Source organism: Lithobates pipiens, unplaced genomic scaffold (assembly GCF_037356315.1).
Source record: "Lithobates pipiens isolate NorthernLeopardFrog02 unplaced genomic scaffold, aLitPip1_a1.2 Scaffold_13, whole genome shotgun sequence".
NCBI lineage: Eukaryota > Metazoa > Chordata > Amphibia > Anura > Ranidae > Lithobates > Lithobates pipiens.
The window spans coordinates 220,046,690-220,623,405 of NW_027507718.1; the positions used below are offsets into that span (position 1 = coordinate 220,046,690).

At 45.0% G+C, this 576,716-nt stretch overlaps 2 protein-coding genes and 1 pseudogene across 7 annotated transcripts; 2 read left to right on the forward strand and 1 right to left on the reverse strand.

Moving 5' to 3' along the window:
- The first annotated feature begins 6,568 nt into the window (after positions 1–6,568).
- On the forward strand, positions 6,569–247,901 carry TEX15 (testis expressed 15, meiosis and synapsis associated). Of its 2 annotated transcripts, none has more exons than XM_077476237.1 (10): positions 6,569–6,688; positions 76,347–76,478; positions 105,927–106,092; positions 112,758–112,995; positions 127,189–127,332; positions 146,152–146,296; positions 185,888–191,277; positions 209,124–209,188; positions 222,911–223,851; positions 243,226–247,901. In XM_077476237.1, exons 2-10 carry the CDS (start codon positions 76,385–76,387, stop codon positions 243,237–243,239), a joined length of 7,197 nt encoding a protein of 2,398 aa, XP_077332363.1. In that variant the 5' UTR covers positions 6,569–6,688; positions 76,347–76,384; the 3' UTR covers positions 243,240–247,901. The 2 variants fall into 2 exon arrangements, with proteins under 2 accessions (XP_077332363.1, XP_077332362.1); XM_077476236.1 differs by lacking the exon at positions 6,569–6,688 and adding an exon at positions 6,902–7,023.
- On the reverse strand, positions 90,515–90,614 carry LOC143980020 (U6 spliceosomal RNA; annotated as a pseudogene).
- Positions 247,902–286,840: 38,939 nt separating the features above from the next.
- On the forward strand, positions 286,841–358,754 carry LOC143974639 (uncharacterized). Of its 5 annotated transcripts, XM_077476239.1 has the most exons (15): positions 286,841–286,977; positions 295,562–295,650; positions 306,398–306,596; positions 311,099–311,226; positions 312,675–312,798; positions 324,505–324,702; positions 326,012–326,232; positions 327,362–327,500; positions 329,309–329,376; positions 332,397–332,473; positions 332,569–332,651; positions 335,021–335,119; positions 356,266–356,388; positions 357,976–358,081; positions 358,556–358,754. In XM_077476239.1, exons 2-14 carry the CDS (start codon positions 295,598–295,600, stop codon positions 358,057–358,059), a joined length of 1,596 nt encoding a protein of 531 aa, XP_077332365.1. In that variant the 5' UTR covers positions 286,841–286,977; positions 295,562–295,597; the 3' UTR covers positions 358,060–358,081; positions 358,556–358,754. The 5 variants fall into 5 exon arrangements, with proteins under 5 accessions (XP_077332365.1, XP_077332364.1, XP_077332367.1 ...); XM_077476238.1 differs by having other exon boundaries at positions 357,976–358,754; XM_077476241.1 differs by lacking the exon at positions 356,266–356,388.
- Positions 358,755–576,716: the final 217,962 nt, after the last annotated feature.

Below are 576,716 nucleotides of genomic sequence, written 5' to 3' on the forward strand. Positions count from 1 at the left end.
TGAGATGGCTATGACATTTTGAGACCATAATCTGGAACGTTTACAGTTACAGTTCACAGTTTATAAAAAACAAAAAAAAGCCAAAAAGATTTGTTGCTTTATTTTTCTCTCTATTGTTCTCTCTCTCTCTCCATTGTTACTGTATTTTAGAACTGTAATGTTTTATTTTTACTGCGTTTTATTGTATTTGCTTTGCAGGTATGGTATGTCTTACTGTTATACTGTAATGTTACTTTGTTTATTGTTAACCATCATTTGCTTAGCAGCTAAACCATTCAGCTGCAGCATGGGTTTATTTATTCTGACAGCAACAGCGTTTGCTCCCATGATACGTAAAGCCATGACTCCAGCGTTGTAGGAGGTGATTTCACCACCACAGTTAAAAAAAAAAGAGCATATATACCAAAGCATGGGGGCAGGGGTGGAGGGGCGATTTGCTCCTAACATTAGGGGTGGATTACCCCCATGCTTTGGCATACTGTATATTTTTTAGGCACAGATTGCGATACAAAATAAGTTGTTTTATTGAGTTAATGTGTTATTGTTACTATTATTTGCTTTTCAGTTACACCATTCAGCCGCAGCACTGATTTATTTATCTTGACAGCAACAGCCTTTGCTCTCACGATATGTAAATCAATGACTCCAGCGGTGTAGGAGGTGATTTCACCACCACAGTTAAAAAAAAAAAAATGGTGCATGTATGCCCATCATTAGAAGTGGGTCGATGAAGAGCGGTATTCTAATGGTGGGCATACCTACCGATCAATCTCTTTTTTTTGTTCAGTCCACAGGCTGCATGAAAAAAAGAAAATTACAATATATGCCCAACAAAGACCAGCAACAGTACATTGCTGGACTTTAAATGGTTATACCAGAATGATGCCTCCAGGTTTAGGTATCATCTTGGTATCATTCTTTTCAGCCAGTGGTCGGCTTTCATGCAAAAGCAATCCTAGTAGCTAATTAGCTTCTAGACTGCTTTCACAAGCAGTGGGAGGGAACGCCCCTCCCCGCCGTCTTCCATGGTTTTCTCTGGCTCTTCTGTCCCACCAGGGAACCCGAGAAGGCAGCCGGTGGTTCCACCAGCTGACCATAGAGCTGATTGGAGACCAGAATGGCTCCAATCATCTCTATGGCCTAAGAAACCGGAAGCTACGAGCATTTGATGACTTTCGCCGGATATAAACCGCACCATTGGGAAATTGGGAAAGCATTTTATCACATCCATCTTGGTGTGGTCAGATGCTTTGAGGGCAGAGGAGAGATCTAGGGTCTAATAGACCTTAATTTTTTTTTTTAAATGAGTACCTGTCAGTACCATATGCTATCATAGGGTATAATTACATTCCCTGAGATAACAATAAAAATGATAAAAATTTAAAATTAAAGGAACAGTTTAAAAATAAAATAAAAAAGCAAAATAAATAAATAAAAAGCACCCCTGTGCTCACGCGCAAATGTGAATGCAAGCGTCGGTCTGGTGTCATATGTAAATAGTAATTTCACCATGCATGTGAGATATCACTGTGACATCAGATCGAGACCTCCTCTGTAAATCTAAAGTGATAACCTGTAAAGGCTTTAAAAATGTATAGTCTGTCTCAGCTGCGCGTTTGTGCACAATTTTAAAGCATGTCGTGTTTGGTATCCATGTACTCAGCATAAGATTATCTTTTCTATTTCATCAAACATTTGGGCAATATATGTATTGTTTTAGTGCATTAAAATTAAACAAAGTGTTTTTTTTCCAAAAAATTGCGTTTGAAAAATCGCTGCGCAAGTACTGTGTGAAAAAAAAAATTGCAACACCCACCATTTTCACCTGTAGGGCCTTTGCTTTAAGAAAATATATATTGTTTGGGGGTTCAAAGTAATTTTCTAGCAAAAAAAATAATAATTTTCATGTAAGTGGTTAGAAGAGTGGGTGATGTGTGATATAAGCTTCTAATTGTTGTCCATAAAATGCAGGACAGTTCAACAGAGCTATCTTGACATTTCATGGGCTCCAAAACTGTGATAGGTATTGAAGATTTTACACTCTTATGCCTGGCCATACACGGTTCGAATTTCGAAAGAATTTTCTTTCGAAAATCGTATCTATGAATTTTCGTATGAATTTCGCACCATTAGTGGGCTGAAGCAACAGCCGATTTTCGTGCGGAAATAAAATTTGAGGAATCGGACATGTTGGAAATTTTTAGAAAAACAAACGATTTTCTAATCAATGATGGGAGAATCGTGCGAGAAACGTAATAAGAAAAGAAAATGTACGGAGATAAAAGAAAATGTACGGAGATAAAAGAAAATTTACGGAGAGAAAAGAAGAAATGTACGGAGATACAAGAAAATTTACGGAGAGAAAAGAAGATTCCCAGCCAAGAAAATTATTTTCTGTAGCAACATGAGATGAAATTGAAGGCTTGGTCGGCCGAATTTCGAAAATCAATGGTGGCATCATCGGATCACAAAAAAAACGAATTTTCTGATTTTGAAAAGAAAATTTGTTCGAAATTCGACCGTGTATGGCCTGCATTAGAAAGCCTGAAGGCGGTGATTGGTTTTCAGGGTCCTGTACACGGGTAGGCTCCCAAAAAGTCCCACGCATGTGGTATCCAGGTACTCAGGAGAAGCAGCAGAATGTATTTTGTGGTGTAATTCCAGATATGCCCATGGCATGTTTGAGCAATATATCATTTAGTGACAACTATGCGGGGGAAAAAAAAGAAAAATAATGTAATTTTCCCGCAACTTTTTTGAAATGCGTTTTTCTGGATATTTTGTTGTTATTCTGTGTCTCATTGTTAAAATAAACCTACCATTAAAATTATAGACTGATCAGTTCTTTGCCAGTGGGCAAACGTACAAAATCAGCAGGGGTTCAAACACTTTTCCCCCTCACTGTATATATACAGTATACTGTCGGCAAGCAGTTAAAACGAAAAACTCGTTCTGGTCCCATATGAGAAAATGTTTCCCTTTGAGAAAAAAAAGAGTTTGTCCCTTTGGAAATTTTTTGTTCCGAAGGTTGGAATCGGCTGTGGAAAGTTGTGTACACACTATCAGAAAATCGTACGATCGTTCCTAGGATGAAAATATTTGCCACATTTTCTTAGACCCCTTTCACACTGGGGCGCTTTGCAGGTGCTATAGCACTAAAAATAGCACCCTGTCTAGATCAATAGCCAAGCTATTACCTTGTTACACATGACCTACAATGTAAACTGTTAATTGTTGTACGATTGATGAGAATGTACCACTGCATTTTGTTTTGTTTTTATTGTTATGTTTGAAACTAAACCACTTAACGACCGCCGCATGCCATTGTACGTCATCACAATGGCATGTACAGGCACAAGCACGTACATGTACGTGCTTGCCTTCCAGCGGGTGGGGGGTCCGATCGGACCCCCTCCCGCTGGATGCGGCGGTCCGTTTCGCTTCAGGAGAGATCCGGGATGAGGGGATGGCCGTTGGTTTCTGGCCATCCCCTCTCGATCGCTCCTGGCGAATGAGAAGCTTCCTCCCACTGTGTATTGTATACACAGGCAGGGAGGAAGTGATGTCATTCTCCTCGGGGCGGTCTTTTTGACCGGACTACGAGGAGAAGACTAAAAGTAAGTGTGCACCAACACTACACTGACATGTAGGCACACATAGGCACACAAACCCCCTCCCCCCGATTGCCCCCCGATCCCCCCCGCCCCCCCTCCCCCTCCCAGTCACAGTGTCACTGATTGCAGTGATCATTTATTTTCTGATCACTGCATTCAGTGTCAGTTGTAAAAGTAAAAAGTGTCAGGGCAGTTAGTGTTAGGTCCAGGGTAGCCCCCTACCACCCCCCAATAAAGGTTTAACCCCCTGATTGCCCCTAGAGTTAACCCTTTCACCCCCTTTTGCCAGTGTCACTAAGCGATCGTTTTTCTGATCGCTGCATTAGTGTCACTGGTGCTGCTAAGTAACTAGTTATTTTTTTAGGTTCACCGCCAGGTTTTTATAGCGCTAGGTACCCCCATATACTACCCAATAATGGTTTTAACCCCCTGATTGCCCCTAGTTAACCCTTTCACCAGCGATCACCGTATAAGTGTCACTGGCGACGCTGGTTAGCCAGTTAGTTCTTTAGGTTCCCCGTCAGGTTTTTATATAGCGCCAGGGACCCCCATATACTACCTAATAAAAATGTTAACCCCCTGATTGCCCCTAGTTAACCCTTTCACCAGCGATCACCGTATAAGTGTTACGGGTGACTCTGGTTAGTTAGTTTGCTTTTTATAGCATCAGGGCACCCACCATTTATTACCCAATAAAGGTTTAACCCCCTGATCACCCGGCGGGTGATATCAATTAGGTTTTAGGGTCAGGGTCTGCGTCGCCCCAGGCAGCGCTAGGTTAGTGCCAGTACCGCTAACACCGACGCGCAAAGCATACACCTTCCGTAGTGGTATAGAATCTGAACAGATCAATATCTGATCTGATCAGATCTATACTAGCGTCCCCAGCAGTTTAGGGTTCCAAAAAAACACATTGTTAGCGGGATCAGCCCAGATACCTGCTAGCACCTGCGTTTTGCCCCTCCGCCCAGCCCACCCAAGTGCAGTATCGATCGATCACTGTCACTTACAAAACACTAAACACATAACTACAGTGATCGCAGAGTCAGGCCTGATCCCTGTGATCGCTAACAGTTTTTTTTGGTAGCGTTTTATATTTAAATCCGGAAGGCAGTGCTTGGTTTTCGGGGTCCCGTACGTGGCTAGGCTCCCAAAAAGTCCCCCACATGTGGTATCCCTGTACTCGGGAGAAGCAGCAGAATTTATTTTGGGGTGTAATTTGACTTATGCCCATAGCATGTGTGAGCAATATATCATTTAGTGACAACTTTGTGCAAAAAAAAAAAAAAAATTGTAATATTCCTGCAACTTGTGGCAAAATATAAAATATTTCATGGACTCAACATGCCTCTCTGTTAATAGCTTGGGGTGTCTACTTTCCAAAATGGGGTCATTTGGGGGGGTTTTGTGCTATTTTGGCATTTTATGGCCTTCGAAACTGTGATAGGTAGTGAGGAGTGAAATCAAAAATTTGCACCCTTAGAAACCCTGAAGGCAGTGATTGGTTTTCGGGGTGCCGTACGCAGTTAGACTCCCAAAAAGTCCCACATATGTGGTATCCCCGTACTCAGGAGAAGCAGCAGAATATATTTTAGGGTGCAATTCCAATTTTTTTTTTGTGTCATTATTCAATCACTTGGGACAAAAAAAAATATTCAATGGGCTCAACATGCCACTCAGCAATTTCCTTGGGGTGTCTACTTTCCAAAATGGGGTCATTTGGGGGGGGGGGGTTGTACTGCCCTGCCATTTTAGCACCTCAAGAAACGAGATCGGCAGTCATAAATTAAAAGCTGTGTAAATTCCAGAAAATGTACCTTAGTTTGTAGACGCTATAACTTTTGCGCAAACCAATAAATATACGCTTATTGACATTTTTTTTACTAAAGACATGTGGCTGAATAAATTTTGCCCTAAATGTATCACTAAAATTGAGTTTATTCGATTTTTCTTATAACAAAAAGTAGAAAATATCTTTTTTCTCAAAATTTTCGGTCTTTTTCCATTTATATCGCAAAAAATAAAAATCGCAGAGGCAATCAAATACCATCAAAAGAAAGCTCTATTTGTGGGAAGAAAAGGACGCAAATTTCGTTTGGGTACAACATTGCATGACCGCGCAATTACCAGTTAAAGCAGTGCAGTGCGTAATTGTAAAAAGACCTCTGGTCCTGAGGCTGACAATTGGTCCGGGGCTAAAGTGGTTAAATAAAAAAAAATAGCACCCTGAAAGAGCCGCTCCTGTCTCTTCAATGTGAAAGCCAGAGGACTTTCACATTGGAGCGGTGCGCTGGCAGAACGCTAAAAAATGTCCTGCTAGCAGCATCTTTGGAGCAGTGTAGGAGCGGTTGTGTATATTGTTCCTGCCCATTGAAATCAATGGGCAGCGCGGCTATAGCATCGGCAAAGGGCTGCTGCAGTAGCGCTTTGCAGGTGGTTTTAACCCTTTCTTGGCTGGTTTTAACCCTTTCTCGGCTGCTAGCGGAGGGTAAAAGCACCCCGCTAGCAGCCGAATAGCTCCTTGAAATTGATGGTAAAGCGCCGATAAAAATAGCGGTGCTTTATCGCCGACGTGCCCACCACCCCAATGTGAAAGGGGCCTTATAATATGTATGAGCCTTTAGGCTTGATGGGAAAGACTGACAGTTACGAGTCACGATGGGACTTGTAGTCCCCCACCGCTGGTGGCGATGAGTAGGTGATGCAACGACGCAATTCTATAGGTGCATGGCCAGCTTTGGAGTATGACAAAGCTTGAGCTGTAGTGAGAAGTGACAGGTGACAACAAACACAGGTGCTTCCCCCAACATCCCACCTCTCAGCACCGTCTATTACTGCCAATTAGCTCCAGGATAACAAGATGTCACTTTATCTGCTACAGCAGTCCCTTGGCGACATGATCGTGCCGGTGGGAACTGACTGATAACTGCACACAGCATCTGAAGGAAAGAGATCTCTGCTGTCCACAGAGCTGACGAGTAACTGACGGAGCACGTGACCACACACCGTCCGGATCAAGGATCATCACTGTCTACCGGCCAAAGAAGATGGTGACGTGCCCATCGCTCTGTGCGGTAAGTGTTGTCACCGACGTTATTAGGAGAAGCTGCCTGTAGATCGTTATGTCATTTAACGGATCTTCAGAATAGGAGATCGGCCAAAGAGGCACATTTATTATAGGGTAGGGACACTACTGTAGATGCTGGCTGCGCTCAGGACGTTCTGGATACGCGGTGTGCTCATTGGACGCCTTACAGGCTGAGCGTCCACTCTGATTGGTCAGTTTGGAGAGAGGAACGTTGGAGGAGCGAGGTAGTCGGTGGGCGTGGTTGGTCTCCTCGGCCAAGTAGGGTGAGTGAGCGTTAGAGTGTCCAGTCTGGCCGGAGGAGGACTTGAAGCGGAGTCGTTGGTAAGCGTTCTACTCTCCTACAATGGTCCTGTCATAGTATATAGGGGATGTCTACCGACCGTAACCAATAGCAACCGCCCCTGCTGCGCAACTAATGCACTTAGGTGTTTTCTCATACCGGTTCGTACTTGTGGTGTAGATTGTACTCTTCCGTTTTTTTTTTTTTTTTTAGTTGCTGAGGACATTGATGTGTACTTTTAGGGCTGCTTCCCATTGACAGGAGTTTAATCCACACTTCTTTTAGATCCTTGTTTCGATTTTAAAGCTTAGATTTTTAGATCATAAATGCGATTTTAACCACTTCAGCCCCAGAAGGATTTACCCCCTTAATGACCTGGCCATTTTTGAAGTGCGGCACTTTAGCTGACAATTGCGCACATATGCGATGTTATAGCCAAACAAAACTGACGTCATTTTTCCCCCACAAATAGAGCTTTCTTTTGGTGGTATTAGATCACCTCTGCGGTTTTTATATTTTGCGCTATAAAGAACAAAAGAGCGCCAATTAAAAAAAAAAACTAAACCATACTTTTTTACTATAATAAATATCCCCCGCACCCCCCCCCCCTCAAAAAATGTAAAAAAAACAAAACAAATTTCTTCATCAGTTTAGGGCAGCCTTTCTCAACCTTTTCAAGACAGAGGAACCCCTCATATAGTTCTCCAGTCTCAGGGAACCCCTGCTAAAAATTTGAAATCTACAACTCATGGTACATTAATGTGATGATCAGTGGGAAGAATGGTCCTTACATTTGTGGTCATTGGGAAGAATTACCTCCTTACAGATAGCTAAAAAGATCAATGGTGTCAGTGGGAACTTATCTGAGAGGCAGAAATGGCCCAATGCTGAAGGAACCTCTAACAACCTCTGGAGGAACCCTGGTTGTGAATCACTGGTTTAGGCCAATATGTATTCTTCTACATCAGTGGTCATCCACCCTGTCCTCAGGGCCCACTAACAGGCCAGGTTTTATGTATTACCTTGGGGAGATGCAGGCTAGAATACTGAAATCACTGAGCAGCAAATGTGTGATGTATTTCTACATATTTTTGGTAAAAATAAATAAATAAATATTGCAATAAGCATATATTGATTGGTTTGTGCAAAAGTTATAGTGTCTACAAAATAGGGGATAGATTTATGGCATTATTATTATTATTATTTTTTTACTAGTAATCACAGTGATCAGTGATTTTTAGCAGGACTGCGACATTGCGGCGGACAGATCTGACACTTTTTTTGAGACCAGTGACATTTATACAGCGATCAGTGCTATACAAATGCACTGATTACTGTATAAATGTCACTGGCAGGAAGGGGTTATCACTAGAGGGCGATCAAGGGGTTAAGTGTTCCCTAGGGAGGTGTTTCTAACTGTGAAGGGAGTGGGCTGACTGGGAGTAGAGCGAGATCGCTGTTCCTAATCACTAGGAACAGACGATCACTCTGAACTCCCCTGTCAGAATGTGGATCTGCTTTGTTTACAATGGCAGATCCCCATTCTGACTCTTTGAGCACGGACATCGTGGCCTGCGCTGCACACGCGCCCACTGTATCAATTACACGAAGCGATGTACCGGTACGGCGATTTGTGCAATAGAGCTGCCCTGGCGGCTGGTCGGCAAGTGATTAAAGATTTGATTTTAGATCTTAGATTTGATTTTAAAGCTTATGGCTGGTACACACGATGAGATTATTGGACGAATGATCGTCCGTTTTTTTTTTGCATGCTAATCTCAGATCGAACCTGATGAGTTTGCTAAAGTCATGAAAATTCTCATACGAAAGAATAAAAAGGAGTGATGTAATGTGTTGTAGTGTATTTGTATTGCATTTTCGAACGACAGCTGTATTGATTAAACGAAAATCATACAATCTGGCATCATACGAAAAAAAAATTGGGCTTGCCCAATCAAATAATATTGGATGAACTGTCCTGATTGGCTCTTGAAAGCTCTGTACTAATGACCCGATTATCATACGATTGCTCTGAAATCAGTTTTTTTCGTTTGATTTTCTGATCATGTGTATGGGGCTTTAGATGTTAGATTCGATTTTATATCTTAGATTAGATTGTACAGCTTAGATTTTAGATTTACTGACCTGCAATTGGTGAGTCACCTCCTCACTACCTGTTTTAACCCTAAAAACTCCTTTTAAGGTTTTGATTTTGTCTGTATGTAGTAAGATTTCCCCCCTGCCTAAATCCCTCAGTGCCTGTTGCCTGCCCCTCAGTTGGACTGCTTTACTCAGATTTCCCTCTTTGGGACACAGATCCTGCCTCCCCCCTGCACTATTTGCCTTATGTACTGCTTGTTCACAAAATCTGAGGCATGGTGTGCATTATATGCAGTTGCAGCAGGGCCCCTCTGTTCATTGGCTACTGGGTATAAGTTTTGCCGCAGTATGTGCCCCCCCCCCCCCAGGTTCTGCAATAGGCCTTTTTCAGACAGGCTATCCAGTCAGATCCACCTGTCAGTTTAGGCAGACCATGTATTCCAGGAGACAGGAGGGTGTAAATGGACTGTCTACCTCTAGGTCGGATCCGGTCAGCTCTTACATTTAGGAGAATCACAACAGAGGAAGTTGGGTTTAAATAGGCAGCGAAGTGCATTTACTCCCGGCCAGCCCCGATTTGGAGTCGCTGGCTCTTTCACTCGGTTTTGATACTCCTAGAGCATGGAGCATGGAGCAGAGCAGGTTATGTCTATGAAACTTAAGTGGACTTGAATGTGTCATCTACTCGCTCTGCTCTGATCAGCAAGGAATGTGTGAGCTGATCGGACCGAAATCTGCCCTGTGTGGGGCCTTAAGTTAAAGCAGAGCTATTCCCATAGATTTAAAGTTTTTCCAAAACAGTTACATTCAAGTCATGCCATATATGATAACTGTCACCATTGCTTGTGCTCCCAAACTGTCAAACCATCAAATGGCCAGTGTCATAACTGATCACATTTACAGCACTATGGCGGAAGATAAAATAGCAGCTTCCTAGGCTATAAGGGCTAGAATACGGCACAAAAACGCCCTTCAGATTGCCTGCACGTTTTTAATTATTTTTTGGTGTATTCCAGTGCATTTTTTTTATGTGTTTCTGCATACAGGCATACCCCACTTTTAAGTACACAATGGGGTTTATTTACTAAAGATAGAAAGTGTAAAATCAGGCTCACTTCTGCATAGAAACCAATGAGCTTCTAACCCCAGCTTGTTCAATCAAGCTTTGGTAATAAAACCTGGAAGCTCATTGGTTTCTATGCAGAAGTGAGTCTGATTTTACACTTTTTAGCGTTAGTAAATAAACCCCATTGTGTACTTAAAAGTGGGGTATAATCATTCTCTGCAGCTATTACCTTTTGTACCACCACCCCCTCCCTTTAGAATGTAAGCTCTACGAGCAGGGCCCTCCTGTACCTTTTGTATTGCACTGTTATTGTGTTGTCCCCTCCCTATACATTGTAAAGCCCTGCGAAAACTGTTGGCGCTATATAAATCGTGTATAATAATGATAACATTTTAATTCCTTATTTTTTCCTGCTTTTTTTCTTTTTTTTCACTGTACTGGAGACGTTGCATTTTTTTTAATGCTTTTAGGGCCAGTTCACAGCAGTCGTAGTTCCATTCAGTTCCGTGTGCTTTTTTTTCTGCACTAAAAATGCATGCACAGTTTCTGGTCAGTTTCCGGTCAGTTTTTGCGCCAGAAACTGACCGGAAACTGACCAGAAACTGTGCATGCATTTTTACTGTATTGGTGCAGAAAAAACGTAACTGCACAGAACTGCATGGAACTGCATCTGGTGTGAACTGGCCCTTAAGTGCATCCCAGTGCAGTTCTGTGCAGGAAAAAGCAGCAGGTTGTACTTTTTCTTTGGAACAGAAATGCACTGTAATGCACTGGGCTGGTGTGAACTGTGCAATTGGAACTCATATAACCTACAGTACTTTCCATGTGTTTTTGATGCAGAAAAAAAAAAAAAAATCACTGTTCTGCTTGTGGTGTGTACTGGCCCTAAGGCACCTATGCATTTTTAAGTGTGTTTTCAGTTTTGCAGAAACACCCTACAGTCCATTCCCAATGGGTCACATTCACATCTGTGCATTTTTCAGTTTTTCAGAAACACACTACAGCCCATTTCCCATGGGTCACATTCACATCTTTGCTTTTTATGGAAAAGGCCAGGGACCAGCAGGTTGTGTTTTTGGTTCCATAGACTTCAATTGAGGAAATACGTGTATTGAAAAACGCAAAATGTACCTGTGAATATGTATCAACTGCAACCTGCATAGATGTACACCAGGCCTAAAGAATTTCAGGGATTTGTTTCACGTTAAGGCTGGGTTCACACTGCGAATCCGCGGCGGGTTCCCGCATCGCATGCCTCCCGCCGGCAGTTCACACTGCCCTATGAGGACTGCTGGGAGTGTCAATGAAACCTTAATGACACCCCCAGATCAGTTCGCATATCGCAGTGCGATCTGCAAACTTGGACAGGAATCGGATCGCATGGTGTGAACACCCATGCGATCCGATTCTGCTGCGGACCAAAAAAAGGGTCCTGTGCGAGTTTGTGGCGGGTGCGATGCGAATTCAGCCATACTATCTGTATGGCTGAACTCGCATCACACAGAGATCGGATGTGATTTGCACTGCAGTGCGGTGCGGATCACATCCGGTTCTCCTAGCCGCAGCAGTGTGAACCCAGCCTTAGAGAGGTGCTGGTCAAGGGGTGGTGATACCTCAGCTCAACCACACCGCCAATTTTTATTGCCAATACCCCCCCGGCCATCCATGAGTCCTTAGGCACAGTCTCACTTCAAGATATCATTTTATATTTGCACAGAATTAGGTTTTAAAGCCAGCCCTCTTTGCCGCCACACATATGGGTTACGTGGGCAGCAAGAGGTTAATAAAAGCAATTGTTTATCTTGAGTTCTATATAGGAAATAAATTAATCTCTTTGTATTTGTGGCCATTACAGAATTTAAATTTTTTATGCATGAGAATGTGTTAACAAGAACATTTCTTGTTGTCTATAGCAACCAGGTATATTCTGAGTTTCATTTTTAACACAGGACCGTGACAGATGAACGCTGCTTGGTTACTATGGGCCACAATATGTTTTTTTGTTAGCATAGTGTTCATACATAAGCCCAGGATAATGTGTTGTCTGTTGATTACATCTTTGTTTTACCCAGATATTAAAATATTACTACTTTCTAATGTTAAGCTGGGTATACACTAGTAGATTTTCGATCAAAAATGTGTACGATTTTATTGGAAAATTCTCAGTTCTTTTATCAGCTTGACGAATGTCGTTTGAAATCTCGTTTCCTTCTAACATTCGATTTGAATGCAATTCAAATGAAAACCACATACACTGTTAGAGAAATGTTCACTCTAAAAAAAAAAAAATTCCATATTGTTCCTTCATATTTTCTCATCTCTATGGTTGAAAGTCAATGTCAATTTCACCCAACTAACAAATTAGAAAAAGAGCAAACTTTCTTAAAACAAACATCTTCATTTGAAAATCTACTAGTGTATGCCCAGCTTGGGAGTCGTGTTTTACCTTTCTAATGTTACAGTAGTGAGAGTCAGCCCCTATTCAGACTAATGAGGTTTGTTGCGTGTCTGCTGTCCTGCAGCAATGTGCAACAATGGATATTGCATTATACTCTATGGTGCCTGTAACAGGGGAGTCTGCTTCTTTTGGTGCTGCACAGTGTGTTTTTGTCTCATAGGCTTTTATGTCAGCATATGAAAAAGCATGTACATGGATTTTGATGCTTTTTTACTTAAAGCAGAATGTCCTTGTTGCTGATCTCCTACCTTCACCAACTATGGCATCCATCTTCTTCTGAGCTCTGTAGTTTCTCGGTAATAGCCTGTTTATTTTACAGAAAAAACGTTAATCCCCAGGGCTTTCCTGTTTGTAAGACTGATGGCTGCTAATCCTCCTGTACTCCCAGCCATCGGTCTCGGCACTTCCCATTTGTAGTCCTAGCTACAGCAAGCAGGGATGTACTTCCGTCCGCGCTTGCTGTTGTGGGCGGAGGGGTATCATAGACCCCCGGTCTATACTGCTCATAGAGGTGGGCTCCTCCTCCTCCCTTCTCCTCTTCCCTCCTCCTCTGATCCCTGCCAGCACCGCCCCCAACACCCCCACTGTCAACCATCCACCCACCTGTAACTTCTGCACGGGATCCTTAGGAGAGCTGCCCCAATGAGACAGAGTGGCGATCTTCAGCTGTGACGGATCTTGTAGGTGAAACTCCAGCCATTGCTAAGTCCCTCCCTCTGGACCAGCATTGGACCAGTGTGCTGTCTATCACAATGCTTGTCCAGGAGGAGGGACTTTACAATGGCTGGAGTTTCACCCACAAGATTGGTCACATCAGGAGATCGCTGCTCTGTGTCATCAGGTTTGCTCTCCTAATAATCCCTGCTGGGCACAGATAGGCTACACAGATACGCTCTGCTAATGGGCACAGATACACTGCGCTAATGGCCACAAATAAGCAGCACAGATGGGCACACATAAGCTGCACAGATGAGGTGGCACTGATGGGCATTGATGAGGCTGCACTGATAAGGCGGCAGTGATGGGTACTGAGGCTGCATTGATATGCTGCACTGATAAACTGCACTGAGGCAACACTAATAAGATGCACTGTGGGACACTGATAAACTGCATTGATGGGCACTAAGGCGGCACTGATGAGGCTGCACTAATGGGCACTGATGAGGCTGCACTAATGGGCACTGATGAGGCTGAACTTATGGGCACTGATAATCTGCACTGATGGGCACTGAAAAGGCAGCACTGATATGCTGCACTGATGGTCACTGATAAACTGCACTGATGAGGCTGTAGTTATGGGCACTGAAAAGCTGCACTGACGGGCACTGAGGCAACACTGATGAGGCTGCACTTATGGGCACTGATAAGCTGCACTGATGAGGTAGCACTGATAAACAGCACTTAGGCAGCACTAATATGCTGTACTGATGGGCACTGATGAGGTTGCACTGATGGGCACTGATAAGCTGCACTGATGAGGTAGCATTGATAAACAGCACTGATGGGCACCGAGGCAGCACTAATATGCTGTACTGATGGACACTGATGAGGCTGTACTGATGGGCACTGAGGCTGCAATGATATGCCATACTGAGTGATGGGCACTGATGAGGCTGCACTGATGGGCACTCATAAGGCTGCACTGATTAGCAGCAGACACCGTCCACTGCCAAATATCTATAGGAGGGGTTTCCACCATCCCTGCAAAGTCTAATTTTTATGTCTTATTTTCAGTCTGATGTGTATTATATGTGACTGTACATATCACAGAGACCGGTATTGTGGTAATATTGAATTTTAATTGAGATTTCTATACATTAGCGGGTTCCACCATTATTGTGGTATTGATTAGTAAGTTAGCGCTACACTTTTTTTTTTTTTATGCCGACATTTCCTTGTGCCACACACTGATGTAAAGCAGCATGTCCTGGTGTTCTGGCAGATAGTGTCCTGCCATTATATAGTGTCCGCCCCGTACTGCGCATGCGCAGTACGGAGCAGACGAAGCTTCGGAAAATCTCCAAAGCTGAACGGCGCCTGCGCCGTGAGTGGGGGTGGTAGCCCCACCATACAAGCAGATATAGGGTTAGGAAAATTAGAGGGCCCCTCGCGGGCGAGCTTCGCTCGCCACGCTTCGGGCTCGGCCTCGCTGCGCTCGGCTCTTTTATATTCCTACTCTGTGTCCACTTGGATGGTGGGGATAGAACTTGGACTCACGGCGCAGGCGCCGTTCATCCTCGGCTATTTTCGGAATCTGTGTTGCTGTGTACTGTGCATGCAGTACATTATATAGGGCAGGAGTTGACAAATTTGCTTGGAATCTAGGAGCCAGCTAAAAAAGTTAGGAGCCAGGTCCGTGACGGCGATCTGGACCTGTCCCTGGCCTGACATGGAGATGAGTGAGGGGAAGATAGCCGCCCCCCCCCACCTGTCTCCAAGTCATTGCCCATAGCTCTTAGAGGGACATTTTTAAATTGCATTTTAGTGTAAATATGAGATGTGAGGTCTCTCTGACCCCAGATCTCATATATAAAAGAGGACCTGTCATGCTTTTTTCTATTACAAGAGATTTTTACATTCCTTGTAATAGGAATAAAAGTGACACACATTTTTTTTTAAAAGAACAGTGAAAAAAATTAAAATAAAAGTTAAAATAAGAAAAAAAATGTTTTAAATGCGCCCTGTCTCGCCAAGCTTGCGTGCAGAAGCGAACGCATATATGAAAGCGGTGTTCAAACCACACATGTGAGGTATCGCTGCGATCGGTAGAGTAAGAGCAATAATTCTAGCCCCAGACCTTCTCTGTAACTCAAAACGTGCAACCTGTAGAATTTTTTAAACGTCGCCTATGGAGATTTTAAAGGGTAAAAGTTTGTCGCCATTCCATGAGCGGGCGCAATTTTGAAGCGTGACATGTTGGGTATCGATTTACTCGGCGTAACATTATCTTTCACAATATAAAAAAAAAAATTAGGCTAACTTTACTGTTGTCTTTTTTTTTATTAAATAAAAATTTTTTCCCCAAAAAAAGTGCGCTTGTAAGTCCGCTGTGCAAATACGGTGTGACAGACAGTATTGCAACGACCACCATTTTACTCTCTAGGGTGTTAGAATAAATAATAAAAAAAAAAAATATATATATATATATATATATATTTTTTTTTTTTTGTTTTTTTTGTTTAGGGGTTCTAAGTAAAGGGATGGAGAAAGACTGGCAGGAAATCAATTAGCATTGTTGGTTGTAATTCCAACGGCCACCACAAGAGGGCGCCAGATTCCAGAAGGAACCATAGGATCACAGAAGGCCTCAAAGCCGGGGGCTCAATTACCGGCCGCCTGCGGCGCGGCCCGACGCGATCGCGCGCGGGGGGGGGGGGGTCCACGGAGACGGGATACCCCCAGCTATGCTGCCCCAGGCGCAAGGTCGCTGATTCTAGTCGCCAATGCGACCTGGCGACCGGGTTTTGTCGAGCACTGATATAGGGGACCTTATATGATGGGACACCGGCTCTTCCTTTCTGTGGTGTGGCTAGGGATGATCACATACACCTTACAAACACTGATTACTGTTAGAAAGAGCTCAAAGTCACAGCATGAGAAGGAATAATTCTAATACTGAATTACAGCAGAGTACGGTCTGTATAATATATAATTATGGGCCTACAGTTCAGTAATTACATAAAACATGTAAGGGTAATATGTTTATCTCCTGTTGTGGCTGGAGGGGGAGAGCACAAACATGCTTTGCCTTTATAAGGCTGTAACCTATTTATCCTGCTGTGTGATACGGAGTAGTGTGGCTGGCTGACTGCAGACTGAGGGGTGTGATTTATGTTGAAGTGGGCTTGTTCACATTTAACATGTACAGGCCTTGTGTACCCACCCACATTCATTGCAATTCCCAAAGGATGATGGGAAGTGTAGTTTGTATTATAGTGTAGAGAGGAGAGGATATGATGTAATCACTGTTCTAAGAGCTCCTTCTTGGCAGAATATATGATGCATTTTTTGAAGTACCGTATTTATCGGCGTATAACACGCACCCCAAGTTTAGGTGGGAATTTTAAGGAAAAAAACTTTTAGGAAGGAAGTTTAACCACTTGACCACTGGGCACTTAAACACCCTTAATAACCAGACCAATTTTCAGCTTTCGGTGCTCTCACATTTTGAATGACAATTACTCAGTCATGCAACACTGGACCTATATGAAATTTTTGTCCTTTTTTTCACACAAATAGAACTTTCTTTTGGTGGTATTTAATCACCGCTCGTTTTTTTATTTTTTGTGCTATAAAAGAAAAAAGACCGAAAATTCTGTAAAAAAAAATTTTTTTCTTCGTTTCTGTTATAACATTTTGCAGATTAGTAATTTTTCTTCATACATTTTGGCCAAAATTTATACTACTACATATCTTTGGTAAAAATAAGTACAAATTGGTGGATATTATTTGGTCTTTGTGAAAGTTATAGAGTCCACAAACTATGGTGCCAATATCTGAAAATTGATCACACCTGAATTACTGACGGCCTATTTCAATTCTTGAGACCCTAACATGCCAGAGAAGTACAAATACCCCCCAAATGACCCCTTTTTGGAAAGAAGACATTCCAAGGTATTTAGTAAGAGGCATGATGAGTTTTTTGAAGTTGTCATTTTTTCCCACAATTCTTTGCAAAATCAAGATTTTTTTTACTTTTAATTTTTTTTCACAAAATTGTCATATTATCAGTTTATTTCTCACACACAGCATATGCATACCAAAAATACACCCCAAAACACATTCTGCTATTACTCCCGAGTACGGCGATACCACATGTGTGAGACTTTTACACAGTGTGGCCACATACAGAGGCCCAACATGCAGGGAGCGCCATCAGGCGTTCTGGAGCACCCAGGACAATTCTGACATTTCTCTCCTACATGTAAAAATCATCATTTATTTGCTAGAAAATTACATAGAATCCCAAAACATTATATATTTTTTTTAGCAAACACCCTGGAGAATACAATGGTGGTTCGTTGCAACTTTTTATCTCGCACGGTATTTGCGGAGCAATTTTTCGAATGCTTTTTTTTGGAAAAAAAACAATTTTGTGGTTAAAAAAAAAACACTGTAAAGTTAGCCCAATTTTTGCATAATGGGAAAGATGAAGTTATGCAGAGTAAATAGATACCTAACATGTCACTCTTCAAAATTGCACACGCTCGTGGAATGGCGCCAAACGTCGCTACTTAAAAATCCCCATAGGCGACGTTTTAATTTTTTTTTACTGGTTACATGTTTTGAGTTACAGAGGAGGTCTAGGGCTAGAATTATTGCTCTCGCTCTAACGTTCGCAGCGATACCTCACATGTGTAGTTTGAACACCGTTTTCATATGAGGGCGGGACTTACGTATGCGTTCGCTTCTGCATGCGAGCACATGGGGACAGGGGCGCTTTAAAAAAAAAAAATGTCTTATTCAGGCTGGGTTCACACCGCTGCGGGGGGAGAACCGGATGTGATTCGCACAGCAAATCACATCCGATCTCCGTAGCACTGCGAGTTCAGCCATACAGATAGTATGGCTGAACTCGCAGCTGTCCCGCAGCAAACTCGCACAGGACCCTTTTTTGGGTCCGCAACGGAATCGGATCGCATGGGGGTTCACACCATGCGATCCGATTCCTGTGCGAGTCGGCAGATCGCACTGCGATATGCCGACGGATCTGGGGGTGTCATTAACATAACATTGACACCCCCAGCCGTCCGCATAGGGCAGTGTGAACTGCCGGCGGGAGGTGAGCGATGCGGGAAAACGCCGCGGATTCGCGGCGTTCCCGCATCGCAATAGTGTGAACCTAGCCTCATTCTACTTTATTGATTTTAGTTTGACTTTTTTTTCCCCAATAATACATTTTTTGATCACTTTTATTCCTATTACAAGGAATGTAAACATCCCTTGTAATAGAAATATGGCATGACAGGTCCTCTTTACAGTGAGATATGGGGTCAATAAGACCCCACATCTCACCTCTAAGCTGGGAAGCCTGAAATAAAAAAAAAAATATAAAAGATTCTGGCTTTGATCGTATTGGCGAGTCGGTAGAAGCACTGGAGGGGAGATGTCTATGGCTGGGTATTGCAGGGTATCACCGAGTATGGCTGGGTATCTCCTAGTATGGCTGGGTATCTCCAGGTATGGCAATTTATGGCAGGGTATTGCAGAGTATTGGCAGGGTATTGCAGAGTATTGGCTGGAATTGTACTGCAGAGTATTGGCGGGTACTGCAGAGTATTGGCGGGTGCTGCAGAGTATTGGCGGGTGCTGCAGAGTATTGGCGGGTGCTGCAGAGTATTGGAGGGTACTGCAGAGTATTGGCGGGTACTGTAGAGTATTGGCGGGTACTGCAGAGTATTGGCGGGTACTGCAGAGTATTGGCGGGTACTGCAGAGTATTGGCGGGTACTGCGGAACATTAGCTGGTATTGCAGAGCATTGGCGGGTATTGCAGAGCATTGGCGGGTATTGCAGAGCATTAGCTTGTATTGCAGAGTATTGGCTGGTATTGCAGAGTATTGGCTGGTATTGCAGAGTATTGGCGGGTATTGCAGAGTATTAAAAAAAAAAGATTCTGGCTTTGATTGTATTGGCGAGTCGGTAGAAGCACTGGAGGGCGGCAGGAGGGGGGGGATGTCTATGGCTGGGTATTGCAGGGTATCACTGAGTATGGCTGGGCATCTCCGGGTATGGCAATTTATGGCAGGGTATTGCAGAGTATTGGAGGGTACTGCAGAGTATTGGCGGGTACTGTAGAGTATTGGCGGGTACTGCAGAGTATTGGCGGGTACTGCAGAGTATTGGTGGATACTGCAGAGTATTGGCGGGTACTGCAGAGTATTGGCGGGTACTGCAGAGTATTGGCGGGTACTGCAGAGTATTGGCGGGTACTGCAGAGTATTGGCGGGTACTGCGGAGCATTAGCTGGTATTGCAGAGCATTGGCGGGTATTGCAGAGCATTGGCGGGTATTGCAGAGCATTAGCTTGTATTGCAGAGTATTGGCTGGTATTGCAGAGTATTGGCTGGTATTGCAGAGTATTGGCGGGTATTGCAGAGTATTAAAAAAAAAAAGATTCTGGCTTTGATTGTATTGGCGAGTCGGTAGAAGCACTGGAGGGCGGCAGGAGGGGGGGGATGTCTATGGCTGGGTATTGCAGGGTATCACTGAGTATGGCTGGGCATCTCCGGGTATGGCAATTTATGGCAGGGTATTGCAGAGTATTGGCAGGGTATTGCAGAGTATTGGCTGGAATTGTACTGCAGAGTATTGGCAGGTACTGCAGAGTATTGGCAGGTACTGCAGAGTATTGGCGGATACTGCAGAGTATTGGAGGGTACTGCAGAGTATTAGCAGGTATTGCAGAGTATTGGCGGGTATGGCAGAGTATTAGCTGGTATGGCAGAGTATTAGCTGGTATGGCAGAGTATTAGCGGGTATTGCAGAGCATTGGCGGGTATTGCAGAGCATTGGCGGGTATTGCAGAGCATTGGCGGGTATTGCAGAGCATTGGCTGGTATTGCAGAGCATTGGCTGGTATTGCAGAGCATTGGCTAGTATTGCAGAGCATTGGCGGGCATTGCAGAGTATTGGCGGGCATTGCAGAGTATTGGCGGGCATTGCAGAGTATTGGCGGGCATTGCAGAGTATTGGCGGGCATTGCAGAGTATTGGCTGGCATTGCAGAGTATTGGCTGGCATTGCAGAGTATTAGCAGGGAATTGAGGGGTTAAATTTCGGTGAGCAGCGATGTGGGCACTGCAAATGCAGCCCACAGCGCTGCTGACACCGATCTCTTCCCCCTCCGCTGTACCGATCGGTACAGAGAGGGGAGAGAGGAACCGGCGTCATAACATGACGCCGGTTTGTTTACAAGCGATCACTCCGTCATTTGACAGAGCGATCACATGGTAAACGGCCGCGATGCTCTCGAGTGCGCACCCCAGGGGGCGCGCGAGAGTGGAATTCTGGGAGGACGTCATATGACGGCCTCCCAGAGTTAAACAACCGCCCTGTAGCCGTCATTCGGCTATGGGCCCGTTGTTAAGTGGTTAAGGAAAAAACTTACATTTAAATGCCCATCAATGCAGCCTTATCAGTGTCCATCTGCTGCCTTGTCCATCAGTGCACCCTTGCCCAGTGTCCATCTGCAGCCTTGCCCAGTGCCTTTGCAGCCTTGCCCAGTCTCTTTTCAGGATTGGCACTGACTGAGCGGAGAGGAGCGAGCGGAGCCAAGATACACAAAGCCGAAGTATACTCGGCTTTACTCGGCTCCTCTTGCAGTCCCACCCACGTCCACTGATTGTGAAAGGAGGGAGCGCCGCTGACATACAGAAAGCCGAGTGTACTTCGGCTAGACTCGGCTCTGCTCACAGTCAGGGGCAGGACTGCGAGAGGAGCCGAGCCGGAGTACACTCGGAGTGGGACTGCGAGAGGAGCCGAGTAAAGCTGAGTATACTTCGGCTTTGTGTATCTCGGCTCCGCTTGCCCCTTTCCCCACAATCAGCGGGAGATCGGCGTATAACACGCACCCACGATTTTCCCCTGATTTTAAGGGGGAAAAAGTGCGTGTTGTACACCGATAAATACGGTACAGAGAGGACTTCCTGAAAACTCAGTCAGACTTTTCTCTTCAGTGGTAAGAAATGTCACAAATTTAGCAACTGTCCAATGTTTTGTACTTGGGGTGTACTAATGGGGTACTAATTTTTTGCAGATCCCGAAGTTCTGCTTTAAAGTGATACTAAACACACTGTTTAATTTACACTAGAAAATGCGTGGGAATGCTGAATAGCATCAAAACTGCCCCATCATATTGCCCCAATCAAAACTGCCTATCATATTCCTCTATTATAAATCAGTACATGTTGTGTCTGTGCTCTCCTGCACTGCTCATCACTGTGTATAAGAAGTGTTGGTAACCATGGAAACAAAACAGACAACAAAAGCCTGGCTGCCCTAAATTTAATGACATTTTCTGAAATGATCACTAAACTTAAACAGCTTTTTCACAAAAACTGTAAAAGATATCAAACTGAAAAGATATAGCCAGATAGCTACTGTATTTATCGGCGTATAACATGCGCCGGCGTATAACACGCACCCCAAGTTTGGGAGGGAATTGTAAAGGAAAAAAACTTTTAGGAGGGAAATTTAAGGAAAAAAACTTACATTTAAATGCCCATCAGTGCAGCCTTATCAGTGTCCATCTGAAGCCTTGTCAGTGTCATTTGCAGCCTTGTTATGCAGCCTGTCCATCATTGCAGCCTTGTCATGCAGCCTGTCCATCATTGCAGCCTCGTCATTGCAGCCTTGTCATGCAGCCTGTCCGTCATGCAGCCTGTGCGTCATTATAGCCTTGTGCATCGTTGTCCCCTCAGTGACAATGTCAGCTTTTATTTTTAAAAATGGCGCCGCTGAGCTGTCCTGTGTATCTCGGCGGCGCCCGGTAGTTCTTGGCGGCTTTTGGCCGCCTTCGGCCATATTCGGCGGCTTTTGGCCGCCTTCGGCCGTACTCGGCTTTCGGCCACCTTCGGCCGTACTCGGTGGCTTTCGGCCACTCTCGGCCCTTCTCTGCGTTTTTTTGAAAGCCGCCGAGAAGGGCCGAAGGCGGCCGAAAGCCGCGAGAAGGGCAGAAGGCGGCTGAAAGCCGTCCAGAGCCCAAAAATCGCTCGGAAATCGCGGAGGATCAGCGTATAATACGCACCCGTGATTTTCCCCTGATTTTAAGGGGAAAAAGTGCATGTTATACGCCGATAAATACGGTAAATATTTTGTGAACATTTTAACCACTTTCAGACCGGACTATTTTGCTGGTAAATGACCAGAGGTCTTTTTACAATTTGGCACTGCGCTGCTTTAACTGGTAATTGCGCGGTCATGCAATGTTGTACCCAAACAAAATTTGCGTCCTTTTCTTCCCACAAATAGAGCTTTCTTTTGATGGTATTTGATTGCCTCTGCGATTTTTATTTTTTGCGATATAAACGTAAAAAGACCGAAAATTTTGAAAAAAAATGATATTTTCTACTTTTTGTTATTAGAAAAATCCAATAAACTAAATTTTAGTCATACATTTAGGCCAAAATGTATTCAGCCACATGTCTTTGGTAAAAAAAAAGTCAATAATTGTATATTTATTGGTTTGCGCAAAAGTTGTCACATCTACAAACTAAGGTACGTTTTCTGGAATTTACGCAGCTTTTAGTTTACGACTGCCTATCTCATTTCTTGAGGTGCTAAAATGGCAGGGCAGTACAAAACCCCCCCAAATGACCCCATTTTGGAAAGTAGACACCCTAAGGAAATTGATAAGTGGCATGTTGAGCCCATTGAATATTTTATTTTTTTGCCTCAAGCGATTGAATAATTTTTTTTTTTTATACAAAGTTGTCACTAAATGATATATTGCTCACACATGCTATGGGCATATGTGAAATGACACCCCAAAATTCTGCTGCTTCTCCTGAGTATGGGGATACCACATATGTGGGACTTTTTGGGAGCCTAGCCGCGTACGGGGCCCCGAAAACCAAGCACCGCCTTCAGGCTTTCTAAGGGCGTAAATTTTTTATTTCACTTCTCACTACCTATTACAGTTTTGAAGGCCATAAAATGCCAAGATGGCACAAAACCCCCACAAATGACCCCATTTTAGAAAGTAGACACCCCAAGCTATTTGCTGAGAGGCATTTTGAGTCCATGGAATATTTTATATTTTGCCACAAGTTGCGGGAAAATTACAAACTTTAATTTTTTTTTTTTTTTTTTCACAAAGTTGTCACTAAATGATATATTGCTCACACATGCTATGGGCATATGTGAAATGACACCCCAAAATAAATTCTGCTGCTTCTCCTGAGTACGGGGATACCACATATGTGGGACTTTTTGGGAGCCTAGCCGTGTACGGGGCCCCGAAAACCAAGAACCGCCTTCAGGTTTTCTAAGGGCGTAAATATTTGACTTCACTCCTCACTACCTATTACAGTTTTGAAGGCCATAAAATGCCAAGATGGCACAAAACCCCCACAAATGACCCCATTTTAGAAAGTAGACACCCCAAGCTATTTGCTGAGAGGCATGTTGAGTCCATGGAATATTTTATATTTTGCCACAAGTTGCGGGAAAATTACAAACTTTTTTTTTTTCACAAAGTTGTCACTAAATGATATATTGCTCACGCATGCCATGGGCATATGTGAAATGACACCCCAAAATAAATTCTGCTGCTTCTCCTGAGTACGGGGATACCACATATGTGGGACTTTTTGGGAGCCTAGCCGCGTACGGGGCCCCGAAAACCAAGCACCGCCTTCAGGCTTTCTAAGGGCGTTACAGTTTTGAAGGCCATAAAATGCCAAGATGGCACAAACCCCCCCAAATGACCCCATTTTGGAAAGTAGACACCCCTAAATTTAGGGGTACACTAGTGAGACTAGGTAATAAATGGCGGGTGCCCTGAAACTATAAAAAAATAACTAACCAACCAGCGTCACCTGTAACCGTTATATGGTGATCACTGGTGAAAGGGTTAACTAGGGGGCAATCAGGGGGCTTTATGCGGTAGTATATGGGGGTCCCTGGCGCTATAAAAAGCTGCGGCGAACCTAAATACCTACCTGCCTAACTAGCGTCACCTGTGACACTAATACAGCGATCAGAAAAACGATCGCTTATTAGGCTGGGTTCACACTGGAGCGATGCGGGAACGCCACGAATGCGCGGCGGGTTCCCGCATCGCATGCCTCCCGGCGGCAGTTCACACTGCTCTATGCGAACTGCTGGGAGTGTCAGTGAAATGTTAATGACACCCCCAGATCAGTTCGCATATCGCAGTGCGATCTGCAAACTTGGATCGCATGGTGTGAACACCCATGCGATCCGATTCTGCTGCGGACCAAAAAAAGGGTCCCGTGCGAGTTTGCGGCGGGTGCGACACGAATTCAGCCATACTATCTGTATAGCTGAACTCGAATCGCACAGAGATCGGATGTGATTTGCACTGCAGTGCGGTGCGAATCACATTCGTTCTCATAAACCGCTGCAATGTGAACCCAGCCTTAGTGACACTGGCGACGGGGGGTGATCACGGGGTTAAACCTTTATTGGGGGGGTTAGGGGGGTACCTTAGAACTAAAGGGGGCTAACCCTAACTGCCCTAACAGTTATTACAGTCACAAATGACACCCGCCGGGTGATCAAGGGGTTAAACCTTTATTAGGTAATAAATGGCGGGTGCCCTGAAACTATAAAAAAATAACTAACCAACCAGCGTCACCTGTAACAGTTATATGGTGATCACTGGTGAAAGGGTTAACTAGGGGGCAATCAGGGGGCTTTATGCGGTAGTATATGGGGGTCCCTGGCGCTATAAAAAGCTGCGGCGAACCTAAATACCTACCTGCCTAACTAGCGTCACCTGTGACACTAATACGGCGATCAGAAAAATGATCGCTTATTAGGCTGGGTTCACACTGGAGCGATGCGGGAACGCCACGAATCCGCGGCGGGTTCCCGCATCGCATGCCTCCCGGCGGCAGTTCACACTGCCCTATGCGAACTGCTGGGAGTGTCAGTGAAATGTTAATGACACCCCCAGATCAGTTCGCATATCGCAGTGCGATCTGCAAACTCGGATCGCATGGTGTGAACACCCATGCGATCCGATTCTGCTGTGGGCCAAAAAAAGGGTCCCGTGCGAATTTGCGGCGGGTGCGGCAGGTGCGGCGAATGGCTGAACTCGAATCGCACAGAGATCGGATGTGATTTGCACTGCAGTGCGGTGCGAATCACATTCGTTCTCATAAACCGCTGCAATGTGAACCCAGCCTTAGTGACACTGGCGACAGGGGGTGATCACGGGGGTTAAACCTTTATTGGGGGGGTTAGGGGGGTACATTAGAACTAAAGGGGGCTAACCCTAACTGCCCTAACAGTTATTACAGTCACAAATGACACCAATGCAAAAAAAAAAAAAAAAAAATGACATTGGTGTCACTGTGACTGGGGGGCAGGGGTAATTGGGGGGGTGATCGGGGGGGTGTGAGTGTGCCTGGCATGTTCTACTGTGTAGTGACGTGTTGGTGCAACTCACCGATCCTCTCTCCTCGGTGTCGGAACGAAAAATACCGACACGGAGGAGAGAATACATCACTTCCTCTCCTGTGTTTACATTACAGGAGAGGAAGTGATGTCACGAACGATTCCTATTCGTCGGGAGCGATCGCGAGGGGGTGGCCATGAACGAATGGCCGCCCCCTCGTCCGGGATCGCTCCCGCGCGAATACCGACCGCCGCAGGGACCTGGCGGGGGCCCGATCGGGCCCCCGACCCGCGGGAAGGCAGGGACGTACATGTACGCCAATATGCCTGCCCGTGCCATGCTGTCGACGTACATCGTCGTGCGGCGGTCGGGAAGTGGTTAATAAATAAAAAAATGAAAGCAGTCCCACTAATAAATAAAAAAATGAATAACAATAGTGGGACTGCTGAAGCATTCCCACTAACTAGAAAATGCATTTTCCGGAGAAAATGCGTGGAAATGCTGAATAACATCAAAATTGCCCCATCATATTGCCCCCATCAAAACTGCCCCATCATATTCCTCTATTATAAACTAGAAAATGCATTTCCTCGAGAAAATGCGTGGGAATGCTGAATAGCATCAAAACTGCCCCATCGGAATTGCCCCATCAAAACTGCCCCACCATATTCCTCTATTATAAATCAGTACATGGTGTGTCTGTGCTCTCCCCCATTGCCCATCACTGTGTGTAAGAAGCTTTGGTAACCATGGAAACGAAAGCCTTTAAAATGAAATTTCCTGAAATGAACACTAAACTTAAACAGCTTTTCACAAAAACTGTAAAAGATATCAACCTGAAAAGATATAGCCAGATAGCTGAATATTTTGTGAACATTTTAAAGTTTGGCGTCTGTAGGTGAAAGTATAAAGGAGCTGAAACTTTTGGTAGCGGAAGAAGATTTTAATGATTTTAAGCATGCTCTCATTGACTTCTCATTGACTTCTCATTGACTTCAATGTTAATTTTTTTTTTTTTAAACTTAATATTTTAAGAAGTATGAATAGTAGAAAAAAAGTTGAAGAAGTCCCATCAGCTGAGAGAGCTGAAGTTGACTGGCTTTAATAGCTGAAAGTATGCAGAAGTTACGCAGAGCCAAAAAACGTATGGAATAATAATAATAAAAAGATTAATAAATAAAAAAAAGAACAACAATAGTGGGACTGCTAAAGCATTCCCACTAATTAAAAAGATGATGATTACTAAATACAAAAACGAATATCAATAGTGGGACTGCTAAAGCATTCCCACTAATTATTCCTTCTATTTCTGTATGTGGATGATGGCACTGTAATTATTTTAACAATAATACAAAAAAGGCTAAGTACTTTTTCCCTAATTGATATACAGCTGTCACATGATCCAGGTCTTTCCCAGCCTGTCTGCAGGGGAAATATAAGCAGGAGGAGCTTCCAGTCTTCTGCTTCTGGTCACATGTTTAAAAAACAAAACAAAAACAGCCTTACGAAGAAAAATAAATAATGTCAATAACGTTAAATTGTCATACAAATATATATTTGAAATCAAACCTTTATTATTTTGTGGAAATCACATCATGTGGGTGAATTTCTGCCAGTCACAGACTGTGTCACACCCTTTCTGCTTGTGTCTTAGAATAAGAGGGAGGTGAAGCCTCCAATAATCTACACGTAATATCCTGCCCCCATTGTGTTTAGCTCAGGACGTGACAAATTTTCTTTAAATCTAGAAGCCAACGAAAAAAGTTGGCCGATTTTTAAAATTTTTTTTGACTAGCAAGGCTTTGTTTTCAGCAACAGAAATGTCAGATCTTGGACTTGCACATGGTGGGGACTGGAGCCAGGTATGTTGCTGGGTGGTACGGCTTACGTACTGGGTGAGTTCGGGGGATGCATGTCCCTTTGGGGTTCTCGGGGTGTGTTGAGATTTGACACTTGGGGTTGTTGAGGCTGGGGTCTTTGGTGGGCATGTGGCGTGCTGTGAAGGCTGGACTCTACTCACCAACCTGCTTGTTTCCAGCCCCACGCGAGGATTTGTGAAGCGGGGGTGGACCCCAATATGCATGGATTGGCTGGTGCTAAGGGAGAGGGGAGTGTGGGGGGACTTTCTGCTCAGCGGATCTGCTAGGGAAAGGGGCGGAGGTGCCAGTGTGTGAGGGAGAAAGGAGCTTTGGCTTTGCTGCAGGTAAGTGGCAGAGCTGGAGTTTTTTTTTGGATGTTGGAACTGAGTCAGCTGCCTGGCACGTGTTGGGCTGTGGGAGTTGCTCACGCCTGGTGCCAGCGGTGGATGGGCTGGCAGGGGCCAGGGTGTGGTTTCTGGTCGCCGTGGCATGCCTGGCACCTGGGATTTATCAAGCTCTGTTTTTTCTGGTTAGTGAGCATGTAGGAGGAAGTGGCCTGTTATTTACCACTATGTATACACCCACATGTGTGACTCTATAGTCACATGGGCTTCTCAGATGTGATAGGGAGGAAATGCTGAGCATAGAAACAATGGAAAACTGAGCATGTGCAGAGTTACCACCACAGCTGCATTGGGAGCATGAATAAAAGGGGGGAGATAGAGAACAGCGGGATCAACCAGTTTTTTTTTTTTCAGAAATTGAATCTCATAGTAACTGGGTGAGTATGAACACAGCATTTATTGATATTTTTTTTTTATGTGGGTTTAGTGACATTTTAAAGTGGAACTTCACTCTCTCAATTAAACATTGGCTGTTATAATCATTATGTTGCTAGCATTAGTAAATAGATAGGAAGGCATATCATATTTACGTGTTTTCAACTATTTATTTTTTACATTTCTTCAGTTACTTCCTGGTTTCCAGGCCTTGGCAAATTATGTCATACATCCCAGGAGGGGAGGAGGGGTATTCTCAGCTAAGCACACCCTCCTGCCTGCATGCTTTGGCTAAAGGCAGATGAATTCCAGGATGTAAATGCTACATTAATCATTTGCCCTTACTCAAGATGGCTACAACCAAAAATGCTAGGGGTTGTTTTTCAAAGTGTTTTCTTAGCAAAATAAAGCATGGAGACATGGATGGGTGGATGGAGGAGTTTGCTTTAAAAAAAATGGAACTTCCACTTTAAGTGATGGTGACCCCCTGACATGGGGGGGAAGCAGATACCCAGTTTTTATGGGCACCCAGCTCCCACTTCCTCCCTAGGCTCTGCTGCGCCAGAAGGAAGTTCAGTTCCCTTTCCTCCCCCCCTGCAATATTCTGGGACACGTCACAGGTCCCAGAAGATTGCCCGATCATTCACAGTGCGCATCTCACGCCTGGCTGTGAAGCCACAGCCGGACACCCGCAGTTAGAATGTCAGCACCTCAGAGAGGAGGGGGGAGAGGAGTGGTCCTTCGTGAGCCCGCATCGCTGGACCGTGGGACAGGTGAGTGTCTGATTCTTAAAAGTCAACATTTTTTGTAGCTGCTGACTTTTAAATGGGTGGAACTCTGCTTTAACCACTTGCCGACTGGCTCACTCCCATATACGTCGGCAAAGGGGCACAGGTGCGCAAACCGACATACCTGTACATCGCTGCATCATCTGCGGCTAGCATGCGCGCCTGATGTTTGCTGGTGGCCCGCTATCGTGGCATGGAGAGATGCTTATGTAAACAAGGCATTTCCCTGTTCTGCCTAGCAACAGGACAGGGATCTACTGCTCCCAGTGATAACTGTCATGTTCTAGTGATCCCATCCCCCTACAGTTAGAACGCACTGAGGGAACACCGTTAACCCCTTGATCACCCCCTAGTGTTTAAACCCTTCCCTACCAGTGACATTTACACAGTAATAAGTGCATTTTTATAGCACTGTATAAATGCCAATGGTCCCAAAATAATGTCAAAAGTGTTCGATCTGTCCACCGCAATGTCGCATAAAAAATGTATATATAATATTGCAGATTGCCGCCATTACTAATAAAAAAATAATAATAATATTAATAAAAATGCCATAAATCTGCTATTTTGTAGATGTGATAACTTTTGTGCAAACCAATCAATATATGCTTATTGCGATTTATTTTTACCAAAAATATGTAGAAGAATTTTTTTTTATATATATTTTTGGGGGATATTTATTATTGCAAAAAGTAAATATTGCTTTTTTTTTTCAAAATTGTCGCTCTTTTTTTTTGTTTAAAGCGCAAAAAATAAGAACTGCTGAGGTGATCAAATGCCAGCAAAAGAAAAGCTCTATTTGTGGGGGAAAAAAAAGTCAATTTTGTTTGGTTACAACGTTGATGACCATGCAATTGTCAGTTAAAGCGACGCAGTGCCATATCGCAAAAATAGGGCTTGGTCGGGAAGGGGGGTAAATCCTTCCAGGGCTGAAGTGGTTAAATAGCGTTTTTGGTTTGCAGTGCTCAGATACAGGGTAGTTCTGCTTTCAAATCCAGTCTCTTCCTCCAAGCAACAATGATGTTACTGCAGTGATTGCTAGCCAACCTTTTAAGTTTCATGCACCGATTTCCTTTGGGTGATGGGACCATGATTTATAAAGCAGACCTTACATATAAAGGCAAGGTCTGCTTTAACATAGAAGTGTTTCACCCCATATACAGCTGTCTAGTTATCCCAAAATAATTTCTACCTGTAATCACCCTGAGGCCTCAATTGCTGACTGAAACAAAGCACTAAGGAGTCAATTCACTAATGCCGTGTACACACGACCGGACTTTGACAGCAAAGGTCAGACGGAATGAATCCGCCGGACAATTTGATCGTGTGTGGGCTTCATCAGACCTTTGCTGTTGAAGAATCAGACAGATTTCAGATTTAGATCATGTTTCAAATCTTTCCAACGGACTTGAGTCCGGTTGAAAAATCAGTTCCTTTGTATGCTAGACCGATGGACGAAAACCAACGCTAGGGCAGCTATTGGCTACTGGCTATGAACTTCCTTATTCTAGTCCGGCCATACGTAATCATGTTCAAATCCAATGGTGTGATAGTGAGTGGCTAAGTCTGTTAGTTTCTGAAAGTCCGTCGGAACTCAGCTGAAAAGTCAGTTGGGATGACTGTCGAACATAGTCTGCTGGAAAGTCCGGTCGTGTGTACATGGCATAATGACGCATACAAACGGTCGGATATTCTGACCATAAAATCCAAAGTTGTCGGAAAATCCAATCGTACGGAACGAGGGGACATACAAAACGTATGACTGGACTACGTAGAGGCCAATAGTCAATAGCTTTCATCTCCAAATTTTTTCTGAGCCTGCGTTGCACTTTGTGCATCAGAATTCTCTACACACGACCATAAATCCTGACAGAAAAAGTCAGATAGAGCCCACACATGATCGGATTTTCCGACAACATAATCCGATTGGACTTTTTCCATCGGAATTTCCGACTGTGTGTATGGGGCATAAGAGTTAAATAACGGCTAATCTTATGCGGTAACAATTGTTCAAGTGTCCAATTCACTTTGTAGTTAAGAATTTGTAGTTAAATATCAAATGTGCTGTTTGTTCAGTTTAGCGGTAATTACTGCATTAGTTAATGCAGTAATTTACCGCATTAAGCTGGTTGATATGGAGTAGCCTGGTAAGCCGGTCGTCGCATCCTTAACCACTTGCCGACCGCCTCACGCCGATGTACGTCATCAGAATGGCACGGGCAGGCATAAGCACATATATGTACGTCCTTTGCCTCCCGCGGGTCGGGGGCCCGATCGGGCCCCCGCCCGGTGCCTGCGGCGGTCGGTTTTCGTTCGGGAGCGATCCCGGACGAGGGGACGGCCATTCATTCATGGCCACCCCCTCGCGATCGCTCCCGACGAATGGAAATCCCCGGTGACATCACTTCCTCTCCTGTAATGTAAACACAGGAGAGGAAGTGATGTATTCTCTCCTCCGTGTCGGTATTTTTCGTTCCGACACGGAGGAGAGCGGATCAGTGAGTTGCACCAACACATCCCACACACAGTAGAACATGCCAGGCACACTCACACCCCCCCTTTACCCCCCGATCACCCCCCCAATTACCCCTGCCCCCCAGTCACAGTGACACCAATGTCATTTATTTTTTTATTTTTTTTTTTTTTGCATTGGTGTCATTTGTGACTGTAATAACTGTTAGGGCAGTTAGGGTTAGCCCCCTTTAGTTCTAATGTACCCCCCTAACCCCCCCAATAAAGGTTTAACCCCGTGATCACCCCCCGTCGCCAGTGTCACTAAGGCTGGGTTCACATTGCAGCGGTTTATGAGAACGAATGTGATTCGCACCGCACTGCAGTGCAAATCACATCCGATCTCTGTGCGATTCGAGTTCAGCCATTCGCCGCACCCGCCACACCCGCCGCACCCGCCGCAAATTCGCACGGGACCCTTTTTTTGGCCCGCAGCAGAATCGGATCGCATGGGTGTTCACACCATGCGATCCGAGTTTGCAGATCGCACTGCGATATGCGAACTGATCTGGGGGTGTCAGTAACATTTCACTGACACTCCCAGCAGTTCGCATAGGGCAGTGTGAACTGCCGCCGGGAGGCATGCGATGCGGGAACCCGCCGCGGATTCGCGGCGTTTCCGCATCGCTCCAGTGTGAACCCAGCCTAATAAGCGATCATTTTTCTGATCGCCGTATTAGTGTCACAGGTGACGCTAGTTAGGCAGGTAGGTATTTAGGTTCGCCGCAGCTTTTTATAGCGCTAGGGACCCCCATATACTACCGCATAAAGCCCCCTGATTGCCCCCTAGTTAACCCTTTCACCAGTGATCACCATATAACTGTTACAGGTGACGCTGGTTGGTTAGTTATTTTTTTATAGTTTCAGGGCACCCGCCATTTATTACCTAATAAAGGTTTAACCCCCTGATCACCCGGCAGGTGTCATTTGTGACTAATAACTGTTAGGGCAGTTAGGGTTAGCCCCCTTTAGTTCTAAGGTACCCCCCTAACCCCCCCAATAAAGGTTTAACCCCGTGATCACCCCCCGTCGCCAGTGTCACTAAGGCTGGGTTCACATTGCAGCGGTTTATGAGAACGGATGTGATTCGCACCGCACTGCAGTGCAAATCACATCCGATCTCTGTGCGATTCGAGTTCAGCTATACAGATAGTATGGCTGAATTCGTGTCGCACCCGCCGCAAACTCGCACGGGACCCTTTTTTTGGTCCGCAGCAGAATCGGATCGCATGGGTGTTCACACCATGCGATCCAAGTTTGCAGATCGCACTGCGATATGCGAACTGATCTGGGGGTGTCATTAACATTTCACTGACACTCCCAGCAGTTCGCATAGGGCAGTGTGAACTGCCGCCGGGAGGCATGCGATGCGGGAACCCGCCGCGCATTCGTGGCGTTCCCGCATCGCTCCAGTGTGAACCCAGCCTAATAAGCGATCGTTTTTCTGATCGCTGTATTAGTGTCACAGGTGACGCTAGTTAGGCAGGTAGGTATTTAGGTTCGCCGCAGCTTTTTATAGCGCCAGGGACCCCCATATACTACCGCATAAAGCCCCCTGATTGCCCCCTAGTTAACCCTTTCACCAGTGATCACCATATAACTGTTACAGGTGACGCTGGTTGGTTAGTTATTTTTTTATAGTTTCAGGGCACCCGCCATTTATTACCTAGTCTCACTAGTGTACCCCTAAATTTAGGGGTGTCTACTTTCTAAAATGGGGTCATTTGGGGGGGGGGGGTTTGTGCCATCTTGGCATTTTATGGCCTTCAAAACTGTAACGCCCTTAGAAAGCCTGAAGGCGGTGCTTGGTTTTTGGGGCCCCGTACGCGGCTAGGCTCCCAAAAAGTCCCACATATGTGGTATCCCCGTACTCAGGAGAAGCAGCAGAATTTATTTTGGGGTGTCATTTCACATATGCCCATGGCATGCGTGAGCAATATATCATTTAGTGACAACTTTGTGAAAAAAAAAAAAAGTTTGTAATTTTCCCGCAACTTGTGGCAAAATATAAAATATTCCATGGACTCAACATGCCTCTCAGCAAATAGCTTGGGGTGTCTACTTTCTAAAATGGGGTCATTTGTGGGGGTTTTGTGCCATCTTGGCATTTTATGGCCTTCAAAACTGTAATAGGTAGTGAGAAGTGAACTCAAAAAATTACGCCCTTAGAAAGCCTGAAGGCGGTGCTTGGTTTTCGGGGCCCCGTACGCGGCTAGGCTCCCAAAAAGTCCCACATATGTGGTATCCCCGTACTCAGGAGAAGCAGCAGAATTTATTTTGGGGTGTCATTTCACATATGCCCATGGCATGCATGAGCAATATATCATTTAGTGACAACTTTGTGAAAAAAAAAAAAAAAAAAAAAAGTTTGTAATTTTCCCGCAACTTGTGGCAAAATATAAAATATTCCATGGACTCAACATGCCTCTCAGCAAATAGCTTGGGGTGTCTACTTTCTAAAATGGGGTCATTTGTGGGGGTTTTGTGCCATCTTGGCATTTTATGGCCTTCAAAACTGTAATAGGTAGTGAGGCGTGAAATCAAAAATTGACGCCCTTAGAAAGCCTGAAGGCGGTGCTTGGTTTTCGGGGCCCTGTACGCGGCTAGGCTCCCAAAAAGTCCCACATATGTGGTATCCCCGTACTCAGGAGAAGCAGCAGAATTTATTTTGGGGTGTCATTTCACATACGCCCATAGCATGTGTGAGCAATATATCATTTAGTGACAACTTTGTGTAAAAAAAAAATAAAAAATTTTTTTTTGTCATTATTCAATCGCTTGAGGCAAAAAAATAAAATATTCAATGGGCTCAACATGCCTCTTATCAATTTCCTTAGGGGGTCTACTTTCCAAAATGGGGTCATTTGGGGGGGTTTTGTACTGCCCTGTCATTTTAGCACCTCAAGAAATGAGATAGGCAGTCGTAAACTAAAAGCTGCGTAAATTCCAGAAAACGTACCTTAGTTTGTAGATGTGACAACTTTTGCGCAAACCAATAAATATACAATTATTGACTTTTTTTTTACCAAAGACATGTGGCTGAATACATTTTGTCCTAAATGTATGACTAAAATTGAGTTTATTGGATTTTTCTAATAACAAAAAGTAGAAAATATCATTTTTTTTCAAAATTTGCGGTCTTTTTACGTTTATATCGCAAAAAATAAAAATCGCAGAGGCAATCAAATACCATCAAAAGAAAGCTCTATTTGTGGGAAGAAAAGAACGCAAATTTTGTTTGGGTACAACATTGCATGACCGCGCAATTACCAGTTAAAGCAGCGCAGTGCCAAAGTGTAAAAAGACCTCTGGTCATTTACCAGCAAAATGGTCCGGTCTGAAAGTGGTTAACTACCGATGACTCATCAGCTGTGAGTGGGCTTCCCCGCTCACAGCTGATTGTAAAATAAAAAGCCGACAGCGTGGAAGCGGGGAAGCCTGTTGACAGCTGATGAGTCATCGGTTGTTAAGGATGCGGCTTCCCGGGCCCGCTGCTTAGCAACCGGCTATTTGTCAAAAAAACAGGTGGGGGGGGTGGAAATCGCTTGTTTTTTTTTTAAATACCACATGTGATATCACCAGCTAAACCCTGATGGTAATTATCACATACTTTTTAACGCTCTGGTCCGTTTGTGAATTGGACTTAAGAGCTTTTTATGTGGTATTTACTGGTACTTTTTTTTTTTTGGTAAATGCCACACAATCCTTTTTTTGTGAATTGGACATTGTTTAGCGGATTTCATAATTTATGCAAATGAGTAACATGATACCCTTATAGCATGGGGTTTACCCTAAGTTGTGAAATGGGTAGTAGTTTCTGTTTTAGGTTGATTTTATTTAAAGGACCACTGTTGTGAAAAAATACATTTTACAGCTTTATTTTACCTTTTTTTTTTCCAGGAATAAATACAAAAAATTTGAAAAAATGCATTACCTGTAATTTTTTCCAATTTAGTCTTTACATATTTTGCTCACCCCCATATATTTACCCCAACATATAAGTCAGCAAAGTCTGCTGATTAAAGTAATACCATATTAGTATGACTTTTATGTAATGTAGTGCAGACATCACTAAATAGTGGATCGTGGTCTGGATCCTGACTGGTTCACTGTCCCACCCGGGCCGTGGCTGTCCCACCATTCAGCAGCTGGTTCTTCCCCCAGCCTCTGCTGCTGTCTTTATCACAGCAGAGGGGAGAGTTGGAGGCAGAACTGTTCTGGACAAAGAGCGGAAGCTGCCAGAGTTAACTTTTACATTTAAAGTGGTTAGACACCGCACTTTCCTGATAAAAGTTCAAACATATATGGGTAAATCAAACATAACAATTGTTATAAACGTCCTACTTTGCGAAATAAAGTGCTCATGCGTAAATAAATAATCGGTGCTCCGATGCTCAGTTTTCACACAGAGGTGCCCCATATGGATGTACACTCACCCCTAAACGTTGACCACCTATCACTAAAGTGGTCACTTGCGCTTTGTGGGGAATATAGACCCCTACATGGTTTATTCCAAGGTCAGCTGTACTTAGCACAGGGGTTGACAAATTTGCTTTGAATTTAGGAGCCAGTTAAAAAAGTTAGGAGCCAGTGTTTTTTTCAGCTCCCGGGGTAAGGCCACTCATTTTCACCCCCTATCCCTAACTCACAATGGAGCACCCAGTCAATAACTCCATTGAAACGCTGTTACATCAGGGGTATGGGCTGATCAGAAAGAGTAAGGCTGGCAACAGATGGAACTGGCTGGCACTGGCAGGTGGCACTGGTTGCCACTGGAAGGCACGTGGAACTGCCAGATGGCACCGACAGGTGACACTGGTTTGGAACTGGCAGGTGACACTGGTTGGGAACTGGCAGGTGACACTGGTTTGGAACTGGCAGGCGGCCCTGGTTGGCGATGGCAGGCGGCCCTGGTTGGCGATGGCAGGCGGCCCTGGTTGGCGATGGCAGGCGGCCCTGGTTGGCGATGGCAGGCGGCCCTGGTTGGCGATGGCAGGTGGCCCTGGTTGGTGATGGCACTAGTTGTCACTGGCAGATGGCACTGATTGGAGGTGGCAGTGGTTGGTGTTGGCAGGTGGCACTGATTGGCGGTGGCAGGTGGCACTGATTGGCAGTGGCATTGGTAGGTGGCACTGGTTGGCGGTGGCAGGTGGCACTGACTGGCGGTGGCACTCGGCACTGGCAGGTGGCACTGGTAGGTGGCACTGATTGGCACTGGGTGGTGGCAGGTGGCACTGGGTGGTGGTTGCAAGTGGTATTGATTGGCGGTGGCACTGGTTGGCACTAGCAGGTGGCACTGATTTGTGGTGGCAGGTGGCACTGATTGGCGGTGGCAGATGGCACTGGTTGCCGCTGGCAGGTGGCACTGATTGGTGGTGGCACTGGCAGGTGCCACTGGTTGGCACTGGCACTGATTGGCGGTGGCAGGTGGCACTGATTGGCGGTGGCACTGGTTGATGGCGGCAGGTGGTATTGATTGGCAGTGGCACTGGTTGGCGCTGGCAGGTGGCACTGGTTGGCGATGGCAGGCGGCCCTGGTTGGCGATGGCAGGTGGCCCTGGTTGGTGATGGCACTAGTTGTCACTGGCAGATGGCACTGATTGGAGGTGGCACTGGTTGGTGTTGGCAGGTGGCACTGATTGGCGGTGGCAGGTGGCACTGATTGGCAGTGGCATTGGTAGGTGGCACTGGTTGGCGGTGGCAGGTGGCACTGACTGGCGGTGGCACTCGGCACTGGCAGGTGGCACTGGTAGGTGGCACTGATTGGCACTGGGTGGTGGCAGGTGGCACTGGGTGGTGGTTGCAAGTGGTATTGATTGGCGGTGGCACTGGTTGGCACTAGCAGGTGGCACTGATTTGTGGTGGCAGGTGGCACTGATTGGCGGTGGCAGATGGCACTGGTTGCCGCTGGCAGGTGGCACTGATTGGTGGTGGCACTGGCAGGTGCCACTGGTTGGCACTGGCACTGATTGGCGGTGGCAGGTGGCACTGATTGGCGGTGGCACTGGTTGATGGCGGCAGGTGGTATTGATTGGCAGTGGCACTGGTTGGCGCTGGCAGGTGGCACTGGTTGGCGCTGGCAGGTGGCACTGGTTGGCACTGGCAGGTGGCTCTGGTTGGTTGCAGGTGGTATTGATTGGAGGTGGCACTGGTTGGCACTGATTGGTGGCAGGTGGCACTGGCAGGTTTCACACGGAGCACTCTGTTACTGAAATGTAACAGAGGAGCTGGCGGGACCCTGCCGGGGTGTGAAACTGACAAGTAACAGAGAGGTGGATATGTCAGATTTCAGCCTGATGTCGGGGTGGGCGGGACGCGGCCGGGGTGGGCGGGACCCGGCCGGGGTGGGCGGGACCCGGCAGCTATCAAACACCAGCCAACGATTGGGCTGCTTAAGAAAAGGGGTGGGCCACATACACATAGCGGCCCGCCCAGATCCCATTGGCTGGCGTTTGATAGCTTGCTGGGTCCCGCCCCCACCCGGCCGGGTCCCGCCCACCCCGGCCGGGTCCCGCCCACCCCGACATCAGGCTGACAGGTCCTCCTCTCTCCATTGAGAGTCAGTTTCACACACAGCGCGGTGCTGCAGAGTGTGAAGGAGGGAGGAGGACGGCAGTCAGTGTTAATGCTGCTGCATGTCTGGGGGCATCGATAGTGAGCGGGCTGGTGGCAGCTTAGGCGCCAGGTTGCGATTTCTGGTCGCATTGGCGACCTGGCGCCTGGGGTTTGTCGAGCCCTGACTTAGCATGATCCTCCATGGATGGAAAGAAAAAAATAAATAAATAAAGATATATAACAGAAAGGGGGGGGGCTGTGAAGGAGGCAGGGGACACTACTGTGGGGGGTGATGTATAGGGGACACAGAGAATGTAGCAACGGTATTGCGATATAATAAGGGGGGGCTGTAAATTGAAGGGCCTGAGTCATCGCACATGTGCGATTTGGACCTCTGCGTGAAGAAAATCTTAGGGAGTGAACCTCTGTGAATTTTATTACAATACCCCAGGTGTAGTGGGATTGTAAATCTTAGAGTAGTTGTAATCCCTTCCATATATCCAATTGAGTGATTGGCCTCAGGTGATACAGAGATTAAACAAATCCCCCTACCTAATCTGCAACCATCTCTTCTCTGCTTTCATTCAAAGTGCAGAATTTATACAGAAGCTGAGATTTCAGAGGCAAGGGACAGAGATGAAATTTCACTCTGCAGAGCTCAGTGAGGAGACCTGAGAGACACCCCCCATGTTACAGCAAGCAGGGACAGAGCTGAGGCTGTCTATCACAGGCTGTTTACTGGAGCCCACTGCTCTGGCACCTTTTTAAATATCAAAAAATTGGAGGAGGGTTATATCTGCTGTTGAAAGGCCAACATCCCTTCATTAAATGTAAATATAGATTTCCTCTGGGACTTTTTAGGCACACATTGTGAAACAATATTTCTGTAAAAAAAATACTTCAAATTTATTTAGAGTACCAAAAAAGAACAATTATACAGGAATTTGTAAAAACATGGAATATTTAGACCATCAGATGCACATAATGAGTGGAAAACCTCCATAATATAAGCATCAATAATGTTAACACAAAATACTAATTGCATTTGTAATTCCTACGCGTTACGGAGTACAATAGACTCCTTCAGGGATAGTCCGATATGCAGTTATAGTGATAATGGTAGTCTAAAAAATATAAAGATATGCATTATACATCCATTAGATACTGAAACATGATGGCGACAGATAAAACAGTATCTAATTGCCACTCACATGTCTAATGATGGTATATGGCCCAAGTGGATAGGGCAGGGGTGACCAAGATGGCCAAGGGATGCAGTGTACATAAAGAAATTCAGAAGAGATCTGGTCAATAGAGGAGCGGACACCGAGCCACCACAATGCAAACCAGGGCAAGAACAGCATTTCTAGGGGCGGAAAGACAATAATTAAGGTAAAGAGAGTGAAAGAATACCTGAAACCCCAGAAGTGCACATACACACAATTTGTACATGTGCGCATGTGTATACACAAACGGCTGCAGTTCATGGCCTATTGGTGTCTAAAGATGCATACAGGGTTCATAAAAGACATACCTTCAGAGTCGCTATGATAACTGCACAGTATGCAGGATGTGTTGATTTAGATGTCCGGCATGATTTGCCATTAATTCCATATACAGGAAGAAACGCCTAAAGGTAAATAGCTGTTCAATATGAAAACAAATTGAAGGCACCTATTGAAGTTCGTCTCCTGAAAATCCTAATGCAGCCCAACATCAAAGCAGCAGGGGGAATGACCTAAAAACATTTATAGAGACAAGGAGAGAGAGAGTCTCTCTCTCGTGCATCAAGATTCAATGTGGACTACTCCCATGATTCATCGCCATGAGGGGAGAGTTTCACCTCCTATTTATGGCCCCAGATTGGCGTAAACCCGTCCCAAATCACAGGTGGAGAAAATCACCAAGGACTAAATCCACCTGTGCTGCTCGAATGGTCCCGAGTGTGCGGCTCCACCCCATGCCCACATCCAAGATTGCGCTCCCACCGACACGCATGCAGAGGCGCCCAGAGGCTACGACACCTGGTGAAGGAGGGAGAAAGAAAAACCGAATCCTCCAGAGGAGAGCCAACGCATGCTCATTTCTCGATAGCTGATGGCAACAGGTGGGGCTGAATGGAAAAGAGGGAGTGGAAAGGATAAGCCACATCATACAGCCCAGATACCGCAGAGAGTTGCCGAGCAATCTAGGGGGTCGAGGGGTGGGTAAAACCCACCCGAAATGGCCTGTGGCCCAGAACAGCCCACATGTGCCGGGATTGCACAGAAGGGGCAGCACAACTGACAAAAAGTGGAGGGGGGGGGGAGAAAGCGCAGACAAGGAAACGAGGGGAGCAAAGACAGAGGGAATATCATAGTAGCAATAAAGGGAAAGGGAGAGAGTGGGTAAAATAAAAGAATTTACACAGGCTTAGAGATACCAAGGTTGAAGTCGCAGATTCCAAAATCTGCAGTTAGGTTATTTTTCTATACCTCTAGATACAAACCCATCTAAGAAGGGTTTGTAATTTTCTCCATCATTGAGGCCTGGGAAGATGGTAGCTTGAAGGGAAAAAAAATCTATTTTAATTCTCTCTGGAGTAGGACCTTGTTCCAGTCCCCTCCTCTGAAGTTGGGATGTATTCTGTCAAGGACTAAAAATAAACTTTTAGGAAAAAAAAGGGCATTATACTGCACAGTTACATGTCTCCCCAAAGGGAGATCTGGATTGTATCCCTTCATACTCCAGATGTGTTTTGACATCCTGGAGCGCAACTGGACCTTGGTCTTTCCTACATAGAATGAGCCACAATTACATAACAAATAAACCACACCATGTGTCCTACAGATGGCAAAATGTTGGGCCCTAAAGATTCTGCCCTTGGGTAACCTACATGTAGGACCTATCTGTATATACTGACAGAAGCTGCAGCCATCGCAGGTATATGTCCCCTTGAGTTTACACAGGTCACCCCGATTTTCTCCCTTAAATTCAATCCGAATGATGTAGTCCCTGACAGAGGTGGTGCTTCTGAAAGTGATGAGAGGTTTGGATGGCACAAATCTACCTATATTAGGATCCATAGATAAGAGATGCCAGTATTTTTGGATTGCATTCCGAATTTGGGCATGCCGGTTCAAATATGTTACTATTATTCTAGTTTTATCCTCTGATTTACTGTCCTTTTTCTGGCCATACAGAAGTTCACATCTTCTCCACTGCCCTCCTATAAGCTTTCTTTAGACATGATTTCAAATATCCCCTATCCAACAGTCTTGTTTTTAATGTTTTGGCTTCTAGTTGAAAGATTTTTTCATCTGAACAATTCTGCCTAGTCTGTAAATATTGACTAAATGGTATAGCGGTTATGAGGGGCAGAGGATGAAAGCTGGAGGCATGCAGGATGGAGTTCCCTGCTGTGGGTTTCTGGAAGAGACGTGTCTGGATGGCACCGCCCACACCCCGGAGGACCGTGACATCCAAAAATGTCACCTTGCGGGAATGGTAAGACATGGCGAACGTAAGGTTGAACTGATTTTTATCGAGTCTTGCCAAAAATGCAGGCAGCAGTTCAATCGGGCCATCCCAAATCATGAATACATTGTCGATGTACTTCTGCCCCATAGTAATGTGGTCAGTGTACATCGTAAGTTGCTCATCTGCCATAAGGGAGCGTTTCCACTCCCCCAGGTACAGGTTAGCATATGATGGGGCACAGCATGTCCCCATCGCCACACCCTGTACCTGGAGGTAGTGGCAACCAGCAAAAGAAAAAAGTTGTGATTTAAAATGAATTCAAAGGAACTGGACGATGAAATTGCTATAGGGCCATTCATCCTCTGTCTGCTGGAACAGAATGTGATGAATAGCAGCTAGGCCCAATGAGTGTGGAATCGAACTATAAAGCGCCTCCACATCAATAGTGACCAGAGTTGCATGTTCTGGTATGTAGAGAACATCCAGAATTTTGAGAAAATGGGTGGTGTCCTTAACGTTGGATGGGAGATTATTCACATAAGGCCTTAGATGTTCATCTATTAAGCAACTGAGTTTTTTAGTGATGGAACCATTAACCAAGATAATAGGACGGCCAGGTGGGTCATTCCTATGAATTTGTATCTTGGGAAGCAAGTAAAAAGTTGGAATTCTAGGATGTTCTGTGCGTATATACTTCCATGTTTTCACCGTTAAGGTGCCATTCCTGAAAGCCACATCCACGAGATCCTAGAACCTGGTGTTAAATTTATCATTCATATTAAGTGAGATGGGACAAGAACAAAAACAATAAGAACGATCCTTCCATAGTTGGAAACTCAGTACGTTATGGCAACATACAAACTTAGCCTTTATGGAGTTAATCAACTAAGGTCTGGCTTATCTTAAGAACCCGTCCTACTACTAAGATGGTGGAACAGGTTGGTGTGGGGAAGGTCCTCTGGCACCCCTAATGGGAGCAAACTGTGCCTGGAGGATTCCCTCATAGATCCCAAAGAGAGCTAGTGACTGTGTGGACGGTGATTAAGTATCAGCTAGCTCAGGGGAGACGGCTACATATCAGAATATCATTCCAGAATCAATCCTGGAAAATGACCAGATAGAGTTGGAAGGTACGAAAGTGGAGAGGAGAGAGCTTCACAGTGAGAAAATAGAGGAGAGAGAGAGAGACAATCTTACTGGGAAGGAGCCGAGAGGCTGTCTCCATCAGCCTCTGGTTGGGCCCGGAATCCAGGGCATAGAGGAACACCCACGTGCAGGGACCAGGGTGCCCAGATGGATTCAAACATCGGGACCGTGTCCATTAATATGCTGGCAAGTTTCTCCTGAGACATGGTCCAGGATATCTTACGTTTGACTGCTATGAGGGTTACCTTGGGTTGTTTCCAAGCTCTGGCTATGGTCATATTGGCCCCTAGCAACATAAAGTGTATTAGTTTGCTGCTAGCCTTGGGGATTCTAGGGAGGTTGGAGTTCAGGAGAGCTAAAGCTTGGGTTCTTGGGAGCTGGCCAGTGGTCACAGTTTGTATCAAGGTAAACATCTTGCTCCAGAACGACCTAATTCTAGGACACTCCCACTAAGTATGGGCCATGGAGCCTATAAGCTGGCAACCGCGGAAACAGAGAGGACTTGCTGTAGGGAAAAAGGAGGCCAATTTGGAGGGGGTGAGGTACCATCTAGTCATGACCTTGACGCTGGATTCAACTAGGGAGATGTTTCTTACCCCCTTGAAAGCTCTGGAAAAGGAGGTCTGCCACCTCTCTAGGTCTCATTTAATTTGGAGGTAATTTTCCCATGATAGCATGTATGAGGTATTGGATGACGGGTGAGCAAGCGACTGGTAAATGATGGAGACTCCACCCCCTCTGATCCATGGCCTGTCCGCACCGCATTTCATAAGGTGTAAATTTGGGAGGGACTGGTTTCCGCCACCAAAGTTTGTGGAGGAAGTGCTGTATCTGTTGGAATCTGCAGTGCTCTGAGGCCGCATTTCCAGATTCTGAACGCAGAATTTCTGAGTAACCGGGCCTGAGGGGGTGAAGAAGTGCCTGATGCAATACAGCCCCTCTTCCAGCCACCATTGAAAGGAGTTGATGTCCTGACCAGGGGGAAAGTCCAGGTTGTGGAAGATATGTGCCAAGGGTCTACATTCTGAGGTTAGGGAAGCTACAGGTCCCATTTTATCCCATATAGACAGGTTTTGTGAAAGGATAGGTGATAATATTGGGGGGCGGTCCTTGGAAGGGGTCCATAGGAGATAGTCTGAAGGTATGGGCAGGGACAGCCTGTCTCTCCATGCTAACCCAGTCAGGTTTTTCAAACTTGGAATAGATAATTGAGCTATTCTTGCTGCTTGGAAGTACCAAAGCAGACAGGGAAATCCCAACCCATCCCGATTCGTAATTTGGAATAGAATTTTTCACGAATTCTGTGGCCCAATCCCCCCCCAGATAAATTGTACCAGTTTCTATTTTTTTTAGTTCAAAAAGCAGCTTTATTTAGCATAGTACAAGGGATATTGACAACATAGTGTAGCGCAACAGGCACTACCAACACTAACAGGTGCATTTCACATACAGGAGCTTGAAATATACAGCATACTGCAAAGGGAAACCCACAACCCACAGCACATTGGAGAGGTTTTAACAAAAAATACATGGTGAAGGAGAGGGAGGTAGACCCCGCAGAGAATCCATAGACATACCTAGGTGAAATCAGCTAGCTCTCAGCACTACAGGTGGAGGAGTCCTCCAACCACCTGTCCCAGATTTTATTGTATTTGTGGGGACAGCCCCTGTGAGTGTACAACATTTTCTTGTGGGGAAGGGTGACATTGATCGCTCTGATCCACTGCTGTGTAGTGGGGGGGCGTTCTCTCAGCCATGTTTTGGCGATTTGTAACCTGGCCTGAAACAGAGTCTCTTGCAGAAAAATATTGAGATACTTTTCGCCTTCTGACAGCGAGAAGAGCCCCAAAATACATTGCTTAGGGCATAGGGACACCGGGGAGCCCATGCGGTCGTGGAGGAACTGGACCACCTGTGCCCAGAACCCTTGGATAGCCGGGCATGCCCAGAGTAAATGGTAGAATGAGGCCTCCGAGGAGGCACAGCGGGGGCAGCGGGGGTCATGGTCAGGTCTGTATTTGGCTATGCGGTGGGGTGTAAGATAAGACCTGTGCAGGATATAAAGGTGGGTGAGGCGGTCCGAGAGCTTAGGTGACATTAGTTTGTGGTTCGCTAGGGCTTCGTCCCAATCCTCATCCGACACCGCTCCCAGATCACCCTCCCACCGAGAACGGACCTGAGAAGCCACAGCCGAAGCTGTGGGAACCAGGAGGTAAGCATATAGCCGTGAGATCAGCTGTGCAGGCTCGGGACCCAGCACTAGGTCAACCAGAGCTGGGGTCCCAATTCTTGGGATTTGGTTGGCAAACTGGGTGTGGAGCGCGTGCCGGAGTTGGAGATAACGGAATAGCATGTAGTTAGGCAGAGCGAATTCGTCCTTGAGGTCCTGGAACAGTCTAACCATTCCATTGGAGACTACCTGCGAGAGGTAGATGACCCCCCTGCTTGCCCACAGCCCGGAATCCGGGATGAGGGCAAGATCTGGCATATCAGAATTATTCCATAGAGGTGTGTGAGAGTGGGGGGATGGTGTTTGTCCTATCCGTGTTGCTAAGTGCCAAATTTTACAGTGGTGAGAAAGCATAAGGTGCCTGTCCCTAGGAGCGGATGGAAGGGGGAGGGTGCTAAACAAAAACTGGAAAGGGTGGGTCAGCGGGGTGGGGACCTGGGAGCATACCAGGGTAGTGTAGCGGGCTCTATCCGTGTGGTGAAAATGGAAAAAGTGGGAGAGTTGCGACGCGACATAGTAGAGGAAAAGATCTGGCAGGGCGGTCCCTCCAGCATCCGAGGGGCATTTTAGAACCCGCCACGGCAATTTATGTCGGGACGACCCCCAAACGAACGTATTGAGGATAGATTCCAGGGCTTTAAACGTGCGAAGGGGAAGACGTACGGGTGCCTGCCAAAAAACATATAGAAGCTTGGGGAGGAGAATCATCTTAACCAAATTTATTCGGCCCATCACCCCAAGGGGGAGGCGGGACCATACCTGTGTTTTAGATTTTAGGGTGTCAAATAGGGGCTCAACATTAAGAGTAGGGTAATCTGAGAGGGACCTGGAGACGTGCACTCCAAGGTACTTAAAGGTACTCGCCCAAGCAAGCGGAAGAGCCGCCTGCTCGGCGGTGGGGGGCCCCAAGTCCAATGGTAGTATTTGGGACTTGGTCCAATTGATCCGGAGCCCAGAGAAGGCTCCGAAGGCCGTGATGGTTCGCAGGGCCGCCTGCAATGAGGGGCCAGCATCCGCTAAATAAAGAAGCATGTCGTCCGCGTAGAGACTGACCACCTCATGCAGGCCACCGCAGCGAAGACCCCTGATATCTGGATGGGTCCTGAGGGCCGTGGCCAGGGGCTCCACCGCCAAAGCATAAAGCAGCGGGGAGATGGGGCATCCCTGACGTGTCCCCCGGGAAAGTGGGAAAGGGGGGGGAGATCCTACCATTAACCTGGATACGCGCCACGGGGGCGTAGTAGAGTAGCTGGAGCCATTTGATGAAGTTGGGGCCTATTCCAAACCTGCGCATACATTCCCAGAGGTAACGCCACTCGACTGTGTCAAATGCCTTAGCGGCGTCCAGGCTGACAACCACCCTGGAGCCGACGTCGGAGTGTTGGGCCTGGAGATTCATGTAAAGCCTCCGAAGGTTAAAAGCCGTGTTCCATTGGGGCATGAACCCGGTCTGATCGGGGTGTACCAGGGAGTGAATTACGGTGTTAAGGCATAGGGCAAGGATTTTGGCCAAGATTTTCACATCTTTTGAAGCAGGGATATGGGCCTATATGATTCGGGGAGCATCGGGTCCTTGCCCGGCTTAGGAATGAGAACTATCCGGGCTTCACCCAAAGATTTGGGGAGGGTGCCAGAGTCAGATATATGTGTGTATAATTTGGTAAGTTGGGGGATCAGGGTCTCACTAAAGTGGGCATAAAACTCCAGGGGAAGACCGTCGGATCCCGGAGCTTTAGAGGTGGGGAGTAGCGACAGGGCCTTCGCTACACAGTCGGAGGTGATGGGTGCCTCAAGTTGGGCCCTTTGCAGAGGTGTGAGGGAGGGGAAGGGGATGGTGCCCAAGAACGCCACAAGCTCGTCCTGGGAGTACTGTGCGGCGGAGGAGTACAGGCCCGAGTAAAAGAACCCGAACTCCTCCGCAACCAGATCAGGGTCAGTGATGACATCTCCACCGGCAGTTTTAAGGGACACCACCACCGGGGGACGCTGATCCAGATGGGCCATGTACGCCAGTAACTTGCCCGCGCGCTCCCCAAATTCAAACAGGCGTTGTTTAGCGTAAAAGATGCCCCGTCTAGCCTTTTCGTGATGGAGTTGATCCGTGACCCTGGCTTGCAATTTCATCAGGGAGGCATTAGCCTCCGACGGGTCAGCCTGAAAGGCCAGTTCAAGGGCATGCACACGCTCCTCCGCCTGCCCAAGCAGGTGTTTAGAGGATGCCTTGTGTCTGGAGATGCGCTTGGAGAGAATCATGCGGGCATGCACCTTGAAGGCCTCCCAGACAGAGCCGTACGTGGCAGAGCCTGCGTTGGTGAGGAAAAAATATTCCCACTCACGCTGGATGGAATCCAGGTCTGGTAGAACAGTGAGCCAGAAGGGATTAAGTTTCCAGCCGCGAGGTCCAGGGGGGCACGGCAGACGCAACCGGACCCAGTAGGGGGAGTGAGCAGAGAGCACCCTGGCCTCGAACCCCGCGTCTAGAAGGTAGGGAAGGAGAGGGGGTGAGATGAGTATCAGGTCTATGCGAGACATGGCGGACCGGGAGGGAGTGAAACAAGAATAGTGTGCCAAGGAGGGGTGTCTATGTCTCCATGTGTCCGTAAGGGCAAATTCCGTCAGAAACCTCCCGAACCTAGTAATACCCAGTGGCTGGAGCATGGAGGACAGAGGGCTCAACCTATCTAGAGGGGGGATTGATGACCATATTAAAATCCCCTGCCCAAACAGCCGGCACCGAGGGGTAGCGGGCCATAAATGTGATGCCCTGCTGCAACACAGGGAAGGCAAATGGTGGGGGGATGTAAAAGGCAAGGAGCAAAAGCTCCAGACCCCCAATAGTGGCATGGAGAAATAAGAAACGACCCTGAGGGTCCGATTGCAGGTCATGTAACTGAAACTGAGCTGTTTTCGCGATCAGGATCGCCACACCCCGAGAATGCGAGGTGTGGGTGGCCTGATAGAGCCAACCCACCCACGGCCTCTTGAGGCACAACTGTTTTTGTCCAACCAAGTGAGTTTCAACTAGGATGGAGACCTCGGCCCGTTGAGACTTGACATGGGAAAGGACAGCAGCCCGCTTAGCTTTATCTCCCAGACCCCTAACGTTCCAGGTCAAAATCTTAAGGGACGCCATAGTCCAAATGAGAGGGGCATGTATGTACGGTTCCCACCATTCCCCCCAGTGTTGGCACACATAGTATAAAATCTCCCCCCACATGTCTAACAAGCGCCCACTCCCCCCCGGCGGCCCGGGCCACCGGTACCCCACTGGGGACCCCTCGAACAGACAGGGTCGGAGCCCAACAGGTGCGACCAGCACCAGGGTGGCATAGAGCTGGGGGGGGGGCCCGGCGACCACGGGCAACCGTAGCAGCGAGCACAGGCACCAATAAAAAGAAGAAAGCACAATTGTCAGTATAGCATGAGTCCACCTGCAGCAAAAAAGAAAAAACAATGAAATGCACATAACAAAAATCAACAAAAACACTGCACTGACACTGGTCCGGCTAGGCAGGTTCAACTCTCCAGCCACCTCTGGAGGCGGAGGGGTAGAGGCCGGCCAGGGAAACTTCGGCTTACAGGCAGCTGTAGGTAGCTGCAAGTCCATCGGTATTGCAGAGTAAGCCTCGGCTGGGGAGCGAACAAACTGTAAAGCATACATCAGTCTCTGGAAAGATCAAACCAGTCTCGAGCAGAACGGGCGAGCGAGGGCCGCCCGAGGCACTACAAAATGTTTGCGGGCATATGGCACAGGAACTGGGCACATAGCGCCAGGGTCAAGGGGCAGGAGAAAGTCAGTGGGAGAACCAGGGGGAGAAAAGAAGATTTCGCCACGTGGAGGCGGTAAAAAAACTCACGTGTCCAGGTATTGCGCTCTGTCCGCGGGGTAACCAGGATACAGCCGCACCGGGTGTCAGGCCTCAATGATCAGGATGGGCAGCCTCACCGCGGCGTTCCAGCCAGGCGAAGACGGCCTGCGGGTCCTCAAAGAAGTGCGCCCTGCCGTCTCTGGTCACCCGGAGGCGAGCTGGGAAGAGCATTGCGTAGGGCAGGTGGAGCACACGCAGCTGGCGCTTTGCCTCGACGAACTTGGCCCTCCTCTTCTGCACCTCCGCAGAGAAATCCGGGTACACCGCGACCGTCACATTGTCGATAGGGATGTTGCCCCGCTCCCGGGTGAGCCTCAGAATAGTGTCACGATCGCGGAAGTTAATGAACTTGGCGATGAGGGTTCTCTGCTTTGCGGCAAGGCGGTGGGCGCGCTCCACCACGAAGGTCGAAGAGAACGCCTCGCGGCCATAGGTGGTGATCAGCAGATTCTCCAGATACGTGGGGGGGTCGGCACCCTCACTGCGCTCAGGTAGACCCACGAACCGGAGGTTGCACCTCCGGAGCCGGTTCTCCATATCATCCTGTTTGGAGAGGATGGAGTTCAGCTGGAACTGCATCTGTTCGGTGGCAACCTGGAGTGGATGCAGGCCATCCTCCACGTGGCCCACCCGGCGCTCGGTCTCCGACACACGCTCCCGGAGCCTGTGGATGTCCTGCCGAATCAGGGAAATGTCCACCTTCACCTCTTCAATCCTGGAGGTGAGGGTCGATTGGCAAAGCGCTATGGCCTCAAGCACACGAGCAGTGTCGTTGGCGGGCTGCTCACCCCCCTCAGGAGACTGAGTGGCGCCATCTTCTCCAGCAGGGTCGCGGTCCTCCCGGCGGTATTTGTCCAGCCTGGAAGCAGCTCCGGAGCGTTTAGGGGGGGACATGAGGAAAGGATGTGTCTCGAGCGGAGCTCCTACACCGCGCGTCCTACTCCATGCAGCTCCAGACCACGCCCCCCGCCAGACCACGCCCCCACCAGTTTCTATTTTTAAGAATTTTCTTGCACATAGTGGTTGTATTGGTCCTTATTCATCATCACGACAACTTTGTCTGTGCGTTACCTGCAACCATAGATGTTGGACACCCAGAAGTGTGTAGATTCTGTGTTGGTTGTGGATTATGTTCCAGCATTGATTTTTTGGCCGACTCTTCTTGTTGTTCTTTGTTGTGTGTCTCTTGGATAGTCCATTACCTCTTTGTCTAGAGAATTGTTGAGAAAAAGATATATTAGAGAAGGAGTGCGATATACTATATCCTGTAGATGAATTATCATTTGTCTTAGATCTAGTATAGTTGGACTGCCATTTATAGGCCCTACCCTCTCTGAACACAGTCACCTTTTTCCCACTTGATGAGGTAAACTTGCCAAGTCACGCAAGCTGATAACAGAGGAATGAGGCACTAGAGAAAAATTACACATAGTGCTCTGGACTAAGACAAGTACACACTATAGAGGGATATGTTTTTACTTTCACTTCAAACTCTTTACAACCGCGCTATAGATGAATGACAGCTACAGTGTGGTTGCACATTGAATGACATCCTCCCGTGATTGTGCATCCACAGGCATCTGTGATCGCTGTGTCCTCCTTGTCCAACCACAGAATATCACAATGTAAACAGGATTAACAGGTTATCAGCAATCCTCACCTCATGCTGACAGCGCATGAGGAGAGCTGATAACCGGAAAATCTACACAGGGGACATCTACACTGATAATCAGTGCAGCTCCAACAGTGCCCACCAGTGCTGCCTCAGTGTCCATTAGTGCAGTCTATTAGTGCCCATCAGTGCAGCCTCATCACACATCAGTGAAGGAGAAAAAATACTTATTTAACATTTTTAAAGCAGAAACAAAGATGTTTCTCAAAATTTTCATTTGTTTAGCAAAAAAAAAAAAACCCAGTGGCGGTTGGATACCACCAAAAAGAAAAAAAAGCCGTTTAAAAAAAATAGATAAAAGTTTAGTTTGGGTACAGTGTAGCATGACCACGCAATTGTCATTCAAAGTGCGACAGCACTGAAAGATGAAAATTGGCTTGGGGGTAAAAGTGCCCAGTAGTAAAGTGGTTAAAGAGATTGTATGTGTTTTACTTTGAGAGCTTTCCATACTGCATAGTGGTCACACATACGGAAAAGGCGGTTTGCGTAAATTGTTCATGTAACATAAGATCTAGTTGGGTTGACAGTGTGTGAACTAGCACACTGGAAACTTTTTCACAGGTTTGGAATAACTAAAAATTTGAATGCCATTGCTTTCACTTATGTGAGCATTTGATATATCTCTATATCTATATCTATAACTATATACATTTTTACTACCGGTGACATAGTGACAAACAGTGTGGTGTTTATTTATGCTATACACACACACACACACACACACACACACACACAGAAAAACAAATGGGAACAAAAATAGCCAAAACAAAAACCTTGTCTCGGCACTAACTATACAATATTTACAGGTCCTAACTACCAGGCCTAGCAAGCCTACAGCTTGCCAGCTTCCACATACACAGCTTAATAGCTTTTTACAACCTTTTGCACCCCTAGATAGAAGTTGTCTGAGGTTCTGGGGAGAGGACAAAGATCCCTGAATGTGTAAATCCTGAACAGGACTTTCTCTTATATTCACCGACCGACACAGCTCCTCTCTTAGTAATAGGGCACAACAACCCAATGGCTAGGAGATACTAGGCATTAGTTGTAATACAACGCTCAGAACTCTTAGTTCCACCCAGGGGGTGGTCCCTTGGGCAACAACCCTCTACCCTGCCATGCAGTCATCAGTTTTATTTTGCCTAGTGAAGGAGAAGGACCTATGAACCCTGCGGGGCCCATCGGCCCGTGCTTTTTTATGCAAAAGCGTGATTTTTTGCGCAAGATGAATGATCCTGTGATGCACTATCAACAGCCGGCTGGTTGACAAGGCTTGATACCCTTATCCTTGTAGTCTCCCCAGTCTGGCCTTCGAGCGCGTGCAGGCCACGATGAAACCTAAGCTCCAGAGGTGGTCGGTGAGCTTTTATACTCCGGGGCATACATATGACCAGGCTACTGATGTCTGTGTCACAGTATGCTGGACCAGCAGCCACCCTGTACTGATCAGTGAGTGGGTCTGTGATGGAATGCCTCCCAGCTCTTCAGGACTGGTAAGTACAGCTCTCCCTGCCTTGGCGGGGCTGAGCAGTTGGGCATTCCCTGGGAGGTCGATTCGGGGGTCCCTCGCTGGGGGGATGCTGCATGTGGCTGCCGAGCAGTGTGTGTGTGTGTCTATGCAGGGGCTCTCCGGGGGGGCTCTCACCTGGGGGGGCTGCTCTGGCTAGCGGTGTTCTGGGTCCTGTTCTTCATGCCCCTGGAAGGTGTCTGTGAGGTTTTGCTGATGTCCTGTACATTGCTGTGTTCACTGCCATCGTTTTCTCCCTGTACCTCATGGAGCTGCCATTTTAGGTGTGGGCAAGGGCGGCATGCTCTCCTGGGCTTCAGCGGCCATTTTCCTAGTGCTCTCCTATCCAGGATACTGGCGCCCATTTTCTTGAAGCCTGAACACGTTTTTAGTGTTCTCTAGCGGCAGCATGTGCTCCTGTGCTCTCACAGCCATTTTCCCTGTGTTTTATGTCCTTGCACTGGACACTGGGTGGCCATTTTATTGAAGCCTGAGCACACTTTAGAGCGGTTTTGGCACTATTTGCAGCTGCTGCCACTGACACAGCATTGTTTCCTCTGCAGCTGGGAGCCCACATGGACTACAGGCACTACTTGCTGGATAGCGCAGAACTCATATACATAGTTACATAGTTAGCCAGGTTGAAAAAAGACACAAGTCCATCCAGTTCAACCTTAAAAACAAATAAATAAAATAAAAAATAATCGTACAATCCAGATACCCAATTTTATGCCCACAATTGATCCAGAGGAAGGCGAAAAAAAACCCCAGCAGAGCATGCTCCAATTTACTACAGCAGGGGAAAAAAATTCCTTCCTGATCCCCCAATAGGCGATCGGATTTTCCCTGGATCAACTTTACCTATGTTAGTACCTAGTTATATTATGTACCATCAGGAAAGTATCCAAGCCTTTCTTAAAGCAATCTACTGAACTGGCCAGAACCACCTCTGGTGGGAGTCTATTCCACATTTTCACTGCTCTAACTGTGAAGAAACCTTTCCGTACTTGAAGCTGAAATCTCTTTTCCTCTAGACGTAAAGAGTGCCCCCGTGTCCTCTGGGTTGACCGTACAGAGAACAACTCAACACCAAGTTCACTATATGGACCCCTAATATATTTGAACATGTTAATCATATCCCCCCTTAATCTCCTTTTCTCAAGAGTGAATAAATTTAGTTCCTCTAATCTCTCCTCATAGCTGAGTTCCTCCATGCCTCTTATCAGTTTGGTTGCCCTTCTCTGCACTTTCTCCAGTTCCCCGATATCCTTTTTGAGAACTGGTGCCCAAAACTGAACGGCATATTCCAGGTGAGGTCTTACTAATGATTTGAACTCCTCAGAGTGGTGAGTCCAGCGGGAAAGAGCTCCTCAGCCAGCGCGAGTAAGGAGGGTGGGACTGTCACTGTCCTAAGTCCCCTTAGGGTGGCAGACAGGCTAGGGTCAGCATGGCTTCAGAAACTGGTGTTTCTTCCCCTGAAATCCAGGCAATTGCAACCGGGTCACCTGCAGACTGTGCAGTGCCTATGGACACCCTGATGGCGGTCCTCAATTCGTTTGTTGCCAAGATGAAGGCAGTGCGTGGAAAGAAAGGTGCAATAAAGCGGCCCCTGCCCCCCCATCCTCGGGTCCTGCTAAAGCTGGTGACCCCTGCTCTGTCTTGTCAGATGACGCTGACCAGGACCGTTCGGACAGTGAGGATGAGTCCCCGTCCGGGTCCGTGAGCGACTGTCAGGGAACTCACTGTGTGAATGTCCGTCCCCATGTAGCAGCAGTTTATTATCTTTCCAAGGGCCATGCGCAGTGTCCCCGTCAGAGGCGAACGAGTTCCGGAACAAACGGACGTACGCTCATGCCAATACGAACACGTGGGGCTTGCTCGACTATTCTTTTGGATCATCCCTGCTTACTACTTCCTGGATTATTACTGACCTCGGCTTGGACTTCCTACTTCGGCTTGCTTCCTGACTTTGTACCTCACTACCAGACCCTTGCTCGTCCTTAAATACGTACCTGCCTTCCGTTCCTGTACCTCATTGCCAGCCAGTTGCCAACCTTGCTTGTTCCTGACGTGCAGCGTTTTCCTCATACCTGCTTGGCTTCCGCTGAATACCTCCGGTGACCAGTCTACACCTCTTCCTCCGTGAGGATCCAGTGTCTTCAAGCCACCATCTTCAAATCTGCAGGCACCTGCATCCTTTCGCTGCCTCAACACTCCCTGTCCCCACTTCCAGGGGCGTTGAGACCGGAACTGTGCAAGAGGCCACCCCCAGCAGTCTGACTCCGCTGTAAGGTACGTGACAGTACGATCCAGCCATAATGGAGTCCGACAGGGGGGCCTCACCTTTTGGAAGCCTTGTGCCAACAGATCTCCGCCCTTACCCAAGCAGTCCAGGGCCTGCAAGATGGTTATCACCAACTTGAGCGGAGAGTGGAGTCATTGACACCAAGCACCACTGCTTCTCAAGGGGCCACAGCATCCCGGTCCTCCGGTCCGGCAACTTCAGCATCTGCACCTGCAGTGGTGGTGCCACCCCCAGAGCCTCGAGTTCCTACTCCAGAGAGGTTTTCCAGAGATCGCAGTAAATTCTGTGCTTTCAGGAATGCCTGCCAGTTAGATTTTCTGCTACAGCCTCGTACCTTCTCCCCGTTCCTGTACCTCGTTGCCAGCCAGTTGCCAACCTTGCTTGTTCCTGGCGTGCAGTGTTTTCCTCATACCTGCTTGGCTTCCACTGAATACCTCCGGTGACCAGTCTACACCTCTTCCTCCGTGAGGATCCAGTGTCTTCAAGCCACCATCTTCAAATCCACAGGCACCTGCACCCTTTCCCTGTCCCCACTTCCAGGGGTATTGAGACCGGAACTGTGCAAGAGGCCACCCCCAGCAGTCTGACTCCGCTGTAAGGTACGTGACAGTGACAAAGCGCTTGTTGGAGCACTTATCACAGCTGTGCGTGATATCCTGAAGATTCAGGAGCCAGCAGATCCCTCTGCTGATGTACCGGTCCCTTTTGGGTCCCGCAAGTCAGCACATTCACCTAAGGTGTTCCCGTATCCTGTATCTGACTTATTTTGACAAGTTCATTTTCAAGGAATGGGGTTACCCGCAACGGACCTTTTCGGTCCCCAAATACATGGCAGTGCGTTACCCTTTTGAGGAGAGCCTTCTCAAAAAATGGTCGGTTCCTCTGGTTGTTGACCCCCCAGTATCCAGGTTAAATAAAGTAACCATGATCCCGGTTGAGGGGACTCCTGCATTCAAGGATCCCACGGACAGGAAGGCCGAGGCAGTGGCTCATTCCTTGTTTACGGTTGTGGGGTCAGCCGTGCGACCAGTACGGGCATCCGCACTTGTTTCGCAGACACTAACTGTGTTTGCACCGTGAATTGGGAGAGCAACAGGCTTCTCATGTCTGCGTGGAACTATCAGACCAACTAGTGCAAGGCCTTTAGTATGTCTGTGCCGTGGCCCTGGATACTCTCCCTCTGTTATCCAGGGTTTCAGTGTCACCTGTGGTGCTGAGGCGCCTGATTTATCTAAAATGCTGGTCTGCTGACCAGGCATCCAAAAAAGCCCTGACGGATCTTCCCTTCCTTGGCGACCAGCTCTTTGGAGCCTCTTTGGATGACATAATTAAAAATGCCACCAGTGGTAAGAGTACCTAACTCCCACAGGCCAGGAAGGCTAAGGAGCCACGCCGTAGGCAAGTGCCCTCTTTTTCCACGCAAACTGCTTTTTTGTCCGCCCGGAGCTTTGACAAAACGTCCCCAGCCCGACAGGACAACCACGAACGGACAAAAATGTCCCTGGAATTGCAAGCCTACCAAGCCTGTGAATAAAAGTGCTACCGCATTGAGGTTTGCTCCCACCCATGTCTTGGGTGGGGGGTAGCCTTCAGGAGTTTGCAGCCCAGTGATCCTCTGGGTTATCCTCTCAAGACAGCTGCTGCCACGGGTGTTTGGAAGTAGAACTTTTATGGACCGTGATTATAATTTTCCTGGGCATTATTTGTATTTTTATTATTATTTTTTATATATTTTATTTCCCTTAATCCCTCTCCCCTCCTCCTTTTATTACGAGAGAAAAATATAGAGAGTTCTTACGGTGATTGATTCTTGCACCATCTTATTACTATTTCTTGGATACCGCTCGGTTATCCGACCAATGGGTCTGCGATATGATTTCCACAGGCTACAAGATAGAGTTTCTCTCTTGGCCGCCAAACAGATTCTTCCCCTCTAGCATACCCGTATCACCGGCTCGCCGGGTGGCCCTCTTGGGGGCAGTAAGGGACCTGCTGAGTCACGGGGAGGTTGTACTGGTTCCAGAATTGGAACGTTTCCAGGGATTCTATTCAAATCTGTTTGTAGTTCCCAAGAAGGAAGGGGTACGTCCAATCTTGTCATCAAAAGTTTCTGCGGTTTGCAGTCGGGGGAAGCCCACTACCAGTTTGTGGCTCTTCCTTTTGGTCTGGCATCAGCCCCCCCGAGTCTTTATGTCAGGTCACCTAGAGCCCAGGTGACAGGTGCACACCGTAGGGTTGGGGATGCACCGCAAGGCTGTGGACCCTACGGCTGACGGCTGCAGACGGGGGACAGATCCCACTGGGGTAAGAGCGTAAGATTCCCCGGGGCGCGGAGTCTAAGAGCCAGCTGGTGTTCACCAGAGCTTCGAGTGGTGAAGATGGTCTTGGCTGCAACTGGCTCCAGGTCGCAACCCCCAGGGTCCCCCAGCTCACACCCACAGTAGGTAACAGGAGGATAGGGATGGTGAGGGACAAAGCCAAGGTCGGGGCCACAAGCAGAACAGAATAGTCGGGTACACGCCAATAGGTCAGGGTCACAGGCAAGCAGGGATGGTCAGAACACGCCAAGGTCGGTAACGGAAATCAGAAGCAGAGCACACGACAGGAAACAGGAAGCTAATACACAAAGGTTGATCAGCAGGATAGGCTAGCAGTGCAAAGGTTAATATAGTGTAGTCTGATGGGGGCTAGGGTGGAGCCATTCCAGAGGAAGGAAATAAAAGCAGTCAGGTGAAGCTCGGCTGGTCTCTAGAAATGAACACATGCAGACAGGTAAGGAGAACAACTCTAATGCATAACCATGACACTTTACCAAGGTATTGGCTCCAGTTTTGGCGTTGCTGCGGCAACGTGGGATCGCAATCGTGGGATACCTAGACGATCTCCTCCTGATGGCATCTTCCGCCTCAGAGTTAGAGGAGGATGTGGCGATCACCATGCAGACCCTGCAAGAATTTGGATGGCTGTTGATCCTAAAGAAGTCGGTGATTGTTCCGACCCAGCGTCTGGAGTACCTAGGCTTGCTGCTGGACTCCATGGAAGCGAGAGTTTTTCTCCCTTCAGACAAACTGCAGACTGTCAGATCCGCGGTAAAACTGCTTATGAACCGCAAGTGGTCGTTGCTTGCATGCGAGTCCTGGGCCTCATGGTAGCCTCCTTCAAGGCAGTACCTTATGCCCAGTTCCACACCAGAGTCCTGCAGAAGGAGATTTTGACAAAATGGGACAAATCTCAGTTGTCCCTGGATCGACAGATCCAGGTGAGCCAGTCATTCAGAGACTCACTGATCTGGTGCCTGAGATCCCCGGTGATTCAGTCCGGTAAATCGTTACTGCCTCTGAAGTGGACAGTGATCATAATGGGAACAAAAGATTTGGAGATAAGGGACTTTTGTGGCACCAAGTATTGTAAATGAAAAAATGATAAATGAATAAAGAAAAATGTTCTAAAAAAATACAAATTTATTTCACATGAGCTTCACAAAATATAAAGATAGTCAAGCTGTTAATGCAATTCCCTAAGGTCTATGATTGACACCTAATACATAAACGCAGGTGACATTCTCTTTAACCACTACAATACAGGGCACTTTCGCCCCCTTCCTTCCCAGCCCAATTTTCAGCTTTCAGCGCTCTAGCGCTTTCAGTGACAATTGCGCGGTCATGCTACACTGTACCCAAATGAAATCGTTATCATTTTGTTCGCACAAATAGAGCTTTATTTTGGTGTTATTTATTCACGACTCCGTTTTTTTTTTTTTGCGATATAAGCGCAAAAATAGCGGAAATTTGGAAAAAAAACAATATTTTCTTTTTTCTATTTGAAAAGAAATCCAATAAAATCAAATTTTGTCATAAATTTAAGCCAAAATGTATTCTGCTACATGTTTTTGGTAAAAAAAATTCCGTTAAGTGTATAATAATTGGTTTGTGTGATCACGGACATATGTACGCAAATGATCATGTACATATGTGTGCAGGTGATCACGTACATATGTGTGCAGATAATCATTGGGACATGTGATTTTAGTGGGACATATGTGGGGGACATGTTTTTATTATTAGGGACATGTGTTTTTATTATTTGGGGACATGTATGTTTTGGGGACATGTGTGTTTTGGGGACATGTGTGGGGACTGTGTTTGTACTGTGTGGTGTGTTGTGTGTTTACACTACACTGATGATCAGTGAGTAAAAAGCTGTAAAAAGCAGCCCATACTCACTGATCATCAGCCGGCTGCAGCGTTCTGCTCTCCTCTCCTCAGCGGTGACTTCCGTGTGAGGAGAGGAGAGCCGATTGCCTAGCAACCGGCTGTTTGTTTACATCACATGACGGCCGTGATTGGACACGGCCGTCATGTGATCAGGAGGGCCAATCACAGAGCCCTCCTGCCGATCTGAGATGTGCCGTGTCCGGATGACACGAGCACATCGGGATCGCGCCGCTGCGCGGGCGCGCGCGTGCACGATCCCGCTACTCCTTAATGGCGTTCCTGAACGTCCTATCAGGAGTAGACGGCTCCCACCCGGCCGTATATATGCATTGGCCGGGTGGGAAGTGGTTAAAGACCAACAGAGGTTCCATCTCAATACGTTCAACATGTTTCTCCTTTGTCTGCTTCTTCAGGAACATGGGAGTAGGAATATTCATATCACACAAGAACAAGTATGTTACTCTTTAAACTATACATAAAAAGAAAAATCAATTCACAAAGAAAGCACATCTAAACTGCAAATCTTTATAATGTAAATAACAAGGCAATAACCATAAAATACAATAATACAGTGTCAAAAATTGCAAGTGTGTGAAGGCGAGAACAAAAAAATAAAATAAATTTGGATTAAACCAAAACCACCCCCCCCCCCCCCCCAAAGGTCCAGATATTAAACATTCCCCTTACCTCCAAGAAAGGGGAAACATTTTTTAGAAACATCTACACCAAATGAGATTGATCCTCTTCAAAGAATAATTTCCATTCATCAACACCGCAGATAATGCCGTTCTGCCCTCATATATGGCCAGGGAGACCCGCAGAGAGGGTGATAATTAGTACAAATGTCTCTGAAAAATATGCACAAAATGGTACCTGGATGAACTACAAACTAATAAGACTTCTTTCCAGATCTTAAAGACATAAGGATACAGGTCGGTGAAGGTCCCACCCAGATCACCATTAAAGGAGCCGCACCTACCCACCTTATAGAACAATTATATAGAGTTGTTATAAATCAGGGAGCCCGGGAGAAAGGCAGAAGATCTTCAAGGGGTTAATGTTCACAGGATCTAATAAAAAAAACAACAAATAGAAAACAATTGTATGGTTCCTTCAACATTGTTATGCTACTATGGCCCCATAGACCATAAAATAGCAAACTGCATTTTAAGGAAACGCAAAAAGTCGCATAAAAACGCATCATGAGCTTCAAAATATAGAAGTCTCTCACCTCTTCACGGTTTTGGGCTATAGATGTTCAAATTGAGTCACCGGTCCGCAATTTAGGACAGGAAACGGAGGGAAAGGAGGAAAGGGAGCAGAGGATTAACACTCCCACTCTCAATCACAGCAGACCCACAACGTCCAAACGAACCAGATCCTATCCACCTTGCAGTGTAAAAAATAGACACAGTTATGCAAAGTACAGCCCCTAGGGGCACACAGACAAGTATGCTCAACGAGTACTCTAGCTAAGAATCCACAAAAATGCTTTTTTACCTGACAACAATACGCAGGACGAACCTCCCGAGCTTCCAAACACTCCCAGCCTGTCACATGGCAGGCCAGGTTTAAATAGCCCTCTCCATGGCGCCAAAACGTGACATGTGACGTCACAGCGTCATGGTGCCAAGCGGACACAACAACAGGACGTCCCGGGTCATCAGACTGCCGCCGGAACTGGAAATGAGCGTCATTTCCGGTGTACCAAGGTGTCAGCAGGAAGGGAGAAAGACTATCTCTGCTGACCCCTCCTGGATATAGTTGGAAAAGACCCAGAGACTTCCCGAGGAAGATGACCCTTAAAGGGACATTCACAGCGGGTCCTGAAAGGGCTCATGTGCCCCCCAAACATGGGAACACATTCCCCCGTAAGACAGGACCCTTGGGTGTCCATACGGGCCCCCAATTGCCAATGAAAAGAGAGGCATCACAGGCCAAGATCTGTAGTAGAAGATAAATGGAAAGAAAGAAAAAAATAATAATTTATCTTTTTTATTTTTGTTATAAATTATTTTATCCAAGCACGCATCTGCAAAAAAGCTGAAAATAGCCCTAATAATATGTAATTTTATATGTAACCTGATATCTGACAACCAGGGGTGGCCCTAACAACAAAGCCAAATCCTAAAGGCAGATAACAAATGACATAAAAACACTTACAACAATCATACATTAAACTAAAGGCAGCAACCGTTCGAGTTTTACCCTCTAAGTGGAGGCACCCCCACCTAGAGCGGTGATCTCTAAAAGAGATTAAAGATGATAATAATTATTAGAATACACCTGAATAGAGCCAAGGCCACCTCTTTACAAGAATGGCTTATAGCTGATCCCCTCATTGAGGCCTGGGAGGCGAGTCGCCTGTAAGTAATAAATCCATCTTGTTTCAAGTTGTAATAATTTTTTATCAAGATCACCCCCCCGACCCTGTGAAGGGAGATGCTCCAGGCTGAAAAAAACAATAGACTTAAGATCGAAATTATGATATAGCCCCACATGGCGGCTTATGGGAGTTTCCATTTTTCGTTTCGATATTAAAGAGACATGGTCCCTTATGCGGCAAAACAGGGGACGCTTTGTTTTACCCACATAGAAAGTAAGTAAACTGATCCAACTGACTGTGGGTGTCCAAATGTTGCCATTTGGGAGCACTAAATTTTTCCCCTCTAGAATGAAACGACAAAAGTCACACTTACCGTACCGGTAGGTGGCAGGTGTGGTGACTTTTGTGGTTCCCTCCATCCTATAATGACTTGTAACCAAACTGTCTCTCAACGATCGTGACCTTTTATATGTCATTTCCGGGTAAGGTTGCACAAATTTTGAAATCCTCTCATCTGCTGTTAGAAGGTGCCCAAATTTTTCATAGATATTACGAATCTTCTTATGTTGCTTGTTAAATTTAGTAATGACCCGTGTTGAAGTGGACACTTTCTTTTGTCTAGGTTGGTACAGCAAAGATTGCCGGTCCAACTGTCTAACCCTATTGTAGGCTTTCTTCAACCCAGTCCTACTGTAGCCTCTCTCCAAAAGCCTGTCTCTTAAAGATTTTGCTTCTCTCTGAAAATCCTCATCACGTGTGCAGTTGCGTTTAATACGCAAGAATTGACCATAAGGGATACTCTTAACCAAATTACCCGGATGTGAGCTATTAGCGTGCAGAAGATTATTGCCCGCTGAGCTCTTCCTATACAGGGTGGAGCACAACGCCCCCTCTCATCCACGAAGAGCTCCACATCAAGGAACGTGATTCTTTTATGGTCATAACTGTAAGTGAACTTTAAATTATGCGAATTAATCTGTAGGCCCTCCAAGAAAGCCGCCAAGTCCTCTCTCGGTCCTGTCCAAATCATTAACACATCATCAATATATCGATTCCATGAAATCACATGGGACAACTGAGTCATTCTTGACTCATCTGAGAAAAGATCCCTTTCCCACCCCCCTAGGTACAGGTTCACATATGAGGGCGCGCATTTCGCTCCCATTGCGACTCCCTGCACCTGGAGGTAGTGGGATCCTTTAAAAACAAATATATTGTGTGTAAGCACAAAGCTAAGCAATTCAAGAACAAATTCATTATAACTCCAAGAGTCTACATCGCGTTCTGTCAAAAATTATCGAATCACCTCCACACCCCTTGTATGCGGTATTGAGTTATACAATGCCTCAATATCTATCGGGGGGATCTTTTCTCAGATGAGTCAAGAATGACTCAGTTGTCCCAGGACCGAGAGAGGACTTGGTGGCTTTCTTGGAGGGCCTACAGATTAATTTGCATAATTTAAAGTTCACTTACAGTTATGACCGTAAAAGAATCACGTTGATTGATGTGGAGCTCTTCATGGATGAGAGGGGGGTGTTGTGCTCCACCCTGTATAGGAAGAGCTCAGCGGACAATAATCTTCTGCACGCTAATAGCTCACAATTTTGGACGAAAACAAAATGGGCTAACTAATGTTTTTTTTTTTTATTTTTTTTTTTAAATCAGTGTATTTTTCCCCCCAAAAAATTGCATTTGAAAGACTGCTGCGCAAATGCCGTGTGACATAAAATATTGCAACAACCGTTATTTTATTCCCTAGGATCTCTGCTAGAAGTTGAGTTCATTCAAGTGTAAACATTGTATCTTTTTGCTCTTTTCTTGGCAGACTGCCCAGAGAGGAGACAAGTCGCTTCTATGAAGACTCAGTCAACTTACACTGACTTCTATTACAGAAGTCATTTGCAAGTCACGCTGTAGTTCTAAATTGTCCTTTTTATCAGTACAATCGGCCGATGCCGATTAATTAAAAAACTGCAAATATCGGCCGATATATAGCCGGCCGATATATCGGTCGACTTCTACTTCCCACCCACTTGCCCTGGAACAATCTTACCGGCTGCCTGGGGAGACCGTGGCTATGGATGGAAAGTCTGTGCGGCTGTAGGGGTGGTGACCAGGCACAGATGGTCACCAAGATTCCTGTGATCTACAATCAACAGCCGGTCTGGGTGACAGGCTGGATAATATAGATCCTGGTAGTCTCCCCAGCCTGGCCATCGAGCGTGAGCAGGCCCTATCTACGTGCCGGGTCAGGCATGAGATGATCCAGTGGCGGCCGGTGAGCTATATGTTCCGGGCACACATATGATTAGACTACTGCTGTCTGTGTCAGTGTGACATGGCCGACAGCCACCCCGTACTGCTTGGGTGATGGGTCTGTCCGTGGAATGCGTCCAGCAGTCCCTGCAGGAGGGGTAAGTATGGTTCCACCTGTCTCGGCAGGATGGAGCAGCTGGGCATTCCCTGGGAGTTCGACCAGGGGGTCTCTCACTCTCCCTTTCTTCTCTCCCTGTCCCTCCCCTCCTTCTCATGTTATGGGCCACTGTGTGACTGGTCACATGGGAGTGCGGTGCACATACCTGGCTGGGGGTCTTCCGGGGGGGCTCTGGGTCCTGGCAGGGGGCTGCACTGGGTGTTGGGGGTCCGCTCGTCCTCTTCCCTGTTTCTGGGCCTTGGTGGGGTGTTTGTGCTGTGTTTGACATGTGGGGAGGCCGCTGCATGCTCCGCAGCCATTTTCCTGGGGCCATTTTTTTTTTTGTAGCCACAGCCATCATTTCTCTTATATTCATCGACCGACACATCTCCTCTCTGTAACTAAATAGGTTGTATAGCCTGCCATTAGGAGAACTAGGCAAAATTGTTACACAATGCACAGAACTTTTAATCCCGCCACAGGGGGGCAGACCCTGTGCTATCAACCCTCCTCACTGCTCCCAGCAGCTTCAGTTTTTATTTTGCCTAGTAAGGAGAATGACCTAGGAACCCTGAGGGCCCTCTTGGTTCATGTTTTTGCTGCAGGTTTAATGTTTTTTGCGCAAGATGAAAGATCCTGGGATCTTCTATCAATTGCCGGCTGGGTGACAGGCTGGTTAATGATATCCTTGTAGTCTCCCCAGTCCGGCCATCGAGCGTGAGCAGGCCACAGCTAAGGCTCGGCAGGCCACGACATGCCTCAGCTCCAGAGGTGGTTGGTGAGCTTCAATGCTCTGGGGTATACATATGACCGGGCTACTGCTGTCTGGATCACAGTATACCGGGCCAACAGCTACCCTGTAACTGCGCAGGAGTAGGTCTGTGATGGAATGTCTCCCAGCTCTTCAGGACTGGTAAGTATGTCTCTCCCTGCCTAGGTGGGGTGAGCAGCTGGGCATTTCATGGGGGTAGATTCGGGGGCCACCTCACCTCCCTATCTTCTCTCCCAAGTCCCTATCTCCCCTCCTTCCCCCCTTTTGAGGGGGATGGCTGCAGGCGGTGTGTGTGTGTTTGGGTTTGCTGGTTTCTCACCTGTGGGGGCTCTGTGCAGCTGGCGTTGGTCCTGGTCCCGGTCTGGGGGGTCCCAAAAGTGTTTGTGGAGGTGCTGTCTGGTGGCCATCTTGGATGTGGGAAAGCCTGTATTCCCCTGGTGAACTTCAGCAGCCATCTTCTTTAGAATCTCCTATTTGGTTACATTGGCGGCCATTTTCTTGAAGCCTGAGCACTCTTCGCCCCAATTCTCGTGTGGCAGTATTACATGTGCTCTCACTTGCTGTTTCCTGTGTCCACTGTGTGTACAAGACGCTGGATGGCTCCTTGCTGAACGCTGAAGCTAGCTCTGCAGAACGTTTCACCGCTGTTATAACCAGCTGCTGCTGACATAGTTGTATCTCAAGGTCCAATCTTTCACCCTGCTTTACCATCGCTGGCTTTAACGGCATGGCTATTGAGAGCCAGGAGCTGAGGAACCGGGGTCTGTCAGACTTGGTGATTCCAACTATACTGAGGGCACGGAAATCTTCTTTGCGGAAGATATACCATCGTACCTGGAAGGCCTACATCTCCATGTGTGAGGAGAAAGGGTGGCATCCGCGCTCATTTTCTGTATCGAGGATCCTGCTGTTTCTTCAGCATGGAGTGGACCAGAAATTGGCATTGAGCGCCATTAAGGGGCAAATTTCAGGCTTGGCTGTCTTTTTTCAGCGACCCCTGGCGTCTCACTCATTAGTGAGTACCTTTGTTCAGGGGGTATGACATGTAGTCCCTCTGGTGCGTCTTCCGTTACCCCCATGGGATTTGAACCTGGTATTGTCGGCGCGTCAGCCGCCGTTTGAGAATATCAGGGAGATTCCCCTGTTGACCCTTTCACAGAAGGTGGTTTTTCTAGTGGCCATCAGTTCTGCCAGGAGGGTTTCGGAATTGGCAGCCTTGTCTTGCAAGTCGCCTTATCTGGTCATCCACAGGGATAAGGTGGTGTTGCGTCTGCAACTGTCCGTTCTACCCAAGGTGGTTTCGGCTTTTCATATCAATGAGGACATTGTATTACCATCGTTGTGTCCTAGGCCGAAGCACCCCAAGGAGGTGGCCCTTCACGCTCTCTTTCGGTGGCTGGTCCTAAGAAGGGCATGGCAGTCTTGTCGGCCACCATTTCCAGGTGGATCAGACAGGTTGTAGTCCAAGCCTACGCCTTAAAGGGGCAGGGGCCCCTCTTTCCAGTCACGGCCCACTCTACAAGAGCAATTGGAACATCTTGGGCCTTCCGACACCAAGCGTCTGTCGCTCAGGTGTGTAAGGCGGTAACCTGGTCGTCTGTCCATACGTTTACCAAGTTCTACAAGTCAGTGCATCGGCTAATGCTTGTTTTGGCCGCAAATGTTTTGCAGGCGGCCGTGTAGTTGCAATTGAGTTTTTTTTCCCTGGTTTTTCGATAAAAATGCAGTACTGTTTTTTGTTAAATGCACTGTTGCATTACTTCCGCAATGTTGCGGTTTTGGGGATCACTCCTGTTGAGGATTCCTGGTTATATGGTGAAGGTTTTTCACACACTGCTGTTTTTTGGTGGGTTTGGTTTCACTAGTTCCCACTTGCCATGGTGGATGAAGTTTTTTATTCTGTTTTTTCCCACCCCCCGTTTGGCACTGCTTGGGGACGTCCCATTTAGTTACAGAGAGGAGCTGTGTCGGTCGGTGAATATAAGAGAAAATAGGATTTTTGTACTCACCGTAAAATCCTTTTCTCTGTAATTCACCGACCGACACAGCACCCACCCCTCTTTTTTTCTACGTTATACTGCTTATTGACGTACTGAAGCTGCTGGGAGCAGTGAGGAGGGTTGATAGCACAGGGTCCGCCCCCCTGGGGCGGGATTAAAAGTTCTGTGCATTGTGTGACAATTTTGCCTAGTTCTCCTAATGGCAGGTTAAACAACCCATTTAGTTACACAGAGGAGCGAATTACAGAGAAAAGGATTTTACGGTGAGTACAAAAATCCTATTTTCTCTTATATTCACCGACCGACACAGCTCCTCTGTAACTAAATGGGTTGTTTAACCTGCCATTAGGAGAACTAGGCAAAGTTAGGGGCTGGCTTACCTCTCTGTCATGGCGGCTTCCACAGCTCGGAACTAATCCCATTGAAGCGGGCTGGGCTGTCCTCCATTAGTGGAGTCTTCTCTGGGATATTACTGCTCAGTGATCACTGGAGGAAGAAGAGCAGTCTGCACTGCTAGGGGGTGTTATCAGAGCAACCATCCTCCCCATAGAGGAGACAGATCATTGCCTAGAATATCTCTGTGTCATCTGTGACGTTTCTATGAGAGCTGCTTTTGAGAACCTGAAAGTGAACTCCTGCCTGTGAAAGAATTACATGCCTGTGTAGATCTCCCTAAAAAGAGATCATAAAATCTGGTAAGCGACAGTGTGTGCAGAGGTGGAGGATTTCTCTCTTGGAACAGGTCACTATTTTCCGGGTGCATTTTTCATGTGATGTCACGAGGAATAGACCTTTAAAGATAAGCACTTTGAGGACTCTTTTTTTCATTCATTATTTTTTCACTTGTCTGATTGGACGTTTTGAGAATTTGCGTATAGAGCTATTTTCCCAATCATAGACCACTTTGGGGATTGTGTCATTTCACTGATTGATCACAATTATTCATATTTGTATATATATGTTTTCGTGTGATTAGTTATTTAAGAAACACTCTTTCAGCGCAGCTAATAGGTTTGGAATGATATGGTGGTGTGGGTATCTCACATCATTTAGCTGCAGCAGTTAAGCGAGTGTTTATCACTTTGAGGACAGCGCAGTAGGATACTTTTACAAGTATTGATATTGCCCTCAGCAGATTTCTTACCCCTGCTGGGGTGAGATAGCCTCCACAGTCTGATCCCCTGTGTCGCTGGGGAAATGTCACTAGGCTCTCAATTGAAACGCAAAGGACGCACACTCTCCGCAATCAGCTGCAACAGCCGGCAGACGGTTCTTTATACTGGCGTTGTCATTTTTACCTAAATGTGAGTAGGAATTTTTTAATATAATAAAAGCCTTGTTAAAAATGGGTCACACTATGGACGTTCCTCTTTTCCATTAAGAGCCTAGTGACATTTTCCCAGCGGATGACAAACGAACCCCCCCAGGGAGTCTACAGACAGCAACACAGAGGCTCACACTGCAGGGGTAAGAAATCTGGTGAGGGCAATATCAATACTTGTCACACGCACCAGGAAGTTTCTGTATTAGTGAACACATACCTCCTGCACAGCCTGCTTCTACATTCTTTGGGACTTTTTTCCTATTAGCGTCTTTCTGCAATATTATCGCATGTCTTTTGGCGATTTATGGACTGATTTTACCTTTCTTTTTACCATCTGGTTTTTATTAGCACTTAAGTTTAAGACTTTTTCATAGTATGGTTGTAAAAATAATATACGTACACTAATACTATATTATATACTGTATATATATATATATATATATTTTTTTTTTTTCTTCTTCTTCCCCAATATAGGGGATTTGGTTTTATTGGGGACACACCCCTCACTTCAATATTCACTTTATATTTTTTTAATATTTACTACTAATATATTCTGTTCACTGTTTATCGTTGAAATATTTTGGGTTTTTACCCTCATAAGCAACACTATAATATTTGGTTACATCACTATATTTAAAGGTATAGCACCCGGTCTACCTTTTTCTTTTTTTTAAAAAAAACGCCTCCTCTCCCCATCGTCTTCTGGGGAAAGCTCACACTCGGGTCCCGTTGTGAAAGGTAGCCCCTGTTCTGACATTTCAGAGGATGCGGACCAGGACCGTTCGGACAGTGAGGATGACTCCGTGTCCGGGTCAGCGCAGGAAAAAGCACTTGTAGGAGCACTTATCACAGCGGTGTGGGATACCTTAAAGATAGAGGAAACAGCGGGGGCATCTGCAGAGGTGTCGGTTCCTTTTGGGTCCCACAAGCCATCCCGCACTGCTAAGGTGTTTCCGTATTTAACTTATTTAGATACGTTTATTTACAAGGAGTGGGGAAGCCTGCAGCGGGCCTTTTCAATTCCGAGACGGATGGCGGTGCATTACTCCTTTGAGGAGAGTTTCCTGGAAAAATGAAAATCTCCTCCAGTTGTTGATCCCCGGTATCCCGGTTAAATAAGGTAACCAGGATTCTGGTGGAAGGGTCCCCCTCTTTCAAGGACCCTGCTGACCGAAGGCCCGAGCGGTTGCCCGGTCCATGTTTACGGTGGTGGGGTCAGCATTGTGGTCAGTGTTAGCCAGGGCCCTGGTTTCACAAACGCTTACTGAATGGGCTAAGTTTTTGCACCGCGAGTTGGAGAAGGAACAGGTTTACCCGGTCTGCGTGGAACTGGCAGACCAGTTGGTGCATGGCCTGAAGTATGTCTGATGTGGCCCTGGATACGGCCCCCTTGCTTCCTAGAGCCTCAGTATCAGCAGTGGTGCTGCGTCGCCTGATTTGGCTTAAATGCTGGTCTGTAGATCAGGCTTCTAAGAAAGCGCTGGTGGATTTGCCTTTCCAAGGTGAGAGGCTATTTGGAGCCTTGCTGGATGACATCATTAAGAATGTTACTGGGGGAAAGAGTGCTTTGCTCCCACAGTCCAAAAAGGGTAAGGAGCCATGCTGTAGGCAGGGGCCCTCCTTTACCGCTCAAAAGCGGATTTTTCGTCCGCCTGGGTCAGCAGGTAAGCGTTCCCAGTCCGACAAGGTGCCTGCTGAGGAAAAAAAGTGTCCCTGGTTTCGCAAGCCGAACAAGCCTGCGAGCAAATCTGTTGCCACATGAAGGTTTGCCCCCGCCCGACTCTTGGGTGGGGAGTCGCTTTCAGGAGTTTGCAGTACGGTGGACCTCCCTCCTTTCCGACCAGTGGGTCTGCAAACTGGTTTCGTCAGGCTACAAGATAGAGTTTCTTTCTTGTCCGCCAAACAGATTTTTTTCCTCCAACCTTCATCTTCTTCCGGCTCATCGGGAAGCTGTGTTTGGGGCAGTACAGGACCTGCTGCTGCATGGGGTGATAGTACCTGTATCGACGCCGGAAAGGTTTCAGGCATTCTACTCCAATCTGTTTATAGTACCAAAGAAGGAAGGGGTCCGTCCAGTCCTGGATCTCAAAGCCCTCAATGGCTTTGTGAAAGTGCAAAGGTTCAGGATGGAATCGATTCGTTCTGTGGTCGCGGCAATCCATCAGGTGGATTTCTTGGCGTCCTTGGACATTAAGGATGCATACTTGCATGTCCCCATATGCGTCAGGCTTTAGAGGTTTCTATGATTTGCGGTCGGGGACGAGCACTAACAATTTCCCCTTTGGCCTAGCTTCGGCGCCAAGGGTCTTCATAAAGGTGTTAGCCCCAATTATGGCATTGCTAAGACAACGGGGGATCGCAATCGTGGGTTATCTGGATGACCTCCTCCTGAGAGCAGCTTCTGCCTTAAAATTAAGGGAGGATGTGACGATCACCATACAGACTCTCCGGGAGTTTGGTTGGGTGTTGAACATCAAGAAGTTGGTGTTGGTGCCGACTCAACGCCTGGAATATCTGGGCTTGATTCTGGACTCCTCAGAGGCGAGAGTCTTCTCTCCCTTCAGACAAGCTGCAGACTCTTCAATCTGCGGTGAAGTTATTGATGTCCTGCAGGTGGACGTGGCTGTGTTTTTGCATGCAAGTTCTGGGTCTCATGGTAGCCACTTTCGAGGCGTTACCGTATGCTCAATTCCACACTCAAGTCTTGCAGAAAAAGATCCTATCCAAATGGGACAAATCTCCAACATCCCTGGATTTTCAAATTCGGGTGAGCCAGCTAGTCAGGGATTCCCTTCTCTGGTGGCTGAGGTCTTGGGCCCTTCGGTCCAGGAAGTTGTTCCTTCCTCTTCATTGGACAGTGATCACAATGGACCGGCTGGGGGGGGAGTTCGGGGCGTACAGTCGGCCCAGGGTTGCAGGACGCAGGAAGAATCCCGCCTGCCGATCAATGTGCTGGAACTTTGGGCTATCAGGCGGTTCCTCTCCACACAGGAGGTTACAGGGGCGTCCGATCAGGATCCAGTCGGACAATGCCACGGTGGTTGCGTATGTCAATTGAACATAGTCAGAACGGTGGCGGATGTTCCTTGGCGGCTGCCGATGCAGGAGGACCTTCTGTCGCAAGGTCCAGTACTTCATCCTGCTTTACCGTCGCTGGTTTTAACGGCATGGCTGTTGAAAGCCAGGTACTAATGGACTGAGGACTGTTGGATTCAGTAATTAATCTCCACTAAGCTGAGGGCAAGGATGTCCTCTTCTACGTACGATGAAAAATCTTCAGAGAAGGCCTACTCCATGTGTGATGAGATGGGCTGGCGTCCACGTACATATCCAGTTTCCAGGATCCTGCTGTTTTTGCAGCGAGGAGTGGATCAGAAACTTGCATTAAGCACCATTAAGGGGCAGATATCAGCTTTGGCTGTCTTTTTTCAACAACCTTTGGCGACATGTGGCCCCTCTGGTTTGACCACCACTGCCTCAGTGGGATTTGAATCTGGTGCTCTTGGTGCTTCAGAATTCAGCCGTTTGAAAACATTAGGAAGATTTCCTTATTGACACTCTCAAAAGTAGTCTTTCTAGTAGCCATTATATCTGCCAGGAGGGTTTCTGAGTTGGCGGCCTTGTTATGTATGTCTCCCTACTTGATCATCCACAAGGATAAGGCGGTGCTGCGTCCGCAGCCTTCGTTTCTTCCATAGGTTGTTTCGGCCTTTCATATAAATGAGGACATTGTGCTTCCATCCTTATGTCCTCGGCCGTCACATCCCAAAGAGGTTGCTTTGCATTCTTCGGATGCGCTTCAGGCTCTGTGGGTGTATCTGTCTGCTACTGCTCCTTTCCGGAGGTCGGACTCGCTGTTTGCATCAGTGGCTGGTCCGAAGAAGGGCCTGGCGGTCTCATCGGCCACCATTTCTCGGTGGATTAGACAGATCGTGCTTCAGGCTTGTACCATAAGGGAGCGGGCACCCCACATTCTACCAGGGCAATTGGTGCCTCCTGGGCTTTCCGACTTCAAGTGTCCATTTTCCAAGTGTGTAAGGTGGCGACCTTTGTCGTCTGTTCACACTTTCACTAAATTTTACAAGGTTGATGTGAGCGCATCTTCGGATGCATGCTTCGGGCCGCAAGGTTTTGCAGGCGGCCGTTTAAGGTTGCAACTCCTCTGTTGAGGAATATTTTGTTATGGGTGTTTTTTTTTCTTGCTGTTCCCACCCCTCGTTTTTTGACACTGCTTGGGGACGTCCCTAAGGTCAAAATTAAAGGTGCTGTGTCTGCAAATGATCGAAAGAGAAAATAAGATTTTTGTGCTCACTGTAAAATCCTTTTCTTTGAAGTTCATTGACAGACACAGCACCCACTCCTCCTATTTATGTTTGTACTGCTTTTTGACGAACTGAGCTACTGGAAGCAGAGTGAGGGGTTATAGCCATTAGGACCGCCCCCTGGGCGGTACTGTGCAGTTTTGCTGTTTTTACACGTTCTCCCTAGTCCTCTCCTGAAGGTGGCGATATAACCCTAAGGTCAAGATTATAGGTGCTGTGTCCGTCAATTAACTTCAGAGAAAGGGATTTTATGGTGAGTACAAAAATCCTATTTTTTGGCTCGTCGGCAGCGTGATAGATGAATGGACATCGTGGGACATTTTTATTTATAAGTGTCTCTGTCTTTTTTACTATTCTTGACACTTTATTTTGTGAAATTGTAGGGGTACATTACCAATTCTCATGGGGAGGGGGGCGTGATCTGGGGGTCCCCTTGTTAAAGGGGGCTTCCAGATTCCGATAAGCCCCCCGCTCGCATACCCCCACAACCACCGAGCAAGGGTTGTGGAGATGAGGCCCTTGCCCCATCAAGATGGGGACAAGGTGCTTTGGGGGGCTACTCCAAAGCACCCTCCCATGTTGAGGGCATGTGGCCTGGTACAGTTCAGGAGGGAGGGAGCTCTCTCGTCCCCCCTCTTTTCCTGCAGCCTGCCAGGTTGCATGCTCGGATAAGGGTCTGGTATGGATTTTGGGGGACCCCTACACTATTTTTTTTACAATTTTGGCACAGGGTTCCCCTTAAAATCCATACCAGGCTTGAAGAGTGGGGGAGATACCTACGCCATCTTTTTTAAATTTGTTGCAAGGTTCCCCTTAATTTCCATACCAAACCGAGAGGGCCTGATATAGATTTTTGGGGGGACCCCCATTCATTTTTTTTTACTTTTTTGTTCGGGGTTCCCCTTTATATTCATACCAGACCCAAAGGACCTGGTAATGGACGGGGGGGGGGGGGGGGGGGGGAGGACCCTTGCCGCTTTTTTCAATGAGTTTTATCTATATTGCCAAGACCTGACAATTCATTACAGCCACAATCTGTTTTAAATAACTTTTTTCCTTTAGAAATGTAATTTTGCTGTGGCACTGTTCTAAACACAGGAACACTCTGCCACTTTACAGGCATACTATAGACACCCCCCAAGCATTATATTTAAACAAATATTTCATTTTTATTGTTTCACTGTAAGCATTATTAAAATCACTGCTCCTTAAAAAACAGCAGTTTTTAAAACTTTTTTTTGCATTGATACATGCCCCTCGAGTAGGGCCCAGGTCCCCAAACACTTTTTATGACAATAACTTGCATATAAACCTTTAAAATTAGCAATTTAGATTTTTAATGTTAGTGTTCCATAGACTTAACAGTGTTCCGCGGCTTTCGAATTTGCCCCGAACACTGCATATTGTTCGATGTTTGCCGAACGTACGAACAACCAAAGTTCAGCCCGAACTTATGCTCAAGGCCGAACCGTTCGCCCATCCCTAGTGGTTATATAGTGCGAACATCTTCTTTAATCCGTTTTGCTTCCACTGGCTTATTGGGTGTGCCTTTTACCAATTTCACTAATATTGTTTTTTTGTTTTACCCATTTCCCATTTTAGGCAAAAGACTATTAAAATAGGCAGTGAGTTGGTGAATACTCGCTGTTCTTTGCTACCGTAGCAGCAAATTGGTACAGTATTCAAATATCATATGTGTATTTGACTCACTTATTACAAAATAAAATTTCATACCTCGCACACAAATATAGCCTTACTGGCAAGGGAAAAAATCTTGTAAGAGATCCTGTACTGCACTCTAGTGGTTAAATTGTATTATAGCATCTGACGCTTTAATTTTTCGCTAGTCTCTGAAATCTGTCAGGTTTTTTTGTGATGATTAATGCACTCCTGAATTTAATGAAGGTGTTTTATAAACATCTTTGAAAACATAAAAGGGGGTCAGCGCTAAAGAAAATAAATGGGTAGCTTGCAATGGGTAAATATACAGTATCCAAACAAACCAACAAAGAAAATACAGCACCTCGAAATATAGAATTATTACAAGCTTAAAGCATGTGCTATCAACACAGCATTTAGAATGTACAAAAGCATCCCCTTTATTCAAAAATGATAATAAAAAAAAAATCAGTGTGAATAAAGTCCAAAGCAAAAGAGTTCAAAAGTCCAAAATAGAGAGTGTCTTCCACCACCTAATATAAATCCTCTCCACCACCCATGAGCAACAGAACTAAAATGGGGGCATACAATCTCGTGAGGATCAAGGAGGGTGACGAATGGAAAACTGCAATTAATACCAGGACAGGACATTACGAATACCTCGTAATGCCGTTGGGTCTTTGCAACGCTCCTGCAGTTTTTCAGGAATTTATAAACAATTTGGTTAGGTTGCAGCAATGTGTGGTTTATCTCCTCCTAATCCTCATATATTCTAAATCTCTAGAGAGCCACCACACAGATGTCTCCCATGTGCTGCAGAAGCTGAGAGATAATAACCTGTATTGTAAATTGGAGAAATGCGAGTTCCATCGCGAACAGTTTAAATTTCTGGGTTATGTCGTTTCTACTGCCGTTTTTTGATGGACCCAGAGAAACTATCTGCAGTTCTACAGTGGCCTCGAACCGTAGGTCTACGTCTGCTACAACTTTTTCTTGGTTTTGCCAATTATCAGAAATGTATTCAGAACTTCTCTTCTTTGGTCAAACCCCTGACTGATATGACAAGAAAGAATTGGTCTCCAGATACCATTATAGCCTTTGAGTCTCTCAAGGATGCCTTTGTTTCAGCTTCCGTGCTGGCACATCCTGATCCTATGTTACCTTTCATCCTTGAGGTTGATGCATCTGAGACTGGAGTAGGCACCCTTTTGTCTCAACGTCCTACCTCTGGGAGCACTATTCATCCTTGTGGCTACTGCAGAGTGCAATTACGAGATTGGGGACAGAGAATTGTTAGCTAGAATTTTAGCTCTGAAAGAATAGAGGCATCTCCTCGAAGGTACCACTGTTCCGGTCCTCATTTTGACTGACCATAAGAATCTCACATTCTTGCAAAACACTTATTTCCCAAAAGGGTGCGATGGGCTATTTTTCTGTCAAGCTTCAATTACATAGTCTCATTCTTACTCGGTACTAAGAAAGTAAGGGGTGATGCATCGTCGCAACAGTTTTCCTCTGCTTTCAAGATGGAGTCAGTTCCTGTTCCTGTGATACCTCCCATTCATATTGTGACCAATGTTCGTACAAGTCTCACTACACCTTTGGGTGACAGGATTCTTGTCACTCTGATCCATTTTCCTCCCCATTCCCTTGTTGACCCTTTCACAGAAAGTGGTTTTTCTAGTGGCCATCACATCGGCCAGGAGGGTTTGGGAATTTACTGCCTTGTCCTGCAAGTTGCCTTATCTGGTCATCCACAGGGATAAGGTGGTGTTGTGTCCACAACCGAAGGTGGTTTCGGCTTTTCATATCAATGAGGACATTGTTTTGCCACCGTTGTGTCCTAAGCCGAAGCACTCCAAGAAGGTGGCCCTTCATGCCCTCGATGTGGTTAGGGCTCCCTTTCGGAAGTCAGACTCACTGTTTGTTTCAGTGGCTGGTCCTAAGAAAGGCATGGCGGTCTTGTCGGCCACCATTTCCAGGTGGATCAGACAGATTGTAGTCCAAGCCTACGCCTTGAAGGGGCAGATGCCCCCCTTTCCAGACACAGCCCACTCTACAAGAGCAATAGGAACGTCTTGGGCCTTCCGACACCAATTTTTGAAAAAAAAAGTCAGAGGAAGCCCAAACACGATCGGAATATCCGATGAAGTGATTCCGTCTGACCTTTTCTGACGGAAAGTCCAGCTGTGTGTACGAGGCATTGTACTTACCTGAGCCCCATCTAGATTCAGCGATGTAGGAGTCTCTCAGCTGCCTGGGACTCCTCATTGGCTGAGACATCAGCACTACGCCATTGGCTCCTGCTGCTGTCAATCAAAGCCAGTCAGCCAATAAGGAGAGAAAGGGGGCCATGTTATACTTACCTGCTCTGTGCAGTGGTTTTGTACAGAGCAACCTGGATCCTCCTCTTCTCAGGTCCCTCTTCTGTGCTCCTGGCCCACCCCGCCTGTCAAGTGCCACCATAGCAAGGTTGCTATGGGGACACCAGAGCCATATCGCAGCTCCCTGTGTCCATGCCGACACAGAGCTGTGGCCCAGCCCCCTCTCTCTCCTGACTGACTGATTTTGATTGAGAGCAAACGGGAGCCAGTGGCGCCGCAGCTATGTCTCAATGTGCCAATCAGGAGGGAGAGTCTCAGACGGCCAAGGAACATCGCTGGACAGAGATGGGGCTCAGGTAAGTATTAGGGAGTGCTGGGGAGGCCGCTGCACACAGAAAGATTTTTTACTTAATGCATAGAATACATAACGATAAAAACTTTCTGACTTTACAACTCCTCCTCTAATGTTTTGAGATGCTGCATCATATACCGTATGTTATTTTTTATTTTGCCCATAGTTCCACTTTAAATCTATATGTAAAATGCTTTATTGTAAACCATCAAAACCTGTGGGAGTGTTTGCTGCAGAATTTATGCATTTTGTTTTGTGTATTTCAGGCATAATTCCAACAAATTCTTAATCTGCAGTGGCCAAAATGGATGAATCGTTAAAGTCTTTAACTGGGATCCTGGATAACAAACTTCTACATAAGTTTACCATCCCTAAGATTAAGAGAGATGCAGAGAAAGGTTTGTTTTCATGTTTGTTAGATTTTCTTTGGGGGGGGGGGGGGGTATAAGGAGACACTGCCCTGAATTTTTTCCTTTGTTTAATGATGTCTGACCTTAGGGACTGCTTACATTAACCACTTGACCTCTGGAAGGTTTTACCCCCTTTCTGACCAGGGCATTTTTTGCTATTCGGCACTGCACTAATTTCACTGGTAATTGCACTGTGCGTGGTCATGCAACGCTGTAACCAAACAAAACGTATATCCCTTATTTCACACAAATAGAGCTTCTTTATGGTAGTATTTGATCGCCACTGGGTTTTTTATGTTTGGCGACATGAATGAAAAAAGACTGAAAGTTTTTTTTTTTTAAACAATATTTTATATTTTTTGTTATAAAACATATCCAATAAACTCAAATTTCATCATACATTTAGGCCAACATGTATTCTGCTATATGTCTTTGGTAAAAAAAAAAAATCCCAATAAGTCTACAAACTATGATACCGATGGCATTGGTTACAGAAGGATTTTTCAACTTCTAAATGTTCCAGTGAGCACTGCTGGGACAAGAATCTGGAAGTGGAAAGAACATAATTTCACCATAACCTGGCCAGGTGCTCCTCACAAGATTACCGACATAGGAGTGAAAAAAAATTATCAGAAGAGTTGTTCAAGAGCCAAGGACCACTTGTGTAGAGCTTCGAAAAGACCTGGAATTAGCAGGTACAATTGTTTAAAAGAAAACAATAAGTAATGCACTCAACCATCATGGCCTGTATGCATGCTCACCACGCAAGACTCCATTGCTGAAGAACAAGCATGTTGAAGCTCGTTTAACCACTTCAGTACAGGACATTTATATACCCTTCCTTCCCAGACCAATTTTTAGCTTTCAGTGCTCTCACACTTTGAATGCCAATTACTCAGTCATGCAACACTGTACCCAAACAACATTTTTATCATTTTTTTCATACAAATAGAGCTTTCTTTTGGTGGTAGTTAATCACCACTGGGTTTTTTATTTTTTGCAACATAAGTGAAAAAAGAGCAAAAATTTAGAAAAAAAAACCCACTTTTTTTTTAAATTTCTATGATAAAATTTTGCAAATAAGTCATTTTTTTTTCATAAATTTGGGCCAAAATTTATACTGCTAGATCTCTTTGGTAAAAATAACCCAAATTCTTGCATATTAATTGGTCTCCGTGAACGTTATGAAGTCTACAAGCTATGGTGCAAATCATTGAAAATTGATCACTGATCACACTGTACTGACAGCCGATCTCATTCCTTGAGGCTCTGAAATGTCAGGAAAGTACAAATACCCCCCAAATGACCCCTTTTTGAAAAGTAGACAGTCAAAGGTATTTAGTAAGAGGCATGGTGAGTTTTTTGAAGTTGGAATTTTGTCCCACAATTCTTGTTAAATTTAAGATTTTTTTGTCATAATAGCAAGTTATTTCTCACATACAGCATATGCATACTTCCAATTACACCCCAAAATACATTCTGCTACTCCTCCCGAGTATGGCGATACCACATGTGTGAGACTTTTACACAGCCTGGCCACACAGAGAGGTCCAACATGTAGGGAGCACCATCAGGGGTTCTACGAGCATAAATGACACCTCTAATTTCCTAACTACCTATTATACTTTTGAGGGCCCTGGAGCACCAGGAAAATGGAATTACCCACAAAGTGACCCCATTTTGGAGAAAAAACACCCCAATGTATATTCTATGAAGCATTATGAGTCTTTTGAATTGTTTTTTTTTTTTTTTTTACACAAGTCTTCAGAAAACGTGGAAAGAAAATAATTTTTTTTTTTTAACACAAAGTTAGTCAATTTATAAGATATTTCTAACACATAGCATGTATATAGCAAAAATTACACCCCAAAACACATTTTACTACTCCTCCTGAGTATGGCTATACCACGTGTGAGATTTTTACACAGCCTCGCCACATACAGAGGTCCAACATTGAAGTAGTACCTTCAGGCGTTCTAGGAGCATAAATTACACATCTCATTTCATTCCTACCTATCACACTTTTGAAGGTCCTTGAGCATGACCCCATTTTGCAAAGCAAACACCCCAACGTATATTCTATGAGGCATGGGCCAGAATGTATTCTGCTACATGTCTTTGGTAAAAAAAAAGTCCCGATAGGTGTATGATAATTGGTTTGCTTGAAAGTCAGAGTCTACAAGCCTGGCCACATATAGAGGGCCAACAAGCAGGGAGCACCGCCAGCATTAAAAGAGAAGTATGTTTTTTATTTTTTTATTTATACTTACCTCGGTGGATGGAACATCAGACCAATACTGCAGCTGCCCCCTTGCCGTCTCTGCACTGAGAACCGAGCCACGAACATCGCCAATGGCTCGGTTCTCACAGATCCCTGAGAGGAAAGCTGCTGACTGCCAGTCAGCGTCTCTCCTCTCTGTTCGTCCACGCTCACTGGAGCGCTGAGCTGTGGAGGGGGCGGGGAGAGGCTGTCTCAGTGGCTCGCTGAGACTGCCTTCAATCACTGCAGCTGGGGGATCCAGACTTGGAAGTTGGGATGACACTCTGCCTTGAATGATGGCAGTGACGTCAGTGGAGAGCAGATTTCAGACCGCTCTCTGCAGAAAACGGGTCACAGGAGTGCAAAATTAATTGCACTCCTGTGACCCATAGGAGAAGCCCAGCCTAAAAAGCTCAGGCTGGACTTCTCCTATATTTACACATTTAGTTGACTAGCTATCATATTTTTGAAGGCCCTGGAGCACCAAAACAATGAAATTACCAACAAAGTGACCCCAATTTGGAAAGAAAACACACAAATGTATATTTTACAAGGCATAATGAGTCTTTTAAACATGTCAATTTTTTCCACAAGTTTTTGGAAAATGTGGAAAGAAAGCGAAAACATTATTTTTTTTTACACAAGTTGTCAATTTATAAGATATTTCTAACACATAGCATGTACAAAGCATAAATTACACCCCAAAATACATTCTGCTACTCCTCCTGAATATGGCAATACCACATGTGTGAGACTTTTACACAGCCTAGCAACATACAGAGGCCCAACATGCAGAGAGCATCGTCAGGTGTTCTAAAGGCATAAATTACTAATTTCATTTCCTGAGTCCCTATAACATTTTTGAAGGCCCTGGAGCACCAGTACAATGGAATTAGATGTGGCAGATAATCACGGACAGATGTGTGCCAGATTTGCGCAGATGATCACAGACAGATGTGGAAAGATGATCACGGACAGATGTGCCAGTTGATCACGGATAGATGTGCGCAGATGATCACGGACAGATGTGCGCAGATGATCACAGACAGATGTGCGCAGATGATCACAGACAGATGTGCGCAGATGATCACAGACAGATGTGCGCAGATGATCACAGACAGATGTGCGCAGATGATCAGACAGATGTGCGCAGATGATCACAGACAGATGTGCGCAGATGATCACAGACAGATGTGCGCAGATGATTACACAGACAGATGTGCGCAGATGATTACACAGACAGATGTGCGCAGATGATCACGAACAGATTTGCACCAGATGTGCGCAGATGATCACAGACAGATGTGCGCCATGTTATCATAGACAGATGTGCGCAGATGATCAGGGGAAGATTTGCGCTGGATGTGCGCAGATGATCACGGACAGATTTGTGCCAGATGTGCGCAGATGATCACAGACAGATTTGCTCCAGATGTGTGCCAGATTTGCGCAGATGATGACAGACAGACATGTGCCAGATGATCACAGACAGATGTGCTCCAGATGCTCAAAGACAGATGTGCGCCAGATGATCATGGACAGATGTTCAGTGTGACATGTTCAGTGGGACAGATGTTTACTGGAACAGGTATTTACTGGGACAGATGTGGGACAGGTGTTGGTGTTTTCACTGTTTGGGGACACTAGCTGGATGATCAGTGTGTAAAAAGCTTTAAAAAACAGCTCATACACACTGATCCTAGCTCGCAGATCCACTCTCTTTTTCCTCACTGACTCTGTGTGAGGAGAAGCAGAGCCGATTGCTTGGCAATGACTCTCTGCTTACATTACATGACAGCTGTTATTGGAAACAGCTGTCATGTGATCTGTCTCTGGGGGACACAGGCACATCGGAATCGCGTCACTGCACAGGCACACAATCTCGCTATTTGTGACATCTCCCCTGGCTAGTTACATCACACGATGGCTGTGATTGGATACAGCCATCATGTGATCAGGAGGGCAAAACACAGAGCCCTCCTGCCAATCCGAGATTTGGCGTGTCCGGGATGCGTGGACACGCCGATGCACAATCTCCCTTTTTCTGAAAGATGTTCAGGAATGTCCACTCAAAAGGAGGAAGCGCCCACCCGGCCGTATATGTACAGTACAGCCGGGTGGGAAGTGGTTAAAGACCAAGCCTTTTCTGACACTTTTAGGTAAAAAATTACTTTGAACCCCCAAACATTATGTATATTTTAAAGCAGAGGCCTTAAAGAATAAAATGACGGGTGTTGCAATTTTTTTGTCACACAATATTTGCGTAGCAGTTTTTCAAACTCAGATTTAAAAAAAAAAAAAAAATCACTTTTTCGAATTTTAATGCACAAAAACACAATATATTGCCCAATTGGTTGTTAAAATATAAAAGATGATCTTGTGCCGAATAATAGATTCTGACATGACATGCTTTAAAATTGCACACACCTGTGGAATGGCGACAAACTACGTACATTTTAGGTGCTGAGGGGCCGAGGACTGTTGGCTTCGGTAATCTTCACTATGCTGAGGGCACGGAAGTCTTCTCGGAAGATTTATCATCGTACGTGGAAGGCTTACATCTCCATGTGTGAGGAAATGGGGTGGCGTCCGCATACATATTCAGTTTTCAGGATCCTGCTGTTTTTGCAACGTGGAGTGGATCAGAAACTTGCATTTAGCACCATTAAGGGGTGGATATCAGCTTTGGCTGTCTTTTTGAGCGGCCTTTTGCGACTCACTCATTGGTGAGTACGTTTGTTGAGGGGGTATGACACGTGGCCCCTCCGGTACGACCACCACTGCCTCCATGGGATTTGAATCTGGCGCTCTCAGTGCTTCAGAAACCGCTGTTTTAAAACATTAGGGTGATTCCCTTATTAACAGTCGCTCAGAAAGTAGTCTTTCTAGTGGCGATTACATCTGCAAGGTGGGTTTCTGAGTTGGCGGCCTTATCATGCAAGTCTCCCTACTTGATCCTCCACAAGAATAAGGCGGTGTTGTGTCCACAGCCTTCGTTTCTTCCAAAGGTTGTTTCGGCCTTTCATCTAAATGAGGGCATTGTGCTTCCGTCCTTATGTCCTTGGCCGTCACATCCCAAGGAGGTTGGTTTACATTATTTGGATGTGGTCCAGGCCCTGTGGGTGTATCTGTTTGCTACAGCTCCTTTTCGGAGGTCGGACTCCCTGTTTGTATCGGTGGCTGGTCCAAAGAAGGGCCTGGTGGTCTCGTCAGCCACCATTTCTCCGTGGATCAGATTATTCCATAAGGGGATGGGTGCCCCCCTTTTCTGTCAAGGCACATTCTACCAGGGCAGTTGGTGCCTCCTGGGCTTTCCGACATCAAGCGTCTGTTTCGAAGGTGTGTAAGGTGGCGACCTGGTTGTCCATCCACACTTTCACAAAATTTTACAAGGTTGATGTGAGCGCATCTTCGGATGCATGCTTCGGCCGCAAGATTTTGCAGGCGGCCGTTTAAGGTTTCAACTCCTCTGTTGAGGAGTTCTTTTTTATTATGGGTGGAGTTTATTTTCTTGCTGTTCCCACCCCTCGTTTTTTGACCCTGCTTGGGGACGTCCCTAAGGGCAAGATTAAAGGTGCTGTGTCTGTCAATGAATGAAAGAGAAAATAGGATTTTTGTACTCACCATAAAATCCTTTTCTCTGAAGTTCATTGACGGACACAGCACCCACCCCTCCTATTTATGTTTGTACTGCTTTTTGACGAACTAAGCTGCTGAAAGCAGAGTGAGGGGTTATAGCCAGTAGGACCGCTCCCTGGGCGGTACTGTGCAGTTTTGCTGTTTTTACATGTTCTGCCTAGTCCTCTCCTAAAGGTGGCGATGTAACCCTAAGGTCAAGATTAAAGGTGCTGCGTCCGTCAATGAACTTCAGAGAAAAGGATTTTACAGTGAGTACAAAAATCCTATTTTTTTTTTATTGAAATATGTGCTCCAGGAGAGAATGGGGTAATTTCTTTATCGAACGTCATGGGACACAGAACCACAGTAATTACAGTATGGGTTATATAGGCACCTTTAGGTGATGGACACTGGCACACTAGACAGGAAGTTGAGCTCCCTATATAATCCCTCACCTTACTGGGAGTACCTCAGTTTTTTCACCAGTGTCTTAGGTGTTGGTCATGATTAAAGATGTGCTGTGCTGAACTCCACTGGAGAAATCTTTGCTGGGGCAAGCCATGCAACCAGATCCGTTCAAAGTGTCTTTTCAGGCCGAATTGAATGGTACCTGGGCCTCAGTGGAAGAAACAAGGTTTTGCCTGTAACGCTTCTCTTTTAAGAGAGCTGGACCTCGGGATCTGGTGTTTGGTTTTTTTCAGCCATATATCCTGGTGGGGTGCTTTACAGGCCCAGGAGTGGGGATCCCCTGATAAAAAGGGGCCCCAGTTCCTGAAGGTTTTTTTAACAGAGCCCACCTTGAGTGGTGAAGATTGGGTCTGTCTGTCTGATTTACCACAAAACCCTACAGCTGGATAAGGTAAGGGAGATTCCTAAGGAATTTTTCTAATTCTTGTGGGGTTTCTCCTTTAAGTAAATGTTGCCATGCCTAAAGTCGCCACCGGGGGCTGTCAAGAGCACATAACTGATTCCATGCTTGTCAGTCTCGCTCTGTGTCACAAGCTGCACGCTTCCTCCAGCCTAAACCCCGGGTAAGATGTGGGAAGGGGGTTTTTTCTCCTTGCAATGTCCCCCTACCTGGACAGCTTCTTTCCAGGAGGCAGAGGGAGCATAGGTTAGTCGGCCGTATGCGGCACCGCTCCCCCCCATTTCGGCGGCTATCCATCCAGCAACTCTCCTGTTCTCCTCCACCCCAGCCCCCCTCCATGTGTGATCCGGCCGGATCGGAGCCCCAGTCGTGCGGGAAAACAGTCTGTTTTGAAAACAATGAGGGGGGGGGGGGCGAGGAGGGAGGTCGGAGGAAGGGAGCAGGCTTAGCGCGCTATATGCGTGGTTCAGCGCCCACAACGCAGGTTGTGTAAAGCTATAAGGTGCACTTTTTCCAGGTGCATCAACTGAAGGAGGTACACAGAGGAGACGGGTCACATGTGAGTGTTGATGACACAGGCATTCACTGGGCATGTTTACTTAAGCATCTGACTGAGCCTTGATAGCAGCAGCAGTTGCTGGACTATTTGTTCAGCAGTGGGTGCATTTTTTGGTAGTACCTCTGCATTTGTGCTTGGCACTATGGGCAGAAGAGGAGTTACAAATACCCCAAAAAACAGGGACCCAAAGGGATCTCCCTCAGGCTCTGAGGACCCCCCTCTGCAATGCCATCTCCCCCTGAAAGACCTAGGGAGGCTGGTCAGAGCTAGCCATCGGGGTTGTCAGGGGTTGCAACTGCTTCCGGCATTTCAGCCCCTGTATATATATTACTGAGGAGGTTTTCTCCTCAGCCATGATTGGATTAGAGGAAAGATTAGCGGCTTTAATTGCATCTTCACAGAGTGGAAGAAAGCGCATTAGGTCCCCTTGTACCACCTAGGACCCTCAAACAGTGGAACAGTGGGAGAGGGAAGATGATTCTCCCTCAGGGGACAGTGGAGAGACTGATGACTCCTCTTCTGAGGAATCAAGCAGGGAAGGGCCTTCTTCAGCTTCACAGGCTGAGAAATTTCTGGTGGAATCTCTTACTGAGATGGTCCGCTCCACATTTAAGTTACCCTTAACTGAGTTGGTTGAAAAGCCCACTTCTTATTTGGGTTCACTAAAGCCTCCTCAAGCTTTGCGTGCCTTTTCTGTCCATTCATTGCTGGAAAAGCTTATATATTCTGAGTGGGATCACCCAGATAAGCAATTGTTCCCTCCTAAAAAGTTTTCAACACTATATCCTATGGAGGAAAAATTTATAAACATGTGGGGTATACCAGCAATTGACGCTGCTATATCCTCTGTAAATAAAAGTTTGACTTGTCCTGTTGACAGTGCTCAAATGTTTAGGGATCCAACCGATAAAAAGTTGGAATTCCTTTTAAACATTTTTTCTTTGGCAGGTTCAGTGGCTCAACCTGCAGTGGCGGCAATTGGAGTGTGCCAGTCCTTGAGAGACCACTTGAAACAGGTGTTCAAGGTTTTCCTTGAACAGCATTCCTAGGATTTAGCCGAGCTGCCTGCCAGGGGCTTTGTGTTTTGCAATTGACACAATCAGAGATTCTGTTTTGCAGACCTCTCGCCTTATGCTTGGGTTGGTGCATATGCGTAGAATCTTATGGTTGAAAAATTGGTAAGCTGAAGCGCCATGCACAAAGCTCTTGGCTTGCTTTCCATCCACCAGCTCTGTGATGTCGCCATGGAGGAGTGGAAGAGGACTCCAGTGGCAACTTGTGAACTTCTGGTGAACTCCATGTCCAACAGGGTTAGGGCAGAGCTGGAAAAAAAATTGTGGCCACCCAAAATAACGAGACTTTGGGCCCAATTTGGACATTTTCACTTAGGGGTGTTCACTTTTGCTGCCAGTGGTTTAGACATTAATGGCCGTGTGTTGAGTTACTTTGAGGGCACAGCAAATGTACACTGCTATACAAGCTGTACACTCACTGCTTTACATTGTAGCAAAGTGTAATTTCTTCAGTGTTGTCATGAAAAGATATAATAAAATTTTTACAAAAAATTGAGGGCTGTACTCACTTTTGTGAGATACTGTGTGTGTGTGTGTGTGTGTGTGTGTGTGTGTGTGTGTGTACACACACACACAAACACACAGTGGGTAAAATAAATATTGAACACATCACCATTTTTTGTGGGAAATATATATTTCTCTTATATTCACCGGCCGACACAGCTCCTCTCTGTAACAAATGGGTTGTTAGCCTTATCACTAGGAGAATACTAGGAATTAGTTGTAGTGCAATACTCAGAACTCTTAGTTCCGCCCAGGGGCGGTCCCTTGGGTAACAACCCTCCCGTCTGCAAACAGACCTCAGTTTTAATTTTGCCTAGTGAAGGAGAATGACCTAGGAACCCTGCGGGCCCATCGGTCCATGCTTTTTTATGCAGAAGTTTGACTTTTTACGCAAGATGAATGATCCTGTGATAAACTATCAACATCCGGCTGGATGACAGGCCGGATACCCTTATCCTTGTAGTCTCCCCAGTCCAGCCATCGAGCGTGTGCAGGTCGCAGCTACGGCTCGGCAGGCCACGATAAAAACCTCAGCTCCAGAGGTGGTCGTGAGCTTTTATGCTCTGGGACCTACATATTACCAGGCTACTGTCTGTGTCACAGTATGCCAAGCCCGGCAGCTACCCTGTACTGATCAGTGAGTAGATCTGCAATGGAATGTCTCCCAGCTCTTTAGGACTGGTGAGTACAGTTCTCCCTGCCCTGGCAGGGCTGAGCAGCTGGACATTCCCTGGGAGGTCGATTTGGGGGTCCCTGACCTCCCTCTCTTCTCTCCCCTGTCCCTATCTTCCCTCCCCTCCCCCTCCCTGGGGGGATGCTGCATGTGGTGCTGAGTGGTGTATGTGTACAGATCCCTGAGGGCTCTCACCTGAGATAGGGGGATGGCTGGCTGGTGGTGTCCTGGATTCTGTGTGTTAAGCTCCCGGAAGGGGCCTGTGAGGGTCTGTTGTGTTTTTCGGTGCAGCGCTGTGTCTCTGGCACATTCTGTCTTCTGATACCTCTTGGAGCTGGCCGGTGGCCATTTTAGGTGTGGGCGAGGGCAGCATGTCCTTCTGGGCTTCAAGCGGCCATTTTCCAAGTGCTCTCCTATTCAGGACACTGGCGGCCATTTTCTGGAAGCCTGAACACGTTTTTCAGTGTTCTCTAACAGCATGTACTCTCACAGCCATTTTCCCTGTGTTTCCTGTCTGTTTACTGGATGCTGGGCGGCCATTTTATTGAAGCCTGAGCACGTTTTTCAGATCGTTCAGCGCTCAGTCTGACAGCCGTCATCGACACAGTTTTTGTTTCCTCTGCACCTGGAAGCACTCGGGGTCTACAGGCACTGCTTGTGAACAGCGCAGAACTCCTCAGGGTGGTGAGCCTGGCAGGTTAGAGCCCCTCAGTCAGCGGCAGCAAGGAGGATGGGACTGTCACTGTCCCCTTTGGGTGGCAGACAGGGTAGGGTCAGCATGGCTTCAGAAACTGTTGTTTCTTCCCCCAAAATCCAGGCAATTGCAACCGGGTCACCTGTGGACTGCGCAGTACCCATGGACACCCTGACAGCGGTCCTCAATTTGTTCGTTGCCAAGATGAAGGCGGTGCGTGGGAAGAAAGGTGCTAAGAAACGGCCCCTGCCCCTGCCCCCCCCCCCCGTCCTCTGAGGAGAGCTCTGACGCAGACTCTGGTCCTGCTGAGGCTGGCGACCCCTGCTCTGTCTTGTCAGACGATGCTGACCAGGACTGTTTGGACAGTGAGGATCGCTTGTTGGAGCACTTATCACATCTGTGATACCCTGAAGATTCAGGAGCCAGCGGATCCCTCTGCTGATGTACTGGTCCCTTTTGGGTCCCGCAAGCCAGCACGTTCACCTAAGGTGTTCCCGTATCTGACTTATTTTGACAAGTTCATTTACAAGGAATGGGGTCACCCGCAACGGACCTTTTCGGTCCCCAAATACATGGCGGTGCATTACCCTTTTGAGGAAAGCCTTCTCAAAAAATGGTCGGCTCCTCCGGTTGTGGACCCCCCAGTATCCAGGTTAAATAAAGTAACCACGATCCCGGTTGAGGGGACTCCTGCATTTAAGGATCCCACGGACAGAAAGGCCGAGGCAGTGGCTTGTTCCTTGTTTACGGTTGTGGAGTCAGCCGTGCGACCAGTACTGGCATCCGCACTTGTGTCGCAGACACTGACTGAGTGGGCAAAACTTTTGCACCACGAATTGAGAGAGCAACAGGCTTCCCCTGTCTGCGTGGAACTAGCAGACCAACTAGTGCAAGGCCTTAAGTACGTCTGTGATGCGGCACTGGATACTCTGTGACGGAACCGATCCCACACTCCGATTGAGTGCTTCCGTCAGTATACCGCTTCCTAAGTCTGAATATAGAGATCAGATATTCCAACCGCTCACAAGCACAAAACAAGACACTTGCTTAGCTGATCAACATGGACTGATTTATTAGAACCAAAATGACAAGTATTTATAATACAGTAGAACCTAACCTAATTAGTATGAGCTAATTATCTAATCATTGACCCAGACTAGTTGTCTGAGATAGGGCTTTTCAGGGTAAGACTTTGTCTCCTAGCTCACTGATTGACTATTCAATACACATTACCATAAACATAAACACTGGGTTAATTAGCACAAACAACAATGTGTGGAATACTCTTACAAGCCAGACTAGACTCATTTACACAACAGACAGGTGGCTGGAGTTGATGACATTAGCATCTAACAGTTTGTGTCCCAACAGTGTGATTCAGTCTATTGCTAATATGGCAAATACATATCCAGAGTCTGTGTGTCTTTGGGGGGGGGGGGGCATGGATCTGAATCCAAGTAACACCACCTCAGGGGTCCCCAGCCATACAACTCACAAAGAGCACCGTTCCCCCAAATGCCAGGGCCCATAATCGCAAGGCAAGATGCTCGCATTCTGTCCCCTCCAAGTGCCTCTGTTCCGGCTAGGTCTGTCACATTTCTCCCCTTTCGGCAGGAGACTAACACAGGAGGAGACCCCAGACGGGTTGACTCCGAAGTTAGTCAGTGATTCCAGTCCCCCAATGCCGGTATCCACACAGTACCCCAAACAAATTGGTCCAAACAGAGTATTCCTCACCCAGCCAACCTCTGCCTCTCTCAGAGAACACATCCGCCGCTGGGGAGAGGCCTGGACTGACCAATCTCCCTCGAGTCTTTTCAGCCGCTGGAGAGAAGACAGGGTGACTGGGTTTACTCCATCAAGTTGTTGGGGATCTGGGCCGACTGCCCAGCATCCCTGGGATATACAAGTGGAGACTGAAATTACATCCATCGATATCAGCTCAAGCTGCAGTTGTGTGTAGGGGCCAGTAGCATTCTGTCCTGTTAGCACTTCAGCTGAGGACCCCACATCATCCACTCCAGCTGACTTTTGGGGAGTCAGGCCGACTGCCCCGGCTCCCTGGAACTCTGCAGCCGCTACCAGTGCTGGGCAGAGGTTGGTAGCACTATGTCCAATTGCCAGCGCTTCAGCTGGGTTGGTGTAATCATTCTGGGGCGCCCTTTCACTGGTATTGTCTCCCAGGTACATGAACCCTTGTTGGGGAGGGAAAATGTCTGCTTCTCCTCCCTTCATCTCTGAAATCCACTGGGAGAGAGGGGCCATCACCTTCTCACCTTGGGCCTCCGAAACTGCCACGGGTGTGGAGCAGGGGTCTGCAGTACTCTGTCCTGCTGCAAGTACTTGAGCAGGTGATGCGTAATCTATGACATCCTCTGATGAACAGTCCATTAAGTCCATAAATTCTGTAATCTATGGCTGAAGAGATGGGCCAACTGCCCCAGCTCCCTGGAACTGCACAGTTGCTGCCGGTGCTGGGCAGAGTTTGATAGCACTCTGCCCTGTTGCCAGCCCTTCTGCTGGGGGCTCCACATCATCCGCTTCGGCTAACTGTTGGGACAAGAGGCTGGATTCCTCCACTCCCAAACTTTGTAGCTGCCATTGGGGAGGTGAGCTGGCTGTTTCCCTTTCCGTTCCCTCATCTGGCTGCTGGGATGACATGTCTGTGGTACTGTCTCCCAGGTGCACAGATCTTTGCTGGGAGGAAAGACTGCTTTCTCCACCCTGACCGACGGTTGAGGAGGGACAACCACCTCCTCTCCCTTCTCCCCCTGTATCTGCTGCTGGGAAGTGATCGCTACCTTCTCACCCTGAGCCTCCGGAACTGCCACAGGTGTGGGGCAGAGGTCTTGGACCCTCTGTCTGGTGACCAGCGCTTCAGCTGGGGAAGTTCCTTGCAACTCCACAGATACTGCTGTTGGTGCTGGGCAGAACACAGTGAAGTTTGGTGCTAATACCAGCTCTTCTGCTGGAGGCTCATCAGGTTCTTCTTCCTCAGCATAAAAGTCTATCAAATTCTCTGTCACTGCAACTGGTGTCTGGGAATAGAGTTTCACCATCTCCTGTCCGTGGAACCCAGCAGATGCTATCGGTGCTGAGCAGAGGTTAGCAGAGCTCTGCCCTGTTGTCAGCACTTCAGGTTTGGGGATGACAATCTCCGGAGTTTCCAATGCCGATTCTATGGCATGCTGCTGAACGTGTTCTAGCAGTTTCCTGTATGCCCTTTCCAGATTCTGTTCCTTCCTTAACAAATGGTCCAGATCAGGTTTAAGCTCTGAGACCCCTGCAAGACCGAGCATAGCCTCTCTATATTCTCGCGGGTCCTCAAGGGTAGGTTCCCCTTCATCGCCAAACACAAAACGATCTGTAAAAATCTCCCACAGCAATCCAGGGCCTCCAAAGTCATATCCCTCTGGAGAGCATTCTGTCCAGCTCTATCTCCTGCTGGACCAGCCTGTCCAACTCAGTCACCCATTGCTCCTGGGGCCGTTCTCCCAGGAATTCCATCCGCAATGCCCGTTGGTCATTGGCCCATTGCTCTTGGGTTGGAAAGCACTTGCCCCGTTTTATACCAGCGAGCTGGAGGGCTCCATTCCAGAGCTCCACCCGAATCTGCAGCCTGAGCTCCAGGTATTCATCCTCAGACACAGTCCTGGTGTATGCTGGATCCACTCTGATGCCAGGTCCATATCTCCGGTGGGGGGGACCAAAGTCTGCTATCCTGATCTTGGATCCAGGTGGAGGTTTGGATGTCCCAGACTGCAGGAAGCAGCCTACTGCTTACCACCAACTAGAAGTCCAATGTGCTATCCATTGCGCCAGAGCCATGCTAATCTTCTCTGTATCGTTCCAATTTTAGTCTAGGTCTGCCACACTCTCCCTCTGCTATTAAGGATCCACGCCGTAGGCAAGGGCCCTCTTTTTCCGCTCACAAATGGCTTTTTCGTCCGCCCGGAGCTTCGACAAAACATCCCCAGCCCGACAGGACACCCACGGATGGTCAAAAACGTCCCTGTAACCGCAAGCCTAACAAGCCTGCGAATAAAAGTGCTACCGCATGAAGGTCTGCCCCTACCCATGTCTCGGGTGGGGGGTTGTCTCGCCTCAGAATTAGAGGAGGATGTGGCGATCACCATGCAGTCACTGCAAGAATTTGGGTGGTTGTTGAACCTAAGAAAGTCGGTGATCCTACCAACCCAGCGTCTGGAGTACCTAGGTTTTCTGCTGGACTCCAGGAAAGTGAGAGTGTTTCTCCCTTCAGACAAGCTGCAGACTCTGAGATCCATGGTAAAAGTGCTGATGAGCTGCAAGGGGTGTTCCGCTTTTGCATGCGAGTACTGGGACTCATGGTAGCCTCCTTCGAGGCAGTACCTTATGCCCAGTTCCACAACAGAGTCCAGCAGCAGGAGAATTTGACAAAATGGGACAAATCTCAGTTGTCCCTGGATTGACAGATTCAGGTGAGCCAGTCAGAGACTCTCTGATCTGGTGGTTGAGGTCCCCGGTGATTCAGTCCGGAAAATCGTTCTTTCCGCTGAAATGGACAGTGATCACAACAGACGCCAGTCTATCCGGCTGGGGTGGAGTGCTTGGGGTTCAGTCGGCCCAGGGCCTCTGGTCGACGGAAGAATCCAAGTTGCTGATCAGTCTGCTGTGCCTCTCCACATGGTCGATGAGGCTGCAAGGGCGTCCGATCAGGATCCAGTCAGACAACGCCACGGCCGTGGCATACGTCAATCACCAAGGGGGAACAAGAAGCTCAGCCGTTGCGCGGGAGGTCGCTCATATACTTCGGTGGGCAGAGCGTCACATACCGGCCCTGTCGGCCATTTACATCCTGGGAGTGGAGAACTGGCAGGCGGACTATTTGAGTCGACAGATGCTGGACCCAGGAGAATGGGCATTACATCCGGAGACATTCAGGTTACTGTGCCTGAAGTGGGGCACACCAGACGTGGATCTTCTGGCCTCCCGTATCAATAGGAAGGTGCCAAGATTCGTGTCCACGACAAGAGATCCGTGGGCCGACATGCCAGATGCGCTGGTGGCTCCGTGGGATCAGTACCAGCTGATCTACACCTTTCCTCCACTGAAACTGTTACCACGTCTGCTTCGCAGAGTGGAAGCCGAGGGGATCCCAGTAATATTGGTTGCCCCAGATTGGCCTCAGCGTCCTTGGTATGCAGAGTTGGTGCCTCTGGTGGCAGATGCTCCCTGGCGATTGCTGTTGCGAGAGGACCTTCTGTCTCAAGGTCCGATCCTCCATCCTGCTTTACCATCGCTGGCTTTAACGGCATGGCTATTGAGAGCCAGGTGTTGAGGAACCGGGGTCTGTCGGACACGTGATTCCAACTATGTTGAGAGCACGGAAATCTTCTTCTCGGAAGATATACCATCGTACCTGGAAGGCCTACATCTCCATGTGTGAGGAGAAAGCATGGCATCCGCGCTCCTTTTCCATATCCAGGATCCTGCTGTTTCTCCAGCAAGGAGTTGACCAGAGATTGGCATTAAGCACCATCAAAGGGCAAATTTCAGCCTTAGCTGTTTTTTTTTTCAACGACCCCTGGCGTCGCTCTCCTTAGTGAGTACCTTTGTTCAGGGGGTATGACATGTAGTCCCTCCGTGTGCGTCCACCGTTACCCCCATGGGATTTGAACCTGGTGTTGTCGGCGCTGCAAAGACCGCCATTTGAAAATATCAGGGAGATTCCCCTGTTGACTCTTTCTAGTGGCCATCACATCGGCCAGGAGGGTTTCGGAACTGGCGGCCTTGTCCTGCAAGTTGCCCTATCTGGTTATCCACAAGGATAAGGTAGTGTTGCGTCTGCAACCGTCTTTTCTGCCAAAAGTGGTCTCGGCTTTTCATATCAATGAGGACATTGTATTACCATCTTTGTGTCCTAAGCCAAAGCACCCTAAGGAGGTGGCCCTTCACTCTCTTGACGTGGTTAGGGCTCTGAAGGTGTATTTGTTTGCCACGGCTTCCTTTCGGAAATCAGACTCACTGTTTGTTTTGGTGGCTGGTCCAAAGAAAGGCATGGATGTCTCGTCGGCCACCATTTCCGGGTGGATCAGACAGATTGTAGTACAAGCCTACGCCTTGAAGGGGAAATTGCCCCCCCTTTCCGGGCACGGCCCACTCCACAAGGGCAATCGGAGCGTCTTGGTCCTTCCGACACCAAGTGTCGGTCGCTCAGGTGTGTAAGGCGGCGACCTGGCCGTCTGTCCATACGTTTACCAAGTTCTACAAGGTAGACGTCAGTGCATCAGCTGATGCCTGTTTTGGAAGCAAAGTTTTGCAGGCGGCCGTGTAGTTGCAATTGAATATGCAATATATATTTTCCTGTTTTTTTCTATAAAAACGCAGTACTGTTATGTTAATGCACTGTTGCATTACTTCCGCAGTTTGTTGCGGTCTTGGGTGATCACTCCTGTTGAGGATACCCTGTTTTTTTGTGGTGGTTTTCCACGCACTGCTGTTTTTTTCTGGGTATAGTTTCACTAATTCCTACTTGCCATGGTGGATGAAGTTTCTATGCTGGTTTTCCTACCCCTCGTTTTGGCACTGCTTGGGGACGTCCCATTTGTTACAGAGAGGAGCTGTGTCGGTCGGTGAATATATATATAATATATATATAATATAAGAGAAAACAGTATTTTTTGTACTCACCGTAAAATTATTTTCTCTGTAATTCACCGACCGACACAGCACCCGCCCCTCCTTTTTATCTTTACGTTATACTGCTTGTTGACATACTGATGGCTGCTTGGCAGGGTGGAGGGTTGTGGCCCAGGGGACTGCCCCCCTTGGCAGAACTAGGAGTTCTGAGTGTTGTGTTACAACTATGCCTGGTATTCTCCTAGTGATAAGGCTAACAACCCATTTGTTACAGACAGGAGCTGTGTCGGTCTAGGAATTACAGAGAAAAGGATTTTACAGTGAGTACAAAAAATCCTATTTCTTGATCATACATCACGGGACACAGGGGCTTATTACATAGTGGGTTATATAGGCACCTCTGGTGATTGGACACTGGTTAACCCCAATTAAGGAGAATTCCTCCCCTACATAACCCCTCCCATATGGGAGGCACCTCAGTTTTTTCGCCAGTGTCTATGGTGGTTGGTCACGTAAAACATGTGCTATGAAGAAAGCTCTGTGCGGGGGCCTAAGGGCTACAACAAACCGGATCCATATCCAGATATTTGACTCCCAAGAACGTATGGTACCCGGGCCTCGTCATCCGAAGAAACGAGGTTTGGCCTGTAAGTCCTCTTCTATTGGAAGACTGGGCTCTGGGAAAACCAGACTTGGTGTACTGTTTACACAGATGGCACGAACGTTTCTGGCAGAGTCTTTTACAAGGTCCAGGTAGGAGGTTCTTCTGAGAAAGAACCCCAGATAAACCTGAAGGTTGGCAAACTCTGCCCGCCGTGATGGGTGAAGGCTGGAATCTGTCTGTTTCAGCAATTCCTGTGGCAAGGACAGGTAAGGGAAGTTAATCCTATATATATATATATATATAATTATATTATGGATTTCTTCATTTTGAGTAGTAGTATGTCTTACCTGGTTTCCACCACTAGAGGGAGTAAGAGCAGCCTGATGCATACTTACATGCCTTTCAGTACACACGCTCAGTGAAGCCTGGTTCTCCAGAGGTCTCACGTCTCCACTGCAGTCCCTGCCACAACAAGGTAATACAGGGGTCCCTTGTAGTCTGAGGGTCCCACGCAGCTCTGATGGAGATTCCTTCCCCCCCCCCTGGATTCAGGCGGTCCTCGTGCACGCGCGCTGAGCGTGTTCCTGGGCTAATAGAGGAGGGGGGAGTGTGGTTGTGAGCCGTGCACGTTGGTGTGCACAGCGCTGTACTGCGCAGGCGCCAGGCGGCAGTTTTAAAAGCCCAGAGCGTCAGGGGGCTGTAAGTGTGAGACATAGGAGCTGTGGGCAGTAAGCATCCCAGGGGATTGGATCCAGGCAAACCTAGACACCTACTCAGCATCAGGTTGTGCAGTATTAAGCATATATATTTATTGTGAGACTTTAAGCACAACAGTGATTGCACTCTATACTAGTACCTCTGCTTTGTAGCTTAGGACTATGTCTCCTCAGAAGAGGGTCTCAGGGGGAGGTAACAAGGGCACTGGTAAATCACCGCCTAGGTCCAGGGGTTCTAAAAATGCCTGTAAGTTACCACCCCCCCCTGCAAGACTGGAGCCAGCCTCACAGGATGAGTCGGTGCCCCTGTCAGGTTTTGCAGCCTCTCCCAATGTCTCAGCCCCAGTATACGTCACTGAGGACTCCCTTAATGATACATTGGAGGGAGAATCATGAATTTCTGCTTCCCTAAAATATAGCAGGAAAAGGGGTAGATCCCCTCCTTCTGCTGAGATTCCTCTTTCAGATGATTCTTCTGACAATGAGGAGAGATCCCTATCTTGGGACAGGGATCTTGAGCAGTCGGAGGAATCAGAGGAAAGAGTCCCCTCCTCCCAGGCGCTCAGAAAACAGGTGCAGTATTATACTGATTTGGTGCGTACCACATTCAGAATGCCTGCTGCTGAAGTCGCTACGTCTTCTGTTTCTTCCCTAGGAGTCAGGAAAGTCCCACAGACTGCTTTTTCCTTTCCAATTCATCCCTTAATGGATAAATTGATGTATGAGGATTGGGGACATCCCGATAAACTGTTTACTCCTCCTAAAAGGTTTTCTATGCATTTTTCCTCTGGAGGAAAGTTTCACCAAGAAATTGGGGGTCCCATCTGTCGATGCGGCTGTTTCTTGTGTAAATAAAAATCTGACCCGTCCGTTGGATAATGCTCAGGTATTTAAAGATCCAACTGATAAGAGGTTGGAAACATTATTAAAAGCCTCCTTTTCCATGACTGGCGCGGTAGTGCAACCTACAGTCGCAGCCGTGGGGTTGTGTCAGTTCCTCAAGGAACAGGTTAAGCAGATGCTTGGCCTCCTTCCCAGTGAGGAAGTGGAGAATTATGCAGAAATACCTCAAATTCTGTGTTTCATGATTGATGCGATTTTGGATTCTGTCCAACAAGCATCTTGTTTGTCTCTCCTGTTGGTACACATGCGAAGGGCCCTATGGCTAAAGAATTAGGCAGCTGAGCTATTATGCAAGAAGCATTTGATTGGGTTCCCATTTGTTTGGAGAAGAATTAGACAAATTCGTCCAAAAATTTCAGAGGGTAAATCTACTCTCCTCCCAGTCAAAAGGAGCAAACGTCCATCATTTAGGCGTTCTCTCTCTCCCGGAGCATCAAGCTCTAAGCAGTGGCGACGGCCTTCTCAACCCTCTACAGAAAGGCTCAGGGCCGGGCCCAGGGGCAGAAAAAGACTTGGGGGCGAAAGCCTGCCAAGCAGAGCCCAAAAGCTTCTTTGTGAAGGGGCGCCCCCACTCGGCCAAGTGGGGGGAAGGCTTCGGCAGTTTGCGGAAGCCTGGCGGGAAGAGATCCAGGACAAGTGAGTGATCTCTTCGGTATCTCTGGACTACAAGCTAGAGTTTCAGGAGATTCCACCTTCTCGCTTTCTAAGGTCAAGGATCCCCAGGGATCCAGTAAAGCAAAAAACGCTATTTCTAGCCTTAGATCACTTACTATCCCAAGGAGTGATAGTAGAAGTGGACCCAAAAGAACAGGGTTCAGGGTTTTACTCGAATCTCTTCACCGTTCCGAAGCCAAATGGAAGTGTCAGACCTATCCTGGATCTGAACCGGTTTTTACGCATCCGGTCTTTCCGAATGCAGTCAATTCGCACTGTGGTCTCCTCCCTGCAAGGGGGAGAGTTTATGGCATCAATAGACATCAAGGCTGCATATCTCCATGTGCCAATTTTTCCCGCACACCAAAAGTATCTAAGGTTTGCGGCAGAGCGGCGCCATTTTAAATTTGTGGCCTTGCCGTTCGGGCTCGCTACGGCCCTTCGATTCTTCACAAAGATTCTGGACCCTCTCTTGGCAAACCTAAGAGCTCAGGGTATAGCTGTCATGGCCTATCTAGACAACTTGCTTCTCATGGAGAAAACAGTAGCGTTCCTGAACCACAGTGTTTCCAGAACACTAGAACACCTGGAACGCCTAGGTTGGATTATAAACCTAGAAAAATCGTCCCTACAGCCTGCTACCAGGTTAGAATACCTGGGTATGTTTATCGACACCGCTCAGGGCAAGGTGTTTCTTCCAAGGCCAAACGCCTTGGCCATCGGGGATCTAGTGCGCCTAATTCTGGGCAGGAGATCTTCCCCCATTCGGTTGTGCATGAGACTGTTCGCCTCCTTCGAGGCCGTTCCATTTGCCCAGTTCCACTCAAGGCCTCTGCAAAGATGCATCCTTGCGGCTTGGAACAGGAAGCCCCAATCCTTGGATCTTCCTATGCGTCTATCCCCAGGGACACGCAAAAGTCTCGTCTGGTGGTTACAAACCGAGAATTTGCTGAAAGGCAAAACCTTTCTTCCTCTTCCATGGAAGGTTATTACGACAGACGCCAGCCTGACAGGCTGGGGAGCAGTGTTAGAGGAGACGTGCTCGCAGGGGAAATGGTCTGTGATCGAGAAGCTATTGCCCATAAATGTCTTGGAGATCCGGGCAGTTTATATGGCTCTCATAAAGTGGTCTTCCAGACTATGGGGTCTCCCTGTTTGGGTTCAGTCCGACAATGCCACAGCAGTGGCCTATATCAATCATCAGGGCGGTACCAGGAGTCTGGTTGCGCAAAAAGAGGTGAATCGCATACTTGTCTGGGCAGAAAAGCATGTTCCATGCCTTTCTGCAGTCTTCATTCCAGGAGTGGAAAATTGGCAGGCGGATTTTCTGAGTCGCCAGCAGTTGTGCCCAGGAGAATGGGCTCTGCACCCCGACGTGTTTTTGGACATATGTCGCAGGTGGGGTACTCCAGACGTAGATCTGTTTGCGTCCAGGTTCAACAGAAAACTGGACAAATTCGTGTCAAGAACAAGAGATACACTTGCTCAGGGGTCAGATGCTCTGACAGTTCCCTGGGATCAGTACAATCTGATTTATGCCTCCCCCCATGCCCGCTTCTGTCGCGGTTCCTGGGAAGAGTCAAGAGGGAGACAAAATCGGTTCTTTTGGTAGCCCCGGCTTGGCCCAGGCGACCGTGGTACACAGAGATCATGAAGTTGGCAGTAGGCAGGCCATGGATCCTCCCTCTCCGGCCAGATCTGCTCTCACAGGGTCCAATTTACCATCCTGCTTTACACAGTCTGAATTTGACGGTTTGGCTGCTGAGACCCACATTCTGAGAGACCGTGGCCTTTCGGGGGCCAGTCCTTTCTACTCTGGTTAATGCCAGAAAGCCAGCCTCCAGGCTTATTTACTACAAAATCTTGAGGGCATATGTTTCCTGGTGTGAACTCAGGGAATGGCATCCTAGAAAGTATGTCATTAGCAGGATCTTGGCCTTTCTCCAGTCAGGCCTAGAAATGAATTTGGCCGTAAGCACTATCAAGGTGCAGATTTCGGCCTTGTCAGGGTTTTTTCAGAAGCCACTTGCATCGCATTCCCTGGTGTGGGCTTTCATCCAGGGGGCTATGCGGATAAGGCCGCCAGTCAAACCACCGGTATGCCCATGGGATCTGAATTTGGTTCTCTCGGCTTTGCAGGGGCAACCTTTTCAACTTTTGCATCTGGCTTCATTAGTTCTTTTGACCAAAAAATTGGTTTTCTTGGTAGCCATTTCCACGGCTAGAAGAGTGTCATAACTAGCAGCTCTCTCCAGCAAAGAGCCGTATCTAATTGTTCATAAGGACCGGGTGGTCATGCGCCCCAACAGGTCCTTTCTACCTAAGGTGGTTTCGGGATTCCATTTGAATCAAGATGTAATCCTACCATCCTTTTTTCCAGACCCACAGTCCGCAGAAGAAGAATCTTTGCACACTTTGGATGTGGTTAGGGCAATCAGTATCTATCTTCAAGCAACGGCTCAGATAAGGAAAACTGACTGCTTATTTATTTTGCTGGAAGGCCCTAGGAAGGGCCAGGCGGCATCAAAATCCACTCTCTCAAGGTGGATTAGACAGATTATTTCTCAGGCCTATGGTGTTAGAGGGGAAATCCCTCCTTTTCAGGTGAAAGCGCACTCTACTAGGGCTGTAAGTGCTTCTTGGGCAGTGCATCACCAGGCCTCCCTGGCTCAGATCTGTAAGGCTGCGACTTGGTCATCAGTCCACAGATTCACCAGATTCTATCAGGTGAATGTCAGAGGGCAAGAGGATATCGCCTTTGGGCGTAGTGTACTGCAGGCTGCAGTTTAGGTCCTCCGGCCCATGGCGGTCTATAATTATGATCTGTGTCTCCCTCCCCTCAATCTTAGCATTGCTTTGGGACATCCCACTATGTAATGAGCTCCTGTGTCCCGTGATGTATGATCAAGAAAATAGGATTTTTATATACAGCTTACCTGTAAAATCCTTTTCTTGAGAGTACATCACGGGACACAAGGCTTCCGCCCCTCTTGGGTTTTACGTGGTTTCCTATTGCTTTGCTACAAAACTGAGGTGCCTCCCATATGGGAGGGGTTATATAGGGGAGGAATTCTCCTTAATTAGGGTTAACCAGTGTCCGATCACCAGAGGTGCCTATATAACTCGTGCACTCGTGTAAGAAAAGGATTTTTACAGGTAAGCTATATATAAAAATCCTATTTTTTCCCACAATTAGAGCTTTCTTATGGTGGTATTTGATCACCTCTGCGTTTTTTATTTTTTGCGCTATAAACAAAATAATATTGACAATTTTGAAAAAAGAGACGCATTCTTTTTTACTTTTTGCTATATTAAATAGCCCCCAAAAATATATAAAAAAACACTTTTTTTCCCTTAGTTTAGGCTGATATGTATTCTACAAATTTTTGGTAAAAAAAAAAAAAAAAAAAAATAAATCGCAATAAGCGTATATTGATTGGTTTGCGCTAAAGTTATAGCATCTACAAAATAGGGGATAGTTTCATGGCATTTTTATTATTATTTTTTTTTTTACTAGTAATGGTAGCGTTCTGCGATTTTTATTGTGACTCTGACATTATGGTGGACACATCGGACAATTTTGAAACATTTTTGGGACCATTGGCGCTCGCATTGGCTCGAGGGGCGAGCTGATGCGACCGTTGTTTTGGCCCAGCCGTGACATTCTGCCACAGCACAACTACGGCAGATGATCGGCGAGTGGTTAAGCATCCAGGTAGATGTGCAGTGATTTTCTGTACTATACAGTGGTCCCACTGATCCAAGTTCCCATTTGAAGTTATATCTATTTTCTATCATCACACAGTACCTGTCTCTTCAGACCGCATCCTGGGGGAATCTCTGCGTGCCTGTTCCGAGTGTTCATATCGGGCTGGGTGTCAGGGAACAACAACGCATGGCCCACTGATGCATGTTCTTAAGCTTCACGATATGATTTATCACTCAAAAATTTGGAAAGTTGTATGTACTGTTTATTGAAGACACCTCTGAAGGAGTCCTGAAAAGCGTTAGTTGCCTGTATCTAATCTTTCCAATTTTCATGTATGGTTGTCATACACCATTTTCACTCGATTTTTTAAATATGGACAGTTTTGTAATAAAATGTGATATTTTTACAATTCTTACTACCTCTTTAACTTTAATCTACCAGTTCCGCTATAGTCCCACCCCTTAAGGGATTTCTCCATTTCCATAGGTAAATTATGAACCTTTAAAATACAGAAGGTAAGAATCAGGTTGATTTTTTTTTTTTTTTTTTTTGATGGACCCTGGAGTATAAGTCGGGGGGTGGGGAGGGGGTGGGGGGGTGAAGTTGGAAGGGGGGAATAAAGTCGAACCACTAGTAATAGTACAGTTATTAATTCATATGGAGTATTGCATAGTGTGGCTGTTGTGAAGTTTGGGGATACTAGCTCCGTGGGATTAAGTGCATAAACCGTTGTCAGGTGAAACCAAAATATATTTATTTATCAATAAATCAAAAATAAAGCTTTTCTCCAGCATGTAAAACCATAAATTAAAGTCCGCTTGTCTTCAGCACAAAATAATACAAAAAGAAAAGCACCTACAGTTCTGTAGAAAGGTCTTCCCCAAAAAAGAGTCCTTGCAGAGATCTTTATGCAGCCTCCAAAACAGCAAACAGCAAACAGCAAACAGCAAATAGCAAATAGCAAATAGCAAATAGCAAATATAATAACACAGCCAGACAGCTCCTCAGACAGGTGTTCATCTCCTCCTCCTCACCACACCTCTCTGACTACTTCCTGTCTTTATAGGCTGTGTGTCCTCCTGGAGGCCGTTAACCCCCTGTGGTCAGGGAGGGAGGCTCTTTCCCACCCAAATGTCACTTTAGAGCCTCCCAAATTCCGGGTCCCAACTACTTCTCTTAAAATACAGAGAGGACCGCAAATCAGTCATCTCCCGCAAACTACACCCGGAATCTGTCACCCATTTGGGTGACCCCCCTGAGGCCTACCATGATTCCCTTAAAGGGACCACATCCCGAAAATGGGCGCCACATAGTACCCGTCCAGGACCCAACCTTGGCGTCCTGTACACTGTATATCACCATAAAAATACACTTATGAACTATGGTTACCTACTATACATGAAAAAAAACACCACCCACAAAAACGGAATAGAACCAATGGATATTCAAAGTACTGAGAGACCGTAAGGGTCCGCTGTAAGAAATAACAAATATATATTTAGACTAAAGGTGAAACATGGTTGTCATAACTGTATATTACAGTAAAGTGTGCACCTCAATTTCCTCAGGACTACAGAGATCACAGGACTGATGATGTATTGATGAGCGTGATTATCTTCTGTCTCTTGTAAGTGTTTTTATACCTTGTGCATTAGATGCGGACATTCTAATACTACACTTAGGTGGCGCTCCCCCCCCTTTTCTTTCTCTAATGCCGCGTACACACGATCAAATTGTCCGGCGTACTTAGTCCGCCGGACCACATTTCAGCGGACAATCCGATCGTGTGTGGGCTTCAGCGGACTTTTTCAGCGTAAAGGACTTGGGTTTCAGCGGACAATATGTTTGTGAGTATGCTAGTCCGGCGGACTAAGAATGACACATGCTCAGAAGCAAGTATGAAAAGGAAGCTATTGGCTACTAGCTGTTGAACTTCCTTTTTCTAGTCCCGTCTTATGTGCTGTACGTCATCGCGCTAGCAATCGCCGGACTTTCCGTGCGTCCGTGTGTGGCCAAGTCTGTTCGGTAGAAAGTCCACCGGACTATCCGCCGGATTGTTTGCCGGACTAAGTACGCCGGACAATTCGATCGTGTGTATGCGGCATTACATGTCTTAGCCCTTGTACACACGGTCGGAGATTCCGACGGAATGTGTCCGTTTGGACCGTTTTGTCGGATATTCAGACTGTGTGTGGTCTGCATCGGACTGTTTCCGTCGGAGTATCCGACGGACCAACTTTTCCAACTTGCCGGTAAAATTTTCCGTCAAAATGCTCCGATTGGACATACTCCGATCATGTGTAGAGAATTCCGATCGGACAAAGTGCCACGCATGCTCAGATCAAATTCCTACACCAAAGCTATTGGCTACTAGCGTGAACGTAGTCCCGTCGTAACGAAATAACGTAATCATGTCGGATTTTCCGACAACTTTGTCCGACCGTGTGTATGCAACAGTTTCGACAGTTTCAGACAAAATCCGACGGATTTGGTTGTCAGAATCTCGGACCGTGTGTACAAGGGCTTACAGAGTTTTGGACATATTCTGAGAATGGCTGCCTCCTTTTGTTTTTAACTATTTATCAACTGGGACTTATGGACTTTGTACATACTCTTTGAGCATCTACCAAGAGATATTTGTTGTTTTTAGACTCATATACCATTTGGTGGGCAAGAACAGTTTTTTATGTTTAACAGTGTTAATGAGGAGGTGGAGACTCATCTCCTTGCACATATGGAAAGGGCTGAAAGCGCTGGGACAGTGATAATAATGGAGGATTTTAACTACCATGATATCAACTGTAGTAATGGCAATGCTGGAACAGTTAAAGGGCAAAAATGTATAAATCTATTACAAGTACATCTGGGTAGCTGTGACCATAACATAGTTTCATTTAACCGCTTCCCGACTGCCCCATAGCATTTTTACTGCTACAGGGCGGCCACACTGTGCAGGATCACGTGCTCCGCTTCTGCTGTGATTTGTCACAGCAGAAGCCGATCAGTGGGTGCCGGCCAATGGATATTTGCTGGCACCCGCTGATCCTCAGGAAGACACAAAGGACGGAGCTTTGTCTATGTAAACTAGGTAGAGCTCTGTTCTGACAAGGGAAAGTGATGGATTTTCTTTCCCAAATCCATCTCTTCCCTTGGTAAAAGAACCTCACACAGAACACAAAAACACTGGTTAGGCATACATTTAACTCTATGATCGCCCTAGATGTCATTAGTACAGTGCATATTTTTAGCACTGATCACTGCATTAGTGTCACTGGTTCCCACAAAGTATCAGTTAGTTTGTGTCCAATTGCCTGCCACAATATCGCAGCCCAGCTATAAGTCACTGATCGCCACAATTACTAAATAAATAAAAATTCCAATATATATCCCATAGTTTGTAGACGCTATAACTTTGGCCCAAGCAAATCAATATACGCTTATTAGGATTTTTTTTACCAAAAATATATAGCAGAATACATATTGGCTTACATTTATGAAGAAATTTGATTTTATTCTATTTTTTTTTAATGGATATGTTTTATAGCAGAAAGTAAAACATTTTTTTTTTCTTCAAAATGGTCTGCCTTTTTTTGTTTATAGTGCAAAAAAAAAAAATGCAGTGGTGATCAAATACCACCAAAAGAAAGCTCTATTTGTGTGAAAAAATTACATACATTTTATTTGAGTACAGCATTGCAATTGTCAGTTAAAGTAGATGTAAACCCTCACATATATTAAGTGAAAAGCCTCAGATGATACACAGAGATTAAAAATCTCCCTACATAATGTTCCAGCAATGGGAGGGAAGTCTGGGCATACACTGTGTGACAGTTGATTGGAGGAAAGGCACACGCCCCTCCTCCACAGGCAGAGGGATGAAGATAATTGCAGAGTTGTTCTCTCTGCTAATCTATTTATAGCACCCACCCGACACAAATTTTCAGCTGCTTTTATCTCCATTGTAGGAGAACTTGTCAGAAGTTATCATGTTGATAACACAAGAACGAAGCAGCAGAAAGACACAGGACTTAGGACTTTGGAGAGAGATAAGTAAAAACTACAGATATCTGTGTCCAGGTCAGATTTCATGAATCGGCTTTACATCCACTTTAAAGTAAGTAACACAGTGCCACAAAAAATGGCCTGTCCTTCCTTAATGTCCAAGGTAGGATCCGGCGGCTATTAAGTCAAACATTTCTTCTTGGATTTGTCAGCATATTTCTCAAGCCTATGACTTGAAGGGAAAGCTTTTACCATCTCAAATAATGGCTCTCTCTTCCACAAGTGTTGGTGCCTGTTGGACTATGGGTTATCAAGCATCAGTGGCTCAGGTTTGCAAGGCTGCAACCTGGTGCTTGGTACACACCTTTAGAATTTTTTACCAGGGGGATGTGAAGTCTGCTGAGGATAATGCCTTTGGCCACTGCGGGTAGTTTCTTTGGGCCTGATGGTGGTTGCTGTTCTCCCTCCCTTCATGTGCATTGCTTTGAAACATCCCAGATAGTCATGATTAACCCCTTTGCACCGCTCCTGCTGGCCCTTTAAGGAGTTTGGCATTCTGGGAGGCTGGGCGGGGCTTGTGACCAGCCGGATTGACTGTCACAGCGGTCACATGATCAAGGGAGATTTGCAGGGCGCATGCTCTCGGCACAGCTCTATTGGTGCTAATGCACGCAAGTATGCGTCCCCTCAGTGACAAGGCCCGGCCACGCAGCAGGCCGCATATTTGCGTGGCCTCAGCGCCTAGGGGTAGATAACCTGTTTTGGGCCTCGTGACGTATGAAAAAGAAAATTGGATTTTTGTACTTACCTGTAAAATCCAGGACACAGAGGTCCCGCCCCTGTTGGGGTTCTTTGTTTGCTACAAAACTGAGGATTCCTGAGGAGGTGGGGCTTTATAGGGGGACTTCCTGTCAGTTTTTTTTGCTAGTGTCCATTCACCTATAGGTGGCAAATAAGCAAGGTTGTCATGATTATTAATCTGCTCTGTGACCCGTGATGTACTCAAAGAAATGGATTTTACAGGTAAGTAAAATAATTCAGTTATGACGTGATGGCTGCATTATCTTTCTTTTTTTTTTTTTCACTTGGTGATCCATCCAGTAAGTCTTTGTTTTTTCTACAGAACTAGCTGTCCTGCAAATGTATCATTTAAGTGTGGAGACAAACCATTTACCAGTGGTGGGGGTGCTTACAATGAACAGCTTTTTTATGCATGTAATGTAAAATCTTTACTCCCCCCCACCCCAAAAAAAACTGTTACTGTTACTGTAACTGTGTAACTGAAATGTGAAATGGATTTTAGAGGTAAGTAAAATAATCCAATTATACTGTAGTTTACCAATTTTTAGATGTGATGACTGCATTAGCTTTCTTTCTTTTATTTTCACCTGGTGATCCATCCAGTAAGTCTGTGGTTTTTCTACAGAACCAGCTGTCCTGAAAATGTATAATTTAAGAGTTGAGACAAGCCATTTACCAGTGGCGCGGGTGCTTACAATTAACAGCTTTTTTATTCATGTAAGATAAAATCTTTATTCCCCCCCCCAAAAAAAAAAAAAAAAAGTTACTGTAACTGCAATGTGAGCTGGAGTTTGGCTTCAATTTGTTAATCTATATAAATCTGCTAGTACATCTAAAACGACCCCTCCCCAGACTGACAATGCTGCTGGTCAATGGTGCCCCTGTGCTCCTTCATTCAGAGTGGGGGCACTCTAATACAAGAGGTACATTACTGGCCAGATCATCAGGTGAAAACCAAGTAAAAAAAACATAAAAGTAAAAAAAGAAAATGAATGCAGCCACCACATCTAATGATAGATAAGCTGCAGTATACTAAATTTTTGGTTTGGGGTTTAATGCAGCTTTAAATTCAAGACAATAGTATTTGTGGCATCAATGGTAGATGTTAACCTGTTTGTCAGAGTTTAAAATCTTGATTTAACCTGTTTTAATTTTCTTTTTCTTACCCAACTCTTAGGGTGCGTCATTCAGTGTAGCCCTGAAAAGAGGGAATATACTGACATCATTGATACTCTGAATAAAGGAAGGCTAAATATGAACTGTGAGCTGAATTCTTCCTGGGAATTTTCGGAAATGAAGCTTGTCATAAATAATGATTTAGAGCGAAAATTTTCTGAAAAGAGGTACCTAGTATACAAAATGTAGCTTGGAAATATTACATTATAAGTTCCCTTTAGGGTCCTTTCACACGGGGCGGATCAGTTCTGATCCGCCCCGTGGATGTCCGTTTGCTCAGCGGGGATCACTCCGCCGATCCCCGCTGAGCAGGGAGATGACAGCTCCGTCTCTGCACACTGTGCAGGGACGGATCTGTCACAGCGCCGCTCTCCCCTATGGGAGATCGGATGACGACGGACCGCAGTGCCCGTCGTCACCCGATCCGATCCGCAGACGGATGGAAAAATAGCTTTTTCCTCCGTTAGGCCTCTTTCACACTAACGTCCCGTTCAGGCCCGCCTGTCAGTTTTTCAGGCGGACCTGAACGGGTGCTCCATAGAGCTCTATGGAGCGTCGGATGTCAGCGGTGACATGTCCGCTGACATCCGACCCGCTCCGATCCGAAAAAGTGTGACGGAGGAAAAAGCTATTTTTCCATCCGTCTGCGGATCGGATCGGGTGACGACGGGCACTGCGGTCCGTCGTCATCCGATCTCCCATAGGGGAGAGCGGCGCTGTGACAGGTCTGTCCCTGCGCAGTGTGCAGAGACGGAGCTGTCATCTCCCTGCTCAGCGGGGATCGGCGGAGTGATCCCCGCTGAGCAAACGGACATCCACGGGGCGGATCAGAACTGATCCGCCCCGTGTGATAGGACCATTACACTTTTTCGGATCGGAGCGGGTCGGATGTCAGCGGACATGTCACCGCTGACATCCGACGCTCCATAGACCTCTATGGAGCACCCGTTCAGGTCCGCCTGAAAAACTGACAGGCGGGCCTGAACGGGACGTTAGTGTGAAAGAGGCCTTAGCCTTCCAGGAACTCTGAAAATGCATCTTATCATTCTCACACTTTTTTTGTTTATAGATTCAGTTGCTTTGAATGTGAATATCACAGCATGGCCATTTTTGATGGATACTAGACCTGGTTACTATCTGCTAACTTCCTATGGCAAGTTGAAGATAGAACTGTGTACTAGCCCGACTAAGGCAGGCCATACACAGTTTGAATCTGCTGAGCCGACTGAGATTCCAACCGTGTATGGGCAGGCTGAATGTACCGAGTTGATCGATCAATCAACTTGGGTTCAACCAGCTTGTTGAGTTTTATCTGCGAGTACTGCTAGTGGCTGCCATAGCCACTAAGAATAATCACTGTCTTCTCCTGGTGGGGACAGCTTCTCCGCTGGGAGAAGACAATGGCCTGGCAGGAGGAATTCCTGCATCAACACTGCCTGTGCTGATGGGGGAATCTAGCGATTTTCACAGGTTGCAGGAAATAAATTTGTGCCATGTACGGACAGCCTTACAAGCTGTTAGGTGTATGTTTGCAGTAAAACATCACAATCAAAAGCTTCCGAGATACAGGGAAACAAGTCCCTGCCTTTGTTTTCTAGTCTATGCATATAAGCCAAAATGTTTTCTTCGTTTTGCATACAATAGGGAATGATTAAGATCCTTTCACCCCCTGGAGAAATTTCTATTGACCTCCTTTCATAGAAACAGAGCAGGTAGTAAAGATCCCCTAAAAAAGAGGGGGATATAACCTCTTAGTTGACATCAGAGCAGGTTTCCCCATTGCAAATTGGACATCACCTCCTGTTTATGTGACAACGCAAACAGTTTGGATTTCCCATAACTTTTTGTACTGAAAATATTCACCAGGATGAATGGATAGGTTAAATCTCTCCAGCAGGAAGAAAAAAATCTGCTGCACTAAGGTGACACTCTGTGTTCTCCCCAGACCCTTTTTAGAGGTTATGAATGCTAGTGGCTCTACTTTTGTATTTTTTTTTGTTTTTACATTCATCAGCCCAGTACAGATGCAGACTACAGTAGCAAGGAGCAGAATTTTTTTTTTCAACGATCTTTGGCACAATCCAGTATACAGTTAGGAGAGAAATGCTGAACAAAATGGTTGGCTTTTTTGCTTTGGGAGTGTGGAAGTTAATTGCCTTGAACTTGTTCGGCATGTAGCATAACTTTGTTTCCTGAGTAATAGTGATGGGGTGGAAATTTTTGTCTGACAGCATAACAGCTTGAAATCCTTAGCAGAAAAGACAATAGAAAAAAAAAGATAATAAAAGATAAGCAATAATTTCATAATCGAGGGATCATATTACCAAAAGTATTGGGACGTCTACCTTAACACGCTCATGAATTTTAAAGGAATCCTAGTCTTAGTCTGTAGGGTTCAATATTGAATTGCCCCACCCTTTGCAGCTATAACAGCTTTAACTCTTCTGGGAAAGCTGTCCACGAGGTTTAGGAGTGTGTCTATCGGAATTTTTGACCATTCTTCCAGAAGTGCATTTGTCAGGTGAGGCACTAACTTGGATGAGAAGGCCTGGCTCGCAGTCTCTGCTCTAATTCATCTCAAAGTGGTCAGGACTCTGTGCAGGCCAGTCAAGTTCCTCCACCCCAAAGTCACTCATCCATTAATTATCCAGATATAGACTGGGCAGAAGGAACTACACATTTGTCTAAGGCTCGCCATTTCCTAAATGTCTTGCATGACAATTTCATGGGTCAGATGATAAATGCACCAACAAGAAACAATGCATTACTAGACCCACTGATTACTAACAATACAGACTTGATCACAGATGTGGAAATACAAGGCAATTTCGGAAACAGCGATCACAGGTCAATTCGTTTCAGTATAAATCACACAAAAAAGAAAAACAAGGGTAATACAAAGACACTGAATTTAAAAAGAGCCAATTTCCATAAGCTACGCTCCTTGCTAGAAGATATTAAATGGGATAAAATCCTAGGAACTAAGAACACGGAGGAAATATGGGTGTGCTTTAGGAACTTATTAAGTAAGGGTATTGGCCAGTGCATACCAATGGGTAGAAAATTTAAAAGAGCTCATAAAAGTCATGGGGGATTAACTCCAACATAAAAATGCATATAAAAGCAAAGGCCTTCAAAAAGAGAAGGCTGAGGGGTCATCATCAGAATTCGAACTGTACAGAGAATGCAATAAGAAATATAAGGGTGCAATCAGGTCGGCTAAGATAGAACACGAAAGGCACACATCAGACACTTTTGATGCTATTTTGAGACCATTCACATTTATACAGTGATCAGTGTGATTAAAAATGCACTGATTACTGTGTAAATGTGACTGGCAGTGAAGGGGTTAACCACTAGTGGGCACTGCAGGGGTTAAGTGTGTCCTAGGAAGTGATTCTAACTGTGGGGGGGGGGGGGGCTACATGTGACATGTCACTGATCACCACTCCCGATCACAGAGAGCTGTGATCAGTGACAGTGTCACCAGACAAAATGGGGAAATGCTTGTTTACATCAGCATTTCCCCATTTTTCCTCTCTGTGAGACGATCGAGGGTATCGAGTACGGCAAATGTAAAGGTACATACCTGTACGCCCATTTGCCTGTCCATGCCATTCTGCCAACATAAATGTCGGAAAGCGGTTAGAGTGGATGTAAACCCGAAAAAAACATTTTTAATTAATATTTGTACCTTGTAGAGTATAGGATTTCATGTCATCTGTGCCCAGTCTTGCTATGAAGGGTTAATCCAGCTCTGAGCAATCCTCTTATCTTTTTTCAGTAAGATAAAAACAGACACACTGAGAAATAGGTCAGTTCTTTCCTCTTGTTGTGACAGACAGGTCCTTATCTCATGTAGAAGCCTGAGAGATGCATTTTGTGTACTTCATATCCCCCCTCCTTTCTTCTCCAGCTCTCCCAGGATTGGCTGCTCCACACCTCTGCATGATTGGGCATGCTGAAGTCATGTGGTGCCTTCATGTGGTCCCTACACATGTCACTTGACTTCTTCCACTTATATTTCCTATTTGTGTGATTTCTACTCAATAACCCCTCCTTACTACACCAGCTCCTCGGCCACTTGTTTACTGCCCTAATCTCCCTCTGCCTTTCTGGTGTGGCTCGGGGTACCGGTAGTATTTCTGAGAATACTACCTTGGAGGTCCTTTTCCTCAATTTAGCTCCCAAGTCCCTAAAATCCTTCTTTAGGACAATACATCTGCCTCTGACTTTGTTATTGGTGCCAACATGCACCGTGACAGCTGTTTCTTCCCCAGCCCCTCCCAGTAATCTGTCCACCAGATCCATGATGTGCCCAACCCGAGCGCCCGGTATACAGCATACGGTTTGGCGCTTCAGGTCTTTGTCACAGATTGCCCTCTCTGTCCTTCTAAGAATTGAGTCCCCTACCACCAGAATCTGTCTTTCCTATCCCTTTGCTTCCCCCCACTCTCACTGGAAGAGTTCTCCTCCTGGAAGGTATTTAGGTATTTCTCCCGCTGTCCTCTCTTGCTCCTCCTGTGCCTCCTGTCCAGGACACCCACGTTTTCTTGGAGAGTCCTGTCCGCACCCAAGCCCAGGCCTAAGGTCACCCCCCCCCCCCCCCAGACTGGGGAGCTCTCTCAAAGGCCCGACAGCCTCAGTACTCCATCTCCAACTCTTCCACCCGACAACTTCTCCCAAACTGGGCTGATCCTGGGTATTTGAGGAGGCCTGCCCTCTGACACTTCCGAGTTGGGGATTGATCAGGGTTCCTCAGAATACCCCAGGCAGCTCCACCCCAGGCAGCAGCATCTCCCCTCTCCTCCTATCTTTCCAGAACCTTTCCAGAAACTTGGGGACAACCAGTGACCTTAAATCGATGCCTCAAAGTTACTAGTAAATGTAATAGCCCTGCAGACTGCATCATGGATTAAGGTTAGTTGAATTCCTTTATAGCAAAAGCATCCTTGCTAAGTACTGGCCAGCGCAACCAGGAAGGGCCTTTTTTTCTAAGAACATGTGAAAGTAGTTCAACTAGGAAAGGAGGGGTTAAGTAAATCCTTTTGAGTGGAAGAACACTTATTTTTTACTAGGACCCCCTGTAGTGTTTATTTATTGATAGCATAATGGGGGTGTACAGTGCCTTGAAAAAGTATTCACACCCCTTGAAATTTTCCACATTTTGTCATGTTACAACCGTTACCACCAAAAACGTAAATGCATTTTATTGGGATTTTATGTGATAGACCAACACAAAGTGACACATAATTGTGAAGTAGAAGGAAGATCATAAATAGTTTTTCAAATTTTTTACAAATAAATATGTGAAAAGTGTGGAATGCATTTGTATTCAGCCCCCTTTACTCTGATACCCCTAACTAAAATTCAGTGGTACCAATTGCCTTCATAAGTCACCTAATTAGTAAATAGAGTCCACCTGTGTGTAATTTAATCTCAGTATAAATACAGCTGTTCTGTGAAGCCCTCAAAGGTTTGTTAGAGAACCTTAGTGAACAAACAGCATCATAAAGGCCAAGGAACACACCAGACAGGTTAGGGATAATGAGACCAAAATTGAACTTTTTGCATTAGAAGCAAAACCCTATGTGTGGCAGAAAATGAACACTGCACACCACCCCTGAACACACCATCCTCACAGTGAAACATGGTGGTGGCAGCATCATGTTGTGAGGATACTTTTATTCAGCAGGGAAGCTGGTCAGAGTTGATGGGAAGATGGATGGAGCCAAATATAGGGCAATCTTAAAAGAAAACCTGTTATGCCGCGTACACACGGTCGGAATTTCGGCCAGCAAAAGACAGATGAGAGCTTTTCATCAGAAAATGGGACTGTGTGTATGCTCCATCGGAATTTTGCTGGCCGAATTTCCGTCAGCAAAAGATTGAGAGCAGGTTCTCAATTTTTCCAACGGAAAATTCGTATGCAATTCCAACGAGCAATAGCACACGCATGCTCAGATTCAACTAAGAGACGGAAGCTATTGGCTACTGGCTATTGAACTTCCTTTTTCTAGTCCCGTCGTACGTGTTGTATGTCACTGCGTTCTTGACGGTCGAAATTTGGTGTGACCGTGTGTATGCAAGACAGCTTGAGCGAAATCCCGTTGGAATTCCATCGGGAAAACCATCAGAGTTTTTTCCGACCAAAATTCCGATCGAGTGTATGTGGCATTAGAGTCTGCAATACACTTGAGACTTGGGCGGAGGTTCACCTTCCAGCAGGACAACGGCCCTAAACATACAGCCAGAGCTACAATGGAATGGTTTAGATCAAAGCATATTCATGTGCAAGAATTGCCCAGTAAATGTCCATACCAAAATCCAATTTAGAATCTGTGCCAAGACCAATCTGACAGAGCTTGAGCTATTTTGCAAAGAAAAATGAGCAAAAATTCCACTCTCTAGAAGTGCAAAGCTGGTAGAGACACCCCCAAAACGTCTTGCAGATGTAATTGCAGGGAAAGGGGGTTCTACAAAGTATTGACTCAGGGGGGCTAAGCACAAATCCACGCCACACTTTTCACACATTTATTTGTAAAAAAAATTGAAAACCATTTTTTATTTTCCTTCCACTTCAGAATTATGTACCACTTTGTGCTGGTCTATCACATAAAATCCCAATAAAATACATTTATGTTTTTTGATTGTAACATGGCAAAATGTGGAGAATTTCAAGAGGTAAGAATACTTTTTCAAGGCACTGTAACTGGGTATTAGGCGATCAAAGCTAATAAGGCCTTAGATATGTGGTCACAGTGCAAAATTTGTAAAAAGTTTTATGTGATTACTGATGACTGTTGACTTTTGAAACTTTTTTTTTTTTTAGAAATGAGATGAAAGAACTTGGTAGGAACATTAGAGAGCTGGAAGAAAAGTATTGCTTCCTGTTTGTACCTTATGAGTCTGCAGCAACCATATCTAACCATGGATTACCAGTTGGTAATTTGGCTACAAAAGTGCTTGGCTGTCCTCACATGGGAACGTACTTGTTTCGTCATGTTGATGTTGCACTGAATTTTACTCACCAAAGGAAATTGACATCAAATGTGGTGGTCGTTTTTAAAGTAAGTACAATGCTGTGCTTAGTTTGTACATTAACTTGTAATGGATTTATGAAATATCTCCCTTAGCTAGAATTTGAGGTTATTCATCACATTTGATTTTCTTCTATAAATCTATTCTGCTAGGCTTGCTAGGACATTCACTCCACCTCATTTTATACTTCAGGCCCAAGTTCACTTCACACTTTAGTAAATCTGATCCTAAGTGTATAATTCAGCTTTTATATGTTCTGGGTTCGAGTTGAGACTTCCTGTCTCATACCCAGAGCACAGTAGAGTCTATCTGATCGGTGCTTAGCCATTCAGAGAAAGCAATGTATTCTAGCAATGAATACAAAGCTTCCTCTGATTGGCTGAGTCAGAGAGGCAGGCTGAGGACGTCAAAACCAGCGGCCTCACGTGTTATTGAGGGACATAGTTTGTTTCCTGGATTGGCCCAAATGAACTATGTAAAGTATATCAAAAGCTGGAGTTCAGCTTTAAAGTTTTAATTTGGTATTAAAAGGCTGCTGTTGGCAGAATTTAGAATCTGATAATGCTTGTAGATGTTGTTAATTCAGTGAAACACTTTTGGCATAATATCGGTCGATTGTTCAAGACCTAACTAAGATTTAGCTGCACGTAACAGCGGTTCAGTGTATATGTACAACTGTGCTCATAAGTTTACATACCCTGGCAGAATTTATGATTTCTTGGCCATTTTTCAGAGAATATGAACAACACAAAAACTTTTCTTTCACTCATGGTTAGGGTTTGGCTGAAGCCATTTATTATCAAACTGTTTACTCTTTTTAAATCATAATCACAACAGAAACTACCCAAATGCCCCTCATCAAAAGTTTACATACCCCAGTTAATATTGTGTATTGCCACCTTTAACATCAATGACAGCTTGAAGTCTTTTATGGTATTTGTGGAGGAGGCTATTTATCTTCTCAGATGGTAAAGTGCCCATTCCTCCTGGTAAAAAACCTGTACATTTTTGGGCTGTCTTGCATGAACTGCACGTTAGTGATCTCCCCAGAGTTGCTTAATGACATTTAGGTCAGGAGACTGAGATGACCACTCCAGAACCTTCACTTTATTCTGCTGTAGCCAATGACAGGTCGACTTGGCCTTGTGTTTTGGATCATTGTCATGTTGGAATATCCAAGTACCGTATATACTCGAGTATAAGCCGAGATTTTCAGCCCCTTTTTTTAGGCTGAAAGTGCCCCCCTCGGCTTATACTCGAGTCACCGCCGTCTGTCTACCCGATCAGCGTGTCGTGCAGACAGACGGCGGTCATTCCACTATTCAAAAGCCGCGCCTCCCTGTCTGTGATAGGCGGAACACTCAATTTCTCAGCAGTCAGTGGTCCGCCTATCACGGACATCCGCTCATCCTCATACTACGGACGAGGATGAGAGGATGTCCGTGATAGGCGGAACACTGACTGCTGGGAAATTGAGTGTTCCGCCTATCACAGACGGAGGCGCGGCTTTTGAACAGTGGAATGGCCGCCGTCTGTCAGAGACGAGGAGAAGAGGTGCGGCGATCCTGGCATGGCCGCCGTATGTTTTTACATGCAGATCGCTGCAGAAGGACACAGGCTGCAGAAGGACAAAGAGGCACAGGACACAGGTAGGCTGGACATACAGTGATGGACACACAGTGATGGACACACAGTGATGGACACACAGTGATGGACACACAGTGATGGACACACAGGGATGGACACACAGGGATGGACACACAGGGATGGACAGGCATGTCTCACCCTCGGCTTATACACGAGTCAATACGTTTTCCCATTTTTTTTGTGGTAAATTAGGGGCCTCGGCTTATATTCGGATCGACCTATACTCGAGTATATACGGTACATCCCATGCAAAGCTTCCCGACTGATGAATGCAAATGTTCCTCCAGTATTTTTTGATAACATACCTCATTCATATTGCCATCAATTTTGATTAAATTTCCTGTGCCTTTGTAGCTCACATATCCCCAAAACATCAGTGATCCACCCCTGTGTTTCACAGTAATAATGGCATACCTTTCATCGTAGGCCTTGTTGACTCCTTTCCAAATGTACTGTTTATGGTTGTGGCCAAAAAGCTAAATTTTGGTCTTACCACTCCAAATAACTTTGTGCTAGGTTTGAGGCTTGTCTCTGTGCTGCTTGGCGTAGTGTAAGCGGGATACTTTGTGACATTTGCGTAGTAATGGCTTTCTTCTGGTGGCTCGACCATGCAGCCCATTTTCTTCAAGTGCCTCCTTATTGTGCATCTTGAAACAGCCACACCATGTGTTTTCAGAGAGTCCTGTATTTCACCTGAAGTTATTTGTGGGTTTTTCTTTGCATCCCAAACAATTTTCCTGGCAGTTGTGAAATGTTATTGGTCTACCTGACCCTGGTTTGGTTTCAACAAAACCCCTAATTTTTCACTTCTTGATTAGGGTTTGAACACTGCTGATTGGCATTCTCAATTCCTTGGATATCTTTTTATATCCCTTTGCTGTTTTATACAGTTCAACTACCCTTTCCTGCAGATCCTTTGACAATTCTTTTGCTTTCCATATGATTTAGAATCCAGAAACATCAGTGCAGCACTGGATGAAAGATGCAAGGATCTGTCAGGAGTCCAGAAACTCTTTGTCCTTTTATACACACACACTAATTACAAGCAAAAAGATCACCGGTGAGGATGGTCACCTTTAATAGCCATTCTAACTCCTTTGTGTCAACTTGTGTGCATGTTATCAGGGCAAAATTACCAGGGCATCTAAACTTTTGATCAGAGTCATTTGGGTAGTTTATGTTGTGATTATAATTTAAAAAGAGTAAACACAGTTGATTGATAATAAATGGCTTCAGCCAAACACTAACCATGAGTGAAAGAAATGTTCTTGTTTTATCATTCATATTCTCTAAAAAATGGCCAAGAAATCATAAATTCTGCCAGAGGATGTAAACTTATGAGCACAACTGTGTGTGTGTGTGTGTGTGTGTGTGTGTGTGTATATATATATATATATATATATATATATATATATATATAGCCTGAGCACATTTCAGAGCGGTTTCAGCGCCATTTGCAACTGCTTCCACCAACACAGCACTGTTTCCTCTGCACCTGGGAGCTAACAGAGACTACAGGCACTACCTGCTGGATAGCGCAGAACCCCTCAGGGTGGTGAGTCCTGTGAGAAAGAGCCCCTCAGCCAACAGCAGTAAGGAGGGTGGGACTGTCAATGTCTTAAATCCTCTTTGTGTGGCAGACAGGGTAGGGTCAGCAGGGCTTCAGAAACTGGTGTTTCTTCCCCTGAAATCCAGGCAATTGCAACCGCGCAGTGCCCCTGGACACCCTGATGGCGGTCCTCAATTTGTTCGTTGCCAAGATGGAGGCGGCACGTGGGCAAAAGGGTGCAAAAAAGCGGCCCCTGCCCCCCCCCCCCCCCCCCCGATGCAGACTCGGGCCCTGCTGAGGCTTGTGACCCCTGCTCTGTCTTGTCAGATGACGCTGACCAGGACTGTTTAGACAGTGAGGATGAGTCCCCGTCCGGGTCAGTGCGCGACAAAGTGATTGTTGGAGCACTTATCACAGCTGTGCATGATACCCTGAAGATTCAGGAGCCAGCAGATCCCTCTGCTGATGTAGCGGTCCCTTTTGGGCCCCGCAAGCCAGCATGTTAACCTAAGGTGATCCCGTATCTGACTTATTTTGAAGTTCATTTACAAGAGATGGGGTCGCCCGCAACGGACCTTTCGGTCCCCAAATCCTTGGAGGTGCATTACACCTTTGAGGAGAGCCTTCTCAAGAAGTGGTCGGCTTCTCCAGTCGTGGACCACCCAGTATCCAGCTTAAATAAAGTAACTACGATCCCGGTAGAGGGGACTCCTGCATTTAAGGATCCCACGGACAGGAAGGCAGAGGCAGTGGCTCGTTCCTTGTTTACGGTGGTGGGGTCCGCCGTGCGACCAGTACTGGCATCCGCACTTGTGTCGCAGACACTAACTGAGTGGGCAAAGCCGTTCCCCCTGGAATTGGGAGAGGAACAGGCTTCCCCTGTCTGCGTGGAATTAGCAGACCAACTAGTGCAGGGCCTTAAGTATGTTTGTGACGTGGCCCAGGATACTCTTCCTCTGTTATCCAGGGCTTCAGTGTCAGCAGCGGTGCTGCGGCGCCTGATTTGATTAAAATGCTGCTCTGCTGACCAGGCATCTAAGAAAGCCCTGACGGATCTTCCCTTCCTTGGCAACCGGCTTTTCGGAGCCTCATTGGATGACATTATTAAAAATGCCACCGGTGGTAAGAGTACCCTACTCCCACAGGCCAGGAAGGCTAAGGAGCTTTGCCGTAGGCAAGGGCCCTCTTTTTCCGCTCACAAGTGGCTTTTTCGTCCGCCTGGAGCTTCTGCTAAATGTCCCCAGCTCCACAGGATGACCACGGAAGGACAGCAATGTCCCTTTAACCGCAAGCCTAACAAGCCTGTGAACAAAAGTGCTACCACATTAAAGTTTGCCCCCACCCATGTCTCGGGTGGGGGGTTGCCTTTGGGAGTTTGCAGCCCGGTGGTCCTCTCGACTATCCGACCAATGGGTCTGCGATCTGATTTCCTCAGGCTACAAGATAGAGTTTCTCTCTTGGCCGCCAAACAGATTCTTCCCCTCCAGCATACCCATATCCCCGGCTCGCCAAGAGGCCCTCTTGGGGGCAGTAAGGGACCTGCTGAGTCACAGGGTGGTTGTACCGGTTCCAGAATCGGAACGTTTCCAGGGATTCTACTCAAATCTGTTTGTAGTTCCCAAGAAGGAAGGGGTACGTCCAATCTTGGACCTAAAAGCCCTCAATAACTTTGTGAAAGTGCAGAGGTTCAGAATGGAATCAGTTCGCTCAGTAGTTGCTGCACCCCATCAAGGGGACTCCCTGGCATTCTTAGACATCCAGAATGCATACCTGCAAATACCCATATGCCTTTGGCATCAAAAGTTACTGCAATTTGCAGTCGGGGAAGCCCACTAACAGTTTGTGGCTCTTCCCTTTGGTCTGGCATCAGCCCCCCGAGTCTTTACCAAGGTTTTGGCTCGAATTTTGGCGTTGCTGCGGCAACATTGGATCACGATCGTGGGTTACCTAGATGATCTTCTCCTGAGGGCATCTTCCACCTCAGAATTAGAGGAGGATGTGACGATCACCATACAGACACTGCAAGAATTTGGGTGGCTGTTGAACCTAAAGAAGTCGGTGATTGTACCTACCCAGCGTCTGGAGTACCTGGGCTTGCTGCTGGACTCTAGGGAAGTGAGAGTATTTCTCCCTTCAGACAAACTGCACACTCTCAGATCCGCGGTAAAACTGCTGATGAACCGCAAGTGGTCATCGCTCCGCTTCTGCATGCGAGTCCTGGAACTCATGGTAGCCCCCCTCCAGGCAGTTCCATATGCCCAGTTCCACACCAGAGTCCTGCAGAAGGAGATTTTGACAAATGTCAGTTGTTCCTGGATCGACAGATCCAGGTGAGCCAGTCAGTCAGAGATTCCTTGAACTGGTGCCTGAGGTCCCTGGTGATTCAGTCCGGGAAGTCGTTCCTACCTCTGAAGTGAACAGTGATCATAACAGATGACAGCCTTTCTGGCTGGGGTGGAGTGATGGGGGTTCAGTTGGCTCAGGGCCTCTGGTCGGCAGAAGAAATCAATCTGCTCGAGCTAAGAGCGATCAGGCTGTGCCTCTCCAGGGGCGTCCGATCAGGATCCAGTCAGACAACGCCACGGCTGTGGCATACGTCATTCACCGAGGAGGAACAAGAAGCTCAGCCGCCGCATGGGAGGTCACTCACATACTTTGGTGGGCAGAGCGACACGTACCAGCCCTGTCGTCCATTTACATCCTGGGAGTGGAGAACTGGCAGGCGGACTATCTGAGTCGCCAGATGCTGGACCCAGGAGAATGGGTGTTGCATCCGGAGGTATTCAGGCTACTGTGCCTGAGGTGGGGCACACCAGACGTGGATCTTTTGGCCTCCCGTCTCAATCGGAAGGTGCCAAGATTCGTGTCCAGGACAAGAGATCTGTGGGCAGACGCGTCAGACGCGCTGGTGGCTCTGTGGGATCAGTACCAGCTGAGTACCGCAGAGAGGAAGTCGAGGGGATCCCAGTGATTCTGGTCACCCCAGATTGGCCTCAGCGTCATTGGTACGCAGACCTAGTGCGCCTGGTGGCAGACGCCCCATGGCGACTGGCGTTACGAGAGGACCTTCTGTCTCAAGGTCCGATTCTCCATCCTGCTTTACCATCGCTGGCTTTAATGGCATGGCTATTAAGAGCCAGGTGTTGAGGAACCGGACTCGGTGATCCCAACTATGTTGAGGGCACGGAAGTCTTCTTCTCGGAAGATATATCATTGTACCTGGAAGGCTTACATCTCCATGTGTGAGGAGAAAGGATGACATCCGCGCTCCTTTTCTATATCCAGGATCCTGCTGCTTCTTCAGCGAGGAGTAGACCAAATATCAGCTCTGGCTGTCTTTTTTCAGCGACCCGTGGCATCTCACTCATTAGTGAGTACCTTTGTTCAGGGGGTGCAACGTGTAGTCCCTCCGGTGCGTCCACCATTACCCCCGTGGGATCTCAACCTGGTGTTATCGGCGCTTGAAAAACCACTATTTGAAAAGTCTTCTAGTGGCCATCACATCGGCCAGGAGGGTTTCGGAACTGGCGGCTTTGTCATGCAAGCCGCCTTATCTGGTTATCCACAAGGATAAGGTGGTGTTGCGTCTGCAACCGTCTTTTCTGCCGAAAGTGGTCTCGGCTTTTCATATCAATGAGGACAATGTATTACCATCTCTGTGTCCTAAGCCGAAACACCCTAAGGAAGTGGCCCTTCATGCTCTGGACGTGGTTCGGGCTCTAAAGGTGTATTTGTCTGCCACTGCTCCCTTTCGGAAGTCAGACTCAATGTTTGTTTCGGTGGCTGGTCCAAAGAAAGGCATGACGGTCTCGTTGGCCACCATTTCCAGGTGAATCAGACAGATTGTAGTGCAAGCCTACGCCTGGAAGGGGCAGGTGCCTCCCTTTCCAGTCACGACCCACTCCACAAGGGCAATCGGAACGTCTTGGCCCTTCCGACACCAAGCGTCTGTCGCTCAGGTGTGTAAAGCGGCGACCTGGTCGTCTGTCCACACATTTACCAAGTTCTACAAGGTAGACGTCAGTGCATCGGCTGATGCCTGTTTTGGCTACAGGCCAAATATGCAATATATTTAATTTTTTCCTGGTTTTTCGATAAAAACGCAGTACCGTTAAGTTAATGTTGCATTACATTCCGCAGTTTTGGTGCGGTTGTGGGTAGTCGCTACTGTTGAGGGTACCCTGGTTTTGTGGTGGATTTCTCCATGCACTGTTTTTTGTGAGTAAATTTTCACTAATTCCCACTTGCCGTGGTGGATGAAGTTTTCTATGCTGTTTTCCCACCCCTCGTTTGGCACTGCTTGGGGACGTCCCAATGGCTAAGAGAGGAGCTGTGTCGGTCGGTGAATATAAGAGAAAATAGGATTTTTTGTACTCGTAAAATCCTTTTCTCTGTAATTCACCGACCGACACAGCACTCGCCCTTCCTTTTTCTCTTTACGTTATACTGCTTTTTGACGTACTGATGACTGCATGGCAGGCTGGAGGGTTGTTGCCCAAGGAACCGCCCCCTGGGCGGAACTGAAAAGTTCTTAGTGTTACATAACAAGTAATGCCTAGTATTCTCCTAGTGGTGGGCATAACAACCCCATGGCTAAGAGAGGAGCTGTGTTGGTCGGTGAATTACAGACAAAAGGATTTTACGGTCAGTACAAAAAATGCTATTTTTCCACTCGCAAGATGTGAGTGGAAAAATTGAGGGCTGCATATATATATATATATATATACATATATACAGTATCTCACAAAAGTGAGTACACCCCTCACATTTTTGTAAATATTTTATTATATCTTTTCATGTGACAACACTGAAGAAATTATACTTTGCCGCAATGTAAAGTAGTGAGTGTACAGCTTGCATAACTGTAAATTTGCTGTCATCTCAAAATAACTCAACACACAGCCATTAATTAAACCGCTGGCAACAAAAGTGAGTACACCCCTAAGTGAAAATGTCCAAATTGTGCCTAAAGTGTCAATATTTTGTGTGGCCACCATTATTTTCCAGCACTGCCTTAACCCTCTTGGGCATGGAGTTTACTATCTTGGAGGTGTGTTTGGGGTCATTATTATGTTGGAATACTGCCCTGCAGCCCAGTCTTCCGAAGGGAGGGGATCATACTCTGCTTCAGTATGTCACAGTTGGCATTCATGGTCCCCCAAATGAACTGTAGCGCCCCAGTGTCGGCAGCACTCATGCAGCCCCAGACCATGATGCTCCCACCACCATGCTTGACTGTAGGAAAGATGCATTCCTCACCTGGTTGCCGCCACACATGCTTGACACCATCTAAACCAAATACGTTTATCCTGGTCTCATCAGACCACAGGACATATTTCCACTCATCCAGGTCCTTAGTCTGCCTGTCTTCAGCAAACTGTGGGCTTTCTTGTGCATCATCTTTAGAAGAGGCTTCCTTCTGGGACGACAGCCATGCAGACCAATTTGGTGCAGTATGCAGCATATGATCTGAGCACTGACATGCTGACCCCTTTATCCTCTGTAGCAATGCTGGCAGCACTCATACGTCTATTTCCCAAAGACAACATCTGGATATGGATATGATGCTGAGAATGTTCACTCAACATCTTTGGTCGACCATGGCAAGGCCTGTTCTGAGTGGAACCTGTCCTGTTATACCACTGTATGATCTTGGCCACCATGCTGCAGCTAAGTTTCAGGGTCTTGGAAATCTTTTTATAGCCTAGACCAGGGGTGTCCAAACTTTTTTCAAAGAGGGCCAGATTTGATGAAGTGAACATGCATGAGGGCCTTCCATTTTGCCTGACATTCTTTGAACCATTGAAAATTCAGTCTAAGGCCGCGTACACACGGGCGGATTGTCTGTCCAACTTAGTCCGCTGAACCGTGTTTCAGCGGACAATCCGCTCGTGTGTGGGCTTCAGCGGACTTTTTCAGCGGACTGTCTGGCGAACAAAGTCTTACGGAATTTCCGTAATTTTGTCCGTTCAAACTTGGTTTTGTCCGTCCAAACTTGGTTTCAGCGGACAGTCCGCTCGTGTGTAGGCAAGTTGGACGGACTAAGTATGGCGCATGCTCAGAAAGGATTTACACGGCCGAAGGTTGCATTGCAGTGTATAGGATGTCGTTTTTCTAGTCCCGTCGTACGTGCTGTACACGTCATCACGCACGCTTTCAGCGGACTGTCTGCTCATCGTGTGTGGTCAAGTCCGTTCATTCAAATTTTGAACGGACTGTCTGTCGGATTGTCTGACGAACTTAGTTGGGCAGACAATCCGCCCGTGTGTACGCGGCCTAAGTGTGTCTGTCCGAGCACTAATACATGGCCCAACAAGAATTCTCTTGCCTTTGTCGCGCTCGTTCCCAACACACAGACGAATGCTCTGCACTTTAGGAGGTACCGTTAATTCTTAATGGTACCCCACACATTGGAAATGTAGGGTGCTTTTGGTGCAGTGCAATTAAAAAAAAAAAAAAAAAGCTTGGGGACTTGTTTCCCTGCATTTTTGTGAGTAGGGAAGTCCATTGAAATTAATGGGCTGCCCTACACAAAGTACGCAGCCACACAGATGTGAACCAAGGGCTTGTTCACATGTCAGGTTAGAGGGGCAGTAAAACCACATGGTTAAGCTGTTTTTACCACCCCCAACTTCTCCCCCTTTAGCTGCAGAGGGAGCAGCTGGGGGTGTACACATGCTGTGGCTGCAGCTGGAGGTATACCCAGGGTGAATGGGCCTGCACTTCAAGTACACACAGTTGCGGTATAGTGATGCTGCATTTACAGGCTTAAAACAGGTGGTGAGGAGGCAACATAATGCCTCTTTACCACCATTCAAATGCCTCTGAAAAGAGATCTGTGCATGGATTGCTTTTCAGAGGAGCAGCAGTACTGGCTAATATCACACACAAGCCCTACAAAAGCAGTTTTGATGGTACAAGAATGGGGGGGGGGGTGGTCCGGATTAAAAGTAACATGCACACAGACACATGCACACACATGCAGACACACATACAGACAAATACACGCCGCACACACATACAGACACGTGTGCACACATACATACACACACATACAGACATACATACAGACACATGTGCATACAGACACATGCATACAGACATACATACAGACACATGTGCACACACACATACATACAGACACACGCATACACATACATGCACACACACAGACATACATACAGACAAGTGCACACACACATACATACAGACACATGTGCACACACACATACAGACACATGCGCACACACACATACAGACACATGTACACACACACACACATAAAGACACATATGCACACACACACACACACACACATACCAACACATGTGCACACACACACACACACATACAGACATACATGCATACACACACACACACACACACACACAAATAAAGCCCTTTTTAAGACTAATTTAGCTTGTAGCATAGTACAGTACCTTTGCAGCTTCCTCATTCAGCTGGGGGCTGCACTGTAGGGGGAAGCAGAGAGCACAGCACACTCCTCTGCACTTTACTTTCACTTTTGAAGCTCACAGAGGTTCTCACAGTGCCAGGGATCGGGCTCATCTGACAGCCCTGATCCCACGGCACACTAAATTGAGAAAGACCAGGCAGTTCAAACCCAGACCGCGGGCCGCAATTGGCCCGTGGGCCGGACTTTGGACATACCTGGCCTAGACCATCTTTATGTAGACCAGGAGTCTCCAAACTTTTCAACACAAGGGCCACATTGTAGATTTTACAAGTATTCGGGGGCCGAAAAAAAAACAGTTATGTATAAATTAATGAATACAATTTTAATAAATTAATATGTTTTACATGGATCGTTTTTGTAATCAGCATGATATGACTGAGAACAAAAGAGAAACAACTTTAGTAAAACAAAGTGAAAACATTCTAAATAAACTTAGGCCTCTAATATGAGTAAAATAAAAATAAAATCAGTCTGCACCTTTCAACACAGATCTGGCAATTTTGTGTAAACAGCCAAACATCATGCGAAGAATTTTGTGCTTCATGTTCACAAAACAAAAAAAAAACTAAATTTAATGTGAAAGATGGAGCTTATTTTATTATTTCAAAATTTCACCAAACTGAGCTTTTAGGCTAGGTTCACACCATAGCGATGCGGGAACGCCGCGAATCCGCAGCGTTTTCCTGCATCGCATGCCTCCCGCCGGCAGTTCACACTGCCCTATGCGGACTGCTGGGAGTGTCAATGAAATCTTAATGACACCCCCAGACCAGTCCGCATATCGCAGTGCGATCTGCAAACTCGGACAGGAATCGGATCGCATGGTGTGAACACCCATGCGATCCGATTCTGCTGCGGACCAAAAAAAGGGTCCTGTGCGAGTTTGCGGCGGGTGCGATGCGAATTCAGCCATACTATCTGTATGGCTGAACTCGCATCGCACAGACAGATCGGATGTGATTTGCACTGCAGTGCGGTGCGAATCACATCCGGATCTCTCACCCGCAGCGGTGTGAACCCAGCCTCAAGCTTGAGGAGCCAATTATTAGAATGGACTTCAAATTATTATTATTATTATTGGAGAGTGAGGACACCAGAAGTGACGTCCGGAGTAGGAGCGCGGTGCTCGTTCGTGTTTTGAAACTGTACATTTTATGTTTTTAAATGTGAGTACCCAAGACTTTTCCTATTGAATAAATTGTAACTGTGAATACATACTTCACCATTGGAGTGTTCCCCTTTCTTCCCTTTATGATAACTACATATACATGGTGATTGAGTGTCCAGAGTAAATCATTTACTGAACCCACACCAGCGGATAGCAAGTGCTTTTTGGAATGCTGTTTACCTTACAGCAGTAAGGTAAGGTAGTTATTGCACCTAGTGTGTCAACACAAGATTCACAGGAGCACCGGTGGAATCAGCCCCCTTTTTTTGGTCACGCAGGATACTGATTTATCCACCACTGAATGGACCCACATTTTGCATGATTATAGATAACCATTATTTGATGCGATATTTTAGAGCACCTTCTGGACGGTTATACTTTAGAGCACATTTTGGATGTGTGTTTGGATTTTGATTATTATCTTCAGCACTATATGCACTTTGATTAAGATACACTGGATGGTATTGCACTATACTAAGTTGCACTATTACGTTTTTACAAGTCCTACCTTTCTGTATATTTTGAGTATTAACTTTTTTATTTTATTTTTATTTTTATTTTAATTTTATACCTATTTTATATTTATTTTAATTTTATTTTTATTTTTATCTCTAATATTTTTTATATTTTTTATTTTTATCTATGCTACACGCTGTTTTATTTTTATTTGTATCTTTTTTGATTATGGATTTTACACATAGCACTTGATCTGTTACTGTTAGCACTGGGTTAGGTGCACAGCTTGATGTACTGCACCAGAGTGGATATATACACTGTCTGAGTTTATTAAGGCACGTAGTCTATTTATATACCATTTACTGACGTTTAGGCACTATAGCTAGTTTATTTTACTATATTGGTATCTCTTTCTGTTTATTTGGAGCGCAACACCAACTATTACTTATCATTCGGACTTCAAATTATCATCTGATAAATTTGCTCGATATTTGGACTTGACATACTTCATTTTTGAAAATGTTTGTTCACACAGGTATGTTGTACCAAAAACTATGAGCAAATTTTTTCAAATTTGGAAACTGCTCAGGCTGCAAAGATTTATCAAATTGGATCAAATTTCCTTCTTTATATTTGTCTTTCAGCATGTAATTTGATTGTAGGTCAATAATTTCCAATTGGAACTGACTTGGGAGTGTTTCAGCATTGCAGTCAAATGGGATTTTGAAATGTTGGATTTGATCTGCTTTCCCATTAAATCAGAAAATCGCCCCAGAAATTGTTTTACCAAGTTCTGAATGATTTCAGTTGCAAATGAAGAAGGAAATTCTTTCATTCCTCCTTGTCTTCCAATGTTAGTCAGTGTTAGTGAGACAGGAACATACTTTTGCAAGAAGACATGGCCTTCCAAACCAGACAAGGCCTCTTCACAAGCTGTTTGCTATGGGGCACTTGTGCATTCTCGCTCCCAAGCCTTGCTCTGTCTGTAAGACACACAGAGTGGGGCTCGGCCACAATCCCATTTCACTTTGCTGTGGGAGCCAATGGCTCCCACTGCTGTGTCTGAGCCAATTAGGAGAGCGAGAGAGAGAGAGCCAAGAGAGCCTCTGCTCGCATGTTCATCACTGGAACAAGGGCAGGCTAAGGTAAGTATAAGGTGGGGCTGGGGGCTGCATACTGAAGTTTTTTTTACCTTAATGCAGTGAATGCATTAAGGTAAAAACCCTCGGGCTTTAGAACCACTTTAAGGCTTGGTTCACATATGTCCTGGCTGCTGGTTGCATTCCAGGGTCCGGTGCGTTTGTGTTCACTGGTTCAGCTGTGATTAAGGGCCAAATCTTTCCTTGAATTCACACCTGAACCGGACACAAAAAACACACAGGACCCTTTTCCAATCCAATCCATATGTCCATTGAGAGCCGGTCACATTCACATGTCATGCGAATTGGATGCAGTCTTAATTAAAACCCATCCAATTTGCATATATGTGAACCCAGCCTAAAGAAGCCAGTAGACTTTACTGTACAACTGGTAAAATAGGATTTTTGACTTTTCATCAAAATTTGTTTAATGAAGTACAGTACAGGAAATAGGACCCTCCAGTACCCTCCCCTCTGTTCTTATATCCCTATTGGTTGCTAAGGAGGACAAGAGGAAGCAAGGCTCTGATTCTTTGTCAAGTTGGCCATCTCCAGAAATACAGTGCGAAACGAGGTATAGTAAGCAAGTAATAGGGAAAATATAAGATGCGGGGATTATTGATAACTAGTCCTTTGTCCTCTACATGTCCTTTTTAAGCATGAGGATGATGATGACTCTTTAAGAATATGAAGTCTAAATAGTATATGTATAGTAACAAATTTGTCTTCTGATTGTTGCTAATGCCTTTTTACCTGGTACACTAAATATTTTCTTATTTAAAATAGGTGCTGTTTGGCAAAGTTAGAAAAGTTGCCAGCATTTCTTCAAAGAAAACGGCACTGGACCCGACACCAAATTTCGACAGTCATGTATCAAAACACCCACCAATGTGGAATGATCCATTTGATGAGCAGGCCAAAAATTCATTGGTATGCTTCTTTTAACCTATTATTTGTTTTCTATTAATTATCTAAATTATCATCACACCCATGTGAATTTTTTTTTTTTTTTTTTTTTTTTTAAATTGTAATTTTTATTGAGAGAATTTTTTACAGAGAATGAATAGATACAGAACTGACAATATTCAAAGAAAATCTGGAGCATACCTTATTGGAGAGACTGATATAACCTCATGGTGACTACAGATATACAGTAGCAATGGAAGGATAAAAAAAAATAAAAAATAACTAAAGGAAAACAAAGCAAAATAAAATGCAGAAAGGAAATAAACAACAGAAAAGTTTTACGTAAAACCTTATGAAAATAAAAAGGCTGAGAGACAACACATATCGTAAAGCAGAGGTTGGGGTCTTGAGCAGGTGCTTCAATAACGTAACTAATATCTGACATAAGAGGGCTACATACCACTATAAATTTCCTCAGGAGGTAAGGTAAGCTTCAAATGGCCTTTGGGCCAGCAGAAACAGACTTGAAGTACCGACACAATACAAAACATCAGGGAGCCAGAAGGTCAGGGAACACTAGGGGACGGGCACCAACCGGGTGGCTAGGGGTACCAAGGGCTCCCGTGGGAGCCCAAAAATCGAGGCATCCCATGGGGCCCAGATCACGCCAAACCGGTCAATCCCATCCTCCACCATAGCCGTCAAATGCTCCATCCTGCGTATGTCCCCGACGGTTTGTATCAGCTGAGTCTGGGTTGGGGGCTGAGTAGACAACCAATTAGAGGGGATAGCTCTTTTAGCAGCAAGCAGCACATAGGAAGCTAATTTATTAGCTGCCTTCCCCAACTCCGGGAAGGGAAGGCCTAGGAGAAGGTGGACAGGATCCAATGGAATGGGGGTGTCAAAAATTTGCTGGAGCATGTGAGATACCATGGACCAGAAAGGAGTAATTAAAGCGCATTGCCAAAAGATATGATAATGCGTACCCTTGGTCCTCCCACACCTCCAGCACATGGGAGAAAGAGAGGCGTCATACCGATGAATAACCTCGGGGGTCCTATACCAGAACAGTAGGACTTTATATGCTGTCTCTCTCTGTGCCACACATCTGGAAATTTTAGAGGTGGAGGACCAAATTCTGGACCATTGTGGGAGAGTGATTTGTTGATTAAGGAGCTGCGTCCACTTGCCCATGTAGGAGTGGGATAGGGCAGTGAGAGAGGACCTCTGCTGGAGTATATGGTAAATACTAGAGATAAGCTTTGCTTGGTAGGGGCCCTGGGAGCAGAGCAGCTCAAAAGGCATCGGTGTGGAGAGGGAGAGAGAGGGGGAAAGAGTTGAAAAGTAGTGAGTTATCTGGAGGTATGAATACCGCATGTGGTTAGGGAGTTGACTGTCGGTTTGGAGGGCCGAAAAGGGCTTAAGTTTACGCGTGACAGGGTGAACGAAGTGGCGGAGTTGGAACAATCCCTCTCTAGCCCAGGGAAACATACGAACATGCGATAGACTGTCAGGAATTAAAGGATTAAACATCACATTAGAGAGGGGGGAACAGGGTGATGACAATGCAAATTTGGAAGAGCAGGAACGCCACAGTCTAAGCGTGAACAACATGGGACCCAGGCATAGATCCAGAAGCCCGGGGTCCCCCATTGTCCCCGGCGACCACGCCAAGGAGCAGGGATGGGTCGGATATAGGGAACCCATCTCAATCTCCGTCCAGCGATTCGGAGGTCTCAGGCAAGACCAAGACACTATCGGGCGCAAATGAGATGCCAGATAGTATTTGTAGACGTCCGGTGCACCCATGCCCCCCTGATCTTTGGGGGCAAAAACCACCGAACCAGCCACTCTATGGGCCCTGCCATTCCAAATAAATTTCAAGAACCAGCGCTTAAGCAACTTAATCTGTGACATCGGGATGGGGACAGGCAAGGTTTCAAAATAGTATAACAGTTTTGGCATGATGGACATTTTCAGGACATTAATTCGGCCTATCCAGGACAGGGGAAGGGAGGTCCATCGAGATAACATACTGTTGATAGACTTAAACAGAGGGATGTAATTGGTCGGGTAAAGGGCGGAGTAGGAAGTCGTTAGCTGAACCCCAAGATATTTGAGGGACGTTGTGCACCATCGGTAGGGGAATGTATTTTGTAGACGCAGGAGTTCCTCCGGGGGAACATGGAGGGGGAGGGCCTCCGTCTTTGCCGTGTTGACCTTATAGCCCGACAGGGAACTAAATTGAGTGAGTAGGGCATGCAGGGAAGGGAGGGAAATGTGGGGACTGGTTAGAGTAAGGAGAACGTCATCCGCAAATAAAGATAATTTATACTCCCTTTGCCGCATGGGCACCCCCTTGATATCAGGGTGAGATCTGATAGCCTCTGCCAGGGGCTCTAGGCAGAGTATAAAGAGGAGCGGGGAGAGAGGGCAACCCTGTCTCGTCCCGTTTGTCATAGGGAATGAGTGGGAGGTGAAGGACACTAATCGGACCTGGGAAGAGGGGTTGGAGTATAGGGATTGTAGCGCGGAGAGAAAGGGTCCCCGCAAGCCAAATCTAGTGAGGGTCGCGAACATGTAGGGCCAGCTTAACCGGTCAAACGCCTTTTGGGCGTCCAGACTGAGAATCAGGGCGGGGCGACGAACTCTGTTCAGCATGTCAATTAGGTCTATAGTTCGCCGGGTGTTGTCACCCGCATGCCTGGTTGGAACGAAGCCCACCTGGTCTCTGTCTATGAGCTTTGTCAGGAATTGGGACAAACGGTTTGCAAGGATTTTTGTAAATAGTTTGTAGTCTGAATTTAAAAGGGCTATAGGTCTGTAGTTGTCTGGTAGGGTCGGGTCCTTGTCCTGCTTAGGAATGACCGTGATGAAGGAGTGAAGAAAATGTTGGTGAGGTGACTTACCAAGAAGCAGCGAGTTATACAGGGTCACTAGATGAGGCGACAGGATGGGGAGGAAATGTTTGTAATAGGAGTATGGGAGGCCATCCGGACCTGGGGCTTTGTGGGAGGGGAGAGCCTTAACAGTGTTATCCACCTCATCCTCTGTAACGGGTGCGTTTAGTATATGCAGATCCGAATCTGACAACTGAGGGAGCTTCAGGCCCGACATGAACTCCTCAAAAGCAGCCAAATCAAAAGTTGGATGTTGTGCGGGGGTTAGGCAATTATAGAGTTTGTTATAGAAGTCGCCAAACACCTGGGTCATTGTCTGGGGGCAGAAAGTGGGGGACCCGTCAGGGAGTTTGATGTGGTCCGGGAAGGCATGATAAGGCCTAGGGTTAAGTCTAGAAACCAACATCCTGTGTGGCTTATTCGAGTACTCATAGAACTTCTGTTTAGCCCACAGGATTGATTTGTCTACGTGAGACATGTCTAGGGATTTAATACGGTTCCGCAGGCCCGTGACCGTGCGCAGCCGATCCACCGTGGGGGAGCGCAACAGAGCCCTTTCTGCTCTGTGAAGTTCTAGGAGCAAAGAAGTTTTCAAGAGAGCTGCATCTTTTTTCCTTCGAGAACCGAGAGCAATACATTGCCCCCGGAAGAAGGCCTTGTGGGCCTCCCAGAGGGTGGATGGGCTGGGCACTGAGCCCTTGTTCAGGAGAAAATATTCAGTCAGGGCCGCCTCGAGTTTAGCATTGGTTTCAGGGTGCTTGAGCAGGGACTCGTTGAGTCTCCAGTGACATTTCTTGGGGAAAGCAGCAGATAGGCATAAATCTAGAGTCAAGGGGGCATGGTCCGACCAGGTTATCGCACCCAGGTCAGAGGACACTGTGTGAGATATCAAAGGGGCCGTAATAAAAAAACACCCATGTGAATTTTGTTTCTTTTGCTAAGAATAATATAGGGCAGGGGGTCTCTAAACTTTCTAAACAAAGGGCCAGTTTACTGCTCTTTAAAAATAAGGGGGAGTGGGCCGTAGCCTGTGGGAGTAGAAAATAGTATCATCGAAAATGTATAGTGCCCCATCATCGATGGTGTCAGTGATAAGAATAATGTCCAATCTTTGGTGTCGGTGGTGAAATAATGCCTTAGTATTGGTGTCAGTGGAGTAATAGTGCTTCATATCAGTAGTCAATAGTGGCTCATATCAATAGTGTCCCAAAGGCCAGATAAAGGCAAGAAAAGGTCCGCATCCAGTCCCTGGACTGCAGTTTGGAGACCACTGATATAGCGGCATAGTTATAAAGCAATATTTGTCACCTACCCTGCCTCAAAATGCACTCAGTAGTAGAGCTGCACAATTCTTGCTAAAATTAGAATCATAATTTTTGTTGCTTGGTATAAAGATCACAATTCTGAAGAACTTTTTTATTTTAAAGATTTACAACCCTTGAACATTAGGTTATCAAACAAGATGGCAACAAAAGAAGACATAATACTCTTTGCTTTAATATAATTTAAGGAAATGTAAAATGAGCACCAAAGTTCTGGCTGCAGTTGCTCCAAAAAAGGATTGGAAGACCTCAAAATCCATGTAATAAGGAATGGTATGATTTAACGAGTAACACAGGGATGTATAAAAAAAATTACACGCATTTATTTGAAGAGTTAAAACCATATATATCCTAATGAAAAAAAACTTGCAGAGCTCGGCAGAATAACGGCTGGGTCTCTAGATTCTAGGCTGTGGGAGCTGCTAGAGGGGGGTTGCCCGTCTGATGGTGAAGGTTCTGTAAACGGCAGCAGGTCAGCCGCAAGGCAGAAACAGCAGGGGTGTCTTGAGGCGAGGTGACAGGTGCACACCGTAGGATCAGAAGTGCACCGCAAGGTTGTGGACCCTACGGCTGACTGCTGCAGACGGGGAACAGATCCCACTGGGGTTAGAGCGTAAGATTCCCTGGGGCGCGGAGTCTGAGAGCCAGCAGGTGTTCACCAGCGCCTCTGGTGGTGAGGATGGACTTGGCTGCAACTGGCTCCAGGTCGCGACCCCCAGGGTCCCCCAGCTCACACCCGCAGTAGGCAACAGGAGGATAGGGATGGTGAGGGACAAAGCCAAGGTCGGGGCCACAAGCAGACAAGAATAGTCGGGGACACGCCAAAAGGTCAGGATCACAGGCAAACAGGGATAGTCAAAACACGCCAAAGTCGGTAACGGAAAACAGTAGAAGAGCACACAGCAGGAAACAGGAAACTAACACACAAAGGAATACACAATGGTTGATCAGCACTGATGGCCTGCAGTGCACAGGTTAATATAGGGCTCCCTGATAGGGCCTGGGGTGGAGCCATGCTTAGAGGAGAGGTTATAAAAACCACCAGGTGGAAGTGGCTGGCCTCTTAGTCTGAAGACATGAGGGGAGGTAGGCAAACACAGGAAGATCACTGCATAACCATGACAGTACCCTCCCTCTTACGAGGCCTCCCCCTCCCCCGCCTGGGTCCAGGCTTAAAGGGAAACTCCAGATGGAACCTCCTTAACAGACAGGGAGCAAAGACCTCAGATGCAGTGATCCAAGACCTCTCCTCAGGACCCAACACTTTCCAAAGTACGAGGTATTGAAGAATGCCTTTACAGAGCCGGGAATCCAAAACTTGACTAACCTCGTATTTTAGATTATCCTCAGAGACCGAAACAGAGGTAGGGAGAGGACGAGAGGACTTGAAGACTAAAGGCTTTTTAGGAATGGGTAAGGGCATGAGAAGATCAGGAGTCTGAGCAGGGACCCCACACCCTTGAGCTGGGCATCCATAACAGGACCACCAGACTGGGCAGAGGTCAGTGGATCCCTGAGATCATGTTGGTTAGAAAGTGACATGTCACAAGAGTCAAGCTGGGTAGCTGCAACACAAACAGAATGCAGAGAACCCTGAGAAAAAGATTGAAAACCCCTCCTGGCCGAAATGAGGTATTCTATCCAAAGGATGTATTGAGCCTCTTAAACGGGTTTGAACGGACATAGTAGCAGTAGGGTGAGGCCAGGTCACCGAAGGTGTTAAACAAGAAGCAGGAAGCTCATTGGGCATGGGCTGGACTGGCATAACTGGTGCAGAGGCTGACTGAATAGTATTGTCAGGTGTAGCGACCATCTCAATCGCATCACAGGGCATAGCAACTGTGGAACTTGCAGACAAGTTAGCCTGGCTGTGCGTCCAAGGGAGATTAGGGACAGGCAAATGTAAATGGTTATGCAAACTGGAGTGAATGATCAACTCAGGTTCATAGGTGGGCCCCTCATCCAGAGTACCACATGACCTAGAGAGTGCATCAGTCCGACTATTGCAGGATGCATCCCAGAGATCGCTATATACAGCGGGAAGAGCAGAAGATACTGAGATGGTGGTAACAGGAAATCTCTCCTTTGGTGTACCCTTGAGTAGGCAGGAAGAGGAACAGGAGGAACCCCAAGCCAGGATCTGACCGGCAGACCAGTCAACGTGTGGAGAATGGAGCCGTAACCAAGGAAGACCTAATATGATAGGAGATGAAGCCTTAGGTAAGACAAGGAAGGATATCCACTCCTGGTGGAGTGTCCCTACTGACATCTTAACAGGAAGAGTCTGGAAGCGGATAGGGCCCCCTGGGAGAACAGTACCATCAATCGCCAAGACCACCAATGGCGTTGTAAGGGGCAAAAGGGTAAGTCTCATGGAGGATGCAGTTTCCCAATCCATGAAATTGGCAGCGGCTCCGGAATCCAGATGTGCTGAGACCGAACGAGAGGAAGCACCGACATGAAGCAACACAGAAAGGAGAAGACGAGAAGGTGAAGGTGATATTTCAGGGTCTAATACGCCACCTTCCAGATGTATTAGCCCTGAGCGTTTTTCCGGACAAAGAGAACAAGTGTCACGGAAATTACCTTTGGCCCCACAATCGAGGCATAGGCCCAGAGTTCTGCACCTAGCGCATTCTTCGGGATATAACTTAGTCCAGCCCAACTGCATATGTTCCTCGGTAGGCAGGGGGTGCTCCTCGGATCGAAGAGAAGGGACTGGGGACTCAGGCTGCCTAAAGAACGGGGAGTGCTGGCGTCTTTTTTCCAGGGCCCTCTCCTGAAAGCGAATATCGATCTGGTTACACATGGTGATGACACTGTCCAGATCAGCAGGAAGGGATCTTCCTGCTAATTCATCCTTCACTCTATCAGAGAGGCCATGTAAAAAGGTTGCAACTAGGGCCTCATTATTCCAGCTCAATTCAGCTGAGAGGATACGGAACTGAAGAGCATACTGTCCCACAGACGCAGACTCTTGACGGAGACGTAAAAGAGCGCTAGCTGCTGAGGAGACACGACCCGGTTCCTCGAAGATATTCCGAAAAAGTTTCAAGAAATCAGACAGGCTAGAAACCACTGGATCATTCAGTTGCCACAGAGGGGCGGCCCAGGCTAACGCCTCGCCGGACAGGAGGGATATGATATATGCGGCTTTTGCCCGATCGGACAGGAAGTTTTGGGGCAGAAGTTCAAAATGAATTGTGAACTGGCTAAGGAACCCCCTGCAAGCCTTGGAGTCCCCAGAGAAACGGACCGGAGCTGGTAGTTGTAATGAATGTGTGGCTGCGTCTGATGCGATAGGTGCAGCGGCAGTTAGCGGTTGAGGTTGTTGAACCGGGGGTCCTAATGAGGCCTGAACCTGTTCAAAACGGGATGCCAAATCCTGAAGGAATCGCATCACCTGGGTCTGATGCGATTCTTGGGTCTCAAGTCTGCGAACTAAGCTCTGCAATGGATCATCTGCAGGAAGCGGCACGTCAGCTGGGTCCATGGCTGATCAAACTGTCAGGTCACCTTGAGGCGAGGTGACAGGTGCACACCGTAGGATCAGGAGTGCACCGCAAGGTTGTGGACCCTACGGCTGACTGCTGCAGACGGGGGACAGATCCCACTGGGGTTAGAGCGTAAGATTCCCTGGGGCGCGGAGTGTTCACCAGCGCCTCTGGTGGTGAGGATGGACTTGGCTGCAACTGGCTCCAGGTCGCGACCCCCAGGGTCCCCCAGCTCACACCCGCAGTAGGCAACAGGAGGATAGGGATGGTGAGGGGCAAAGCCAAGGTCGGGGCCACAAGCAGACAAGAATAGTCGGGGACACACCAAAAGGTCAGGATCACAGGCAAACAGGGATAGTCAAAACATGCCAAAGTCGGTAACGGAAAACAGTAGAAGAGCACACAGCAGGAAACAGGAAACTAACACACAAAGGAATACACAATGGTTGATCAGCACTGATGGCCTGCAGTGCACAGGTTAATATAGGGCTCCCTGATAGGGCCTGGGGTGGAGCCATGCTTAGAGGAGAGGTTATAAAGGTGGAAGTGGCTGGCCTCTTAGTCTGAAGACATGAGGGGAGGTAGGCAAACACAGGAAGATCACTGCATAACCATGACAAGGGGTTGGTGATGCTCAGCTGGAGGGATGGATGCCCAGTTGGCAGGCTGGGATGACACAGCTGAATGAGGATCTGTGAGTGGCGGCGGGGTCAGTGATGCTCAGCTTGAGAGGTGGCTGTCCGGTCAGCAGGCTGAAGTGACATGGCTGATGGAGGTGCTGTAAATGCCGGCAGGTCCGCCACGAGGCAAAGGTGGCATGGGTCCATGGTTATTAGCTGGTGGGATGTGGCAAGAGGATGGATCTCCTATCAGCAGGCTGGGATGGTGGAACTGATGTCCGGGAATGAGCCGGGGCACCGAGGATGTGCTGTATACAAGTTCCAAGAGGAGAATGTGGGGGCGTGGCTGCGTGTTTTGGGACAACAAGGACTGCCTCTTTGTCAAAAAGACAATGGTTTTAACTTTTCAAATAAATGTGAGTGCAATTTCTTATACATCCCTTTTTTATTAATGTCCACCAATGAACCTGGGTCCAAACTGTCCTGCAGCTGTGGGATAGTTACAATATAACATCATATAATGCTGTAATCCCTGAGTACATTAACATATATTTGTCATAGCGTATTCAGCATTATGTTTTGCAGATAGCTTGGTATTCTGCCTATGAGCAGCAGTGCTAAATAGATGCCTGCATTATTAATGTTTCAAATGTGGATTGTATGTTATTCCTCATGCACACTGGGTATTGTAGGTATAGGTGGAAGGTACAGATGCACCATCCTGTCCCTCTACCAGCAGCCTGTCAAGCTCCATGAGATGCTGACAGCTGCTGCGGTTGGACAGGGCTGGACTGTGCACAGAGTGGTACTTTCAATTAGTGCGGTAGGTGCCCAGGAATGAATGCCCAGAGTGCAGACTATCCAGCAGGGGAGCTAGACCTTTCGCCTGTACTTTCAATGCACACTTAAATGCCAGATCCTCATGCTCCCATCCAGCATGCTTGAGGCCTCTTAGCTCTTGTACACACATTCGGAGATTCCGACGGAATGTGTCCGATCGGACCGTTTTGTCGGATATTCCGACTGTGTGTGGTCTACATCGGACTGTTTCCGCCGGAGTATCCGACGGACCAAGTTTTCCAACTTGTTGGTAAAATTTTCCCACAAAATGCTCTGATCGGACATACTCCGATCATGTGTAGAGAATTCCGATCGGACAAAGTTCCACGCATGCTCAGATCAAATTCCTACACCAAAGCTATTGGCTACTAGTGTGAACGTAGTCCCGTCGTAACGAAATAATGTCATCACTTCGGATTTTCCGATGACTTTGTCCGACCGTGTGTATGCAACAGTTTCGGACAAAATCCGACGGACAATATCCGACGGATTTGGTTGTCGGAATCTCCGACCGTGTGTACAAGGGCTTAGGAGCATCAAGACAAAGAGAGGCTGCCACACCGCTCCAGATGATACAATAGCTGTACAGAAAATCTGTTGCTGTCCAGTCCGTGAACTGGAAGACTGTCAGAATATGTGCAAAAGAGGTGCTTAGAATAAAGATCATGAATCTCTCACGATTCTGAAGACCTTTTTTTTTTTTAAAGATTTACAACCCCTGAACATTAGGTTATCAAACAGGATGGCAATAAAATAATACTCTTTGCATCAATCAAATTTAAAGAAATGTAATGAAAAAATTATGTAATGTGTAAAGAAATAAAAAAATAAAAAAAATTACCATTAGGTTATATTAGGGTCAGTAAAATGAGCACTAAAGTTCCGGCTGCAGCTGCCCCCAAAAAAAGGATTGGAAAACCTCAAAATGAATGTAAAAAGAAAGGTATTGGAAGCGCCACCATCTACAGTAAGTGGCATTTTAATTTAACCAGTAAACATAGGAATGTATAAAAAATTGCACTCACATTTATTTTAAGAGTTAAAACCATGTATATCCTAATAATGAAAACAACTTTCAGAGCTTGGCAGAATCACAGCTGGGTCTCTAGATTTAGGCTGGGGTAGCTGCTACAGAGGGGTTGCCCATCTGGTGGTGAAGGTTCTGTAAATGGGGGCAGGTCAGCTGCAAGGCAGAGATAGCAGGGGTTGATGATGTTCAGCTGGAGGGACGGATGTCCAGTTGACAGGCTGGGATAACACCGCTGATGGAGGTGCGGTGGATTGCAGCAGGTCTGCCACGAGGCGGTGGGGCCAGTGATTCTCAGCTGGAGAGGTGGCTGTCTGGTCATTAGGCTGAAGTGACACAGCTGGTGGAGGTTTTGTGAATGGCAGCAGGTCTGCCACAAGGCGGAGGTGGCAGGGGTCCATGGTGATCAGCTGGCGGGATGTGACAAAAGGATGGATCTCCTATCAACAGGCTAGGATAGCGGAGCTGATGTCCAGAGCTGATGTCTGGGAACGAGCCGCGACTCGAGGTGGGCGAAACGAGGATGCGGTGCATACAAGTTCCAAAAGGAGAATGTGGGGGCATAGCTATGCGTTTTGGGGCATCAAGGTCCGCCCCTTTGTAAAAGAAAAATGTTTTTAACTCTTCAAATAAATGTGAGTGCAATTTTTTGTACATCCCTATGTTTACTGGTTAAATTATAACGGCACTTACTGTAGTTGGTGGCGCTTCCCATACTTTCCTTTTTACATACATTTTGAGGTCCTATCTTCCTATCCTTCCAATCCTTTTTTGGGGCAGCTGCAGCCAGAACTTTAGTGCCCATTTTACCGACCCTAAAATAACCCAATGGTAATTTTTTGCATTTGTATTCACAGTGGACTACCTGAGTTTGAGTTTGAATTTTTCACTGGACTCTAATTTGATAATATTATGATTTATGCACTTTTTCATGAATTTATTTTTTTGGAATCAGTAGATCGAGTTCTGTACAACCAGGGTGTCCATACATGGATCCAAATTCGGCCAGTCCCTGCTGAACCAGTTGAATTTTGATCCATGTATGGCCCCCTTAAAGCAGTATTAAACCTAAGAGCAAACATTTATTATATTGTTGTTTAACAATTCTTAAATGTGATGGCTGCATTAGTTTCCTTTTTTTAGGCTTGTTTTCTTCTAGCTTTCATCTGGTGATCCAGCCAGGAAGTCTGTTTTTCACAAGCACAAGCTTGTATCAGAATGTATCAATTTATATGGACGAGACAAACTAGTTAACACTGGCAGGGGTAATTAAAATGATCAGCTTTTATTTATTCATGCCAAAACGTTATCCCAAAAGGAAAGAAAAAACATTTGCTGTAAATGATTATAAAGTGTGAGCTGGGGTTTGGCTTTAATTTGCTAGTGTGTGTAAATCTGCTAATGCATTTAACTGTGTAAACAATGCTCGTCTGATTTTTCTGATAATCAGAGTCTTGCAAGCAACTAATGTTTGTTGGAATAATCTAATATCTCAGCCAGCAACTGGTAACACACTCCCAATATAAATGTGACAAAGTGTTGAATAAATAAATAAACAGTTGTGCTAATTGTTGCAATCCATATTCAAAATCAAAAATATATAAACAGTGCCTATGGGCACTCAGCTGACTGGCTGCTGGTCTCCTGTCCCAGTCTGATAGCTGTGGGGGGAGTTACTAGGAAACCACCTCTGACGTCAGCTGAGGAGCAGAGGCGTAGAGACCGGCGGGCAGTCACATGAGCGCGGAACGGCGCTCTGAAGTAAGCTTCGGTATTATATGCAGTATAATACTGCATATTTTTTAAAATTACATGTACTGGGGTGCTTAATATTATATAATAGACGGAACTATAGAAGCAGAGCAGGAGGGGAGGATCAGGGGGTTGACAAGCAGGCAGGGCCATGGCTGACAAGACACAGAGAGCAGGGCTGATCAGGGGGCTGACAAGACACAGAAGCAGGGCCGTGGCTGACGGAGGCACATACTCTGACCATGGTGTTATCATGGTCAGTGTACAGAGGGGAGGGCAGAAACTTTCAGGATCACCCAGGTATTTCAGGTGATACAGGGGGCCAAATAACTTTAACCGCTTGCCGACCCGCGCACGCATATATACATCGGCAGAATGGCACTGGTAGGCAAAAGGGTGTACAGATATGTCCCCTTTTAGAAGCGGTGTTGCGGGTGCCCACCATGGTCTCCGTGACAGTGGGTCCCATGGACTCAATGTCCACCGGGTGCCCGCGATCGTGTCACAGAGAGGTAGAACTGGGTGATGCTTTTGTAAACAAAGCATTTACCCGTTCTGCCTAGTGACAGGACAGAGATCACTGCTCTCTGTCATTGAGAGCTGTGATCACTGTCGTATCACATGTAGCCCATCCCCCACAGTTAGAATCACTCCCTAGGACACATTTAACCCCTTCACTGCCCCCTAGTGATTAACTCCTTCACTGCCATTGTCATTTAAACAGTAATCAATGCATTTTTATAACACTGATCGCTGTATAAATGACAATGGTCCCAAAATAGTGTCAAAAGTGTCCAATCTGTACGCCATAATGTTGCAGTCCCAATAAAAATCGCAGATCGCTGCCATTACTAATAAATAAAAATAAAAATCCCCTATTTTGTAGACGTTATAAATGCGCAAACCAATCAATATACGCTTATTGTGTATTTTTGGGGGCTATTTATTATAGCAAAAAGTTAAAAATCTTGCATTCTTTTCAAAATTGTCGCTCTTCTTTTGTTTATAGTGCAAAATATAAAAACCGCAAAGGCAATCAAATACCACCAAAAGAAAGCTCTATTTGTGAAAAAAATAAAAATAAATACGTCAATTTTGTTTGGGTACAACGTCACACGACCGTGCAATTGTCAGTTAAACCGACGCAGTGCCGTATCGCAAAAAGTGCTCTGGTCAGGAAGGGGGCAAAATCCTCTGTGGCTGAAGTGGGTAAAGAAACGGATCAATATTTTTATTTTGGGGTTAACAAACACTTTAACCACTTCAGCCCCGGAAGGATTTGCCCACATCCTGACCAGGCCATTTTTTGCAGTACAGCACTGCGTTACTTTAACTGACAATTGCGCAGTCGTGCAAATCTGTACCAAAACAAAATTGACGTCCTTTTTTTTCCTACAAATTTTCTTTTGGTGGTATTTGATCGCCTCTGCGGTTTTTATTTTTTGCGCTATAAACAAAAAAATGAGAAATGAAATGATACTTTGCTACAATGTAATGAGTGTACAGCTTGCATAACAGTGTAAATTTGCTGTCCCCTCAAAATAACTCAGCACATAGCCATTCATAAATGAAAATGTCCAAATTGGGCCCAAAGGATCAATATTGTGTGTGGCCACCATTATTTTCCAGCACTGCCTTAACCCTCTTGGGCATGGAGTTCACCAGAGCTTCACAGGTTGCCACTGGAGTCCTCTTCCACTCCTCCATGATGACATCACAGAGCTGATGGATGTTGGAGACCTTCCGCTCCTCCACCTTCCGTTTTAGGATGCCCCACAGGTGCTCAATAGAGTTTAGGTCTGGAGACATGCTTGGCCAGTCCATCACCTTTACCCTCAGCTTCTTTAGCAAGGCAGTGGTCGTCTTGGAGGTGTGTCTGGGGTTGTTATCATGTTGGAATACTGCCATGCGGCCCAGTCTCTGAAGGGAGGGGATCATACACTGCTTCAGTATGTCACAGTACATGTTGGCATTCATGGTTCCCTCAATGAACTGTAGCTCCCCAGTCTTAGGTTCACCTCAAACTGGCTCATTTATGTATGTGTTTATGAACCTTGATTGTAGTCATGTTGGAACAAGAAGGGGCCATCCCCAAACTGTTCCCACAAAGTTGGGAGCATGAAAATATCCAAACACAACACACATTTCAATTGAAGCCATGAGGGGACAGGGAGGACATCTCTGAATAGTGATACGTCGCTTTGAGGCCTATGAGTGGATCCGAGCGGATTGGAAGATCACGTTACATCCGAATTATTGGGTCGTTTTCCGGGAACCTGTATCGAGCCGTCTATGTGATCTGTGATCGAATCTGCGCATTCTGACCTCCTTTAACAAGGGGTCACTGGGGACCTGGTAAGCCTCCATTCATTACCGATCTATAAAGGTGAAGGGTCCACGTGGTCAAGTATTATTATTGTTTTTGAATAAACAAGATTAGCTATTTTTGCTTCATATTCACATGTGACATTATTTTGTTGCATCAATTTATTTATGATCATTTGGATTCACAGTTCGTTTTCGATTCTATTTGGACACTTGAGTTTCATAAATATTTTTGATTCTATTGGACACTTGAGTTTCAGAAGTATCTTAGATTAATGTTTTTCACAATATTTATATTAATGTTTTTTCACAACATTTATACAGTGGTGTGAAAAAGTGTTTGCCCCCTTCCTCATTTCCTGTTCCTTTGCATGTTTGTCACACTTAAGTGTTTCGGAACATCAAACCAATTTAAACAATAGTCAAGGACAACACAAGTAAACACAAAATGCAATTTGTAAATGAAGGTGTTTATTATTAAAGGTGAAAAAAAATCCAAACCATCATGGCCCTGTGTGAAAAAGTGATTGCCCCTAAACCTAATAACTGGTTGGGCCACCCTTAGCAGCAACAACTGCAACCAAGCGTTTGCGATAACGTGCAATGAGGCTTTTACAGCGTCCTGGAGGAATTTTGGCCCACTCATCTTTGCAGAATTGTCCTAATTCAGTTACATTAGAGGGTTTTCGAGCATGAACAGCCTTTTTAAGGTCATACCACAACATCTCAATAGGATTCAGGTCAGGACTTTGGCTAGGCCACTCCAAAGTCTTCATTTTGTTTTTCTTCAGCCATTCGGTGGTGGACTTGCTGGTGTGTTTAGGATCATTGTCCTGCTGCAGAACCCAAGTTCGTTTCAGCTTGAGTACACGAACAGATGGTCGGACATTCTCCTTCAGGATCTCTTGGTAGACAGCAGAATTCATAGTTCCTTTTATCACGGCAAGTCTTCCAGGTCCTGAAGCAGCAAAACAGCCCCAGACCATCACACTACCACCACCATATTTTACTGTTGGTATAATGTTCTTTTTATGAAATGCAGTGTTCCTTGTACGCCAGATATACTTGGACACACACCTTCCAAAGAGTTCCACTTTTGTCTCATCGGTCCACAGAATGTTGTCCCAAAAGTCTTGGGGATCATCAAGATGTGTTGTGGAGAAATTGAGACGAGCTTTGATGTTCTTTTTGCTCAGCAGTGGTTTTCTCCTTGGAACTCTGCCATGCAGGCCATTTTTGCCCAGTCTTTTCCTGATGGTGGAGGCATGAACGCTGACCTTAACTGAGGCAAGTGAGGGCTGCAGTTCCTTGGACGTTGTTGTGGGGTCTTTTGTGACCTCTTGGATGAGTCGTCGCTGCGCTCTTGGGGTAATTTTGGGCGGCCGGCCACTCCTGGGAAGGTTCACCACTGTTCCATGTCTTCGCCATTTGTGGATAATGGCTCTCACTGTGGTTCGCTGGATTCCCAAAGCTTTGGAAATGGCTTTATAACCCTTTCCAGACTGATAGATCTCAATTACTTTCTTTCTCAATTGTTCCTGAATTTCTTTGGGTCTCGGCATGATGTGTAGCTTTTAAGGATCTTCTGGTGGACCTTACTGTGTCAAGCAGCTCCTATTTAAGTGATGCCTTGATTGTGAACAGGTGTGGCAATAATCAGGCCTGGGTGTGGCTAGAGAAATTGAACTCAGGTGTGGACAACCACAGTTATAGTATGTTTTAACAAGGGGGCAATCACTTTTTCACACAGGGCCATGATGGTTTGGATTTTTTTTCACCTTTAATAATAAACACCTTCATTTACAAATTGCATTTTGTGTTTACTTGTGTTGTCCTTGACTATTGTTTAAATTGGTTTGATGTTCCGAAACACTTAAGTGTGACAAACATGCAAAGGAACAGGAAATGAGGAAGGGGGCAAACACTTTTTCACACCACTGTATTTTGATTTCACAGTTTTGTTTGTTTCATTTTTATTAAGCCACATTCATATCTAGTGGCCAAGCGCTGCACTTTATTTCTTTTATTTTCGTTGTGCCCAGTATCCTGGTTACAGTGTTCAACTGCTGACTTATTTGTTTTTACTAAGCACAGATTTTTTACTTCTTTTATGAATCTATCCACGGCCACAGCGGCCACCCCCTATTCATGCATCCGGCCCCTTTCAGGACGCCGGGCACATGAATTACAGTGGCGGGGGTGTTTTTTTGAAGCACCTGATTAAAGCCGTAGGCTCTAATAGGGTGGACTCAGAGTGTAGAGCATTGTGCTTGGAGTCCACCCAGATGTATTAGAAAAGTAAAAGTAAAAGTAAATGAATATTCACTTTTCTAACACTGAATCACCTCTCCTCCAATCAGGAAGAGCGGGTCTGATACCCATTTCCCAATTGTCTGAAAGGTCAGGCGATCTTATTGGACACCTAGGAGGAGGGGGATGCACAGCCGAAGCTGCCATAAACCACACCACAGGAGGAGGAAGAAAGTTTCCTCGATGGGTTAAGTGCCGGTCTTCTCCGGGGGGGGGGGGTTGCCATCCCCCAGCTCCGTGATGTCATCATGGAGGAGTTGAAGTGGACTCCAGTGGCAACCTATGAAGCTCTTGTGAACTCCGTGCCAAAAAGGGTTAAGTCAGTGCTGGAAAATAATGGTGGCCACACAAAATATTGACACTTTGGAACCAATTTGAATGTTTTCACTTAGGAGTGTACTTACATTTGTTGCCAGCAGTTTAGACATTAATGGCTGTGTGAGTTGTTTTGAGAGGACAGCAAATTTACAGTGTTATACAAGCTGTACACTCACTACTTTACATTGTAGCAAAGTGTCATTTCAGTGTTGTCACATGAAAATATATATTAAACTATTTACAAAAATGTGAGGGGTGTACTCACTTTTGTGAGATGTGAGTGTATATATATATATATATATATATATATATATATATATATATATATATATATATATATATATATATATATTATATGAATATATACATATTTGTGTGTGTGTGTATATATATATATATATATATATATAAAGAGAGAGAGAGAGAGAGAGAGAGAGAGAGAGAGAGAGAGAGAGAGAGAGAGCAAGAGTGATTTTAGAATGGCTGACATTGCCCTATTGTTTATAGTTATATGTATATAAGTACCTGTATTATTTAAATATCATTTACATCAGATTTTATTGCCAACATATCTACAGTATACCAGTGTGTTTCCAAGCATACCCAGATTCTGGGCCACAGGAAAGCACAAGTAAGTGCACTCCTGTGCACTTGTGTCAAAAGAGCTTTGGCTATGCTTTTCTTTTAAAGTGGTTCTATTGGCTCGAGTATTTTTTACCTTAATGCGTTCTATGTAGAAGGTAATAATCCTTCTGTGTGCAGTTTCTTCCCCGCCCCTCTAATACTTACCTGAGCCTCATCGTGATACAGCGATGTGCACGAGAGTCTTGGGATTCCAGGGACTCTCCCTCCTCATTGGCTGTGACAGCAGCAGGAGCCATTGATTACCACTACTGTCAATCACAGCCTGTGAACCAATGAAGAGAGAAAGGGGGCAGAGCCGAGCCGTGGCTCTGTGTCTGAATGAAATTGTATACCCACCCTTAAAACCATTGATGTCTTGCTAACATTCTAAGTCATACACAAAATATAGTGACTACGCCCTTATGGTGAGACTGTAAGGGCAAAAAAGATACTTGGTAAAAGATTCCATGAAATCACAAAGTTTTATTAGAGCATATAAAAGTATAACAAGGAACACAATTACATAAAATAATTGATAACAACAGAGTATTCAATGAGTGAACCCAGATTTGGTGCAATTGTATGTCCTCTTCACTCCGACACATTTCAGACGCAATAATGTCTTTCATCAGGGGTAAGTAGAGTAGAGATGCAGATTATTTGTTCTACAATATAATTAACATTATCAAGAATTTGATGTAATTACAGTGCCACATATGCGTTCTTGAACATTGGAAAGAAGACATACCATCAAACAATGAATGACAGCAAGCATAGCTGTTATTAGGTCTAAAAACAATGTCCACCATTGCCAATAGGTGAAAGCACACCCCTGGCTCCCAAGATTGGACCCCAAGCACCTCACAGTGGGATCACCCAGCAGCCGATCTAAGTGCGCTGCACGCGCTGGATCAAAAGGATCTGAGATGGAAGCAATAATGCATATGTGGGCATCAATAGGCATCAATGAGCATCTACAGTGTGGTATAATTGGACCACATGCCAAATTGGTATAAAGTATAAATGGACATGTAGAGCAGTGGGTCAGGAACAAGCCTACTTGGGTGCCCCCACAGAAAGCTGTTTGCTCTAGGGGTACTCTGCAGAGGGGGGGGGGGGCCAGGAGTGCCGGCGGGCAGCCCAACAATAGAAGGACCAGGGCTGCTCTGTGCAAAACCAGTACACAGAGCAGGTAAGTCTAACATGCTTGTTATTTAAAATAAAAAATAAAACTGTGTTTAATATAACTTTAAGGAAGGTTGCATGAACTTAATTCTGATTTCATGAAATCGGTTTGCATTTCTTCTGCAGATCTACATATATGAGTACGATAGCAGCCTTAAACCCGTGAAAACGCCAAGACAGTGCCTTCCAGTTGCCCTAGTAACTGCAACATTTATTTCTCAAAAAACGGCTTTAGCTCCAGCACGTCTCTCATCCAAGCCCAACCCATCAGGTATGAGGCCATGCTTGATTCTCCATATGTTGTGGGAATCTTTTTTTTTTTTCAGATTTGGCAAATGTTAATTAAAAGGTCAGGCCACCCAAAACAGACATTTCACTTTTAAGTAGGTGACAGATATTTTCACCTTGTTGCTTTTTGGGTATCTATGCTTCCCGCATCGCATGCCTTCCGGCGGCAGTTCACACTGCCCTATGCGAACTGCTGGGAGTGTCAGTGAAAAGTTAATGACACCTTTAAATCAGTTTGCATATCGCAGTGCGATCTGCAAACTCGTACAGGAATCGGATCGCATGGTGTGAACACCCATGCGATCCGATTCTGCTACGGACCAAAAAAGGGTCAGGTGCGAGTTTGGGCCGGATGCGATGCGAATTCAGCCATACTATCTGCATGGCTGAAATCGCATCGCATAGAGATCGCATGTGATCACATCCGATCTCGTACACCGCAGCAGTGTGAACTCAGTCTAAATCTAAATATCACTTTGGATAACCTGACCTTTTAGAGTCTAACTCAGTGATGGGCAACCTTTTTGGCGTGGTGTGTCAAAAATCGGCAAAAAATCGAGCATAACTCGCGTGGTGTGTCACTTCGACAAAAAAACATAATTTTGCGCAATTTATAGTTTAAACTACAAAAATGTATAATTGCAATATATAATTGTATTTAATAAACCAAAAACAAATTATTTAACATACCTGCTTAGTAACTTCTTTGTTCATCAGTCGATTTCGTATGTTGCCCTTGATATTATTGAACTTGTTTGGGGTGCCGTGAACCAGGGCTGTGGAGTCGGCTGCTTCCAGCTCCACGTCCTCATCAACATGCCGCTCCAGCCCGCCCCTGCTATGAATATTCCTAGTGACGCGAGGGCGAAGATTATGAATATTCATAGCGGGGGCGGGCCGGAGCGGCATGTTGATGAGGACGTGGAGCTGGAAGCAGCAGACTCCACGGCCCTGCCGTGAACTGAGATAAGTGAGGGGGAGGGCGAATTCTTTAACTAACCTGCCTATTGGTGACTTTTTTGTTGCTGAATCTCATTGGCTAAATCTTCAATTGAAGGTTGGTATTTTGTACACTTCAGGCCCAAGAAAGAGCTACTAACCTCATCTGTCAATCTGTTTCTTTTGTTGGTTTTGATATAATTTAATGCTGAGAATAAGGTCTCACAAAAGTACGTAGAAGGAAAAATTGTGAGTAAAGCTGTTGCTATATTTGTCAGGGTGCTGAAAGTGTCTGGTAGTTTGTTCCAGGCACTCCAAATTTCCTGTTCGTAGTGGCACTCATCTTTATTCTCCAAGCGGCCCCTTTCCAGATTCTCAAGCTTTGACCTCAAGTCGACAAACACCTGAGCCCAGATGCTGTCTTGAAATTCTGCAAGCTGCATCTCCAAATCATCTATTTGCATCCATTGGAAACCATTTAATTCCAAACTATTGTAGACTACTACATCAGGATACTTAATTATTTTCATGGTCTGTTCTAGGCTTCTAAATTGACTAAATCTATCAGTAAACTGGTCAAGTAACGAGTCTAAAACATGCTGGTACTTCATATGCAAGAGTTCCACTTCATTTTGTACAGCTGCACTGGCCTTCTCAAAATGCTTTTGTACTCGAGGAAAATACTTATACGTTTTAGTTTCTACATCTTGCTTGAAAATTTTTACTTTACTTTCAAAAGCTTTTATGTATCCAAACATAACATCAATACTTTTGCCCAAACTTTGTAACTTTAAGTTCAGTTCATTAACATGAACAGAGAGATCTGTAAAAAACATCAGGGTGTTGACCCACTTATCATCATTGAGCTGAGGAAAGTTTCCCAGATCCTTCTCTTCAAGAAATACCTTAATTTCTTCAAAGCACTCCACAAAGCGCTCAAGAACCTTTCCTCGGCTCAGCCATCTTACATTATTGTACATCAGCAGTCCACTGTAGGTGGAATCAACCTCCTGTAAAAGTGCTGAAAATTCTCGCTTGTGAAGGGGGCGAGCAGCTATTAAATTAAATATTTTTGTTAGAACTGACATTAAGTCATTTAAGTCAGTGAATCCTGCCTTGGCACATAAAGCCTCCTGATGGATAATACAATGAAAAGGCACAATCGCATGTCCAATAGCTTCTGTAAACAATTTCACAAATCCAACGTTTTTCCCCACCATGTTTGGGGCACCATCTGTCACTGACACAACTTTAGATATATCAATGCTTAGGTCGCAGAATGTTTGCATAACAACCTTACATATTTCGCTTCCTGATGTACTTGTTGGCACTGATACTAACTTTATCAACTCTTCTCTCATTGGGTGACCATCAGAATATCGACCAATAATGGCCAAATGAGCATGCGATGTGACATCAGTAGTTTCATCAAGAGAGATGGAAAAATATTTACAATTCCTTATGTCTCTCTTTAATTGCTGTTGTACGTTTGTGTTCAGTCTCATTATTCGGTCTTTTATGATATTTCTACTGAGTGGTAACTCAGATATTCTCTTAATAATTGCATCTTTATTCTGCATATCATGAAATAGAACTGGCGCACATCTTAGGAGAGTTTCTTTAATAAATTCTCCCTCATTAAGCGCTTTTGCATGCTGAGCTATGGAGTGAGCAATGCTCAAACTTGCAGAGTTTAAATTTGTAGAGCCTTTTATAAATTTAAGGATGGAGTTAGATTGGCTCTTATAAAGGTGTAGCTTCCTGGAAATGAATTCCCTCCTTTCATCCTCACGTTTTTCCAAGAGCTGGGAATGATTAGTTTCAAAATGTCTATTTATATTCCACGTTCTGCTTACTACCGTTTCAGTACATAGAACGCAAAATGATCTGCCATTTTTTTCTATAATGCCATACATCTCGCTCCATGTCTCTTGAAAGGGTCGGCCACTGCTACTACCACTCCCTTTACTTAACCTTTGTTTTTTATTTTTGTGGGTGCTCCATCAGTGGGCCAGTGACAGCAGATTTATAGATAGCTTGTTAGGCTAGTTAACCCCTAATTGGTTAACACAAACTCCCCCTCACTTATCTCATTTATTGTGGGCAATCACAAGTCCATGGCACCCCAATATTTGCTGCTAATGGCGCTCACAGTTCCCCTTGGCACTCCGCTGTTCCCTGCTGTGGTGCGGTCGTAACCGGCAGTCCCAGGAGTCTGTGCTGGCCTGACTGGAGAGAGGCGCGCACTGTTCCCGCGCTCCTCTCCTGCGGGTCCTCCCTCGCCGCGCTGATGACGTGTGTGCGCACGGCACGCACGCCTTACCAGCAGCCCCTGCGCTCAGAAAGGGGTGGCGGCGATACAGTGAGGGAGTGTGGGCGGGGGAAATCGCACGTCCCGCCCCCCCCCCCCCCCCCCCCCGTTCCTCCAGCACAGATTCTTTCATCCTCGGCGGCCGTGCAGGAGCCGAGGATGAAGCGCATGAAATCCTGTGCGTGTCACCCCAAATGGCTACACGTGTCAGCACTGACACGCGTGTCATAGGTTCGCCATCACTGGTCTAACTGTTGTTCAGTAAAAAAAAAAAAAAATTCAATTTCTTGTGTGCTCTCAGTAACTGTGTCCACCCTGAAAAATACATTGATGTGTTACCAACATCCCAAGTGATACAAAAATATAGAGACTACCCCCTTATGGTGGGACTTTAAGGGCTTATGCACACAGGACATTTTTACAGCTGCTGTTAGGGGCGTTTGCCGTTTTTTTAACTGCCTCTAAAAGCCCCTCCATGTTAGCCTATGTGTCCATGCACACATAAACTGTCAGAGTCAGAGGCGTTTATGCAGTAAAAAAAAATGACAGCCTGTGCTTCCAGAAGCATTAAAAACTGCTGTAAAAACGCATCTAAGCGTGTTAAACCGCGATTAGCTGCGTTGGCCTTTTTTATGCTAAAAAAAAATGGGAAAACACGCAATACGCGATGCTGTAGCATTGGTGTTTTTAAAATGTCCTTAGGGCAGCAAAGATACTTGGTAATAAATTCCACAAAATCACAAAGTTTTATTAGAGCATATAAAAGTGCTGGTAGGATCTTGACACTGAAAACCTGAAGAGATTAAAAAAGTAAAGAGGTGGCCAAGGTCAGAAATGTCACTTTTAAAGTGGCTGTAAAGCCACTTGTATAAAATGCTCGCACCCCCTCTGTACTAGAACAATAAGTTCCCCCTTGTCTGTGTTATATCAAAAATATATATATATTTATCTGTACACAGCGTCTTCCTGCGGTCAGGTGCCTCCTCTCTTCTCTCCTCTGCCTGGCTCACTATATATTTTCTGATAGCAGACACCCTAAAGAATAAAATAGTGGTAGTTCAATTTTTTTTGTGTCACTTGATGTTACAGCAAAGTAAAAAAACACACTAAAGTGAACTTTAGGGCAAACAAACACAATAAACTACCCACATTTAGGAGAGAGGTTGAGTTTGAGGTGGGAGAGGATGCTGGCGCTGTTTGTTCGCCGCTTCTCTGCTTTTTCCGTCCCTCCGCCTCTCGAGTGGGCTTGTTCTGGCGCTTGTGTGTTGACTGGAGGCGAGGAGGGACGAGGAAAACCCCGGACATCTGTGAGTGTCCGAGAGCTTCCCCGAAGTAGCCGATCAGCCGAGCGACCGAGCAACCAAGTTATTTGGAGGCGGGGAAGGACAAGGAGGGACGAGGAAAACCCTCGGACATTCGTGAGCATTTGAGAACCTCCCTGAGCAGTCTAGTAGCTGAGCGGCCTCCTCACCTCCTCACCCATTCTCAGGCCATACAGTGACTTGTTGTTTCCGCTCGGATCAGTAAGCTGGTGACGTGGACGGTGTGGGGACTCGGAGTGTTCTGCCTTATCCTCATTGCACCTTTGTACAAACTGCTTTTTCTGGGACAATGCAATTGGGAGGATTGTAGTGAATTTGGTGCATTATATATGAACGACAAATGAACCCTTGCACTATGCTGCAGCCACCAGGGGTATAGGTTATTACAACTCTGACTGTTTTTAGCTGATACTTGTATTGCTTTATACCTCCCCTGGTATAATTTTATTGAAGCTGACTTCACTCTACCATATCATATTAAGTCATAAGTCATATAATAATTAAGGGAATATGGACTGATAGCCCTTTGACTTAGTTCTCCGGATATCTGTTTTACTGTCAAATACAGTCATAACTAAAAACAACCTGTGCTTTTACCATGTTGCTGTTGGTACCATCACTATGTTTGAGCTATTCAGTTAAACAGCTGATGAGTTACACCAGTTTTTTTGCCCCACCATGTATTGCGGTGATTAAGCAGCTGGGACTTCTTCGCTGCCCACGTTATATCCATAGAAGCTCTCGTCGAAAGTTTGTTTGTTCACAGACTAATCATACCATCCCGACTCTTTGGTCAGCAACGCGAACTGTCACTCCACGCGCGCGCCATCAGAGTCCTGGTGTCCATTGGTTATGTAGTTTGGATGTTTCTGTGGCAACATCTATTAGTGAGCTGAAGGAGTGGACTTTAGTCTGCTGCGGCCGGTGCGAAGATTTGTTGCATCACCAAGCAGCAAAATTGAACTTTTAAATGCGCAGTCTATTACAAACAAATCGTGTTTTATTCATGATCATATTTTGGATAAATGCTTGGACTATATGTTCATAACAGAGACCTGGCATCAGCCAAATATTTTCTCTTCCTTAACCACTTCAGGACCGCCGTATTGCCAATGAACGTCAGCACAATGGCACAGGCAGGCACAATCACGTACATCTACGTGATTGCCTTCCAGCGGGTGGGGGGTCCGATCGGACCCCCTCCCGCTGGTTACGGCGGTCCGATTCGGTCCAGGAGCGCTCCGTGATGAGGGGATGGCCGTTGGTTTTCGGCCACCCCCTCTGGATCGCTCCTGGCCAATGAGAAGCTTCCTCCCCTGTGTATTGTTTACACAGGAAGGAGGAAGTGATGTCATTCTCCTCGGGGCGGTCTTTTTGACCGGACTACGAGGAGAAGAGTAAAAGTAAGTGTGCACCAACACTACACTGACATGTAGGTACACACAGGCACACAAACCCCCCCCCGATCCCCCCCCCCGATCGCCCCCCGATCCCCCCCCGCCCCCCCTCCCCCCCCAGTCACAGTGTCACTGATTGCATTGATCATTTCTTTACTGATCAATGCATTCAGTGTCAGTTGTGACAGTAAAAACTGTCAGGACAGTTAGTGTTAGGTCCAGGGTAGCCCCCTATCACCCCCCAATAAAGATTTAACCCCCTGATTGCCCCTAGAGTTAACCCTTTCACCCCCTTTTGCCAGTGTCACTAAGCGATCATTTTTCTGATCGCTGCATGTGTCGCTAGGTAGCTAGTTATTTTTTTAGGTTCACCGCCAGGTTTTTAGATCGCTAGGTACCCCGATATACTACCCAATAATGGGTTTAACCCCCTGATTGCCGCTAGTTAACCCTTTCACCCCCTTTTGCCAGTGTCACTAAGCGATCGTTTTTCTGATCGCTGCATTAGTGTCGCTACAGTCGCTAGGTAGCTAGTTATTTTTTTAGGTTCACCGCCAGGTTTTTATAGCGCTAGGTACCCCGATATACTACCCAATAATGGTTTTAACCCCCTGATTTCCGCTAGTTAACCCTTTCACCCCCTTTTGCCAGTGTCACTAAGCGATAATTTTTCTGAACGCTGCATCAGTGTCGCTAGTGTCGCTAGGTAGCTAGTTATTTTTTTAGGTTCACCGCCAGGTTTTTATAGCGCTAGGTACCCCGATATACTACCCAATAATGGTTTTAACCCCCTGATTGCTGCTAGTTAACCCTTTCACCCCCTTTCACCAGCGATCACAGTATAAGTGTCACTGGTGACGCTGGTTAGCCAGTTAGTTATTTAGGTTCCCCATCAGGTTTTTATATAGCGCCAGGGACCCCCATATACTACCTAATAAAAATTTGAACCCCCTGATTGCTCCTAGTTAACCTTTTCACCACTGATCACCGTATAAGTGTTACGGGTGACTCTGGTTAGTTTGTTTTTTATAGCATCAGGGCACCCACCATTTATTACGCAATAAAGGTTTAACCCCCTGATCACACGGCGGGTGATATCAATTAGGTTTTAGGGTCAGGGTCTGCGTCGCCCCAGGCAGCGCTAGGTTAGTGCCAGTACCGCTAACACCCACACGCAAAGCATACACCTCCCGTAGTGGTATAGAATCTGAACAGATCAATATCTGATCTGATCAGATCTATACTAGCGTCCCCAGCAGTTTAGGGTTCCAAAAAAACGCATTGTTAGCGGGATCAGCCCAAATACCTGCTGGCACCTGCGTTTTGCCCCTCCGCCCAGCCCACCCAAGTGCAGTATCGATCGATCACTGTCACTTACAAAACACTAAACACATAACTGCAGCGATCGCAGAGTCAGGCCTGATCCCTGCCATCGCTAACAGGTTTTTTGGTAGCATTTTATATTCAAATCCGGAAGGCAGTGCTTGGTTTTCGGGGTCCCGTACGTGGCTAGGCTCCCAAAAAGTCCCCCACATGTGGTATCCCCGTACTCGGGAGAAGCAGCAGAATTTATTTTGGGGTGTAATTTGACTTCTGCCCATAGCATGTGTGAGCAATATATCATTTAGTGACAACTTTGTGCAAAAAAAAAAAAAGTTTGTAATATTCCCGCAACTTTTGGCAAAATATAAAATATTCCATGGACTCAACATGCCTCTCAGTAAATAGCTTGGGGTGTCTACTTTCCAAAATGGGGTCATTTGGGGGGGTTTTGTGCTATTTTGGCATTTTATGGACTTCGAAACTGTGATAGGTAGTGAGGAGTTAAATCAAAAATTTGCACCCTTAGAAATCCTGAAGGTGGTGATTGGTTTTCGGGGTGCCGTGCGCGACTAGACTCCCAAAAAGTCCCACACATGTGGTATCCCCGTACTCAGGAGAAGCAGCAGAATGTATTTTGGGGTGTCATTTCACATATGCCCATAGCATGTGTGAGCAATATATCATTTAGTGACAACTTGGTGCAAAAAAAAAAAAAGTTTGTAATATTCCCGCAACTTGTGGCAAAATATAAAATATTCCATGGACTCAACATGCCTCTCAGTAAATAGCTTGGGGTGTCTACTTTCCAAAATGGGGTCATTTTGGGGGGTTTTGTGCTATTTTGGCATTTTATGGCCTTCGAAACTGTGATAGGTAGTGAGGAGTTAAATCAAAAATTTGCACCCTTAGAAATCTTGAAGGTGGCGATTGGTTTTCGGGGTGCCGTGCGCGACTAGACTCCCAAAAAGTCCCACACATGTGGTATCCCCATACTCGGGAGAAGTAGCGGAATATATTTTGGGGTGCAATTCCACATATAACCATGGCATGTGTGAGCAATATATCATTTAGTGACAACTTTTTGTAAAAAAAAAATTTTTATTTTTTTTTTGTCATTATTCAATCCCTTAGGACAAAAAAAATAAATATTCAATGGGCTCAACATACCCATCAGCAATTTCCTTGGGGTGTCTACTTTCCAAAATGGGGTCATTTGGGGGGGATTTGTACTGCCCTGCCATTTTAGCACCTCAAGAAATGAGATCGGCAGTCATAAATTAAAAGCTGTGTAAATTCCAGAAAATGTACTCTAGTTTGTAGACGCTATAACTTTTGTGCAAACCAAAAAATATACGCTTATTGACATTTTTTTTACTAAAGGCATGTGGCTGAATAAATTTTGCCCTCAATGTATGACTAAAATTTAGTTTATTCGATTTTTCTTATAACAAAAAGAAGAAAATATCTTTTTTTTTCAAAATTTTCGCTCTTTTTCCATTTATATCGCAAAAAAAAAAAATCGCAGAGGCAATCAAATACCATCAAAAGAAAGCTCTATTTGTGGGAAGAAAAGGACGCAAATTTCGTTTGGGTGCAATATTGCATGACCGCGCAATTACCAGTTAAAGCAGCGCAGTGCGAAATTGCAAAAAGACCTCTGGTCCTTAAGGTATTTATTGGTCCGGAGCTGAAGTGGTTAAACGAGAGCTGTCCTAAAGGGTATAGTTACCTTCAAATAGCCCGTAGCACAGGGCGTGGTGGAGGCCTGTTAGTTATTTATCGCATCTGGAGCTATCTCTGCAATCACTACCTGAATTATTGTCGTTTGAATGCCTTGCTTTTAGATGTAAATCCCCTTCTCCTGTGCTGTTTTTCCTTCTCTATCGACCACCGAAATCAAACCCATCATTTATGGGTTGAGATGTCAAATATTTTAACAACTTTTTGTACATCCTCTGCAAATGTTATTATTTTAGGTGATATGAATATTCATGTTGATACCCCTTCATGCCATCCTGCAGCAGAATTCCTTCAGCTACTGGATTGTTTTAATCTTGTTGATGTCCCCACACATACTAGGTAGCATACTTTGGATTTGGTCATCACAAATTCTGCTCCTCTTACCAACTTGCAGGTATATGACCTAGGTGTGTCAGACCATAAGGTCATTTCTATGGATCTGACATCTTCATCCAGTTTTTACAAGCCTAAGTGGAACATTTGTTTTAGAAATGTAAAAAATATAAATCCAGAACTCTTGGCAACAGACTTTCAGCAAATCTCTACACATTTTTCCTCTGCTAATGATGCAGTGGCTTATTATAATAGCCAACTTAGCAGTCTGTTGGACCTTCATGCCCCACTTAAAACAAGAATGCCGCGTACACACATAGCAGACTATCCGGCGGACTTAGTCTGGCGGACTTTCCGCCGGACTTTCGGAACGAGCTACTTGCCCACACACGACACTTTTTCAGCGGACTAATATGGCGTACTAAGTCCGCCGGACTATCCGCCGTACTTTTGAAATGAACGGACTAGCCCACACACACGGAGGAAAGTCCGCTCATTTTGAGCGCGTCTCCAGGTAGCCGGGGCCAGCGAAGGAGGTGGCCCTGTCACCTGGTATGGACTTAAAGGGGAGCCCCTACGCCGAAAAATCTGCATGGGGGTTCCCCCCAGGGCCATATCAGACCCTTATCTGAGCACGCTACCCAGCCAGCCAGGAAAGGGGGTGGGGCGAGCGAGCCGTACCAGGCCGTGTGCCCTCAACATGGGGGGGATGCCTTGGGGAAGGGGGGCCGCACGGCCCCCCCACCCCGAAGCACCTTGTCCCCATGTTGATGAGGACAAGGGCCTCTTCCCGACAACCCTGGCCGTTGGTTGTCAGGGTCTGCGGGCGGGGGGCTTATCGGAATCCGGGAGCCCCCTTTAATAAGGGGGCCCCTGGATACTGGCCCCCCACCCTATGTGAATGAGTATGGGGTACAATGTACCCCTACCTGTTCACCTGTGAAAAAAAGTAAAAAAAAAAAACTACAACACACAAGGGTTAAAATAGTTTATTGCACAGCTCCGGGGGTCTTCTTCCGTCTTCGGAGGTCTTCTCGCCAGACTCCAGCACTCAGCTGGTTTGAATCATATCTCACAAATAGGACTGAACATATTTCACTGGGCCATTTTAAATCAAAGCCGCATATGGTTACTTGTGGTGTCCCCCAGGGGTCAGTTCTTGGCCCAATCCTGTTCATTCTCTATCTCATTCCTCTGGGCCAAATTATCAGTCGTTATAACATTTCATTTCATTGGTATGCCGATGACACACAGTTATATGTAAATGCAGAAGCTGAAACTCCATCTGCCCAGTCATCCCTTTCTGTACTCACCGCCTGTCTGGAGGAGATAAAGGTGTGGATGGAACAACACTTTTTGCAATTAAATAGTTCCAAAACTGAAGTTACCATGATTGGCACGTCTCATCAGATTAAATCATCATCGATACTCAGTATTGCTTTTTCTGGTTCTAAAATCCCCTTTTCATCAACAGTTACTAATCTTGGTGTAAAAATGGACTCTCAACTCACTTTTGAAGCACATATAAATCATTTATGTAAGACTTCTTTTTATCATCTCCGTAATATTTCTAAACTTCGTCCTATTCTTTCCCTTTCTGATGCTGAAAGGTTGGTTCATGCCTTTGTCTCCTCCAGACTGGATTATTGTATTGCACTTCTCATTGAGATTCCGAGTCTCCAGAGGCTTCAGTATATCCAAAACTCTCCAGCGAGGATCCTGATGAGAGTGCGGAAACATGAGCATATTACCCCGATTCTTCAACACTTCATTGGCTCCCGGTCTCTGCTAGGATTGAGTATAAGGTTTCTCTCCTTACACACCAATGCATATATGGACATGCCCCACCTTATCTTAACCACTTAAGCCCCGGACCAATTTGCAGCCAAAGGATCAAGCCCTTTTTTGCGATTCGGCACAGCGTCGCTTTAACTGACAATTGCCGGTCGTGCGACGTGGCTCCCAAACAAAATTGGCATCCTTTTTTTCCCACAAATAGAGCTTTCTTTTGGTGGTATTTGATCACTTCTGCGGTTTTTATTTTTTGCGCTATAAACAAAAATAGAGCGACAATTTTGAAAAAATTCATTATTTTTTACTTTTTGCTATAATAAATATCCCCAAAAAATATATAAAAAAACATTTTTTTTCCTCAGTTTAGGCCGATACATATTCTTCTACATATTTTGGTAAAAAAAATTGAAATTAGCGATTTATTGATTGGTTTGCGCAAAAGTTATAGCGTTTACAAAATAGGGGATAGTTTTATAGCATTTTTATTGATATTTTTTTTTTTTTTACTAGTAATGGCGGCAATCAGCGACTTTTATTGTGACTGTGACATTATGGCGGACACATCGGACATTTTTGACACATTTTTGGAACCATTGTCATTTATACAGCAATCAGTGCTATTTAAATGGGCAGGGTAGGTGTTATGTATGACGTTATGTGTTTTTTTTTTCATTGTAGGGGGCATGGCCTGGCATGTGACGTCACTGATCGTCCTTCCCTATAAAAGGGAAGAGACGATCGGTGACAGCCACACAGGGAAGCACAGGGAGAGGTTTGTTTACAAAGACCTCTCCTCGTTCTTCAGCTCTGTGACACGATCGTATGACACCAGCAGCAATCGAGTCTGCCGGTCACGGAGCACAGGACCGGGTCAGGAGCATGGCACCGGCGAGCTCCCGACCCACGGCTGGGCACTTAAAAGGCAACGTACAGGTACGTGCTTGTGCCCAGCCGTGCCATTCTGACGACGTACATCGGTGTGAGGCGGTCCTTAAGTGGTTAAGGAACTTCTTAGATTCCAAAATGTATCTTGTTCCCTCCGCTCAACTCAGTTACATTTTCTTCAAATTCCAAAAACTAGATTAAAGACAATGGGAGATAGGGCTTTTTGTGCTGCTGCCCCACGTTTGTGGAATGCTCTGCTTAATAGTTTGAGGGCCCCTCAATCTACTGATTGTTTTAAAAAAGGACTAAAGACTTTTCTTTTTAGCAAATTTTTTTGTTTAAGTTAGATGTATGTTTTTTTTTTGTTTTTTTTTTAACCATGTAGCACTTTGAGATCCTGTGATGGAAAGTGTGTTATAAATAAAATGTATTATTATCATTATTATTATTATTCACATTTTTGCTAAAACAAAAAAAGATGAGACTGCAGTTACTAAATACATACATATCAAAAATTTGTGCGTGCCTGTGAAATGGCAACAAACTTCAGTACCATATATTTTCTATACAATATATTCCATACCATATATTCTCTAACAATGATTCAAAAGCCCCCTATAGGTCATCGGTTTAGTGTTAAGAAGAAGGTCTTGTTCTAGATATATCCGACGTGCGCGCCGATATATAATAATGTGTATCACAATCAATGTTTCTCTTATATTCCTCGACCGACACAGCTCCTCTCTTAGCCATTGGGTTGTTAGGCCCTATTACTAGGAGATGCTAGGCATTAATTGTAATACAACACTCAGAACTCTTAGTTCCGCCCAGGGGCGGTCCCTTGGGCAACAAACCTCCAGCCTGCCATGCAGCCATCAGTACATCAACAAGCAGTATAGCGTAAAGATAAAAAAGGAGGTGCGGGTGCTGTGTCGGTCGGTGAATTACAGAGAAAAGGATTTTATATTGAGTACAAAAAATCCTATTTTCTCTTATATCACCGACCGACACAGCTCCTCTCTTAGTCATTGGGATGTCCCCAAGCAGTGCCAAACGAGGGTTGGGAAAACAGCATAGAAACTTCATCCACCATGGCAAGTGGGAACTAGTGTAACTTTACCCACAAAAAACAACAGTGTGTGGAGAAATCCACCACAAAACCAGGGTACCCTCAACAGGAGTGATTACCCACAACCGCACCAAAAAACGGAGGAATGTAATGCAACAGCGCATTAACTGTGTTTTTTTATCGAAAAACCAGGAAAAATATATTGCATATTCAATTGCAACTATACGGCCGTCTGCAAAACTTTGTGGCCGAAACAGGCATCAGCCGATGCACTGATGTCTACCTTGTAGAACTTGGTAAACGCGTGGACAGATGACCAGGTTGCCGCTTTACACACCTGCGCAACAGACGCTTGGTGTCGGAAACCCCTCGACGTTCCAATTGCCCTTGTGGAGTGGGCCGTGACCGGAAAGGGGGGCACCTGCCCCTTCAAGGCGTAGGCTTGCACTACAATCTGTCTGATCCACATGGAAATGGTGGCCGACGAGACCGCCATGCCTTTCTTTGGACCATCCACCAAAACAAACAATGAGTCTGACTTCTGAAAGGGAGCAGTGGCAGACAAATACACCTTAGAACCATGTCCAGAGCGTGAAGGGCCACCACCTTAGGGTGTTCTGGCTTAGGACACAGAGATGGTAATACAATGTCCTCATTAATATGAAAAGCTAAGACCACTTTCGGCAGAAAAGACGGTTGCGGAAGCAACACCACCATATCCTTGTGGATAACCAGATAAGGCGACTTGTAGGACAAAACCGCCAGTTCCGAAACCCTACTGGCTGATGTGATGGCCACTAGAAAGACCACTTTCTAGGAAAGAGTCAACAGGGGATATTTTCAAACAGCGTTTTTTGAAGCGCCGATAACACCAGGTTCAAATCCCATGGGGGTAACAGTGGATGCAGCGGAGGGACTACATGTTGCACCCCCTGAACAAAGGTGCTCACTAATGAGTGAGACGCCAGGGGTCGCTGAAAAAAGACAGCCAAGGCTGAAATTTGCCCCTTAATGGTGCTTAATGCCAATTTCTAGTCTACTTCTTGCTGAAGAAACAGCAGGATCCTGGATATGGAAAAGGAGCACGGATACCATCCTTTCTCCTCACACATGGAGATGTAGGCCTTCCAGGTACGATGATATATCTTCCAAGAAGAAGACTTCCGTGCCCTCAACATAGTTGGGATCACCAAGTACGATAGACCCCGGTTCTTCAACACCTGGCTCTCAATAGCTATGCCGTTAAAATCAGCGATGGTAAAGCAGAATGGAGAATCGGACCTTGAGACAGAAGGTCCTCTGGCAACGGCAGTCGCCATGGGGCGTCCGCCATCATGCGCACTAGGTCTGCGTACCAAGGACGCTGAGGCCAATCTGGGGCAATCAGTATTACTGGGATCCCCTCGACCACCACTCTGCGAAGCAGACGTGGTAACAGTTTTAGTGGAGGAAAGGCGTAGATCAGCTGGTACTCATCCCACGGAGCCACCAGCACGCCTGACGCGTCTGCCCACGAATCTCGGCACCTTCCGATTGAGACGGGAGGCCAGAATATCCACGTCTGGTGTGCCCCACCTGAGGCACATTCATTAGCCCGAATACCTCCAGATTCAACGCCCATTCTCCTGGGTCCAGCATCTGGCGACTCATATAGTCCGGCTGCCAGTTCTCCACTCCCGGGATGTAAATGGCCGACAGTGGAGGTACGTGTCGCTCTGCCCACCGAAGTATGTGAGCGACCTCCCGTGTGGCGGCTGAGCTTCTTGTTCCTCCTTGGTGATTGACGTATGCCACAGCCGTGGCGTTGTCTGACTAAATCCTGATCGGACGCCCCTGAAGTTTCATCGACCATGTGGAGAGGCACAGCCTGATCGCTCTTAGCTCGAGCAGATTGATTGGCAACTTGGATTCTTCCGCTGACCATAGGCCCTGAGCCGACTGAACCCCTATCACTCCACCCCAGCCGGATAGGCTGGCGTCCGTTGTGATCACTGTCCACTTCAGAGGTAGGAACGACTTCCCAGACTAAATCGTCGGGGACCTCAGCCACCAGATCAGTGAATCTCTGACTGACTGGTTCACCTGGATCTGTCGATCCAGGGACAATTGAGATTTGTCCCATTTTGTCAAAATCTCTTTCTGCAGGACTCTGGTGTGGAACTGGGCTTATGGTACTGCCTCGAAAGAGGCTACCATGAGCCCCAGTACTCGCATGCAGAAGCGGAGCGACGACCACTTGCAGTTCATCAGTAGTTTAACCGCGAATCTGAGAGTCTGCAGTTTGTCTGAAGGGAGAAACACTCTCGCTTCCCTGGAGTCCAGCAGCAAGCCCAAGTACTCCAGACGCTGGGTCAGTACAATCATCGACTTCTTTAGGTTCAACAGCCACCCAAATTCTTGTAGGGTCTGCATGGTGATCGCCGCATCCTCCTCTAATTCTGAGGCGGAAGATGCCCTCAGGAGGAGATCGTCTAGGTATCCCACGATTGCGATCCCACGTTGTCGTAGCAACGCCAAAACTGGAGCCAATACCTTGGTAAAGACTGGGGGAGCTGATGCCAGACCAAAAGGGAGAGCCACAAACTGGTAGTGGGCTTCCCTGACTGCAAATCGCAGAAACTTTTGATGTCAAAGGCATATGGGTATGTGCAGGTACGCATCCTGAATGTCTAAAGATGCCAGGGAGTCCCCTTTATGGAATGCAGCAACTACTGAGCGAACTGATTCCATTCTGAACCTCTGCACTTTCACAAAGTTATTGAGGGCTTTTAGGTCCAAGATTGGACGTACCCCTTCCTTCTTGGGAACTACAAACAGATTTGAGTAGAATCCACCCACAGCAGGTCCCTTACTGCCCCCAAGAGGGCCTCCCAGCGAGTCGGGGATACGGGTATGCTGGAGGGGAAGAATCTGTTTGGCGGCCAAGAGAGAAACTCTATCTTGTAGCCGAAGGAAATCAGATCGCAGACCCATTGGTCGGATAGTCAAGAGGACCACCGGGCTGCAAACTCCCGAAGGCGACCCAAGACATGGGTATGGGCAAACCCTCATGTGGTAGCAATTTTGTTCGCAGGCTTGTTAGACTTGCGGTTCCAGGGACGGTTTTGTCATTCCGTGGTCGTCCTGTCGGGCTGGGGATGCTTAACCGAAGCTCCGGGCGGACGAAAAAGCCGTTTGTGAGCAGAAAAAGAGGGCCCTTGCCTACGGCGTGGCTCCTTAGCCTTCCTGGCCTGTGGGAGTAGGGTACTCTTACGACCAATGGCATTTTTAATGCCATCCAAAGAGGCTCCAAAGAGCCGGTTGCCAAGGAAGGAAAGATCTGTCAGGGCTGTTTTGGATGCCTGGTCAGCTGACCAGCATTTTAACCAAATCAGGCGCCTGAGCACCACTGCTGACACTGAAGCCCTGAATAACAGAGGAAGAATATCCAGGGCCGCGTCACAAACGTACTTAAGGCCTTGCACTAGTTGGTCTGCTAGTTCCACGCACACATAGGAGAAGCCTGTTGTTCTTCCAATTCACGGTGCAACAGTTTTGCCCACTCAGTGTCTGCGACACAAGTGCGGCCGCCATTACTGGTTGCACGGCAGACCCCACAACCGTAAACAAGTAACAAGCCACTGCCTCGGCCTTTCTGTCCGTGGGATCCTTAAATGCAGGAGTCCCCTCTACCGGGATCGTGGTTACTTTATTTAACCTGGATACTGGGGGGTCCATGACCGGAGGAGCCGACGACTTCTTGAGAAGGCTTTCCTCAAAAGGGTAATGCACCGCCATGTATTTGGGGGCCGAAAAGGTTTGTTGCGGGCGACCCCATTCCTTGTAAATTAACTTGTCAAAGGGGACCGCTACATCAGCAGAGGGATCTGCTGGCTCCTGAATCTTCAGGGTATCACGCACAGCTGTGATAAGTGCTCCAACAAGCACTTTGTCATGCACGGACCCGGGCGGGGGCTCATCCTCACTGTCCGAACGGTCCTGGTCAGCGTCATCTGACAAGACAGAGTAGGGGTCACCAGCCTCAGCAGGACCCGAGTCTGCGTCAGCTCTCCCTAGAGGCAGGCAGGGGCCACTATTTTCACCCTTTTGTCCACGTGCCGCCTCCATCTTGGCAACAAACTAATTGAGGACCGCCGTCAAGGTGTCCATAGGCACTGCGCAGTCTGCAGGTGACCCGGTTGCAATTGCCTGGATTTTGGGGGAAGAAACACCAGTTTCTGAAGCCATGCTGACCCTACCCTGTCTGCCACCCAAAGGGACAGTGACAGTCCCACCCTCCTTACTGCCGCTGGCTGGGGGGCTCTTTCCCGCTGGACTTACCACCCTGAGGAGTTCTGCGCTATTCAGCAGGTAGTGCCTGTAGTCCCTGTTGGCTCCCAGGTGCAGAGGAAACTGCTGTGTCGGTGGAAGCAGCTCTAAATGGTGCTAAAACCGCTCTGAAGTGTGCTCAGGCTTCAAGAAAATGGCCGTCCAGCACAAGGACATAAAACACAGGGAAAATGGCTGTGAGGGCACAGGAGCACATGCCTCTAGAGAACACTCAAAGAACGTGTTCAGGCTAAAAGAAAATGGAAGTCGGTGTTCTGAATAGGAAATCACCAGGAAAATGTCCGCTGAAGCCCAGGAGAGCATGCTGCCTTGCCCACACCTAAAATGGCCGCCGAAAACAGCTCCATGAGGTACAGGGAGAAATCAGTGGCGGTGAGTACACCGCTGCGCAGGACATCAGCGTGGTCTCACAGACATCTTCCAGGGGCATGAAAAACAGGACCCAGGACACAGCTAGCCAGTGCAAGACCCCCCTCCCCCCCCCCCAGAGAGCTCCTGCTTAGCACATAGACACCGCGCAGCAGCCACATGCATCATCTCCCACAGGGAGGGGGAGGAGAAATAGGGACAGGGAGAAAAGAGAGGGAGGTGAGGGACCTCCGAATCGACCTCCCAGGGAATGCCCAGCTGCTCAGCCCCGCCGAGGCAGGGAGAGCTGTACCTAGCAGTCCTGAAGAGCTGGTACACATACCATCACAGACCCACTCACTGATCAGAACAGGGTGGCTGCTTGCCCAGCATACTGTGATGCAGACATCAGTAGCCCGGTCATATGTATGCTTCGGAGCATAAAAGCTCACCGACTACCTCTGGAGCTGAGGTTTCATCGTGGCCTGCCTATTGCGTAGCTTCGGCCTGCACACTCTCGATGGCTGGACTGGGGAGACTACAAGGATAAGAGTACCCAGCCTGTCACCCAGCCGGCTGTTGATAGTAGATCACAGGATCAATCATCTTGCGCAAGAAGTCACGCTTCTGCAGAAAAAAGCACGGACCGATGGGCCCGCAGGGTTCCTAGGTCCTTCTTCTTCACTAGGCAAAATAAAACTGATGGCTGCATGGCAGGCTGGAGGGTTGTTGCCCAAGGGATCGCCCCCTGGGCGGAACTAAGAATTCTTGAGTGTTGTATTACAACTAATGCCTAGTATCTCTTTGTAATAGGGCATAAAAACCCAATGGCTAAGAGAGGAGCTGTGTCGGTTGGTGAATTACAGAGAATAGGATTGTACGATGGGTACAAAAAATCCTATTTTTCATGCATAGGTGCCCCCGACGCTTAAGGTTATGTTCGCACGTGCATATATGTGGGTTATATGTATATATATATATATATATATATATATACATATATATTATATTATATATATATGTATATATATATATATATATATTATATATATATGTATATATATATTATATATATATGTATATATATATATATATATATTATATATATATATGTATATATATATATATATATATATATATATATATATATATAGTGACAGGTTCTCTTTAATGAGACATGCAGGGTCTAAAAGACACTATATCCTTCTAAATATAATTTTTTTTCTAGCTTTTTTTTTTAACATAAAGTTTGTTCATTTTCAACAAAAACCAGTAGACAGTGGTACATTTACCAGAGTCGGTGAGAGTAGTTCAAATAGTACAAAAACTGGATGCCATTTGTAAAGGACAGTAAGACAGTATCATAAAGTAATCGTAACCTTTCACGTTTAAATTGAAGGATAATTCTATGCCTAGGTATGGAGCCAAATGTCTAAATAAAAATAGAATGGGTGTGGAATGGGGAGAGTGGAAGGATCACTATTCTCAGTGAAGGTAGTATGCACCCAGTTTCATACAGAAAATCACAGAGAAGGAAGAGAAAAGAATGGGGGGCACTTGCAGAGGAACAGGAAGAAACTGCATGTTCATTCGGTAGATAATTCCCTAAGGGGCTCATTTGTAGTTTAATCTTATGTACCATATGCCAAGAGTACTGGACTCCTGGTTCTAACCCATTCTCCAGAGTCAGCCGGTCCTCGCGAACCCATGCCACCCAGATCTTATCAAACTTATTAGGGCAATTGCATCCCAGATAGGTCAGTTTGTACAGAGGTGTGGCCACGTTTACCAAGGCTCTCCACTGATGTACCGTTGGAGGGGAAGATCCCTTCCATTGCAGCAGAATTGCCTTCCTGGCATAGTAGGCTGCATAGAATACAAATATTTTTTTTGGACTGGGGGGCCTCCAATGTTACATAGTTACATAGTTAGTCAGGTTGAAAAAAAGACACAAGTCCATCCAGTTCAACCACAAAAAAAAAAAAAATATATATATATATATATATATATATATATATATATATATATATATATATAATAAATATCATACCAACCTATATACCCAATTCTATACCCACAGTTTATCCAGAGGAAGGCAAAAAACCCCAGCAGAGCATGATCCAATTTGCTAAAGCAGGGGAAAAAATTCCTTCCTGATCCCCCGACTATACTGTGTCGACTATACCAAGTAATAGGGAGACAAGGGACTCTTAGTTTACCTATAGAATTAATGTAATTGACGACTCTCCTCCAAAAAGATTGTAAGTGCTGGCAGGACCAGACAACATTGAAAAAGGAGCCTACCTACGAGGCACATTTAGGGCAAATCGCGTTTCTATCAGGGTAGATTTTGGCTAACCATTCTGGGGAGAAATAAGCCCTATGTAAAAACTTAATCTGGGTGAATCTGTCCCTTGCAGATACCTTCTTCCCAGTCATCATCACCAAATGTGGCTATATCTGCCTGCCACATCGAGAACAGCTGAGAAACCTTGTAGGTGTCTAGTCCGGCTAGGACAGAGTATAGAGTGGATAAAGGTTTAGTTTGCTCTGTCATACTCTGTAAACATTCTATATCCATGGTCTCTATTACAATAGATTAAGGAAATTGGGACCGGAAATCAAGGCGGAGCTGTAGATACCTAAAAGACATGTGGTTAGGTATACCCTGTTGTCTTTTTAAGTCATCAAACGTAAGGTAGCCATCAGGAGATACAATATCTGCCAGCCTCTTCATTTCAAAGCGGGCCCATAGCACAGGATCTGGAACAGATTGAAAATGCGGAAATCGCGGGTTCCCCCACAGCAGAGTGCGGGGGGGGGGGGCAGCTGTTAGGCTTCTGCACCATGGTTTAAACAGTTTCCCAAACCCTAAAGTGGTCCGCATAGAGGGAGTGATATTTGAGTTGGATCGGGGCTCCCAGTGGATCAGATTGCGTAGTTCGGAGTAGGATCCAAGCAAAGCTACCTCCAAATGTGAATGCGGGATTGGCCGGCTCCTCTGACATCCACCATCGGACCATAGCAGCACATTTTAATTAAACGGTAAATAGTGCAGGGCTGTTATGTATAATCGCTAATTAATAAATAAATATAAATAATATTATACTATTAGCCCACGTACACACGGTCGGAGATTTTGCCAACCAAATCCGTCGGATTTTGCCCGTTGGATTTAGTCCGACGGATTGTGTCCGAAACTGTTGCATACACACGGTCGGGCCAAGTTGGCGAAAAATCCGATCTTTCAGAACGTGATGACGTAATTTAGTTACGATAGGACTACATTCAGGCTAGTAGCCAATAGCTTTGATGTAGGAATTTGATCTGAGCATGCGTGGCACTTGGTCCGATCAAAATGCTCTACACATGATCGGATTAGGTCCGTCCGGCCCAGTTGGTCGGGAAATATTTCCAACATGTTGGAAAATTGGGTCGGACGGAATCAGTCCGATGCATACCACACACAGTCGGATTATCTGACGACATGGTCCGATAAGACTCATTCCGACAGATTCTCTGACCGTGTGTACAAGGGCTTAGTGTGAACTAAAATACATACATAATTAGATATAAAAGTGACTATGTGCTACATAATTCATCATAGTGGAAAAAACAACAATAAAGTGCTAAATGCAAAGAAATGGTAGTGTGCACATGTGCAAATATAATTAAAAGTCTTAGTGAGGGGATGAGTCAAAGTGTCGGATACCTTCTGAAAAGTGATATGGGAAGTGTCTTTTCCTTCTTATTGTGTGGAACAACGCAATGTGCATAAAATTAGTGACTTTTCTTCTTCTGTGCAGAGGATTTTAAATAGAGAAAATAAAGTGCAAAGTGACTTCTCAGTGCAGCACACTATAATGTTAGGTGGCCTCTTACCTTACGGCTGTAAAGTAACAGGATGTATATATGGCTTTGGAGATCACGGATATTCCCACTGTATATCCTTATGGTAATCTTGCTCTTAATCTGGCGCTTTTTAGTATGATAGTATATATCTGCTCCTTTACGGCCAATCGCGACAATGGTATCACTCCCTCAGTATGTATATAAGGTATATGGGGAAGAAGAAGGGGGATTCCAGATGGTGTTATTATATAAAAGCTTCAGGTACTCACATTTCACAATAACAGCACAATTTCCTAACACAACGAGCAGCAAGCTCGCCAATGTCACTTCCGGTGCCTGTGTGTTCCGATGCGGATCAAGTCATCCTGGTACCCCTGTGGAAATAGAAGGGGCGGGGAGAGAGTCGATCCAGTGCGGAGTCTAGCCCTCGGTGACTTGTAGAGGGCCCTCACCCATGAGATAAATTTGGGGTCAAAACCAAAGCAATGCAGGACCTCCCATAGGTAATTCCATTCCACTGAATCAAATGCTTTCCCCAAGTCCAGGAAGGCCACTGCATTGAATTGGGTGAGAGACTCTTTTGAGCCCAGGACTGTGTACAGTCTTTGGAGATTTATATCTGTCCCCTTACCCGACATAAATCCAGTTTGGTCTTTGTGAAACAACCTCATTAAAGTGGAGGTTCACACAAAAATTGAACCTCCACTTTTCGGAACCTCCCCCCCCGGCGTCACATTTGGCACCTTTCAGGGGTGAGGGGGGTGCTGATATCTGTCTAAGACAGGTATTTGCCCCCACTTTACGGGAGTCTATGCCTCTTCCTGTCCCGCCGTGCTGGGACATACAAGGTCTCAGAGACAGCAGGGACCATTCAAATTACGCTGCGTGACTTGCGCATGCGCAGTAGGGAACCGGGAAGTGAAGCCACAAGGCTTCATTTCCTGATTCCCTTATCGAAGATGGTGGCGGCAGCATCCGAGGGACGGTTCGGCCTCGGGTGCCGACGTCACTAGACCCTGGGACAGATGAGTGCCCTTATTTTAAAAGTCAGCAGCTGCAGTATTTGTAGCTGCTGACTTAAAAAAAAAAAAAAAAATTAAGTCTCTTTGCTAGGACTTTGGTAAGAATCTTAGTATCAGCATTGAGCAGAGATATGGGGCGGTAGGAGGCACAAAGTTCCTTACCCAGTTTAGGGACTACAACTATGATTGCTTCTGCCATAGAGGCCAGAAAAATTTCCTCTTTTAGAGTCTTAACTAACATCTCGTGTGATAATGGTTCCGCATATTGTTTTATAAAATTCTGTGGGGAAGCCGTCCACTCCCGGAGTCTTCTCCACCTGTAATTCACATAAAGCCTGCTGTACCTCCTCAAGAGTAATTAAGCTATCTAGACGGTTATGGGCCTCATCAGTAAGAGTGGGAAAGGGGATCTGCCCAAGGAAGGAATCCAAGTCCTTCGAGTTATCCGCCTTGGAGGAGTATAGGGCACCAGAGGATGAGGCAAAGCGGGCTTTTATAGCCACTGGGTCTATCACAGATACACCGTTGGCATTCTGTATATGCGCAATGGTGGCTATTGGTTGTTGCTCCCTAGATCGCCAAGCCAGATGCCGTCCTTCTTTTTCCCCCCTGCTCAAAGATGCGCTGTATTTGCGCCAATTGCTCCTTTTTTGCCTTCACCGCGGACTGTGGAAGCATTACTTCCTGGTAGGCCGCTTGTATATTCAAATAGGTAATTGGGTTTTTAGCTAAGACATATTGAGATTCTAGAGTTTGCGCCTTGGCCTCCTCGATGGTAATTGTAACATTGTGGCGGGCTCAGGAGATAGAGGACTGGTAGTATCCCTGATATAATCTTTAAAGGCATCCCACATATTGTTTAGGGGGTAGATCCGGTATTTGTCAACCAAAATTCAGAAATACACTTCTGATTCGATTTATATTGTTTCATCAGCGATCCAGTAGCGAGATAGCCGCCACAGTCTCTCCGATGGGAGTATCTGGGTTTGCAGGTCTGCAGAGCACAGTCGCATGATCCGATTTGCCCATTGGGAGTATATTGACCTCACACACTCGGGGAAGTAGCCCACCACTAACATAGAACAAATCTATCCTGGACATTGTGCAATAGGAAGTGGAGTGACAGGTATAGGCCCGATCTGCTGGGTATCTCCACTGCCTGACATCTTTCAGACCGTAGAGAGACACCCACCTGAACAGCAGAGAGTCTGTATTAGCACCTGGAGACAGCTTATCTAGGTATGGGTTTGGAACCATATTAAAATCTCTAACAATAATGAGATTGTCAGTAGGGTACACAGACAGGAGAGGAGTAAGATACTTTAAGATGGATACTGTAGCAGATGGCGGTATATACAAACCAAGAATCAGTATTTCAACAGCATCAACAGCATCCACAACTGCATGTAACACCACATACCTACCCTCCGGGTCAACCTTATGAGTTTATAAGATAAGGACTTTAATATACTCCCTTTGGGCATACCCAGAGTATGTGGCAGGGTGGTAATGTCCCACCCATGTTTTTTTCAAGCTTAGTACCCTACTCCCCACCAGGTGGGTTTCCTGTAATATGCAAACATGAGGATTGTATTTTTTAAGGTAGGCCATAACTAGGGATCACTTGACCCTGTCATTGAGTCCCCGGACATTCCATGAGATGAATCTTATGGGGGCCATGTCAGAGATATCAGAGTAAAACCACTAGGTGAATAAACACCTGTCTGACCCGGAGCGAGGCAAGCATCGTTCAGTACATAAACTACGACTGAAGCACTGGACACCCAGCCTTCATGCAGTACAAAGGCATCCAAGATGGACCACTGCAGAAAACAATATCTAACAGAGAAAAATAATAAAAGAAAAACCAAAACACATAATCCCATCCTCACCCCACACGTCTGTTGGGGAACTCGGAGTGCTCAGACCCAAAACCATAGTTCAACAGACCCTTCACACACTAGGAAATTCTCCTATGAGGGCAAATGGAGAAGTCAGCGACCACCAAACACAGAAGTGGTCTGTGGGATCAGTTCAGTCCAGAAGCAACCGTCTTATAAAACTTTATAGAAGATAGAGGTAATAGGGATCTGCCCAAATGTGAAAAATAAAAAAAACACCTAGTGCTAGCTAGGGGCACACGCGTAATAAACTTAACGTCATGTAACAGTATTAACTTGGATCTCCCTGGAGGGGAATCTCTGTCTATCCCCCAGTTCTCCACGTGGGGTGGACCCCAGGCATGTAGCAGCATCAGTGGGAAGAATGAAATGACCAAGGAAGCCAAAGGCTGGATATAGCATTTCCGGCTGCGACGTGAGCATCACTGAGGAGACAGATATGTAGAGCTTGGGGTGTATCCATCTTCAGGTTTTGCAGACCCACTTTCCAAGACATGACCAGTGCTGCAACAAAGGGTACCAGGTTCCGCCATGCATCCTGTGCCAAAAAAGCCGTGATAGCCTAACTTGACAGGAACCAGTCAACAGGGAAGGGCAGGTACCTTAGCTGGCAATAGAATGTTCCAGTAGAAGTCCATCCTGTACCAGTCACTAGACTAGACTAGGCGAGGTAAAATAGCTGGTGGGCACTCCATCCACAAACTTCTCATCGGGAACAGCATGCTATAATTTAGCCCTCTGGTACGAAGCAGAGCTTTGATGTGGTCAAAGGTTCTGCGGAGCCGCTGGGTGTCAACAGAATAATCCAGGAAAGGCATGATCTTTGTATTTTCTAACCAAAGGTCGTCCACCTTTTGTGCTTCTCAGAGTGCCAGATCTCGGTCTCGGAAATTCAGCAGCCTAAAGATGAAAGTGTGTGGGTGGGGCACCCGGTTGGCCCCGTACAGGCAGCATTCGGTGGGCTCTTTCCACTGCGTAATGTTGAAGTCCGTGGGGTCTTGGCCCTTGGCTCCCCCCAGTAGTACCACATGCACGGACCGACATACAGGTATGTCAGTTAGCACAGCCAAGCCCCCTTGCCGCAGTATTTATGCGAAAGGAGATCGGCAAGTGGTTAAAGACTTCTTGAACCTTCAACTCTGCAGTTTGTTCAGCAGAGGGTATCCCCTTAACAGGTATAAAATTAGCCATCTTAGTGAGACTATCAATGACTACCAATCTTAAAAACTCCAAAATGCCAAGCAAGTCATGCACCAATCTGAGGGCTTCTACCCAAACTGATTGAGGTATTTAGAGGTGATGTGCGAGTCCAAAAGCCATTTTTTTACATGAGGTTAATGAGCTTAAAGAGGGGTATGAGAGTGCCCCACTTCTCAATCATCCTCCTAAGGAGATTTAGAAATGTCTTGGAACTTTGTGGCCCCTAGGATGTTCTTCTGTACGGACTGACGTACAAGTATGTCACTTAGCACAGCCAAGCCACCTTGCAGCAGTATATATGTGGAAGGAGATCAGCAAGTGGTTAAAGACTTCTTGAACCTTCAACTCTGCAGTTTGTTCAGCAGAGAGTATCCCCTTAACAGGTATAAAATTAGCCATCTTAGTGAGACGATCAATGACTACCAAGACAGTGGTCACATCTTTCTAGGGAGGAAGATCAACCACGAAAAATATAGAAATTTACCCCCATGGTATTGATGGAATGGGAAATGGTTGGAGCAACCCCAAAGGAGAAGATCAGGGTGTCTTACTGCGTGCACAGGTCAAACATGAGGTCACATAGTTCTTGACCTCTTTCTTGTAACCAGGCCGCCAAAAGAAAGGTGATAATTGTTCTTCCATCTTAGAAAACCCAAAGTCCCAAACAAGTTTAGAGTCATGCACCAATCTGGGGGCTTCTACCCAAACTGATTCAGGTATTTAGAGGCGATGTGCGAGTCCAAAAGCCATTTTTTTTACATGAGGTTAATGTGCTTAAAGAGGGGTATGAGAGTGCCTTACTTCTCAATCATCCTCCTAAGGACATTTAGAAATGTCTTGTAACTTTGCTGCCCTTAGGATGTTCTTCTATACATTCAGAGTTGCCTTCCTGGAGAGACCATTCTTGATATGGTCTCCGCCTTACCATTCCTTGATCCCGGTCAATACGAGATGATAAAATTTAACCTGGAATAGAATAGAGATCAATGTGTTTGTCTAGAAGACAATCTCATGGCAGAACTAATTAATACTAAATTTTTATGATCAGTGAGAATAGTTGCAGGATATTTAGTCCCTTTCAGCAGATGCCTCTATTTAGAAAAGACTTCCTTAATTGCCACCAGCTCTTAATTCCTTTTGGCTTAAATGAGAGATAAGCACAAGAAAGAAGCTACAACTTTTCTCCTTTTTGCTGAGAAAGGATAGCTCCCACAGCAGAGTCTGAAGCATCCACTTCCATGATAAATGGAAGTTCAGGATCAAGATCTACTAATATTAGTGCCAAAGTAAACAGAGTCTTTAGCTTATTGAAGGCAGTCTGTGCCTCAGGTGACCACACAAAGGGCATACCTTTCTTTGTCAGCTGCGTATTTGGTGCTATCACTTTAAAGAAGTTTCTTATGAATTTTCTGCAGAAGTTGGCAAACCCAACAAATCATATTTCCTAAACATTTCCAGGGCCAGGCCAATCTACCTCTGCTTTGATGTTCTCTGGATTTATGCTCACTCCTTTTGAAGAAATAATCTATCCTAACAACCGTATCTGGGTTTTTTTTTTTTTTACTCAAATTTTTACAGTTTGATATAAAGTTAGTTCCTCCTTAATCTTTCCAAGACGGTGTAAACATGCTTGCAAATGTTCTTCTAGGTTATTAGGAAAGATGAGACTATCATCCAGATATACAATCAAAAACTGGTCCAACAGATCTGGAAAGACAATATTGCAGGAGTGTTGCAAAGGCCAAAAGGCATAACCAAGGACTCGAAATGTCCATATCTGGTTCTAAAGGCAATTTCTCTTTCGTTCACTGACTGACACAGCTCCATTAATCTTGACCATAGGGTTGTTATGCCACCTTCAGGAGAGAACTAGGCAGAACATGTTATACATGTAAAAAAACAGAACTTTACAGTTCCGCCCAGGGGGTGGTCCCTCCAGTAACATCCCCTCAGCCTGCTTCCTGCAGCTCAGTTTTTTTCTGTCTAGTGAAAGAGATGGACCTAGGAACCCTGCGGAACCACCGGTCCTGGTATTTTTTTGCAGAAGTTTGACTTTTGCGCAAGATTTTTGGATCCTGTGATCTACGATCAACAGCCGACTGGGTGACAGGCTGGATACCCTTATTCTTGTAGTCTCCCCAGCCTGGCCATCAAGCGTGTGCAGACCATAGCTACGCGCTGGGTCGGCCACGACATGCCCCTCAGGCTCCAGGGGCGGCCGGTGAGCGCAACGCTCCGGGGCACACATATGACTGGGCTACTGATGTCTGCATCACAGTGTGCTGGGCCAGCAGCCACCCCTTACTGATCTTAGAGTGGATCTGTGATGGGATGTCCCCAGCTCATCCCGGTGGTAAGTACAGCTCTCCCTGCCTTGGCGGGATTGAGCAGCTGGGCATTCCCTGGGAGGTCGATTCGGGGGTCCCTCTCCTCCCTCTCTTCTCTCCCTGTCCCTATCTTCTCTCCCCCTGTGGGGGATGCTGCATGATGGGCTGCTGAGCGGTGTGTGTGCCTGTAGCCAGGGGTCCCCTGGGGGGCTCTCACCTGGGGAGCTGCGCTGGGTGGCTGTGTCCCTGGGTGTCTGTGGTCTCCCCGCTGGGTGTCTGGAGGTCTGCATGTGCTGATCGCCATAGCGCTGTTCTGCTGCCATTTTCACTGTCCTTGCTCTGTGTATACAGTTGTCTGTCGGCCATTTTTTGTGTGCCTCAGTGGAAAGCATGGTCAGGGGCTATTTTGCTGTAGTTCGGCTGCCATTTTCCCTTTATGTCCCTTATACTGGGCGGCCATTTTGTTGGAGCCCAGCTGGTACCTGCTGCTCAGAACAGTGTGGTTTCTTACTCGGGACACCTGGGAGCTGACACAGGACACAGGCACTTGTAGCCGAGCGGCGCAGAACTCAGTCAGGGTGGTGAGTCCTGCGGTGGGGGCCCCTCAGTCTGCAGCAACTAGGAGGGTGGGACTGTGCACCTGTCCTAAGTCTCCAAGGGTGGCAGACAGGGTGGGTCAGCATGGCTTCAGAAACTGGTGTTTCTTCCCCCGAACTCCCTGCAACTGGCTAGGCTACAAACAGCGCAGTGCCTTTGGACCTTGCTCCCACGTGCCAGGAAGACTATGGAGCCACGTCGCAGGCAAGGGCCCTCATTTTCCGCTCAAAAGAGGCTTTTTTGTCCGTCTGGGACTTCAGCTAAACACTCCCAGTCCGACAGGACGACCTCTGAGGGACAGAAGCATCCCTGGTACCGCAAGCCTAAGAAGCCTGCGAGCAAAAGTGCTATCGCATGAAGGTTTGCTCCCGCCCGTGATATGGGTGGGGGGTCGCCTTCGGGAGTTTGCAGCCCGGTGGGCCTCTTGGCTATCTGACCAATGGGTCTGCAAACTGATTTCCTTTGATTTTTCAAAGATTGAGTTTTCTCTCTTGGCCACCAAACAGATTCTTCCCCTCCAGCATACCCTTACTCCCGGCTCGCGACCTGCTAAGCCGCAGTGTGATAGTGCCTGTTCCGGGCTCGGAAAGGTTTCAGGGGTTCTACTTCAATCTGTTTGTAGTCCCAAAAAAGGAAGGGGTACGTCTAATCTTGGACCTAAAAGCCCTCAATTGCTTTGTTAAAGTACACAGGTTCAGAATGGAATCAGTTCGCTCAGTAGTCGCTGCACTCCATCAAGGGGACTCCCTGGCGTCTCTGGACATCCAAGATGCGTACCTGCAACCCATATGCCTCCGGCATCAGAGGGTTCTGAGATTTGCAGTTGGGGAAGCCCATTATCAGTTTGTGGCTCTCCCTTTTGGCTTGGCTTCAGCACCCCGAGTCTTTACCAAGGTATTGGCTCCAATTTTGGCGTTGTTGCGACAACGCGGGATCCCAATCGTAGGTTACCTAGATGATCTCCTTCTGAGAGCAGCTTCTGCCTCAGAATTAAAGGAGGATGTGGCGATCACCATGCAAACCCTGCAGGAATTTGGGTGGCCGTTGAACCTGAAGAAGTCGGTGCTCATACCGACTCAGCGCTTGGGGTACCTAGGTTTACTGCTGGACTCCATGGAAGCGAGAGTTTTTCCCCCTTCAGACAAGCTGCAGACTCTCAGAGCCGCGGAAAAGCTATTGATGAACCGCGGATTGTCGTCGCTGCGCTTCTGCATGCGAGTTCTGGGCCTCATGGTGGCCTCCTTCGAGGCTGTAGTGTACGCCCAGTTTCACACCAGTCTTGCAGAAGGAGATTTTGACAAAATGGGACAAATCTCCGTTATCCCTGGATCAGCAGATTCGGGTGAGCCAGTCAGGCAGGGACTCCTTGCTCTGGTGACTAAGGTCCCCGGCACTTTGGGCCGGGAAGTCATTCCTACCTCTACATTGGACTGTGATCACAACAGACGCCAGCCTGACCAGCTGGGGTGGAGTACTGGGAGTAGAGTCGACCCAGGGCCTCTGGTCGGGGGAGAAATCCAAGTTGCCGATCAATGTGCTCGAACTCCGAGTGATCAGGTTATGCCTGTCCACATGGTCGATGAGACTACAAGGGCGTCCGATCAGGATCCAGTCAGACAACGCCACGGTGGTGGCATATGTCAATCATCAAGGAGGAACAAGAAGCTTGGCTGCAGCACAGGAGGTTGCTCACATCCTTCAGTGGGCAGAGCGACATGTACCGGCCTTGTCAGCCATGTACATCCCAGGAGTAGAAAACTGGCAGGCGGACTACCTAAGTCACCAGATGCTGGACCCAGGAGAATGGGCATTGCATCCGGAGGTGTTCAGGCTACTGTGCCTGCAGTGGGGCACACCAGGCGTGGATCTTCTGGCCTCCCATCTCATTCGGAAAGGTGCCAAGATTCGCATCCCGGACAAGAGATCCTTGGACAGACACTTCAGTCGCGCTGGTGGCTCCATGGGGTCAGTACCGACTGATCTATGCCTTTCCTCCGCTAAAACTGTTACCACATCTGCTCCACAGAGTGGAGGCCGAGGGGATTCCAGTAATACTGATTGTCCCAGTTTGACCTTGGTGTCCCTGGCTCTAAGGGTGTATTTGTCTGCCACGGCTCCCTTTCGGAAGTCAGACTCTGTGGTCATTTCGGTAGCTGGTCCGCTGAAAAGTATGGCGGTCTCTTTGGCCACCATTTCTGGGTGGATCAGACAGATTGTGGTACAGGCCTACGCCATGAAGGGGCAGGTGCCCCCCCTTCCTGTCATGGCCCATTCCGCCAGGGCAAATGGAACTTCTTGGGCTTTCGACATCAAACATCAGTCGCTCAAGTATGTAAGATGGCGACTTGGTCGTCCGTTCACACTTTTACCAAATTCTACGGTGTAAGTGGATGTAAGTGCATCGTCTGATGCCTGTTTTGGCCGCAAAGTTTTACAGGTGGCTGTGTAGTGTTGCAATTCTGCACTCCCTTTTCTGTTTTTTAAAGAAAATACAGTTGCTTTTGAGTGTAATGCACTGTTGCATTGTTGACCGCAAGTCTGATGCGGCTAGATAAGGTGGTGACTTCTGGTTGTGGGTGAAGGTTTTTTATGCGGTTCCCACCCCTCGTTATGACACTGCTTGGGGACGTCCATATGGTCAAGATTAATGGAGCTGTGTCAGTCAGTGAACAAAAGAGAAAATAGGATTTTTGTACTCACCGTAAAATCCTTTTTTCTGAAGCTCACTGATTTACATTATACTGCTTGTTGACGTACTGAGCTGCAGGAAGCAGGCTGAGGGGATGTTACTGGAGGGACCTCCCCCTGGGTGGAACTGTAAAGTTCTGTTTTTCCACATGCATAAAATGTTATGCCTAGTCCTCTCCTTAAGGTGGCGTAACAACCGTATGGTCAAGATTAATGGAGCTGTGTCAGTCAGTGAACTTCAGAGAAAAGGATTTTAAGGTGAGTACAAAAATCCAATTTTTTCATTCATCTCCCTAGGGCAGTGATGGCAAACCTTGGCACCCCTGATGTTTTGGAACTACATTTCCCATGATGCTCATGCACTCTGCAGTGTAGTTGAGCATCATGGGAAATGTAGTCATCACTGCCCTAGGGAATGCGGACAAGGTTAAATGTTCCCCATAAGTCTAGTTTTAAAAAGACTTTGGCACAACGGAGACTTTCCAACATTTCAGATCATTATATTCAAATCGATGCACAGACGCAAGATGGAATACTTTTTTGAACAGAGAACAGGGCTGCCCCTGCAGGAGATGTTGAGTATCCAATAAAGCCCTTCTCTAAATGCTCATCAAGCCATTCCCTGAGCACCTTTAATTTAGGCTGTGACGGATTGAAAAGGCAACCAAAAGGTATCTGCAGTCCCTGGAACAATGGGACAATCATACGGGTGATGAGGAAGTAATTGATCAGCATTCTTTTTTATCACAGACGACCTCATGAACGGCAGGTTGTTATATGACTGGGTAGTTACCACATCAACTTCTGATTCCCTGATTGGTAGAGAACTTGTTCAACGAGGTTCTTTACAATGTTCTTGGCAATGGGGGGGTGTAAAATTTATATTCTGTGCTCCCCAGTTGATGGAGGGATTATGGGTAAAAAACCTTGGAGTATCCAGGATGAGAGGGAACTGGTGACATAATAAGCTGAAAGCTGCTAGTCTCATCAGGTCAACCTCAAATTGGAGTACCAGAGAAACGGTTTCATGGCGTACCAGACGAACAGTTTCATTAACAGGTCCTGATAATAAAGGTGAACCATCAATCATCTCCATATCGATAGGGCAGGTTTATTTCTTGTTTGAATATTATTGCTTTGGGCAAACTCCATAAAGTTCACCCTGGAGTCCTGCATAGCAGAGTAAGGAATTTCATGGCCTTTAGTGGCCTTTTAAGTTTAATAGGGATGACAAAATTAGATAGTAGAGAATTTACTTTATTTTCTTCATGGATCAATGGGGAGATATTCTGGGTAAGGGAGCTTATTTACTATAACATCAGTTGCGGCAAATGTTCTTTTGAATTTGTTGGGGCAATTAACTGTGTAATGACTATAGTCCTCACAATAGATACATAAGTTCTCCAAATATCTTCTCTCCTGAAGAGAAATGGATCCCTTAATAGCATCAGCCTACATAGGTTGGGGAGTGTTAGAATCCGGAGAAACGTTTGGATCCTTCTTAACAAGTTGACTACCAGAGAAACACATGCTACCATTACTTCTGAAAATTTCCGGTCTCTCCTGTCTCCTTTCTGTAAGCCTCCGATCAATATGAATGCATAACTGGATGAAAGCTTCAAGATCATTGGCAGTCTGTACTGTGGCAAGCTCATCTTTACCTGCTCAGAGAGCCCTTGGTAGAACTGACTCTTTTGCGCTGCTGCGTTCCAAGTGGTACCTGAGATCCAATGTCAGAAGTCCACTATGTGCTCAGCAACAGAGCGTCTGCCCTGCCACAAACTATGCAACTTTTCTTCAGCAGTAGCGTAGCAGTTGGGATTATCAAAAAACGGATTCATTGCAGTCATACAGTGGTGTGAAAAAGTGTTTGCCCCCTTCCTCATTTCCTGTTCCTTTGCATGTTTGTCACACTTAAGTGTTTCGGAACATCAAACCAATTTAAACAATAGTCAAGGACAACACAAGTAAACACAAAATGCAATTTGTAAATGAAGGTGTTTATTATTAAAGGTGAAAAAAAATCCAAACCATCATGGCCCTGTGTGAAAAAGTGATTGCCCCCTAAACCTAATAACTGGTTGGGCCACCCTTAGCAGCAACAACTGCAACCAAGCGTTTGCGATAACGTGCAATGAGGCTTTTACAGCGTCCTGGAGGAATTTTGGCCCACTCATCTTTGCAGAATTGTCCTAATTCAGTTACATTAGAGGGTTTTCGAGCATGAATGGCCTTTTTAAGGTCATACCACAACATCTCAATAGGATTCAGGTCAGGACTTTGGCTAGGCCACTCCAAAGTCTTCATTTTGTTTTTCTTCAGCCATTCGGTGGTGGACTTGCTGGTGTGTTTAGGATCATTGTCCTGCTGCAGAACCCAAGTTCGTTTCAGCTTGAGTACACGAACAGATGGTCGGACATTCTCCTTCAGGATCTCTTGGTAGACAGCAGAATTCATAGTTCCTTTTATCATGGCAAGTCTTCCAGGTCCTGAAGCAGCAAAACAGCCCCAGACCATCACACTACCACCACCATATTTTACTGTTGGTATAATGTTCTTTTTATGAAATGCAGTGTTCCTTCTACGCCAGATATACTTGGACACACACCTTCCAAAGAGTTCCACCTTTGTCTCATCGGTCCACAGAATGTTGTCCCAAAAGTCTTGGGGATCATCAAGATGTGTTGTGGAGAAATTGAGACGAGCTTTGATGTTCTTTTTGCTCAGCAGTGGTTTTCTCCTTGGAACTCTGCCATGCAGGCCATTTTTGCCCAGTCTTTTCCTGATGCTGGAGGCATGAACGCTGACCTTAACTGAGGCAAGTGAGGCCTGCAGTTCCTTGGACGTTGTTGTGGGGTCTTTTGTGACCTCTTGGATGAGTCGTCGCTGCGCTCTTGGGGTAATTTTGGGCGGCCGGCCACTCCTGGGAAGGTTCACCACTGTTCCATGTCTTCGCCATTTGTGGATAATGGGTCTCACTGTGGTTCGCTGGATTCCCAAAGCTTTGGAAATGGCTTTATAACCCTTTCCAGACTGATAGATCTCAATTACTTTCTTTCTCAATTGTTCCTGAATTTCTTTGGGTCTCGGCATGATGTGTAGCTTTTAAGGATCTTCTGGTGGACCTTACTGTGTCAAGCAGCTCCTATTTAAGTGATGCCTTGATTGTGAACAGGTGTGGCAATAATCAGGCCTGGGTGTGGCTAGAGAAATTGAACTCAGGTGTGGACAACCACAGTTATAGTATGTTTTAACAAGGGGGGCAATCACTTTTTCACACAGGGCCATGATGGTTTGGATTTTTTTTCACCTTTAATAATAAACACCTTCATTTACAAATTGCATTTTGTGTTTACTTGTGTTGTCCTTGACTATTGTTTAAATTGGTTTGATGTTCCGAAACACTTAAGTGTGACAAACATGCAAAGGAACAGGAAATGAGGAAGGGGGCAAACACTTTTTCACACCACTGTAAGTCTCAGAATCATTCAGAATGGCATTGTCTTGGTCTACATAAGGGGAGGCCCAAGCTAGGGCTTCCTTTAGACAGGAGGTTGATAACAATACCTTATTTTCCTCAGAAGTAAATGCACTGGGTTAGATTTTGAAAAATATGCAACACTAATGGCAGCAACCTCCATTGAACTTGAGTGGTAGATGCATACGTGTGTTAGCATCATCTCGAGAAAGTAAGTCCAGCAATTGTTTCTGCAGAGCCTGGATTTCCTCCTGTTGCCCAGTAAGATTTAACTCTTGCAGCTCTGAAATTTGCTGATGGAAAGGAGCCACAGCATTTGCTATAGCGACCTCCATATTTGAGCTAGATTATTCATGGTCAGGGATCAGGCTCAGAGGAGTTAAAAATTATTCACAGGGACCGGAAGATGAATATTAGAGAGGCTAAGGAGAAATATAAGCTGAAGTGGAAGCTCCAGTACAACAACGTGAGAGAGATCGTGAATGGTATGAGAACCATTACAGATCTCAAGCCAGTTGGTGGAGGGGCTTGGGTAATGTGCAAAGAGGGTAAATTAACTGAACCATTTTTGAATAGGTTTAATTCAGAGGCCCTGGCTTTCACTCCCGTAGATTTAACACAAAGCTGTAGACAAGCAGAGTTGAGGCAGGTCCCCTGAACTCATACTAGATGACCTCCTTTAGGGTGTGTTCTGCTTCCTCCTATTGGATAATTTTTATCAGAACAACTATACTCCTTATTCATGGGAAATTACATCAATGTCTTTTACAAAGTTGAGGAGACTTAAGGCAGGAAAATCAGCAGGCCCTGATGGTGTTAGCATTAGGATGCTTAGAGAGTGTGCAGACCAGCTGGGGGTGTCCTTCAATGGGTCTTTAACCTGAGCCTGAATTTAAAAAAAGGTTCCTGTATTGTGGAAGAGAGCTTGACTTGTTCCTGTGCCGAAGATACAGTTTCCTTGTGGCTCCAAGGTTTAGGGACCAGTGGCTTTGACCTCCCACATCATGAAGACCTTGGAGAGACTTGTTTTACATCAGTTACAGCCCATGGTAAGTAAATATTTAGACCCTTTGCAGGTTGCCTACCAGCTGAGACTGGGAGTTGAGGGTGCTGTCATCTTCATGCTGAATGGCATGTATGCACATCTGGATAAACCGGCGCGTAATTTTTTTTGACTTCTCCAGTGCTTTTAATACTGTCAGGCCGGCTCTTCTGGGCGAGAAGCTAGCAGCGATACAGGTTGATGTTTTCCTTCTGTAATTGTAGACTCCCTGAATGAATGACCACAGTATATGCATTTGCAAGACTGTGCGTCTGATAGGGTGGTAAGCAATATTGGGGTTCCACAGGGGACAGTTCTCTCTCCTCTTTACTGTCTATACCACTGATTTCAGCTACCAGAGTCTTGTCATCTTCAGAAGTTTTTTGATGACTTTGCGGTAGTGGAATATATCAGGGATGGGGAAGAGACTAAGTATAGGACTGTGGTGGAGAACTTTGTCACATGGTGTGAAGTTAATCATCAGTATTTAAATGTGACTAAGCAAAAGGAGATAGTTGTGGATTTGAGGAGGAAGGCACCAATGACTCCTGGCTCCATCTAAGGAGTAGATGTAGAGAATTACAAGTTTCTGATGTTGCACATAGTAATAAGCTGGACTGAAGTGTTCTATAGGAAGGGCCAGAGCCGTCTCTATTTTTTGACATTTAACTTGTCTTTTAACATTTGCAGAACAATGCTGAAGATGTTTTATGGGTCAGTGGGGGCTAGTGCTCTCCTGGCATGCTGGGAAAGCAAGCTTAGTGTGGCCAACACCAACAGAGTCAACAAATTGATTCACAATTCCAGTGATGTTGTTGGATTGGAGTTGGAGTCTTAACAACAGTGTTGGAGAGGAAAATGTTGTCCAAGGTAGGTTCAGTCCTGGACAACTCCTCCCACCCACTCCACAATACGCTGGTTTGTTTGAGCAGTACCTTCAGCGATTGATTGTTACAATCACGTTGCACCACAGAGTGACACATGAACATTTTTTTTGCCCATGGCAATCAAATTATATAATTCTTCTCTGTGAGTTCTGGATTTAATCTGCTTTATGATCCAGATTTTTTATGTAGTTTTATTATTATGTTGATATTAGGTTAACTATGTGTAATGATTTTTGAGTAATGTTGGAGAAAGTGGTGTAATATTTGCATGTCGGTAGTTTGCTTTTCTGTTATTTTTTTTTTCAATCTGCGTTATTTACTCTATGTAGTATTTTAATAGGATGCTAAGGTTGATTACAGTACAGTAATCATTTGGTTTGCTGTTATTGGTAATTTTATTGTTGTGCCTTTGTGTTGTTTTGTTGAATAAAATTGTATTTTAGTCATTTCCCTTTGGGATTAATAAAATAATCAGCATCTGAATGGAGACCAGTGACTATAGCAATAGAGAGGCTTCCACCGACTAGCTGGATTAGCACAGGGGCAAGTCACTCTGACTGATAAAATGGACTCATCTGTGTCAAGCAGAAGATATAGCAGGTAGGGATCAAGCAGAAGCATAGTCGGTAAGCAAGTCAAAGGCTTGCTTCAAGTGGTGTTCCGGGACCTGTGTTGCAGGTGGGGGATGCCAAATGTAGACCGCTTGATCTCCAGGTTCAATAACAAACAGGAAAGGTTTTCTCTGTTGTTACAGGGAATCTCTAGTGAAAGCTGTGGATGCTCTGGTGGCTTTGTTAGATCAGTACATCCTGATCTATGCCTTTTCTGACTTCTCTTCCTCATCTTCTTCAGAGTATTGAGAGTCAAGTAATTGTCATTTATTCAGACTGGCCAAGGCACATGTGGTACACTGACCTGGTAAGACTTCTGTCATATGCTTAATTTGCCCAACCTAACCATTGGGAATTTTTTGTACCAATGACCAATCTGCCATCCTGCTTCACAGTTGATAGTTTTAACGGCTTGATTGTTTATAGTCTAGGTTCTGAGGGAAAGGGACATCTATGAATCTGTGATTTCTACAATGCTGTAAGCAAGGTAGTCTACTTCTTGTAAGGCCTGTTATTGGGCATGAAAAGCATACTTCATTGATGTGAGATTCGGGCTATCCCCCTCAGGAGTTTCTCTGTGGAACAATTCTCTTCTTCATGTAGCTTGGTATGGACCAGTATCTGATTCTTAGCACAATTCAGAGTCAGGCTTATTACCTTTCTTTTCTGTTACTTTATTCTATTCTTGTAGCCATCACCGTTGAGAAGCAAATGTGTGAACTGGTGGCCTTTTCCTGCAGGAAACACTTTTGGGCTTTGTACAGAGACAATGTGCTGTTGAGGCCCAGGACTTTATTCTTGCTTAAAGTGAATGTAAAGTCTTGTTTTTCTTTTAGTTAAAAATAATAAACATGTTATACTTACCTGCTCTGTGCAGTGGTTTTGTACAGAGCAGCCCAGAGCCTTCTTTTCCCGGGTCCCTCTTCAGTGCTCCTGGTCCCTCCCTCCTGTTGAGTGCTCCCACAGCAAGCAGCTTGCTATAAGGGCACCCAAGCTGTCCGTGTGTCCATTCAGACTGCTGCCTGCCCTGCCCCCTTTCTCTCCTCATTGGCTGACTGACTTTGATTGACAGCATTGGGAGCCAATGGTGCCATGCTGCTGTCTCAGCCAATGAGGAGGGGAGTCCAGGGCAGCGGAGACACTCTTGAAAGATCACTGGATTTAGATGGACCTCAGGTAAGTATGAGGGGGACTGCACACATAAGGCTTTTTAGAGCATATAGAATGCATTATGATAAAATACCTTCTGCCTTTACATCCACTTTAAGGTAGCTTATGTCTTTCACCTCACCCAAGACTTTGTTCTTTCATTCCACTTTTCGGCTCCAGTTCACCAACAGGAAATTTCCCACCATTGAATGAGTGCTAGTCTGTTTCTTAGCCACTGTTTCTTTCAGGAAGACTTATTGTAATTCTGTATGTACCCTGTAAGGGTACGCCAACTTCTTGTTCCGCCCTCTTTAGGTGGCTCAGACAGGCCATCACCTAACTTATAGTTTCAAGAATCGGGTTTCACCCTACCTTATCAAAGAATACTGTACTAGATATGTGAGTGCTTATTAGACTTTTCAGCATCAAGTAACTGTTTCCTAGGATTGTCACCTGTTTTTTTGTTCAGTATTCTACCATGTGGATGTTTCAGCCTCTTCTGATACCAACTTCAGGTAACTTTTTGTATGAGCTGCAGACAGTCCCTAGTTCTCTTTTGTTTTCTGTTGTTTTCTTGTGCCTGTTAGGGTTTGTTCACTGTATTGCCTACTGGTCATTTGGACTGCTGTTCGATGTCCGCAAGGTGAAAAACTACCTGTGCTCCTCAAGGGACAAGACAGAATGTTTTGTACATATCTTAAAATCTTTTTCTTGAAATTCATTGAGGTACACGGGTCCCACCCCCTGTGTTTCTGATCATGCTCTTGGTACTGTATTGCTACAAAAATGAGGCATGCTGGTATTGGGAGGGGTTATCCTGAACCGGTCTACAGTTTTTTTTGTATGTCAGTGTCTAATTCCCCTGTAAATTAAGGACTTCCTGTGTCCCTTAATAGGTTCAAAGAAAATATATTTTTTTTATGCGTTACATAGTTGGATTGCCATTGAATTTACTTAACCGCTTTATTTTATGCTGTACAGTATGTGCTCAAAACATTGATTTATAACTGATTATATTTTTGTTCCCTAGGAAATGATGCCTTGGCAAATTGCACAGTGGCCCAAAGAATAGGGAAAGGCAAAGATGCTACAGTTATCTTTCGCAGTGTTCGTACACCAGCAACCAAACCTTCTCTAAGAGAAATTCCTCAAAACAGTAGCTTGCAAAATGAAGTCCAAAATCGACCTGTTTTAAACATGCATCATGTTCCTCCTACACCTGTGTTTGAGAACCAGATTGCTGTTCCAAACTTTAGCACACCCTATAATCATTTCCCTATGTCTCTAGAGAGCCTAATTGCATCTTCAGTGATTTCATCAAAATGTATTAAAGATCCTAGACTTTTAAAAAGGTGTGAACAAGAAGTTGTTAAATTCACCGGACAGTATCTTTTAGGACAGCAAACTCAAAAAGGACTTGTTTTGGAAAGTGAGGTACCCAGCTTAAAAGAAAAAGAGCCTAGCAAAGAGAATCTGGGCACATTAGAAAACAGCGGAAGTAAAACATCGCTATACGTAAGTTTTGAAGAAGCACGTTTTTCAGATGAAAACTACATGAATGAGCAGGAAATTAGGAACATGGATGAAAAAGAAGACATAAAAGCTGGTGATCAGCATCTTACAGAGCAGCAAAGACAATCCAAATGTGTTTTTGATAATGAAGTGTCCAACCAAGATGAAGATCTTATAAAAGAAAGAGAGAGCTGGGAAAATATTGTAAGTAAAACCTCACTGTACATAAGTTTTGAGGAAGTACGCCTTTCTGATGACAGTCGTAGTAAGGTAACAGAATTGTTAATGAAGACAGAGAGGAAACAGTCACCATTTCTGACTCTTACTGAAAATGTGGAAGATGCAGATGGTCAGTCTTTGCAGTGTTTATCCACGAAGGAGAACTTACAACTTTCTGGAAAACTGTGTGTATATGGTGGGTCCCAAACACTGAGTGACAATCAGTTCGGTGTTACAAAAGATGAAGACCCCGCAAAACTGAATTCACCCCTGGAAAAAACACCTGCCCCACTTAGAAGTATTAATAAGTCCAAAATCCCAGCTACAATAAATGACAAGAACCATCTACTTCAAAGCAAATGCCAAGTATTATCTTCTGGAATAAATAGAGGACAGTCTGAAGACAGTGATGACATGTCTTCAAAACAAAACCAGAAAGACGCACTTCTAAAAGTTGTTCTAAATGCCAGTAACAGTAATGAATGTTTGTCTTCAGGAAAACTCACTGAGGATGAGAGTGCTGAAGTTACTAAACAAACAGGAACTTTGCAAAATAATCAATACTCAGTCTGTGATGGACACAAAGTATGTTCTAATGGTAACAGAAATAAGCTTGTCACAACTAAAGCACATCACATCGATAGAAGTATAGTTCAACCCGCAAAGACGTTTTTACCATTAAGAAAAAAACAACTTGAGAAAAGTGTTCAGTCTGAAACCTGTATATCAAATCCGGATATGAAAGCTAAAAAGACTGCAGATCATACAAGTCCCCAAAAGCATCTGTCTATTTCTTCATCCTGTCTTAATACAAAATTCCCCAAAGTTGCAGAGAAACATCCAATGAAGAAATCTCCTGAAAAGAAAGTGCAAGAACAGTCTTTACACAAGAAAGAAAAGTCCATCAAGATAGTGCCTACCGCTTCTCTTAAAAAAATGAAAGACGGTGACAAACACAATGTTGTGAGCAAGTTGACGAATGATCTTAATGGAAAAAATGCATCTGAAAAATCCAGATCCTTCTCAGCTCCAATTCACGATGTGTACAAGGACATAACTGAAAATGATCTAAATAGTAAAAGTAGTTTACCATGTACAGGACTTTGTACTACCAAAGAAGATAAAGAGGTTAAGAAGAATTCTGATATGAATTTAATTTCCAAAAATGTCTATTGTAATGATTCATTTGGAATGTCGCAGACAGAGAAAGCAAGCGTGCATAATTCATTAACAGAAAACAATACATTTGGAGATATGCAGCGTGATTTGCAGTGTTTGATAGAGTTAGAGAGCCGCATAGATTGGAAAGGTATTTTTGGAACACAGAATGATAAAGTAGAAGACACGACAGAGCTGTGGAAACCTTCAAGGAAATTGAGAGAGCCTAGTGGCTTGAGGATCTTTCCTGACATGGAAATTACCATTAGAAACTCTCACTATATGTGTGTAGAACAGGATGTCAACAATGTACTTGAAGTATATTCAACTATGGCTGTAAAAGAAAAGATAAACAACAGTGCAGAAAAAGATGTTCCTTCAAATCCCCAGGCAACAAGTGATGTCTTAGAGACTGTAACTAACAAAACATCTTCAATGTCCCGGGATTGCAAAGCGCTACTTGATAATAGACCTGAACTCCTATCTCATAGTGTCAAGATGAATGAAATCGTCCATTTAGATAGAAAGCTAATAACTCAAAATCAGGGTAAATCTGAGGGCATTAATGATAACAATTTGACTTGTATCAAAACTGGGAAAAGTTTGTCTCATTCAAAAATTTTAAAAAAGAAACTCAGCAGCACAAGGAGGCATTCAGTAGTTATTAAAACATCTGTTAGAAGAATGAACAAATTCTCTCAGTCTGAAAAAAATATAAAGGTGGTTTTAGGATTGTTGTCAGGTGAGATTCCTCTGTGTAAGAGCAAGCGCATTTCCAAAAGACTAGACCGAGCTATGCTTCACCTAAGAAAAGCACACAAAAGAGTGCAAAAATCCCTGCAGCTTGAAGCTAAGTCTGGAAGGAGATGTAAATTTACAGAGTCCTTGCAAGCCACAAGAAACTCCGGTCAAGAAAATCATCATATTACAAATCATAATACTTTTAAAATAAAAAGTCAAAATGGCAAAAAAATGGACACCAAAAGAAAACAAGATAAAAGTATGATGGTAGAGTGTGGAGGTAAGCAGTTGTTACAAACTCCACATTCTTTTAAGGTTTCTGTCTCTGATAAATGTCAGCAAAGGTCTTCTCCTGAAGACAGAAAATGTCTAAACCTGACGACTCAAGCAGTCAATGGAAAATATGCAAACGATTCCTTGGCTGCAACTTCTGGCAATTCAGCTTCACCAAAAAAATTGCCTCTATCGCCTCAACACCGAAATAGAGTAGGAATTGCTGCAGATTCTCCTATTGCTAGCATATCAGACATAGAGAATGCAGTGCCAGCTATTTCTCCACCAAAATCAACAAGTGAAAAGAAAGAGACTTTTACAAAAAAATGTCTAAAAGTTAAAAAAGACAGGAAAGAACTCATCTGCACCAAGAAAATGTTACTTCATGCAAAGAAGTACCATTCATGCCATACTAAAATTAAAACATCCAAGAAAAAAACAGATTCAGCTTGTGAAAAAAATCTGCATAAAGGAAAAAAAGTTAAGCACAGTACACTTACCACAGCAAAAAAAAATGAGGTGTCAAGATTGTTATTGGGGAAATTGTCGAAGATTTTGCAAAATGCAAGTGAGACAGACAGCCTAAAAAGTCTACAGGACTGCCGATCCTTGTGCAAAAAAATGCTCCCTGTTTTTATTAAAGCATTTGAGAGAAAGCAGAAATGTACCTGGAGAGATGTAATAGTAGACAGGAAATTGTTGTTTTCCAACCATCTAAAAACCTGTTTTAGAAGTACTTTACAGCCACAGGCCATAGAAGCTTTTCTTGAATTACAGATGATGATAGAAACAACTGAGTTTATTGAGAATCGCATTCGTTTTATTGAGGGAAGGCCTACGTTCCGCAGTCTCCTATGGTATGATGGTTCGCTGTATAGGGAATTACTTGCAGGCGAGGCTGGCTATCAGCAGCAGTCACACTTCTATACAGCATTTCAAGAAAAACTGAATGACAGTGCAGTTACTACTTTGGAGAGCCTTTGTAGCAGATTGTCAGATTTTTTGCAGGAAATAGATGACAAGAACAGCTCCTACTATGTCTACTTGAAATATAACAGAGAATTGAAAGAATGTGAAGATGTTTTAAAGCATGATTGTGACTATTCCGCATTTTCCCTTTCCATACCTTTCAGCTGTGGAGCACATCTGGGAGACACAGTAGAAGATTTGGTGGCCTTACAAAAAAGTACTTTAGAGATAATAAGTAGGTTTATTCAACTTCCTAAAGTAGAACCTGAAAAGAAGGAACATGCACTATGTCTTCTAGAAATGATCTCAGCTAAAATTGACTTTTTGAAGACCTCGGTGTCTAAAAGTATGAATTTGTCTCTCTTTGGTATTCAGCACTTACTGTTTGATGCATCAAAAATGATGGTTTTTAAGGAAAGGAAAGCCCTTGACGGGAACAAAATTATAGTTCTTACAAAAGAGATCATTGGTCAGATTAACAGCAATGCTTTATCAAAGTTGTACGAAGTATTTTGTGTCCCTGGTGAAGAAGCTTGGGTGGCTGATGACATAGATGAGTTGTGGAATAAGAACCCAGATTCACACAAAAGTCTCTCTTCTCACAATAAGTTTATTGTTAGCAAGTTCATAGACCAAGCTCTTCATGCAAAACCTTGTTTGTTAGAACGAATGATTAGTGAATGCCAAAAACACTTACACTCCCAGATAAAAAACTTTCAGATTTTACAGGAATGTGATATAGAAAATGCTCTCATCAAAGATAGCAATGTTAAGGAAATGACTCAAAGAAAAGACCCACTTACCACTCTGATAAAGCCTGAAGCAGTTGAACCATATATTGAACTAGCAATGACATATGAAACCTTGCATTTTCTTAACTGTGTGATGGCTTCACAGAAAAAAAAAGAAACAAAAAGAGGATTACTGTGGTATGACACCTCTCTGTTATTGGATCTAGTTCAAATTCAACAAAGACTGGCCTCCTTTGTAACTGGGAACATGATGCCCAATGCTGTTGACACAATCGAAAGCAGAATAGTAGACATAAAAACAGAGCTAGAAGTCATCAGCAGCTGCACAGATTCAGTGAATTATGCGTATGCTTTTCAAATGATGACAAGAGAACTTTCAGAGCTTTCAGAGATAAAAAAAATGGTTTTTAAACTCGACTCAGCAATACATGAATACATCAACTTTTCCCCATGGGTTGTCTCATTACACTATGGAAGCTTATCCGTGGAGCTGGACCATAATTACAGACAGTTTTCAGATTTTCTTGGAATTCTAATGTCTTCTCCTAAGAAAGATTTAGGAAAAATGGCCCATACAATGATGATAATGAAAACAATCGAACTAGCAAAAGCTTTGAATGAAAAGAACAACAATTCACCATTTGACATATTTACATGTCAGATTCTGCAAAACAGAGTGAAAAATGATTGCATGGTTAAGAAGACACCAAATGAAGGCAAAGCCAAGATGTTTAATGATCATTCTCCCAGGAAAAGAAAAGGTACATCTCCAGAGGCTGTCTCTCCTAAGAAAAAGGTTAGTGTTTTATGGGTTTCTGAGTGTGTTTAGATTGATTTAAACATAAGACAACTTGAATAAAAACATTGAAGTGTCTGTTACTGTCACCCATGCTGTATCAGATCTGAATTATATTTATACTAGCAACTACCTAAACCCCCAAACACTATATATATACTTTAAGCACAGGCACTGGGGAATAAAATGGTGGTTGTTGCATATTTTTATGTCACACAATATTTGCTCAGTAGTTTTTCAAATGCAAACATTTTGGAAAAATACACTTTAATGGATTATAATGCACACAAGCTCAATTTAATATTTGTTTGGTAAAAAAATAAAAGATGATGTTATGCAGAGTAAAAAGGTACCAAACATGTCACACTTAAAAATTGTGTCCACCTGTGGAACGGCACCAAACTATAGTACCTAAAAATCTCCATTAGTGACGCTTGTCAGCTCACTTGGTGATGATATTCTGCTCGTCAATCCTGCTGGTTACTTAAGCTGTTCAGTCCAGATCCTCTCTGCCTTCACCTTGGTCAAGATATGAAGAGACACGCTCCTGTGTTCCTGTTAAGACTTGCTTGGCTGATGTCCCTTCTGGTTCCTGATCCTGCTTGCTGTTCCACTACGCTGATTCACCGGTTTCCTTATTTCCTGGCCTGTTCGGAAGTACACTGATCCCTGGCTACCTAATATCCTGGCTTGTCTGACCATCCGTTCCAGTTACCGAACTCTGGCTGTTTTGCCCTTGTTTGCTCTGTTTATCTTTTACCATTATTATTATTATTATTAACCAGTGTGATTTTTTTACTGCACTTCTGTCTCAGTCTGATTCATTGTACCTAACAGTAGGCGAAGGCCATGAATTTAGGAGATGCCGTAAATCCACTTGTTGGTAATAAATAGGATCACCGCATGGATCAGTTTCCAATAGTTTTACAGATGCTCCTGAGTCGCATGGCTCACCTAGAATCTCCCCCTGTCTTGCAGGCTGTCCCTGCTGCTGCTCCAGTCTCTGTGCAGGCACCCGCCTCAAGTATTACCTCTTTAACAGGTATGTCTCATTCTGCTCTGCTTCCTCAGCGATCTGGGGGCGATCCAGTTCAATTCAGAGGGTTTCTCAACCAGGTTGAGATATACTTTGAGATGATGCTCCAGGCATTTCCCACGGACAGTAGCAAAGTAGGTTTCATGATTTCTTTGCTTTCTGAGAGAGTCTTGACCTAGGCAAACCCTCTATAGGAGACGCAAAAACCCGTTGCCCTGAGTTACCCAGAATTTGTGGCTTCCTTCAAAAGGGTATTTGATGTTCCTGCACGCTCCACTTCTGCTGCCAAGAGCCTCGTGTCCATCAGAGTACGAGAACTGTTGCTGATTACTCCATTGAATTCCATACTCTGGCAGCAGAGGTTGCTTGGAACACTGAGGCCCACGTGGCTGCCTTTTCTCATGGTCTTTCGGATACCATCAAAGATGAGATAGCAGCCCGAGATATACCTACTGAGCTGGAGAAGTTGATTACGTTTGCCATCCTCATTGACTCCAGACTCAGAGAAAGACTCTCTTAAGGCTTACCTGTAGATGCTTGAAATAACTTATTTACAAAAAATCCATGCGCCGATGTCTACGGTGCATGCACACTTTAGAAAGGTCAGATCATGCGGTTTTTTAATAGAGATCATCCCGTGAATGGCTGCTCCCGCGCGCATGTACGTGAATGACGTTACGTGACACCGGCCAGTCACAGAGCCGGAGTTTATGGCCCCGGAAGCAAGAGGGGTGAAGATGGACGCACGCTGCTAGTGGGGACAGCGGTGACATCGCAGGCTTCGGTTTCAGGTAAGTGACATAATGGGCTACTATGCGATGCATAGTAGCCCATTATTCTTTACCTTTTCAGGGAAATAAAGAGGAAATAAAACCCACCAGGGTTTACTTCCTCTTTAAGAAGCTCTTGCGGAAGCCTCTTGTACATTTGTCTCCCAGCTTTGCAGTCCTACCCTTGCCTCCCTCACCTCCCATGCCTCCTTTGTCCAGAGTTGGTCAGTGAAGTGGAACCCATGCAGTTGGACTTGACACTTCTCTGCGGATGAGAGAACCCTTAGCAGGAGGGAGAGATTGTGCCTTTATTGTAGCCAGGCAGGCCACTTTTTGAATTCTTGTCCTACCCGTCCAGGGAATGTCCGAACCTTGAGGTCCTGTAGGGGACAGACCTCAGGTGGTGTTGTTTTGTCCCCAGCTATCCAGGAGGATAAGCCCATGGTTCCGTTTACCCTTTCTTGGTCTGAGTCGTTTGTCGAGATACAGTCTCTAATCGACTCTGGGACTGCAGGCCTGTTCATTGATGCTGCCTTCCTATCTAAGCATTTGATTCCACTGCAGCTTCGTGTCACTCCACTTGCCATTGGGGCTCTTTTCTTGTTAAGTTTCAATTACATAGTCTCATTCTTACCCGGTACAAAGAATGTAAAGGCTCAAGCTTTGTCGTGTCACTTTTCCTCCACTTCCAAGATGGAATCGGTTCCTGTTCCTGTGATTCCTTCTGATCATATTCTGGCTACGAAAATTTTTTATATAGCGCTCGCAAACACAATGAATAAATATCCCAATGTATATTAAACCAAATAATGTCCAAATGAAAAGTAACAAAAAGTGCTCCAATCTGAAGGTAAGCAGTGCAAAAGGCTTCAGAAATATTCGACTGTGCAACACCCCCTCATGTGTCTCCACTCACTGGATTGAGACAACCCCCAGCTTTTCAGTCTGGTGGGTCACTTAGAGCTTTGTACTGGTGTCCAGGAATGATGGATGTAGTAGATTTGTGTCCAGGACAAGAGATTCGTGGGCAGACGCGTCAGACGCGATGGTCGCTCCATGGGATCAGTACCAGCTGATCTATGCATTTTCCTCCACTGAAGCTGTTACCACATCTGCTCCGCAGAGTGGAGGCCCGAGGGGATCCCAGTAATACTGATTGCCCCAGATTGGCCACAGCGTCCCTGGTACGCAGACCTAGTACGCCTGGTGACAGGCACTCCCTGGTGACTGCCGTTGCGATGGGACCTTCTGTGTCAAGGTCCGATTCTCCATCCTGCTTTACCATCGCTGGTTTTCTATATCCAGGGTCCTGCGGTTTCTTCAGCAAGGAGTAGACCAGAAACTGACTTTGAGCACCATTAAGGGACAAATTTCAGCTTTGGCTGTCTTTATTCAGCGCCCCCTGGTGTCTCACTCTCTAGTGAGCACTTTTGTTCATGGGTTGCGGCATGTAGTTCCTCCGGTGCATCCACCGTTACCCCCGTGAGATCTGAAGCTGGTGTTATCGGCGCTTCAAAAACCGACATTTGAAAATATCAGAGAGATCCCTCTGTTGACTCTTTCCCAGAAAGTGGTCTTTTTAGTGGCCATTACATCAGCCAGGAGGGTTTTGGAACTGGCAGCCTTGTCCTGCAAGTCACCCTATCTGGTTATCCACAATTATAAGGTGGTGTTGCGTCCGCAACCTTCTTTTCTTCCGAAGGTGGTCTCGGCGTTACACATCAAAGAAGACATTGCATAGACTGTATAATTGCAATTGCATATGCAATTTTTTTTCTTTTTTCCTGTTTTTTGGGTAAAAACGCAGTAGCTTTACGTCAATGTACTGTTGCATTTGTTACCGCAGTTTTGGTGCGGTTTTGAGGGTAGTGCCTCTCTGTTAAAGGAACACTCGGTTTTTGTGGTGTTTTTTTCCACACACTGTCGTTTTTGTGGGTAAAGTTATACTAGTTCCCACTTACCATGGTGGATGAAATTTCTATGCTGTTTTCCGACCCCTCGTTTTGGCACTGCTTGGGGACATCCCAATGGCTAAGAGAGGAGTTGTGTCAGTCTGTGAATATAAGAGAAAATAGGATTTTTCTTACTCGCCGTAAAATCCTTTTCTCTGTAATTCACCGACTGACACAGCACCCGCCCCTCCCATTTTTTTTCCATTATACTGCTTGTTGACGTACTGAAGGTTGCATGGCAGGATGGGGGGTTGTTACCTAAGTGACCGCCCCTTGGGCGGAACTAAACGTTCTGTGTTTTTCATAACATGTTATGCCTAGTCTTCTCCTAAAGGTCGTATAACAACCCAATGGCTAAGAGAGAAGCTGTGTCAGTCGGTGAATTACAGAGAAAAGGATTTTATGGCGAGTACAAAAAATCCTATTTTTCAGGAGCAGTGATTTTAATAATGCTTAAAGTGAAACAATAAAAGTGAAATACTCCTTTAAATTTCATACCTGATGGTGTCTATAGTATGCCTGTAAAGTGGCGCATGTTTCCCTTGTTTAGAACAGTCCGGGAGCAAAATTACATTTCTAAAGGACAAAAAGTAATTTAAAAGTGCTTGCGGCTATAATGAATTGTCGATCCCGGCAATACACATAAAAGTCATTGAAAAAAAAAACGGCATGGGTTCCCCCACAGTCCATTATCAGGCCCTTTGGGTCTGGTATGAATATTAAGGGGAACCCCGAACCAAAATGTAAAAAAAAAAAAACAATTGCGTGGGCGTCCCCCCAAATTCCATACCAGGCCCTTCAGGTCTGGTATGGACTTTAAGGGGAGCTACGCGCCAAAATTGAAAAAAATATATTATTGTAGCTTAATCGTATCAAAAATTTACTTTTTAAAGTACACTCACTTGTGTTAAGGTAATATAACATGAGTATTCCATCAATTTGACAGTTAAAAACATGCAAAGGAAGTGATTTTTCTGCCTCGATATCTCAACCATCAAATATTAGTGTTGGCACTGCACCACGTAGCTTGCTTAACCACTTCCCGACCGGCGCACGACGATGTACGTCGGCAGAATGGCAGAGGCAGGCAAACTGGCGTACAGGTATGTCCATTTGAAATTGCTGCCGTGCCATCGCCTGCGTACCACCGGCGGAACGCGCACGTGCCGGTCGGGACCCCTGTGAGTCCGGTCATGGGTCCCGCGGACTCGATGCAGAAGTAAACAGCATCTCCCCGTTCTGCCTAGCAACAAGTGACACTGATCTCTGCTCCCTGTGATTGGAGCAGAGATCAGTGTTCACTAACACACAGCCAAGCCCCCCACAGTTAGTAACATGCCCCTAGGACACACTTAACCCCTACACTGCCACCACCTGGTTAATCCCTTCACTACCAGTGTCATATACACAGGAATCAGTGCATTTGTAAGCACTGATTGCTGTATAAATGATAATGGTCCCAAAAATGTCCGATGTGTCCGCCATAATGTCGCAGTCACAATAAAAATCGCTGATCGCCGCAATTACTAGTAAGAAAAAAAAAATTATTAATAAAAATGCCATAAAACTATCCCCTATTTTGTAAACGCTATAAATTTTGCGCAAACCAATCAATAATCGCTTATTGCGATTTTTTTTTTTTACCAAAAATATGTAAAATATGTACAGTGCCTTGCGAAAGTATTCAGCCCCCTTGAACTTTTCAACCTTTTGCCACATTTCAGGCTTCAAACATAAAGATATAAAATTTTAATTTTTTTGTGAAGAATCACCAACAAGTGGGACACAATTGTGAAGTGGAACGAAATCTATTGGATAATTTAAACTTTTTGAAATGGAAGGAGTATCAGACCACTGCAAATCTACCAAGACCTGGCCGTCCCTCTAAATTTTCAGCTCAGACAAGGAGAAGACTGATCAGAGATGCAGCCAAGAGGCCCATGATCACTCTGGATGAACTGCAGAGAACTACAGCTGAGGTGGGAGAGTCTGTCCATAGGACAACAATCAGTCGTACACTGCACAAATCTGGCCTTTATGGAAGAGTGGCAAGAAGAAAGCCATTTCTCAAAGATATCCATAAAAAGTCTCGTCTAAAGTTTGCCACAAGCCACCTGGGAGACACACCAAACATGTGGAAGAAGGTGCTCTGGTCAGATGAAACCAAAATCGAACTTTTTGCCCACAATGCAAAACGATATGTTTGGCGTAAAAGCAACACAGCTCATCACCCTCAACACACCATCCCCACTGTCAAACATGGTGGTGGCAGCATCATGGTTTGGGCCTGCTTTTCTTCAGCAGGGACAGGGAAGATGGTTAAAATTGAGGGGAAGATGGATGCAGCCAAATACAGGACCATTCTGGATGAAAACCTGTTGGAGTCTGCAAAAGACCTGAAACTGGGACGGAGATTTATCTTCCAACAAGACAATGATCCCAAACATACAGCAAAATCTACAAAGGAATGGTTCACAAATAAACGTATCCAGGTGTTAGAATGGCCAAGTCAAAGTCCAGACCTGAATCCAATTGAGAATCTGTGGAAAGAGCTGAAAACTGCTGTTCACAAACGCTCTCCATCCAACCTCACTGAGCTCGAGCTGTTTTGCAAGGAAGAATGGGCAAGAATTTCAGTCTTTCGATGTGCAAAACTGATAGAGACATACCCCAAGCGACTTGCAGCTGTAATCGCAGCAAAAGGTGGCTCTACAAAGTATTAACGCAAGGGGGCCAAATAATTTTGCACGCCCCACTTTTCATTTTTTTATTAGTTAAAAAAGTTTCAAAAATCCAATAGATTTCGTTCCACTTCACAATTGTGTCCCACTTGTTGGTGATTCTTCACAAAAAATAAAAATTTTATATCTTTGTTTGAAGCCTGAAATGTTGCAAAAGGTTGAAAAGTTCAAGGGGGCCGAATACTTTCGCAAGGCACTGTATAGATGAAAAGTTTGCTCATTCTTTGTGAGAACTGCACCCGCTAGAGCTTGATCCAAGAGTATTTTCAATGCTTTTGTTTACTCTACCGTGGGGTCTCTTCTCAGTTTCATATATGTATCTATGTCTCTATGTCAGATAATGCAGGTAAATATAGAGCTTCATAATGCCCAAAAGTCACCATGATTGCAGTATAAACAATGCATATACAAATCAATAAAGTCTTCACATACATTGTCCATAGCCAATGATGAGACCAAGAGTTAACATAGAGATGTATCAATATTGTTTACCTTATTAGAGTCTGTTTGCCGAGGCACATGTTCTGCCATCCAGAAACCAAAAAGGGTGGATGTAGGGTGTGTTCGGTAATCCTACTTTAATATACCTCCCCTTCCAATCAGCTGACGCCACTAATGGCAGCAGCTGATGCCAAAACAAAGGGAGGGGAGGAAACAGGAAGGCACATCCGAGTTGGCCTCCTGAGCTGCACGCTTATGGCCCCGTCTCGTGCGTGCATGCATGTGCGAATACGTCAGCATGTCAGAACTACGTCCCACACGCGCAGCCCACTGACACGTCAGGCTTCACTGGCAGACTGTGCATGTCCAGCGGAGTCTCAAGATGGAGGCCAGACGGAGAGATGAAACTAGTGTCTATAGCCACAGAAACCTGCCATGGGTTGCCTGGCCCAGGCAGCTTTGTGTGCCGGGTGGTTCAATGACATCTCAAAGGGAACCTGAAGGAAGAGAGTTAAAATAAAAAAAGGAGAATGGATGGAAAATACTTTATATATTTGGAAGGAATCAGTTCTGCAGCATAAGATAAAGAGTAATATGTAAAAAAGAGTTTTGTATACATATATACAGTATCTCACAAAAGTGAGTACACCCCTCACATTTTTGTAAATATTTTAATATATCTTTTCATGTGACAACACTGAAAGAAATGACACTTTGCTACAATGTAAAGTAGTGAGTATAAATTTTCTGTTCCCTCAAAATAACTCAACACACAGCCATTAATGTCTAAACCACTGGCAACAAAAGTGAGTACACCCCCAAGTGAAAGTGTCAAAATTGGGCCCAAAGTGTCAATATTTTGTGTGGCCACCATTATTTTCCAGCACTGCCTTAACCCTCTTGGGCATGGAGTTCAGCAGAGCTTCGTAGGTTGCCACTGGAATCTTCTTCCACTCCTCCATGATGACATCACAGAGCTGGTGGATGTTAGAGACCTTGCGCTGCTCCACCTTCCATTTGAGGATACCCCATATATATCTCTATATATATATCTATATATATATATATATATATATATATATATATATATATATACAATATACATATAAATGAAATAAATGAATATTGAATTATCCCAGCAGATTAACTTACCTTTAGGCTACAGTAAGTCAATATTTCAAATGAGAGATGAGCAGAAAACGAACAGAACACACTTGACAACATTAATATATAATTCACATATACTATAACTATAGAACAATTGTTACTACACATCGGAGATTGAAAGACTATTTTATGTTATTATCATTTAAATGACTCCAATCGTTTTGCAGTTTGGAAAATGTGTCGGATAGAAAATAATAGACTGGCTTCTGGCTTCAGGCGGCCATTTTTCCTGGTGATTCCCTATTGAGAACACTGGCGGCCATTTTCTTGTAGCCGGATCACGTTTTTGTGCTCTAGCAGCTGCCCCTGTGTCCTCTGCTTCCTGTTTGGTCATCACAGAGCGCTGGGGAGGTTACCCTGTGTTCTGAACAAGTGTGTTTGATCGCCCACAGATCATTCACCGATCGTATCGACCGGCCGGCCACAACACAGTTTTTTGTTATCTCTGCATCTGGGAGCCCTGGGGATCATCAGGCATTGCGGTAATACAGCGCAGAACGGCCCAGGGTGGTGAGTCCAGCGGGTTAGAGCCCCTCAACCAGCGGCAGCAGGAGGGTGGGACTGTCACTGTCCTAAGTCCCCTTCAGGTGGCAGACAGGGTAGGGTCAGCATGGCTTCAGAAACTGGTGTTTCTTCCCCCGAAATCCAGGCAATTGCAACCGGGTCACCTGCAGACTGCGCGGTCCCTATGGACACCCTTACGGCAGTCCTCAATTCGTTCGTTGCCAAGATAGAGGCGGTACGTGGGAAGAAAGGTGCTAAAAAGTGGCCCCTGTCCTCTGGGGAGAGCTCTGATGCAGACTCTGATGACGCTGACCAGATCCGTTCGGACAGTGAGGATGAGTCCCCGTCCGGGTCTGTGCGCGACAAAGCGTTAGTTGGAGCACTTATCACAGCTGTGCGTGATACCCTGAAGATTCAGGAAGCAGCGGATCCCTCTGCTGATGTACTTGTCCCTTTTGGGTCCCGCAAGCCAGCACGTTCACCTAAGGTGTTCCCGTATCTGACTTATTTTGACATGTTCATTTACAAGGAAGAGGGTCGCCCGCAACTGACCTTTTCGGTCCCCAAATACATGGCAGTGCGTTACCCCTTTGAGGAAAGCCTTCTCAAGAAATGGTCGGCTCGTCCGGTCATGGACCCCCCAGTATCCAGGTTAAATAAAGTAACCACGATCCCGGTTGAGGGGACTCCTGCATTCAAGGATCCCACAGATAGGAAGGCAGAGGCGGTGGCTCGTTCCTTGTTTACGGTTGTTGGGTCAGCCGTGCGACCTGTACTGGTATCCGCACTGGTGTCGCAGACACTGACTGAGTGGGCAAAACTTTTGCACCGCGAATTGGGAGAGCAACAGGCCTCCCCTGTCTGCGTGGAACTAGCAGACCAACCAGTGCAAGGCCTTAAGTACATTTGTGACGCGGCCCTGGATACTCTCCCTCTGTTATCCAGGGCTTCAGTGTCAGCTGTAGTGCTGAGGCGCCTGATTTGGTTGAAATGCTGGTCTGCTGATCAGGCATCCAAGAAAGCCCTGACGGATCTTCCCTTCCTTGGTGACCGGATCTTTGGAGCCTCGTTAGATGACATTATTAAAAATGCCACAGGTGGTAGGAGTACCCTACTCCCACAGGCCAGGAAGGCTAAGAAGCCATGCCCCAGGCAAGGGCTCTCCTTTTCCGCTCACAATCGGCTTTTTGGTCCGCCCAGTGCTTCGACAAAACGTCCCCAGCCTGACAGGACGCCCACGGTCGGTCAAAAACGTCCCTGGAACCTGCGAACAAAAGTGCTACCGCAGCTCCTCTCTGTAACAAAATGGGACATTCCCAAGCAGTGCCAAACGAGGGGTGGGAAAAACAGCATAAGAACTTCATCCACCATGGCAAGTGGGAACTAGTGAAACTAAACCCACAAAAAAACAACAGTGTGTGGAAAAGACACACTCCAACAATGTTCAATCAGAATGAAAAAAAAATGAATTTAACCTGGGATTTACCATGCCCTATGATAAGGACCATATCACGTTCTTGGACTTGGAAGTATATAGAGGGGAGGAAGGTACTCTTTGCACGAGTCTTTATAGAAAATTTACAGGTGGCAATACAATCTTGCATGCCTTAAGTTTCCATCCTAAGGCATTGATTGACTCTATACCATACGGTCAATATTCAATATTTGAGAACAAGACGCAACTTGCTCGGACGATAAGGTTTATAAAATAGAGGATGCCAAATTATATGATAGGCTTATGCTCATCACTCATTTAAAATATTGACTTACTGCAGCCTAAAGGTAAATTAATCTGCTGGGATAATCCAATATTCATTTATATGTCTATTGTTTTTATATGTATATATCTTTTTTTACATATTACTCTTCATCTTATGCTGCAGGATTGATTTCTTCCAAATATAGAAAGTATTTTCCATCCATCCTCCTTTTTTATATTTTATCTCTCTTCCTTCAGGTTCCCTTTGAGAGGTCATTGAACCACCCGGCACACAAAGCCGTCGGGCCAGGCAACCCGAGGCAGGTTTCTGAGACTAAAGACGCTAGTTTCATCTTTCCGTCTGGCCTCCATCTTGTGACTCCGGCAGACATGCGCAGCCTGAAATGTTGGTTTGCTGCGCGTGCAGGACGTCGTTCTGACCCCCTGACGTATGCGTGCTCGAGATAGGGCAGCGCAGCTCAGGATGCCTTCCTGTTTCCTGTAGGATTGCCGAACACACCCTACATCCACCTTTTTTGGTTGTTGGATGGCAGGATATGTGTCTCCGCAAACATAGACTCTAATAAGGTAAACAATATTGATACATCTCTATGTTAACTCTTGGTCTTATCATTAGCTATGGACAATGTATGTGAAGACTTAATTGACTTGTATATGCATTGTTTATAGTGCAATTTTGGTGACTTTTGGGCATTGTGAAGCTCTATATTTACCTGCATTATCTGAGTTTATAAATACTCAATCTCTCTTAGCATAATTAGTATACAGATTACTTATTGGATACATTGCAGAAATTAAAGCATAATGAGTTACTCTGTCACCTGGTTGGAGGCCGAAATGCCGAGAGGGCTCCCCTTCCAGCTGAGTGCAGTACACCCCTGAGGTTGGGTACAGAGAGTGTAGTGCCCAGAGAAGCACAGGTTGTCAGATGGATTCAGGAGAGAAGAGCTGGTTGTCACCTGAAGAATATGGGGTAATGCAGGAAACACAGCTGGGCTCAAGTCTCTAGGAATCCTCAGTGATGCTTGGCAAGGTGTGTGCAAGGACAGTAGTGGAAGCCAGGCAATGTGTCAAACACAGTAGATCCAGCAAGAGGAAGAGGCAGGTTGCAGGAACGGAGACAAGTCAAAGGTCTGGTACAGATAGGCAGGCAGGAACAGATAACTGTAGCAAAGTCCTTGATACAAGCCGGGATCAGGAGCTGGAGAAGGCAACAAGTCGGTAAAGCAAGCCAGGCGGTCAAACCAGGAGTGCAGATCAGGCAGGTCAGGAACAAGCCGGGTCACAACAGGACATCCAAACAGTAATTGCACAGAGGCTTAGGAACAGAGGAGGGCTGACGACAATCCAGCAATGAGATGGGTTTAGCAGCAGTCTTATATAGGCCAGCAAGTGGCCTCATCTGTCACACTGGGCATACACATTCGTCAACTGGTGCTTCTGCGCATGTGTGTTTGCCTGTTACTCCCGTTGTGAATCTGTGTGCCCCCGTTCGCACCTCTTGCATTAGCGCACACAGCAGTGTGCCAGAGGTGACTATTACGAGTACTGGCACTATTGCCTGTTCTCCTACGGACATTTCCCCGACAGTGGCCCCCCCAAGGGGCAGCCACCCAATGAGCCAATGCTTCGGGGATGTCTGTTGTGAAAGTTCCACACAAGTCTAGGAGCGTGCACGTTGCTTTCAGGCTTCCAAGAATTGTCTTTGGGGGGGTACCCCCTTCATTTGAGATACTGGACCTACCTCTCCTCCAGCAATCCATAATGGCTTCTACTTCAAACTCCATTTCCCCTTCTATAGAAACTGGAGGTGGAGGTAGTTCTTCTCTTCCAGGGAAGGGACTGGATACAGCTGATTTAAGCAGTGAGGTGTGGAACACTGGATGGATTTTGTAGGAACTGAGTAGTTCCAGCTTGAAAGCCACTGGATTTATCTCTCTTTTCATTTCATAGGGACCGATGAATTTGGGTCCAAGCTTCAGGGAGGGACATGAGAGCTTGAGGTTTACTGAAGAAAGCCATACCTTGTCCCCAATTTTAAAGACAGCATTCCCTCTTCTTCTTTTATCATGGAACCTTTATAGTCTTCTTGGGCCTTTTACTTATAGTTGGTTTGAATGAACCTTAATCAATCCTGGATAGTGGGGGCAGATGTTTCAGGTATAATTCGGAAGGAAAGAGGGATGAAATCCATCATTTGCCCAGAAAGGAAACTGATTGATGGCTGCATGCAAAGAGTTATTATATGCAAACTCAGCACAGGGAAGAAGGGAAATCCAATCATCCTGCGAGGAAGTACAAAAACATTGAAGATACTTGAAGATACATTGAAGATATAGTCCTTTCTGTTTGACTATTGCTCTGAGGGTGCTAAGCTGAGGAAAGACACACTTCTATTGATAGGGACTTGCAAAGATCTCTTCAAAACTTAGAGGTGAACTGTACCCCTCTATCGGAGACAATGTTACCCGGTAATCAATGTAACCTGACAATCTCCTTAATAAACATGTTTGCTGTGTCCGAAGCAGAGGGTGTGCCAATCTTCGGAAGGAAGTGTGTCATTTTGGAAAGGCGGTCCACCACTACCATTATGGGGGTGTTTCCCCAGAGGGGGGCAGATCTGCTACAACGTCAATGGATATTTCTTTCCAGGGTTGTTCCGGAATGGGCAATGGTCTCAAACTTCCCTACGACTTGGCATTGGAACCCTTGTTGCACTGGCACGTGATACAAGCGTTTACATACTTTCTGCAGTCCTGTCCAAAATGAGAGCTGAACAAGTTCAGTGGATCTTCGTATCCCAAAATGCCCAGCAAGTTTATGAAATGTAACATTTTTAGAACTTGGAGTATGACTGGCTGGGGAACAAAAACTTTATCCTGATGCCACAAAAATCCATCTTGGTTTCTCAGCGAGGATACCTCAGATCCAGGGCACTGGGTAGAGGCTTGCTTGATCAAAGTCTTTAAGTCAAGTTGGATAAGCAAAAAATTCTGAGTGGATAGGATCGTATTTGGCTCCTTTGCTTCAGGGGTATCCGGAAACATTAGAGAAAGTGCATCCGCTTTCTCTTTCTTGGAACCTGGCCGATATGTAAGATGGAAATTGAACTTGGAGAAGAACAGAGCCCATCGGGCTTGCTGGGGTCTTAAAAGTTTGGCTGTTCTGAGCTGCTCCAGGTTCTTATGGTCTGTAAAGATCATAGTGGGGTGAGCGGCACCCTCAAGTAAATACCTCAATTCTTCTAAGGCAGATTTTTATGGCCAATAGTTCTTGGTCTCCTACATCATAATCCTTCTCTGGTGGGCTCTTCTTCTGAGAGAAGAAAGCTACAGGATGAAGAAGAGCCTTAGGTCCCTGCCGTTGGGACAGGATTGCCGCTGTAGCTACTTCAGAGGCGTTCAACTTCCAACACATAAGGCAGGGTTGGATGTGGGTGCTGTAGGATTGGTGCAGAAGTGAATAGATTCTTTAATTTGTCAAAGGCTGTCTGAGCTTCTGGGGACCACTGAAACCGTATCTTCTGGTGAGTCAACTGGGTGATGGGTGCTATGGTGGGGGAGAAATCCTTCACAAACCTCCTGTAAAAGTTTGAGAACCCCACGAATTGCGGAACACCTTTCTTGTCCAAAGAAGCTGGCCAGTTTAAAATCGATTCCACCTTCTTTGGGTCCATTGCAATTCCTTCACTAGATGGTGGAACGTGACTGGGGAATTGCATAATCCGTACGGCATAACAAGGTATTCCAAGTGGCCGAACCGCACACGGAATGCCATTTTCCACTTATCATCCTTGCAGATGCAAACAAGGTTATAGGCGCCCCTCAGATCTATTTTAGTGATGATCCGGGAGGTTTGGAACCTTTGAAAAGTTCAGGAACAAGAGGAAGTGGGTATTGCTTTTTTACAGGGATTTTATTGAGTTCTCTGTAGTCAACACATGGCCTCAATGTGCCATCCTTCTTCTCAACGAATAATATACCTGCCCCAGCAGGAGAAGAAGAGGGACAAATAAATCCCTTTTCAAGGTTCTCATCAATATAAAATCGTAAGGTCTCCAGCTCATTTTCAGATAGAGGGAAGATTCATCCAAAACGAGATCTCGGCCCCAGGGAGCAATTCAATTGGACAGTCATAAGGCTGGTCAGGTGGGAGGACATTGGCCTTTTTCTTATCAGAAATGTCTAAGAACTCTTGATAAGCTGGAGGAACGTTCTGGAGGTTACTGGGAACAGGTTGCATGGCCAAACAGCTGACAGGATCACTGGAGCTGGGAGCAAAGCAATGTTTCAGGCACTATACTGAAGAAAGAGAGATTTCCTTCTTGGCCCAGTTGATTTGCGGGTTATGTGCCTGCAGCCACGGAATTTATGAAGATGATGGGAAACATGGAGCATGTGAGCTCATTTGACCATTATCTCTGGGGAACACAATGCTGAGAGTGCTTTTTCTTTAAGCAAGCTGTGTGGTGTACAGTGCCAACACTAATATTTGATGATTGAGATATCGAGGCAGAAAAATCACTGATCACATTCCTTTTCATGTTTTTAATTGTCAAGTTGATGGAATGCTCATATGTTATATCAATTTAATACATATCGCATACTAGCTCATTATGAAATACTTACCTCAGGACGATGCCCTCAGGCATCGGCACTCCGAATACACAGCGGACATCTTCCACCAGAGTTACTTCCGGATTCGCAGCTCCGGTGCTGTGATTGGCTGGAGCAGCGATGACGTCACTCCCGCGCATGTGCGTGGGAGCCGCCGGTCAAGACACAAGTCCTAAAGAAATGGCACCTGTGGCCCAATTCTTCAATGCACATGCGCCGATGACGTCAGCAACAGCGCATATACTGAATATCTCCTAAACTGTGCAAGTTTAGGAGATAGTCACAGTACCTACAGGTAAGCCTTGTTATAGGCTTACCTGTAGAAAAAGGTGGTCTAACAGAGTTTACGACCACTTTAATATATGGTCGTCATATATGTCATTATATAACTTTTTTTGTAGGTTGCCTGGTAAACAATGATTTACAATCATATAGTATTATATGGTCACATTATGTAGACACTTTAAAAGAGTGTTTATTCATTTGTTTATTTGATACAAAATATTTCTTAGATATTTCGAAGACATATGCTTATCACGCTGGTACCAGATACCTCCTTTTAACTCCCCTACTGTACCCTTGTGGGCAAGGGTTGGTTTTAATGTATAACTAAAGGCAAAACCTGTTTTGTAGTTTTGGATAGAGCAGGGAGGGATTAGAACACTTGTCAGTTGTTATTGCTGTCGGTGCCCCCTGTAAGGAGATTCAACCTCTCTATTTGTCCTGCTTACCATTATCATTGATTGTGAAAGTAAATGAAAATCCCGATTTTTTTGTTGTCCCCAGAAAAGTATTAAGGGGAAATCTTCCAATGGGGACACTAGTTATGTTGAGTTTTGATGTAGAAAAATGTAAAATAATGCATTTGGGTGGAAAAAATATGAATGCAATCTACTCACTGGGGGGAGAACCTCTGGGGGAATCGAGAAAAGAAAAAATGACCTGGGGGTCTTAGTAGATGATAGGCTCAGCAATGACATGCTGCTAACAAAGCAAACAGAATATTGGCATGCATTAAAAAAGGGGATCAACTCCAGAAATAAAACGATAATTCTCCTGTTCTACAAGACTCTGGTCTGGCCACACCTAGAGTATACTATCCAGTTCTGGGCACCAGTCTTCAGGAAGGATGTACTGGAAATGGAGTACAAAGAAGGGCAACAGCTAATAAAGGGTCTGAAGGATATTAGTTATGAGGAAAGGTTGCGAGCACTGAACTTTTTTATACCCCACAATAGGGATAAAACTTTTTTGCGGAAGGAAGTTTAACAAACACGTGGCCACTCATTAAAATTTGAAGAAAAGAGGTTTAACCCTAAAATAAGTAGAGGATTCTTTACTGTAAGAGCGGCAAGGATGGAATTCCCTTCCACAAGCGGTGGTCTCAGCAGACTGCATCGATAGTTTCAAAAGACTATTATGCTGCATACACACAATCGCACTTTCCGGCAGACTTAGTCCGGTGGACCAGAGTCCATCGGATAATTTGATCGTGTGTGGGCTCCAGCGGACTTTTTCTTCCCCGAAGTCTGGCGGACCTAGAAAAAAAACATGTTTTAAATCTTCCCGCCGAAAGTCCATCGGACCCAGTTCCTGACGGGAAGTCCGCTTGTCTGTCTGCTGGTCCGACGGACCAACTACGACGCAACAGCAAACAAGAGAATGTTTCCAGCACGATCCTATTGCGCTGGTTCTCAGCTACAGGGTACTGTACACCAGGCCCTTAGGTCTGGTATGGATTTTAAGGGGAACCCCCTACGCTGAAAAAACGCAGTGGGGTTCCCCCCAAAATCCATACCAGACCCTTATCTGAGCACGCAGCCCGGCCGGTAAGGAAAGGGGATGGGGACAAGCGAGCGCCCCCCCGAACCATACTAGGCCACATGCCCTCAGCATGGGAGGGTGGGTGCTTTGGGGTAACCCCAAAAGTTCTGAAATTATTACTCTGTCTCATTTTTTTACATCATAGAAACCTGACATTTTAACAGGGGTTGTGCAGTCTTTTTATATCCACTGTAAGGAATAATTATGGACTGAATTTTGTTTTCCTTTTTTGATGGTATTCACACTTTCCTAACGTGCAGTATATGTATTGGACAGTAGAATTGTCAGTCTGGGGGGAGGGGAGTGTTAGATGTACTACCAGATTTAAGTACACTAACACACTGAAGCCAAACTTCAGCTAACACATTAAGCAGTTACAGCAACATTTATGTTCCTTTTGGAATAAAGATTTTACATACATAAAAGTTGATCATTATAAACACCCCTGTCACCGTTAAATGGTTTGTCTCAATCCTGCAACTGCTACATCTTGTTCTGTTGAAAAGCAACAGACTTACTGGCAAGATCACCAGGAGAAATTTACAGAAAGAAAGCTTAAAAAAGAAAATGAATGCAGCTACCACATCTAAGAATTGGTAAGCTGCAATATAATAAGCAGATCGGTCCAGTGGTTCAGCTCTTTTTAGGGTTTAAACAGGCAGTGTGGTGACAACATTTTGCCTCCTCACTGCCTGTCAAATGTCCTCTGAAAAGTGATCTACCATGGATTGCTTTTTCAGAGGATTGGCAAGGGCTGCCGCATGTGGGAACAAGCCCTTACTGTATATCCTATTGGGAGTAGTAGCTCAGCCAATGTGTACTGAACATTAGATGTGCATGTTGGGTGCAAAGGAAATCTCCTAAGGGTCTGCTTATTTGAAAATTAATTATCAAAGCCTCTCAGGACTCTATGCTTAGGAGTTGGCAGCTGTGTCTTTTTTCTTGCTTTGTCAGTCCGGGATATTGTGTGGCACACCCCTGTAAGTGCATTGATTGTAGATTTAAAACTGTGTAGGGTGGTTCAAAATGGAACAACATATTGTTTATGTTTTATTTTGTATTTTATTACCACCAGGTCTTATATCCTTGTGAAAAGTCTCCAGGAAAAGAGAAAAAAGAAAAAACTGAATCTCTTTCAAAGTATGTTTTTATTAAATGTTAAATCTTTTACAATGGATTTCTTAGTTCATAATACAGTAGATGTAATATGGTGAAGAAACAAGGCAGGTAAAAAAAAATCTTCTTTTACCAACATGAAAGCTGTACCTGGTGCCATATATCCATGACAGCGGTAAGATCTGCTGACTTTAGGGAGCTTCTAGTGTTAGGACACAGCTGTCAGGTAGGGGGCTGCCAAAATATTTGGATTTTTTCTTTCCTGTGTTGATCCACTGAACCACTAATACCCAATCTGGGGTTTAATCACTTACCATACTTTACCGAGCACTTTCACTCCCTTACTGCACAGGCCAATTTTCAGCTTTCAGTGCTGTCATACATTTAATGACAATTGCACGGTCATACAACACTACCCAAATAAAATTTTTATCTTTTTTTTTTACATAAATAGAGCTTTCTTTTAGTGGTATTTAATCACCACTTGGGTTTTTCTTTTTTTGCTAAATTAACTAATAAAGCCTGAAATTGTGAAAAAAAACACATTTTTCTTTGTTTCTGTTATAACATTTTGCAAATAAATAATATTTTTTTCAGACATGTAAGTCAAAATGTATTCTGCTACATTTATTTGGTGAAAATAACCCAAATCATTGTTTATTATTTAGTCTATAGGAAAGTTATAGAGTCCACAAACTATGGTATACTGTGGCGTGAAAATTTTTTCATACCCGTTGCAATTTTCCACATTTTGTCATGTTACAACCAAAAACATAAATTTATTTTTTTGGTGTAGGAATTAAATTCTACCATTGGTCTCCCTCTTACCTTTTAGCCTTAGCTACAGGGCCCCAGAAGTCCTGCCCAATCACACAGACACTGAACTGAACTGAATAGCAAAGACTTATTTTGGCTTGTGTTTCATAAAGTGCACAGGATGAGATGGGTATTGTTAATTTTCAACCAATAAGGGGTACTGTACATGTTTGGATGACACAAAAACAATAGACACATTAAAATTACTATAACACAAGACCATGATACATAAATGAAGGTCATTTAAAATGTTATCTCAACTGTATAGCAAAGATCCATGGAAAAACAGGGGGCAGGGGATGTGACAGTCTTTAGGTTCCTCAGCAAAAATATAAAAGAACACAAAAAGAATCTCTCTTGTATGGCTTATAAATGTCCAAAAATTTTCAGTATACACTCCTTAAAGCGGACATTCCCACAAAAATGTAACCTCCGCTTTTCGGAACCCTTCCCCCCTCTGGTGTCACATTTGGCACCTTTCAGGGGGAGGGGGTTGCAGATACCTGCATAATACAGGTATTTGCACCCACTTCCGGGCATAGGCACCCATCCAGATTGCGCAACGTGACTCGTGAATGTGCAGTAGGGAACCGGGAAGTGAAGCCGCAAGGCTTCACTTCCTGATTCCCATACCGAAGATGGCAGGGCAGCCCCCGAGAGCCGAGCAACAGATCAGCTTCGGGTGCCGACATCGTGGGCGCCCTGGACAGGTAAGTGTCCGTATTTAAAAAGTCAGCAGCTGCAGTATTTGTAGCTGCTGACGTTTAAAAAAAAACATTTCGACAGACCTCCACTTTAATTGAATTTCCTAATCTTTTAAAATACCTCCAAGGATTTGATTCTCCACCCCATAAAAATGTGCCTCTTTGTAAGGACAGAACTTGACATCCACCGACAGACTGGAACTGATGTATTTGGGCTAGGCTTGGGTCTTTGGGATGGCACCTTAGGTCTCTCTCACACGGTGTTCATTGGAACTCTCAGGCCTTGGGTTTGCATCATGGCTCCCCCTCTTAGTCATCATTCCCAGGAAGATTTTTCCAGCAGGAGTCCCCCTTTACTCGTCCCAGGACCTCCTGTGGCATTAGAACAACAAAAACGAACAACAAAGATTTCCATGTAAAAGATGTAGTAATTTCTTTAGGCTGCATTCACACCTGAGCGTTTCAAAGACGCGCATTTTTACCACGATTTTGACATGTTTTTGCCGCAATTTTGTTCAAGTCACCAATGTGCAGAAAAATGCCTGTAATCTGCCCCAAAAGGCAAATTTTTTGGGGGCTTTGGGCGTTCTTCAGGTATTTTGCTTCAGGTGACAAAACGCTCATATGTGATCAGGTGCCATTGAAATTAATGGGATTTTGCTTGTTGGGCATTTTCAGGTGTATTTTCTGGTGTTTTATAAGCATTTTATGAGCTGAAAGCGCTCAATGGTGAATGCAGCCTCGAGTAGCGGGCATCCGGATAGAGGCATGGATGGGGTGGGGGTCATTTCTTAACATAATGGGGCTGGGGGTGAATACTCTCCATCCAACATGAATAACCACAGAATCAACTTCCTGAACTATTAGCTAACGCCTTCCTTACCCATTGGAGGTGTTAAAAATGTTCTTTCATTATTCAGACGTAAGTCAATTAGTCCATTAAGCATGCAGAAAGAAAATGTTTCTTAGCAACAGTTTTCATTATATGTATTCAATATATATATTCAACTGAACATTTTTCTCAAACCCAATATTGCAGCAGTATTCAATAAACATAAACACCTTTAGTTCCTTTTTCTATCTGGACCCAAGTGAAGGCCAAAGGAGCTCAACACAACATTTTATTTATTTATTTTTTAAACTGAATGTTTATTGATTTTCAAGAAAAACATACATCAGGGTATACATAATAGTTTCTCTACAAATGGTTAAGGCATTGCTTAAAACTGACTTGCTTAACTCAATAGTAAATTTCTGCCCGAAACAGTACATATTAACAACCGAGTAATATCTTAGCGTCCATTTCCCACTCATCCACTTGGGTTCTAACTGTGAGTGGAAAATGGGTGCCAGGCTTGAGTATATGAAAAGAAATAAACAAAATTAAGAATACAATTATAATCTTAAACATAACCGTACCAAAGCTCAGTAGTTAGCATATCTATAAGTGTCTATATAAACGTCATTGCATTAAATAGTTTGGATAATGGTTCATCTTTCCATTATGCATTGGACTATCTGGATACAGGGATTTCAGTTAGGGATAAAACTGAAAAAGTGGAACAGGGGGTAGTATGTTGTTCAGTCAAGGGGCTGGCTTCTTTGGTCAGAAATCCAAGAGGCCCAATTTTGGAAGAAAGCTGTGGTAGACAGTTCAGACTTGGCAAATGCGCATTCCAGTTTGAAGTGCTCGTTCAGTATGCAAATAGTGCTCAAAACAACATTTTACCCAAGTATATATTCTGACTCAGAACATAGTTTGCTAACTTTGTAAATGTATTTGACTATCATAAACAAAATAAAACAGTAATGAATAAGCAACATTATATCCTTAGCACGTTACAAGTTATATATCCAATAAATAGTCACTTTAAGATTGTTATTCAAACTTTCCCACCAAACTTTAGCATTTCACGGATTCAATATATGTAACACTTTATTTCTCTTATATTCACCTACCGACACAGCTCCTCTCTGTAACTAAATGGGTTGTATAGCCTGCCATTAGGAGAAACTAGGCAAAATTGTTACACAATACACAGAACCTTAATCCCGCCCCAGGGGGGCAGGCCCCGTGCTATCAGCCCTTCCCACTGCTCCTAGCAGCTTCAGTTTTTATTTTGCCTAGCAAGGAGAATGACCTAGGAAACCCTGCGGGCCTCTCGGTCCATGTTTTTGCTGCAGGTTTGCTGCTTTTTGCGCAAGATGAGAGATCCTGAGATCTTCTATCAACTGCCGGCTGGGTGACAGGCTGGTTAATGAAATCCTTGTAGTCTCCCCAGTTCGGCCATCGAGCGTGAGCAGGCCGCAGCTACGGCTCCTCAGGCCACGACATACCTCATGCTCCAGAGGTGGTCGGTGAGCTTCAATGCTCCGGGTTATACATATGACTGGGCTACTGATGTCTGGATCACAGTATACCGGGCCAGTAACCTTCCCTGTAACTGCGCAGGAGTTGGCTACCACGGAATGTCTCCCAGCTCTTCAGGACTGGTAAATACGGCTCTCCCTGCTTCGGTGGGAGGAGCAGCTGGGCATTCCCTGGGGGGGTCGATTCAGGGGCCACCTCACCTCCTTATCTTCTCTCCCAAGTCCCTATCACCCCTCCTTCCCCTTTCTGAGGGGGATGTCTGCATGCGCTGCGGGCGGTGTGTGTGTGTGGGTCGCTGTTTCTCACCTGTGGGGCTCTGTGCGGTTGCTGTTCAGTCCTGGTCCAGGTCTGGGGTTTTTTTTGGAGGATGTCTGTGTGTCAGCAGGCAGTTCGTTTTTATTTTTTGCTCTTTTCACCTCATGGGGCCGTTCTGGCGGCCATCTTGGATTTGGGAAAGCTGTAGATTCCCCTGGGGAGCTTCAGCAGCCATTTTCCCTGGGATTCCTATGGATTACATTGGCAGCTATTTTGTGAAAGCCAAAATACTTTCTTCACCGCTTGCCTCTTGTGACAGCTTGCAATGTGCTTTCTCTTGTCACTTCCTGTATTCCCTGTGTGTGAGGGACACTGGATGGCTCTGTGTATGATGCTGAAGCTGTTCTGCAGACCGTTGCACCGCGGTTAGAGCTGCTGACACAGGTTTTTCTCCTCTCTGCATCTGGGAACCTCCTAGGGACTACAGGCATTGTTGTTGGCATTCACAGAACGCCCCAGGGTGGTGAGTCTAGCGCTAAGCACCCCCCCACCCCCCACATGCGGCGGCAGCAGGAGGGTGGGACCTTCACTGTCCTAAGTCCCCTTGCAGGTGGCAGACAGGATAATGAATGAAATATTTGTATAGCGCACAACGCGAACTAAATCGCCTCAAGGCGCTCTGACGAGCTTTGGTCATCAGCTAGAGAAGGAAGGTCTTGAGTTTTTTCCTAAAAGCCAGGTGGTTTTCTTCCAGGCGGATGTTGATTGGTAGAGCATTCCATAGCCGAGGTGCTTGGACAGCGAATCTCCGTTCCCCCTTAGATTTGTACCGGGCTTTTGGCACGAGGAGGAGGTTTTTGTTGGCTGATCAAAGACTGCGGTTTGGTGTGTAATGCTGTATTTTCTCAGTTAGGTATTGCGGAGCTTCTCTATCCACGCATTTGTGGGTGAGGCAGAGGGTCTTGAATGTGATCCGATTTTTTACGGTTAGCCAATGTAGGCTCCTCAGGGAAGGAGAGATTGGTTCCCAGGGTTTTTTTTCCTGTTATCAGCCTTGCTGCAGGATAGGGTCAGCATGGCTTCAGAAACTAGTGTTTCTTCCCCCAAAATCCAGGCTATAGCAACCGGGTCACCTGCGATTAGTGCGGTGCGCATGGATGCCCTGACGGCGTTCCTGGACTCCTATGTTGCTAAGATAGAGGCGGCACGTGGCAGGAAAGGTGCACGTAAGAGGCCCCTGCCCCCCCCTCCTCTGGGGAAAGCTCTCCTCTGGGGAAAGCTCACTGTCCGTTCGGACAGTGAGGATGATTCCCCGTCCGGGTCCAGGTGCGACAAGGCGCTTATTGGAGCACTTATCACAGCTGTGCATGATACCCTGAAGATTCAAGAGCCAGCGGGTTCCTCTGCTGATGTACCGGTCCCTTTTGGGTCCCACAAGCCAGCACGTTCACCTAAGGTGTTCACGTATTTGACTTATTTTGACAAATTCATCTACAGGGAATGGGGTTGCCCGCAACGGACCTTTTCGGTCCCCAAAAACTTGGCGGTGCGCTACCCCTTTGAGGAAAGCCTTCTCAAAAAGTGGTTGGCTCCTCCGGTCGTGGACCCCCCAGTGCCTAGGTTAAATAAAGTAACCACGATCCCGGTTGAGGGGACTCCTGCATTCAAGGATCCCACGGACAGGAAGGCCGAAGCAGTGTCTCGTTCCTTGTTTACGGTTGTGGGGTCATCCGTGCGACCTGTACTGGCATCCGCACTGGTGTCGCAGACACTGACGGAGTGGGCAAAAGTTTGCACCACGAATTGGGAGAGCAGAATGCCTCCCCTGTCTGCGTAGAGTTAGCACACCAACTAGTGCATGGCCTTAAGTACGTTCGTGACGCGGCCCTGGGTACTCTCCCTCTGTTATCCAGGGCCTCAGTGTCAGCTGTGGTGCTGAGGCGCCTTATTTGGCTGAAATGCTGGTCTGCTGACCTGGCATCCAAGAAAGCCCTGACGGATCTTCCCTTCCTTGGTGACTGGCTCTTTGGAGCCTCGTTGGATGACATTATTAAAAATGCCACGGGTGGTAAGAGTACACTACTCCCACAGGTCAGGAAGGCTAAGGAGCCACGCCGCAGGCAAGGGCCCTACTTTTCCGCTCACAAGCGGCTTTTTCGTCCACCCGGTGCTTCAGCAAATCGGCCCCAGCCTGACAGGATGCCCACGGACGGTCAGAAGCGTCCCTGGAACCGCAAGCCTAACAAGCCTGCAAACAAAAGTGGTAACGCATGAAGGTCTGCCCCCACCCACATCTCGGGTGGGGGGTCGCCTTTGGGAGTTTGCAGCCCGTTGGACCTCCCAGTTATCTAACCAATGGGTCTGCGACCTGATTTCTACAGGCTACAAGATAGAGTTTCTCTCTTGGCCGCCAAACAGATTCTTCCCCTCCAGCATACCCGTGTCCCCGTTTCATCGGGAGGCCCTGTTAGGGGCAGTGAGGGACTTGCTGAATCAGGGGGTGATCTACCAGTTCCAGAATCGGAACGCTTCCAGGGGTTCTACTCCAATCTGTTTGTGGTTCCCAAGAAGGAAGGGGTACGTCCAATCTTGGACTTGAAAGCCCTCAATCACTTTGTAAAAGTGCAGAGGTTCAGAATGGAATCAGTTCGCTGGCGTCCTTGGACATTCAGGATGCCTACTTGCACATACCCATTTGCCTTCGGCATCAAAAGTTTCTGCGTTTGGCAGTTGAGGCAGCCCATTACCAGTTTGTGGCTCTTCCCTTTGGCCTGGCATCAGCCCCCGAGTCTTTACCAAAGTACTGGCTCCAGTGTTGGCGTTGTTGAGAATGCAGGATCGCGATCCTGGGTTACCTAGACGATCTCCTCCTGAGAGCTTCTTCCGCCTCAGAGTTAGAGGAGGATGTAGCGATCACCTTGCAGACCCTGCAAGCGTTTGGGTGGCTGTTGAACCTAAAGAAGTCAGTGGTGGTACCGACTCAGCATCTGGAGTACCTGGGGTTACTATTGGACTCCCGGGAGGGGTGGCAGGGTGCAGGATTGTTGCCCAAGGGACTGCCTCCTGAGTGTTATATTACAACTAATGCCTAGTATCTCCTAGTAATAGGGCAAACAGTCCAATGGCTAAGAGAGGAGCTGTGTCGGTCAGTGAATATAAGAGAAATTACAGATACTTTAAGAGTTACTGAGATTAAGCAATCAGGACCAAAAATAGGATTTTTTGTACTCACCGTCAAATCCTTTTCTCTGTAATTCACCGACCGACACAGCTCCTCTCTGTAACTAAATGGGTTGTATAGCCTGCCATTAGGAGAAACTAGGCAAAATTGTTACACAATACACAGAACTTTAATCCCGCCCCAAGGGGGGTGGGCCCCGTGCTATCAACCCTTCCCACTGCTCCTAGCAGCTTCAGTACATCAACAAGCAGTATAACGTAGAAAAAAAGGAGGGGTGGGTGCTGTGTAGGTCGGTGAATTACAGAGAAAAGGATTTTACAGTGAGTACAAAAAATACTATTTTCTCTTATGAGTCCCCGTCCGGGTCCGTGCGCGATAAAGCACTTGTTGGAGCATTTATCACAGCTGTGCGTGATACCCTGAAGATTCAGGAGCTAGCAGATCCCTCTGCTGATGTACCGGTCCCTTTTGGGCCCCCAGCACGTTCGCCTAAGATGTTCCCATATCTGACTTATTTTGAGAAGTTCATTTACAAGGAATGGGGTTTCTGCAACTGACCTTTTCGGTCCCCAAATATATACCCTTTTGAGGAGAAAAAGTGCAGAGGTTCAGAATGGAATCAGTTCGCTCAGTAGTCTCTGCACTTCATCAAGGGGACTCCCTGGCATCCTTAGACATCCAGGATGCATACCTGCACATACCCATATCCCTTTGGCATCAAAAATTTCTGCGGTTTGCAGTCGGGGAAGCCCACTACCAGTTTGTGGCTCTTCCTTTTGGACTGGCATCAGCCCCCTGAGTCTTTACCAAGGTATTGGCTCCAGTTTTGGCGTTGCTGCCGCAACATGGGATCGCGATCTTGGGATACCTAAACAAATTCCTCCTGAGGGCATCTTCCGCCTCAGAATTAGAGGAGAATGTGGCGATCACCATGCAGAACCTGCAAGAATTTGTGTGGCTGTTGAACATAAGGAAGTCGGTGATTGTACGACCCAGCGTCTGGAGTACCTAGGCTTGCTGCTGGACTCCATGGAAGCGAGAGTTTTTCTCCCTTCAGACAAACTGCAGACTCGCGGTGAAACTACTTATGAGCTGCAAGTGGTCATCGCTCCGCTTTTGCATGTGAGTCCTGGGTCTCATGGTAGCCTCCTTCGAGGCAGTACCTTATGCCCAGTTCCACACCAGAGTCCTGCAGAAGGAGATTTTGACAAAATGGAACAAAATCTCAGTTGTCTCTGGATCGTCAGATCCAGGTGAGCCAATCAGTCAGAGACTCACTGATCTGGGGGCTGAGGTCCCAGGTGATTCAGTCTGGGAAATCGTTCCTGCCTCTGAAGTGGACAGTGATCACAATGGATGCCAGTCTATCTGTCTGGGGTGGAGTTATAGGGCTTCAGTCGGCTCAGGGCCTCTGGTTGACGGAAGAATCCAAGTTGCCGATCAATCTGCTCGAATTGAGAGTGATCAGGCTATGCCTCTCCACCTGGTCGATGAGAATTAAGGGGCGTCCAATCAGGATCCAGTCAGACAACGTCACAGCTTTGGCATACATCAATCACCAAGGGGGAACAAGAAGCTCAGCCGATGCACGGGAGGTCGCTCACATACTTCGGTGGGCAGAGCGACACGTACCGGCCCCATCGGCCATTTACATCCTGGGAGTGGAGAACTGGCAGGTGGACTATCTGAGTCGACAGATGCTGGACCCAGGAGAATGGGCATTGCATTCAGAGATATTCAGGTTACTGTGCCTGAAGTGGGGCACGCCAGACATGGATCTTCCGGCCTCTCGTCTCAGTCGGAAGGTTTGTGTCCAGGACAAGAGATCCGTGGGCAAACGCACTGGTGGCTCCATGGGATCAGTACCAGCTGATCTACACCTTTCCTCCATTGAAACTGTTACCACGCCTGCTTTGCGGATTGGAAACCGAGGGGATCCCAGTAATACTGGTTGCCCCAGATTGGCCTCAGTGTCCTCGGTACGCAGACCTGGTGCGTCTGGTGGTCGATATTGCCGTTGTGAGAGGACCTTCTGTCTCAAGGTCCGATTCTGCATCCTGCTTTACCATTGCTGGCTTTAACGTCATGGCTATTGAGAGCCAGGTGTTGAGGAACCGGGGTCTGTCGGACTCAGTGATCCTAACTATGTTGAGAGCTCGAAAATCTTCTTCCCGGAAGATATACCATCGTACCTGGAAGGCCTACATCAACATGTGTGAGGAGAAAGGATGGCATCCACTCTCCTTTTCTATACCAGGATCCTGCTGTTTCTTCAGCAAGGAGTAGACCAGAAATTGGCGTTAAGCACCATTAAGGGGAAAATTTCAGCCTTGGCTGTCCTTTTTCAGTGACCCCTGGCATCTCACTCATTAGTGAGTACCTTCGTTCAGGGGGTACGACATGTAATCCCTCCGATGCGTCCACCGTTGCCCCCATGGGATTTGAATCTGGTGTTATCGGCGCTTCAAAAACCACCGTTTGAAAATATCAGGGAGATTCCCCTGCTGACTCTTTCCCAGAAAGTGGTCTTTCTAGTGGCCCTCACATCGGCCAGGATTGTTTCAGAACTGGCGGTCTTGTCTTGCAAGTCGCCCTATCTGGTTATCCATAAGGATAAGGTGGTGTTGCGTCCACAACCGTCTTTTCTACCGAAAGTGGTCTCGGCTTTTCATATCAATGAGGACATTATATTACCATCTCTGTTTCGTAAGCCGAAGCACCCTAAAGAGGTGGCCTTTCAAGTTTCACTTGCCATGGTGGATGAAGTTTCTATGCTGTTTTCCCACCCCTCGTTTGGCACTGCTTGGGGACATAGAGAGGAGCTGTGTCGGTCGGTGAATATAAGAGAAAATAGGATTTTTTTGTACTCACCATAAAATCCTTTTCTCTGTAATTAACCAACCGTCACAGCACCCGCCCCCCCTTTTTATTTTTACGTTATACTGCTTATCGACGTACTGATGGCTGCATCAAGGGACCGCCCCCTGGGTGGAGCTAAGACTTCTGAGTGTTGTATTACAACTAATGCCTAGTATCTCCTAGTAATAGGGCAAATAACCCAATGGCTAAGAGAGGAGCTGTGTCGGTCAGTGAATTACAGAGAAAAGGATTTTACGGTGAGTACAAAAAATCCTATTTTCACCCTCTTCCCCCTCCTACTCTTAGGTAGGAAAAGAAACACAATACATTTCCCCTTAACCCTGTACACATTTAAGACATACACAAAATAACTTTGTTTTAGGTATTTCAACCATTAAATATGACTCCATAAACCATAATTAATTTTTTCTTGATATAATAAAAACATGGATAGAGGCATGAATGGGGTAGGAGTAATTTCTTTACGTAATGGGGCTGGGGGTGAATACTCTCCATCCAACATGAATATCCACAGAATCACCTACCTGAACTATTAGCTTACGCCTTCCTTACCCATTGGAGGTGTTAAAAAGATTTCTTTCATTATTCAAACATAAGTCGATTAGTCCCATAAGCATGGAGAAATAAAATGTTTCTTAGCAACAGTTTTCATCATATAGATTGAATATATATATTCAACTGAACATTTTTCTCAAACCCAATATTGCAGCAGGATTCAATAAACATAAACTCCTTTAGTTCCTTTTTCCCTCTGGACCCAAGTGAAGGCCGAGGGTCTCAAAACAGAACATTTTACCCAAGCACATATTCTGACTTAGAACTTAGATTCCTAACTTTGTAAATATATCTGACTATCACAAACAAGATAAAACAGTAATGAATAAGCAACATTACATCCTTAGCACTTTACAGCTGAAATTCTGGGAATTCAAGAAGTATTATATCCAATAAATAGTCACTTTAAGATTGTTATTCAAACTTTCCCACCAAACGTTAGCATTTTGCAGACTCAATATATGTATCACTTTATTTTGGTCCTGATTACTTAATCTCATAACTTTTAAAGTGTTTATAATTTCACCCTTTTTCCCCTCCTACTCTTAGGTAGGAAAAAAACCTCAATACATTTCCTCTATACCCTGTACGCATATATAAAACATGCACAAAAAAACCTTGTCTTAGGTATTCCAACCATTAAATGTGAATCCATAAACCATAATTCATTTTTTCTTGATACAATAAAAACACCTACCCATTCCTTCATTCTCATTCACTGGTCCTTCCATTCATTCATTCATTTAGAATGCATTCTTCTATATTTTCCTCTATATTTATATGACAAATCCCCCCTTTTTTTATCACCAATATTGCATCAATTGTATTAACTATCAACTTTACAATAAAATAAAAAATAAAATATTCTACTTAAAGTTCCTCTTTTTTTCCTTTGCAAACAACTTTTCTCACTGTCTCCCTTGTGGTTTGAGACTAGCTGCAACAAATTAACTTTCTCTTATTAAAACAGTATAACTGCAATTTCCATAACCCTTTCAATCTACCTGACTATCTGATCAGATACTATTTGGTTCCATTAAATACATGTAATTTAGTAATGACGTCACATTTTCCACATATAATTCCAGTTTTAAACTTAATAATATATGCCCAACACATTCCATAAACTTACTAATAGTTGTTGAAAATCTCTCAACAACCAAACCAAAAAAAAAAAAAACATGTAATAAAACATACTGTAAATTTATGAACTCGTGAACACATTAAAACATGTTTCCCCTAATACAGTATCTCACAAAAGTGAGTACATCCCTCACATTCTTGAAAATATTTTATTACATCTTTTCATGTGACAAGACTGAAGAAATTACACTTTGCTACAATGTAAAGTAGTGAGTGTACAGCTTGTATAACAGTGTCAATTTGCTGTCCCCTCAAAATAACTCAACACACAGCCACTAAGGTCCCAGTTGTGTTAAATTTGGTGTTATTGCTCTCACTCTCTCATACTGGTCACTGGAAGTTCAACATGGCACCTCATGGCAAATAACTCTTTGAGATTCTGAAAAAAAGAATTGTTGCATACGTATTCCTACCTTAAAGCTATGGTCTGTAAACTGAAAATATTGAGTTAGGCTTTACTTAAACCTATGGTCTATAAACTGGCAAATTTTATTTGGCTTTACTTAAAACAACAAAGTTGAAAACATGAAAAGTCTAACGAGTCAGACAAAAATAAGCTTAGTTGACAGTACTTAAAAAGCTGATGGAAATAGTTGCCCCAGTTTGTTTGAGTAGACCCAACACAATATTTTTTTACAGTGCATTAACTTGTCTGGAACCATAGCTTTAAGTGATATTAACTTTTTTTTCTTGTAATTTACTCATTTTTTTTAAGTTGGTAAAACTTATTTTGCAAATGTATTTGATATATGTTTGAAGGTTTTTATATAATAAAAATACAATAATATGGTTTAAAAAAAAAAGAAATAGTCTCATGAAACAGGCTTCCAAAACAAATTATCATTTATTATTTATAAAGTGTTACAAATGTAATATTATTAAAGCAGCATCAAATGTAAATGTAAACATCTTTTTTTTTTTTTTTAAATGCCTCTTTCTCAGCTAACAAATGAAACTGAAACACACACATGTAACATACAGTATATCTGTAAAGAACATATAACACAGAATGTATTAACTTTCTTTTTTAAGCCCTTTTGTAAAGTAATTTGCACTTTAAAGTGTGAACTTTTGAAGATAGATTCCCCACATCTAGCTCTAAAAAGAGCTTCTGAAAAACGTCAAGGTATATTTTAGGTTTTATGGATAGCTCAGGTTAAAAGTATAAATGAGTCCCATAAGAAAAACTCATGCTTTGGGTACATCAGAGATTCCAGTGGGATCCTCTCCTCCCTCAATAACTATCCCCAAGGTGGTACTGTTTTCATCAGTAACTGTGTGGATAACAAAAATTATTCGGGATCAGAGTAGATAGGTCTTCTTGGATCCGTGAGGCAGTCTCATCATCCAGGTCCTGTGGAGACAAAAAACAGTGTAATAAGATAAAGACCAGAACAGTATGTCACAGAGGGCGTAACAAGGTCCTTTATTTGCACCTGCGATTTAATAGATTTATTTAATAAAATCCCAAAGTTAACGTGGAGTGGAGATGTGAACCAGAGAATAAATGATTTTTTTTGTCTTCCAGCGTTTTGGAGCTTTGAGCTTCAAGCTACAAAATGCTGAGGTTTGAATGGGACTTAAGATTTATATCTCAAGTACTGTTAGCCACAAAACCCTCACGTCCTCCTGTACTGTAAATGTTGATGCACCAAAGTCCAAGGTTAGAATGAATGATCTTAAAAGTGGCATCTTTAAGAAGCCACTATTGATTTTGAAATGTGGTATATTACAAATTAGTGCCACTATTATTTCATCCTTAATAGCTTGAGCTCAAGCAACTCATCCCACTAATACATAAATTTAAAATAATGTAAAATTGTTTTTTGTTTGTTTTTCAGCACGGGCCCACCTTTTGATATGAATGTGTCACAGAGGAGTGGGTCTCAAAGCCCTGTGAAAAAACATAGTATGAATGGCACTGTAAACAAAGATGTCAAAGCAAGTCCTAAATGTAGGGAAAAAGACACTGTTACTTCATCAGAGATCACTAAAAGCATTCAGAAGAACGCTAAAACCAGGTCACCATCACAGCATAGCCTCTCACCAAATAAAGTAAACATGTCTTCTTCACCCAACCCTTCTCCAAGAACCTCAGTATCCACTGATGATATTTGTTCAGCTTCTAAATCTAAGAATGAGCAGAACCAAGCAGACATAAAATATTCAGAATCTCTCAAGGACACCATTTCAAATCATAAAATCACCAATGGACTATCTGATATTCCTGCTGGAAAAACACATGATGAAGTCGAAACTGAAATGGAAACTGTTTTAGCCAAACCTTTCGAAATAAAGGATGTTACTGATTTAAATAAATCAGACACCAAACCCTTAGAAAGGTGTGAAGAAAACCCTTCTGGTGAAGAAAAGCAAGATACCAGTAGTTCTCTGAATGGGCAGCCGACACAAACTAATCTTGATAGATGGAGCAACCAGTCAGCGACATCTGTGAATAATGTATATCCACAGTATCCAGGATCGTCTAATCCCTGGCAGCACTCCCCATACTTATGGTATCAGCCTGGCACTCAAGCATTTCCTGGAGTACCTTATGATGCGCAGAACACAAATCTTTATAACCAAGCATCTGCATATCCAATGTTAGCTTCTTACTCAAACTACATGGGCCAGGCTCAACCACAGAGATATCCAGCCTCTGGTCCTTTTGGTGCTGCTGTGCCATACAATTACAGTGCTCCATCCTCAACGTCAAATCAGAATGGTGTGCCAAATCCATATTCGTACACTCCCACCATGATGGCTGGTGGGTGGTCATGGAGTAAGTATAGTGTTTAAACACTATATCAGTTATTTAATGCATTCTACAAACTAACGAGAACAGTAGTCTTTTAAAATCTTTTTTCTCTTATGTTCACTGACTGACACAGCTCCTTTACTTAGACCATCGGGTTGTTACGCCACCTTCAGGAGAAGACTAGGCAGAACATGTTAACATGTACAAAAAAAAAACAGAACTTTCTAGTTCCGCCCAAGGGGCGGTCCCTTCAGTAACAACCCCCCAGCCTGCATCCTGGAGCCTCAGTTTTTTTCTGCCTAGTGAAGGAAAAGGACCTAGGAACCCTGCGGCCCATCGGTCCGTGGATTTTTTATGAAGAAGTTTGCCTTTTGCGCAAGATTAAGATCCTGTGATCTGCTATCAACAGCCGGCTGGGTGACAGGCTGGATAACCTTATCCTTGTAGTCTCCCCAGCCTGGCCAGAGAGCGTGTGCATACCAGAGCTCCGTGCTGGGTCTGCCACGACATGCCCCCCAGGCTCCAGGGGCGGCCGGTGAGCGTAATTTTCCGGGGCACACATATGACCGGGCTATTGATGTCTGTGTCACAGTGTGCCGGCCCAGCAGCCACCCCATACTGATCAGAGAGTGGGCCTGTAATGGAATGTTCCCCAGCTTCTCAGGACTGGTAGGTACAGCTCTCCCTGCTTTGGTGGGGCTGAGCAGCTGGGCATTCCCTGGGAGGTGGATTCGGGGGTCCTTTACCTCCCTCTCTTCTCTCCCTGTCCCCGTCTTCCCTCCCCCTGTGGGGGATGCTGCATGATGGGCTGCTGAGCGGTGTGTGGGCCACATAGACAAGGGCCCCCTGGGGGGGCTCTCACCTTGGGTGGGGGGGCTGCGCTGGGTGGCTGTGCCCTGGATGTCTATAATGTCTCTCCCCTGGGTGTCTGGAGATCTGTGTCTGCTGATCACTGTAGAGCTGTTTGCCGCCATTTCCTCTGCCTGTTTTTCACTGTCCCTCAATGTATACAGTGCTCGGCGGCCATTTTTGGTGTGACCAGGGAGAAGCATGGTCAGATACCATTTTTTTGTAGTCCGGCGGGCATTTTCCCTGTGATTATGTCCTTTGTACTGGACGCTCGGCGGCCATTTTGTTGAAGCCTAAACACGTCTTTCATGCTCAGCGCTGTTCCCTGAGGCTCAGCACAGTGTGGTTTTCTCTCACAAGCATCTGGGAGCTGACACCTGGCACACCTAGCTGGACAGCGCAGAACTCGATCAGGGTGGAGAGTCCTGTGGTGGGGGCCCCTCAGCCTGCAGCATTTAGGAGGGTGGGGCCATCACTGTCCTAAGTCCCCAACATGTGGCAGACAGCGTAGGGTCAGCATGGCTTCAGAAACTGGTGTTTCTTCCCCCGAAATCCAGGCAATTGCAACCCGTTCGCTTGCAGGCAGTGCCTCTGGACGCTTTGTCTGCGATCCTTACCCCACGTTCTTTGCCAAGATGGAGGCGGTGCTTGGGACCAAAGGCAGTAAAGAGCAGCCCCTGCCCCCCCCATCCTCCGGGGAGAGCTCTGAAGCAGACTCGGACCCCGCAAAGGCTGGTGACCCCTGCTCTGATGTTTCAGATGACGCTGACCAGGACCGATCGGACAGTGAGGATGAGTCCCCGTCCGGGTCTGCGCAACAACAAAGCGCTTGTTGGAGCACTTATCACAGCTGTGCGTGATACCCTGAAAATTCAGGATACAGCAGGTCCCTCTGCTGACGTAGCGGTCCCTTTTGGGTCTCGTAAGCCAGCCCGTACACCTAAGGTGTTTCCGGATCTGACTTATTTCGATAAGTTCATATACAAGGAATGGGGTCGACCACAACTGACCTTTTCGGTCCCCAAATACATGGCGGTGCGTTACCCCTTTGAGGAAAGCCTTCTCAAAAAATGGTCAGCTCCTCCGGTCGTGGACCCCCCAGTATCCAGGTTAAACAAAGTAACCACGATTCCGGTAGAGGGGATGCCTGCCTTTAAGGACCCTACGGACAGGAAGGCCGAGGCAATGACCCGTTCCTTGTTTATGATTGTGGAGTCAGCAATGCAACCATTACTGGCATCTGCACTTGCGTCACAGACACTTACTGAGTGGGCAAAACTTTTGCACCACGAATTGGGGGAGAAACAGGCTTCTCCTGTCTACGTAGATCTAGCAGACCAGTTAGTGCAAGGGCCTAAGTACCTTTGTGACGTGGCCCTGGATACCCTTCCTCTGTTATCCAGGGCTTCAGTATCAGCAGTGGTGCTGCGGTGCCTGATTTGGCTAAAATGCTGGTCGGCTGACCAGGCATCTAAAAAAGCCTTGACAGATCTACCCTTCCTTGGTTAATGGCTCTTTGGAGCCTCGTTGGATGACATTATTAAGAATGCCACAGGTGGGAAGAGTACCTTGCTCCCACAGGTCAGGACGCCGCAGGCAAGGGCCCTCATTTTCCGCTCACAAACGGCTTTTTTGCCCGCCTGGGGCTTAGGCTAAACGTCCCCAGCCCGACAGTACGACCTCTGAAGCGTCCCTGGAACCGCAAGCCTGTGAGCAAAAGTGCTACCACATGAAGGTTTGCCTCCGCCCACAACACGGGTGGAGGGGGTCGCCTTCGGGAGTTTGCAGCCCGGTGGGCCTCTTGGCTGTCTGACCAATGGGTCTGCGAACTGATTTCCTCTGGCTACAAGATAGAGTTTCTCTCTTGGCCACCAAACAGATTCTTCCCCACCAGTATACCCTTATTCTCGGCTCGCCGGGAGGCCCTTTTGGGGGCGGTAAGGGACCTGCCGAGTCGCAGGGTGATAGTACCTGTTCCAGGCCGGAAAGATTCCAGGGGTTCTACTCCAATCTGTTTGTAGTCCCCAAAAGGAAGGGGTATGTCCAATCTTGGACCTAAAACCCCTCAATTGCTTTGTAAAAGTACACAGGTTCAGAATGGAATCAGTGCGCTCAGTAGTCGCTGCACTCCCTCAAGGGGACTCCCTGGCATCTTTAGATATCCGGGATGCGTACCTGCACATACCTCTATGCCTATGGCATCAGACGTTTCTGCGATTTGCCATCGGGGGAAGCCCACTACCAGTTTGTGGCTCTCCCCTTTGGCTTGGCATCAGCCCCCGAGTCTTTACCAAGGTATTGGCTCCAGTTCTGTCGTTGCTGTGACAACGCGGGATCGCGATTGTAGGTTACCTAGACAATCTCCTTCTGAGAGCATCTTCCACCATTAGAGGATGATGTGGCAATCACCATGCAGACCCTGCAGGTATTTGGGTGGCTGTTGAACCCAAAAAAATCGGTGACCATACCGACTCAGGGCTTGGAGTACCTAGGCTTTCTGCTGGACTCCATGGAAGCGAGAGTTTTTCTCCCTTCAGACAAGTTGCAGACTCTCAGAGCCGCGGTAAAACTGTTCATGAACCACAGGTGGTCGTCGCTACGCTTCTGCATGTGAGTCCTGGGACTCATGGTGGTCTCCTTTGAGGCAGTACTGTACGCCAGCCCTATCGGCCATTTACATGCCGGTGTGGAGAACTGGCAGGCGGACTACCTAAGTCGCCAGATGCTGGACCCAGGAGAATGGACGCTGCATCCGGAGTTGTTCAGGCTGCTGTGCCTGCATTGGGGCACACCAGGCGTGGATCTTCTGGCCTCCCGTCTCAATCGGAAGGTGCAGAGATTCGTGTCCAGGACAAGAGATCCTTGGGCAGATGCGTCAGGCGTGCTGGTGGCTCCGTGGGGTCAGTACCAACTTATCTATGCATTTCCTCCGTTAAAGTTACTATCAGGTCAGAGTTTAGACCGAGGGGATTCCAGTAATTCTGATTGCCCCAGATTGGCCTCAGCGTCCCTTGTACGCCGACCTAGTGCGCCTGGTGGCGGATGCCCCCTGGCGACTACTGTTACGAGAGGACCTTCTGTCGTAAGGTCCGATTCTCCATACTGCTTTACCATCACTGGTTTTAACGGCATGGCTATTGAGAGCCAATTGCTAAGGAACCGGGGCCTATTGGACTCGGTGATTCCAACTATGTTGAGAGCACGGAAGTCTTCTTCTCGGAAGATATATCATTGTACCTGGAAGGCATACATCTCTATGTGTGAGGAGAAAGGATGGCGTCCGCGCTTCTATTCTATATCCAGGATCCTGCTGTTTCTACAGCGGGGTGTAGATCAGAAATTGACTTTAAGCACCATTAAAGGACAAATATCAGTCTTGGCTGTCTTTTTTCAGTGACCCCTGGCATCTCACTCCTTAGTGAGCACTTTTGTTTAGGGGGTTCGACATGTAGTTCCTCCGGTGTGTCCACCGCTACCCCCGTGGGATCTGAACCTGGTGTTATCGGTGCTTCAGAAACCGCCGTTTGAAAATATCAGAGAGATTCCCTTGTTGACTCTTTCCCAGAAAGTGGTCTTTCTAGTGGCCTTGTCTTGCAAGTTGCCCTATCTGGTTATCCACAAGGATAAATTGGTGTTGCATCCGCAACCTTCTTTTCTGCCTAAGGTGGTTTTGGCGTTCCACATCAATGAAGACATTGTCTTACCATCTCTGTGTCCTAAACCGACACATCCTAAGGAGGTGGCCCTCCATTCCCTGGGTGTGGTCCAGGCTCTGAGGGTGTATTTGTCTGCCACGGCTCCCTTTCGGAAGTCAGACTCCTTGTTTGTTTCTGTGACTGGTCTGCAAAAAGGCATGGCAGTCTCGTCGGTCACCATTGCCAGGTGAATCAGACAGATTGTGGTTCAGGCCTACGCCTTGAAGGGGCAGGTGCCCCCCTTTCCGGTCATGGCCCATTCCACCAGGGCAATTGGAACTTCTTGGGCCTTCCGACATCAAGCGTCTGTTGCTCAAGTGTGTAAAGCTGTGACTTGGTTGTCTGTTCACACCTTTACAAAATTCTACAAGGTAGATGTCAGTGCATCGGCTGATGCCTGTTTTGGCCGCAAAGTTTTGCAGGCAGTTGTGTAATTTGCACTTAATTTTTTTCATTTTTTTTGTCAAGTAACACAGTTACCTTTAACCACTTGACCACTGGGCACTTCTTAATAACCAGACCAATTTTCAGCTTTCGGTGCTCTCACATTTTGAATGACAATTACTCAGTCATGCAACACTGGGCCTATATGATATGATAATAGGAATATGGCATGACAGGTCCTCTTTACAGTGAGATATGGAGGTCAATAAGACCCCGCATCTCACCTCTAAGCGGGGAAGCCTGAAATAAAAAAAATAAATAAATAAAAAGATTCTGACTTTGATCGTATTGGTGAGTCGGTAGAAGCACCGGAGGGCGGCGGGAGGGGGGATGTCTATGGCTGGGTATTGCAGGGTATCACCGACTATGGCTGGGTATTGCAGGGTATCTCCGAGTATGGCTGGGTATCTCCGGGTATGGCAATTTATGGCAGGGTATTGCAGAGTATTGGCAGGGTATTGCAGAGTATTGGCTGGAATTGTACTGCAGAGTATTGGCGGGTACTGCAGAGTACTGACGGGTACTGCAGAGTATTGGAGGGTAGTGCAGAGTATTGGAGGGTATTGCAGAGTATTAGCTGGTATTGCAGAGTATTGGTGGGTATTGCAGAGTATTGGCGGGTATTGCAGAATATTGGCTGGCATTGCAGAGTATTGGCTGGTATTGCAGAGTATTTGCGGGTGTTGCAGAGTATTTGCGGGTGTTGCAGAGTATTGGCTGGTATTGCAGAGTATTTGCGGGTGTTGCAGAGTATTGGCTGGTATTGCAGAGTATTTGCGGGTGTTGCAGAGTATTGGCTGCTATTGCAGAGTATTTGCGGGTGTTGCAGAGTATTTGCGGGTGTTGCAGAGTATTGGTGGGTATTGCAGAGTATTGGGGGGTATTGCAGAGTATTGGGGGGTATTGCAGAGTATTTGCTGGTACTGCAGAGTATTTGCTGGTACTGCAGAGTATTGGTGAGTATTGCAGAGTATTGGGAGGTATTGCAGAGTATTGGCAGGGAATTGAGGGGTTAAATTTCGGTGAGCAGCGATGTGGGCACTGCAGATGCAGCCCACAGCGCTGCTGACACCGATCTCTTCCCCCTCCGCTGTACCGATCGGTACAGGGAGGGGGAGGAACTGGCGTCATAACATCATTTGACGGAGCGATCACGTGGTAAACGGCCGCGATGAGCAGCCGTTTACCGTGATCCGTGATGCAGGATCTGGTGGTCACGGATGCTCTCGAGTGCATGCCCCAGGGGGCACACGAGAGCGGAATTCTGGGAGGACGTCATATGACGGCCTCCCAGAGTTAAACAACCGCCCTGTAGCCATCATTCAGCTATGGGCCGGTTGTTAAGTGGTTAAGTAAATGCACTGTTGCATTGTTACTGCAAGTTCTGATGCGGTTAGATAAGGTTGTGACTCCCAGGTTGAGGAGCACTCTGTTTTGTGGGTGAGGTTTTTATGCTGTTTCCCACACTCTGTTTTGTAGGTGAAGCTTTATGCTGTTTCCCACATTCTTTTTTGTGGGTGAAGTTTTTATGCTGTTTCCCACCCCTCGTTTTGACACTGCTTGGGGACGTTCCGATGGTCTAAGTAAAGGAGCTGTGTCAGTCAGTGAACGTAAGAGAAAATAGGATTTTTTGTACTCACCGTAAATTCCTTTTCTCTGTAGTTCATTGACTGACATAGCACCCTCCCCTCCTATTTTTTACGTTATACTGCTTGTTGACGTACTGAGACTGCAAGATGCAGGCTGGGGGGTTGTTACTGAAGGGATCACCCCTTGGGCGGAACTGGAAAGTTCTGTTTTTTTTGTACATGTTAACATGTTCTGCCTAGTCCTTTCCTGAAGGTGGTGTAACAACCCGATGGTCTAAGTAAAGGAGTTGTGTCAGTCAGTGAACTACAGAGAAAAGGATTTTACGGTGAGTTTTTTGTTTTTGTTTTTTAAGATTTTGTGAATGTGATCAGTTTAACCATTTCATGCCCAGAGATCATTAAAGCCTAGATAGCCAGGACAAAGTTAGCAACATCTCTATACATCAGTTAATGCAACAAAAACTCATCACTAATTTTCCTGCATGAAACATTTGTACCGTAGGACTTTTATTTGGTATACTGTTTTAACCATTTCATTACTGTTGACTTTCACCCCCTTCCTGCTCAGGCCAATTTTCTTTTGGTGGTATTTATTCACCACTGGGATTTTTATTTTTTGCTGAACACATTTTTCAAATAAATAATTTTTCTTCTTCACTGATGTGCACTGATGAGGAGGCACTAATAGGTGGCATTGATGGCCACTGATAGGCTGCAGTGATGGCCATTGATTAGCTATTTTATACATATTTTTGGGAAAGTAAGTGTAGTTTGCAGATAGAAGCTTACATAAGAGAAATGAGGACGTTGCTTTAACCACAGAAATACAGCGAGAACATTTGCACAACATGTTTACTGTAAGAATTAAGCAGTTCTGCATTATTAAGCAATAATTGGGATGACATATATAAAGTAGAAGTGTCCATAACTGGAAAATATGATTGGGCTCACTAAACACACCCATGTAAGAGAGTCTGTCCTTGATTTGTACTAAACCATGGGTAGGTGACACCTGTTATTTACCTTGTTGTGAACTGTATATATTCTTATTCTTATACCCTTCCTGATTAAACACAGCTGATCACATGGTAAAAGGCTGCTGTGATTGGCTGTTTACCTTGATCTCATCAGCTGTGTCCAAAGGACACAGCGGTTATGGAGCGTGCCCGATGTGCACTGCAGGAGGCGTGCAGGGGGTGGGGATCTGGGAGGATGTCTATGGATTCCCTCCCAGAACTAGACAAGTGGGCTGTATCCTTCTTTTGGCTATAGCACAGTCACCAAGTGGTTAATTAAAATCTTGTGCTGTATTTTATATAGGCTAACACATGGACATACATGTATAAAGCTCCTTTTTGTAATGTATTATTTTTTAATACTGACAATCACAGTATTGAAGAGAGGCACACAACTTTTCATTTTTCACACAGTGTTTGCTACTAGCTGCCAAAGTGGGGAATTCTAAAAATTGTGGGCAGAAAGCAGTTGAAGGAGACTTGTAGTCAAATATTAATTCTAAAACTGCTAGCAGTCTTATGCCGCGTACACACGATCAAACAATCGGGTGGAAAAGTCCGGCAAAATCAAGTCCGCCGGACAATCCCCCATGTGTAGCCTCCGGCTGACTTTTTTTACCCAAAAGTACGGCAGACTTAGGAAGTAGTTTTGCACTCCAATCTTCCCGTCGGTCTCGCATTTCGGCGGACAATCTGGCCGTTGGTATGCCAGTCCGCCGTACTTTTGAAATAAGCGGACTTTTCCAGCACAGAGAAAAGTCCGCTCATTTTGAGCGCGTCTCCAGGTAGACGGGGCCAGCGAAGGAGGCATCGCTAGCCCCGTCACCTGTTATGGACTTAAAGGGGAACCCCAACGCCGAAAAAATCGGCGTGGGGTCCCCCCAGGTCCACATCAGACCCTTATCCGAGCACGCTACCCGGCCGGCCAGGAAAGGGGGGGACGAGCGAGCGCCCCCCCCTCCTGAGCCATACCAGGCCGCGTGCCCTCAACATGGGGGGTGCCTTGGGGAAGGGGGGGCCGCGCGGCCCCCCCACCCCAAAGCACCTTGTCCCCATGTTGATGAGGACAAGGGCCTCTTCCCGACAACCCTGGCCATTGGTTGTCGGGGTCTGCGGGCGGGGGGCTTATCGGAATCCGGAAACCCCTTTAAAAAGGGGGCCCCCTGATACCGGCCCCCCACCCTATGTGAATGAGTATGGGGTACAATGTACCCCTACCCATTCACCTGTAAAAAAAAAGTAAAAAAAAACACAACACACAAGGGTTAAAATAGTTTATTGCACAGCTCCAGGGGTCTTCCGTCTTCGGGGGTCTTCTCGCCGGACTCCTCCGCTATCTTCTAGCTCTTTCTAGTGGCGAGGAAGGAGCCCGGCTTTCTTCCTCGCCACCGCCCTCTTCTTCCGACTTCGGGGGTCTTGTCCCCCTCTTCGGTTCTTCTTGCCGGGCCACCGCGCCTTCTTCTAGCTCTTTTACAGCCGGTCTTCTGTCGCCGCTTTCGCCGTCTTCTGTTCTTCTCTTCAGATGTCACCTCGTCGCATCCTCCGCTCACAATGTCACGGACGCGACACGCGGCGACTTATATAGGGACATCACCAGATGATGTCCCCGCCTATTATGATGTCACAGTCCCAGCATCCTCTGGGACTGTGACACCATAATGGGCGAGGACATCACCCGGTGATGTCCCTATATAAGTCGCCCGCGCGTCGCATCCGTGCCATTGTGAGCGGAGGATGCGACGAGGCAACATCTGAAGAGAAGAACAGAAGGCGGCGACAGAAGACTGGACCACCGCCTGTAAAAGAGCTAGAAGAAGGCGCGGTGGCCCGGCAAGAAGAACCGAAGAGGGGGACAAGACCCCCGGAGTCGGAAGAAGAGGGCAGCGGCGAGGAAGAAAGCCGGGCTCCTCCGCTAGCAAAAGAGCTAGAAGAAGATAGCGGAGGAGTCCGGCGAGAAGACCCCCGAAGACGAAAGACCCCCGGAGCTGTGCAATAAACTATTTTAACCCTTGTGTGTTGTGTTTTTTTTACATTTTTTCACAGGTGAATGGGTAGGGGTACATTGTACCCCATACTCATTCACATAGGGTGGGGGGCCGGCATTCGGGGGCCCCTTATTAAAGGGGGCTCACGGGTTCCGATAAGCCCCCCGCCCGCAGACCACGGCAACCAACGGGCAGTGTTGTCGGGAAGAGGCCCTTGTCCTCATCAACATGGGGAGAAGGTGTTTTGGGGTGGGGGGGCCGCCCGGCCCCCCCTTCCCCAAGGCACCCCCCATGTTGAGGGCATGCGGCCTGGTACGGCTCAGGAGGGGGGGCGCTCGCTCGTCCCCCCCTTTCCTGGCCGGCCGGGTAGCGTGCTCGGACAAGGGTCTGATGGGGACCCCCACGCCGATTTTTTCGGCGTTTGGGTTCCCCTTTAAGTCCATACCAGGTGACGGGGCCAGCGACGTGTGTGGGCGAGTCCGTTCATTTCAAAAGTAGGGCGGATAGTCCGGCGGACTTAGTACGCCGTATTAGTCTGCTGAAAAAGTGCTGTGTGTGGGCAAGTAGCCCGTTCGGAAAGTCTGGCGGGATAGTCGGCTACGTGTGTACGCGGCATTAGATGGATAAATGAGGAGTATTAGAAGGATTAAAATGAGTCCCTCTTCTGGGCAAAATGCTGGACTTATGCTTGTCACAAGGCTGAAAATGTGTACACACGGCCAGACTTTTTGACAGCAAAGGTCCGACGGAACGAATCCGTCGGACAATCCGACCATGTGTGGGCTTCATCGGACCTTTGCTGTTCGAAAAATCAGACAGACATTAGATTTAGAACGTGTTTTGAATCTTTCCGATGGACTCGAGTCCGGTCGAAAAATCAGTTCATCTGTATGCTAGTCCGATGGACGAAAACCAGCGCTAGGGCAGCTATTGGCTACTGGCTATGAACTTCCTTATTCTAGTCCGGTCGTACGTCATCACGGTCGAATCCGTCAGACTTTGGTGTGATTGTGTGTGTCCAAGTCCGTTAGTTCGGAAAGTCCATCGGAACTCCGCTGAAAGTCCGTCGGGAAGCCCCTTGGACCTCGTCTGCCGAAAAGTTCGGTCGCATGTACACTGCATGTGTGTTTGCTTATGCTACTTCTGCTTAAAGTGACGCTATCAATATATACAATATATTTCCCAAAATTAATCCATATACATCCAGTACTTAATGGCACTGTAATCTTTTTTGCTTCTTACTGTGTTGTCCTGACAGCTTCTAACTTTAACTTGTTTAATTAACCACTTGACCACTGGGCACTTAAACACGCTTAATAACCAGACCAATTTTCAGCTTTCGGTGCTCTCACATTTTGAATGACAATTACTCAGTCGTGCAACAATGTACCCATATGAAATTTTTGACCTTTTTTTCACACAAATAGAGCTTTCTTTTGGTGGTATTTAATCACTGCTGGGTTATTTATTTTTTTTGCTATAAAAGAAAAAAGACCGAAAATTCTGTAAAAAAAAAAAAAATTTTTCTTTGTTTCTGTTATAAAATTTAGCAGATTAGTAATTTTTCTTCATAAATTTTGGCCAAAATTTATACCACTACATATCTTTCATAAAAATATGTACAAATTGGTGGATATTATTTGGTCTTTGTGAAAGTTATAGAGTCCACAAGCTATGGTGTCAATGTTGCATTGCTTCCACAAAAAGGTTGCAGTGTTGGGGATCTCTCCTGTTGAGAATACCCGGATTATAGCGGTGTGTTTTTTTCCGTACACTGCTGTTTTGTTTTGTGGGTTTAGTTTCACTAGTTCTCACTTGCCATGGTGGATGAAGTTTTAATGCTGTGTTTTTCCCACCTCTCGTTTGGCACTGCTTGGGGACTTCCCATTTAGTTACAGAAAATCCTTTTCTCTGTAATTCACCGACCGACACAGCACCCACCCCTCCTTTTCTCTACGTTATACTGCTTGTTGACATACTGAGTTCTGCCTGGGCAGCAGGGAGGGTTGTTAGCACAGGATCTGCCCCCTGGGGCTGGACTGAAAGTTCTGTGTATTGTGTTACAATTTTGCCTAGTTCTCCTAAAGGCAGGCTAACAAACCCATTTAGTTACAGAGAGGAGCTGTGTCGATCAGTGAATTACAGAGAAAAGGATTTTACGGTGAGTACAAAAATCCTATTTTTTTGTGCCCTTGCAGAACACTGCAGAAAAACTGACATCTCTGCACCATGGTGTGTATGAGGCCTTAAAGCGGAACTAAACCCTCCTATCCTTTGATCTTCAACTGCCATAGTGCTGCTGTGATCAGTTTTGACACCAGTCATTTCATGGTTTGACAGTTTTGGTTGAAAGCGTTTTTTTTATTTTTTATTATTCTTTATTCATATAAAGGGTGGTAGAGAATACATAATTACATTGTGTTTCAACAATTACGAATACATTCTTTTTATACTTCATTGCGTTTTATGTTAGCTTAGAGTTCCTCAATCTTTACACAGACATTCACAATTTATACTCTTAGCCCTTGTACACACGGTCGGAGATTCCGACGGAATGTGTCCGATCGGACCGTTTTGCCGGATATTCCGACTGTGTGTGGTCTGCATCGGACTGTTTCCGTCGGAGTATCCGACGGACCAACTTTTCCAACTTGCCGGTAAAATATTCCGACAAAATGCTCCGATCGGACATACTCCGATCATGTGTAGAGAATTCCGATCGGACAAAGTGCCACGCATGCTCAGATCAAATTCCTACACCAAAGCTATTGGCTACTAGCGTGAAATAACGTAATCACGTCGGATTTTCCGACAACTTTGTCCGACTGTGTGTATGCAACAGTTTCGGACAAAATGATTTGGTTGTCAGAATCTCCAACCGTGTGTACAAGGGTTTAAAGTTTACCTGAATTGAGATCTAAATACTGCAAAGATTATTCCCAGGTTCTCATTCCTCACCTAAAACTAATCCTCCCTTTAATTCCTTTTACTAAATGCCCCAAACCCAACTAAACAAACAAAACCCCCCATTCCCCTATTCACATCGAGATGTAGAGATTCCAAACAAGCGAGCTTCATTCTTCCATTCTATCTTCCATCTTTTTATTCCCTTCCCCTGAATATACAAATCGGTCCCATACTGACCATGTTTGAACACACTGTTCTTTTCTGTTTTGGGCCTAATGGACCAAGTCTTCCATGGCTCCAATCTCTCTGACCTTATTAAGCCACCTTGCAATAGAAGGTGGTTTAGTGTCCCCAACACAAAGTCACACATGCCTTAGCAGCATTTACCAAGTGGCACAGCACGGACCTTTTATATACCTGTACCGGCATCTGTGAGCAGTGAAGCAGAAAAAAGGCAGGATCATCTGGTATTAAAAAATCTGTAAGTTTTTGGGTAAGCTTCTGAAACTCTAGCCCGTATTTCCTAATCTTAGTGCAGGACCAGAAAATACAAAGAAGAGTTCCCTATTATTTTTTGCATCGCCCACACTGGTCTGAGGCCTTCGCGAGAATTTACGACGCCTCAATGGGATATAATACCATTGAGTTAACAATTTGTAATTTAATTCCTGTATTTGTGTACATATTGACGAATTCAATGCTAAATAAATGATATTCCGGTGCTGGGTTGAAGTAAAGGTCTTATTAAGGTCTCTTTCCCACTTACTAATGGTTGGCATCACAAACTCCTCCGACGGAGTATTTAAAAGTATGTTCATCTTAGAGATCACCCGGGGAAGGGGTTCTTTCTCTTCACAATATAATTCAAATGCAGTAAGTTGACGTTGGTAATTTGTTGATGGTCCCAATGATCCTAAAAAATGACGTTGTAGTGCTTGCCAGAGGTTTATCTCGTAATATCCTCCTGGTTACATTAATGCTGCAATTGTTGGCCAAGCCTCCAGTTGCAAGAAGTATGATCCTTGAAAGCATCCCTTCTCTTCCAATTTATTAAACGCTCTCTTTTCCATTCCTGGAGCACAAATTCGCAAAGGACCTATAATAGGGTGTTTTTTAAGGGAGAGTGGTAGCACCGCGTAACTCCAAGGTGCTCTACGCAGGGGTACTGGGCTCAGCTGTTGTTCCATGTCTATTCATTGCTTAAATTCCACATGTCTACAGCAGTCCACTACCCTCCCTAAATGGGCTGCTTTATAATACCTTTTCTCTTATATTCAGCTGACACAGCTTCTCTCTGTAACAAAATGGGTTGTTATCCCTATCACTAGGAAATACTAGGCAAAGTTGTAAAACGACACTTCAGAACTCTTAGTTCCGCCCAGGGGGGCAGTCCCTCAGGCTACAATCCCCCACACTCTGCACCAGCAGCCTCGGTTTTATTTTGCCTAGTGAAGGAGATAGGCCTAGGAACCCTGCGGGCCCATAGGTCTGTGTTTTTTTGATGCAGAAGCTTGGCTTTTTGCGCAAAATGAATGATCCTGTGATCTTCTATCAACAGCCGGCTGGGTGACAGGCTGGTTCCCTTATCCTTGTAGTCTCCCCAGTCCGGCCATCAAGCGTGTGCAGGCCGCAGCTACGGCTCGGCAGGCCACGACATACCTCAGCTCCAGAGGTGGTCGGTGAGCTTTTATGCTCCGGGGCATAAATATGACCGGGCTACTGATGTCTGCGTCACAGTATGCCGGGCCAGTAACCTTCCCTGTACTGATCAGGAGTTGGTTACAATGGAATGTCTCCCAGCTCTTCAGGACTGGTAAGTACAGCTCTCCCTGTCTCGGCAGGATTAAACAGCTGGGCATTCCCTGGGAGGTCGATTCGGGGGCCCCCTCACCCCCATCTCTCTCCCCTGTCCTATCTCCCATCCTTCCCCCCCTCACGGGGGGGGCTGTGCATGGGTACTGAGCGGTGTGTGTGTGCCCCTGGGCTCTCACCTGGGTTCTGGCTGATTGGGGGTGCCATGATCCTGAGTGCTTAAACTCCCGGGAGGTGCCTGTGAGGTTTGCCTGTGTGTCGGTGCTGCGCTGTGTCTCTGCCACATGTTTGTTTCTGTCTCTCATGGCGCTGGCTGGCGGCCATTTTCAGTGTGGGCAAAGGACAGCATGCTTCTGGGCTTCAAGCAGCCATTTTCCTGGTGATTCCCTATTCAGGACACTGGTGGCCATTTTCTTGAAGCCGGACCACTTTTTTTGTGCTCTAGCAACAGCTTCATGTGCCCTCAGCTTCCTGTTTCTCATTACTGAGCGCTGGACAGCCTTCTATGTAGTCTGAGCACGTTTTTCAGATCGTTCTGATGGACTGCCACTGACACAGTTTTGGTTCCTCTGCATCTGGGAGTGCTAGGGGTCTACAGGCACTGCTGTAAACAGCGTGGAACTCCTCAGGTTGGTGAGTCTGGCGGGTAAGAACCCCTCAATCAGCGGCAGTAAGGAGGGTGGGACTATCACTATCACTGTCCTAAGTCCCCTACCAGACAGGGTAGGGTCAGCATGGCTTAAAAAACTGATGGATCTTCCCCCGAAATCCAGGCAATTGCAACCGGGTCACATGCGGTTGGCGCTGTCCCCATGGACACCCTGACGGCAGTCCTCAATTCGTTTGTTGCCAAGATGGAGGCGGTGCGTGGGAAGAAATGTGCTAAAAAGCAGCCCCTGTCCCCCCCCCCCCCCCCATCCTTTGGGGAGAGCTCTGACGCAGACTCGGGTCCTGCTGAGGCTGGTGACCCCTGCTCTGTCTTGTCAGATGACGCTGACCAAGACCGTTCGGACAGTGAGGATGAGTCCCCGGCCGGGTCCGTTCGCGACAAAGTGCTTGTTGGAGCACTTATCACAGCTGTGCGTGATATCCTGAAGATTCAGGAGCCAGCGGATCCCTCTGCTGATCTACCGGTCCCTTTTGGGTCTCACAGGCCAGCACGTTCACCTAAGGTATTCCCGTATCTGACTTATTTTGACAAGTTCATTTACAAGGAATGGGGTCGCCCGCAACGGACCTTTTCGGTCCCCAAATACATGGCGGTGCGTTACCCCTTTGAGGAAAGCCTTCTCAAGAAATGGTCGGCTCCTCCGGTCGTGGACCCCCCAGTATCCAGGTTAAATAAAGTAACCACGATCCTGGTTGAGGGGACTCCGGCATTCAAGGATCCCATGGACAGGAAGGCCGAGGCGGTGGTTCGTGCCGTGTTTACGGTTGTGGGGTCAGCCGTGCGACCTGTACTGGCATCCACACTTGTGTCGCAGACACTGACTGTGTAATGAGGACATTGTATTACATTCTCTGTGTCCTAAGCTGAAGCACCCTAAGGAGGTGGCCTTTCACACTCTAGATGTGGTTAGGGCTCTGAAGGTGTATTTGCCTGCCACTCCTCCCTTTCGGAAGTCAGACTCACTGTTTGTTTCGGTGGCTGGTCCAAAGAAAGGCATGGCAATCTCGTCGGCCACCATTTCCAGGTGGATCAGACAGATTGTAGTACAAGCCTAAGCCTTGAAGGGGCAGGTGCCCCCCTTTCCGGTCACGCCCCACTCCACAAGGGCAATAGGAACGTATTGGGCTTTCCGACACCAAGCGTCTGTCACTCAGGTGTGTAAAGCGGCGACCTGGTCGTCTGTCCATATGTTTACCAAGTTCTACAAGGTAGACGTCAGTGCATCGGCTGATGCCTGTTTTGGCCGCACGGTTTTGCAGGCGACCGTGTAGTTGCAATTGACTATGCAATCCATGTTTTTTACTGGTTTTTCGATAAAAACACAGTACTGTTACATTAATGCACTGTTTGCATTACTTCCGCTGCGGTCTTGGAGATCACTCCTGTTGAGGGTACCCTGTTGTGCGTGGTGGTTTTTTCACGCTCTGCTGTTTTTTTGTGTGGGTATAGTTTCACTAGTTCCCACTCTCCATGGTGGATGAAGTTTTATGCTGTTTTTTTCCCACCCCTCGTTTGTCACTGCTTGGGGACGTCCCATTTTGTTACAGAGGGGAGCTGTGTCGGTCGGTGAATATAAGAGAAAATAGGATTTTTTGTACTCACCATAAAATCCTTTTCTCTGTAATTCACCGACCGACGCAGCACCAGCCCCTCCTTTTTCTCTTTACGTTATACTGCTTATTCACGTACTGAGGCTGCTGGTGCAGAGTGTGGGGGATTGTAGCCTGAGGGACCGCCCAGAAGCATGCTGTCCTTTGCCCACACTGAAAATGGCCACCAGCCAGCGCCATTAAAGACAGAAACAAACATGTGGCAGAGACACAGCGCAGCACCGACACACAGGCAAACCCCACAGGCACCTCCCGGGAGTTTAAGCACTCAGGATCCAGGCACCCCCAATCATCCAGAACCCAGGTGAGAGCCCAGGGGCACATACACACCTCTCATTACCCATGCACAGCCCCCCCCCCCCCCGTGAGGGGGGGAAGGATGGGAGATAGGACAGGGGAGAGAAGAGAGGGGGTGAGGAGGGTCCCCGAATTGACCTCCCAGGGAATTCCCAGCTGCTCAACCCTGCCGAGACAGGGAGAGCTGTACTTACCAGTCCTGAAGAGCTGGGAGACATTCCATTGTAGCCAACTCCTGATCAGTACAGGGAAGGTTACTGGCCCGGCATACTGTGACGCAGACATCAGTAGCCCAGTCATATGTATGCCCCAGAGCATAAAAGCTCACCGACCACCTCTGGAGCTGAGGTATGTCGTGGGCTGTCGAGCCATAGCTGCGACCTGCACACGCTCGATGGCCAGACTGGGGAGACTACAAGGATAAGTGAATCAGCCTGTCACCCAGCTGGCTGTTGATAGAAGATCACAGGATCATTCATCTTGCGCAAAAAGCCAAGCTTCTGCAACAAAAAAACACGGACCTATGGGCCCGTAGAGTTCCTAGGTCTATCTCCTTCACTAGGCAAAATAAAACTGAGGCTGCTGGTGCAGAGTGTGGGGCATTGTAGCCTGAGGGACCGCCCCCCTGGGTGGAACTAAGAGTTCTGAAGTGTTCTATTACAACTTTGCCTAGTATCTCCTAGTGATAGGGCTAACAACCCTATCACTAGGATTTGTTACAGAGAGAAGCTGTGTTGGTCGGTGAATTACAGAGAAAAGGATTTTACGATGAGTACAAAAAATCCTATTTTTTTAACAAGGGAGCTTGATAATACTTGAATACATCAGGGACAGCTACTCCCCCATAGCACTTGGGTATTGTCATAAGTCCTCTACTAATCCTAGGTCGTTTCTTCACCCATATAAATTTTGTAAAAAGAGTACTTATCTGGCGAAAGAAAACTACTGGGATAACAATGGGTAACGCTTGAAAAAGATATAAAAATTTTGGTAGAATACACATTTTAATGATATTACAGAGGCCAAACCACGAAGGTAATCCGTGTTGCCACTTATCTAATAAAGACTGTACTGAATTATATAATGGTAAGAAATTTACTGAAAAAGTATTTTCTATATTTGATGGTATATATGTACCCAAATAACTCAGTATAGCAGATACCCATGTAAAGTTGAAATTTGGTTGAAAGCCTTTTGTATTAAAGGAGGCAATCACACCGCACTCACTTCTGATTTAACGTAATTCATTTTTAAATTTGATAAAACTCCATAGTTCTCAAATTCCTTCATAAGGTTAGGCAGTGAGACAAGCGGATTTGACATGGAAAACAGCAAGTCGTCTGCCTAAGCTGAGAAAGAGAGTTATATCTGTTTTTTGAAACTGTTAAATTGATGGATTTAGCCTAGGTTCACACTGGTGTGTGGAAAACGCCACATGTGATCCGTACAGGAATCACCCCACTGTCTGTGAGCCATACATACCAAAATGGTGCAGGACCCTTTTTTCCTCCTGTACCTGAATCGCATCATATCATTCTGGCAATTGCACTGCATTTTGCATTCTGTTTCGGGGTGTCGTTAATCTAACATTGACACCCGCAGCAGATTGCATGGACACTGTGTGATTGCCAAGCAGTGTGATGTGATGCAGGAAAACACCGCAAATCTTGTGCGTTTCCCCCATTGCATAAGTGTGAACCAGGGCTAAAGTGGAACTTTAGTCAGAAAAGTCCTGCTAGATCACTTCAGACTGGTCCCTGACAATTAGCAATCCTGAAACCGTTAAATCAATGGGCTTAGTTACGATTTATGATTTACTGCTGTTAAGGGGCTCTGGACCTATGGTAGCCTCCAGAAGGAAGAAACAGGAACAATGCTGGAGGCAATTTACAGCACACACTAATTTTGGTGGCATAATTATTAATTTGGAATGTATAATCCCTGCTAAAGAACATTATTTTTTATCAAGTTGTTATGGGTAAAGTTCCTGTTAGCGGGAGTAAACCCGCTGACATTTTTTTTAGACCTGCAAGGGAAAAGGCATAATGAGCTAGTATGCACCGCATACTAGCTCATTATGAAATACTTACCTTAGAATGAGCCCCCGACATCTCGCCCGATCCACGCCGAGGGAGCTGACATGTTCCCTCGGCGTGTCTTCTGGGAGCCGCGATATCGTCACTCCCGCACATGCGCACGTGAGATTTCTTTCCGGCAAAGTCCGGTGTCTGTCGTGCTTTCAACCAAATATCCCCTGTGCGCATGCGCTGCTGCAGTCAGCGGCTCATTGCGAGGGGAATATCTCCTAAACCATACAGGTTTAGGATATTTTTTTTACCTACAGGTAAGCCTTATTATAGGCTTACCTGTAGGTAAAAGTAAAAAAAAAACTATACAACCGCTTTAAAGACTTTTATATCATTCCTTCCTTTTTCCAATCTCTACTGTACCTTTGTTATGTTAGGTTGCATTAGTTGCTCTACAGCTGACTTGTAGTTAACTCTTTATCATCTTTTCTCTTTAGATACTTGGCAGTAATAGGAAGGAAGAAGTGATATAATGGACTCACCATATTCTACAAGTAACATGTGGATTTTCATGTACAAGAGCAGAGTTTGCCTGCTGTGGTTTTGAAAGCCCTGTTAAATCACCATGCCAAATATTCTAGAAGCTTCACTGAAGCTAACAATTAAAATATTGATACTGTTTCAAGTTATTTATTTTTGTATCTTTTAACTTTGTAGTGTTGGCTATTGACCCAGTATTTCCTTTTTACAAGCAAACTTATTTTTGTATATTTTGCAATTTTTTATACTAAAAGTTTTCTCAGGGTATTGCGATAGAGTTATGTCTGTGTCACTAAGTGACCAGTTTATATAACAGACATATTTTATATTTTTTCTACATTTTCACTTTTTATAGACAAATATTGCCCCCTTCCCAGTGATAATCTGTGTTTTATTCAGTTGATATTGTGGTAATTTGAAATTACTGTTACATTTGTACCTTGTATAGCAACATTAAACTTTTTAGTCACTTTGTAGACTTATTTATAACAATCTATAGCCTGCCAAGTATGAGCTGAATTAAACTCCTGGTATGATCCTAGTTTCATACTTCAATACTGTAGGTTCAGCCTTCACAAATGTAAGTATGCAAGTTGCTTACTTGGGGGCCCGTTTTAGAAGCTAGAAATCACTGTAGTATTTGGCACTACTACAGTGATCGCCGCTATCTTCTGGCCCCTGTGCTGTGTGGCAAAACTTCTGCACGCAGACCACAGGCGGTTGCTTGCTATGCACTGCAACCGTTCACCATTGTATTTTTGCAAGGCGTTCTCCGATTGGACAAGAGAATGCCCTGAATTCACTAAAAACTTACAAGGTATTCTGTGAATGGCAGCGGGCAATGCAAGCAACCCTCTGCCACAGGACCCAGAAGACATGACAATCACTGTAGAAGCACTGCGTATTACAGTGATTGTCAGCATCCACAGTGGCCCCTTGGGTATGAGATATGCATACTTACATTGGTCCAAGTTGGACCAATATATAATTATGCAATTAAAGTGGTTCTAAAGGCTCAAGATTTTTTTCCCTTCATGCATTCTATGAATGAAGGTAAAATAATGTATGTGTGCTGCAGCCCCCCAAATACTTACCTGAGCTTCATTGCAATCCAGCAATGTGCCTGAGAGCCTCTGCTCTCTGGAGACTCTCCCTCCTCATTGGCTGAGCAGCAGCATGTGCCATTGGCTGTCAGTCACAACCGATGAGGAGAGAGAAGGGCGTGGGGCCAAGCTGAGAGCGAGCCTGCTTGGGTGCCCCCACAGCAAGCTGTTTGCTCTGGAGACAGGAGGGAGGGGTCAGGAGTACCAGCAGGGCCCCCCTAGAAGAGGAAGATCAAGGCAAGTATGACATGTTTGTTTTTTAAGTTTTGCCTTTAATATCACTTTTAAATCATGCCTGAAGTTCAGCTTTAAGCCAGAACTTCATGTTTGATTTCTCTAGAAAAATGTAGACCCAACGTGGTCCAAACGATTGCTCATTATTGCAGAAGGCTCTGATCACTTCCCTTGTGTGGCCAGAAAGAAAATGAGTCTGTCATGTGGTATTTCAGCCATTCATCAATTATTGGAAGGCATTCCCTGACTGCCCAATTTGAAGCTTATCCACCCGCCTTCATCTTGGCAGGTCAGGGCAACGTCCTGTACTCATTGATAAAAATACAAAGAGCTCCCTGATTGGCTATACCATGACTGACTTGATTTCTTTCCAGCCACATAAGGGAAGTGAGTAGAACCCAGCATACATTACTGTATGCAGCATAAGCTGCTGAACTGTATAACTGGATACACAGCAGACAGAGCCTTCTGTAACAAAAAGTAATTGTGTGGACCATGCTAGCCCGAACTAAATTTTACGGAGAAACCAAACAAGTAGCTCACTGAACCAAGATCATAATGTAACTGTTAGGGAATTGATTACCTCTCTTGGCTTGAAGAAGAAGTATTACTTTTTTAAATTTTAAATCCTCCCAGCTAAAGTATAACATGGATTGAAAATGACTAATTTTGCCATCTGGCCACCTACAGCTCCTGTTCTTTATGCAGCACTATGGGAACAGAGCAGGATTGATTGGTTGCTGTCAGCAGCACTGCCAGTTTTTTTCCACTTTTAATAAACCAGCGTGTGTTCAGTGCTTCAATACTCCTGGATGAACTCAGAACTGAGCAGAATAACAAGGCTATAAGCAAAAGCATTTTATGTTTCCAATGTAAGGACCCTTGGAGTCGGATGCATAAAAATTAGGTTAGGCAATGCTCTACCTGAATAGAGTGGATAATACTTATTCTTTTATTTTTAAATGTAGTACATCAGTAAGCACTGACAGAATTGATGGTTCAACGTGAACTATAATATTACAATTTTTAAAAAAGAACAGCCAAGACAGTAGTGTATCAGGGAATCATCTGTCGAATGAGCACTTTTGACATCACTACATGTTTTTTTGAGGCAAATCTGATAGTGGTAAACTTACTAAGTGTAGAGTAGTAAACATACGTTCCTTAGATTTTTAGAAATTATTATTATTATCTTTTATTGCAGCATTGATAGCATCCATCTTACCACGGTTGGAAAATATGCATTGAAAAAAATGTCTATAAGCATTATGAGCCCTACAGCACCATAAACAGTCATTTCCTACCAATAGTAGATATTACTATTGGAGATAGTAGTTAGTGTGTGACGTTAAGGAGAACCTGTTGACTCTTACAATATTTCACTTTTAAATAGTGCCTAGTATACAGTGTAGTTGGGGATGTTTTCAATACTCCTTTTGCTTAGGAATAAAATGCTTGTATAATGTAAGAATGCAAAGGCCCTGTGCTTTTTCGTTGAAGACAGCCCACTTTCACTGCATATGATTACTTGGCTGTAGAACTGATAGAGGCAAAATATATATTAGCACACCATCCGGGTCACTTAGACCCACAGCATGCAGTATCTCTATATTAGGAGTATTCATTGCAAAGAAAGACGATAGAGATATTTATTTTGATGTTCTAGCATTGAACACTAGGGCACCCATATATGTTTTTTACCATGCATTGACTTCATGACTTTGTACATAGGGTTTTATTTGCAAACATCAAGTTCATTTGCAAATTGAAAGGTCTTACATCACATATGCAATAGTATTCATATTACATGCTGCCATTTTTTCGAGTTTTCAGCTCACGTATTATTTACCAGGTTTCCTCCTTCATTTAATGTAGAAGTAAAGGCAAAACCTAACAAATTTTAAACCTTCTATCACCCCAGTTCTAAGCCTAATTTATGACCCCCTTTAAAGAAAAGATCGCTATACTTGCCTATTCTGAAACCGCTCCAGTCCAGTCTCCAGCAGTGCTCTCTGTGTACAAGAGAAGGCCAACACTGGCTGGGAAATCCGTGGGAAGTGATGTCACCCATAGACTTACTATGGGGCTTCCATTGTCGGCTGTGTCTCCTGCACACTGAAGTCACCACTGACAGCTCAGGCTGGGACTGGACCAGAGTGGCAGCAAAACAGGGAAGTATGGCAATCTTTTCTTTATAGGGCTAGATAAATTAGGCTTAGAATGGGGGTGGGAGTGGGTTTAGAGTTAGTTCACTTTTGCCTTTACTTCCAGCTTTAAGTATTTTACAGCACTTGTTTTACAGTATTTAAAAAATGAAACACTGGAATTAAGCATAAAATTATTACAGTTCATAAGCAGACACTATAGTATGTTTCCATCCCCTATCGCTTATCGTGTACATATTTTGTTAATGCATCAGTGCCTGTGGTTTTATAGAGTTTGTGTCTAGTGCCCCTAAGTGAGTTTTTTAGTGCCATCCAGTATCCCAGGGTCACTTTAAAGTATACAGTGCTGTCCTTGCCCAAACCCAACCATGTGGCAGTAACTATGATGTATCTAGTGCCCTATATTTGTTTGGGTGTTGCAGTTTAGTGGTCTTTGGAGTATACTCTCAACATCAAAACAGGATTCAAAGTACAAGATGATATATGGGTACCTTATTGTTCTATAATTTTGAAATGCCTTTATTAGGAATTTATTGGTGTTTTATACACTCTGGGAAAGTAGTTTTATATATACATATAGATATATCTATATCTATATATATGACAATTTACAAAACGGAAGAGCTAGAACGACATTATCAGCATCTCTTTTTTCTATATTTGCAATATACAGTCCGCCTACAAACCTAAACCCTACATTTACATGTGGAGTTCACAATCCTACTCATTTGAGGGATTTGGAAAGCCTTTTTTTTTTACCAGTTATAAAGGGCTCTAGATAAAAACAGCTAAATAAAAGTAACAATTGGCAGGTTCTCCTTAAAATTTTATTGAGGGTGACACCCCTGTAGTTATTTGTAGTATGGGTATTTTACAAAACTTATTTCAACGTTGTGTGAGGGGAAAAAATAGCTATTTTTATTGTTAGAAGATATATGTTCTGGTCAACACTGCAAAACAATAGTGCATAGAATATGACTGAAACATATAGAATCTGCTTGAATTTAGAAGGCATATTCAGGTGTTCTGTGTTCTAGGCCTTTAGATATTTTTGTATATTTTGATGGTATTTATGTTTATTTTATTATAGAAATGTTCCACTTCTAAAAATAAAAGCGTTGTTGAAAGAACTATGTTTTGGTTTTTTTTCTTGTGCTTGAGTCAAACAGGTAATTGAGATAAAATAAAACAGACCATGAAATATTGTGTGCTTTAAGATTTTCTAAAACACTGGAAGACTGCTGAAGGCTTCCATTTGTCAACCAGTGTGTGTAATAATACTATCACTAAAACTCATAGGGATTCATCCTGTATTCTTGGGGATATGTTTGATAACCTAGTAAGCATGATTGTTCTGCAATTCCTAAAGCTTGCATGAATACAATACAATATATGAGAACTTGTATTAACCTTAAATTTAGTTCATCCATATGCAGTATATACAGTATGTCTAGGATACTCCAATATGTTTGTTTTTTGGGAGTTACCACCCACTTTCTTTGGGTACCTCCATGTGCATTCTCAACAATATAAAGCAATAGTCAAGCAGGGGGAGTGGAATCCTTTAATGCCGCGTGCACACGATCGCACATTCTGACAACAAAATCCATGGGATTTTTTCCAACGGATGTTGGCTCAAACTTATCTTGCATACACACAGTCACACAATGTTGTCAGAAATTCCGAACGTCAAGAACACGGTGACATACGACGAGCCGAGAAATTGAAGTTCAATAGTAAGTGCAGCTCTTCTGCTTGGTTTTGAGCATGCGTGGAACTTTGTGTGTCGGAATTGTGTACACACGATTGGAATTTCCGGCAACGGATTTTGTGTGTTGGAAATTCTGAGGGAAAATGTCCGATGGAGCCTACACATGATCGGAATTTCCGACAACAAGCTCCCATCGAACATTTCCCATCGGAAAATCCAACCGTATGTACGCGGCATAATAATGGTCACAACAGGTATGCAGACCAAGGAACTGGGGTGCAGATATTTAACAATAGAGTTCTCAAAAGATAAAGGAAATTATCTTGTTTAATTCCAACTTCAACCAAAAACATTATTTTGGATGGACTGGCCCTTTGTTGGATTTATTTTACACAATAAGGATATGTTTTGTAACACTTGGTTTTGTCTAACTTCATTCATTTATAAAATTACCTTAATTATTACTAAAGTGACATTAACCACTTCACGCCCAGAAGATTTGGCTGCTCAATGACCAGAGTACTTTTTACAATTTGGCACTGCACTGCTTTAACTGGTAATTGCACGGTCATGCAATGCTGTACCCAAACAAAATTTGCGTGCTTTTTTTCCCACAAATAGAGCTTTCTTTTAAATGTATTTGATTGCCTCTGCGATTTTTATTATTTACGCAGCTTTTAGTTTATGACTGCCTATCTCATTTCTTTAGGTGCTAAAATGGCAGGGCATTAAAAACCCCCCCAAATGACCCCATTTTGAAAGTAGACACCCCAAGAAAATTGCTGAGAGGCATGTTGAGCCCATTGACTATTTTATTTTTTTGTCAGTGATTGAAAAATATAAAAAAAAATGACACACAGTTGTCACTAAATGATATATTGCTCACACATGCCATGGTTATATGTGGAATTATGCCTGAAAATACCTTCTGCTGCTTCTCCTGAGTATGGGGATACCACATGTGTGAGAAATGTGTGAGACATCTCACACAGACATGTGTGAGAAATTTTGGGAGCCTAGCCGCATACAGGACCCCGAAAACCAAGCACCACCTTCAGGATTTCTAAGGGCATACATTTTTGATTTCACTCCTCACTACCTATCACAGTTGTGAAGGCCATAAAATGCCAGGATAGCACAACCCCCCCCCCCCCCAAATTACCCCATTTTGTAAAGTAGACACCCCAAGCTATTTTCATGTTATATTTCTCAAACATGCCATGGGCATATGTGAAATTACACCCCAAAATACATTCTGCTGCTTCTCTTGAGTACGGGGATACCACATGTGAGAGACTTTTTGGGAGCCTAGCCGTTTACAGGACCCCGAAAACCAGTCACGCCTTAAGGCTTTATAAGGGCGTAAATTTTTGATTTTACTCCCCACTACCTATCACAGTTTCGAAGGCCATAAAATGCCAAGATAGCACAAAACCCTCGCAAATTACCCCATTTTGAAAAGTATATACTTTAAGCTATTTGCTGAGAGGCATGTTGAGTCCATGGAATATATTCATTCTGGTATAACCACTCAAAGTCCAGCAACATAGCAGTACGTGGCTGGTCCTTGTTGGGCATATATTGTAATGTTCCTTTTTTCATGCAGCCTATGGGCTGAACGAAAAAAAGATATTGATCGGTGGGTATTCCCACCATTAGAATACAGCCTTTCATCCACCCACTACTAATGATGGGCATACATGCACCATTTTTTTTTTTAACTGGTGGTGAAATCACCTACAGCATTGGAGACACTGATTTACGTATGCTGTTGCTGTCAAGATAAATAAATCAGTGCTGCAGCTGAATGGCATACCTGAAAAGCAAACAATGGTAACGATAAAACATTAACTCAATAAAACAGCTTGATTTTTCAATGCAATATGTGCCTAAAAAATATATGGTGAAGCATGGGGGCAATCCGCTCCTAATGTTAGAAGGAAATCGCTCCTCCACCCCTGCCCCTATGCTTCGGCATATATACTCTTTTTTTTTAAGCGTGGTGGTGAAATCACCTCCTACAGCGCTGGAGTCATTGCTTTACGTATTGTGGGAGCAAACGCTGTTGCTGTCAGCATAAATAAACCCATGCTGCAGCTGAATGGCGTACCTGCTAAGCAAATGATGGTTAACAATAAAACAAAGTAACATTACAGTATAACAGTAAGACATACCATACCTGCAATGCAAATACAATACAACATTAGTAAAAATAAAACATTACCGCTCTAAAATGCAGTAACAATAGAGAGAGAACAAAAGATATAGAACAATAGAGAGTGAACAATGGAGTGTACAATATAGAGCTAACATAAGAGAGAGAAGAAAAATAAAACCACAACTATTTTTGGCTTTTTTTTGCACTTGTAAATAAACTGTAACTGTAAACCTTCCAGACTAGGGTCTCTCTAAATGTGATGGCCATCTCATCTTTCGAGACCCTGTGTAAGTGTTCCCTAGAACTGTGCAACGCTGTGCCCTACGCTAATACTCCACTAGTGTGTGGTAGTGTTTGAAACTCACCGATGCAGAGACCAGGTTGGTCAGGACAGGAGGGACAATAAAAGGAGGTGTCACGCCTTAATCCGTGTTTTCTGCAGACACAACATCTTCTTTGGGGATTTCTTTGGGCAGGGCTACCAGGGAGGACATACGCAAAATGCCCCTCATGCAGCCGGCTCACTGCATTTGTGTTGGGAAGGTGGGCCACAGCCCCGACTGGAAACAGAAGGGCTGTGATGATCTCTTCCTGGAATTTAAGGAACGATCCAGTTTGTCCTGAAGCTTTGTATAGCACATAAGCATTCAGCAGACCCAATTGGAATAAATATACAGACACTTTTTTGTACCAGCGTTTGGCCTTACGGGCAATTAGGTATGGCGCTAACAACTGGTCGTTGATGTCCACCCCCCCCCATGTTAAGGTTGTGTTCCTGGACAGAGAGGGGCTTCTCCACAATAGGGATTTGGACAGTCGTATCTGCATAAAGGGAGGACAGAATGAAAACATTCCATGTATCCCTCCACTTCACTGCTAACAATTTATTACATTTCAAGCAGGCTCTCTCCCCCATCTAAGTCTGGATTCTACAAGCCATTGGGGGAGAGAGCCAGTGATTAGATCGCACTGTGCCACATGCGCCAATTCCACAATTAAAAAGGCGACTAAAAAGTGGCACGCTTGTGTAATAATTGTCCACATACAAGTGGTACCCCTTCCGAATTAGGGTAACACCAAGTCCCACACAATCTTACCAGCGCTCCATATGTAGTCTGGACAGTTCTTGGGCTCCATGTGACTATTAGGGATGGGCGAACGGTTCGGCCGAAGCATAATTTCGGGCCCACCTTTAGCTGTTCCAACGTTCGCCGAACAAAAGAGTTGTTTGGTCCCCCTAACCAACCACAATGCATTACGCCACTGAACAGTGCATTGCAAGCCTTGATTGGCTGAAGCAGTGAAAGCTTCAGCCAATCAGGGCACAGAGCACTGTCAGAGTCATGATTGGACACTGTCATCATGAATTTATCCAATCATGGCTCATTGTCGCTCCACAGCATAAAAGTATTCTTTCAATGGCAACCATTTTCAGTGTGATTTCTGCATGGAGAGAGATAGAACAGGGTTCTGTTCAGTGCTATTAGTTAGTGTGCTATACTGTGCTATTTTGCTTCAATTATCAGTGTAGAATATTAGTTTAGTGTCAGTCTAGGGGTCATGTGAGTGTAGTAAGGAGGGCCATCATTCAGCTTTGCATAGTGTGCAGCTAGAGTAGGGACAGCTCAGATAGTTTCACTATAGTGTAGTGAGGCCATATCATTCGTACATACATTAGTGTAGAGTAGGGACAGCTCAGATAGTTTCTGTGTAGTGTAGTGAGACCGTGTCAGTAATCTTTACATTAGTGTATAGCTAGTGTAGGGACAGTTCAGATAGCATCAGTGTACTGATGGTTGAACACCGTTTATTTGATTGCGTTACTGCCATTTTAACGCCATTTATTTCTGTGTGTGTTACTGCCAGTTTAACGCCATATAGTTTTGAGTGCGTTACTGCCAGTTTGACGCCATATAGTTTTGTGTGCGTTACTGTCAGTTTAACGCCATATAGTTCTGTGTGTATTACTGCCAGTTTAACGCCATATACTTCTGGAGGTAGACATCAAGAAAGAGTAGAGAGCAGCCACCCTATTCTATCACATTCTGCAGCTGTTATCTCCCAGCCCACTCCCCAAAGCTCAGCTGTCTGGGCCTTTTTCCGCACATCTGCGGTAGATCGCACTGTTGTTATCTGCAAACTGTGTCTTAGACACCAACCATATGCATATCATTGCAATTTTTTTTGCCTTCATCAAAAGCACCTCTATAGGGTTACAGTGGGAAGGCGCCACCAACACAAAGATCAATTTGTATGCACCCATTACTTCTATACAAAGTCCAAAGAGTAATTTTTGTGCACCTATTTGACAGGTGCATATCATTGCAATTTTTTACAGCAAGGGCAATTCTTGCTTTTATCAAGAATACCTCTATAGGGTTATGGTGGAAAGGCGCCACCAACACCCAAAGATCAATTTTTACACACCCATTACTTCTATACAAAGTCAAAGTGACACCAGAATGTATCCAAAAAATCTCTAATCTTGTTCCCAGTGCACTACATTGTGGCCTCATCATACACACAGGCTCCCCAGCTGTTGCTGAGCAAAATAAAGGCAGCTTGCATGGAATTTTTTTTTTTTTTTGGGCTTTATTATTGCAATTATTGCTGCAGCAGATTTTAGACATGGTACAGATCTGCCAATTTTTCATTTTTAGGCTTTCACTTTAAAAATCAAAAAATCACTGCTCATTTAAAAATGTAGTTTTTCAGAAACTTTTTTTTATTGATACATGTCCCCCAGGGCAGGACCCAGACCCCTATAACCATTGTATGCCCAATTACTTGCATATAAGCCTTTAAAATGGGCACTTTAGATTTTTGACATTAGGGTCCCATAAACTTTAATTGGGTTCGTTAGTCGGGTCCAAACTTTTGCGGTGTTTGGAAGTTCTGGTGCAAATTGAACAGGGGGTCGTTCAGCCCATCCCTAGTGACTATCTCTTCCCTCGTAAACCATATGTATAGCCTGTTGCCCTGTCACACAGCTTATACAATTTGACCGCATATCTGGCACGCATGCTGGTAAGATACTGTTTGATAGACAAGTGGCCAGAAAACTTAATCAGGGATTCATCAATGCAGATCGGGAGTAAACAAGGCTGCAAACTGTTGGTTGAAGTGATATATGAGGGGCCGAATTTTGTGGAGCCGATCGTATCCAGGGTCACCCCGAGGATGACAGAGTTCATTGTCTTTGAAATGCAAGAACCGCAAGATCTGCTCGTATCGTGTCCTGGTCAGGGTGGCAGAGAACACGGGCATATAGTGGGTCAATTGGGTCAATGGAACAATATGACCGCAACTTACTGGCAAGGGCCAACTGGGATTAATTAACCAGCATACACATTGCTTTGGTCCACAACAGATCTATAGAGATCTTCCATGAAAAATAGCGAATAAAAATCAAGTGACGTAAAGTGAACTTCCACCTGAATTCCAAGTTGGCCAGTGAATGGGGGAAGTACAGATGCTGCAGAAGTGGTGGGCTCCCAATTCGGATTGGCAAATGCAGCAGGAAGGGCACTATGGGCTCAACGACCCTGTGTTTGTCTTCTTGGTGGCTGCGGGACTCCACTTGTGCTAGCCACCTCACCAACTTGAACTGCACTTATGGGACTCGTCACGTCACCAAGTGTTACTGCAGTGCTGGATGTATGACCAAGATGTACTAGGCCGCTGGTGCTTGCCAGTTCACCAGACGGATGAGCGGCGCTAGTACTGGCTCTCTTCTCCATACGAGAGCCCTCCGGTTCTTGCACCTGTCTACTGGTTCATATTCTGAGCCTGAATCTGACAGATGGGTGACTTAGGCCGCGTACACACGCGGGGACTGTCTGCCGAAACTAAGTTCGTCAAACAGTCCGCTCAAACTTTTGAATGAACGAACACGCCCACACACGGCACTTTTTGAGCGGACAAATACGGCAAACTTTGTTCGTCGTACTAAGTCCGCGCAACTTTTGAAATGAACGGACTCGCCCACACACGAGGCAACAGTCCGCTCATTTCGAGCGCGTGTGCAGGTAGGCGGGGCCCGCTACGGAGACGTCGCGGGCTCCGCCGCCTGGAATGTACTTAAAGGGGAACCCCAACGCCGAAAAAAAATCGGCGTGGGGGTCCCCCCAAAGTGCACAACAGACCCTTGTCCGAGCACGCTACCCGGCCGGCCAGGAAAGGGGGGCGAGCGAGCGCGCCCCCCCTCCCGAGCCGTACCAGGCCGCGTGCCCTCAACATGGGGGGTGCCTTGGGGAAGGGGGGGCCGCGCGGCCCCCCCACCCCAAAGCACCTTGTCCCCATGTTGATGAGGACAAGGGCCTCTTCCCGACAACCCTGGCCGTTGGTTGTCGGGGTCTGCGGGCGGGGGGCTTATCGGAATCCGGGAGCCCCCTTTAATAAGGGGGCCCCCGGATACTGGCCCCCCACCCTATGTGAATGAGTATGGGGTACAATGTACCCATTCACCTGTAAAATAAAAGTACCCAAAAAAAAAACACAACACACGAGATAAAATATTTTATTGCACAGCTCCGGGGGTCTTCCGTCTTCGGGGGTCTTCTCGCCGGACTCCTCCGCTATCTTCTTGTAGCTCTTTTGCTAGCGGAGGAGTCCGGCTTTCTTCCTCCCCGCCGCCGGCCTCTTCTCCCGACTTCGGGGGTCTTGTCCCCCTCTTCGGTTCTTCTGCCGGGCCACCGCGCCTTCTTATAGCTCTTTTACAGGCGGTGGCCCGGTCTTCTGTCGCCGCTGTCGCCTACCTGCACACGCGCTTGAAATGAGCAGACTTTCCTCCGAGCGGGAACAGTTTGCTCATTTCGAAAGGGGCCTACACACGGGCGGACTGTCCGCTCAAACCAAGTTTCAGCGGACAGTTTTTCGGAATTTCCGAAAAACTTTATTCGTCAAACTGTCCGCTGAAGCCCACACACGAGCGTACTGTCCGCTGAAACACTGTTCAGCGGACAAAGTTGAGCGAACAGTCCGCCCGTGTGTACGCGGCCTTACCCCTTACGCTCATCTAGCGGCGAGATTGACACCCTACGAGCTCCGTCGTGGGAGCCAGCGCCGAGCTGGCTCGCATCGGGAAAGGAAAAATTTTACTTTTCCTTTCCCGATAAGCGACAAGCATCGCTGGCCGGGTTAACACTGGTGCGGGGATCCGAATTGGATTCCCGCCAATACCAAGCACTGTGTGGTATGAATCCTAAGGGAGAACTCCACGCCAAATGTAAAAAAAAACGGCATGGGTTCCCCCTTGGGAGGCATATTAGGCCCTTAGGTCCGGCAGGGATTTTAAGGGGAATCCCCTTCGCGGAAAAAAACGGTGTGGGGTCCCCCCAAAATCCATACCAGACCCCTATCCGAGCACGCAGCCCGGCCGGTCAGGAAAGGGGGTGGGGACGAGCGAGCGCCCCCCACCCCCCTCCTGAGCCGTACCAGGCCGCGTGCCCTCAACATGGGGGGTTCCTTGGGGAAGGGGGGCCGCGCTGCCCCCCCACCCCAAAGCACCCTGTCCCCACGTTGATGAGGACAAGGGCCTCTTCCCGACAACCCTGGCCGTTGGTTGTCGGGGTCTGCGGGCGGGAGGCTTATCGGAATCCAGGAGCCCCCTTTAATAAGGGGGCCCCTGGATACCGGCCCCCCACCCTATGTGAATGAGTATGGGGTACAATGTACCCCTACCCATTCACCTGTAAAATAAAGTAAAAAAAACACAACACACAAGGGTTAAAGATAATTTATTGCATAGCTCCGGGGTCTTCCGTCTTCGGGGGTCTTCTCGCCGGACTCCTCTGCTATTTTCTGCTAGCTCTTTTGCTAGCGGAGGAGCCCGGCATTCTTCTTCGTCGCCGCCCTCTTCTTCCGACTTCGGGGGTCTTGTCCCCCTCTTCGGTTCTTCTTGCCGGGCCACCGCTTCTTCTTCCAGCTCTTTTACTAGTGGTGCCCCGGTCTTCTGTCGTCGCCGCCGCCGCCTTCCGTTCTTCTTCTTCTTCTGGAGATGTTGACTCAACGCTCTCTCCGGCCGCAATGCCAGGGACGCGATGCGCGCCGACTTATATAAGGACAAGGGGCGGGGTCGCCGGTTGATGTCACATGGGTTGATGTCACATGGTGACAGTCCCAGAATCCTCCGGGACTGTGACATCGTAAGGGGGCGGGGTCACCATGTGACATCAACCGGCGACCCCGCCCCTTGTGCCTATATAAGTTGCCGCGCAGCGCGTCCCTGGCATTGCGGCCGGAGAGAGCGTTGAGTCAACATCTCCAGAGGAGTCCGGCGAGAAGACCCCCGAAGACGGAAGACCCCCGAAGCTGTGCAATAAACTATTTTAACCCTTGTGTGTTGTGTTTTTTTTACTTTATTTTACAGGTGAATGGGTACATTGTACCGCATACTCATTCACATAGGGTGGGGGGCCGGTATCCGGGGGCCCCTTATTAAAACATGGGGACAAGATGCTTTGGCCCCCCCTTCCCCAAGGCACCCCCCATGTTGAGGGCATGTGCCCTGGTACGGCTCAGGAGGGGGGGGCACTCGCTCGTCCCCACCCCCTTTCCTGACTGGCCGAGCTGCGTGCTAGGATAGGGGTCTGGTATAGATTTTGGGGGGACCCCACGCCGTTTTTTCCGGGAAGGGGATTCCCCTTAAAATCCCTGCCGGACCTAAGGGCCTGGTATGCCCCCAAGAAGGCATGCAGGCTTCATGAGTGAGGTGACATTTTCCTATTGCAACCAGCGCAATGGGATCGCGCTGGTTAGAGAAGCCTGTCGCCGGGAACCAGCGCGATACTGTCGCGCTGGAAACACAATGTCGGCGGCACCTACTGTACCTTCGTTTGGACATTTTGGTCTCTAAATTTACTGGTAGTGTGACTCACAGGAAAAAAGAGCACTTGACTGTCAGCGACTACATCAAACGCTACCAAAAAACCTGTTAGCGTTCGCAGGGATCAGGCCTGACTCTGCGAATGCTGCAGTTATGTTTTTCAGTGTTTTGTAAATGACAATGATCAACTGATACTGCACTTGGGTGGGCTGGGTGGAGGGGCTAAACACAGATACTAGTAGGTATCTGGGCTGATCTCACCAACGCTGTGTGTTTGGAAACCCTAAACTATTGGGGACGCTAATATGGTTTTGATCAGATCAAAGATATCGATCCGTTCAGACACTATACTACTAAGGGAGGTGTATGGTGCGTGCGTGGGTGTTAGCGCTACTGGCACTAATCTGACGCTGCCTGGGGCGACGCAGACCCTAACTGATGCTAAAACTGATATCACCTGCTGAGTGATCAGGGGTTAAACCTTTTATTAGGTAATATATGGCATATGGCAATTAGGTATATGGCAATTAGGTAATATACGCTATAAAAAAAACGAACCAACGTTACCCGTGACACTAATACGGTGATCACTGGTGACAGGGGGTGATCGGGGGGTTAAACTTTTATCAGGGGGGTTTAGGGGGGGTCCCTAGACCTATCTGGGCCTACTACTAAGTACCCTAATGCTGATTATTGTCACAAATGACACCAGTACAGTGATCAAAGAAAAATATGAACACTACACTGGGTGACACTGACAGGGAGTCCAGGGATTAACTGGGGGGGGGGGGTGATTGGGGGGTGACAAGTGTGCCTATGGGTACTGTGTCAGTGTAGTGTTGGTGCAACTTACTCTGAGCTGTCTTCTCTCCTCTCTCTGGAACGAGTTCCACGAGGGGAGATGACATCACTTCCCCTGCCTATTTACACTTACAAAGGCAGGGGAAGGATTTAATTCGACAGAACCGATCATGGCTGCACAGCCGAGCCAACCTGCCGCAGTACAGTTGCTTTGGCTATTCCAGAACTGGTTAAATTATATCCTTATTCTACAAAAATAATTTAGTGGCCCTGTAATCTATGTTAAATAAAATACTTTCTGTGTTTTTCTGCCTCGTGATATCCCCCAAACCTCTTTTTTTCTCCTTCTCAAATTTTTTGTAATGAGTAGTGCACATTAGCTGTCATGTGCCCTGCTCTATGCACACTACACATCCCTTACTCCTTAGTCGATCTCAGGAGCAAGCAGGAAAGGGTGACTACTTTCTTCTATACAGTGGGACTATGGAGAACAGATTTAGCAAACCTGTTAGGAAGTTGGATCACAGCAGCAAAAAATAAATGTAATTTGGAGGAGGCTGAGAGCAATAGAAGGTACTTTTTTTGAGCTAACAATACATACGTGAATAGATTTTTTGCTTTAAACCAGAATTGTGTCACTTTGTTTTTTTTCATGTTTGAACTGGGTATGAAAATTGTTTTTAGTAATTTTGAATTTACATTGCCACAAAAACTCTTTGGTGGTCAAGAAAACAAGAAAAAGGTATACCTGTTCATACTAGAATCTTTTTTGAAGTGAGTGCACTTGAGTGTAGTCGTTTTATTACTGGATGAAAGGAGAAGTTCAGCCTGACCTTTTTAGGCTGGGCTTCTCCTAAGGGTCACAGGAGTGCAATTTATTTTGAGCTCCTGTGAACTGTTTTCAGCAGAGAGCGCTCTGAAGTCTGCTCTCTGTTGAGGTCCCTGCAATCAGTCGAGGCAGAGCATCATCCCGACTTCTGAAGTCTGGATCAGCCAGCTGCCTTGACTGATGGCAGTCTCAGCATCTCTGAGACGCTAAGGCGGCCACTCCCCTCATTGGAGCAATGAGCTGTGGAGGATCAGAGCAGGAGAGTTGCTAACTGACAGGCAGCATCTCTCCACTCAGGGTTGAGTAAGGACTGAGCCATCAGTGGTGTTCGGTGGCTCGGTTCTCAGTGCAGGGGGACAGCTACAGCATCGGTCTGATGCTGCATCCACCTAGGTATGAATATATAAAAATAAAAAAAATAAAAAAGCATACTTCTCTTTTAATAATGCCATGTTTTTGAGATTCAAAAAAATCAGTCCAAGATAAATCACTTCACAATTTTTTTTACCTTTAATGTGATCTTTAATCTTTACAATTCAATTAAAAACGAATTAACTATTTGATCCCCTATCAATAAGCAAGATTTCTGGCTCCCTGAAATCTCTTAAAGGGAGTGCTCCAAATCTCAGCTTGTTGCCTGTATAAAAGACACCTGTCCACAGAAGCAATCAGTCAATCAGATTCCTATATCCCTGCCATGGCCAAGACCAAAAAGCTGTCCAAGGATGTCAGGGACAAGATTGTAGACCTACACAAGGCTGGAATGGGTTACAAGACCATCTCCAAGCATCTTGGTGAGAGGGCGACAACAGTTGATGCGATTATTCGCAAATGGAAGAAGCACAAAATTACTGTCGATTTCCCTCGGTCTGGGGCTCCATGCAAGATCTCACCTAGTGGTGTTTCAATGATCATGAGAACAGCCCAGAGCTATATGGGAAAATCTTGTCAATGATCCCAAGGCAGCTGGGACCATAGTCATCAAAAAAACAATTGGTAACACACTACGCTGCGAAGGAATTAAATCCTGAAGCACCTGAAAGGTCCCCCTGCTCAAGAAAGCACATGTACATCTTTAGTTTGCTACTGAACATCTGAATGATTCACAGGAGAACTGGGAGAAAGTGTTGTGGTCAGATGAGACCAAATTTGAGCTCTTTTGCCTCAACTCGCTCGTTCTTTTGGTGGTATTTATTCACCACTTATTTATTTTAATTTTTTTGGGATAAAGAGTGAATATTTTGAAAAAAAAAAAACCTTTCTAGGCCAAAATGTATTCTGCTACATGTCTTTGGTAAAAAAAATCCTGTTAAGTGTATGATCATTGGTTTGTGTGAAAGTTATGGTTAAAGGTATATAGTGAAAGTTTATGGCCTATCTCATTTTCTGAGGCCCTAAAATGTAAGGACAGTACAAATACCCCCCCCCAAATGACCTCTTTTTGGAAAGAAGTCTGAGGTATTTCGTAAGAGGCGTAGTGAATTTTTTGAAGTTGCAATTTTTTTCACACAATGCTTGAAAAATTAAGAAATATATATATATATATATATATATATATATATACTACATTTCTTTAATCGTACATCATGGGACACAGGGCCATAGTAATTACTATGTGGGTTATAGTCCACCTTTAGGTGCTGGATACTGGCACACCCTAAACAAGAAGTTGCCTCCCTATATAACCCCTCCCATACCGGGAGTATCTCAGTTTTTTTGCCAGTGTGTCACGAGTGAAGATGGGCTTTGCTGAGCTCCACTGGAGCAATCCTTGCTGGGGCTAGCTATGCAGCTGAATCCATTCAAAGTGTCTTTTAGGCCGAATTGAATGGTACCAGGGCCCTGTATCCGAAGAAACAAGGTTTTGCCTGTAATGCTTCTCTTTTTAGAGAGCTGGACCCCGGCATCCAGTACTTTTGGTGTTAAGGCCATAAAGTTTTACTGGCAGGGTGCTTTTTACAGGTCCAGGATTATGGGTTCCCTGAGGGTTGGTTAACGGAACCCATCGTGAAGGGTGGCGATTGGGTCTGTTGGTTTTTACAGCAGAAAACCCTGCGGCGGGAAAGGTAAGTGGAGTTTTCTAAGACATTTTTGAATTTACTTATGAAATGTCTCCTTTAATTAGTAAATGTTGTCATGCCTAAGTATCACCATTGGGGGCTGTATGGAGCACGTACCTTCTCATGCTTTGCTCAGAGTTCATGCTGTGTCCAGCTAGTAGGCAGACCTCTGGTAAGTTTTGGGGGTTTTGCTTTCTCCAGACACCCGCACCTGGCTGAACTCTTCCCCTCTTCAAGAGGCTGAGTATAAGGGAGAACTGAAAATGATCAGCAATGCCATTTTCTTTTACCGCCCCTACTCGGTGGCGGCTTCCAGGTCTCCTCCACGCCATCCCTCCCTCACTCAGCCGATCCTGTTGGATCGGAGGACCGTGTTTGCATGGGAAAACTTTTTTTGAAAAAGAAAGGAGGGAGGAGAGATCCGACGGTGGGGGTGGGGCTTATCACAGTGTTAGCGTCCTCCAATGCGGGAGTGTGTTTTAAAAAAGAAAATCTCCATTTGTGCTGGCTGCAAAATTGCCGGAGAAACAGAAGAGCATGAAAAAGGTTTTGGTGATACAGGCATTTCCTATTTGACACATTTACTATTTGCATCAGGCTGAGCATTAATAGCATCGGCAGTGGCTGGACTATTGCTCAAGCAGTGGATGCAATTTTTTCTGGTAGTACCTCTGCTTTGTGCAAAGGGCTATGGTCAGAAGGGGGGACTGAAACACCCCCAAAAAAGAACTAAAAGGGTCTCCCTCAAGCTCTGGAAAGTCTACTCATCTCTACAAATGGCATCCTCCCCTGAGAGGGGGTGGCTGGTCAGAGTGAGCATCGGGACCATGAAATGTCTGCAACTGTTTTTAACACTGCAACCCCTGTTTATTTTATGATAATTTATATTTAAAAAAAAGTTTAGCCAAAAAAAAGGTTTAACCACTTACAGACCGGACCATTTTGCTGGTCAAAGACCAGACCACTTTTTGCGATTCGGCACTGCGTCTATTTAACTGACAATTGCGCGGTCGTGCGACGTGGCTCCCAAACAAAATTGACGTCCTTTTTTTCCCACAAATAGAGCTTTCTTTTGGTGGTATTTGATCACCCCTGCGGTTTTTATTTTTTGCGCTATAAACAAAAATAGAGCGACAATTTTGAAAAAAACGCATTATTTTTTACTTTTTGTTATAATAAATATCCCCCAAAAATATATAAAAAAAACATTTTTTTCCCTCAGTTTAGGCCGATACGTATTCTTATACATATTTTTGGTAAAAAAAATTGGTTGGTTGGTTTGCACAAAAGTTATAGCGTTTACAAAATAGGGATAGTTTTATGGCATTTTTATTAATAATTTTTTATTTTTTATTTTTTTACTAGTAATGGCGGCGATCAGCGATTTTTATTATGACTGCGACATTATGGCGGACACATCGGACATTTTTGACACATTTTTGGGACCATTGTCAGTTATACAGCAATCACTGCTATATAAATGCAGTGATTCCTGTGTAAATGACACTGGCAGTGAAGGGGTTAACCAGTGGGTGGCAGTGTGGGGGTTAAGTGTTCCTAGGGGTGTGTTACTAGCTGTGGGGGGTTGGGCTTTCATTTAGTGAACACTGATCTCTACTCCAATCACATGGAGCAGAGATCAGCGTCACTAGTTGCTAGGCAGAATGGAGAAATGCTGTTTACAACCGCATTCATGCTCGCGGCGATCGAGTTTGCGAGACCCGCGACCGGACTCACGGGGGTCCCGACCGGCACGCGAGCTGATGACTCCTCTTCTGAGGTGTCAAATGCGGGAGAATCAGTTGTTTCAATCTTAAGATTGATGGTGCAATTTCTTGTTGAATGATCGCTCCATATTTATGTACCCTTAACTGAGTGTTTGGGTTCGCTAAAGCCTCCTCATGCCTTTTCCTGTCCGTTCATTGCTGGAAAAGCCTTGTTTGTATCTGAGAGGATCACCCAGATAAGCATTATTTTCCCTCTTAAAAAGTTTTCACACTTTGTCCTATGGTGGAGAAAATTCACTAAGCAGGGTATACCAACAATTAACGCTGCTATATCCTCTGTGGATAAGTTTGACTTGTCCAGCAGACAATGCTTAACCACTAGGTGTCTGCGCTATAGCCGAAAGATGGCTGCAGCGTGGGCGCCAATTGTCGGGAAGCTGTCCCTGGACGTCCTCCTGTTTACTTCCACAATGAGCGCTCCCGCACATCGTGCATCGGAGAAGTTCTGTGCTTGCTGTGTCCCTTGGACACAGCCAGTCACAGATCGCTGTAAATGACCAATCACAGAGGCCGTTTACAGTGCGATCGGTGTGTCCAATGGGAGGTGATCTCATATGTAAACATATGGGATCATCTCTCATCGCCGGCTCTCCCTCCTCACACAGAGACAACATGTAAGGGGGGAGAGATGAACGGCTGCAGCAGCCGTGATTAAAAAAACTGAAAATAAAGTGCTCAAAAAAATGTCAGTGCCATCTGTCCCCACTGCCACCTATCCTCACTGCCACCTGTCCCCAGTGCCACCTGTCAGTGCCATATGTCCCCAGTGCCACCTGTCAATTCCATCTGTCCCCAGTGCCACGTATAAGTGCCACGTCTAAGTGCCATCTGTTATCAGTGCCATGTGTCATCAGTGCCACATATTAGTGCCATATGTCATCAGTGCCATGTATCAGTGCCATCTGTTATCAGTGCCACCTGTCAGTGTCACGTGCCATCTGTTATCGCTGTCACGTGTCATCAATGCCACGTATCAGTGCCATCTGTCATCAGTGTCACGTGTCATCAGTGCCATGTATTAGTGCCATCCGTCATCAGTGCCACGTATTAGTGCCATCTGTCATTAGTGTCACTTCTCATCAGTGCCACGTATCAGTGCCATCTGTCATCAGTGCCATGTCAGTGTCACATGTCATTGTCCTGGTGCTCCAGGGCCTTCAAAAGTGGAATAGGTAGTCAACAAGTTAGATGTGTAACTTATGCTCCTAGAACACTTGATGGTGCTCCCTGCATGTTGGGCCTCTCTGAGTGGCTAAGCTGTGGAAAAGTCCCACACATGTGGTATTGTAATACTCAGGAGGATTAGCAGAATTTATTTTGAGGTATCATTTGACAATTTTGTGAAAAAAAAAAATCTTCATTTTGCAAAGAATTGTGGGGAAAAATTACAACATCAAAAAGCTCACCATGCCTCTTACTAAATACTTTGGAATGTCTACTTTCAAAAAAGGAGTCATTTGGGGGGTATTTTTACTTTCTTGGCTTGTTCGGGTCTCAAGAAATGAGATGGGCCACCAGTACATCAGATGTGATCCAATTTGTATGATTTGCCCCACAGCTTGTAGACTCTCTAACTTTCACAAAGACCAAATAATATCCACTAATTTGGGTTATTTTTATCAAAGATATGTAGCAGTATAAATTGTGCTCAAAATGTATGAAGAAAAATTAATAATTTGCAAAATGTTATCACAGAAACAAAGAAAAACTTGTTTTTTTTTCAACATTTTCAGTCTTTTTTCATTTATAGGGCAAAAAATAAAAAACCCAGAGGTGATCAAATACCACCAAAAGAAAGCTATATTTCTGTAGAAAAAGGGACAAAATTTGGGTACAGTGTTAGATGAGTAATTGTCATTGAAAGTGTGAGAGCACTGAAAGCTGAAAATTGGTCTGGTCACGAGGTGCCCAGTTGTCAAGTGGTTAAATGCTTAGGGATCCAACGGATAAAGAGGTGGAATTCCTATTGAAAAGAAACAAAGAAAAAACACTTTTTTCTCTGGCAGATTGAGTGTCTCAGCCCGCGCTGACAGTAATTGCTTAATTGTCGAGAGACCAGTTTAAACAGGTGTTCAAGGTTAACTGCTCAGGCCCAGGATCTATTATGTTTGTTCCTGGCTAGTCTACCTTTTTGTGGTGAAACAGCTATTTGAGGATGTTTTGGATAATACATCCAAAGAAATTCTAGTGGAAAAAGCACCCCTTTTGCCATTTAAGAAAAGGAGTAAATGTATTTTAAAGCTCCTTCTCCTGTGCCAGGGGCATCAGCCTCCAGGCAGTCAAAACGGCTTCCACGGTCAGGTTCAAACGGTAATTCTCAGGGTTGACACCAAGTACAAAAGAGCCTATTAGATGCTGAAGCCTCCTTATGAGGATGAGCCCCCTGCTTGCTCAAATAGGGCGAATTCTTCTGCAGTTCTCAAGGATCTGGCAGCAAGAGTGTCGAGACGAATAGGGGACTTTCTCAATAGCTCCAGGGTACAAACTGGAGTTCCACGAGTTCCCGTCTCCTCGTTTTCTCAGATCAAACGTTTCTAAGGATCCAGAGAAAAAGAAAAAAGTGATCATGGGAGTCCCCATGTAAGAACAGAGGTTGGGGTTTGATTCATACCTCTTTTTTTCACAGTACCAAATCCGAATGGACATTCTGGATCTCAAAAATGTAAACTCAATTCCTGAATATAACCACTCTTTTTTTCTTATGAAGTCAATTCAATCGGTTATCTCCATCCTACAAGGAGGAGAACTTCTGTCGTCAATCAACATCAGGGATGCAAACCTCCTTATGCCTATTTCCTCGCTCGCTAGTAATATCTACTTTTCAAGGTCGAAACTCTTCATTTTCAGTGTGTAACTCTGCTTTCCGGTCTAGCTACTTTGTGTTTACAAAGGTTCTGGCCCCTCTTCTAGCCAGATTAAGGGCCCAAGGTATAACGATTATGGTTTACCTAGATGATCTGTTCTTGATAGACCAGTTGGTAGCCGCTTAGACCAAAGTATGGTCACCACATTAAACTACCTGGAATATCTAGGTCAGATTCTCAACCTAGGAGACATCTTCTTTAAAATCATGAAGAAGGCAAAAATACTTGGGTCTTTACATTTTAGAAATTCGGGCACAGCACTTAGTCCTGAGGGCCTGAACGTTCAGTTTTCGGTATTGTCCTGCCAGGATTCAATTCGACAATACCACAGCAATGGCCTATATTAATCAGCAAGGGGGCGCAAGAAGTTGTACGGCCCAGAGAAAGGTGAATTATATCCTATCTTGGGCAGAAAACAATGTACTTTGCCTATTGGCAGTCTTCATTCTAGGAATAGAAAATTGGCAGGCGGACTACTTGAGTCGCCAGCACTTGTTCCTGGGAGAATGGTTCCTTCACCCCGATATCTTCCTGTCAATATGTCAAAGATGGGGGATCCCAGACAGATCTGTTTCCATCCAGGTTCAATAAAGAACAACTTTTTGTCACTGATTTGTGCATTCCGTCCTATTCTGCTTGCGTCCATGACTTCTTCAAAGGATCAAGCAGGAAGGGAAGTTGTTAATTCTTGCTGCCTACATCGGGGCCCAGGAAATCTTAGTATGCAGAGATCTTAAAGATGGCAGTAGGGAAACCATGGACCCTACCATCATGGCCAGACCTTCTCTCGCAAGGTCCGGTGTTCCATCCTACTTTATAAACACTTATTCGGGGGTAACACAGCTTAATCTCCGATTAGGTAACCCCTGAACCCTTGGGACTTGAATTTAGTTTTGTCGGCATTACAAAACAGCTTTTTTTGGGTCGATATGACATATTACCTTGGTCCTTTTTTGACAAGGAAACAATTTTTTGGGTAACCATATCTGCTACAAGAAGGGTATCAGAATTGGCTATTCTTTCTTGTAAAGAGCCATATTTTTATTGTTCACAAGGATAAGGTACTATTGCGTCTTTATCCTAATTTTTTACCGAAAGTAGTATCAGGTTTTTATCTAAACCAGGATATTGTTCTACCTTCCTTTTTCCAGAACCCAGTTCTATGGAAGAAATATCACTACATTCTCTTGATGTGGTGAGAGCAGTCAAAGTCTATTAATGCCCCGTACACGCGATCGGACTATCCGGCGGACTTAGTCCGGTGGACAACCACCTGACTTTGTAGTGGAGGTCTACCGGTCTTTCAGAATGAGTGGACCTGCCCACACATGCCCACACATGACCGGACTTTTCCGGCAGACTAGGTCCGGCGGACAATCCGCCGGACTATGGCGGGGGTCCGCCGGACTTATGAAATGAACGGACTTGCCCACACACGGGGTAAAGTCCATTCATTTTGAAAGTGGTTTGAGGTAGACGGAACTAGCGAAGGAAGTCAATGTCGCTGCCTCCATCGGCGAGATTGACACCTCGCTAGAAACGTCACTTGGTATGGATTTAAAGGGGAACCCCTACGCCGAAAAAACGGCATGGGGGTCCCCCAAAGTCCATAGCAGACCCTTATCCGAGCACGCAGCATGATGTCACAGTCCCGGAGGATGCTGGGACTGTGACATCATAAGGGATGGGGTCACCATGTGACATCACCTGGTGACCCTGCCCCTTATCCCTATATAAGTCACCGCACAAGGCGTCCATGCCATTACGGCCAGAGAGAGCGTTGTGTCAACATCGGAAGAAGAGAAGAAGAAGAAGAAGCAGAAGGCGGCAGCAACAGCAGCAACAAAAGACCGGGCCAACGCTAGTAAAAGAGCTGTAAGAAGAAAGCGGAGGCCTGGCAAGAAGAACCGAAGAGCGGGACAAGACCCCCAAAGTGGGAAGGATACCCCCGAAGTCAGAAGACCCCCGAACAGCAACACGATGAAGGAGAAAGCCGGGCTCTTCCGCTAGTAAAAGAGCTAGCAAAAGATAGCGGAGGAGTCTGGCGAGAAAAGCCCCGAAGACAGAAGAAGACCCCCGGAGCTGTCTAATAAAGTATTTTAAAAACCTGTGTTGTGTTTTTTTATTAACACTTTTTTCCCCCCAGGTGAATGGGTGGGGGTATGTTGTACCCAATACTCATTCACATAGGCTGGGGGGGCCGGAATCTGGGGGCCTCCTATTAAAGGGGCCTCCCGGATTCTGATAAGCCCCCTGCCCACAGACCCTGACAACCAATGGCCAGGGTTGTTGGGAAGAGGCCCTTGTCCTCAACAACATGGGGACAAGGTGCTTTGGGCTGGGGGGGCCACAGGGCAGGAGGGGGAGCTCACTCGTCCCCAACCCCTTTCCTGACTGTCTGGGCTGCGTGCTCGGATAAGGGTCTGCTATGCACCATACCAGGTGACGGGGCTAGCGAGGTGTCAATCTCGCTGATGGAGGCGGCGACATTGACTTCCTTCGCTAGTTCCGTCTACCTGGAGCCACGTTCAAAATGAACGGACTTTACTCCGTGTGTGGGCAAGTCCGATCATTTCAATAGTCCGGCGGACTAGCACACAGACGGGTGGATTGAATTTTGAGTCAAGACTTCTTTCTAAGTCCGCCGGACTTTTGGGAACAAAAAGTCCGCTGGAGCCCACACACGGGCGGATTGTCCAGCGGACTCTGGTCCGCCGGATAATCCGATCACATGTACGCGGCATTAAAGGCAACTGCTCAGATTCGGAAAACGGATGTTTAGTTCGTGTTGCCTGAAGGTCCTAAAAGAGGACAGGAAGCATCAACATCTACTATTCTAAATAGATTTGACAAGTAATCGTTCAAGCTTATGGTTTAAAGAGGTAGATTCCACTCTCTCAAATCAAAATCGCACTCCTCTAGGGCTGTTAGTGCTACGTGGGCAGTGCATCACCAACCTCCATGGCTCAATTCTGAAAGACCGCAACTTGGTCTTCACTCCATACATTTACCAAATTCTATCTGGTGGATATAAAAAGACATGAGGATGTCGCCTTTTGGGCGCAGTGTACTGCAGGCAGCAGTATAAATCCTCTGATCTCATGGTGCCCTACTTTGGTTGTGTCTCCCTCTCCTCCAATACCAGGAGTCTATCAGTTTTGTAGCAAAGAAATACAGGTGTATACTAGAAAGAGGGGCAGGACCTCTGTGTCCCGTGATGTACGATTAAAGAAAATAGGATTTTTATAACAGCTTACTTGTAAAATCCTTTTCTTTTGAAGTACATCACGGGACACAGAGGTCCTGCCCCTCTTTCTAGTATACACCTGTATTGTCTTGCTACAAAACTGATAAACTCCCGGTATTGGAGGGGTTATATAGCGAGGCAACTTCCTGTTTAGGGTGTGCCAGTGTCCAGCACCTGAAGGTGGACTATAACCCACATAGTAATTACTATGGCTCTATGTCCCATGATGTACTTCAAAAGAAAAGGATTTTACAGGTAAGCTGTTATAAAAATCACAAAATTGTCATATTTACAAGTTATTTCTCACACATGGGGCAGGTATAATTGAAATTAAAACCCAAAATACATTCTGCTATTCGTCATGAGTATGGCAATACCCCATGTGTGTGACTTTTCCACAGCCTGGCCACATACAGAGGCTCAACATCCAAGTAGCACCATCAGGCATTTTAAAGGCATAAATTACACATTTCATTTTGTGAGTACCTATCACATTCTTGAAGGCCCTGGAGCACCAGGACAATGGAATTACCCAAAAGTGACCCAATTTTGGAAAGAAAACACCCCAATGTATATTCTATAAGGCATAATGAGTCTTTTGAACATGTCATTTCTTTCCAAAAGTTTTTGGAAAATGTGGAAAGAAAATTAAAACTTATTTTTTTCTCACAAAGTTTCAAATTTAGAAGATCTTTCTAACACATAGCATGTACATAGCCAAAATGACACCCCAAAATATATTCTGCTACTCATCCTGAGTATGGCGATACTCCATGTGTGAGACTTTTCCACAGCCTGGCCACATACAGAGGCCCAACATCCAAGTAGCACCATCAGGCGTTCTAAAGGCAGAAAATTACACATTTCATTTCCTGAGTGCCTATCACATTTTTGAAGACCTTGGAGCAACAGGACAATTAAATTACCCACAAAATGACCCAATTTTGAAAAGAAAACACCCCAATGTATATTTTATGAGGCATAATGAGTCTTTTGAACATGTCATTTCTTTCCACAAGTTTTTGGAAATTGTGGAAAGAAAATGAAAATTTATTTTTTTCTCACAAAGTTGTCAGTTTAGAAGATTTTTCTAACACATAGCATGTACATAGCCAAAATGACACCCCAAAACACATTCTGCTACTCGTCCTGATTATGGCGATACCCCATGTGTGAGGTGTTTCTACTACCTGGCCACATACATAGGCCCAACATGCAAGTAGCACCTTCAGGCTTCTAACACATAGCACGTACACACCAAGAATTACACCCCAAAATACATTCTGCTGAGCAAAGGGTAGTTCAGGTGGCAGGCAGAGGCATGACCAGTTCAGGTGGCAGCAGGCAGCACTATAACTTTTAGACCTTGGTCAGGTAAGACCCGAGGACAGGGGTAGAGGCTTTTTCTAGGGATGCACCGAAATTTCGGCCGCCAAAACATATCGGCCGAAAATGCCCTTTTCGGCAATTTGCCAAAAGAGAAAAACGGCCGATAATGGAGCCGAAAATGGGGCGTGGCCTTGGTGGGGGACGGGGCCCCCCCCGCCCCTGGTGCCGCCCCTCATGGGGGTGTATAGCGCTGGAGAGCCGCCTCCGCTGCCTGTTTGATTGCAGCTTTGGGAACATCACAGCTTTCATGTCAATAGCTGTGTGTTCCCGGTCGCGCGCCGTCACACACAGCCCCTCTCCCTTGTCCAGGCACTTTGATAGACAGATCACCCGCAGGATTGGACGTATGATCTGTCTATCAAAGTGCCCGGACCAGGGGGAGGTGAAATGAAATACTGTGATGTTCCCGGCGCTGTGATCAAACAGGCGGCGGAGGCGGCTCTCTTCCCTGCACAGGCTGGCTGCAAAATGGGACACAGGCACACTGGCTGCAAAATGGCACACTGGCTGCAATGGGACACACTGGCTGCAATGGGCCACACTGGCTGCAATGGGACACACTGGCTGCAATGGGGCACACTGTCAGACTGGCACTTACCGAACTGGTGAGTCCGCTTGGGCAGAGGGTGGTCTCCCGTACGTGTCCGCCTTACAACCCCTGATAGAGCAGACAGGTGGCTGAGAGTGCGGAGTGGTAAGAGAGCCTGTGGTATGGCTCCAGGAGCAGGAACTTGCAGGAAACTTCCAGCAGCAGGTGCGTAGGTAGGACACAGGCAAACTGGGTACGGAGCAGGAGCAGAGCAGGCAGGTCCGGGTTCAGGCAGGGTTTGGCAACAGGCGGGCAGCAGAGGTACAGAAGGAGCAGGCAAGAGAGAGGTCAAACAGGCCGAGGTCAGGTGCAGGCAGAGGTCAGAGGTGTCCAAGGAGAGCCGGGTCGTCAGGAGATCTGGAAACAGGAACGCAGAATACGGACAACAGAACAGGAACCGAGGAGCTATTGATCAGGCAGCACCTGAATGGCCTAAGCAGCAGGCCTAAATAGGCCGATTGGCGCCAAGCGCCGCGCACGTGCATGCGCCGACGCGCGCACAGGTGCGCGCGCACCCACACACACCGCAGGACACCGGCGCACACCAACACGGGCAGCACCGCGACCATCCAGGTAACGACCCTGACAGTGCCCCCTCCTTAAGGGCAGACTCCGGCTGCCCAGGTGAGCCGATCTGGAAACCTGTCGGTTCTTGAAGGCCCGCAAAAGTTCTTGAGCATGTAGATTGCCCTCGGGCTCCCAGGAGTTGTCTTCAGGGCCATACCCCTTCCATTTGATGAGGTACTGGGTTACATTACCCTTCTTCCTACAATCAAGGATTGCTTCGACCTCAAACTCTTCTTCATTGTCCACTATAACAGGTTCGGGTGGGCCAGTAGTGCGGTCAGCAAAGGGATTTGGAGTAACGGGTTTCAGTAAGGTCACGTGAAAGACCGGGTGCACTCTAAAAGAGTCAGGTAGGTTAAGTTCATAGGCAACTTCATTTATCTTCCTCTTTACTGTGAAAGGGCCCATGAATTTAGGGCCTAACTTCCTGGAGTGACAGGCCATCTTTAGGTTAGCTGTGGATAACCATACTTGGTTGCCGGGCGCCAGAACAAGTTCTCCACGTCTCTTCTTGTCAAACGCCCGTTTATAGCATTCCTGGGACCGGGCCATAGTCTCCTTTAGGAGTTTGTTGTTATTAGAGAAGAAGTCCAATGTCTTGGAAACTGCCGGAACAGAGCATTCTGGGACTGAGCTGGGTAAAAAAGCTGGGTGGAAGCCGTAATTGGCAAAGAACGGTGTTTGGTTGATGGCGGAATGCAAGGAGTTGTTATATGCGAACTCCGCCATAGGTAGTAGCGAGACCCAGTCATCTTGCGAGAAAGAAGAAAACAGCGGATGTACTGCTCCAGGGACCGATTGGTTCTTTCTGTTTGTCCATTTGTCTGGGGGTGATAAGCGGAAGAAAAGGCCAATTCAATTTCAAGAGACCCGCAGAGCGCTTTCCAAAACCTTGAAGTGAATTGGACACCTCGATCGGAAACAATACTTGCCGGGACCCCATGCAGCCTTACAATTTCTTTGATAAAGATCTTGGCCGTCTCCATTGCCGAGGGGGTGCCCTTCATCGGGTGGTCCATTTTGGACAGCCTATCGACAACAACAAAGATAGTAGAGAACCCCTCGGATAGGGGAAGTTCCACGATAAAGTCCATCGAAATCATTTTCCACGGTCTCTCAGGGACAGGCAAAGGTTTCAGTGGACCCCAAGCCCGTGTCCGGCTGTTTTTACTTCGGGCACAAGTGCTACAAGAGTCCACATAGTCCATGCAATCCTTGAGAAGTTGAGGCCACCAGAAGGTGCGCTGAACCAGTTCGGCAGTCTTCAAGGTACCAAAGTGTCCGGCCATCTTATGGTCGTGGCAGAGTTCCAACACATTCACCTTCAAGGCTTCAGGAACCACAATTTTGCCTTTGTGCCAGAACAACCCCTCACTACAGCTGACTTCAGGGCTCGGGGGCATTCCCACAGAAGCCTGTCTGATCCGGGAGATAAGGTCCCCTTGGAGGAGCAGGAAGTTCCCAGAAGGGAGAATTGTATCAGGAGGCCGAATCTTTTCAGGGTTAGAAAACATATGTGACAGGGCATCTGGCTTGACGTTCTTAGAACCAGGTCTATAGGTGATGTGGAATTGAAACCGGAAAAAAAAAGAGCCCATCTGGCTTGCCGTGGTCTAAGTCTTTTGGCCGTTCTCAAATATTCCAGGTTTTTATGGTCAGTGTAGTCCAGGATAGGATGTGCAGCACCCTCCAATAGATAACGTCATTTCTCCAGAGCCGCCTTAATGGCCAGAAGTTCTCGGTCCCCAACATCATAGTTCCTTTCGGATGATGACAGTTTGCGAGAAAAGAACGCCACCAGAAAAAGAAGGGCCTTGGCACCCTGCCGCTGGGAGAGCACCGCCCCCACAGCGATTTCTGAAGCATCAACCTCAAGGACGAAGGGTAAGGCAGGATCTGGATTTTTCAGAATAGAGGCAGAAGTAAATAGCATCTTGAGTCTTTCAAAGGCCAGCTGAGCCTCAGGGGTCCAAGAGAATCGGGTACCCTGCCTGGTCAGTTCGGTGATGGGAGCAATAATTGCAGAGAAACCCCTGATAAATTTCCGGTAGAAGTTGGAAAAGCCAATGAAGCGCTGTACACCCTTCTTGTCCACAGGCGCGGGCCAGTCCAGGATGGCAGACACCTTTTGGGGATCCATCTTGATGCCCTCCACTGATATAACCAGGCCCAGGAATTGGATGGACTGGCGTTCAAACTCACACTTTGAGCGTAGATCCCGTGTACCCTGAGTCGAGCTAAAACGCTATGGACATGTCTACGATGGTCTTCCAATGATGAGGAAAAGATTAAGGTATCGTCCAGGTATGCAATTACATATAGATCCAGGTAGTCACGAAAAATGTCATTGACAAAATGTTGAAAGGTCGCGGGTGCATTACACAACCCGAAGGGCATGACATGGTACTCGAAGTGCCCAAAACGAGTACGGAATGCTGTCTTCCATTCGTCTCCTTCTCGGATAAATTGTAAGCTCCGCGAAGATCTAATTTCGAAAAGATGACTGCAGACCCCAGCCTTTGGAATAACTCGGGTACTAGGGGTAAAGGATAACGTTTTTTAACAGTTATTTTGTTAAATTCCCGATAATCAATGCAGGGGCGTAGGGAATGGTCCTTCTTTTCGACGAAAAAAAATGCCAGCACCGGCAGGGGAAGTAGAAGGACGGATAAACCCCTTTTTCAGGTTTTCATCAATATAATCTTTCAGCGTGCCTAACTCCTGCTCCGTTAATGGAAAAATTCTCCCAAAAGGAACTTCAGTACCTGGTAACAGTTCTATAGGGCAGTCATAAGGCCTGTGGGGGGGAAGAGTCTCTGCCCCTTTCTTGCTGAATACATCCAGAAAGTCCTTATAGGGTTCAGGAATGGACTGATGCAATTCCGGATCGACATCCAAACAAAGAAGTTGAGAGGAATTATTGGTTGGTTGACCCAAGCAGTGTTGTTCACAGTACTCAGAAAGAAACTTGACTTCTCCTGTGGCCCAGTTTATGCTTGGATTGTGGGCCTGCAACCAGGGTATCCTCAGGATAATGGGAAACAAGGGGGAGGAGATGCCATCCAGACGTAGGTGCTCCTGGTGACAGGTGCCCATAGTAGCCAGCAAAGGGACAGTCTCTTGCGTGACAGGACCGGAACTAAGAGCGGAGCCATCAGCTAGATGTACAGCAAGCCCCTGAGCCTTAGGTAGAAGCGAGATGTGATGGTTGGCAGCGAAAGTCAGATCGATGAAGCAGCTGCATGCTCCGGAATCAATGATGGCTGACACTGGGAAACTCCCTCCTGGAAGCTGCAAAGTGAGGAGAAGGGCAAGGTGAGAACTGGGTTTTCGTAGAACAGAGGCACACATGAAGGAAGAGGAAACACACTTACGTGTCTTGTTGGGGCAGGCCCTGGCATAGTGCCCAGGTTCCCCACAGTAGAGACATAGGTTGTGGGCACGTCTGCGCTGCTTTTCTTCAGGGGTCAACGAGGGCCGAAGTAACCCGAGCTGCATCGGTTCAGGAGCTTCCAGAGTGGGAGCAGAAGAGGTAGAAGAGAACTGACCAGCAGAACTGGGAACCTTGGGGAGCACCCAGGTGGGACGGAAGTGGCTGGACCTCTCTGACCGGCGCTCCCTTAAGCGACGATCAATCTGAATGGAGAGGTTGACTAACTCATCCAGGGTTTGTGGTATTCCTACCCGTGCCAACTCATCCTTAAGGGGGTCAGAAAGTCCCATCCGGAATTGGTGGCGCAAGGCGGCGTCATTCCAATCCGTGTCGGAGCTCCAACGGCGGAATTCCACCGCATAGTCCTCGGCCGCTCTGCGACCTTGTTGAAGAGAGTGCAGTGCGGCTTCTGCAGTCCCAGTCAATTGGGGGTCCTCATATAGTTAAGACATGGCCAAGAAGAAATTATCAAGGCTATCCAGGGTTCCAGATTTCTGCTCCAGCAGATGGTGGGCCCAGGTCTGAGGCTCGCCGGACAACAGGGATATTACAAAGCCCACCTTGGTTGCCTCTAGAGAGAATGTCCGGGGCTGCAGTGCGAAGTACAGTTCGCAAGAGTTGCGAAACGCACGATACTTGGTGCGATCACCAGAAAACCTCTCGGGCGTAGGTACCCTTGGCTCTGGAGGAAGCATCACTACGGAGGGTGCGGATGAAAGACCGGTGGGAGAGGTTCCTTGAGGGTTAGATGAGGAGGACAAGGCTTGAACTTGCTCCTCCAACCTTGAGTAGCCTTCCTGGAGATTCTTCACGGCTTGGGTCAGACCGGCCAAATGTCTGCATAATTCATCCATGGGGGAGGCCCCCTGCCCGGACTCAGTCATGGCTGCCTGATACTGTCAGACTGGCACTTACCGAACTGGTGAGTCCGCTCGGGCAGAGGGTGGTCTCCCATACGTGTCCGACTTACAACCCCTGATAGAGCAGACAGGTGGCTGAGAGTGCGGAGTGGTAGGAGAGCCTGTGGTATGGCTCCAGGAGCAGGAACTTGCAAAAAAAATTCCAGCAGCAGGTGCGTAGGCAGGACACAGGCAAACTGGGTACGGAGCAGGAGCAGAGCAGGCAGGTCCGGGTTCAGACAGGGTTTGGCAACAGACGGGCAGCAGAGGTACAGAAGGAGCAGGCAAGAGAGAGGTCAAACAGGCCGAGGTCAGGTGCAGGCAGAGGTCAGAGGTGTCCAAGGAGAGCCGGGTCGTCAGGAGATCTGGAAACAGGAACGCAGAATACGGACAACGGAACAGGAACCGAGGAGCTGTTGATCAGGCAGCACCTGAATGGTCTAAGCAGCAGGCCTAAATAGGGCGATTGGAGCCAAGCACCGCGCACGCACCGCAGGACATCGGTGCACACCAACACGGGCAGCACCACGACCATCCAGGTAACGACCCTGACAGGCACACTGGCTGCAATGGGGCACAGGCACACTGGCTGCAATGGGGGACACTGGCTGCAATGGGGGACACTGGCCTGCAATGGGGGACACTGGGCTGCAATGGGGGACGCCTCCTGTACCATGTCCTCTGTCTCTGACCATCTCCTGTTCCATGTCCCCAGTCTGACCATCTTCTGTACCATATCCCCAGTCTCTGACCATCTCCTGTACCATGTCCTCTGTCTCTGACCATCTCCTGTACCACTTCCCTAGTCTCTGACCATCTCCTGTACCATGTCCCCAGTCTGACCATCTTCTGTACCATGTCCCCAGTCTCTGATCATCTCCTGTACCGTGTCCTCTGTCTCTGACCATCTCCTGTACCGTGTCCTCTGTCTCTGACCATTTCCTGTACGTGTCCTCTGTCTCTGACCATCTCCTGTACCGTGTCCCCTGTCTCTGACCATCTCCTGTACCGTGTCCCCTGTCTCTGACCATCTCCTGTACCGTGTCCCCAGTCTCTGATCATCTCCTGTACCGTGTCCCCAGTCTCTGATCATCTCCTGTACCGTGTCCCGTCTCTGACCATCTCCTGTACCATGTCCCCTGTCTCTGACTATCTCCTGTACCATGTCCCCTGTCTCTGACCATCTCCTGTACCATGCCCCCTGTCTCTGACCATCTCCTGTACCGTGTCCCCTGTCTCTGACCATCTCCTGTACCGTGTCCCCTGTCTCTGACCATCTCCTGTACCGTGTCACCAGTCTCTGATCATCTCCTGTACCGTGTCCCCAGTCTCTGATCATCTCCTGTACCGTGTCCCGTCTCTGACCATCTCCTGTACCATGTCCTCTGTCTCTGACCATCTCCTGTACCATGTCCCCTGTCTCTGACCATCTCCTGTACCATGTCCCCTGTCTCTGACCATCTCCTGTACCATGTCCCCTGTCTCTGACCATCTCCTGTACCATGTCCCCTGTCTCTGACCATCTCCTGTACCATGTCCCCTGTCTCTGACCATCTCCTGTACCATGTCCCCTGTCTCTGACCATCTCCTGTACCATGTCCCCTGTCTGACCATCTCCTGTACCATGTTCCCTGTCTCTGACCACCTCCTGTACCATGTCCCCTGTCTCTGACCATCTCCTGTACCATGTCCCCTGTCTCTGACCATCTCCTGTACCGTGTCCCCTGTCTCTGACCATCTCCTGTACCGTGTCACCAGTCTCTGATCATCTCCTGTACCGTGTCCCCAGTCTCTGATCTTCTCCTGTACCGTGTCCCGTCTCTGACCATCTCCTGTACCATGTCCTCTGTCTCTGACCATCTCCTGTACCATGTCCCCTGTCTCTGACCATCTCCTGTACCGTGTCCCCTGTCTCTGACCATCTCCTGTACCGTGTCACCAGTCTCTGATCATCTCCTGTACCGTGTCCCCAGTCTCTGATCATCTCCTGTACCGTGTCCCGTCTCTGACCATCTCCTGTACCATGTCCTCTGTCTCTGACCATCTCCTGTACCATGTCCCCTGTCTCTGACCATCTCCTGTACCATGTCCCCTGTCTCTGACCATCTCCTGTACCATGTCCCCTGTCTCTGACCATCTCCTGTACCATGTCCCCTGTCTCCGACCATCTCCTGTACCATGTCCCCTGTCTGACCATCTCCTGTACCATGTTCCCTGTCTCTGACCACCTCCTGTACCATGTCCCCAGTCTCTGACCACCTCCTGTACCATGTCCCCAGTCTCTGACCATCTCTTGTACAATGTCCCCAGTCTCTGACCATCTCTTGTACCATGTCCCCAGTCTCTGACCATCTCCTGTACCATGTCTCCAGTCTCTGACCATCTCCTGTATAAAAATATTTTTTTTAAATATGTTTCGGTATCGGTGCTCTTTCGGTATCGGTTTCGGTTTTCGGCCTAGTGTATTTTTCATTTTCGGTATCGGTTTCGGCACCAAGAAATCTATTCGGTGCACCCCTAGCTTTTTCCCACCCAAATCTCTAGGAAGCCTTCGAGTCTCCAGACCCTAATCCAAGAAAACTAAAAACCCAGAGAAAAACATTTTCTCCACTCGGAAAACCTTTTCTGGAGATCCTCACATATGTGAGACCCCTGTGCTGTATAGTGGCAGGTCAAATGATCAGTTCAGGAGGCAGGCAAACAGCACGGTTATTTGAAGCTGGCGCAAAAAAAAATTGATTAGGGGCCGAATTTTAATTAATTTATCATAATTGGGATGATTTCGAGGGAGGCATTGGGCATTGTTGTTCAAATGTAAAAACCTCATAATCATCTTGTAATGAGTTCTGGGCATCAATGACGAATAGATTGCCATGTGGTGGATAGGTTGGGTAGGCCAATAGGCATGGAGTTCTTTTTTTTTATCAGACCCATGTTGAGGATTAGGCCAAGGAATTCTTCCACCGGGAGGGGTTTACAAACAAAAGGATGGGCATATGAAGAATTTGGATTGTTGGCTATATGTTGGCTGCGTATAGATTACATTGCTCCACAATATAAATTAGGCGATCATCGGTAAAAAAATATGTGAAAATAATAAATTGGGGTTACATTTTCTGACAGTATCTGAGGACCTGGATGGGCTGTAAAAATTTTGGATACAGTAGAACATCTGGGAGGCTAGTATGCGCCCTGCCTCATTGTTGATGGGATGCCCCCTTGCTAGCATCTGGCCTATCCTCTAGGAAGGTTGCAGAACTGCTTGTGGATGCCTGCCTATCCCAGAGTGCTGCACTGCTGGTGCATGCCTGCTGGTGGATGCCCTGGAGTGCTGCACTGCTGGTGGATGCCTGCATATCATCCTGGAGTGATGTGCTGCTGGTGGATGCCTGCTGGTGGATGCCCTGGAGTGCTGTGCTGCTGGTGGATGTCTACGCCTGTTCATATCTCCTGATTCTCCTGGTTAGGATTCTATCTTCCTCAGTTTCCATTTCGGAGCCACTGCTTTCCACTTGCTCATAGTCGCTATCCGAGTGTGATGGAGAGAGTTCCCCGCTACTCTCGTCCGACATACTCTGGAGTATCTGGAGAGCCTTCTTGGAGCTGTAAGATCTTTCAGCCATGTTGGGGGGCAGATGTGCTTGATGTTGCTAGGCAGATGTGCCAGATAGTGGGCAGTAGATTTATCAGATGGTGGGCGGCAGATTTGCCAGATAGTGTGTGGCTGTGCAGATGTGCCAGATGTTGGGGGCAGATGTGCCTGATGTTGGCGTGCAGATGTGCCAGATGGCGGGCGGCAGATGTGCCAGATGGCGGGTGGCTGTGCCAGATGGTGGGCGACTGTGCCATATGTTGGGAGGCTGATTTGCCAGCTGTTGATGGCAGATGTGCCAGCTGTTGACGGACAGATGTGTCACCTGTTGACGGGCAGATGTTCACTGGGACAGCTGTATGACAGGTGTTTTCACTGTTTTGGGGACACTGTGTTTTGGGGACACCTAGCGCACTGGGATCGTGTGGGCGCGTGCCCGCACAATCCTGCTCCTTCTGAGGGATGTTTGGGAACGTCCACTCAGAGGAAGCGCCCACCCATTTATGTGCAGTGGCCAGGTGGGAAGTGGTTAAAATAAACCCCCCATTAAAATTATAGACTGATCATTTCTTTGTCAGTGGGCAAACGTACAAAATCAGCAGGGGATCAAATACCTTTTTCCTTCACTATGTCTGGGCTGTGGGATAGGTTGGCAAGACAGAAGCCTTTTCTTACTAAGAAAAACATCCAAGCCATTTACTTCTAGTCTGCAAAAAGCATGTGGGAAAATTTGTTATTTCTGAACTTTACCACCAATGCCCCAGTGTGAAAGGACTCTTATAAATATCAGTTACTTTTTTGACACAAAACATGCAGGCCATATTGACCATAAAGGAGGCTAGGCATTACTGAAAATAAAGGACAGTAGCTATGGGAAAAGAGTGCACGTAAACCAAGCGATAAGGGTGAGAATGGATGGAAGTGGAACATAATGGCCACAGAGTAGAATGAGCATTTCTGGAAATGGAGGCGAATGCCCATCCAGAGCTGATATGGATTGGGTGGCTGTGCCAGATGTTGGGGAGTCTAGGCATAGCAAATTGACAGTCTGTCACACAGAGGGAATGCCGGACATGGACCTTCTGGTCTCCAGGCAGGTTCAACAACAAACTGAGCAGGTTTATGTCCAGGTCCATGGGACCTCTAGCCATGTACTGACCAGTCACATACCTGGTACGTCATCGGTGATCAAGTGGTTACACCCAGGGCCGACTTTAAAGCGGGAGTCCACCGGGACTCCGCGTTTTTTTTTTTTTTAAAAGCCAGCAGCTACAAATACTGCAGCTGCTGACTTTTAAAATAGTGACACTTACCTGTCCAGCGCGCCCGCGATGTCGGCACCCGAAGCCGATCGCTAGGTCGTCTGTCGGGTCCTGCCGTCGCCATCTTGGGTATGGGAATCAGGAAATGGAGCCTTTCGGCTTCATTTCCCGGTTCCCTACTGCGCATGCGCGAATCGCGCTGCGCAATAAGGACGCTCCCCGCTGCCTCTGGGAGCTGTGTGTTTCCCAGCAGGCAGCGGGCACTTGCGGGAAGGGGCGGGCACTTGCGGAAAGGGGCGTAAGTTACGCCCCTTTCCGCAGAGAGCTATCCCGGAAGTGGGTGCAGTTACCTGGATTATCCAGGTAACTGCACCCCCCTCCCCCCTGAAAGGTGCCGATTGTGGCACCGGAGGGGGGGAGGGTTCCGATGAGCGGAAGGTCCACTTTAGGGTGGACCTCCGCTTTAACGCGGGGCGAATGGGGCATCTGCCTAGGCCCCAGCCATTGTAGGAGTGCCCCAAAGAAGGTGAGCTGCCACTGGATTGCGCGCTGCCTGCTGGGGTTTTTTTAGCCAGAGTTCCCTATTTACTAGTGACAGCACTCCTCTCCCAACTGCCATTCACATCCCTCTCTGCTCTACACACATTGAGCTGTATACTAGAGCAGAGGAAGGGGGCGAGGAATAAGAAGCTCCTCCACGGAAATGCATATTGCAGCTTCTCTTGTGCATGGTTTTTAGGTAATGGAGTCTGGAGGTGGGGGCGGGTTGTATTGGTGCAGAGGAATGCTGTGTATTGAAAGAGGGGGTGTGTGGAATGGTGCAGGAGGACTGGTATGTATTGAAGGGGGGTTTAAACTGGATCAGGGGAGGAAAGCGCTGTACTTGGAGGGGGTATGTGGATGTACACAACACACCCCTAAACCCTGCAATCTGTATATAGCGCACCCCTCCAACGTGCACTCCCTACATAGTGCACCCCTCAATCTTGAACTCTGTACTTAGCACACCCCTCAACCCTGCACTCTGTATGTAATGCACCCCTCAATCCTGCACTCTGTATGGAATGCACCCCTCAACCCTGCACTCTGTATGTAACGCACCCCTCAATCCTGCATTCTGTTATGTAACGCACCCCTCAATCCTGCACTCTATTTGTAACGCACCCCTCAACTCTGCACTCTGTATGTAACGTACCCTTCAACCATGCATTCTGTACGTAGCTCGTCCCTCAACCCTGCACTCTGTACGTATCTCACCTCTCAATCCTGCACTCTGTATGTAGCTCACCTCTCAGTCCTGCATTCTGTACATAGCGTACCACTCAACCTTGCACTCCATACAAAGTGCATGCCTCAATTCTGCACTCTGTACATAGCTTACCCCTCAACACTGCTCTACTGCAGGTGGCATGACTAGTCATTTATTTCTGGGAGCCTGTATTTAGGGGTACTGCTCACATTGGACTCTGTGCCTACCTGCACTCAGTTAACCTTCATAGTTGTGTTCTCTGCCCTGCTCATTGCTAATAGCAAGTTCTAGGAGTTTTCTGTCTATTGGTGGGTCCACTCACCTCACCATTCCATGTTCTGTAATCATTAGCAACCAATCAATGAGCTGTATTGATGTGTTGTAACCTCTAGCAAACAAACCAATAAATGTTAATGATGCACAGTAACCTCTAGAAACCAATGAGTGAGCAGGAATAAAGTGCAGTAACCTCTAGGAACAAATGAGTGAGCAGTAAGCATATAACATCTAGCAACCAATTGGTTAGCAGTAATGATCTGCAGTATCTTCTAGCAACCAATCAACAAGCAGAAATTATGTACTGTAATCTAGCAACTAATCAGTGAGTCATAATGTGTGCTGTAACCTCTAGCATCCAGTCAGTGAGTGGTAATGATATGCTGTAGCTTCTGGCAACCAATCACAATCACTACCTGATCTGCTACAGTAAACTGGTCTTGAGTGGGGGGGGGGGGGGACCCAAAGTAAATGTTTGCCCAGGGTCTAATCAATATTAAAGATGGCCCTGGTTACTCCGGGATGATGCCTCCATTACCGTCTTTTAGAGCCGGTAGTCGGCTCTCCTGTTATAGCAAGAAGTGCTGCTAATTAGCCTCTTGATTGCTGTTATAAGGATGTTACATTCCTTGTGACAGCAATAAACTTGATAAAAATAAATAAAGATAAAGCAACAGTGTGCATGTATGCAACTTTAAAGCATGACATGTTTGGTATCTATTTACTTTGCCCAACATCATCTTTTATATTTTATAAAAAAATTGGGGTTATGTATTGTGTTTTTGGCATTACAATTCAAAAAATTGTACAGTATTTTCCCCCAAAAATTGGGTTTGAAAAAACCCTGCACAAATACCGTGTGACAAAAAATTGCAAAACCCACTACTTTTTCTCTTGGGCTTCTGCTTTAAAAAAGAATATATGTTTAGGGTTGGTTTCTAAGTAGTTTTCTAGCAAAAAAACCTGATTGTTACATGTAAACAAAAAGTGCCAGAAAGAGCCTGCTTTTCAAGTGGCTAGACTTTGCAGTGGTTCCCTGGTGACTCCATGGGATTGGTTCAATCTGATCTATGCCTTTCCTCCTTTAAACCTGAGTTCACACTGTTGTGAACACAGACATCACATGTGATTCGCACCCACACTGCTGTGCCGAACACATGCGATGTCTGCGCAATGCAAGTTTAGCCATACAGCTGTATGGCTGAACTCACATTGGATTTGTAAAAAAAAAGGTGCAGGGACTTTTTTTCCCCACACTGGAATTAGATTGCATGGGTGTTCACACCCATGCGATCTGATTTCTGTCTAAATCCACAGTTCGCACTGTGATCTGTGAACCGATCTGGGGGTGTCATTAACATTGTATTGACACCTGCAGCAGTTCACAGAGGGCAGTGTGAACTGCCTGTGGGAGAGATGCGATGCGGAACCCGGCGCTGGAATCGCGCTAGTTCCAGCATCGTTACAGTGTGAACCTAGGCTGAATCTTTGCAGGAATGAGGCGGAGGGCATCCCAGTGATTCTCATCGCACCAAATTAACCCAGGAAGAAGTAGTACTTGGACCTCTTCAGACTGCTCAGAGACTGCCCTCCCCATTGCCTCCCAGGTCATCTGTCCCAGGGATCGTTTACCACCCTGCTTCTAGGTTGCTAGCTTTACAATTCACGAGTGCCACACTGCATGCTGCTGCAGTACTATGTAGCTCAACGTGGCACAATTTAAAATAGGGTCAGGGACTTATTTTTTCTGCATGTAAGGCAGCCCATTGAAATAAATGGGCTGCCTATATGCACAATGTAGGTTGCAATGATGTAAATGTAACCCCAGATCCTTCATATCACAATCCTATTGTTACATCAGTATTCTCAGTCCCTCTGCATATCACTCCCCCTTCATATGACCCTATCTCCTTCACATCCCTGCCCTCAGTCCCCCTTTATATCATTCTCCACCTCCTTCACATTCCTGTCCTGTAACCCTTTCATATCACCCCTGTATTCCTGCATTGCTTTTAGATTCCAGTCCTCTTTTATACAGTATCACCCCCCTCACAACTCTTTCCTCAGCCCCCCTTCATATCACCCCAACTGGTTTATATTCCTGTCCTCTGCCCCCCCCCCTTTTATATTCCCCCCAGACTTCCTCTACATACAGCACAGCAGTGGTTCAATACTCTCCCTTGTCTTACCTTACACAGGGCTGAGCACGGCAGACACAACAGGTCTAGACCTGACATAAGGAGGCAGGGCTGTTATGAATGGAGCATAGGCCCTACACAACTTTTTCTGTTAATCAGCTTGTGATTGGTTGCTAGGCAACGCCTAGCAACCAATCACCCGCTGCTTAACTTGAAAAGTTAACTTTGCATCACCGCCCTCCTCCAGAACTTTCTTGCCTCCCGATGCCGATAGCAGCATGTAGGGATGTCAGCTGTGAAGGCCGAAGGGGAGAGCTGGCTCCTAAATGCCAGGATTGCGGTGGGCCAGGTGGTAGAGTGCCTTGGTCCTGATCTGGCCCACAGGCCATCATTTCATAATGCCTGATCGACATAATCCTGCAGTGGAAGCAAGCACACCAAACCCTCACTGTCTTTCATGCCAAAAGAGCTGCCATTGACCAGATATAACAATCTACTTATACATTCTTTTTTAGTGTATGTTGCCCAAGAGTTCCACCATTCCTAGTGGCTTTTATACCATGTAAAACAAAATATTACTCTCCCCTCAAAATAACAGACAGCCATTAATGTCTAAACCGCTGAGTACACCCCTAAGGGAAAATGTCCAAATTGGACCCAAAGTGTCAATATTTTGTGTGGCCACCATTATTTTCCAGCACTGCTTTAACCCTCTTGGGCATGGAGTTAACCAGAGCTTCACAGGTTGCCACTGGAGTCCTCTTCCACTCCTCCATGAAGATATCATGGAGCTGGTGAATGTTAGGAACCTTGAGCTCCTCCACCTTTCATTTGAGGATGCCCCACAGATGCCCACTAGGGTTTAGGTCTGGAGACATGCTTGGTCAGTCCATCACCTTTATCCTCCGCTTATTTAGCAAGGCAGTGGTCATCTTGGAGGTGTGTTTGGGGTCATTATCATGTTAGAATAATGCCCTGTTGCCCAGTCTCCAAAAAGTGGGGATCGTGCTCTGCTTCAGTATGTCACAGTACATGCTGGCATTCATGGTTCCCTCAACTATATGTAGCGCCCTAGTGCCGGCAGCACTCATGCAGCCCCAGACCATGACACTTCCACCACCATGCTTGACTGTAGGCAAGACACACGTGTCTTTGTATTCCTCACCTATTTGCTGCCACACACACTTGACACCATCTGAACCAAATAAGTTTATTTTGGTTTCATCAGACCACAGGATGTGGTTCCAGTAATCCATGTCCTTAGTCTGTCTGTCTTCAGCAAACTGTTTGCAGGCTTTCTTGTGCATCATCTTTAGAAGAGGCTTCCTTCTGGGATGACAGCCATGCAGACCAATTTGATGCAGTGTGCGTCGTATGGTCTGAGCACTGACAGGCTAACCCGCACCCCTTCAACCTCTGCAGCAATGCTGGCAGCACTCATATGTCTATTTCCCAAAGACAACCTCTGCACTGAGCATGTGCACTCAACTTCTTTAGTTGACCATGGAGAGGTCTGTTCTGAATGGAACCTGTCCTGTTAAACCACTGTATGGTCTTGGCCACCATGCTGCAGCTCAGTTTCAGGATCTTGGCAATCTTCTTATAGCCTAGACCATCTTTATGTAGAGCAACGATTATTTTTTTCAGATCCTCAGAGAGTTGTTTGCCATGAAGTGCCAGGTTGAACTTCCAGTGACCAGTATGAGAGAGTGAGAGCGATAACACAAAATTTAACACACCTGCTCTTCACACCTGAGACCTTATAACACTAACGAGTCACATGACACTGGGCATGAAAATGGGCCCAGTTTGGACATTTTCACTTAGGGGTGTACTCACTTTTGTTGCCAGCAGTTTAGACGTTAATGGCTGTGTGTTGAGTTATTTTGAGGGGACAGCAAATGTACACTGTTATACAAGCTGTACACTCACTACTTTACATTGTAGCAAAGTGTAATTTGTTCAGTGTTGTCACATGAAAAGATAGAATAAAATATTGACAAAAATGTGAGGGGATACTCAATTTTGTGAGAAACTGTATATTATATGTTTTGCTTCTGCTCCTAAATGCCAATTTAGTACAGTTGTCAAGTTTTGAAAAGCAAGGAAATAACTTTCTAGGGGCAAATCTTTACAACCTGTGGCTGACCCTGGAAATATAAGACATTTGGTTATGGTGCCTGCACAGAGCAGCAAAACATCCAAAGAATGTGTTGCTGTGGTAATTCCTATATTCTTATTGACTTGGTTTCCATGTAAAAAAAAAATCATGTTGTCAGTAGGCAAATATTTACATCCTTGCTTCTGTAATCGCTCACTCTCTTCAGTGTTTAATTATGCAAGATAAAAGCTTCAGTGAGTTTTCTTTAATCTTCTCACGTAGGTGGGTGGGGCGTTTCTCCTAGAGACAGATTCTTAATGTAAGACAGACAAACATAACATTGCACTTTTTAATGCTTGTACTAGTGCAGTATAATATATGTGAGGGAAAGATTACAGAATTACTTTACTGCAGAAAAATTCCATCACGGTGAGTTCATTTATTCCTTTTTATATCTTCTGTTTGCCTGCTATAGAGGAAAGTGCAAAGTCTTACCTATTAGAACCAGAATGCTATAATTATTTTGCATGTAAGTAAGACATAAAACATTACAAAAGTATATATTCATTTAATATTCATTTAATATAGATTAACATTAACATTTTTGTCACAAGTCCTGTAATACCAATAAGTTACAGGTGGATGTTTCAGGAGCTTATGATTCCTGCACAAATATAAAAATAAAACTGTAATGCCATGTACACACGGTCAGACTTTCCGTCAGAAAAAGTCCGACGGAATCATTTCATCGGATATTCCGATCGTGTGTGGGCTTTATCTTTTTTTTTTTTTCAAAAATTCTGATGGACCTAGAAATAGAACATGTTTTAAATCTTTCCAATGGAATCAATTTCTATTGGGAAAACCGCTTGTCTGTATGCTGTTCTCCACGGACCAAAAGTGACGCATGGGCAACTATTGGCTACTGGCTATTGAACTTCCTTTTTCTAGTCCCGTTGGAAGTGTTGTACGTCACCGCATTCTAGATGGTCGGACTTTGGTGTGATTGTGTGTAGGCAAGACAGTTTCAGCGGAACTCCGTCAGAAAAACCGTCAGAGTTTATTCTGATGGAAAAAACTGTCGTGTGTACGTGGCATTACTGTGGGGATTTCTTCCTTCTGCTACTGTATGAAATCAATATTTGGTGTGCCCACCTGTTGCCTTAAAAATCATTATTAATATTTTTAACCACTTGAAGACCATGCCTTTTCTGGCACTTTTTGTTTACAAGTTTAAGGCCTGGTTCACACAGTTTGCATATACCAGTTGCATGTTGCATTTTTCAATACACGTTATTGATCCATTGAAGTCTATGGAACCAAAAAAACTGAAAAAAGTCCCTGGCCCTTCCCAAAAAAATTGCAGAGATATGAACATGACCCATAGGAAACCATGTTAAATGGACTGTAGTGTGCTTCTAGAAAACTACTTAAAACCCCCAAACACTATATATAGTGTTTTTAGCAGAGACCCTAGGGAATAAAATGGCAATCGTTGCAATTTTTTATGACGCATGGTATTTGCACAACGGTTTTTTAAACAATTTTTAATGAATTAAAGAAAAAAAAAACACAAGCATGAGCACGACAGTTGTGCTCATAAATTTACATACCCTGGCAGAATTTTCATTTCTTTCATTTATGGTTAGTGTTTGGCTAAAGCCATTTATTATCAGTCAACTGTGTTTACTCTTTTTAAATCATAATGGCAACAGAAGCTACCCAAATGACCCTGATCAAAAGTTTACATACCCTGGTGATTTTGGCCTGATAACATGCACACATGTTGACACAAAGAGGTTTGAATGACTATTAAAGGTAACCATCCTCACCTGTGATCTGTTTGCTTGTAATTAGTGCGTGTGTAAAAAAGGTCAATGCATTTCTGGACTCCTGACAGACCCTTGCATCTTTCATCTAGTGCTGCACTTACGTTTCTAGTCATGGGGAAAGCAAAAGTATTGTCAAAGGATCTGCGTGAAAAGGGAAAAAGTTGAACTGTATAAAACAGGAAAGGGATATAAAAAGATATCCAAGTGTCAGGAAGATCCTGTCAGCCACAGACAATCCAGATCTGCTGGTGCACGATCACAGGTGCCAATGCGCACACGCGCACTTTACCGTTAGTGCCGGGCGGGCTATTTAAACCTGACTGACACAGGTGAACTTTGCTGTCTGCTCTACAGCGTTCAGTGTGTTCCTTGCCTATCTGAAATCTGTTCCTGTGTTGATCCGGCTTGCCTGAAGACCATCTCTGCTATCCGCCTGCATCTGACACCTGGCCTGCCTGACTATTCTTCTGCTCCTCTGATCCTTTTGCTGCCTCCCTGATAACTGACCCGGCTTGTCTGACCTTCCTCAAGTCTTTACTCAGCTTGTTCCTGGTTCCAGTCAGTTGATCCGGTTCCAGCCTGCTGTGCCCGTTTGCTGTTCCAGCCTGTTCCTGGTTCCAGTCTGCTGATCCAGTTCCAGCCTGCTAAGCCTGTTCACTGTTCCAGCTTGTTCCTGGTTCCAGTCCGCTGATCTGGTTCTGCTGTGCTTGTTTGATGATCCGGCTTGTTCCTGGTTCCAGTCTGCTGATCCAGTTCCTGCCTGCTGTACCTGCCTTCCCTTCCTGTCTGCTCCAGGTACCAGCCTGCTGTGTCAGTTCCTGCCTTCTATTATCTGCAAGGAATCTCCCAAACCTCTGGACTGACCTCCTGCTGTTGATCCTGCCAGGCACTCGTACCACTCCTTACTCCTGTGCTTCCTGTTTACCCTATCAGGGGCCTCGAGTCATAGGCGTAAAAGAGGCCATCCTCTGCAATTCAGGCTCACCCATTAGGTACATAACAGTAGCAGACAACCATGTCTGAGCCCGAGTAGGGAGCCTATCCAATACAGGAATTTTACTTACACCTGGCAGGCGTGCCCCAGGCTGTTAAGAACCTTCAGGAAGGATACACCCAGCTGGTGGAACGGGTTCGAGTACTGTCATCCCCCACTGGGGACCCAGGGAAGCTCCCAAGCCTCAACTTCCTCAACTGGCACAGTGCCCTCTACTACGATTGTGATGCTTCCACCCGGACCAAAAGTTCCCACACCTGAAAGGTTCTCTGTGGAAGGAAGCAAGTTAAGGGTGTTCCGCAATACCTGTGAACTATACTTTACTCTTCAGTCACGTACCTTTTTCCTCGAAGCCACCAAGATGGGCTTCATTGTTTCCTTGCTCCTGGGTGAACCCCAAACCTAGGCTCATTGTCTCCTGGTATAGAAAGCTGAAGTATTAACCAATCTCACCACCTTCTTTGAGGCAAAGGTTTAATTACATGAGGATCCTCAGCTTTCCGCAACCGCAGAAGCTGCACTGCATACCCTCCAGCAGGGATGTAGGGCAGCAGAAGATTATGTAGCCAAATTCAGGCGATGGAGGGTGGACACTAACTGGAACGACACTGCCCTCCATTACCAATTCTGCATGGGACTGTCTGATCCTTTAACTGGCCCGAGTTGGCGTACCTCAGACCTTAGACACGCTAATCAATCTAGATGTACAGATTGACCGGCGCCTGAGGGAACAAAGGGCAGAAAGGGCAACTGGGTTTTCCCGGCCAACCTGGATATTACCAAGAGTGCCCAGTCACCTGCATCCGGCATCTTCTACACAGCCAGCCTCCACGCCTGATACATCTGAACCTACGCAGCTGGGAGTACTTTACCCTTCCCTTACTGTGGAAGAACGTTAACGCCGCCGTATTGATAACCTGTGCCAGTATTGCGGAGAACCTGGACACTACATCAGAAATTGCCCTGCCAAACTTTGTGTCTGTCAATATCCTCTGATTGTGCACTCACTGGGATCCAGACTTCTTCTCATATTGCCCTCTCTATCTGATTACAGCTCCCAGGAAGGACTTTACTAGTGCACACCACTATTAATTCCGGAGCCTGCAGTTGCTTTATGGACTCGTCCTTCACAGCCAAACATCAGATTCCACTGCTTTTTAAAGCCCAAGGACTTTCTATTCACTTGGCTGATGGATCCACTATTAAATGTGGGCCAGTTACCCAAGAGACTTCCCCCTTATTAGTCACCATTGCCAATGCACACCAAGAGCTGCTACACATGGACATCATCTCCTCACCTTTGTTTCCAGTAATCCTTGGTATGCCATGGCTACAAGCCCACAATCCTGATATCAACTGGGCCACAGGAGAAGTCACATTCCCTTCTTCTTACTGCCAGCAATTCTGTGACTCTAAAGACTCCTATGGACCTTCTACCCTGCTATGTCTGGACATCGAAACCAAGATACGCTAATCTGTTCCGGAGGCTTACCATGATTTCATGGATGTATTCAGTAAAAAGAGAGTGAAGACTCTGCCACCCCATCTGGCTTATGACTGCCCCATTGAACTCTTTCCTGGGGCCGAAATTCCCTTTTGGCAGAATTTTCCTGTTAACCGAGTTGGAACAGGGAACACTAAAAGAGTATGTTTATGAAAACTTAGATAAAGGTTTAATCCATCCATCCACATCCCCGGCAGGTGCATGTACCTTTTTTGGAAAAGAAAGATCACACCTTTCGGCCTTGCATAGACTATTGTGAGCTAAATAAGATCACCGTTAAAAAACGGTATCCCCTTCCCTTGGTACTCAAGTTATTCCAGAGACTGGGGGGTGCTACCATCTTTACCAAGCACTTGATCTCCAAGGGACTTATAACTTGGCCTGTATTAGGGAAGGGGGCGAGTGGAAAACAGCTTTTCACACCTAAATTTTGGGCACTTTGAGTACCTAGTAATGCCCTTCGAGTTATGTAATGCTCCTGCCACGTTCCAGTACTTAATTAATGATGTTTTTGGGACTATTTGGATTTGTTTGTCATTGTCTACCTAGACAATATTCTAATCTTTTCTTCTTCCCTAGATGCCCATCACAGACACGTCAGATGTGTGTTAGCAGGGCTCCGATAGCATGGCCTGTACTCAAAGTCTGAAAAATGTGAGTTTGAGCAAAAGATCATTTCTATTTTGATTTTGATCATCTCTATAGAAGATATCAAGATGGATCCTCAGAAGTTTGCTGCAATACTAGACTGGTCGGTTCCTGTAGATAGGAAAGGAGTATAACGTTTTGTTCGCTGATTTCTACCGGGAATTCATTAAGGGGTTCTCTGCCATCATTGCCCCCATCACCCGGTTAACTAAACAGGGAATCCGCTTCCATTGGTCTCCAGAAGCCCAAGCTGCCTTTGAGTCTCTCAAGAGACTGTTTACATCCACCTCTGTTTTGAAGCATCCTGACTCTACCCTGCCATTTGTACTTGGTAGACGCTTCCGAAATCGCTGTTGGGACAGTCCTCTCCCAACGTCAAGTAACCAAGGCCCTGCTTCACCCAGTAGAATTTTTCTCCCGCAAATTATCAGCAGCAGAGAGGAACTACGATGTGGGAGATTGAGAACTACTGGCCAAATCTGCACTGGAGGAGTGGCGATACCTATTGGAAGGAGCGGCTCACCCAAATTTGATTTTCACAGATCACAAGAACCTGGTGTACTCCAGGTCTGCAAAGAGGTTGAAACCAAGCCAGGTGGGCATTGTTTTTTTCCAGGTTTTCTTTTCATGTCACTTATCGACCAGGCTCAAAGAACACAAAATCTGACGCTCTGTCCAGGATGTTTCATAGATCTAAAGAAACTTCTCCAGATACTATTCTCTCTCCAGGGAATTTTATTCTGGTACAAGAAGATATGCTTTCTCAGATTAAGTAAGCTCCCATGGGGTGGGCACCCTCCGTTGAATCTGAGCTACAAGCAGGTTTATTCTGGTACAGGGACAAGATTTTTGTACCCGAAAGTTTACGAATTTCTATACTGGAACTTTGTCATGATCATGCACTAGCTGGGCATTTTGGCATAACCAAGACTACTGACCTGGTGCAACACACTTTTTGGTGGCCTCAAGTATGCGGAGACTGCAGGAAGTTTGTGGAATCCTGCACCACCTGCATTCAGAACAAAAACACTAGAGATAAGGCCTGTTCCAGATAGACCATAGAAGATGTTATCCATAGACTTCATTGTCGAGTTGCCCCCGGCAGAGGGCCATACCACTATCTTTGTGGTGGTAGACCGGCTGTCGAAGATGGCACACTTTTGTCCAATGAAAGCCACTCCCTCCGCCCCTGATACAGCGCAGGTATTCATCAAAGAAATTATTAGACGTCATGGAGCTAACATTGTCTCAGACCGAGGAGTATAATTTACTTCCCGATTCTGGAAATCTCTGTGTAAGGCTCTGGGAATCGAGATATCGTTCTCTTCTGCTTACCACCCCCAGACAAATGGGCAGGAGGAGAGGACCAATCAGACCCCTGAACAATACTTACGCTGCTTTTCTTCATTTGCCCAAGATGACTGGATTTCTCTGCTTCCATTGGCTGAATTTGCCTAAAACAGCTCCATGCACTATGCTACAAAACAAACCCCATTTTTTGCCAATTATGGCTTTCATCCATCATTTCTGCATAATTCCATCCCAGAATGCCCTGTACTAGTCCATGAAACTATACATTTTTTCTCCTCCGACAATTAGTTGTTACAGTAAACCATGACCAGGACACAGGAACACAATAAGGAATCTTCGACAAGAAAAGGCGAAGGGAACTAGTACTGGCACCCAGTAATTTAGTATGGTTGTCCACAGTGAGCCTAAAGTTGGGCGTGTCAAGAAAGTTGGGTCCTAAGTTCATAGGCCTCATTCCCGTAAAGAGGAAAATCAACAAAGTGGCTTATGAACTAGAACTCCCTGATTCACTTAAAATTCATCCTGTTTTTCATGTGAAACTGCTGAAGCCCTCTGTTTCCAATCCTTTTCCTGGCCGAAGTTCGGAGTTTGAAGTGGAAACAATCTTAGATTGCAGGAAAAGAACAAATCCAATTATTGATTAAATAATTGGATTGCAGGAAAAGAACAAATCCAATTATTGATTAAATGGAATGGTTATGGGCCTTAAGAGAATTCATGGGAACCTGAAGGGAATATCCTTGTCTGATCCAATCCTTTAAAAGGTCCCATCTTGAGAAGTTGGCCCGGATGGGCATCCGGAGGTTGCCCCTTGGGTGGGCAATGTTAGGAACACCTGCCAGCAACAGTCGATCCAGATTTCCTGGTGCACAATCGCAGGCGCCAATACAAGTGCACGTGCACACACGCACGGGAATGCGCACACCCATTAGTGCCAGGCAGGCTATTTAAACCTGACTGACACATGTGAACTTTGCTTTACAGCGTTCCGTGTGTTCCTTGCCTATCTGAAATCTGTTCCTGTGTTGATCTGGCTTGCCTGAAGACCTCCCCTGCTATCAGTCTGCATCTGACCCCTGGCCTGTCTGACTATTCTTCTGCCTGCTCCTCTGATCCTTTTGCTGCCTGGCTTGTCTGACCTTCCACAAGTCTTTCTCCAGCTTGTTCCTGGTTCCAGTCCGTTGATTCAGTTCCAGCCTGCTGTGCCTGTTTGCTGTTCCAGCCTGTTCCTGGTCCTAGTCTGCTTATCCATTTCCAGCCTGCTGAGCCTGTTTGCTGTTCCAGCTTGTTCCTGGTTCCAGTCCGCTGATCTGGTTTCTGCTGTGCCTGTTTGATGATCCAGCTTGTTCCTGGTTTCAGTCCGGTGATCCAGTTCCTACCAGCTGTACCTGCTACTTTTCCTGCCTACTCTGGGTACCAGCCTGCTGTGCCAGTTCCTGCCTTCTCCGGAACCTCTGGACTGACCTCCTGCTGTTGATCTTGCCAGGCACTCGTACCACTCTTCACTCCTGTGCTTCCTGTTTACCCTATCAGGGGCCTCGAGTTGGAGGCATAAGAGAGACCATCCTCTCCAATTTGGGCTCACCTACTAGGTACGTAACATAAAGGAATTGAGAATGCCAAACAGCAGTGTTCGAACTCTAATCAAGAACTGGAAAATGAGGGTTCTGTTGAAACCAAACCACGGTCAGGTAGACCAACTTAAATTTCAGCCACAATTGCCAGAAATAATCACTTCCTCCTCCCGGCAGGGGTGGCTTGCCCCACCCGCTCCTGGGCCTTGGGATTCCCCTGTTAACACTGTCTGTGTTGATAGAGGAATTGTGAGAATTGTGCGAATGACTTTCCTGCAACCTGCAGTTGCAGGAAAGAAATTTGCACTGTCTATAACCTGCCATATACTTTTTTTGTCACTGGGGTCTAACTCACTGGTAAGTGGCTGTGTGGATCTTTGGTGGCTGGTACACAGTGGTGTTAATGTTATGAGAAGAAATATTTTCACTGACTTATGCACTTGGGATTTTCATAATGATTACAGACCTATTGATGTGAAAGGAGCTTAGTCTCATGTGTTTATTTATCTGGAATTGTTTGGCATTATTACAATTGGGTTTATATTATTGGGTTTATATTTTTTGGTTTATATTATTTAAAGTGATTGTTGGTTACTGGGCTGCTTTCAAACTGATGAATCCCCTTCCGTTAGGGCGGATCGGATCGGAGGACCCATGGAGTAGAGTGGCTGTGTCCGTGTCCAGTCTGCATGGACCTGCTCTGCTCATTGTAGCCCGCGACCGGTTACCAAGTCACTTAAGTGGCCCTCGCTCTTCAAAAGGTTGGGCACCCCTGCTTTAAACCATGCTTTAAACTCCATCGTTGGTGTCATTGGGAAGGATTGTGCCCCTCCATTGGTTTCAGTGGGTGAAATTATGGCCCACTGTTGGTATCAGTGGATGAAAAGTGCCCCGGAGGCGGATAAAAGCAAGCAAAGAGCCATATCTGCCCCCCTGGGCCACAGTTTGGAGACCACTGCTTTAAACTGTACATGTACTCACCGGCCATACTGATTTTTACTAAAACACTATTAACCTCCATTATGCTCTTGTGTATGTTAATTTTTACTATTTCCTGTTGATTTCTACTTGCATACCTATTTAGGTCTAAATATATATTCTTATTAATTAATTCTATGTCATCAATAAAAAATGTATTTATATTTTATAGAATCGATATGATGATTATGGTGGCACATTATCGACAATGGAAAACAGTTTAATGTATCATTTGGATGAAGCAGACAGTGGATGCCCAAGGTATAGTTCACTTGTATATAAAAAAGATGTGATGTGCTTTTTACAGGTGCATGTGAGTGGTTGATTTTGGAGATCTATCCCTGTTTTTTGGGAATCTGACAAACTGTGAGATTGGCAATGATAGTTTCAGTTTGTGAAGTTTGGGGTTAAACATGGAACATTAAGGGGGGTGGGGGCTGTGAAGCCCAAGAGACAATGCCGGAGAAGACATGTACAGTGCCTTGAAAAAGTATTCATACCCCTTGAAATGTTCCAAATTTTTTCATGGTACAACCAATATCGTAAATGTATTTTATTGGGATGTTATTTGATAGACTAATGCAAAGTGCCACATAATTGTGAAGTGGAAGGAAAATGCTAAATGGTTTTCAACATTTTTTACAAATTAATATCTGAAAAGTAATGGCGTAGATTTGTATTCAGCCCCCTTTACTCCGATACCCCTAACTAGAATTTAGTGGAATCAATTGCCTTCAGAAGCCACCTAATTAGTAAATAGAGCCCATCTGTGTGTAATTTAATCTCAGTATAAATACAGCTAAAGCTCTCAGAGGTTTGTTAGAGAACCTTAGTGAACAAACAGCATCATGAAGGCCAAGGAACACACCAGACAGGTCAGGGATAAAGTTGTGGAGAGGTTTAAAGCAGGGTTCAGTTATAAAAAAAATATCCCAAGCTTTGAACATCTCACAGAGCACCGTTCAATCCATAATCTGAAAATGAAAAGAGTATGGCACAAGTGCAATTCTACCAAGACATGGTAGAATTGCTGGGCAAGGAGAGAATTAAGTGGAGAAGCAGCCAAGAGGCCCATGGTAACTCTGGAGGAGATGCAGAGATCCACAGCTCCTGGGAGAATGTGTCCACAGGACAAGTATTAGTCACGCACTCCACAAATCTGGCCTTAATGGTAGAGTGGCAAGAAAAAAGCCAGTGCTGAAAGAAAGCCATAAGAAGTGCCATTTGCAGTTTGCGAAAAGCTATGTGGGGGCACAGCAAACATGTGGAAGAAGGTGCTCTGGTCAGATAAGACCAAAATAGCGTTTTGCTTTTAACTCAAAAAGTCCTATGTATGACGTAAAACTAACACTGCACATCACCCTGAACACACCACTCCCACCGTGAAACATGGAGGTAGCAGCATCATGTTGTGGGGATGCTTTTCTTCAGCAGGAAAGCTGGTCAAAGTTGATGGGAAGATGGATGGTTCACCTTCCAGCAGGACAACGACCCTAAACATACAGCCAGAGCTATAATGGAATAGTTTAAATCAAAGCATATTCATGTTTTAGAATGGCCCAGTCAAAGTCCAGACCAATTGAGAATCTGTGGCAAGACTTGAAAATTGCTGTTCACAGATACTCTCCATCCAATGTGACAGAGCTTGAGTTATTTTGCAAAGAAGAATGGGCAAAAATGTCACTCTCTAGATGTGCAAAACTGGTAGAGACATCCCCAAAACGACTTGCAGGTGTAATTGAAGGGAAAGGTTGTTCTACAAAGTATTGACTCAGGGGGGCTGAATACAAATGCATGCCACACTTTTCAGATATTTATTTGTAAAACATTTGGAAAACCATTTATCATTTTCCTTCCATTTCACAATTATGTGACACTTTGTGTTGGTCTATTACATTAAATCCTTATAAAATAAATTTACATTTTTGGTTGTAACATGACAAAATGTGGAAATGTCAATGGGTATAAATACTTTTTCAAGGCACTGTGGTGTCCTTTTATGAAGCAGTGAAATCTATTCACTGTTCATTCTCTGGCATTCACAGAGGAGATCTTTCTCCTCTGTATGCCACTTTATGAAGCGGAGTACCTGTCACAGTCCATCAGAGTATTTGAGTACCTGTCACAGCCCATCAGAGTATTTGAGTATCTGTCACAGTCCATCAGAGTACCCGAGTACCTGTCACAGTCTATCAGAGTACCCGAGTACCTGTCACGGCCCATCAGGGTACCCGAGTATCTGTCACAGCCCATCACGGTACCCGAGTACCTGTCACGGCCCATCAGGGTACCCGAGTATCTGTCACAGCCCATCACGGTACCCGAGTACCTGTCACGGTCCATTAGAGTACCCGAGTACCTGTCAGTCCATCTGAGTACCCGAGTACCTGTCACAGTCCATCAGGGTACCCTAGTACCTGTCACCGTCCATCAGGGTACCCGAGTACCTGTCACAGTCCATTAGAGTACCGAGTACCTGTCACAGTCCATCAGGGTACCCGAGTATCTGTCACGGTCCATCAGAGTACCCGAGTATCTGTCACAGTCCATCAGAGTATCCGAGTACCTGTCACAGCCCATCAGAGTACCCGAGTACCTGTCACAGCCCATCAGAGTACCCGAGTACCTGTCATGGTTCATCTGTGTACCCCGAGTACCTGTCACGGTTCATCTGTGTACCCGAGTACCTGTCACAGTCCATCTGAGTACCCGAGTACCTGTCACAGTTCATCTGAGTACCCGAGTACCTGCCACAGTTCATCTTAGTACTCGAGTACCTGTCACAGTCCATATGAGTACCTGTCACCGCCCTTCAGAGTACCCAAATATCAGTCACCAAGCCATCAGATTACCTGTCACCAGGCCATCAGAGTACCCGAGTACCTGTCACCAGGCCATCAGAGTACCCGAGTACCTGTCACCAGGCCATCAGAGTACCCGAGTACCTGTCACCAGGCCATCAGAGTACCCGAGTACCTGTCACCAGGCCATCAGAGTACCAGAGTACCTATCTCCAGCCCATCAGAGTACCCGAGTACCTATTTGCAGCCCATGTCTCATAGAATATACGTTGGGGTGTTTGCTTTCCAAAATGGGGTCATTTTGTGGATAATTTCACTGTCCTGGTGGTCCAGGACCTTCAAAAGTGTGATAGGTAGGAATGAAATGAGATGTGTCATTTATGCTCCTAGAACGCCTGAAGGTACTACTTCAATGTTCGGTCTCTCTATGTGACCAGACTGTGTAAAAGTCCTACACATGTGGTATCGCCATACTCGGGAGGAGTAGCAGAACGTATTTTGGGGTGTAATTTTTGCTATATACATGCTATGTGTTAGAAATATCTTACAAATTGACAATTTTGTGTAAAAAAAAAATGCGTTTTAATTTTTTTCCACATATTCCAAAAACTTCTGGAAAAAAATTAACCATTCAAAAGACTCATTATGCCTCACAGATTATACGTTGGGGTGTTTGCTTTCCAAAATGGGGTAATTTTATGGGAAATTCCATTGTCCTGGTACTCCAGGGCCTTCAAAAATGTAATAGGTGGTTGAGAAATGAGATGCGTCATTTTTGCTCGTAGAACGTCTGAAGGTACTACATCAATGTTGGTGCTCTGTATGTGGCCAGGCTGTGTAAAAGTCTCACACATGTGGTATTGCCGTACTCGGGAACAGTAGCAGAATGTATTTTGGGGTGTAATTTGTTGTATGCATATGCTGTGTGTGAGAAATAACCTGATAATATGACAATTTTGTAAAAAAATATAATAATAAAAAAAAAATCTTCATTTTGCAAAGAATTGTGGGAAAAAATGACAACTTAAAAAAACTCACCATGCTACTTACTTAATACCTTGGAAAGTGTACTTTGTAAAAAGGGGTCATTTGGGGAGTATTTTTACCCCTGACTTGTTAGTGTCTCAAGAAATGAGATACACCTGATGTACTGAAGGCCTGATCAGATGTGATCAATTTTCAGTGATTGGCACCATAGTTTGTAGACTCTATAACTTTCACAAAGACCAAATAATATATACTAATGTGGGTAACTTTTACCAAAGATATGTAGCAGTATAAATTTTGGCCAAAATTTATGAAGAAAAATTACTAATTAGCAAAAATTTATGACAGAAACAAAGAAAAAGGCATTTTTTTCACAAAATTTACGTTTTATTTTATTTATAGCACAAAAAATAAAAAACCCACTAGTGATTAAATACCACTAAAAGAAAGCTCTATTTGTGTGGAAAAAAAGACGCAAGTTTCATATGGATACAGTATTGGATGACTGAGTAATTGTCCTTCAAACTGTGAGAGCGCTGAAAGCTGAAAATTGGTCTGGTCAGGAAGGGGGTGTAACTGCACTGTATTGAGGTGGTTAAGCAGTGATAAATTATCACAGCTCAATACACTGACGCACGGTGTGATTAATGTTAGTGAAATAAAGCGTCCCCCTACATAATATATACATGTATACACACACAGACATTATATATACATGTATATACACACACATTATATATATATATACATGTAGACATTATATATATATATGTATATATATGTATACACATAACTATGACAGGGGGACATGGTTACAGTGTTGGGGGGTCTGAACGAGGCACAAGGAAGTTAATTATCTTCCTCTTTCCTCCTCAGATCCCCCCACATTCCCTCTTCACTCCCCGATTCTCCACCTCTGAGCTGGTGAATCGGGGAGTGTGAATTCTGACACAGATCGCCAGTGAAGCGCTGAGATCCCAGCTTCATAAACTGGCCGTTACTGTGCCATTCAATGAGGATTCTCGGTGTGTGGAGATATTCGGTGGGAGAACAAGTTCAAACACTTCTCCCCCGATTATCTCTGGTTTATAAACTGTTTATGGGCTGTGATCAGCGGCGATCCTCTGGATCTCCACTGATCACTGCTTCATAAACGGACACCTGTATATGGTTGCCTTATCAGGGGTCTCCAAACTTTTCAGTATGGGTGCCACATCTTAAATTTTACACATTTTTGCAGGCCAAAAAAAAAAACTCAGTTTTATAATTAAATGGATAACATTATTCAATAATTGCCAAAACTTAATTGATCCACATTTATTATTGATTACTTGCTTTTTGATTAATCTTGGGGCCACATGTATATAATATATTGTAGTTTTATTTTATGTGTAAATGTTCAACCCTAAAAAAAAAACTTAGTGTCAGGGTCAGTGGTTAACTTCTTAGCTTTTTTTTTTTCTTTTTACATATTTCAGTGGCAATTTTCCCTGCACTAGTTTGTGACTGACCATAACAACATTGGGAGAAATTTAATGAAGCTCAAGAACAGTGCAGTACCTATGAAATTATAAAACACATATGTGCAAATAATAAGCAATGCATATGCTGTACATAGTACAAACTTCCTAATACCAGGACCACCACGCAAACCATCACAGTGCGTAAAAACAGTGGGGGCTTACCAGGTTCCAATGACCCTCACTAAGGAAAGGCCAAACAATGCTTGTTTAGTACTTCACACAACCTCCGATCTGCTTCTGGAGTCTCATCAGGCAATTGCACCACAGTGCGGCAGATCAGGGGCACATCAGACATTACATATGATGAAACGCGTAGGGTGGAGCCGGAGCACACGCTACTGCAAATGCATGAACAGCCGTGGCCATCTTGTTTTTGGGAAACTTAAGTGCATTTATCCTTATTAAACATTGTTGTATCCACGGATTTACACTATGGAGGGTATTGTTTTCTTCCTTTATGGTATCATTTGTGTATAGAACCTCATTGCATACTGAATTGTGGGAGACTGTGGTATAATTGTCTGATGAGACTCACAGTAGCAGATTGGAGTTCCATGGAGTGCTAAACAAGAACTGTTTTACCTTTCCTTAGTAAGGGTCATTGGAATCTGGTAAACCTACACTCTTCATGCACTGTGGTGTTTTGTATTGTGGTCCTAGTATTAAGACGTTTTGAGGCTTTTTCTTGGGATTTACTTTTTTCTATTATATACAGGGAAGATTACTTTATCAATTTCCTGCTCTTCATTGGGACTTTTATTGATCTTTTTTATGTCTTATACTCATGCACTTATACACTACATTGTCAAAAGCATTGGGACACCTGCAAGCACATGAACTTTAATGGCATTCCAGTCTTAGTCCGTAGGGTTCAATATTCAGTTGGCACACCCTTTTCAGCTATAACAGCTTCAACTCTCTTCAAAGTGTTCTATCGGGTTGAGATCAGGACTCTGTGCAGGTCAGTCAAGTTCCTCCACCCCAAACTCGCTCATCCATGTCTTTATGGACCTTGCTTTGTGCACTGGTGCCCAGTCATGCTGGAACAAGAAGGGGCCATCCCTAAACTGTTCCTACAAAGTTGGGAGCATGAAATTGTCCAAAATTTCTTGGTATGCTGGCGCCTTAAGAGTTATCTTCACTGGAACTAAGTGGTCAAATTCCAACCTCTGAAAAACAACCCCACACCGTAATCCCCCCTCCACCAAATGATTTGGACCAGTGCCCAAAGCAGGGTCTATAAAGACATGGATGAGTAAGTTTAGGGGTGAGGAACTTGACTGGCCTGCACAGAGTCCTGACCTCAACCCGATAGAACACCTTTGGGATGAATTAGAGCGGAGACTGTGAGCCAAGCCTTTTCATCCAACATCAGTACCTAACCTCACAAATGCACTTCTGGAAGAATGGTCAGACATTCCCATAGACCTCCTAAACCTTGAGGACATCCTTCCCAGAAGAGCTGAAGCTGTTATAGGTGCAAAGGGTGAGCCAACTCACTATTGGACCCTATGTACTAAGACTGGAATGCCATTAAAGTTCATGTGCGTGTAAAGGCAGGCATCTCAATACTTTTGACAATATAGTGTATGTTCACAATCATTATTTTTTATTTTTTCCTTTTTTGTACTATACACAGCATATGCATTGTTCATTATTTGCACATACTGCACATACTGTATGTGTTTTATAACTTCATAAGTGCTGCACTACTGTTCTTGAATTTATGCATGCCCTGTATTAGGGTATTTTGCTAGCTGCTTTGAACTATTATGCCACGTACACACGACTGGACTTTACGTCAGACTAGTCTTCCTGATGGACTTTCGGTGGAGTTCCGACGGACTTTCCGAATGAACGGACTTGGCCACACATGAACAGACAGAGTCCTTTCGAAAGTCCATTTGTTTTGAACATGATGACGTAAGACGGGACTAAAAAAGGAAGTTCAATAGCCAGTATCCAATAGCTTCCCCTGCGTTGTATTTGGTCCATCGGACCAGCATACAGACTGACGGTTTTCTCAATAGTAATTGAGTCCGTTGGACAGATTTGAAACATGTTCTATTTCTAGGTCCATCGGATTTTTATAATGAAATACGATCAGATTAGCCCACACACGATCGGATTGTCCGACGGACTGATTCCATCGGACCTAGTCTGCCGGAAAGTCCGGTCATGTGTACGCGGCATTACAATTCTTTGGGCTCTTAGTGCTTTTTTGGATTATAATTCAATAAAGCTGCTGCGCCACTTTTCTGCCGCTATTCCCTCTTGTAGTACGTCAAATTCATTAAGTATTTTTACCACTGACAGCGGCTCGTGCAACAAATTCAGGTAGTTCTAAAATGTGTAAATTTTACATTGTAATTGCTTTGAATGCACGAAATGTAAAAGTGGAGCTATTTAAGACCAACTCTCTTTTGGTGTACGGAGTCTTTTGTGCGTTCTAAAAGTGGTGCAGGGTGAGCCAAATTCAAGTACAAATTCTAAACAGGTACATGGATTTGGCGTACTCTTCACTACTTTTTGAATGCGAGACAAAATCGCAAAATCTGCTTACGCCAGTCTTTATGAATTCCAGGGATTGTCTTGCTCTTGTAACTGGATTTTCCAGTTATGTTCGCAGTGTACATTATTACGAAATGCAAAGTGACTTGTTGGATGAAGCTGGCTTTTAACTAGATGCTGACCGCCGGCAGTCAAATGACGGCCAGGCGGCGCACCTATTGTGGCGGGAGGCCGTCATATGACGGCCTCCCGTTTAAACAGGGAATGCGGGCGATCGTGCGCACGCATCCCTGTTTCTTCGGTGGCGGCGTGTCACGGAGACACCGCTCACCACCGAAGGGGGTGAACGGCCATTGGTTATGGCTGTTTACCACGTGATCGGCCGTGATGAAGTCACGGCCGATCACAGATGGTCACACCCCGACTGTGCACGGCGCATGCGCTCGATCGTGAGCGCGCTGCGCGTGCACGTCGGTGGCTGCGTGTTCCAGGGAACACTGCTCGTCACCGACGCTGGTAAACAGCCATTGGCCGGCTGTTTACCCACGTGATCGGCTCTGATCCTTTCACAGCCGATCACTAAAATGTAAACAAACCGCGGTAACGAGATGTTACCAGGTTCTCCTCCTCACACACCGATCGTGTGTGAGGAGGAGATTGCGGTAACATCTCGTTACCGCCTACAGTGTACACTAATCATACTGATTGCCCCCCCAATAAAGAGGACCTGTCACCACCCCTTATAGTACCTGTCAATCACAGTCCATCAGAGTACCTGTCACAGTCCATCAGAGTATTTGAGTACCTGTCACAGCCCATCAGAGTACCCGAGTACCTGTCACAGCCCATCAGAGTACCCGAGTACCTGTCACAGCCCATCAGAGTACCCAAGTACCTGTCACAGCCCATCAGAGTACCCGAGTACCTGTCCCAGCCCATCAGAGTACCGAGTACCTGTCCCGGCACATCAGAATACCCAAGTACCTGTCACGGCACATCAGAGTACCCGAGTACCTGTCCCAGCCCATCAGAGTACCCGAGTACCTGTCCCGGCACATCAGAGTACCCGAGTACCTGTCCCAGCCCATCAGAGTACCCGAGTACCTGTCCCAGCCCATCAGAGTACCCGAGTACCTGTCCCGGCACATCAGAGTACCCGAGTACCTGTCACGGCACATCAGAGTACCCGAGTACCTGTCACGGCCCATCAGAGTACCCGAGTACCTGTCACGGCCCATCAGAGTACCCGAGTACCTGTCACGGTCCATCAGGGTACCCGAGTACCTGTCACGGTCCATCAGGGTACCCGAGTACCTGTCACAGTCCATCAGAGTACCGATTACCCATCACAGTCCATCAGGGTACCCGATTATCTGTCACGGTCCATCAGAGTACCCGAGTATCTGTCACAGTCCATCAGAGTACCCGAGTACCTGTCACAGCCCATCAAAGTACCCGAGTACCTGTCACGGTTCATCCGAGTACCCGAGTACCTGTCACAGCCCATCTGAGTACCCGAGTACCTGTCACAGCCCATATGAGTACCCGAGTACCTGTTCCAGTCCATCTGAGTACCCGAGTACCTGTCACAGTCCATCTGAGTACCCGAGTACCTGTCACAGTTCATCTGAGTACCCAAGTACCTGTCACAGTTCATATGAGTACCTGTCACCGCCCTTCAGAGTACCCAAATACCAGTCACCAAGCCATCAGAGTACCTGTCACCAGGCCATTAGAGTACCTGTCACCAGGCCATTAGAGTACCCGAGTACCTGTCACCAGGCCATCAGAGTACCCGAGTGCCTGTCACCAGGCCATCAGAGTACCCGAGTACCTATCTCCAGCCTGTCAGAGTACCCGAGTACCTATTTGCAGCCCATGTCTCATAGAATATACGTTGGGGTGTTTACTTTCCAAAATGGGGTCATTTTGTGGGTAATTCCATTGTCTTGGTGCTCCAGGACCTTCAAAAGTGTGATAGGTAGGAATGAAATGAGATGTGTCATTTATGCTCCTAGAACGCCTGAACATACTACTTCAATGTTTGGCCTCTCTATGTGGCCAAAAATTTTTTGTAATTTTTGCTATATACATGCTATGTGTTAGAAATATCTTATAAATTGACAATTTTGTGTAAAAATAAAAATGCGTTTTCATTTTTTTCCACATATTCCAAAAACTTCTGGAAAAAAATTAACCATTCAAAAGACTCATTATGCCTCACAGATCATACGTTGGGGTGTTTGCTTTCCAAAATGGGGTCATTTTATGGGAAATTCCATTGTCCTGGTACTCCAGGGCCTTCAAAAATGTAATAGGTGGTTGGGAAATGAGATGCGTCATTTTTGCTCGTAGAACGTCTGAAGGTACTACATCAATGTTGGTGCTCTGTATGTGGTCAGGCTGTGTAAAAGTCTCACACATGTGGTATCGCCGTACTTGGGAAGAGTAGCAGAATGTATTTTGGGGTGTAATTTGTTGTATGCATATGCTGTGTGTGAGAAATAACCTGATAATATGAAAATTTTGTAAAAAATAATAATAATAAAAAAAAATCTTCATTTTGCAAAGAATTGTGGGAAAAAAATGACAACTTAAAAAAACTCACCATGCTACTTACTTAATACCTTGGAATGTCTACTTTGTAAAAAGGGGTCATTTGGGGGGTATTTGTACTTTCCTGACTTGTTGGTGTCTCAAGAAATGAGGTACACCTGATGTACTGAAGGCCTGATCAGAAGTGATCAATTTTCAGTGATTGGCACCATAGTTTGTAGACTCTATAACTTTCACAAAGACCAAATAATATACACTAATGTGGGTTATTTTTACCAAAGATATGTAGCAGTATAAATTTTGACCAAAATTTATGAAGAAAAATGACTAATTAGCAAAAATGTATGACAGAAACAAAGAAATAGGCATTTTTTTCACAAAATTTACGTTTTATTTTATTTATAGTACAAAAATAAAAAACCCACTAGTGATTAAATACCACTAAAAGAAATCTCTATTTGTGTGGAAAAAAGGACACAAGTTTCATATGGATACAGTGTTGGATGACTGAGTAATTGTCATTCAAACTGTGAGAGCGCTGAAAGCTGAAAATTGGTCTGGTCAGGAAGGGGGTGTAACTGCACTGTATTGAGGTGGTTAAATAACCGGTGTTTCTTGTCATTTCCAAAGTTGTTCTTCAAGTCCAAGATATTTTGAGGATGAATTAAAACATGAGTTTGCTTGGTCAGAGAAGAGGAGGTTTGCTCTTCACCAGAGCCTAAGGAACGCTCACCATGCCTTACAGCATCAGAATGACTGCTTACAACAGCAAGAAAATGACATAGCCAGAAGCGATGTGACACTTGAACATTTATTGCTGAGGCAAGAGGTAAATTTCAAAAATGGCATATTTGTAAAAACATAAATGATCTAACCATACCATGATTAGAAAGAAAAGTTCAACATAATCGTACATGATACATGTTCCATTATATGTTTTCATACATAATTTTTGTTTTGTGATTTTTGTTTAACCAATTTCTGCCACCTCCTCTCGACCCTTTGGGAACTTCTAACTGGAGGTGGGCATGATTGGCTGTCACAGCAGTGACATGATCGGAAAGCTCCCGATTGCAAGAATACATCGGGAGGTTTCCGGTCTCCACCGGTGACTGTGCTGGGAACACACAGGGCACGCGTTCTGAGCACAGAAGAGTCTTTACATAGGTACGCATATATACGGCCTTAAAGCCCACCCACCAAGAAGCCGCATATATTCGCCACATCGGCGGGAGCAGATTACAAATAAATATAAGCATAGTCAATACAGCTTTTGATGGCAATCTACCAAGACTGTAAACAAATGAGTTTTAATTTAATTTGGAAATTAGTAGCTGAATGTAGACATTTTAAAAGGCATTGTACATTTTCAAATGTTTTTGTTGTTTTAACTAGGTATTACTGTATTCCCCATGTCATTTGCTTGCCTTGCCTTGTAATGATGTTCACAAAAGCATATGTTATGGAAGAGACTTGTTTTTAAAAATGAGCGTGTTGAAGCATGTACAGTATCTTACAAAAGTGAGTACACCCCTCAAATTTTTGAAAATATTTTATTATATTTTTTCATGTGACAACACTGAAGAAATGACACTTTGCTACAATGTAAAGTAGTGAGTGTACAGCTTGTATAACAGTGCAAATTTGCTGTCCCCTCAAAATAACTCAACACACAGCCACTAATGTCTAAACTGCTGGCAACAAAAGTGAGTACACCCCTAAGTGAAAATGTCCAAATTGGACCCAATTAGCCATTTTCCCTCCCAGGTGTCATGTGACTCGTTAGTGTTACAAGGTCTCAGGTGTGAATGGGGAGCAGGTGTATTATATTTGGTGTTATGGCTCTCACTTTCTGATACTGGTCAATGGAAGTTCAACATGGCACCTTATGGCAAATTACTCTCTGAGGATCTGAAAAAAAGAATTGTTGCTCTACATGAAGATGGCCAGGCTATAAGAAGATTGCCATGACCCTGAAACTGAGCTGCAGCATGGTGGCCAAGACCATACAGCTGTTTAACAGGACAGGTTCCACTCAGAACAGGCCTCACTATGGTCAACCAAAGAAGTTGAGTGCACGTGTTCAGTGTCATATTGAAAGGTTGTCTTTGGGAAAAAGACGTATGTGTGCTACCAGCATTGCTGCAGAGGTTGAAGGGGTGGAGGGTCAGTCTGTCAGTGCTCAGACCATACGCCGCACACTGCATCAAATTGAGCTGCATGGCTGTTGTCCCAGAAGGAAGTCTCTTCTAAAGATGATGCACAAGAAAGGCAACAAACTGTTTGCTGAAGACAAGCAAACTAAGGACATGGATTACTGGAACCATGTCCTGTGGTCTGATGAGACCGAGATAAACTTTTTTTGGTTCATATGGTGTCAAGCGTGTGTGGCGGCAACCAGGTGAGGAGTACAAAGACAAGTGCGTCTTGCTTACAGTCAAGCATGGTGGTGGGAGTGCCATGGTCTGGGGCTGCATGAGTGCTGCTGGCACTGTGGAGCTACAGTTCATGGAGGGAACCATAAATGCCAACATGTTTTGTGATATACTAAAGCAGAGCATGATCCCCTCCCTTTGGAGACTGGGCTGCAGGGCAGTATTCCAACATGACCCCAAACACACCTCCAAGACCACTACTGCCTTGCTAAAGAAGCCGAGGGTAAAGGTTATGGCCTAGCCAAGCATGTTTCTAGACCTAAACCCTATTGAGCATATGTAGGGCATTCTCCAATGGAAGGTGGAGGAGCGCAAGGTCTCTAACATCCACCAGCTCCGTGATGTCATCATGGAGGAATAGAAGAGGACTCCAGTGGCAACCTATGAAGCTCTGGTGAACTCCTTGCCCAAGAGGGTTAAGGCAGTGCTGAAAAATAATGGTGGCCACACAAAATATTGACACTTTGGGCCCAATTTGGACATTTTCACTTAGGGGTGTACTCACTTTTGTTTCCAGCAGTTTAGACATTAATGGCTGTGTGTTATTTTGAGGGGACAGCAAATTTACACTGGTATACAAGCTGTAGACTCACTGCTTTACATTTCAGAAAAGTGCAATTTCTTCAGTGTAAAATATTTTCAAAAATGTGAGGGGTGTACTCACTTTTGTGAGATACTGTATGTGTCTATTAAACGTTTGCTTTTGGTGCAGTGAGTAAAGTATATTTTGTGGGTAGAAAGACTGTGGCATGTGAGACATGTATAGAATGAGTAAGCTCAGGTTTTATTTAACCATGCACCTTTAAGCTCCTTCCACTGTTACTGCAATTTGGCCACATTCACAATTTGAAGCACCAATATGTAATATTTAAATATCTGTATTTCATTTTAGGCCTTGCTCACACCATACTGCAGGAACATCAGTTTTTCTGCAGGCATTCTGCATGGGCTCAAAGAGAGCAATAGATTTCTATGTGCCTTATTCACACCACGCTGATTTTTTCTGCGCAGGAATCTGCAATGTGCATGCAGGTTTCGGCAAGGGAACAGGGCACATAAATGACGTTCATGAAAACTGATGTCAATGTACATAGAAACTCACTGAAATACTCATGAAAACTGATGTAAATTGATGTGAAACTGATGTCTCTGCAAGTGAAATCTGCACAGTTCTCCCATCAGTTTTTATGCATGTATGGTGTGAACGAGTCCTTAAAAACATCATAATACAGTACTACTGTGGAGCAGACCAGTTTATTTAATTTTCACACAGAAAATTTGAAGTTTAACCTCTTGACATCCGCACTATAGCCGAATGACGGCCACAGCATGGACCGGAATTTCCGGGAGGCCCTGTGATCCCAGAGTCACTGAGACTCGGGTGATCACAGGTCCGAGTAAGGGGCCGGTCCCGGCCCCTTACCACATGATCAGCTGTCAGTCAATGTTAGCTGATCACATGATCTAAACAAAAGCTCAGTAATTGTTTTTTTTTCTCCTCACGCTGACAGCCAAGGAGAAAAAGCCGATCACCGGCTTATCTGCAAGGGGCATAGGTCCCGAAGAGGAAGGAGGCACATCAGTGCCATCTAGCAGTCCTTGCCTATCAGTGTAACCAACCAGTGCCCATTATTGCCACCCATCAGTGCCCATCACTGCCACCTATCGGTGTCCATCAGTGCCGTCTCATTAGCGTACATCAATGTTTGCAAAATTTTCTAACAAAATATTTTAAAAAATATATATTTTTAAAATTCTGTTTTTTTAAATGCTAAAAATGTTTATTTGGGTACAGTGTTGTATGACCGCGCAATTGTCATTCAAAGTGCATCAGCACTGAAAGCTGAAAATTGGTCTGGACAGGAGGGGGGTTTAAGTGCCCAGTAACTGCCCAGTAAGTGCTCAGTAAGCAAGTGGTTAAGTGAAACCCTTTACTGGTGGACTTAAAGGGGTTGTAAAGTTTCGAGGTTTTTCACTTTAATGCATTCTGATGGACCCACGAACATGCAAAAGAGGCCTTCAGTTCCCTACACATTAGGGGTTCTTTGCGCTTTTCCCAAAACATACTCACCTTGCTCTTGTTTTGATCCTTGTTTGTCAAAAACTCCTGTAGAGATTGACAATGATGTTGAATTGCCTCCTCTTATACATGATCTGTACGATCTTTTTCAGCCTGTTTTTCGGAGGTCTTTAGAAGTCTCCTTTGTTCAAGCCATATTTACACAAAACAATGTTGTTAGGTTTAGACTTAGCAAGGACACTGAATTCCATTGCTTAAACAAGGCAGGGCTTTCCACCCTTACACCTAATTATCTTACCATTAATTGAAGTACCAGACTTCGCCCCTCCTCAAATGAACTGAGAATCACATACTTTTGCAACAAACCAATATGTAACTTTGAATAATTCCCCCCAATAAATATTATTTAGCATTTATAAAGGTTAAAAAAACACTGTATCTGGGGAGAAAATACTCAGTGGGGGTTTATTTATAAAGAATTCACATAGCCATTCACACAGTTAAAGTGCATTTGAAAGTGAATGCGCCCATGAACTATGCAAATGGGGAAAAATGCAAATGTAAAATGGCTATATCCTGTGCTGTTTGATTATAAATCATAGATTTTTAATCTAAAGTACCAAATTTGGCTTATTAGTTGGGGCTAAGTATCAAAGGAATTTCCTATATTATTTAGCATGGCAAAATGCGATATCTTCCATTGAAAATAAAAGAATCGAATAGCACAGGATATAACCTATCTACATGTGTACATCAACTTTCACTGGGTAAATGGCTGAGCAAACTCTTTCTAAATCAACCACTGTTGAAAATGCGCTATGATTTTCCTTTATATCAGTTTGCACAAATATAAAAACTACCATTTATTTTTTTCAGCGTTTGGAATCAAGATTTTCTTATTTGAAAAACAACAATTTCAGCCCAGGGTTTGTCTGTCGAGATGTAATGGGAACTAAAGAAAACCAGTGTATTTATTACTTACCAGCTATCACTGATTCCAACAGGTATGTAAAAAGAGATCATAATATAACGAGATGGAAATAAATTATACTGTACCTTTTCAAAACATATTTATGGTGTTTGCATTTTAGGTTAAGAAGCATTGGCCTAGGCTAGTGGACTGATGCTTATATTACATATATATCACTTTTCTTTGACAAAGACTTAAAACAAAAAAGCTATGTCAAACGTGCTTTCATGATCTCCTACATTAATACTTTTCTACATTATTATGATCAAAATTATTATGTATTACTAATAACATTATTAATTATTATATTAATGCAATTAATATAAAATATTTCAGAAAAATATTCTAGCATGCTAAAATATTTTAATGTCTTGTCTGGATTTTGCTGCAATGTTAATTTTATTTACCAAGTGCTTACACAAAATGGCACTCAAAACAACTGCACTAACTGTTTAAAAAAAGTTGTAAAAATTGTACAGTTCTATGTCCCTAAAATATGTTTTTAGGTTGCCATTAACTACACACTTTGTTACTACTATATGTGTTTATGAATGCTTTGTAGTCTCAGATAAGTATGGATTCAACCACACAGGCCGTTTGACTGCCAGCACCAAAGATAACACTTGTATTCCAGATATAGCAAACGTTTCCTTTTCTGTAAAAATCAACTCACAAATAGCACAGATGGCATGGTCACATGCAAATAGGTGGGCATAAAATCTGAAGGTTTTTTTTTCTTCTTTTTTTGGGGGGGGTGGGAAACTGTTAAAACTTTCTGTTTTTTTTTATTTTTTTATTTTTTTTCTATGCCTCGCTGGAGAAATAGCAGTGTGTGAAAATACCCTTTAGACCAGACTTTCTCAACCTTTTAACCACAGAGGAACCCTTGATATAATTCTCAGGCAACCCCTGTTAAAATTAATTGATCGGGGTCATTAGGAAATGTCCCTTACATTGGTGGTCAGTGAGAAGAATACCCCCTTACAGTGATAGTATAATAAATGCCATCTTTACAGACAGCTGAAAAGATTACTTGCATCCTGCTGTTGGCTTTTCAAACTGATGTTGAACCCAAAACTATGCAGAAACCATCAGATGGGAGATTAACCAGCCATAGCTCAAGGAGCACATACCCTTTCTACTGTAAACCCTCTATTCCATTTAGAAGCAAATTCCTGGAATTTCCAGGCATAAAGAATCATACAACTCACTCCCATTCATGTGACAGTGCTTGTGCTTGGCAGTTGGTCCAATGCTGTCACATGACAGTGGATATAGAATCCTCAGCCCCGTGTAGGCTTTGACTAGAACAAATCCTAGTTTACACAAGGCTTCCTCTTCTTAGTGGATGTGCAAAGCTGTGGCAGAAAGAGGGAAAGATAATTATGTTTTGTTGGAGAGGGGGGGGGGGGGGGGGCACTAAAGCAAACTAGCTGTATGCTGTACTTGGTATTCAAAATAATTATTTATATCTGTTTATAGAATTACTGATTTAGAAAGGGAGATAAATGACATCAAAATGAAGATGAGAAGATATTCTTTATTAAAGGAAAATAATGTACATAGATGGAACTTGTATGAAGAAAGAAAAAACAAAGAAGCAGAGGTACATTACAATAAATTGCAATAATGTTTTGCCATCAAGGATATAACACTCTCTAAAGATGACACAATCACTTACAAAAGCTTCTAAAAGTGCTTATTGATTTTTTTTTTACCTCTCTATCTATATAGAAAATGTGAGAAAATTGACGAATGCTCCATCTTTTATTTATCTTCATTACCATGAAAAAAATGACGTCCCAAATCAGTGGCTACCCTCAGAGGCTGTTGTCATTGACAGAAGTTTACCATGATATGATACAATACCTAAACTGTGTGTTAGGCAAACCTAACTAGATTTAATTACAAGCTCAAAACTCTTAAATAAACAAAATAAATACATAAATATGTTTCTAAATAATAATACATTTTAATAATAGTTCAATCTATAGAGATTGATTTACAAAAAGGCAAACAGACTTTGCACTTTGCAAGCGCCATTGCTCCAGTGCTAAGTAAATGAGGGGAAGCTCTGCTGACCCCCATAATCCAATAATTTTCAATTTCAATTAAACATTTTTACAAATTTTTGTTATTGCATATTCTTTGCAAAGTGAATCGTCACCTAGTTTACTAAGCTCCGGAGCAACTGCACTTGCAAAATGTACAGCATATCTGCCTTTAGTATATCTACCCCATAGTGTCCATAAACATATATTATACATTATGTGCAGCAATAAATCAGTGCCTATCCAGAGATATAATCTAGTTTCCAATTCCACATTTTCCCTTTTTTCATACAGTGTACAGTCTTTACAAGAAATTTTTGTCTCCCATTTCCTTCATCCTCTTAACTAAATACATAGGTAAAAACAAAAACAAAACACTGGATAATGATGAATAAATACACATGATTATAATCTGTGTTCCTTCCCTTTTATGTTCCCCATGCAAGCTCCATTGTGAGGTATAGGAAGAGGATAAATGCATAGTGCAACTTCTTTACATCACACAAATTAAAACCACTAACAAATATAGTTCTAAACCCAGCACTAAGGATAAGCGCTTAAGCATCGTACGCACGACTGGATTTTCCGATGGGAAATGTGTGATGACAGGCTGTTAGCGGAAAATCCGGCCATGTGTATGCTCCTTGGGACAAATATTGGATAGTAGGATTTTCCGAACGTGTGTACAAGTCCAAAGTACAAACACGCATGCTCGGAAGCAAGAACGAGCCAGAAGTAGTTTTGTAAACTAGCGTTTGTAATGGAGAATTAACATTTGTGACGTGGCAAATTGTGAATTCTCGAAATGCAGCGCACAATTCTTTCTTCTTTAATGGGATAATAATGAAGCTGATTTGCTGGTGATACTGATGGAGTTATTGCAAGCAAATTTTCAAAGGCTTTTTTTTTCTAGTGATATCAAGAATATTATATATTTTTTTATTTTTTTGGGCAAGTTACCACAACACTATTATCATGTAGTTTTTAAGATACAACTATGTTGGAGTCCTTTGTCAATTTTACATTGTATTTTTTAAATGTAACTGCCTACTCCCAAACTGTCATTTGAAGTAAAACTCATAGCCAAATATAATTCTCCACAATTTTTTTTATTGTGCATTAAAAAAAGAAAACAAATAAAATTAGACATGCTATCTGCCAATAAAATTTAACCAAGAAGTGCACTCTATGCATCCAAAAATATAGAAAATATACCAAATCAAATCATTATTCAACCAAAAAAATAATGTCAAAGCAATAACTCCAAGGCCAATAATAAATAACACGTTATCTCTCCGATTCCGCAACATGTCTGGTTGATGATTGGCCGCTCAGAAACGAACTGAAAAGCACAAAATGAAAAGCGCGAATCAACACTCACCTAACTTCTACTAACACGAAATTAGCAGAAGGAGCCCAAAGGGTGTTGCTAAAGAGCTGAAAAAAGATGTAGTATGTCACTACGTTCATGATTGTTGGCCAACAATTGTGTGCCGTGTGTATGCAAGACAAGTTTGGGCCAACTCTCTTGGGACAAAGGTCACGGTTTTGTTGGCCAACAATCTGATCATGTGTACAAGGCTTTAATCCTGTCTAGGAGTGATGCACCATCAGCTTCTACTTTTGCATAAGCTTCATCCAACTCATTTCATCTCCAAAATACCTTATCAGGAGCATCTACTTGATGCATATGAACACATTTAATATGTGTTTATAGACACTGTTCTGTCATATTTGTATTTTTCTGTGTTGTATTGAACTGCATAATGTATTTTATTGTTTTGATGTATGCTGACATCTAGTGGTGGCTTAGGGCCATTGCAGTTTGTTTCCTTATGCATTTTGGTATCTTCCTCTGTCCTCCTCTCCTGTTTAGTGTTGGTTAGTTCAGTCCTTGCAATATCTTCTCTGTTTCTTCCATATTACCACAGTTGACGTTAGTATTTTAGAGGGCTTAGGAAGCCATTGTCTACTTATACTTCAGAAGACTAGGAAAATATACGTTGTACTGCAGTTATGTGAAGCAAAATTGCAATGGAATCAACTTCTGTGTCTTATTGAAGAATAAAGCTGCATGCGGATGGTGCTATGTCAGCAGGTGATCATACTGTCCAGACAGACTGGATCTGTCATGTACCAGGTGTGAGGCCGAGATGCTGAATGGGCTCCCCTTCTGGCTAAGTGCAACACTTCCCTGAAAGTGGTACAGGGAGAGCAGTGCCCAGAGAAGCACGGTTTGCCAGGTACTGAGATGAGATGAGCTGGTAACCGTGATTTAGCAGAAACAGGCTGAATGAACTGTAAAGCTGGTGTGCTTGCGGAGTACCAGGTAAGCTTGACAGAGTAGCAACCGAAGACAGAAACGAGAGGCGGGCCGGAGGTTTTACATGGTAAGATCAGTTCAGATGATGAGATTGGATAGCCGGGGTCATACACAGGAAGATGGATCTGTAGCAGAGTCGATAAACCAAGCCAAGGTTAGACACAGTGGAGAAAGCCAGAGAAAAGTCAGAAGCACAAGCCAAGGGTAAATCAGGAGATCAGGATCACAGGTCGGGCAAGCCGGGTCAATAACAGAAGTTCAATCAGAATACACAGGAACACAAGATCAAGAAGAAGCTGAAGATAATCCAGCAATGAGCAGCTGCAGCAGCAGGCTTAAATAGACCAGGAAGTCAGTCATGTGATCTGTTCAGGTTACAAGGAGGAAGTCACACTGTCCACCATGGTGGCCATGATTGTCTCGGGCGGAATTGCCAGTCCTTCTTTGGCCATTTCTCTGACAGTGCCCCCCCAAGGGGCAGCCTCCGGATGCCTAAACAAGCCCATTTTTCAGGATGTTAATCACGGAACTCTTGTTGTAGTCTAGAGGCATGTATGTTACCCACTGGTTCCCAAGAGTTCTCCTCCAAGAACCCTTTTTGACTTCTTAGATCAGAAACCTCTAATTTTGTGCATTGGACGGAGGCTTGTTCAATTGATGCTCTTAAATAACAAGAAGTTCTGGCTTGGCAGAATTGTGTCAGGTATTGTTACCTCTGGGGTGTCAGGAAACATCTGTGACAGATCATTGGCTTTTCCGTTGTTTGACCCTGGCCGATAGGTAATGTGGAAATTGAATCTGGAGAAAAACAATGCCCGACAAGCCTGTTGGGGTTTTAGATGTTTGGCTGTTCAAAGATATTCCAGATTTTTATGGTCAGTAAAAATCATAATAGGGTGTGTGGCTCCTTCCAAAAAATACCTCCACTCCTCTAGGGCTGTCTTTATAGCCAGGAGTTCTCGGTCTCCAACGTCATAGTTCCTTTCTGGCTGACTCATTTTGTGTGATAAAGTTCAGTTTGGCTGCTTGGGCTTCAGGCGACCACTGAAATCGAGTATGCTGGCGAGTGACTGGGTGACTGGTGAGATGATGGCAGAAAAGTTCTTCATGAATATTCTGTAGAAGTTTCCGAATCCAACAAACCTTTGTACCCCCTTTTTATCTACAGGAACGGACCATTCCAGAATAGCCTTTTTGTGGATCCATGAGCTTTTATATTTTAAAAGTATGTTATTGAAAAGAAACACCTAACACCTAAACAGAAAAAAACAAGGTTACAGTGGGTTAAAGAAAATCAAACATGGACTGTGAATGACTGGATGAAAGTGATATTCAGTGATGAATTAGGGATCTGCATTGGGCAGGGTGATAATACTGGAACTTTTGTTTGGTGCCATTCCAATGAAATGTATGAAGACGACCGTGTGAAGAAAACATGCATATTTCCACAATCATTGATGATATGGGGTTGCATGTTAGGTAAGGGTACCGGGGAGATGACAGTCATTAAATCTTCAATAAATGCAAGTTCATATTGAGATTTTGCCCACTTTTCTTATTCCATCAATTGAAAGGATATTTGGTAACAATGGCATAAGTTTTTCAGGATGTAATCTGATGCAGATGTCTGTTTTAGAACTGCAAAGTATATAGTGATTCCATCATATTTTCCTCAGAAATAGGTGATTCCATATGTTTTGCCCTCTGTGCTTGATCTGCAAAAACAGTTGCAATTGACTACAGTTTTCTTTCTTTTGTCTGTGCGAAATTGCACAGAAGCCCTGTGCGTCTTTTTTTGTCCGTTTCAGGTCTGAATTCAGGCCAAAAATTTGGGCTGAAATTGGACCTGAAACGGTGAATGGGGAGCCCTGCTGTAAGCCGCATGCGGCAATAGTGTGAACCTAGCCTGAATGTCTAGAAGATTTAAAGGACCATTTTGGAAAAAAGTTGACAATTTTAGTTTGGATACAAACATTAGTAACCCTTACTTTAAAGAAAACTCAAAATTTGATAAAAAGATTATATAATATATAAAATACTCTACACAAACCATTTTTCAATCTAATAGGTTATTCTTTTTTTTCAATTTTATTTACTTATTTATTTATTATAGGTATTTATATAGGTATTTATATAGTGCTGTCAATTTATGGAGAGCATTACATATATATTGTACATTTACATTAGTCCCCGCCCTGAAGGAGCTTACAATCCAAGGTGCCTAACTCACATTCATATATATACATACTATGGCCAATTTAGGCAGGAGCCAATTAACCTACAAGCATGCCTTTAGAGTTCAACCAGCTATTATTTTCTCTAACTTCCAAAAATTAATTTGTCACTTCCATACAACAATGGCATCTATGGGTATACTGGATGCATACTGTACACTCTGTGTACAGTGTGCGTATCCGTGTGTGTACGGAATGGCCGCAGAGATCTAAGTTCCTCCTCGTGTGGTTGGATCACTGCCTTTCCTAGCACTGGGTGCGGTCATGGGATTATAGCAGGCACACTCTCTCATGTAGCATTCCTTAGCAGTAATCATGATATGTTACCTCTTATCATGACTATTCAACTTAAATTGATTTATTTAGTTTTTTGTTGAGTATACCAGTGTATATAAAAACCTACACATTTATTCTAGATACAGAGGTTTTGATTACCTTTTGAACCTTGTATTATGATTTAATTAAATGTAAAGTTTTTTTGGGATATATGTTAATCTATTATTCATCTTTTTTGGTGTCTACAAATGTGTTTACTTATGCCCTTTCCTATTCTTCTTTTTTTTTTTTTAACCAAGCCAAAGTTTATTGAGCATTCTAAAAAAAAGGAGTAGACATAATAATATACAGTCGAGAACAGGTGCAGCAGGCACCAGATATCAGGAAGGAGAACATAGTCTATGTCTGACATAGTATGAGAAAAGACACAGTGTACACGGTACAATATCCATAAGCAGTATACAGGTGAACACCACAAGGCCCCCAGAAGGACACCCCAAGGGGTGACAGCCCACCCCTTCCTCACACACCCGGCGCCTCATCACACACAGCTGAGGGAACTCTCTAGCCACCTATCCCAAATTTTGTGAAATTTCTGCGGGCATCCTCGATTAGAGTAAATTATTTTTTTGTATGGTACAGTTTGGTTGATGGCTCTCTTCCACTGCTGGATCGTTGGGGATTGGGGTTGAAGCCATAGTTGAGCTATTTGCATCCTAGCAGCAAAGAGAACCTCTTGAAGGAAGATCCTAAGATACTTGCTCTCCTCCCGGATGGGGAGAAGGCCAAGAATACACTGCCGTGGGCATAGAGTGAGGGGGGAGCCCATGTGGTCGTGCAGAAATTGAATTATCTGTGCCCAATACCGTTGTATGGGGGGACAGGTCCAGATAAGATGGTAAAAAGTGCTGGCCGCGTCTCCACATCTGGGACATACAGGGTCAAAATCAGGTTTATATTTTGCTAGCCGGGTGGGGGTGACATAGGAGCGATGGAGTATATAGAGGTGAGTGAGTCTGTCCGACAACTTGGGAGATACCTCGGCGGACACCGCCAGGATCTCCCCCCAGTGTTCGTCTTCCACCCGTCCGATGTCAGCCTCCCATCTAGGCTTGAGATTGTAAGCATAAGCTGTGGCCGCAGGGGTAAGGAGATGTAGATATATGGCAGAGATAAGTTTACGGGGGTCATCACCGAGAACTAGTTTCACCAGGGACGAGTTCGGCAGGGGCGGGGGCATACTCCCAAACTGGGTCTGCAAAGCATGGCGGACCTGTAAATAATGAAAAAACGCGTGGTTGGGGAGGCCAAATTCATCCTGGACCTGGAATGATTTGACACCGTGAGGTGTGTAGATTTGAGACAAATAAATGACCCCTCTGCATATCCACAACTTATAGTCCGGTATCCCCAGCAGTTCAGGCAGATCAAGGTTGTCCCAGAGGGGCGTGTGTGCATGCAGAGGGGGAGCCCCAGACCTAAGTTGTGCCTCCCGCCAAACACGGGCATGATGCCCAGACATGGTGCGTTTAGACCCCGATCCGGAGAGACCTCGGTGTTTGCAAAAAATAATTTGGTAGGGGTGTGCTATTACGTCCGTCACCGAGGTGCATACCAGGTGGGAGTATCTTAGTTTGTCGTAGGTATTGAGGTAGTATAGGTGGGAGAGCTGGGAGGCCAGATAATACAATTCTAGATCCGGTAGCGCAGCTCCCCCAAGGTGGACAGGGCATTTGAGGGTCCGCCAGGCCAACTTATGCCTGGAGGAGCCCCAAATGAATGAGTTAAGGATGGACTCCATGTCACGGAATAAGTGACGCAGTAGATAGAGTGGGGCATGCCAAAATAAATAGAGCAATTTGGGTAGGAGGATCATTTTTACAAGACCCAGTCGGCCCATGACCCCGAGAGGGAGCCTGGACCAGACCTGGGACCTACGCTTCAGAAGGGGGAAGATAGGCTCAACATTAAGGCTAGCATAGTCCGCGGGGGAGCGAGAGCATTGAACGCCAAGGTACTTGATCCGATCCGTACGCTCGAGGGGCAGCAGGGCCTTCCTTTTTTGTGGGAGCGGAGACGTCGATGGGGAGAATTTGGGACTTGGACCAATTGATGCGGAGGCCCAAGAAAGAACCAAAACGACGAATCACATCCAGAACCGCCGTCAGGGAGGGACCAGCGTCTTCCAAGTACAGCAGCATGTCATCCGCATAAAGGCTAATAACCTCTGAGAGCTGCCCCATGCGGAGACCGCGGATGTCCAGGTGCGTTCTAATGGCAATAGCCAGGGGCTCCACCGCCAGTGCGTATAGCAATGGCGAGATGGGGCACCCCTGACGCGTGCCTCTGGAAAGGGAAAAAGGGCTGGAAATCTGTCCGTTCACTAAGATGCGGGCAGTGGGGGCCTGATACAGAAGCTGCATCCAGCGCACAAACCTGGGGCCAAAACCAAACCTATGCAGGCATTCCCACAAGTACCCCCACTCCACCGAATCAAATGCCTTTGCGGCATCCAGACTAACCACCACTCTGGATCCGGTGTTGTCGTGACAGGCCTGTAAGTTCATAAACAGTCTACGTAGGTTAAAAGCAGTGTTCTTTCCAGGCATAAAGCCGGTCTGGTCTGTGTGTATAAGATGGAGGATTACCTTATTGAGTCTGAGGGCGAGGATTTTGGCTAAGATTTTAATGTCTAGTTGCAGGAGTGATATGGGGCGGTATGACTCAGGGTGGAGGGGGTCTTTACCTGGCTTAGGGATCAACACCAGCAGGGCCTCATTCATGGTGCGGGGGAGCACACCTGTTTCGAATATGTGGGTGTAGAGCAGGCGAAGCTTGGGGAGCAGGGCCTCCTGGAACTGGGTGTAAAATTCCCGGGGAAGGCCATCAGAGCCTGGTGCTTTGGACGGTGGTAAACAAGCTATAGCCTCTGCTATACATTCCTCAGTTATGGGGGCCTCAAGGAGCTCCACCTGGGAGTCCGAGAGGACCGGGAAGCACACTGTCTGCAGTAGGGCCCGCAGCCCGTCCAAGGAGCCAGTAGCCTTGGAGGTGTAAAGATCAGCATAAAATCGCCGGAATTCCTGGGCTACCTCCAATGGATCGGACAGCGTGACACCTCCCGCAGCCAGAAGTTGAACCACAACTGGGGGGCTGTGGTCCAAGTGAGCCATGTAGGCCAGCAACCTCCCAGCCCCCTCGCCATATTCATAGACTTTATGTTTACTGTAAAATACCTTTTTGCCCGCCCTATCAAGGTGCAAGTGGTCGGTGAGCCTAGACTGCATTCTCAATTTTGCGGAGTTGGAGGGGGTGGGGTGCGCCAAAAACTCGCTCTCCGCCTCCCCAAGCACCCTCTCCGCCTGCTGTATAGCTAGTCTCGAAGAGTCTCTATAGCGTTTGATGCGAGTGGACATGAGCATGCAGGCATGTAACTTAAAAGCCTCCCACACCAAACCAAACGGAGCAGTGCCCGTGTTAGCTCGAAAGTAGTGCCCCCACTCACGCTGGATGTCCTCCAAATCAGGGAGGACTGTTAGCCAGAAGGGGTTCAACCTCCACAACCGGGGTGCCGGTGTGGAGGGTAGGCAGAGTCTGACCCAGTAGGGCGAGTGATCAGACAGTACCCTGGTCCCAAACCCCACGTCCCGTAGATATGGGAGTAGGGTGGGGGAGAGCAGGATCAGATCAATGCGGGACATGGCATTATGCGCCGGCGTGAAGCAGGAATACTCCCTCCGAGCAGGGTGTCTGTATCTCCAGGTATCCGTCAGAGCAAATTCCGCAAGAAACTTGCCGAATCTGGTCTGCGTTGGGGAGGGAGAGGGCACCGGGGAACAGGAGAGCCTATCTAGAGCGGGGGAAACCACTGAATTAAAATCCCCTAGCCACACAGTTGGAAGCGTGGGGTGCTGTAGCATAAAAGCAATCCCCTCATGGAGGGCCTCAAACTGGAAGGGGGGGGTATATACAGTAAAAGGCAAGTAATAAGAATTCCAGGCCTCCAACCGTGACGTGCAAGAATAAATAACGTCCCCGTCTATCCGATTGCAGGTTATGAAGGTGAAATTGGGCAGTCTTAGCCACCAGCACAGCGACTCCACTAGAGTTATTAGTGTGAGGGGCATGGTACATCCACCCCACCCACGGCTTCTTAAGGGACAGCTGCAGCTGGCCCGTAATGTGGGTCTCAACCAACACCATAATATCAGCGTGCATTTGCTTGAGGTGAGAGAGCACCGCCACCCTTTTAAATCTATCTCTCAGGCCACGGACATTCCAAGTTACCAGTTTAAGGGACCCCATCGCAGGCAAGTATTACATCACAAAACAGTAGGAGCAAAAATTGAGTGCCCAGACCCACAATCCCCTGGTGTAAGACCCACACAGAGGATAGTGCGCATAGTATCGGCAGCTCACCCACCCGCCACAAGCCCGCCCCACGCCCACACACAGCAGTCTCATCCACAGCAAAGGAAAAAACCAAAGGCAGTGCAGTTAAGGCTTGGTACACATGGGCAGATAGTAGAACATTCGTCAGACATAGCTTGGTAGACATAAACATAAAAAAGGGAGGGGGGGAACACAAAACTGGAACATCCAGCAGAACCTCAGGCTGGAAAGGTGTAACTGAACAGTGCCTTCGCTGGACCGGCAGGGCAGGGAAAGTTCACAGCAGCACAAAAAACACGTGTGAGCTGAGGCCGGCCAGGGAAACTTTACTTGGGGTGACAGGGAGGAGTGCCCTTGGCCACAAAGAGCAAAAGGAAGAGCGTCCAGGATCAAACAGTATATGCGACCAGGCACACTCCCTGCCAGAGACGGGGACGAACAAAAGTTAGTCATGTTGTGCAGTTGGGTAGGTAGTCGCAGCATGGAGAGTTCTCGGTCGAGAACAGTGTTTAGCTGCCCGGCTGCATAGGCATCTGTGGAATGGGGGGATCCAAACAACATAAGGCACATGTGATTCCCGGCAGGACGGGGCACAGATGAGGTAACAAGGGGCTCACAGGTGTACACGTAGAGCCCAACAGTTAATGCAGGGCAACACAATACAGTAGGGTATCGGGAACAAAGATTTACTCACGGCTCGGGGCATGCCAGTTCCGCGCCCGACAAGGACAGTAACTGGGCTGCTGAGGCACATCCCGGCGGGCGGTAGGATTAAGCAGGAGCATCATCCGGACGTTGTTTCAGCCAGGTCAGTACAGCTGCGGGGTCCTCAAAAAAGTGGGTCTTGCTATCCCGTACAACGCGGAGTCGGGCAGGGAACATCATGGCATATGCCAAGTGGCGGATACGAAGCTGTCGTTTGGCCTCCGTGAACTGAGCCCTCTTCTTCTGGACCTCGGCGGAGAAGTCCGGGAACACCGCGATGCGCTTGTCCTCGTAGGGTATGTTGCCCTTCTCCCGGGTGAGCCGCAGCACCGCATCCCGATCACGGTAATTCAACATCTTCGCAATGAATGTGCGCGGTGGAGCACCTGGAGGCGGGGGACGTGAGGCCAAGCGGTGGGTGCGCTCAACCGCAAAGGTGGTAGAGAAGGCCTCACGTCCGAAGTTGGCAACGAGCAGGCGTTCGAGGAATGCTGGGGGATCAGAGCCCTCCACCTTCTCAGGCAATCCCACGAAGCGGAGGTTGCAGCGGCGCATACGATTCTCAAGTTCGTCCTGCTTGCATAGGATAGCTGTTAATTGGTGCTGCAACCGTTCGGTGGTGATCTGAAGGGGGGGGATGTCGTCCTCCACATGCCCCAGCCTGCGCTCCGCCTCACCGACCCTCTCCCGCAGCTTGTGGAGATCCTGGCGGATGAGGGATATGTCCACTTTAACCTCCTCGATCCTGGAGGTAAGAGAGGTGCGGCAGAGGGTGACGGCCTCGAGTATACGGGCTGTGTCGCCGGAGGGGGGAGTCCCCTCAGCCGGGCCTGGAGCGGCGCCATCTTCCTCCGCGTGGTCCGGGACGTCCGCGCGGAACTTTCCGAGCTTTGCAATCGCGCCCTGGGACTTCTTCGGCGGCGACATCGGCGCTGGATGACCACCCGGGGGTATCAGGATATTGCACCGGGAATTAGAGTCAGTTGAGTCCGCAAGGATGGTAAAAGGATAAAATGCAGCCGGAGCTCACACAAAGTGCGTCCTACGCCATGCAGCTGCAGGCCATGCCCCCCCTTTCCTATTCTTCTATGGTAAAATATAACATGTAACATTATTAGCGCTACACAAAAGGTATCCATGCACAGAACAAAATGGTTGCACATTATTAATGTATTTGGTCAGTGATCACATGGCAGTGCTGACCAATTAGAAATGCAGGGATTTCAAATCCCCGGACCCCTACACTGGCTGCATGGGCACTAACCGCTCATCTCCCATGGAGGTAAGTAAAAAAAATGTTCTAATCATTAATTTCTATGATCTGTCCTTAGTATGTGCAGATGCAAGAAGAGCTGAGACAACATGCAGAACATGTGGAAGCTAAATGCAACAATGCACAACGTGAGAAAGATGCCCTAGAACTAGAGATCACTTCACTTCATTCTGGACTTCACCAAGAAAAAGTTACCTCCAAGGAACTGGAGAAGAAATGTGTGAAACTTCAGTCGCAAATACTGGCCAACAGAAATGTTAGTGCATAGACAACAAGTCATTATAGTTTCTTCTTGATTTGGAATCATAGTAATGCCGTTCAGGGGCCTTGTTGCCAACTGCATACAGATCCCACAAATATATTACAATTTTAAAGATATGACATTCTCAGGTCATGTGTCGACAGCTTTTGTTCACCATCACAACTGCTTTTCTCCCTATACATGCCTAGAGGAACATAAAATTAGCTTGAAGCAGCTTAGAAGGAGCTCAAATGCAGGCCAAATGCACCTGTCAATGAACTCTAGTTGATCTAAGAGCATCTCAACTGATGTTACAGGCAAGCTGCATACTCTTGCATTTGCCCATTGAGAGAAGCCCTAAGACTCCTTCCACACAGGCCGCCAGGGGGCAGAATTGTTTTTTCCGTGCCTCATCAGCCACCTAGAGGCCGACATGATGCTACTTGGGTGCGTACATATTGCTGAACTCACTCTCGAAAGTCAGTTTGACCGCCCATGTGGCATGGTCCCTCATTGCAAAAACCTGTTTGATAGTTAAAAAAAGTCTTAAAATGTCAGGAGGTGGCAGCATCGCCTCCTAAATGAATGCAAACCTCCTCTCATCAGCCTCTAAAAAATGATCCACTACAGATAGCTTTTCAGGGGGGTGATAATCACTGCTGCCAGTGTGACAAGAGCCAGAGATCTCTCCCTTCCCCTGGAGTTTTAAACCTTCGTTCCTACTCTACATCTCTTTAGTTATAAACTTGATACAATTGCAATTTTTTCTTGAAAATATTTCCTAATAATGGCTAATTTTACAATTTGGTTGTCCTCACAGTCAAATTTAGTTTTGAGCTATGATATCCTTTGCAATATTCAACAATTGACATGCAGTTTGCATGACTTGGAAAAAAAGTCCACTACACCTGAAGATGACCAGCACTGCCTGCTACTAATCTAATTCAGTATAATTTATTCTGACTGTCCAACACATGACTTTAGACTTAAAAAAAACCTCACATTTTGAAATACACTAGACATATTGTATGTACTCTTGCAGGAGATAATATGACATAAAAAGGCTGATTTATTGTTCCTGTTGTACCATAGGGCATTCTGAATGCTAATATAACACATCATATTATATTGTAATTTATGACCGATGAACATAATTCAATTACTTCTAAAGTAATAGTATTGTGTAAATTAAAACCATAGGGTCTTGTGCTGCATCTGGGTGACATTGAGGGGCCAATTAATTAAGGCATCAATGATAAGAGAAAATATAATACTATCTTAGTGGATATAGGATAAATGTCACATGTGTTTTAATTGAAAACAGATTAATGAGAGTCTTCATCTTGAAGTGTCAGCTCTGAAGAAGCACAGCCACACACTGGAAAATGCTGTCACAACATCAGCAAGTGAAAATAAATCACTCCATTCACAAATAAAAAATCTACAACAAGAAAATCAGAGTTTGTGTTCTCAAAAAGAACTTCTGTATAGCATAATGAAGAAAAAGGGTAAAAGGAAACATCGCCGTGACGAGCAAAGCAAAAGGTAAAGTAAATCTAAACATTTACTGGCCATGTACGAGAGCTCCTAGTATTGTGTGCATGTTTTACATGGGAACGGAACAGCTTTACAGTTTTAAAATTGGTGAGCATATTTCAAATTTGTTGCACAAGAGTATTGATACTGTGTGGAAGAAATCGAAAAATGTTGTTTGAAGTGAAGAGATGATCACAAATATATGAAATAGTTTTATGAAAAGATACGGTTTTTATATATTCATTTTATTCTATTATTGCATCTGGGCATATAGGACTGTATATTTTGTACACATATATAGACTGCTTGTCACGATTTAGCCTGCAGTTTTCCTGCCTACCAAATTCTTACCGCCTTGCTGCAGTGCTTTTCCTAGTCCTCTGATTCCTTTCTAATGTATTGTTACATAGCTCACCTATGGGCACTGCCTGCAATTCTGCGGGTTTATATTTTCTTTTCCCTTCCATCACTTTTTGGCCCGCCTCCCAGTTTGCATTCTTATATATACACATGCTTAGTGCAGCCCACATTGCTGTTTCCTTACTATTAGATGTATTCTTGGTCTGACTTCCTGTGCACTGACCCTCGATTTGTCTACTGTCTGTGCTTTCCTGCTGCCCTCCCTGACCTCGGCTTGTTTTCTGGATTTCCTTCTGTCTTTTGCCATTGTACTCTGCACACATGAGTGGTCTCCACATCCTCTGCAGGGCGTACCTGGGAGCCACAACCTGGTTCCCACACCCACCTAACAACTTTTGTACAACCACCCCCTCCCTTTAGAATGTAAGCTCTATGAGCAGGGCCCTCCTGTACCTTTTGTATTGTACTGTAATTGTTGTCCCCCCCCCTATACATTGTAAAGCGCTGCGTAAACTGTTGGCGCTATATAAATTGTGTATAATAATAATAACAATAATTGATCCAGGGAATGACTGTAAGGGACAGCCATTGCTGGTGTCATCAAAACATTTTCTTATTACCCACAGTCAGGATAATTATTAGCTCTGTGATCATGTTGTGTTTTTCTTTGTTTTTTGTTTTTTTTGGATAAACAGAACAGTTTTAGAGTTAAAATATATTCCTAGGATTGAAAGACTTTAGCCTTTTTTCTACCTTACTAGGTTACTGTTTGTTTCAGAACTACTAGAGAAATCCAGATTGAGCAACCTGAAGATAACAGTTGTGTGAGCCCTTTACATGGCAGTTTACTCTCTGGGTCATCATGTGATTCTAGCTTCAGAAATTCTAGGAGGCCACAAATGCTAAGAGGAAAAAAGGTATATTGTAGTAAAGATTTTTTTAAATAATAATAATATTGATGATGGATATGAAATGAATGATTGTTTTACCACACCAGCGACCCTGTGTTTAATTATTGTAATTTTGAATTTTCTTTATTCCAAGAAAGTTGTGAATTGAGACATTTGGTTGATGTGTAAAGGGGTAAATATAAAGCAAACATAAGGCCAGGCTGCACCAAATAAACTGATGCAGACCTTAAACAACAAGCACCTTTAGGTTCTGTTCACACTTACAGGTGGTTTATCTGCATTTTTACCACTCCCTGACAGCCCATTGCCTACTATATCATATGGCATAGCAAAAGAGATAACAAACACAGGTGTAGAGCAAGAAATGGAATCACCCAAAGAAGAAATTGCCAGCAATCATGCAGTAAATGCAGCATTATTGTCAAATTACCAACATTCTGGTTACTTTCATGTTTACTTTACACTGCTGGGCGGCCATGGCCAACACCAGAGACATTTGTTTCTTGGAGACAGACCCCCCCCCCCCCCCAAAATAGGAATTAATGGTAATCTTATGGTAGGTTGCTGAAATTGCATATCAGATTGCAATCAGATGAAATTGCAGCCCACATTGCCTGAGCAACTTCTCACTTCTCTGAGCTCCTGTTTCCTTACTATTAGGTGTATTCTTGGTCTGACTTCCTGTACACTGACCCTGGATTTGTCTACTCTCTGTGCTTTCCTGCTGCCTGCCCTGACCTCAGCTTGTTTTCTGGATTTCCTTCTGTCTTTTGCCATTGTACTCTGCACACCTGAGTGGTCTCCACATCCTCTGCAGGGTGTACCCGGGGGCCGCAACCTGGTTCTAGCTAGCTTGCTGCAAGTCCATATCCTCCCTCAGCGGCCCTGGTGAAGAAATAGGCTGGGATTTAGACTCTGCACCCTTGAGAACCCTATTTTGGCAATCTGCAGGGGCTCACTATCACAGACTTCTGGCACTGCTCCCATGTTATAATTTATAGAAACAAAGAAAGCTTCCCTCTGAATATGCATCTAACCTAACCCACAGTAGTATTATTCCCAATAAAACCTGTAGTCCGCAAACAAAACATATTGAAATTGCATATCAGTATTGATGTCTCTCAGGGTGCTTACTGAATAAAACAACCTGGAGGTGTCTCCTACTTTACATAGCAGTTTCAAGCTCAATTCTGGGCAACAAAAAAATGTTTTCTTATGCAGTGGCGCACTGCACAGGTCAACTATTCATTTTTGTCTAGGGGATTAGAGAACAGCGATATACTTAATTAATTCCCTGATCCCTCCCACACAAAACCAGTCTCTGTGAGTCCTACCCCAGCAGTCTAGCGGTCTTGTGCTGTAGACTTTTCCTGCTCTGGGTGGTAGGACTTCAGGAAAAGTCTACTGCTGGATCATGGCAGGGTGCTGTTTGCCAATGGACCAGAGGATCGGTTGAATAAACAGCTTTCTCCTCTGCCCTGAACCCCTTCAATTATGATGGCGTCTCCCCATTACTGAATAACTTTTTTACATTACAGAAAATGTAGCAGAAACATTGAGACTTTATTGGTTGCTTCATAAGGGCAATTAGGGCTATTTTCATAAAGCTCTAGCTTTCAGAAAGATACACAGTGCTAATTCATTATTACTTCTACATCCACCTTTTCTATATCAGAGTATAACTTGTGATGAATTTCTAAAAAGAAAACACTGTCAACTACCTTTTGCAAATTATTTTCCTGTATAGTAAAAATGTTTCCTTTTCCATGTAAATACTATCTAGCCATATCTAGTAACTTATAATCTTTCCACAGGAAGTGAAACCTGAGTTAAAGGATGATGACCATAAAGATGGAGATGGACTTCAACTGGATTGTGAGAGGTATGCAATGTATGATAAATGGTATATTTATTATTATTATTATTATTATTACATTGGTCATATTGTTGTATATGCCAGACATGTTGTGGCCTAGAGTGACCCAGGTGGTGTGCCGAGTTGACTTATTGCCTTGCTTTTGACAGTTCTATTCTAAAGTAGTTTCATCCTCGCACATTAATGTCCTAAGTGGTTTTGTTTATTAGTGTGAAAACCGTCAGTGCATCCAGGAAAGTATTCACAGCACTTCACTTTGTCTACATTTTGTTATGTTACAGTCTTTGTCCAAAATTGATTAAATTCAATATTTTACTCAACATTCTACAAACAATACCCCGTAATGACAATGTGAAAGAAGTTTTTTTGAAATCTTTGCAAATTTAATAAAAACAAAAAAAACAAACCAAAAAAAATCACATGTACATAAGTATTCACAGCCTTTGCTCAATACTTTGTTAAAACACCTTTGGCACCAATTCAAGCCTCAAGTCTTTTTGAGTATAATGCTACAAGCTTGCCATACCTATTTTTGGACAGTTTTTCCTATTCTTCTTTGCAGGACCTCTTAAGCTCCATCAGGTTGGGTGGGGTGGGTCAGTGCACAGCCATTTTCAGATCTCTCTAGAGATGTTCAGTCGGGTTAAAGTCTGGGCTCTGGCTGCGCCATTCAAGGACATTCACAGAGTTGTCCCCTAGTCACTCCTTTGTTATCTTGGCTGTGTGCTCTTGGCTGTTGGAAAATAAACCTCTGAGGTCTGAGTCTGAGGTCCAGAGCACTCTGGGTTAGGTTTTCATCAAGGATGTCTCTGTATATTGCTACATTCATCTTTCCCTTGATCCTGACTAGTCTCCCAGTCCCTGTCACTGAAAAACATCCCCACAGCATAATGCTGCCACAACCATGCTTCACTGTAGGGATGGTATTGGCCAGGTGATGAGTGGTGCCTGGTTTCCTCCAGACTTGATTCTTGCCATTCAGGCCAAAGAGTTCAATCTTTGTTTAATCAGACCAGAGGATTTTGTTTCTCATGGTCTGAGAGTCCTTCAGGTGCCTTTTGGCAAGCTCCAGCTGTCTACCATACTTACTTAATTTGTGGAGTGCTGCAGAGATGGTTAATCTTCTGGAAGGTTCTCCACTTCACAGAGAAATGCTGGAGCTCTGTCAGAGTGACCATCGGGTTCTTGGTCACCTTCCTGACTAAGGCCCTTCTCCCCGATCGCTCATTTTGACTGGGCAGCCTGCTCTAGGAAGCGTCCTGGTGCTTCCAAACTTCTTCCATTTACAGATGATGGAGGCCACTGTGCTGCAGAAATGTTTCTGTATCCTTCCCCAGATCTGTGCCTTGATACAATCCTGTCTTGGAGGTCTACAGACAATTCCTTGGACTTTATGGCTTGGTTTGTGTTCTGACATGTACTGTTAACTGTGGGACCTTATATAGATAGATGTGTGCTTTCCTAATCATGTCCAATCAACTGAATTTACCACGGAGGGGCTCCAAACAAGTTGTAGAAACATCTCAAGGATGATCAGTGGAAACAGGATCCCCCTGAGCTCAATTTTGAGTGTTATGACAAAGGCTGTAAATACTTATGAACATGTGTTTTTTTCATTTTTTATTTTTAATACATTTGCAAAGATTTCAAACAAACTTCTTTCACATTGTCCTTATGGGGTATTGTTTGTAGAATTTTGAGGAAAATAATGAATTTAATCCATATTGAAATAAGGGTGTAACATAACAAAATGTGGAAAAAGTAAAGCACTGTGAATACTTTCCGGATGCACTGTACATCTCACCTACCACTATCAAGCTGGTTCACACTGGATGCATTTTAAAATTCATGGACAAGAGAAATATATTGTGTCCAATATGATCTTTTGTTGCATTACTTAAAGCGGGAGTCCACCGGGACTCCGCGTTTTTTTTTTTTTTTTAAAGCCAGCAGCTACAAATACTGCAGCTGCTGACTTTTAAAATAGTGACACTTACCTGTCCAGCGCGCCCGCGATGTCGGCACCCGAAGCCGATCTCTAGGTCGTCTGTCGGGTCCTGCCGCATCCATCTTGGGTATGGGAATCAGGAAATGGAGCCTTTCGGCTTCATTGCCCGGTTCCCTACTGCGCATGCGCGAATCGCGCTGCGCAATAAGGACGCTCCCCGCTGCCTCTGGGATCTGTGTGTTTCCCAGCAGGCAGCGGGGCACTTGCGGGAAGGGGCGGGCACTTGCGGAAAGGGGCGTAAGTTATGCCCCTTTCCGCAGAGAGCTATCCCGGAAGTGGGTGCAGTTACCTGGATTATCCAGGTAACTGCACCCCCCTCCCCCCTGAAAGGTGCCGATTGTGGCACCGGAGGGGGGGAGGGTTCCGATGAGGGGAAGGTCCACTTTAGGGTGGACCTCCGCTTTAAGAAAACATTCTTGCATGAAGTCCAAGTTAGAAAAATAGAGAAAGGGGGTTAAAAAGCAAAAAATAGCACAAACATAGCTTGGTAATATACAAGATTGGGTAGTAGGGAGCTTGTCAATGTTTGTAAATACTAGCATCAATAAGAGACGTATACCTTGTTATAATCCAGCTGTGGGCAGGAATCTGCATTATGGATCAAGTACATCAAAGAAGAAGTATGTCACACCTGGGGGTGGAACTGGAATACTGTGAAAGAATATCATCCTCCAAGTTGTTGCATGCTGAAAGGTGAGTATTTTCCCTCCAAGAATCAAGTAACTCTTTAAATGTAAATTTGGGAAAATATTGCATAAGATGGGTTAAATGTTCCCATAGTACACATAGTAATCATTGTATTCTTACCCTAGTTTTGTTTGTGATAATTATATAGTATACATTTAGATTGGAACACATTACTGTTGTGCATACCAGTGTAATTTTCAATTAACATTTTAATGTGTGCTGACTGCTCCTAGGTTTCTGTAGCCTTGAACACGTTAATTACAAGATGTGAGCTGAAATCAGCATTGCTTCATTCATTTTTGGGTACTAAGACATTTTGTTTTCTTTCCAGTAAAAGATCTGAAATGAATACAGAGATTTTTCTTTCCTGCTACCAACATCTGGCAGATTTACTGAGGAAACTGGAATGTGAGTTTGGGTTGTGCACATTGAAATATTGTACAAATAGCAGTAGAGATGAACATAATTTCTAGTAGTGTTTAATGTTCTTGTTATTTTTATAGGTCATCTCAAGAGCAATGTAAAATTAGATAAGGAAAAAGAACAGATTTTTACATTTCTTTTGGGAACTCTAAAGGAACTCAAGGTAAGATATGTAGGGCATCATATTAAAAGGATGAGAAGGGTGCTGAAAAGTGGTACAGTTCAAAAGGGCCTTGAGGGGTGATAGGGCTCAGAATAATAACTCTTGTTACCTGCCACTGTGAATATTTAGAAATCCCCATACATCATTAAAGAGAGGCAAAACCATGCTGTGGTAATAGATATACTAGACTAAACTAAGGTTGCTGCCTTTCCTATGCTTCGCTCCTCCCAAAGGAGGTTGTGAGCTGCAACCGTTGTAAAAAATAGATATAATGAGGGACCCAGGCGCTACCTGTAATGGATGTATTTCTAGGCAGATAAATCCTAGATAGCTAGAATAATCTAGGTTATTGTTAGCTCCTAGTTACTAATATTCCAGATAAGAGAGAGGAGAAAATCCCACATATCAGTGACAAAAGAACAGACAAGAAAAGGTGGTCACACCATATATATGAGCCAATATGGAGGTACCCTATATTAAAATTCTATGTTCTCAGGCCTAGATGGGTTATCTGCTGCTCTAAATGTATATGCCAGCATTCATCTCTGGGTATACTATGTGAAGATAAGGAGGTCAGGCTAAATGTAATATCACATATAAGGCCATTATCAATATCTACCACCCATTAGGAACCAAATATAGAACCAAGCTCAAAAAACAGCAGTATGAGGAAGTAATCAAAATAAGAAATAAAAAATATATAGTTAGATAGTGTACCCCATACCCATTGTTGTACATAATAATCTTGTACAAAATAATCTTGCATCTCAGAACGAGGTTTGGCTATAAATGGTTGTGCGTCGCTGTGCTGTCCGTTCCCCATTGACAACGTCAGTTGTGTCGAAATGCGTCTGGGAAGGCATGCAGTGACGCCACTACGCTGTACGAGGGGAGGACAGGCTCCCGAATGCTGGCCGGCTTATCGTTTTTAATTTATGCTTTATGTGAATGGACTTTAAATGTAAGTGCAATTATCCACTTGTTTTAAATAAATTGTTCAAGCGGAGTTACACTATGAGGGCTTCTCCTTCTTTTTGAGCCATTGATAGTGGTGTCTGTGATCGCCGAACGTGGGAAATGTTTATGTGAACGCTGCTACACATTGCGGTTAGCTGATCCATGAGTGTATGATATAAGGAGAAGGACACAGATGATACATTTATAAGGCCTTATTTGAGCTTCCATCTGGTAAGCGCATTCACATCTCGGTGACGGGCACTTGTTTGCTGTTCTGTGTGGATTCACCACGGTGTCCTGGAAAGAACTGGGATAGAGGACTTTATTTTATATATTTAGCGCTTACACTTTATATTTGACTTTATTTTATAAGCCCTGTTTGTTTTTTTCCTTTTAGGTTGATGAACTGTGACCTATGATTATTTTTATATTTTATTATGTGCAATTAATGTGATTTATATAAATTTATTCACATTCACTCATTATTGATATTTGTTAAGGTAGTTAATAAGGGTAGTGGCGCAGCTTTTTGAAATCTTTTTTCCAGTCTATTTGAGTGTGTGTATCCCACTTAGAGCTGCGGCCTTTATTTAGTTTAGATTATCTGTGTTTGTTTTTACCTGAGCGCAGTTTATTCCCAATTCCACATCATTGTTGTACATATGTAGACATTGGAGTTGGGTTTTTGTACGCAAGGAATCAAAATGGTATTGAATGCATTCTTTAAACCTCTTCCTTTATATGTGTTTTTTTTACACGTAAATGCCTTTTTAAGGTGTTATTTGGAACATGTATGTAAAATGGTGACTGTATGGGGTTGATTTACTAAAACTGGAGTACAAAATCTGATGCAACTGTGTATGGTAGCCAATCAGCTTCTAACTTCAGCTTGTTTAAGCTTTGACAAACAAAACTGGAAGCTGAGTGGTTTCTATGCAGAGCTACACCAGATTTTGCATTCTCTAGTTTTAGTAAATCAACCCCTATTTTTATGTGGCAGTCCCGTTGTTTGACTGCCAGCAATAAACACCAATAATAAAGAATTTATTTAGTAGAATTTATGTAGTTTCATGGAATCAAGGCACTAAAGTCACTCTAAAGGGGTTTAAAAAATGTGCTGTTAGGAAGATTTTGGAGGTGAACAGCAAAGCCCATAAGATGATAGACAAGGTTAAGAACTCTTAGCTCTGCTGTCCTGGAGGGAGAGTAGTGTTTCAGGGGTTTGTTCACCAGTGGAGTCTAAGGAACCCTCTGTGACAAGTTGCTCTGTGCCACAGCCCTCTTGAACGGATACTGGCAGTTACACAGAGGTGAAATAACCAGTGAGTCCTGGAGCCTCCTGTTTTTTCTAAACCAATTCTATTGTTGCATTAGCTTTTTTCTTTAACTTCCTTTTCTTCATTGTATCACAGGATGGTAAACTTTCAAGTGATAAAAGCAGAGATCAAGTGGAGGAACTTCTAAATGAGCGTAAGGACTTGCGAGAAAATTACCATATGAGACTTAATCAGGTAGATGATATAAAATATATACTGTACCTATGTCATAAATCAATAGTAGAAAGTTGGCTCACCAAAACTGATAAGGTTTTGATAGCCAACTTGGGGGGGATGTTCTTTCAGAAACTTCACCTTCTGCAGTACTTTAGTATAGGCTGGATCTGTGGGATCCAGCAAATTAGGAAGGGCTGGCACCCTATGTGGTCAAATAGGGTTTTAAGAAAAAAAAAATTTAAAGAAAGAAAAAAAAAAAAGAGTTAAATACACTTTAAGGGGTCCAAAATATTTTACAAAAAAATACATTCTCACATTTTCTTTTCTCTCCCTTTACAAAAAAAATTATATTTTTAAAATGGCTATTTTCAAGTCCTCAAGGCTATTATTTGTACATTGAAATTTAATCCAAACTGTAAAGTGGTGCATGCAGTATTTATTTTATGGATTGTTCTGGATAATGTCAGGAAATGTCATATGCTCTATCACATATCCAACTTTGGTTTATGTGCAAGTATACATAATTTAAGTAGGGTTTTTGGATGTGGCTGCTACTGCTGGTTTTGTCTGCATGTTGGCACTTTTTATATCTACAAGAAAATGTGCCAGGTTTGTTTTCTGTCTATATTGGATAAGTGGTGGGGTTCTGAGAGGATTTCTTTACTTCTGTAGTCCTTATGTAGTATTGGCTGTAGTTTCCAGGACATTTTTCTAAGTTACTTTAACTGTTTATTGTATGTGACAACTACAGGTAATCTGTTTCCTGTCTTTAAAACTGTTTCCTATGTATAAAAACTGCTGCATTATAGCAGTTTGGCCTTGGGAATTTGATCTGTTATAGTAAGGCCTATGAGCAACCCATTGGGTAAAGATTGAGAGATAAAGAGATAATAAAAAGTCACTTCTCATGGCTGCTAGAAAATAAGGGGAGGCAGCAGATGAGGGGGTTGCAGACTTCCCTCTGGAAACTCGGACCAAGGGTAGAGAGGTCTTGAAAAGAAAATGTATAGGGATAGAAGGAAAATAGAGGAAAAAAGGTAGTGGGCCAATAAGGTAAGTGTATGGGTGAAGCAAAGAAAACTGTAAAAAGAAGGGGATGGGGCGACTGGAAGACAAACTGGTGCTTGCTCAAGGTGTGGCTGAATATTGAGTGAGGCATAAGCAGAATTCACGGAGAATTCCGATGTCATTTATAGTCATTCGTGGTTGTATATTTGATCTAGTAGAACCATGCCTTAAAAAGTTTCAAATCTGTCCCGTTAAGAGAATTGATGGTTCTGTCAAACCAGTGTTTGAGACTAGGGAGGAAGGTTTGTTTCCTAAGTGTTGGGATGCAGGCATCATTTGCATTCATCATGTGAATCTGGACAGATGTTTTGATGTGGTGGAAGGTGTTATGGTGGACTAGGAAAAACGCTGGGTTTTTTGGTAGTGGATTACCAGTACATTTTCGTTGATAGACTCAAGAATGTTCCAATTTAGGACAGGAATATAAGATATGAAGGAGATCACCTTGAGAAGTTGTACATCTCCAGCAGCAATCTAATGTGCTCAGGAATATGAGGTGGAGTGTCTGTACCAACTAGATTTTATATACATTTTACATTTTATATACAGATTCTTGGCATTTGTTGCTAACGGAAGATTTGAGGGACAAGGAAAGAATTGGGTGCATGTTTTTGCATTGACCTGAATAGTGATGGACGAACTTCCGACGGGACGTTTCGCGAACGCGAAACGCGAACGGACACAAACGTTCGCGAAAACGACCGTTCGCCGCGGGCTCCATTGACTTCAATGGGAGGCGAATTTCGCAAACCTTTAGGTCGAATTTGCGGCCACGGGGTAATTATTAGGGGGTAGCACGTAGTCCCACCACCTGGACAATAGCATAATACATGTATGAGGTGAATTTGGGATCGATAACTACAAGCATTTTTTTTTTATTTGGGAAATTGTTCTGACAATTCAGGACTATGGAGCTAATGAAGGCAATGGAGGAGAGGGAAGGTCAGGGACCAGGGTAGGCAAACAAGAGGGTGCAGGAGATACAGAGCACTGACAGCAGCACCGTAATACAGAGCACTGACATCAGCACCGTGACATACAGCGCTGACAGCAGCTCCGTGACATACAGCGCTGACAGCAGCTCCGTGACATACAGCGCTGACAGCAGCTCCGTGACATACAGCGCTGACAGCAGCTCCGTGACATACAGCGCTGACAGCAGCACCGTGACATACAGCGCTGACAGCAGCTCCGTGACATACAGCGCTGACAGCAGCTCCGTGACATACAGCGCTGACAGCAGCTCCGTGACATACAGCACTGACAGCAGCTCCGTGACATACAGCGCTGACAGCAGCTCCGTGACATACAGCGCTGACAGCAGCACCGTGACATACAGCGCTGACAGCAGCTCCGTGACATACAGCGCTGACAGCAGCTCCGTGACATACAGCGCTGACAGCAGCTCCGTGACATACAGCGCTGACAGCAGCTCCGTGACATACAGCGCTGACAGCAGCTCCGTGACATACAGCGCTGACAGCAGCTCCGTGACATACAGCGCTGACAGCAGCTCCGTGACATACAGCGCTGACAGCAGCTCCGTGACATACAGCGCTGACAGCAGCTCCGTGACATACAGCGCTGACAGCAGCTCCGTGACATACAGCGCTGACAGCAGCACCGTAAGCAGCCCCAGGAGGAAGTCAGCACAGCACAGGGATGGTGTGATCCCCTCATAATAAGAACCCCCAGGAGGAAGTCAGCACAGCACAGGGATGGTGGGAGCCCCTCATAATAAGAACACCCAGGAGGAAGTCAGCACAGCACAGGGATGGTGGGAACCCCTCATAATAAGCAGCCCCAGTAGAAATATGACACCGCTCAACCTCTTCAAAGAGGAGGGTAGGGGCATATAGTACGGTGTGCTTTTTTGGGTCAGGGAAGTGAGCCAAATGAATTAAGAAGGTCTGTGTGCTTGATTCCAAAAATTGTTTATAGACATATACATGGTCTACTGATCACATGTGTTGAATTCCTCCGAGATCCATGCCTCATTCATTTTTAGAAATGTGAGGTAGTTAACACTGTGGTGAGCTAGGCGAGTACGCTTATCGGTCACAATCCCCCCTGCTGCGCTGAACGTCCTTTCGGACAGGACACTGGATGAGGGGCAAGCCAACAGTTCGATTGCAAATTGGGCAAGCTCTGGCCAGAGGTCAAGCCTGCCCACCCAGTAGTCTAGGGGTTCATCACTCCTCAGAGCGTCCACATCGGCCGTTAACCCAATGTAGTCGGACACCTGACGGTCTAGGCGTTCCCTGATGCTGGATCCGGATGACACCTGTCGATGGGTCGGCTGAAAGAATGACCTCATATCCGAAGTCACCAACACATCTTCAAACCGGCCTCTTCTTGCAGGCGCTGTTGGATTGGTACCCGCAAATCCTTCTCTGGGAGTGGGAATTGCTCCTCTGCCAGCGCACGCAAAAGCAGAATGCAGCATTTCTCGAAGCAAGGCCTGGAAGTGCTGCATTCTGACAGCCCTCTGCGACGGCGGTAACATTTCCGCCATTTTGTGTTTGTACCGGGGGTCTAAGTACGTTGCCACCCAGTACTGGTCCTTGACCCTCATGCTTTTTATACGGGGGTCCCTATTAAAACACTGGAGCATGAAGGCCCCCATTTGCACTAAAGTGGAAGCGGTGTGGTGGCCTGGCTCCTGCTCATCATCCAGGATAATGTCGTCCTCTTCATTCTCCTCTCCCCATCCTCGCACAACAGGGATCCCAGAAAGGTTTAAAGCATGCTCTTCTTGCTCCTGCTCATCCGCCCCGGCACCATCCTCCTCTGACTCCTCATCAGACTCCTGTTGTTGACTTGTCTCAGATAGAGTAGCCCCCCCTGGGAATTCATCCAGCATTGCGACTTCCTCATCTTCCCGCTCCTGCTCCTCCACAGCCTGATCAATGACACGACGCAATGCACGCTCCAGAAAGAAGGCATAAGGTACCATGTCACTGATGGCGCCATGGCTGCGACTGACCAGTTTGGTGATCTCCTCAAATGGCCGCAGAAGTCTGCATGTGTCGCGCATGAGCAGCCACTGGCGCGGTGAAAAAAAACCCAGCTCCCCAGAACCGTTTCTTTCGCAGAGTTCATACAGGTAGACGTTAACTGCACGTTTCTGCTGGAGCAGCCTATCAAGCATATAGAAGGTTGAGTTCCATCGCGTCGGGCAATCGCAAATAAGACGTCTGACCGGCAGATGGTGTCGCCGCTGAATGTCAGCAAGGCGAGCCATGGCCGTGTAAGATCTTCTGAAATGGGCCGAGATTTTCCTTGCCTGCCGCAAGATGTCCTGGACCCCAGGGTATTTGACAAGGAATCGCTGCACGACCAAGTTTAAGACGTGTGCCATGCACGGCACGTGCGTGATTTTGCCCTGTTTCAATGCGCTAAGCAGATTGGCACCGTTGTCACACACCACTTTACCAACTGTCAAATTGAGCGGTGTTAGCCACTCATCTGCCTGTGAACGCAAAGCTGAAAGGAGTGCCGGGCCAGTGTGGCTCTTTGCTTCCAGGCACAACAGACGCAGCACGGCATGGCAACGTCTCACCTGGCATGTGGAATAGGTTCTGGGGAGCTTGGGCGGTGCAGTGGAAGAGACGCTAGCAGCGGAAAAGGAGGAGGCAGCTGAGGAGGAGAGGGAGGAGGATGGAGTAGGAGGAGGAGAAGAAGAGTCAGGCCTGCATGCAATCCGTGGCGGTAAAACCAAATCTACACGGGTGCCACGGGTTACATGCTTGACGGCCGTCAGAAGGTTCACCCAGTGGGCAGTAAAACTGATATACCTTCCCTGCCCGTGTTTGCTAGACCACGTGTCTGTGGTCAGATGTATCTTGGCACCGACACTGTGTGCCAGAGATACATTCACTTGCCGCTGAACATGGCCATATAGCTCTGGGATGCCCTTCTCTGAGAAATACTTCCTTCCTGGGACCTTCCATTGTGGTGTTCCAATGGCCACAAATTTGCGAAAGGCCTCCGAGTCCACCAGTTTATATGGCAGTAGTTGGCGGGCTATGAGTTCTGACAAGCCAGCCGCCAACCGTTGGGCAAGAGGGTTATCCGGCGTCATCATTTTTTTACGCTCAAACATTAGGCCCACGGAAGCCTGCCTTTTTGCAGAAAAATGTGAGCTTGGCGTGATGGAAGGTGGAGTGGAGGACAATTGTGAGGAGAGAGGAGAAGGAGAAGTAGAAGACGAGGCTGGACGGTGAGAGCCTGCAGTGTGGCTTTGTGTGTTCCGTTGCTCCCACTGGGCTCGGTGATGGCTGCTCATGTGCCTTCTTAAGGCGGTCGTCCCTAGGTGAGTATTGGGCTTACCGCGACTAACGCGTTGACTGCAAAGATTGCAGATGGCAACGCTATTGTCAGCAGCGGACACGTTAAAAAAAGCCCACACTGCGGAGCCATGTGCCGGTGTCCTGGGAGCGCCAGATGTGACCGTACATGGTCGATGACTCGCTCCTGATACATTTGCAGTCTGCTTTGTCCCTGCTGTGCAATGTAAGTCATTGCTGCTTCTCCTCCCTATCTGCTGGTCCATATCTCCCTCTGAACTCCCCTCCTCTTCCTCTCTTGTGGGCACCCACGTGACATCACTAGACACGTCATCATCAACGTCACCTTCCCCACCGCTATAAGTAGAGTAGGCAGCAACACCGGGGACCAACCTCCTCCTTGGGCTGATCTGGGTACTGGCGTCAGACTGCTGAGTAGCGCTTGTTGCTACCTCCTCTTCCTGATCCAATACCAAGAGTGGCTGCGCATCAGAAATGTCCTCTTGATATGGATCGGAAAATAATTCCAGTGACTCAAGCGGAAGGTATGTGGTGGTGGTGGTGGTGGTCGTGTTGTTGGTGGTAGTGTCTTTGGGGGTGCACATAGCAGAGAGTGAAGAAGAGGGTGCAGATCGAGAGGATGAGGAGGGTGCAGAAGAGTAAGGCTGAGCGAGCCACTCAACCAAGTCTGGTGCATCCTTTAAAGTAATTGAACGCACCTTCTGCAACTTCCCACTTTGGCTCAAGCCTGTTGCTCCTGCCCTACCCCTACCACCCCTGCGGAAGGGCCTGCCTCTTCCTCTGCATGTCATTTTTTAAATGACCCTGTGACAAAACTCTTAGTCCCTATACCGCTGAAGGACTGCTGCAGTATAGGTGAGCGGTCAGCAGTGGTGCACGTCAACCCTATCTATTGTGGACCTATAGCGGTCCTTACAGAACAGCAGACTGTACCGCACTCAAGCCTATGTACCGTAGCACCCTATACCAAGTTACCAGTCCTTATAAGAACTTTTGTGGACCAAGCAGGTTGTGTATTAGTGTTTAGCAGACTGTACGTCAGTCCCTATACCGCTGAAGGACTGCTGCAGTATAGGTGAGCGGTCAGCAGTGGTGCACGTCAACCCTATCTATTGTGGACCGATAGCGGTCCTTACAGAACAGCAGACTGTACCGCACTCAAGCCTATGTACCGTAGCACCCTATACCAAGTTACCAGTCCTTATAAGAACTTTTGTGGACCAAGCAGGTTGTGTATTAGTGTTTAGCAGACTGTACGTCAGTCCCTATACCGCTGAAGGACTGCTGCAGTATAGGGCAGCGGTCAGCAGTGGTGCACGTCAACCCTATCTATTGTGGACCGATAGCGGTCCTTACAGAACAGCAGACTGTACCGCACTCAAGCCTATGTACCGTAGCACCCTATACCAAGTTACCAGTCCTTATAAGAACTTTTGTGGAACAAGCAGGTTGTGTGTTAGTGATTAGCAGACTGTACGTCAGTCCCTATACCGCTGAAGGACTGCTGCAGTATAGGGCAGCGGTCAGCAGTGGTGCACGTCAACCCTATCTATTGTGGACCGATAGCGGTCCTTACAGAACAGCAGACTGTACCGCACTCAAGCCTATGTACCGTAGCACCCTATACCAAGTTACCAGTCCTTATAAGAACTTTTGTGGAACAAGCAGGTTGTGTGTTAGTGATTAGCAGACTGTACGTCAGTCCCTATACCGCTGAAGGACTGCTGCAGTATAGGTGAGCGGTCAGCAGTGGTGCACGTCAACCCTATCTATTGTGGACCGATAGCGGTCCTTACAGAACAGCAGACTGTACCGCACTCAAGCCTATGTACCGTAGCACCCTATACCAAGTTACCAGTCCTTATAAGAACTTTTGTGGACCAAGCAGGTTGTGTATTAGTGTTTAGCAGACTGTACGTCAGTCCCTATACCGCTGAAGGACTGCTGCAGTATAGGGCAGCGGTCAGCAGTGGTGCACGTCAACCCTATCTATTGTGGACCGATAGCGGTCCTTACAGAACAGCAGACTGTACCGCACTCAAGCCTATGTACCGTAGCACCCTATACCAAGTTACCAGTCCTTATAAGAACTTTTGTGGACCAAGCAGGTTGTGTATTAGTGTTTAGCAGACTGTACGTCAGTCCCTATACCGCTGAAGGACTGCTGCAGTATAGGGCAGCGGTCAGCAGTGGTGCACGTCAACCCTATCTATTGTGGACCGATAGCGGTCCTTACAGAACAGCAGACTGTACCGCACTCAAGCCTATGTACCGTAGCACCCTATACCAAGTTACCAGTCCTTATAAGAACTTTTGTGGACCAAGCAGGTTGTGTATTAGTGTTTAGCAGACTGTACGTCAGTCCCTATACCGCTGAAGGACTGCTGCAGTATAGGGCAGCGGTCAGCAGTGGTGCACGTCAACCCTATCTATTGTGGACCGATAGCGGTCCTTACAGAACAGCAGACTGTACCGCACTCAAGCCTATGTACCGTAGCACCCTATACCAAGTTACCAGTCCTTATAAGAACTTTTGTGGAACAAGCAGGTTGTGTGTTAGTGATTAGCAGACTGTACGTCAGTCCCTATACCGCTGAAGGACTGCTGCAGTATAGGGCAGCGGTCAGCAGTGGTGCACGTCAACCCTATCTATTGTGGACCGATAGCGGTCCTTACAGAACAGCAGACTGTACCGCACTCAAGCCTATGTACCGTAGCACCCTATACCAAGTTACCAGTCCTTATAAGAACTTTTGTGGAACAAGCAGGTTGTGTGTTAGTGATTAGCAGACTGTACGTCAGTCCCTATACCGCTGAAGGACTGCTGCAGTATAGGTGAGCGGTCAGCAGTGGTGCACGTCAACCCTATCTATTGTGGACCGATAGCGGTCCTTACAGAACAGCAGACTGTACCGCACTCAAGCCTATGTACCGTAGCACCCTATACCAAGTTACCAGTCCTTATAAGAACTTTTGTGGACCAAGCAGGTTGTGTATTAGTGTTTAGCAGACTGTACGTCAGTCCCTATACCGCTGAAGGACTGCTGCAGTATAGGGCAGCGGTCAGCAGTGGTGCACGTCAACCCTATCTATTGTGGACCGATAGCGGTCCTTACAGAACAGCAGACTGTACCGCACTCAAGCCTATGTACCGTAGCACCCTATACCAAGTTACCAGTCCTTATAAGAACTTTTGTGGAACAAGCAGGTTGTGTGTTAGTGATTAGCAGACTGTACGTCAGTCCCTATACCGCTGAAGGACTGCTGCAGTATAGGGCAGCGGTCAGCAGTGGTGCACGTCAACCCTATCTATTGTGGACCGATAGCGGTCCTTACAGAACAGCAGACTGTACCGCACTCAAGCCTATGTACCGTAGCACCCTATACCAAGTTACCAGTCCTTATAAGAACTTTTGTGGAACAAGCAGGTTGTGTGTTAGTGATTAGCAGACTGTACGTCAGTCCCTATACCGCTGAAGGACTGCTGCAGTATAGGTGAGCGGTCAGCAGTGGTGCACGTCAACCCTATCTATTGTGGACCGATAGCGGTCCTTACAGAACAGCAGACTGTACCGCACTCAAGCCTATGTACCGTAGCACCGTATACCAAGTTACCAGTCCTTATAAGAACTTTTGTGGACCAAGCAGGTTGTGTATTAGTGTTTAGCAGACTGTACGTCAGTCCCTATACCGCTGAAGGACTGCTGCAGTATAGGGCAGCGGTCAGCAGTGGTGCACGTCAACCCTATCTATTGTGGACCGATAGCGGTCCTTACAGAACAGCAGACTGTACCGCACTCAAGCCTATGTACCGTAGCACCCTATACCAAGTTACCAGTCCTTATAAGAACTTTTGTGGACCAAGCAGGTTGTGTATTAGTGTTTAGCAGACTGTACGTCAGTCCCTATACCGCTGAAGGACTGCTGCAGTATAGGGCAGCGGTCAGCAGTGGTGCACGTCAACCCTATCTATTGTGGACCGATAGCGGTCCTTACAGAACAGCAGACTGTACCGCACTCAAGCCTATGTACCGTAGCACCCTATACCAAGTTACCAGTCCTTATAAGAACTTTTGTGGAACAAGCAGGTTGTGTGTTAGTGATTAGCAGACTGTACGTCAGTCCCTATACCGCTGAAGGACTGCTGCAGTATAGGGCAGCGGTCAGCAGTGGTGCACGTCAACCCTATCTATTGTGGACCGATAGCGGTCCTTACAGAACAGCAGACTGTACCGCACTCAAGCCTATGTACCGTAGCACCCTATACCAAGTTACCAGTCCTTATAAGAACTTTTGTGGAACAAGCAGGTTGTGTGTTAGTGATTAGCAGACTGTACGTCAGTCCCTATACCGCTGAAGGACTGCTGCAGTATAGGGCAGCGGTCAGCAGTGGTGCACGTCAACCCTATCTATTGTGGACCGATAGCGGTCCTTACAGAACAGCAGACTGTACCGCACTCAAGCCTATGTACCGTAGCACCCTATACCAAGTTACCAGTCCTTATAAGAACTTTTGTGGAACAAGCAGGTTGTGTGTTAGTGATTAGCAGACTGTACGTCAGTCCCTATACCGCTGAAGGACTGCTGCAGTATAGGTGAGCGGTCAGCAGTGGTGCACGTCAACCCTATCTATTGTGGACCGATAGCGGTCCTTACAGAACAGCAGACTGTACCGCACTCAAGCCTATGTACCGTAGCACCCTATACCAAGTTACCAGTCCTTATAAGAACTTTTGTGGACCAAGCAGGTTGTGTATTAGTGTTTAGCAGACTGTACGTCAGTCCCTATACCGCTGAAGGACTGCTGCAGTATAGGGCAGCGGTCAGCAGTGGTGCACGTCAACCCTATCTATTGTGGACCGATAGCGGTCCTTACAGAACAGCAGACTGTACCGCACTCAAGCCTATGTACCGTAGCACCCTATACCAAGTTACCAGTCCTTATAAGAACTTTTGTGGAACAAGCAGGTTGTGTGTTAGTGATTAGCAGACTGTACGTCAGTCCCTATACCGCTGAAGGACTGCTGCAGTATAGGGCAGCGGCCAGCAGTGGTGCACGTCAACCCTATCTATTGTGGACCGATAGCGGTCCTTACAGAACAGCAGACTGTACCGCACTCAAGCCTATGTACCGTAGCACCCTATACCAAGTTACCAGTCCTTATAAGAACTTTTGTGGAACAAGCAGGTTGTGTGTTAGTGATTAGCAGACTGTACGTCAGTCCCTATACCGCTGAAGGACTGCTGCAGTATAGGTGAGCGGTCAGCAGTGGTGCACGTCAACCCTATCTATTGTGGACCGATAGCGGTCCTTACAGAACAGCAGACTGTACCGCACTCAAGCCTATGTACCGTAGCACCCTATACCAAGTTACCAGTCCTTATAAGAACTTTTGTGGACCAAGCAGGTTGTGTATTAGTGTTTAGCAGACTGTACGTCAGTCCCTATACCGCTGAAGGACTGCTGCAGTATAGGGCAGCGGTCAGCAGTGGTGCACGTCAACCCTATCTATTGTGGACCGATAGCGGTCCTTACAGAACAGCAGACTGTACCGCACTCAAGCCTATGTACCGTAGCACCCTATACCAAGTTACCAGTCCTTATAAGAACTTTTGTGGACCAAGCAGGTTGTGTATTAGTGTTTAGCAGACTGTACGTCAGTCCCTATACCGCTGAAGGACTGCTGCAGTATAGGGCAGCGGTCAGCAGTGGTGCACGTCAACCCTATCTATTGTGGACCGATAGCGGTCCTTACAGAACAGCAGACTGTACCGCACTCAAGCCTATGTACCGTAGCACCCTATACCAAGTTACCAGTCCTTATAAGAACTTTTGTGGAACAAGCAGGTTGTGTGTTAGTGATTAGCAGACTGTACGTCAGTCCCTATACCGCTGAAGGACTGCTGCAGTATAGGGCAGCGGTCAGCAGTGGTGCACGTCAACCCTATCTATTGTGGACCGATAGCGGTCCTTACAGAACAGCAGACTGTACCGCACTCAAGCCTATGTACCGTAGCACCCTATACCAAGTTACCAGTCCTTATAAGAACTTTTGTGGAACAAGTGAGTTGTGAATGTTTAGCAGACTGCAGCAGAAGGGCAGCAGTCAAGTATAATATCCTTTCTATATTTGGAAGAAAGAATATTATACATGTACAAGCCTATTACTGTACCACTGATACCAGTCCTGAAAAGAACCTTTGTGGAACTAATAATAACAGCAAGTCTTTAAAATTACCCTCACTGCCTGACAACACTGCTTCCTTCCTGTCCCTATACAAATTGGCAAAAAAAGAGAACGATTAGTGGTTACTGGAACAGCTCTTTTGTGGACCTTGATAGTAACAGCTAATGATGATGATGATGATGATGATGATGAAAGACTAATCTGGCTGTCCCTGTAGCATACACCGTCCTTTCCCTTTCTCTAAACTAACAAAAGACACTCAGGCTGCTGCAAGAATCAGCAGCACAGCAAACCTATCAACACCTAACACCTATACCAGTCCTGAAAAGAACTTTTGTGTACCAAATAGCTAGTGGTTTATCTCTCCCTACTCCACACAGGAACCTGTCCCTATCTTAACAGAAGAAAGAATGTAAAATGGCCACCGGATCGGGTGTATTTATAGGTTAGGGGGAATGTACAAGTGTCCATGTGCTGTCATGTCTCAATTGGCTGTCCTGTATCACATGATAAACGTGTCACCAAAGGTTAAAGTTCTTGTATACATTAAACACGTAAGTCCGCCGCGGCGAACGACGGAAAAAGGCGTTCGAACGTGCGGACCGCGAATGTCGGAAATTCGCCGCGAAACGACCGCCGGGCGAACCGTTCGGCCATCACTAGACCTGAAGATTAAGATCTTCCATCTGTTCAAGAAGGGGAGGGAAAGCAGGGTCCTCTTGTAGAAACAAATAAGTGAAAGATAGCAAATGTTGGGCTGGGTCAGTGTTATATCATTCCTGTTTAAAGAATATCAAGAGACATTCAAAAGTAGAGGCATTGAGGAGTGAAAAAAATGGTGAGAGCTGTCTCTGTCTCCAATGTCCCAGGGGAGTGGGGGCATGGTCAGTAGACTGTCATGGTAATTTGGATGAGCCACTGGTGAATTACAATAAGTGCAAAGCTCTACACTTGTCTGTCTTTCTTAGTGGGGATGGAGGGAAAGTGGTGTTCCCAGGAATAGAGAAACTTGAAGAAGGTCACAGAGATATGCATTTCCAGACAAGAAAATACCCAGGTAGGCATCAGAGTTTGGTGCCATTAAAGGTCTAAAAGTATGTTACACCACTGGAGTGCATCTACTGCTCCATCTCAAGTTCAAAATTTTGTGGGCTAATGTCTGCACCAGGCTGTGAGTTTGGTATGGTGGGCTGCAATATTAGAGTTCAATATATGGCAGGAATGTGCCACCTTTTAGCTGGCAAAAATGGTTTGTTTTGATCTGGCAGGTTTGTTGGTCCATACAAATTTAGATTGCTCTTTTCCTTTCCTTCCTTCTTTTAAAAATAAATCAGAACGGATATAGGTAGGACCAGCAGTAGGTGTAGGATCCAAGGTATAATGTTTTGCATGATGACATTACATCTGCCCAGCCACGAGAAGGTTCCTTGAGTCCAAGAATTATTATCTTTTTTTTTTTTTTTTAAATGAGTGGTAGGAAATTGAGGGAATAAATCTGATACCGAGCCCTATGCAGGTGGGCTCTGTGGTAATTCAGGAATGGGGTCATCCATTTGAAAGATAAGTTTTGCTTTATTTTAGAGTATTGGGAGTGGGAAATAATTAATTGCTTCTGATTTATGATAGTTTATCTAAAAGTCAGCTCTTCATATAGCTTCATATTCTGCCATAAGGATAGGTATAGAGATGTTTGGAACATGGAGAAATATTGGGCTTGCCTCATCTCAATTCCCTTTATGTTGGGGTTAGCTTTTACTGTCTTAAGAAAGCCAAGAGGACAGCCCGTGATTGGTCTCATTTGTTATAGGGAATGCATCTGAGAGGATACAAAGAATTCAAACCTTTGCTGAAGGAGTGGAATAGAGAGAATGGATTCATGTCAGCATGTGTGGACCCAGCCCAAAAGACTTCAAAGTGAGGAAGAACCAGTCTTCCTCCTGAGCTTTAACAGGTCTGAGTGTATAATGTATAAGGGCGGCACAGTGGTGTAGTGGTTAGCACTCTCACCTAGCAGTAAGATGGGTCACTGGTTCAAATTCCAACCAGGACACTACCTGCCTGGAGTTTGCATGTTCTCCCTGTGCCTGTGTGGGTTTCCTCCAGGTACTCCGGTTTCCTCCCACACTCCAAAGACATGCAGGTAGGTTAATTGGCTTCTGATAAAAAATTGGCCCTAGTATATGAATGGGGACCTTGGATTGTGGGCTCCTTGAGTGTAGGGACCAATGTGAGTGTGCAATGTACAGGGATAGGGGTAGACACTCACTCAGGTTGAACTGGATGGACTGGTGTCTTTATTCAACCTTACTAACTATGAAACTATGAATGTTAATGGCACAGGTTGTATTGTCTCTCGCCTCTCTGTTAGGTGTCTTGTTACCTGTTTACCATGAATAATATTTTGAATGTGGTGGCAAACTACTATTCTGTAGAGTGTACCTTTGTGCTGCCTTGTTTAGAGAAGAAACAGATTATAAAAGATTTTGATTGCTGGAGCCAAAGAGCATGCGCTAGAAGCTTGCTGCACTGATTACTGTATTCAGAGAAGTTTCACTGGCACTTCCCCAGAGTTGTTTTGACTTTGGAAAGGCAAAGAGATTTCAAGGATTCCTGAAGTTGTATCTGCTTAGCTTCGATGTCAGGGTTTTGGAGATACTTATGTGTTACTTAAAGAATATAATGCAAACGTTTATTATTGTAATGCAGCTCACCAGATGTGGTGGCTGCATGCGTTTTATTTTTTAAGGCTTTCTTTCCTTTATTTTCATCTGGTGATCTGCCCAGCAAGTCCGTTTTTTTTTAACAGAACAAGCTGCCTTTCAGATGTAGCAGTTATAAGGCTGAAACAAACCATTTGCCACTGATAGGGGCACTTACAATGATATATTTTTTGTTTGTTTATGTAAAACCTTTATTTCAAATCAAAACGGTTGCTGTAAGTGCCTTTAAAGTGTTAGATGGAGTTTGGCTTCAATTTGTTAGTGCATCTAAATCTCCTAGAACATCTAATACGCCCCTTCCCCCATATTAACATTGCTGCTGTCCAAAGGTGCCTTTCTTGTGCCTTCATCCAGAGTGTAGACACTCTAAGCCCTTGTAGACACGGTCGGACATTCTGACGGAAAATGTCTGATCGGACCATGTTGTCGGATAATCCGATCGTGTGTGGGCTTCATCTGACTTTTTCTGTCGGACTGTCCGACCAACAAAGTTTGAGAGCTGGATATAAAAATTTTCCAACAACATGGTCGGATCGGACTTTGTCCAATCATTTGTAGAGAATTCCGATCGGACAAAGTGCCACGCAGGCTCAGATCAAATTCCTAGACCAAAGCTATTGGCTACTAGCCTGAACGTAGTCCCGTCGTAACTAAATAACGTCATCACGTTACGAACGATCGGATTTTCCGACAACTTTGTCCGACCGTGTGTATGCAACACCAGTTTTGGACAAAATCCTTCGGACAAAATCCGACGTATTTTGTTGTTGGAATGTCCGACCGTGTGTTCAAGGGCTTAGACAGGGGGATTATTACTGGCTTGATTAGGTGAAAACAGAAGGAAAAAAGCCTAAAAAAACTAAACAAATGCAGCCACCACATCTTAAAGAGGAGGTCCGTTTAAAAAAAAAAAAAAAAAAGTCAGCAGCTGCAAACACTGCAGCTGCTGACTTAATAAACACACTCACCTGTCCAGGGCGCCCGCGATGTCAGCCGCCCGAGGCCGACCCGTCCCTCGGCTCTCGGGTCCCGGCGCCGCCATTCGTTGTAAGGGAAACAGGCAGTGGAGCCTGATGGCTTCACTGCCCGTTTCCTACTGCGCATGCGCGAGTCCCGCCGCTACTGCGCATGCGCGAGTCCCGCAGCGCTTTCTGAATGGGACGCGCTGTGTTCTGGAACACACAGTTCCCAGAACACAGCGCGACTCATTACCCAGAAGACGCCGCGACGAAGGGAGAAGACAGAAGATCTCCGCAGAGGAGGAAGAGGAAGATTAGGAGAAAGTGCCTAGCAACAGGCATTTCTGGTAAGTAAAAAAAAAAATTTTTTTTCAGTTTTTTTTTTAATATTTTTTTGTAATTTTTAATATTTTTTCGTTTTCAGGGTGGCCCTCCACTTTAAGATTAGTGAGCTGCAATATATTACATTTTGGTTTTAGGTTTAATACCACTTTAAGTTTGGATCTATGTTCAATCAGGACTCCCTGAGTGTGTGCTTAATTTGCTTCCCCAATTAGAAAAGAGGACATATCTGAGGTATAGTTGGTTGTTTCAAATACGATTTCAGCTCCTTCATTATGTCCAGCGCAACCTCAATTTTTTTTTATAATGAAATTAATTTAGTTTCCCAAAGGCAAGGTCTTAAGGGGGTGTCTTCTGGTGTTAAATCAACAGAGATGGGAGCATAGTCAGAGAATGTGATGTTACCAATATTCATGCATGTGACCAAGGGAAGCTACGTCTTTGAGTTTGTGTAAATGCGGGCCGTTTTTTAAGTCGTTTAAAGTATTTGTTACCCCAACATTCATATTTCTGCTCTGTGCCTGCTGTACCATGTACTTGTATGATAAAGTACCCTGTTTTCTTGGTATTACTTCCTTTGTGTGAAATCCCTGGTGTTCTGCCTGTTCCTCTGCTCTCTTATTAAAAACTGACCACACTAAGCAGTAAGCAGGAGAAAACACCATGGTAAGTTCTCTAGCTGTGCTGGGAACTCAGCCTGCTCTCCTCCAATGATCAGACTTGTCCTGACACACCCCACCTGCACAGCCTTTCACAGGGAAGCTCAGTGTAATGCTCCTCCTCCCCCCAGCTCTTATGCAGCTGAGAACAGATGGAACAGGGGGAATGTAATCCCTTATAAAAAAAAAGGGAAAAGGGTATTTATATATTTTTTTTATATCTATACACAAATGTTTTGCACTCTAGTTCTATTTTAAATGGAATGGGCTGTTTTACCAGGACGATCACTTTAAGAGCTGCATGGGAGAACCTGAGGGACACTTCAGAGGAGTCTGGAGGACACTTAAGAGCTGCATGGGAGAACCTGAGGGACACTACAGAGGAGTCTGGAGGACACTTAAGAGCTGCATGGGAGAACCTGAGGGACACTTTAGAGGAGTCTGTAGCAGAGTCCAGTATGAGATTAATATCACCCCTCAAAAACAGTACTCCAAGACTGGATTTGGTTTTTGTTTGGCAAGTACACACTGGCTAATAAAACTGTTTGAGTGCCGACAGTGACTTTGACAAAAATAATCCAACCCTCTTCACCCTTGAAGCTGTTTATCAAAAAACAGAGGTATAGCTGGAAATAAGGATGCTCACACCTAAAGACTTTCAGTCCAAGGCACATTAAGGCCCTAGATATTCAAGGATATAATGCATAGAGAAGACATGCTCAATTGAGTTTATTTAGATGCTGTGCAGATTATGTGAATTGGGGGTGTATTTGAGAGTATTTTGTATATGGAGTAGGCAAAAGAGAGATGAGCAAGGTTGGGAAGTAGAGGATGTTGGGATAGAAAGATGGTGGGAGGAATAGGGGGAAGGAAGGATTAAGAGAAAAAAAAGATAGAGGAAGGGAAGGAGAATGGAAAGAAATAGGGGTAAAGGGACAGGCCAATCGCTCAGAGATGAGCAGGAACAAGCTGCCAGACAGGCTATGAGTTTGTGACTATGGTGGGCAGGAGACTGCCTCAATGCTTTAGTAGCTCTTATTTCAGAAAGCTGACAGGTAAGATTAGTTGAGGGGTGTAGCAACATAAAGGAAGTTGTCCAGATTCAGGATAGTTTGTGGGGGCAATACTGAGCATGGCAGGTGAGCCTGTGAGATAGCAGATTATACCAAGATCAAGGTTGGGTGTACATATCCTGGGCCAGTGGGGATTCTGCCACCACCTTGGGACTTACATTAGTTTTGAGGGAGTGCCATCCAGATAACACATCTCCTTCACCCTGCTGAAAGTAGGTGTGTGGTTCAGGCTTTTAAGGACCCCTGTGAGAACCCAGTTTATGTGAATCACCTCATAGAATGGGGCAACGTGGTGATGGGCATGTCCCTAAACAAACAGAGAAATAGTGGAAAGCTGAAATGTGCAGTCTGAGATCACTGTATAACTTTAGGATGTGAACATGGAGGCCACAAGAGGGGTCAATCAGACTATTGCAGGTGTAAAGAAATGTAAGACAGGGGGTAACTAAAGTTACCATGAAGTCAGGAGGTGGGGGTTTTGTGCAGTACAAAAGGTAATGGTGTAAATTCTCACCCTCCATCATGAGTACTCCACTGGATCCAACAAGAAGAGTCAAGGGAAACCCACTGTGTGGATTGCAAGGTCCAAGATGCTAAAGAGAACATACTAAACCCAAAGGGGCCTTAAATGCTCATTGTGTTGAATGTTTTTTGGTTGAGCAGATCATGAACAAATGCACATCTGCTGTTCCAGTGGCATTGCTGCTTGCAGTGAACGCTGGTGCAGTTTCCTTGGCAAGTATGTGACACTGATAGTTCAACTGAGGTGGCATAATATTTAGCATGTCATAAGAGCATGGTGTCTGAGAGAGTTCCTTGAAATATTTGGCATGATTTACAGCTGTGCACCATCACAGTTGATTTACTCTGCTACCAGGTCTTTCAAAGGATTGCCTTTATTACTGTGAAAAAATGGACCCAGCATAGTGCACTGCAGGATTGTTGTCATTAGCCTATTGGCCAAGGGCCCTATGGACCCAGTCTAACTTAATGTCAATGGGGTTGGTGTTTTCTATTAGACGGCTGAGGATATCCTGGATTCTGACCTTAAGCTGCAAAGCTGGAGTAAGTTCCAGAAAGCCCTTGATTCTTAGATTCTTTCCTTGGCTGCTGTCCTCAACATGAACTGCTGAATCTGTGTGAGCTGGGCAACAATGATTATGTTGCATCTTTCCAAGTGACCTACGTGGTCCACCATTTTGTCTGAGACTGCGATATCTCCTGGACTTGCCTTATTATAGTACATTATTCACTGTGGTGACCAGTGACTTGAAATCCATCTTGGTTAAAATGTACATTGTATTTTGGAGAGAACACAGGTTGTCCAGAATGTCCGTTGGCCATTTGTATGTGTCTGGTAAGGAGGAGTCCATAGAAATCAGAATATCAGTCCAGCTTTATCTGTGGGTCTTTGCTGGGAGCATAGGTGTGTGCAGCCATTGTATTAGGGTGTGCACCCTAAAGCTCAAGCACACATGTGTGTCTACATATATATGATGCAGACAGAGAGATCAGTCTCCCTGCCGGCACAGTGAGAGAGAAGTGTGTAAGTACTTCTCTTATGGCAGAGGCGGTAAGATGGAGATCTTTCCCAGGCACACCCAGCACACCCTGTGCGCACACCTATGGCTAGGAGACCTGGGCTCACTAAAAGCATCTGATGGGCATCTGTTAGCCTGAGCTAAAGGCACAAGGAGGCATGTTGGTGCCTGATCTCGCTGGTGAGTCTGCTGGCATAGCAGTAAAGTACTTAAGATGGACAGTCACAAATATGGTGTATGGTTGCTCCTAGCCTTTCCAGTCTTAGGTATGCCATTGTGACACTGTTAGGGCAAAGTAGTGGAGTACAATTTTTTTCTGAAAAGAGATGCTGTCATAAGTAGGACATACCCCTAGACCTCACTTTTACAATTTTTGAGGTCCTTGTTCGGTTAAAATTCAGCAGTGCAATGCAATGCTATTATTTTGTCTCAAATTGATAGTGCACATATGCCAGCTTGTTCTGCAGGAAGACCTATATGTTCCTTGGCATGTCTCACCACAGGTTTCATTGCTTTCTTGATTTATCTGGAGATATTTTTATTAACATAGTATTATCCTAGTAATATTAGAAGTATTTTTTTGTTAACCTTGAACAGAAAATCAGCTGAACGTTTTTGTTATTCATACATATTTTTGCAGTGGCTCATAACCACTTTTTTAGGCACACCTATTAGTACTTCCAATTTTGTAGCAATCACACAAACATTGTCTCTGTACTATATTCTGTATTCATTTTATATTTCAGGCATTAATAAGTTGTGATGTTGGAGTCTGCTCAAAACTGAAACTCCATTTTGTCAGTGTACATGTGTCAATCTGTCAATATAATATATATATATATATATATATATATATATATGCATTTCCTCCCCTAGTGACCAGAATTCACAGACTTGGCTGTATTGACATTCCACAAACAGTCTTTAACCTCCCTGGTGGTATGATTATTTCAGATTTTTGATGGTGAAAGTGGTACAATTATTTTGCATGGAAATTTGACGTTTTATATTGTAGGCCTGTAATTCTTTGGGAATAACTCACTTAAATCTGTCCAAACAAGAGCCTAGTAAGCATCCCGGGTATGATAAAGTTTGAAAAACAAAATCATAAATTATAATATAATAAATTAATATAAATAATTATACCAAATAATAATATAATAATAATAATAATTATTCAATAATGTAATCAAATCAAAAACATTGAAGCTTGCTCAGTTGCAAAATTGTCCCTGTCATTACTTTCAGTGTTTGGTGCTGGATTTCCCCACAAATCACTATCGCTCAATTCTGCAAGTGATTCTAATTTATTATCGCTGTTTTCTAGCTGGTCTAAAACCACTTTTGATGTAAAGGGACGGTTTTGGTTGCTATGGACAATCTCCAGTTTCCAGGCAGAATGAACAATTTTTATAATATAAAACTGCATGCAGAGCACTGGACAGACCACTAGGGACAAAGGGAATCTGAAATAAATTGATACAGTAATGTAATCTGTAAGATTACAGTGCACTGTGTATTTATTGTGTGTTTTACTTTTTGAATTTGGCGCCGTTCTCTGTCCCCGTGCGTTGCAACGCTCGCAGGGAACAGAGCTCGGCTCCATGATAGATTGAGCAGAGGACGGCTCGCACACAGTGCGGGGAGACATCGCAAGATCCTGGGGACAAGGTAAGTAAGCTGTACCTGGATCCTGCGATGCAATCCCGACTGTGGCTCGGGGTTACTACTTTTGGTGCTGAAAATCCACCCCAAGCCACAGTCGGGAATACCTTCAGGGAGGTTAAAGAACATGGTATCAGAACAATTTATCACTTTGGGAAAGGCTCAAAACTGGGTCTGTAATTATTTTATGGTATACTGTACATATTTTGCTTTAACCCTTTATGGGTAACTGCACTGCTGCCAAACACGTGAGTGTTATGCCATGTACTCACGGTCGGATTTTCCGATGGGAAATGTTCGATGTGAGCTTGTCATGTCTGCTGGTTCCATGACCTCTAAGGGCCACAAATCCCATTGTACCTTGTTGCTTGCAAGCAATGATTCCTGTATTGACTCCTGATTGACTTCCTCTCAGCACTTCTGTAGTCCAGAAGACAAGCTCTGTGAAATGTGTGATGCAGCCTACTCACATTAAAAAAGGTCATAGAATTTAAGGAAGTAAATGACTGAGATTTCTTTACAAAGAAAGTTTACTTCAAGATTGTTTGGATTAATAGGAATATGCTAGAAAAACTTGAAATTCAATGTAGAAATTATTATTATGGCATTTTGACTATAGATACACTTAACTCTTAATAGATTACAGCTGTTATAATTGAACTGAATCATCTGGGACAAGCATATAATGGGATTTTAAAGAATTCTTTGGATCCTGATGACAGGGATGCAATAGAGTGGATAAGCAGAGTACAAGCAATTAAGGTAGGAGTTTCTATAGCTAAAATTTGCCATAAAACAAAATTGTTCTTCTAATATAGTACACATCCAGAATTCCAAAAATTGTGGACAACATGATTGAAATATACAGGCATACCCCACTTTTAAATACACAATGGACTTTGTTTACTAAAGCTGGAAAGTGTAAAATCAGGCTCACTTTTGCATAGAAACCAATGAGCTTCCAGGTTTTATTACCAAAGCTTAATTAAACAAGCTGGCGTTAGACCCTCATTGGTTTCTATGCAGAAGTGAGCCTGATTTTGTACTTTCCAACTTTAGTTAATAAATCCCATTGTGTACTTAAAAGTGGGGTATGCCTGTATTTTTAGACTCACCTCAGTGATATTGACTCCTTATTATAAAACATTTAGAGTTCCAGTTTCAAAGTGCTTAAACAGCACTATTGTTTTAAATGGGCATATCTACTACCTGTGTGGCCTTGTGTACAGGGACCAAAAAGCACCATGGTGACCCAAAAGGAATCTTCACATAATAATAGGGCAAATTGTTAGGGTGGAAGAGGGTCTTCCCCTTTGGTACTCATTGTCTACAATGCTCTGTATTGGGACCTCATCCTTGCAAAGCCCCATACACACTATCAGATTTTCTGCTGGTTTTTGTCTTCAGATTTACCAAAACTATGTAGAGCAAGAGCCTGCCTAATTGCATACAAATCTAAACTCCTAAGGTTTAACCTCATATTATATGGTTTTGGTAAATCTGAAGGAAAAAATCAGCAGAAAATCTAATAGTGTGTACAGGGCTTAATGCCCGATACACACGGTCAGACATTCCGACCACAAAATCCATTTGATTTTTTCCCACGGATTTTGGCCGAAACTTGTCTTGCATACACACAGTCCCACAAAGTTGTCGGAAAATCCGAACGTTCGGAACGAGGTTATGTTATGCACGTACAATGGGACTACGTCGAGGCCAGTAGTCAATAGCTTTCGTCTCCAAAATTTTTTCTAAGCATGCATGGCACTTTGTGTGTTGGAATTCTCTACACACGATCGGAAAAAGTCAGATCGGATTTTGTTGTCGGAAAATTTTAGATGCAGCTCTCAAACGACAGAAAAGGTCCGATAGAGCCCACACACGATCAGATTTTCGACAACATAATCCGAACTGACTTTTTCCATTGGAATTTCCGACCGTGTGTATGGGGCATAAGAGTTTTTTCATACTAGTTCAGTTAAGCTGTTGATTGTCACAGATCAACATAGGCTCAATGCCAGGACACACAAAAAACAATTGCTACAAAATAATTTGCTACAAAATAGCAAACATAGATTTAAAAAAGAAAAATCTTTTTTTTTTTTTAAGTCCTGACCACAATGATTAAAAAAACATACAAAAAAGCCATTATATAATTTCATTAGATAAAGAAAATCTTTGAAATAATTTTTGCAAATTGACTTTACAGGCAAAATACTACAAAAATAATAAATAAATACTAAATGAAAGTATCTAATGTCTTTTCTTTAGTGAATTGTAGCCAATGTAGCTTGTATAAGAAACTTTTTTGACATACAGTGCATGCTTCAACAAAATTTTAAATTTCAGGACTCACTAAAACTCCTTAAACTTCACGATCAAGCAACTATGAATTCACAGAAAGGAGGACATTTTCTAGAAGAATCACGCTGAAACGTATCAAAACCTACCAAAGGTTTATTCACATTTCACACTTTTTACTAACAATGATTATTTTGGTGGGGCACGTTTTACCTTCTATTTTAAACAAATTTCTTGATTTTAAAAATGTGTTGTTGCTAAATCCTTTGCATAGAATAAAATCCAGTGTAACATTATGTTATTGAATTACATCATGAAGTACCATCATTACCACATGGTCGATATAAAATCAAACACAAGCTCTGCAGTACAATTTTTGAATTTTATTTATTTGCCACATTTTTTATTTAGTAGATTTAATGTTAAATGCACAACATGCACCAATCCATAGCAGCAGATAAACAATAGTTTTAGCTGTTACTTGTTTTACTTGTTATGGTCAGTATTTCAATGTTATTTGCACAACTTTACTAAATTAGAGTGGACCTTAAGTCATTTTTCAACTTTCCGTCAATTAAATCTGCCCTTGTTTTAACTTTGGAAAGTAAAACATTTTTTTTTCTTACAGTAAATACCTTATACAGCCCACTTCATGTTTCTTGTCTGGTTATTAGCTTAGGCTTATGACATCGTGCACAGCTCTCTCTGTCATAAGAGGCCCAATGAGAGCTGTAGAGCTGGAGGTGTGTGTCTGTATGAATCCAGGAAGTGAACAAGCTGCAGATTCAGCTGCCCACAGTTAAGATGGTTGCAGCCAGACTCAGTGGAGCGAGTACAGAATCGCAGTATATATAAAATATAATAGCAAATTGGTTGGAGGGAAGCTTCAGAACAACAAAGATGTTTTTATTACAAATTATGTGAGCAGACTGCAGTTCCTCTTTAAGCTTTGTGTGTTATGTGCACAATATTGGCAAATGCAATATCTCAATGCCTAGACTCCAGCACTCAAGTCTTTATTTGCAGCAATCTCCTAACTATAGGAGTACCACAAAAGTCAGTAGATCTTTAGGAAACAGAGTGCAGTGGAGCACATTTGGATGAAAGTCTTAAGACACAAATTCGGTTTACATCACAGATTTTTTTCTATTTAACTTTATGTTAACATGTACTTAAATTAACGAAATGTTAGAATTTTCAGGTGCTACATAAATGTATTACACATACATCAATTGTTTTTGTAGAAATCTTTAATTTTTATGACATAATATATTTAACTAAATATTTTAAATATTAATAATACGGTATATGGTATACTGAGTCATGAGGTCAGCCCAATTTTTTATTTAATAACATGTGTCGGCACATTTTTGTGATTGAATAGTTTGTACCTTAAACAAATAAACAGTTATATTTCTAAAAGAAGTTGCACTGTAATTTCTGTTGTACTATACTGTATATGTGGCCTAAACCAGTATGCTGCTTTCCCTGTTTACAGTTGTATACATGTTCTGGAAGACCTGCTGTATGCAGAATTATTTTTTTTTGATGGTTTCAAATACATTGTTGCTACTAGGAGAGAAATGGCTATATGTTTCATATCATAGAACATCACATCTAAAATAAGTGTTAACCGCTTGCTGACCGTATAACTTACAAATAAGGTGGAAAGGTGGCTCTGCTGCACAGGATCTAGTACGTGATCTTGCATATCCAGGTTTGGGGTGTGCATGCGCGATGCTGGCGACCCACTGCCGCTGTGATTATATACAGCAGGGGATGATCTACAGGTACCACAGACTCTATGTCTGCTGGTACCCGTTGTTCATTAGGCAAAGAGCCTGTACAGCTATGGAAACAAGGCAGATCGCTGTTCTGTCAGTAGGAAAGGCACCGTTCTTGTGTTCCTGCAAAGCAGGAACATGGATCAATGCCTTCCCCTAGTAAAAGCATGCACAGCACACAAGCACTGGCTAGGCACACCCTTTGATCGCCCTTTATGTTAACCCCTTCCCAGCAAGTGTCATTAGTAGAGTGACAGTGCATATATTTTTTTAGCACTGATCACTGTATTAGTGTCACTGGTCCCCAAAAAGTGTCAAAAGTGTCAGTGTCTGATTTGTCCACTGCAATATCGCAGTCCTGCTATAAGTTGCTGATTGCCGCTATTACAAGTAAAAAATAAGAATACATAAAAATAAATAATAATAATTTCATAAATATATCCCATAGTTCATAGATCCTATAACGTGTGCGCAAACCAATCAGTATAGACTTATTGGGATTTTTTTTTACCAAAAATATGTAGCAGATTACAAATTGGCCTAAATTTATGAAGAAATTTGATTTTCTTATTGGAAAAATATTTTATAGCAGAAAGTTACATTTTATTTTATTTTTCAAAACTGTTGGTCTTTTTTAGTTTATAGCGCGAAAAAAAAAAAATGCAGCAGTGATCAAATACCCACCAAATGAAAGCTTTATTTGTGCAGAACAAAAAGACATACATTTTATTTGGGTACAGCGTTGCACGACTGCACAATTGTCAGTTAAAATAACACAGTGCTTTATCACAAAAAATGGCCTGGTCATGAAGGGGGGGGGGCTAAATCTTCCAGGGGTCAAGTGGTTAAACATACCAGTGTTCTGAGTAGGTTAAAGTAAGTTAAAGTAGACAAAAGTGGAAAGATCTACTAGAACAAATAAAGATGGCACCACTGTATCACAAATCTCTGATATTATCATGACATTATATATCACTTGGAAGAAATCAAAATAATGTTAATAGATTTCAGAAGGCGCTAGAGTAATAATGAAATTCAAACCTTAAAGTGTTACATTTCCACAGTGCGATGTTATTAGAGATTTATGATAATATGTAATTTCATACTTCCCTATAGCAGTGTGTATATTTTAATATGCAGTGTGTTAAGGCAGCTAGTTCAGTTTGAATGTGCTGTGAATGAATGTACTGTAATGAAAGAAAAACTCACTTCCCCCATTTTTGCGCACATTTCACCTTGTGTTGCTGCAACATACAGTTACAATTTCAGATTGGTTGATTTAATATATGCTCAGTGTCTAAATGATTGGTGCTTTAGCCTTGCAGAACAGCAGACATGGGTTTTAAACCCACTAAGACAAGGATCTTCAAACTATGGCCCTCCAGCTGTTGCGGAACTACACATCCCACAAGGCATTGTGAAACTCTGACGTTCACAGGCATGATGGGAATTGTAGTTCCTGAACAACTGGAGGGCCATAGTTTGAAGACCCCTGCACTAAGAACACTGTTTGCATTGAGTTTGGATGTGCTTGTGTGGGTTTTCTCCCACAGCCCAAACAATATTGTCAGGATTATTTATCTTGGCAATATGTACCTATATGCACCAATCAACCATACCATTACGATGACCCACCCAACACTGAGTCCCCTTTTTGCTTGCAAAGCAGCATGGATTCCATTAGACCTCTGATGGTGTTCTGTGGTATATGGCAGCAAGCTATTAGCAACAGATCCTCTAAGTCCTGTAAGTTGCGACCTGGGGCCTCCATGGATCAGACTATTTTTCGAGCACATTCCATAGATGCTCGATGGATTGAGATCTAGAGAACTTAGAAGCAAAGTCAATACTTCAAACTCGTTAATGTGTTCCCCAAACCAATCTTGAACAATTTTTGCAGTGTGGCAGGGTGCATTATCCTACTGAAAGAGGTCACTGCCATCAGGGTATACCATTTTCATGATGGGGTGTACTTGGTCAGCAACAATGTTTAGGTTAGTGGCACATATCAAACCCACATGAATAGAAGGACCCAAGGTTTCCCACAGAACACTGCCCAAAGTATCTCACTGCCTCCACCAGCTTGCCTTCTTCCCATACTGCATTCTGGTGCCACCTCTTCCCCAGACAAGCTTTGTACATTAACCCAGGCATTCACATGATGTTAAAGTAAACATGATTCATCAGACTAGGTCACCTTTTTGCATTGGTCCATGGTCCAGTTCTGATGCTCACGTGCCCGTTATAGGTGCATTTGGCTGTGGACACAGATCAGAATTGGCAACCTGACTGGTCTGTGGTTACACAGTCCCATACACAACAAACTGCAATGCCCATTTTTTCTGCTTTCAGCACATCGACTTCATTTAATTAAGATGGGGGCAACATTTTCATGGGTTGCAGCTTTAGTAAGAGCAATGGTGTTCAGTAAGATATGACAATGAATTAATATTTCTCCAGCTTTGTGTAGGTAAATGAAAGTTGACCTATGAATACTTGTCATGGGTTAGATCAGACTCTTTGCTTCATCTTATTAAATAAGCCATTTGATCTGATTTATTACAGGAAAACTACAATTTCGTATAGGAAAAAAATCCACTCAACTTCATTTCTGATTCATGAATACTTGTGTGTGCACCAATAAGAGGCAACACTGTGCACATTACTCTTCCCATGTCATTTGCAGATGAAGTTAAGCTTGTTCAAAGTTGTTTTTTTGCATAAATGTATTTATATGCTCAAATATTTATGGTGTTCCACTGTTGGACCTTACACTTTCAGCATACTTGAGGTGTTGTGCCTTACTCAGGACACTAGATGTCACTATTTATTCATATCTCAGTGAACACTAGGAAAATATTTATACTATGTAATTGGTTTATCAGAATGGTTCTAAAATGTGAAGAGAAGCACAGAAATGCTTAACAAATCTACACAGTTGTTTACTGACTCCTTTCCAAAGCCTCTGTACTTACATGTTATGTTAGTTGCACAATAAAGTTAATTTACCGAGGCCCTATTTCACTTTGCAAGCAAGGGTGCAATCTGCAAGGGAATGTTCCCTACAGGTAAGTAAATGGGGTGAAATTTCACTTTGTAAAGAATACCCAATCACGTGCAAGGGGAAAAAAAACAATATTAGGTGATGGAAATCAGCAGAGCTCTGGGGATAAACCCCCTGCAGAGTGCAGCGGCACGTACAAAGTGACACACTCTATCTGCTTTTAGCAAATCAACCCTAATGCGTCTGATTGGTCAAGTGAACACATTCTCCTACAAATCTGTTTTTAAATTAAACTCTGGGGTTGATTTAATAAAGGTAAATAGGCTGTTCACATTGCAGGGGAAGTTGCATTTTGCAAGGAGATTATCCCCAAAGCTTAGTAAATGTGGTGAAATTTCACTTTACAAAGAAAAAAAACAACACAAATTTTACTTGCACATGACTGGATGATGGAAGTGAGCAGAGCTTTACCTCATTTACTAAACTCTGGGGAAAATTCATTTGCACAGTGCAACTTCCCTTGTGAAGATAAGTAAATCAACCTCTTAGTCTGTACATATCCACAATGACTTGTGAATTTTAGGCTGTTACTAAAAAGGCCTGTAATTCTATATATACAAATTAAAAGGAAATAAAACACACATATATGGATTGTAATTGGATATTGTACCAAGAAATATTCCAGTGTTAGCAAAATAATTGAACAATATTGCAGACCGCCTTACAAAGTCTCCAGTGTTTTTAGCAGGTAATAAGCATGAGCAATTTCCCTTCACCTTTTTTTTTTGGTGTACTCATTTCTCTCTCTTTTTCAATCCCACTCAACCCTTCTTGATTCCTTAAAGCAGAGCTCTTGCTCCCCCCACCAAAAAATGGAAAGCCAGCAGCTACAAATTCTGTAGCTGCTGACTTTTACTATTAGGGCACTTACCTGTCCAGAGATCCCATGGTGTCCTCACCCAAGCTTGTAGGGCCATGCCATGGCTGGTGTATGGAGGAAAAGGACTTGTTAGCATTACTTAGTGGTACAGTGAAATTACTGACCTAGTAGGCTGCACAGAGAAGCATGCTTTTCCTTTCACAACCTGGAATTATTGCAGAGCTTAAACCCTTTGAAAATAATTTTACAGGTACATTTCACTGCAGCTTTTGGCACATCATACTGCATAGAGCATACTACAGAAACATCAAGACAACATGCTTGAATTTATAACTTTAAAAATCATATCAGTAACGAGAACTCAATTAACTTCCAACATTGTTCTCAGTGTGTAGCCCTTTTAGCAACATAAGCAGGTGCTAACACATAGTTGTTAACATGTTTTGCACCTGTATTGTAACCGAAGGCTGAACATGTGCTAATTTGGGAGTATTCTCTGTGTATTCCTATGGTAGTATCACCATTCATTTCAACCTGGTAAACTCAAGTGGGGCCCTGAATTTACATACACTGTGCCTCAGACAACTTTACTTTTAATTTTGAATTTAAGGTCTTGGACCTTAGGAAAAAAAAAAAAAAATATGTAGCTCCTGCTGTTGTCAATACATACCTTGACCTTGGTTTTATTTAAAAAGACATTATATAACGGCTAAATATGGGTCTTTAAATTGTTCAAACCTTAATACCATACATAAAATCATGTTATTAGATTTTTACTCCGGAGTATATAGTGACTGGAAATTCTAGAGAAATGCTTAAATAGTGCATTACAATTTAAATAAACCCATTAGATTTTAGTTCACTAAAATGTACTGGAGATTTTAGTCGACTAAAATGTACTGGAGATATTAGTTGACTAAAATGTACTGGAGATTTTAGTTGACTAAAATGTACTGGAGATTTTAGTTGACTAAAATGTATTGGAGATTTTAGTCAACTAAAACGTACTGGAGATTTTAGTCTAGACTAAAATATGACTAAAACAATTCAGATGACTAAAATACAACTAAAATGGCAAAAGACTATGACTAAAACACAAATTTGACATCAAAATGAACACTGCCGACAGCGGGACTTTATTCAGTTGTGACCTACAGGAGAAATAAAGTCAAAAAATCTTTTTTTCTATAATTCTCCTTTAACTGGTTCCGGACCGCCTTCCACACATTTGTTGTGACACAAGATGGCACGGCTGCATGAAGCAACGTACCTGTACGTCGTTTTGTGCAGTAGCTCTGATTGGAAAGATGGGGAGCCAATTAGAGCAAACGGTGGACGCAATGTCTGCTGGCCACCTGTGGTCATTCCTGGAAGAGGCAAAGCTGTGATCTTCCTATGTAAACAAGGCAGATCGCCGTTCTGTCAAAGGGAAAGCGAGAGATCTTGTGTTTCTGCTAAGCAGGGACACGGATCTCTTTCTTTCCCAAGTCATAGCATCCCCCACACAGTTATAAAGCATCCCTTAGGGACACAATTAACCCTTTGAATGCCCCTGGGTAGGGATGAGCTGAACACCCCTCGGTTTGGTTCGCACCAGAACCTGCGAACAGACCTAAACTTTGCATGAACTTTAGAACCCTATTAAAGTCTATGGGACTCGAACGTTCAAAATCAAAAGTGATAATTTTAAAGGCTAATATGCAAGTTATTGTCCTAAAAAGTGTTTGGGGACATGGGTCCTGCCCCAGGGTACATGTATCAATGCAAAAAAAAGTTTTAAAAACAACAGTTTTTTCAGGAGCATAATAATGCTTAAAGTGAAACAATAAAAGTGTAATATTCCTTTAAATTTCGTACCTGGGGGATGTGTATAGTATGGCTGTAAAGGGGCGCATGTTTCCCATGCTTAGAACTGTCCCTGCACAAAGTCTCATTTCTGCAGGAAAAAAAGTCATTTAAAAGCACCCGCAGCTATAATGAATTGTCGGCTTCCCGTAATACAGAGAACAGTCATTGAAAGTCATTGATAAAAAAATAAAATAAATGCGTTGGGTTCCCCCAAATTCAATTACCAGGCCCTTCAGGTCTGGTATGGATATTAAGGGGAACCCCGCATCAAATTTTTTTCAAAAATGGATTTTAAGGGGAACTCCACGCCAAATAAAAAAAAAATGGCGTGGAGTTCCCCCAAAAATCCATACCAGACCCTTTATCCGAGCATGCAACCTGGCAGGCCACAGGAAAAGAGGGGGGGAGGAGAGAGCGCCCCCCCTGAACCGTACCAGGCCACATGCACTCAACATTGGGAGGATGCTTTGGTGGTCTGTGAACCCTCAAAGCACCATGTCCCCATGTTGATGGGGACAATGGCCTCATCCCCACAACCCTGGCCGGTGGTTGTGGGGGTCTGCAGGCAGGGGGCTTATCGGAATCTGGAAGCCCCCTTTAAGAAGGGGACCCCCAGATCCCGCCCCCCCCGTTTGAAATGGTAAGGGGATACAAAAGTACCCCTACCATTTCACAAAGAAAGTGTAAAAAATTTTAAAAAACACACACACCGTTGGGAAAAGTACTTTATTAAAAAAAAAAAAAAAAAAAATGGCTGATCTCTTCTCCGGGGTCACAGACCCCCAAAGCATCCTCCCAATGTTGAGGGCATGTGGCCTGGTACGGTTCAGGAGGAGGGGCACTCTCTTGTCCCCCCCTCTTTTTCTGCGGCCTGCCAGGTTGTGTGCTTGGATAAAGGGTCTGGTATGGATTTTTGAGGGGAACCCCACGCATTTTGTTTTTTTAATCAATGACTTTCAATGACTGTTCTCTGTATTACGGGGAGCCAACAATTCATTATAGCCGCGAGTGCTTTTAAATTACTTTTTTTCCCAGCAGAAATGACACTTTGTGCAGGGCCAGTTCTAAGCACGGAAAACATGCGCCCCTTTACAGGCATACTATACACACACCCCAGGTACGAAATTTAAAGGCATATTAAAGGAATATTACACTTTTATTATTTCACTTTAAGCATTATTAAAATCACTGCTCCCATTTTTAAAACTTTTTTTTTGCATTGATACATGTCCCCTGGGGCAGGACCCAGGTCCCCAAACACTTTTTATGACAATAACTTGCATATAAGCCTTTAAAATTAGCACTTTATAATTCTCCCATAGACTTTTACAGGGTGTTTCTTTTCGAATTTGCCGCAAACACCTCCAATTGTTCGCTGTTCGGTGAACAGGCGACCAGGCAATGTTCGAGTCGAACTCGAAGCTCATCCCTACCCCTGGGGTTAACTCCTTCCCTGCCAGTGTTCATTAGTACAGTAACAGTGCATATTCTTAGCCCTGATCACTGTATTAGTGTCACTGGTCCCCAAAAGAGTGTAAAAAATGTGAGTTAGGTGTCCAATTTGTCCACCGCAATGTCGCAGTACCACCAATAATCGCTGATCACTGCCGTTACTAGTAAAAAAAAAGTAAAAATTCCATAAAAATATCCCATCGTTTGTAGATGCTATAACTTTTGCACAAACCAATCAATATACACTTATTGATATTGTATTTACCAAAAATATGTAGCTGAATACATATTGGCCTAAATTGATGAAGAAATTTGAAAAAAAAATTTTTTTTTCAAAATTTTCGCTTTTTGTTTATAGCGCAAAAAATAAAAACCGCGGAGGTGATCAAATACCACCATAAGAAAGCTTTATTTATGGGGAAAAAAAGGACATCAATTTTATTTGGGTACAGGGGGTAAAACCTTCCGGGGCTAAAGTGGTTAATTAATTTCAGCCTTAAATTTCTTCAGAAAATCTTTAAATATTTTTTGGGAACATACAGAAGAATAAAATCTTGAAGATATATAGTATCCTCTATACTAAAGCCATCCACCCCAAATCCCCACAACAGTTAATTCTCCTATTCCAAAGCACTTAGCACCAACCAACAGCTGCAGGTAACAGTTTATGATTGCGAGCCATTGAGATCGGGTCCCAATTATGTGCTTGTTAGAATAGAATAGAATAGAAAAGAATAGAATATATACTTTATTATCATTGTATTCAATATAACATTTTACATTGTAACTCTTTGATAGCAGTAATAAATACATGCATATATAAGGTGCATTTGCGTTTTGGGGAATTTGTAAATGATGAAGTAATGGACGTTTGCAGATGCTGTAGCCCTTTTCCTTTGTTGGCCAACGTACACAGTTTCCAGGTTTTGTATGTCAGCACCAATGCATTGTTGTGATAGCAAAAAGCTATAATAATAAATATTTACTAAACCCAAGATAATATTCGTGCACTTGCAAAAAAAACAAAAAAACAAAAAAAACAAAAACAAAAAAAACCTTAGTGACAAAAACTGAGTAAAACAAATACAATAAAAGCTTAATTAAATCAAATGGACAGCCGCATCTAAATCACAAATCCGAGTAGGATGTCTAACAAGCTCCAGCCAAACAATAATTAAAAGTGTGCGAATCTTGTGCTAGGTATAAGTTAATAAATCACATAAAAGACACAATAAAAGTGCATTAACCACTTCAGCCCCGGAAAATTTTACCCCCTTCATGACCAGAGCACTTTTTACAATTTGGCACTGCGCTGCTTTAACTGGTAATTGCGCGGTCATGCAGTGCTATACCCAAACAAAATTTGTGTTCTTTTTTTCCCACAAATAAAGCTTTCTTTTGGTGGTATTTGATCACCTCTGCAGTTTTTATTTTTTGCGATATAAATGAAAATGAAAAAAATTATATTTTCGACTTTTTGTTATAAAAAAAATACAATAAACTAAATTTTAGTCATACATTTAGGCCAAAATACATTCAGCCACATGTCTCGGGTAAAAAAATTAAATAAACATATATTTAGCGTCTACAAACTAGGGTACATTTTCTGGAATTTACGCAGCTTTTAGTTTATGACTGCCTATCTCATTTCTTGATGTGCTTTAATGGCAGGGCAGTACAACCCCCCCCCCCCCCCCCCCATGACCCAATTTTGGAAAGTAGACACTCCAAGGAATTTGCTGAGAGTTGAGCACATTGAATATATTTTATTTTTTTGTCACAAGTGATTGAAAAAAAAATGTACACTAAGTTGTCACTGAAACGATATGTTGCTCACACATGCCATGGGTATATGTGAAACAACACACCAAAATACATTCTGCTGCTTCTCCTGAGTACAGGGATACCACATGTGTGGGACTTTTTGGGAGACTAGCCGTGTACAGGACCTCAAAAAAACAATCGCCTTCAGGCTTTCTAAGGGCATATATTATTGATTTCACTCTTCACTACCTATCACAGTTTTGGAGGCCATAAAATGCCAAGATAGCACAAAACCCCCGCAAATGTCCCAATTTTGGAAAGTAGACACCCCAAGCTATTTGCTGAGAGGCATGCTGAGTATTTTGCAGATCTCGCTTTTCATCACAAAGTTTTGAAAATTGAAAAAAAAAAAAAGTTTCCCTTTCTTTCTTCAATTTCGAAAACAAATGAGAGCTGCAAAATACTCACCATGCCTCTTAGCAAATAGTTTGGGGTGTCTACTTTCCAAAACGGGGTCATTTGGGGGGGGGGGGGGGTTGAACTGTCCTGGCATTTTATGCACAGCATTAGAAGCTTTTGCCACACATCACTCACTTTTCTAACCACTTGAAGACAAAGCCCTTTCTGACACTTTTTGTTTACATTAAAAAATATATTTTTGCTCGAAAATTACTTTGAACCCCCAAACATTATATATTTTTTTAAAGCAAAGGCCCTTCAGATTAAAATGGTGGGTGTTGCAATTTTTTTTTCACACAGGATCTGCACAGCGATTTTTCAAACATAATTTTTGGGAAAAAAACACTGTTTTAATTTTCTCAAATAACAATTTATTCATTTTTCGTGGTCGCATAACAAAAGTAATAGTACAGGCATACAGCAATAGTAGCATGGCTCCCAAAATACAGGGGGCCCATTGTAAATAGACAGTGCAGAAGAACACAGTATTGGGAAATGCAGTGAGATCAGGCCAACCGACCCAGGGTGCACAGCAGGACGGAAGACACCAAAAGTCAGTTATCCGTGCTGGGAACCAAAAGGCCACCCAGGGTCTGCTGCCTAGCTTATATGCCAAACTTAAAACAAAACAAGGACCATCAGTAGTATGAACAAAAAGAGTGGAAAAGAGAAGAAGAGAGAGAAGGAAAGGAAGAGGAAAAGACATAGAAAAGGGAATAGAATGCCAACGGTCCACATCACCATGTCCACACCGGTTCACCATCAATCCTCCAGCAGCCGCCATCTCCCCCAGACCAGGTCATGCTCCTCAAGCCTATCCCTCACCCTGGCAGTCATTTTCTCCATGAGCTCAACATCCTTGATCCTGGAGTAAAGGGCCTCCCTAGACGGGGGCAACGGATTTTTCCAGTTAAGGGCTATCAGGCAGCGGGCCGCTGTCAGGATGTGCCTAAGGAGCTTCCGGCCCGGCCTAGTCAGAGCGGGTTGGGACAGGCCCATCAAGAAGAATTTAGGGGAGTGGGGTACAGGAACGTCGAATAAACGCTGGAGCAGCCTACGAGTCGTGATCCAGTATGGGGCAATCAGGGGACAGGCCCAGTAGATATGGAACAAGGAGCCCCGCTCCCTCAGACATCGCCAGCAGCGATCCGAGGTAGAGGGGTATATCCTGTGGAGAATATCCGGGGTCTGGTACCAGAAGAAAAGGATTTTGTAGAAATTCTCTTTGTACAGTGTACACAGAGAAGATTTGGCTGCCTGGCGCCACACCCCCTGCCAGGTCTCAAGGGGGAGCTCCTCACCCAATTCCCCCTCCCAGCGTCTCATGTAGGAGTGCTTCCCCTTCGTTTGAAAGTGGTATGCGTTGAGGACGCGATAAATGTCTGAAATCAACCCTCTGCGATTCCGTCCTGCCAGAATTATCTGTTCGAAGGGAGAGGGCGGGGAGAACCGTAGGTGAGGGGCCCTAGATTGTGCAAAGTGTCTAATTTGTAGGTAGCTGTAGAACGTCTGATGGGGGAGGTCATGCTTAGCCTGGAGCTCCGAGAAGGACAACAGCTTTCGTGTTCTGGGGTCCACCAGGTGCCCCAAGTGAAACAGGTCGCGCGAAGCCCAAGGCCAGGACATCTGGTGGGTCAGGCTAGCCGGTAGAGTCGGGTTGCAGAGGAAGGAGGTCAGTAGGGAGAACTCCGAGTGGAGACTGTGTTCGCGGGAGAGCTTCCGCCAGAGCAGACAAAGCTGGGCCATCGGCCCTAGTAGCCGACCCGAGTCTATATCGACCCTTGCGCCCCATAAGAAACTGTCCGGGTGAACTGGAGCCAGCCAGATCTTTTCAATCTCCGACCATCTATTATAAGACCTCTGCGGAAACCAGGAGGCTATGGCCCGCAGCTGAGTGGCCTGGTAGTAGCGGACTAAATCGGGGAACGCCAAACCGCCGTCAGAGCGTAAGGCCGTCAGGACAGAGCTCGGGACCCGGTGTTTTCTGTAGTTCCATACGAATTTCAACAGGTCCTTCTGGAGCGCGCGTAACTGTGCATACGGGACCGGGATCGGCAGTGCCTGGAACAAATACAGGAGCTTGGGAAGGATCACCATTTTAATAGATGTGATCCGTCCCATGAGCGATATGTGGTGGGCCTTCCATTTACGTAGTAATTCCCTAATCGCCCGATAGAGGGGGGGGGGGAAATTAGCCTGATATAGGGAGTGGAATGATGGCGTGAGGAGGACCCCCAAATATTTAAGGGAAGAGCTTTCCCATTTGTATGGGAAAGTGGAGCGCAAGTGGGTCGTCTCAGCCGCCCCCATGTTTAGTGGGAGGGCCACCGACTTGGATGGGTTAATTTTATAGCCCGAAAGTTCCCCGTATCGGTCTAGCTCGGAGTGGAGATTGGGGAGTGAGATCCCGGGCTGAGTCAAGGTAAGGATAACGTCATCTGCGAAGAGCGAAATCTTGAATTCCTTGCCCCTGACCGGGATCCCTCGAATGTCGGGGTTGCTTCTAAAGGCAGCCACCAGAGGCTCCACACACAGAGCAAAAAGGAGAGGAGAAAGCGGACAGCCCTGGCGGGTGCCATTAGTAATAGAGAAAGTTGAGGACGTGGCGAAGGGGGTTTTAACCTGCGAGAAGGGGGTAGTGTAGAGGTGCCGCACCGCTCGCAGATATGGGCCCGAAAGCCCATGCGGTGTAACGTGGCCTCCATGAAGGGCCAGCTGAGGCGGTCAAACACCTTCTCGGCGTCTAAACTAAGAACCAAAGATACTAGGTTATCCCTATTCGCCACGTCAATAAGATCAATGATCTTTCTAGTGTTATCCCCTGCCTGTCTCAAGGGGACAAATCCCACTTGATCCTTGTGTATTAGGGAAGGGAGGATCGTGTTAAGGCGATTCGCTAAGAGCTTCGTAAAAAATTTTAGGTCAGCGTTCAGCAAGGCTATAGGTCGGTAACTAGCGCAAACAGTCGGGTGTTTGTCTGGCTTGGGAATAAGGGAAATAAACGAGCCTAGCATTTCGGTCAGGACCGGGGTCTGTTGGAGAAAGGAGTTAAAAAGCTTGGTCATATGCGGGCTCGAGAGGGGTATAAACGCCTTGTAGTATTCGTAGGGGAGCCCGTCTAGTCCCGAGGACTTGTGGGCAGGGAGGGTCCTCACAGTCTCCAAGAGCTCCTCTTCAGTGATAGAGGCGTTCAGTTCTCGGAGGTCCGCGTCTTGCAGTCGGGGTAGAACTATATTGTCCAAGTACTGGGTAATGCGGTTGGACTGGCCCGAGGTTGGGGGGTTGTGGGGGATGTCCGGTCTGTTGTACAAGTCAGTATAATAGTCTGCGAACGCATCCACGATTGCTTGGGGGTGGGTCAAAAGGTCCCCCCCTTATTTTTAATTTGGGCCGGAGCAGAGGTCGCCGTACGGTCCACCAGTTTCCGGGCCAATAGTGACTGCGCCTTGTTCCCTTTGTCATAATACAGTTGTCGCAGGCGGACTAGAGCTTTCTCAACCGATCCCAACGCCAGGTCCCGAAGTGTCAGCCTAGTCTGGACGATTTGCTTAAGGGTGGGGACGGAGGGGGAGACCAAAAGACGGGCCTCAAGGGTCTTAAGTTGTTTCTCAGCCAGTAGCCTGGCGGTCCGTGCGTCCCGCTTTAAGGCTGAGGATAGAGCTATACAGCGCCCCCGGATGACAGCCTTGTGGGCGGCCCAGAGGGTAGTGAGGGAGACGTCTGGAGTGTCGTTCTCAACAAAATAGTGCCGGAGCGAAGACTCCAGCTCTGCCTTTGCCGGAGCATGCTGCAGGAGATAGTTATTCAGCCTCCAGGTGCAGGGCTTATGAAGGGGGAAGTCTAGTGCTAGGCTTAGGGTTATGGGGGCGTGATCTGACCAGGAGATGGGGAGTATATGTGCAGATTGGACCGCCCGCAGTGTCGCGTTGTTGACAAAAAAATGATCAATGCGCGAGTGTGTGCCGTGGGGAGCGGAGAAGAAGGTGTACTGGTGGTCTTGCGGGTGCAGAGCTCGCCAGGCGTCAAAAAGACCCCGCCTTCTGGTAATTTGGCGGAAGAGCCTGGAGTCTCTTAAGGTCCTAGCCTGAGGCGCCCGGGGGCCCACTACTAGGAGATCATGGAGTGAGGTTAAAATCCCCCCCATCACCAGAAGCCCGGGGGGCGTCCTAAACAAACGGGAAACACCCTAGACAAGAATTTATGTTGATGGACATTGGGGGCGTAGAGAACGCATAAGGTCAGTGCCTGCGTACGCCACAGACCACGGAGTATAATGTAGTGGCCCTGTGGGTCTAGGTGCGCGGAGGTACAAGTAAAAGGGACTCCCCGCCGGAAAAGAATGGCCACTCCCGCTCTTTTCCGTGGGTTAAAGGCCTGATAGACCTGAGGGAAATGTCTGGAGGCGAACGTAAAGGAGTCTCCCCGGTTAAAATGTGTCTCCTGGACCATTACTATATCTGCCCCCGCCTGTCGGAACTCCCTAAGTGCCAGGTGCCGCTTTTTGTTGGAGTTCAGGCCATGGACATTAAGGGACAGGATCCTAGCCATGGTCAAGCAGGGGTGGTGCATAGGGCATACTTAGCTTGGTTCGTTGGAGGCCCAGGCGCCTCGGGAGGAGCAGCGACCACTGGAGGAGAGACGGCGACCGGGAGAACCACTGGCATGGCGCCTCTGAGGAGGCAAGAAGAGGAGAAAGCCTAGAGAGAGAGGAAAGAAGAGAAACAAAAACACAGTACAAGATAAAAGAAAACATTATCAAGTAACAGGTCCAGAGGTCCTATAGGGACACCGGATCTGTACGGTTCCTTATCGACTCCCCAACCCAAAAACAGAAAAAAAATAAAAAAATAAAAATAAATTAAAAAATCGGGTTAGGGAGGCACCAACAGTCCACTCCACCAAAGGAACCAACAAGTGCAAAACCAGAGGGGGGGCAGTAACCCGGGAGTCGATCCGGCTCGGGACTCAACCTAGGCCAGCCCGAGGAAGAAAAACAAGTAAAATGTGTAGCTCCGGCAATCGGGGGGAAAGGAGTAACAAAACCCCAAAAATAGGGGAAAAGAAAAAACTGTAGAGGGGAGACGTCCGTTGAACAGGGCCAGTGCTTCAGTCACGCTTGGGTGACCCGCGGTGGGGATCTGGGCCTCTGCGCCGTTTGGCTGAAGGGACCTTCTGCCAGAGCACCGGCATCAGGGGGGGGAGAGGCGACCAGATCCCAATCAGGCAGATGAGGGACAGGAATGTCAAGAGTGTCACAAAAGGGGACAAGATCTTCTGGGTAGCGGAGAGTCGCCGACTTTCCTTGATGTCTCGCGGTCAGGCTGAAGGGGAAACCCCATCTGTAGAGAACGTGCTTGTCTTGCAGGGCCCGGAGAAGAGGCTGCAACAGCCTACGTTTTTGAAGCGTGATCCAGGATAGGTCCGGGTAAAGCTGAATCGGTGAGTTATCGAAGGCCAAATTATGGATGGCGCGGGACTTGCGCATAATGTCTTCCTTAAGTGGGAAGGAGTGGATTCTGCAAATAACGTCCCTGGGTTTGGAGGCCGGGCCTTTGGGTCTCAGGGCCCAATGGGCTCTGTCCATTTCTATGTGCTTGTCCGGATCTTCCCCCAACATCTCGTTGAATAGCGTTTGCAGCGAAGTCTGAAGGTCCTCAGCGCCCTCCGACTCAGGCAAGCCGCGAATGCGGATGTTGTTTCTGCGACCTCTATTGTCGAGGTCTTCCACGTGGCGTTGCATATCCCGTAGCAAGAGGCAGTGGTCAGAGGTCTCCACCTGAGCACCATGGACCGCCAGCTTGGTCTCCTGAACCTCCTCTTCCACCATCTCCACACGGTCAGATAGATGTTTGAGGCCAGTGTGCAGGGACTGGATCTCAGCGCGGCAAGTGGCTTGCACCTCCGTTATGAGCTGTTTAAAGTCCTCTTTCATCGGCATAGATTGCAGGTATATCTGCCAGTCAGGGCGGACGGCCTCATGGTGTCGGGATGAAGGCGAGGGAGGCGGAGAGTGGAGGGGCGGCTCACCCCGCTGCAGTCCCCGGGTAGGAGAGGGGGGCCACGATGGCAGAGGTCCCCTGGGGTCAGCCCAGGAGGTAGCATGGGGGGGACAGGGTGAGGGGTCCAGTTGGGCTGTTCCTCGAAGGCGGCCAGAGGCCCGGGCCACCTGAGCATAGGAGGGGATGGTGTCTAAGCGGTCCCTGACCTCACTAGAGTCCCGAGAACGGGGGGCCTCTGCGCCTTAGGGGAGGCAGGCTGCGGCCATGCCACCCGATCCCCCCCCACAGCCGCAGGGGGCGTCCCAGCATCCCCACCAGAGAGACAGTCCGAGCGTGCCCGAGAGTCCTCCATAACGCCCAAGGATGTGGGGGATAGACAGGAGCTGGGGGCCGTGCTTGGGAGAGGAGCTGTGCGGAGGAGGCGGGGGAAGGCCTCTGAGCATTGGGTGTGCGGCAGGGAAGGTGGTGGATCCATGGCCTGCTCCCCCCAGAGCACAGAGGGGGGGGTGGGAGATGGGCAACCCTGGGTGACCACTCCAGTAGATTGCCTGCCCTGCGATAGGTCCCGGGGGAAGGCTGACAGGGACAGGGGCTGTGTGGCTGCAGGCAGGGGGAAGGGCTGGCGTACCTGAGGAGACGCTGGGCGCCCGATCTGCGCCATCTTGCCGTTGTAGCCTAGTGCAAGGTGAGGATCCCTGGCCGGCCCATCCGGGGCCTCCTGGCAGTCCAGAGCAGGGTCCGGGGGGTGGTAGGAGGCATCCCGCTCCCCCGCGGTCTCCGGGGGGTGCGGGGGCTGATGTGCGGTGTCCATCCGGAGGTCAGAAGGCGTGGAGCAAGGCGCCAAGGGAATCCGGCGGTGAGGCTCCGCGCCGTCCGGCGCCATCTTGCTTCCGCCGCCCGGCAAGGCCTCGGGCGGCTGGAAGTAGTTTTTAAAGGCCGCGGCGGGTCCCGGCGGAGGCTGAGGCGTGCCCCGGAGTGAGGAGGAACGTGTGGCCCGTGATCTCCCCATTATGTGCAGGTGGGGTCCCCGATTAAGGCCTTGTAGCAGCGGGCTGAAGTAGAGCACTCACACTGTGCGTCCTTCCAGGTCGGCTGCCGGACACGCCCCACCCACTGTTTTAATTTTAATGCACTAAAACACACTATTTTGCCCAAATGTTTGGTGAAATATAAAAGATAATCTTTTGCTGAGTACATAGATACCAAATACAACCTGCTTTAAAATTGCACACAGCCGTGCAGCAGCGACAAACTACATACATTTCTAAAAGCCTTTACAGGTTACTACTTTAGATGTACAGTGGAGGTCTACTGATAAAATTACTGCCCTCAATCTGACATTTGCGGTGATACCTCACATGCATGGTGCAATTGCTGTTTACATATGACACAAAACTGATGTTTGGTTTCGCCTTTGCGTGTCAGCATGGGGGGACAGGGGTGCTTTTTATTTATTCATTTTTTATCAATTATTTGTTTTGCTTTTTTTTGTTTTAGTTTTACACTGTTCCTTCATTTTTTTTAATAATTTTTATTGTTAGCACAGGAAATTGGTAGTGACACTCTGTTTTTAAAAATTGGAGTCTATTAGACTCTTGATCTCTCCTCTGCCCTCATAGCACCTGACCACACAAAGATCGTTGTGATAAGATGTTTAAATCCAGTGAAACCGAAGTCATGAAATGCTCATAGCTTTCAATTTCTTAGGCTATAGAGATGATTGGAGCCATTCTGGTCTTCGATTAGCTCTATGGTCAGCTGGCAGAATCACTGACTGTATTCTCAGGTTCCCTGGTGGGACAGGAAAGTCTGAGAAAACCATGGAAGATGGCGGGGGGGGGGGGGGGGGAATGTTCCCTCCCACTGCTTGTAAAAGCAGTCTAGCACCTAATTAGCCACTAGGATTGCTTTTACATGAAAGCCGACCGCTGGCTGAAAAGAACGATACCAAGATAATACCTAAACCTACAGGCATCATTCTGGTATAACCACTCAAAGTCCAGCAACATACCAGTTCGTTGCTGGTCCTTGTTGGGCATATATTGTAATGTTCTTTTTTTTCATGCAGTCTGTGGGCTGAACAAAAAAGGGATTGATCAGTGGGTATGCCCACCCACTTCTTCTTTTTTTTTAACAGAAGGAATTTTTATTGAGATATTCAATCAGATACATGTTATGCATATCAAGTGATACAGATTACAATGATGAACAATAGGCAGTATATCTTCCCATAAGGATCAGGCAATAAAGCTATGAGGCAGAAGCAGAAGTTACATTACCATCAGATTATGTCTCTTATTGGTCTGTGGTTATAACTCCTAATTCATGTCCGTGGGAACCTTGTCTTATTTGGTGAATTATATATAGGATATGATATACCTGTCAGGGCTAAGGAGTTTAAAGGAGCAATAGCAGTTGATACAGTTGATGGGGGGGGGGCTGGACGGGATGGGGGGTATGGGGGAAAGGAAGGGTGGGATGCTTGTGACATCTTATGAGTTTATTTGGTGGAGGGGAGCCAGGGGGAGATCCTTCATAGGGGGTATATATGTAAGTGAGGAGGATTTTCATCAATAGCTATACCGTGAGGCGTCTGGCCTCTACCCATGCCGACCATATTTTTTAAAATTTCTTGGGGCAGTTATGGCCCATATAAGTCAATTTATATAGGGGTAGGGCAGTGTTCACCAGATCCCGCCAAGTGGAGGTTCGAAGTGGCTCTGTTGCCTTCCATTGGAGCAAAATGGTTTTCCTGGCATAGAAAGCCGGAGGAGGAGGATGGCCAGGGGCTCAATGGTAAGCGCAAACAGGGCCGGCGAGAGGGGGCAACCTTGTCTAGTACCTCGGGGGAGTGGGAACAAAGCAGAAAGTAGGCCATTTGTCCGAACCCTAGCTGTCGGATTCGAGTATAGAATCCAGAGCCAGGATATAAAAGTTGGGCCTATGCCAAATCTTTGGAGTACATTCCACAGGTAGCCCCCCTTCACTGAATCAAAGGCCTTTTTGGCATCTAAAGACACTATTGCCTCCTCTCCCTCCCCCCCCCCCCCAGCCACCCTATCTATCGCCATAAAAAGCCTCCTTAGGTTTATATCCGTGCCCTTCCCTGGCATGAAACCAGTCTGGTCTCCATGTATCAGAGAAAGTATCACTGCATTAAGACAATTGTCAAGTATCTTAGTTAAAATTTTTGCAACGACATTTAACAGTGAAATTGGTCTATAAGAAGGGCAGACTTCGGGATCTTTCCCAGGTTTGGGGATGACTATAATCACAGCTCTCATCATAGAGGGTGGCAGAGCATTGGCTCTAAAGGACGTCAAGGGGACCCCTCTAAGTCTTGCAGCCAGAGAGGCACAGTGTGTTTTAAAAAACTCAGCCGGGAGGCCGTCATCCCCAGGGGTCTTGCCAGTCTACATAGAGGATATCGCCGTCTGGACCTCCTTTAGAGTAATCAGGGCCTCTAGTTGTGCAAGTGCATCTTCAGAGAGAGTGGGGAAGTTTAGGCTATCTAGGAAGGACTGGAGTTCTACAGATGTATAGTCAGATCTGGAAGAGTATAGGTCTGTATAGTATTCTGCAAAGCATGTATTTATGTCCCTTGGGTCTGACAGCTCCCTCCCCAGTCCATCTTTAATGATGGCAATGTGGGTGGTGTCTGTAGGTTCTCTAGAGAGCCATGCTAGCATATGGCTTGCTCTTTCGCCCTGTTCAAATATCCTTTGCGATTGGTAAAGTAGTTGCTTGTTAGCTGCAGACAGTCTAAGGAGCTGCACCTATCTGAGGGCTATAAGCAGGTTGCGTCTTCTGTCTTCCCCTCCGTCCCTTACGTATGCATGTTCTAATCTTTGGGCCGCAGCTTCGGCCTGGACAAGTGAGGCCCGGGAGGATGAGCGTGCCACCCCTATGGCCAATTTGTATTTTTGTTTAATATTAAATTTAAATTCTTCCCATCTGGCTGGGGTCTCCATACCTTCAGGGTCAGGAGCCCAGTACTCCTTGATGGTCAAGTCCACCACAGGCTCGACACACTCATCTGAAATCCAGTATCTGGATAGATGCCGTGAGTGGTCAGAAATCCCCCTAGGAAGAGCAGAGATTTCTTGTATTTTGGCCAAGACTGGGCTGCTAGCGTAGATGAGGTCAATGCGTGACATGGTCGTGTAAGTGGCAGAGCTACAGACCATCTTATCGCCTGGTATTGCCATCTCCATTTGTCCGTAAGGCCCAACGTCGCCGCCCAGCGGAAAAGTGGAGGGTCTGTGGCTGGGTCAAGGGTCAGTCTATATATATTAGGGCATGGTACCATATTTTATTTTTTATTTTTGCCACCTCAGTAAGCTCGTTCGGGGAACACAAATCAACTCTAATGTTCATTGTTAACCCGACTCGTTACTACATCATTGTAGCATTCTTCTCTTCAATACATGTTTTTTTTCGGTTTGTGTCGCCATGCTGGAGGATTCTGCCACATGTGCCGTCGCACCAGAGGAACAGGACGGGGCTCTTTTGTACTGCGGCTTACGGTTTCCCCCCTTGCCTTTCTGAGACAGGACCATCTACACAAGCTAGCTACTGGGTTTGGAGGGGTCTCAGACAGGTCAGGATGAGTTAAAAGGATATTTTAACTCTCTTTTCTTTTTTTTTTTTATCTGTGGTGGTAAAATCACCTCCTACAGTGCTGGAGTCACTTATTTACCTATCGTGAGAGCAAACGCTGTGGCTGTCAAGATAAATAAATCAGTACTGCTGCTGAATGGCATACCTGAAAAGAAAATAATGGTTAACAATAAAAAACACACTAAACAATAAGTATAAAAGAATTACATACCTGAAAAGAGAACATGATAAAACATAGTAACAATAAAACATTGCAGTTAAAAAATACAGTAAAACAGAGCAGAACAATAGAGAGAGAACAGTAGAGAGAGAATAGAGTAAAAACAATAAAACAACTATTTTGGGCTTTTTTTATTATATATATATATATATATATATATATATATATATATATATATATATATATATATATATATATATTTTTTTACTTTTTTCAATTTGAACTGTGAAAGTGTACTCTAGACTGTGCTGTGCTGTACCCTACGCTAATACTCCACTAGTGTGTGGTAGTGTTGGAAACATTCACAGATGCAGAGACCAGGTTGGCCAGGACAGGAGGGACAATGATAGCGGGTGTCATGCCTATATCTGCGTTTTCCACAGACGCAGCATCTTCTTTGGGGTGATTGTTGGGTAGGGGTACCAGGAAGGACATACAGAAAATGCCTCTGATGAAGCCAGCTCACTGCATTTGCATTGGGAAGTTGAGGCACCGTCTGGAAACAGAAGGACTGCAACAACCTATTCCTGGAATTTAGGGAGGATCCAGTTTGTCTTGATGCTTTGTACAGCACATAAGCGTTCAGCAGAGCCAATTGAAATAGGTATACAGACACTTTTTTGTACCAGCGTCTGGCCTTGCGGGCATCAACTGGTCATTGAGGTCCACCCCTCCCATATTAAGGTTGTATTCGTGGACACAGAGGGGTTTCTGCGCAACGCCAGTATCTGTGTGAAAGGAGGACAGAATAAAAACATTCTGATTATCCCTCCACTTCACTGTGAGCAAATTATAACACTTCAAGCAGTCTCTCCCTGTCTAAGTCAGGATTCTACAAGCTACTCGTGTAATAATTGTTCTCATACAAGTGGTACCCCTTTCTGAATAAGGGTTATACCAAGTCCCAAACAATCTTACCAGCCCTATGTAGTCTGGGCAGTTTTTCGGGCTCCACGTGACTCTCTTCCCTTGTAAACCATACAACTATGTATAGCCTGTTGCCCTGTCACAGAGCTTATACAACTTGACCCCACATCTGGCACACTTACTGGCGAGATACTGTTTGAAAGCCAGAAAATGTAATTAGGGTCTCATCAACGCAGGCAACTTGATTGGGAATAAACAAGGCTGCAAACTGTTGGTTGAAGTGGTTTGCAAGGAGCCGAATTTTGTGGAGCCAATCGTATCCAGGGTCACCCCAAGGATGACAGAGTTTATTGTCATTAAAATGCACGAACCCAGTGGCCGCTGGTGAAGTTTTAGGATGGGGGGGTGCCAGACCCTGTCCTTCCTTTTTGACCCCTCCCACTTGGTGAAATGGGCATGGTTTCAGCAAAATAGTCGGCGTGGCTCTAAGGTGGTGTGGTTAGTGTCTGAGATGAACGAGGGACGGAACGAGAGGGAGAGAAGGATGGAGGGACAGCAGGCCCAGATCCTTCACAACAATAGAAATATGTGTATTGTAGAAAGTTTAACAATCAGCAGATAAAGATATTCCAAACACCTGGTGTTAGCACTTCAATCATCCCAGCACCATGGTTGTTATGGTGTCAGGATGATTGAAGCGCATTATTTTTAAAAATCTGAAATCATTCAACTCACCATAATGCCGAATCAGTAGGAGCCCTGAGTGTGTCACCATCAATTGCAGCAGCATGTGTCACCATCAAATTGCAGCAGCATGTGTCACCATGTGTCACCATCAAATTGCAGCAGCATGTGTCACCATCAATTGCAGCAGTATATGTCACCATCAATTGCAGCAGCATGTGTCACCATTAATTGCAGCAGCATGTGTCACCATCAATTGCAGCAGCATGTGTCACCACCAAATTGCAGCAGCATGTGTCCCACCAAATTGCAGCAGCATGCGTCACCACCAATTGCAGCAGCATGCGTCCCGTCAAATTGAAGCAGCATGCGTCCCGCCAAATTGCAGCAGCATGCATCCCACCAAGTTGCAGCAGCATCCCACCAAGTTGCAGCATGCGTCCCACCAAGTTGCAACAGCATGCGTCCCACCAAGTTGCAGCAGCATGCGTCCCACCAAGTTGCAGCAGCATGCGTCTCACCAAGTTGCAGTAGCATGTGTCTCACCAAGTTGCAGTAGCATGTGTCTCACCAAGTTGCAGTAGCATGTGTCTCACCAAGTTGCAGCAGCATGCGTACCACCAAGTTGCAGCAGCATGCGTCTCACCAAGTTGCAGCAGCATGTGTCCCACCAAGTTGCAGCAGCATGCGTCCCACCAAGTTGCAGCAGCATGTGTCCCACCAAGTTGCAGCAGCATGTGTCTCACCAAGTTGCAGCAACATGCATCCCACAAAGTTGCAGCAGCATATGTCACCAAGTTGCAACAGCAAGTGTCCCACCAAGTTGCAGATGCATGTGTCCCACCAAGTTGCGGCAGCATGTGTCCCACCAAGTTGCGGCAGCATGTGTCCCACCAACTTGTGGCAGCATGTGTCCCACCAAGTTGCGGTAGCATGTGTCCCACCAAGTTGCGGGAGCATGTGTCACCAAGTTGCAGCAGCATGTGTCCCACCAAGTTGCAGTAGCATGTGTCTCACCAAGTTGCAGTAGCATGTGTCTCACCAAGTTGCAGCAGCATGCGTCCCACCAAGTTGCAGCAGCATGCGTCCCACCATGTTGCAGCAGCATGCATCCCACCAAGTTGCAGCAGCATGCGTCTCACCAAGTTGCAGCAGCATGCGTCCTACCAAGTTGCAGCAGCATGCGTCCCACCAAGTTGCAGCAGCATGTGTCTCACCAAGTTGCAGCAACATGCATCCCACAAAGTTGCAGCAGCATATGTCACCAAGTTGCAACAGCATGTGTCCCACCAAGTTGCGGGAGCATGTGTCACCAAGTTGCGGCAGCATGTGTCCCACCAAGTTGCAGCAGCATGTGTCCCACCAAGTTGCAGATGCATGTGTCCCACCAAGTTGCAGCAGCATGTGTCCCACCAAGTTGCAGCAGCATGTATGTCACCAAGTTGCAGCAGCATGTGTCCCACCAAGTTGCAGCAGCATGTATGTCACCAAGTTGCAGCAGCATGTGTCCCACCAAGTTGCAGCAGCCTCACATCAAACCCCCCTTACTTACCTTGCAGTGTGTTGTCCTCTTCATCAATGTCTTCTGTGGAGAGGTCCGTCCTCTCATACTTCCTGGTTCCTCTCTCCTGGACGCAATTGGAGAGAGAAAACAGGAAGTGACATCAACACAGATGTCAATCAAAGCGCCCGGCCGTAGTAATATATACTACGAACGGGAGGAAGCTACTTGGTGCTTCAGAAAGCACCGCAAGGCGGGCTAAACGCCCGCAAATAAAGCACCACATCTGCAATCTCGTGATTACATAGACATGGCGTTTCCCATAGGTGCACTGTGTCCGGCATCTGAACACAGTGCACTTAAGGACTTAAGGGGGGGGGGGGGGTCAGCGCCCAGATGGCCCCTATGGATGGGCCGCCCCTGCATGAACCACAAGATCTGCTCATATCTATCCCTGGTCATGGAAGCAGAGAACATGAACATATGGTGAATTGGGTCACTGGACCAATATGACCACAACTCGCTTTTTTTAGTTGTGCCCATGAGGAGGGATAGACCCAGGAAGGTCTTAATTTCGGAAACCGTAATAAGTTTCCAATTTCTGACAACTGGGGATTAGTGGCAATGAATTGACCAGTATACAAATCGCTTTGGAACACAATAGATCTATAGAGATCTTCTGTAAAAAACAGTGAATAAAAATCAAGTGACATAAAATCATCTGAATTCCTGTCATACTCAACAACATGTAGGCCTCTTCACTAGTGTACCTCTCTGTCTGGACATATTGGACTCTCAATTTTTAGGTACAACTAGTGCGACTCACGGGCAAAAGAGCACCTGATTGTCAGCGGCTGCTTCAATCGCTACCAAAAAAACTGTTAGCGGAGAAATAAAAAAATATTTAAAAACCTGCAAAACAAATGCATAATGAGCTAGTATGCATAGCATACTAGCTCATTATGATATACTTACCTTAGATCGAAGCCCCCCGTAGCGGTCCCGCCACACTGATTTGACCAGTGACATGTCTCCCGGAGTTACTTCTCGGTATCGCAGCTCCGGGGCTGTGTTTGACCGGAGCCGCGGTGATGTTACCGACAGTCACCACTGGTAACAGCATGTCAGCTGAAGTAACAGCACTAATGAGCCATTGCTTCAGTTCGCATGTGCCGATGACATTGGCACATGCTGATACAGGGGATATCTCCTAAACCATGTAGGTTTAGGAGATATATCCATGGTAGCTACAGGTAAGCCTTATTATAGGCTTACCTGTAGTAAAAAGTGATTGTAAAGGGTTTACATTCACTGTAAACTAGCTTTGGTTTACAAATACAATAACAAAGATCAAGTCGACAAACCACAAACTCTTTGCCCTTGTACACACGGTCGGAGATTCCGACAACCAAATCCGTCGGATTTTGTTCGACGGATTTTATCCGAAACTGTTGTATACACACGGTCGGACAAAGTTTGTCGGAAAATCCGACGTGATGACGTTATTTCTTTACGACGGGACTATGTTCACGCATGTAGCCAATAGCTTTGGTGTAGGAATTTGATCTGAGCATGCTTGGCACTTTGTCCGATCGGAATTCTCTACACATGATCGGAGTATGTCCGATCGGAGCATTTTGTCGGAAAATATTTCCGGCAAGTTGGAAAAGTTGGTCCGACGGATATTCCGACGGAAACAGTCCGATGCAGACCACACACAGTCGGAATATCCGACAAAACGCTCCGATCAGACACATTCCGTCGGAATCTCCGACCGTGTGTACAAGGGCTTTCTGTTGCATTCTATTTGGTTGAAACAGTTGCTTGCAGGTTGCCCTTGCTCTGTATTTTTTGTGTTCCAAAGCTGTATGAAAGTGCCTGAAAATTTGGACTGCCTGTCATGGTTTTGCAATAGAGTTTGTCTGCTTACCTGTTTCCATGTGTTCATCTCTAGAGACCAGCCGACCCTCACCTGACTGATTTTGTAATCCATCCTCTGGCATGACTCCACCCTAGCTCCTATCAGAGAACTCTATATTAACCTGTGCACTGCAGGCCAACCCGACTGATCAACCTTTGTGTGTTAGCTTCCTGTTACCTACCGTGTGCTCTTCTGTTGTTCCATTACCGACTTTGGCGTGTCCTTGACTATCCCTGTTTGCCTGTGATCCTGACCTTTTGGCGTGTCCCTGACTATTCCTGTCTGCTTGTGGCCCTGACCTTGGCTTTGTCCCTCACTATCCCTATCCTCCTGTTGCCTACTGTGGGTGTGAGCTGGGGGACCCTGGGGGTCGCGACCTGGAGCCAGTTGCAGCCAAGTCCATCCTTACCACTAGAGGCTCTGGTGAACACCTGCTGGCTCTTAGACTCCGCGCCCCAGGGAATCTTACGCTCTAACCCCGGTGGGATCCGTCTTGGTGTTCTGGCGGCCCTGCCTTCCTTTTCACCTTGACCCCCGTCCGCAGCAGTCAGCCATAGGGTCCACAACCTTGCGGTGCACTCCTGATCCCTATGGTGTGCATCTGTCACCTGGCCTCAAGGTGACCTGACACTGCCTTAATACAACAAGCATCAATGCACAAGAACATGTAAATGCATGTCCTAATGCAATAGATCATTTGAATGGACCATACAGTGCCTTGCAAAAGTATTCACCCCTCTTGGCTTTTTACCTATTTTATGACATTACAGCCTTTAGTTCAATCCTCTTGGCTTTTTACCTATTTTATTACATTACAGTCTTTAGTTCAATGTTTTTTTAAAATCTGAATTATATGTGATGGATCAGAACACAATAGTCTAAGTTGGTGAAGTAAAATTAGAAAAATATATATATAAAACAATTTTTCAGAAATAAAAAAATGATAATTGGCATGTGCGTATGTATCCACCCCCTTTGTTATGAAGACCATAAAAAGCTCGAGTGCAACCAATTACCTTCAGAAGTCACATAATTAGTGAAATGATGTCCACCTGTGTGCAATCTAAGTGTCACATGATCTGTCATTACATATACACACCTTTTTGAAAGGCCCCAGAGGCTGCAACACCTAAGCAAGAGGCACCACTAACCAAACACTGCCATGAAGACCAAAGAACTCTTCAAACAAGTAAGGGACAATGTTGTTGAGTAGTACAAGTCAGGGTTAGGTTATAAAAAAATATCCAAATCTTTGATGATTCCTAGGAGCACCATCAAATCTATCATACAAATAGAAAGAACATGGCCCAACAGCAAACCTGCCAAGAGACGACCGCACACCAAAACTCACAGGCATTAATCAGGGAGGCAGCACAAAGAGCTAAGGTAACCCTGGACAAGCTGCAGAGTTCCACAGCAGATACTGGAGTATCTGTACATAGGACAACAATAAGCCATACGCTCCATAGAGTTGATCTTTATGGCAGAGTGGCCAGAAGAAAGCCATTCGTTTCAGCTAAATAGCACATTTTGAGTTTGCAGAAAAGGCATGTGGGAGACTCCAAACATGTATGGGGGAAGGTGCTCTGGTCTGATTAGACTAAAATTTAACTTTTTGGCCATCAAAGAAAACGCCAAATGTCTGGCGCAAACCCAACACATCACATCACCCACAGAACACCATCCCCACAGTGAAACATGGTGGTGACAGCATCATGCTGTGGGGATGTTTTTCAGCCGGGACTGGGAAACTGGTTGAGGGAAAGGTGGATGGTGCTAAATACAGGGATATTCTTGAGCAAAACCTGTAACAACAAAACCTGCATGTGATTTGAGGCTAGGACAGAGGTTCACCTTCAACCAGGACAATGACCCCAAACACACTGCTAAAACAACACTTGAGTGGTTTAAGGGGAAACATGTAAAGTCAAAGCCCAGACCTCAGTCCAAAAGAAAATCTGTGGTCAGACTTAAAGATTGCTGTTCACAGTTTTGCAAGGAGGAATGGGCAAAAATCTCAGTGGTAAGATGTGGCAAGCTCATATAGACTAATCCAAAGCGACTTGGAGCTGCGATAGCCACAAAAGGTGGCTCTACAAAGTATCGACTTGGGGGGGAGGGGGGGGGGGGTATAGTTATGCACATTGACTTTTTCTGTTATTTTGTCCTATTTGTTATTTGCTTCACAATAAAAAAAATGTTCTGTAAATTAAATGATGCAAATCCTCAAACAATCCATGTTAATTCCAGGTTGTGAGGCAGCAAAACATGAAAAATGCCAAGGGCATGAATACTTTTGCAAGGCATTGTAAATATGAGTTTGCCCTTATTCCCTGTCATTTTACTGCTACATACTGTACCTCTTTACGCTGTAGCACAATTCTGTCCTCCTATCTCCTCCATCTGTCCGTCATTGTAGGAATACACATGAAGGAAAAGCATACATAATAAAAGTATGTAGCGATCCTCTTAAAGAGGAGTGCCCCTTGCGATGCGGGGGAATGAAGTCCCACTTGTCCCCCCCTTCGCTCGGCAGCGCCGGCATTGCAACTGTGGACACCCGGCTGTGGCTTCACAGCCGGGCACCCACTGCGCATGCGCGAGTGGCGCCACGCACCGTGATTGGCCGCGTAGTCATCTGGGACCTGTCACGTGTCCCAGATGACTGACAGGAGGGAGGGGGCAGAGCTGAGCCCTTCCTGCGCCGAGGGAAAGTGATGTCACCAGCCCAGGCACTGAAGGAGGCAGACTATGAGGGACCCCCTAGCAACAGGCATTTAGAGGTGAGTTTAAAAAAAAAAATTTCCAAATGTTTTTTATTTATATTTTTAGGAATTTTAATCTTTTTTTTTTTGTGGATCACCACTTTAAGTTGGACTATCCTTAGTCTAAATTTAGAGTTTGCAATTAGGTTGTAGGCAACCTGAGTTGGGGTTGTTAGGTTTCGCCTAATTCCAAGGGCATTGTTTTTTTTTCTGTCTGCTGCTGTTGCATGTTTCCCAGTAGGTAGAGTGCAGAGATACAATGTTTTGGGTTGTGAAAATGTATTCTGCCCTGGCCAAGGGTTAATGCGAATGATGTGAGATGAAGTAAAGGATATGTATTTAGAGAGGCCTTCAAGAAAGGATCCTTGCCTCCCAGTCTTTACCTGGTGACAATGTGAGCAGCAGGGTGCAATCCTTTCCAGGTTACCACCTGGAGAGAATGTAGATGTTCAGAGCTGTCCAGTCTTTGCTCCCAAGCCTTTTGCCTTCATGAGAAGTGTTTGTTCTCCTAGCTGCCCATCTACTTCTAAAATGTACTAAACTAGTTTGTGCCGGAGTACCTAAAGTGTCCTAGGCTGGCCTGTGCATTGGCATCTGAAAGATAGCTGCTTTCCTGGGTCTAAAAAATCTACGTTGGGCTGTGGCAGAAGCCAAAATATTACTAAAGCTGACCAATGGCAGATTTCAAAAATATACTGGAGGATAGTAGCCTATCTAGGCCCAAAGAGTTCACTAAGATGTTTACTGATTTTTTCTGCTTGTTTTGTGTACCCTGTACCCCTAACCCTTTCTCCCCAAGACATATGGGTCAATTTATTTACAAGTAACGTTTTGAAAGATACTGAAGTTTGTCTGTTTGTCGCTGTTGGTAGTTTGGAAATGACCCAGGTGGAGCTACATGGCAGGTCACTATTGGGAAGGCTAGGAGAGCCTCCAAAAACCCAGTAGCTCCGACCTAAGAGGTTATTGCTACATATACATAAATATATAGGATAAAAATATAAAGGGAGAAGAAACTTGTGCTATTCATAGTCACATTTTTCCCAGCCAGCTGTGGTTTGGTATGACTAACTACATACACTGTCTTCCATTTGTAGCTGTCACACAAGAATACATTATCATTCTGCATGTGCATTAAATAGAAGAACATGGAAGTTGTCATAAATGACTACTATGTACATTTCATTCAAAAGATGAAATATTTAAAGGCTCACATGATGATTTGTAGGAGCACTGGCATGAAAAAGGTTTGGTGTAGGAGGAAAGTATGATCGTATGGCCTCTTTCAGGAAGTGTTTGTACTTGGTGTTTCTATGGAAACACATTACATTATTTACAGCGTGTAGAAGCATGTGCACTGTAGAACAGAATATAGTATCTGAAACAATTCATAATTTACATTTGAAAATCTAGAATCCAATATAACTTGTATTGGTACCATTACAAGATGTGTAACAAATGCCCCAAAAATGCCACATTAACACTGTTAAACAAATTTCAATTTAAGACTGAGGTGTGCACAAACTTCACTGTTAGGTTAGAAATTTAGCTATTTACTCCTTTACTCCCCTAGCTATTACTCCTATTAAAATGAAATTATAGTGATTTGAATATGTACACATTTTGAATTTGTATTGCAAAGCTTCAATGAAAATACATTTTGATATATTTTTTTATATTGTATATGATTGCAGGTTTATGCTTTTTTACTTAATTTTACATAATGATCCATGGGTTATTTCTCCAACTTTGTATAAAGTGTGTTTAGTTGCCTGGTAAGCACCAGCTGAAATAAGCCACATAGAGAGTTTATTGTTTTAAATCAGTCTGAGCAGAGAGACTTGGCACTTCAGTGTGCTCTTTAACTTTTATGGGTTGTATTCCTTTTAGGACAAGGCATGTCTTCAGTGCAGATCCTAGGCAGGGTGCACCCGGACGCAGCAGAGGTGGGGGCGCCAAAGCTCCAGAGTGCTTCTCCCCTCACTCCTCCTCGTTTGTGTCCAGAGGCGGAGGTGGAGCACATGTAGCGGCTGCTGTGGTTCCCCATCTCGCTGGCAACTGACAAGAGCACATACCGCTCCCGCTGTCCCCGAAATCCGTGCTGTCTGAGTACCGCTGTGGAATCTAGTACTGGAACACATTCCAGTACTAGACTCCACTAATATTAATGCCCAGTGCTTGTGGAGCAGTCTCCTGTCTGCCCCGCCCCCTCTGCATGTGTCGGCTTTTCTCTTCTGGGTTGGCCGGAGTTGCTGCCAATCATCCAGTGCACTCCCAGAAATGCTGTTCAAGTGCCGCCCTCCTAGTAACCAAAGATGCCAAGGATGCCCTGCCCCCCTGCAACGTGCACGGTACTTCTGCTCCCAGCGCGCCCAGGTTACAGGGATCTATTGGACAGGTACTGATCTATGGGGACACCTGTTGTGGGGGGGGCTCTGATGTGGGTACACCTGCTGTAGGGGGGCTTTGATGGGGGACACCTGCTGTGGGTGGCTCTGATGGGGGACACCTGTTGTGGGGGGGCTCTGATGGGGGACACCTGCTGTGGGGGGCTCTGGTGGGGGGCTCTGATGGGGGGCACCTGCTGTGTGGGGCTCTGATAGGCACTTTAATATAAGCTGCGCGTGCCGCAGGTCACTCTCTCCCCAGAATGTCCCTCATTCTCGTTGAGAGGTATGCAGGAGCAGATCAGGGGAGGAGAGACTCTGCCACCACCATCCCTGTTATCAACGAGAAGAGGGCTCTCTGTGTTTACTGCCCATCCACCTCCCTCCTCCTATCAGAGGAGGAGAGCAAAGCAGCCGGAGATTGGAGCACCCATGTCTGAGTGGAGAGAGAACAGCTGCGGGCTCTAAGAGCCCCCCCTCCCTCCTCGAACTGCTGCAGTGAGCGCCACTTGCCAGGTTGTGTATGTTTCTTCTCCCTCCTTCATATTGGCAATGGAAGAAATACAATAAAAAGGGAGCAGAGAAGAAGATTGTGGGACATGTAGTACTGAGGACTGGTGGCCCCATTGTGACCCAGAAACTGCAACCCACACAGCATGCTCAGCTGAATAAGAGAGGGGGGGAGAGAAAGAGAGAGAGCGCCAGGAGCCCGGGAAAGCTTTCTGGGAAGTGCACCCAGGACTCCAGGGAGAGGACAGTGCTGAGGGGACGCCATCAGAAAGAGAACCCCGCTGCCCTATGTCACCAGAGGGAAAGCCGCACAGCCTGGCGCCATCCCCGGTGAAGAAAGGAATGGAGTCATTGCCAGAATACAGATTTGAGCACCACCCAGCAGAGTCACCACGGGCAACCCAGAGTGAGCTGACTCCTGATCAGAAGAACTGATGTTGCTGTATCACCAGGTCTGGTGAGAGGGCTGGTCAGCCATTATCTACTTCCATCCTTAGGAACTTCAGTCTCTGATCATCTCCTGTATTATGTCTGCAGTCTTTGACCCTCTACTATATTATGTCTGCAGTCTCTGACCATCTCTTGTATCATGTCTGTAGTCTCTGATCATCTCCTGTAGTATGTCTGCAGTCTCTGTCCATCTCCTGTCGTATGTCTGCAGTCTCTGACCATCTCTTGTATCATGTCTGCAGTCTCTGTCCATCTCCTGTCGTATGTCTGCAGTCTCTGACCATCTCTTGTATCATGTCTGCAGTCTCTGACCATCTCTTGTACTATGTCTGTAGTCTCTGACCATCTCTTGTTGACACCCCAGATGATGTCCAAGAGGACGAACCGCGTCGGAAGGACTCCACTACTGCCTATTTTTTATTGATAAGTGCTTCAGTAACTGCATAAATGTAAGTTTGTTACTTTTTAAATAAATATTATTTTAAACGGTATTACACTATATGGCTCTATCCTTCTGCCCTATATGTATTTCGGCTGGTGTCGGAGATCTTTGTTAAGTGGAGAAAATCAGTTCATGTCCATAAGTTGGAGGAAGGCAAGCAGACCCAGGCGTCTGTGACCCTAGGATCAGCCCTGCATGTCTTATAGTATTCGGATGCCCTCAGGATAAACTGCTTAGTGACCTCCCATTCTGTACCTTGTCAAGCAAGGCTGCTAGAATTTGTAAGACCCCTTTCACACTGAGGCAGTTTTCAGGCGTTTTAGCGCTAGAAATAGTGAGTGAAAACTGCCTCCCATGCTGCCCAAATATGAAAGCCAGAGTGCTTTCACACTGGGGCGGTGTACTTGAGGGACGATAGAAAAAGTCCTACAAGCAGCATATTTAGGGCGGTTTGGGAGCTGTATACAGTGCTCCCACAACACCCCTGCCCATTGAACTGAATGAAGCGAAGCGCGGGCGCTTTTAACCCCTTTTTCAGCTACTAGCGGGGGTTAAAAGCACCCCGCTAGCGGCCGAAAAGTGCAGCTAAAACAAGTGTCACTTTAGCTATTACGTTCAGGTGGCCACATTGTGAAAGCCTAATGAAAGTGAATGCTGGTATTAGAATTAGAAGATTAACATAGTGTATAGGACCCGGTTTCTGTCTCACACGGTTGCGGGCACACATCCCAGACATGTCCTGCAAAAGAAAAGAGAAAAACTGCCTGGGACAGTTGATGAATTTTCTCTCCCCATCACCCGGACACAGCAGCCAAGATGGCGGCAGAGGCTCTCCATGCTCTCCAAGCAGCCTCAGAGGACAAAATCAACAGGGCTGCCGGGCAAAGGAGGATACACTGATTCTCAGTAACATTCCAAGGTGAGCTCACAATGTTCATCCAATTTTACCAGCACTGCTAAAACTTAATTATTATAAAGGAAAAATAACTGCACTATGAACATGAACCCCAAAAGGACCAACAAATTGAGTTTCTCCAAAACATCTGCTATGATTAAGTGTGGAAATGAATTTAATCTATCGCAGATCAACAATTGGTGGAAGCTGTTATGAACAATATATTCTAGATGTGCCACACATTGGGAATTGGCCAAAAAAAAATAAAAAAATGACCTTTGCTGGTATATTACATTTGCTATTTCCAAAACCTCCAAAGAAAATCTCTAACCACTGCTGGAGAGGCTGCAGACGAGTGGGAAATCTAGCACATATGTTTTTGCTCTGCAGCCAATTGAGAGCATTCTGGAAAACTGTATACCAGCTTTTTGCAGCTGTGACAGGGGTGGCTCTGCCAGCATCAGCACCATATGTGTGCGTAAGGCATGTGGCAGTGTGTCTGGGCACACCCTAATCACCCCCTGTTACTGTAGCTGCATGCCAGCTATCTCCCAAGGTCTCCTGTGAAATGCTGCAAGAGTGTATAGCACTTTCACATTGAACAGATCGCCAGGCTTGTAAGAGCCACTAAGTGCCTTAAACTGTCATGTAATGTCCCTGCTTGCAGAGACCATCTGTCAAAACTCAACGGTGATGTCGGGGGTGGGTGGGGCAGGACAGCTATCATACACCAGCCAATGGGATAGGGCTTATGTGACTCTGCCCCTTTTTAAGCAGGTCAATCATTGGCTGGTGTTTGATAGCTGAAAGAAAGGGGTGGAGCCACATACATGTAGCGGCCCGCCCAGCCCCTATCCCGTTGGCTGGTGTATGATAGTTGGCCCCGCCCACCCCCGACATCACCACCAAGTTTTGACAGATAGTCTCTGCAAGCAGGAACGTTACATGACACTTTAAGGCACTAAGCAGCTCTTACAAGCCTGGTGATCTGCTCAATGAGAAACTCCCCCTCTCCTCTATCAGTACCAATCAATGCCACTTGTCAGTGCCAATCAGTGCCAACCAATGCCACCTATCAGTGCCAATCAGTGTCACCTGCCAGTGCCATTCAATGCCACCTATCAGTGCCAATCAATGCCACCTGTCAGTGCCAATCAGTGCCAACCAATGCCACCTATCAGTGCCAATCTGTGCCACCTGTCAGTGGCAATCAGTGTCACCTATCAGTGACAACCAATGCTACCTGTCAGTGCCAATCAGTGCTGCCAATCAGTGCCAATCAATACCACCTATCAGTGCCAATCAGTGCCACCTATCATTGCCAATCAGTGCCTATCAGAGCTGCCTATCAGTGCCCATCACTTTACCTAACAGTGCGGCCTATCAGTGGAAAACCAATGCCACCAATCAGTGCCCATCAGTGCTGCCAATAAGTACTGCCCATCGGTGCCAACCAATGCCACCTATCAGTGCTGCCTATCAGTGCCAATAAGTGTTACCACTCAGTGGCACCTATCAGTGCCCATCAGTACTGCCTATCAGTGCTGCCTATCCATGCCCATCAGTGCTGCCAATCAGTGTCACTAAACGCTGCCTATCAGTGCCAATCAGTGCTGTCTATCAATGCTGCCCATCAGTGCCACCCATCAGTGCTGCCTATCCGTGCTTCCAATTAGTGCCGATCAGTGCCACCTATCAGCGCCACCAAGCAGTGTCTATCAGTGCCCATCAGTGCTGCCAACCAGTACCAATTAGTGCTGTCAACCAGTATAGCCTATCAGTGGCCATCAGTGCTGCCAATCAGTGCCAATCAGTAGTACCTATCAGTGCCCATCAGTGCTGCCAATCAGTGTCACCTGTCAGTGCCAATGAGTGCAGATCAGTGCTGCCTATCAGTGCCCATGAGTGTTGCCTATCAGTGCTGCTAATCAGTTCCCATCAGTGCTGCCAATCAATGCCCATAAGTGCATTGAGTGCAGGGATGGGGAGATGAACTCTGCGAACAGGCACATTGTCCATGGGGGGCCGGCCTGGTGGGGCACAACTGAAATCTGTTGATGTTTATTAATGCCACATGCCAATCTTTAGTATAATAGGTAATCACCACACTACTATTTACAATAAACTACTGGAGGTAAAATAAAAAAGTGTCAATGCCTGCTGCTAAGCAATGTTATGTGTTCCCACACCGCAAAAAAAAAAAAAAGTGTAGCGCTAACTTACTAATCAACAACTTAACAATAATTATGGCATCTCTAATGTATAGAAATCTCAATAAACGTCAATATTATCACAATACCAGTCTCTGTGATATGTAACGTCACATATAATACACTGAAAAAAACCTAAAAAAAGACAAAAAAATGAATCTTAGCAGGAATGGTGGAAACCCCTCTACAGATAATTGCAATACAAATTAAAGCGGAGGTCCACCCTAAAGTGGACCTTCCGCTCATCGGAACCCTCCCCCCCTCCGGCGCCACAATTGCCACCTTTCAGGGGGGAGGGGGGTGCAGGTACCTGTACAGTACAGGTATCTGCACCCACTTCCGGGATAGCTCTCTGCGGAAAGGGGCTTAGATTACGCCCCTTTCCGAAAGTCCCCCGCTGCCTGCTGGGAAACACACAGATCCCAGAGGCAGCGGGTCCATCCTTATTGTGCAGCGCGACTCGCGCATGCGCAGTAGGGAACCAGGAAATTAAGCCGAAAGGCTCCACTTCCTGATTCCCATACCCAAGATGGCGGCGGCAGCACCCGAGAGACGATCGAGAGATCGGCTTTGGGTGCCGAAATCGCGGGCGCGCTGGACAGGTAAGTGTCACTATTTTAAAAGTCAGCAGCTGCAGTATTTGTAGCTGCTGGCTTTTAAAAAAAAATAAAAAAAAGGAGTCCCGGCGGACTCCCGCTTTAACTTCAAGTGCAACAACTTTTTAGCTGGGAGGTTCACACCATTATAGCACTTTGGAATTATTATTATTTTTTTTAGATTGTTACATTTAATTCTATATGTTTTAGTTATTATTATAATGTGCATTTTTGCACTTAAAGTTAATTTTCCACCACCCTTGCTAAGTCCATATCTTTATGGACCTTGCTTTGTGCACTGGTGCGCAGTCATGTTGGAACTGGAAGGGGCAATCCCCAAACTGTTCCCACAAAGTTGGAAGCATGAAATTGTCCAAAATGTCTTGGTATGCTGACACCTTAAGTGTTCCCTTCACTGGAACTAAGGGGCCAAGCCCAACCCCTGAAAAACAACCCCACACCATAATCCCCCATCACCAAAAGATTTGGACCAGTGCACAAAACAAGGTTTGTAAAGACATGGATGAGCAAGTTTGGGGTGGAGGAACTTGACTTGCCTTCATATTAGAGTGTAGACTGTAAGCCATGCCTTCTCATCCAACATCAGTGTCTGACCTCACAAATGCGCTTCTGCAAGAATGATCAAACATTCCCATAGACACATTACCAAGACTGGGATACCATTAAAGTTCATGTGCGTGTAAAGGCAGGTGTCCCAATACTTTTGGTAATATAATATAAATAAATATAAATATATATATATATATATAAATATATATATATCTATATATATAGATATATATACACGCGTGTGTGTGTTTGAGCTTTGGGGTGCACACCCTAATGCAAAAGGCTGCGCATGCCTATGATCAGCACCACAGGCCCTGCTCAGTATTGATACAGATAAACTTCCAAATGTGATTAGGCCAATAATCCTTAATATATTACATTCAGCATGCCTTATTATAGTCCGGAAATGGAAGTCTGTATCTACTCTACAAATCTTGGAGGTTGAAAAATATACAGACATGATTTTTGGCTTTGAGAAATTATTGGATAATAGATGATAATCCATATAGGTTCCATTAGAAATGGGAACTATGTGGAACATTTTGATACTGCAAACTTTTATTTTTTGTTCATTCACCTCAAACATTGAAGACAGCAACATATAGTATCTCACAACGGTAAGTACACCCCTTACATTTTTGTAAATATTTTATTATATCTTTTCATGTGACAACACTGAAGAAATGACACTTTGCTACAATGTAAAGTAGTGAGTGTACAGCTTGTATAACAGTGTTAGTTTGCTGTCCCCTCAAAATAACTCAACACACAGCCATTAATGTCTAAACCGCTGGCAAGAAAAGTGAGTAAACCCCTAAGTGAAAATGTCCAAATTAGGTCCAATTAGCCATTTTCCCTCCCAAGTGTCACGTGACTTGTTAGTGTTAAAAGGTCTAATGTGTGAATGGGGAGCAGGTGTGTTAAATTTGGTGTTATCACTTTCACACTCTCATACTGGGCACTGGAAGTTCAATAAGGCACCTCATGTCAAAGAACTCTCTAAGGATCTGAAAAAAAGATATGTTGCTCTACATAAAAATGGCCTAGGCCAGTGATGGCGAACCTCGGCACCCCAGATGTTTTGTAACTACATTTCCCATGATGCTCCACTATACTGCAGAGTGCTAGAGCATCATGGGAAATGTAGTTCCAAAACATCTGGGGTGCCAAGGTTCGCCATCACTGGCCTAGGCCATAAGAAAATTGCCAAGACCCTGAAACTGAGCTGCAGCATGGTGGCAAAGCCCATACAGCAGTTTAACAGGACAGGTTCCACTCATAACAGGCTTCGCCATGGTTGACCAAAGAAGTTGAGTGCACATGCTCAGCATCATATCCAGAGGTTGTCTTTATGAAATAGACGCATGAGTGCTGCCAGCATTGCTGCAGAGGTTGAAGGGGTGGGGGGTAGCCTGTCAGTGCTCGGACCACATGCCGCACACTGCACTGCATCAAATTGGTCTGTATGGCTGTCATCCCAGAAGGAAGCCTCTTCTAAAGATGATGCACAAGAAAGCCAGAAAATAGTTTGCTGAAGACAAGCAGACTAAGGACATGGATTACTGGAACCATGTCCTGTGGTCTGATGAGACCAAGATAAACGTATTTGGTTCAGATGGTGTCAAGTGTGTGTGGCGGCAACCAGGTGAGGAGTACAAAGACAAGTGTGTCTTGCCTACAGTCAAGCATGGTGGTGGGAGTGTCATGGTCTGGGGCTGCATTAGTGCTGCTGACTCTGGAGAGATACAGTTCATTGAGGGAACCAGAATGCCAACATGTACTGTGACATACTGAAGCAGAGCACGATCCCCTCTCTTCAAAGACTGGGCCGCATGGCAATATTCCAACATAATAACGACCCCAAACACATCTCCAAGACGACCTTGCTAAAGAAACTGGGGGTAAGCGTGATGGAGTGGCCAAGCATGTCTCCAGACCAAAACCCTACTGAGCATCTGTGGGGTATCCTCAAACGGAAAGTGGAGGAGTACAAGGTCTTTAACATCCACCAGCTCCGTGATGTTGTCATGGATGAGTGGAAGAGGACTCCAGTGGCAACCTGTGAAGCTCTGGTGAACTCCATTCCCAAGAGGGTTAAGGCAGTGCTGGAAAATAATGGTGCCCACACAAAATATTGACACTTTGGGCCTAATTTGGAAATCACTTACTTTGTACTCACTTTTGTTGCCAGTGGTTTAGACATTAATGGCTGTGTGTTGAGTTATTTTGAGGGGACAGCAAATTTACACTGTTATACAAGCTGTACACTCACTACTTTACATTGTAACTAAGTGTCATTTTTTCAGTGTTGTCACATGAAAAGATATAACAAAAAAATGTGAGGAGTGTACTCACTTATGTGAGATACCGTATATGAAATAGTTTAAAGACGTACTACTAATTGCTTTGGTATTACTAAGCAATTGGCTGTTGTTTGATAATTGACATATTTAATATACTGATGACAATTTTTTTTTAACATATGGTGATGGTTATAACATTGATGTTCAACTGTGTGTAAGAAAATTTAATAAAAACAATTTGAAAGAATACCTTTGTAACAAAAAAAGTAGCAACACCTACCAGCTTGTTTCAGCAAATAGACTCCTATGCAACTAAAGCTGCCATGCTGCCCTTCTTGTTTCTGAAACCTTGATCCAACATAACCTTTCATGGGAACTATTCCCATTAAATAGTACGCAGCCCTAAAGAAAGGGGAGTTTATCCCCCCAAAACATGTTGGCTTGATGTACATATACTCTTTAATAAATGTCTATGAATCATACTTTAGAAGTTGCATTCCTCTTTCTTTCTCTCTTTTTTTTTTATCCAAGTCTACATGCTGAAACGACTATAAGGTCACACAGAAAAGGCAGAAGCCCAAACCCCAAGAGGGCTGGTCGCCACCATCTATCACTGAGCACTATCAACAGGAAGGCATTCTTTCCCTCATGCTCATCCAGGACCAGTGACCAATCCAGTCAATCGAGTGTGGTCTCCAACACAAGCGTTAGACCCCTTTCACACTGGGGCGTTTTTCAGGCGTTTTTCAGGTGCTTTAGCCTGTGCCTGTAAAGCGCTTGAAAGAAGCCTCGTCTGCAATCCCAATGTGAAAGCCCGAGTGCTTTCACACTGAGATCCCTTTCACACTTGGGCATTTTTCAGGAGCTTTAAAAAAAATCGCCTGTAAATCGCCTGAAAGAAGCCGCAACTGCAATCCTAATGTAAAAGCCCGAGTGCTTTCACACTAAGGCGCTGCGCTGGCAGGGCGTCAAAAAAAGTCCTGCAAGCAGCTTCTTTGCAGCGCCTTTGGAGCGGTGAATACACTGTTCCTAATGCGCCCCTTCCCATTGAAATCAATGGGAAGTGCCTGCAAAACGCCCGAAAAGCGCCTGAAAAGCGCCTGAAAAGCGCTTTTGGCAGCAGCGCTTTGTGGGTGCTTTTAACCCTTTATTTGGCCACTAGCAGGGGTTAAAAGTGCCCCAATAGCGCTCGAAAAACGCTGGTAAAGTGTTGCTAGTTTAAGCGGTGCTTTACGAGCGTTTTTCGGGCGCTGACATTGTGAAAGGGCTCTTAAAGCACTTGGGCTTGCAGATGAGGCTTCTTTCAAGCTCTTTACATGCGCTTTTTTTTAAGACTAAAGCGCCTGAAAAACGCCCCAGTGTGAAAGGGGTCTTATTGAAGTAGGGCAAAGACCAGGAAAAATAATACTTAGAAGGAACAAGCTAAAAAAAGACTGAGATAGGAGACACTATTCAAGCCCAAAGATGACAAAACAAGGAGGATGCAGGGTACTGAAGCCATAGAAATTCCATAGAAATACAGAAAAGCATGCCAGACCTTAATTGGAGAAAATAGTCCAAGATAATTTTAATTGTTGATAAAAAAAAGTTATATAAAAATATCCAATTTGTTTTAGAGATGACACCACCCCCCTCCATCTGGGCTTAACACAGGATACAACTTTGATGGACTTGTACACACGGTCGGAAATTCTGACAGAAACGGTCCGATCGGATTATATTGTCGGAAAGTCCAATTGTGTGTGGGCTCTATCAGACTTTTTCCGTCGGTAATTCCGACGGGAAAAAATTGAGAGCAGGATCTCAAATTTTCTGACAACAAAATCCGATCAGACTTTTTACGATCGTTTGTAGAGAATTCCGATTGGACAAAGTGCCATGCATGCTCAGATCAAAGTACGAGAGCAAAGCTAATGGCTACTAGGCTGAACGTAGTCCCGTCGGAACGAAAGAACGTCATCACGTTTCGAACGATCGGATTTTCCGACAACTTTGTCTGACCGCGTCGTTTCGGACAAAATCCGTTAGAAAAAATCAGACGGATTTTCTGGTCAGAATTTCCGACCGTGTGTACAAGGGCTTAGAGAGAACAGTGACTTCACAGATTTATATTAGTTCCATTATTGAACTCTCCCCTTGGAGGAACATACCTGACAGCAGTTTCTGAGCTGCAATGGACCCCTCATGTCTGCTCTCATTTCATTCTTATCACCTATGCACCAACGAAGGTGTTAATAGAGTTAGAAAATGTAACTACTGGAGGTGTAAATCTTACCCAGAGATCACCGTGACAGATTAGGATTTCCCACATACTACACAAATCCAACAGATATGCAACACTGTAAGCCCTTGTACACACAGTCGGACATTCCGACGGAAAATGTCAGATCAGACCGTGTTGTCGGATAATCCGACTGTGTGTGGGCTCCATCGGACTGTTTCCATCGGAATATCCAGCGGACAAAGTTTTAGAGCTGGGCTATAAAACTTTCCGACAACATGATCCGATCGGACTTTGTCCGATTGTGTGTAGAGAATTCAGGTCGGACAAAGTGCCACGCATGCTCAGATCAAATTCCTAGACCAAAGCTATTGGCTACTAGCCTGAACGTAGTCCCGTCGTAACGAAATAATGTCATCACGTTACGTACAATCAGATTTTCTGACAACTTTGTCCGACCGTGTGTATGCAACACAAGTTTCGGACAAAATCTGTCAGAATGTCCGACCATGTGTACAAGGGCTAAGATGCATTAGGGAACAGACCCTGTCATAGAATCTACTGAGTATACAAAACTATAATTGGCAGGGGTGGACTGACCATTTGGCTACTCGGGCACTTCCCGAGGGCCCCGGGCCACTAGGGGGCCCCATCAGGGTTGCCAACCTCAGTAAAACCAGGGACAGTATGTAAAAATCTGTGTTTTTTTTACATCTGTCTCTTAAATGTCCCTTACTGACATCCTTTTGGTCTAAAAACCCTGAGATTATAGCTGCCCCAACTCTCCAGTACCTTCTTAGCCAATAGAAACATGTCTGTGTATACTGTGTGTACATGTATGTGTATACTGTGTGATTGTATACTGTGTGTGTATGCTGTGTGGCCCCCTAATCTCTGATTTCCTAGGGGGGCCATAATCTCCTATTGCCCGGGGGCCCCATAATCTCCTATTGCCCGGGGGCCCCATGAGTTGTCAGTCCACCCCTGATAATTGCCTTTATTCATACTGTGTCAAGCTACATTTTATATTTCAAAGTAGAAATCCTTTTAACATTCCCTGAATCTCACAACCACTGAAATACATATCTAGCCCAGAAATGTACAATGTTCATGACTTAATTCATTGTGCATGCAATTTAAATGCATTTTCCTTCTGGATGTTAAAAGTGGCTCAGTAATATTCTTGTTCAATTACAGCACTGAATATGTTGCCCCTAATTATCACTCTGCTAAAGGAGAAAATGTAAGTCTGTACTTATAATTAGTCATAAAGTCTATATGCCATAAGTTCTAATACTTATGACAGAATTATCTGAGCTTGTTAATAGGTAAACCCCAAGGGGTCCATAAGCATAACAAGAACAGTTGATAAGTAAGATCTAAACACACACACATCTTTATACTGTGCTCATCTCCGGCTTCTCAAATAGCAGTAAAAAGGTTCTTATATCAACTGGAATTAGAAACAAGATGTGACATTGATAACTGAGTCACATGCACAGCTCCTCTAAGCTGTGAGTCACATTTCCTGTTTTCCTCTGATGGCTAAAACGAAACGCTAGATTAATAGTCATATGGACCGAGTCCTGTGCCATTTTGTTTTTGTTGTTTTGGATATACAAAATATTCCAATGCAATATGATAAATATAGTTAGCTGCAATTAATTTATTTTGCATCTCCTATATTATTTTGTCTTAATAAAACGGTATCAACCAACAGAGGTATTAATTATTTAGACAACGCAGTTTCTACTTAGGGCCGGTTCACACTGCAGGCGATGCGAGGCGACACCGACTTGCCTCGCCACGACCTGCCGCGACCTCAGCGGCAACTTGCAGATGACTTCTGTATAGAAGTCAATGCAAGTCGCCCCGAGGTCGCCCGAAAGTAGTACAGGAACCTTTTTTCTGAGTCGGAGCGACTCGAGTCGCTCCTCTCAGAACGGTTCCATTGTACAGAACGGGGGCGACTTGTAAGATAGCGGCGAGGCGAGTCGTGTCGCCTCGCATCGCCCGCAGTGTGAACCGGCCCTTACTGTTATTTACTTGGTGCTGCTCAGTGCACCAGAGGTGTAACTAGAACATTCAGGACCCCAGTGCAAGAAACCATAAAGGGCATCCCTGACCCCCAGCTGAGCCCCCCCCCCCACTGTGGCAGAATGCCAGGGCCCGGTCAATAGTTGAACCTTTGCGACCCTGGTAGTTCTGTCACTGGTGTAAGTGCTTTTTTTATTTTTATTATTATTGCACCATTTTTAGTTGTATTGTTTTACAATGTTAGTTTTTACAATTTTGTAGGAACCCCGTTGGGGGACTTTCAGAGATGTGAGCTATCAGAGATCTAAACAGACCTCTGATGGTACCTTATGGGTGCCAGGGGTCCCAGACATTGCAAAAGGGGCTATGTGGCAGACAGTATCTCTTTGATTTGGGAGAGGGGGTGGTAAAAGGATAAAGTATGTGCTGGGGGTTGCTTTGGGAGGAAGAGGGCTAGAAGGTGTTGTGGGGGATTCAGAGAGTTCTGTGTGCAGGCATTTAGTGGGGAGAGATGCTGGCTGCCACAGAGGGGGTGATTGCCAGTGTGGGACCCTGGGCACCCCACAAGAGATGTTGGGCGGGTGTCACGCTAGTGCACCCTGTTGGGCAAGTAACTGGAGCTCAGAACTTGTTCCGGCACTGGGCTCTGGAATTCAGCACAGAGTGCCTTATGCTGGCACTGTCACACAGTGGCAGAAGGTCCCAGTTGCAAGTGCGACCTTTACAACTCTAGTAATTCGCCTACTGCAGTGCATGCTTTTATTATTTTGTGGTTGCATTTATGCTTTCATCAGTGTGATCCTTGCCCATTATTGAAATGTATGTAAAGACTAAACTTTGTTTAGTTTTTTTTTTATAGAGTGGGAAAGGTCTGGAAAACTTGTTAGGTGTTTTACTGTTGTCCATTTATCCATTAAGTACAGTAGATTCAACCCCTCTGTTTGTCTGGCAACCATTGTCACCAAGACAGAAAACCACAAGAAATTATACATTTTAGAGGTGTATATACACTTCTTTTAGCTAAGCGTCAATGTCTTTACTCCTAGAAGGAGCACAGTAGAGAGTAGATAGAAATCTTGGGTATCTGTTTGTCCAACCCCCACCTCTGAAATGTGTTATTTATTAAATATCTAGTATAGTGAAGGAGTATCCATAGATTTGTTTTCATACAATCGTTCCATTATCAGAACAGGCAAAGATGAAATGTCTGATGGTATCTTAACAGTACCTATATTCAAACAGAAAAATAGATATATGGCCCATATTTGACATTCTGTGCATTTTTTTTTTTTTTTCATTTTAAGCTAATGAGGCTAAAAACAGTTTGGACTATTTTGTACCAGAAGTTGGCTGTAATTTGAAAAGTATTACTTTTCACAAAAAAAATATACCCAGTGACGGGACAAGCCTTAGGTCCACAAAGATGAAACAAATCCTCCTTTATACGTTTTACCTGTTTATCTGATGCCATGTCTCCTGTAGATCATTCTAAAACATACAGATCAAAGAATTTTGCAGTAAAAAGCAGGAAGTAGTGATCAGACACCACATACACTGCAGAGCTAAAGCACAGAGCTCAGTGAAATTTGATACCTGATTGAGAGAAAGGAACACACCCCCTCTAACAGGCTCATAGAGAAAAACACAGAGCTAAGTCTATGAGTAACTTGATGTGTGCTGGAGGAGGGGGCATGTCTTCTCCTTGGATTCTGAGATGTCAAGTTCTATCAGTGACTCTACAGACAGCAGAGAGATCTGAGAGAAGCCTTTGAATTCTGGCTAGTACATATTATAGAATGATGTGATTTGTTAATTTCTCATGTTTGAGCTTTATAACCACTTTAAATGGTAAGTCCTGCTAACGATATTTTTGCTAGTTATGACTGAGTTTTTGTTTTTGTTTGGTAGTATATGGCCACTACCATGACCATCAGGGCCATCACTTTAATGTCTTTTCTACTCTTCTTGCAGATACAATAACACAAACATTTGACATTTACTTTTTTTTCTCAGGTTGGAATTGTTAACATATGCACAATTCATTACTTGAAAAATAAATAAACAAATAGTTTCTGTTGCAGTTACGCCCCTAAATATACAGTTGTGCTCATAAGTTTACACACCCTGGCATAATTTGATTTCTTGGCCGTTTTTCAGAGAATATGAATGATAACACAAAAATTTTTCTGTCACACATGGTTAGTGTTTGGCTGAAGCCATTTATTATCAATCAACTGTGTTTACTCTTTTTAAATCATAATCACAACAGAAACTACCCAAATGACCCTGATCAAAAGTTTGCATACCCCAGTTCTTAATACAGTGTATTGCCCCCTTTAACATCAATGAAAGCTTGAAGTCTTTTGTGGTATTTGTGGATGAGGCTCTTTATCTTCTCAGATGGTAAAGCTGCCCATTCCTCTTGGCAAAAAGCCTCCAGTTCCTATAAATTCTTGGGCTGTCTTGCATGAACTGCATGTTTGAGATCTCCCCAGATTGTCTCAATGATATGGAGGTCAGCAGACTGAGATGGCCACTCTAGAACCTTCACTTTTTTCTGCTGTAGCCAATCACAGGTCGACTTGGCCTTGTGTTTTAGATCACTGTCATGTTGGAATATCCAAGTACGTCCCACCGTGTGCAGCTTCCTTCCAGTATTTTTTGATACCATACTGCATTCATCTTGCCATCAATTTTGTCCAAATTTCCTGTGCCTATGTAGCTCACACATCCCCAAAACATGAGCTATCCACTTCCATGTTTCACAGTAGGAATGGTGTACCTTTCATGATAGGCCTTTTTGGACTCCTCTCCAAATGCAGTGTTTATGGTTGTGGCCAAAAAACTAAATTTTGGTCTCATCACTCCAAATTACTATGTGCCAGAAGGTTTAAGGCCTCTGTGCTGTTTGGCATATTGTAAGTGGTATACTTTGTGGCATTTGCGCACTAATGACTTTCTTCTGGCGACGAGATCATGCAGCCAATCTTTGTACATCTTGAAACAGCCACACCACATGTTTTCAGAGAGTCCTGTATTTCACCTGAAGTTATTTGTGGGTTTTTCTTTGCATCTCAAACAATTTTCCTGGCAGTTGTGGCTGACATTTTAGTTGGTTTACCTGACTGTGGTTTGGTTTCAACAGAACCCCTAATTTTCCACTTCTTGATTAGAGTTTGAACACTGCTGATTGGCATTCTCAATTCCTTGGATAACTTTTTATATCCTTTTTTTCACACAGTTCAACTACCTTTTCCTGCAGATCCTTTGCCAATTCTGTTGCTTTCCCCATGACTCAGAATCCATAAATGTCAGTGCAGCACTGGATGAAAGATGCAAGGGTCTGTCAGGAGTCCAGAAACTCATTGACCTTTTATATACACACACACACTAATTATAAGCAAACAGGTCACAGGGAAGGTTGGTTACCTTTAATAGCCATTCAAACCCCTTTGTGTCAACTTGTGTGCATGTTATCAGGTCAAAATCACCATGGTATGTAAACTTTTGATCAGGTTCATTTTGGTAGTTTCTGTCATTATCATTTAAAAAGAGTAAACACAGTTGACTGGTAATAAATGGCTTCAGCCAAACACTAAACATGAGTGAAAGAAATGTTTTTGTGTTATCAGTCATATTCTCTGAAAAATGGCAAAGAAATCATAAATTTTGCCAGGGTATATAAACTTATGAGCAAAACTGTACGTCAAATAAATAAGTACACAACAAAAAAAATAAATTATGAATATGCATAAAGTGCTTCAAATAAACACAAATCTTTTCATGTCCCTTTTCCTGATTTCACACAATAGTGAAAAATAGTGAAGGATACTCTATATATTTACAATAGCAAATATATTATAAAAATCTCTTTGAATTTCCTTTTCTCGTGAAATGGTGAAAAGTTCATATATAGTGATCCACAATGTGTGCCAATCCATATAAATCATACACCATTGTTCATAAATGCGATCACCTCCACATTTTTTTTTTAATTCTCTTTATTGATTTTTAGAAGATTTACAAAAACAGAGCCTTGGGGCATTCCCCGGCTCAAAAAGTACCATGTAAAACTGTACCTAACAACAGGTTAACTGCCTAAAAAAACGATCACTTCCACATTTGACCTGTCGATCCCAATGCAAACTGCATTTTCTCCAAATAGGGGTGCACAGACAGGCTCCTCTGCAATCCTCCTCCTCGTTCCCTTTTTATTCCTAAGTGTCACAGACTACGCCACAATATGGGTGTATGGCCCTTTAATTTCTTGATAACGCCACTATGGGCAACTCACGCAACACAGGATAACCTCATAGTGTAGTAGTTAAAACCAATCACAGTTTATTAAAACATATTGAATGTACATAGGTAAAAGAATGATGGATTGTATTATTAATAGCGGGGCGTACGGCTCCCGTGTCACTTCTGGTTTTAGCAACGTCACCCGGCTCCGCCCAATTAGTGTTGTCACGGTCATGTGATTTCCTCAGTTATCCCTGAGGAATGTGGTAATGCAATAGTGCAATACATGTTTAAACTTTTATGTGCTATTATTATAGGCTGGGGATGCTACTTGACATACTAGAACATATTTACAATTCAATTTACTACTAAATAACTTCAGTCCAAAACACAGCACTTTATATTGATTTACTAAAAAGTATGAGTTACAAAAAAAGTAGCTTCTGATTTTATTTTTTATTTTTTATGTTTTGTTTTTAGTTTTTATTTTATTTTTTTACTTTAAGAAAAAAGTTTTGAAAAAAAAAAAAAGTAAAACAACAATACAGAGCCATAAATATAAAGAGCACTAGATGAAATAAAAGTAAGCAACCTTATTTAAGAAAAAACACACATTATAAATGATGAGCATAAAAGAGCAGCTAAGCAAAATTAAGAGCTTCTGCTTTTTTGAAACATTGATAATAGTGAAATTGGTAATTTGTAAAATCTATTTCATCTACATCATTCCACCCACGCCCAGTACTAAAACAATCTTTCAAATTGTCCCTTTAACTTTCTACCCAAAGACTACACATGCTCATTTAGAAACTGCAGCTGAAAGCTCCATTATTAAACACATATTGCAATTGAGTATAAACTGATTGCTGTATGATTGCTAGGTATTCTAACATCAACCATGACATTGTTTTAGAACATATTAATTGTTCTTGCTATTTTGATGTCTCTGCTTTTCTGAATGGTTTGTGCCACTATTGCATGTGTTTAATCCTCTTTGGAAAACTCTCCTTGTCAGCATTTATACTGCTTTGAAGTTGGATCTACTATTACTGGCAACAATAAGATTGTCACAAACATTTCTTGGCTTGTTAGCAAAGTTTATTATTCCGCTGCTCATAATATGAGAATGAGCTTTTTGTTAATATAATAGCTGGTAGTGACCTAATTTTAAAGGAACACTAAATACATGGTAATCACAGACTTGGCATTGCTTCTCTCTATTTAATACCCCGATTCTTCTAACTATGAAATTTCTTCTTCGCTGCATACACTTTTGTTGCTCTCGATGAATCATTTTGTTCAAATGCATGTTTATTTTAATCTGTGCACTCATTTGTACCTTTCTGGATATCTCCATAATTTTGTTCTATTCTGACATGTGCGTAGGCAGGAAGATTATTCATTCTTTTCACTATGCCATAAGCAGGAATTGTTCAGATTATCATTTCTTTCATAAAATCCTCTCTAAAAGCGTGAAAAGGAGTGACTAAAACTCTTTATTTCATACTGCAACAAAATTATATTGGACAGTTCAATTCATATTTATATTACTTCCAAAGAATCTAAAGCACAGATGTAAATGGTGCCTGTGATAGAAACTTATAATTAACATTAGGGATGAGCTTCGGGTTCAGGTTGAAGATACGTTCAACCCAAACCCAGCCTGTTTGAAGTTCAGTGAAAGGGGGAACAAACTGACCCTATCTGGCTAGTTTGTCCTCCTGAGCGCCCAGATAATGTGCACAAATATCAGCTGGAAGTTTGTCATTTTGTGACAGTGGCTGCCAGTTGGTATATGTAAACAGACAGTCCAGGAAATCTGGGTGACATCATTGACTGAATATGGTCATGAACATATACATTATTGACGAATATAGTCATGACTATATTTGGTCAATAACATCACCCAACATCCCTGGCAAGGGATCTGTCATTTGCGATGGGAGCAAGGGTACATTTTGTGGCAGAGGGTCTCCTTTGTGGTGGGTCAACGTCAGCAGGTCATCACGATTGACATGTATCTGCATAGCTAGATAACATGAGTGACATTGTATATACATAGGGGGGTCTGCATTTTTTTATTTATTTTTTCAATAAAGGCCTTTTTTAATGATGTGGGTATTTTTATTAACTTTTTATTGTGAATGAGTAACAAGAGGTACTATGGATCACAGGCCGGTGTGTTTACATTCAAACGCCGTCCAAGGATCTGTCATTTTTGATGAGAGCAATGGTAAGTAAACATCATCACAGGCCAGTGTGTTTACATTTAAAAGCCGTCCAAGGATCTGTTATTTGTGATGGGAGCAGTGGCAGGCAAACATCATCAGACAAACATCGTTATGTGGTGAGCTGTCATATCAGTAGGTGAATACTGTTGGGCAGAGGGTCATTATGCTTGACATGGATCTTATAAACTAAAAACAGAAAGAATAAGGAGAATAATCTTCACATGAATGCCATCGCGTTTGGGACATTTGCTTGTTAGTGAAGGTAGCAGCATTGCAAGTTAGAATTAACGAACATCTCACTAACATACGCAAAAGATTTTGTCATCATAGCGTTGCCATTTTTCTAACAAACATCACAGGGACCCTTCTTGCCTTAAGGCAGGGGTCTCAAACAGGCGGCCCTCCAGATGTTGCTAAACTACAAGTCCCATGAGGCATTGCAAGGCTGGCAGTTACAAACATGACTCCCATAGGCAGAAGCATGATGGGAATTGTAGTTTCGCAACAGCTGGAGGGCCGCCAGTTTGAGACCTCTGCCTTAAGGTCATTAGTATCGGTTTGTGGCACATTGGAGGGGTAGCAATAACGTACGCAAAATATCCAAATGTGAAACATATTGGATTTTAGCACTCCAGTCCCATTCTCCCCAGGGACTTATTGTAGAATGGTATATTAACTGATTTATCGACAACTGCTAAACTGCAGATCCATTTTTCTATGTCTATTATTTACGGTTTTTATTAATTTTTTTAATTGCTTCTTTCTTAGGCTGCTTTCACACTGGGGCGGGAGCAGCGTCGGCGGTAAAGCGCCGCTATTTTTAGCGGCGCTTTACCGTCGTTTTAGCGGCGGTGTGCGGGCGCTAGCGGGGTGGTTTTAACCCCCGCTAGTGGCCGAAAAGGGGTTAAACCCGCCCGCAAAGCGTCGCTGCAGCGGCGCTTTGCCGGCGGTATTGCCGCGGTGTCCCATTGATTTCAATGGGTAGGAGCGGTATAGGAGCGGTGAATACACCGCTCCTTCACCGCTGCAAAGATGCGGATAGCAGGACTTTTTTCACCGTCCTGCCAGCGCATCGCTCCAGTGTGAAAGCCCTCCGGCTTTCACACTGGAGTTAAAGGGGCCGGTTTTTTTCAGGCGTTACACAGGAGCTATTTTTAGCGCTGTAACGCCTGAATACCGCCCCAGTGTGAAAGCAGCCTTACTGAGATTTACCTATTGTTTTATTATTAACATATTTTTATATTTTATTTTATTATGTGATTTGTATTTAACAATTGTTTTCAATTTTCATTTTTTCTGTATCTGGTGGTAAATGATTGCGATTGTCTCCAGATGTTAGGGGTGTTGAAAACAATTGTTTAATCAATGCATTATGATTCAGCCTTACACAATTATGCACCGATGAAGAGAATGGCTGAATCGCGATTGCATCGATGACGTCATCCTGGCACGCCACTCCCTCCCTCTCCATCCTCTCTGTATGTCACACACAGTGGGGATCTCTTGTTGTGTCACGGAGCTTGCATTTGAAATGCCCGGGGTGGCCACTCACGAGTGCCTGGATCACACACAGCGGGCATGTCCTGCTGTGTCACGGATATTGGATTTCAATATCCCGGCAGTCATTGTAACAAAGTCCTGCCTCCTAGACCGGCTTCTGTGATAGGCAGCACATGGATCCAATGCCGGTAAATTGAATCAGTGTGCCGTCCATCACAGAAGTCGGTCTAGGAGGCGGGACTTTGTTACAGCCACCAGGATATTGAAATCCAAGCTCCGTGACACAGCAGGAGATGCTCACTGTGTATGATCCAGGCACTAGTGAGTCTGCACTGATGAGCATAGTGAGTCTGCATTGATGGGTGGACACAGTGAGTCTGCATTGATGGGTACAGTGAGGCTGCATTTGATGGGCACAGGTGAGGCTGCATTGATGGGCACAGTTAGGCTGCATTGATGGGCACAGTAAGGCTACATTGATGGGCACAGTGAGGATGCTTTTGTTATACCTTAAGGGTTCCACATGTACTGCCACTTTAAGGCTGGCTCCACCCAGGAGTGATGACAAGGGTCAAGGGGTATAGTAGCCATCTTGGAACACATGTAAGCAGCATAATAAGATGTACTGTCCTGAGATGCTGTTGCAGTGTACAGTGAGTACTGAAATAAACATCCATTGTTCCAGACCAGAGTCTTGTGTCTCTCACAACATAGAGGATATAGCAATAAAAATAGATAAGATTGCGCTATGGACAAATTCCACCCGTCCGCCACACAGGCAAGGGGAAAAACCAAATGAAATAAAGATGAATTAAAATGAACTCAAGGGGTTAAAGCTGCCTGTGCTTGAAACCTGTCCCTAAAAATAGGAATAGGTTAGAAATCTGAGATATAAATTAAGCTTTGGCGCTAAAACCTTTTTGTGCACTGTGGATACCAAAATCATGTATGAGTGTGAAATGATCTATTATCTCTGCTAGTGCTCTGGAGAATTTAATGCAAATTAAGGTGGAAATCTCCCAAAATCCACTATATACGTGATATTAAAATGCGTGAAAAAAGAGAAAAGGATGTGTGTCTGAAGTAACTGATCAATTCCCTCTATTCTTATTATTATCAGTTATGTATTCCTTTGTTTAGTCCCTATAGTTTAGCTATCAATCAATATGCCAAGCACATGTTATTGTTACTATCACAATGCTATCACCCTTGGCTATGAAATCAATACACGTTTAAGGTCAATTAAATCTCATTTATTTCCCAAGGAAATAAGGAAAATGTGCATCAAGTATCAATAAAAGTTACAATAATATACATAGCATACAATCACAGTGCAATCCAAGCCATACTTATCCGACCTTCGCAGCCACACCTCATGACTGGGTCTCCTGATGGAATACAGAGGCAGAGCTCAGGTCACAACCCTTTTTGTCAAACATACTTTAGCCATACCACACCCCATAGCCCATCCTACTCTTTCCCATAGACCAATCAGCGTCTCTGGGGCGTCTCCTTCCCCAGGCTACCAGTCCTGCCATACTTGGCCTCTGGGGGCAGTGTTTGCCCATAATTGCAACTGCTCCGACTGGATTGCTATCTCATGGCCTAATCTCGGACGCCCCACCAACTGTCCCTCTGTTCTTGCAGACAAGCCGGCGCCATATCCTCTTTGAAGTTCCGTACATTCCCGGTGGGCTGAATAGAAACTCATTCTGCTATTCAAGTTGTGTCACATTCCTTGTTTTTAAACGTGTGAAACTGCCTGGCAATCACTATGGCTGAGTTCGGCTGTACAAACAGCTATGTAGATGTATAACAATAATTCCTGTCTGATTCCAACATATGCCGCTTTGCGCCTAAACACGGCGCATACCACCCTTCTTCAGACACGGCTCCTTTTGAACAGTCCATAACTGTCTTAACGTGTGTGGTTCCCCAACATGTGCTTCCGAACCAGTACCTGTGGCACAGTCCTTAGCTTGTGTAACGCGTGGTTGTTTCCAACGAGCGCTCCAGAGACATCTCTTATGGAACAGTACACAAGTGTCTTACCACGTTGTGTTTTCAATGTGTGCAGAAACAGGTCCTATGGAGCAGTCCATAATTGTTTTACCACGTGATGTTTCCCAACACGTGCCGCTTTGCCACTGAGTGACACATCTCCACCATTCTTCAGCGACAGCTTCCATGTCACCATTCTGCATCTTGGGTATCTTCAGGATGGCAGTACAGGCAAGGGGTGCCCATTCATTCACCATTCACCCGCACCCATTCAGAGCGACATATCACCCAGCTTTCAGACCCAGAGTCTTGAGGAGGGCCTTTACTATCCTACAATACCCGTAGGTCACATTCTACCGCAAACATAAATCAACTTATTACCATAATATGTATACATATATATGTATTACGCACCCCGCTCCCAACCTCCTATAACCTTTTACTGTAACTACGGGTCGGGATTAGGCAGGCTTGCTCGCAGCGGCGTTGCAGGGCTCTGACTTGGCAGCAATGTCTCCAATTTGTACACAGAGAGCTCACCGTCAAATCGTCCCTCAACTTGCATAGACAAATGGGAGACCCTTCTAGATAAATATCGCTTAACTACACATATAAGTTTACAACAATTACCAAACCCACACAATTCCACCCCTGTACCTGGATTTCAGAGATCATGCCCATTGTGTACCATGCACCTCTACCTACGGTTAGGTTCAAGGAACCCTCGAGTCCCATGACTAACACTACACCGGTATTCTTTAGGACAAAGAAACAAAACTCGCCTATGTCCTAAATAATACCTGGGTGCCTTCTTCCCAGCAATGACCTCTCCATCCAGAATACAGAGAGAAATAACTTCCCAACATTACTCGTTCATCCCCATGTATTGATCTAGCCTACAAAGGACATCATGGTCATGCTTCCGACAAAGGGAAATATCAACCTGCCTCCAGCGTTTATCTTCTCTGATCACATGTGTGATATAGCCTCAAATGCAACAAGATAGAGTCCCCAGTCAGTAAGCCCATTGATGCCACCAAATATACAGACCAAGTCTGCACTTCTGTATATGAGAACATACAGCATAACACATTTCACAATCCAACTTAGTACCACCCATACAGGCATTCGACCACTATTTTGGATTAGTGTAAGCAACGTGTTTTGGCAAAATCTTACTGAGCGGTGACGCTAACTCATCAGGCCACTGCCCCTCATACAGAGACGGTATAATCAGCTTGATGTTGGCTGATATTTCCACCTGCCACAGAGTGCGCGCCAGAGACAATGACAGGTTTCTGTCTTCCCTACCAACCTCTCAACATGGTTGACAAAATCCGGAGCCACTCTAACCTGAGTGTTTCTGTGATTTCATTGAATGTTATCAAGGATACCACCAATCTCCCGGGGTAACAAAGTCACGCTCCTTCTCTGAAGCTATGGCTGTGAGTTTGTTCCTCAGGAGGCTGATGTCCCCTCCATTAACACCCATCCCAGCTATTGTTCCCCCCCAATATAGTGCTGAATACATCCCTTCTCTTTCGGGTTACTCCTCAGAAATAAGCATCCTGCATGGACCTCATTCTCATCTCTGGGAGTAAGTCACTGGTACAATAACCGCACCTGATTCAGTGTATACTCGGCACATATAGGGTGATAGGTTTTTGTCAACCACCATGAGATGTTGCAGCACCATGTGGTGAAGTCCTACGGTACCCTGGTAGCCAGCGTTTGTTCCCTTTATTTTAACAGAGCATGCTCCTGTGTGTATTCACTGGCATTATCTGTGCAGGGTTTCAACCTCTCAGGTGAGACACCAACCGGGCGTATCTTCCTCGTGTCTAGTTCTGGTGTCCCGCATGTCCTGTACACGAAAGCTTCTCTCTAGGACCGCTAGGATTGAGACACCACCCCTACGAGGAAGTTTTCCCCCATTGATGTGTCACCTGGCACCCTTTAGTCTGATCCACAGCTACCTTATTATGCATAAGCGCCAGTATGCCTCCTGGGTACCTGCACCATATTAACTCCCTTACACCAATGCATGTCATACATTAAAACCTTACTTCTTTCAATTCCTCCTTCCAACATAAACAACACATATTTTACATTTTCAAGTTTTGACGGATTGGATGTGTCAATTCTTCCCCAACCTCCAACCCATTGCACATGTATAAATAACATGTTTGCATTCATCAGGAGAGACTTCAGCAAAAATATTTCACAAGTTCTCTTGCTAGGCACAGTCTTTCAGATTCAGCATTAGCACCAAATTGTCCATACGAAAAAAAACAGGTATTAATCTGAATCTTTCAGTTTTCCTTCTCTCCTGATGTTTATCAGAACAAATTTGTGGTATGGTGTGGCACAGACAAACTGCCAACCAGATGATCATCTGTCATCCATCTTCCAGAAGCCTCTCCAATTCTCGCTCCACTTGGATTCTGGAAGTGAAAACAAGAGCAGTATCAAATTCTTATCCACAATATCTGATCGCTTACCATGTTTACTTATAGTTCCCTCCTTGGAGCCCAGGACCTCAGTATTCCTGGCTTCTGCAACTCTGACCAAACTATCCAAACAACCATGACCTCTTTAGGCTACACCCGCTGTAAAATGGATCCCCATGGTATGATCAAAAACCGTTTAAAACTGAACGTCAGTGTTGCTTCTCAAAAACTTCAAATTTTACAAACTAAAAAAAACAATGCATCTATCTGTATCTTTACGATGTATGCACTACCCCCTTTCAGGTGACTGGTTCTAACTGAGGGCATTGTCAATTCCCCCCCTTTCAGGTGGATTAGACCTACTACTTTTCCACCTGAATAAAAATATAACTAACATAGAGGACTAAACCAATATCAACAAAAAAAAAAAATTTAGAGGAAAAAAATAAAAAAAAATAAAAATAAAATCAAAAAAAAAAAAAAAATTAAAAAAAAAAAATGTAAAAAACTTAAAAAAATCTGGCCATGATCACACAAACAACATGACAAGACAACCATCATACGACAAGACAACCATCATACAACAATGACAAACACTCAACTTTTAGTTGACAACATCCATGGATTTTTCTCCTGCAAAGAGTGCTTATTCCAATCTGAAATACAATTAGTTAATGGGGAAAACAAAAACAAAACAAAGCATATGTATCATCACAACATTTTAGCTTCATTTGTAACTCTTTTTAGTACTATTATTTTTCATTGTTTGCAAACAATTACTAACTAATGAGCTCATGGTACCATGTGATAATCGATTATGCATTTACAATAACCTAACCCCTGTTCTGTTATATTTTACCACTGTTGTTACTTTGAGAGACCTGCAAACCAATGCAAATGTCCGTATACGAATCAGTTTAACTTCTTCCTGGTCTCTGGAAAAAGGAACACACAAGTGATTACACACAATTCTTATGTTAATCAGCAGTATTGGATACTCAGGAAAAGTTTACAAAGACTGACAATAAGAGAAAAGTAACACAAGATTAAAAAAAACTCATAACAGAAACATCTTTTAACCACACAAAAGAAAAACCACAATACCAATTCAGGGGTTTATCCCTAAAAGTACAAAACAAAAAAAAATGTATATCTATATCCAGGTCCTCTATCATATTCTGAACTTGAAACTTACATCAAACCTTTTTCATAGCCGGGAAACATTGACCAGAATATTCTTACCATGCTTGCAGCTCACTAAGTTCTGCTAACATTGTTTCCCCCAGTGCTATATTTGAGTAACCATGCGTCTATCTCCATTTTGACTCTACACAACTGTCCTACATATTGCTTTTTAGTTTCTAGACCCCGTATTTGCGTTTTACACGGGAAATGGGTTTGATTACTATTGGTTCCGTGCTGTGGATGGCTACCCCACCTGGCTGAATAACACACACGAAGCCTTGGGGTCGTTTTTGGGTATAATTTCCTTTCGATATCATTATTCGCCGCCCGACAATATTTTGAAGTGTGACCCCCCCTTTTACACAAAAAACATTTTAGTTCTGGTTTCCCTGCATAGGCCATTTTTTTAGCATATGGCGCTGGAAATCCACATTGCTGGATAATATTACTGCGATTGGAATGCACAGACTTTACACTTTCGTTGTCTGAGGAGTCATCCAAAGTGTCAACTCCTGAGTCAATTTCAAGTGCAGTTATCCCACCTTTATTTGCTTCTTCCACATCGATTCCCATCACATTACTATCATTTGCAGTGATAATAGCATACGGGTTTTCTTCATATTTCACTTCTGGCTTTTCTATACACTGAGCATGTGTGGAGGGTACCTCCACTATTGCACACTTGGAGGATAATTCCATTATGGCTGCTTGTGCCTTAAGCCTTGTGATAACCTGCAAATTCTCAGCCTCCCTTTGATTCAAAGAGGCAATGCAACTTTCTCTCAATTTACACGTTTGTTCTAATTCATCTAATCTCTGTTGCAATACACCTTTCTCAGCCACTAATTGTTTAATCCGACTACAAGCATCCGCATCAGCCTTTTCAATCCTGATTGATATATCCCTTACCTGTTCCATCACTTCTTCTCTATCAGCAAACCATTCTAATTCTTTTTGTTCCGCAATTTCTTTCATTCTCATTAACATGCATAAGGCATTGGCCATTCTCTGTTTCCTGCCTTTTTTTGATTTATTAAATATGCGACTGTTATGTGTATCACATTGTTTTAAAAGTTCATTAAACTGATATGTTAGTTTACCTTTGTGAGTAATTTGAAATCTAATCCCACCATGCTTGCTAACGAAACCTTCAATGGCTTCCATTGATATGCTAATTAGCCTATCCACACCAACTGTTTGAGCAATCTTGCTTAGACAAAAGAAATCAGATAACAAATGGACAACCAAAAAAAAAAAAAAAAATACGAACCGTTTAAATTTCCAGTGACTTGTGGTTCTACAGCATACAAGACACAAGGCACACTCTTAATCAATGCCTTGGTCTTCTATTGGACCAGAGCTATTTCACTCTCACGTGTGTAGAAATAAAAACCTATACTTCTCCCACTTTTTCCTCAAAGATGTATGGTAATTCCTGCCACTCTCTAACCAACACTGTGCATTAGCAATACACTAAACAATCAGATACCAAGCACACAACGACCTAGAGGAAGCTGTTTAGAAGCTAGCTTTGACCTGTAGTCCCACTCCAAAAAAAAAAAACAACAACAACAAATACAAATCCGTTTACCCACGAATTTCTGTAGGAGAACACACTCTTATTCAATGCTCTTCTACCCGATAGCAGGTCATAGGGAATTTCTATTGGGACAGACCGCTTTTTCACAATCACGTGGATATTTCCACTTTTCCCTCAAAATTGTATGATTTATCCTGTCAATCTGCGGTTATATCACATAACCAGGGATGATCAGTCCCTTATCTCGCCAGTGCGCCAATTTGCCCTCTGGTTACAGTTTCTGCAGCAAACACAACAATAATGTACATATATATATATATATATCAGTCACAATTCTCACCAGGTTTTACGCGTCCGTTCTACCAGTGGAATATCTCCCAGAATCCTCCTGCTCATCCAAGCGTGGTTTCAGAATTCGCGAGCCAGCGCTAATCTTGTCCACACTAAAGATGACTTCCAGTTCTGGGTGGCTTTGAGCATCTGTGCTTACAGGGACTCAAACAAAAATACCTTAGATTTTTGTGGATTCTGTGTAAAAATACGTTTTACACGCCTTCTGGGGTGCCAAATGAAGTAACTGATCAATTCCCTCTATTCTTATTATTATCAGTTATGTATTCCTTTGTTTAGTCCCTATAGTTTAGCTATCAATCAATATGCCAAGCACATGTTATTGTTACTATCACAATGCTATCACCCTTGGCTATGAAATCAATACACGTTTAAGGTCAATTAAATCTCATTTATTTCCCAAGGAAATAAGGAAAATGTGCATCAAGTATCAATAAAAGTTACAATAATATACATAGCATACAATCACAGTGCAATCCAAGCCATACTTATCCGACCTTCGCAGCCACACCTCATGACTGGGTCTCCTGATGGAATACAGAGGCAGAGCTCAGGTCACAACCCTTTTTGTCAAACATACTTTAGCCATACCACACCCCATAGCCCATCCTACTCTTTCCCATAGACCAATCAGCGTCTCTGGGGCGTCTCCTCCCCCAGGCTACCAGTCCTGCCATACTTGGCCTCTGGGGGCAGTGTTTGCCCATAATTGCAACTGCTCCGACTGGATTGCTATCTCATGGCCTAATCTCGGACGCCCCACCAACTGTCCCTCTGTTCTTGCAGACAAGCCGGCGCCATATCCTCTTTGAAGTTCCGTACATTCCAGGTGGGCTGAATAGAAACTCATTCTGCTATTCAAGTTGTGTCACATTCCTTGTTTTTAAACGTGTGAAACTGCCTGGCAATCACTATGGCTGAGTTCGGCTATACAAACAGCTGTGTAGATGTATAACAATAATTCCTGTCTGATTCCAACAGTGTCTGTTAACTTACACCTCAAAAATGCACATATGTATTAAAAAAATGGTGAATCAATCACATAGAAATAAACAATTAAAAATATTAATGTGCTCAATAGAAAAACATACGCAAACCAATATCTGAAAAATCATATGCAAACCAATATCCAAAAATTATGCTCTATGTTCAAAGTGACAATCAAAAAGCGTTTGTGAAAGTACCAAGAAAAAATAATAATAACAAAAATCTTATAATGTCCAACAAAAATTTTTTTCAAAGTCGCATCATCTGGTTGCTGGAAAAACGCATGGAACTTTTATCAAATGAGGAAGGTAGAGCAAAGTGACTAGTGCAGAAGGGTTACAACATACTCCTTTTACCTTACCTGTAATTGCCCTCCTGATTTGTATTACAGGGAAGTGCAGATATAAAAGCATACATATGTATACATACACTCATATTTCCAGTTTGTTCCATTTACCCATTTTCCCCTTCCTTCTTTTCCTCTATTTTATTTTATTTTATATTTTTCTTTTCCCCCTGGAGTATATTCATTTACTAGGGAAGTGATTATACAGTTTGACGTAATTTGTTTCTCAGCAACTGTAATCATTATCCACATTCAAAAATACAGATAAAAACCCTGCATTCTGATAGGTCGGCAGGAGTCATATGTATTAGGTGGTTAGTTAGGGAATTATTGTTTTTATCAACATAGTTTTTATGCATATATAAATAAATTTTTTCTTTTTTCATATTTTATATAAATTTTTTACTATAATTCTTTATATACATTTTATTAATTATAATCATGTATAGTTGTTGACAATTCTCTTAGAATATACCGGAATGTAATATGTAGGTTGCGCTGCCCTATAGCTTAATAATTTGTCATGCCCTGAGTCCGCAACAATAAGCAAAAAGAAAGGTTTTCATTGGGATTGACATAAGGGAATACACTGCAGAATATAGCATATCCCGTGTCCACAATAATGAAATAGTTTTTCCATGTTCGTGCTGTCACAAGAGAGCACACAGTATGTAATAGACACACAGCGGCTCGTATAGGGCATTCCCACAGTAAAGATGGCGCTAATACACTCGCGCAAGCGCAGAAGAGCACTGCACCCTACATAAACGTAAGGGTGCACCAACATGGCCGCTCCAGATGACGTCGCTCTGACGAAACGCGTAGGGCGTGGCCTAGGACGTGCACCTTACACTGGTATACAAGCAGCAACGCCGGCGCAGTTAATTTTAAAGCGATTTGTCTCTTTGGATATTGTGAGTAACCTGACTTCTTAATAAACAAAAACGTTCAAACAACAGTATTGCACTATGGTTGTACTTCTGTTTCCTTTTATGTATAATTGCTAAACGGACTATTTGCGGAAGGAAAAGTGTAAAGCATCCCCCCAGCATAGCAGAAGCAGAGCCCAAAGAAAGCTGCACAGTGGCTCATACTGTGGCTGCTCGGTTAACCCATTGAGGGTTTTTGGTCTGGTGAGCACATATATATACCTTTTTCCTAACACAGAGTGGCGCACCGGAGAGGAATGCATTTAACCCTTCTGCACTAGTCACTTTGCTCTACCTTCCTCATTTGATAAAAGTTCCATGCGTTTTTCCAGCAACCAGATGATGCGACTTTGAAAAAAATTTTTGTTGGACATTATAAGATTTTTGTTATTATTATTTTTTCTTGGTACTTTCACAAACGCTTTTTGATTGTCACTTTGAACATAGAGCATAATTTTTGGATATTGGTTTGCATATGATTTTTCAGATATTGGTTTGCGTATGTTTTTCTATTGAGCACATTAATATTTTTAATTGTTTATTTCTATGTGATTGATTCACCATTTTTTTAATACATATGTGCATTTTTGAGGTGTAAGTTAACAGACACACATCCTTTTCTCTTTTTTCACGCATTTTAATATCACGTATATAGTGGATTTTGGGAGATTTCCACCTTAATTTGCATTAAATTCTCCAGAGCACTAGCAGAGATAATAGATCATTTCACACTCATACATGATTTTGGTATCCACAGTGCACAAAAAGGTTTTAGCGCCAAAGCTTAATTTATATCTCATAGAGGATATAACAGTGGCGACGAGGATGGGATTTACAAAGTGTCTATCAGTCTGATAGAGAGACAAAGACACAGTGGCGGCTGGTGACGTTTTAGGATGGGGGGGCGCAAGACCCCGCCCATCCACGGTTGGCCCCTCCCACTTCTCATAAGCCACACCCAGAATTTGTAGAATGATATTGGCGTGTATCCAGAATTTCATTGTCCTGCAAATACAGTAGCTGTGTACATAGACATACTGTACTAACATTATCTATGTATCCAGAAATACAGGGTTATGTATAGGCATACCTGTGTATAACTGTGTATAGGCGTATCATTGCCCCAGAATTGCAGAGAGCTGTCTAGAAACTGTATATATTAAAACAGTAGTGTAACATTGTAGCTGTGTATTCAGAATTACTGAGTTCTATATGTATAGGTGTAACATTATTCAGGATTACAGACTTCTGGATAGACACATCTGTGTGTATATATGTGTACCACTACCCAGGATTGCAGAGTGCTGTATAGATATATACTGTGTATTTATAGGTATACCATTTTTCAGGATTGCAGACTTCTGTATAGCTATCTATGTATAGATGTGATATTATGCAGGTTTTGCAGACTCACATGGATTGCAGAGTGCTGTATTGATATCTATATGTATAGGTGTACTATTATCCAGGATTGCAGAGTGCTGTATATATATCTATGAATAGTATACATAGATATATATACACAGCACTCTGCAATCCTGGATAATAGTACACCTATACATATAGATATCAATACAGCACTCTGCAATCCATGTGAGTCTGCAAAACCTGCATAATATCACATCTATACATAGATAGCTATACAGAAGTCTGCAATCCTGAATAATGGTATACCTATAAATACACAGTATATATCTATACAGCACTCTGCAATCCTGGGTAGTGGTACACATATATACACACAGATGTGTCTATCCAGAAGTCTGTAATCCTGAATAATGTTACACATAGGTGTGCTGTTGCTCTCCTGTGACCATTCCTCCGCAAAGCACATTACAGGGAGGACAGGTCAGAGTGGCCAGTGAAGTGTGAACAATAGGTTTTGGCAGACCAGATTTCTAGATTTCCTAGGCAGATTAGAAAAACCTGTCAGTTTGTGGGAAAAGCCCACCATGGACAAGTGACAAAACAAGTGCCCCCCCCCCCCCCCCCACTAATCATTGCCATTGAGCAGAAAGCAACCTTCCTGGAAAGGCAATATGACAAATGTCCAAATTCTTCAGGGGCTACATATCCTGGCAGGTCTACTTTAATATAGCAAGTCAATGCAACAACCACTCAGCTCTTGCACCTCATTCAATTAAATCTGGAGAGGACTCCACCATGCACTGACTTAACCCATAATCTTCATTGTAAAATTCAGTTGGCTTCTGTGTTGCCCCAGAGCCACAACAGTCTGCATTTCTGAGCCTTCAGATTTCACCCTCATCTGTATTTCAGCAATGCTTCAGATGATCAAGACACGGCATCTGGAGTTCAGAGACACCCACTCAGTATCCAAAGTCCACACTTTTCCCCCAACAGCTAACGTCACATCTCAATTAGGGCAAGGTCCAGTCACAGCTGGCTGCAAGGACACCGCATGTCCCCCTCATCAGCTGTCATCTTAAAGAAAAATAAAACCCCCAAAAAGGACCTGCATGCCCCTGATAAAATAGGTTTTAAACCATGGCAACAACCTGAGTCATCTACAAAAAAGGCTAAAGCTTCAAAATGTTGGAAGAGTGAAGGAAAGGGTCTGAACAACGATTCAAGGCTCTATTACAGGATTCCCTGCCCCCCCCCATTCAAAAATATAAAAACCCAAAAGAGAAGTGTGCCGAAGTACAGTGCATGGAGTCCTCTTCCTAAGAAAGGACAGCCATGTATGCGGCACGTAGTGTACTCTGGCTCGTCACCAGCTGCTCACCTTTTTATAGCATTGGGTGGCATGGTGCCACAGCAGGAAGTGGGACACGATCCCATGTATGCCCAGGACCCGCACACACACCCGAAGCCCACTTACCTGACTGTGTGCTCCTCTCCGGTGTTCTCCGCAGCCGCTCCTCTCCTGCACACCGCTCTACTCCTCTTACTTCCTGTTTCCTCTCTCAGGTGAAATGGGAGAGAGAAGACAGGAAGTGACATCTGAGTCAACTCAGATGTCAATCAAACTGCCCGCCCGGCCGTAGTAACACATACTACAGCGCCGGGCGGAAGCTACTCAGCGCTTCAGAAAGCGCCCTGAGGCGGGCTAAACGCCCACAAATGAAGCGCCACGCCTGCAATCTCATGATTGCATTGGCGTGGCGTTTCCCGGCGTGCACTGTTACCGGCGCTCGAGCACTTCCTTAAAGAACTTTTTTTTTTTTTTTTTTTTTTTTTTAAAGGGGCAGTTTTAAAACTTTTTTTTTTTTTTTTACATTTTTTTTATTTTATTTTTTTGTGACCACACAGGGGGGGCGGCGCCCGGGCGCCCCCTATGGACGGGCCGCCACTGCAAAGACATTGTGGATTGTCACCTGGATAAAAGCAATCACAGATCCCAGCAGGAAAATGTCATTGATCGGGACATTGAGTGAATTTGATGGAGAACAGACATCCTGGAGTTCCTGGGTGGAGAGACTGGAACAGTATTTCAGTGCAAATGCCATCCCAGGTGAAAGGCAAGTAGCAGTATTTCTGACAGTGGTCGGTGCTCAGACATATGACACTCTCAGGGATCTTCTTTTTCCTGTAAAACCAGCAACTAAGACATTGGCAGAGCTCCTGACACTGTTAGAGGGTCACTTCCAGCCTAAACCACTAGAGATTGCAGAAAGATTTAGTTTTTATCAGAGGCAGCAGCAGCCAGGTGAAGAAATTAAAGCTTATGTGCTCGCCCTTCGCAGACTAGCCTCTACCTGTTCTTTTGGGGAGTACCTACCTACTGCACTGAGAGATAAGTTTGTCATGGGACTGAATTGTGAGTCTAGCCAAAAGAGACTGTTAACAGAGAAAGATCTTACCCTTGCAAAGGCAATTGAGATAGCTTCAATGATGGAAATGGCTGTGAAAGATACAGAGGAATTGAACCCCCAGGGCAGAAGGGAAGAGGTGAAACAGGAAGTTTTCAGAACAGCAGTCAAGCCCACAGTCACAAACTGGAAATACAGACCTCCACCAAGCCGGGGGTCAGCTTGCTACCGTTGTGGGAATACAGACCATGATCACAAAGTCTGCAGGTTTAAGGATCAGACCTGTCATAACTGTGGTAAAACAGGCCATCTGAAACGAGTTTGCCGGAGCAAGAAGGTGCGAGATAAACAACCTCTGAACCCCAAGACAAAGACCTATATGGTGGGAAGATATACATCATCATCCGAGTCAGAGTATGAGGGAGTGCTCCACAGATTAGACATACATCATATGCATTCAGCACCCTCTGCAATGACTGTAGAGGTAACCATTGAGGGAAAGAAACTAAATATGGATGTAGACACAGGAGCAGCAGTTTCAGTTATCACTCAGAAACAATGGAGACAACTTCAGACCCGAACAACTGTCCACCCAACGCCAATCAAACTGCAGACATACTCAAAGCAGATACTCCACCCACTGGGTTATGCAAAAGTGCAGGTATTGTACAAGGGTCAGACAAAGAGACTGCCATTATATATACTAGAAAATGGGGGACCCCCTCTCTGTGGGAGAGACTGGATTGCTCACTTTGGTATGCCAGACATCGCCATAAATCCCTGTAACACTGTGACAATTCCATTAGGAGATAATGAGGTATGGGTGGTGTCCCTGAAGCAGCGGTTCCCAAAGATCTTTGATGACCAGTTGGGGAAAATAAAGCATGACTGTGTGAGACTCAAGCTGAAACCCAACGCCCAGCCTAAGTTCTTCAAGGCTCGCACAGTACCTTTCGCAACTCCGAGCAGGAGTGGAAGCAGAACTAAGTCGGCTGGAGGAACAAGGTGTCATCTCAAAGGTAGAGCACAGCGAGTGGGCATCACCTGTTGTACCAGTGAAGAAAGCGAATGGGGATTTGTGCATTTGTGGCGATTTCCGCATGGCACTGAACTCCCAACTGGAAATAGACCAGTATCCTCTACCCAGAGTAGATGACATTTTTGCCTCTCTTGCAGGGGGTCAAAAGTTCACCAAGCTTGATCTCAAACAAGCATCTTTACAGTTTGAGGTCCATCCTTCTTCCCGCAAGTTTCTGACCATCAACACCCACAAGGGACTGTATGAGTACAATCGGATGGTGTTTGGTGTAGCCTCTGCCCCAGCCATTTGGCAACGGAAGATGGATGAGATTTTAGCGGACATTCCTTTCACGCAGTGCCTGTTAGATGACATGCTCATCACGGGACGGACGGACCAGGAACACAAGCGAAACGTGGAGCTTGTGTTCGAAAGACTCCAAGAGCAGGGTCTGAAAGTGAACTTAGCAAAATGCCAATTCATGGTGCCTAAATTGGAGTTTTGTGGCCACCTTGTGGATGCAGACGGTATACACACCACAGAAGCCAAGGTTGATGCCTTAGTCAAAGCTCCTGCCCCAACCAATGTCCAGCAGCTGCGATCATACCTTGGCTTGCTGAACTATTACCACAAATTTCTGCTAGATCTGGCACACACCTTGTTTTCGTTGAACAAGCTTTTGGAGAAACACTCCAGATGGGACTGGTCGGCCGCATGCCAACGCGCTTTTGAAGTCTCTAAGCGGAAGCTGTTGGCGTCACGCATGCTTGTTCACTATGACCTCCAGAAGCCTCTGACCTTGGCTTGTGATGCCTCACCCTATGGTCTGGGAGCTGTACTGTCTCACATCTTACCAGATGGGTCAGAAAAACCAGTGGCATTTGCCTCCAGGTCTTTGACAAAAGCAGAAAGCAATTACTCACACATTGACAAAGAGGCTCTTGCGCTGATATGGGCAATTAAGAAGTTTCATCTTTACCTGTATGGTAGGGAATTCCTCCATACTAACAGACCATAAACCACTCCTTCAGATCTTTAGCCCTGACAAAGGCATCTCTCAGACTACTGTGGCCCGCCTCCAACGCTATGCCCTGTTCTTGGGAGCCTACAGTTATAAAATCCAGTATTGCGGTCATGATGCCAATGCTAATGCGGACGCAATGTCCCGACTGACAGGGAGGTCAATGGACTCCTCTCCACCGGTCAAGAGTTGTGGTTACACCAGCCTGTCCTTCTTGTCTTCTGGGGAGATAGCAGCCCATACAGCCAAGGATACCTTTCTGAAAACAATACTCTCCTGGGTACGGTCCGGTTGGCCTGCAACCGTCACACAGGATTATGAACCTTATTTCCGTAGGCGTATGGAATTAACTGTGGCTGGTAACTGTGTTTTATGGGGAGACCGAGTGATCATTCCACAGACCCTCCGGAGACACATTCTGGACTTGCTACATACTGGTCATCCTGGGGGCACACGTATGAAACAAAAGGCCCGAGGCTATGTGTGGTGGCCAAACTTAGACTCAGATATCACAACATATGTGAATGCTTGTGCTGGATGTGCACAAACTGCAAGAGACCCTCCTCGAGGGTGCGTCCAGCCCTGGACCTGGCCCACGGTTCCTTGGTTTCGCCTACACTTGGACTTTGCAGGTCCGATCAGAGGACACACCTTCTTGATCATAGTGGACGCCCATTCAAAGTGGCCTGAGGTAATTCCTGTTACTCAGCCAACAACTAAGGCAACAGTTTCCATACTGTTACATCTCGCTGCTACATTTGGATACCCCAGAGAAATCGTCACAGACAATGGTGCACAATTCACCAGTCAGGAGTTTCAGCATTTCTTGACTGCCCACAACATCAAGCACAAGTTGACCGCACCTTACCACCCAGCTACAAATGGTCAAGCAGAGCGGTTTGTGCAGAATTTTAAACGCTATTTCAAAGCTACAGTGGCTACAAGTAAACAACCGTCCCTGTCACCCCAGCAGCTGGACTCCTTCCTTTCTGCTTACAGAAACACACCGCATGCAACCACCGGGAAAACTCCAGCAGAACTCCTTCTGGGTCGGCAGCCATGGACTGTTTTGGACATGCTCCGCCCTCAAACAGTCCAGGAACATGTCCTGCTGTCCCGAGACAAGATGGTCAAACACCATGAGATCCCCCGATTCACAGCCCAACAAAAGGTATGGGCCCGATCTTATGGGGCTTCGAACACCCGTTGGCTTCCTGCTATCATTGCAGAGACTTAGGTACCCAAGATGTATAGGGTCTGCCTGGAAGATGGTTCCATTTGCAGAAGGCATGCAGACCAACTGCGTCCTCGTCTTCAACTGCATGAATCCCTGACGCCGGCTGAACCACCAGTGTTGCAAGGAACTGCTCCCAGCGGATCAGAATGCATGGGAACTGATGATTGGGCAGACTCTGAACTTTTGAACTCGGCTCCAACAGAGCCCTCCAGCCCTGGTCCGGAGGTTGGTTCACCCACTGAGCTGGGGGATCCCTTCTTGGCACCGCCGGTGCCCATTCCGGCTGACCCTGTTTCTTCCGATCCCGAGACGATGGCTGCCCGCCCTCAACGACACTGTCGCCCTCCTGACTGGTTTCAGCTTCAAGACCGGTTACGAGACTTTCGCCGGGGCCGCCGAAAGTGATCCAATGACAATGTATCGCCGCAACTGTCCCTGGAATGTTGCTCTCACATCTGGATGCAGGAAAAGTCATGGGCATCTCCTGTGTTTGGAGGACTGTTATTGTACAGTCATTAGTTAATGTTTTGTGCCTTTTCTCGTTTTGTTGTTTTTTTTGTTTGTTTTTGTTTTTTTAGGGATGGATGGAAGGTGTTATACCTTAAGGGTTCCACATGTACTGCCACTTTAAGGCTGGCTCCACCCAGGAGTGATGACAAGGGTCAAGGGGTATAGTAGCCACCTTGGAACACATGTAAGCAGCATAATAAGATGTACTGTCCTGAGATGCTGTTGCAGTGTACAGTGAGTACTGAAATAAACATCCATTGTTCCAGACCAGAGTCTTGTGTCTCTCACAACATAGAGGATATAACACATTTAATGGGCACACTAAGGCTGCATTTATGGGCATAGTGAGGCTGCATTTGATGGCCACAGTGAGGCTGCATTTGGTGGCCACTGCCTCATTTGATGGGCACAGTGAGGCTGCATTTGATGGGCACAGTGGGACTGCAATGCTGAGCACAGTGAGGATGCGTTTGATGGGCACTGCCTCATTTGATGGGCACAGTGAGGCTGCATTTGATGGGCACAGTGTGACTGCAATGATGAGCACAGTGAAGATGGGTTTGATGGGCACGTTTAGGCTGTTTGATTTCAATATTACGGTGGCCGCTGTAACAAAGTTCTGCCTCCTAGACTGGCTTCTGTGATAGATGGCACACTGATCCAATGCCTGAAAAATCTAGCAGGAGGGACTTTGTTACAGCGGCCGCCAGGAAATTGAAATCCAAGCTCTGTGACACAGCAGGAGATGCATGCTGTGTGTGATGCAGGCACTGGTGAGTCTGCACTGATGGGTACAGTGAGGCTGCATTTGATGGGCACAGTGAGGCTGCATTGATGGGAATAGTGAGGCTGCATTTGATGGGCACAGTGAGGCTGTAATGATGGCCACAGTAAGGTTACATTGATGGGCACAGTAGGCTGCATTTGATGGGCACTGCCTCATTTGATGGGCACAGTGGGGCTGCATTTGATGGGCCAGTGAGGCTGCATTTAATGGGCAGAGTGAAGCTGCATTGAATGGGAACCGTGAGGCTGCATTGATGGGCACAGTGAGGCTGTATTTAAAGGGCACAGTGAGGCTGTATTTAATGGGCACTGTCCTATTTTATGGGCACAATTAGACTGTATTGATGGACACAGTGAGGTTGCATTGATGGGCACAGTGAGGCTGCATTTGATGGGCACATTGAGGCTGCATTTGATGGGCCCATTGAGGCTGCATTGATGGGCACAGTGAGGCTGCATTTGATTGGCACAGTAAGGTTGAATTTATGGGGACAATGAGGCTGCATTGATGGGCACAGTGGGGCTGCATTTGATGGGCACTGCCTCATTTGATGGGCACAGTGGGGCTGCATTGATGGGCACAGTGAGGCTGCATTTAATGGGCAGAGTGAAGCTGCATTGAATGGGAACCGTGAGGCTGCATTGATAGGCACAGTGAGGCTGTATTTAAAGGGCACAGTGAGGCTGTATTTAATGGCCACTGCCCTATTTTATGGGCACAATTAGACTGTATTGATGGACACAGTGAGGTTACATTGATGGGCACAGTGAGGCTGCATTTGATGGGCACATTGAGGCTGCATTTGATGGGCCCATTGAGGCTGCATTGATGGGCACAGTGAGGCTGCATTTGATGGGCACAGTAAGGTTGCATTTATGGGGACAGTGAGGCTGCATTGATGGGCACAGTGAGGCTGCATTTGATGGGCACTGCCTCATTTGATGGGCACAGTGGGGCTGCATTTGATGGGCACAAAGTTGCTGTCCCTGACTCCCAGACTAGTCCCTGCGTGTTGCTGCTGCTGGCAGAGCTGCATCAGTGGGAACCCCTCATAAAGAGTACAGCAGCAGGTGTCCAGACCCTTAAACTGAGCACAGGGATGGTGGGAGCCCCTCATAATGGGCACAGCAGGTGTACAGACCCGGGAACTCAGCACAGGGATGGTTCTGGGTGGACTGACTCATTAAGTTGAACTGCAGCATTTTCTGAATGTACTGATTCTGCGCAGAGTCAGAATATTGTATTTGTTTACACTCAGCAGCACGAGTATTTGGACAGATCCTCATTTTTGTCCTTGTGCACAGCTTCCTCTGTCGTTAACATTCCATCATAATCTGTCAGATTTTTTCCCCCTTGGCCTATTTTTAGAACCTGTGTGCAAATTTTTTAATACTGTGGGCCCCCCCCCCCCCCCAAAATTAATTATTTGCCGCCACTGGTGCAAAGAATGCAAAACTTACTTGGGTAATGCCCTAAAATTGTCTGTGAAGTTACACAATGTCCAGCAAATGTGACATTTACCAAAAACAAATAATCTTTTTAAAGTGTTGATAAATGTTATTTCCCTACCAAGTGGTTTGCTTTGTAAAAAAAAGGGGGACCATTAAGGGTCTGGTATATATTTTGTCAGACCTTTGGAGGAACCCCCTGGCAAAGCACCTTGTCCCCATGTTGATGAGAACAAGTGTCTCTTCTCTACAAACCTGGCTGATGGTTGTGTGGATCTGTGGGTAGGGGAGCTTATCAGAAACAAAAAAAAGGGGGCCTCCAGTACCACTCCTGTGGTTGATATATACACTGCTTTTACACGAATAGGGAAACAAAATCACCAAAACAAAAAGTAAACAGTAAATAAATCCCATCCATGGCTGTATTTATTTACTTATTTTAGCCGCAATCCACGCCCCTTTGTTTACATTCGGGAATTCTTGGCTGACAACTAAAAGGGTTGGGTGCAGATATGTCACTGGTTGCTAAGAAATTGACAGAAGGCCCGGGACAAGGGGTATGCAGAATTGGTGGCTTCCCTAGATACAATGGTCTATTGCAGGGATGGGGGCACCCTGTACTGAGTTCCTTCTGTTACAAGGCTTAAAGAAATAGTGACAGCAGCTTCACTACTCTTGTCAGCCCAGTGCTGGGAACGGTAACGTTGCTCTGGGCGCGGGATGACCCTGTCTCAGCACTGGTTGACAGCCATTGATAATACCACTGCTAAATGTATCCATGCCTAAACCTGAAGTTCATCCCTATTTGGGAACATTTAAAATTTTTAGATGTTCCCAAGAACATTGTAAGTCTTTCCTTTTTGAGTTCAGATTCACTGTAAAAAATACAGTGATGCCATTCCCCCTCAGATTGCAAATTAACCTTTTAATTAGAGTCATATGTCATTTCTACATTCCCTGTAGTAATTGCTTTATTATCAGCATCTTATCTGTGTTTAATAAAATATATGTTTTGGAAGGATTTCCAGCTCATTCCTTTACGTTCTGACCTATATTACCCTGTGTCATTCACATATGCTGATAATTAAAGGCAACATTATAAGTTGCATACATTCCTGTACATTTCTTTATCCAAGCACAGAGCGTTCAGATGGCGATACAGATGCTTGTCATACTTATCTAAGGCTAGCCATACATGTTCAATTTTCTTGTGCAATTTTCCTTTAGATTTACCTTAAACCAGTGTTTCTCAACCTTTTTTCAGTCAAGGCACCCTTTACAATTATGGACAGTCTTGAGGTGCCCTGTTCTAAAATGCAAAAACTATTCTAATAGTGTTACATAATGCAGCAACATCAATACACATAGGACACCCAACGTTAGAGGTGATTTATTCTGCCAAAGCAAATACACTTTTGTGTAATCCCATGAAGAAGTCATAGTGACGAAACATGTCGGGAGATTGGCTACACGGCAATCAATCTGACTCACTGTTAACCATGCACTGAGACTGTGAGCAGGGGCTTTGGAGTAGGTGAGAAATCCAATACCAGCTTATATCTCAGGTCCACTGCAGCAGCAGTGCACCGCTGAGCCATCTGTATTCGTTTGCTGTGGTTTTTCATTTAAGGCAATTTTCTATTGATTGAAATTTGAATTTAACTAAATGCTGACCGCCGGCCATCAAATGAAGACACCGCTCGCCACCGAGGGGGGTGAACAGCCATTGGGCATGGCTGTTTACCATGTGATCACAGATGGTTACACCCCCACTGTGTACGGCGAATGCGCACTATCTCGAGCGCGCTGCACGTGCACGTCGGTGGCGACGTGTTCCCGGGAACACTGCTCGTAACCGACGCTGGTAAATGGCCATTGGCTGGCTGTTTACCCACATGATCGTCTGTGATCCTTTCACAGCCGATCACTAAATGTAAACAAACCGAGGTAACGAGATGTTACCGGGTTCTCCTCCTCACACACTGATCGTATGTGAGCAGGAGATTGCGGTAACATCTTGTTACTGCTTACAGTGTACACCAACCACACTGATTGCCCCCCCCCCCCCCATAAAGAGGACCTGTCCCCATCCATCATAGTACCTGTCACTCACAATCCATCATAGTACCTGTCACTCACAGTCCATCAAAGTAACCAACTACCTGTCACAGTCCAATCAGAGTATCCGAGTACCTGTCACAGTCCATCAGAGTACCTGAGTACCTGTCACAGTCCATCAGAGTACCCAAGTACCTTTCACAGTCCATTCGAGTACCCGTCACAGTCCATCTGAGTACCTGAGTACCTGTCACGGCCCATCAAAGTACCCGAGTACCTGTCACAGCCCATCAGAGTACCCAAGTACCTGTCACAGTCCATCCGAGTACCCGAGTACCTGAGTACCTCTCACAGTCCATCCGAGTACCCAAGTACCCATCACAGTCCATCTGAGTGCCCGAGTACCTGTCACAGTCCATCCGAGTACCTGTCACAGCCCATCAAAGTACCCGAGTACCTGTCACAGCCCATCAGAGTACCCAAGTACCTGTCACAGCCCATCAGAGTACCTGAGTACCTGTCACAGTCCATCCGAGTACCCGAGTACCTGTCACAGACCATCAGAGTACCCGAGTACCTGTCACAGCCCATCAAAGTACCCGAGTACCTGTCCCCAGGCCATCAGAGTACCCGAGTACCTGTCACAGTCCATCCGAGTACCCGAGTACCTGTCACAGTCAATATGAGTACCTATCACCACCCTTCAGAGTACCCAAATACCAGTCACCAGGCCATCAGAGAACCTGTCACCAGGCCATCAGAGTACCCGAGTACCTGTCACCAGGCCATCAGAGAACCCCAGTACCTGTCACCAGGCCATCAGAGTACCCGAGTACCTGTCACCAGGCCATCAGAGTATTCAAGTACCTGTCACCAGCCCATCAGAGTACCAGAGTACCTATCTGCAGCCCATAAGAGTATCCAAGTACCTATTTGCAGCCCATGCCTCATAGAATATATACGTTGGGGTGTTTGCTTTCCAAAATTGTGTCATTTTGTGGGTAATTTCACTGTCCTGGTGCTCCAGGACCTTCAAAAGTGTGATGGGTAGGAATGAAATGAGATGTGTCATTTATGCTCCTAGAACGCCTGAAGGTACTACTTCAATGTTCTGCCTCTGTATGTGGCCAGGCTGTGTAAAAGTCCTACACATGTGGTATCGCCATACTCGGGAGGAGTAGCAAAATGTGTTTTGGGGTGTAATTTTTGCCATATAAATGCTATGTGTTAGAAATATCTTATAAATAGACAACTTTGTGTAAAAAAAAAATGCGTTTTCATTTTTTTCCACATTTTTCAAAAACTTCTGCAAAAAAATGAACTGTTCAAAAGACTCATTATGCCTCACAGATTATACGTTGGGGTGTTAGCTTTCCAAAATTGGGTCATTTTATGGGCAATTCCATTGTCCTGGTACTCCAGGGCCTTCAAAAGTGTAATAGGTGGTTGAGAAATAAGATGTGTCATTTTTGCTCGTAGAACGTCTGAAAGTGCCACTTCAATGTTGGTGCTCTGTATGTGGCCATGCTGTGTACAAGTCTCACAGATGTGGTATCGCCATACTTGGAAAGAGTAGCAGAATGTATTTTGGGGTGTAATTTGTTGTATGCATATGCTGTGTGTGAGAAATAACCTGATAATATGACAATTTTGGAAAAAAAAAATTCATTTTGCAAAGAATTGTGGGAAAAAATGACATCTTAAAAAAACTCACCATGCTACTTACTTAATACCTTGGAATGTCTACTTTCTAAAAAGGGGTCATTTGGGGGGTATTTGTACTTTCCTGACTTGTTAGTGTCTCAAGAAATGAGATACACCTGATGTACTGAAGGCCTGATCAGATGTGATCAATTTTCAGTGATTGGCACCATAGTTTGTAGACTGTAACTTTCACAAAGACCAAATAATATACACTAATGTGGGTTATTTTTACCAAAGATATGTAGCAGTATAAATTTTGGACAAAATTTGTGAAGAAAAATTATTAATTAGCAAAATGTTATGACAGAAACAAAGAAAATGCATTTTTTTCACAAAATTTACGTTTTTTTTTATTTATAGCACAAAAAATAAAATACCACTAAAAGAAAGCTCTATTTGTGTGGAAAAAAGGACGTAAGTTTCATATGGGTACAGTGTTGCATGACTGAGTAATTGTCATTCAAACTGTGAGAGCGCTGAAAGCTGAAAATTGGTCTGGTCAGGAAGGGGGTGTAAGTGCACTGTATTGAGGTGGTTAAACATTGAAGTGTGGGTGTGATTTTAATAAACTGGTGAAACTTTATCATGCTATGTCTATGTCTTTATCATGCCTACTTTTTAATTTTATTTTTCACATATGGAAAGATCTTGATTTATCGCTTGGAGGCAATACTATTCGGTGAGTGCATTTTTTCAGAGGGAGAGGTCTGACAAGCACGCTGGTGTGGTGGAAGATATAAATTTGAAAAGATTGAACTTTTACTTCATTCAACATTTGATTTTAGTTTATTATGGGCTATTTAGTTATATCACATGTCACTGCGTGATATATGTTTATTTACTGGATGATATCATTGTATTGAGCTATTTTGATTATTGTCCATTAGCGCCGCTAATTTTTTCCTATACATTTGTTTATATGTTTATAGGTTTAATTTTTGATATCACTATATATTTTCACTAGAGTGGCTGCTTTAGTTTTAAATTTTAGCACATTGTATATTGGCGCAGTAGTAGTATAGGATCTCAGGGGCAGTTTATATTCATTACGGGCAGTTTATTAACAAAATCCGATCGTTTAAATTCCGACCATGTGTGGAAAATTCCGACGCACAAAGTGCCACGCATGCTCAGAATAAATTACGAGACGAAAGCTATTAGCTACTGGCCTCTTTATAGTCCTATCCTACGTGACTTATGTCACCTCGTTCTGAATGATCGGATTGTCCAACAACTTTGTGCGACCGTGTGAGTTTGGGCCAAAATCTGTCAGAAAATATCCAACGGATTTTGTCGTCGGAATGTCTGACCGTGTGTATAGGGCATAACAGTTACTAGTGTGCTTATGTCAGCTCTTTCCCAAACTCTCAAGCTATCAAACCGCTGGTGTCATAACTGATCACATGTGCAGCACCATGGCAACTGCACATCAAACAGAGGCTAAGATGGCAGCTTGCTTGGATGTAAAGGATAGGAGGGTTTATTTCCACTTTACCTGTTTAGTCCCTCAATAAAATGTTTTTTTTATTTGTTGCCACTTTAATATCATGAAGTAAATGAAAGATGGTTTCTATTTTTGTATATATTCTCTATCATTGATGTCTTCAGTGTTGGTTGTAAGTCTACACTGCCGGGTCCCTTACGCACAATGGTGGCGACAGCACCCCACAACCTGATGAATGCGCTGCGGCGGTTCATACCTTATTATGTGCGCCAGATAAATTATTAAGTGAGCGTATGAACCGGCGCACGCATAAGCACAACAGATAATATGCCGGCGCACGCGATAATAGTATGCCATTGATAATATCGCACGCCATATCATTAACAGTCCATTCACACAGGGGCAACACAACTTGCAGAGCGCGCCTTTAGGAGGCAACTTGGACACAACTTGAGTATGAATCACAGCGTGACTTGGGGCGACTTACAACACGACTTGGGCCGAATTACAACATGACTTTAAGTCACCCCCAGGCCAGGCAACTTTAATTTAAAAATAAAAAAAACGCATTGGGTTCCCCTCCAAGAGCATACCAGGCCCTTCAGGTCTTCATGCCTCTAGCATGAAGAAACAGAAACAATACTGGAAGCAATTTACAACACACACTCATTTTGGTAGCATAATTATTCATGTAGAATGTATGTTTTTTGCTAAAGAAAAAACTTTTTATATCAAATTGTTATAGGTAATGTTCTACTTTTAAGAAGATTGAAAATTACTTTTTGGAAATACTTTAACATTCTATGAGATTTTAATGGTTGGTATTTAATTAGCTATATTTAAGTTGCTTTTGAAAGTCTATAAAGGGGCAAGTTGTTTCTCCTCTGGGCCAAGGCAACACATCCTCTTGGTCCTAAATACACCACAGGTGGTGCGACTCAATCTCTCAAAATACCAAGGGTGTGCTTATACGTGTTGCATCTGATGTGTTTTTTTTTCATATAATATACATGGAGATGTGTATATATACAGTATCTCACAAAATACACATTTGTGTAAATATTTTAATATATCTTTTCATGAGACAGCACTAAAGACATGACACTTTTCTACAATGTAAATTAGTGAGTGTACAGCTTGTATAACAGTGTACATTAGCTGTCCCCTCAAAATAACTCAACACACAGCCATTAATGTCTAAACCGCTGGCAATAAAAGTGAGTACACCCCTAAGTGAAAATGTCCAAATTGGGCCCAATCTCACTTTTGTGAGATACTGTATGTATATGATATATATGTATATATACATATTCTTGTGACTTTTCCAGACACAAAATGTTGAAAACCATTTATCATTCTCCTTCCACTTCCCAATTATGTGCCACATTGTGTTGGTATATCACATAAAATCCCAATAAAATACAACTACGGTTTTGGTTGTAAAATGACAAAATGCGGAAAATGTCAAAGGTGTATGAATACTTTTTCAAGGCACTGTACATGGAGATGTGTGTGTGTGTATATGTATATATATATATATATGTATATGTATATGTATATATATGTTACCTTTAGTACCTGGGTCCACTGGGAGAAGGGACATGGGATGCTGAGAGTGATGCGGGGGTGCTGAGGACTGACGCAGTGTGCTGTGAAGTGACGCAGAGTGTTGTTGAGTGATGTGTAGTTCTGTAGAGTGACGCAAAGTGCTGAGAGTGACACAGGGTGCTGTGAAGTGACACAGGGTGCTGTGAAGTGACTCAGAGTGCTGTGAAGTGACACAGAGTGCTGTGAAGTGACACAAGGTGCTAGGAATTGAATCAGAGTGCTGGAAGTGATGCAGGGTGCTGAGATTGACGCTGGGTGCCTAATGAATGACGTGAAGTGCTGAGAGTGTCATGGCATGCTGATAGTGGAACAGCATTCTGAGAAGTGACACTGGATGCTAAGAAGTGGCACCGGGTGCTTCGAGTGACATGAGGTGCTGGGAGTGAAGAGTGCTGATAGTGGTGCGGGGTGCTGAGTGATGTGGGGTGCTGAGAGATGTGGGGTGCTGAGAGATGTGGGGTGCTGAGAGTGAGGTGGGGTGCTGAGAGTGACACAAGATGCTGAGAGTGACATGGGGTGCTGAGAGGGGCTGTGAGGTAACTGGAGTAGCTGTAGCGCCAGGGGAGCTTGGAGTACAGTAGAGTACCAAAAGCAATTCTTTCCTTATTATCCCAAATAGAACAGACGGTAAAAACGTCCAACAGGATTGGTGATGCAACCCAGTGCAACCCTCAATTGGCTCTTCAAGGAACGCATAGATGGAGCAGGATGTGCACTGGGTTGCATCACCAATCCTGTTGGACGTTTTTACCTTCTGTTCTATATGTACATTGGCCGGGTGGGAAGTAGTTAAAGTAGGTGTTGGGGGGTTCTGGGGAAGTGACAGCCAGCAGTGATCAAAGCACAGAGGGTAATAGTAAAGCCAGTAGTGATAATATAGCTGTAACATCTAATCCCGGGGTGAATGAGTGGTCAAATCAAAAACAAAGCATGAGAATACTTGAGACGAAATTAATATGCACTCACTCAACTCTGAGAGGAGTATGCCCAAATGCCAGGAGCCTAGCTAACTAAATGGAGGAACTGGAGCTGCTATTCCACGAGGAGGACTTAGACTTTGTGGGAATAACAGAAACTTGGTTTGACAGCTTAAATGACTGACTGGCAAATATTCATGTATCTGTAATGGTGCCCCCGTAGGAGCCATTAAGTGTTGTGGTCCACCTGTCACCCTGCCCAGCCTGGCATTCACTTACCAGTCACTTTTGAGACAATGAACAGTCCATGTGCTTGTTTTTGTTGTTTTTTTTTAATTGAGGGGATAAACTTAGATGGGTAGAGGAATATATGGGATTTCCAGTAAAGATCATAGAAATTTGGTTGGGACAAAACTATGTACAGTCCAGAAGATTTACTCCATTCCTCCTCCTGCACATCGCTTCCTATCTAGTGGTTCGCTCCATTCCTCCAGCCTTTTGCAGACAGGGACCGCAGGCCCCTATAGTGTAGCAGAAAGTATGGAAAGTCTCTTTAGTGCTAGCTGTCTTAATAGATGGACTACTGCTCCCCGTTAGCCCTCTTCAGGCCCTGCCAGCCCTCCTGGCTGCAGCTGCCTGACTTCACTGCCTACAACATCATCATAGTCCACACTACTGGCTCTGCACCCATCCCAGACTGCACACTCCCAGTCCCTTCAGGCATGTCTACCCAGTCCTCCTGATTGTGCATCTCACTCACCAGCCCTCTTGGCTGCAACCGGTGATTCCCTCCTGAAGACTGGCCTGGCAGTACTAGTTCCTGCTTTCCTCTCTGACTCCTCCTGTGCCTCCTGTTCAGATCCTTCATGAGTTCTTGAAGGGCTCCATCCTGCACCCGAGTCCCAGGCCCCATAGTTTTGGTTAAGGGGTTACCACTCACTCACCGACTCTGGATCCAGCAAAAGAGCCCCAGACCATTACGCTTCCTCCTCCATGTTTGACAGTTAGTATCTCACACCGAGTAACCATCCTTTTACCTACTAAACAGTGTACAAAAACCCTGCGTGAGGAACCAAAGATCGCAAAATTTGATTCATTGTTCCTGAAGACTTTCTAGTTCACTGGCAGTGCTTCATGGCCCAGGCAAGACTCTTTTTCTTGTTTTGCCATCTTAGCAATGGCTTTCTTACAGCCACTCAATCAGATTAACCTGCAGTTGTAAGTCCTCTCTTAACAGTTGAAACTGAGACTGGCTTACTTGGATCAGTGCTAAGCTGTTGTCCTGTGAGCTGCCCATCCCACAAGCTCTATCAAGAAAGTTGTCTTCTGATTATGTTATAGCTTTCGGTCTTCCAGACCTCTTCCTGTCAGAGTTTCCCTCAGTTTCTAAGTGCCTTTTGATGGTGTAGGAAACTGTACTCCCTGCCACATTCGCTTTCTGTCAGGAACCATGAAACAGACAGAGACAGAAAATGCAGTAAAAATCACACCTTTTAATAATATGGTAAAAGTGGTACAACTGGCAAACATAGTCAAAACATAGCCAAGATTTGGTAGTCAAATCAGGTAGTGAGAACAAGCCATGAAATCAGGAGGCTAGAGATCAGCCTAGTCAGAGGTAGCAGACAGGATCAGGAACCAGAGGGGATGTCAGCCAGGCAAGTCTTCAACAGGAACACACCAGAGAGTCTCTCAATAGGTTGACCAAGGCCAAGTCATTGAAGAAATCAGGCCGTTTCAATAGCCAGAAGGGGCTTCACTGAGGAGCAGGAGATGATCAACAGGTAAGCCACTTTGGAATGATGGGTACTGGCAATTAACTGACAGCTGAGCAGCCTGAACACAGAGAAGGAAGGGCTGATAGCCCAGCCCTGACAGAACCCCATCCTCAATGACACCTCCCCCTCGGAGGGGCACCAGGTGTGAGGGGAAAACGTCTATGGAGGAGGACAGGAGCATGTACGTCCAAGGATGAAACCCAAGAACTGTCCTCTGGACCGTACCCTTTCCAATGAACCAGGTACTTTACTGTATGCGCCCACGTAACCTACGGGAGACAACGATCGATTGTATCTCATACTCCTCATGGTTCTCGACCTGCAGCAGGCAAAGATGTGGTACCGAGGTGGTAAAGTGGTTGCACACCAAAGGTTTTAATAAGGAGACATGAAAAACATTCCAAATGCGCATGTTAGAAGGAAGGTCGCATGTGCCGTAGACAGAGGTGCCTGTCTTTTTGCAAATATCTCCTAAACCGTGTAGGTTTAGGAGATATTTAATGGACCTACATGTAAGCCTTAATCTAGGCTTACCTGTAGGTCATAGTGGTCTGTAAGGGTTTACAACCACTTTAATGGGCCTGAATATACTACATAGCTTTGTAACTAAACCTTTTTTCTTCTTGAGAAACATTATTGACTAATATACTGTTCTCCCTATAGGATTAACACAAAATTAACAAAAAATCAAGCTTTTAAATCATGATAGACATCCCCATTATTACCTTGTGCCTTCATGCCATCTAGAACAGCCTTATCAACTACCTTCTAAAAACACCTTGTTATATTTACATTCATTATTAATTTCAGTAAAGATAAGGCTCTATGTGTAGTGTCTTTTCTGTCTGGAGAAAGCCTACTTTTTCCAAGAAAGTTTCAGTTATACAGTAGCATATTTGCAAATGAATTATCTATTAGGCTTACACTGTCAGAATCCACTGTTCTCCCAGTGCAGTCTTGCATATAATCCATTTTGCAGATCTCTAAAACTAAAATGTTTTGATCATTAGAGGTAAGTTGAGGTAGTGTCTGAGGTGATGTTTTCAAACCAGATGCCTCATGCGTCATAGCCATTACTTTCAGAAATACTAGTATAATAACTAATAGCATTAGCACTGCTCTGTGTGCACATTTGCTAACGAAAAAAAATGTGGCCCACCACTATGTTACCAGTTCTTTTTCTTTCTCTAAAAGCTGTCTAGCTCTTGAATGCATCAGCAATCCAATGATCTTATTATAATCATTAAATTATTGGCAGTAAATTATCTCTGGAAAGCTGCCAAATGCATGCCTCTTAAAAGCCAGACTTTGTAGGCTTCTATTTTTAAACAAAATAGATGCATTCAAGCTTTAACTCTCAAAATTCTCAAAAGAAAAATTGAGCTCTACAACTTCGGACTTCTTTGCTTGTTTATTGAAAGCTAATGGCCTAATACACAAACGTTCATTATGTGATGCTTTTTTTCATGTTACAAAATATGCACATCATATTGCTTCTTTATTTTCAGAAGATTCGACATTATGATGGATGTATGCCCCTTTGCCGTGATGAAACCAGCTAGTATGCCTTCAAACACTTAGACCAGAGCATTTTTTGCGATTCGGCACTATGTCCCTTTAACTGACAATTGCGCAGTCGTGCGATGTGGCTCCCAAACAAAATTAACGTTCTTTTTCCCCACAAATAGAGCTTTCTTTTGGTGGTATTTGCTCACCTTTTTTATTTTTTGCGCTGTACACAAAAAAACAGCGACAATTTTGAAAAAAAAGTCATTCGTTTGTGCTATAATAAATATTCCCAAAAATATATAAAAAAACATTTTTTTTCCTCAGTTTAGGCCGATACGTATTCTTCTACATATTTTTGGTAAAAAAAAACGCGATAAGCGTTTATTGATTGATTTGCGCAAAAGTTACAGCGTTTACAAAATAGGGGATAGTTTTATGGCATTTTTATTAATTTTTTTTTATAAGTAATGGCGATCAGCGATTTTTATTGTGACTGCGACATTATGGTGGACAGGTCGGACACTTTTGGCACAATTTTGGGACAATTCACATTTATACAGCGATCAGTGAAATTAAAAATGCATCGATTAATGTGTAAATGTAACTGGCAGTGAAGGAGTTAACTACTAGGTGGTGCTGTAGGGGTTAAATGTGTCCTAGGGAGTGATTCTAACTGTGGGGGGAGGGAATGTGTGTGACACAACACTGACCACCTCTCCCAATTACAGGGAGCGGTGATCAGCGACAGTGTCACTAGGCAAAACGGGGAGATGCTTGTTTACATTAGCATTTCCCTGTACTTTCTCTTCGTGAGTCGACAGCGGGTATGCCCGCGGACATCGAGTCCGCGGGACCCGCGATCGCACTCATGAAGCTCCTGGTGGGCACGCACGCAACCCGCCTCTTAAAGGGCAACATACAGGTACGTGATTCTGCCTGTACATAGTGGTAGTATTGAAGCGGAACTTCAGTATTTTTTTCATCTTTCCATCTATTAAATCTTCTGCCCTTGTTGTTTTAACTTTGGATAGTAAAACATTCTGCCAGTAAATACCTTATACAGCCCACTTCCTGTTTCTTTTCTGGGAAAAAAGCCTAGGCTTATGACATCATGCACAGCTCTCTCTCTCACTCTCATGAGAGTTTGCCAGGAAGGAAGGGGGGGATGAGTCATAAGAGGGCCAATGAGAGATGCAGAACTGGAGGTGTGCCTCTGTGTGTCTGTGTAAATCCAGGAAGTGAACAGGCAGCTGCTTAAAATGTTGCCCACAGTTAAAATGATTGCAGCCAGACATATTTGGTAAGTACAGAATCACAGTATATATAAAATAATATGCAAAGTGATTGGAGGGAAGCGTCATAATGGCAAAGATGTTATTACAAATTATGTGAACAGATTCTCTTTAAGTAATTAACTTGCAAAAAAAAACTCTACAAATCAGATGGCAATTAGATTCCAACAGTTTAGAAAAATCTACTGTATATTTACATTAGAAAGCTTGGAAAGCAGAAGAAAGATGCTCCTAAAGCAGTAGGTGTTCTCAGATCTTAAAGTAGTTGTAACCCTAAAAAACAAACAATCAAAAAAAAAACATGTTGCCTGTTCCTGTCTTCCCCTCTGTAAACTGACCACGTTTATCATGGCTGCTGATCCCTGATAGCGTGGTCAGTTTACATGAATCCATCATCAAGCTATCTCATCAGTGTTTCTGCATCTCCCCCACTTCCCCTCCCTCTCAGTACCATAATCTGTGTGAGAGCCAATCTCCTCCCTACCCTGCCCCTCCCCTCTCCTACCTGTGTAATTCTACCCTGCAGCTGCTCCAGTGCTTGTAAAGAAATATGTATTAATTACTTCTATCCTCTCTGTTTTAGATCCCTGTTAAGTACAGTGTATAATGCTAAATACCTTCTTTGCAGAGCCCTGCTATGCAGACACGTGACCTCCCTCTGCTAGGTTGCGTTCATCAGAGGGAAATCTCAGCCCCTCCCACTGTACTCTCTTATTTTGGAAGCCACGTGACAGTACAGTGGGGTTCTGCAAAGAAGTTCATCTAGTTCAACCGACAGAAAAAAAAAACAGAAAACCTCTAAACAATGCCTTGAAAAAGTATTCATACCCCTTAAAATTTTCCACATTTTGTCACGTTAAAACGTAAATTTATTTTATTGGAATTTTGTGTGATAGACCAACACAAAGTGGCACATAATTGTGAAGTGGAAGGAAAATGATAAATGTTTTTCATTATTTTTTTACAAATAAATATCTGAAAGGTATGGTGTGCATTTATATTCAGCCCCCCTGAGTCAATACTTTGTAGAACCACCTTTCGCTGCAATTACAGCTGCCAGCTTTGCACATCTAGAGACTGAGAGTGACATTTTTGCCCATTCTTCTTTGCAAAATAGTTCAAGCTATGTCAGATAGGATGAAGAGCATCTGTGAACAGCAATTTTCAAGACTTTCACTGGGTCATTCTAACACATGAATATGCTTTGATCTAAACCATTCCATTGTAGCTCTGGCTGTATGTTTAGGGCCGTTGTCCTGCTGGAAGGTGAACCTCCACCCCAGGCTCAAGTCTTTTGCAGACTCTAACAGGTTTTCTTCTAAGATTGCACTGTATTTGGCTCCATCCATCTACCTATCAACGCTGACCAGCTTCCCTGTCCCTACTGAAGAAAAACATCTCCACAACATGATGCTGCCATCACCATGTTTCATGGTGGAGATGGTGTGTTCAGGGTTACTTTTTCATCGTAAAGTCCGGCGGACATAGAAAGTAATTTTGACTCAAAATTTGTCCGCCGAACTTGGCTTTCAGCGGACAATCCATTTGTCAGTGTGCTAGTCCAGCGGACTAAGAATGACGCTTGCTCAGAAGCAAGTACAAGAAGGAAGCTATTGGCTACTGGCTATTGAACTTCCTTTTTCTAGTCCCGTCGTACGTGCTGTACGTCATCGCGTTAGAAATCGGTGGATTGTTTGCCGGATTGCTTGCCGGACTAAGTCCGTCGGACAAATCGGTTGTGTGTACGCGGCATTCGTTTTCCACCACACATAGCATTTTGCTTTTAGGCCAAAATGTTACATTTTTGTCTCATCTGTCCAGAGCATCTTCTTCCACATGTTTGCTGTGTCCCCCACATGACTTCTTGCAAACTGCCGTGTATTGTGCCCCCTGCACAGTGTACACCTGAAGCTACCCCAATTGCTTGTGTTGTTCTAGTCCTATAACACAGGCAGCTGTAGCAGTTACACTCAGTGTATTTTGCCACCTGCACAGTGTACACCTGAAGCTATCCCAATTGCTGGTGTTGTTCTGGTCCTATACCACAGGCAGCTGCAGAAGTTACAGTCATGTATTGTGCCCCCTGCACAGTGTACACCTGAAGCTACCCCAATTGCTTGTGTTGTTCTGGTCCTATACCACACGCAGCTGTAGCAGTTACAGTAGGTGTATTGTGCCACCTGCACAGTGTACACCTGACGCTACCCAAATTGCTGGTGTTGTTCTGGTCCTATACCACAGGCAGCTGCAGCAGTTACAGTCTATGTATTGTGCCACCTGCACAGTGTACACCTGAAGCTACCCCAATTGCTTGTGTTGTTCTAGTCCTAGACCACAGGCAGCTGCAGCAGTTACAATCGTGTATTGTGACACCTGCACCGTGTTCACCTGAAGCTACCCCAATTGCTGGTGTTGTTCTGGTCCTATACCACAGGCAGCTGTAGCAGTTACAGTCTGTGTTCTGTGCCCCCTGCACAGTGTAAACCTGAAGCTACCCCAATTGCTGGTGTTGTTCTGGTCCTATACTACAGGCAGCTGCAGCAGTTACAGTCAGTGTATTATGCCACCTGCACAGTGTACACCTGAAGCTACCCCAATTGCTCGTGTTGTTCTAGTCCTATACTGCAGGCAGCTGCAGCAGTTACAGTCGGTGTATTGTACCACCTGCACAGTGTACACCTGAAGCTACCCCAATTGCTGGTGTTGTTCTAGTCCTATACAACAAGCAGCTGCAGCAGTTACAGTCGGTGTATTGTGCCACCTGCACAGTGTACACCTGAAGCTTCCCCAATTGCTCGTGTTGTTCTAGTCCTATAACACAGGCAGCTTTAGCAGTTACAGTCGGTGTATTGTGCCACCTGCACAATGTACACCTGAAGCTACCCCAATTGCTTGTGTTGTTCTGGTCCTATACCACATGCAGCTGCAGCAGTTACAGTCAGTGTATTGTGCCACCTGCACAGTGTACACCTGAAGTTACCCCAATTGCTGGTGTTGTTCTGGTCCTATACCACAGGCAGCTGCAGCAGTTACAGTCAGTGTTTTGTGCCACCTGCACAGTGTACACCTGAAGCTACCCCAATTGCTTGCGTTGTTCTAGTCCTATAACACAGGCAGCTGCAGCACTTACAGTCGGTGTATTATGCCACCTGCACAGTGTACACCTGAAGCTACCCCAATTGCTCGTGTTGTTCTGGTCCTATACCACAGGCAGCTGCAACAGTTACAGTCAGTGTATTGTGCCACCTGCATGGTGTAAACCTGAAGCTACCTCAATTGCTCGTGTTGTTCTGGTCCTTTACCACAGGCAGCTGTAGCAGTTACAGTCGGTTTATTGTGCCACCTGCACAGTGTACACCTGAAGCTACCCCAATTGCTCGTGTTCTTCAGATCCTATACCACAGGCAGGCAGCAGCAGTAATTACAGTCAGTGTACTGTGTTATCTGCTCAGTGTGCACCTAAAGCTACCCCAATTGCTGGTGTTCTGCTGATCCTATACTGCAGGCAGCTGCCGTAATTACAGTCAGTATACTGTATCATCTGCTCAGTGTGCACCTAAAGCTACCCCAATTTCTGGTGTTCTCATCTCCCTGCAGGCCATTAGTATGTCTGGAAGGCCAACAAGGAGAGTGTCATGTACCTGAAGGGAGACTGAAATGACGAGGTCGGCCTCTCTTGTATTTCTAGTCCAGGTCCTGCTGAGGGTGAGACAGAAAGAGCCGAAGGACCAGAGGCACACGAGTGCCTGCAGATGAAGACCAGAAGACTTGCAGCATGAAGTCGCAGCCGGTCACAGGACTGTAGTCACAGAACAGGTCGCAGCTGGTCGCAAGACCGTGGTGGCAGACACTCGGATGGTAGCACTGAGCTGAGCAGGGCACAGAAACAGGGATGTCAGGTAAACCGGGTTCGTCAACAGGCGGGCAGCAGGGTACAGGCACATCAGGCTGAAGCAGGTCAGGGAGGAAGCCGAAGTCATCAACAGGCAGGCATCAGGGTACGTGAGCATCAGGCAGAGACAGGTCAGGTGGGGAGCCGGGATCAGGAGCCAGAAATCAGACAGGCAGAGTCCAGAAGCAAGGTCAACGGGAGCCAGGGTCAGCCACGGGATCAAACAGAACAGCACAGGTTTCTGGGCAGCAGGATACAGCTGAAGACCAATCAGCACAGACTAGTGGCCGGGACCCCTTTAAATAGGCTGCCTGGCGCCAATTGGCGCAGAGTGCGCGTTTCTGCGTGCACGCCGCCATGCACGCTCATGTGCATAAGCGCCTACGGGTATCTGCAGGCGCCAGCGCGAGCCTGTGCGCAAATGCGTGCCGGGCGGTTTCTCTTCATTTACTTACAGTCACGAGCCAATAAAAGAGGGCAAGCAGGCTTTGTGTCTAGAGGCAACAGCGCTGGTCGTGGACGCGGTGCATCCTCATCAGCACGTGGCCATGGGACACGCTTGTCCTTATTTTTGGCAGCTGGACATGTTGAAGACTTGGTAGAGTGGATGACCAAGCCCTCCTCATCCTCCTCATCCTCTCTCACCAAGGCTCAGGGTACTGGCAAAGCAGCTGCCAATGTAGCCTCTTCTCTCGTCTCAATGGCATCAGTCACTCCTTCCCTAGACCCACCATGTCCTCCTGAGGAGTCCCCCGAACTGTTTGAGCACAGTGTTGGGTACATGCTCCAGGAGGATGCCCAGCGTTTTGAAGGCTCTGATGATGAAACCCAGCTAGAGGAAGGCAGTAGCGTGAGAGAGGGGATGCCCAAGAAGGACAGCAATCTGACAGTCATGTTCCATCAGCTGCAGCATACTTCCAGGTTTGCTCCAGTGATGAGGAGGGAGGGGATAATGAGGTCACTGACTCCACGTGGGTGCCTGACAGGAGAGAGGAGGAGGAGAAGGCACATCTCCAACGAGGCAGGATGCCCTCCAGCTTAAGGGCAGCACACCAACTGAATCACACCTCAGAGCTCCGCCTGTGCAGGGTGCTACCTCTGCGCGTTATTCCAAAAGTTCTTTGGTGTGGGCCTTTTTTGAGACGAGTGCATCAGATCGCACCGCTGCTATTTACCACATATGTCTCAAGCGTATCTCACGTGGCCAGAACATCAGCCGCTTGTGCACCACATGCTTGACCAGACATATGTTGACCTGCCATGCAGTTCGTTGGCAAGCGTACCTTAAAGACCCACACCAAAGAACAAAGCAGACCTCTCCTTACTCCTCATTAGGGATGAGCCGAACACCCCCCCTGTTCGGTTCGCACCAGAACTTTTGAACGGACCGCAAATTCATACGAACTTTAGAAGCCCATTGAAGTCTATGGGACTCGAACGTTTGAAATTAAAAGTGCTAATTTTAATAGCTAATATGCAAGATACTGTCCTAAAAAGGGTTTGGGGACCTGGCTCCTGCCCCAAGGGACATGTGTCAATGCAAAAAAAACTTTTAAAAACGGCAGTTTTTTCGGGAGCACTGATTTTAATGACGATTAAAGTAAAAAAAAAATGAAATATTCCTTTAAATATCGTGCCTGGGGGGTGACTATAGTATGCCTGTGAAGTGCCACATGTTTCCCGTGTTTAGAACAGTCCCTGCACAAAATGACATTTAACGGAAATAACGTCATTTAAAACTGCTTGCGGTTTTAATGTTATATCTGGTTCCGGCAATATGGATGAAAATCATTGAGAAAAATGGCATGGGTAGCCCCCCCCTGCCCATTACCAGCCCCTTTGGGTCTTGTACGGATATTAAAGGGGAACCCCCTACCCATATTAAAAAAAGGAAATACCTGTGGCCCCCAGGCCCTATATACTCAGAACAGCAGTATACAGGCGGTGCAAACAAGACAGGGACTGTGTAGGTTTGTTGTGTTAAGTTGAATCTGTTTGTAATTTTCAACTGGTACATTTTTAAAGTGTAGCTCCAGTCAAAAAATCTGTTTTAAGCTTTTTGGAAAACATAGGGAAGGGTTACCACCCCTGTATAATTTGTTTTGCCGTCCGTCTTTTTTCATCTCACTTGCTGTTGTCTCCTTCCGTTTGCAAGTAGGAGATGTTTGTAAGTTGGATGTTTGAAAGTAGGGGCCTGCCTATATGCTCTGCAGAAATGGCGGAAGAAGGTGTTGGTTTTGCCACAACATTGTAAGCCCTCAAAGTGACTCTTGGTGGGCGCTGAAACGTCCTGCTGTGAACGATTATATCAAGAATTGTAATTACATGCCATTGTTGAACAGTGGTAGAAAAATTGACCTTTGGTGGTTGTGGTGCTGGTGCCACAACACTATAAGTCCTCACAGTTCCTCTGGGTGGGCACAGGAACGGCCCTCCTGTGAAATATTATATCAAGAATTGTAATTACATGCCCCTGTTAAACAGGGGATGAAAAATTGGGCTGCTGGCACTGGTGCTGGTACCACAACACTGCAACCTCTCTCATATACTCTAGTTGTAGTGCAGGAATGAGCCCTGCTGCAAAGCATTGCATCAAAAATTGTAATTAAACGCCTCTGTTAAACAGGGGCAGAAAAATTGGGCCTTAGGCACTGGTGCTGGTGCCACGACACTGCAACCTCTCCCATATACTCTAGTTGTAGTGCAGGAATGAGCCCTGCTGCAAAGCATTGCATCAAAAATTGTAATTAAACGCACATGTTAAACAGGGGCTGAAAAATTGGGCTGGTGGCATCACCCAGAACCAAAAATGTTCTTCCAACATATCAGCGGAGGAGGAAAAGGATAGACAATCAACATAACAGGACAGTCACTCAGCATCAGCATAGGCAGTCTTGAAGGGATGTGATATTTCAAAAAAAATTATTCGGTTACATCAGCTTCAGGTGCTTGGTAGCTGTGGGTGATCCAAGACAGATTCCTCTTGATGAAGGTCAGTCGATCAACTGAGTCGGTTGACAGGCGCACCCTGTGATCGGTAACAAAGCCACCAGCAGCACCGAAGGTGCGTTCCGAAAGAACGCTGGATGCAGGACAGGCCAGTAGCTCAATTGCATACTGTGTAAGCTCTGGCCAGTGATCCATCCTCATCCAGAGGACTTTCGGTGGGAAAGGTGTCCAAGTCTGACCTTGCCCCTAGGTATTCCTGCACCATGTAACTCAGACGCTGATGATGGTTGCTGGAACCGATCATACCTTGGGGCTGCGGACTAAAAAATTGTCTGAACGCATCGGTCAGACGGCCACCTTCTCCACCGCTCCTTCTGACCGATGCCTCAGCAACACGTTGTCCAGGACCAGGAGTTTGTAACCTCCCAGTCTCTGGGAACGCATTGCACAGACCTTTCTGCAAGGCCTCCCGGAGATGTCTCATCCTCTGCTCCCTCTGCGACGGCAAGATAAGGTCGGCAACCTTACCCTTGTACCGTGGATCAAGGAGAGTGGCCAGCCAGTAATGGTCCCTCTCCTTGATCCGAAGAATGCGAGGATCCTTCCGCAGACTTTGCAGGATCAGGGAGGCCATGCAGCGTAGGTTAGCTGAGGCATTCGATCCAGAGTCCTCTGGGTCACTAAGGACAACATGATCCGCAGCTACCTCCTCCCAGCCACGTACAAGTCCACGGGTTTCTTGGGACTGTAAATCATCCCTACAAGACTGCTGCTGCTGCTGATGCTGAGTGCCAGCCTCCACCTCCATGCTGACACAATCATCCTCCTCCTCCTCCTCCTCCTCCTCCTCCTCATCCTCTTCCTGTGTGATGGGTGGCACAACAGGAACACTGTCTGGATAAAGGGGGCCTTGAGAGGCAAGGAAGTCCTCCTCTTCCTGCCTCTGTTCTGCCTCAAGTGCCCTGTCCATTATTCCATGCAGCGTATGCTCCAAGAGGTGGACAATAGGTACAGTGTCGCTGATGCATGCACTGTCACTGCTCACCATCCTTATGGCCTCCTCAACCGGTGACAGGACAGTGCATGCATCCCTGATCATGCCCCACTGGCGTGGGGAGAAAAAAACTGAGCTCCCCTGACCCTGTCCTGGTTCCGTAGTCGCATAGGTACTCATTAATGGCCCTCTGCTGTGTGTGCATGGCCAACGTTGAGTTCCACCTGGTGGGCATGTCACATATAAGGCGGTTCTTGGGCAGGTTCAACTCCTTTTGGAGCTCAGCCAGCCGAGCACAGGCATTAAATGATCGGCGGAAATGCACACAGACTTTCCTGGCCTGCTTCAGGACATCCTTTAAGCCCGGGTACCTGCCCAAGAACCGCTGCACCACCAGGTTAAGGACGTGAGCCACACAGGGCACATGGGTCAATTGTCCCTGTCGAAGGGCGGAGAGGAGGTTGGTGCCATTGTCGCAAACCACCATTCCTGGCTTAAGCTGGCGTGGCGTCAACCACCTCTCGGCCTGCCCCTGCAGAGCTGACAAAACATCTGCCCCAGTGTGGCTCCTGTCCCCCAAACAAACCAGCGCAAGCACGGCATCGTTTTGCCTGCGTACTTGCGTAGCCCATGGAACGCCTACGGAGCACCGCTGGCTCTGAGGACAGAGCACTGGAAGAGGCCATGGAGGAAGAAGAAGAGGAGGGGTGGAGGAGAGAGGTGTGTCACAACCAATAGTAGCATTTTGGAGGCGTGGTGGCCTAACAACCTCCAACACTACTGCACCTTGTCCTGCATCCTTCCCAGCTGCCAGAAGAGTGACCCAATGGGCCGTGAAAGACAGGTAACGTCCCTGTCCATGCCTGCTGGACCACGAGTCAGCGGTAATATGCACCTTACCGCTGACTGCCCTGTCCAGCGAGACAAGGACATTGCCTTCCACATGCCGGTAGAGAGCCGGAATCGCCTTCCATGAGAACAAGTGGCGTTTGGGGACCTGCCACTGAGGAACCGCACATTGTACAAACTCACGGAAGGGGGCCGAGTCTACCAACTGAAAAGGCAGCAGTTGAAGTGCTAGCAATTTAGCCAAGCTAGCATTCAACCGCTGGGCATGTGGATGGCTGGGAGTGAACTTCTTTCGATGGTCCAACAGCTGGGGCAGGGACATTTGCTTGCTATAATCAGACGTGGGTGTACTGCTAGCAGAGTGCCCAGAAGCACTTGGCTGTGACACACCTAATTCTACACCTTCATTCCTCTCAGTGCAAGTTTCAGAGAGGACTGAAGGTCTAGTGGGGTTGGAGATCCCAGCTGATGAGGAGCAAGGAGAGGTCCGCTTTGTTCTTTGGTGTGGGTCTTTGAGGTACGCTTGCCAACGAGCTACATGGCAGGTCAACATATGTCTGGTCAAGCATGTGGTGCCCAAGCGGCTGATGTTTTGGCCACGCGAGATATGCTTGAGACATATGTTGCAAATAGCAGCGGTGCGATCTGATGCACTCGTCTCAAAAAAGGCCCACACCAAAGAACTTTTAGCCCTTGTACACACGGTCAGAGAATCCGTCGGAATGTGTCCTATCGGACCGTGTCGTCGGATAATCCGACTGTGTGTGGTATGCATCGGACTGATTCCGTACGAATATCCGTTCGACCCAATTTTCCAACATGTTGGAAATATTTCCCGTCCAACTGGGCCGATCGGACATACTCCGATCATGTGTAGGGAATTTTGATCGGACCAAGTGCCACGCATGCTCAGATCAAATTCCTACATCAAAGCTATTGGCTACTAGCCTGAATGTAGTCCCATCGTAACGAAATTACGGCATCACGTTCTGAAAGATCGGATTTTTCGCCAACTTTGTCCGACCGTGTGTATGCAACAGTTTCGGACAAGACCCGGCGGACAAAATCCGACGGGGAAAATCCGACGGATTTGGTTGTGGAAATCTCCGACCGTGTGTACAGAGGCTTAGAAAAATGCACAGAGGCAGCGCCCTGCACAGGCGGAGCTCTGCGGTGTGATTCAGTCGGTGTGATGCCCCTAAGCTGGCCCCCGGAGGGCATCCTGCCTCGTTGGACAGGTGGCTCCTCCTCCTCCTCTCTCCTACCAGGCACCCACGTGGAGTCAGTGCCCTCATCATCCCCTCCCTCTTCATCCCTGGAGCAAACCTGGCAGTATGCTGCAGCTTGTGGAACATGACTGCCAGATTGCTGTCCATCTTGAGCATCCCCTCTCTCTGCATTCACGCTACTGCCTTCCTCTAGCTGAGTATCATCATCAGAGCCTATAAAACACTGGGCATCCTCCTGGAGCATGTACCCAACACTGTGCTCAAAGAGTTCAGGAGACTCCTCAGGAGGACGTGGTGGGTCTAGGGAAGGAGTCACTGATGATGACATTGAGAGGAGGGAAGACGATGCGTTGGCAGCTGCTTTGCTAGTACCCTGAGCCTGGGTGAGTGAGGATGAGGAGGATGAAGAGGGCTTGGTCATCCACTCTACCAAGTCTTTGGCATGTTGCGGCTCAACATGTCCAGCTGCCGAAAAGAGGGCACGCAGACAGCACGCACAATCTCCTACAAGTGACTGCAAGCTCTATTTAAAAAGAGCAAGATAGCTAGCTATATAGGTGGATATAGCGGTGTATACTGGGTTCAGGGCACGCAGACAGCACGCATAATCTCCTACAAGTGACTGCAAGCTCTTTTTAAAAAGAGCAATATAGCTAGCTATATAGGTGGATATAGCGGTGTATACTGCGGTCAGGGCACGCAGACAGCACGCACAATCTCATACAACTGACTGCAAGCTCTATTTAAAAAGAGCAAGATAGCTAGCTATATAGGTGGATATAGCGTTGTATACTGCGGTCAGGGCACGCAGACAACAACCACTACAGAAGAGCAAGAACACAAAAGCGTCCGATAACGAATGGTGTATACTGTGTTGAAGGTACACAGAATACCCACTAACTCCTACAGACGCCAACACACTACACAAGGCTGGCAGCCTTATATAGTGTGGGGCGTGTACTACACAGCCTGAGCTATGATTGGCCACAGGCATCCTGCCTGTGGCCAATCATGGCTCTCCTCGCTGCCGGCACTGTGATTGGCCAAGCATGCGGGGTTACAGTTCATGCTTGGCCAATCATGAGCCAGCAATGCACTGCGATGGCGACGGGCGAACGGGTGAACAGCCGATGTTCGAGTCGAACGTATGTTCGACTCGAACACGAAGCTCATTCCTACTCCTCATCAGCTGGGATCTCCAACCCCACTATACCTTCAGTCCTCTCTGAAACCTGCACTGAGAGGAATGAAGGTGTAGAATTAGGTGTGTCACAGCCAAGTACTTGCGGGCAATCTGCTAGCGGTACACCAATGTCCGATTTTAGCAGGCAAATTTCCCTGCCCCAGCTGCTGGACCATCGAAAGAAGTTCACTCCCAGCCAATGCTAGCTTGGCTAAATTGCTAGCACTTCCACTGCTACCTTTTCAGTTGGTAGACTCGGCCCCCTTCCGTGAGTTTGTGCAAGGTGCGGTTCCTCAGTGGCAGGTTCCCAAATGCCACTTTTTCTCACGGAAGGCGATTCCGGCTCTCTACTGGCATGTGGAAGGCAATGTCCATGCCTCACTAGACAGGGCGGTCAGTGGTAAGGTGCATATTACCGCTGACTCGTGGTCCAGCAGGCATGGACAGGGATGTTACCTATCTTTCACGGCGCATTGGGTCACTCTTCTGGCAACTGGAAAGGATGCAGGACAAGGTGCAGTAGTGTCGGAAGTTGTTCCGCCACCACGTCTCCAAAATGCTACTACTGGTTGTGATACACGTTTCTCCTCCACCCCTCCTCTTTTTCTTCCTCCGTGGCCTCTTCCTGTGCTTTGTCCTCAGATCCTGCGGTGCTCTGTAGGCATTCAAGGGGCTACGCAAGTACGCAGACAAGAAGATGCAATGCCGTGCTTGCGCTGGTGTGCTTGGGGGACAGAACCACACTGGGGCAGATATTCTGTCAGCTCTGCAGGGGCAGGCTGAGAGTTGGTTGATGCCACGCCAGCTTAAGCCAGGAATGGTAGTTTGCGACAATGGCACCAACCTCCTCTCTGCCCTCCGACAGGGACAACTGACCCATGTGCCCTGTGTGGCTCACGTCCTTAACTTGGTGGTGCAGCGGTACTTGGGCAGGTACCCAGGCTTACAGGATGTTCTGAGGCAGGCCAGGAAAGTCTGTGTGCATTTCCGCTGGTCATATAATGCCAGTACTCAGCTGACTGATCTCCAAAAGAATTGAACCTGCCCAAGAACCGCCTAATCTGTGACATGCCCACCAGGTGGAACTCAACGTTGGCCATGCTGCAGCGGCTGCACACACAGCAGAGGGCCATCAATGAGTACCTGTGTGACTACGGCACCAGGACAGGGTCAGGGGAGCTCGGTTTTTTTCCCCACGCCAGTGGCCAGGGCCATGATCAGGGATGCATGCACTATCCTGTCACCATTTGAGGAGGCCACGAGGATGGTGAGCAGTGATAGTGCATGCATCAGTGACACTGTACCTCTTGTCCACCTGTTGGAGCACACGCTGTATGGAATAATGGACAGGGCACTTGAGGCAGAACAAAGGCAGGAAGAGGAGGACTTCCTTGCTTCTCAAGGCCCCCTTTATCCAGACAGTGTTCCTGCTATCCCGCTGATCACACAGGAAGAGGATGAGGAGGAACAAGAGGAGGATTGTGTCAGCATGGAGGTGGAACCCGGCACTCAGCATCAGCAGCAGTCTTTTAGGGATGATTTACAGTCCCATGAAACCCGTGGACTTGTACGTGGCTGGGAGGAGGTGGCTGTATATCATGTCATCCTTAGTGACCCAAAGGACTCCTCCGGACTGAATGCCTCAGCTAACCTACGCTGCATGGCCTCCCTGATCCTGCAAAGCCTGCGGAAGGATCCTCGTATTCTTCAGATCAAGGAGAGGGATAATTACTGGCTGGCAACTCTCCTTGATCCACGGTACAAAGGTAAGGTTGCGGACCTTATCTTGCCATCACAGAGGGAGCAGAGGATGATACATCTTCAGGAGGCCTTGCAAGGTCTGTGCAACACGTTCCCAGAGACATGGGAGGTTACAAATTCCTGGTCCTGGAAAACGCGTTGATGAGGCTTCGGTCAGTCACAGAAGGAGCAGGGGAAAAGGTGGCCATCTGACCGATGCGTTCAGACAATTTTTTAGTCCGTATGATTGGTTCCAGCAACCATCGCCAGCGTCTGATTTACATGGTGCAGGAATACTAGGGGCAAGATCAGACTTGGACACCTTTCCCACCAAAAATCCTCTGCGTTACTGGGTATTGAGGATGGGTCACTGGCCAGAGCTTGCACAGTATGCAATTGAGCTACTGGCCTGTCCTGCATCCAGCTTTGTAACCGATCACAGGGTGCGCCTATCCACTGACTCGGTTGATCGACTGACCTTCATAAAGATGAATCAGTCTTGGATCACCACCAGCTACCAAGCACCTGAAGCTGATGTAACCGAAGAATTTTTTTTGAAATGTCACATCCCTTCAAGACTGCCTATGCTGATGCTGAGTGACTATTCTGTTATGTTGACTGACTACCCTTTCTCCCTCAATGATCCTGCTGATAGCTTGGAAGAACATTTTTGGTTCTGGGCGCCCAATTTTTCAGCCCCTGTTTAACAGGGGCATGTAATTACAGTTTTTGATGCAATACTTTGCAGCAGGGATCATTCCTGCACTCAAACTAGAGTATCTGTGAGAGGTTGCAGTGTCGTGGCACCAGCACCAGTGCCTAAGGCCCAATTTTTCAGCCCCTGTTTAACACGGGCGTTTGATTACAATTTTTGATGCAATATTTTGCAGGAGGGTTCCTTGCTGCGCTCAACTACAATATTTGTGAGTGGTTGCAGTGTTGTGGCACCAGTACCAGTGCCTAAGGCCCAATTTTTCATTCCCTGCTTAACAGGGGCGTGTAATTACAATTTTTGATGCAATACTTTGCAGCAGGACTCATTCCTGCACTCCAACTAGAGTATCTGTGAGAGGTTGCAGTGTCGTGGCACCAGCACCAGTGGCTAAGGCCCAATTTTCCAGTCCCTGTTTAACAGGGGCGTGTAATTACAATTTTTGATGCAATACTTTGCAGCAGGGCTCATTCCTGCGCTCCAACTAGAGTATCTGTGAGGGGTGTGCAGTGTCGTGGCACCAGCACCAGTGGCTAAGGCCCAATTTTTCAGCCCCTGTTTAACAGGGGCGTGTAATTACAATTTTTGATGCAATACTTTGCAGCAGGGCTCATTCCTGCTCTCCAACTAGAGTTTCTGTGAGGTGTTGCAGTGTTGTGGCACCAGTGTCTAAGGCCCAATTTTTCTACCACTATTCAACAATGGCATTTAATTACAATTCTTGATATAATAGTTCACAGCAGGGCGCTCCAGTGCCCACCAAGAGTCACTTTGAGGGCTTACAGTGTTAACTTGTGGCAACACCAACACCTTAGGCCCAAATTTCTGCAGAGCATATAGGGCAGGCCCCTACTTTCAAACATCCAACTTACAAATGTCTCCTACTTGCAAACGGAAGGAGACAACAGGAAGTGAGAAGAAATCTACCCCAGGAAGGGAAATTCTCTCCTGTAAGAGTTGATATGGGAAAAATGTATCTCCTCTCCACTGATGCTTTATCTCAATCCTTGTTTTACTAAAAACACCAAATTTTCAAAAAACATTGGTCATTGGGACAGAAAGTGAGGTTAAATCTTCTGAAGAGGTGCACAGACGGAAAAAGAAAAATGTTATAGGGGTGATAACCCTTCCCTATGTTTTCCAAAAAGCTTAAAAATAGATTTTTTGACTGGAGCTACACTTTAAAAATGTACCAGTTCAAAATTACAAACAGATTCTACTTAACAACAAACCTACACAGTCCCTGTCTTGTTTGCACCACCTGTATACTGCTGATCTGAGTATATAGGGCCTGGGGCCACACGCCTTTCCTTTTTTTAATTTGGGTACGGGGTTCCCCTTAATATCCGTACAAGACCCAAAGGGGCTGGTAATGGGCAGGGGGGCTACCCTTGCCATTTTTCTCAGTGATTTTCATCCATATTCCCGGAACCAGACATTACATTAACCACTTAACCACTTCAGGACCGCCGTATTGCCATTGTACGTCAGCACAATGGCACAGGCAGGCAGAATCACGTACATCTACGTGATTGCCTTCCAGCGGGTGGGGGGTCCCATCGGACCCCCTCCCGCTGGTTACGGCGGTCCGATTCGGTCCAGGAGCGCTCCGTGATGAGGGGATGGCCGTTCGTTTTCGGCCACCCCCTCTGGATCGCTCCTGGCCAATGAGAAGCTTCCTCCCCTGTGTATTGTTTACACAGGAAGGAGGAAGTGATGTCATTCTCCTCGGGGCGGTCTTTTTGACCGGACTACGAGGAGAAGAGTAAAAGTAAGTCTGCACGAACACTACACTGACATGTAGGTACACACAGGCACACAAACCCCCCCCGGTCCCCCCCCCGATCGCCCCCCGATCCCCCCCCCCGCCCCCCCTCCCCCCCAGTCACAGTGTCACTGATTGCATTGATCATTTCTTTACTGATCAATGCATTCAGTGTCAGTTGTGACAGTAAAAACTGTCAGGACAGTTAGTGTTAGGTCCAGGGTAGCCCCCTATCACCCCCCAATAAAGATTTAACCCCCTGATTGCCCCTAGAGTTAACCCTTTCACCCCCTTTTGCCAGTGTCACTAAGCGATCATTTTTCTGATCGCTGCATGTGTCGCTAGTGTCGCTAGGTAGCTAGTTATTTTTTTAGGTTCACCGCCAGGTTTTTATATCGCTAGGTACCCCGATATACTACCCAATAATGTTTTTAACCCCCTGATTGCCGCTAGTTAACCCTTTCACCCCCTTTTGCCAGTGTCACTAAGCGATCGTTTTTCTGATCGCTGCATTAGTGTCGCTACAGTCGCTAGGTAGCTAGTTATTTTTTTAGGTTCACCGCCAGGTTTTTATAGCGCTAGGTACCCCGATATACTACCCAATAATGTTTTTAACCCCCTGATTGCCGCTAGTTAACCCTTTCACCCCCTTTTGCCAGTGTCACTAAGCGATCATTTTTCTGATCGCTGCATGTGTCGCTAGGTAGCTAGTTATTTTTTTAGGTTCACCGCCAGGTTTTTATATCGCTAGGTACCCCGATATACTACCCAATAATGTTTTTAACCCCCTGATTGCCGCTAGTTAACCCTTTCACCCCCTTTTGCCAGTGTCACTAAGCGATCGTTTTTCTGATCGCTGCATTAGTGTCGCTACAGTCGCTAGGTAGCTAGTTATTTTTTTAGGTTCACCGCCAGGTTTTTATAGCGCTAGGTACCCCGATATACTACCCAATAATGGTTTTAACCCCCTGATTTCCGCTAGTTAACCCTTTCACCCCCTTTTGCCAGTGTCACTAAGCGATAATTTTTCTGAACGCTGCATCAGTGTCGCTAGTGTCGCTAGGTAGCTAGTTAACTAGGCTCCCAAAAAGTCCCCCACATGTGGTATCCCCGTACTCGGGAGAAGCAGCAGAATTTATTTTGGGGTGTAATTTGACTTCTGCCCATAGCATGTGTGAGCAATATATCATTTAGTGACAACTTTGTGCAAAAAAAAAAAAGTTTGTAATATTCCCGCAACTTTTGGCAAAATATAAAATATTCCATGGACTCAACATGCCTCTCAGTAAATAGCTTGGGGTGTCTACTTTCCAAAATAGGGTCATTTGGGGGGGTTTTGTGCTATTTTGGCATTTTATGGCCTTCGAAACTGTGATAGGTAGTGAGGAGTTAAATCAAAAATTTGCACCCTTAGAAATCCTGAAGGTGGTGATTGGTTTTCGGGGTGCCGTGCGCGACTAGACTCCCAAAAAGTCCCACACATGTGGTATCCCCGTACTCGGGAGAAGCAGCAGAATGTATTTTGGGGTGTCATTTCACATATAACCATGGCATGTGTGAGCAATATATCATTTAGTGACAACTTTTTGTAAAAAAAAATTTTTTTTTTTTTTTTTGTCATTATTCAATCCCTTAGGACAAAAAAAATAAATATTCAATGGGCTCAACATACCCATCAGCAATTTCCTTGGGGTGTCTACTTTCCAAAATGGGGTCATTTGGGGGGGATTTGTACTGCCCTGCCATTTTAGCACCTCAAGAAATGAGATCGGCAGTCATAAATTAAAAGCTGTGTAAATTCCAGAAAATGTACTCTAGTTTGTAGACGCTATAACTTTTGCGCAAACCAAAAAATATACGCTTATTGACATGTTTTTTACTAAAGACATGTGGCTGAATAAATTTTGCCCTCAATGTATGACTAAAATTTAGTTTATTCGATTTTTCTTATAACAAAAAGAAGAAAATATCTTTTTTTTTCAAAATTTTCGCTCTTTTTTCATTTATATCGCAAAAAAAAAAAATCGCAGAGGCAATCAAATACCATCAAAAGAAAGCTCTATTTGTGGGAAGAAAAGGACGCAAATTTCGTTTGGGTGCAATATTGCATGACCGCGCAATTACCAGTTAAAGCAGCGCAGTGCGAAATTGCAAAAAGACCTCTGGTCCTTAAGGTGTTTATTGGTCCGGAACTGAAGTGGTTAAGGACCAGGCCTCTTTTTCAGACTAGGTGTTTACATCTTTAAAACTGTTTTTTTTTTTTTGCTAGAAAATTACTTAGAACCCCCAAACATTATATATTGTTTTTTTTCTAACACCCTAGAAAATAAAATAGCGGTCATTGCAATACTTTTTTTCACACCGTATTTGCGCAGCGGTCTTACAAGCGCACTTTTTTTGGAAAAAATTTACTTTTTTGAATAAAAAAATAAGACAACAGTAAAATTAGCCCAATTTTTTTATATTGTGAAAGATAATGTTACGTCGAGTAAATTGATACCCAACATGTCATGCTTCAAATTTGCGCCCACTCGTGGAATGGCGTCAAACTTTTACCCTCAAAAATGTCCATAAGCGACATTTAAAATTTTTTACAGGTTGCATGTTTTGTGTTACAGAGGAGTTCTAGGGCTAGAATTATTGTTTTCGCTCTACCGATCGCGACAATACCTCACATTTGTGGTTTGACTACCGTTTCATATGCAGGCGCTACTCACATATGCGTTCGCTTCTGCACGCGAGCTTGTCGGGACAGGGTGTTTAAAAAAAAAAAAAATCTTATTTATTTTACTTGATTTTATTTATTTTTACACTGTTTAAAAAAAAATGGATCACTTTTATTCCTATTACAAGGAATGTAAACATCCTTTGCAATAGAAAAAAGAATGACAGGTCCTCTTAAATATGAAATCTGGGGTCAAAAAGTCCCCAGATCTCATATTTGAACTTAAATGCAATAGCAAAAAAAATTTATTTGAAAAAATGACATTGAAAAAAATGTTCCTTTAAGAGGTATAGGCGGAAGTGACGCTTTGACGTTGCTTCCGCCCTCCTATGGCCATCTTAGCCTCACTCGTCTCCATACCCAGCAACAGGAAGGACCCGATCGCCTCCGACGGGAGGGGGCATGGCACCTCTCCCGCCGCTGATAATGGTGATCTTACGGTGAACCCGCCACGAAGACCACCATTATCGTAAACAGGACTGCCTCCTGTAAAGAGGGATATCCCGGTTGTGGCAGCAGCTGCTGCCGTTACCGACATATCCCTCTTCAAACTACCGACGTATATGTACAGGAGGCAGTCCACAAGCAGTTTTAAATGACTTTTTTTCTGTTAGAAATGTCATTTTGTGCAGGGACTGTTCTAAACACAAGAAACACGTGCTACATCACAGGCATACTATAGACACCCCCCAGGCACGATATTTAACCAGTTCCCGACCGGTGCACGCCGATGTACATTGGCAGAATGGCACGTCCATTTTTCTTTTACAAAGGTTTTTATTAGTATTAATGAACAAGTTTACATTCCAATACAATAGGCTGTCGTACAAATAACAGTTCAGGTGATTCACTGCATGGTAGTAATTAAAGCAGGCTGTTGCCCGAACGATTCCAACGTGTCCTGCGTCCGGGTGAACCCGGGTTTTCACATGACTGCAACAAAAGCATGTCATACAGTGCATTAATAGCCCATAGTAATCATCTACTGGTAATTGGTGAGACAAGAGAGAGAAGGGGAGAAGAAGATGTAGAGTGAGTCAAGGGAAGATGAAAAGAGGTTGTTGAATGAGAAGCAGGGGAGGAGTAGGGAGGATCAAAAGAGAGAAGGAGGGGGGGTTGAGGAAGAGAGAGGGGAGGGAGGGAAGAGAATGGGTTCACAGGGTGTGCACCACCGGTCCCTACATTGATAATAAAGTAACATCAAATCTAGGAGAATAATTATATGCTATCCAGGGCTGCCAGACACGCAGGAACTTGGCGTGAGTGTCTGAAAGAACAGAAGACAATTTTTCATTGACCATAACATCATTCAGGCGGTTCTTGACTGCCTCGAAACTCAGAGCCAGGGTTCTCCATGCCCTGGCTATTGTCAACTTAGTTGCAGTAAAGAGATGTTGCGCCAATTGGCGCTCTGGGCGTAACAGCTCAGTGATTGGTTTGCCAAGGAGTGCCTCAAATGGATCTTTTTTAAGATTTACTCGAAGTAGGCTACGGAGCAATGTGTACACCCTGACCCATAGTCTGCACACCCGCGGGCAGGTCCACCAAATATGGGCCATAGTGCCCTCTTGGGCACATTCTCTAAAACAAAGTGGGGAACAGGTTGGAACAAAGCGAGCCAGACGCGTTGGGGTATAATACCACCGGTATAACACCTTATATGCATTTTCCAGAATTACCACATTGCGCGAGCAGTTGGATGTGGCTAGGGTCATTGCCTGCCAATCCTCCGGGTCCAGCTTCTTCCCCAACTCTCTCTCCCATTGCAAATGGTAAGACCGCACCGGAGGTCTCCGCTTAGAAACCAGAGCTGAGTATATCATAGATATCAGACCAGGAGAGTGGGGCCTGGATCTGCAGATGCTCTCAAACGGTGTCAACCTGTATGGGGCGTCCTGAGATTTAATGAGACTCTGGAGGAAATGACGGATCTGTAGATACCTGAAATATTCCCGTAGAGGTATATCGTGTGATGAACGTAAAACATCATATGGTAAAATTTTTGTGGGAGTAAGCAAGGAGTGTACATCGCCGAAGCCATTCATGGTCCACCACTTGAATTGCACGGAGTCATGAAGGCCTGGAGGCAAAAGTGGGCAACGTAGAAGTCGCAGCAGCGGGAGATGGGGAGAAGCCAGCCCCGCCGAGTACTTCACAGAGTCCCAAACTCGTAGCGTATGAATCATACAAGGCCCTGTAATCTTAGGGCGATGTGCAGGTGGGAGCCATGGTAATGAAGAGATTGGGACAGGGTCCGTCTCAAGCAAATCAATAGTCGCCCAGAGCGGGAGTTGATACGTCTCGTGAAGGTGAAAGAGCGGAGCAATGGTAGCAGCCGCGTAGTAGTCTCTTATATTCGGGACCGAGAGGCCCCCATTACTTTTGTTGGCGAACAGGATTTGTTTATTAATACGGGGGCGAGACGATCCCCAGATAAATTGCAGGATCCTACACTGATGGATATTGAGGACATGGGAGGGAATTGGGATGGGGAGAACCCTAAAATAATAAAGTAATTTTGGGAGATATGCCATCTTAATGGCCGTTATTCTCCCAAACCATGAAAGAGGTAAGGAGGACCACGCCGACAACATATCCGTTAATTTTTTGAATAATGGTGGATAATTCGCCTGATATAAAGCCTGGTATGTCGATGTGAGACGGATTCCTAAATTAGGCAAAGAGGAAACCCATTGGTAAGGAAAGGCCGACTGCAAGTCCCCCAGTAACTCCACAGAGAGATTAGTCGACAATGCCTTCGATTTAGATGAGTTAATTTGGAGTCCTGAGAGAGATGCAAAGGATTGCAACAGTGTGTGTAAGTTTGGCAGGGAAGTTCTAGGAGAGGTGACAGAAATGAGAATGTCATCAGCGAATAAGGAAATCTTATGGGGGCAACCTGCTATTTCTATGCCCCGGATATCTGGGTGAGCTCTTATTGCCTCCGCCAGAGGTTTCAGTGCCAACACAAAAAGAAGGGGTGACAGCGGACATCCCTGGCGGGTTCCCCTGTGGATAGTAAAAATGGGGGATTCAAATCCGTAATATTTAATTTTTGCTCGGGGGGAATCATATAGGGCCACCATCCAAGTCATAAATGAAGTCCCAAATCCATAGTGCCGTAGGACAGACATGAGATAGGGCCAAGATAAGGAGTCAAAGGCCTTATTCATATCGAGGGAGAGAAGCATGGATTCCTGGGAGCGAGCCTGGGCTATATGCTGGAGTTGAACTATACGTCGAATTGCATCTACCGCCTGTCTCTGTGGTACAAAGCCAACCTGGTCCTTTTTTATTAAAAGGGGGAGGAAAGAGTTTAGTCGAGTCGCCAAGATTTTTGTCAAGAGTTTCATATCTACATTGATGAGCGAGATCGGCCTGAAATTGGCCCAAGATGAGTGGTCACGGTCCGGTTTAGGAATCATCACCACATTTGCAGTCAGAAGATCTGGGGAGAGAGGGCTGCCGTTTTTGACCGAATTGTACATTGCCACCAGGTGAGGGGCTACTACCGATGCCAGCTTCCTATAGTAAAGCGCGGTGTACTCATCAGGCCCAGGACGTTTTCCCACCTTAAGTTCCTTTATGGCTTGTAGAACTTCGGTGATCTGAATATCCCTATCCATGAGGGCAATGTGAGCCCCCGTTAAGGATGGGAGCGAAAGGCTTTCCAGGAAGTCTGCCGTGCTCTGAGCCGCATTACCCTCTGGTGCCGCGTATAGCTTCGCAAGGCGAAACCCAAATTCCTCCAGAACATGCTTCGGGTTCCCTGATAGGACATTGTTTCGATCACGTAGGGTAATCGGGTTCAACTTAGGGGCAAAGGTTCGGAGTCTGTTAGCTAACATACGGTTTGGCTTATTTGCTCTCACATACCACCGCTGGGGGGACCAGCGCAGTATACGCTCAGCACCCTCAGTAAGGCATAGGTCAAGCTCCGATCTGGCTATGTCCAACAGCTTACGGTTGTTCGGGGTGGGAAACTGTTTAAACTTCTCGGATAGGGACTCCAATCGGGACTCAAGCTCTTTTTGTTTTATCTCTCTTGCCCTCTTACGGGCCGAAGCCAGACTAATTATCTGACCCCGTAACACCGCTTTATAAGCCTCCCAAAGGACCACTGGTGACTGCACCGAGCCCAAATTTTCACGAAAGTAGTCCTCCGAAGCCTGAACAATATCCGCTGTCACACCTGCATGCGAAAGAAGGGAATCATTCATCACCCAGGGAGAAAATCTAGGTCTATCCAGAATAGAGTGACAGAGAACTAGCACCGGGTCGTGATCCGACCAAGGAACAGCCAAGATTGAGGCTGATACCACTAACGGAAGGTGACGTCTGAGCATAAACATATGGTCAGTCCTTGAGTGGACCTGATGGGGGTGAGAGTAATGGGTGTAGTCCTTGCCCTGAGGATGACATTCCCTCCACAGGTCAACCAAGTCAAGTGTTTGCAAGGAGGACATTCATTTTTTAGCCCCTGCCGACTGTCCGTTTCTCTCGGGCGGCTGCTTATCTAGTTTGGGATTTAGTAGAAGGTTAGAGTCACCCGCAAGAAGGAGGGTGCCCTTGCCGTGGGACATAAGTAGGGTGCAGACATGGGTCAAGAAGGGCCCCGGATTTACATTCGGGGCATAGTACGTTAGTACGGTAACCTCCATGCCATGAATAGTGCCTTGGAGCAATAGGTACCGCCCATCAGGGTCTGCGATCTGTTTAGTGCAACTAAATGGAACAGATTTGCAAAAAGCTACGAGGACCCCCCTTTGTTTAGTTGAAGCATTTGCAAAAAATACCTGAGGGAACTGAGCATCGAAGTACCTAGGATGGGAGGTCTCAGAAAAATGTGTCTCCTGTAAACAAGCAATGTCAACTTGTCGTTTGCGCAGATATTTAAAAACCTTCACCCTCTTATGGGGAGAGTTCATGCCCTGAACATTCAGGGACAACCAGTTAATTGTCATTGGGACAGCTTTAGGCGGCCATCAACCTTGAACCAGCGTACACACCCTGCGAACCCAGAGGGGGAAAAAAGGGATAGAAGCAGTGAAGAGGGAGAAGGAAGAGACAAATATTGTATCACATCAGAAAAGGTAGTAGAAACATGCAATACTGCGAACATATAACTCTGTAACAGTAAGATTGCTATGAGTCGTGGGTTAAACATCCCACTACCTGGTCGGGTGTTGACTCGAATGTTAGTTCGGATCAAGTACCACAGGATGAGGGTGCAGTGGTCCGTCGGAGACCACTCGGCTTAACAGTAACAATAACCATAAATATAAAAGAACATGTCAACAATGGCATATCGAAATAAACCCCAAGAACAAATGAAAGACTGTAGAAAAAAAAAAAAAAAAAAAAAGGACAAAGAGAAAAAATATGTCACCATCCCCATCCCCTCCCCCACCCCCCAAAAAAATAAATAAAAAAACACAGGGCAGTGCATGGGGTGACCCCCCGCCCATGAAAAAACAGCATGAACCCAGCAACATCTAAAAGGAACCCAAAGAAAAAAAAAAAAACAGGTGTGCCTATTAACCGCGGGATGGGCGCAAGGCCTCCCCCCATTTGGCCAATAGTAGGCAGGGGTCCAGTCCACAGTGCATACACCCCCTCTTAACTCACACAGTGGGAGGGGAAAAAAATTGAAAAGGGTAAAAAGGAGGTGGGGAATCGAAATAGCTTTTGCAATTGGGGGGGATACGGCAGTCATTACCTGAGTGCACTAATTGTACAAAAACGAAAAAAAAAAATAAATAAATAAAAAAAAAAAAAAAAAAAAAATAAAATAAAAGGGTCAAAACAATTCCCCCGCCATTCATCTGCAACCAGTAAGGTGGGCCGCCACAGTCCAGGGTTAAAGACCAGCACAGTCTGCCTGTAAGAAAATAATGACTAGCTTACCAATCCTCAGAGTTGCAGTTCAGAGGTGTCCCGTTCTAGTCTCCTGGTGGCATTAGTTGCTGCTTGTTCAAAAGCCTGAGGCGAGCCTGCTGTGCGAAGGCAGGGGAAAAGAAGAAAAAAAACAAAAAAAAAGAAACAAAAAAAAAAAAAACGAAGCACAATCAAATTTAGCAAAGGGCAGAAGCAGCACTTTTCTAACGATGCCCGGCTGTAGAAACTTCTTGAAACCTCTGAGCCTTGAGAGAGTGGAGGGCTTGGGATCCGTGTTGTGAGGATTGTGAGGATCTCGGTGGGGCCCGGGAGGGACCCGGGCGGGCCAATGCTGTTTCGGGTTGAGAAGGAGGGAGGTCAAACTGCAGCTCCTGGAATTGTCGCCTCAGATCCGGCAAAGATGAGGCATGAAACTGACGTCCCAGATGATAAAAAGAGAGTTTAAAGGGGAACCCCCACCGATAGCGGATGTTTCTGGCTTGTAGGATTTGCAGATAGGGCTTCATATCATAGCGATAGTGGAGGGAGTTTCCCTGGAATGTAATGTCCGGCAACTCTCTGGCCACTTGGAGAAGCCGTTCCTTGGTTCTGTAGAAGTGAAATTTTATGATCACATCTCTAGGGGGGCCCTCAGTTGGCTTGGGAGCGAGGGACCTATGGATACGGTCGAACTCCAGGCGTTCCGTAGGAATATCGGGTGCAAGCTCCTGGAAGAACGCTGTAGCTGTACCCTGTAGGTCTGTGATGGTTTCCGGGAGGCCGCGTATACGCAAATTACCTCTGCGAGCTCTATTTTCTGAGTCCTCAAGTTTGTCCTGGAGCGTCACAAGTTCTGCATTCAGTTTCTCCACCTCTTCCTCATGACCCTCAAGTACCGTGGTTGTTAGGTCCATCCGTTCCTCCAACTGATTAGTGCGGTGGCCTAGTTCTTTAAGACCCTTCACCAGTTCAGCAGACAGCTTGCGAGAGGCCGTGGTGATCTCGTCCCTTACTGTGGTGCGGAATTTTTGTAGCAAAGCTTCAGAGTTAGTGTCCGCTGGGCTTGCTAGGTTAGAGGGGAACTGTGACAGGCTATCATCAGAATGCTGTGTGGTGTCATCAGGTTCCGGCGGTTCAGGCGCCATCCTGCCCTTCCCCTTCGCCTTCCCCAGGACCGGAGAGGATTTCTGTTGTGATCTGTTGCGGGGACGGTTCCGGGGCGTATTATACATACCCGCCGGTTGCCAAATAGCGCATGCAGTGGTTGGGGTAGATGTGACGAGAGTCGTTAGCTGAATATGCCTTATCCGCCAAGTGGAATGGTCCGACGGCACAGTGCTAGGGAATTACGCTGTCATTTTCCCCTGCGACCGCGTATGCACCCCCAGTCAGGATATATATGATTACACGTCCATCTGTAGGCCCTCCAGGGCCACTATAGTCTATGTGGATGGCTCGTAGTACAGGGGGGGGGAGCAGAATCTGTCCGTGGGAGTGTGTGAGGGGCCTGTAATGGAGGACTAGGTGTACCAAGATGGCCGCCTACCTCAGTCTTCCATATGTCCTCCACAGTGACGAGCTGCCTGTTGATTCCAGTGCTCTCTGCCAAAGTTTTGTCCCAGGCCTTAGGGAGGCTCCTCCGACCCACTGAAGATGCGTGTGCAGCGCCGCTATCCGCGCGGCCCGCGGTACGCGAGCGCGGTGGCTCCGGAGGCCTTGTAGGCCGCAAGATGGTGGCCGGCGCTCGCCAGGTGTAGTAGGCCTCGGGCCCGATCGCGGGACGCACCGCCGGTCCGGAGCCGCAATACGGCGGCGGTTGTGCTCCCGGGACTCGTGGGGAGCGAGTTGAGGTGTCCGCCGGCCAAAATCCCGCTTGGTAGCGGCGGATGGGCGAAGATTGTTTCTCGGCCGGCGGAGCTCAGCAGGGATGCGACCTCTCCCCAGCACTTCCGGTCACGCCCCCTGGCACGTCCATTTTTAAATGCCGCCCTGCCATCGTGGGACCCCCGTGAGTCTGGACTCGATCGCCGCGGGGATACCCGCGATCATCTCACGGGGCGGCTGAACGGGGAGATGCCGTTGTAAACAGCATCTCCCCGTTCTGCCTAGCAACAAGTGACGCTGATCTCTGCTCCATGTGATTGGAGCAGAGATCAGTGTTCACTAACACAAAGCCCAGCCCCAAACAGTTAGTAACACGCCCCTAGGAACACTTAACCCCTACACTGCCACCCCCTGGTTAACCCCTTCACTGCCAGTGTCATTTACACAGGAATCAATGCATTTGTATAGCAATGATTGCTGTATAAATGACAATGGTCCGATGTGTCCGCCACAATGTCGCAGTCACAATAAATATTGCTGATCGCCGTTACTAGTAAAAAAAAAAAATATTAATAAAAATGCCATAAAAATATCCCCTATTTTGTAAATGCTATAACTTTTGCGCAAACCAATCAATAATTGCCTATTGCGTTTTTTTTAACCAAAAATATGTAGAAGAATACGTATCGGCCTAAACTGAGGGAAAAAAACATTTTTTTAATATATTTTTGGGGGATATTTATTATAACAAAAATTAAAAAATAATGCGTTTTTTTCAAAATTGTCACTATATTTTTGTTTGTAGCGCAAAAAATAAAAACCGCAAGGGTGATCAAATACCACCAAAAGAAAGCTCTATTTGTGGGAAAAAAAGGGCATCAATTTTGTTTGGGAGCCACGTCACACGACCGCGCAATTGTCAGTTAAAGCGATGCAGTGCCGAATCGCAAAAAGTGGTCTGGTCTTAAGCCAGCAAAATGGTCCGGTCTGAAAGTGGTTAAAGGAATATTTCACTTTTTTTTTCACTTTAAGTGTCATTAAAATCAGTGCTCCCGAAAAAACGTTTTTTGCATTGATACATGTCCCCTGGGGCAGGAGCCGGGTCCCCAAACCCTTTTTAGGACAATATCTTGCATATTAGCCGTTAAAATGATTTTGAACGTTCAAATCCCATAGAATCCCATAAAGTTTGCGCAAATTTTTGGTCCGTTCGATTGGGGGGGGGGGGAACGAACCAGGGGGTGTTCGGCTCAATAGCTGTACTCCAGGAGCTCAGTAAAAATACAAATTTTAAATGAAAGGTAAAATTAAAGACATTAAATTAAAGAGCTAAGTCTACGAAGTGGCTAGTATACCAGCACATTGTACAAAGTGCCTAATTCTTGGAGTTCAGCTTTAATGTATAAGTGAACCCTTACCTTGTAAAACAACCTATTCAGTTTAATAAAGAAGTATGAAGCACATGCAATACAATACAAGAGAAAGTAAAAAAAGTTTGCAAAACTTTTTTTTTCAGTGACTGGAAGAGTTTCTTCAGATGTCAGAGAGGAATCAATCAAGTTAGTGCCTGGATGGCGAAGATTTTTAAGGCTGGCCATACTTTCTGAAATTTTCTTGCTTTCAAATATGAGTTGAAGGCAAGAAAATTGCTTGATTCCCCCCATCAACACAGTTGTAGAATCATGGAGGTCATGATCAAAGCCTTGCTGCAGGCCACTGCAACCCAGCAGGAAACAAACTGCCAGTTTGCAGAGATTCAGCAATAGATGGCAGAGATTCAGCAGAAAGCCTCTGCAGCTCAGTAGAAGATCGCCAGTTTGCAGAGCTCCTCAAGGTAGTGGCCCACCACTTGATGAAAGTATGGAAGGGAATTACAGATACACTACCTGTGAAACAGAAAGTGGTGCGTGCCAGCTATTACCTTCAAAAAAGTAAGACGCAGATGATGTGAAAGCTTATCTCATAACACAAAGGAGACAGGTGTCCATTTATGAAGCAGTGATCAGCAGTGATCCCCAGCATCGCCACTGATCACTGTCCATAAACGGTTTATGAACCAGAGATAATCGGGGGAGAAATGTTTGAACATGATCTCCACACATGGAGAATCCTCATTGACTGACACAGTAAAGGCCAGTTTATGAAACTGCGATCTCAGCGCTTCACTTGCGATCTGTGTCAGAATTTACACTCCCCGATTCACCAACTCAGAGGTGGAGAATCGGGGAGTGAAGAGGGAATCTCGGGGATCTGAGGAGGAAAGAGGATGTTTTTTAACTTCCTTCTACCTCGTTCAGACCCCCCAACACTGTTACCATGTCCCCCAGACCCCTAAAAAGGCTCAGTTCCATGTATCTCTTATTACAATATTGGGTCTGAACACGAATGGCATGCACATAAATGTTTCAAAGGAAAAGTAGCAGGAAAAACTTTTCAGCAAAGTTTGTTAAAATCTTTGTACATTATGTACATAAATTACCCGGACAAAAACGTTACCCCATAGTTGTTTAGTGGTTAACACTTTTGAAATGCATCACAAGTGTCTGCAGTTCAAATCCCGGGGCACTACCTGCATGCAGTTTTCATGTTCTCCCTGTGCTTGCGTTGGTTATCTCCTTTGTTTCAAAGATATACTGGTAGGTTAATTGGACCTTAGTATGTGTATGCGATGATGAGATGAGATTGATCCCATACAGGGGTTTTTACTTCCGCTGGGTAAGGGATACTCATTGATGACCCTATTAGAGACAAAAACCTTTCAAAAAGATAAGAAATTCATAACAGGCGAGCTATTCAATAAGGTATGACTAGCAATAAAAAAGATTACTAGTATTACAGGTTATACTTCCTATACACCAATATAGAATAAACTATGAGGAAGTGCAGAGATTGGAGGGATTTGGGCTTTGGTAAATGCAGGGGCTGAGATATGTGGAACAACTGTTTTGGAACGATAATATAAAATAATATGCGCAAATATCAGAAGAATTCAGGATTCCAAGACAGAGATTCTTTCAGTATCTCCAGCTTAGACATGCCTTCACGTCCAGGCCTGTACAACTGTATTTAAAGCGGGGTTCCACCCTAAAGTGGAACTTTCGCTGATCGGAACCCTCCCCCCTCCGGTGTCACAATTGGCACCTTTCAGGGGGGAGGGGGGTGCAGATACCTGTCGAAGACAGGTATTTACACCCACTTCCGGGCAAACTATAATAAAGGAGGAATTTATTTATACACATAGAGGGAGCCAAAGCAAATTTGATGCTATCTGGAAAAGCTGGGTAGAGGCCTGGGACAATGAAAATAAAAGATCAATCAATATGGGAGAAGGTTAATATTGGGAGAGGATGGGAGGATCGGGGGGAGGGCTTTTTGTTGTTGGGTGCTTTTTTTTTATTTTTATTATTTATTTATTTATTTTTCTTCTTTTTGGGATGGGTGAATGTTAGAAGTAAGATTATGTATCTGGTATAAAATGTATGTATAAATGTATAACTTGTATTAAGAAAAGAATCAAAAAAAGTACTGAATCAAAAAAAAAGTATGTGTATGCACATGAGGTATGGACCTTAGGCTTCTTTTTAGGTTTGAAAAAGCACTGAGGTCAGTGTGATACACATTTGTGATGTGCAGCCGTTCTTTTCTTTCTAGGTATGGGCCTTAGATTGGGAGATGGGATGGGGAGTAAGCATGAAAGCATTGAGCAGATACCACCTGAGCCATAAGTTTGTAAAAGAATGAAACTCCTAAAGGTGTATGGAAAAATGTAAAGCCCCTGTGAAAAATCTGATCAGGCTCCTCTCAAACCTTATAAATCAATCTTCAATAATACTGTTCAGCTGTTTAATTAAAAAAAGGGTATGGTTTGTAGACATGTGCAGAGTAAAATATTTCGTTTCGGAATTTCGTTTTCGTCTGAAAACTTAATTTATTTAGTTACTCCCGAAATTCGTTTTTATTTATTTCATTTTTCGTTCAAAAATTGCATTCGTCCGAAAATCCACATGAATCACGGTCGAATCTGTCTTTGAAGGCTTATGGTGTCTGTCGAATGTATAAAGAAGATTCGACAGAGCTAGTATATAGCATACTTTAGAACCCTATTAAAGTCTATGGGACTCCAACGTTCAAAATCTAAAGTGCTCATTTTAAAGGCTAATTTGCAAGTTACTGTCCTAAAAAGTGTTTGGGGACCTGGGTCCTGCCCCAGGGGACATGGATCAATGCAAAAAAAAGTTTTAAAAACGGCCGTTTTTTCGGGAGCAGTGATTTTAATAATGATTAAAGTGAAACAATAAAAGTGTAATATTCCTTTAAATTTCGTAGGGGGGGGTTGTCTATAGTATGCCTGTGAAGGGGCGCATGTTTCCCGTGCTTAGAATTGTCCCTGCACAAAGTGTCATTTATGCAGGAAAAAAAGTCCTTTAAAATCACTCGCAGCTATAATGAATTGTCGGCTCCCATAATACAGAGAACACTCATTGAAAGTCATTGATAAAAAAATAAATAAATAAATAAAAAAAAAAGCGTGGGGGTCCCCCAAATTCAATTACCAGGCCCTTCAGGTCTGGTATGGATATTAAGGGGAACCCTGCCTCAAATTTAAGAAAAAATTTGACGTGGGGTTCCCCCTAAATATCCATAACCAGACCCTTCAGGTCTGGTATGGATATTAAGGGGAACCCCGCGTCAAATTTAAAAAAAAATTGACGTGGGGTTCCCCCTAAAAATCCATACCAGACCCTTTATCCGAGCACGCAACCTGGCAGGCCGCAGGAAAAGAGGGGGGGACGAGAGAGCGGCCCCCCTCCCTCCTGAACCGTACCAGGCCACATGCCCTCAACATTGGGAGGATGCTTTGGGGGTCTGTGACCCCTCAAAGCACCTTGTCCCCATGTTGATGAGGACAAGGGCCTCATCCCCACAACCCTGGCCGGTGGTTGTGGAGGTCTGCGGGCGGGGGGCTTATCAGAATCTGGAAGCCCCCTTTAACAAGGGGACCCCCAGATCCCGGCCCCCCCCCCCTGTTTGAAATGGTAAGGGGGTACAAAAGTACCCCTACCATTTCACAAAGAAAGTGTAAAAAATGTTTAAATAAAACAAACACACTTTTGAAAAATTCCTTTATTAAAAATAAAAAAATAAAAAAAAGATTCCAGCGGCGGTAATCCACTCTTGCTATCCATCGACGGACGGTCATATCTCCAGCGATGTCTAATATCATCCAGCGCAGCGCAGCATCCTTCTTCTGTCTCCGTGGAGGAGACACTACAGACATTCCGGCGGCTGACGTTTGTTATATACGGAGGGCGGGGCCACCCGTCACCTGACCCCGCCCCCCTCTGACGCAAGGGGAAACCCGGGGTTCCCCGTGACGTAGGGGTGACCCCGCCCCCCTCTGATGTAACGGAAACCTGCCTGTGTTACATCAGAGGGGTGCGGGTCACCCCTACGTCACGGGGAACCCCGGGTTTCCCCTTGCGTCAGAGGGGGGCGGGGTCAGGTGACGGGTGGCCCCGCCCTCCGTATATAACAAACGTCAGCCGCCGGAATGCCTGTAGTGTCTCCTCCACGGAGACAGAAGAAGGATGCTGCGCTGCGCTGGATGAGATGAGACATCGCTGGAGAGATGACCGTCCGTCGATGGATAGCAAGAGTGGATTACCGCCGCTGGAATCTTTTTTTTATTTTTTTATTTTTAATAAAGGAATTTTTCAAAAGTGTGTTTGTTTTATTTAAACATTTTTTACACTTTCTTTGTGAAATGGTAGGGGTACTTTTGTACCCCCTTACCATTTCAAACAGGGGGGGGGCCGGGATCTGGGGGTCCCCTTGTTAAAGGGGGCTTCCAGATTCTGATAAGCCCCCCGCCCGCAGACCTCCACAACCACCGGCCAGGGTTGTGGGGATGAGGCCCTTGTCTTCATCAACATGGGGACAAGGTGCTTTGAGGGGTCACAGACCCCCAAAGCATCCTCCCAATGTTGAGGGCATGTGGCCTGGTACGGTTCAGGAGGGAGGGGGGGCCGCTCTCTCGTCCCCCCCTCTTTTCCTGCGGCCTGCCAGGTTGCGTGCTCGGATAAAGGGTCTGGTATGGATTTTTAGGGGGAACCCCACGTCAATTTTTTTTTAAATTTGACGCGGGGTTCCCCTTAATATCCATACCAGACCTGAAGGGTCTGGTTATGGATATTTAGGGGGAACCCCACGTCAAATTTTTTCTTAAATTTGAGGCAGGGTTCCCCTTAATATCCATACCAGACCTGAAGGGCCTGGTAATTGAATTTGGGGGACCCCCACGCTTTTTTATTTATTTATTTATTTATTTTTTTATCAATGACTTTCAATGAGTGTTCTCTGTATTACGGGAGCCGACAATTCATTATAGCTGCGAGTGATTTTAAAGGACTTTTTTTCCTGCATAAATGACACTTTGTGCAGGGACAATTCTAAGCACGGGAAACATGCGCCCCTTCACAGGCATACTATAGACAACCCCCCCCTACGAAATTTAAAGGAATATTACACTTTTATTGTTTCACTTTAATCATTATTAAAATCACTGCTCCCGAAAAAACGGCCGTTTTTAAAACTTTTTTTGCATTGATCCATGTCCCCTGGGGCAGGACCCGGGTCCCCAAACACTTTTTAGGACAGTATCTTGCAGAATCTTTTCTCTCTGTCAAATCTTTTTTCTCTGTCGAATATTTTCTCTATATAATCTTGGACTAATAGAGGTAAGGTTAGGCACATTCGAACACAGGTTCTATAGACACGTTGTCAGAGTCACGTCGAATCTCCTATTCTATATCGAACTGTTGTAACAATGAAAACGAAAATAAAGCATTTATTTATGTCGGATCTTTCGTTTTTCGGATTTTGTGCTTTCGTTATCGTTTGGCAAAACGAAAACGAAAATAGCTGAAATTCGGACGAAAATGCATTCGGACGAAAACGAATGCACATGTCTAATGGTTTGTTGGTTTTTGAAAAGACTTATAATTAGTAAGTGTGGGCTCAAGCTTGTTCGTAGCTCTACATGCCCAGGCTCACCAGGAAGCTTACACTGTGCAGTGCTAATCACAGGCAATGAGACATTTCCCGATCTCTGCAGCGGGATACGCAGTGTAAGCTTCCTGGTGGGCTTGGACATGTGCAGCTGCGAACACGCCTGATCCCATCCTTAATAATTAGAAACTTAAAGACGAAATAACAGAACAGAAAAGGGGAAAAATTTAATGGATATGCTTTGGGCTGGTTTCAGAGATGCATTACAAATCATTATGCAGCAATGACCCAAATGTTCCTTACAATATTTATACCAACTTGAAAGAGATGACGTCGATGACAGTATGGAGGATGGTCTATGTGGACAACTTTACCTGGATGCCTGCATACTTAGATGTGCCTGTTTTAATCATCAACCATGTGAGTTGCTAAATGTTGTACCTTCATTAAATGCAACCATATTGGTACACTTAGCCCTTGTACACACGGTTGGAGAATCCGTCGGAATGTGTCCTATCGGACCGTGTAGTCGGATAATCCGACTGTGTGTGGTATGCATCGGACTGATTCCGTCTGAATATCCATCGGACCCAATTTTCCAACATGTTGGAAATATTTTCCGACCAACTGGTTTGATCGGACATACTCCGATCATGTGTAGAGAATTTTGATCGGACCAAGTGCCACGCATGCTCAGATCAAATTCCTACATCAAAGCTATTGGCTACTAGCCTGAACGTAGTCCCATCGTAACGAAATTACATCATCACGTTCTGAATGATCGGATTTTTCGACAACTTAGTCCGACCGTGTGTATGCAACAGTTTTGGACAAGATCCGACGGACAAAATCCGACGGATTTGGTTGTTGAAATCTCCGACCATGTGTACAGGGGCTTAGAGGTGCCTTTCTTCTCTTTTATACTGACATGTGACATGTTGTGACTTGACGCTACTTGTATATCAAGACATTGATGCATATCAAGTCAAAATTTATTAAAAAATTTAGCTTGTCTTGCAAAATGCTCTCAAACCAAGTTACTCTCAATCCAAGGTTTTACTGTAGTGCCTTCCTCTCTAGGGAATATAAGCACACAGCTGGGAAATAAATCATGAATAAAAGTTACCGTATATACTCGAGTATAAGCCGAGATTTTCAGCCTCTTTTTTGAGGCTGAAAGTGCCCCCCTCGGCTTATACTCGAGTCATCGCTGTCAGACAGCGGCCATTCTATCATTCAAAAGCCGCGCCTCCGGCTCCGCCTTCGCCTGTGATAGGCGGAACACTGAATTTCCCAGCAGCCTGTGTTCCGCCTATCACGGACATCGTATCATCCTCGTACTACGGACGAGGATGATACGATGTCCGTGATAGGCGGAACACAGGCTGCTGGGAAATTCAGTGTTCCGCCTATCACAGGCGAAGGCGGAGGCGCGGCTTTTGAATTTTACAATGGCCGCCGAGGCGCCGACGAAGAGGGCACGGGACGGAGGCAAGGCAAGGCACGGCACGGGACGGGACGGGACGGAGGCAAGGCAAGGCACGACACGGGACGGAGGCAAGGCAAGGCACGGCACGGGACGGAGGCAAGGCACGGCACGGGACGGAGGCAAGGAGGCAAGGCACGGGACGGAGGCTCGGGACACAGGTAGGCTGGACACACACACACACACACACACACACACACACACACACACACACACACACACACACGGATGGAGACACACACACACACACACGGATGGATGGAGACACACACACACACACACACGGATGGATGGATGGATACACACACAGGGATGGATGGATGGATGGAGACACACACACACAGGGATGGATGGATGGATGGATGGAGACACACACACACAGGGATGGATGGATGGATGGACACACACACACACAGGGATGGATGGACGGACACACAGGGATGGACGGACACACAGGGATGGACGGACACACAGGGATGGACGGACACACACACAGGGATGGACAGGCATGTCTCACCCTCGGCTTATACACGAGTCAATAAGTTTGCCAGTTTTTTTGGGGGTAAATTGGGGGCCTCGGCTTATATTCGGGTCGGCCTATACTCGAGTATATACGGTATGTGTGCCTAAAATATGAATAGAAACACTGCACCTTCTCGTTCAAGCTACTTCCTATGAAGCTTATGAAAAAATAAAAAAAATATTTAAATCTGCTATTAGAACCACAGTTTAGCAGTTTCTTACAATTTTTTTTCAACAATAATTTGAAAATTCATTCTTTTTTTTTTTATTCATATAGAGCCTAGGTTAGCTACATAAATCAAAGCCATTACAATCGCTAAAAAAAATAAAAATAAGAAAAACTACAATCTTTTCTATGCAGTAACTGTGTTTATGATATCCTAATGTCTCTAACTGCAAAGCACAGATACACAACTTTTTAGTTAATTCGATTTTTTTATTAGAATTTTTAAATTAAATTATAACGTGTGTCAGTTCTCGTTACAAATGAATGTTGTCTGGTTTGCAGAAAATGAGAATAATGAGGATAATGAGCACCAGAGAAAAGGCAAGAGTCAAACTCAAAGCTGCTATTCAGCCTTTGGCCCAATTCACTAAAGGGTGAAACGAGTTTGCACTTTTTATGTTGACGTTTTAGCCTGCTTTTTTTTTTTTTTTTTTATGAAATTCGATGCACTAAAAAAGTTTTTTTTTTTGGGGGGGGGGGGGGGTGCTATATTTGATTATTTTTTGTAGTCCGAGTTAATCAAGGTAGGCTATGTATGTAAAAAAATGTATTTTGAAATATGAATGTATGGCAAAGAGTGGTCATTGTGTCCATGTGAAAACAATATCATAAATCCTCCACAAATTTGGCTTGTATGGGAGGGGTTGCAAGAAGCCACTCCTCTAGAAAGGCCACATGCAGTCATGACTGAGGTTTGCCAAAACACACCTTGGAGATTCTAAGGCCACGTGGAAAAATGTGTTAGGGTCAGATGAGACTGATACTGAATTATTTGGCCTCAACACCAAACAATATATCTGGTGGAAATCCAATACAGCTCACCATCCAAATATCACAATTTCTACAGTAAAGCATGGAGGTAGTAATATCCTGTTATGGGGGTGTTTCTCTGCAGCAGGGACTGGATCATTCGTCAGGATAGAAGGAAAATGGATGGGGCAAAATACCCCAAATTCTTGAGTAAAATCTGCTGCCCTCTGTCAGAAAGTTGTCAATGGGAAGAAGGTTTACCTTTCAACATGACAACACACAGCAAAAATGACCAGTGGTTGAAGGAGAAAAAGGTGAATGTCTTTGCATGACCTAGTCAGAGCCCAGACTTAAACCCCATTGAAAATCTGTGGAATTACTTGAAGACTGCAGTCCACAAAAGATCACCTTCCATTTTAACTGAACTTAAGCAGTTCTGCAAAGATGAGTGGGCAAATATTGCATTCTAGATGTGCAAAGTTAATAGAGGCATATCCCAACAGACTAAAGGCTGTCATTAAAGCAAACGGTGGTCCAACAAAATACTGACATACGGGAGTGAACCTTTTTCCAACTCAGTGATTCTGTGTTTGATTTTTTTACATTTCTTTCATGTTGGTGTGATATCTTTTAGTTGGATGTTATAAGTTGCAGTAAACACAGCTGGATAAAACAAAAACTGCATCTGTCTTTATTTCAGGCTGAAAACAACAAAATGGGATTATTTTAAAGGGGGTGATTATTTTCTATAATCAGTGCAAATAGCAGAAAAAAAAACAACCAGTGGTGATTAACTATCAGTAAAAGAAGCCACTATCTGTCTAAAAAAATGGTAAAAATTGCATTTGGGTACAGTCTTGCATGACTGAGTAATTGTCATTTAAAGTGTGACAGCACTGAAAGCTGAAAATTGTCATGGGCAGGAAGGGGGTGAGGTGGGTAAAGACTGATAATGATAAAACGTCTGGGTTTTCATCTACAGTTATATTGGCTTCCAAAATCCCCAAGCTTTGCCTTGTGCAGATGCTTTTTATTCTAAAATCAATATTTCATTGAAAACCTCTATATTTCTCATTTGCATTCAGCTGCAAAAAAAGAAGCACAATAAGAAACGTACAAATGACTATATTACATCTATACTCTTAGATGCATAACCGTTACTATTATTCCACAGTGTAAGGCTACAATGAACACTTAATAAAATATTTCCTTTATAGCCACATATCGTGAAAAATGAATTAAAGCCTAGGGTATTTTTTTATTTATTTATTTTTGTAGCTTTCTATAATCGTATTCTGAATAAGTAAGGCATCTTTTTTTCCCCCTCTTCCACTGATAACCTTTGGTCCCCAGGGTTTTGTGCTTTCCTCATTTGTTTATCAGCTCAGCACATGCATTCGCCTTTCAAGGGAACATGCTGGATGAGTCATTCCTGAGTCACAGTCACTTGTGCAACACATGCAATCCTTCCAATTCATTTCCTGGGAAATAGCATCTGCTAAAGCTGTGCAGTGGTAGACATTTCTCACTGTCAGTAGCAGATGAAAGTCTCTGCGATTGGCTGGATTCATGAATGGAAAATGTGAAATCCCTTAAGGTAAGAGCCTAGAGATGAAATGGTGGAGTGTTGCTGTTATGCTTCATCCTTACTAAGAAATAACCCTTAAAAATGAAATGATCTTTTACCAATTTTTTTAGCTATATATTTTTTCAAATAAATGTTATTTGCACTGCATCAGATTTAGCACAAATAAATTTTTTGTACTTTACCTAGGAGCTATACTGTACATACTTAAATGTAAATGATATGAAATACATATAACACTTGAAAATTAACCTTTTTTGGATTCTACATTAAATTCCATTTATAATGTATATTAAAAGCAGCTTTAATTTTAAAATGATGGTGAACTATATTAAATGCAGTTATCATATTGTATAAATACGTTTGACGAATGCGGAAATATATATTGGAACTTACTAAAGGGCCAAAGGAAATCACAGTCCAGTCCTATAACCATCACAGAATAATGTCATCCCACAGCAGTGACTGACCCTGACGTGAGCCATTCTCCGATAGTTCTTAAAGTGGATGTAAACCCTCTCATATACCCAGTGAAGTGAATAACCTCAGATGATGCACAGAGATTAAACAAATCTCCCTATATAAGTTTTACATGTATATCTGCTACCTTTCCCTTTCTACATTCTTTAGAAAGTGCACATCGTGTTATAAATCTTGTTTCCTCTTTCAGCTGTGGGTGTGGACCAGTCCTGGCATACACTGTGTGAGAGCTGATTGGAGGAAAAGCACCCCCCCTCCATATAGGAATATGAACGAAGGAACATGCAGTGCTGTACTGTGAATAGACAAGCTTGTTGCTTATCTATCTCTAAGCAATTTCCAATTTCTACACATTTCCAGCTGCTGTTATCTCGTGTGTGGGAGAACTTGTCAGAAGTCACTCTGCTGATAACAAACGAATGGATCAGCAGAAACACACAGCACTCAGAGCTTTGGAGAGAGATAAGTAAACATTACAGGTATACAGTAACTCACAAAAATTAGTATACCCCTCACATTTTTGTAAATATTTTATTATATCTTTTCATGTGACAACACTGAAGAAATTACACTTTTGCTACATTCTAAAGTAGAGAGTGTACAGCTTGTTTAACAGTGTAAATTTGCTGCCCCCCCCCCCCCCCCAAATAACTCAACACACAGCCATTAATGGAATCAAAATAAAATAAATTACTGCGCTAACCCAAATGTTAGTAGAAGCAGCTCACAACATTTTTGAAAGGGAATGTGTAACAAAATGTGGCGCTAAAGAGAAAATAAACCATATAGGTGCAGTATGTCATACATTAATGCAAACATATAACAGTGCAATACATCAAACAGTGATGCAAAGCATGTATGATAAAAATACAAATAAAAATAAATCTATAAGTAATAGTAATAATAAGTGTTGGAAATAAGAATAAAAGTTCTAAAAAATCAGAACCAGTGATGGTTCACTATATAGTGTAGTGAGTTCAAATGAGATAAAGCATGGGAATAGTCCACCCTTGAAGTAGAATTGGTATTTAGAAGTACTTTGAAACAGCCATGACAGACCACAGAACATCAGGAATGGTGCGTCCTCCACCCAGGATGAGGGGTAAATACTCTTATCGAACAAAGTGGACTCACGTACCAGCAACAGGTAGTCAATCATGCTAAGAAAGCCAAAACATGAAACTCCAATGATGAACCCTGGAACTCACACAGATAGGGGTGAAGCTGGAACTCTGATAACGATCAATCGAGGTACAGATAGTGGAAGCAAGACACTCTCATCCAAAGGAATATGGAAAGAAAAAATGCATCCATATGGTGTGGTTCAAAACGGATGGGTTTTAAGTTTTATTCTTATTTCCAGCACTTTATTTTTATTTGTATTGTTATCATACATGTTTTGCATCACTGTATACAAAGAAGGGGAAGGCGCACTGACCTAGTGCATTACCATAAAACAGCTTTATTTAAAATTGAATCAAATAGCAAAATGGCTACTCACAAACGAGTATTGATCACAGGCAAAATCAATACAAATAAATCCATCGCACCAAACGTTTGGCGACTCCAGACCAGATGTCCGAGGAATTTGATGAGTACCTCTACGGAAATGGCTAACGCGTTTCGGGAGTGACCCCCTTTCTTCAGAGCCAAAGAGGGCTATTCTCTCGTTTTAGTATTTGAACACCCAATGTTCTAAAGGAGGGCTGCAAGACGTAGTGACTACACCATTTCAAACTGTTTATATCACATTTAAAGACCAAGAAACCAGAGCGCAGGAGAATTTGCTGTTTTTGCATCACTGTATGACATATTGCTAGGGATGAGCCGAACACCCCCCGGTTCGGTTCGCACCAGAACTTTCGAACGGACCCCACGTTCGTTATGAATGTTAGAACCCCATTGAAGACTATGGGACTCGAACGTTCGAAATGGAAAATGCTAATTTTAACGGCTAATATGCAAGATACTGTCCTAAAAAGGGTTTGGGGACCTGACTCCTGCCTCAGGGGACATGGGTCAATGCAAAAAAAAGTTTTAAAAACGGCCGTTTTGGCGGGAGCACTGATTTTAATGACGATTAAAGTGAAAAAAAAAAGTGAAATATTCCTTTAAATATGGTGCCTGGGGGGTGTCTGTAGTATGCCTGTGAAGTGCCACGTGTTTCCCGTGTTTAGAACAGTCCCTGCACAAAATGACATTAAACGGAAATAACACCATTTAAAACTGCTTGCGGTTTTAATGTTATATCTGGTTCCTGCAATATGGTTGAAAATCATTGAGAAAAATGGCATGGGTAGCCCTCCCTGCCCATTACCAACCTATTTGGGTCTTGTACGCATATTAAGGGGAACCCTGTACCCATATTAAAAAAAGGAAATGCGTGTGGCCCCCAGGCCCTATATACTCAGAACAGCAGTATACAGGCGGTGCAAACAAGACAGGGACTGTGTAGGTTTGTTGTGTTAAGTTGAATCTGTTTGTAATTTTCAACTGGTACATTTTTAAAGTGTAGCTCCAGTCAAAAAAACTATTTTTAAGCTTTTTGGAAAACATAGGGAAGGGTTATCACCCCTGTATAATTTGTTTTGTCGTCCATCTTTTTTCATCTCACTTGCTGCTGTCTGATGTTTGTAAGTTGGATGTTTGAAAGTAGGGGCCTGCCCTATATGCTCTGCAGAAATGGCGGAACAAGGTGTTGGTTTTGCCACAACATTGTAAGCCCTCAAAGTGACTCTTGGTGGGCGCTGGAGCGCCCTGCTGTGAACGATTATATCAAGAATTGTAATTACATGCCATTGTTGAACAGTGGTAGAAAAATTGACCTTTGGTGGTTGTGGTGCTGGTGCCACAACACTATAAGTCCTCACCGTTACTCTGGGTGGGCACAGGAAGGGGCCCTCCTGTGAAATATTATATCAAGAATTGTAATTACATGTCCCTGTTAAACAGGGGCAGAAAAATTTGGCCTTAGGCACTGCTGCTGGTGCCACCACACTGCAACCTCTTCCATATACTCTAGTTTTTTTGCTGGAATTAGCCCTGCTGCAAAGCATTGCATCAAAAATTGTACTTAAACGCCCCTGTTAAACAGGGGCAGAAAAATTGGGCCTTAGGCTGAGGTGAATATCGCGGTGTATACTGCGGTCAGGGCACGCAGAAAATAACCAGAAAACAGCAGAGATAAAGGGGTATATACAGATGTATACTGTGCTGTGCTGGAGGCACACACAACTTCCAATAACTCCTGCAGATGGCAATTGGGCTCAAATAGAGAACAGCTATGTAGGTGGATTATAGCGGTATGTACTGGGTACAGAGCACGCAGACAGCACGCACTCCTAACACTACTGACTGCAAGCTCTATTATTAAAGATGGATCACTAGCTATATAGGTGAGGTGAATATCACGGTGTATACTGCGGTCAGGGCACGCAGACAATAACCAGAAAACAGCAGAGATAAAGGGGTATATACAGATGTATACTGTGCTGTGCTGGAGGCACACACAACTTCGAGTCCCACGGCCCACAATGCACTGCGATGGCGCAGTGCATTGCTGGCTCATGATTGGCCAAGCATGCACTGTGACCCCGCATGCTTGGCCAATCGCAGCGCCAGCAGCGAGGAGAGCCATGATTGGCCACAGGCAGGATGCCTGTGGCCAATCATAGCTCAGGCTGTGTAGTGCACGCCCCACACTATATAAGGCCGCCTTTGAGGCGGCCTCGTGTAGTGTGTTGGCATCTGAAGCAGTGGGTGTTCTGTGTACCTTCTACACAGTTACACATCGATCGTTTTTGGCTGATTTCCTATCTTGCTCTTGTGTAGTGGTTATTGTCTGTGCCCTGACCGCAGTATACACCACTATATTCACCTCACCTATATAGCTAGTGATCTATCTTTAATAATAGATAATAGATAATAATAACAGTTTATTTAGGGAACCATGAATGCCAACATGTACTGTGTCATACTGAAGCAAAGCATGACCCCCTCCCTTCAGATACTGGGCCACAGGGCAGTATTTCAACATGATAATGACCCAAAACACATCTCCAAAGATGACCACTGCCCTGCTAAAGAAGCTGAGGGTAAAGGTGATGGACTGGCCGAGCATGTCTCCAGATCTAAACCCCATTGAGCATCTGTGTGGCATCCTCGAATGGAAGGTGGAGGAGCGCAAGGTCTCTTACATTCACCAGTTCCATGATATCATCATGGAGGAGTAGAAGAGGACTTTAGTGGCAACCTGTGAATCTTTGTGAACTCCATGCCCAAGATGGTTAAGTCTGTGCTGGAAAATAATGGTGGCCACACAAAATATTGACACTTTGGGCCCAATTTGGACATTTTCACCTTGGGGGTGTACTCAATTTTGTTGCCAGCGGTTTAGACATTAATGGCTGCATGTTGAGTTATTTTAAGGGGCCAGCAAAGTTACACTGTTGTACAAGCTGCACACTCACTACTTTACATTGTAAGTTTAATTTCTTCAGTGTTGTCACATGAAAAGATATAATAAAATATTTACAAAAATGTGAGGGGTGTACACTTTTGTGAGATACTGGGTTGATGGGGTTTACAACCACTCTAAAGCATTATTAAACCTAAAAACAAAAATGTAATATCTTGCAGCTTACCAATCCTTAAAGTTGATGTAAACCTGACATTTTTTTTTAATGAAGACTGGTACAGTAGAGGATTAGTGATGGACGAACTTCCGACGGGACATTTTGCGAACGCAAACCGCGAAGTTTGCGGCGGACCCCATTGACTTTAATGGCAGGCAAATCTTAAAAACCTCCAGGTCATATTTTCAGCCACAAAATACTTACTAGCTGTGCACACATAGTCCCACAACATGGACACTGACATAACAAAAGTATTAAGTGAATCTGGGATCGACAACGACAAGCATTCTTTTATTATCTGTGAAATTTTGACAATTCAGGAGCGCATGAAGGCCATGGAGGAGAGGCAAGGTCAGGCCAGGCTATGAAGGGGGTGCAGGAGATGATCAGTGCCACAGTCAGGGCAGCGCAGTCCTGTGCCAGTGTCCCAGTGTGCCAACCTGTGCTTGAGCCCCTCCCCCTGCCCGGCCCTTACCCCCACCTATGCAGGGCTCCACTGCGGTGGTCCGGAGGGGCCAGTCCAGTGCTGATCCTCAGCCATGGTGCTGGCACTGCCTGCTGATTGGCTTCTCCACTGCTATCTCCCTCACTGTCTGAAACCAGCACCGCAATAGAGACTGAGCACTGACACCAGCACCGTGATAGAGAGCACTGACACCAGCACCGTGATAGAGAGCACTGACACCAGCCCAGAGATAGAGAGCACTGACACCACACCAGCACCGTGATAGAGAGCACTGACACCAGCACCGTGATAGAGAGCACTGACACCAGCACCATTATAGAGAGCACTGAGACCACACCAGCACAGAGATAGAGAGCACTGAGACCACACCAGCACCGAGATAGAGATCACTGACACCACACCAGCACCGTGATAGAGAGCACTGACACCACACCAGCACCGAGATAGAGAGCACTGACACCACACCAGCACCGTGATAGAGAGCACTGACACCAGCACTGTGATAGAGAGCACTGAGACCACACCAGCACTGAGCTAGAGAGCACTGAGGCCACACCAGCACGGAGATAGAGGGCACTGAGACCACACCAGTACCGTGATAGAGAGCACTGACACCAGCACCGTGATAGAGAGCACTGACAATACACCAGCACCGTGATAGAGAGCACTGAGACCACACCAGCACCGAGATAGAGAGCTCTGAGACCACACCAGCACCGAGATAGAGAGCACTGACACCACACCAGCACCGTGATAGAGAGCACTGACACCAGCACCGTGATAGAGAGCACTGACACCAGCACCATTATAGAGAACACTGAGACCACACCAGCACAGAGATAGAGAGCACTGAGACCACACCAGCACCGAGATAGAGATCACTGACACCACACCAGCACCGTGATAGAGAGCACTGACACCACACCAGCACCGAGATAGAGAGCACTGACACCACACCAGCACCGTGATAGAGAGCACTGACACCAGCACTGTGATACAGAGCACTGAGACCACACCAGCACTGAGCTAGAGAGCACTGAGGCCACACCAGCACCGAGATAGAGGGCACTGAGACCACACCAGCACCATGATAGAGAGCACTGACACCAGCACCGTGATAGAGAGCACTGACAATACACCAGCACCGAGATAGAGAGCACTGAGACCACACCAGCACCGAGATAGAGAGCTCTGAGACCACACCAGCACCGAGATAGAGAGCACTGACACCACACCAGCACCGTGATAGAGAGCACTGACACCAGCACCGTGATAGAGAGCACTGACACCAGAACCATTATAGAGAGCACTGAGACCACACCAGCATCGAGATAGAGAGCACTGAGACCACACCAGCACCGAGATAGAAAGCACTGACACCACACCAGCACCGTGATAGAGAGCACTGACTGACACCAGCACAGTGATAGAGAGCACTGAGACCACACCAGCACTGAGATAGAGAGCACTAAGACCACACCAGCCCCGAAATAGAGGGCACTGAGACCACACCAGCACCGTGATAGAGAGCACTGACACCAGAACCGTTATAGAGAGCACTGACAATACCCCAGCACCGAGATAGAGAGCACTGAGACCACACCAGCACTGAGATAGAGAGCACTGAGACCACACCAGCACCGAGATAGAGAGCACTGACACCACACTAGCAACGTGATAGAGAGCACTGACACCAGCACCGTGATAGCGAGCACTGAGACCACACCAGCACCAAGATAGAGAGCACTGAGACTACACCAGCACCGAGATAGAGAACACTGACACCACACCAGCACTGTGACAGAGAGCACTGACTGACACCAGCATTGTGATAGAGAGCACTGAGACCACACCAGCACCGAGATAGAAGGCACTGAGACCACACCAGCACTGAGCTAGAGAGCACTGAGACCACACTAGCACCGAGATAGAGAGCACTGACACCACATCAGCACCGTGATAGAGAGCACTGATACCACACCAGCACTGAGATAGAGAGCACTGAGACCACACCAGCACCGAGATAGAGAGCACTGAGACTACACCAGCACTGAGATAGAAAGCACTGAGACCACACCAGCACCGAGATAGAGAGCACTGACACCACACCAGCACCGTGATAGAGAGCACTGACACCAGTACTGAGATAGAGAGAGAGCACTGACACCAGCACCAAGATAGAGAGCACTGACAGCAGCACTAATACCAGCAACTCGCTGCGGGACCCAAAAAATATGACACCGCTCAACCTCTTCAAACAGGTGGGTACGGGCATATAGTAGGATGTGCTTTTTTTGTACAAGGAAGTGAGCTAAAGGTAGAAAAAAGGTCCGTGTGCTTGATTAAATAAATCGTTTAGAGAGTTATGCATATACATGGTCTACTGGTCACATGTGTTGAATTCCTCTGAGATCCATGCCTCATTCATTTTTATAAATGTCAGGTAGTCAAGACTGTCGTGAGCTAGGCGAGTGCGTTTATCGGTCTCGATCCCTCCTGCTGCGCTGAACGTCCTTTCGGACAGGACACTGGACGAGAGGCAAGCCAACAGTTCCATTGCAAATTGGGAAAGCTCTGGCCAGAGGTCAAGCCTGCCCACCCAGTAGTCCAAGGGTTCAACTCTTTCTCTCGGAGTGGGAATTCCTCCTCTGCCAGTGAACGCAAAAGCAGAATGCAGCATTTCTCGAAGCAAGGCCTGGAAGTGCTCCATTCTGACAGCCCTCTGTGACGGTGGTAACATTTCCGCCATTTTGTGTTTGTACTGGGGGTCTAAGTATGTTGCCACCCAGTACTGGTCCTTGACCCTTATGCTTTTTATACGGGGGTCCCTGTTAAAACACTGGAGCATGAAGGCCCCCATTTGCACTAAACTGGAAGCGGTGTGGTGGCCTGGCTCCTGCTCATCATCCAGGATAATGTCGTCCTCCTCTCCCCATCCATGCAAAACAACAGGGATCCCAGAAATGTTTAAAGCATGCTCTCCTTGCTCCTCCTCATCCGCCCCGGCACCATCCTCCTCTGACTCCTCTTCAGACTCCCGTTGTTGACTTCTCTCAGATAGAGTAGCCCCCCTGGGAATTCATCCAGCATTGCGACTTCCTCATCTTCTTGCTCCTCCACGGCTTGATCAATGACACGATGAAATGCACGCTTCATAAAGAAGGCATAAGGTACGATGTCACTGATGGTGCCATGGCTGCGACTGACCAGTTTGGTGATTTCGCTGCACGACCAAGTTTAAGACGTGTGCCATGCATGGCACGTGTGTAATTGCGCTAAACATTTTTTTTTGCTAGAAAATTACTTAGACCCCCCAAACATTATACATTTTTTTCTAACACCCTAGAGAATAAAATGGTGGTCGTTGCAATACTTTCTGTCACACCGTATTTGCGCAGTGGTCTTACAAGCGCACTTTTTTTGGAAAAATACACTTTTTTGAATTAAAAAATAGGACAACAGTAAAGTTAGCTCATTTGTTTTATATTGTGAAAGATAATGTTACGCCGAGTAAAGTGATACCCAACATGTCATGCTTCAAAATTGCGCCCGCTCGTGAAATGGCGACAAACTTTTACCCTTAAAGATCTCCATAGGCAACGGGTTGCATGTTTTGCGTTACATAGGAGGTCTAGAGCTAGAATTATTGCTCTCCCTCTACTGATCGTGATGATACCTCACGTGTGTGATTTGAACACCGTTTTCATATGCGGGCGCTACTCACGTAGGCGTTCGCTTCTGCACGCGAGCTCGTTGGGATGGGGCACGCTTAAAAAAAGTTTTTCTTATTTATTTTACCTTTTATTTTTTATTTTTACAATGTTCTTAAAAAAATAAATAGTGTCACTTTTATTCCTATTACAAGGAATGTAAACATCCCTTGAAATAGAAAAAAAAGCATGACAGGACCTCTTAAATATGAGATCTGGGGTCAAAAATATCTCAGATCTCATATTTACACTATAATGCAATACAAAAAAATAAAATAAAAATGTTGTCGTAAAAAAAAAAAAAAAATGGCCCTTTAACCACTTTCAGACCGGACCAATTTGCTGGTCAAAGACCAGACCACTTTTTGCGATTCGGCACTGCGTCGCTTTAACTGACAATTGCGCGGTCGTGCGACGTGGCTCCCAAACAAAATTGACGTCATTTTTTTCCCACAAATAGAGCTTTCTTTTGGTGGTATTTGATCACCCCTGCGGTTTTTATTTTTTGCGCTATAAACAAAAATAGAGCGACAATTTTGAAAAAAACGCATTATTTTTTACTTTTTGTTATAATAAATATCCCCCAAAAATATATAAAAAAACATTTTTTTCCCTCAATTTAGGCCGATACGTATTCTTCTACATATTTTTGGTAAAAAAATCGCAATAAGCGATTATTGATTGGTTTGCGCAAAAGTTATAGCGTTTACAAAATAGGGATAGTTTTATAGCATTTTTATTAATAATTTTTTATTATTTTTTTTTTTACTAGTAATGGCGGCGATCTGCGATTTTTATTGTGACTGCGACATTGTCGGGGACCCATCGTACATTTTTGACACATTTTTGGGACCATTGACATTTATACAGTAATCACTGCTATATAAATGCAGTGATTCCTGTGTAAATGACACTGGCAGTGAAAGGGTTAACCAGTGGGTGGCAGTGTAGGGGTTAAGTGTTCCTAGGGGTGTGTTACTAACTGTGGGGGGGTTGGGCTTTCATTTAGTGTACACTGATCTCTGCTCCAATCACATGGAGCAGAGATCAGCGTCACTAGTTGCTAGGCAGAATGGGAAAATGTTGTTTATACAGCATTTCCTCCATTCGGCCGCTCCGTGAGACGATCGCGGGGATGCCCGCGGCGATCGAGTCCGCGGGTCCCGCGACCGGACTCACGGGGGTCCCGACCAGCGCGGGAGCGCGCCGCCGGCGGCGCGCTCCCGATGGCACGGCGGCAACGAATATTGGACGTACATGTACGCCAATATGCCTGCCCGTGCCATTCTGTCGACGTACATCATCGTGCGCTGGTCGGGAAGTGGTTAAGAGCTATGGGTGTTTTTATGTTGCTTCCGCCCTGCAATGATATGGAGATGGGTGGGGGCCATCTTCCCCTTACTCGTCTCCATGTCAGGCTAGGGAAAGGATCCGATCACCTCCGCCACTGCCGATGGCTCTGGTAAATGGCGGAGGGCATCAGAGAGAGGCAGGGGGCCCCTCTCCCACCGCCAATAAAAGTGATCTTGCGGTGAATCCGCCACAGAGACCACTTTTATCTTGAAGCAAACCACTCGCTGATTAAGAGGATACCGGGATTATGGCAGCTAGCTGCTGCCATAACAACAATATTCCTCTTCAAAGTACCAACGTATAACGACGGTTGGTGGTCAGGAAGTGGTTAATACTGTGCCATTCCTTTATACTGGGTGAGTATTGGGTTTACATCCACTTTAAATGTGGTAATTGCATTTGTTTTGTTTAAACACTTCAATACAGGGCACTTTTACCCCCTTCCAGCCCAGGATAATTTTCAGCTTTCAGCACTGTCACACTTTGAATGACAATTGCACAGTTATGCAACACCGTACCCAAGCTAAATATTTATCATTTTGTTCACGCAAACAGAGCTTTTTTTCTCTGTATTTAGGCATCATTTTTATTTTTTTTGCTAAATAAGCGAAAAAAGACTGTAAATTTAGAAAAAAAAGTTTTTCTTTGTTTCTGTTATAAACTTTTGCAAATAACTTATTGATTTTCATACATTTAGGCCAAACTGTATTCTGTTACATTTCTTTGGTGAAAATAACCCAAATCAGTGCATATTATTTAGTCTTTAGTGAAAGTTATAGAGTCCACAAACTATGGTATATACAGTATCTTAATATTTATCAATCCTGATGTACTGACATTTCTTGAGGCTCAAAAATGCCAGGACAGTACAAATATCCCCCAAATAACCCCTTTTCTGGAAAATAGACAGTCCAATGTATTTAGTAAGAGGCATGGTGAGTTTTCTGAAGTCGTAATTTTTTGTCATAATTTTTTGGAAAATGAAGAGATAAAAAAAAAAATGCTAAATTTTTTTTTACATATCGTCACCAGTGCATTCCAGCATAACTGGTGTGGCAGTGATCAGGGACACTGATTGGTGACAGTATGAAAAAAAAACATTTTAACAATTGTTTTTTATTTTTTATTACATTATTTGTGATTTTTTTAAGACACTGTGACAAGAGCAATATATAATGTTAAAAAATTGTGTAATGATAAAAATTGAACACTTAGCCCTTGTACACACGATCGGAGATTCCAACGACCAAATCCGTCGGAGTTATTCCAACGGATTAATTCCGGACCAGGTCCGGAAGTGATGTTGCATACACACGGTCGGACCAAGTTGTCGGACTTTCGGGTTGCCAAGAACGTGGTGACGTAAGCCGTGTATGGCGGGCCTACAAAAGGGAAGTTCAGCACCAAGTCCGGCACCCTTTGGGCTCCTTCTGCTGATCTCGTGTGTATTGCATGTTAGTAGAAGTTTGGTGAGAGACGATTCGCGCTTTTCAGATTAGTGATTCAGATCACTACTGCTCTTCAGTTTCTGCTTGTCTTTGCGTATCTGATAATCAGTGTGTGCAGTCAGTAAGTATTTGTTTCTGATGACTCTCATAAGGGGACCTTAGACTTTAGGCTTTAAATACTCAGTTCCCAAAATGTTAGACTAATTTTGGCCAAAAATGTTTGTGTCTAATCTGCTTGAAATGTTGATTTTTTAAATGACTAATTTTGGTTCTTGTTTCACTCCACAGTGTCCTTCAACGCCACAGGAATGGCAGACTGTGGCCTCCCACTTTGCCAGTCGTTGGGACTTTCCCAATTGTGGAGGAGCAATTGATGGGAAGCACGTCCGCATTGTCCCACCACCCAACTCGGGGTCATACTATTATAATTATAAGGGGTTTCATAGTATCGTGATGTTGGCGGTGGTGTCTGCGACATATGAGTTTTTGTATGTGGACGTAGGGCAAAATGGACGGATGTCGGATGGTGGAGTGTTCGCACGGATGGAGTTCTACTGGCGTCTCCAGAGTGGCAGTCTGGGCTTGCCACCCCCAGAGGAGAATCAGGAAGGACTCCCGTTTGTCTTCGTCGCGGATGAGGCGTTTGCCCTGGCGAACCATCTGATGCGGCCTTTCCCGATGAGGACCCTCACCCCCAGACCAGAGGATTTTTAATTTCCGCCTGTCCAGAGCCCGAAGAGTGGTGGAGAACACTTTTGGTATACTGGCCAGCCAGTTCTGCCTTTTTCTAACGCCTATTCACATCGTGCAATACAAACTCAATCACATAGTGCTGGCGTGCTGTGTTCTGCACAATTTTCTTAAAATAGTTTCTGCGAACTATGCAGTCTCAGTTGGCCAACAAGAAGCAGACTTGCTTGAAAATGATGATAACCTCACGGGCCTTGAACCTGCTCATCCTGGCTTGCCCCCCCAAAGCGCCCGTGAGGTTAGAACCCAATACATGGACTACTTTGTGGGTAGGGGGGCCATTGATATGCCAGACAATGTCTGAGAGGCATTTTCTCTATACATTTTTCTTTGAAACTCCTTCATTTACTAGTGATGGACGAACTTCCGACGGGACGTTTCGCGAACGCGAAACGCGAACGGACACAAACGTTCGCGAAAACGACCGTTCGCCGCGGGCTCCATTGACTTCAATGGGAGGCGAATTTCGCAAACCTTTAGGTCGAATTTGCGGCCACGGGGTAATTATTAGGGGGTAGCACGTAGTCCCACCACCTGGACAATAGCATAATACATGTATGAGGTGAATTTGGGATCGATAACTACAAGCATTTTTTTTTTATTTGGGAAATTGTTCTGACAATTCAGGACTATGGAGCTAATGAAGGCAATGGAGGAGAGGGAAGGTCAGGGACCAGGGTAGGCAAACAAGAGGGTGCAGGAGATACAGAGCACTGACAGCAGCACCGTAATACAGAGCACTGACATCAGCACCGTGACATACAGCGCTGACAGCAGCTCCGTGACATACAGCGCTGACAGCAGCTCCGTGACATACAGCGCTGACAGCAGCTCCGTGACATACAGCGCTGACAGCAGCTCCGTGACATACAGCGCTGACAGCAGCTCCGTGACATACAGCGCTGACAGCAGCACCGTGACATACAGCGCTGACAGCAGCTCCGTGACATACAGCGCTGACAGCAGCTCCGTGACATACAGCGCTGACAGCAGCTCCGTGACATACAGCACTGACAGCAGCTCCGTGACATACAGCGCTGACAGCAGCTCCGTGACATACAGCGCTGACAGCAGCACCGTGACATACAGCGCTGACAGCAGCTCCGTGACATACAGCGCTGACAGCAGCTCCGTGACATACAGCGCTGACAGCAGCTCCGTGACATACAGCACTGACAGCAGCTCCGTGACATACAGCGCTGACAGCAGCTCCGTGACATACAGCGCTGACAGCAGCACCGTGACATACAGCGCTGACAGCAGCTCCGTGACATACAGCGCTGACAGCAGCTCCGTGACATACAGCGCTGACAGCAGCTCCGTGACATACAGCGCTGACAGCAGCTCCGTGACATACAGCGCTGACAGCAGCTCCGTGACATACAGCGCTGACAGCAGCTCCGTGACATACAGCGCTGACAGCAGCTCCGTGACATACAGCGCTGACAGCAGCACCGTAAGCAGCCCCAGGAGGAAGTCAGCACAGCACAGGGATGGTGTGATCCCCTCATAATAAGAACCCCCAGGAGGAAGTCAGCACAGCACAGGGATGGTGGGAGCCCCTCATAATAAGAACACCCAGGAGGAAGTCAGCACAGCACAGGGATGGTGGGAACCCCTCATAATAAGCAGCCCCAGTAGAAATATGACACCGCTCAACCTCTTCAAAGAGGAGGGTAGGGGCATATAGTACGGTGTGCTTTTTTGGGTCAGGGAAGTGAGCCAAATGAATTAAGAAGGTCTGTGTGCTTGATTCCAAAAATTGTTTATAGACATATACATGGTCTACTGATCACATGTGTTGAATTCCTCCGAGATCCATGCCTCATTCATTTTTAGAAATGTGAGGTAGTTAACACTGTCGTGAGCTAGGCGAGTACGCTTATCGGTCACAATCCCCCCTGCTGCGCTGAACGTCCTTTCGGACAGGACACTGGATGAGGGGCAAGCCAACAGTTCGATTGCAAATTGGGCAAGCTCTGGCCAGAGGTCAAGCCTGCCCACCCAGTAGTCTAGGGGTTCATCACTCCTCAGAGCGTCCACATCGGCCGTTAACCCAATGTAGTCGGACACCTGACGGTCTAGGCGTTCCCTGATGCTGGATCCGGATGACACCTGTCGATGGGTCGGCTGAAAGAATGACCTCATATCCGAAGTCACCAACACATCTTCAAACCGGCCTCTTCTTGCAGGCGCTGTTGGATTGGTACCCGCAAATCCTTCTCTGGGAGTGGGAATTGCTCCTCTGCCAGCGCACGCAAAAGCAGAATGCAGCATTTCTCGAAGCAAGGCCTGGAAGTGCTGCATTCTGACAGCCCTCTGCGACGGTGGTAACATTTCCGCCATTTTGTGTTTGTACCGGGGATCTAAGTACGTTGCCACCCAGTACTGGTCCTTGACCCTCATGCTTTTTATACGGGGGTCCCTATTAAAACACTGGAGCATGAAGGCCCCCATTTGCACTCAAGCGGAAGGTATGTGGTGGTGGTGGTGTTGTTGGTGGTAGTGTCTTTGGGGGTGCACATAGCAGAGAGTGAAGAAGAGGGTGCAGATCGAGAGGATGAGGAGGGTGCAGAAGAATAAGGCTGAGTGAGCCACTCAACCAAGTCTGGTGCGTCCTTTAAAGTAATTGAACGCACCTTCTGCAACTTCCCACTTTGGCTCAAGGCTGTTGCTCCTGCCCTACCCCTACCACCCCTGCGGAAGGGCCTGCCTCTTCCTCTGCCTGTCATTTTTTAAATCACCCTGTGACAAAACTCTTAGTCCCTATACCGCTGAAGGACTGCTGCAGTATAGGGCAGCGGTCAGCAGTAGTGCACGTCAACCCTATGTATTGTGGACCGATAGCGGTCCTTACAGAACAGCAGACTGTACTGCACTCAGGCCTATGTACCGTAGCACCCTATACCAAGTTACCAGTCCTTATAAAAACTTTTGTGGACCAAGCAGGTTGTGTGTTAGTGTTTAGCAGACTGTGCGTCAGTCCCTATACCGCTGAAGGACTGCTGCAGTATAGGGCAGCGGTCAGCAGTAGTGCACGGCAACCCTATGTATTGTGGACCGATAGCGGTCCTTACAGAACAGCAGACTGTAACGCACCCAGGCCTATGTACCGTAGCACCCTATACCAAGTTACCAGTCCTTATAAGAACTTTTGTGGACCAAGCAGGTTGTGTGTTAGTGATTAGCAGACTGTACGTCAGTCCCTATACCAATGAAGGACTGCTGCAGTATAGGGCAGCGGTCAGCAGTAGTGCACGGCAACCCTATGTATTGTGGACCGATAGCGGTCCTTACAGAACAGCAGACTGTACTGCACTCAGGCCTATGTACCGTAGCACCCTATACCAAGTTACCAGTCCTTATAAGAACTTTTGTGGACCAAGCAGGTTGTGTATTAGTGTTTAGCAGACTGTGCGTCAGTCCCTATACCGCTGAAGGACTGCTGCAGTATAGGGCAGCGGTCAGCAGTAGTGCACGGCAACCCTATGTATTGTGGACCGATAGCAGTCCTTACAGAACAGCAGACTGTACTGCACTCAGGCCTATGTACCGTAGCACCCTATACCAAGTTACCAGTCCTTATAAGAACTTTTGTGGACCAAGCAGGTTGTGTGTTAGTGTTTAGCAGACTGTGCGTCAGTCCCTATACCGCTGAAGGACTGCTGCAGTATAGGGCAGCGGTCAGCAGTAGTGCACGGCAACCCTATGTATTGTGGACCGATAGCGGTCCTTACAGAACAGCAGACTGTAACGCACTCAGGCCTATGTACCGTAGCACCCTATACCAAGTTACCAGTCCTTATAAGAACTTTTGTGGACCAAGCAGGTTGTGTGTTAGTGATTAGCAGACTGTACGTCAGTCCCTATACCAATGAAGGACTGCTGCAGTATAGGGCAGCGGTCAGCAGTAGTGCACGGCAACCCTATGTATTGTGGACCGATAGCGGTCCTTACAGAACAGCAGACTGTACTGCACTCAGGCCTATGTACCGTAGCACCCTATACCAAGTTACCAGTCCTTATAAGAACTTTTGTGGACCAAGCAGGTTGTGTATTAGTGTTTAGCAGACTGTGCGTCAGTCCCTATACCGCTGAAGGACTGCTGCAGTATAGGGCAGCGGTCAGCAGTAGTGCACGGCAACCCTATGTATTGTGGACCGATAGCAGTCCTTACAGAACAGCAGACTGTACTGCACTCAGGCCTATGTACCGTAGCACCCTATACCAAGTTACCAGTCCTTATAAGAACTTTTGTGGACCAAGCAGGTTGTGTGTTAGTGTTTAGCAGACTGTGCGTCAGTCCCTATACCGCTGAAGGACTGCTGCAGTATAGGGCAGCGGTCAGCAGTAGTGCACGTCAACCCTATGTATTGTGGACCGATAGCGGTCCTTACAGAACAGCAGACTGTAACGCACTCAGGCCTATGTACCGTAGCACCCTATACCAAGTTACCAGTCCTTATAAGAACTTTTGTGGACCAAGCAGGTTGTGTATTAGTGTTTAGCAGACTGTGCGTCAGTCCCTATACCGCTGAAGGACTGCTGCAGTATAGGGCAGCGGTCAGCAGTAGTGCACGGCAACCCTATGTATTGTGGACCGATAGCGGTCCTTACAGAACAGCAGACTGTACCGCACCCAAGCCTATGTACCGTAGCACCCTAGACAGACCAAGTTACCAGTCCTGATAAAGAGCTTTGTGGAACAAGTGAGTTGTGAATGATTAGCAGACTGCAGCAGAAGGGCAGCAGTCAAGTATAATATTCTTTCTATATTTGGAAGAAAGAATATTATACGTGTACAAGCCTATTACCGTACCACTGATACCAGTCCTGAAAAGAACCTTTGTGGAACTAATAGTAACAGCAAGTCTTTAAAATTATCCTCACTGCCTGACACACTGCTTCCTGCCTGTCCCTATACAAATTGGCAAAAAAGAGTAGGCTGGAACGATTAGCTGGAACAGCTCTTTTGTGGACCTGATAGTAACAGCTAATGATGATGATGATGATGATGATGAAGAAAGACTAATCTGGCTGAGCTGTCCCTAAAATAGCAGCATACAGCGCTCTGTCCCTTTATCTAAACTGACAAAAGAAACTCAGGCTGCTGACCTAACACCTATACCAGTCCTGAAAAGAACTTTTGTGTACCAAATAGCTAGCGTTTTCTCTGTCCCTACTCCACACAGGATCCTTTCCCTACAGTGACAGAAGAAAGAATGTAAAATGGCCACCGGATCGGGTGTATTTATAGGTTAGGGGGAATGTCCAAGTGTCCATGAGCTGTCATGTCTCAATTGGTTGTCCTGTAACACATGATAAACGTGTCACGAAAGGTTAAAGTTCTTGTATACATTAAACACGTAAGTCCGCCGGGGCGAACGACGGAAAAAGGCGTTCGAACCCGCGGACGGCGAAAGTCGGAAATTCGCCGCGAAACGACCGCCGGGCGAACCGTTCGGCCATCACTATCATTTACTGCTTGGCTTGGTTTTAGGTGTCTCCTAGGTAAATTTAGTTTTTTTCTTGTTGTGCCTTTTTCACCAACAGTGCAAACCCAAGTTCAGAGCGAGATGAGGGGACAGTCTCTTCTTCAGATAATCTTATTATGTTGTGGGTCTGCTACACACACACCTTGTTTTTGTTAACTAATGTATGTAGTGCATTACTGACCAAAATCGTGCTCATTTTCAGCACCATGGCAGGAAAATGGCATGATTGTCCAAATTAACACATCACTGTGGGTGTTTTTAACTAAAGGCACATCCACTATGCACTACAAGTGCACTGCAAAAGTACACCTGAAACTGCACTTGGAGTGCAAAGTGGAGTTTCCTTTAGTAAATAACACCCATTCTCACCGCAATCCAAAATTTTACTCCAAATACATCTTTGGCGCAATGAAAAAGGAAGCCACACATTGATGATAATTTAACTTTTTAATCCAAGCACATTCACATGTGCGTTTAGAAAAGGTTTTTACAACAAACCAACAAATTGTGTGTATCAAAAACAGTCTTTCAGCTAATTTTTGTTTACTTGGTGTTTTTGTGTAAACAGGCATGTATCAAAGCGTAAAATACAGAACACAGGAACTTACAAAGTTCAACTTTGAAAAGTAAAGACAATATCAGACATGAGTATGTACAAACTGGGCTGATATTGCCTTCATCACATGGGGTATCACCCCTGTAAAATCCAAATTTGGAAGATGCACACAGTGTGTCAACATGTGCTAGCTCCCATCATGGGGGATCAATGTACATGTTTTGGGGCTGCAACCCCTTCATCTCAGCCACTTTTCACAAAACACGTACATTGATCCCCCATGATGGGAGATAGTACATGTTTACACACTCTGTGCATCTTCCAAATTTCTAATTTCGATAAATACAAAAGTTGTGTTTTAAAATAGCAAAACTAAAACCCTAGCTAGTTTGGGCTGTTTCACACTCTCCCCAAACCATCAATGATGTTCTTCATTTTATTTTTAACATCATTGATGTTTTGCTGTATATTTTCCAAATCCCGATTGCACTCCATTATCTCCCCAATCAGGATCTGGGCACTTTCACTGGTAAAACGGGATTCTTCTTCCACATCACCTTACAAAACAAATCAAAAAAACACACCATGTATTCACGGCGAATTTCGGCTGTTCGCGATTCGCCCGATTGGTGGACTATTGCCGCTGTTCGCCTGGCGGACTTACGTGTTTACTGTGTGAAAGAACTTTGACCCATGATGACACATCCATCATGGGGTACAGGACTGCCAATTGAGACATTTCAGCACATGGACAATTGGACATTCCCCCTAATTTATAAATAGACCCGATCCGGCGGCCATTTTACATTCTTTCTTCTGTCACTTTAGGGAGAGGTTGCTGTGTGGAGCAGGGAGAGACTGCAGTGACACAAATCGCTAGCTATTAGGTCCACAAAAGTCCTTTTAAGGACTGGTATGGTGTAGGTGTAGTACAGGATATAGGTTTGAGTGCACTGCTGTGCAAGTGATTGTTGCAGCAGCCTGTCTTTTGTCAGTGTAGAGAGGGACAGGACGCTGTGTGTAGCAGGGAGGGACAGTCAGTTTAATCATTAGCTGTTACTATTAGGTCCACAAAGGTCCTTTTCAGGACTGGTATGGTATAGGAGTTGGACAGTATATAGGGTTGTACACGTATAATATTCTTTCTTCCAAATATAGAAAGAATATTATACTTGACTGCTGCCCTTGTGCTGCAGCAGTCCTTTATCAGTATAGGGACTGAGGTACAGTCTGCTAATCACTAGCTACTAGTTCCACAAAGGTCCTTTTAAGGACTGGTATGGTATAGCTTAGTACAGTATATAGGGTTGAGTGAGGTACAGTCTTCTAATCACTAGCTACTAGTTCCACAAAGGTCCTTTTAAGGACTGGTATGGTATAGCGTAGTACAGTATATAGGGTTGAGTGAGGTACAGTCTGCTAATCACTAGCTACTAGTTCCACAAAGGTCCTTAAGGACAGGTATAGGTCCACAATATATAGGGTTGAGGTGCACTACTGCTGACTGCTGCCCTATTCTGCAGCAGTCCTTTATCAGTATAGGGACTGAGGTACAGTCTGCTAATCACTAGCTACTATTTCCACAAAGCTCCTTATAAGGACTGGTATGGTATAGCGTAGTACAGTATATAGGGTTGAGTGAGGTACAGTCTGCTAATCCCTAGCTACTAGTTCCACAAAGGTCCTTAAGGACTGGTATAGGTCCACAATATATAGGGTTGAGGTGCACTACTGCTGACTGCTGCCCTATTCTGCAGCAGTCCTTTATCAGTGTAGGGACTGAGGTACAGTCTGCTAATCACTAGCTACTAGTTCCACAAAGGTCCTTATGACTGGTATAGGTGTACTATTTGGTGTGCAGTATATAGTTGTGTAATACACGTATAAATACTTGCACATATAGAAAGCATAGTATAGTGCGTTTCCACTGTGCAGCATTGTGACTGCTGAGAGGTTCTGCAGCGATGCTACAAAGAGTGACAAACGCAATCCAAAAAAAAAAGTATTGTAACTGGTGTGATAGACCAGTGGCCCCCAAAAACAACAGATTGAAGCGGGGTTTTATATACCTTCTTCCACATACATACTGCACTTCTCTAGAGACTTTTGTCATAGGGTCATTTAAAAAATGACAGGCAGAGGAAGAGGCAGGCCCTTCCGCAGGGATGGTAGGGCAGGAGCAACAGGCTTGAGCCAAAGTGGGAAATTGCAGAAGGTGCATGCGATTACGTCAAAGGAAGCACCAGACTTGGTTGAGTGGCTCACTCAGCCTTACTCTTCTGCACCCTCCTCATCCTCTCCATCTGCACCCTCTTCTTCACTCTCTGCTATGTGCACCCCCAAAGACACTACCACCAACACCACCACCACCACATACCTTCCGCTTGAGTCACAGGAATTATTTTCCGATCCATATCAAGACATTTCTGATGCGCAGCCACTCTTGGCATTGGATCAGGAAGAGGAGGTAGCAACAACCGCCACTCAGCAGTCTGACGACAGTACCCAGATCAGCCCAAGGAGGAGGTTGGTCCCCGGTGTTGCTGCCTACTCCGAGATCTCTAATTATAGCGGTGGGGAAGGTGACGTGGATGATGACGTGTCTAGTGATGTCACGTGGGTGCCCACAAGAGAGGAAGAGGAGGGGAGTTCAGAGGGAGATATGGACCAGCAGATAGGGAAGAGAAGCAGGAAAAACTTACATTGCACAGGAAGGACAAAGCAGACTGCTAATGTATCAGGAGCAAGGCATCGACCATGTACAGTCACATCAGGCGCTCCCAGGGGGAGCAACAGAACACACAAAGCCACACTCCAGGCTCTCACCGTCCAGCCTCGTCTTCTACTTCTTCTCGTCTCTCCTCACAATTGTCCTCCACTCTTCCATCATGCCAAGCTCACGTTTTTCTGCAAAAAGGCAGGCTTCCGTGGGCCAAATGTTCGATCGTAAAAAAATGATGACGCCGGATAACCCTTTTGCCCAACGGTTGGCGGCTGGCTTGTCAGAACTGATAGCCCGCCAACTACTGCCATATAAACTGGTGGACTCGGAGGCCTTTCGAAAATTTGTGGCCATTGGAACACCACAATGGAAGGTCCCAGGAAGGAAGTATTTCTCACAGAAGGGCATCCCAGAGCTATATGGTCATGTTCAGCGGCAAGTGAATGTATCTCTGGCACACAGTGTTGGTGCCAAGATACATCTGACCACAGACACGTGGCCTAGCAAACACGGGCACGGAAGGTATATCACTTTTACTGCCCACTGGGTGAACCTTCTGACGGCCGTCAAGCATGTAACCCGTGGCACCCGTGTAGATTTGGTTTTACCGCCACGGATTGCATGCAGGCCTGGCTCTTCTTCTCCTCCTCCTCCTACTCCATCCTCCTCCCTCTCCTCCTCGGCTGACTCCTCCTTTTCCGCTGCTAGCGTCTCTTCCGCTGCACTGCCCAAGCTCCCCAGAACCTATTCGGGTGAGACGTTGCCATGCCGTGCTGCATCTGTTGTGCCTGGAAGCCAAGAGCCACACTGGCCCGGCACTCCTTTCAGCTTTGCGTTCACAGGCAGATCAGTGGCTAACACCGCTTTGACAGTTGGTAAAGTGATGTGTGACCACGGTGCCAATCTGCTTAGCGCATTGAAACAGGGCAAAATTACGCATGTGCCATGCATGGCACACGTCTTAAACTTGGTCGTGCAGCGATTCGTTGTCAAATACCCTGGGGTCCAGGACATCTTGCGGCAGGCAAGGAAAATCTCGGCTCATTTCAGAAGATCTTACACGGCCATGGCTCGCCTTGCTGACATTCAGCGGCTACACAATCTGCCGATCAGACGTCTTATTTGCGATTGCCCGACGTGATGGAACTCAACCTTCTATATGCTTGATAGGCTGCTCCAGCAGAAACGTGCAGTTAACGTCTACCTGTATGAACTCTGCGGCAGAACAGGTTCTGGGGAGCTGGGTTTTTTTTCACCGCGCCAGTGGCTGCTCATGCGCGACGCATGCAGACTTCTGCGGCCATTTGAGGAGATCACCAAACTGGTCAGTCGCAGCCATGGCGCCATCAGTGACATGGTACCTTATGCCTTCTTTATGGAGCATGCATTGCATCGTGCCATTGATCAAGCTGTGGAGGAGCAGGAACGGGAAGATGAGGAAGTCGCAATGCTGGATGAATTCCCAGGGGGGGCTACTCTATCTGAGACAAGGGAACAACAGGAGTCTGAAGAGGAGTCAGAGGAGGATGGTGCTGGGGTGGATGAGGAGGAGCAAGAAGAGCATGCTTTAAACCTTTCTGGGATCCCTGTTGTTGTGCGTGGATGGGGAGAGGAGAATGAAGAGGACGACATTATCCTGGATGATGAGCAGGAGCCAGGCCACCACACCGCTTCCAGTTTAGTGCAAATGGGGGCCTTCATGCTCCAGTGTTTTAACAGGGACCCCCATATAAAAAGCATAAGCGTCAAGGACCAGTACTGGTTGGCAACGTACTTAGACGCCCGGTACAAACACAACAATGGCGGAAATGTTACCGCTGTCACAGAGGGCTGTCAGAATGGAGCACTTCCAGGCCTTGCTTCGAGAAATGCTGCATTTAACTTTTGCGTGCGCTGGCAGAGGAGCAATTCCCACTCCCAGAGAAGGAGTTGCGGGTACCAATCCAACAGCGCCTGCAAGAAGAGGCCGGTTTGAAGATGTGTTGGTGACTTCTGATATGAGGTCATTCTTTCAGCCGACCCATCGACAGGTGTCATCCGGATCCAGCATCAGGGAACGCCTAGACCAACAGGTGTCCAACTACATCGGGTTAACGGCCGATGTGGACGCTCTGAGGAGTGATGAACCCCTGGACTACTGGGTGGGCAGGCTTGACCTCTGGCTAGAGCTTGCCCAATTTGCAATCGAACTGTTGGCTTGCCCCTCATCCAGTGTCCTGTCCGAAAGGACGTTCAGCGCAGCAGGGGGGATCGTGACCGATAAGCGTACTCGCCTAGCTCACGACAGTGTTAACTACCTCACATTTATAAAAATGAATGAGGCATGGATCTCAGAGGAATTCAACACATGTGATCAGTAGACCATGTATATGTCTATAAACGATTTTTTTAATCGAGCACACAGACCTACTTTCTACATTTGGCTCACTTCCTTGTACAAAAAAAGCACATCGTACCATATGCCCGTACCCTCCTGTTTGAAGAGGTTGAGCGGTGTCATATTTTTGGGGCCCAGCAGCAAGTTTCTGGTATCAGTGCTGCTGTTAGTGCTCTCTATCTCGGTGCTGGTGTCAGTGCACTCTATCACGGTGCAGGTGTCAGTGCTCTATATCACGGTGCTGGTGTCAGTGCTTTATGTCACGGTGCTGATGTCAGTGCCCTCTATCACGGTGCTGATGTCAGTGCTCTCTATCACGGTGCTGGTGTCAGTGCACTCTATCACGGTGCAGGTGTCAGTGCACTCTATCATGGTGCAGGTGTCAGTGCTCTATATCACGGTGCTGGTGTCAGTGCTTTATGTCACGGTGCTGATGTCAATGCTCTCTATCACGGTGCTGATGTCAGTGCTCTCTATCACAGTGCTGGTGTCAGTGCACTCTATCACGGTGCTGGTGTCAGTGCACTCTATCACGGTGCTGGTGTCAGTGCTCTATATCACGGTGCTGATGTCAGTGCTCTCTATCACGGTGCTGGTGTCAGTGCACTCTATTACGGTGCTGGTGTCAGTGCACTCTATCATGGTGCAGGTGCCAGTGCTCTATATCACGGTGCTGGTGTCAGTGCTTTAGGTCATGGTGCTGATGTCAGTGCTCTCTATCATGGTGCTGGTGTCAGATCACTCTATCACGGTGCAGGTGTCAGTGCTCTATATCACAGTGCTGGTGTCAGTGCTTTATGTCACGGTGCTGATGTCAGTGCTCTCTATCACGGTGCTGGTGTCAGTGCACTCTGTCACGGTGCTGGTGTCAGTTCTCTCTATCACGGTGCTGATGTCAGTGCACTCTGTCACGGTGCAGGTGTCAGTGCTCTATATCACAGTGCTGGTGTCAGTGCTCTATATCACGGGGCTGGTGTCAGTGCTTTATATCGCGGTGCTGATGTCAGTGCTCTCTATCACAGTGCTGGGGTCAGATCCCTCTATCACGGTGCTGGTGTCAGTGCTCTATATCACGGTACTGGTGATCATCTCCTGCACCCTCTTCTTTGCCTACCCTGACCTTCCCTCTCCTCCATTGCCTTCATGCGCTCCTAAATTCCTGAATTGTCAGAATTTCACATATAAAAAAAGAATACTTGTAGTTGTCGATCCCAGATTCACCTCATACATGTGTTATGTCAGTGGCCATGTGGTGGGACTATGTGTGCACAGCTAGTAATTATTTTGTGGTTGGAAATATGACCTGTAGGTTTGTAAAGTTCGCCTGCTATTGAAGTCAATGGGACCCACCGCGAACTTTGCGGTTCGCGAACTTTCGGCCGCGTTCGCAAAACGTCCCGTCAGAAGTTTGTCCATCACTATTCTCCAACACACACCTGTTGTGGTGACAATTTGTCCAACTTCAACGATCTCTCCTTCCTCCTCCTCCTGCTCCTCTGCTTCTGGTTTTGGTATTTGGCCTTCTTTGGGAGGGGTGTGGTCTCTGGTGTCCTCATACTTGCCGAGTCTTCTCTCCTCTATGAGAATGTAAAAACAGAATAATTAGCACACAGAGGGCAGAATTAGGAATATGAAACATTGCTTGGAAGTGTTGTACAATTTATTTTTTTGGCCGAGCTCCAAGGTGAGAACATTATTGGGGACACTTTGTTCAGCTGGAATACTTCCCTGCAGAACGATGTTTCTTACGAACGAATGAAACCATGAACTTGAAAGTGGCCATTTTAAACTGCACAACATGAAATCAAAGCACATGGAGCAGTATGCAAGCAAGAATAATGATATGAACACACGACAACTACTTACTTTTTTGAAGAACACGCTTGATCCTTCTGTACTGATGGTGCTCCCTCAGTTTCAGGTCTGACCAGCGTTTTCTCAGTTGATCCTTGGATCGGCGTACCCCAAAATTCTTATGAAGACTCTTCACAACTTTAGTCATGATCTTGGCCTTTCTGATATTTGGGTTTGGGTAAAGTCCATACTTCCCATCATAGTCGGTCCTGTTCAATATGTCCACCATCTCCAACATCTCTCCAAAAGACATATTTGAGGCCTTAAATCTTCTCTTCCTGGATCATGACGTTTCAGGCTCTGGGCTTTCCTCACCCTCCTCCTCGTTAGTGGAACTGTGATTGTGCACCTGCGTTCTCTCCGCCATGTGCTCTCCCCACTGCGCCGAAAGCGAAGGGGCGGGGAATAGTCTAGAAAAAACGTCAGGGGTGGGCGGAGTTTCACGCATGCGCACTGTATATAAAACGCAACATGCGTGTGTCGTCAGTACAGTCTGGGAACAGAGTGAGGCGCAGACCCGACGATCGTGCAAATGAAGGTAACATTTTTAACTTGGTGCATCACTAGACTAGACTGCTTCTATCTAGGCCGATGTTGGGACAAGATTAGGAGGGTTTTTCATGGCATTATTAGTATTTTAGGGTTTGTCTTGTGTTGTGTCTTGCAGACAATTCTGCTATTCCTCGAACTGTACAAGCAGAAGCCCTGCCTGTGGCAGATCAACAACCAGTTTTATTACGACCGAAGAAAGAGGAAGGCAGCGCTGGAGAAACTTCTTTCTTTGGTGCGGATCATGGTCCCCCTGGCAGACATGGCCTATGTGACTAAGAAAATTGGTGTAATGAAGAGTATATATCTCAGGGAGAGAAAGACGCACCTGGAGTCCTTGAGATCAGGAAATCCAGGTGCCGTTTATTACCCCAGGATGGTGTACTTCCAGAGGCTGCATTTTCTGGTAGACCAAGGGGTACCCAGGCCACCACTCTCCAGTCTTCCTTCAAGGCATCCTTCACCCCCAGCTGAGGCTTCCAACGTCCAACCTGGGCCTTCCAGACAGCAACATGTGGTGGGGCCCAGCTTGAGACAGGTATTGCATTGTTGAACATATTTCTTGTGGTACATTTAATGAGCTATATCCATTACGAGCAGTAGTTTTACCTGAACGAGCGCTTCCGTGTCGGAATTTGAATGTGAGCATGCGTGGCACCTTGTCCGTTGGAGTAGGCTACACATGATCGGAGTATGTCCGATCGGAGCATTTTGTCAGAAAATATTTCCGGCAAGTTGGAAAATTTGGTCCGACGGATATTCCAACGGAAACAGTCCGATGCAGACCACACACAGTCGGAATATCCGACAAAATGCTCCGATCGGACACATTCCGACGGAATCTCCGACCGCGTGTACAAGGGCTAATAATACCTAGCCGTTGAAACTATGGCTAAGTATGTGTGCAAACATTTTTTTTTAAAACAAAATACGATATGAAAAAATTGACCTATAATCACCAAACGCATCTACACAAAAAAAAACAGCAACGTGAAAATAGTGCTATTAAACATAAAAGTCCAATCATAAATAAAGTCAGAAAAAATTCAATAAGGTACATAAAATCTGTGAAATCCTGAAAAGAGAGATATATATATAAATGTCCTCTGTGCAGATTCCAATCCGAACTGTTTGTGATCATGCGCAGAAATTACTTCCACTGTGCAGATGAAAGCACCTTCACCAACTGTAACACACACCCAAATGTGCTCAAAGTATGGATGTCTCCTTACTAGCAGGTGTTGACCTTAATGGTTAGAAAAAGGTCAAATGCACTTTCTGCAAGTGTTAATTGCTGTCTCAACCAAGCATTGTCCCATGCAGAGTTTATGCACCTCCTCTCCACCAGTATATGCCAGCCGGAGTATTTATGCAAAGAAATCAGGCAGCCACATAGTGTAATCCCATTTTAATAAAACATATGATAAAATCAAAATGCCAAATGGTCGCTTACTATTGATGGTGCTAGCACCCAGCACTGGGGCTAATGAGCACATACAATAATGGAGAAACAGCTCTGTGTCTGCATACTGCTACAGCGTGTGCTCCAGCGCTGATAGCCAGAGGGGCCAGAAGAACAAAGATAGACTTGCGTAACCAGGCACGCCTCGACGTACGTTTCGAGTCCCATCCTCAGGAGGTGTTACCATAGTAACATTGTACTACTCTGGGGAAGTGATCAGGATTTTTATATATTTTTTTTACACATTATGATTGCTTATAGCAGTGTGTTTCATTGCTATAAGCAAGCATTTTACTGAATGAAACTGATTAATTCAGTTTGGTTTGTTTTAATTAGCTGTGATTGACCATAGCTAATCATATGGTACAGATAGGCTGTTATTGGCCATTGGCTGTACCATGTGATCACACTGACCAATCACAACTAGCTCACAATTGTACACAATGGATGGCATGAAAGGAAGCTATCCATTGTTTGCTGCGATTGCTCACAGCGGAAACATGGCACTGACAGCAAGCCAGTACACTGATCAGTCATCAGCTGTGTCATTTTGAAAGAGGCTGAGTGGGAGCTGGTTAACTAGACTTGTAAAGGTAATGTGTACTGAGCACACATAAAGCTGTGTGTGGCAGCCATGTTGTTCAGGACCCAGGCCATCCAGGACATGTTTTAAATAAGAGACAGAGCAGCAGGGACCCACCTTTCTTGACATGGCTGCACCAGGACTTTATTGTACAGAATTAACAGACTTTTACCTGCATCCAGAACATTCTTATCAGTTGGGGGGTAAGCAGACCCTCTCAACACTATTAACTCAATACACAAGTCCGTTTTAGTGCCCTCATAAAACCGTCAAACTTGCAAGCTTCAATAATTAGGAAAGTGATCATATATCCTTTGTGTTAGGTTGCTCGTCTTCTGTAAGTAACCCCTGGTAGCCTAGGCTAGGATTGAAGGGCGGAGGTCCCTTTCACCGGTGGACAAAACATTACACATACACACTATTGTACGTGAATAATGAATGTGTATATTGAAGCACACACAACAGTTTTATTTAGTTTGAGCTGAAGGACAGCCCTGTGGTTTAACCAATCAGGTAATTCATACATACATCGACATTTTTCTTAAACTCATGACATTATCTAAGTCAAAGGTGAAATACAGTCTTCTGATAGTTATTTCGTCATTTCAACATCTGCTGACTGACCATATTCTTGCGTAACCAGTCCTATCTTAGCTTTGTACCTCTTACCGCAGACAGATGCTTCCTAATATGTCAACATCTTGCATCTTAATTCTGAACTTAGTGAAATGCACGCCTAAGCATATTATCTTAGACCTTTAACCTAGTACCGTATATCTTTTGGTAACCTTAATAAGTATTCCCTTATAATCCTTCCTTTGATCATTCTGTGATTTACATAATGATCATTCCTTTTCTAATTTAATAGCACAGGCTTCATACTCCGAACCCTTGTGCTCTTGGTTTCTATACCATACCGTTGGATCCTTAACAATGGAAGTGAGTTTCAGATCCTTCGGAGCGACCGTGTTTCCCTTTTTACATAAACATTTGATTATCTTATAACAGGCATATAAAAATAGAATGAAGAGAATCACAGTGACAATTGTCATGGCAGCATTTCGGAGCCAAGATATTAATCCCCCAAAACTAAAACTGCTCGAGAAGGGATCCCAGTTTTTTCCTATGTTCCTTGCCTCTTTCTGTAGTTTATTTACCTCTTCCCTGTGTTGGGCAATAACGTCATAGTAGTCTGGGACTTCGATGCTGGTATTATGAATCCAGGTACAGCACTCATAATCCTCAGTAGTCTCACAGAGGCCAGTAAGGGCTGCACTCATACTTTCTATAGCCAACTCATGTAGTTCTAGTTGCTTCCTAATTGCCCTAGTTTCTAGATTTAGTTTGGTTATGTCATCAGAATTTTCCTCCAGAATCTCATCAATTATGCCAGTGTAATTATTTAATCTTTTCATTAGGTCAATTCCCCACCCTGTCCAGGAAGGGAACCATGCCCAGGCCATATCTTTTTCTAAAAACAATTCTCGTTTATTACGGTGTCTAAGGGGATATCTAGGATGCATGCTGGCTTCAAGGAGGTGACTTCCCTTGTTATCCCCTAATACCCCCATGATAGGAACCAGGGCTGCAAGGTAACACCACCCCTGGGGTTTGGTTGGGATCCAGGGGTGACAGAGTTTGCCGCAGCATATATATATGGTATTTCCTAGAGCTAGGGGTCGTTTATGGAACACGTTCCTAAGAGTATCAGAAAGGCCAGAGAGCACCAGTATTGACATTAATTGGTGTATTGTAGTCTTGGTACTGGAGCTAAGAAAGTCTAAAAAGGTGGCATTTAGGGTGGGATCTGAAGTATGGAAGAAAGAAGGACTGTTAAATGATGTCATTGAAATGTTAAGTTTTGCTTGTTTGCAAACCTCGGCTCCATCTGTGGTGTTTCCCAGTCGGAAACACCAGTCTGGGAAGTGGCTTCTACCTATAATTTGGAAAGTGAGGGTTTTATTTGGACGGGTCCTAGTAACATTCGTTAGGACGATAGGGGGTGTTCCATTAAGGAGGGGGGTAAAATTCAAGGGGACTGCCATGAGAGGGATTCTAGCTGTACTGGGATGTAGCTTGCTGCAAATCCAGCATTTCTCAAAACCAGATTTTTGAGCATAGCTATATTTGAATTTTAGTAGTAACATCTTGTTAGTCAGTCCCTTAGGTGACTCATTAACGGGTACAATACTTCTACTATGTCTTTGGCCGGGGGTATTATTCATCTTAGGTGGTCCACATATCCCTTTTAATAGACCTAAATCTTCTGGATGATATATACAGTTGGCTATAAACCATGTGGGCAGGAATACAAATAGTACCAGACTACCCCAAAGGCATACAGCCTTCCCTGACACTGAAGGTAAAAACATTTCTACAAGTTCTTATGCTTGTCCTTCTTCTTCGCTATCATGTAGGGTTTCAAGGGTTAATTGTCCAATGCCTTCCTGAATCTCTTGCAGTTCCGGTCGCTGTTCGGGTGGGTCGGGTTCTCCTTCAATAGGTGGGGGGTTGTGGGAAGCAGTGGGCACTTTTTCAGCCTGCTGGCGTGGATCCAGGTGTTTCCTTGGTCAGTCAGGACCGCAGTTCTGGACACCTTTTCAACCTTCCAAGGTCCAGAGTAGATTGGTCCGATCCTCTTTTTGTGGGCCAGTTGCTTGACTAGCACTTGATCTCCTGGGATGAAGGGGTGTGTTGGCTCTGTGGAAAGAGGAGAAAAGGTGACAGAAACTTGTTCGTTCATTTCATGAAGCATACTTACCAGGTTTTTCACGTACATTTCCTGTTGGGAATAAATGTCAATATCAGTGTCTTGGTCTAATGGGGGTAATTCTATGTTTGCGGGGACTCCCATCAAAATTTCAAAAGGTGAAAGTTTCGTTCTGGCATGGGGTGCCGTTCTAATCTGGAATAGCACAGAAGGGAGGTGATCAAGCCATCCCTTCATTGTGCCCCCTGTGGCCTTTTTCAATTTATCCTTTATATTTATATTCATTCTTTCCACTACCCCTGCGCTTTGAGGGTGATAGGGGATGTGTAGTTTCCATTGCAGCCCTAACAATTTAGCCACAGCCTGGGTAACGGAGGAGCTGAATGCAGGTCCCCTATCTGACCAAATAGATGTTGGTATGCCAAACCTACAAATCCAGTTATTCAGCAAGCATTTTGCTGCTATATTGGCTGTCTCACCTGCACAGGGAGTGGCTTCAACCCAGCCTGAAAATTTATCTATGACAACGCACAGGTATCTTAAGTTCCCCTTTTGTTTTGGCATGTGTGTGAAGTCTACTTGTAAATCTGTAAGGGGACCCATTGGTGGGGGTAGATGACCATGTAGGCCATGCCGTTTGCCCTGCACATTGTTTTGAGCACAGGTAAGGCAACTTGTGGTCAGGAGTTTGACTTGTTTGTTCAAGGCGTTTGTGCAGAAAGATTTGGTGTACATAGTGGCTAAAGGGACGGCACCTATGTGTCCTGGACCATGAAGGTAGGAGAGAATTAGAATACTGCTTGCCTCAGGTATTCCCAATATCTTCCCCTCTTTTGACCACAGACCCTCTGGGTCTTTGGTCAAGCCAGCCTTCACCCAATACAAGACATCTTCCTCAGTGGCTAATGATTGCATTTGTGCCACTACAGATTTAAAGTTAGGACAGGTGAAATGATCCTTAAAGTACATGGACGTGGGGGTGGGCTCCTGGGTGGAGGACTGGGCTGCCTTTTTCGCTTCTCGGTCAGCTAAAGCATTTCCCTTGGAAAGTTTGCTATTATCTGAAGAATGTGCTTTTACTTTAATTATTGCCACCTCTTTTGGGAGCAAAATAGCCCGAAGAAGTGCCTCAATCTGGGTAGCATTGGAAATAGGTTTATTATCCGCTGTTTTAAAACCTCTTTTAGCCCATATTACTCCGAAGTCATGCACCACCCCAAATGCATATCTACTGTCAGTGTAAATGTTCACCTTCTTATCTGTAAATAAAATGCAGGCCCTGGTGAGGGCTTCCAGTTCAGCCACCTGAGCCGAAGAGGGGGGCAGTGGTTTGGCTTCTAATACCTTGTTTGGCAACTGGACTATTGCATATCCTGTTTGGAAGGTGGAATCAGAGGGACGGGAGCAACTACCGTCCACAAAAACATCGTCTGCATTGGTAATCAGTACGTCGGTGAGGTCTGGTCTTGGTGATGTGATAGACTCCACTCGTGTTATACAGTCATGAAACTGGTCTGGGTCTTGTGGTAGGCGTAACATGGAGTGCAAGAGACGGACGGCAGGGTTGTTGGCGGGAACATATTTGAGAGACAGATTGTCTGTGTTCATGAGGGAAATCTCATATCCGCTGAGTCTTTGTGAGGTCATGTGTTGGGTGTTCATGTTCTGTATGAGGTGGGTGACAGAATGTGTGGTGTAAAGTGTCATCGGGTGTCCCAAGACCATCTTGTTGGCATCTTGTACGGCCATAGCACAGGCGGCTAAATTCTGAAGGCATGATGGCATGCCTTGAACCTGAAGGGGGAGTTTTTTAGATAGGTAGGAGACAGGGCGGTAGCCTGTTCCATGCTGTTGTGTTAGCACGGCGGCAAAAGAGCTTCCTGAAACTACACAGTACAGCTGAAAAGCTTTACCATAGTCTACCAATCCCAGGGCGGGAGCATTTGACAGACTGTTTAATAGAGCTTGAAAAGCTTGTAGTCTGTCTTCAGTCCAATCTATTAATTTAGGGGCTGTCGAGCCAGTAGCCTCTCTTAGGATACTATCATAATGAGAACAGTCAGGGATCCATTGGCGGCAATATACAATTGCACCCAAAAATGAGAGTAGGGCGGCCTCGTCTTTTGGCGGACTGAGAGCTTGTAGGGCTGCGGCACGTTTAGGTGACACCAGCCTTGTTCCTTCCTTTAGAATGCACCCTAGGTATTCTACCTGTGGCTGGCACCATTGTATTTTCTTCCTTGAGGCTAGATGCCCGGCGTGAGCTAGGTGTTGTAACAGTGATGTTGAATCGACCGCACAATCTTCAGCAGTTCGACTGCACAGGAGCAGGCCGTCCACATACTGTATCAGTACCGACCCTCGCTCAGATGTCCAAGACTTGACAGTCTCGTTGAGTACCATAGAGAAGGCGGCTGGACTGTCTACATACCCTTGCACTAAACGCGTCCAGGTTAACTGGCCCCCGGCCCAGGAGAAAGCAAACATAGGTTGGGCTTCCTCCGCAATGGGAATGCTAAAGAAAGCATTCGCTAAATCAATTACTGTGTAGCATAGAGAGTCTGCCGGTATGCATGAGAAAATAAAAGTGATGTCTGAGACTAGGGGTGGGAGGGGAATCACTTGTTTGTTTACTGCTCTGAGGTCTTGTACAAGTCTCCACTCCCCACTGGCCTTTTTTACGGGGTAAATAGGCGTGTTCCAGGGACTGATGATTGGTCTCAGGATACCTTTTGATATGTAATCATTAATTTGAGGGGAGATGCCTTTGACTTTCTCTGGGGGTAGGGGATACTGTTTTTGATATTGTATCCCTGCATCTGACCGCATTTGGGGTGCATATGGTGTGCAATTAATAAAGCCCACACTACCTTTGTTTTCTGCCCAAATTGTGTGATGGTCAAGGGAGGAAGGTATCATTAGAAAGAAATTCCTGTGTGCATGTCTTTTTGGGAACCCTCTGTGTGCATGTCGCTTAGGGCCATGTAAGTCACATAATGGTGAACTAGCGGTAAGGGAACCTTCTTTATTAAACTTAATGGTAATACACAGTTGTGCCAAGAGGTCCCGTCCCATAAGGGGCACAGGGCATGAGGACAAGACGGCAAAAGTTTGGGTACATAATTTCTGTCCTTCTGGAGTGGCTACAGTCAGTGGTGGAGTGATGGGATGGGTGACAGGTGTCCCATTAATACCAACAGAGTTTCCCTCGGTGCATTATTTGTGGCTGTGTAGGATATTGGGGTAGTGGTTGACGAGGGTTCTGGTATGGCAGATAACGGGGATACTGTGGGCGGGTCTGGGGGTTAAATCCCCTGCCTCTGCCTCTTGCTCTAATCTGTCCAGTCCTATAAGGGCACTGGGATTTCCAATGTCCTTGCTGTCCACAATTGCCTATATTTTCCAAGGCATTTGTTCCATGCACAGAAACAATCCTTCATGTATTGTGGGTCAGCCCCTTTGCAGGGAGGATAAGAATGCTTATGTACCTGACAAATTTTACTGACTTCTTGCCAGTCTTCCTCAGTACAAGGACCATATGGCCCTGGGTCATGTATCCCCAATTGCTGACACCTTTCTCGGACTTGTGTCCAAAATGGTTCTACCTGGGGGCCAGGGATCATATTACTGACAAATTCATAGGGTGATGGGGTGGCCATGGCTTGGGTTGCTGCAGTATTCCCCATCTAGTAGTCTGGGCAGTGTGTGTCTAGTGGCAGGACACAGGTGATAACACCCGGTTTGTCCAACAATCCGGTCTCTGGTCTGGGAGTAGGATCCCTGATCTTTTTTGGGGCAGATGGACTTATATAAAACTATGAAGATTTACCCTTAATATACGATGAAGGGTAAATTTTTCCTGGTGGCGGGATATACCCCTCTTACACCAAGTCTGCAAGAGAACCCCCCTGGTCTGGTGGTCAGTAAAATCCACTTGTCATCTATTCTTAGGAAGAGTAGACCTAACGTGCAATGGGGGCAGGCGGATGCTATGTCACTACAAGAGGGCTCCTCATATTCTGCACTCATTTAAACAACAACAATTATTTTCCTTATACTCTATATTAAAACTTATACTCTATATACTTACACGTGTACCTAGAGAGAAACAGACATATTCTTAATATACTTTAAGACATGACATAACCGTATTGCAATACATTTATCAATTTATAGTGCACTTTTTTAAAAAAAAAATTTTTTCAAATGGGCGTCCACTCCACCAATCCCTTTGTCACGGGCGTAATCTACTACTTCCCGTGTTAAAAATACTATCACCAATAGTTTTAAGTCAGACCAACCTAGTCGGACTCCCCTAAACCTATAAATTCCTTGCGAGCCCTTTTAACCTCCCGAGGGACCAGCCTAGTCCACCGCGAAGGCACAGTTACTTCTTTTAATTTTAAACTAAGTTCGTAGCGGCCGCCCGGACAGAGTAAGTGTTTACACCATTCACCAATCAGGTAAAAAAGAGTAAAGTGACTTACCTGTCGCAAGACGAACCCCACTTTTCTGGTACCAAAACTGTTAGGTTGCTCGTCTTCTGTAAGTAACCCCTGGTAGCCTAGGCTAGGATTGAAGGGCGGAGGTCCCTTTCACCGGTGGACAAAACATTACACATACACACTATTGTACGTGAATAATGAATGTGTATATTGAAGCACACACAACAGTTTTATTTAGTTTGAGCTGAAGGACAGCCCTGTGGTTTAACCAATCAGGTAATTCATACATACATCGACATTTTTCTTAAACTCATGACATTATCTAAGTCAAAGGTGAAATACAGTCTTCTGATAGTTATTTCGTCATTTCAACATCTGCTGACTGACCATATTCTTGCGTAACCAGTCCTATCTTAGCTTTGTACCTCTTACCGCAGACAGATGCTTCCTAATATGTCAACATCTTGCATCTTAATTCTGAACTTAGTGAAATGCACGCCTAAGCATATTATCTTAGACCTTTAACCTAGTACCGTATATCTTTTGGTAACCTTAATAAGTATTCCCTTATACTTTGCACTATCTCCTTAAACTGTATCAGTTTAGTAGCAGCATGTTAAACCTAAACACCATTATGCCAGGAGGTACCAGAGCCGATTGGGCCCCCTGCACCTCTCCGTGGTGCAATAGACATCCAAAACCCCTCATATTTATATTCATTCAAAAGCTAATCTCACACTGGACATTAATATACAAGTTAACAGACTTTTTTTAGGTATTTAATAATACTAATACTTGAATAAAACTGCATCTGTGGCATAGTCACAAACACAGTGACATCCCATTGGCCATTCCTTAGATCTGGTGATTGGCCAAATCATTTCTGTCAATATCCCCCTCAAGGTCCAGAAAAGACGGGCTGCAACTACACCAAACAGCTCTTGTTTAGCAACAAACCAAGGAACATCTGCAAAGACTTGAAAGCCGCATTCCATCTTGTTCATGGATTGGGCTTTGATAAACCAGGGCCTTTCATTCTTCAGTACTTTTTTGCTTTCTGTTACATTATTGATGCATTGTTTCTTTGGTAATACCCTTTTTCTGTAAATATTTTATTTGTACCATTAAACCTTTTCTACTGTTAACTGCTTCCCATCCAGCGAGGACCATGCTATGCTATCTCAAGGGATGTTGTTTAAGCCTTGTTATAACAATAAAGTTGATCCAAAAAAAATATTCAAACAGACAGTATAAAATAAAAGATAAAAAAATGAACTAAAAAAAATTCTGCCCCCCATGCTCATGTGCAAATGCGAGTGAGTGCACCTGTCCTGCACACATATGTAAACAGTGATCGCACCACACATGTGAAGCATTGGGTAACTCTAAACTGGTAACCTGTAGGCTGTCACCTATGAATATTTTTAGATAATGTAGTTTGGCATCATTCCATGGGCATATGCAATTTTTAAGTCTGACGTGTTTGGTATCTATTAACTCGGTGTAACAACATCTTTTATTCTTTTATATTTTACCAAACATTGTGTATTATATTGTGTTTTTGTGCATTAAAATTGATTAACCACTTGCTTACTGGGCACTTAAACCCCCCTCAGTCCCAGACCAATTTTCAGCTTTCAGCGCTGATGCACTTTGAATGACAATTGCGCGGGCATACAACACTGTACCCAAATGAAATTTTTATCATTTTTTTCCCACAAATAGAGCTTTCTTTTGGTGGTATTTAGTTACAGCTCGGAGTTTTATTTTTTGCTAAACAAACAAAAAAAGATGCAAAAAAAAAAATCATGTTTTAATAGTTTGTTATAAAATTTTGCAAACGGGTCATTTTTCTCCTTCATTGAAGTGCGCTGATTAGGCGGCACTGATGGCTGCATTGGTGGGCACTGATGGGCTGCATTGGTGGGCACTGATGGGCTGCATTGGTGGGCACTGATGGGCTGCACTGGTGGGCACTGATAGGCATAGTTAAGGCGGCACTAATAGGCACAGATAAGGCGGCACCGATGGGCACAGATAAGGCGGCACTGATGGGCAAAGATGGGCACAGATAAGATGGCATGGATGGGTGGCACGGATAAGTGGCACGGATGGGTGGCACGGATGGGCACTGATAGGTACCACTGATAGATGGGACTGATGGGCACTGATAGGTGGCACTGATAGGTGGCTCTGATAGGTGGCACTGCTGGGCACTGATGGGCGGCACTGCTGGGCACTGATGGGCGGCACTGCTGGGCACTGATGGGCGGCACTGGGTCGCAGCACCTTTGAGGCAGATTGTGGGCACTGTGGGTGGCACTGTTGGTGGCACTGCTGGATGGCACTGTGGGTGGCATTGTGGGTGGCACTGTAGGTGGCACTGTGGGCACTATGGGCACTGATGGGGGGCACTGATGGGGGGCACTTACTTTTATTCAGGATGGCACGGCGGTGGGCAGGTGGGCACTGGCAGGGGGCAGGTGGTCAGCTGTATTGCTGGCCGTGATCGGGACTGATGTCCCGATCACGGCCGCCGGTGATCGGCTTTTTTTTTCTCTCCTCGCGCTGTCAGCGCGAGGAGGAATAATAGCCGATTACCGGCTCCGTTCTATCACATGATCAGCTGTCATTGGCTGACAGCTGATCACGTGATAAGGGGTCGGGATCGACCCCTTGCACGGATCGGTGATCAGGCGAGTCTCACGGACTCGCCGATCACAGAGCGCGCCGCGCGCGCCCCTCAGGGGGCGCGCAGGCCGCTCGTATCCGGGACGACGTCAATAGACGTAGTCCCGGAAATGTAGGTCCGCGCTGATGCCGTCATTTGGCAATAGCGCGGATCTGTAGTGGTTAAAGTTCATTTTTGGCCAAAAATTTGTGTTTGAAAAACCGCTGTACAAATTTCATTTGACATTAAAAAAACACCCACCATTTTATTGTCTAGGGCCTCTGCATAAAAATATATATAATGTTTGGGTGTTCTAAGTAGTTTTCTAGCAAAAAATGTATGTTTTTTACATGTAGAAGAGGGATATCAGAATTGACTCGGAATGGAATTGAATTACCGTATATACTCGAGTATAAGCCGAGATTTTCAGCCTCTTTTTTGAGGCTGAAAGTGCCCCCCTCGGCTTATACTCGAGTCATCGCTGTCTGCCTGCTCGATCAGCGTGTCGAGCAGACAGACAGCGGCCATTCTATAATTCAAAAGCCGCGCCTCCGGCTCCGCCTTCGCCTGTGATAGGCGGAACACTGAATTTCCCAGCAGCCTGTGTTCCGCCTATCACCGACATCGTCTCATCCTCGTACTACGGACGAGGATGAGACGATGTCCGTGATAGGCGGAACACAGGCTGCTGGGAAATTGTGTTCCGCCTATCACAGACAGGGAGGCGCGGCATTTGAACAGGGGAATGGGCGCCGACGAAGAGCGGTGATCCTGGGACGGGACCGGACGGAGGCTCGGCTCGGGACGGGACGGGACCGGACGGAGTCTCGGGACGGGACGGGACGGGACCGGACGGAGGCTCGGGACGGGACGGGACCGGACGGAGGCTCGGGACGGGACGGGACCGGACGGAGGCTCGGGACCGGACGGAGGCTCAGGACACAGGTAGGCTGGACACACAAGGCCACACACACACACACACACACACACACACACACACACACACACACAGATGGACACACACACACACAGGGATGGATGGATGGATGGACACACACACACAGGGATGGATGGATGGATGGACACACACACACACAGGGATGGATGGATGGATGGACACACACACAGGGATGGATGGATGGATGGATGGACACACACACACAGGGATGGATGGACACACACACACACAGGGATGGATGGATGGATGGACACACACACAGGGATGGACAGGCATATCTCACCCTCGGCTTATACACGAGTCAATAGGTTTCCCAGTTTTTTGGGGGTAAATTGGGGGCCTCGGCTTATACTCGGGTCGGCCTATACTCGAGTATATACGGTAGTCTTTTGAAAGTGGTAAAATTGCCTCTAATGCTCTAATGCAGAATTTAAAGAATCCCTGTGTCTCGAACAGTGCTATTTTAGTGTAAATTTCTGGACAGGCCTGTCTGTGGTGACAGTGTGTGTTACAGACGTTTATTTTAGTTCACAATTGTCATTGCTGTTATTGTGAAGGGTTGATAGCCTGAAAGCTGTCTGATGGCAGCTTGGGGTTTAAAGGTTTCTACCCATACAATATATCAAATTAGTATTACAAAAATGTGTATTACAAAAAATATAATTTTTTTATTACATAGATAGTATAAAACCATGTATAAAATTAGGGCCAAAACAGCCCAATGGTCAAAATACAAAATAATGGTTGCCTCTACATGTTTCACCACAAACATGGCTTCTTCTGGAGCTTTTGTAGGACCTTTTCTAATACATTACCACCTTTCAAAATGATCATGGTTCCAAATAATCCCCAAGACCCACCAAGGGGTCCAATGGGGGACGTCTGTGTCACAAAGAGTGGGGGAAGAACAACTGCCCTACAGTCACACCTGTTATCTCAAGAAGTTTAGCAAATTGATCGATCAATTTTCATGTCCTTTTCGCAAATGCAAACTTCCTCTGGTGATGGCAAATTTCAAAGTACTTGTGCCATCTGAGCTTTTAATTTGCCACTGTTCCTTAGCTCAGTATCAATATGACACCTTTTGACCAGAGAAGATCAAAACCTTTATTTAATCTATCCAAAGGGATTGACCCTTTTGAACAGGTTTTGGAGCCTCACTGGTAACAGGGTGAATGGCCACAGCTCATTGAACCTCTTGGTGGGTCTAGGGGATTATTTGGAACCGTGATCATCGGCTCTAATTTTATAAATCGTTTTATATCTATGAAATTTAAAAAAATATATATTTTGTAAATGTAATTTTGATTGATTTTCTTGCACCTTAAAACTCCATTCTTTGCACTTTTTTTGTTTATATGCATAGTTAACTATACACAGTGACAATCGCTCTCAGTCTGCTGTAACTCAGATTGTGGTACCATGAGCTATACAATCTTTGTGCTGGGTGAGGATGAGAGTGTCATTGCTACCAGGGACGTGCGGTGAGCTCAGTGGCTGGTGAGGCACTGGCTAGTATCAGAGCCAGACACACACAGGTTACATAGGCTGCGGTTGTTAGGGCGAGAGCAATAATTCTAACACTAGACCTCCTCTGTAACTCTAAACATGTAATCTGTAAAAAATGTTAAAGTGTCACCTATGGAGATTTATAAATACTGAAGTCTGGCACCATTCCACAAGTGTGCGCAACTTTAAAGCATAACATGTTAGGTATCTATTTACTTGGCGTAACATCATCTTTCACATTATACAAAAAAATTGGCTTATCTTTTGTGTTTTATAAGTTCAAACCAGTAATTTCACAGTAAATAGATAAATAATACATTATTATCGTATAACTTATAGCATAATAATATATGATTTAGCTTGATTATAACAGTACCTTTTCAACAGCAGCAGATTCTCACTCTCCCTCTTCACCGCTTCCCGACTGCCTCATGCAGATATACTGCGGCAGAAGGGCACGTACAGGCAGATTAATGTACCTGTACGTTGCCCTTTAAGAGGCGGCTTGTGGGTGTGCGCCCGCCGGGAGCTCCGTGAGGGTGATCACGGGTCCTGCGGACTCGATGTCCATGGGGATACCCGTGATCGTCTCATGGGGAGGAAGAACGGGGAAATGCTAATGTAAACAAGCATCTCCCCGTTCTGCCTTATGACACTGACACTGATCACAGCTCCCTGTGATCGGGAGCGGTGATCAGTGTCGTGTCATACACAGCCCCTCCCCCCACAGTTAGACTCACTCCCTAGGAAACACTTAACCTCTTAAGGCGCCACCTAGTGATTAACCCCTTCACTTCCAGTCACATTTACATAGTAATCAATGCATTTTTAATTGCACTGATCGTTGTATAAATGTGAATCGTCTCAAAATCGCGCCAAAAGTGTCCGATGTGTCCACCATAATTATAATTTATATATAAATATTATAATTATTTTGTTTTCATTCCCTCAGTACCAACACTTTTATGCGTTTATTTGGATTTTTTTCTTGTCACTCTTTGCACAATTGAATTATTGAGCTGCTTACTGCTGCATTTATATTGTTTTGATTAGTTTATGGTGTAGAGGATACCTGCACGAATTTATTTTGTATTTTTTGGCACTGGCACCTTATGCGATTTTGTCAGTTACAACTAACCACTCTCTGCACAATTGAATTATCGAGTTGTTGACTGCTTTATGTATATTGTTTTAATTACTTTATGGTGTAGAAGATATTTGCACGGATTTATTTATTCTTTAGCACTGGCACTTTATGCGATTTTGTCAGCTATAACAAATCGCATTGGGAACCACTAGTTTTAATGATTGTGATTGTTTTCCTTTTTTATGTTTGCATATTCCTGGATGCTACAATGTTATAGTGGTGAAGGCCCCTTATCATCCCCTCATAAAACACACATACCGGTTTATACACATATTTTTTACTTTATGCGGTAGTATATATATCACCTAATAATTTTAGTGCCTATAGAATTTATTAGCCTCTAGGCTAAATTTCCTGTCATAGTACTGCGCATCACTACCTTTCTGTTTTTTACTCTTTTACTGGGGTTCAAGTACCCCACCTCAGTGTGTGCAGCAGTACAAACGCTCTTTTCTTTCCTGATTAGGCGCAGGAATAACTTCTTTTATATGTCCACCATAATGTCGCAGTCCCAATAAAAATCACTGATCACCGCTATTACTAGTAAAAAAAAAAATTATAATAAAAATGCCATAAAACTATCCCCTATTTTGTAGACGCTATAACTTTTGTGCAAACCAATCAATAAAAGCTTATTGCAATTTTTTTTTTTTTTAACAAAAATATGTAGAAGAATACATATTGGCCTAAACTGAGGAAAAAAAATGTTATATATTTTTTGGGGATATTTATTATAGCAAAAAGTAAAAAATAATGCGTTTTTTTTTCAAAATTGACACAATTTTTTTGTTTATAGCGCAAAAAATAAAAACCATTGAGGTGATCAAGTACCACCAAAAGAAAGCTCTATTTGTGGGGGAAAAAAAGGGTGTCAATTTTGTTTGGGAGCTACATCGCACAACCGTGCAATTGTCAATTAAAGCAATGCACTGCCGAATCCCAAAAAATGCTCTGGTCTTTGGCCAGCCAAATGGTCTGGGGTTTAAGTGGTTAACTATGTGAGGAAAACATGGGATTATGGGTAAATCTTGTTCATATAAACAAGTTTTTCCTTGTAGTTAAGAGGGCTGGGCTGGAAGGGAGCATACAGTATGTCTTTTTAAACACATTCCCCTTCTATGACACTGCAGTGAGAGGCATGCCTCCACTGCAGCATTTTTATTGGACAGCTGGGGCTAATGGTACTTTACCATTGGTCCAAGACTCCAAGAAGTCCATTGAGCTTAGTGCCTCTGACAAGAAGTGAGGAGAGGCACTTTTAGCTCATCCTCTCAGTATGCTGCAGAGTGTGCCAGCTTGTATTTAAACTGGCCGCTCTGTATGTAGCTAATGACAGTCTGCACAAGGAGACCTGTATCTCTGTAACCATAGGTCATCATTTTTACCAGTGGTAGGATTGGATTTAGGTTACCTACCCTCCAAAATGGGGGTCTCTGTGACCTAAGGTCGCCAAGCTACGGCCCTCGAAGTTCGCTTTTTATTTCATGGCTGGTGAGGCTCTGCCGGCTCTGCCTCACCTGCCTCCTCTGACTGCACATCCCTGATTGCCACGTATCAGTGACAGTGCATTGTGAAATTAGCCGGCCATTTGTCACAAGTTGGTGAAGATGGCAGTGGTCTGACACTGCGTGCGTTGCTTTCTATCCTCTATTTCACATGGTTGTACGATCAATAACATATTTACTGTCTTAGGTTGTTTCCAACCGTGGGTGAGCAGACACCTTTGGAAAGCAGCATTGTCAACCTGAGGAGAGGATAATGTTAGATGAACTATCAGACTTAGATGGACTTGACTAACAAAGTAAAGCCAAACTCCAGCTAAAACTTTATAAGTAGTTACAGCAATGTTTTTTTTTTCTTTTTGGGACAACATAAATGGATAAAAGCTGACCATTGTATGCACCCCTGTCAATGTCAAATGGTTTGTCTCAGCCCTCTAACTGTGGCTTTTTCCAGACAGCTTGGTCTGTTAAAGGAAGTTAACCTGTTGGTGCTGTGCGCATGCAAATATGCAGCCTCTTGGCGGCCGGGCCTTGGTGCTGAGTGGCCGCATATTTTTGTGTGCAATATCGCCAATAGACCTGCGCCGAGAGCATGCGCACTCCCGGTACAATGACCAGTGGCTAACAGTCATGTGATCGCCAATCACAACGGTCACATGGCCAAATATTCCGCCCTGCCTCCTGGCATTTTAACCCCCTTAACCTCCCTGGCGGTATAATTACTTCTGGATTTAGGTGCTGAAAGCGGTACAATTATTTTGCATGGAAATTTGGCGTTTTATATTGTAGTCCTGTAATTCTTAGGAATAACTCTCTTAAATCTGTTCAAACCAGAGTCTAGCAGACATCCTGGGAATGATAAAGTTTATAATATAATAAATAATAATAAAAATGATTCAATAATGTAATCAAATCCAAAAAAACTGAAATTTGCTCATTTGCAGAACTGTTGCTGTCATTAGATTTAGTTTTTGATGACGAATTTCCCCACAAATCGCTATCGCTCAATTCTGCAAGTGATTATAATTTATTATCACTGTTTTCTAGTTGGTCTAAAATCAGTTTTGACATAAAGGGACACTTTTTGGTTGCTATGGACAATCTCCAAATTCCAGGCAGAAAAAACAGTATTTATAATATAAAAGTGCATGCAGGGCACTGGACAGACCACTAGGGACAAAGGGGGTGTGTCATTTTTTTATACATTACTGTAATCTGTAAGATTATAGTACTGTGTGTGTTTTGTGAGTTTTTTTTTTTTTTTATTTGGCGCCGATCTCCGCTCCCATGCGCCGTAACGTCGCAGAGAACGGAGCTCGGCGGCGTTCGGGCACTGTGTGAATCGAGCGGAGCTCGCACACAGCGTGGAGGACATCGCTGGATTCAGGGCACAAGGTAAGTAACTTCTCCCTGTATCCTCTCTGTATCCAGCGATGCGATCCTGAGTCTGGCTCGGGGTTACCGCTTATGGTACTGAAATCCCAACCCGAGCCAGACTCGGGATCACCGCCAGGGAGGTTAAAGGGATCTCAGGAGGTGGCGCCAAGAGGTTAAAAGAAAGAAAAAAAATGATTTACTGGCTGGATTATCAAGTGCAAAAAAAAAAAATTGTCCTAACACAGCCAGTTTGCTTCTGTGCTTTCTACTTGAGAGCTACAGGCCATTGTGCCTATGCATGGCGTGCCTGTACTCCTGTAGTCACACTTCTGCTGACACACCCCCCACCCAGCCAGTACAGATTGAGTGACAGCACCTGCTATGTGAAGTTGGCAAAAGCCATAGAAGGAGGGACTAGTGACAATCTTTACTACTTGCCCCTGTCATGCCCAAACAGCAAATGGGAGGTGCAGTCACCACCAGGACTAGAAGGCACATACCTCAATAAAGCATTGTCAGAAGTTCTCATCTGACTTTAAAGTTCTTGTCCGTGTGCCTGACAAGAAGTGAGGGGAAACCTCCCCAAAATTGAGGCAGGGAGTAATAAATACCGTAAAGAGGCTCTGATGCTTCCTTACTCTTTCCAAAAAAAATTTTTGGTTTGGAGTTGGGCTTTAGAGGGATGGAAGAAACCTAGAATAGAGGTTGTTGTAAAGATCAGCCTCTGATAATTTTAGTAAATCTTTGCAGTGGGAAGCATGAATAGCTTTGCATTGTTACCAATTAGGGTTATTTATTGTAAATCTTATGGATAGAAAACTACTAACAGTACGTCTATATTTTTCAATATTTAGTTAAGTAACATAAAAATAACTTGCACATTGCTGATTCTATTTTAAGCATGGCAAAGCCAGCTGACGTCCAATGAAAACCCACAAGGGTATTCCTTAATTCAACAGCTTACTACTGCTTTAGGAAATCTGTGCTTTCCACTCTTCAGAAAATGCCAATACATTTTGTTATCCCATAGGGTGGGTAGGAGCAAAGTTAATTAAGTATAATTATAGTGGTTTAATTGTAATTCAGTTCATCTGGGTCCATAACCAATGCTAAAATTAAATGCACTTTCATGTAAGAATTAAGAAAGCATAATTAAATGGAGCATTGATTCCTATTTCCTTAACCACTTTCAGACCGGACCATTTTGCTGGTCAATGACCAGAGGTCTTTTTACAATTTGGCACTGCGCTGCTTTAACTGGTAATTGCGCAGTTATGCAATGTTGTACCCAAACGAAATTTGCGTCCTTTTTTTCCCACAAATAGAGCTTTCTTTTAAAGGTATTTGATTGACTCTGCGATTTTTATTTTTTGCGATATAAACGTAAAAAGACCGCAAATTTTGAAAAAAAATGATATTTTCTATTTTTGTTATTAGAAAAATCCAATAAACTCAATTTTAGTCATACATTTAGGCCAAAATGTATTCAGCCACATGTCTTTGGTAAAAAAAAAGTCAATAACTGTATATTTATTGGTTTGCGCAAAAGTTGTCACATCTACAAACTAAGGTACATTTTCTGGAATTTACACAGCTTTTAGTTTATGATTGCCTATCTCATTTCTTGAGGTGCTAAAATGGCAGGGCAATACAAAACCCCCCCAAATGACCCCATTTTGGAAAGTAGACACCCTAAGGAAATTGATAAGAGGCATGTTGAGCCCATTGAATATTTTATTTTTTTGCCTCAAGCGATTGAATAATGACAAAAAGTAAAAGTAAAAATTTTACACAAAGTTGTCACTAAATGATATATTGCTCACACATGCCATGGTTATATGTGGAATTGTACCCCAAAATACATTCTGCTGCTTCTCCTGAGTACACTTTTTGGAAGCCTAGCCGCGTACGGGGCCCCGAAAGCCAAGCACCGCCTTCAGGATTTCTAAGGGCATACATTTGTAATTTCACTCCTCACTACCTATCACAGTTTTGAAGGCCATAAAATGCCAAGATGGCACAAAACCCCCACAAATGACCCCATTTTAGAAAGTAGACACCCCAAGCTATTTGCTGAGAGGCATGTTGAGTCCATGGAATATTTTATATTTTGCCACAAGTTGCGGGAAAATTACAAACTTTATTAATTTTTCACAAAGTTGTCACTAAATGATATATTGCTCACACATGCTATGGGCATATGTGAAATTACACCCCAAAATAAATTCTACTGCTTCTCCTGAGTACGGGGATACCACATGTGTGGGACTTTTTGGGAGCCTAGCCGCGTACGGGGCCCCGAGAACCAAGCACCGCCTTCAGGCTTTCTAAGGGCGTAAATTTTTCATTTCACTCCTCACTACCTATTACAGTTTTGAAGGCCATAAAATGCCAAGATGGCACAAAACCCCCCCAAATGACCCCATTTTAGAAAGTAGACACCCCAAGCTATTTGCTGAGAAGCATGTTGAGTCCATGGAATATTTTATATTTTGCCACAAGTTGCGGGAAAATTACAAACTTTTATTTATTTTTATTTTTTTTTCACAAAGTTGTCACTAAATGATATATTGCTCACGCATGCCATGGGCATATGTGAAATGACACCCCAAAATAAATTCTGCTGCTTCTCCTGAGTACGGGGATACCACATGTGTGGGATTTTTTGGGAGCCTAGCTGCGTACGGGGCCCCGAAAGCCAAGAACCACCTTCAGGCTTTCTAAGGGCGTAAATTTTTGAGTTCACTCCTCACTACCTGTTACAGTTTTGAAGGCCATAAAATGCCAAGATGGCACAAAACCCCCACAAATGACCCCATTTTAGAAAATAGACACCCCAAGCTATTTGCTGAGAGGCATGTTGAGTCCATGGAATATTTTATATTTTGCCGCAAGTTGCGGAAAAATTACAAACTTTTATTTATTTAATTTTTTTTCACAAAGTTGTCACTAAATGATATATTGCTCACGCATGCCATGGGCATATGTGAAATGACACCCTAAAATAAATTCTGCTGCTTCTCCTGAGCACGGGGATACCACATGTGTGGGATTTTTTGGGAGCCTAGCTGCGTACGGGGCCCCGAAAGCCACCACCTTCAGGCTTTCTAAGGGCGTACATTTTTGATTTCACGCCTCACTACCTATTACAGTTTTGAAGGCCATAAAATGCCAAGATGGCACAAAACCCCCACAAATGACCCCATTTTAGAAAGTAGACACCCCAAGCTATTTGCTGAGAGGCATGTTGAGTCCATGGAATATTTTATATTTTGCCACAAGTTGCGAGAAAATTACAAACTTTTATTTTATTTTTATTTTTTTTCACAAAGTTGTCACTAAATGATATATTGCTCACACATGCCAGGGGCATATGTGAAATGACACGCCAAAATAAATTCTTCTGCTTCTCCTGAGTACGGGGATACCACATGTGTGGGACTTTTTGGGAGCCTAATCGCGTACGGGGCCCCGAAAACCAAGCACCGCCTTCGGGATTTCTAAGGGTGTAAATTTTTGATTTCACTCCTCACTACCTATCAGGCCGCGTACACACGCGCGGACTGTTCGCCCAACTTTGTCCGTCCAACAGTTTCAGCAAACAGTCCGCTCAAAATTAGCATGGACGGACATGCCCACACACGACGAATGAACAGTTTGCTGAAACCGTGCGCGATGACGTGAACAGCACGTACGACGGGACGAAAAATACGACGTCCTATACACTGCATTATAGCTTTCGGCGTGAAAATCCTTTCTGAGCATGCGCGCAACTTTGTTTGACGAACAAGCCTACACACGAGCGGGCTGTTCGCTGAAACAAGGTTTCAGCGGACAGTTTTTCGGAAATTCCGAAAAACCTTGTCTGTCCAACTGTCCGCTGAAACTGTCCGCTGAAAGCCCACACACGAGCGGACTGTCCGCCCAAACACTGTTCAGCGGACAAAGTTGGGCGAACAGTCCGCCCGTGTGTACGCGGCCTCACAGTTTCGAAGGCCATAAAATGCCAAAATAGCACAAAACCCCCCAAAATGACCCCATTTTGGAAAGTAGACACCCCAAGCTATTTGTCGAGAGGCATGGTGAGTATTTTGCAGCTCTCATTTGTTTTTGAAAATGAAGAAAAAAAAAATAATGTATATTTTTTTTCTTTTTTTCAATTTTCAAAACTTTGTGACAAAAATGAAGGTCTGCAAAATACTCACCATACCTCTCGGCAAATAGCTTGGGGTGTCTCCTTTCCAAAATGGGGTCACTTGGGGGGATTTTGTGCTATCTGGGCATTCCATGGCCTCCGAAACTGTGATAGGCAGTGAGGAATGAAATCAAAAATTTACACACTTAGAAAGCCTGAAGGTGGTGCTTGGATTTTGGGGTACCGTACGCGGTTAGGCTCCCAAAAGGTCTCACACTTGTGGTATTCCCGTACTCAGGAGAAGCAACAGAATGTATTTTGGGGTGTAATTTTACATATAACCATGGCATGTTTGAGCAATATATCATTTAATGACAACTTTGTGCAAAAAAATAATAATAATAATGTCTTTTTTCCACAACTTTTGTCAAAATATAAAATATTCCATGGACTCGACATGCCTCTCAGCAAATAGCTTGGGGTGTCTACTTTCTAAAATGGGGTCATTTGGGGAGGTTTTGAACTGTCCTGGCATTTTATGCACAACATTTAGAAGCTTATGTCACACATCACCCACTCTTCTAACCACTTGAAGAAAAAGCCCTTTCTGACACTTTTTGTTTACATGAAAAAATATTTTTTTTTGCAAGAAAATTACTTTGAACCCCCAAACATGAAGTGTTTTTTTAAAGCAAAAGCCCTACCGATTAAAATGGTGGGTGTTTAATTTTTTTTTTTCACACGGTATTTGCGCAGCAATTTTTCAAACGCATTTTTTGGGGAAAAAACACACTTTTTTTATTTTAATGCACTAAAAATCACTATATTGCCCAAATGTTTGATGAAATAAAAAATATAATCTTAGGCCGAGTACATGGATACCAAACACGACATGCTTTAAAATTGCGCAGAAACGTGCAGCGGCGACAAACTACGTACATTTTTAAAAGCCTTTAAATGCCTTTACAGGTGACCACTTTAGATTTACGGAGGAGGTCTACTGCTAAAATTAGTACCCTCGATCTGACCTTCGTGGTGATACCTCACATGCATGGTGCAATTGCTGTTTACATATGACACCAGACCAATGCTTGCGTTCGACGTTGCGCCTTAGCAGGGGGGGGGGGGGGGCAGGGGTGTTTTTTTTTTTTTATTATTTATTTTGCTTTTTTATTTTATTTTTAAACTGTTCCTTTCATTTATATATTTTTTTTAATGATTTTTATTGTTATCTCAGGGAATGTAAATATCCCCTATGATTGCAATAGGTAGTGACAGGTACTCTTTTTTGAAAAAATTAGGGTCTATCAGACCCTAGATCTCTCCTCTGTCCTCAAAGCATCTGACCACACCAAGATCGGTGTGATAAAATGCTTTCCCAATTTCCCAATGGCGCTGTTTACATCCCGCAAAATCTAAGTCATGAAATGCTCGTAGCTTCCGGTGTCTTAGGCCATAGAGATGATTGGAGCCATTCTGGTCTCTGATCAGCTCTATGGTCAGCTGGCGGAACCACCGGCTGCATTCTCAGGTTCCCTGTTGGGACAGGAGAGCCTGAGAAAACCACGGAAGATGGTGCGGGGGGGGGGGGACATTCCCTCCCACTGCTTGTAAAAGTAGTCTAGAGGCTAATTAGCCGCTAGGATTGCTTTTACATAAAAGCCGACCACTGGCTGAAAAGAATGATACCAAGATGATACCTAAACCTGCAGGCATCATTCTGGTATAAGCACTCAAAGTCCAGCAACATACCAGTATGTTGCTGGAACTGGTTGGGCATATATTGTAATTTTTTTTTCATGCAGCCTGTGGGCTGAACGAAAAAAAAATATTGATTGGTGGGTATGCCCACCATTAGATGCCTCCCTTCATCCACCCACTTCTAATGGTGGGCATACATGCACCATTTATATATGCCGAAGCATGGGGGCATCCTCCCGCAAAAGGTAGGAGCAGATCGCTCCTCCACCCCTTATGCCCCCATGCTTCGGCATATATGCTCTTTTTTAACTGTGGTGGTGAAATCACCTCCGACAGTGCTGGAGTCGCGGCTTTATGTATCGTGGGAGCAAAACACTGTTGCTGTCAAGATAAATAAATCCGAGCTGCAGCAGAATGGCGTACCTGCTAAGCAAATGATGGTTAACAATAAAACAAAGTAACATTACAGTATAACAGTAGGACTTACCATACCTGCAAAGCAAATACAAAAAAAAATAGCAAAAAATAACACATTTAACACAATCTGTGCCTAAAATATATATATGCCGAAGCATGGGGGCATCCTCCCGCAAAAGGTAGGAGCAGATCGCTCCTCCACCCCTTATGCCCCCATGCTTCGGCATATATGCTCTTTTTTAACTGTGGTGGTGAAATCACCTCCGACAGTGCTGGAGTCGCGGCTTTACGTATCGTGGGAGCAAACGCTGTTGCTGTCAAGATAAATAAATCCACGCTACAGCTGAATGGCGTACCTGAAAACAAAAAATGGTTAACAATAAAACATTGCAGAATAGAATACAGTACAAAGGAGCAGAACAATAGAGAGAGAATAGAGAGAGAGAGAACAATACAACGACAACTATTTTTGGTTTTTTTATTTTATATATTTTTTGTTTTTTTGTTTTTTTTACTTTTTTTTTTGTTTTTAAACACTTTTTTATGTAACTTTAACACTTCTGTTGTAACGTTTACAGTGGTTTGGGTCTCTCAAAATGCGATGGCATCTTGGGAGACCCTGTGAACGTGTGCCTAGCCTGTGTAATGCTGTACCCTACTCTAAAACTCAACTAGTTCATGGTAGCGTTCAAAACATTCACCAATGCAAAGACCAGGATTGTCAGGACAGCGGGGACAATAATGACGGGTGTCACGCCTATATCCACGCTTTCTGCAGACACGACATTTTCTTTGGGGGGCTCGTTGGGTAGGGGTACTCGGGATGACATAAGAATAATGCCTCTCATGCAGCCGGCTTACTGCATCTGGTTGGGAAACGTGAGGTGGAGCACCGCCTGGATACAGAAGGGCTCTGACGATATCCTCCTGGAATTTAAGGAAGGATCCAGTCTGTCCTGAAGCTTTGTGTAGCACATAAGCATTCAGTATAGCCAATTGGAATAAATAAACAGACACTTTTTTGTACCAGCGTCTGGCCTTACGGGCAACTAGATACGGCGCCAACAACTGGTCATTGAGGTCCACCCCTCCCATATTAAGGTTATATTTGTGGACACAGAGGGGTTTCTCCACAATACCAGTCGCCGTAGGAATATAGACCGTCGTGTCTGCATGAAGGGAGGTAAGAACGAAAACATTCTTATTATCCCTCCACTTCATAGCGAGCAAATTATTACTGCGCAAGCAGGCTCTCTCCCCCAGCCTAAGACGGGACTTTACAAGCCGCTGAGGAAAGCCCCGGCGATTAGGTCGCACGGTGCCACATGCTCCAATCTGCTGATCAAACAAGTGACTAAACGGTGGCACGCTTGTGTAATAATTGTCGACGTACAAGTGGTACCCCTTTCCGAATAAGGGTGACACCATGTCCCACACTATCTTGCAAGCGCTTCCTATGTAGTCAGGGCAGTTCTCCGGCTCTACGTGACTATCTTTACCCTCATAACCCATAAAACTACATGTATAGCCTGTGGCCCTGTCACAGAGCTTATACATCTTGACCCCGTATCTGGAACGCTTGTTGGGAACGTATTGTTTGAATGACAAGCGACCAGAAAACTTAATCAGGGACTCATCAACGCAGACAACTTGATGGGGAGTAAACAAGTCTGCAAAACGTTGGTTGAAGTGGTTTATGAGGGGCCGAATTTTGTAGAGCCGATCGTATTCAGGGTCTCCACGAGGACGACAGAGTTCATTGTCGCTGAAGTGCATGAACCGCAAAATCTGCTCGTATCGTGCCCTGGACATGGAAGCAGAGAACACGCGCATATGGTGAATTGGGTCAGTGGACCAATATGACCGCAACTCACTCTTTTTGGTTATGCCCATGTTGAGGGAGAGGCCCAGAAAGATTTTAAATTCGGAAACCGTAACTGGTTTACATTGTCTGGCAAGGGCGGACTGGGGAATAGTGGCGATGTGTTGACCAGCGTACAAATTGGTTTGGTCCACAATAGATCTATAGAGATCTTCGGTGAAAAACAGTGAGTAAAAGTCAAGTGTCGTAAAATCAACTGTTTCCACGTTAATGGCAGGTTGGCCAGTGAATGGGGGAAGTACGGGTTCTGCCGAAGTGGTGGGCACCCAATTAGGATTGGCGAATTCTGCAGGAAGGGCACTATGGGTACGACGGGCCTGTCTTTGTCTTTGTCTTGGTGGCAGCGAGACACTACTTGTGCTTGCCACCTCGCCAGCTTGAACTGCACTTATGGGACTCGCCACGTCACCACGTGTTACTGCAGTGCTGGATGTACGTCCAGGGTGTACTAGGCCGCTGGTGCTTGCCAGTTCACCAGAAGGATGAGCGGCTCTAGTACGTCTCTGCTCCATACGAGTGACCTGCGGTTCCTCACCCTGAACAACAGAAAACATTAGGGATCGGGTACACCTGCCCTTAACAGGGACCTCGTCTCCGTCGCAAGAGCTATCTGTCATGGAGCCGCTGTCCTCTACAGGATCGTATTCTGAGCCTGAATCTGACAGATGAGTGACGTCCTCTTCACTATCTGTCATGCTCAGAAACGTGTAGGCCTCTTCACTAGTGTACCTTCGCTTTGCCATTTTGGGCTCTAAATTTAGGGGTACACTAGTGAGACTCACAGGTAAAAAAGCACCTAGCCTGTCAGCGACTGTTTCAAAACGCTACAAAAAAAACTGTTAGCGATCGCAGGGATCAAGCCTGACTCTGCGAACGCTGCAGTTATGTGTGTTGTGTTTTGTAAGTGACAGTGATCGATCGATACTGCACTTGGGTGGGCTGGGCTGGGCTTGGCGGAGGGGCTAAACGCAGGTGCTAGCAGGTATCTGGGCTGATCCCGATAACAATGCGTTTTGGGAAACCTAAAATGCTGGCAACGCTAATATAGTTCTGATCAGATACTATATTACTAAGGGAGGTGTATGCTTTGCGCGTGGGTGTTAGCGGTACTGGCACTAACCTGACGCTGCCTGGGGCGACGCAGACCTTATCTGACCCTCAAACTTATATCACCCGCCGGGGAGATCAGGGGGTTAAACCTTTATTAGGTAATAAATGGCGGGTGCCCTGAAAGAAAAAAAAAAAAAACTAACCAACCAGCGTCACCTGTAACAGTTATATGGTGATCACTGGTGAAAGGGTTAACCAGGGGGCAATCAGGGGGCTTTATGCGGTAGTATATGGGGGTCCCTGACGCTATAAAAAGCTGCGGCGAACCTAAATACTTACCTGCCTAACTAGCGTCACCTGTGACACTAATACAGCGATCAGAAAAACGATCGCTTATTAGTGACACTGGCGATGGGGGTGATCACGGGGTTAAACCTTTATTGGGGGGGTTAGGGGGGTACCCTAGAGCTAAAGGGGGCTAACCCTAGTAAAATGTGCCTGAAAAGTGTGCCTGGCGTGTTCTACTGTTAGTGTAGTGTTAGGTGCAACTCACTGATCCTCTCTCCTCGGTGCCGGTATGAAAAAGACCGACACGAGGAGAGATTACATCATTTCCTCTGCCTGTGTTTACATTACAGGAGAGGAAGTGATGTAATGCTGCACTTCCATTCGTCAGGAGCGATCGCGAGGGGGTGGCCATGAATGAATGGCCGCCCCCTCATCCTGGATCGCTCCTGAACGGATACCGACCGCCGCTGGCACCGGGGGGGGGGGCCCGATCGGGCCCCCCACCCGCGGGAAGGCAGGGACGTACATGTACGCCCATATGCCTGCCCGTGCCATTCTGTCGACGTACATCGTCGTGCGGCGGTCGGCAAGTGGTTAAATAGACAGAGATTGGTGGAGAATTAGGTAATTTTGCATATATTTGCATGAATTAATAGAAATTTCAATATTTTTTTTGTAGCACTAACCCCCGAAGGAGCTGCTGGTTATTTTTGGGCTTACCGTTACCTTTCGTTCTCCTTGTTTCACGTCTAGGGGATGTCCCGTGGTAGATGGCCCAGTAACTTGAGACTGACAATAGATCCACTTGAATGGATTTTATTTGCAAAAACTCAAACCATTGAACAGTCTTTCAACTTGGGATCAGAGGGTTGGAAAGGAAAGGAAAGTTCAGGTACTCTCAATGTCAAAGTCCAAAAACGTTAAAGAACTTGCTTACTTTGACTGCATCCAGAGAATAGCCATTCGCAGCTGGATGAACACTCAGATTGGACAGTCCCTCTCTCACAAGGCCTAGCAGCCAACCAGGTGTTTACTCAGGAACAAAGTCTTTATCACTGACGTTGTTGCAGAACATGTAAGGAAACTAAGCTGTAGAACACTTGTAGGATACCTGGATCTTTCAGCCTGCTTGGCGATATCCACAAGACCAGATTCTCTTGGTTACTTCAGCCCTTCCAGGCTCTTGTTAAGAAAACCAACCCGTACGTGGTGTTCTTCTAAAGAATCCTCCCCTGGAATGCTTGAAGTACACTGGGCCTCTCCCGAGCCGGAGACAGCACTCGTCCACCTTGGAATCCTTCCTTAGTTCCCTTGCCTTGGGCTAGCCAGCCCCGAGGCATTAAAGTCGGGTGGATCCGCACCCCAGGCCATAACCTTCCTGGGGGCTGGTCAGAAGGACCAGGACCATGTAGTCAGCACAGCATACTGGACTGGAACCCCGAACCATGTGAAGTCCGCATCTTAAATACCCTCTCCCAGAGGGCACAGCGAGAGAGCCACTCCCACTGACCTGACTCCGAGAGAGAGTAAATTAAATGCCCAACCAGACCATAGTTCCACGCCTACCACCAGAGACAGTGCCCCCCTGTGGCCAGACTGAACATCTCACAGCCCAGTCAGACTGACACAGAAGTCAAATTTAGGCAAATAGACCCAAACCAAACTGTAGTTTGGGTAAAGTTAAATTTTGAAAAACACATAGCGCTTGCACTTTAGGAGCCCGCCGCTACATAGAACAATTACATTTTCAAATGATTTAAACAATTTTATATAACATTAGTCAGCAAAGATATTCACTCCATTTTTAATAAAATACAGTATATTCATTTCTTCTGTGTAGAACAGAATCAAAAAGGTGCCTTTTGGCTTTTGAGAATTGTTATCACAAGCCTATATCGCGTGAATAAAGTGATTATAAAGTTTAGATTTTTTTTCTATAAAAATAACAAACGTGTTATACGTACCTGCTCTGTGCAGTAAATTTGCACAGAGCAACCCAGATCCTCCTCTTCTCAGGTGCCTCTTCTGTGATCCTGGCCCCTTCCTCCTGTCGAGTGCCCCCACCGCAAGCAGTTTGCTTTGGGGGCACCCAACTTGAGTCACAGCTCCCTGTGTCCATTCAGACACAGAGCTGCGGTACAGCCCCGTCTCCTCTCTCTCCTGATTGGCTAACTGACTTTGATTGACAGCACCTTTTGCTTTTATAACCCTTTTAATTCTTCGGAATCTTAAACCTGGCATTGGAAGGTGTAACTAGACTCACCTAGCAAAAATATGGATGGACCCCATCATCGGCAAAGTGTCTATAGTTCTACAAAGCCCCCCAATTTAAGCCTTTTTACATTGGTGGTAAAAAGTTTGGCAGCCAAAAATTTATCCTATGAGACTTTAATTAACCCCCTTTTTTGCTGGGGATTACTATAATTTAACACCTTCAATCTGTACCCAGAAATCGGAATTAGAGACTCCATGATTCATTTCTGTGGGCTGGGTTTCTTAGGAACTCTTCTTTCTCCTCATAAGCCACTGCTGTGCTGAGCCTGTGGTTTGTTCCAATGGTAGAGAGCTTCTCATCTGCAATCAGCCAAAACTAAACTGGTCTGGGGAAGTGGATCAACATGTGATCAATGTGAAGAAATTGGTTCTGTGACTTTCACTTCCAAAGCCAGCAATCAGACTGACCTTTTATTGTTAGGGGGAAACAGATGAATGTACATTTTTTTAACCAAATTCTAATGTAGCACTACCCCTATAGGAAGCTGCTTGATAACATAGTTCCTCGGTTCTTTGCCTTGACCTTCTCAAGATCCTCAGCCCCTCTGACACACCAGGTTGAGTGTACAAACATACAATATCACAGGAATTAATTGAAAGCAATACTTAGTACCCAATATTAGTGCTATATCAAAGAAAACGAACACCAAAGTTAACCTAGTTAATAACACTCTTCCAGTCTTGGGTTTTGCTCTCCACTGGTATCCCATTGGCAGCCAAACATGCAAACAGATGTGCTGTCTCTCTCACGTTCTCAATGCCACAAGGAAAAGCTTTCCCAGGCAGTTTAATAAAAATCTCTCTACTCCTCCTACTGCACAGTGCCTATTGGGATCTGTAGGGTAAGGAATCTATTTGTCCCAATTTATGGCTACCGTCTCAAACTACAACTTCTAGGATTCTCTGTCTAGAAGTCTATGGGCCAGCTTGGCTTTAGCTCTCCCCCTGCTGGTCAGAGAATGGTACAACATAGCATCGGTATATCTGTAGTAGGAGAGCAGAATAAAAGGCAATGTCTTCTCCATATTGCTGTAGCCCAGCACCTGGCTACTAGCTGCACTCACATTGATCAGATCCAGAACACTAAAATACAGCAACATTTGTGTAAAGAAATTGCAGTGACTAGTTTTACAATGGGGAATGGTTGTTATCTCTGTAAGACTTTAACAAAACAGTCAATTGGCCAAATGATCAGACAGGAAGAAACAGTAATTTTCAATTTATTAAACAGATACAAAATGAGAAGAAATATTACAAAACAGTTTCCAGGTGGCAAAGAGCATGCATACACAGCAGACTAATACAAAACAGATTATGAAAGCTGCACAAACATGGATTCTTCACAACAATATCTCACTCTGTGGCTCAATTAGGGTAACACGTGGCTGTATAGCATAGCCTCTATAAGACACTAAAAAAACTGAGCTGACAATCATTACTTTATCAGAACCGTATAGAACACAAACAGCTACCCCTGACTATCTTCATGTATAGCATTTCTTTCAGTTCACATACCTCTGGTAAGACAAGTGATCAATTTGAGAGATCCAAGGACAAAGAGCCACTCTACTTGAACTTGGGTATTGGGTACTCTGGTAGAAATTGGGGAGTTGCTACTAGGATCCTGCTTGGCTGCCTGCATATGCTGGTTTAATGGAATGATCTTGTCTGGAAGGAGTGTGGCGATAAGCACAGTGACAAACTGTGCAGCACCAGACAATGTCAATAACTGCTTCAGCCCCAGAAGATTTTACCCCCTTCCTGGCCAGAGCACTTTTTACAATTTGGCACTGCATTGCTTTAACTAACAATTGCACGGTCGTTCGATGCTGTACCCAAACAAAATTTACGTCCTTTTTTTCCCCACATATAGAGCTTTCTTTTGGTTGTATTTGATCACATCTGCTGTTTTTATTTTTTGCGCTATAAGCAAAAATAAAGCAACAATTTTGAAAATAAATACAATATTTTTTACTTTTTGCTATAATAAATATCCCCAATGGTTTTTAAAAAAAAAACTAATTTCTTCATCAGTTTAGGCCAATATATATTCTTCCACATATCTTTGGTTAAAAAAAATCGCAATAAGCGTATATTGATTGGTTTGCACAAAAGTTATAGCGTCTGCAAACTATGGGAAAGATTGAGGGCATTTTTATGGCATTTCTATTATTTATTTATTTTTACTAGTAATGGTGGTGATCTGCACTTTTTTGGGACCATTGGCATTTATACAGCGATCAGTGCTATAAAAATGCACTGATTACTGTGTTAATGTCACTGGCAGGGAAGGGGTTAACACTAGGGTGCGATCAAGGGGCTAAATGTGTGTTCCCTCAGCATGTTCTAACTGTGTGGGGATGTGAGTGACTAGAAGAGGAGCCATAACGTTTTTCCTACTTTGTAAGAAATCACTGTATTAATCACTCACCACTGTCACATATCACTCCCCAGTTGCCTAACCCCCTCCTGTGGGCAGATATCCCTCCCTAGTTCTATTGCTTAGGTGTGGTGGAGAGGATTTCCATTACTTGGTTGAAGACACATTCTCTGCAGTGATATTTACCACATATTTGGGTTTTTTTCACATTAGACTTTATTTACACTGATTTTGTATTATTTTTGAGTATTGCAAATGTTTTTTTGCACATTATGTTTTAAGTTTGTCATATTCTGTTTTGAAGGCATTGCACTATTTTTCTTATTCATTTAAGATTGGTGATAGATAATTACACTGAAATAAATCCTGAAAAATTGAGGGTAAGTTAACACCTATGTAAGGAATCATAGAAGGGGGCCCAATGAATGGAAAGCTATCCCCAAGCACTTCCCTCCTGAAAGGAAGTATAATAATCAGTAAGGCCATATATTTAATAAAGTTAATTGAAAGAACACTATCAGCATATAAACATATTTTAAAGCTGTCCTTGTCCTTCAGATAACCCTTAATTTCAGATGGAGAGTGATAGCTCTGGCCAATAGCTCAATTGCCAAAGCAAAGAGCAAGGGTGAAAGGGGGCAACCCTGTCTTGTGCCTCTCCTCAGAGAGAGACCGTAGTCTTTACTTTGCCCACCAGTCCTCCCTCTCAAGCAGATACCAGGAGGTTTTTTATAATTGTTTGACATGTTGGTATAGGACACCCACCATCCTACATAAGATTTATCTCACGGTCTCACGTTTATGCTGGTTCTGCCAACAGGAAAATGGCACTTTTTAAAATATTTTATGGTTGTGCCCCCCTTGCACCCTTTTTGGGTAGAGATCTGGCCCTTGATCTACAGAGTCACTGACATTGCACTGGAGGATTGTCCATGGATGTTCCTACTGTATCTCACTGCACTCTCAAGGCACAAATTCAAGAGATCCTTCCTGATACATCTATTCAATTCAGCCAAGGTCTTCATACTGAAAAAATGGAAAAGTGCAGACCCACCCAACAGATAGCCAATCTATATTGGTGAAATATAAAGAGGAAAAACACTGCGCTATAGTTTGTGAAAAGATGGCCACAACGGCCACAACAGCAGCCAACACCAAAAACAAACAAAGTTCAACAGGTAAAATAATAAAAACAGTGTAGCGCTACAATAATAATAAATGTAATCAACATAAATTATAAAAATAATAATGATAAAACAGAAATCGCACAGAACTAAATGTCTGAAAATAAAAAGTCCAACGTTAGGCACTCATTCCACTATGTTGATGGCATAGGAGTGTCCAAACCCTCACAGGGAAGGAAAATGGTCTACTGGACAAATGTGTTCATGCGGATAAACTTGATTGTAAACATCAGTGAAAAGTAGATAAATACTTCTTACCGGAACAGTTGGACTCACACAGTCATATGACGGTTGAGTCTAAAAGGCTTGAGGTCACAATCTGGGACCAAGGAGTGTGAGGAGAGAGGTCAGTTGAGCTGGTGGAGGAGCTCCAGGTGGTTGTAGGCTCAATAGCGGATCCTTTCAGATGGAACATCAAAGGTCAAGCTCAGACGCAGCCCGTTGTACCAATACTCCAACTTGCAGTGTGTTGTCCTCTCCAGCAATGGCTGGAGAGGACAACACACTGCAAGTTGGAGTATTGGTACAACGGGCTGCGTCTGAGCTTGACCTTTGATGTTCCATCTGAAAGGATCCGCTATTGAGCCTACAACCACCTGGAGCTCCTCCACCAGCTCAACTGACCTCTCTCCTCACACTCCTTGGTCCCAGATTGTGACCTCAAGCCTTTTAGACTCAACCGTCATATGACTGTGTGAGTCCAACTGTTCCGGTAAGAAGTATTTATCTCCTTTTCACTGATGTTTACAATCAAGTTTATCCGCATGAACACATTTGTCCAGTAGACCATTTTCCTTCCCTGTGAGGGTTTGGACACTCCTATGCCATCAACATAGTGGAATGAGTGCCTAACGTTGGACTTTTTATTTTCAGACATTTAGTTCTGTGCGATTTCTGTTTTATCATTATTATTTTTATAATTTATGTTGATTACATTTATTATTATTGTAGCGCTACACTGTTTTTATTATTTTAATCTATATTGGTGGTAAACAAGATCAGTGACATGGAGCACCTGATGGTAGCACTGAAAAAAAAAGATTTGTTCTTTTAGCTTAGGATTATGTTTGAAACCCTTACTGGCCCCAACTGGGTCTAGACAAAAAAAAATCCACCATTTTGCTTTCATCTTGGAAGTCAACAGACATCTGACTGGGAAGATTGTCATGTGTTTATAAAAGTACCAATAGGATCAATTTAGCTTTTTTCAGCATTTGGTGACAATCTCATGTCTTTGGGGGCCAGATATCTGTAGTTTGGTAGATGTTGGTAAAGAAGACCTTGATATTTTTTTACTCTAGTGTTGTCTACTTCTCCCACCTTCCTCTCCCTCTTAAGGAGATATTGCCTACGAATAATTGGCCCTGAACGCAGACAACGTGATTACAGGTGGGCATCTCCATTGAATGTAATTGCTTCATGAGCGACTGCGTACAAATGGCCGTTATTGGCTGCAGGATCTGTCGGCCTCCCATTGCTTTCAATGGGGCCACCGCCCACTGCTAATTTCTGGGAAACCCTCACATGTAATAGCGACCGGTCCCATTCGCAAGTGTGAATGAGGCCTAACTGAATGGAGTTTTTTTTGTGTTCCCCTCCTATTACCTAGGTTTTTGTAAATTTAAAGAATGTATAGTGTATACACTGTGCAGGCACTAGAATTTCTACAATCTGTGGTCTAGCATCTCGGTACAGTGAATGCAGCGATGGACGACTTGTGAGCAAGCAAGGTGAAGGCATTGTCTGGAATAGCTGACGGTAAAAAGAAAAACTGTACTGGTTTTCCTCCATTCACACATTCAGTGTGGATGGGGGAATCCTCCCTACTGTGTGCCCTGCTTCCTCACTATCAGAATACACAGACCAGTGCTATTTTCTAGCAGTGCCATTCATGAGAAATGGATCGATTAGATCGTCTTCTCATTAACGTGAGCAGCCATTCATGGATCAAAGTTCGGCCAGTTCCTGCTGAACTGGCCACATTTCGATCCATGTATGGCCAGCTTTAGTCTTCTAGCACATCTAACACTCCCCTCCCTCAAGAGTAATAACGCTGATGTCCAAAGGGGTCTTTGTTGCTCCTTCATCCAGATTGTAGACGCCCTAATACAGGAGGTGTGTTTATTCTCCAGATCAACTGGTTAAAAAAAAAAAAGAAAGGAAAAAAGCCCATAAAAAAACAAAGGCAGCCATTTTAAGGATTGGTAAGCTGCAATATATTACATTTTTGACTTGGGGCTTAACCACTCACCAACTGCAATACACATGCCTGTTTCTTTTTTAACCTGATTTACTAAGCTCCCGCATCCACAGTGATGGACCACATGTTGGCAATGGCAAGTCCCATGAGACCAAATGAAAAGTATTTATTTTCATTATAATATGGCTTTTCTGACTCTCACGATTTTCCTGTCGAATGTATCTATACAATAAGAACATTTTTTCTTCTGCCAGAATTCTATGACGATGTTTAACCACACTTGTGAAGTTGCCTTGGGAATTGCATGCTCCTGCCCACAAAGCTACATACACTTTATGCACCGTTGCAGATATAGTTGAGCAGAGATGCAAATGAAGCTCCCGTACCAAAAACAAAAATGAACCAAAGCATTATTGGCTTTTCTTGGAAATCATGTTCAGTTCAGATTACTATACAAAACTATACATTGCTCTACAAAAAAAAAATACTTTAATGTCCCCAGTAGCTATTTTTCAGGTGTGGTCTAACAATAGTGAGTAAGCTGTCAAAGTTGGACACTGCCAATCTGGTAAAGTTAAAGAATTTCCATATACATAAGGACAAGGTATGTCACAGTTACTGTAGGCACTGAGATGTTGAAAATACCCAGTTTATGCAACATCTTTACCATGCCCCTCCAGCCCTCTGCCTCAATCTCCTCCTCTTAAGCAAGCACACAATTGTAAGCAACAGCTTTTCTTTGTACTCCATCTTAAGGCACAAAACACTCTTCCACCTAACTAAATTAGCTGGAAAAAGGAAGAAGTGGACTTGGAATTATGGATATATCAAAAATAGCATGTGAACTGCACTCACAAGATGGGAATAAATTAGGGTTGCACTGATATAGATTTTTATTGGCGAGTATGAGTTCCGATACTTTCGATCAAGTACTCGGCGATACCGAATACCGATACTTCACTGTTTGAGTTGCGTCAATGAAAAAAAATGGAGCAAATCACACTGCAAATAATCACATGCTATTTGAATTGGAATGTGGTGCTATTATTGTTTGAATTGCATACAATTTCTCTCACTGCCCTGTCTGAAATGGAAATGTTCATCAGGTAAAGAAACCTATCTTTATTTATTCAATCCTGTTACTTTCCTATAATGCAAATTTATTTATTTCTCAGTCAAGTGCTAGTAATTTAATGATGATTGAATGTTATACACTCCATTCCTCCAGTCCACTGATTCTTAAACACTTCAATACAGGGCACTTATACCCCCACTGTACCCTGACACATTTTTTATCGTTTTTTTCACACAAATAGATCTTTCTTTCGGTAGTATTTAATCACCACTAGGTTTTTAATTTTTGCAATATAAGTAAAAAATAAAATAAATAAAATGTAGTAAATAAACAATTTTTGTTCATAAATTTGGGCCAAAATTTATACTGCTACATATCTTTGGTAAAAATAACCCAAATTGGTGTATATTATTGGTCTGTGTGAAAGTTATAGTCTACAAAAGCTATGGTGCAAATCATTAAAATTGATCACACCTGTTGTTCTGACAGCCTATCTCAATTCGTGAGACCCTGAAATGCTAGGACAATACAAATACCCTCCAAATGACCCCTTTTTAGAAAGTAGACAGTCCAAGGTTTTTGGTAAGAGGCATGCTTTTTTTGAAGTCATTACTGTCATAATAACAAGTTATTTTTCACACAAATCATACTTACAATTACACCCCAAAATACATTCTGCTACTCCTCCTGAGTATAGCAATATCAGATGTGTGAGACTTTTACACCTGGCCACATACAGAGGCCCAACATGCAGGGAGCACCATCAGGTGTTCTAGGAGCATAATTTCCCATATAATTTCATTCCTACTTATCATAATTTTGAAGGTCCTGGAGCACCAGGACAGTTGAACTGCCCATAGAATTACCCCATTTTGGAAAGCAAACACCCCAACGTATATTCTATGAGGCATGGGTGAACCTCTCAGAGCCCCCAGGAACATTCAGTGCACACAAGACAGGATAAGTTGAAAGAATGCTCATTTTATTGGCAGCATGAGCTGGGTTTTTATGCAAACTTGGAAAAAATGGAGTAACGTAACACATATGAGGGGGGTCAAGACATACAGCATGACATCTTCTTTAAACTAGTTTCATAGGTCAAGGGATGCTTATGGTTGATTTTGTCTGAAGACATTGTTTCACAATCAGTTCCTACCGGAACCCACTTAACCTATGGCCATTGCGACATACAAGACCCTACAATAAAGATACATTTGTCTTTCAGCTATTTTTAATGTCTCTGTTTTGTTAACTCTTTCTCACCCTTCACTCGGGGTACTCTGATGAGCTGGAGATAGGTACTCGGTATTCTGATGGGCTGGTGACAGGTACTCGGGTACTCTGATGGGCTGGTGACAGGTACTCGGGTTACTCTGCTGGATTGGTGATAGGTACTTGGGTACTCTGATGGGCTGGTGACAGGTACTCAGGTACTCTGATGGGCTGTTGACAGGTGCTCAGGTAATCTGATGGGCTGGTGACAGGTACTCGGGTTACTCTGATGGGCTGGTGATAGGGACTTGGGTACTCAGATGGGCTGGTGACAGGTACTCTGATGCGCTGCTGACAGGTACTCTGATGGGCTGGTCCAGGTACACTGATGCTGATGACAGGTACTCTGTGGCTGGTGACAGGTACTCTGTGACTGGTGACAAGTACTCTGATGCTCATGACAGGTACTCTGATACTGGGGACAGGTACTTTGGGGCTGGTGACAGGTACTCTGATGCTGGGGACAGGTACTCTGGGGCTGGATGCAGGTACTCTGATGCTGGTAACAGGTATTCTGGGGCTGGTGACAGGTACTCAGATTCTGGTGACAGGTACTCTGGGGCTGGTGACAGGTACTCTGATGCTGGTGACAGGTACTCTGATGCTGGTGACAAGTACTCTGGGGCTGCTGACAGATACTCTGATGGGCTGTGACAGGTACTATGGGGCTGGTGACAGGAACTCTGGGGCTGGTGACAGGTACTCTGATGGGCTATGACAGGTACTCTGGGGCTAGTGACAGGTACTCTGATGGGCTGTGACAGGTACTCTGATGGGCTGTGACAGGTTCTCTGGGGCTGGTGACAGGTACTCAGATGGGCTGGTGACAGGTCCTCTTTATTTGCGGGGCAATCGGAGGGCACATCACTTTACTGCAGCACATTTTTCTTCCAGGTCTCCTCCTCACAAACTGAGGAGGAGAACCAGGAAATGGCACTACAGCCGTTTGTTGACATTTGTGACCGGCATCAGAGTATCTGTCACCAGCCCCAAAGAGCCAATTGATGTCCTTTTTTTCCCACAAATATAACTTTATTTTAGTAGTATTTGATCACCTGTGCGGTTTTTATTTTTTACACTATGAACAAAAAAAAATAAAAAATAATTTTGAAAAAGAAGAAACAATATTTTTTAGTTTTTGCTATAATAAATATCCCCCGATTTTTTTTTTTAAATGTCTTCATCAGTTTAGGCCGATATATATTCTACATATTTTTGGTAAAAAAATATCACAATAAGCGTATATTGATTGGTTTGCACAAATATTATAGTGTCTACAAAATAGGGGATAGATTTATGACATTTTTGTTATTTTTACTAGTAATGGCGGTGATCAGCGATTTTTATAGGGACTGTGACATTACAGGGGGACAGATCGGCCACTTTTGACACATTTTTGGGACCATTGACATTTATACAGCGATCAGAGCTATAAAAATTCACTGATTACTGTGTAAATGTTACTGGCAGGGAAGAGGTTAACACTAGGGGTGATCAAGGGGTTAATTGTGTTTCCTCAGTGTGGTTCTTACTGTGGGGGAATGGTACTGACTAGAGGAGAAGCCAGATCGTTGGTCCTAGCTAGTAGGAACAGACGATCTGTCTCTCCCCTCCTGACAGAACAGGGATTTCCTGACGTACAGCTATGGCGATTAGCATGAGAGAGCCGCCCTGCCGCAGTATAATGATGGCGGCTGGTTGGGTAGTGGTTAAGTAAAACATTTCTATCGGCTCTAATAAACCAATTTTATCTTTTTAGAGCCATCTGACTCCTTTAGCCCCTGAGAAAGCGGAATGTTTTAAGCCTAGGAAATACGTTGAGCCTCTCACAACCACTATAAGAGAAAATGCATGCTTTATGGGGAATATCCATTGTCTATTATTGAAGGCTTTGGAAGAACGGGGGATAGCGCATAACTGATTTTGGGGTCATTGTTATCTGCACGATTTTTGTATTTTTTTTACCTTTTTTACATTACAGTTTTTATTTGCAAATAATGTGAATAAAGTTGATTTGTTTTTTTAAGAAAAAAACGTTGTGATTATGTGGTGCCTTAAAAGTCCTGCCATCATTAAGCTTTCTATATACAGTATGTCTGAAAATCAAGGTCAATGGTTTTACTTTAATGCATCATCGTGCTAGGTTTACTTTTAACATATACACTTTAGCTTTTCACCTGTACACCCATTAATGACCAGATCAATTTTTTTTACACTTCAACTATGGGCCTATTGATTCAGCAATAGCGAGAAAAAGCTACACTGTAGCCAGTTGGACACACATTTGCCAACATGAGCTGTCAGTATGAGATCACAACATACTCTCCTACGGGAGAACTTAAGTACCCAACAGGTCACATATGTCAACCCCCTTCCCCAACCACCCTGGATTCTGATGAATGTTCTCAGATTTTTAGTAAAATCCCAGTCTACTGAAGTCAAGAGCTGGAATGTTTAGTTCAGCACCCAGCTCCAGCTCTATTCAAGCTCTGTCCAGTAAAGTCATGTCCAACCCAACAGAGTTTGCATAAACCCAGTAGCAGGAGCAGGAGGGAAGGATCACAGCAGTATAGAATATTGACTGCAATGTAAATGTTTTCCACTGACATCAATGTCTAACTCTACCCCTCACCGGTTACTATTGTTCCTATTCACCTACCCAACACTGGACACGGTTGTTCTCCCCCCCACGTGTTACTGCGCACTATTACTCCTTCCCCCACAACCTGGGTACTAATTCCCCCATCTGACCTGCTGGGCACTATTGTTCTCCCCACCCTTCCTTGGGTGCTATTGTCCCCCATTTATTCATTGATATATTTTCCATGGTGGGAGCTCTGTTAGATGAGAATTGGGGACCACACTTCATGGAGAGGCCTTAACAAAGTAGTGCAAATGTATGCAAATGTAATTTTTGTTGTAATTTTTTGAAACCTAGTGACATTTATTTTTTTGGGTTTGTTGACTAGCTGGTAAGTGTGCTGGGAAGTTTGTGTTTTGTTTTGTTAGGGACACATCTCTACATATGGAACACACAAGCTGTTTATAAAAGCTGTTTGTAAAAAAAAGGGCCCTTTACTGTTAGGTCTGACGGAATGTACTGAAAGTACACATCTGCCCAGTCATCCAGAACTTTGTAATATAAGGTTCTGTTCACATTTGTCCAATGATTTCAGGTGCTTTCCCCACTGCTAGAGTATTTGTGGTGCAGGTGAAATGGCTGCCAAGCAGCTTTCTCTTAATTTATTCAGGACCCATGTGCCTAAAAAAGGCATTGCTGGTATTTCTTTTACAGGTGTTTATTTGTGATGATTGCATAAATTAAATCATTCTCACTAAAGCCTGTGATTCATTTTAAATTAAACAAAAATGCTTTAGGGTATTAAACAGATTATAACATTTAAATTCTACTTTATAAAAACTATATGTCGCTAAGCAAGCACCATAATCCACTTACTAAAGCTGTTTTCTTTCAGAACATTCCATTTAGAATTTACTTCCTCACCAATGAGTACATTTCATTGAGAAAATTAATTTCACTGTTGTGTAGTGGACAGTCTAGCTTATTGGTGTTCATCCAGGAAGTCATTATAGGCTAGGGGGCATGGATCAATTCCATTAACATGGATTTATGAAAAGAAAAGCAGTGCCTTTAGGATTAAACCTGACCTTGAAATGCAGTGAATGAAAAGTGTATGTAATTGTTAAATGCCCTAATGGCGAAGAGTCCATGTTTCTGCAAGAGTTGTAATGAAAAAAAAAATGCAATTATACCTTTCAGTATATAAACTGAAAAAGTGTTAAATGATTTAATGACAAAGGTCTTTTATTAATGTTTAGTACATGGATCCATGTTGCAAGAAATTAAATTAAATGAGGATTACCTGTGACCTTGTTGGTTTTTGGAAAGAGCTTCAAATTTAAGTGCTTTTTTTTTGTTCTTTGTTATTAATGTGCCATACAGCTGTAGGCCTAAGCCCTTGTACACACGGTCGGAAAATCCGATGGAAAATGTCAGATCGGACCATGTTGTCGGATAATCCGACAGTTTGAGGGCTCCATCGGACTGTTTCCGTCAGAATATCCAACGGACAAAGTTTGAGAGCTGGCTATAAAATTTTCCGACAACATGATCTGATGCGCGTCAGTTCTGATCGTGTGTAGCCTAGTCCGACGGACAAGGTGCCACGCATGCTGAGAATAAATTCTGAGACAGAAGCGCTCGGTTAGGTAAAATTACCGTTCATAATCGATATAGCACATTCGTCACTCTGCAATGTTAAAAATTCTTTAATGCGGTGCATTCTGTTTTTCTTTAGAATGCTACAAGAATGAAGTTGTTTTGCTGCTCATATTCACACACACTTCTCCCAAACTTATTTCTTAATTCTTTTTCCTCATTTCATGAATACAATATTTTAATTCGTCACATCTCCCCAATTATTTTTTTTTGTTTTAAATTTTGTGGTTGGTTTTTTTAATCAAGATCTCCTTTTTTGACAGTTTGCTCATCTTCGGAATTTTTGTTGGTGTGTTTTGTGTGTCAGCTTACCACAACACCACAATTATTATCTTTTTATTTTATTGTTTTCTTTTTTAATCTCTAGGAGGTTGTTTGGTGTTGGTGCCCCTTGTTATAAATTTGACTTTATATTTTTGAAATGTTCCTGCCTACTCACAAATAAACTGTTCTTTTTGAAGTAAAACACATAGGCAAGTATTTCTTGAACCAAAAAAACCCTTTATTTAGGTGTCAGAAACAAATAGAGGGAGGCAGCGCTGGAGAAACTGGGGAGATTAGCGAAGCCTTTGGCCCCCAGGGCACACATCAACTATTTAAATGCAAAAATTGGTGGGCAGAGGAGTATATATCTGAGGGATAACAGTCTGGTCCTGAAGTCCAAGAAACCCAGAACAGCAGCAGATGACATCTATGTTTCCAGGCTGTGGTCCTACAAGAGGCTGCATCTTCTGTCAGACCAGACTGAACCCAGGGCATCACTCTCTGTTCTTCCTTTCACGCTTCCTTCCAGGCTGTGGTGCTGGAGGTGTGGCAGAAGGAGGAGGAGAAGCATGGTGTTGTTTGTGTGATTTGGCCCAACAACCCCTTGTTGAGTGTGTGGATAATGAGCTCCTCACACAAGAGGTGTTGCCCCTCCTCCATTTTCTGGCGTTTGCAGGCAGCCAAGGCGGTAAAGGCCTCTTGATATGTGGGGGTGGCTTTGAGGGCCGCTGAAGCCTCCCCAATGAGCTTCAGAGCCGACTCTTCCACATTACCCCCCTTTCTGGCCCTTTTGGGGGGAAGGCGGAGGGGAGGGACCTGTGACTGAGTCAGGCTCCTACGCCTGCCCACCTCTTTTCTGCCACTTACCCCTGCCTCCTCCTGGCTGCCACATTCCACAGCCACCTCTTGGCTGCTTCATTCCACACTCTTCTCCTGGCTGAGGTCTTCCTGTGTATGAAAAAGGGACATAGTTTAAGTTTTTGGTTCATCAAACACACACAATTTTCAGCTCTTGACTGTTGCAAATTGTTAACAAATAGAAAAGACTATCATTCTGAGCCCAACATTTTTCATTCTTGGCCCAAATGTTTTGGCCACTACTGTCTATTGATATGTAAAACACTTTCTAAAATCAGCAATTAGTGAGCAACAATCAAGTTAACATCATTAATTTTTACTCCAAAAATATGTAGAACAATACTATACCTGGCTCAAGCTGGGCTCCTCCACACCTTCCTGTCTGGAAGGCCCAGGTTGGGCGTCGGAAGACTCAGCAGGGGTTGAATGAAGCGTAGAAGGATGCGTGGAAGAAAGGGTAGAGAGGGATTCCCTGACCTCAGCCTGGTCTGACAGAAAATGCATCCTCTCGAAAACCCTGAAGAAGTCACGTGATTGACGAAACGTGTAGGGAGTGGTCGTACGCCGTACCGGAAGTGAAGTAGGACTGGCGGAAAACGCCAAAACACCATTTTGCTTTATATGCTGTTCTTTTTGTTTAAATGTGAGAGTCCGATTTTATCACTTCTTTTAATTAAACGTCACTATTTTGATAAATTACTACACTATCAGAGCCTTCCCTCTCTCTCCATGTTTATTATTTTTTGAGCTGCACACCCCTGTGGATACCTTCCTCGTAACAACAGTACAGTCTACATGCATTATATGGCCCCCTTGTGGCCCAGTGTGGAGATCACTGCTTCCTAGTTGGCTGTAGCTGAGGACCCCCTGGTGGCTGAGAACGAAAGTGGAGGTGGTCTGCCTGGTTTGATGTGCCTATTTTTCTACACTTGGAGGTGAGAGTTCTGAGAGCCTTTAACCCCTGGATTGTATAATTCTGCTTTTACCTGCGTTTTCACTACTGGTGCCAGTAAATTAGACGTTGATATCCACCATATGGACTTCTGTATTTTGCCGGCTTTCTATATATTTTAAGTTTTGGGTTTATATTTATTTATATTTTATTAGCACTTAGCACTTTATATAGGACTTATGACAGATTTGCGCAGGACTTACTGTTCACTTTCATCCTCTCATAATACCACAGCCTGGGGACATAAACTTCATCTGTTGCTACTCCAGTTTGCATGGACTCCAGCACCTTCCTGCGCTCCATCAGATATGTACTCCTCAGGCCACCAATTTTATTTTTTAAATAGGTGATGTCTGCCCTGGGAACCACCGGCTTCACCAACTCCAGCAGTTTCTCCATGGCTGCCTGCCTCTTTAATTTGTTACTGTAGTGGGGATGTGTAGCTTGCCACAGACAGGGCAGCCCCTGTACTTGTCGAAGAACAGGGGGAGAAAGCTATGGTCGTTAAACTCATCCATCTAGTCTGCAAGACACAACACAAGACAAACCCTAATGTCAGGCTAAACTCTCCTAATCTTGTCCCAATACAGGCCTCAATCTAAAAGCAGTATAGGCTAGTAATGTACGAAGTTAAAATTGTACCTTAGTTTGAACGATCGGCACGTCAGCTTCTCCCTCTGCTTACAGATCGTACTTACGACACACGCGTGTTGCATTTTATATACAGTGCGCATGCGTGAAACTCCACCCGCCCCTGACGTTCTTTCTAGACTTTTCCCTGCCCCTTCTCTTTCGACGTAGTGGGGAGAGCACATGGCGGAGACACAGCATGTGCGCACTAATAATTCCACTAACGAGGAGGAGGACAAGGAAAGCTCGGAGCCTGAAACGTCTCGTTCTCGGAGGAGAAGATTTAAGGCCTCAAATATGTATTTTGTTGAGATGTTGGAGATGGTGGACATATTACCCAAACCCAAATATCAGAAAGACCAAGATCATGACTAAAGTTGTGAAGAGTCGGAGTGGACCTCACCTGGGAGGGGGAGTGGCCGGATGTGCAAGGGGCGGAGGGCGTGTGTGGAGATGTGAGTGAAGCGCTGATGAGCTCTCTCCCTGTGTCTCCGATGCTTCGCAATTAGCGGCTGGGAAGATGCAACAGCTGAGCGGCTGAAAAGAGTGGAGTGAGGCGGGAGGCTGGTAAGGAGACAGAGCGGAAACAGCGAGGAGACAGCGGAGATTTTGAAACCCGGCGAGGGGAGCCGAGGCTTTCCGAAACCCACCGGAAATTACCGAGCCCCGCCGAAGTACGCCGAACCAACACGGGAGCCATACGAGTGACTCCTGCAGGACGCGCTATGGTCAGGCACTGAGCAACACGTGGAGAGTGGTGAGAGGAATTGCGAAAGGCTTTTTGTGAGGAGGAGATCACGAAATCTAAAAAGCCCCGAGGTATGTGAAGGGGGACTGGGTGGATTGGATGGAGGTAGTGGAGCCAGGACAACTAATAGCACTTGCGGTGAAAAGGGATACCTGACCTCTCCATTCCAGACTCCAGACCCAGCTGCTCAGTGGTAAGAAGACTTGCATATGTGCAAACCATAGCGGTGTATCAAGGAAATCTCCAACTCACATATTGAGAGGATAGATATCTCACTATCTCCAAGTACCCCAAGGTGGTCAATAACGGATAACCAGAGAGTACAAGGTCTATGTGAATGTTAGAACTGTTGGGGTTTTTTTTTTTGTTTGAAAACGCATAAGTGAGGTATACCCTGTTTGTGAATATATCGGTAAAAGGTTACGATTTTAATGAAGGAGAAATGAATGAGCTCGGCTGGATGTATATCTAGCTAAAACAACCCTAGCATACGGGACCCTTCCCCCCCCTCCCCTATTATAGTCCCCCCCCCCTTTTTTTTTTTTTTTTTTTTTTTTTCTCCTCCTAGCCCTCATCTTGGGTGTTAAAGAAATATTTACCCTATTTTTTCCCAAGGACCTTCAGACCATAAATATTGGTCTTTGTCTGTTTTTTTTTTTTTTTTTTTTCGTCCAACTTCACTTTGCTGTAACTGGGCTGCCTTACTGATTAAAGCCCCCACCCTAGTGGTGACTCTGGTGGTGGTTTTGGTGGTAACCTTGAGTGAAGGATGTCCAGACGCCGTGGAGAGGAACAGGTGCTAGTGGAGAGCGAAGGGGCACAACACCCTCGCTCCTCAAAAGAAAAGAACTCACAAGTAGCACAAGCAGCTGCCGCAAAATTAGAGCGATATACTCGCACACTAGGCCAGTCCCCAACAAAGGGAGAGCATGCGACATCAATGGGTCAACCTGTACAAGCAAAGCTGCAACAGGGGGGCGCAGTGGATAGAAAGAGCCAAGGTCAACCCTCAGCATTAAACAGTACTGGTGTATCAGGCTCAAAGAGTGCAAATAAACGTCAAGGGGTAACCCATGATGACATGGAAATCACTGCTAAGAGTACTTCTCCTGTCGAGGAGGACCCAACCTTGAGAGAGGTTCTTCAAGCTGTTAACGTATGCAAAACATCATTGGGAGAGCTATGTGGTCAGTTTAAGAGTATGAAGGAGGAGTTGTCAATGTTCAGACAGGACATGCAAAAAGCAGCAGAAAGAACTGCACAGCTAGAAATAAGGATAAGCCAAATGGAAGATGACCTGTACCCAGTGCAGCAAGAAGTTAATAGCATGAGGAAACAACTAGTTACCCAATTTTCCAGAATGGATGAAATAGAAAATAGACTCCGCAGAGATAACATAAGGATGTTGGGACTGCCTGAGGGGTGTGAAGGCCCTGATCCGATAAGATTCTTAGAATCATGGTTTATAGAAAAGTTTGGGAGAGAAAAATTCTCAGCTTTTTTTGCAATAGAAAGGGCTCACCGAGTCCCTTTTAAGCCCACACTTACGGGTGGTCGTCCCAGACCAATGATCCTGAAATTTTTTAATTATAATGACAAAGTGGCATTGATGCGTGGGGCAAGGGACTTGGGTAATGTTATGCATAACGGTGTGAAGATATCCTTTTTTCCAGATTACTCCCCAGAATTACAGAGGCGTAGGGCTGAATTTCTAGAGGTCAAACGTACCCTACGGTCCCATGGGATTACGTACGCTCTATTATACCCAGCGCGGCTGCGGATAGCGGCGCTGGGGGGAATACAGTTGTTTGACTCCCCGGGTGATGTAGCCCTATGGCTGGAGGCCAATAAAGAGTCATTGTAGACATACAAGGGGGGTGGGTGAGGGGGGGATTGGGGTGTTTTTTCTTTTTTTTAATGTTTCACTTTTTGTCATTGTGCATTTTTTCTGGAGCACGGGGAGAGAGTTGAGAGTGGTTTAAATGAAGTATGAAAGATTGATAGAAGGGGAGATAGGGTCAAAGGTTGTGATAATACTTGCCACTTGTTTATTACCACTTTTGGTTTCTGAATCCTCCCTGGCAGAGGAAGAAGGATATAAGAGTGGGGAAGGGAAGGAGGGTAGGGAGGAGAGTGAGAAGGCCATGAGTACCCCCTTGGGGGATTGCCTAAACAGGTGGAGGGTTGGGGGGGTGGGATGGGAGGGGGTGGTTAGGAATGGGCGGGAGGGGAGAGAGGGAGGATTGGATCAAGTAATTTCTGAGCTAGGGGTATATAAGAAGTTGAGGGTTGAACACTACAGCGCGGTTGCACAAATAATAGCTGATTTAGAAGTTAACACTATAAAGATGATACACTCGTGGGGAATTTGTAATTTAGGAGACTGGGCTCGGAGCACGTATAGTGAATTTCCACTTTTTTGTTTATTTTATTTAATTTTTTCTCTTTTTTTTTGTATTTTGAATAATGCAGGACAAAATACTTAACGTGGCCTCCTGGAATATAAGAGGCCTGGGGAGCCCGATTAAACGTGCGACGGTTTTCTCGATGCTGGAGAGGTACGGGATCGGTTTGGCCTGTCTGCAGGAGACACATTTAACAAAATTAACTGCACCTCAACTTAAAAATAGAAGATTTCAAAATCAGTATCACTCCACTTATACATCATACTCGAGAGGAGTGAGTGTGATGGTAGGAACAGGGGTGAGGTTCTCCTGCAGACAGGCCAGTATTGATGAACTCGGCCGTTATGTTTTTTTATACTGTAGTTTGGAGGATAAACCCTATGTCTTAGCAGGTGTCTATGTACCGCCCCCATTTAAGATGGAGGTGGTGTACAAATTTATGGACTTCCTGGTGAATAAGGAGGAGGTTCCAGTTATAATGATGGGGGACTTTAATGAAGTGCTTGACAGAGGGATTGATAGATTCCCCATTAAACATCATCTGGGACAGTCAGGGTCAACAAGGCTGAGTGACTTCCTGAGGGAAGTGGGATTGTTAGATATGTGGAGAGTGAGGAATGTGAACATTAAGCAATATTCTTGTTTTTCAAGTTCGCACTCGACACTCTCCAGAATAGATATGGCCCTGGGTAATGAGGAAGCGCTGCAAGATGTAAGGGATATAGAGTATCTGCCTAGAGGGATATCGGACCATTCATTACTGAAAATAGCACTGAGTATAGGGGAAAAAAAAAGAACAACGGTGGGGGGCTGGAGAATTAGCCCATTCTGGCTGGAATTATTGACGGAAGTAGAAGAAATCCCAATAAGAATAAAAGAGTTCTTAGTATTTAATATAGATACGGCCTCAGCTAATATAACATGGGATACATTAAAAGCATATATCAGAGGCATCCTGATCCATCAGGTAGCTAAAATTAAACAGAAAAATAGGAGTTGGGAGGAAGGGTTTAGGAAGGAAGTGATAGAGGCAGAGGAAAATTATGTTAAAGATCCCACTTATGAAAAGAAAGGGATATGGCTGAATAAACAGCAGGGGTATAGATCATTAATTATTAAAAGGGAAGAAAATAAGCGGCTATTTCAGAAGCAACGTTACTTTGGAGAAGGAGAGAATGTGGGTAGGATGTTGGCTCAGCTAGTAAGAACGAACTCCCCCCCATCCATAATCCCAGCGATTAAGTCCACGAATGGGAAAGTCCTCACAAATGGGAAGGAGATTGTAGAAACATTCAGAGCTTTTTATGAGGACCTATATAAAACCCGAGGTCAGAGAAATAAAGATGATATGGATGCTTTTTTGGAGAAAGTGAAACTCCCAAACCTCACACAAGAGGAGAGGGAGGAGCTGGAAGCCCCTTTAACTTTGAGTGAGATACAGCAGGCGGTGTTAGGCATGGCTAATCAAAAATCCCCAGGGCCAGATGGCCTTCCGGTGGAGCTATATAAAAAATATAGTGAAATCCTACTCCCAGAACTACTTAGGACCTTAATGGGGGCAAAGTTAGAGGGGAGACTACCCGCGTCCATGAGGGAGGCGACCATTATTGTTATACCTAAGGAAGGGAAAGATCACCAAGAGGTAGCCTCGTATAGGCCGATATCACTTTTGTGTTCGGATGCAAAAATTTTAGCTAAGGCTCTGGCAAATAGGTTAAATAGGGTAATTAAGAGGCTTATACATATAGACCAGACAGGCTTCATTGCAGGGCGATCAACCAGTATGAACATAAGAAGGGCTTTCTTAAATATTCAGGCTCCTCCGGTGGGGATGGGATCAAGAGCCATTCTATCCTTGGATATGACAAAGGCTTTTGACAGTTTAGAATGGGAATATTTGTGGCGTGTCCTGGAGGGATGTGGGTTTGGTCCCACATTCATCGGATGGATTAAAATGATGTACAGTACCCCCACTGCGAGAGTAAGAATAAATAAAGAACAATCTGAATGCATAGAAATGAGTAGAGGGACAAGGCAGGGGTGTCCACTCTCCCCAATGCTCTTTGCCGTGGCAATGGAGCCACTGGCGATTGCCATTAGATCAGAACCGGGGATACTAGGGTTTCAAATGGAGGAGGGCAGGGAAGAAAGGATCGCACTATATGCGGACGATGTCCTCCTATTTTTAGGGGATACTGACCAATCTCTGGTAAGGGCAATTAAGTTAGTGGAAAATTTCGGAGGTTTCTCGGGCCTAATAATAAATTGGGGAAAGTCAGAACTGCTTCAATTAGATAATCCAGGCGTGGGAATTGCAATGGGGATACCGCGGTTGGAGGTGGTAGAGGTAATGAAATACCTCGGTATATATTTAACAGCAGATCTAGAGCAGTATGCTGATAAAAACTTGGTCCCGTTAATGGGTAAATTTAAGCGAAGCTGTGATGCCTGGAGTCGACTCCCACTGTCAGTAGCGGGTAGATGTAGCTTGATAAAGATGATATGGCTGCCACAATTGATATATGTCCTGCATAACGCTCCAGTGTGGATAGGGAAGAAGTGGTTTAAAAAACTTGAGACCCTCTTCCGGAAGTTAATTTGGAAGGGCGGACAGGCGAGGATTCGACTCCAGGCATTACAGCAGTCAACAGATAGGGGGGGTCTAGCGGTACCCAATCCCAGGAATTATTATTTAGCAGCTCAGCTGCAACATTTGGTGGGTTGTGATCAGGAGGGGGAGGTTAACCCAAATGGCAGAGTAATGCTGATAAGAGCCCCACATAAAACCATGGTGGAGGTACTGGAGGCAAGCTCTTTTCATCGTAAGGATTCCATAACAAATATGGTAAGCAAAGTATGGAGAACGGTAAAAAAGATGCTGGGGGGTAATGGATGGACAGAATACACCCCATTATGGGACAATATGAATCTGCAAGAAGTACGGTCAATTGGGAAAATCAGCACCTGGGAAAAGAAGGGTATAATCAGGCTAAGTCAAATTTATGATGGTTGTACTGTAAAAACATTTATAGACTTAAAAAGAGAATTCGATGTACCGCAAAAAACATTTTATCGATACTTGCAGATCCGGCACGCATTGACAGCGCAGTTTGGCCCACAGATACCGGAATGGGATAAGATATCCCTTCCCCAGGAGATAATGAAAATAAATAAACCCCAGGGAGCTATATCTGCCCTTTATGAATTAATATGTAAGACTACTGAAATAGAACCAGGCTTAGTTAAACAAAAGAAGAAGTGGGAGGAGGATATAGGTGAAATTACAGAGGAACAGTGGAAGAGAATAGTGGAACTAGGACCATGGGTATCGGTCTCCCCGTCACAGAAAGTATCACACTTAATGTTATTATATAGGGCCTATTTCACTCCTAAGAGGCTGCTACTATTTGGAAGAAGGACGGACGCCGACTGCCCTAGATGCCGAGGTCATGGGGATCTTATACACATGATGTGGAGGTGCCCAAAGCTTTTTCGATATTGGGAAGGAATAGTAGAAATTATAAATAAAACTTTTGGGACCAAGCTGGACCGAGACCCCAAGACTTGTATCTTGGGATATAGGAAAATAGCGGGGGAACCAAAAAATACCACGCTGGCAGTTATACGGTGTTTATTTCAAGCGCGGAAACTGATCGCGCAGAAATGGCAGTCTGATAGAGCGCCTCTTCTGAGTGAATGGACTCAAGTTATTAATGATTTAATTTGGAAAGAGAAAACTGTATATATACGCAGGGGAAACCTTAGAAGGTTTGAGAAAATATGGAGACCATGGTTGAATGAAATAGGGTACCCACCTGATTAATTAAAAAATGGATAGAGAATAGGGTAATATAAAATCTATAGAGGGTAAAATCTAGGAGTTGGTGTTCAACCTTGAGGAAGGGAGGGTAGGGTTGGGGGGGGGGAGGGAAGGGAGGAGGGAGTGATAAAGTGCTGGGTGAATGAAAACAGAAAACGCTAAAACACCCCAACAAAAGAAATATCTTTGATACTGTTCTGTATATAATTTGTTTTTTATTCTATGTAATTTATATTCGTATTCTCCCGCATGAGGTAAAATAAATAAAAAGAATCAATAAATATAAATAAATAAATAAATAAATAAATAAAAAGGGAGAGAGGAAAATGCAGATGATGGTTCAGCAGCCTAGATACTATCACACAAGTGGTGATAATAAACTGGTTATTAATATTGGGCACCCGGGCCATGGCCGCCACTGCAACCAGTATAACCTTTTGGCTGATCTCTGATGCAAAGAAAAAAAAAAAAAAAAAAAAAAAAAGTTGTGAAGAGTCTTCAGAAGAATTTTGGGGTACAACGATCCAAGGATCAACTGAGAAAGCACTGGTCAGACCTGAAACTGAGAGAGCACAATCAGTACAGAAGGATCAAGTGAGTTTTTCAAAAAGTAAGTAGTTGTCGTGTGCTCATATTATTATTATTGCTTGCATACTGCTCCATGTGCTTTCATTTAATGTTGTACAGTTTAAAATGGCCACTTTCATGTTCATGGGTTCAATCGTTTGTAATAAACATTGTTTGTTAGCCCACTCCAAAACTATGTTTTGCCAAGTTGCACTTGACTACATTTGTTCACACAACAGGTAAGTATTCCAGCTTTAGAAAGTGTCAAAAATAATGTTTTCACCTTTGAACTCTGCCAAAAAACACAATTGTACAACGCTTCCAAGCAATGTTTCATATTCCTACGTTTGCCCTCAAATATCTGTGTGCTAAGTATTCCTTTTTTACTTTCTCATAGGGGAGAGAAGACTCGGAACGTCTGAGGACACCAGGGACCCCACACCTCCCAAAGAAGGGAAAATACCAAAAGCACAAGTAGAGGAGGAGGTGGAAGAAGAGATTGTAGAGATTGGCGAAATTGTCACCACAACAGGTGAGTGTCGGAGACCACAGCTTCAGGTAAGCTAATCAATGTATGTCTGCATATTTATAATACATGGTGTGTTTTTTTTTTGGTTTCTTTTTAGGTGATGTGGATGTTGTGGAAGAAGAATCGCATTTTACCAGTGAAAGTGCCCAGATCCTCATTGGGGAGATAATAGGGTGCAATCGCGATTTAGAGAATATCCAGAAAAACATCAATGATGTTCAACAAAAAATGAAGAACATCATTGATGTTTTAGGGAGAGTCTGAAACACCCAAAACTAGCTAGCATCCATTTTAAATTTTCAAAAACACTTTTATATTTTTAGAAAAGCCAAATTTGGAAGGTGTGTCAACATGTGTTATCTCTCATGATAGGGGATCAATGTACGTGTTTTGTGGGTGCAACCCCTTCCTTGCTACTAAAGTGGCTGAGATTAAGGGGTTGCACCCCCAAAACACGTACATTGATACCCCATGATGGGAGATAGCACATGTTGACATTAGGCATGGGAACAGGAGGAAATGGGCCACTTTTTGATTCTCAATTTGTGTGCATCTTCCAAATTTGGCTTTTCCAGGGGTGTCACCCCATGTGATGAAGGCAATATCAGCACAGTTTGTACATACTCATGTCTGATATTGTCTTCACTTTTCAAAGTTGAACTTTGTAAGTTCCTGTGTTCTGTATGTTATGCTTTGATACATGCCTGTTTACACAAAACGGCAAGTTATAAAAATGTTACCCAAAATAATGTTTTATATACACCAAATATGTTGGTTTGTTGTGAAACCCTTTTCTAAACACACATGTGAATGTGCTTTGAGTAAAAAGTTAAATTATCAACAATGTGTGGCTTCCTTTTTCAATGCGCAAAAGCAGTATTTGTAGTAAAGTTGTTGTTTTCTGTGGCAATGGGTGTTATTTACTAAAGGCAAATCTACTTTGCACTCCAAGTGCAGTTTCAGATGCACTTTTGCAGTGCACTTGTAGAGCATAGTGGATTTGCCTTTAGTAAATAACACCCACAGTGATGTTTAAATTTCCCCAATCACGCCATTTTCATAACCCCACATATTTCTGCCATGGTGCTGCCAATGATCAATATTTTTGTCAGTAATGCACTACATACATTATCAACAAAAACAAGGTGTGTGTGTAGCAGACCCACAACATAATAAGATTATCTGAAGAAGAGACTGTCACCTCATCTCACTTTGAAATTGGGTTTGCACTGTTGTAGAAAAAGTCCCAAAAAAAACCCAAATCAAACCTAGGAGACACCTAAAACAAAGCCAAGCAGTAAATGAAAACAAAGATTATTGGAGTTAAAGAAAAATGTATTAAAAAAATGCCTCTCAGATATTGTCTGGCATTGTGTGGCATATGGCCCCCCTACATACAAAGTACTCCACATATCTGGTTCTGACCTCACAGGCGCTTTGGGGGGGGGGGGGGGGGGGCAAGCCAGGACGAGCAGCGTCAAGGGGCATGAGGTTGACATTTTCCAGCAAGTCTGCATCAGGCCCAACTGAGGCCACATAGTTTACTGAATGTTTTTTCAAAACATTTTGTATAACGCAGCAGGCAAGCACAATATGATTTCGTTTATATTCCGCCATGTGGATTGGAGTTAAAAATACTGGCCAGGCGGAAACGGCTGGCCATTATCCCGAAAGTGTTCTCCACTACTCTTCTGGCTCTGGCTAGATGCACATTAAAGATCCTCTAATCTGGGGTGAGGGTCCTCATCGGGAAAGGCCGCATCAGATGATTTTCCAGAGCAAACGCCTCATCCGTGACGAAAACAAAGGGGAGTCCTTCGACATTCTCCTCTGGAGGTGGCAAGCCCAGACTGCCACTCTGGAGACACCAGTAGAACTCCGTCCGTGCGAACACTCCACCATCCGACATACGGCCATTTTTCCCCATGTCCACATACAGGAAGTCATACATCGCTGACACCACCGCCAACATCACAATACTATTATACCCCTTGTAATTATAATAGTAGGACCCTGAGTTGGGGGGTGGGACGATGTGGACGTGTTTCCCATCAATTGCACCTCCACAATTGGGAAAGATCCAATGGCTGGCAAAGTGGGAGGCCACAGTCTGCCATTCCTGTGGCGTTGAAGGAAACTGTGGAGTCAAACAAGAAAAAAAAATAGTCATTTTGCACATCAACAACAAGATCAGTATAACATTTTTGGAAATGAGTATTTAAAGCCAAAAGTATAAGGTCCCCTTATCAGATTCCCCATCCCCCCATCTGATGGCCCATTTAAAAAAATTAGGGGGGATGTTTTGGACAGGTAACCCTCTCCACTTCATTGAGAGCTGAATGCAGAAATAATGTGTGATACTTTGGCCAGCCCCTCCTTACTTACACTGAAGTTCAAAGCCAGTGCTTCCCCTTAGAACACAGCACGTCCACAGGACTGAATATCCCAGACTGATTACCAGCACCTTATTTTTATGTGTTTATCATTTCACCTGTGTTGTAACGTTTTTTTGTTGCTAGCACTATTTGCACTTTATAAACACCGCAGGGAACATGCATTTTGTTATATTGGATTGATTGTTATCTGTATTTTTTCACTTGGCACTTTATAAACACCGCATGGAACATGCATTTTGTTATATTGGATTGATTAATATCTGTGTTTTTTCCACTTGGCATGTCACATGGGATTGTGCTTATGTGATTATCCTCACTGTACACTTTTAGTCATATATTTTGGACTATCACCTTAAGTTATATATTCATTTATTGTCAGCATATTTTATTGCAGTTTTGCACAGCACCCACGATTTGTATGTCTATTGTTTCAGGCATTCATCCATTACTGTGAGTTTTTATTTGTATGGCACTCTATCAGAATCTATATTTGATTGCCACTCTCTAACATTTATTTTAGTTTAGCACGCACCGAACAAGGATTTGTGCACACCCAGACACATATAATTTTACACTAGCACTTTTTGACCTTTACCCTTTTATCCTTTACCTGCATACTCATCTGTTCCCCTTCCCCCTCCCTGCCCTTTCTTTCCCTTTCCCCTTTTTCTTTTCTCCTTCCCTCTCTTTCTCCCCCCTTCCACCCCCCTCCCTCTCCCCTCCTTTCTTGTATTCCCCCATTTGCGCAACACTAAAACCACTTAATCGATATTGCTCAGGGAGTAGGTGAAGCTCCCTTCAGTGTTTGCAGCATCCCTCTATTCCCCTTGTCAAGGTGGTTGGCGCAGAGGTACTTTATACACTAATTACTTACACTATTGGCAGTCCACCGGACAGGTAAGAAGTGTCATAATACAAAAAAAAGGAACAAATGAAAGCACATTTTGACATTCTGCTATTACCTATCTAGATAATAATAGGAGAAAAAAAAAACTTTAAACAGTAGCATTTGAAAGTATTGAGGCAGGCCCTTGCACTACATGCTTTGGTGAATTCATCCAGAAATCTGACCAGAAAAAGGTAGGTATAGTGTGTATTGGGTTTGGCAAAGTCAGTAGATAGAGGATTGCTATCAGCTGACCTAGCAGTTGGGGGGAGAGGGTTCCTAATGAGTTTGGCCCACCAAAAAAAAAAAAAAATCTGGCACTCTGCATGAACTTAAGCACACACATAACATTTGTACTCATTTTAGGGGGTGTTTAGGGAAAAACAATACTATGGAGCTGACAAAATACATTGCTAAGTGACTAGGCTATAGGTTTATGGGCCCAGAAGAGCATGCTGGCAAAGTTAGTGAAGGCAAATATGCATGAAGGACAAAAAAGGAACTTGAAAAGCTTCCAGCATGCATGAGGACAAAGGGGCACAGCATATCAATTACAGCATATTGCAATCATGGTAATTAGGGAATGAGGAAAGAAATCCAATACATTAGCAAACATTAAATACATAGAATGTGATGTTAAAGGAGAAAACTTACCTTAATATAGTCCTTCTGCAGGACCTGTATGATGGCAGAACATGTCTCTGGAATAGTGATTCCCAGAGCCTGGGGGGAGATGCCTGTCGAGAACTTGAGGTCCTGAAGACTTCTCCCTGTCGCCAAGTAGCGCAACGTGGAGATGAGCCTCTGCTCCGGAGTGATGGCTTGCCGCATGCAGGTATCCTGCCTGCTGATATAAGGGGACAGCAAAGTCAGTAGACGGTGAAAAACGGGGTCCGTCATCCAGAGATAATTCCTGAAATCATCAGGATTATTCTCCTGGATCTCACAAAAGAAAAGGCATGTGCGAGAACTGGTCACGCTGGAGCAACCAATTCTTGTTCCACGAACTTGCCCTGTTCATGGACCGGGCTTTTATCAAAGCTAAAAGCCCAACACCAAGCCCCTGCCCAGCACAAACTCTATGACGAGTACGTACATGAAACATGGCTTAAAACGGTCGGCTGGTCAGAACGGACAACAGAAGGCACCGATAAACAGCAAGGCCTGAAAGAACAAACTGAAAACCAGAAACGAGCAGACAATAAGCACTGAAAATCAAAGCGTACTATACCAAGATATAGTCCACATTGACCAACAAATGCGAACTGACTACACGCACTGACTGATAAGATAAGCACAAACTGTAGAGCAGTAACGATCTGAAGCACAAATCTGAAAAGCGCCAATCATCTCTTACCAAACTTCTACTAACGTGATAAACACGAGATCAGCAGAAGGAGCCCAAAGGGTGCTGGACATGGTGCTGAACTTCCCTTTTCTAGTCCCGTCGTACGTGGTTTACGTCATCGCGTTCTTGGCAACCGGAAATTCGGACAACTTTGTCTGACCATGTGTATGCAACACCACTTCCGGACCACTTCCAGACTAAATTTGTTTTCGGAATGTCCTACCTTGTGTACGAGGGCTAAGAGATATAAAGGAGTCCAACAATAGAAACAATGGTGACAATAGCCTATTTCAGCCTCCAGGGCAGGGGGGCATGGTGATATATACAGCACAGACAAATTATGACTCTCATCAACAGATTGATGTCAGAATGTATTTTAGTTTACTTACTTAAATAGTGTAATTCAATACGTGCTAGGAAGTCAACTTTTATCAAGTTTAATCACTTGTCTTTAATAGAGACCTCTACTGACAGAGGTATGTGCCATCGATGCACTGCAATGACGTAGTGCATTGTGGGCCGTTCGTACCACATGAATTTGGTGCGAACGGTCCACAAAGTTCTGAATTCGCTGAACAGACGAACAGCCGTTGTTCGAGTCAAACATGCGTTCGAGTCAAACACCAAGCTCATCCCTATGCAGGACCATGCGACACAGACCCCAGGCCAGGAGGGCCATGAGGTCGGGATAGCGGACTCCGGAAAACAAACCACCAAAAATGGCATCGGTACCTTAAATACCCTCTCCCAAAATGCACAGCAGGGAAGGCACTCCCGCTGAGCTATTTCTGAGCAAGAGGTGGCATTCAATACATCCAGCCTGCAGCATTTTAACACCTACCGGTGGCGACAGCAACACCTACGGTCAAGTGGGAACCAGTGCAACCCAGCTGGACTGGCACTGGTTACAAGTTGGACAAATGTAACTGCAATAAAAGCCATATGTGGAGTTCAGCTTTGATTATTAAATAAATAAAATATCTGCAACATCACATAATCAAGAGAATATGTGTGATATCATTGCAACTTTTTATGTTACACGTTCATGTAAAGGCTATTCCAAATGTTAAAGCGGGAGTTCCGCCGTTTTAAAAAAAAAAAAGTCAGCAGCTACAAATACTGCAGCTGCTGACTTTTAAAATAAGGACACTTACCCGCCCAGCGCGCCCGCGATGTCGGCACCCAAAGCCGATCTCTCGATCGGCTCTCGGGTGCTGCCGCCGCCAACTTGGGTATGGGAATCAGGAAGTGGAGCCTTGCGGCTTCACTTCCCGGTTAACTACTGCGCATGCGCGAGTCGCGCTGTGCAATAAGGATGGTCCCCGCTGTCTCTGGGATCCGTGTGTTTCCCAGCAGACAGCGGGGGACCCGCAGGAAGTGGCGTAAATATCTGCAGATTCTGTGGATATCTATGCCGGAAGTGGTTGCAAATACCTGCACTATACAGGTATCTGCACCCCCCTCCCCCCTAAAAAGGTGCCAATTGAGGGGGGGGGGTTCCAATGAGCGGAAGCGGAAGGTGGAGCTCCGCTTTAAGGTTTTTTTGTACACATATAGTTCACATTTACTATATATTTGTACATACGGTTTTATATGAGCTGCCTTATATTGCACATTGACTGGACCTTCATAGGTCAGTGATGTGAATGCTGAATGAAAGAGACATTGCTGCATTAAAATTGAGATTATGCATTAATGGAAATGTGACCCATTTCTTATACATTAGAGGAAGAAGGTTGGTTTATTATGAGTGAAATACAAATATACAGGGTCCTGACTGCTGCAATAGCTTTATTTACAGGTTCACTTAATCATGTAATGGCTCCTGCAAGGGGACAGGATCAATAGTAATTTGTCTTCAGACAGAACATGTGGCAGCACATTATTCCAGGTGCTAAGCTGTCATGCTTCCTTTACACATACTATATATAATGTATTCACATCGTAACAAGGCGACTGGAAGCACATGTAATGGAGGTGCAAAAAAGACTTTCATTCTTTTCCTTTTTCTACTCCCTATGTCACAGTTTCCAAGGCAACTGGGTCTGAATCACCAACTTTCACTGTAGAATAGCAGAACACTTTTTTTTTTAACTCTTTCATTTACTACTACCTTTCTACCATATACTAAGTGTGCCATGACTATTTTTAAAACCAGACGTTGAGAAGAATGTTATCCAGCTAAAAATACACGTAAAAATATTGTGCTTTAATTCTCACTATTCCTGTATATTGGTTGTTGGCTGATCACTCTATACATTAAGTTATTAAGGCTACTTTCACATTGGGGAGGGGGGGCTTTTGCGGTAAAGCGGCGATTTACCGCTGTAATAGCGACGCTTTTGGGCCGCTAGCGGGGCACTTTTAACCCCCGCTAGTTGTCAAAAAAAGGGTTAATAGCGCCCGCAAGGTGCCGCTGCTGAAGCGCTTTACAGGCGGCAGCGTTGCCCATTGATTCCATAGGCAGGGGCGGTGGAAGAGCAGTGTATTCACTGCTCCCATGCCACCCGAAAGATGCTGCTTGCAGGACTTTTTCTAACGTCCTGCAAACGCACCGCCCCAGTGTTAAAGCACTTGGGCTCTCACATTGGGGGTGCAGGGGGAGGCGTTATTCAGGTGCTTTACAGGTGCTATTTTAAGCCCTTTAGAGCCTGAAAAATGCCTCAGTGTGAAAGTAGCCTTAAGGAGGATTTTTTTCAGTGGTGTATACATTTATAAAACCATTCAGATAGAATGTAATCTGACTCCGGTTGAAAACTGAAAGGGCTACGTCCCTACTAATCCATTAACATGGTTCTGTTAACAAAGGGAATGCAAATAGCTATATCTTCTAGGCCACCAATTATATTTCAGTTTACTCTGGTCATATAAGTGTATAGATACTGTGTTTTTGGCCACTATATGTGCATTACTTTGTATTATATGGCATTATTTTTTTTTGGGGGGGGGGGGGGTTCTTTAATTAAGATTTCCCAAGGTCATTGGTGGCACTTCACACTAAAAATAATAAATAGGGGATGGTTTTGACGCTCCCCTATTTAAATTATAATTACCGTATGTATTATCTTATCTATTTCTATAATTAACTAGCCTATCAAAGCTCTAATAATATTAATGGTAATTTATAACAACAATATTGGCTATAAAAATAAACACAATGCTTAAAGAAGCAAAGGTCTTATTTATTCACAAAAAAGTAGAACACTAACATAGAAAGCTAAAAGAATAATACAGAGCCTATAAAATAAAAGGTTATAGATGATACTTTACTTAAGTTTGTCCTCAGTGTTCGCTGTCTCTCAGCTGGGCTCAATGAGAAAGAGGACACTCATCGCTGGCCATTGAATTTTTAAAGCACACTCAGACACAACCCACACAAACAGCCCGTGTAGTCCTCTGTCCAATGAGCAAAAAGCAGTAAACTATCAGGACTTATGTTGCTATCCCAATATTCTCCAGCAGAGGTCAATGATATATTGCGGGCAAATGTCTGGCCCAGGTCAACATCCCAGCAACAGCTGGCCTCTTGATGTTCTGGTTGCAGGGAATGCAATTACTGTAGGCACTTTAATCTTCCCATCACCGGGTGGTCTGAAGCAAAACTCCCCTATTCCCATAACCCACCGCCAGTGAATCCTAATTCTAATATGCACTCTTCTGTTATACACACCCTGCTGGGTAATCTTGTTTTACTGACATTCCAAGACGAGTTTCAACAGGCCAAATGGCTTTATTAACCAGACAGTAAAAACCCATAAATGTCTGATATAAAAAACAATGTTGCACCCTCCAGCAATATTTCAACCCTGTTGGCATTATGTAAGCACAGATAGCATTAAAGAGTAGCAGAAGATGATTCATCAGATTTAAATTCACACAACACGATCGGGCTAAGTCCACCGGACCAGAGTCCGTCGGACAATTAGATTGTGTCTGGGCTCCAGCAGACTTTTTCTTCCGAAAAGTCCGGTGGACCTAGAAGTAAGACTGGCTTCAAATTTGTTCGCCGGACTTGGCTTTTACCGAACAATCCGTTTGTCTGTGTGCTAGTCTGACGGACTAAAACCGACGCTAGGGCAGCTATTGGCTACTGGCTATGAACTTCCTTATTCTACATCATCACGTTCGAAAACCATCAGACTTTTGGAGTGATTGTGTGTGGCCAAGTCCATTCGTTTGAAAGTCCGGCGGATCTCAGCTGCAAACTCCGTCCGCTGGACCAAGTCTGTCGAAAAGTCCAGTCATGTGTACGCGGCATTACTATACATTTCTCTTATTTGCTCTATTTATAGTCCATTAAATATGTTGAAAGTGTTTTAATATATCTGTTCGACATGTGCTAAAAAAAAAAAGCTGGTAATAACTTTCTGTGCTTTCTGCCTCTGTACTAAAATTGAAATGGTTCATGAAAATTTCCCGCTCGTTGACTTCAGTGGGGTTCACAGCAACAAAGCCTGGAGCTTACACATGAAATAGCACTTTTATAGGCAAACTGAGTGACAGTGGAGGCGTGGGGGAAAAAGGTAAATCAGTATGTGGGGGAGAAGGTATTCTATCAGACCTGCCATGAATAAAGTGACAGATTCTCCCTAAAGGAGTTGTAAAGACAATTTTTTTTTATCTTAATGCATTCTATGCATTAAGATAAAAAAAAAAACTTTTGTGTGTAGCAGCCTCTCCAGCACTCCTAATTACTAACCTGGGGCTATCTATCTCCAGCGATGTCCAGGAATGTCTAAACCGTCTGGGACACTCCTCCTAATTGGTTGAGACACAGCAGTGGTGCCATTGGCTCCCATGTCTGTCAATCAAAGGCAGTCAGCCAATCATGGGAGAAACAGGGTAGGGCCAGGTTGGGGTTCTGTGTCTGAATGGACACACGGAGCTGTGACTCGGCTTGGGTGCCCCCATAGAAAGCTGCTGGCTGAGGGTGCACTCGATAGGAGGGAGGGGCTAGGAGCAGTAAAGAGGGACCCAAGAAGAGGAGGATCTGGGCTGCTTTGTGCAAAACCAACTTAAAAAAAAAGAAACAAGACTTTCCAGCACTTTAACTACAAAACTCTAAACACAAAACCATAATTTCTACTTAGAATGAAGGGTTATGTTGCTGCCCATGTTACAATACTTAATGATTCTTTTTTTTTTCAGAAAGTGAAACACCTGGCTATATGTACTTATCATCTATAATTTATGGACCATATGATCCCAAAAAAACCTTGAATCAATGAAGCTATTTATGTAAACCACCAACATAACATAATAGAAAAAAAGGGTGATAATATCCGCGCTACATATTGTACGCGTTAGCAACTAGCATAAATATTGTTGATGGCAATATAAAAATTTATAAAAAGAGTTCATATGCAGTGCTTGAAGAAAAAGCCTGAAGGAAATTGAATCCATGGTGTGTAGAAAAGACAGGATCCTCACACCAGCTTCAGTGTATGCAATGACACATCACACCACAGTGCACCTATAAAATACTCTTACCAGAGGGCAGATGAACATAAGTGTATAAGCACAGGTGCCAAGAATGTCTCCAGGCTTCAGCATGTTTAGCTCTCCCACACTGCAGGCACTGCGACTGTTCTCCCTCTCCAGAGTTTATTGACAGGTCTCTGCTCAGAATCCAGCACTGCTCCACTTGGTTATCCAATAACGGAAGTGTGCCCATAAAAATAATGAATTTATTGCAAAAAAACACAGGACAAAGTTTAAAAAACAAGCATTAAAAATATAGTGTGGCCATGGCTCAAAGCATGCTTGTGTCCCCAAGGCATGACCTAATGCATTTCAACCAATAGGTCGTCATCAGAGGTGTGGTTAGTGGACACATGCACACGGTATATATAAGCAACCAAAACTTTCATCACCGGATGTGTATTGGAGACAAAAGGCCGCCGGAAATGCTAATTAGATGCATGTCAAATCAGACCGATACAGAAGTACAGTTAAATCACACTTGTGTAATAATAAAAGTAAAAAGAACAAACAGAGTCAAAACATAGCCAAAGTTCAGTAACTGGAATGGATAGTCAGCCAAGCCAGAAGTCAGGGATCAATGTAGTGAAACAGCAAGCAGCATCTAGAGCCAGAAGGGGTGTCAGAAAAGCCAGTCTTTAAACAGGAATATAGGAGAAAGTTTCTTGTGATATTGACCAAGGCGAAGGCAGAGCTCCTCTGGACTGGACGGCTTAAGTAGGCAGGACTGACGAACAGGATATCATCAACAGCTGAGTAACTGTGGAGAGAGATGGGTGCTGGCAATTAGCCGATAGCTGAGCAGCCAGCTCAGAGAAGGAAGGGCTGAGCCCAGCCCTGACAGTACCCCCCTCTCAATGAACCCCCCCCTCTTAGGACCACCAGGCTTAAGGGGAAAACTCCTATGGAAATCACGGAGGAGGACAGGGGCATGTACGTCTGAGGATGAGGCCCAAGAGCACTCACAGAACCTACGTGAGTCAACAATGCACTGTACTTCATACTCTTCATGGTTCTCAACCTATACAGGGTGAGGACGTGGCACAGAGGTGGTAAAGCGGTTGCAGACCAAAGGTTTTAATAAGGAGACATGAAATACATTCAAAATATGCATATTAGACGGAAGGTCAAATGCGTAAGCCACTGGGTTAATCCTGTGAAGAATACAGAAAGGCCCAATAAACCGAGGTGTGAACTTCAGTGAGGTAACACGAAGTTGGAGTTTACAAGATGATAGCCAGACCTCAACCTGGTAGGAAGGCGCAGGCAAGCGTCTGCGGTCAGCATGGAGTCTGTAGCTATCATTAGCACAACGCAAAGCCTCCTGGACTTGTGCCCAAGTGGAATGAAGTCCATCTAACGCAGGAATACTCTGCGGAACAAATGAGTCAGGCAACATGGAAGGTTGGGAACCATAATTTGCCATAAACGGGGATAATCGGGAAGCAGAATTCAAGGCACTGTTGTGAGCAAACTCTGCCCACGGTAATAGGTCTGACCAGTTGTTATGATAGTCAGAGATATAGCAATGTAGGAATTGCTCCAAGAACCGATTGGTTTGTCCTGCTGCCCCATTAGACTGCGGGTGATACGCAGAGGAGAAAGCAAGCTGAATTTCCAACTGTGCACAAAAGGCTCGCCATAACCGGGACACAAACTGACTACCCCTGTCCGAGACAATCACCTTGGGTAGCCCATGTAAGCGAAATATCTCCCAAGCAAAAATCGAAGCCAGTTCCTTAGAAGTTGGCAACTTCTTAAGTGGAATACAATGACACATCTTTGAGAACCGGTCAACCACTATAAGGATAACTGTGTTGCCCTGGGAGTTGGGTAACTCCAAAATGAAATCCATAGACAGGTGGGTCGAGGGCCTCTCTCCATTGGGTATGGGTTGTAGGATGCCCACTGGAAGGTGTCGTGGAGTCTTACTCTGAGCACACACGCAGCTATGAAGGCAGTTACATAAGCATGTAGACTAGGCCACCAGAATTGTTGGGAAATGGCCCAAATGAATTGATTCTTCCCAGGGTGACCACAGCTTTGGGAGAATGGTAAGTCTGGAGCACGGCAGTATGGAGACTCTCTGGGACAAAGCAGCGGTCACAAGGTTTCTCAGGCAGAGCATGGACCTGAGCTGCAAGAGTCACCCAAAGAAGAAGTAAGACTGGTGTGAACCATAGCCAGAATACGATCAGGAGGAAGGCAAGGCATCAGCCCTTACATTCTTAGTAATGGATAAGAATGAGACAATGTAATTGAAACGTGACAAGAAAAGAGTCCATCGCGCCCTTCTGGGAGACAGGGTCAGTAAAAATGAGAACCAGCACAGTGATACCTTCGAGGAGATGTCTCCATTCTTTCAGGGCTAAAATAATCACCAACAGCTCTCTGTCACCAATCTCATAACTGCACTCCTCAGGAGACAGTTTCTTGTAAAAGTAGCCACAAGGGATGTTTTTGATGTCCAGATATAGACAGGAGAATCTGGTGATAAAAGAAAACCTAAAATCCTTGTCCCCACTGAGAAAAAGAGCTCTGTGTGCACTTCCCACCTTGCTAATAATACTGTCAGTTAATTTGCTACATAGCCCTTGTTAAAAAATCTGGATTTTAAAACCATGACTTGTTTAATGTAGTCTTCATAGACAGTACAATTCTGCCTTAAACGAATACATTGGCTCTTAGCAACACTTTTTAAACAAGATGGATGGTGACAGCTTTCTTTACCGATATAGTCGGTTGACTTAAAGTAAGTTGATGTAACCAAGGCCCCTTCTCTAATCTCTATACTCAGATCCAAAAAATGTATCTTAGAAGAGCTATCTTCATGTGTTAGAGAGATCCCTAGGGGATTAGCATTAAGCTGTTCAAAGAATAAATTCGGCACTATAAAGGTCACCATCCCATAGGAGGAGGACGTCATCTATGTACCTCCCCCAAAAGACCAATTCAGGTCTTCTGTTGGCATAAACAATGTCTTCCTTTCATTTTGCCATTAACAAATTGGCCATTGGCTCCCATCGCCACCCCGATATGGTATGGTGAGAATGAAAACATGCCTGCTATCTGACCTGCTTCCTCTGTAATTAAATTGATTTTAAATTGTCTGACATGAAAGTGGAATCAAACAGGGTAAAGGGATCCAAAAACCAATTAAAAAGCCATTCAACAAAATGCTAGCTTACTGCTTATGTGGATAATGATCTAGCCTTGGATCCATCTTTAACACGCTCACTTGATTCCTTAAGTTTTAGATAGTTTAGCTTTTGATTCGGTTTTATTGCCTGGCTGCTTGTTTTGTTTTTTAAACATTGAATGGCTGGGTGTGCACCACCCCAGATGGAACACTCATATTTGAATTTGCATTACATATACCATTTACAGTGGCTTTCATTAAAAATTCAACATACTCCTCCTTTGGTAATTGCCCCAGTGGAAGCACTGATAGTAAATTCTATGCCGACACATAAGGAGTGATCACAGACTGCCATTCTGGCAATCAAAGCTCAATTCTTTTTGTATTGATATCTTTTGACTACATTGCACATCATATCTATACCAGCATTGCACAGACAAATAAAATATAGCTAGCAAAATAAAGCAGTACTCATCTCTGGGAATTGTTCAGACAAAATACTTGCATAAGCACAAAAGCCATTGTCCTTAATATCTACAGAGACATGCATTCTCAAAGGTAAAATTTACCACAATTGACTATTTGATATTGTGCGAGGGACAGAAGCAGTCTGTTAATCCATAGTAAAACAAATCCAAGGGTGTCAGCGCTCAAGTCTCTGGGAAGCAGCATAAAACAGCATGAAAAGTTTAATAAGACATGCACATAGGAAAGCCAAAATCCAAAGTCAATCCAATAATGATGTGGATGATGGAACAATTAAATGTATTAAAAACAGCTTACGGTATTGCTGGGGTTCCCATAGCAATGGGGAGTTGACAGCATTTATAAATGCTGTGAACCTGGCAGTAGGGGCCGGGCCAATCTCCCTGCTGCCCTCGGTTGGGCAAAGGACCCATTTTGGCTTTCCTATGTGCATCTCATAAAACTTTTCATGCTGTTTTATGCTGCTTCCCAGAGACGTTTTTCTATTCTAAACCCATTGAGCGCTGACACCCTTGGTTTTGTTTTGCTGTTACCCATATCCTCCAGTATGGTTATTGTCTAGCTGCCTTGGATTTAGCCCCTATTCTAATACCTGTGATTCCACTTTACATGACCATGGTTGAGCGCTGATGAAACCTTGCTTTTTTTCCACTTGTTAATCTATAGTCGCAGACTGGAAGAGATGTTGCTTCTGCCCTCCTACCCTATAACTGGTCGCAATCATACTCACTGACTGTGGGTGTTGCTCTTAGTTTTCAGATAAGGCTTTAATTGTTGATCATCTGCATCATGCTTGCTCAATTCTGTAATGAGGGATCAGATGTCAAGGTTGACCTTGTAGGCCTGCACCAGACTTAAGCATTGTTAGTCTGTAGCGTTCAGGAGTCCACGGCATATGTGGCATTGCTTATAGCTGTGAGATCTAATGGTAACGCATGAGAAGCAATAGTAATAACAGGTGCAATTTGAGATTCAGACAGTGAAATACAGTGGTGTGAAAAAGTGTTTGCCCCCTTCCTCATTTCCTGTTCCTTTGCATGTTTGTCACACTTAAGTGTTTCGGAACATCAAACCAATTTAAGCAATAGTCAAGGACAACACAAGTAAACACAAAATGCAATTTGTAAATGAAGGTGTTTATTATTAAAGGTGAAAAAAAATCCAAACCATCATGGCCCTGTGTGAAAAAGTGATTGCCCCCTAAACCTAATAACTGGTTGGGCCACCCTTAGCAGCAACAACTGCAACCAAGCGTTTGTGATAACGTGCAATGAGGCTTTTACAGCGTCCTGGAGGAATTTTGGCCCACTCATCTTTGCAGAATTGTCCTAATTCAGTTACATTAGAGGGTTTTCGAGCATGAACGGCCTTTTTAAGGTCATACCACAACATTTCAATAGGATTCAGGTCAGGACTTTGGCTAGGCCACTCCAAAGTCTTCATTTTGTTTTTCTTCAGCCATTCGGTGGTGGACTTGCTGGTGTGTTTAGGATCATTGTCCTGCTGCAGAACCCAAGTTCGTTTCAGCTTGAGTACACGAACAGATGGTCGGACATTCTCCTTCAGGATCTCTTGGTAGACAGCAGAATTCATAGTTCCTTTTATCACGGCAAGTCTTCCAGGTCCTGAAGCAGCAAAACAGCCCCAGACCATCACACTACCACCACCATATTTTACTGTTGGTATAATGTTCTTTTTATGAAATGCAGTGTTCCTTCTACGCCAGATATACTTGGACACACACCTTCCAAAGAGTTCCACTTTTGTCTCATCGGTCCACAGAATGTTGTCCCAAAAGTCTTGGGGATCATCAAGATGTGTTGTGGAGAAATTGAGACGAGCTTTGATGTTCTTTTTGCTCAGCAGTGGTTTTCTCCTTGGAACTCTGCCATGCAGGCCATTTTTTCCCAGTCTTTTCCTGATGGTGGAGGCATGAACGCTGACCTTAACTGAGGCAAGTGAGGCCTGCAGTTCCTTGGACGTTGTTGTGGGGTCTTTTGTGACCTCTTGGATGAGTCGTCGCTGCGCTCCTGGGGTAATTTTGGGCGGCCGGCCACTCCTGGGAAGGTTCACCACTGTTCCATGTCTTCGCCATTTGTGGATAATGGCTCTCACTGTGGTTCGCTGGATTCCCAAAGCTTTGGAAATGGCTTTATAACCCTTTCCAGACTGATAGATCTCAATTACTTTCTTTCTCAATTGTTCCTGAATTTCTTTGGGTCTCGGCATGATGTGTACCTTTTAAGGATCTTCTGGTGGACCTTACTGTGTCAAGCAGCTCCTATTTAAGTGATGCCTTGATTGTGAACAGGTGTGGCAATAATCAGGCCTGGGTGTGGCTAGAGAAATTGAACTCAGGTGTGGACAACCACAGTTATAGTATGTTTTAACAAGGGGGGCAATCACTTTTTGACACAGGGCCATGATGGTTTGGATTTTTTTTCACCTTTAATAATAAACACCTTCATTTACAAATTGCATTTTGTGTTTACTTGTGTTGTCCTTGACTATTGTTTAAATTGGTTTGATGTTCCGAAACACTTAAGTGTGACAAACATGCAAAGGAACAGGAAATGAGGAAGGGGGCAAACACTTTTTCACACCACTGTAGGTCTGCACTGTGGAATGTCATTAGTTAATTTATCCTGGGCTTGTGGTTGCAGTGCCAGGGTGATACAGTATGTGACAGGCTGGAGCCATTACAAGTACTAAGTAAATGAGTTAAAGAAGGACTGAGCATTAAAGGGCTAAAATGCACATTGTGGGACACATGCTGCACTGGGGAAGTGAGAGAAGCAGCAGGAACAGAGCTGGTGCAATTATTAAATGCTATACCCAAGGAGGGAAGAGACTCCCTGGGACTTCTGGATCTACTGGCTTGAGTAGTAGTGCAGGTGGGAGAGGAAGAGAGAGCCCGGCAGTGGCTACGGCCTTGATGTGCTGGCTGAAATCTATTACTCACAGGATCTGCTCCCTGAGTGCCGGAGGTCTTGGATTGCACCTTTTCCTTTAATGAGAGCTGTGAGTAAGACCGGGGCTGAGGTGGGTGGGCAGTCTTGTCCCGTAGAACCTACAAGGCTCTACAGTGTTAGTAACCTGTCTAGAAGAAAGAGGGGTTTAACAGCAGCTATGGAGAAGGGGAATAAGCTTCCTGCCACCAGCTGTCTGAATGATGTGTCCTTGCTGGCTAGGGCACGAAGATCTTTTCATGTGGGAGCCAAAAGTCCAAGGGGGTGTGCTCCTGCCCACCAGTAAATTTATATCTCACCAACTAGCTTACCCAGTTTAGAGCCTAAAGGGGAACACCGCACTACCCAATGCCATGCATTGAGTCAGTAAGTAACCTCTTTCCTTAATGTTCAAGGACTCTTTCATTCAAACATCAGTCAGGGGAGATGGTGGAAGCGTAATAGAGCACCACCACAAAATTAATAAAGTGTTTGTAAAGACAAAACTTTTTTGTTGTTGTTTTGGATAGTGTGGAAAGTTTAGATTTTTATTGTATTTACCTATTCTATTTGAGTGAAAATTCAACCTTTTTGGGGCTCCCATTAGACCAAGACATGAGGGAAATGTATTGCTGTGCTTTGTGGCTGCAGCAAAAATTAGACAGCGTATCACTTTAAGCGAACAGGATTATTGCAGGTCTCTGGGACTGCGCTGCTCTTCTGGGATTACAAAATGGTGATCCACTCTTTCAGTTCAGGCAGTTCAGGCAGCCCTTGTTGTGAAGTTACCACCCCGCCACTAGGGCCTCTTCATGACCCTGTCAAGATAATGCTGATCGACCCAATAGGAAGTGTCAATGTCACCAGGCAGTGATGTGGGAGCCTGAAGAAGGACCCTCCCA

Coding starts and splice junctions, on each gene's coding strand:
- TEX15 (XM_077476237.1), top strand. CDS start 76,385: ATGGATGAATCGTTAAAGTCTTTAACTGGGATCCTGGATAACAAACTT. Junction 106,093..112,757: donor CGAAAATTTTCTGAAAAGAG/GTACCTAGTATA, acceptor TTTTTTTTTTAG/AAATGAGATGAAAGAACTTG. Junction 127,333..146,151: donor AGCAGGCCAAAAATTCATTG/GTATGCTTCTTT, acceptor TTTCTTCTGCAG/ATCTACATATATGAGTACGA.
- LOC143974639 (XM_077476238.1), top strand. CDS start 295,598: ATGGAAAACAGTTTAATGTATCATTTGGATGAAGCAGACAGTGGATGC. Junction 295,651..306,397: donor GCAGACAGTGGATGCCCAAG/GTATAGTTCACT, acceptor TCATTTCCAAAG/TTGTTCTTCAAGTCCAAGAT. Junction 329,377..332,396: donor CTTCAACTGGATTGTGAGAG/GTATGCAATGTA, acceptor TTTTCTTTCCAG/TAAAAGATCTGAAATGAATA.